General features: G+C 43.7%; 6 protein-coding genes and 1 long non-coding RNA gene across 17 annotated transcripts; 1 reads left to right on the top strand and 6 right to left on the bottom strand.

Annotated features, from left to right (window-relative positions):
* The first annotated feature begins 76070 nt into the window (after nucleotides 1-76070).
* LOC132407207 (homeobox protein Nkx-3.1-like) lies at nucleotides 76071-81605 on the top strand. Its single transcript, XM_059993843.1, has 2 exons — nucleotides 76071-76293; nucleotides 81220-81605. Exons 1-2 carry the CDS (start codon nucleotides 76071-76073, stop codon nucleotides 81603-81605), a joined length of 609 nt encoding a protein of 202 aa, XP_059849826.1.
* Nucleotides 81606-89379: 7774 nt separating this feature from the next.
* LOC132391944 (uncharacterized) lies at nucleotides 89380-94463 on the bottom strand. The gene is made up of 3 exons (XR_009511393.1): nucleotides 94215-94463; nucleotides 93530-93653; nucleotides 89380-89513 (listed from the first exon to the last, which is right to left on the bottom strand). It is a non-coding gene; the product is annotated as an uncharacterized LOC132391944 (long non-coding RNA).
* Nucleotides 94464-131340: 36877 nt separating this feature from the next.
* On the bottom strand, nucleotides 131341-179456 carry LOC132391930 (mitoferrin-1-like). Its single transcript, XM_059965731.1, has 4 exons — nucleotides 179192-179456; nucleotides 145026-145254; nucleotides 135434-135490; nucleotides 131341-134108 (listed from the first exon to the last, which is right to left on the bottom strand). The coding sequence occupies exons 1-4, from the start codon at nucleotides 179408-179410 to the stop codon at nucleotides 133582-133584; spliced, it is 1032 nt and encodes a 343-aa protein (XP_059821714.1). The 5' UTR covers nucleotides 179411-179456; the 3' UTR covers nucleotides 131341-133581.
* A 14984-nt stretch (nucleotides 179457-194440) lies between these two features.
* Nucleotides 194441-379542, bottom strand: LOC132391895 (lysyl oxidase homolog 2-like). Of its 5 annotated transcripts, none has more exons than XM_059965647.1 (14): nucleotides 379418-379542; nucleotides 340521-340897; nucleotides 339338-339513; nucleotides 276615-276826; nucleotides 264608-264821; nucleotides 251878-252061; nucleotides 247189-247337; nucleotides 243360-243527; nucleotides 242069-242234; nucleotides 228816-229059; nucleotides 217806-217921; nucleotides 214882-215018; nucleotides 212493-212604; nucleotides 194441-201329 (listed from the first exon to the last, which is right to left on the bottom strand). In XM_059965647.1, exons 2-14 carry the CDS (start codon nucleotides 340816-340818, stop codon nucleotides 201250-201252), a joined length of 2256 nt encoding a protein of 751 aa, XP_059821630.1. In that variant the 5' UTR covers nucleotides 340819-340897; nucleotides 379418-379542; the 3' UTR covers nucleotides 194441-201249. The 5 variants fall into 5 exon arrangements, 4 of the variants coding, with proteins under 4 accessions (XP_059821630.1, XP_059821640.1, XP_059821621.1 ...); XM_059965657.1 differs by lacking the exon at nucleotides 379418-379542 and adding an exon at nucleotides 366070-366226; XM_059965638.1 differs by lacking the exon at nucleotides 379418-379542 and adding an exon at nucleotides 358489-358640.
* entpd4 (ectonucleoside triphosphate diphosphohydrolase 4) lies at nucleotides 374324-408267 on the bottom strand. Of its 6 annotated transcripts, XM_059965700.1 has the most exons (14): nucleotides 408113-408235; nucleotides 401815-401860; nucleotides 398409-398523; nucleotides 396260-396454; nucleotides 395130-395335; nucleotides 393458-393608; nucleotides 391206-391309; nucleotides 390756-390815; nucleotides 389582-389736; nucleotides 385198-385364; nucleotides 383101-383425; nucleotides 381582-381667; nucleotides 379418-379579; nucleotides 374324-375186 (listed from the first exon to the last, which is right to left on the bottom strand). In XM_059965700.1, the coding sequence occupies exons 3-14, from the start codon at nucleotides 398414-398416 to the stop codon at nucleotides 374961-374963; spliced, it is 1845 nt and encodes a 614-aa protein (XP_059821683.1). In that variant the 5' UTR covers nucleotides 398417-398523; nucleotides 401815-401860; nucleotides 408113-408235; the 3' UTR covers nucleotides 374324-374960. The 6 variants fall into 6 exon arrangements, with proteins under 6 accessions (XP_059821683.1, XP_059821658.1, XP_059821699.1 ...); XM_059965675.1 differs by lacking the exon at nucleotides 401815-401860 and having other exon boundaries at nucleotides 408113-408267; XM_059965716.1 differs by lacking the exon at nucleotides 401815-401860 and having other exon boundaries at nucleotides 389606-389736; nucleotides 408113-408267.
* A 7464-nt stretch (nucleotides 408268-415731) lies between these two features.
* LOC132391886 (coiled-coil domain-containing protein R3HCC1L-like) lies at nucleotides 415732-440081 on the bottom strand. Its single transcript, XM_059965626.1, has 10 exons — nucleotides 439947-440081; nucleotides 437600-437787; nucleotides 435498-435635; nucleotides 430657-431566; nucleotides 429474-429652; nucleotides 427842-427912; nucleotides 422405-422500; nucleotides 420180-420320; nucleotides 417732-417772; nucleotides 415732-415898 (listed from the first exon to the last, which is right to left on the bottom strand). Exons 3-10 carry the CDS (start codon nucleotides 435500-435502, stop codon nucleotides 415875-415877), a joined length of 1467 nt encoding a protein of 488 aa, XP_059821609.1. The 5' UTR covers nucleotides 435503-435635; nucleotides 437600-437787; nucleotides 439947-440081; the 3' UTR covers nucleotides 415732-415874.
* Nucleotides 440082-446576: 6495 nt separating this feature from the next.
* rassf2a (Ras association domain family member 2a) lies at nucleotides 446577-486128 on the bottom strand. 2 transcript variants are annotated; one of them, XM_059965608.1, is made up of 11 exons: nucleotides 486004-486128; nucleotides 479826-479899; nucleotides 470179-470254; nucleotides 464499-464650; nucleotides 463743-463837; nucleotides 461936-462096; nucleotides 457932-458033; nucleotides 456070-456121; nucleotides 454487-454608; nucleotides 453753-453850; nucleotides 446577-451649 (listed from the first exon to the last, which is right to left on the bottom strand). In XM_059965608.1, the coding sequence occupies exons 2-11, from the start codon at nucleotides 479885-479887 to the stop codon at nucleotides 451580-451582; spliced, it is 990 nt and encodes a 329-aa protein (XP_059821591.1). In that variant the 5' UTR covers nucleotides 479888-479899; nucleotides 486004-486128; the 3' UTR covers nucleotides 446577-451579. The 2 variants fall into 2 exon arrangements, with proteins under 2 accessions (XP_059821591.1, XP_059821601.1); XM_059965618.1 differs by lacking the exon at nucleotides 486004-486128 and adding an exon at nucleotides 485214-485392.
* Between the last annotated feature and the right edge of the window lie 90588 nt (nucleotides 486129-576716).

The following is a 576716-nucleotide window of genomic DNA, read 5'->3' as shown; positions in this document are numbered from 1 at the left end:
TTACATTGTATGTCAACGATTTAGATGCCAGAATTGATGGCTTTGTAACCAAATTTGTGAAAGATACAAAGAAGGGTCAGATAGTGTTGAGGAAGTAAGGAGGCTGCAGAAAGATTTAGACAGTTTAGAAGAATGGCAAAGAAGTGGAAGATGGAATACAGTCGGAAATGTATGGTCATGCACTCTGGCAGAAGGAATAAAAGCATAGACTATTTTCTAAATAGGGAGAACATCCAAAATCCATGGTGGAAGGGGACTTGGGAGTCCTTGTGCAGGATCCCCTAAAGGTTAATTTGCAGCTTGGTGAAGAAAGCAAATGCGACGTTAGCATTTATTTTGAGATGACTAGAATATAACAGTAAGGATAATGCTCAGGCTTTATAATGCAATGGAAAGGCCTCACTTGGAGTATTGTGAGCAGTTCTGGGCCCCTCGTCTAAGAAAGGATGTGCTGGAGAGGGTTCAGAGGAGGTTCAGGAATGAAAGACTTATCATGTGAGGAGTGATTGATGACTTTGGGCCTGAACTCGCTGGAATTTAGATGAATGAGGGGGTGTCTCATTGAAACTTATCGAATATTAAAAGGCCTAGCTGGAGTGGATGTGGAGAGGATGTTTCCTATAGCGAGCCTCTGGTCCTAGACTCAGAATAGAGAGATATACATTTATAAATTTAGAATAGAGATGAGGAGGAATTTCTTTAACCACAGGACAGTGAATCTATAGAATTAGTTGCCACAGGTGGCTGTGAGGGCTGGCTCATATGTAGTAGTTAAGGCAAAGGTAGATAGGTTCTTGATTAGTCAGGGCAGGAAAGGCTACAGAGAGAAGGCAGCAGATTGGGACTGAGAGGATCAGCCATGATGAAATGGTGGAGAAGACTCGCTGGGCTGAATGACATAATTCTGCTCCACTGTCATATGGTCTAACATAGCATGCCCACAATGTTCAACACAACACACAACACTGAACAGCCACCACTTACACTGTGACAATCAACATCACCGTGAAGAATAACCACTCATCATCTGATTAAGTCTTACCCATGTGGCCTTATTTTGAAGAGCCATGAAGGAGGTCCCTCCTCACTGTGACATGAATAAATTCAATTGCCATGTCACAGTTAAGGGAAAAAAAGCTACAGCCTGCAGGAAGATATAGATGGTCCCGTTGGTTGAGCAGTTTAATGCAAAAAATGTGTGATGTATTGCATTGGGGAGGTTCAGTAAGGTAGCAGAATGAACACTTATAGGAGTTAATGGTTTGTAGAAACAGAGGAGTGTTTGCTTCAGATAGCTAAAGGTAAGACAGTCAATAAGATGGTTAAAAGTGCATTGACAGTGCTATCCTTTATTAGTTGAGTTATACAATATAAGAATAGGGAAGTTATGCCGCGACAATAATTCCACGTTGCGGGCCCCATTTGAGTCAGGCTACCATAATACAAGAAAGTTATTGCACCGACGAAAGGGTTGAAGTCTCTAGCTACGAGTGAGGTGCCTGAGGACTGGAGGATAGCTAATGCTGTTCTTTTGTTCAAGAAAGGCTCTAAGAATAAGTTGGGAATCTATAGGCTGATGAGCTTGATGTCAGTATTGGGTAAGTTATTGGAAAGTATTCTAAGAAACAGAATATATACGTATTCCAATAGACAGGGCCTGATTAGGGACAGTCAACATGTTTTAGTGCATGGTAGGTCATGTCTAACCTATCTATAGAGTTTTTCAAGGAGGTTGCCAGGAAAGCTGGTGAGTGAGAGACAGTGTGTGTTGTCTACATGGACTTTGACAAGGTCTTTGACTAATTCCTGCTTGGGTGGATGGTCCAGAAGGTTCATTTGCTTGGCGTTCAGGATGAAGAAGTAAATTGGATTCAACATTAACTGAGTGCGAGAAGACAGACTGTGGTAATAGATGATTGTCTCTGACTGTGACTCACCACAGAGATCAGAGCTGGGTCTGTTGTTATTTGTCAAACATATCAATGATCCGGATATTAATGTGGTGAATTGGATCAGCAAATTTTCAGATGGCACCAAGTTCTGGGGTGTAGTGGACAGCAAGGAATGCAACATTGCAGTGGGATCTGGTTCAGCTGGAAAATTGGCTCAGAAATGGCGGGTGGAATTTAACACAGACAAGTGTGAGGTGTCGCACCTTGGGAGGACAATCCAGGGCAGGACATACACAGTGAGTGGTAGGGCACTGAGGAGAGCAGTAGAACAGATGAATCTGAGAATAAAGATCCATAATTCCTTGAAAATAGCAACACAGGTGGTAAATAGACCTTTTGACTTATTGGCCTTCAAGCATGGAAGTACTGAATACGAGAGTTTAGATGGTATGTTGAAGTTATACAAGACATTGGTGACGCCTGATTTGGAGCCTTGTGTGCAGTTTTGGTTACCGACCAACAGGAAAGATGTCAATAAGGTTGAAAGACCACCAATAAAAAGTACAAGGATATGGCTGGGACTTGAAGACCTAAGTTATGAGAGAAGGTTTAATAGCTTAGGACTTTATTCCCTGGATCTTAGGAGATTGAGGGGAGATTTGATAGAAGTATACAAAACATTGAGGGGTATAGACAGGGTGAATGCAAGTAGGCTTTTTTCCAGAACAGCAGGTCATAGGTTTAGGGTAAAAAGTGAAATAGTTAAGGAAAACCTGAGGGGGTGCTTAAGGGACAGGGCCGAATAATTGGGACACGGCAGGATAAGAGTCCAGTGCGGATTAGGTGGGCTGAAAGGCCGGTTTCTCCAGAGAGATAGACAATAGACAATAGGTGCAGAAGTAGACCATTTGGCCCTTCGAGCCTGCACCGCCATTTTGAGATCATGGCTGATCAACTACTATCAATACCTGGTTCCTGCCTTGTCCCCATATCCCTTGATTCCCCTATCCATAAGATACCAATCTAGCTCCTTCTTGAAATCATCCAGAGAATTGGCCTCCAATACCTTCCTAGGCAGTGCATTCCAGACCCCCACAAATCTCTGGGAGAAGAAGTTTTTCCTTAACTCTGTCCTAAATGACCTACCCCTTATTCTCAAACCATGCCCTCTGGTACTGGACTCTCCCAGCATCTGGAACATATTTCCTGCCTCTATCTTGTCCAATCCCTTAATAATCTTATATGTTTCAATCAGATCCCCTCTCAGTCTCCTTTATTCCAGCATGTACAGGCCCAGTTTCTCTAACCTCTCTGCGTAAGACAGTCCGGACATCCCAGGAATTAACCTCCTGAATCTACACTGCACTTCCTCTACAGCCAGGATGTCCTTCCTTAACCCTGGAGACCAAAACTGTACACAATACTCCAGGTGTGGTCTCACCAGGGCTCTGTACAAATGCAAGAGGATTTCCTTGCTCTTGTACTCAATTCCCTTTGTAATAAAGGCCAACATTCCATTAGCCTTCTTCACTGCCTGCTGCACTTGCTCATTCACCTTCAGTGACTGATGAACAAGGACTCCTAGATCTCTCTGTACTTCTTCCTTACCTAACTCTACACCATTCAGATAATAATCTACCTTCCTGTTCTTACTCCCAAAGTGGATAACCTCACACTTATTCACATTAAACGTCATCTGCCAAGTATCTGCCCACTCACCCAGCCTATCCAAGTCACCCTGAATTCTCCTAACATCCTCATCACATGTCACACTGCCACCCAGCTTAGTATCATCAGCAAATTTCCTGATGTTATTCTCAATGCCTTCATCTAAATCGTTAACGTAAATTGTAAACAGCTGTAGTCCCAATACCGAACCCTGGGGCACCTCACTAGTCACCACCTGCCATTCCGAGAAACACCCATTCACCGCTACCCTTTGCTTTCTATTTGCCAACCAGTTTTCTATCCACGCTCTATGACTCTATGACACCTTTGGAAATAAGTAGATTCCTGAATAAGAGGTTGCAGTTTTGTCTAAGGAAAACGCCTGCTACAGCTACATGCTCTCCCTGTGACTCTGGGATTTCTGCAACTACTCCGGTTTGCTCCCACATCTCGGTGATTTGCAGGATAGTAGACTAAATGATTGGTGTAAATTGGCCCTAGTGTGCAGGTGAGTGACAGAATCTGGGGGGAAACTGCTGCAATTGTGGCGAGATGAATTTGTAGGGAATGACTGCACAGTGATCTGAGACACAGCAGGCCCAATGGGCCAAAATAACCACCTTCTATGACATTAGGAAGTAAGGTCAAAAATTCAAACTTGGGTGCATTGTCAACATATAAGCTGGATCAAATGTGCATCTGAACCTTAACAGAAATGCAAGGGATTCTGCAGATGCTGAAAATCTTGAATTATGCAGAATGTCGGAGGAAGCCAGCAGGTCAGGCAGCGTTTATGTAGGGCAATAAACAGTCAGCACTTCAGGCCAAGGTCCTTCATCAGGACGAGAAAGGAAGAGAACAGAAGCGAGAATAAAAACGGGGAAGGAGAAGGAGTACAAGTTGGCAGGTGTTGAAAGGTCAGGCGTTTATTTCCCTCCATAGAGGCTGCCTGACCTGCTAAGTTGCTCCAGCATTTTGCGTAGCATTTCAACCTTAACCCTTTCTTCCACTATTACCTTGATAATCATGGGACTGGAAAAGATGTTTGGATTGATTGATTGGGGAATTAGAGGTGGAAGAAACAACTGGGGTAAGAGGAGAGACAAAAAAGAGAAGGAAAATAGTCTTGTTCATCCACAGTAGACAAGTGTCAAGCAAGTGCCAGGAATGTGTGGTCACAGGGGAGGATAATGTGAGATGATGCTTCACTTCTGAGCCAATGAGGAAAAAGAGACAGAACTATTCCAATTGAAGCCATATTTAGAATGTTATGCTTGGCTTTGGTCACCTTGCTGGTGGAAAGGTGCCATTAAGTTGGGAAGAGTGCAGAGGAGATGTACGAGAATGTTGTCTAGAAGCAAGGGACTGAATTATGGAGGGAGGTTGACCAAGTTGGGATGTTTTTCACTAGAGTGCAGGAGAATCTTATAGAGGTGCTTACAATTATGAGGCCATGGATAGGGTGAATGCATACTGTCCTTTGCCCCCCAGGATTGGAGAATCAAGAACTGGGGGCAGTGGGTTTCTGTGGGGAAGGGAACCTGAGAGGCATCTTATTCACCAAGAGGGTGGTCAGTATTTGGCATGAGCTGCCAGACGATGTGGCTGAGGAAGATCTTTCAAGGGTGTATAAAATGTGAGCAGATGGGTGAGTGTGCACAGGCCTTTTCAAAGGTTGGGGACTCAAGAGCTGGAGGACATAAATGTAATGTGAAAGGGCAAGGAATTAATAGGGACCCGAGAGGTACAGACTGTAGAGTTAAATAGAATTACAGTATTTAAAAGACATTCAGATAGGTAGATGGACAGAAAGGTTTTGGGCCAAACCCAGGCCGATGGGACTATTTTAGATGAGAATCCTGGTCAGCGAGAACCAGATGATCTGAGCAGCCTATTTCTGAGCTGTATGACTCCATTGCTCTGTGTCACAACCACCTTTGAAACATTTATAGAAATTTGACGGCTCATGCAAAACCATTTAACCTCTCTGCTTCTAAACTTTTACTGACAGACCCTGGTGTTTATCCTACAAGTCATCCTCTAGTGTTTCGAGTACCTGCCTGCAGTCGAACCGCAGCGGGTAGCCAGGGCTGAGGCAGTTGCTGTGAGAAACAGTTTGATAGATTTACCTCCATGCATGATTGCACCCACAGTCTCTGGCACTAGCCCAGAAAAGGCCCAGGGCCAAAGTAAACACAGTTGCTTTTGGCAGGAGTTCAGCAAACACCAAGCCCGCAGTGGGTCGTGACACCGGATCCCAACAGAAAGGGTGAAAAAAAATAGTCACTGTCAGCACAGCACTTCCCCGGTTTGCGCCTCCGCATGGGATGTACCTCCGGGATAACCTACGTGAGGAGTGGGGAACCACCACAGGGGACGCATGACTGCACCTCAACGCTAACACCTCCTGCTCAGCGGATTCATCCATTAGGAATTCACTGTCAATTGGTATGTGGCTTCCAGCCAAACACGGAAGCCCTGGCTTTGCAAACCTTTGCACGTGTTCAATGCCGCTTCACAAAAGGCAGCTATTTCCAGTGCTGCCTTGTGCGATAATTGTACTGGCATCCCCAGCTCAGTGTTCCTCCGGATATCAGTTACGTTAATAAGCTGCTGAGCAGCATACAGGAAGAGAGAGCTTAGCCCTCTATCACTGCCCTGCTGAATTGCTAATCGTACTCCACAGCACAGAGAAGAAATGGCAGCGCCCACATAATAACGCAGGTGTAATCAGCCACCTACAGGCAAATTCTTCCTAAACCTGAGGAAGCTGTTCAGTCAGCGTCCATCTCTGCTGTCCCAGATGGATGGGGAAGGAGCACTATTTAGGGAGAGGGAGCCCAGATGATATTTGACCCTCAACACCCTCACTCAAACAAAAAAACTCTCCACTTGACGAGCAAAGCAATGTCAAAAATTGACACTCAAACACAACTGGTGGTATTCCAGCAGTCGAGAAAAAGGTTGGTCACTTTAAAGAAATAAGGAATAAAGCAAGGTTGACAGAGTTTTGGGGAGGAAATTCTAAGGCTCAACACATGGCAATTGTTAATACAATGCTGGAATAGTTAAAACTGGGAATAATCAAGAGGCCAAAAAGGGAAGGCTGGAGAGATCCTGGACAACTAGTGGATTGGGGATCAGATCAGAAACAGAATCAGAATCATGTGGCGTGAAATTTGTTAACTTAGCAGCAGCAGATCAATTCAATACATAATATAGAAGAGAAAAACAAACAAATAAATAAGTAAATAAATTACAGTATCTGTTTATTGAATAGATTAAAAATCGTGCAAAAACAGGAAGTGAGGTAGTGTTCACAGGTTCAATGTGAATTTATGAATCTGATGGCAGAGGGGAAGAAGCTGTTCCTGAATCGCTGAGTGTGTGCCTTCAGGCTTCTGTACCTCCTCCCTGATGGTAACAGTGAGAAAAGGGCATGCCCTGCATGCAGAAACAGGAGAAAATCTGCAGATACAGGATAACACACACAAAATGCTGAAGGAACTCAGCAGGCCAGACAGCATCTAGGAAAAAAGTACAGTCGACGTTTCCTGGCTGAAGGGTTTCGGCCTGAAACTTTGTACATTTTTCCACAGACACTGCCTGGCCTGCTGAGTTCCTCCAGCATTTTGTGTGCGTTATTTGATTGTGGGGGAGGTGGGGTGTTTGTGGAGACAGGAAGGGGGAAGATCCTGGAGGGCTTGAAAGACACAGATGTTACTGGCAAGGTACAGTCAAACTGAGTCAGCAATGGGTTGGCGCAGAATGGGACGTGGGAGGGATAGAGTTTTAGGTGGCTAGAGGCTTGGAGAGATTAAAACAGGAACCTGGAACTCTGAAGGTAAAACAAAAAGGTTCCAGGGATTGTAAGTTCACCTCCTGAGTGTTATTGCAAATGTAAAACACACCCGGTACAAGAAGATTAGGGATATAGGGATAGGATATATCTCTTGTCTTCGGTCAATTCACTGACCAGTTTGCACAATGTGGAGCATTCACATTGGCTTGGGAATGGTGTTTCTGATGCACCATCAATAACTCTCAGAGATGAGAGGCGAGATATAGGTTTTTATTGGCTGGAAGAAAGAACAAGCAGCAATTGACCACCACACTACATCCTGGAGACTGAGGCCGAGGCTGTGTCTCCAATCGCCTTTATACTGGGGTCTGTGGGAGGAGCCACGGTCAGTGGGAGGAGCCACAGGAGCAGTCAGCGGGGGGGACGTGTCCAGACAGGTATATGTAGTTCACCACAGTTTCCATTTCCATTTCAGTAATGACACCCCTACATCCCATGTTGGGATGTCTCTACACCCACCCTGTCCTATCTATTCAAGTGGGTTGGTAGAGGTTGTCTAACATTTCTCCTGAATAATCCATCTTGTTCCTCTCTGACTACTCAAGAAGATCCGAAGGATGGAACGATTGCAGGAATGCATGAGGCCAACGCGTGGGAGTCAAGAGGAAGAGGGGAAGTATGTAATCTGTGTAATCTGAGACCATGGCGGAAAGTTTCGACTAGCAAGCCTACACAACGGTGGCTCCAGCTAACTGCTGTTCATTTCCCTTTGTGCTTCTGCGCAGGTCTCTCAGGTACAAAGCTGGAGTCATCCAGCCATTGGCATCAAGTCTTCAATGCTGTCAAGCAATCTGAGAACAAGATTTTAACGCGCCAGAAGCCATTCAACCCAACAATTCTATGCTAGCACAAGGACAATCTCATGAATTCCATTCGCTTCCTTGTCACCTATCCTCACTCATATGCAGGTAACCACATAGGGGCTGACCAGAAGCAGGAGTTTAAGTTAAAGGCTGGGGAGTTTAGAGAGGGAATTTCCAAAGCTTGAGATCTCTACAGGAACAGATTCAGGGGATTAACAAGAGTTTAGAACTAGACAGGTGTGGAAACTTTAGAGGTAGGGAAGAGGAAGTATGACATGACGAAGGAATGTTTCAGTTACAGCTGCAGAAATCTCAGTAATTCCACTGTGCTATTAAAACTTTTTTTGAACTTATTTGATGCTGCAACAGTATCTAATACCCAGTCTGAATCTCTAACCTCCCATTTCGTCTTTGCCGGTTAACCACAAAAGCAAGAGAAACCTGAAAGCTTTGAAGAATTACCATTAGACCAGGTTCTTTAAATTTCAAACAGAGTTAAAATACATCAATAATGATATGGTACAAATTCAAAATTAAACATAGCTGAAGGGCAGAAATCACAGAAAGATCTGCAGCCCTGGGTTTACAACTCCAAGAATATCAGTCTGCTTCCCAGCACCAGATTTAACTCTTTCAAGTAAGCATCCTGAAGCAAATGTACAGTAATTCCATGGAATACTTGTGGAGTCAGGCAGCATCTGTAGGGTGAGAAGTGGGGCTAACATTTCAGTTTAATGTCCCCTCATTAGAACTGTATCGGTAACACCTTCGTTACAGGCTGCCAAATCATCTGATGATCTCGTCTCCAATTGTTTCACATCAAAAGTCCATATCTATGACCTGTACATAGGTTCATGACAAACAACACCAAGAAGAGGCTATTTGGCCCCTAATGAGTGACAGGAAACATTTCTTCTGTATTAAGTCCCAGTTTCAGAGCGCCTTCACAGAACCTACAACCCAGCTTCTGTAATGATTTTCATTTTATACACCCGCCCAGAAATCAATCAGGAAAGGTAAATATAAGCATCTACATAAGCATCTAACTCTTTAAGCTCCCTCACCACTATTGCTCGATTAGCCACACTTCATATCCTGCTTCCTTTTGGCTTTGTAGTCTCCACCTAGTCCGTTCCGATGCCACCACCTCCATACCGGTGATTGGTCGCCGATCAAGGACTCTCTGTCCATTCCACCTTTGGCTCTCAGTCTTCCCAAAACCATGCTCAGTCTTCATTTAGTATTGGAGTGCAGAAACAGGCTGTTCTGCCCACTAATGATGTGCAGACCACCATAGCCATTCATTCCAAGCCTACTCCAATCCTGTTTAGCCTCCCTCTATTCCAACTGGATTCCCATTGAGCCACTTCCAGTCTCTGCCATTCACCTCCATCAGGGGTCACCAACCTATTTTGCACCGCGGACCGGTTTAATGTTGACAATACTCTTGTGGACCGGCCGACGGCGGGGGTGGGGTGGTGTTAATCACGACCGGAATATAGGTGATAAGTCAACTATAAGTGGCTAATACATTCGATTTCATTTCTAAAAGGGTTTATCTAACAAACTTAATATTAAATTTGTTAGATATTTAATATTAAACACACAGCGCATACTTTCCTTGCATGAGTATAGTGATAAGTCAATTATAACTCACTTATAAGTCAATAGCATTATAACGTTTTAAGTAATGTTTGGATATTAAACACACACCGCATATTTTCCTAGTATGAACATATAAAATCATTGCAACGCACCGGTGAGAGGACAAGGTAAGGGCCATGCCTGGGCCGCAGTGGTCGCAGTCCAGAGAGAGTGACTGACCGAGCGAGGAGTGCAACAGGGCGCGTGCCCGCCCTCCTTTGTGGGTAGAGCTAAAAGGCGGCGTCCATCCGTCCGCGCAACAAGCCAGTACCAACGGCACTTCTCATTGGCTGCGCGAGGCAGCCAGTTACCCAAGGCCAACTAGTGATCCCTGGCACAAGGGTATCACTGCATTTAGGTGACTGATGACCTCGCATGATGTGTAATGACAAGGAATGAGGAAAGGTGCAGCTGACTTCTATCGTGTCATATCACCAAGTAATATCGTATCCTCGCACATACTTTGTGGCCTGGTACCAGTCCATGGCCCAGTGGTTGGGGACCACTGACCTACACGAGTGGCCCAAAGACCCATACTCAATGTTACAGAAACAGCTTCTTCTCCTCTGCCATCAGATTTCTGAATGGGCCATGAAATCATGATCACTACCTCAATATCCCACTTTTTGCTCCATTTATTTTAATTATTATTGTAACTGTTATGCCTACACTGTAATGCTGCCAGAAAACAACAAAGTTCATGACTAACGTCAGTGGCAATAAACTCGAAGAAATACGGCAATTGACGTCCTTACCCGTACACCCTTGGGACATGGGAAGAAACCAAAGCACCCACATAGTCACAGGGAGAACGTGACCCTTCATCAGGGCTGATGAAGGCTGGAACTGCTCCATCATGGGTCCTGATGAAGGCCCTTGGCCCAAAATGTTGACTATTTATTCCCCTCCATTGACGCTGCCTAACTCTGTGTGTGTGTGTGTGTGTGTGTGTGTGTGTGTGTTGCTCAAGATTAGCAGCATCCGTAGTATCTCTTTGTTCTATGGCCTACCAGCTCCTGCCTCCCTTCTTTCCTCGACCTCTTTATACTGAACGTCTCCCCTCCCCTCTCTCTTTCCGTCCGGATAAAGTATCTCGACCTGAAACATCAACACTCCATTTCCCTCCACAGATGCTGCCTGACCTGTTAATTTCCTGCGGTTTATTTTTCATGTTCCTCCAGATTCCAACATCTGCAGTCACTTATGTCTCCACTGGCACCTGTGTGTTTCGCAGTGCCTGGCTCTAAATTTAATTACTCCCTCTCTACACGTCTTATTCATTCCTTTAAGCTCTGTCACTTTCACCAGCTTTGGAACTTGCAGCCATTTTTGTCTGTTGATGCCGGGGTGTTCACTATGGGGATTGTTGGTGCCCTAAAAAGGCCTCACTGTGACTCAGAACCTTGAGCAGAACAATTATATTTCTCCTTTTGCAACATATTAGAACCACTGCAATGTCAGCTAAATACTTAGTTTAATTGTTTCTCGGGGTTTTCACAATGCCCAGCCCCGAGCTTTGGCTGTTCCCTTGACCAAAGCATAAAGCCATACACTTTGGCGTCTGCTGTCTTTGGAGAGGGAACCACAAGGGCTGCCTGCTCAACAATGGCTCGCGCTCATTCCATTCCTGGAGGACTGACTCAGCTCCTGACTCAGCCTTTGGCCACTGTCTCTCCCTGCCCCAGCGTCAGCTCCAACCCCCACCAATGGCTGTGCTGAGCCATTCAAAAAAGAAGCCACAAGCCACTGAACGGCCCATCATGGGTCTGCAAACCAGAAAGTTTCTTCCAGTTACTGTCAGTATTCTGGAAATAAAGCCTGTCAGTTTTTTTTCAGAATCATCTTCCCTCTGTTTGGACTAAACGCGATGTGTACAGTGATGAGTCATGAGGTGAGAGCAATTCCATCTGTGGAGCAGCCGGAGGGCAGATTAGTTAACTATATATTGATTTATTTTGAAATACAGTGCAGAACAGGCCCTTCTTGGCCTTCAAGCACATTGCCCAGCAACCCCCGATTTAACCCCAGACTAATCATGGGACAATTTACAATGACAGGTTAGTCTACTAACCAGTACATCCTTGGCAGTGGGAGGAAACCAGAGCACCTGGGGGAAAACCCAGACATTCCATGGGGAGGACGTCTAGACTCCTTACAGAGGATACAAGGACTGAACTCTGAACTCCGATGCCCCGAGATGTGATAGTGCCACACTAACTGCTACAGAGCTGTGGCACTCGTAATTAGCAGAACACAACTATGGGGGAAGCTGGTGCCAAGTGTTTCTATATCTGTGAAGAATTTGTTGTAATACATCAACAACCCTAGATATTCCCTCAGTTCCTTTCCATTAGTTGGGATAGGAGCAGAATTAGGCTATTTGGCCCATTGAGTCTGCTCCGCCATTTCATCATGGCTGATCCATTTCCCTCTCAGCCCCAATCTCCTGCCACCTTCCCATATCCCTTCATGTCTTGACTAGTAAAGAATCTATCAACCTCTGCCTTAAATATACCCAATGGCTTGGCTTTCACAGCAACAAATTCCACAGATGCACCACTCTCTGATTAAAGAAATTCCTCCTCATCTCCATTCCAAATGGCCGTCCCTCTATTCTGATGCATTTCCCTTTGGTCCTCGACTCCCCCACCAAAAGAAACATCCTCTTCATGTCCACTCTATTCAAGTCTTTCAACATTCAGTAAGTTTCAATGAGATTCCCCCCCCCCCCCATTCCACTAAGTTCCAGTGAGTACAGGCCCAGAGCCTTCAACTGCTCCTCAGATGATAACCTTTTCATATCCGGAATTATTCTTGTGAATGTCCTCATCCTTTCTTAAATAAGGGGCTCAAAACTGCTCACAATACTCCAAGTGAAGCCTCACCTGTGCCTTATACACCCTTCCTTTTTATAGTCTCGTCCTCTTGAGATGAATGCTAACGTTGCATTTGCCTTCCTCACCACAGACAAATTAACCTTTAGGGAATCCTGCACAAGGACTCCCAAGTACCTTTGCACCTCAGAGTTTTGAATTTTTGCCCAGTTTAGAAAATAGTCTGTGTTTTTATTCCTTCTATCAAAGTGCATGACCATACAATTCCCAACATTATATTCCATCTGCCTCCTCTTTACCCATTCTCCGAATCTGTCTAAGCCCTTCAGCAGCCTCTCTGCTTCCTCAACACTACCTGTCCCTCCACCTATCTTCCTATCGTCTGCAAACTTGGCCACAAAGCCATCAATTTCACCATCCAAATCAATGGCATACAATGTGAAAAGAATCAGGCCCAATGCAGACCCCTGTGGAACACCGCTAGTCACTGGCAACCAATGAGAAAAGGATCCCTTTATTCCCACCCTTTGCCTTCTGCCGATCAGCCAAAGCTCTATCTATGCTAGTATCTTTCCTGTAATACCATGGACTCTTATCATGTGTGGCACCTTGGCAAAGGCTTTCTGAAAATCCAAGTACACAACTTCCACGAATACTCCTTTGCCTACTCTGCTTGTTTTTTCCTCAAAGAATTCCAACAGCTTTTGTCAGGCAAGATTTTCTCTTAAGGAAACCATGCTGACTTTGACCTATTTTGACACATGCCTCCAAATACCTTGAAACCACATCCTTAACAATCGACTCCAACATCTTCCTAGCCACTGAGGTCAGACTAACTGGCCTATAGTTTCCTTTCTTCTGCCTCTGTCTCTTCTTGAAAAGTGGTGTTACATTTGCAATTTTCCAGTCCTGTGGAACCATGCCAAAATTTACTGATTCTTGAAAGGTCATTACTATTGCCTCTACAATCTCTTTAGCTACGTCTCTCAGAACTCTGGCTTGTAGTCCAACTGGTCCAGGTGGCTTACCTACCTTCACACCTGTCAGTTTCCCAAACACCTTCTCTCTATTAATAGCAAGTGGATTCACTTCTGCCCTTTCAAGCTTCAGGCATACCTACTAGTCTTCCACAGTGAAGAATGATACAAAATACATATTCAGTTTGTTCGCCATCTCATTGTCATTATTACCTCTCCAGCGTCATTTTCCAACAGTCCAATCTCTTTTACTCTTTATATATCTGAAAATTATTTTGGTATCTTTTTTGATATTATTGGTTAAATTACCTTCATGTTTAATCTTTTCCCCCTTTATGCATTTTTTTAAGATTGTTTTTAAAAATTTCACAGACCCCTGGCAATGACATCCCCCTTCTTGATCTGCAACCAGTATTCAAATGATGTCCCAAACGCTTCAAATCAGAATGAGAGTCAAGTTTACTATCACTAACATATGTGGTAAAAATTCAAACACAAGGAAATCTGCAGATGCTGGGAATTCAAACAACACACACAAAATAATCCCGTTGGAGGTGGCACTTGTTCCATTTACAAGGATAACTGCCAGGAGAGAGATCGGTGGGAACCTCCAACAGGATCCCACTACCAAGCACATCTTTCCCTCCCCCCACTCTTTCTGCTTTCAGCAGGGATCGCTCCCTACACGACTCCCTTGTCCACTCATCCCCCCCCCCATCCCTTCCCACCGATCTCCCTCCTGGCACTTATCCTTGTAAACAGAACAAGTGCTACACCTACCCTTACACATCCTCCCTCACCACCATTCAGGGCCCCAGACAGTCCTTCCAGGTGAGACGACACTTCACCTGTGAGTCAGCTGGTGTGATATACTGCGTCCGGTGCTCCCGGTGTGGTCTTTTATACATTGGTGAGACCCGACGCAGACTGGAAGACCGTTTCACTGAACACCTACGCTCGGTCCGCCAGAGAAAGCAGGATCTCCCAGTGGCCACACATTTTAATTCCACGTCCCATTCCCATTCTGATATGTCTGTCCATGGCCTCCTCTACTGTCAAAATGAATCCAAACTCAGGTTGGAGGAACAACACCTTGTATACCTGCTGGGTAGCCTCCAACCTGATGGCGTGAACATTGACTTCTCTAACTCCCGTTAATGCCCCTCCTCCCCTTCTTACCCCATCCCTGACATATTTAGATGCTTGCCTGTTCTCCATCTCACTCTGGTGCTTCCCCCCGCCCCACCGTTTTCTTTCTCTCGAGGCCTCCCGTCCCATGATCCTTCCCCTTCTCCAGCTCTGTATCACTTTCACCAATCACCTTTCCAGCTCTCAGCTTCATCCCATCCCCTCCGGTCTTCTTCTATCATTTAGCATTTCCCCCTCCGCCACTACTTTTAAATCTCTTACTACCTTTACTTTCAGTTAGTCCTGACGAAGGGTCTTGGCCCGAAACGTCGACAGTGCTTCTCCCTATAGATGCTGCCTGGCCTGCTGTGTTCCACCAGCATTTTGTGTGTGTTGTGGTAAAAATTGTTGCTTTGTGGCAGGAAGACATTAAAAAATGCTATGAATCCCAATACAAACAAATAATGCTAAAAATGAATACCAATGTAGTGTTCATGGGTATATGGACCATTCAGAAATCTGAGGGCAGACAGGCCAACATGACTCAGATGGGATGAAGGGCCTGTTTCTGCGCTACAGTGCTTTTGACTATATGACTTTATTGTGTTAAGTTGCAGTTCTCTGACCACTCAGCTACAGCCTACATCCTGTTCAATAGTGTGACATGTTACCCCATATCAAGCTCGAATGTCACCTGTCATCCACTTACATGACAATTAGTGACTCTGTCGTGGGGTCAATTGGACCTTTTTTCATTGTGAGCTCATCCTCCGCATTACAGTGAAAAAAAATCAATAAAAATTTACCGTAGATGCTGGAAATCTGAAATAAAAATAGAAAGTGCTGAAAATATCAAGCAGATCAGGCAGCGTCTGTGGGAGGGAAGCACTCTAACCAAAGGCTTTCACCTGAAACATTAACGTTGCTTCTCTTCCCACTGACCTGCTATTTCAAATACTTTCTGCCCTTCTATCTGCTATGTGGAACCTTTACTCCCTTCCTGGAGCTCATGGGAAGGCATAAAAATTACAATAAGTTACAAATATAATCAGATAATGTAAATGAGAAATAATGAGTTAATGTCCATAAGTTCACAGTTCAGAAATCTGGTGGCAGAGTAGAAGAAGCTATTCCACTGAACACCAAATATTTTTCATGTTGCACTTGATGGTTTTATATACTTGAAGCATGTTGTCAACCAGCTGCATGTAGCTTGGTGATCTGTAGTTCCTAAGCAAAGTTTCGACAATATCCTCGAATGCCTCTCACGCTACTTTCTCTAGTCCCACTAGAAGTTCTTTGCATTGCCTGCTATTGATGGCCTGGTTGATTTGTGGACCAATAAAACTGCCTTCCATAATGTTGGCATTGGCTATTTTGATTTGAATTATGAATTAAAATACATAGCAATTTCAGAAAATGGTGCGTGGTGGGGAAATTTCATGGTGGTTTTCATGGTCAGCCCAAAATCCGTAAGCTATACCCAAAGTATTCAGCAAACAAAATCTTTGCTGTTCGTTCGTCTTTAGATTCCTGTACCTTCTTCCTGATGCAGTAAGGAGAAAAGGACGTATCTTGGATGGTGAGGGTGATGCTGGATGCCATCTTCCTGAAGCACAGCCTCTTGAAGATGCCCTCGATGTTGGGCAGGGTTGAGCCTGACATATGTCAGTGGCAAAATACCTGTTTCTGCTTTCGGTTTCTTTGCACAGTGTTGTATTATGTTTGTTCCTGCAAGCTCTGGTGATGAGGCCATCCAACCTGCGGCAATTTTCTTGCCTGAACCAGCAGACATTCCCACCACCCCACCCCACCACTGTAACACCTTTTCTTTTCAAATTACGTTCAGTTCAGCTGAAACAGTGCGGTTTCCCACTTGCCCCGTGTGCGTGCTGTTATGCGGACCAGCCAGCCTTAGCCCCATGGTTTCTTTTATCATTTCCTCTGCTTGGACAGTTTTCAATGCATTTACAAAAGTCCTAGGTACAGTCAATACCATTCTACATACTTGCCTACCTGTCTCTTAATATCTGTGAGAATGAGTTGTCAAAATTACAATCTTGTGATGACATTTTCCCTCAGGCCATTGTTGAAACTCAACCACTGTTTCATTAGGTTCCTTAGATGTGAGTTAAACTTAAATCTTTGCATAATCTCCCTTGGCTTTGGATTAAAGTGATCCTTCAATAAAGCAGCAGGTTTCTTAATACTTCCAGTTCCCAGGGGGCTTCTCATTAAACGACATGCCAGGTCTCTGACCATGCTGATCAGTGCTGTTGCTTGCAGCAAAGTGTTGCATCACTATCTTGCATCGTTCTTCCCTTTACAGGAAAAGGGGAAGGAACAAGACTGACGGATTTGTTGTATCAGAAGCAGTTGACGGGCTGAATGGCCTCCTTCTGTAACTACTTTTCATTCCTCTGCGGCCCTTGTGTTCCTTTTCTGAATAGCAGGGAAGAGAGATGTGCGCCTCCACATCTCACACTTCTGGTCAGTCAAAGCAAGCGGCCAGCAAAGTGCGGTCACCGGTGCGACGTTGCCTGCTGATCGGTGAGCGACAAACTCCCGCAAGGAGCCCGTTTCACCGACAACAGCTGAGGGGGTAAGAATTGGCCAGGACACCAAAGAAAAGTGAAAACTGAAAAATCTGAAATGGGAATCAGAATATGCTGAAAACACTCAGCACATCAGGTAGTGTGTGTTTGTGTGTGTGTGTGTGTGTGTGTGTGTGTTTGAGTGCGTGTGTGTGTGTGTGTGTGTGTGTGTGTGTGTGTGTGTGTTTGTGTGTGTGTGTCTGTGAGTGTGTGTGTGTGTGTGTGTGTTTGTGTGTGTGTGTGTGTGTGTGTGTGTGTGTGTGTGTGTGTGTGTTTGTGTGTGTGTGTCTGTGAGTGTGTGTGTGTGTGTGTGTGTGTGTTTTTGTGTGTGTGTGTGTGTGTTTACAGATAGAGGCAGACAGAGAGACAGATTTAACATCGGATCAAAGACCTTTGGTCAGAAATTGGAAAGAAGGAAAATTAGGACAGTTTGAAGCTGCAGGTCACTTCTCTTTTCCATCAGCCTGAGCAGAAAGACGATGCCTTGGTTTAACATCGGACCCAAAATAGGACCCCTCTGGTAATGCAGCCACTCCTCTGTGCTGAAGAGGGAATAAGTGCCTGGGTTCTGTGCTCCCTGGGGAGGAATGATTTATATGTTTATTGACAGATACGGCACAGAACAGGCCCTTCCAGTCAAATAAGCTGCAGCACGCAGCAACCCACCAATTTAACACTGGCCTGATGACAGGACAATTTACAATAGCCTACTAAACAATACGTCTTTGGGCTGTGGGAGGAAACCAAAGCATTCCACACCGTTCATGGAGAGAACGTACAAACTCCTTACTGTCGAATTAAACTCTGACCTCTGGAATGTCCCAAGCTGCAACAGTGTTGCGCAGGCCGGCACGCTATTGCAGTGTTCAGTTTTATTTGATAGTTTGATTCCGGGGCTAGAGCGCAGCTCACTGAGATGAACACCTTACACCAGAGCAGAGGCTAAAGCGAAGACAACACTGCTTGTTCCATTCCTTCAGATAAAGTAGCACTTCCGGAAAGCACAAACTCTTGGCAGAAAGTTGGTAGAGATAGTCCCTAGCTGCAGATGGTATATTTGTATCATTAACACAGTAAGATGGAACCTCTTCAACTCTCCAGCTGTGGAGGGGAGCATTGGTGGGATTTTCACAAGTAATGATACACACACACACACACACACACACACACACACACACACACACACAAAATTAAAAGACTCAACCAGAAACATTGATTACACCTTTTGCCTCCACAGATGCTGCCTGACCCACTGAGTACTTCCAGCATCAGTAATCTGCTTGTCAGCATCCGTAGGATTCTGAGTGTAAAGTGACCCGCGCCGTAATGGGCTCTCTCAAGAATTACTGAGCAACAAGTAGTTGTGTGGATAGTCAGAGGCTTTTTCCCAGGGCTGAAATGGTTGCCTCATGAAGACACAGGTTTAAGGTGCTGGGGAGTAGGTACAGAGGAGATATCAAAGGTAAGTTTTTTACTCAGAGAGTGGTGAGTGTGTGGAATGGGCTGCCGGCAACGGTGGTGGAGGCGGATACGATAGGGTCTTTTAAGAGGCTTTTAGATAGGTACATGGAGCTTAGAAAAATAGAGGGTGATAGGTAAGCCTGGTCATTTCTAAGGTAGGGACATGTTCGACCCAACTTTGTGGGCCAAAGGGCCTGTATTGTGCTGTAGGTTTTCTATGTTTCTAAATAACCAAATTCTCTAAACAGGAGCAATAGATTGAAAACTGCTACCAACCCTTCAACTTTAAGGGGAAAAAAACGTAAGACGTCTATTGAAATTTATCCCTCAGGCAGCTTGCATATTGATTAAATTAGGCAGGTTACTCAGCACTTCTGTTTGTCGTCACAAGGTGGCAGCATCACTGCGCGGATGACAAGCCCGAGGTCACTCGCAGTGATGCGTTGCTCCAGCCGGCCCTCTCCACACCAGGGCTCTGCGCCAGCAGCGTTTCCTCAGCCGTCTTCGGGTGCTTGGCAGTTCAGGAGCACAATTTGTTGCGTAGAGAGGAGTTATGTTCATGCCCGGACGCACCTGGAGAGTGACCACACCGTGCCCAAGACTAGGAGTTGTTGTGCACCCCGGATACCAAACACATTATAAGTTTTATTGATGCCACACACACACAATGCTGGAGGAACTCAACAAACCAGACAGCATCTATGGGAAAAAAGGTACAGTCGACGTTTCGGGCCCAGACCCTTCAGCAGGATGTGGAAACCATAGAAAGGGTGCAGAGGAGATTTACAAGGATGTTGCCTGAATTGGAGAGCATGCCTTATAAGTTGCGTGAACTCGGCCTTTATTCCCTGGAGCGACGGGAGGATGAGAGGTGACAAAATAATGAGAGGCATTGATCGTGTGGATAGTCAGAGGCTTTTTCCCAGGGCTGGAATGGCTAGCACGAGAGGGTACAGTTTTAAGGTGCTTGAAAGCAGGTACAGAGGAGATGTCAAGGGTAAGTTTTTTTTTACGCAGTGAGTGGTGAGTGAGTGGAATGGGCTGCCGGCGACGGTGGTGGAGGTATATAGGATAGGGCCTTTTAAGAGACTTCTGGACAGGTATATGGAGCTCAGAAAAATATAGAGGGCTATGGGTAACCCGAGGTGATTTCTAAAGTAAGAACATGTATGTTCCGCACAGCTTTGTCGACTTAAGGGCCTGTATTGTGCTGTAGGTTTTCTATGTTTCTATACCTGTAATAGTCTTTCCCGTTGTTGATTGGAGTTACTGGAGAGACACGGAATCTGGTGATATCGAAGCCTGTATTTTTCAAAACAAACAGACATTCTCATGTACACACACAAAATGCTGGTGGAACACAGCAGGCCAGGCAGCGTCTATAGGGAGAAGCACTGTCAACATTTTGGGCCAAGACCCTTCGTCAGGACTAACTGAAAGAAGGGATAGTAAAAGATTTGGGAGGGGGAATGCAGAATGATAGGAGAAAACAGGAGAGGGAGGGGTGATGCCAAGAGATGGAAAGGTGATTGGCAAAAGGGATACAGAGCTGGAGAAGGGAGAGGATGATGGGATGGGAGGCCTAGGGAGAAAGAAAGGGGGAGGGGAGCACCAAGGAGATGGAGAACAGGCAAAGACTGATTGTGAGAGGGGCAGAGAGAGAAAAACAAAAAGGAGGGGGGAATAAATTAATAAGGGATGGGGTAAGAAGGGGAGAAGGGGGCTTAACGGAAGTTAGAGAAATCAATGTTCATGCCATCAGGTTGGAGAATACCCAGACGGAATATCAGGTGTTGTTCCTCCAACCTGAGTTTGGATTCAGTTTGACAATAGAGGAGGCCATGGATAGACATATCAGAATGGGAATGGGACGTGGAATTAAAATGTGTGCCCACTGGGATATCCTGCTTTCTCTGGCGGACCGAGCGTAGGTGTTCAGCGAAACGGTCTCCCAGTCTGCGTCGGGTCCCACCAATGCAGATTTTCTCGTGTTTGCGTTTTCAGAGGCACTCTCATGTACACGCTCTTGGTGGAGGCTCATGAACCAGAAGTACTGTAATTATGTTTTTATACTGATCAAAGTTAACAGTCGGTGTTTCCATACAATTTCAATTGTTACAATGACATTTACGTCAATACTTTGGGCTGAAAATGGTTCATCTGAGGGGTATATTTAAAGTGGAAACACATTGTCATTGATCAAACAACTCTTGAGATTTCAAACAATTTGCTGGGAGAAACTATAATTAACACAGATATTTTAAAAACATCTGACAACAGAGAGCCAGATGCCCAGCAATCGATAGAGCTAAATGATAGTATCAGTCCAGACTGCAAGCTTCCTTGAACTTGTTTGCAATGGTGCAAATTACTTAAACCCATTACTCAAATCCTGGATTGATGAAAGCCAATTAACACAACCCTATTGCCTTAACCTTCAGCTGATGCATATGCAAACATCTCCTAATCACCACTTTGCAAACCATATCTCTTACAGACAGTATTGTTTATTTGCAAAGGTGTGCTTTTGTCTTCAATTTACAGCTTACATAGATGCTGCCTGGCGATCGGAGTTCCTTCAGCATTTTATGTGCACTGCTTTGGATTTCCAAGTCTGCAGACTTTCTCCTCTTTACAACTCTAAAATATTCCCTAACGGTGGGTTGGCCCTTGCTCAGGTGAGGTTGGGAAGCATTAACTCAGAAAGACAGGACTGAAGAGTTCATATTATGTGAGATCAGTTGGGAGCAAGTATCAGCAGCTGTGGACTATTCAGCTTTTAATAAATGTGTTTTCATGTAATGTTAGCACATCAAGTACTGCAAAGAGAAAAGAAACACATGCAGCCCTGTGCAAAAGTCCTAGGCACATACCTATATATAGCTAGGGTGCCCAAGACTTTAACACAGTACTGTATTTGTCAATGTGAAGGAGAGATCTGAAATCAGACACTTCCTCGGCACAGCCTCAGTTGTTTATCACCAGTTGGTGAGGCGGGGATGATTCTTGGCTAGATGTGGTGATTTAGAGTATACAGTGCAGCTGGAAGCATCAGTCTGCACAGCCTGACTCCAGGTGAAATCATATGTATGTTTTACCCACTCATTAATCACAAAACTTTTCAGTTGGAGGGGGAAGACTGGTTGCAAAGGAACAGGCAGAACCCATCATTCAATGACCACAGCATCTCTGCCTTAGAGACTCCATCAGTCCTAACCCCTGCAGCTGGAGCTGACAAAGGACTTGGATGTCAACAGCACAGTTCAAATGCCCACAATCTCCTACAGTCAAACCAACAGCATTGAAGTGACGGCCCATGTGATGGCAGCAGCTAATGAGCTGGTTATCTGTTTTTTTTCAGTGAATTGATTGAGGGGTTGATATTGGCCGTGACAAATGCTGAACAGTGTCAAGCAATCACATAAGTTCACTTGAGGCAGCAGTTGAAAGGGAGAACACCTTCAGGGTCCGAGGGTGTCAACATCTCAGAGGATCCACCCTGAGTCCAGCACATTAGACTGTGACCATAAGACACTGGATCAGAATTAGGCCATTCAGCCCATTCATCCATCGCCACTCCATCATGGCTGATTTATTTTCCCACTCAACCATATTCTCCTGCCTTCTCTCCGTAACCTTTGACACCCTTGCTAATCAAGAACCTATTGATCCCCACTCTAATTATACCCATTGACTTGGTGTCTACAGCCATCTGTGGCCCTCCTCATCTCTCCTCTAAAGGGACACCTTGTGTCCTCTGATCCTAGCCTCTCCTACTATTGGAAACATCGTCTCCAAGTTTGCTCTATTTAGGCCTTTCAATATTTGATACATTTCAATGACACCCCTCCTCCCCTTTGATAGGTGTGAAGGATACCTCTCCTTCCCTGCCCCCTCATCATTATTCTGAACTCCTGTGAGTAGAGGTCCAGAGCTGTCAAATGCTCTTCAAACATTAACTCTTTCATTCCTGGGATCGTCCTTATAAACCCTGTCCTATGCCAGCACACATTTTCTTAGATTAGAGGCCCAAAACAGGTCATAATGCTCCAAATGTGTTCTGACCTATGCTTTATAAATCTACAGCATTACATCCTTGCTTTCACTGTATAGGCCTCTCAAAATGAATGCTTCCTTACAATGGACTCAACCTGTAAGTCAACCTTTCAGCAATCTTACACAAGGACTCCCAAGACTCTACCAACCTCTGATTTCTGAATTTGCTCCACATTTAGAAAATAGTCTATGCCTTCTATTCCTTCTACCAAAATGCATGACCAAGATACTTCCTACACTATATTCCATCTGTCACTTCTTTGGCCGTTCTCCTAGTTCTTGTGGAGGTCCAGCACAGCCACATAACATATATGTTCAGGGATGCACTGAAACTTGGAATAGCCAATGCAAAGAACTTGTGGGGAAGGATATAATGATAATCCATATTGACATAATGAAATTAAAGTTGATGCCTCACTCTGAAAAGTTCAAAGTAAAGTTTATTATCAGAGTACATACATGCCACCACATACAACCCTGAGGTTTTTTTTCTCTGGGCATCCTTAGTAAATTTATAGAACAGTAACTGTAAACAAACTGTGCAAGTGCAGATATAAATGAATAGCAATAAATAACGAGCATGAAATAACAATATAACATCCATCAATATAACAGAGTCCTTAAATGAGTGTAGTTATCCCCTTTTTTGTTCAAGAGCCTGATGGTTGGGGGTAGTAACTGTTCTTGAACCTGATGGTGCAAGTCCTGAGGCTCCTGCACCTTCTACCTGACGGCAGCAGTGAGAAAAGAGCCTGGCCTGGGTGGTGAGGATCTCTGATGATGGATGCTGCTTTTTGATGGCAACATTTCATGCAGATGTGCCCAGGGTTGAGAGAGTTTTATCCATGATGTACTGGGCCAAATCCACTACCTTATGTAGGATTTTCTGCTCAAAGACATCGGTGTCCCCACACCAGGCTGTAATGCAGCCAAGTCAGCACACTTTCCGCCACGCATATGTAAAAGTTTGCCAAGGCTTTTGATGACATTCCGAACCTCTGCTGACTCCTGAAGAAGTGGGGGGGGGGGGGGTGCTGTTGTGCTTTCTTCACAATAATATTTATATAATGGGTCCAGGACAGGTCCTCTGAGATAGTCACACCCAGGAATTTAAAGTGATCTCAATCATTATTCCAATATCAGTCTTCTTCCATGTACAGTGGATTTCAATTCAGTAAGGTCACATTACCTAAATAAGACCATAAGACATAGGAGCAGAATTAGGCCATTTGGCCCATAAATTCTGCTCCACCATTTTGTCATGGCTGATCCATTTCCTCCTCAATTCCATTCTCCCCGTAACGTTTCAAGACCTGACTAATCAAGAATTTATCAATCTCTGCCTTAAATGCACCTAATGACCTGGCCTCCACAGCTGTCCGTGGCAATGAATTCCATCCTAACCAATAGAGGCTGGAGACAAAGTCTGGTCCAAGCTTTAGCCCAGGACAAAATGAAGAGCAAAGCATACACGTGAAGCCACTTACAAAGCAGTGCATCTGGATAAGTAAGGTCATGTATAAGTATAAGAGAAGTTCATGATGCAGCTGACCAGAATGAAAATATACCGGCTGAGTAACTGCAGGGTCCAGCAGCTCCAGACAGTAGGTGATCAATGCACCAAAAGCCAATTTATCACCCATAAAGTGCTTGTAGCTGAATTTTCTGCATAATAACAGGACAATTTGTGAATCAATGCAGAAGTCTTTGAGTTGTGTCCCTGCATGCATGTGAATAAACAGTTTACACCTTGAGACTGCACTGCTAAGTATTGACTCCATTCAACAGTAGGAGCACTCCATGCATGGTTCTCCAGAGAGAGAGAGGATCTTAATGTAAAGGGCCACCATATATAGTCATTGGTGACTTGCAGTCATGTTTGTTCTGGAGTTTGGATTGGGTGATGTGGAGATGGGGAGGTTTGCTCTAGTGAGTCCAGTCCTTTGACAAAAAGATATTGTCCAGTGCACCCACTCCAACTCAGCATACACTCATACAATGTCAACTGTGGTTAGCATCTAAGGCAGAAGGTTGTGGATTCAAATCTCAGTCCTGCATTAAAATCTAGGTTTTATTTCAATGCAACAGCGCTCCTGGTTTGTCTAATTAGTCACTGATCTAGGGCTTTGTCTGCTCTCTCAGGACCACATCAATAAACATCACATGACTCCATTTGAAAGTAAAGCCAAGGGACAATAGTGGGGGTTCTTGAACAAATAATATTTATTATCGCACCCTGTCTGACAATCAGCGCATTGCATTTTGGGAACAGTCAAAAGATTGTAAATGGTTAAGATGGGTGAAGGACCGGAAATATTAATTCTATTTTTCCCTCTACAGATACTGGCTGACCTACTACGTATTGTCAGAATTTTCCTTCGGGAAGATCACTGTAGCAAATGGGCGGCTGTGTTTCCAACTTTACTACATTACTCTGGAAACACTGGTGTATTCTGGAGTTATGGAATACAGCAAGTATTAATTTCAACAACAACCAATCTTCAGATTTGAATGTCCATTGTTGACTGAATTTAAAATGCTGCTCAGAAAAATGGTCTTCCTGGAGCTGCAGATTGGGGTTGATTGTAAACCAGGAAGAACTCCATTGACCTGAAGTGTCTGTATGTACATGGATGCAGTTTGGAGGCAGCAGTGATTAATGTTTATTTTGGTTATCTGAAGTGTGGGTGTTTGAAAATTATATGTAATTCAAAGGAAGCATTGTGGATATATCAAACCTATTGAATTGTCCTGCTGTTACCTCTGACCTTTATCATATTAAAATGTGATGCGATGTTGGGTCAGGGAGCCTCTCTCCAAAGTGATGCCGAATGCTGCCAGCTTGTACGTACTGAATAAAGATGTTTATACTACCTGCTGTGTTTCTCCAGTAGCTTTCATTGACAGTCACAACAACACAAAAGGCTGCAAATCCTGAAATCAGGAGGAACAAACAGTTTGCTGACGGAAATCAACATCTGTGAAAAAAAGACTGTTGATGTTTTGGGTCGAGACTCTGTATCCTGATTTAGGATTTCAACCGGAAACATCAACAATTGCTCTGCTTCCACAGATGCTGCTAAACCCACTGAGTTTTTTCAGCAGATTGTTTGTTGCAGCAATACCCACTCTTCAAAAGACTGTAAACCACTTTCAGATGTGCTGAGATGCAAACTAGGTACACAAGGAAACAACTCCTCTATTTGAAAAAGCTTGCTTTCCTGGCATATATGACGAATAAACTCTTATATTTTTCTGGATTAGAATAAAGTTGGTCCCAATCAGACCGATAAACACGACCAGAGACAGCAATGGATTGAAACCTCTACTCCTTCATTGTTGACCCACTCTCCACAGATGCTGCCTGACATGCTGAAAGTTTCCATTTTATAGCAAAAAAAATGGAAATATATCATGGAATCCCAGTAAATTCATAATTTTTCCCTCTATGTGTCAACCTCATCAAAAAACTGTTGTTATTGAGATGCCTGTTTGGTGAATTATAAGTGCCAACCGGAAGGCTCAGAGTGGGGGCAAAAGCCCCACAGTGAGGGTGATGACCAGGACAGGGAACCCTGTTCCTCTGCTGATGGCAAAGGTCTACAGATCAAAGTTGGCTTTCCTGTATTGGGGTTTAATGATTATGTCATTCTCATATATTCACATGATGTAGGAGGGCCATTCAGCCCATCATTTTATACTGGCTTACACAGCAGTCCCATCAATCCTTTCCCCCCGCTATTTTCCCTCTTCTCTCCAACATACCCTCTTGGTTCTTCAACCACTCTCCAATGCTTGCAGTAATTTTCAGTAGCCAGTTAGCCTACGAACTCTTTGATATGTGAGAGGAAACCGGAGCACCCAGAGGAACCAATGTACTCACAAGTAGGACATGCAAACTCCATCCGGACAGCAGCTGAGGTCGGGATCGAACCTTTGTGCCTGGAGATGTGAGGCAGCTGCACTACCTGCTACACTACTGTACTGTTTAATACAAACAAACAGAGAGCACAGGAATAATGTGAACACAGTTTTGGAATAATTTACTTTAATTCTGGAATAATTGCTGTAGCAGCATCATATTATCTCAGTAAATGTAGAGGAAAAATTCTCTCTCCATGCTTGCTGCCTGATCTGCTAATGTTTTCAGAATTTTCTGCTTTTAATTTCATGAACACCACAGCTACATTTCAACTCCTCTGAAGAAGTACCTCAAGGAAATCAATGTGTGTAGGGTTAACGCAAGAAGGTTCTGTTAAGTTATTAAATGAGGGAACTGCTCCTTTAATTTAGAGTCCAGGGCAAGGTTTACCAACCTGGGGTCCACAAACTGCTCGGGTCCATGGCATAAAAAAAAGTTTGGGAACTCCTTGTTTAGAGACTACTGATGCTGGAATCTGGAGCAGCAAATTGCTGGAGGAACTCAGCAGGTGGAGTAACATCTGTGGGGAGAGGACATGACATTTCAGGTTGAGCAGGAATCTGATAGATCAACTGGTTGAATGGTGTTGTAATGACAACCTTGCACTCAACATCACTAAGACCAAGGTATTTATTGTGAATTTCAGGAAGGGGAAGATGAGGGAACACACACTGATCCTCTTCGAGGGGATGCCAGTGGAAAGGGTGAGCAGTTTCATGTTCTTGGGTGTCAATATCTCTGAACATCTATTCTGGGCCCAAATATATTGATGCAATTACAAAGGAGGCACATCAGAGGCTATATTTCATATGAGGAGATCTGGTGTGTCACTGAAGACTCCAGCAAATTTCTATATGTGTGCTATGGAGAGCAGTCTAATTGGTTGCATCACCATCTTGTATCAAGGACCCACCACACAGGATTGGAAAATGCTGCAGAGGTTTGCAAGATCCATCATGGGCTCCCCAACACTGAGCACATCTTCAGAAGGTTTGCCTCAAAGATGGCATCCATCATTAAGGACCCCATCCACCCAGGACACACTCTCTTCTTATAATACCATCGGAAAGGAGGTACATTGTCAACATTTTTGGAACAGCTTCTTCCTCTCCACCATTGTCAAAGTGCCCACTTGCAGGACTGGAGCCAAATTCAGAGGAACAAAAGTCTCCCTCTGTCTCAAAGTTCACTGGCACTGACTCAACCCACGAGCGGTGGATGGCAGACTCTGTCCTGCTGAGTCCTGGTGATGACTCAACCCAGAAGCCTAATCTCTATGTAGAGACGGACACAGGAATACCAGCTGACCATAAGAGGCATGACCGAGCAGCACCACAAGACAAATCATTCTTCACAAAAACACAGTCGAACTCTGCTTACAGAGGACAATGAGAGCTTCCTTTAAATAATCATAGAATTCACAATTAACTTGACAAGGTTAAGCCAAAGGCGCCCGGGCTTAACAGATCTAGCAAACAGCGTATGCTCAAGAAGCCCTGAAGCTCAACACTCTATCCAAGTCACAGAGCCTGCAGGGCCCATGGTAGCCATGGACAATGAACCAACACACGAACAATATCGCACTGTTTTTGTTCTCTTGTCGACTACTTATTTAGTTTAATTTTCTTTGAAACATTACTTATTATGATTAATAGTTTATTTGTGTTGCACTGTACTGCTGCAGCAAAACAACAAATTTCACAATGTATTGTGTCAGTGACACTAAACCCGATTCTGTTCTGAGCCATTGAGACCTCACAAATTCTGCCTGACTTGCCTTTCACCTCCCCTGCCCAGGACAGCCCGGGGTGTAGAGTTACTTTTTTGTTTCTGCTGGTAATCATTTCAAATGTGACACCAAAGATTGCCTTCCTTCCTGCAATGCCCATAGCAGTGATGTGCAATCTGACCAGACTCCAACAGCGCTTTGAATCCCCCTCCAGTCTCCCTTCTTCCCATGGAGCCTCCCTCTTGCCCCTCCACTAAAGACCATAGTCAAGTCTGCTCCACCAATCCATCATGGCTGATTTATTACCCCTCTCAACCCCATTCCCCTGTCTTCTCACCATAACATTTCGCACCCATACTAATCAAGAACCTCACACCCACTTTAAATATACTCAATGACTTGGTCTCCACAACCATCTGTGGTAATGAATTTCACAAATTCACCATCCTCTGGCTAAAGAAATTCCTCCTATTTCTGTTCTAAAGGGTCATCCTTGTATTCCGAGGCTGTCTCCGCTGGTCCTAGACTCCCCCACTTTAGGACACATTGACTCCACATCCACTCTATCCAGGCCTTGCGATAGTCCACTTCGCTCTGCACATACCAAACTAGGGCCAGGAGAGGTCAGCAGATGGGTGAGTTGAGGAGTGAAGATCGCAATGGCCGTTTTATGCCCCAGATGAACCACAAAATGGATTCTACGATCTCCTCTCCATCCTAAACAACACATAGAATTCAAACAAATGGTGATGCAGGGAAATTAAGGGAGCCACGCCACAGTCTCTGTACCAGCCTGCTACCGCCAAGCATTAACATTATCTTCAAACACTACCCCATAAGTGCATGCTTGCATTAAATGTACACAGAAAGAAAATGACCATTCCTTATGTTAACTGTGCAGAATGAGGCCAATCATCCCATCGGATCTGTGTCAGCTAACAAAAGGCAATTTTATCAGTCTCATTCCCTTATTTCTCCATATCATGGCAACGTCCTCCATCTCCGATGCCCATTAGGCATCTTTTATTCTTTCTGCAGATGAAGACAGTAACATCAACCAACCCTCTTGACCCCGGGCTGTGGGAAGAAACCTGAGTTTATTGTTACCGGAAGAAGTACAATGAAAAGCTTGCTTGCAACAATATCACAAGCACTAGGGTGAGATGACACATAGGATGTAAGGTATGCATTAATTATAACAACAGTTTGCATAACGGTCCCTCTATTTTTTTTACAGCTGCGCAGACCAATCATTGCTCTATGCAGAGAACTTTTACACAGTCTGAAGACTGCACGGCACTTCAGATGTTTTCGTTAATATGCATGCTTTGAATGTATTGAATGAAAATTCAAGTCAAGTCACTTCTATTGCCATTTCAACCATAACTGCTGGTACAGTACACAGTAAAAACGAAACAACATTCCTCCAGGACCATGGTGCTACATGAAACAACACAAAACTGCACCAGACTAGGTGAAACAACACAAAACTACATTAGACTTCCGACCTACACGGGGCTACATAAAGTGCACAAAACAGTGCAAGACAGTACAATAATTAATAAACAAGACAATAGGCACAGTAAAGGGCAAATTACAATATTATAATAAATGATGTAAATGTAAACAATAAAACAAATTGGGAAAAAATCACATACGTTTGATTTTATTGATTAATTGAATGATGAATTACATTATGTTAAATTGCAGTACATCTAAGAAAACCTTTTTCGTTTCCTAAACTTTTTCTTGCATCTTTAATACAAACCCATTGCTTATAAACCCTGTCCTGCATAATTTCATACCTAGATGAAAGATACATCTTAATCCTCATTAGATCATCCAAATGATCCACTTCTAGTCTGTTTGTGGATTTACATTTGATTGAATTCATAAGACTGCACCTACGTACACGCAGCACAAGAAGCTTCAGATGTTCCAGAGATGTCAACGAGAATTATCATTTATTCATATTCTTCGTTTCCAAGAACATTGTACAAAATAACATCTGAATTGAACCAGTCTTAACTTTCTCAGAAACGGCAAATTGGAAATCACACTATTGCTGCGATATTTTTGCAATAGCAAAAGGAAATTCCAGCTGCGGCCCCTGTTGCGCGTATTGCTTCAGCGCCAGGGGAATTGATTGCAGGCGGCGTCGGAGGCGAGGACCAAACCCGCTGCAGCCTTTCCCTACTCCCCCGCGCAGACACTCGGATACTGCCCCCTCTCCCACGGCACCCGTACCCAGGCATGGTTCACGCTTCCTACTGTGGGAAGCCTGGCTGAGGCTTCACTTGAGCCTGACCCGTCCACACTCAACTGGAACGGCTAGCTGAAGTGTACAGGTCTATCTTCGGACGGTTTTATGTCCTGTCACCAGGTTCAATGTTGGCGGCCTGAGCTCCACTGTGCCCTGGAATCCGGTCCACCGTTTTCACGAATTTGACCAGTCCTTTTGCCCGCGGTGGAGTTCCTAACGCCAACGCAGATATGAAACCTGTTAAACCACGTCGGTTTTCAGCATGATCTTATTGGAGTTTGACAATATTTGTCGTCTCTCTCAGGCAGTTTCACAGAAACAGTTGGACACAGCCTAGACTTATGAACCGCCTCTTCCACACTGCAGTCACATTTATGAACCGCTCACCTCTTCCACACCCATTTCCCAGAGGCATTGCCACTTCCTCCTACTCTTAATTCTACCTGGTTATTCTTTCATTGTCCCTTTAGCATTTCTCTTACAGGACTTCAGGTTGACCTTCAGTCTTTGCACCATTCTGGAATTTTGCATTCATTGCTGTGGTTATTGCTGCATTTACTCTTAACCTTTCACGCTAGCAAGGAATTTCATTGCACTCGGGATGTATATGACAATAATCTAATCTAATGTTCATGGTGAAGATATATCTTCTAGCTGATCATCAAAATCCTTCATAAGGATCTTTGGTGATATTGTTCCAGGGCTTTCAGGTGCCTACTGTAGGTGGCCCATGATTCAGCTCCATGCTGTAATGTGGAAAGGATGACTGCTCTATAGACCAGAAGTTTCATTTGGACTTGTTGGTTGGTCTTCAAAGAATCTTTTCCTTTAATCTGTCTTAAGCTCCACCTGCACTTCTCAGCTGGTAGTTGATCTCTGAGTCAATGTCTTCTTTTGAGGAGAGAATACTGACAAGGCGGTTTTCCCTATAACAGTCGAGAAGGTGGTCTACATTTATGAAGGCAATATCATCAACTTTCATGGAGAAGAGAATAACTGGTTGGCTGGGTGATGGGTGATATAGGATCTAGGTCTTTTTCATACCCAGGGCCCTAAATGCTGTGGGAAACACATTCAGGATACATTGGAGGTCTTCTTCAGATTGCGCTGCAATGGCGTTGTCATCGTATACTGAACCTTCATAATAGTGGTGGCGCTCTCCTTGTTCTTGGACTCCCTAGGAAATTATTGAACTGTTTGATAATTTTCATTGAACAACATTACGATATCTTGATATTACTTACTAGCTGCATGTTATGATGCTCGGTTTTAGGGTGGCACCTTGATATTAAGCTGCTGATTTTTATCTCGGCTGCCCTTCATGCTCGGACAGGATGTCCATTCCAATTAAATTTCTTAAACCAATAGTTTGGCATTAGGTAATTGCGTTGTGATGGGTACCCCACCCCCAAACCATTGCTGGTGGCCAAAAGAACAACATTCCATTTCCTAACCAGTACGAGACCGGCATGGACACTGAAAGCCAATGGTCAATTAGTAATCTGATTTGTCTCTCTCGCTATTCTCCACGGCGTTGTAAATGTTTCCATTTATGTTCCATGGTATGTTGAATGCAAAGCATCATGCTGCAGCAGGTGAGGACAAGAGGAACTCTCTCCCTGTTAAGACAGCAGGAAGCTGGGTGAGCACAGTTGTCCAAGAAATGGAGGAGATGTGGGTGAGGACAACATCAATGTGGAGGAAGTGAACCTCGTTCTTTGAAGAAAGAGGACATCTCTGATGCCCTGGAAAGGAAAGCCTCATCCTGGGAACAGATGCTGTGGAGCTAAGGAACTGAGAAAAGGGGATAGCATTTTTACAGGACATCAGGTGGGAAGATGTATAGTCAAGATAGCTGTGAGAATCCGTAGGTTTATAAAATAAGTCAGTAGGCTGTTTGTCTCCAGAAATAGAGACAGAGAGATCAAAAAGGTGGGGTGGGGGGAGAGGCATCATAAATGGACTAAGTGACCTCAAGGGCAGGGTGGATGTTGGAGGCAAAATTGTTGAAATTCACAAACTCAGCATGGGTGCATGAAACAGTGCCAATACAGTCATCAATGTAATGCAGGAAGAGTTGGGATCATTAACTGGGAAGGCTTAGAACATGGAATAGTCTGCGTAGCCAATGAAAAGGAAGCCCATGGCTACCTCTTGAGTCTGGAGAAAGTGGGAGGAGCCGAAGGAGAAATTGTAGAGGGTGAGGACCAGTTTTGCCAGACAGAGGAGAGTGGTGGTGAAGAACAAGTTGGGTCTTCTCTTGAGAAGGAAGTGGAGTACTATACTTTAAGGCCTTCTTGATGGGAATAAAAGAGTATAGGAACTGGACATCCATGTGAAAATGAGGCAGTCAGGGCCATGGAATTGAAAGAGGGCATTTGAATTGTTATGGATGTGGGTGGGAAGGGACTGAACCAAGGAAGATAGAATGGAGTCAAGGTATGCGGACACAATTTCTGTGGAGCAAGAGCAGGCAGAGACAATGAGATTAACTGGACAGTCGGGATTGTGGATCTTGGGTAGGAGGTAGAGGAAAACAGTGCAGGGTAAGGGAACTACGAGCTTAGTAGCAGTGGATGGGAGTTCTCCAGAGTTGATAAGGTTAGAGATGGTGTTGGAGACAATTTTCTGATGATCCGGAGTGGTCCTTTTCAAAAGGTGGGTGAGAGGAGGTGGCTGAGAGTTGCTGCCTGGCCTCTGCAAGGCAGAGTTCAGTTCGCCACACTACAACATCCCCTTTGACTGTAGGTTTGATGGTAAGGTTGGGATTGGTGCACTGAAAGTGGAGGGCAGCATGTTCAGAGGGGGTAAAGGCTCAAAGAAGAGTGAAGAGAGCTGAAGTTGAGCTGATTGTTGTCTCATCGACAAGTAGAGATTAAAATATGCAGAGCAAACAGAGAAACAGGTCCCTATCCAATAAGAGGAGGAGGGTTGGTGATGGCAGAAGGGGTTATCAGAATTTGGTGGGGAGTTCTTGCCAAGAAGTGAGCTTGGAGCCAGAGCTGATGGAAGAAGAGCTCATTATCCTGAAGGTGCAGGCGCAGCGGGATAAAGGTGAGGCCCTTGCTAAGGACAGAGCTTTCTGCCTCTGAAGAACTTTGAAAAGAATGGTAAAGGCATGACAGGGATTAGAGCTGGGATCAGAGGTGGGAGGAGAGTTGGTGGAGTAAGAATGGGGGAAGGGGGATGGGAGGAAGACAGAGTCCCTGAAGACCCAGGAGGTGATGGGGGAGCCCAAGAGACATGGAGCCAGAGAGTGGTTGTGGGAGAAAGGGATGCTCGGGGGCTCAGTGGCAGTGAGGAAGGTCTCAGCCAGAAGATGCTGGTGGCTGAAGTCTGAGCTGGAGACAGAGGTCACTAAATCAGGGTCTGAAAGCATCTGGGGTTGTTAGAACTGATGCTGGTGGTGGTCGAATCTGCAGTCTGGAGCTGCCCAGGGTAATTGGAGCTGGAGTTGGCAAAGATAGTAAACCCGCCCTGGAGACTTACTGCTCACAGAGGGAAGTTCGGAAGGAATGGTAAAGACATACTTGAGTGGAGCACCAACACAGAGGCTGTATACAAGAAGGGCCAGGGTCACCTCTACTTCCTGAGAAGAGGGAGGTCCTTTGGAGTGTGCAGGCTTCTCCTTCACATGTTCTACCAGTCTGTTGTCACCAGTACAATCTTCTATGCAGTGGTGTGCTGGGGCAATGGCATCAACACAGTGATGCCAACAGGCTTAGAAAACTAATTAGGAAGGCTGGCTGTGTTATAGGAGTCAAACTGGACATACTGGAGGCTGTGTGAGGACAATGCACCCTCTGGAAAATTGTAGCAATTCTGGACAATGTTTCTCACCCTCTGCAGGGTCAGAAACATTATCCAGAATTGCCAGGATTTTCCGGAAGATCCTTGGCTGAACACAGGAGCGTTTTCAGTAATAGACTAAGACAAGCGCACTGCTCTAAGCGGCACTATATGAGGTCATTCTTATCCTCGAACATTAGGCTTTAATGAGCCAAACAATAGCCAGAGAAGTGATGACCCCCCTCCTGTTAGACTGTTATTATCTTCTGTTTACCAGAACTCTGTTAACGCTCTCTTTAGCTCCATTTACCACACCCTGCTATTGCAGACACCCTGTGCAATACTGTGCACTACTACCATCACTTCTTATATGGATGATATGGGTGTGCATCCATTACTGTATAATATCATGGTAATTCTTGCACTACAACTTATGAGTGTGAATTTGAAAATCTTGTAATCTTTGACTTGTAAATATTGTACATCTTATTTTAAGGTAACTTATTTTTTAATCTTCTTACTTCTCTTCTAATATTTGTATATCCGCACACGTAATGCTACTATGACAATAATTTCCTTTGAGGTCAATAAAATATCTATGTCTCCATCAAACTATATTGAAACCTAATTCAGGATGGGCTCTTGACCTCACAAACTATTTCATAATAGCCTTGCACTTTATTGTCTACCTGCACTGAAGGTGCTCCGTAGCTGCTACACTTCACTTTGCACTCTTATTATCATTGCCAAAGACCCTCCCATCTGTCCCACAGTCCCTCTGACCTCTACCATCAGGTAGAAGGTATCGCAGTATAAGACCATGATACAGGGCAACAGCTTCTTCCCCGAGGCTACGAGTCTTCTGATCACCCTGTTACAACCCAGTACACATTATTTATGACAGTAACGTTATACTGTTGTATTTTAACTATATGCTATATGCACTTTGTGTCAATTTGTTATTCTACAGATTTTTAAATTGTATGTTAATATTATTGTGTTAGTTCTATTTTTATGTGCTGGTTGTGATATGTCTAACGTGCTTTGCACCTTGGTCCCAGAGGAACATTGTTTCATTTAGCTGTATTTGCATGTATGGTTTATTGTTTTTCCCTTGTACTCAATCATAGCAAAGCTGTGGCCACTTTGATCAGCTTACACTAAAACTGATTTTATTCAATTATGTTCCTTATTGTAAAAATTGTGTACAATTTATAAATCATTTTTTTCTTGTGAATGCTGCTTATGTGATGCTTTGCCCCTGTCATGCTGCTGCAAGTAAGTTTTTCACTGCATTTATGCCTGTGTGCACTTGTGCATATACAATAAAGTTGACTTTGACATTGACTTTGATGCACTGATGTGATAAAATGGTCTGTAAGGCAGAACTATGTTTTTCACTGTATGCTCGGTACACGTGACAATGATAAATGTTACATATTTATTTCAAAAATGTATATCTAGATAATTGTATACCTAACTTATCTGTAGAAGAAATGTTATGTTCTAAAAGGTGAACAAAGCATTCACAAGATTAATGTAATATACATTTCAATTTGCGCACGTATACTTCAGTCTTAGTTACCATACTGTATTTCCTTCGGGATCAATAAAGTGTGCCTATCTGTCTGTCTGTATGCAACAATAAACTATTTCAGTTATGTGCTATATATAAGTTTATTCACTCCACACACACTGACTTCCATCTGTATATTCAGAAGAACTGCCCTGTTGCTTTATTGACCCATCATGTTGGAGAGATTGGAGAATGTTTTCCAGGAGTGAAGGAGGCTGTGTTGTAACCTGAGAGATGTATTAAAGTTTATGAGGGGCATAAATAGAATAGGTAGTGAAAACCATCTTACCATGGGAAAAATATTAACATGATACAGGTATAAGGAGAGAGGGAGGAGCTTTAAAGGGGACCTGAAGGTATGCTTTTACACGATGTTTGATATCTGGAACCTTCTGCTGGCCAGAGATGGTGATGGAGTCAAATACTATCAATACGTTTAAGACCAATTTGGACAGTCACTAAGCAAGCAAAGCCTGGAAGGATGGCGTCCTAATGCGGACAAATGAGATTAGCATAATGGACAAAAAGATCAGCACGGAGGTGGTGGCTGAAGTGTCCGTTTCTATCTGTTCAACTCCTGTCTCTGCCATTACAACCTGAAAAAAACACGACGGTCACTCTTTGCGTACTGTCACAGCTTAGTCCTGCGTTATAGACACAAACCGTTCATCAAGACGAGCAATTTAGTTCTATGTATTCTCTCTAGATGTCAATTTGTTATCGGTTATTATTCATCGGATTAGCGGCCGGTAGCTCCAATCCTCTGCCGCTCTGCGGGAACAGATAGGAACAGTCCCGCAAGGCTGTAATTAATAAAAACAAACGCTTCTTCGACGATCAGACTGCGAGCAGCCGAAGACAGTTCAGAGGCACAGCACCAAAGATGGTTCCGTTTTAGATCATAGTGGCAGAGATCCGCTTCTGTACTTCGTCCAGGCTTCTAAACCCGAGATCCTTCCTCCAATGTCAAATGCATGTAATCCAGTTAATATTTCCAGCAGATGGGAGTCTCAAAGCTATCCTAAAAACGGATTGTTGATTGCAATAAAGATATCACTCTGCACTGATACTAACTACAACTGGCCACCTAAACCGCTTAGAATTTTTTTTCATCAATCTCGCTTTTAAAATCAGTCGGTATTCACCAATTGAGTCCTCCCGGATAGAAAAACCATCTCCTTTCCAAAATCAAGAATAATTCACCCATTTAACAATTGCGTGGCTGACTTTGTTTTTGGGAGAGGTGAAGGGATGATATACTCCAGGTCGCCCAGAGATTTGTGTAGAAAAGCGTGAGGGTTGGGTTGGAGGGGTGTGGAGTGATGGAGACAAGTGCCCTCTCCCAGATCGATAAGGTAAGCCATTCGGTTCTAAGAAAGGTCTGGTCATTGCGAAGAGAGTGAAGAGAGTTATTGCCAGTCTAGCCGAAACGCTTCTGACGGTCGCTTTTGCAACGAGGCGAAATTTGTCGCGTAACCGGGATAGCCCATTCCACCAGTCTCTCTCCCATCATGGGCCAGTATTTGAACCCAGTTACTTTTGGCGTTGGTGCACTGATGCTCCTCCACCTCATTTTCTGTCAGAAAAGGCAGCCGCTCTTCCCCGCAAAGATTACCACCCCCAAGCCGGGTTGAGAAAGCGTGTGAACGAACAAGCCCTTACTCGGGATACGGCAGAATCCCGTATCTTCAGGTCACCGCCAACTGCCGAAGAATCAGCGCAGCAAGTCTCAGAGAACGAGGGAGCCACGGAGCGCCACCAAAGCAGATGTCTTCGGTGATCTGTGGTGATGTGCCCCTCTGCAATGCCTTTTATTGAAGTTGTGACTGCTATTGCATCCACTTCTTCCATGTCTTTGTCAAATTGAATGAATGGTGACATCGGGACCCCTTAAAGCTAACCTTGTTAACCAGAGTGTTAAACGCCATCGTGATTTGACTGACCATCCTCAAAGAGTATCGCCCCTACATTTGTGTGAGCCTTCGACTTGTTATTTCGCCGTAAAAACTCATAAAAAGTCGGAAATTTAAGTAATTTCTCTCTGAAGATACTCTTCAATCTATTTAGCTCATGTACAAGGGATACAAAACTTATTCGAATAATTACAACAGAGGTAGAAAATCCTAAATCGGTGTCAGTTTCAGGACTTCGGTGAAATGTTCCCGACCTACGCGTTAGGTTATAGCACGCAGGAACTACCAGCCTGTGAAGGGAACGTGCACCCAAGAACGCAAGAAGAGTTTGGGTAGGCGAGAGAAGGTGGTTTCTAAACAAATATAATACCTAATTCGGCAATGACTAATCCTAACTAAATCATATCTGTCAGAAAACGAAGTATAAATATAAAAAGTTGGTTTAAAGCCCGCGCGCGCACAATAGACCTCGACTCAATAAATGTTTTCAAAATAATGCAATAAAAAAAACAAATTACTTTTCTTATATGTATACAAGAGGAAATCTGCAGATGCTGGAAATTCAAGCTACACACACAAAATGCTGGTGGAACACAGCAGGCCAGGCAGCATCTATAGGGAGAAGCACTGTCGACGTTTCGGGCCGAGACGCTTCGTCAGGTCTAAAAGAAGGTTTTAATGTAGACAAGGGATTCTCCTTCGCCATCCGATTCCTAAATCGGGCATGGAACCCTTGGACACTACCTCACTTTTGTATATATATCATTTTTGTTTTTGCTCGATTTTTAATCTATTCAGTAGTTTTTGTGTGTGTGCCATACTCTGCCAGAACCTCGGCAAGGAAAGATTCTGTGAGTGCTCCGCCGCGTCCTTCTCACAGCGCAGTGTTCTTTCTTACGAGGCCGAGTTGCGAGCTCGACACTCAGCCCGGACGAAAGTGTGTCCGGAGCGGCTCGACTGGGTTCGAACTCGGCGCCGATGTCACTGCGCCACCAGCCGGCCTACCTATTCAGCATACGTATACTGAAACTGATTTACTCGTCTGTTTATTTATTATTATTTTATTTTGTTTTTTTTTCTTGTATTGCACTGAACTGCTGCTGCGAAGTTAACAAATTTCACCATACAATTCGGTGATGATAAACCTGATTCTGAGACAATTATGTCGTATATTTTATTAAAATATGTCTATTTGATTTTTTAAAAATTAACAATAGTCGAATGCATTTTTATCTTTTCCTGAAGTTATCTTTATCTAAAATTGTATTGATGTTAGTTTTTAAAATTTAATACATTTCTAAGAGCATAAAGAATTGTACATTCAGTGCCAATAACAAACAATATATGTTTTTTTCTGAAACATAAGAACATTTAAGAATGATAATTGCCAACTTGAAGGAAGGTATATGAATATTCAAACTCTGACAATCTCTCGGAGCAGAATGTATCAGGTTTCACTGGGTGAAATTTGCTTCATCCCGGCCATTAGTATGGCTTCACTTGGATCACAATTAAGCACGGACAATACTTCAATTGGCCGAGGTTTTGGGGGGTTAGCGCAACGCTTTACAGTACCAGCGACCCGGGTTCTGCTCCCGCCGCTGTCTGAACGTTCTCCCATTGACAGCGTAGGTTTCCTCCGGGTGCTCCGGTTTCCTCCCACAGTCCAAACACGCACGTACCGGTTGGTTGTAAATTGTCCCGTGATTCGGTTAGGGTTAAATCGGGGTTTGTTGGGGGGATCAAAGGGCCGGAAGGCGCTATTCTGCGCTGTATCTCAATAAATAAATACATAGATAGATCGATAGATAAATGAATGGATTTATTTATTTGCTTTTGATTGTTTGTTTATTGCCTCATGTCACCTGAGTATTTGCACACAGCTCAGTATCTGAATCGGTCAACGCCAATTTTATGCGGCATCGACATCACAGACCTTTGTGTTTGATAGCAGAGCGATGAAACAAAATTCGGCAGTAGACCAAATAAAATTGTACTAGAGCAGCTGGAGGAAAACCCAGTCCAAGTGTAGATTTAAGGGACGAAAGTGGAGTGAAGACGTTTGTTGAGGAATATCAAATGAGAGCGAGACAGTGTATCGGATTGTTTCAATTAAATTTAACTACAGGGAATTACACTAGTCTTTAAAGGAAAACAGCCCCAAAAGCAGCCGCTGAACTAGGGACGACTTAGTGCACTGGTAAAAAACGGTAATGGGACGTTTAATCCGAGCACTTTACAGGAGTGGTGCTGACTGCAAAGCTCAGGTGTACAATAAAATTTGCGGGAGACAGTGTTGATGAAGAAGCGAGAGCAACTTCTTTCCAGAGTTACCAAATTAACGTCAAGTCCCGGGATATTTACATTTCCATTCGCCCCAAAGTGAGCGCTGTCCCTGTGACTCGGGACAATCACCCGCCTCTCATCTGCCGCTGTTTTGGACGCCGAATAGTGATCGAAGATGGACGAAGGCGGCAGCTATTTCAAATAAATATGCACTCAATTTATACCCCGATTTTATTTAAAATCCTTTCAAATACTGAGAACAGACACCCCACAACCTTTTGAATCTCGATTCTATTTTGCAGAACGGAGATTCATCCCGCTCTCGGTAATCTATTATCCACACATTGTGTTTTATAATTAAATAACTATCTGGAATTAGCCGACGCACAATTGATGTAAATAACATTTAATTGCCGACTACATATATTTTGGAAATCTCTTCTGAGCTTTGTCCTAGAATTATAGGGTAGATGTTTGTTATATTTTTAAAAAGTTTAATCGTTTAAATGTGTTATAGGAGTTTAAACAAGAAACGTACGTTTAAATATTAAAAATATATTCGTCGTCCCTGCAAGTTCACAGCGCGTCGCTCATAGAAATAATAATTATTATCTTAAAATGATTAACAATTATTGCAAATTAATGACATAGTTTGAAAATAATTAGTAATTAAAAAATAATAATTAATTCGAAACCGCACTGAACAGAACCAAAAATTTAACATTCAAATGATCGTCACATGTGTTATGTCATGCCCAAATGTTGTTAAAGTACGGATTTTGATTTGCAATATTTCGCCACAAAAAAATGCGATCAAACACCAGTTTAAACATTGGTTTAATTTTTTTTACAAAATTCCGATGAGCTTGAAACATGGAGCGCACGGATTTGACTGTGTGAGGTCTACGACTGAAACCAGGAGTGTATCGGAACACATTACTTTCAATGCTGTGTAGCTGAGTGAGACTTTTCAACAGCGAACAGTGGATGTTTCACCAAGATCGACCCCTTCCAACCTGTTCGCATTTAATGTAGAATTTGTTTTAATAGTGGACGCTTTTTGAAAATGTTTCAAAAACGGGAATGTATTTCATAATTTTGTTGATTCTGAGAATATTGTGAAAAAGGATAGCACTGGCCATGGAACGCGAGACAGCAGATCTAATACTGAAACTCATTGAACCTCTGCCATGTCCAGTGGAATGGTCACAAAATTACTAACGCTTGTCGTACAGCACCAGAAACATGATTTTAGTAACAATTTTTCAGAAAATATATTATTTTAATGTATCTCTTTTTTTAATCCGCAGAACTAGAAATGTGTTCACACAGGAGACAAACCCACCGAGAACCCAGTATAATATCCATTTTATACAACATTACACTCGCATGTTTAAAGGATTTAGGTGATTTAATATTGAGTTATGAGTTCCAAGGCGAAAATAGGAAGAAAACCTTCTAATTTAACATGTTCGTCCAGGCCTGGAAATAGTGTTAACTTAGGGACATAAGCGACTCTAGATGCCGAGATCTGGAGTACAAATTAACTGCTGGAGAAATTCAGCGTGTTAGACAACATCTGCGGAGACAGAGGAGTAGTTGGCGATTCGGGATGGGTCTCAGCCTAGTCTCCATTTCATAATTAGTGGGAGAAGGCTTAGCAAGTCAGGAAAGATGTCAATAAAATAGAGAGAGTACAGAGAAGATTTACTAGAATGTTACCCGGGTTTCAGCACCTAAGTTATAGAGAAAGGTTGAACAAGTTAGGTCTTAATTCTTTGGAGTGTAGAAGGTTGAGGGGGGCTTGATAGAGGTATTTAAAATTATGAAGGGGATAGATAGAGTTGACGTGGATAGGCTTTTTCCATTGAGAGCAGGGGAGATTTAAACAAGTGGACACGAGTTGAGAGTTAGGGGGCAAAAGTTTAGGGGTAACACGAGGGGGAACTTCTTAACTCAGAGAGTGGTAGCTGTGTGGAACGAGCTTCCAGTAAAATGGTAGAGACAGGTTCGATATTGTCATTTAAAGTAAAATCGGACAGGTATATGGACAGGAAAGGAATGGAGGGTCATGGGCTGAGTGCAGGTCGGTGGGACTAGGTGAGAGTAAGCGTTCGGCACAGACTAGAAGGTCCGAGATGGCCTGTTTCCGTGCTGTAATTGTTATACGATTATATGGTTGTAGGTAATTTTTCCTTCATAAAACAAAATATTAATTGGTTTGATTTCGATATTATATGTTTTCAGTGGTATTTGTTGGAAAATGCTCATTGATAAACGGATAAATGGAAAACTTTCTGATTTGTTTGGAATTCTGAAGGGAGTTATTTTCTTCACTGACCCTTGGGTGCCCGCTCCCAGTAGCGGGGTGAGTGAGTGCGGCTGCGTTTCCGGGAATAGTGTTTGCTGTTTGTTTTCTAGTGCAGGCGGGGAAGTGTGTGTTCGCACACGTACTTTCTTTCGTCAACGCTATTCACCTCGTTCAGAGCTGTCCAAGACGTAATAAAGATTCGTCCCTATAATCAGTAACGCATGCAAAATTAAGAAGGAAATTCAGTCTTAAAATATCCTACCGTGTCACACAGGGCGTGTTCAGGGCCGTCTAGGTGTAGTGTGTTTGGACCAGTCTTTGAGCGGGCGAGTATTAATTGATTTCTTGATGCCGTGTCTGAGACTAAAAGGTTCAACCTTTAGGGAGTGGTCGAGGGAAACGAGACTGAACAGAGTGGGGGGGGGGGGGTGGTTGGATTTAATAAGGATCAGAAAGTGTGCACGTGAAGAACGATTGACATTTTTTAACATTTGCGGGCAGCATTTAAAGAGACAAAGACTTCGTTTAATCGAGACCTTCTGCATCCATTTCGTAACAGTCCAAAGTGTTTTGCAGCCAGCGAAGTTCATCAGTACAGTTACTTTCATCCTAGTTAGTCGCCAGGTAGAAAGATCATGGGCGAGCGAGTGTGAATTTCAGGAGAGAAGGGGCGAGATTAAAGATCTGCGGGGTAAGTTTTTAAAACAGCAAGTGGAAGGCGTCTGCAAGTGTAGTGGTGCAACAATACGGCAGTGAACCAGAATCAACGTTATTGCCAGAGACATACTGTGTGTCGTGAAACTTGTTGATTTTACGGCAGCAGTACAATACAAGATTTAAGGAATTGCTGATGCAATTCAGTCCCGACGAAGGGTCTCAGCTCGAAACATAGAACGGCAGTTCATTTCCATGTAAATGACCTGAATTCATCCAGCAGTTTGTGCGTGTTGCTCTGGATTTCTAGAATCTGCAGAATCTCTTGTGTTTATAAGAAATAGGTATAAATCACAAAAATAATTAATGTAAACAGATTAGATAGGTACCTGCAGTAGTATGAGAGAATGTTAGACACACAAATACAGAGGGAAGGGAGGGACATGCGATTTAGTCCAATTTCACGGCGTTCGGCGCACACGTGAGCCATGAAACCTTCTCCTGTGCTGTACTGTTTTATGTTTTATAAGGAATTGTGCACAGCTAGACCCCCTAATTGTCTAATGAACAAATGACTTACAAATCATCTTGAATAGGAGACCGAGAAAGCTCCGTGCGCCCTCGGTACCTTGGGCCAGTGGCGTGTTGGTCGAGTTCGGCCATGGATGTAGCGGACGGAGTGAGCGTTGAATTCGGTGTAGGAACTGCCTTAAGGATCTTTGTTCGGGATTTACTCCCGAAGCAAGGCAGCAGAGATTTGAGATCAGAGTTCCCCTTATCCCAGACGAGCTGCCAACCACGGCGGACAAGCCCTATCTGCCCGAAGCCTCTGGTTTTAAGGTGGTAATACCCAGCCTTTACCCCTTCTCCTGTCAGTAGAAACGATTCTGTGGAGAGAAGGAGCCTGCTGTACGGACTACTGCTCTCTCTCCTTATCATACTGCCCTGGTTTGCATATCACATGAAGGCCTGGAGCAAGACCTGTTTGTCAGAGGCTATTTGAGATGCACGCCAATGGGCGCATTGATAGAAGGAGCTTACCCCACTATATCTCCTGGCTATGAGCTGCCTGGAAGTAGGGTCGCAAAGATGGCTCGTCCGACAGAACGGACAAACAAGCTGGAGGAACTCAGCAGGTCGGGCAGCATCCGTTGAAATGAGAAGGCAACCTTTAGGGCTGAGACCCTTCGTCAGGACTAAAGAAGGAGGGGGCAGGGGTCCTATAAAGAAGGTGGGGGGAGGGTGGAAAACCAATCAGAGGAAAGATCAAGGGGTGGGGGTGGGGAAGCAGGGAGGGGATAGGCAGGAGAGGTGAAGAAGGAATCTAAGGGGAAAGCACTATGGGTAGTAGAAGAAGGCAGAGTCATGAGAGAGGTGATAGGCAGCTGGAAGAGGAGACAGAGTGAAGGTGGGACGGGGGAAGGGAGAGGGAGGGAATTACCGGAAGTTGGAGAATTCGATGTTCATACCAAGGGTCTGGAAACTACCCAGACAGTAAATGAGATGTTGTTCCTCCAACCGAAATTTGGCCTCGGCATGACAGTAGAGGAGGCCATGTATGAAATATCCGAATGGGAATGTGAAGGAGAGTTGAAGTGGGTGGCAACTGGAAGATCCTGTCTGTTGTGGCGGACGGAGCGAAGGACCTTGACGAAGCGGTCCCCCATCTGTGTTGGGTCTCGCCGATGTAGAGGAGGCCGCACCAGGAGCACCGGATGCAATAGATGACCCCAACAGGCTCACAGGCACATTCCCAGCACTGCATTCCAATGTCAGCCCTTGGTTATGTGAACAGGGCTGCTGGGTAGAACTTTTACCCAGGGCTGTTTGTGTTGACTCGTTGGGCCGAGTGGCCTGTATTCTTCTATGAAGGGTTTGAATCTCTGCAAATGGTTCTCCTCTGATAAACACGAGAGGTGCTAAAGCAATTAAGGAACCTCCATTTTCATGGACGTGTAACCGAGGCTCTAGAATGGGGAGAATGGGGTTGAGAGGGATAGTAATTCAGCCATGATGGAATAGAGGAGCAGACTTCAATGGTGAATGGCTTAATTCTGCTCATATATATTATGTTCTTATATCTGGTTTGGCGTCCTGTGGTGCCAAGGTGAAGCTCAACACAAACGAGACCAACATCATCTCCCATTCTGTTTGAGTAGTCTGCAATGTTGAATTTGCCAATTTCAGGTAACCGGATCCCTCGTTGTCCCTTTATCTCCTGATCTACCCAGTTGCTCCAACACCTACCTCAACCCAAATCACCCTGTTCCTTTCCACTCTGTCAGCCCATCACCCAAGCACTCCTCCCACTGGAACCCGTCCCACCAACCTCATTTGATTCCATGCTCCAACATCCTTTCATGTCAGATTCTGCCATCTACAGACCTTTCTTGCCATTACCTATCACCATTACCTCTGTCGCCATTTCCACGCTTCCCTGCTCCATCGGTCACTTGGCAGCTCCTTCTCCACTCATCCCTCGCCTTTTTCTACCAGCCATCTATTCTCTATCTGCCAGTCCAGGAGAAGGGTCTCGACCAAAATTGTCACCTGCCCATTAAACCTTAACAGATGCTGCCTAATCCACTAAGTTCCATCAGCATTTTGCTTGCTGCTCTAATTTCCAGTACCAGAATCTCCTCTGCCTCCTGCATAGTAACCATGCCCACTGCTCTTCCCTCTTCACTGTAGGACATGGAGCTGTCAGTCAATCTCTGGTGATCGAGGAGAGCGGTGATCCAACCAGACAACTCGGAGACTGACAGAGGACAAACCCTCATGTACTCTTCTCCCAGGGCCAGAGACATTCCAATCCTCAGAGGTACCTGTCTGCCCCACAGAAGGAGCTCTTGGGCAGTGTAGAAGCACACCTCCACCCAGGTCAAGATGTTGTTCCAGAACTGTCGCTCCAAATGCATCAGGCAGAGGTCCCTGGAACAAAGGGCAGCTCTGCCTCCTCAGCGGGTGATCGTTCCAGTATTGTTAGAGGATTACAAACCCTACCTCGGAAGTTCGCAATTCTACACTGCCCTTTACAACATCATAGTGAATTCCCTACCCCTCCCTACAACATTGCCACTTGTTATGGATAAATAGTTAAAAAATGAGACTACAGAGGCTACACTACGATGACAGGTGTGTAAGAGGGTCCCAGTACCATCAAGGTTATGGGAACCCACTGCAGTCTTCTCAAGAGGTGTTGTAGGGAATTCATCCCCAGTAAGAACAAACCAAATTCTTTTGATGGTTGGGAGTTGGATTTGGAGCAGGGACCAAAGGTTAAAGTAAAGTAACAGACTGGACGTGGAGGTTACACCCAGCAGACAGTCTATGTTACACTCTCTTCTCTGAACCTTTGAACCACAGAGTTGTGCAGCCGACCCTTCGGCCCATCTAGCCCATGCTCACCTGAGGTACCTGAAGAAAATTAATATAATTTTCTTAATTATATTAGATAGATAGATAGATAGATACTTTATTCATCCCCAAGGGGAAATTCAACATTTTTCTAGTGTCCCATACACTTATTGTAGCAAAACTAATTACATACAGTATTTAAAATATGATATGCATCTAAAATCACCCTCCCAAAAAGCATTAATAAATAGCTTTTAAAAAGTTCTTAAATAGTTTACTAAAGTGCATTGAGTGGTAACTTAAGCTCAGTCCTCACCCCGGCACTTAACATGTCTTGCCCCAGTGGTTGAATTGTAGAGCCGAATGGCGTTGGGGAGTAATGATCTCTTCATCCTGTCTGAGGAGCATTGCATTGACAGCAACCTGCCACTGAAGCTGCTTCTCTGTCTCTGGATGGTGCTGTGACCGTAGCCTACTCAGCGCCCTCCTCTCTGCCACCGATGTCATACTCTCCAGTTCTGTGCCCACAACAGAGCCCACCTTCCTTACCAGCTTATTAAGATGTGAGGCGTCCCTCTTCTTAATGCTGCCTCCCCAGCACGCCACCACAAAGAAGAGGGCGCTCTCCACAACTGACCGATAGAACATCTTCAGCATCTCACTACAAACATTGAATGACGCCAGCCTTCTGAGGAAGTACAGCCGACTCTGTGCTTTTCTGCACAGGGCATCTGTGTTGGCAGTCCAGTCTAGCTTCTCGTCTAACTGCACTCCCAGATACTTGTAGGTCTTAACCTGCTCCACACATTCCCCATTAATGATCACTGGCGACCAAGGAGGAGAACATCCCCTGTGATTGTGAATGCTGAATCTTCTCACATTACCTTTCTCCTTATTTCATAAAAAAAACTTCTGGACTCCATCCACTTTTTTTCCAGGAGACATCGTGCTCTCCATTTTGAAATATCTGGCTTCGCCGACAAAACAAAGGCATGACTTTGTGAGTGCTTCCGATCTTCGTTGTGTTATTATTATTGGTGGTGCAAGTGCATTAGTACTCTGGGCCCATTGTTTGGGAGCACCATATTACATTCTTGGTTGTTTCCATAATCAGGTTGTATTCCAGGGCAGCTCATATTACCGCAGGTGGAGAATAAGAAGCTGTTTTCAATGGTTGTGGTTAACACATTGTCACAAGAATAATGGTAAGAATGGTAAAACTGCTGGAAGCAGATAAGACTAAAAATAACTGAAGGAAAATATGCAATATGAAAGCAAGCTAGCAAGCAATATCAAAGTGGAAAGTAAAAACTTTTTCAAATATGTAAAAAATAAAAAAAGAGATGAGAGTGGATATAGGACCCCTAGAAAATGAGGCTGAAAAATTCATGATGGGGGACAAGGAGATGGCAGCTGAACTAAATGAGTATTTTGCAACAGTCCTCACTGTGGAAGACACTAGCAGTATGCCAGGTGTTGGAGGGTGTGAAGGAAGAGAAGTAAGTGCAGTTACTATAACAAGGGAGAAAGTGATCAAAAAGCTGAAAGACACATAAGTCACCTGGATCAGATGAACTGCACCCTATGGTTCCAAAAGGGGTAGCTGTAGATATTGCTGAGGCTTCAGTAATGATCTTTCAAATATCATTGGACTCTGGCATGGTGCCAGAAGACTGTAAAATTACAAATGTCACTCCATTCTTTAAGAAAGAAGGAAGGCAGCAGAAAGGAAATTATAGACCAGCTAGCCTGACTTCAGTGGTTGGGAAGATTAGTTAGAATCAATTGTTAAGGATGAAGTTCTGGAGTACTTGGTGACACAGGACAAGACAGGACAAAGTCAGCATGGTTTCCGTAAGGGAAAATCTTGCCTGACAAACCTGCTAGAATTCTTTGAACAGATTACAAGTAGGATAGATAAAAGGGGTGTTGTAAATTTGAACTTTCAAAGGGCCTTTCACAAGGTGGCAGACATGAGGCTGCTTACCAAGTTAACAGCCCATGTATTACAGGAAAGTTACTAACATGGTTAGAGCATTGACTGATTGGTAGGAGGCAGTGACTGGGAATAAAAGGATCCTTTTCTGGTTGGCTGCCAGTGACTAGTGGTGTTCTGCAGGGGTCGGTGTTGGGACCGCTTCTTTTTATGCTGCATATAAATGAATTAGATGATGGAATAGATGGCTCTGTTGCCAAGTTTACAGATGTTATTAAGATTGGTGGAGGGGCAGGTAGTGTTGAGGAAACAGGAATGATGAAGAAGGACTTAGATTAGGAGAATGGGCAAGAAAGTGGCAAATGAAATAGGATGTTGGAAAATGTATGGTCAAACACTTTGTTAGTAGAAATAAATATGCAGACTATTTTCTAAATGGGGAGAAAATCCAGAAATCTGAGATACAAAGGGAGTTGTGGGTCTTCTTGCAGAATACCCAAAGAGTTAACTTTGCTGTTTTTGACTATTAAAGCTTGTTGATACCTTCTTGATTTCTCAAAAATTGATAATAATTTCAGTTTTTATGTTATTGCACCATTCAAACAGTTTCTGCCTCTCCTCTTTCCATGCAGTTTCATCGTTATTTGTAATTAATCCAGTCACTGTGGTGTCGTCTGGATATTCAATGATGGAGTTGGTGGCATAGGCAGGGACATGGTCATGGGTGAAAAAGGTGTAAAGGAGTGGGCTCAGTACACATCCTTGCAATACACTGGTGCTCAGGGCCAGGGAGATTGATGGGTACTTCCTACTCTTATTACACGATCCAGTTGCAAAATGATATATTGAGACCCAGACTGTGGAGCTTAATGGTCAGATTGTTGAGGAGTATAGTGCTGAAGGAAGAGCTGTAAGCAATAAAGCGCATTCTGATGTAGAAGTCCTTTTGCTCCAGGTGTTCCAGTATGACGTGGAGAGTAATGGAGATGGCATCCTTGGTCGATCTGGTTTCCTTAAAAGCAAATTGTTCTGGTGCAGAGTAGTAGAAATGGCATTCTTAATGTAGGATATACTGTTACTAGCTCTGGGGGTGAGTGCAACCAGTCTATGGTCATTGAGGCATGTTACCACTGACTGCTTTGGGATTAGTATGATGGTTGATGTTTTGAAGTATGCAAGTGACAGAGAGAGGTTACAGATTTCAGTGGAAAACTTCAGCCAGCTGGTCAGAGGTCTGAGGACCTGCCCAGGTACGCCATCTGGTCTAGCCACTCGGAGCGTGTTGAGATTGCCGAGAGTATGTCTCACCCCATGGGTGCTCAGTGTCAGCACTGTGTTCTCCTCAGGTGTAAAGGCCTTCACCATTGGGTCTTTGCTGTCCCTGTCAAACCGAGTAAAGACGCTGTTTAGCTCCTCAGCTAGTGTGTGGTCACTGTTTGCATGGCAGAATATCTTTCCTTTATAGTCAGTAATGGACCTGATGCCTTCCCACATGCATTGGGGGTTGGTAGCATTATTGAAGTGTGCTTCTATCTGTTGTTTGTATCTGTACTTGGCAGTTTTAATGCCTCTTTTGACTTTAAAATAGCATGTTTAATTATGACAGGCATTTAAAAGTCTCTCACGGAGGTACATGTCTGGACTAGACTTCTGGCTCCATTACTGCATATTTAAGAAACAGCTGTTCCACTATAAAGACAGGTAGCTGGTGCAACCCTCCACCCCTAAATGGAACTCTGAATAGTGAGGAGAAACACTTTTAATCAGCCTCAATGTCAGCTGAGCATCGTGAGGTAAAGCATTTCTCATGACAGCCTAGAATACCTAGGATTGAAGTGGAATGGAGAAACCCAAAATAGTTGGGTGTAGTCCTGCATGTCAGCATTTTCATGTAAGGACAAGACATTAATTACATTGGGAATGCGTTAAGTGCATTAACCGTTCGAGCGGCATGTTTTGCACCTGTGAGAACACCACTCCGAGAGTGCTTTGTTCACTGAAAGAAGGAGAACTTACTGAGATTAACCATTGGCCGGCCATGCAAAGGGTTTTTAATGGATTCCAAATCACAGGATCATTGTTTTAAATAATGATGAGATCCCTGCTTCATCAAGAAGGCAAAATCTGTTCCAAGAACTGATGATGTCAGTCTCTTGCTAGAAGGCCACATTAACAAGGTTCTATGCCATAGTTTGGTTAAAGTTCATAGTAAATTTATTGTTAAAATACAAAATGAATGTTAAGGTACCATATACCACCCTTGCGTTAGCACAAAAACACAATAGAATCAATGAAAAACTGCATACAAAGATTGACAAACAAGCAATGACAAAAGAAGTGTTTTCCACATTTTCTGTTTATATTTCTGGCCACCTCTCATGTGAGGAATATGAAATGATCCCAGGTCTGAGATGTTCATCACACAGGTGAAGGCCCAGCTCAGGAAAGAGAAGACTGGGAAGTAATCGGGCAGCAAATAAACCCTACAGTACCAACCATGGATGAGAGCTCCTCGCGGTCCCGCCCACTGCCAGTAGGGGGCAGAGTCAGCAGGGTAGTTCCATGCTCAGTAGATCAGCCTTCCTCAACCTCTTTACCCCGGAGGAACCCTTGAAATGATTTCTCAGGTCTCGGGAACCCTGCATAAAAATTATTATATCTACAGCTCACGGTACGTTAGTGTGATCAGTAATAACCCAAAAATAATTGTCAATGCTCTTTTGAGCAGAGAATGAATTTTTATTCAATCTTTCTTGAAAATAAACGGGTAGTTAATCTCTGCCCACCAATTTTTGCAATATGTTAAAACTGAACTTGAACCTTCTCCGACCTCAGAGCATTCCCTAGCTTCAGAGTCAATTAAAACATTTTGTTTGTTCTCATTTCATCATTCTATATAAGAGGCCATTCAGATAATCAAGTTTATGCCAGCCTTTATTTGTCACAGATTGTTATAGAGTTACACCGCATGGAAACAGACCACTTGACCCAACTCATCCATGCTGACCATTGTGCTAACCTCGTTTGCCTGTATTTGATCTGTACCCCTCTAACTCAGGGGTTCCCCTCCTAGAGTCCACAGACCCCTTGGTTAATGGTAGGAGTCCTTGGCATAAAAAAGGTTGGGAACTCCTGCTCTAAACCATCTCTATCCATGTCACTGTCCAAATGTCATCTAAATTTTGTAACTGTATCTGGATTACCACTTCCTCTGGCAGCTCCATATACCATTACCCACTGTGTAAAAACCTTGCTTCTCATACCCCCTTTACATCTTTGCCCTTTCACCTTAAACCTTTTCAAAATCACAATCAGAGTCAGATTTAATATCACCGGCATATATCGTGAAACTTATTAACTTTACAGCAGCAATACAGTGAAATACATGATAAATAAATAGAGAGAAAAAGCTGAGTTACATTAAGTGTATATATTAAAGTTAAGTTAAATAAGTAGTGCAAAAACAGAAATAAAGAAAGTAATGAGGTAGTGTTCATAGCTTCAATATCCATTTAGAAATCAGATGGCAGAGGGGAAGAAGCTGTTCCTGAATCAATGAGTGTGTGCCTTCAGGCTTCTGTACTTCCACACTGACAGTAACAATGAGAAAAGGTCATGTCCTGGGTGGTGGGGGGTCCTTAATGATGGACGCTGCTTTTCTGAGTCACCACTCCTTGAAGATGACTTAGAGACTACGGGATCTAGTACCCATGATGAAGCAGACTGATTTTACAAGTTACCTCGATCTTGTGCAGTAGCGTCCCACCCTCCCCACCCCACCACATACCAGACAGTGATACAGCCAGTCAGAATGCAAAATGCTCTCCAGGGTACATTTGTAGAAGCTTTCGAGTGTTTTAGTCGACAAACCAAATCTCCTCAAAATCCTAATGAAATATAGCTGCTTCTATATCTTTTTCTGAGTTTTACAGTGCCTCCACCACCTTCTGAACTGGAGTGTAGGTCAGATATCTAAACCCTATATATTTATATTTTGTATCAAATTCTTTTAAAAAGACCTGTATTCTTAAGGAACTCAACCTTAAACCCATGCCCTATTCTTCATAATATGTCCCAAGTTAATACAGTTTACCATAAAGATGCATATTTCCAAAGCCCTTTATAGAATAAGAGCAGGTAATTCAGCCCATCTGGTCTATGCCATCCCTCAGTCAATGCCACTGATCCTATTTTCTTTCTTATTCCATGTATCCTGTCTCTCCTTCTCCACCTATTCTCATTCCACCCAAAGCCAACCAGGGACAGAGCTGATGTCATGAGGGAGTCATAGTTAGTAACTTCATGCAAAGAGCAGCAATCCATTCATGATCAGATCAGCAGGGATCAGGCACTGGGAGGGATAGAGGAATGAATCCCCTTTTGGAAATCTAAAACACAAAACAGAAGATGCCGGAAACACTCAGCAGGTCAGTCAGCATCTGCGGGAAGATGAAGTTAATGCATCACATCAAAGAGCCTTCGTCGGAACTTGGAAGGAAGCTAAGGGAGGTGGAGGAGGGGTGGTGCCTCTGATAGGGTAAAACTGGGGTGATCATGGGATACACTGAGAACAAGGTTATCTGTTCAATGAATGAATAGGAGCAGTTAAAGTCCAAGCCTTTTCCCTAACCTGGCGAAGTTGAAAACTTGAGGAATAGTTTTAAGGCAAGAGTGGGAAAGTTCAAAGGAGATTCGTAAGTTAAGGATATTACACAGAGAGTTTTAGCTGCCTGAAATACACTGCCCAGGGTGGGGTTCAAGGAAGCAGAGATATAAACTGGAGACATCAACAAGTACACTTGGCCACAAAACCATCATTGCCCCTTCTTTGAAAGGCCAGTGGATACAAGCCTGGTCTGTTCAACTTTTTCTTATAAGCGACTCACTCATTCCAGGTATAGATTGAGTAAACCTTCCAACACATTTTTCCTTAACAAGTAGACTAGTAGTGGACAAAGTCATATAAGTTAAAAGGTTGCATCAATACAATGAACATTCATATTTGTTTTTTACAATATGGCAGGAGGCCATTAAGTCCACTGAGTTTATGCTGGCCATCAGAGCAGATCCATTAGTCACCATCTTCCATTTAAATCCTTGTAACCTATTCCCCTCTGACTCTCAATACAGGAGCTCCTCAAGGCTGTGTACTAAGTCCCCTCCTTTTCTCCCTGCATACCCATGACTGTGTCACCACCCACAGCTCTAATCTGCTAATTAAATTTGCCAATGACACTACATTGAATAGTCTAAATTCAAACAATAATGAGGTGACCTACAGGGCAGAAGTCATTTCTCTGACACAGTGATGTCAAGAAAACAACCTCTCCCTCAATGTCACAAAAACAAAGGAACTGGTTGTGGATTACAATAAGAATGGAGACGGGCTCACCCCTATTGACATCAATGGATCTGGGATGAGAGGGTGAACAGCTTTAAGTTCCTCGGCATCCACATCACCGAGGACCTCACGTGGTCTGTGCACACCAGCTGTGCGGTGAAAAACGCACAATAGTGCCTCTTTCACCTCAGATGGTTAAGGAAGTTTAGTATGGGCCCCCAAATCCTAAGAACTTTCTACAGGGGCTCAATTGAGAGCATCCTGACTGGCTGCATCACTGCCTGGTATGGGAACTGTACCTCCCTCAATCGCAGGACTCTGTAGAGAGTGAAGCAGACAGGCCAACGGCATCTGTAGTTGTGAACTTCCCATGATTCAGGACATTTACAAAGACAGATGTGAATAAAGGACCTGAGTCACCCCAACCACAATCTATTCCAGTTCCTATCAGCCAGGGAATGGTACCGCAGCAAAAAAAAACCAGGACCAACAGGCTCCGGGACAGCTTCTTTCACCAGGCCATCAGACTGATTAACTCATGCTGATTTGAGTGTATTTCTATGCTGCATTCACTGTTCTATTTATTATAAATTACTATGATTGCACATTTAGACGTAGACGTAACATGAAGGATCTAAGAAATAAAGTCAATTCAATTCTTTCAGAGCCTAACAACTCCCCGTGGCCTTTGGCAGCTTTGAACAAGACCACACAAAGATAGATGCACATCAGATCAGTCTCCACTGGGAAGGAAAATGCATGTTGGTGTGACTAAGAGCAGGGAAAGTACAAGAGGTCATGTTCTAGGTTCTTTACCCATTTCTGCAGGAGATTGGCAAAGCTAAGCTGTCCCAGCCCAGGTGGCAGTGCGAAACTAAAAGGAATAACTGCATTTCTCTGAACCTTCATTTCCCGTAGATAAAAGGGGTTTAGAGTGATACAGGCCAAACATAGGCAAATAGGACTTGTCTGTGGCCACGATGGTTGATGTGGACAAGATGGGCTGAAGGGCCTGTTCCCCCAGCTGTATTACTCCAATGCTGTATGACAAATTTGGGTCATCAGAGAAAAGGTTTTATATTCAATAAAATGTATATGGTCGCATTGTAACTTAGAAAGCTGGTGGCCAGTTTGTGTACAGCAAGTTCTAACAACTGAGTGAGTACCAAGGTGAATTCTCTTTCTCTGAATCTTTTATCTTCATCTGATAGTCAGGCATCCGGGGCAAGGAGCACCCCCTGCTGGTGTCACGCATATTCTTTCAGCTTTATCTCTCTCTACAGTCACCTCCAACACTCTAGACGCATATTGTTATTTTGTGAGGATTTTGAATAAACAATCACTATCATCTGTATCCACTCACTAAAACAGAAGAAAATAGGTTGTGCACATAAGCCCAGACCATCTCTCCCTCATCAGAGACTATCTGACACATCCACCAGATCCCTGATTAGGCTTCAACACAGTGGGATTTGAATATTAAAATGTAAAACATATATTGGCATAGACAGTCAGGATATTGCGATGTCAGTGATACATAGAACTGAACAGTCTAATAACCTACGTTGAATCAAAATGCGTGTGCAAATGGGTGCAGAATTGGCTCAAAAACAGAAAACAATGAGTTTTGGTGAAAGGATCATTTTCACACCTGGAAGACGTTAAAAGTGGGGTTCCAAAGGGATCAGTTTTGGGACCTCTGCTGTTTTTGATTTACGTTAACAATTTGGATAAACATGTAACAAATAACAAGTAAAGTTTGCTGATGAAATTGATGAGGGTAGGGCAGTGGATGTGGTCTACATGGACTTTAGCAAAGCATTTGTCAAGGTCCCTCATGAGACACTCATCCAGAAAGTCATGAGGCATGGGATGTGGAACCTTGGCTGTTTGAATAAAAAAAATAGCTTAAAGAAAGGAAGCAGAAGGTAGTTGTGGAAGGGAAGTATTCTGCCAGGAGGGAGGTGACTAGTGGAATGCCACAGGGATCTGTCCTGGGACTCCTGCTATTTGTGATTTTTTATAAATGACCTGGATGTAGAGGCCGAAGTTTGAGTTTGAGTAAATTTAAGTAAGTTTGCAGATGACTCGAATATTGGAGTAGTTGTGGATGAAGTTGTAGGTGGTCAAAGGTTACAAGAGGATATAGACAGGCTGCAGAGCTGGGCAGAAAAATGGCAGATAGAGTTCAATCCGGACAAGTGTGAGGTGATGCATTTTGGAAGGACAAACCAGAAGACTGAGTACAGGATTAATGGTCAGTTACTTAAGAGTGTGGATGAACAAAGGGACCTTGGGGTTCAAATCCATACATCCCTCAAGATCGCTGCACAGGTTGATAGGGTGGTTAAGAAAGCCTATGGGATGCTAAGCTTCATTAACAGGGGGATTGAGTTCAAGAGTAGAGAGGTCATGTTGCAATTCTACAAATCTCTTTTGAGACTGCACTTAGAGTATTGTGTTCAATTCTGGTCACCTCATTATAGGAAGGGTGTGGAAGCTATGGAGAGGGTGCAGAGGAGATTTACCAGGATGTTGCCTGGATTGGAGAACAAGTCATATGAAGCAAGGTTAGCAGAGCTGGGACTTTTCTCTTTGGAGCATAGAAGAATGAGAGGGGACTTGATAGAGGTCTACAAGATTATGAGAGGCATAGATAGGGTGGATAGTCAGTACCTGTTTCCCAGGGCACCAATACCAAACACCAGAGGGCATATGTACAAAATTAAGGGAGGGAAGTTTAGGGGAGACATCAGGGGTAAGTTTTTTTACCCAGAGGGTTGTGAGTGCCTGGAATGACTTTGCAGGGATGGTGGTGGAGGCTAAAACATTAGGGGTATTTAAGAGCCTCTTGGACAGGCACATGGATGAAAGAAAAATGGAGGGTTATGGGGTAGTGTGGGTTTAGTACTTTTTTGGGGGATTATGTGGGTCGGCACAACATGGAGGGCTGAAGGGCCTGTACTGTGCTGTAGTGTTCTATGGTTCTATGGACACAAAATTTGGGGGATGGGCTGATAACATTCGGGCAACAGAATCAATACAGTTACATCTAAACCAAATCCAGATACGGGCAGATAAATGGCAGATGAAATTTAACATAAGTAAATGTAAAGTATTGCATTTAGGAAGTAGAAACATTAGATGAAAATATACAATGAGCGTCTTGAGTTAGAAACTGCACAGTATGAGAAGAATTTGGGCATCCTGGTAGACTTATCACTAGCAACATCTGGACAATACACAGAAGTGATTAGGAAGGCCAATAGAATGTTGGGCTATATAATACACAGAGGAGTTCAAGTCTAGAGATGTTCTCCTTAAGTGTATAATGCATTTGTGATGCCACACCCTGAATATTGTGTTCAATTTTGGACTCCATAATGTGTGAGGGATATGAAGACACTGAAGAGAGTTCAGAGAAAGGCAACAAGACTCACTCCAGGTCTGCAGGGTATGAGCTGTGAAGAAAGATCGAAAGAAATAAATCTTTTTAGCCTAAGTAGACATAGAAAAAGAGGAGACATGATAGAAGCGTCCAAAATCATTAAGCGTATAAATAAGGTGGATGCCAATGACACAGCGCCATAGGTGGAGACTGATTAAAGGGAGATTTCAGACTAAAATCAGGAAGCATTTCTTTACACAGCGAGTTGTGGACACATGGAACAAACTATCTAATTGAGAGTAGTAGCTTAGAGACTTCCAAATCTAAACTCAATAGTTATCTCAACACACTATGTGACTGGGAATTTGGAAAGGTCTATTGGACTGAATGGCCTAAGCTTGTCAAAAACTTTCTAATGTTCTAATCGTCAAGAGATAGGGTGAGGGAGATGATATCTTTCCCTCTGTTACACAGGCATGCATGTGCATGCACTCACATACACACTGACACACACACGTAAACAGACAGGCAAAAGAGACATACACACACAAGCACACATAGACCCATAATAAAAAACAGACAACACCAGGGTTACAGATTTTATAAACACACACACACGCACGCACGCACGCACGCACACACACACACACACACACACACACACACACACACACACACACACACAGTGAGAGTGTGGACTGCAAAAGAGAGAGTAAGATGGAGATTGTTTGGCCCACACCCACCCCCATGCCTTAGCAAACCCCCAACTTCCACCTCCACTGCTGCACACAGTCCCATTTCCATCATATTTCTTGCATTACACCCACACCGCCACCACCCCCACCAACCAGTGTCCCACAACCACAACTCACAGACCCAGCTTCTCCTACAAATCAGTTCCAACATCCTTCCCCTCTCACCCCAACAAATCCTACCTCTCCTCACATTTCCCTATCACCATAAACCCTCTCATAGTTCCACCGTACCCAGACTTACCAACTCCTACCTCAAATTCCCCACCAGACTCAGACTCTGCCACGTCCGACCCAGTCCAGTCTCCTCTTCCCTCACCACCCCGCTCCCATGCATTACCAGCAGAACAGCCCCTCCCTGCTCCTGGTCTACCATGGACTTCCAAGCCCAGCAGAACTCCAGTGAATCCCACCCCCACCATTCTTGGATCAAAGCTCCATTTCCCCATGGCTCCATCGGCCTAACTTGTTGTGGGCCTTGCACTTTATTTGTCTACCCATACGGCACTTTCTTTATACAGTAGTCACATTATCCTGCATTCAGATCTTTTTTCCTTTCGTCCTACCTGAGTGTATTTATGTAAACTTTACCAGGATGTTGCCAGGATTTGAGGCCCTGAGTTATCAGGAAAGGTTGAATAGGTTAGGACTTTATTTGCCTGGAATGTAACAGAATGAGGGGAGATTTGAGGGAGGTAGACAACATTATGATGAGTATAAATAGGGTAAATACAAACAGGCCTTTTTCTAGCAAGTTTGGCTGAGATAGAACTAGAGGTCATAGGTTAGGGGTGAAAGGTAATGTGTTTAAAGGGAACCTGAGGGGGGGCACTTTTTCACTCAGAGGGTGCTGAGAGCGTGGAACAAGCTGCCAGTGAAAGTGGTTGACACGGGTTCAGTTTCAGCATTTAGGAGAAATTTGGATCAGTACATGGATGGGAAGATGCGGAGAGCTGCGGTCCACTCTCATGTCGATGGGACCAAGCAAAATAATAGTTTTGCATGATCTAAATGGATCAAAGAGCTTGTTTCCCTGATGTAATGTTCTGTTACTCTATGATCTCTCTGGATGGGATGCAAACAGAAACTTATCACTGTATCTTAGTTCATGTGACATGAATTGTCACAGCCACGGATTTGGCACGGTAACAGACACAGCAATTGCGCTCGTGAATATGCAAGTGTCAGAAGTTATTATTTCATTGTGATGGTATTTAACTCCATTCTTTTCATCATAGTGCTTGTTGAGACTTGAGAAAAGCACAGCAACGTTTCGCTGCCTGCTTGCACTTGGCCTTGTCTGGGAAATTGGACAGTCCAGTCAACCGACTCTGAAGACTAACGATATTCGTTTTGTATTTAGTTATTCCTTTCAGCCGCAGCACTGGCTTCATTTTCCATTTGAGAGTTTTAGTTAATGGCCCGGTTTGGCTGAGCGTTTATTGTTTCCCTTTCCCTCTAACTCTGTTCGCATTAAAATCTGTGAACTATCGACCCACTTCAGTGTCTCTCACTTGGGCCACGTCTGAACGCAGTGACATGAATAGTCCAGTTACCAATTCCCAGGACACAGGTAGGCTAGGTCAGAGATGATGGAGAATGGAACGGTGTAGAAGAGACCAGCATCACTCCTAAAACCGCTGCTCTGAGAAGACTGAGATTGAATGGTGTTTGGACGCGCACACTGTGGAGAAGGAGGATATAATACACCATGACACACGGGCACAGTGGACACTGCTGCTGCTGTTTCACTGGTCCTTTTCCAACCTCCGGGGCTGTGTGTGTGAAGGTTGTGACCACATTGGCTTCTGCCGAAGACTCCAATCTCCTCCTACATCCCACAGACGTGCAGGCTGGCAGGTTAATTGGCTGCTAAAGGTTACCATGGGGTTTAGGCAGGTGGCAAATGAACCAAAGAGAAAATAATGGAAATGTGAGAGAGAATGGTTTGTGAGAGGTCTCACAGGGGAACAGCTAATACTGTACCACATACATTTTCAAAACAAAATGATGCAGAACATTGCAAGATATAAGTTCCAGAAATAGACAAGTAGTGTAAAGGAGTGTAGTGAGGTCATGCTCATGGGGTCGTGGACCATTCAGAAAACTATGGAGAAGGGGACGTATCGGTTCCTAGAATGTTGAGTGTGGGTCTTCAGGCTTCTCTACCTCCTCCTTGATGGTAGTAGCAAGAAGAGAACATGTTCCAGATGATGAGTGTCCTTAATTATAGGTGGCACCTTCCTGGGGCACGTCCCCTGAAGATGTCCTTAATGATGGAGTGGGGTGTGCCTGTGATGGAGCTGGTTGAGTCTCCAACTTTCTGCAGCCTCTCTTAATCCTGTGAGTTGGAGCCTCCACACCAGATTGTGATGCAGCCATTCAGAGTGCTCTCCACTAGGCACCTGTAGAAACTTGCAGGAGTCTTTGGTAACATACTAGATCTCCTCAAACTCCCAATGAGTTTACATTAACTGGGGATATCTTTAAAAGGTAGTGCCGCAGGAAGGCAGCATCCATTGTTAAGGACCCTCGCTATATGGGATATGCCATTTTCTCATCAATACTGTTAGAGAGGTGGTACCGGAGCCTGAAGACCCACATTCAACAACTTTTCTCCTATGCCATCGGATATCTGAATGATCCAGGAACTCGTGAGCTTTACATTGCTCTTTGGCACTATTTATTTATTATAACTTATAGTATTCTCTTATGATCTGCTCTGCTGCAACAAAGCAACAAATTTCACGACATATGGATGTCAGAGATAACAAGACTGATTCTGATTCTGAAGTAGATACAGGCAGGCCAAGCTTTCAAGCCTCAGTTTAAAGCTATACTCTAACTCCCCTCTGGGTGGCACTCTACCCATTCTTTTAGAGAATCTACTCACCTCCCCCAGGGAGATTTTGTATTGACTGCGATCACCTCCTGATTCATATTCTCTGCTGCACAGCCCCTGAGAATTGCCAGGAAGGAGGTTAAAGGGGAAGGGAAGGGAGAGAAAAGGTGAGGAGGTGTTTGTGAGGGTGGTGGTGGGGGCGTGTTGAAATGTTCCTTCGCCCACCTACTGCTTGTGACTTGGTGCTTATGCCGTTCTCTGCTCTCTCCCTGCCATCCTACACCCAGTACCAGTTACAGGGTGGGCTCGCACTCCAGCACTGAAACAGAAAAGCAACTGTGGCAGACTCATTTGTGATTAATCCTATCCCTGTCGCCCACAAAATGGAGGACGAGGACTTGCCTCCTTCTGAAATTGCACCTGAAATAGCCTCATTCTGTATCTCTCCTTCTACCAGTGACATCTTTGTTTGTTTGAAGATGGAAGAATACAGATTAACCATCCAAACCCCAGCATTTGGTAACTGACTCTCTCAACCCCAAGCCCCACCTCCACCCACCACCTCCAATATTGACATCAAACAACTATCCTGTACCATACCATCTTTTTGAAAAAACTACACAAATTTCAGCAATTTGTGTATTTTTTATGATTCACCAGCTCAGCATATCCATCTCCTGTTCTTCCTAAAATAAAACTGTTTCTCCAGTCCTGGTTACTGGACTCAGTAATATCTCAGTGGATATTATCCCTTGGAGACGGAGCAAATAGTAACCAGGTGATTAACATGGGGTGTTGCAGTTCAAAAGAGAGGTAGAACAACTTTTACTGGGGTTTCTGAAAGCATAGTGTCGTGGAGTCGTACACCAGTGAAACAGGCTCTTTGGCCAAAGTGTCTAAGTGCCTGCCTTAGCTGATCCTAATTCCCTGCATTTGGCCCCAGTCACAAACCTGTCTGAATGTCTGAAATCTTTTTGCATTTGTACAGAGCCCTGGTGAAACCACACCTGGAGTATTGTGTACAGTTTTGGTCTCCAGGGTTAAGGAAGGACATCCTGGCCGTAGAGGAAGTGCAGCGTAGATTCACGAGGTTAATTCCTGGGATGTCTGGACTGTCTTACACAGAGAGGTTAGAGAGACCAGGCTTGTACACGCTGGAATTAAGGAGATTGAGAGGGGATCTGATTGCAACATATAAGATTATTAAGGGATTGGACAAGATAGAGGCAGGAAATATGTTCCAGATGCTGGGAGAGTCCAGTACCAGAGGGCATGGTTTGAGAATAAGGAGTAGGTCATTTAGGACAGAGTTAAGGAAAAACTTCTTCTCCCAGAGAGTTGTGGGGGTCTGGAATGCACTGCCTCGGAAGGTAGTGGAGGCCAATTCTCTGGATGCTTTCAAGAAGGAGCTAGATAGGTATCTTATGGATAGGGGAATCAAGGGATATGGGGACAAGGCAGGAACCGGGTATTGATAGTAGATGATCAGCCATGATCTCAGAATGGCAGTGCAGGCTGGAAGGGCCGAATGGTCTACTTCTGCTCCTATTGTCTATTGTCTATAGTCTATTGAATGCATTCTAAACATCATTATACCTCCCTCTGCCACTTCCACCAGCAGCTCATTCCACATACCCTCCACCCTCTGTGAAAAACAGGTCCCTTTTAAATCTTTTCCCACTTACCTTAACCCTATGCCCTCTCGTTTTAGATTCCCTACCCCAGGTAAATGACTGTCACAATCCATCTTATCTATGCCTCTCATGATTTTATAAACCTCACTAACAGGGGTTCCCAACCTGCGGTTTATGGACCTTTTCCTTAGTGGTATTGGAGCATGGCATAAAAAGATTGGGAACCTTTCTAGGCACAGGCGAGGTCCTGAAGGACTGTTGCATGGCTAATGTTATATCTCTAAGAAAGGAACAAGGGAAAGTTCTGGGACCTATAGACCATTGTAGGGAAATTACCATAGGGCTTGCAATGAAGTTGAGAGGGGATATGTTCAAGGGGAGTGTGAGGGATAAGTTTTGTACTCAGAGAGTTGTGGATGCTTGGAGTGCACTGCCTGGTAAGCTGGCAGAGGCAAATAGATTAGAGGCTTTTAAAGGACATTTGGATGTAAGGAAGATGGAAGGATATGGACATGGTGTAGGTAAGAGGGATTAGATTTTGGCTGATTTTGGTTTGCTTTTTAGCTGATTTTGTACAACATTGTGGGCCAAATGGCCTCTCCCTGTGCTGTATTCTATATTCTATGTTGAGCTCTGCTCTATAAGTTCACTTCTCTGCCTTCTTCACTCCAGGGAAAACAGTCCCAGCCTATCCAATCTCTCCTTATAACTCAAGTTTTTGGTCATTCTCCCTCATTTAGTCACATCCTTCCTGTAGTGTTTCAACTAGAGCTGCACCAGAATCGCACATAGTAATCTATGCCTTGCACAGATATGACATGACACCCCACCTCCTGCACTCAATGCCCCTGGTATGATACAATGCCAGCTCTTCTCCGAGGATCGTCACCTCCTCGTGGTGGAGAGGCTTGTGAGTTCCGGAGATGCTGAGATGAATGCCATCTGTAGCTTAGCTCCTGGTAGGGTCACCCATGGCAGTAAGATCGAGAAAGTAGTCTCAGACAAAGAGCAGTACAACCAAGACGTCAGTGGTGGAGCTGGCAGAAGATGATCGCATATTAGAATAGCAGTGAAGGCGGAGGAAGGCTGCAGCAGTGAAGGGACTCCATGCCACTAGACCATGTCCCTGATCTGTCAAGGATGGTGTGGTGGCTATCGTGCACCAGCCTCCCCATGTTAAATCAAGTCATGCACAGGCATTTTCCATTAAGGGAACAACCTGTCAGGAGAGCATCTTGATTCAACTCGAGTGATCGCGCTACAAATACAATGCCACTGTAGCATATGCCTTCTTCACCAACTTGTCCACCTGTGTTGCCACTTTCCAGGAATAATGTGCTTTGCTCTTAATCGCTTTGTTCTACTATGTTTCCAAAGCAAGAATGGAAATTCTGGCATAATAAGTTTACAAAATAGGAGGCCTGTCAGCCCACCAAAGCTATACTGGCTCACACAGCAATCCAAACCCTTCCTAGTTTTCCCAGTAACTCCTGAATTTCCATCCATTCCCCTATGTGCCTACACTAGAGATTACTTACAGTAGGCATTTAAACCGTCAGCCATCTCATCTTTAGGATGCGGGAAGAAACTAGAGCTCACCAGGGGAGCGACAGGACCACAGGGAGTGCATGCAAACTCCACATAAATAACAAGTAAACTGACGAAGATTTTACTCCAGATTCCCAGATTCTCTCCTGTCTGCATTCCACACGAGGTCAGGACTGAACCCAGATTCGCAAGAAGTCTGAGGCAGCAGCTCTACTAGCTGCGCCAGTAAGATGAGTCATCGTGTGAGTGGACCAGTTCACAGGTGACATCACCTTCAGCACTAAGATCAATCCCCATGATGGATCTCCCGCAGGTGAGGCAGTTCGAGTTTAAGCTGACTTTCTCCCTCTTTGTGTCACTGTAGCTCTGCAGCTCATTCTGTTTCACACATGCAGCAACACCCCTTAGATTCCGCTTTTAAGTCATTTTGCCGTTAACCTACTCGAAGGAACGATTTACAGTGGTCCATCAAGCCACCAAGTCAGGTCAGGTTATAACAAATGCACAGTTACAGGTGCAATGTAAATCATGCTTCCAGCTGTATCACAGACACATAGTATTAGTGACACAACATTCATAAGAAAGTACATGTCTTTAAAGGCACGTGAAAAAGATAGAGCATCCCAGGAGAAAACAGTCACGAAATGAACATGCAAACTCCACACAGATTGAAATGGACCCAGATCCCTGGAGCTGTGAGACAGCCACAACAATTGCCATTACAGGGATTTACAAAATCGTGAGGAGCATAGATAATATGGATTGTGACAATCATTTTTCCAGCATAGCAGAGTCTAAAAGTGGCCAGCAAAGGTTTGAGGTGAATGGGGAAAGATTTAAGAGGGACCCGAAGGTGGAGGATGGATGGAATGAGCTGCTTCCTAGTTCCTGATTCCAGGCTTTAGTTTTTAACATGTCACAGTGGCATCTCTTATGATTAGTTTTACTTGTCTCAAGTACATCAAAACATACAGTGAAGTGCGTTGTTGGAGTCAAATCAAATCAGCGAGGGTTGTGCTGGGCAGCCCACGAGTGTCGCCAACATAGCAAGCCCGCAACTTACAAACAATACCTGTGCATCTTTGGAACGTGGGAGAAAACCGAAGCATCCTGAGGAAACCCAGTCAGTCACGGGGAGAGGGTGTGTAAACTCATTACAGCCAGCAGCAGGAATCAAACGTCTACCTGCGATTACTGGCTCTGTAACAGCATTACACTAACTGTGATGCTGGGTGTCACTCTAATGTGCGACTATTGACCAGATGGGGTTTTATTTTAAACTCACCCCCACAATGACACCTGTAGCAGTTTATCAATCCTACGATTCAGTATCAGCCTTGTAGATATGTGTGTCTCTTCCTTGGGGCTTCAACCTACAACCTATGAATTAGGGGATGTGAATACTGTGGTTCTAATTGGTTGCATCACTGCCTGGAATGAAGGTTGCAATGCACAAGATCAGAGGTTTTTTGACTCAGCCAGCTCCATCACAGACACAAGCCTGCCCACCATCGAGGATTTACCCCAAAGGGGGTGCCTCAAATAGGAGGGATCCATCATTACGGACCCTCACCATCTGTGTTCAAGTAGAGCCAGGATCACTTCTATGCCCTGGAGTTGTAGGTCCTTTGAAGTATGCAGGCCTCTCCTGCACATGTTCAACCAATCTGTTGTTGCCAGTACAATCTTCTATGCGGTGATGTGCTGGGGCAATGGCATCAACGTGGGTGATGCCAAGAGGCTCAATAAACTGATTAGAAAGGCTGGTAAAGGAGTCAAACTGGACACACTGGAGGCTGTGGTAGAACGAAGAACCCTAGGGAAAATCCTGGCAATTCTGGACGATGGTTCTCAGCCTCTGCGTGCCATCTTGACTGAACAGAGGAGCACTCTGATAGACTAAGAGAACTGAATTGCTCCAAAGAGCGCGACATGAGGTAATTCTTACTCTCAGCCGTTAGGCTGTATAATGGGTCAGCCTATAGTTGGGGAAGTGATGAGCCCTCTCCTGTTAGACTGTTTGAGGTAACTTACTTTTTATTCCTTCTTACTTCTCTCTAATATTTGTATGCCTGTATGCTTGTAATGCCACCGTGACACGGTGATTTCCTTTTTGGATCTATAAAGTATCTATCTAGCTGGAGCTTGCTTTCCTTTCAGTCCTACCATCAGGGAGGAGGTACAGGAGCCTGAAAACCCACTTTCAAAGTTTTAGGATCATCCCATCTGCCATCAGATTTCTGAACGGCCCACTCCTCCTTTGTACTATTTATTTATTTAATTTATTGCAAACTTTAGAAACTTTTTTTAATGTCTCACAGTGTATGCCGCTACAAAGAAACAAATACCATGATGAGTTAGTGATAATAAACCTGATTCTGATTCCGAACCATGGATTGAACCAGTGACTATACTGCAGGAAAGGTTCCAGAATAAAGTGACCAAAAAAATTGATCAGGAAAGCTTCAGCAGAACAAATGTATTGCTAGGCACAAAAAAATAACACAGGCTGAAACATCAGGTCTGCAGGCAGCATCTGCAAAGATGTGAACATTTTTATTTGAGCGAGGGAGAAAAGGCCAACCGGGGTCGAACGTGGGAAAACACAGTCAGCTTCAGGGCAGTTTCTGTTGTGAGAACAGCAGAAGGGAACACAAACAAACAGAGTCAATTGGTTGCGCAGGTGAGGCAGGGTTACTCGCTAAACTGTTGGCCAGACTTCCAGCAGCAACGTGGGCCACCCAGGACGGAGGCACCTCACTCCAGCAAATCAAACAAGGCCCTTGCAGTGGGGAGTGGCTCAGCAGATGCTCTCGCACTGGGCGAGCCAGCTCTGGGTCACATCAGATGCAGTTTCCCGGAAACAGTCTTCCATGCAAAGCCTTTCATTGGAGAGTGAAGCTTAGACAGGAGAAATAAATTACAAATTCATGCCGATCTCGGCAACACAGTTGCCTGTGCAATAGGCTGACATTTCAACAGAAGCTTGGTTCTTTCATACTAGTCCTGGATGCAAGGAAAGAGAATGGCCACGAGTTGCCCCAACCCTTCCAATATAGGCAGCTCTTCAGAATAGATATTGATATTAACAACTCTGGTGATCACCCTGCCCTTTTTGTTTCAGATCTATCTATTCCAATGTAAAACCAAACACCTGAATATAAATGATATTACTCTCCCTAGTCTGCATCATAGTGATACTACTCTCCCCGGACTGCATCATAGTGATATTACTCTCCCCAGACTGCAACGTAGTGATATTACTCTCCCCAGACTGCATCATAGTGATATTACTCTCCCCAGACTGCATCATAGTGATATTACTCTCCCCAGACTGCAACGTAGTGATATTACTCTCCCCAGACTGCATCGTAGTGATATTACTCTCCTCAGACTGCAACGTAGTGATATTACTCTCCCTGGACCGCAACATAGTGATATTACTCTCCCTGGACTACATCATAGTGATATTAATCTCCCCAGGCTGCAACATAGTGATATTATTCTCCCCAGACTACAGCGTAGTGATATTACTCTCCCTGGACTGCAACATAGTGATATTACTCTCCCTGGACTGCATCATAGTGATATTACTCTCCCCAGACTGCATCATAGTGACATAACTCTCCCTGGACTGCAACATAGTGATATTACTCTCCCTGGACTGCAACATAGTGATATTACTCTCCCCAGACTGCATCATAGTGACATAACTCTCCCTGGACTGCAACATAGTGATATTACTCTCCCTGGACTGCAACATAGTGATATTACTCTCCCTGGACTGCATCATAGTGATATTACTCTCCCCAGGCTGCATCATAGTGACATAACTCTCCCTGGACTGCAACATAGTGATATTACTCTTGCCAGACTGCATCATAGTGATATTACTCTCCCCAGACTGCAATGTAGTGATATTACTCTCCCTGGACTGCAACATAGTGATACTACTCTCCCCAGACTGCATCATAGTGATATTACTCTCCCCAGACTGCAACGTAGTGATATTACTCTCCCCAGTCTGCATCATAGTGATATTACTCTCCCTGGACTACATCATAGTGATATTAATCTCCCCAGGCTGCAACATAGTGATATTATTCTCCCCAGACTACAGCGTAGTGATATTACTCTCCCTGGACTGCAACATAGTGATATTACTCTCCCTGGACTGCATCATAGTGATATTACTCTCCCCAGGCTGCATCATAGTGACATAACTCTCCCTGGACTGCAACATAGTGATATTACTCTTGCCAGACTGCATCATAGTGATATTACTCTCCCCAGACTGCAATGTAGTGATATTACTCTCCCTGGACTGCAACATAGTGATACTACTCTCCCCAGACTGCATCATAGTGATATTACTCTCCCCAGACTGCAACGTAGTGATATTACTCTCCCCAGACTGCATCATAGTGATATTACTCTCCCCAGACTGCAACATAGTGATATTACTCTCTCCAGACTGCATCATAGTGATACTACTCTCCCCAGACTGCATCATAGTGATATTACTCTCCCCAGACTGCAATGTAGTGATATTACTCTCCCTGGACTGCAACATAGTGATACTACTCTCCCCAGACTGCATCATAGTGATATTACTCTCCCCAGACTGCAATGTAGTGATATTATTCTCCCCAGACTGCATCATAGTGATATTACTCTCCCTGGACTACATCATAGTGATATTAATCTCCCCAGGCTGCAACATAGTGATATTATTCTCCCCAGACTACAGCGTAGTGATATTACTCTCCCTGGACTGCAACATAGTGATATTACTCTCCCTGGACTGCATCATAGTGATATTACTCTCCCCAGACTGCATCATAGTGACATAACTCTCCCTGGACTGCAACATAGTGATATTACTCTTGCCAGACTGCATCATAGTGATACTACTCTCCCTGGACTGCATCGTAGTGATATTACTTTCCCTGGACTGCATCATAGTGATATTATTCTCCCCAGACTACAATGTAGTGATATTATTCTCCCCAGACTGCAACGTAGTGATATTACTCTCCCCAGACTGCATCATAGTGATATTACTCTCCCCAGACTGCAACGTAGTGATATTATTCTCCCCAGACTACAGTGTAGTGATATTATTCTCCCCAGACTGCAACGTCGTGATATTACTCTCCCTGGACTGCATCGTAGTGATACTACTCTCCCTGGACTGCATCGTAGTGATATTACTCTCCCCAGACTGCATCATAGTGATATTACTCTCCCCAGACTGCATCATAGTGATATTACTTTCCCTGGACCGCATCATAGTGATATTACTCTCCCCAGGTTGCAATGTAGTGATATTACTCTCCCCAGACTACAGCATAGTGATATTATTCTCCCCAGACTGCAACGTACTGATATTACTCTCCCCAGACTGCATCATAGTGATATTCCTCTCCCTGGACTGCAACATTGTGATATTACTCTCCCCAAACTGCATCTTAGTGATACTACTCTCCCTGGACTGCATCATAGTGATATTACTCTCCCCGGACAGCAACATAGTGATATTACTCTCCCCAGACTGCATCATTGTGATATTACTCTCCCTGAACTGCAACATAGTGATGTTACTCTCCCCAAATTGCATCATAGTGATACTACTCTTCCTGGACTGCATTGTAGTGATGTTACTCTCCCCGGACAACAACATACTGATATTACTCCCCCCAGACTGCATCATTGTGATATTACTCTCCCTGTACCCTGCCTGATCTGCTGAGGATTTCAAGTATTCTCTTCTGTTTCAAATTCCCAGCAACTGCATCTCAAAGATGCAACTTGTTAATTTCTCTCCAAATTGCCTCATTCATCTCTTATGATTCCCAGCTTTTATTATACCATGGACCTATACCTTTAAGCAAGGGATCCATGGACCCCAGATTGGGCAACCTTGATTTACACTCATGCTTTCAGATTAACTCTGATGAGCAAGTATTCACTTCCCTTTCTTAGACAATTACAAAAGCAATTGTGTCACTTGGACAAACTTGTTCTCCATCTTATTCTGATTTCCTTACAACATTGAAAGAGGCTACTTGGCCCTTCAAGTCTTTGCTAGATTGCAATTGTCCTACCCTCCCATCCCTCGCCACTAACTAATTTTCTCCATCATCTATGCTCCTCATATTCTCACCTCCAGACTCTATGATTCAAAAATATACTGAGGGAGGAAATTATGTGAGCAATTGACCAACCAACCCACCCAGACTTGAGATGTGCGAGGAAGTTTTCTGGGATGCAGTACTTCGTTCTCAGGAGAGACACAACAACATTGTTGTTCTTATAGGGGAGGACCTGATAAAATGTATACCTAACTATGATTGTGATGCACCATCAATAACTCTCTGAGATGTGAAATCGAGATATCGGCTTTTATTGACTGGGAGAAAGAACAAGCAGCAATTGACCACCATACTACATCCTGGAGACTGAGGGCAGGGCTCAGGCCCCAATCGCCTTTATACCAGGGTCTGTGGGAGGAGCCACAGGAGCAGTCAGCAGGGGGCATGTCCAGACAGGTATATGTAGTTCACCACAGATTGGTATAGATGAGATAGGCAGCAAGAAAGGTTTTCTTGTGTCCAAGTTGAGAAAGACCAGTGGGTTTAAGGTGAGGAGTTGGAGATTTAGAGCAATCGTAGGGTGAGATTTTTTTTTCCACCTAGAGAGTAGATAAAATCTAGACACATTGCCTGAGAAGGAGGTTAATGAATTTGAATTGCTAGTAAGAGATGGAACTGGGCCAAGTGTTGTGGAGAATGTAGCTAGGAAGATGGGCCAATGGGCCTGTTTCTGTACTGTCTGACTCTGACGACTCAGATAGTCATAATGAGAATATGCAATTGCCACACACTGACAGCACCAGAGACCTGGGTGTTTGAAACTGGGTGTTTATTTTCCCCTTTTTTCCATTTATGATGATCATTGGCCTGAGATGTTAACTCCGCTTCTCTTTCCGCAGGTGCTACCAGACCGGCTGAGTAACTCCAGCACTTCCCAGTTTGATGTCAATGTTGGCAGGATGTCCTCATCCACAAGGCAACATTTCTCAGAACGTTCCCAACCACATATCAAAATATTTTGTAGCCAAATCAGAGTCCAAGGTTCCCATTCATTAATGAAATGGACACACTTTTTTCCAAGTGGAGAACAAGAGACTGCTGTGCTAGAATCCAAAGCAAAATCTATTAGCTAAAAGAGCCCAGTGGGTCAAGCAGCATTCTTTAGGGAGAAAGGAAATGTCAAAGTTTCAGTTCGGAACCATGTACACTCAATGACTGATTGTAATTCTTGTTTCTGCCCAACCCTCAAGTCCAGTTGTACATTTTATATCAGGGTCTTCCAACCTGGGGTCCATGGACCCATTTCTTAATGGTATTGGACTATGGCATAACAAAAGGTAAGGAACCCCTGGTTTAAGTGCTTGTCTTGTGGGACATTCATCCAATTGTTTGCACCAAACTGGGTCCACAGAGAATTAATTGGCTGTTTGGATTCAGAACTGGTTTGCGCATAGAAAAGGGAGAGTAGTGTTTGAAGGAACTTATTCGAGCTGGAGCTCTGTAATTCATCGTGTTCCACAAGGATCTGGGCTGGGACCTCGGCTGTTTGTGACGTATATAAATGACCTGGATGAAACTGTAGATGAGTGGGTTAGTAAGTTTGTGGATGATACCAAGATTGGTGGTGCTGTGGATAGTGTAGGGGACTGGCAAAGAATACTTTGTGATATAGATCAGTTGCAGAAATGTGCAGATGGAGTTTAACCAAGATAAATGTGAGGTTTATCTTGGCAGGGATAAACTTTGGCAGGGCAAATGCAAGGAGGCACTACACTGTTAAGGACAAGATCTTTAACAGTGTTGCTGAGCAGAAAGAATTTATAACCCGTGTTCATAGCTCCATGAAAGTGGCTACACAGGTTGATAAGCTGGTTAAGAAGATTTATGAAATGCTTGCTTTTATTAGTCAAGGCATTAACTTCAAAAGTCAAGCAGTTACGTTGCGACTTTATAAAGCTCTGGTTAGGTGAAATCTGGAGTATTGCATGCAATTCTATTTGCTCCATTATGAGAAGGATGTTGAGGCTTTGGAGAGGGTGCAGAAGAAATTTACCAGGATGCTGCCTGGTTTAGAGGGCACGTGCAATCATGAGAGGCTGGATAAACTTGTGTTGTTTTCTCTGGAGTGTCAGAGGCTTACCCATATATCTGGAAGATCTGATAGAGGCTTTCAAGATTATGAGAGGCATAGATAGACTTGACAAGAGTGCACCTGTTTCCCAGGGTTGAATTGCCTAAAACCAGAGGTCATGCGTTGAAGGTGAGGGGGGGTAGGCTTAAGGGGGATTTGAGGGAGAAGAGAGTGGTGGATGCCTGGAATGTGCTGCCTAGTATGGTGGTAGAAGCAAATATATATTAGAGGCTTTTAAGAGATGTTTCGATAGGCACGCAGATGTAAGGAAGATGGAGGGTTGTGGACATTGTGTAGGTAGGAGGGATTATTATTTGGGTGTTTTTGATTCACTTTTCAGCTGGTCAGCACAACCTTTTCCTGCGCTGTACTATTCTATGTTCCATCCCTTGGTAGAATGAATCAGAAATTCAGGAGAAGGTCATTTGATCCATGATGCCCCTTGCCAAGCAGACAAGGTTTCTATCTGTGAACAAAAGCAGACTATCTATTCCAGTGCTAGAATCTGAAGCAAGAAGGATCAATCTGCCGGGTCAAGCAGCATCTGTTGGGGGATATCATTTCAGGTCGAAACCCTATGTAAGTTCTGACAGGGCTATGAGCTGGAAACTGACGCTTGCTTCACCAGCACCCACCCCCACCACCCTCACAGATGCTGGTCAACCTGCGGAGCCCCTCTTTATTCCACATTCTGTCGATGAGAAGAGATTACTCAGCAGACAGAGGACAAGGCTCAAAACTCACTTGAAGAAATACAGCATCCCTGCTATCTACTAGAACTTCTGGCCCATGACAGTTCAAAGTATTGAAGGAGCATTTGGATATTATTGAGAATGTCATTAATATTATTATTTAATTTATTACTTAGAGATACAGCATGGCAACAAGCCCTTTCAGCCCAACGAGTCCACACCACCCAATAACACCTATATGACCAATTAACCTACTAACCCATGCATCTTTGGAATGTGGGACAAAACCAGAGCACACCCACATGGTCACGGTGAGAACGTACAAAGTCCTTACAGACAGCAGTGGAATCACTACTGTCTGTAAGTCGCTGCTGCTGTAATGGCATTACACTGACCTGTCACACCAACCAAGAGATGGTTTGTTTAATATTCCAGCGTGCTGGGCTCTGGTTTTATTTATTGAGAGATACAAGATAGTAACAAGCCCTACTGGCCCAATGTAACAAGCCCTTCTAGTGCAATATAATAACCCCTTCCAGCCCAATGAGCCCACATCAGGAACACAGAGAAGTGGCAGAGGGGATGCTCCCCCTCACAAACAAACCACCTAGCAGTGTCGTCAGGCATCACTTGTCCATCACTGAGTGAATTATTAGTTTTGTAGGTCCTGAGGTGGTTGATGAGGCATAATGGAAACAGACTATCCTTAGACCTAAGCCATTGCTGAAACCGAAGAATTATTCCTCCACGGACCACTCAGCCTCATTTAATATTGTTTTAATCTTTTTTCTCAGCTCAAGCTGGTAAAACTTGATCTATGGGCATAGCCAAGCATGCTCATTTGTCAATTGCTAGGAACTTTCAGACAATTCTAGTGGTGGTTAGTATTGTAGCTATCCAGAGATTTACATAAATATTGCTGTGTATGCTTATTTATTTAATGCTATAGTGTAGTAACTTTGGAATGGTACCTGTTATAGATATCACTATCGGGCCAATGTATACCCTCTTCATGTTCCATGGTCTTCTGTTTTCCTGTTAATTCAGCATATCTCTGGCATTTTTCACTTGCTGATTTCTGTATGTTGTGTGTGTTTGGAATCAATGTATCTGTAAAGTAAGCTGTTCTTGCTTGTTTAATATTATATCCAAATGATTATTATGGGTTGTCCTGTCTGTAATAACGGATCAGTCTTAATATAACCTGACACTAAAACTGGATCAGTCTTATAGCAAGTTATACTGTCTTTTATGAGTTTGTATTTTAAAGCAAGATGTTAGTGTATGATGCTTCCCACCTGATTGTGCCTGTGGAAGTAATCAGATTGAGTTAAACCGCTTCAGGATCCTGTATTGTATTGGGTTGTTTTTGGTTTCTCATGGCATTTTCTGTATTTATTGTCTTGAATTTGTTGATTTTTTATTATGCATTTCTGATATTGTTTGTGTGTTAACCACCTGGCCCTGTACTGCCACAAGAAACCCCTCTGTTTCGGGGAAGAGGTCTCCAACACTGAGCCAGGCTTTCCTCGACATTTCCCTGACAACATCTAGTCTGCTCAGATCGTGGGGGTGTTTTCCATGGGGGGGGGGTTATGCTCTTCCGGTGGTTAACTTTTTCTTCTGTAGTTGTAATTTCTTCATTTTTCTGGGTTGTGCTTTAATTTAAGTTTAGTGGTGAGTACTTCTTAACAGTGCTGAATCCTGATTTCGTTGATGAAAGTATTTCCTTAGAAGTTTTATCTGACTGTTGTGTAAAAATATTATGGCTATTATTCCTTTTCCTCCTTCTGTCCCAGGTAGTGTTAATCTATATGCATTCAGGTGTACATAGTATTTTCTAAAATGTGTCATTTCACTTCTTATTTTTCGCTGTAAATTTCCCAGGTCAGTTTCAGACTAAAATATTATGCCAAAGGAATAGTTATTTTGGAGATAACGACACTGTTGCCTTTGTTGTGTTTCTACTGTTGGGCTCTGTCTGGCAGATCTTCTTAAGCCTTGAAGTAAATTCTGATGAAAGTTCTCCCTTTATTGTGCATAATCTATTTTCTTTGCTTGCTGTTATCCCGGATGCTTATAGGTTTCATATTCATCCATCAGTTGTATTGTACACTGATATTATTGTAATTACAGTGTTATTATTTGGTGTATATTATTTTTTGTTACTGGTTTTTTTCTGGTACCCTGTGCTGTGTATGGCTGTCGGTACTGTGTTTTGCACCTCTGCCCCAGAAGCGGTATTCATGTGTATGGTTGATTGACAATTAAACTTGAAATTGAACTTATTTTGGAAGTTTAAATGCGTCAGTGCGGTAATGCGCATACAGCAGCCAGCTTTCACATAAACGAGTAAAATTAAAACGATGCACATGGTGGGTCGAAATGCCTATTTATAATTCCAAGACACCCACAAAATATCACAGTAAGGACGTGCACCGGTTGAGAACAAAACGCTCCAGATGTTCGAAATTCCTGATGGGCTAAATAAAATCGTGGCCTGCAATGAGCTGTGAATTTCTATGTTGTCTGTAAAAGCGCATATGCAACCCTGTGTCTGGGGAGAGAGGGCAGTGAAGGGGTTAAATGTCTTCCAGCAAACTCCTCCTATAATTAACCCTTCCAGCAAACTCCTCCTATAATTAACCCTTAGTTTGCGCCGCGTAACATTTCAGAACACAGCACAGGTGTGGGGCCAGTATTTGGGTTATGTGTCCCATGGAGGTAAAATGAGATTTAAAAAGCACAGCGAAAGAGAATGAGAGCACTCCGGTGCGTCTCCGCACTGAACAGAGGAAGTCACCGCGGCCGTTCCCCAGAGCCCAGAGCAGACAGCGGTGATTACAGCTGAGGAGGAGACGGACTCCGCCTCCCCCTTTATGCTTTATAATAAATGCTTCACCTTCGGGTATAATAAAGCCGAGTGCCAAGAAACCAACTTAACACTTCCTATCTCTGACCTGGTTACTGCTCCGGATCCAGGGCCGCAGGTATGTCTGTCACAACAAAACCATTCACATCTTTCCTCATCCAGGACATCCTGGCGCAGAAGGAGGTACCGGGAGGTCCCAGACAAAGACTGGCCCCTTTAGGAACAGATGCGTCCAAGCCCTGGCCAGAGGGTAGACGGTCAGCCGACCAGAAGACAAGATACGGAGGGGATTCGGAGACTGGAGCTGAAGAGGTTGCGAGAGAGACAGACCTGGAGGTTGGAGGTAAGGAAACCCTCTGGAGGTGGTGGTGGTGGGGTGGTGGGGTGGGGGGGGGGGGTGATATCTTTATTTCGCTCGCTCTCTGTAATACGCCAGCATTCTGCTCGGCCTGAAGCTGATAGAAGTGAATCAAGCCGGAGTTTTTCCATTAAAACCTCGTCGTTGAGCCAAAGACTGCCCAAAGGGACCCAGAACCAATGGTTTCTGTTAACGGGTCAGACGCGAACTGTTTCCGAGATTTCCGAACTAAGTTTCGAGTGGCTTCTGCCCGCGATCCCGCCCGCTGGTTCGTTCGTTCGCTCTCCGCGTTGCTGCAAACGGCTCGAATGCCGCGATGCGATTTTAGGGCAATCGGAGAAAGTCTGAGAAACTATACGGTGATTTAAAAGTGAAGTAGACGTATTTCACCTGAACGTTGAACCACAACAGTGTTCTGCTATATCCTATTGAAACTGCGTAAATTATGGAGAGGACTGTTCCCTGACTATTTCAATAGAGTACTTTTTTTTCTTTTGCTGTATCGAAATTTAAACCTACTAATGAAAAATATGCAACTGGCCTAGTGGGAGGGGGGGCGGACAGCAATAGTGGATGGACAGCAATATTAGGGGAGACTAAACTGCAGTAGCACAAGGAATGAGGATGGCTGGGTCTGTTGTACCGGGAGTTGCCGCAGACCCAACGGGCGAAGTGGCCGCCTTGCCTGGTACAGTTGGTAAAGTTTTCCATCTCAGCATGGTCTTGCTGTTCAGTTGGTTAAAACGCTCAAAATGCTGGAGGAGCTCAGCAGGTCCATCCGGGGGCGGGTGTGTGTCTGTCTTTTGCTCACTATTTCCAGCATCTCCAGAATCCCCTGTGTTCATAATCCACTTCATTTTTGGAAATCCACACGCAGAGCTAGTTGTTACTGGTCGCAAACGTCCGCAGTTTATTCCCTTCCGTTGATACTGCCCGACCTGCTCGATTCCTCCAGCATGTCCTGTGTGACATGTTGGCTTTCGTTACCTCCAAAGCCCTCTTTTTGTTTATGATTTTCTCCGAGATTAAAGGTTTAGTTCTGTAGGCGTTGTGCCTGATAACAAGAAATCTGCTGCCCGAGGTGTTTTCGGATACGTTTCACGCACAGGGTTCAAAGTACAGTTTTGGAACCTTCAGCTTCCACTCATCTCCGTTTCAGTTCACTGCCTCATTTTTAGAAGGTTTGACTTGGTTTCTATGCTTAACTGGTCCAAGTAGGACAACCTGTTGAGCATAGAAACCAATTCTTCCTGATTCAGAATAATGTGAACCACATCAATTAATCTTCAGCAAGAATCACTAATCAAACTTCGGGCAGCACCAGTCCACACTGACTCCCCTCCTCTAGCACCAACCCATGTGTCTTAGAATGCAAGGCACAATATAATTAAAGACCTCCCCACCCCACAGCTTGGTCACTGACTGCTCTCCTTCCATCGACAGGGAGATACTTGATGCTTGAAAACACGCACACCAAGCTGAAGGACAATCTCATGCTGCTCTAAAAGATTCTTGAAAAGATTAGTGTACCATAAAGATCTCTTTATCAACCTTGTCAGGGTCCTTGCACCTTCTCCGTAACTCTAACACTACCAGGGTGATTGATAAGTTCATGGCTTAAGGTAGAAGGAGTCAGTTTTAGAAAACCCAACACATATATTTTTCAACATAGTCCCCTCCTACATTTACACACTTAGTCCAGCGGTCATGGAGCATTCTGATCTTGGACCTCCAGAAAGTGTCCACAGATGGGTGATTGATAAGTTTGTGGCCTAAGGTAGAAGGAGATGAGTTATACAGCTCTTGTTACATGCACATGCAGTTTGACTCTTTGAGTGATAATGCAGAAAGTTTGAAGATAATAACTCATCTCCTTCTACCTTAGGCCATGAACTTATCAATTACCCCGATGAGTTATTATATGGAGTGATCAGTCCAGATGGCATGCAAAGCTGTGTATCTTGGGATGTGTGACAATAATACAACAATTACAATTACACAGCAAGAGAAATGATGACTTGAATCAGGAAACCCTGAGTGCAGAGGGACAGGAAGTGTACCTCCATAACCAGACCTTAAACTGAAGCTGGGATTTCCCTCTTTATGCTAAGGAGTAGCATTTAGCAAGAAGGTGGTCTTTAGGGAGGGGAAGGAGGTGATTCACCAATCTTTCTGTGGATGAGAAAGATTGGCTAATCTAGGGCTGTACTGATATTATCAAGAGGGTTTATGAGTGTTCAAAATCATGAAAGGTCAGACAAAGTAACAAGGAGACAACTGAAGAACACATTAGAAGTCAATTTAAGATGATCAGAGGCAGAGGTGATATGTGGAAATTTTATTTTCATCCACATAGTGATGTGTTTGCAAGTCAGCTGGGTGTAAAATATTCCATTGTAACTTTCAGTGTTTGAGAGAGAAAGAAGTTGGAACGCATCAAAACGGTGTAGGAAGGGGCTCTTCACCTCACAATGCATGTGCTGACCATGATGCTATATTAAACTAACCCCATTTACCTGTACGTAATCTATATCCCGCCCTCCCTTGACTGTTCACGTGCCTGTCCAAGTGCTTCTAAAACGTCACTGTCATTGAGCACATCTACATAAAGCATTGTCATGGGAAAGCTGCATCCATCATCAAGGACCCATACCAATACCGGGTCAACTTCTCTTCTCATTGCTGCCATCATGAAGAAGATGCGGGAGCCTCAGGACCCTCACCATCAGGTTCAGGAACAATTATTGCCCCTCAACCAGCTCTTGAGCCAACGGAGATAACTTCACTTGCCCCAGCATTGAAATGTTCCTACAACCAATGGGCTCACTTTTCAGGACACTTCAGCTCATGTTCTCAATATTTATTGCTTACTGTGTATGGTGGCATACAGTACATGTACTTTGATAATAAAATTATTTTGAACTTCCTTTGCCCCTGTTAACATGATCCAGGCACCTATCACGCTCTGCATATGAAAACAACTCTTTCTTAGAGTCAGAGGCATGGAATACTACAGCACAGAAACAGGCCCTTTGTCCCATCTAGTCCTTGCTGCATTATTCTGCTTAATCCCATCTACCTGCACCTGGACCATAGTCCTATATGCCCCTCTCATCCAAACCTCTTGAAAATGTTCAATTCGAACCCACATCCATCAATTTTGCTGGCAGCTTATTCCACACTCTCACCACCCTAAGTGAAGAAGTTCCCCCTCATGGTCCCCTTAAGCATTTCACCTTTCATCCACGATCTCTTGCTCTAGGCTCTCCCAACTTCAGTGCAAAAAGTACCTGCTTGCATTTACCCTATCTATATCCCTCATAATTTTATATACCTCCATCAAATCTCCCTTCGTTCTCCCACACTCCAAGGAATAAAGTCGGAAGGAGCTTCCACATTTCGTTCAACTCTGCACCTCAACTGGCAACAATCTTGAATTTTCTTTCTCTGTCCTCTTGCAATCTTACTGATATCATCCCTGGAGTCAGACAGCCAGAACTGCACACAATATGTCCTTTGAGTTTCCCAGTCTCACCCTAAAGCTACACCCTTTAGGAAGAATCCTGTAGATGTACGAGGAGGGAGCAGGTGCAGAGGGAGTATTGAATTGCTCTTACTATATGATGTTAGTCTCACTGGGTCGAGAGAGATCTCCTGCCTCTCTGCCACGTGGGTCAAAATACTGAAAGAATGACTAGCATTTTCAAAGATCCCAAAGGTCTTTGTTCCAGTAGAATTTTGCAGACACTGATTTCGGCAAGCATAGGTGAGCTATGATTTTTGTCTGCATGAGTGCATGTCTGACTGGTAAATCTAGACCTGAGTCAGAGTTGAGGGTGGATAGAAAAGAATGGATGTGTATAGAGTGGGATTGGTGGTGGGGAAAAACGTTGTCTCTGGGATGAACTGAAGAGATAGATCTAGTGTGGGAGTAAATGGAAGGGGCAGTGCTTTGCAGTGTGGCTGAATGTGAGCCATGATTGAAAAGGGGCTACATAAAGCACAGAGTAATGAAGATTCAGGCTCTGTCTGTGCTCAGACAGGTCTGGAGATAGTAGTCGGGTGAGGGAGTTAATGGGGGAAGTGGGATTACTAGTCGAGAGAGTTGAGGGAAAGGGAGAAAAAAGGGTATCTGTAATCCAGAGATTGGGAAGGAGAAGGGTATTCAAGTACCAGGACTGATAAAAGAGGGGTAAGACAGGGTATAGAGATGGATCAAAGAAAACCACATCTTGGATGTGGCAGTTTCTGTGTCTGAGGATGGAGGGGGAGAGGGTGCATCTGTCATCAGTGGAAAAGTGGAGAGAAAGGGGGACATGCAATTGGGCTGGGCAAGGGAGAGATGGTGTGTCTGTAGCTGGGAACAATGAGGAAAGGGAGAACGAGGCTAGCTGTAGTCAGGACTGACGGAAGTGGTCCCCCTGTATGAGTGATGTTCATATTTCTGTAGTCTGGAGTAATCAGGGGTGTGGGCAACAACCTGTAGTGAGGAGAGATTGGATGGACAGTCTGGTCAATCAACAACTAACAGTTTGTTGCAGAAACTCAGAGCCAAACAGTGTCCTTGGAGGGAGGACTTATCAATCATTCAGATCAAAACCCTGTATCGGGACTGAGGTGAAGGTTCCAGATGCTGCTCGACAGTTTGGGCATTGCTCAGGATTCTAACATCTGCACTTTCCTGTGTCTGGAGAAGGATCTCCCTGCTGTGGGGAGAGATGAGGAGGAGGGATGGGTTACTGGTGGCTGGAAGTGATGCTGGAGTGCTATTTCCAATCGAGTGGAGGGGCTGTCAGTACTCTAGGATAAATTGGCAGTGTTGGATGTCTCCTCTGACCACTGACTTTCCCCTTTAATCTGCTGATCACAAATCTCATGCAAATTTCTTTCCCCCCCTCTTTTCTGCTTCAGCTCCGTCAGGCATTGCCGTTCACAGGAGGGCCGAGGTCTCGCCCACAGGGGTGAGGAGCCCCAAGAAAAAGCGTACGCGAGCAGCCTTCTCCCACGCCCAGGTGCTGGAGCTAGAGCGGAGGTTCGACGGGCAGAGGTACCTGTCGGCGCCCGAGAGGGCCGACCTGGCCACTGCGCTGAAGCTCACCGAGACGCAGGTGAAGATCTGGTTCCAAAACCGCAGGTACAAGACTAAGAGGAAGATGCTGTCGGCCAGCCAGAGCTACGCTGTGCCCAAGGAGCAGGTGGGCACAATGGAGAGGACACCATTCATGTCCTCCTACCAGAGTTACCGGCACTATCCCTATCTGTACTGCCTGGGATCCTTTAGCCCCACCCTGTGGTGAGGTCAGAGACTGGCCTTGCCTACAGCGAAAACGCACTTTATTTATTGAGTTTCTGGAGGGAAGGGGGTGCCCTACCCCAATCCAGACTGACCCTGAACCCCACCATTTCCCGTCACTGTACTGGGACCAGAATACAACTGTAAATCAATATTATCCCTGCAATATTTGTAATAAAGCAATAGCTATTTTTTATAGCATATGTGTTGTGCTTTATTTAATCCTTAGAGAGAATTGCTGACAGCATGCACTCAATGGCCACTCTACTGGGCATCTCTCGTACCTAACAAGTTGGCCTCTGAATGTGTGTTCATGATCTGCTGCTGTAGCCCATCTGCTTCAAGGTTCGACCTGTTCTGCTTTTCGAGATGCTCTTCTGCACACCACTGTTGTAATGCGTGGTTAGTTGAGTTACTGTTGCCTTCCTGTCAGCTTGAACTAGTCTAGCCATTCTCCTCTGACCTCTCTCAGTTGTTAATTTCACAGACAGAACTGCCCTTCTCTGGATTTTTTTCCACACCATTCTCACAGCCCGTGAGAGAAAATCCCAGGAGATCGGCAGTTTCTGAGATACTCAAACCACCCTGTCTGGCACCGCCAATCATTCCACAGTCAAAGCCACTCAGACTGCATTCCTTCCCCCGTTCTGGTGTCTGGTCTGCACAACTGAACGTCTTGACAATGTCTGCATGCTCTTGTGCATTGAGTTATGCCACATGACAGGCTGATTAGATTGTAGTAGATTAGATAGGGTGTACCTAATTAAATAGCCACAGTGCTGTCACTGACAGATCCTCCTCAGTGCAATTGACAAGGAGAGGTGCAGAAAGTCTGCCTATTCCAATTAATGGTGTGCTCCGGGTTCAAATTTGGGACCGGTATTAGCAACTCAGTTTAATCAGGTAAATGTGTGGTGCTACATTATAGAAAGAGAAACTAGGGCAGAACTTGCACAATAGAGCCCTGAGGAATGTTGCAGAACAGAAGGACCTTGAACGTGGAGACTGGATAGTGAAGGAGTTTGGTCAGAATATGCCGTACAAGAGCATTATAGCACAGTACAGGCCCTTTGACCCACAATGTTTTGCCAATCTTTTAACCTGTTCTAACATCAATCTAAACCTCCCATCCTCCATAGCCCTCTATTTTTTATCATGTTACAAGATGGTTACAAGCCACATTTGGAAAACTGCAGTCCTGCTATAAAGGATGTCATTAAGCTGGAGAGGATGCAAAAAGGGTCTTTGGTTACAAGAAGCTACACTGGGTGGGGTATTTTTCCTGAAACACAGGAGGTGGAGGGGTAACCCTACAGAAGTTATAAATTCATAAAGGGAGTAGATAAGGTAACTAGAAAAGTCTTTCACCCCTAACCCCCTCCCAAGGCAAGATAGTCCAAATCTAGAGAGAGTAGGTTTAAACGGAGAGAGGAAAGATAGATTTAAAAAGGACCCAAGGGGAAGATTTTCCACACAGAGGGTGGTGATTATATGGAATGAGCTGCCAGAGGAAATGTTGAAGTTGGATACAATTGCAACATTTAGAAGACACCTAATGGGCTTCCCCCCACTGTTCTCTTGCTTTAGTAGGGTTTCTTCTTTTTTTGTCACCATATTTTTCAATCCTAAATTATTTTTTCTCTTTTGAGACATTGTGTTTCTTACTTCGATGTACTCTTGTATTTTGGATAATAATAATAATAATAATAATAAAAAGATCTGGGAAAAAAAAAGACATTTGGCCAGCTAACCTTTCCTGCCTGTTAAATGGATATGGGCCAAATGTAGGCAAATAGGACTAGCTCATTAGGCAATTTGTTTAGCAAAGAAGAGTTGGACCGAAAGGCCTGTTTTTGTGCTGCAATACTTTGAGTGGCAAGTGCAAACTACTGTTAGGAAGGGAAAGGAGGGAACCACTCATGCTGAGGTACAGAATAACCTCCGGAGGGCTCAGATGGAATGGATGACAATCAGTGTAACAATTTCCTACACTGAGGTTCACCATTTACAGATTATACTGTGTTTACTCACAGGATAATCAATAATACCTTCTAAAAGTTCCAGTTACTCTTTCAATACACCTTTTGACCAGTCCAGTGCCTGCTTCTAGAGTCACAGTTGTAAGATAGGGAATTAACCATTTATCGCACAGTTTTTATCTCAAATATTCTCAACAACTGGCTGTGGCAAAATTTGCCGCCCACTTTCACTTGCTCTGTGGAAGGTAAAGTGGAGACTGTGTTTATTCAGCACCGTCAAGGCTGCAGAGAGCAGTTTATTTAATCGCCGCTGTGTCTGGTCGAGTCACCGCCTTCCTTAGCCTTGGAGCGCAAGTGACAGCTGAGGGCAAGCATCCCGGAGACAGCTGGGTTGGTGGAAAGAGCAGGGATTGACTCTGGAAGCAATTCGGGGCACAGGTATGCTGATAAGAAAATGTCAGGTGCCACATTCTACTATGATTGACTGCCCTTTGATACAGGATACACATCTTGCCTTTCCGTTATTAGGAGTGTGCTCTCAACCTCGTTTAATGAGCTGGAAAGTTATCTCCCCAAGTCTGTCCAAACAAACACTATTATACTCCGCTCTTTAAAGGCCTATTACAGTTAAATGGCTCCCAAAGCAAACATGAGTTGTGGCAAATTTAAGCACAGCCATTTACCACTCTGGGCCATTAGTGCTTAAAGCGTTTTATCAGGAATCGATTGAGAAAATAAATGTTAACCAGGGTAATGGGCCATGGGCACGGCTTCCATCTGCACAGTGGGAGTCGGGGGCCCTTGCAACAGCTCCTCACCTTGTATCTGAATCACACCTCGTGCGTTAGCTGGAGCGAAGATATTCCTAATCCGCTGGTGTCAAATCCGGTCCACCCACCAAAACGTCTACATTGTTATAGGTCTGTCCATAGCCTTCACGACTGCCATGATTGTCTGGTATGGCCTCCTCCACATTAGTGAGACCCACCACTTAGTCAAGCATCTTCACTGTCCTGCACAGAAAGCAAGATCTGCAAAGACTACCCATTTTAATTCCCTTCTCTTCCCATTCAGACATGTCTGTCCATGACCTCTACTGTAATGATTAGGGTACATTCAGTTGGAAGGAGCAATACCTTGTGTTGTCTTGGTATCCTCCAACCTGATGGCATGAACATTAATTTCTCTAACTTACTCCCCCCCCCCTCTCCCTTCTCTCTTTTTCCATTCCACATTCTGGTTACCTTCCTACCCCTCCTCTTCTCCTCAGCTGGCCATCACCTCCCTCTGTTTCTTCAATAGAACTCTATCATCTATTAGATTTCTTCAGACCTTCACCTCTTCCACCTATCAACTCCCAGCTTCTTACTTCATTCCCCTTCTCCCTTGCCTGATTTCACCTCTCAGCCTCCTACCCATTCCCCACCCCCACCCCCAAACTTATACTGGCTTCAGACCCTTTCCTTTCTAATCCTGACAGACGGCCTGAAACCTCGACTCTCTATCCACCCCCCCCCGCCCAATAAATGCTGCCCAACTTGCTGAGTTTCTCCAGCATTTTATTTATTTTGCTCTAGATTGCTAGCATCTGCTGAATCTTGTTTTCACACATTGCTGTTGAGCCCATTATTACTTCAAAGTATCAAAGTATGTATATGATATTCAACTTGATTCATCTTACAGGCAGCCACAAAACAACAGAACACAGAAAGCCGTCAGATACCCAATGTGCAAATAAAAAACAAACTGTGTAAACAAAAGTAAACAGATAACAAACAAAACTGAAGTCCACTAAAGTGAGTTCACGGCCACAAAATCAGTCACTAACAATCCAGGAGCCCCTTAATTGCAGGCCACATCCTCAGTTCAGTGCAGAGATGAGTAAGCCTCGCAGAGCGGTGAGCTGAATACCAGCTTGTCCCTCACTTCCAGACCCAATACCTTGATATTTTTAATCTAGTACGATGTTTAAATTGGCCAGGTTCCTCACTCTCAGACTGAGCCCTACTGCATCAGTATGGTCTCAGGCCTGGGGCCTGCCAGCTCAATTCAGCCCATACCTGACCTTTTCAAATTGGCACGGCAATTAAATTGGCCAAACTGTGGGTCATTCCTCACTCTCAGGCCCAGGTCTCACTGCCTTGACTCTACCTTGTCTCAGTTCTATCACTTCAAATCGTCCAATCAAATCACTTCAAATCAAGTCCACTCCAGCACTGGCCAAACATTGGATCCTTGTCCACTCTTGGGCCTAGGCCTCACTGACTCGATTCCACCCATACGCGCGCCACCCCACAACCATCCTGCACCTTTGAGAATTCAATTCACACCGCAAAAGTGCCAGGTCATACAGGCAGTTCAAAAGCTCAGCTCCAAAAGGGAAGTTACAGGCTATTGCTTTCAGTGATCACTGAGAAAACTTGGAAGTAAGTAAATAGCTAATGGTTGTGTTTGCTGGCAGCAAGTCCTCTTAGACTTGACACAATGTCCCCAAATAATTCTGCAGCCATATGTTTGAAGTATAGTCAGGTATAGAAGGAGAGCAGCATTTTGGTTAAGTTAATGAAGTAACAGCCCAGAGACAGGGAAACCAGAGATAAGAATTCAAATCCCATCACAGAAACTCAGTAAACTAAATTTAGATAAATTAATCTGAATTTAAATTCTTCAGCATGAAATGATAGGACTTTTGTAGCAATATATCTACTTGACAGACAGTATGTGCGGTTGGGAGACTGTGGGTCTGACACGGTGGTCAGCAGCACAGGAGCGCCGTAGGGAACCGTGCTCTCTCCGGTCCTGTTCACCCCGTACACATCAGACTTCCAATATAACTCGGAGCCCTGCCATGTGCAGAAGTTCGCTGATGACACGGCCATAGTGGGGTGTGTCAGGAATGGTCAGGAGGAAGAGTATAGGAAACTGATACAGGACTTTGTGATATGGTGCAACTCAAACTACATGCGTCTCAATATCACCAAGACCAAGGAGATGGTGGTGGACTTTAGGAGACCTAGGCCTCATATGGAGCCAGTGATCATTAATGGAGGATGTGTGGAGCAGGTTAAGACCTACAAGTGTCTGGGAGTGCAGTTAGACGAGAAGCTAGACTGGACTGCCAACACAGATGCCTTGTGCAGGAAAGCACAGAGTCGACTGTACTTCCTCAGAAGGCTGGCGTCATTCAATGTTTGTAGTGAGATGCTGAAGATGTTCTATCGGTCAGTTGTGGAGAGCGCCCTCTTCTTTGTGGTGGCGTGCTGGGGAGGCAGCATTAAGACGAGGGACGCCTCACGTCTTAGTAAGCTGGTAAAGAAGGTGGGCTCTGTCGTGGGCACAGAACTGCAGAGTATGACATCGGTGGCAGAGAGGAGGGCGCTGAGTAGGCTACGGTCACAGCACCATCCAGAGACAGAGAAGCAGCTTCAGTGGCAGGTTGCTGTCAATGCAATGCTCCTCAGACAGGATGAAGAGATCATTACTCCCCAACGCCATTCGGCTCTACAATTCAACCACCAGGGGCAAGACATGTTAAAGTGCCGGGGTTAGGACTGAGCTTAAGTTACCACTCAATGCACTTTAGTAAACTATTTAAGAACTTTTTAAAAGCTATTTATTAATGCTTTTTGGGAGGGTGATTTTAGATGCATATCATATTTATACTGAGTTAAATACTGTATGTAATTAGTTTTGCTACAATAAGTGTATGGGACACTGGAAAAATGTTGAATTTCCCCTTGGGGATGAATAAAGTATCTATCTATCTATCATCTATGTTAACATATACTACTTTGAGGTTAATTTTCTTGCAGCCACTTACAGGAGAAATAAGTAAAAACAGTAGAATTTATGACAGACCATATATAAACAAAGGTTGACAAACTACCAGTGCATAAAAGACAAACGATGTAAATAAAACTAAAACTGAGAAAACAAGTGGTCTCTTGCAGCTAATAAAAGCCTATCGTTCGCCTCCCATCTCCAAGAGTTATTGATGGTGCATCAGCTGGCACTCTGTACAAATGAAATCAATGGTAGGGAGCACTTTGCCTAGGGTGGGCCTAGTCATATTCACACCTTTCTGTAGTCTTTTCCGTTCCTGAGCATTGGTGCTTCCCTATCAGGATTTCAATGCACCTGGTTAGGGTACTCACCATTGACCATCTATCGGAGTTGGTTAAACTTTTTGCTAAATGATGAACTTTAGAAAGTATGTTCAGTTTCGATTCATTGTCCACTCCTATAGTGCTGGCAAGGAAACATCCCTCCATTTCTCAACCTGGTCAGTCACTGACCCAGACCCACAACAGTGAGTTTGACTTCCAACCAGAAAGTCAAAATATTAATTGCACACCCTCCCACAGAAGTCCACATCATATAGAAGAGTAATTAAAAAATTACACCAGCATGAAAGTTGGTACCACATCCTAAGCCTCCACCAGAAAATAAAGTATGAACCAGATAATGTTTCTACAGCATCACTTGAAGATTGGTCTTTATTCAGGACACAAGAGAGAACTTCCCTGCTCCCTGTCAAGATATCACCTTGAAAGCTTTAATTCTCCCAAAAGCACAGATTCTCACCAGGTAATTTCTTCAGTTTTAACTTCCCTCACACTGAATAGCGATGAACCCAATTTCAGAAACACATCACACAAAATTAGAGGGAAAACTCAAACAAGACTTTACTGGATTCCTTAGAAGGTACAGGCACAGTGTCCAAAAAAAAAGCTCACAGGGTCACAAAGTCAAAAGGCAAAATAAAAAAACGCAATATTAACTGAAGTACCAGAAACTAGTGATCCCTGCAAGCAAAGGCAGAGTTTCACTTACAAAAGATGGCTTCAAGACTGAACAAAGAAACAAGGGACAAGGAACATGCATAGGGCGCCAAACAAGGCACAAGCAATGACAATGAATTAATAATTAGCCCAATAGGCAGGCGAGCAGAAAAGGGTTGGCCTTGGCACCTCTGCCACCCTCTGGTGGCCAGTTTAAGGTGTTACACAGATAGGGCACTTAGCTTAAGCTTTCTGCCAAAAGTAAGCACCTCTGACCCTACAGTTCTCTGTGGTTGTCCCAGTACATTGGTAACCAGCATCACACAGTACTCTCCAGCCTAGACCATATGCTGAGGTGGCCCAAATGTGTTTTTATTTATTATTTTATCTAGAGAATCGCCACGGAAACTGGCCATTCTGATCCTGCGATCTGGCACTGCACAATTGCACCCATATGACCAATTCACCTATTACCTGGAATGTCCTTGGAATGTGGGAAGAAACTGAAGCACCCAGAGGAAACACGCACAGAGGAGAATGCATAGGCTCCTTACAGACGCTGGCAGGAATTGAACGCGGATTGCTGGCACTGCAATAGCATTGTGCCACCCTGTCACCCCAACCCACAACATTCTGAATCTCAAGAATTGTGAAACTGAGGAGATGCTGAGGATCTTAACAAAAGATAAATATCACAGATTATCCCCAGACTGAATGTTATACAAGCACCCGGTTTTCACTTGATCCTTGGGACTTCAACTGTCCATAACCTCCCAAGCTGTCATTAACCAATGAGGCAGATAACGTGGATTGCATTCCTTCCTAAATATGAATGCACTTCAAATATTAGTTCACCACCTGTGAAGACTTTAAAACGATAAGATAATTGTTTTCGCATCAACAGGTTGTGGTCTGAACCAACAACCCAATCACCAGTTACAACCAACATTATTTACAGCGTATATAAAACATTAGAAGCAATCATCACTCAAAATGCCAGCATTATTGTTCATCCCCAGTTTTATTCTGCATCAGCAATGTGTCGCAGAGTCTTGTGATCACGGGAAAAATGACCAAAGCAACCACTCGCACCATTTGTTGGACCGCGTACTGTCTCCGTGCGAGGCTTCTGATGCTTTCCTCTTTGGGTGGCTGCAGCAAGAACATGGTACAAAACAAACCCAGCTTCAGCACTGACCAGTAACTCATTAATGGGTAGACCTGCAAGGACTTCATGTTCTTAATATCCGGCAGTGTCTTGTGATCATGAAACAGATGTAAAGAACAACCCATCGCTCCTTTGTTTGGCGCAGAGAAAATTACTTGTGACTACCTGCAATTAATAAAACTACTTGTGCAAGTTGCCGTGGAACTGTTTTCTTTTTGCTTCGTAGAAAAGTCCTGACAGAAATAACTCGGCAAGTTCTCCTGAGGGAAGTGGTTGGGAGCTGAATTCTGAAGGCAATGGGATTCAATCTTAATGATGCTGTTACCAAATTCTGAGACCCTACAGGACACCATACCTCAAGTTCAAGTTTGAGGTAATTGTTCTTACAGGCGTACATATAAATGTCATGAAAATCATACTTTTTACAGCAGTGACACAGTATGTTAAAATGAGGGCAAAAGCAAGTTAACATAATCTATAATTATTGCACAATACCTAGTCTAATTATGTTTATTTTGTTGTTTATGCTTGCATATACAAAAATAAGGGAAAAACATAATTACATTAGTGTGAGATTGAGAGAAAAATATATATAATCCAAAATTCAGAGTACATATATGTCACAGCATACAATCCAGAGATTCTTTTTCTGTGGGCATACTCATAGAATAGTAACTGTAAACAGGAACAGTGAAAGGACAAGTAGAGTGCAGAAGACAAATGCAAATATAAATAAATAGCAATAAATAACGAGCGCATGAAATAACAAGATAAGACATTCTTAAAGTGAGATCACTGTCACTGACCTCTCCTATTCAAAAGTCTGATGGTTGAGGGGTAGTACTGTTCTTGGACCTAGTGGCACATGGTAGTGTTAGGGCTTTCTAATCAGTTCAAGAATCTGCTGTTAGCTGGAGAATTGCTGTAGAACCCTGAGATGTGGGTCTTCAGAATCCTGTACTTCCTGTCTAATGGGAACATTGACAAGAAGGCATGGACCAGAATAGGACATGTGCCGGTTCCCTTAGAGAATCATCCCATTTAGTCAACCATCCAATTTATTTCCTCACTAAAACATGTTGGACACGTTCACTTCCTTCTGGAATTGTTTATTATTTGCCTTTCAGATGGCGCAGAGCATTAACCCAAAAAAAATTTCATTTTTGTGTATTTTCCTGTCATTATTGAAGTCCTCAGTCTGTGGAGAGACCATGGAGGAAGCCGTTTTTCTGTCTCTAAAAACCCCATTGGGTTATCCCTTAACTTCCGTTACTCAATTTTATGCATTGCTGTTAAAAAAAAAGAAATTTCATGGCATTTGTGAGTGATAATAAACATGATTCTGATATGGGTCTCTCTTGTGGACTGAGAGTGAGAAGGGGGCAGGGAGATGGGGATCATGGTTGGAAGAAGAGGAAGGGAAGAGAGGGGGGAGTGGGAAGCTCTGGAGAGACATTCTGTAATAAACAATAATCCACTTTTAGAATCAAGTTACCTTGACTAGTGTCTCAGGGCTAGATGTGTCTGTACCCACACCACTCCCCTGCCCCCCATCACTCCTTCTGTGCCACCTGTCCCACATCCTTCCCACGCCACTCCACCCTTGCCATTTCCACCAATTTTTGCTCCAGCCAGATTTAAAAACTTGCTCTCAGCTCCACGTTAGCAAATATGATACTGTGCAAAAGTCTTGGGCACTTCAGCTATATACTGTATATGTGCCTAAAACTCTTGCACAGTACTGTAACCAGACGTTAATAGCCTAGGATTTTTGCCAGTCTAATATCCAGATCAGGACCTCTGGTCTTCCAGCCATCTCACCTTCACCATCAGACTCAGAACCAAGCTTATTATCAATTGTGTAACATGACGACAAATTTGTGAAATTTGCAGCGGTATAGTCCAAAGACATAATTTTACTATAAGTAAATAGAGCAGGTAAAGGAAGAATGAGGCAGTGATCATGGATCCATGGACCATATAAAAATCTGACACAGGAAAGGAAAAAGCTATTCTTGAATTCTTGTGTGTCTTCAGGCACCTGTCTCTCTTCCCTGATGGTAGTAGTGAGGACAGGGCATGTCCCAGATGGTAGGGGTCTTTATAACCTCAAGGGGTTCTGCAGATGCTGGTAATCTAAAGTAACACACACAAAATGCTGGAGGAACTCAGCAGGTCAGGCAGCATCTATAGAGAGGAATAAACAGTCAATGTTTGAACCTCGGGACTCTTCACCTGCTGAATGGTGTCAGCCGAAAACATGAACTGTTTATTCCTTTTCATCAACGCTGCCTGACCTGCCAATCTATTCCAGAGTTTTGTATGGGTCTTTAGAGATGTATGACCCCCTTCTTGATGCACCGTATCCTGAAGCTGTCCTCGACAGTCGGGAGTGTTTATCCGTGATGCAGCTGGCCGAGCTCACAATCCTCTGCAGCCTCTTGTGATCTCGTGCTTTGGAGCCTCTATACCAAGCTGCAATGAAATCAGCAAGATGCTGCCTGCTGTCCAGAAGCAGAAATTTGCCAGTCTCCGGTGACATTGTCACGATGGGCACTGGCAACGTCAGAACCCAAGTGCGAAGGAGACGGACCCCGATGTAGAGACAGTGGTAAGAACTTATGCATAATAATTCCCAAAGAGTATCAGTGGCTTGGCTGAGCCACACGGGTAGAAGCACCGTCTCAAAACTAGGACCCAGCAATCAGTACCAATCAGGCATCCACTTAAATAATACAACCAACACGGTATCTCTGAGCCTATCAAAATAAACTCAACAAGCTTAAACACCAGGAGACCTCATTACAAAGAGTGAGTCACTTGAGACAAACACAAGGAATTCTAAACAAGTAACATATTCAGGTGTTCCAAAACCTTGGAACCCAATGCTCTCTAGTGCCTTGCACTGGCCCAAATAACTCAATACTGGACCACCTTCCCTAAGGCCAGCACATGACAGCCTAGGGAAACCCGGGTAACTCGAGAGAGACCGGGGAACCTCAGGAGAGACCTGGGAACCTCAAGAGAGACCTGGGAACCCCTAGAGAGACCTGGGGAACCTCAGGAGAGACCTGGGAACCCCTAGAGAGACCTGGGGAACCTCAGGAGAGACCTGGGAACCCCTAGAGAGACCTGGGGAACCTCAGGAGAGACCTGGGAACCCCTAGAGAGACCTGGGAACCTCAGGAGAGACCTGGGGAACCCCTAGAGAGACCTGGGAACCCCTAGAGAGACCTGGGAACTCCAAGAGAGACCTGGGGAACCTCAGGAGAGACCTGGGAACCCCTAGAGAGACCTGGGAACCTCAGGAGAGACCTGGGGAACCCCTAGAGAGACCTGGGAACCCCTAGAGAGACCTGGGAACTCCTAGAGAAATCTGGGAACCTCAGAAGAGACCTGGGAACTTCAGGTGAGACCTGGGGAACCTCAGGAGAGACCTGGGAACCCCAAGAGAGACCTGGGGAACCTCAGGAGAGACCTGGGGAACCTCAGGAGAGACCTGGGAACCTCAGGAGAGACCTGGGAACCCCAAGAGAGCCATAGATGTCCTTGAGACAAACTTGAGATCCCTCAAAACACACTTGGGAGTACTTGAGACAGGAAGAATATTGAAAAAATCTTGGACAGCTTGAGAAGCACTTGGAAAACCAGGAGGGCCATGGGAAAGCTAAAGAAACTTGACGACCTTGGACGCTTAGATTGGTATGCTTATACCCGGAAAAAAGACCAGACAACATGAAACTTGAAACCTAGGAAAGGATCTTGCTCACAGAGTTTTACTCTTCACTATTTTTTCCAGTGGCAATTAGGGTACCGAAGGCTGTGCTCTCAATTTTACAGACCGAGGCAGCATGGACAGACTCTTCCTATCGCTGAGCTAGCTGGTTTTGTGGAGATCTGTTTCATTTGATACATGAAAGTTCAGTTTTCACAGTCTATACCATGACTTTTATCATGAGGTTAAATATAAGGTAATTTACTCTTGATTGAGTTAACTTACTTGACAGTTTGCATACTTCCACTTTTGGAGCAGGGCTCTTCAGGGTTGGAAACTCAAATTACTGTTTTAGGAGACACTTGACACCAGAACGTTTGCTACCATTAACAGCACTCATCAGAACGTACTGAAGGGAATTATACATAATAAAAGATTAGTTCATCCCTCTGCAGATGTTGGCATTAAGTTTATTTCAATTACTCCCAATAGTGTCCTTCTGAACATTGATTTGACTTTAATAGAGGAACAACAGTAGGAAAGGGCGAGTTCTTCCAAAATGTATGCTATTGATTTGAATGCTGATTTGTCGAATCAAAGGAACTTTATTGATAAGTTTGCTTGACACATTCAATTGCTAGGCACACCTGAGTCACAGGATCCTAAAGCTGGGAACCTGGGTACTTGCAGCTTGAAAAGCTTGCGACAGAGACCAGAGAAACTCAGAATCTGAACTAGAGAAGCCTGGCACTTTGACAGGGTGGCATTGGCACCACTCGGACCCAGAAAGCAAAGGGCATTCTTGCTTTTTTTTGGGGGGTAGTGTGGCTGAGGGCATCTCTGCTCTCACCGGAAAGGGTACTAGTGTATCCCGAAATGAAGCTCACCGTAGCTAGTCTAAATGTTAGAAACACAGAACTTAAACTTGAGAAACTCAGAATGCGGGCTTGGGAACAGATGGCATACTCACCTAAAGCCGACTGATGGCAAAACACCACTGTCCAGCCTCCACTGGGCCCATTACATGGCAGCTTCCTTCCCTCACAAGGGGCACCAGCTATATCGGAACCAACTGCGGATGAGAGACAGCAGTAAGAGTTTATTCATAATAACGCTGAAAGAATATCAGCGGCTCGGCTGAGCAACACCGCGAGACATAACGGTTTCAAAGCTGGGACCCAGCCAGTAGCGCTAATCAGGCATCTGCTTAAAAAATACAAGTAACACAGAACTGTTGAGCCTAACTGTTGAACTTAAGCTTAAGCAGAAAGCACCAGGTGGCCACATTCCGAAGAGCGAGTCGATCGAGAAAAACACAAGGATCTCTATGTGATTAATGACTGTAGTTAAACAATAATTAACCAGTTCAGCTGCTCTAAAAACCTCAGAGCCCAATGCTCTCTGGCTCCCTGCAGAGGCCTGACGGTCTCATTACAGATATACCAAACTCCTAATGAAGTCGTGCCACTGGTGTGCTTCTTGTGTAGAGCCCAGGACCAATCTTCAGTGATGTTGAAGCTCAAGAACTTGAAGCAGCTCACTGACCCCTCAGCGTGGACTTTCTGAATTCCCTTTTGTGAAGTCCACAGCCAATTCCCTGGTCTTGCTGACACTGAGTGCAAGGTTGTGGCTGCAACACCACTCCACCGGCTGATTGGTCTCAGTCCTGATGAAGGATGACCATTCATTTCACTCCAGAGATATTGCCCGACTTGCTGAGTCCCTGAGGCATTTTGTGTGTGTTGCTCAAGATTTCCGGCATCTGCAGAATCTCTTGTATCTATCTCACTCCAGTGTGCGTCCTCGTACAAGTAAAGGTGGGAATCTCGTCCTCCTGAGAGAGACAGCTGCCGCATTCCTAACGCTTCAGGAGAAGGCCACTCGTTCAGATGCTGATATCATGCATTGTAAACTTTGATTGGAAAAATTTGGCACTTTAGGTTTATTAGGAACAATCCTTGTGCACTTCCACTGAACTTGCATCCATGGTTCCACCCCCTGTGTCCTATCAACCTCACACTTGCTGAACAGAACTGCCTGCTAATCCTGCTGTGCCAAATGTGTAATCTACGTTTTGTTCAAATCCATTCACAGCCTCCCCTTCCCCATCCCAGTAACAAACTTAGGTCTTTCTCATTAATGGTAGAGCAATCCATTTGGATCTTGTGTACCCCAAAATCAGGTTGTTCCACTAATGGTGGCTACAACTTCAACCATCAAACCTTCCAAAATCTCCCTGCTTCTCTCTTCACTGAGGTGCTCCATAAAACCTGTCTTTGACCGACATTTTGGTCAGCTGCCATATGTAATGTAATAGTCGCATAACAGCTAGTGTAACACTTCATTGTGGTTGTGTTTGGTGCCAACAAGTTGTCACTGTGCTTCACCAGCATCATCTCTGTGTGCTCCAGTTTTCTCTACACTCCAAAGTACAGATTAGTAACTTTTGGTTATGTTATAGGCATGAGAAGCGTAGTGACTCTTACAGACTGTGTTAGTCATTGAAACAAAACAATGCATTTCACAGCATGCTTTGGTGTACGTGTGACAACTAAAGTATTCTTCGCTAGATTCTTATACTTCACTGGCCAGACAGGACTTTTGGACTGCACTGTATTATGGACTTTTAGATTGTACTGTACTGTATTAGAACATAGAACAGTATAGCACAGGAACAGGTCCTTTTGGCTCACAATGTTCTGCCAAATGAGTTAAAAAGTAGATCAAAAAACCCAAAAACTAATCCCTCCGACCTATTCAATGTCCAAATCCCTCCATCTTCCTCATATTCACATATTCACATGTAAACGCCTCTTAAAACCCTCTAATGTATTTGCCTCTACCACTATACCAGGCAGTGGGCACTCCAGGCATCCATAACTAACTCTCTGAGTAAAACACTTATCCCTCACATCCCTTTTGAATATATCTTCCATGTGTGCCCTCTGGTATTAGGCATTTCTACCCTGGGAGAAAGATACTCTGTGTCCACTCTATCTTTGCCTCTCATAATCTTATAAACCTCTATCAGATCTCCCTCAGCCTCTACTGCTCCAGAGAAAACCAGCCAATTTTGCCCACCCTCTCTAAACCATGCCCACCAAATCAGGCAGCATTCTGGTAAAACTGTTCTGCAGCCTCTCAAAGCCTCAACGTGGGGTGATCAAAACCTTATGAGATACTCCAGCTGCAACCTAACCAGACTTCCATAAAGTTGCAAAGTAACCTCTTGACCTTTGAACTCAACGCCTCAACTAATAAAAGCAAGCATTGCAGAAGCTTTCTCAACCACCTTATCGACCTGTGTAGCCACTTTCATCGAACTATGAACTTGGATCCCTAGATCTCTCTGTGCAGCAACACAGCAAGGGACTTGTCCTTAACAGTATACGCTACTTGCATTTGCCCTACCGAGATGCAACGCCTCACGTTTATCAGGGTTAAGCTCCATCTGCCATTTCTCTGCCCGCATCTGCAACTGATCTATGTCATGCTGTATTCTTTGCCAGCGTTCTACACTTTACACAATTCCACCCACCCTGGTATTATCTGCAAACTTACTAACCCACCCATCTACATTTTCATCCAGGTGATGTATATACCTTACAAACAGCAGAGGTCCTGGCACAGATCCCCATTGAACACCACGGACTAAAGACTTCCAGCTCGAGTAAGTCCTTTCGACCACTGCCTTCTGTCTTCAATCTGCAAGCCAGTTCTGAATCCATACGGTTAATTCGCTATGGACCCCATGTATCCTAATATTCTGGATTAGCCTTCCATGAGGGACTTTGTCAAATGTTTTACTGAAATCCATGTAGACAACATCCACTGCATTACCTTCATCAATCTCTGTCATAACTTCATCAAAAAACTCAATCAAGTTGGTAAAACATGACTTGCCACACACAAAGCCATGCTACCTCCCCTTAATTAGGCCACAGGCTTCCAAGTGCCCATATATCTTATCCCTTAGAATTTCCTCCAGCAATTTCCCTACAACTGATGTTAGACTCATCGGTCTATAGTTTCCAGTGCTTTCCCTTGTACCTTTCTTAAATAGAGATTCAACATTAGCCTCTTGCCAGTTTTCTGAATCTTTGACTGTGGCTTGAGAGGATACAAAGATAATGGTCAAGGCCCCAGCAATCTTGTCTCTCACTTCCCTCAATAACCTGGGGTAAATCTCATCAGGGTCGGGGGACTGTCAGGGTCCGGTCCAGAATCCGCGTTCGGGTCTTGATCTGGTCCGGACTCCGGGTCCTGCAGTTGTCCCTCCCGTCACCTGTGATCTAGTTAGGACCTTCCTTGTTCAAGGAGACACACCTGTAACTCATTGAGCTGCAGGTGTTTATAAGGGGCCTTGGGACTGGGACCAGAGGGGTGGTCGTTTTGTTCTGTTTCCCGGCTGGCTCCGAACTCTTCTCTGCGTTCTGTATCCTGCCCGGGCTCAGATCTACTCTTCATCATGCTTCTCTGCCCCGTACCAGTACTACCAGGTTGGTCCGCTCCCCCACCTTTCTTCCCATGCGCTGGTCCCGCTTCTCCGCTCGTTTGTTTTGTTCACGCGGTCGCGCTGTCTACCGGCCGTTCCCGATTTTCCTGTTATCATGACTGTTGTGTTGTTCACCCTGGACCTATGCCCGTTTCTACCCCTTGCCTCCGTCGGGCAGGCCCGGCCGGTCTGCCGATGCCCGGCAGGGTTTCTGCCCCATCCTTCTCTTCCACCCGAACCCTGGGATTGTGCCCCGCACCCGCCTAGGGGTCCGTGTTGTGCCCAGGCCTCCGGTGTTTCCGCCTGGGATGCAACCCTACCTGGGACATATGCGGCCCGCCCAGGGAGAGCTCTCCACCAGCCTATCTAGCCACCTCGACCTGTCTGCCTGAACCCCGGAGACCTGCCTGCCTGCCTGCCTGAACTCCGGGAGCCTGCCTGACACCCTATCTACCTGAACCCCAGCTCTACCCTTAAATGCCATGGCATCCCCATCCTGTCCTCCCCCTTGTACTTCAGTGTCTGCGTCCTGCGTTTGGGTCCATCCAGCCCCGTTCCTGACAGGGACTTATCCACCGTAATACGCATTAGGAATTCCGACACTTCCTCCTCTTGACCTCTAAATGCCCTAACATATTTATGCACTCAGGTCTGATCTCCCGGTCCTCCTTGTCCATTTCCTTGGTTAATACTGAAGCAAGATTAAGGACTCATATACTCACACACTCTGCGTCAAAGCAAATGTTCCCCTCTTTAACCTTGAGTGGTCCTACCCTCTGCCTAGTTATCCTCATGCTCTTGATGTATATATAGAATGTCTTAATTCTATTTGCCAAGGATTTTCATGCCCCCTCTTGGCTTTCCTAATCCCCTATTTTAGTTCTTTTCTGGCTTCTTTATTCTCCTCATGTGATCCATTTGATTCTAACTTCCATATCTTTACATACTTCTCCTTTAATTCTTGACTAAATTCATCACCTCTCTGAATATTCCAAGGTTCTCTTATCTTTCCATCTCTGGCCTTCCTTCTAACAGGAACACACCTTCCTGTACTCTGTGCAGTCGATCTTTAAACTCTCTCCACATATCCTTATGGGCAGGTTTGATATAACTGTTGGGAGGGGTGAAACTGATTTGGTAAGGGGTTGGGAAACTGAGTGATAGGGCTGAGGATGGGGCAGATGGTATGCAAGCAGAGGCAGTGTATAATGGAGGACAGGTGGATGAGAGGGCAAAATTGTTGTCGGTGGGATTTGCTGCAGTGTAACGCAGGTACAAAATTAAAAAGGTAGACAAATACAGGAATAAAGGTGTTATATTTGAATGCACTCAGTTATCAGAGTAAGGTAAATGATCTAGTAACACAATGACATTGTGACATCACTAAGTTGTGGCTGAAAGATGATTATGATTATGTTAAGAACTTAACATCCAAGGATACACATTGTATTGAAAGGAAGAGGCAGGCAGGAAGAAGGGGTGGCATGACCCTGTGGATGAAAAATAAAATCAAATCATTAGAAAGAAGTGACATTTGATCGGAAAGTGTAGAATTGTTGTGGGTAGAGTTAAGGGACTGAAAGGGTAAAATGACCCTGACGAGAGTTACATACAGGTCTATATAGTACTTGTATTATATGGTATGAAGTATATATACAGATGACTAGAGAGAAATATGTTACATATTTGAGTTGAGATGCATTCTATATTGAGTTGGAGTTTATAGCTAATTAGGGATGAATGTTGTATATTTAATATTTCAGTAATATTTGAGCAACCTTATAAGTAAGTTGATTAAGCATTATTTGTTTAAATAATTCATTATGGGTTATATGTAAATGTATGTATTGTAAATGGCATCATCACGCCACGATATTATATTCCCTTTAAGTAAAAATAATGAATGTACACAAGTTATCTCCTAGCTCCTTGTTTTTATTTTGATTGGTTTTATGTTTTAGAATTACAAAATGTAACAGTGGCTACAAGTAAGTTTTAAAACAAACCCTAGAGGACTACTTACCTGTTGAAGACATTGTTAAAATATAAGAGAAGCACATTTTTATTCAAACAGCATGTTTTCTTTGCAAAAGGAGTGATGATTGTGAATTTATGAGTTCATAAACAGTGAGTACTGGATAACAGTCATAAAAAGAGAGCAGAAATGGCTGGCTACATTGGAAAGATTGACACTTTTGATTGCTCAATGGATAACTGGCTCATGTATACTGAACTACTTGAGCAGTATTTTAAAGCAAATAAAATAGCGAACGAGAAGTGAATGCCAGTTTTGCTGAATGCATTGGGTTTAAAGGTTCAGAAATTTAATTGTTCCATCCAAACCAGCCAAAATGAGCTTTGCTGATATCATGAAAGTAATGTAAGAAAATTTAGAATTGAAATCATTGTTCATTGCAGAATGCCTTGGGTTTCATAAGTGGAATCAAAAAGAGGGGGAGAAGATCTCAGCATCCATGGTGTGGGTGATTAGAAGAAGTTGTATGAGCATTGTCAGTTTGATAATAGGTTTAATGATGCACTGAGAGATTGTTTAGTTTGTGGAATCATCCAAGAAAGCATTCAAACATGACTCCTAATGACACACAGCTTACATTTAAAAGAGTGGTTGAAATAGCTGTATCAATGGAAACAGCAGACAGAGGTGCAATTGAGCTGCAGTCAGGAATGAAAGGGAGTACGAACAGAATTGTAACATTCAAACAGAAACCAGCCAGGCTGAACAAATTGCTTTCGTATTGTGGCAGCGTCTCGCATTCACCAGACCAATGCAGATTTAAAGGTGAGACTTGCAGAAAATGCCACAAAGTAGGACACGTACACAGAGCATGCCACACAGACAAAAATAAATAGACTGCACAGAGAAAAGAAAAAGCTAAAAAATCAAGTTGCAGTTTCAAAAGGAACACTAATCTGTATGCTATTGATAAAAAATCTGAAATAATGAGAGGACTGGGTAGTCTTGAGACTTAAAATATGAAAACTAACAGTAAACAAGCAATATTGCTTACACCCCAGAAGTGAACAGCAAATTAATTAAAATTGAATTGGACCCTAACTTGGCTGTTTCAATCGATCCACAAAATGAGTTTGACCGTCATTTCAAAGATGCTAAACTGAAGTCTGCAGATATCTAACTAAGAACATATACTGGAGAAAAGAGAACGCCTGTGGGAATGACATTTATAACAGTGAAATACAATAACCAATAGCCAGGGCTTCTATGTGGTAAAACAGGAATGCCGGCATTGTGAGGTCATGCATGTCTGACACAAATACTATGTGATTGGAGATCCATCCGATCCATCCACCAATTGCACGTACATCCCCACTAATACAGTCAACTGAAAGCAAATTAAGATGATGCCACAACAGCCTCTTTGCTGTGAACCGTTGCCCAACAGAGGAGAAACAGCCGTCGGCCCCAAACTCTATGCCTTTTTTTGGAAAGCGTATTGGACAAAGGAAGTTGCTCAGAGGGAGTGTGACAGTGACAAAAGCAGTGGTACAACTACAGCAGTTGCTGTAGGCAACATGTCAGAGAAACCTGATATGACCATCAGGCAGTTACTTGCAAAATGTGGCTTGGTTTTAAGCTGGAAGAGAGTTCAAGGAGTTTCAAGAAAGTTGTAAGCATTTGGCTATTGTGAGTATAAAGAACCAGAATCTACTTTAAGATTACTTCAGGTGGGAGACACAAAGCAGCTTGTAAAAATAGCTGGATGAACGGAGGGCCAACGAGAAAGGAGTCAATGGAGGTGCAGAAACAGAGGCTTAATGAGATGATGCCGTGGATGAGGAAACCAAGAGGAGAGATCAGTTCATAGAAGGATTAAGAGAATACTCCAGTGAACTAAATATACTTTTCCAAGATCAAAATACACCAACTAGAAGAAGAAAAAGGAAGGAAAAGAAAGGTGTCCAGAGCTGTCAGAAATGTTTCCTGTAGTCGCAGAATTAACCCCTACAACCACCATGGAGGAGGTACCAGAACCCGAGATAGTTTCACAGCCACAGGTCTCATCTGACAAGCAGAGGGATCCCCTTTGCCAGGAAATATGTTATCCTACAAGAGTAAGAAAGCCTTCACAACAGTGAAATCTTTGGGCCTGAGTGGGACAATTTAAACTTTATTATGCTGTGGATGCTTGTATAGTAGTTGTACTATGTAGTATACTGTGTGTTTATATGAGATGCATCCTATATTGCGTTGGAGTTTATGGCTAAGCATTGAGGAGTGTTGTATATTTAATATTTCAGTAATATTAGAGTAATATTGTAAATATGTTGATTAAGCATTCTTTGCTTAAATAGTTCATTATGGGTACGCACTGTAAGTGGTTGACATCATTAAGCTACCACATGATGCGTACGCACCTCACTTGAAGTGAAAAACGAATGTACACGATTTATCTCCTGGCTCCTTGTTTTTATTTTGATTAGTTTTATGTTTTGGAGTTATAAAACATAACAACCAAAACATACAGCTTGTTCTCAGCTTGTCTCACCACTCTGCTTTCCCTTTAACTCTATGTTGAGCATTCGTAATGAAGATTGCTGCAATACAAATACGTGATAAGAACGGACAGAAGCAGAATAGACAACACATTCCAAGAAGAATGTTTTGTAAATCTATTGAAAGCTTAGGAGTGCCACTGAATAGCTCTCCAGCACTCCCACAATGGAGCAACACTGCCTGCCAGAACAGAAACAGGGGAGACAGTGATGTGTACGTTTGATAATACCCTGTAGAGGTAACAATGGGATGGATGAGGATGGGCAACCTGTGATCAGCATCTTCCAGCTCAACGCCAGGACTTGACACGGTCCATTTACTGCCAATGACCAACTGATGAAAAGGTCTTGTTTGCTCTCAGGCATGTGTGTCAGTATTTTCTATATACAATGTAAATAATCCTTTATTATTGTTCCCCATGTTATGCAACAGTAAGGACTGTAAGTTCCTAACCCTACCTTTAGAGCACCATGAGAGCGTGAATAAACTGGCATTGACCCCCCCCCCCCCACCCCATCTCTCTGTGTGATGCTCTACCTGGCTCACACTTGGTTTCTGCATGACTCACTTTATTTGTTGCTTTCCAGCAGTGTCACACAGAAGACAGACTATTTACGCTGCTCACTGGTCGGGCAGTCCTTCGCCAGTCTCATGGCTTCCTAGTATGAGTTATGTTACAAAGATGTTGCCGGGACTGGAGGACCTGAGTTATAGGAACAGGTTGACTAGGTTAGGACTTCATTCCCCGGAGTGTAGGGGAGTGCGGGGCGATTTGATAGTGTTCTATCCAGTTATGAGGGGTGCAAGCTTTTTCCACTGAGGTTGGCTGGGACTAAAACTCGACATCATGCGATACGGGTGAAAGGAGAAATGTTTAAGGGGAACATGAGTGAGAACTTCCAGTGAGAGGGTGGAACTAGCTGCTAGTGGAAGTTGTGGATGAAGGTTCAGTTCAACATTGAAGACAGAATTGTACATGGATAGGAAGGTATGGAGGGCTATGTCCCAAATTCAGATCAACGGGACTAGGCAGATAGATAGTTCAGCATGGACTAGATGGGCTGAACAAGAAACTGTACTGCTCTATGACTGTTTCTGTAGGCTTTGCAATATGCTCTGCACTGATGAAGTGACTGCAACCAGTGGACTTGGCCTTAGGAAAATCAGTGCTGCCACCACTTCAAGTCACTGAGTACCCCCTAGACAATCTCATTGCACTGGTAGGTGGTAGGGACTGGTACAAGGAACGCTATTATGGAGAGGGTGTTGTGTTGGTGCAGAGTTTAGCAGTGGGAGGTGTGTGTGTAGAGCTCTGTATCACTTTCCCAACATACAATCCAACGGGGGAACATCACCCCGTTTTCACCAGGACTAAACCCTCAGGAATGCTCGGGACTGGTCAGAACAGTGGCACAACGAATAGAGCTTCTGCCTCAGACCTGGGTTCAATCCCGATCTCCAGTACTGTCTGTGTGGAGTTTGCATGTTCTGCTTTTGACAATGTCGGTTTTCCTTCCACGTCCTAACCACAGTGGCTATCAGGTTAATTGGCCACTGCAAATCACCCCTCGCATAGGTACATAATAGAATCTGGGGAGGTTGATGTGGATGGGAGAAAAATAAAATGGATTTGAGGACGATTTGTGTAAACCGATGCTGGATAATCAATTCAGACTCGATGATAGGCAAAGGCACCTGTTTCCATTCCCTTGGTTCAATGCCTTCCCTTTCTTTCACTACTTGTACTGACCAAGGCGCCATAGTGCAGTTGCATTTTGGGATAAACAAAATGAATTAAAACCACCAACAAAATTCCCTTCATTGAGATGGTCAACTCTCGGTAGCATAGCAGTTGGAGTAATGCTTTACAGCACCAGCAATCGGGGATTCAATTCCCACCATTGTCTGTAAGGAATTTGTATGTTCTCCCTGTGACCATGTGAATTTTTATCGGGTGCTCTGGTTTTGTCCACGTTCCAAAGACGGGTAGCAAGCTGTGGCCATGCTAAGTCTGTGCCTGAAGCGTGGCGACATTGTGGGCCGCCCCCAGTAAAATCCTCAGACTGTGTTGGTTGTTGACGGAAACAAAGCACTTCACTGTATGTTTCATTTTCAAAGTCAAAGTAAATTTATTATCAACATGCGTATACGTTACCTTGAGGTTCATTTTCTTGCAGGCATTCATGGGAAAATAAAGAAATACAACCCAACTTATGAAAATAAATTAAGGCTGACAGAAACCAATGTGCAAAAGAAGACAAATCGTGCAAATTTAAAAAAATGGATAAATAATACCAAGAACATGAGTTGTAAAGTCCTTGAAAGTGAGTCTGTACTTTGTGGAATCAGTACAGAGTTGAGGTGAATGCGGTTGTCCACACTGGTTCAGGACCCCAATGGATCCAGGGTAATAAGTGTTCCTTCAGGATGTTTTGATGTACATGTGACCAATTAAACTAATCTCATTTAACACTTAAAATGATGCCAGTGGTTGGAAGAACAAATAATCAAATTTATGACACATGCAGCAAACAGTTTGTAAAAGGTACCCTTACTCCATAGAAATGAGGGTGAATGCAATACTACAATGTGATTGTTTTCCCACTCTTGATGTTGATGGCCTCTCAATTCCTGAACACATGATGGGTAGTTGCCATGAAAGAGCTTCCCTTCACTGCATTAAAGTTCAACACTGTTCAGGGCATAACGTGGCTCCATTGGCCACCCAGCCATTAGCTCAATCCATCTGCTAAAGTCTCCTCAATGCATTAAACAGTTGTCATTTAACACCTGCAAACCATCTGGCTGCTTGGAAACTTAATGGACACAAGGCCCGGTCCAATTAAATTGGCCTCACTGTAAGGAAACCTTTCCTCTTGCAGAGCAGAATGGATAAAAAAAAATTCAGCCCAGATTGGTGGACATTTAGGAGAGAGCACCTTAGGGTTGGTGGTATGAGCAAGCACTGGCTGCGAATGACCAGTGAGGGAAGGGCAATGAGGATGGATGCAGGAGCTCTGTAGGTGATTGAAGGGGGGTGAGCGAATGCACAATTCTCACTGGTTGCTGTGCTGGGAATTGGCCAAGGGTCATTCGCCTGCAGGGAGGGGTGGCGGAGGAAAAGGAGAGGTTGATGCAGTGAAAGGAGAGCATTGTGAATAACCCAGTGAACACAGCAGGCAAAGGCCTGGCCCTTTTTGATGGACAACAGAAATAAAATTAAGTCACAAGCTGCCACTGGATCAAAGTGATCTAATTTCTCGAGGAGATGCCCGAAGTGAGTTACAGTAGACACAGCAAGTAAGCAGGCACTTCAGCTCAGTGAATCCATATCGACCATCAGCCACCCGTTTACTCCAATCCTACATTAATCCCATTTCATCCTTCCCACAACCTGTTGTGGAAACTTTGAGCAAGCTGGGGTTTTTCTCTAGAGAGCGAAAGAGAAAGAGAGGTGACTTGATTGAGGTGAACAATACGATCACAGACCTAGATTGGACAACCAGTGCCTTTTACCCAAGACTAATCTAAGAAGGCGTAACCTTAAGGTGATTGGATCGAAGTTTAAGACAGAGGTGGTAAATGTGTGGAAAGCACTTCCAAAGCTGGTGGTAGAGGCAGATACATTATGGACATTCAGGAGACACTCAGATAGGTACACAGATGATAAAAAGTGCAGTGTTATGTGGGAGGGAAAGGTTATATTGATCTAGAAATAGGTTAAAAGGTCAGCACAACATCCTGGGCTGAAGGGCTTGTATTGTGCCATACTGTTCCATGTTCCCTGTAACTCCCACCTCGCCACCAAGCCTTTACCATTCACCTACACACTAGATGTAACTTCCAGCAGATAATTCATCTTCCAACACACACATCTTGTGGAGGGAAACTGGAGCACCTGTGAGAGACCGAAGTGGGCACAGAGAGAATGGGCAAACTCCACACAGACAGTATCTGTGGTCAGGATTGAACCAGACCCCATGTCCCTGGTGCTGTGAAGTAGTGGCTCCACTAACAGTGCCACCATTGTTACTCAAACGTCCAATAGAAAATGGTTCATCCATGCATGTGTGACTTCTGATTAGAAAGGTTTCCAGAGCCATGTAATTTGACTTGCAAAACAATATGACAGTGCTCTCAGAAACACTGAGATGACACAGAGAAGGGCAGTAGGGATGACTTATAGCGGACTGAAAAGCTTGAGCCTGTAGCTATTAAGAAAGGGGATGTGCTGGAGCTTTTGGAAAGCATCAAGTTGGATAAGTCACCGAGACCTGACGAGATGTACCTCAGGCTACTGTGGGAGGCGAGGGAGGAGATTGCTGAGCCTCTGGTGATGATCTTTACATCATCAGTGAGGATGGGAGAGGTTCCAGAGGATTAAAGGGTTGCAGATGTCATTCCCTTATTCAAGGAAGGAAGTAGACATAGCCCAGGAAATTATAGACCAGTGAGTCTTACTTCAGTGGTTGGTAAGCTGATGGAGAAGATCCTGAGAAGCAAGATTTATGAACATTTGGAGAGGTATAATATGATTAGGACTAGTCAGCTTGGCTTTGTGAAAGGCAGGTCATGCCTGATGAGCCTGATTGAATTTTTTGAGAATGTCACTAAACACATTGATGAAGGTAAAGCAATAGATGTAGTGTATATGGATTTCAGCAAGGCATTTGATACGGTATCCCGTGCAAGGCTTATTGAGAAAGTAAGGAGGCATGGGATCTAAGGGGACCTTGTTTTATGGATCCAGAATTGGTTTGCCCACAGAAGGCAAAGAATGGTTGTAGATGGGTCATATTCTGCATGGAGGTTGGTGACCACTGGGATCTGTTCTGGGTCCCCTGCTCTCCATAATACTTATAGATGCCCTGCATGAGGAAGTGGAGGGATGCATTAGTAAATTTGCTGATGACACAAAGGTTGAATGAGTTGTTGATAGTGTGGAAGATTGTCAGAGGTTACAGTGGGACATTGATAGGATGTATAACTGGACTGAGAAGTGGCAGATGGAGTTCAACCCAGATAAGTGTGAGTTGGTTCATTTTGGTAGGTCAAATATGATGGCAGAATATAATATTAATGGTAAGACTCTTGGCAGTGTGGAGGATCAGAGGAATCTTGGGGTCCGAGTCCATAGGACACTCCAAGCTGCTGCGCAGGTTGACTCTGTGGTTAAGAAGGTATATGGTGTATTGGCCTTCATCATCCATGGGATTGAGTTCAAGAGCCAAGAGGTAATGTTACAGCTACATAGGACCCTGGTCAGAGCCTACTTGGAGTAGTGTGCTCAATTCCGGTCACCTCACTCCAGGAAGGATGAGAATATGATTATGAACTATTTTCATTAACTGCTGTAGTCCTTCTGGTGAAGGTCCTACTACAGTGCTATTCATTTAGGAGTTCCATGGCTTAGATCCTGCAATGAAGAAGGAATGGCAAAATACTTACTGGTCACAGTGGTGTGTGATTTGGAGGGAGGCCTGCAGTTGGTGTTCCAAAGCAGCTGAAGGCCTTGTCCTTCTTGATGATAGAATCTGTGAGTTTGTGAAATATTGTGGAACTGACCAAGTCAAGCAAATACAAAGCAATTTGCCAGTGGTGCAGAGTAGTGTATGGGGTACCAGTTAGATCATCTGGTTCATGATGAAACTCTGAAGTAATGTTAGAATTCAGTTTTTCTTTCCATCACACTTCTGATTTGTACCTTGTAGATATGGAGATGTTTAATTGAGGAGGCACTCACCACAGAACACCCAGACTTGTGCTTGAAGGCACATTATTTATGCCAATAGTCTAGTTGAGTTTCTGGTCAATGGTAACTTCTCCTGTGATTCCACCCTCCACTCAAGGTTAACGGTGGTGGAGTTGGTGACAGTACTACCACTGAATGTCTAGGAGATTAGATCCCATCTCTTGTTGGAGATGTTCTTACTTGGAACTCGGAGGTTATGAGTGTCACTTGCCATTTGTCGGCTGATGCCTTCATCACTCAGGGTATTGAGTCTAAAAGTCAGGAAGTCAAGTTGTAGCTGTATAAACCTCCAGTGATGCTGACTGTATGTACAATGCTGATCTCCACATTACAAGAAGGATGTGGTGAATTTGGAGACGGCATAGAAGACATTCACCAGAATGTTGCCTTGGATATAAGGAGAGTTTGGACAAAGTTGGATTGTTTTCTCAGGAGCATCAGAGGCTGAGGACAGATCTGATAGATATAAAATTATTAGAATCAGAGTTAGATAATCAGAAACACAAGAGATTCTGCAGATACTGGAAATCCAGAACTTACACAACATGCCAAAGGAACTCAAATGGTCAGGCAGCATCTATGGAGAAGAATAAACAGTTGACATTTCAGGACAAGACATTTCAGGTCTGATAGGAAATGGGGTGGGGGGGGGATAGAAGCTAGAATTCTCCCCATTCTTGAATCTTCCCTCTTCCTTTCCGGTCCTGATGAAGGGTCTCTGTTTTTATCTATCGAGTCTATTTCTCCAAGAATTTAAATGTTAAACGTGAGAGCAGGGGTTCCCAACCTTTTTTATGCCATGGACTCTGGGGACTGGAGGGTGCAGATTTAAGCAGAGAGAGGGAAAGTTTAAGAGATTTACAAGCTATTTTTTTTAAACACAGAGAATCGCAGATTTGTCTGGACAGCACTGCCTGGGGAAGTCATGGAATCAGATGGCAGGCAGTGTTTAAGAGGCAATGAGACAGTCTCATGAACAGGCAGGGAACAGCAGGACATAGACCATATGCAGGCAGATTTAATTGGGATTCATGTTCAACATAGACCTCAGGGGCTGAAGGGCCTATTCCTGTGCCACACTCTTCTATGTTCTATGAATGGTGCTTGGATTTTACACAGACAATGGCTCATTGTTTGAAGGGCTGTGCGTGAAACTGAAAGTTATGCAATTGTCAGTAAATATCCCCACTTCTGATAGCTAAGGGAAGGAAGGAAGGAAGGAAGGAAACTGCTGACTGTGGTTGGGTTAGGACACCACCCTGAGGATGACCTGCCCCGATGTCCTGGGGTTGGGATGTTTGACCTATGACCATCTCCTATATGACTCCAACCACTGGAATGTGTTCCCCATGAAGCTTAATTATTTTTTTTATTTGCCAGGGCATCTGGGCTCCACACCTGGTAAGATACTGCCCCATGTCAAGGACAGACACTCTCACCTATGTTAGGTACTGAGCTCCTTGTGCAGCAACAGGAAGATTGGTGGAGGACCTCAGTGGGTTGGGCAGCAACTGTGGAGGGAAATCATCAGTACTGGAAAAGCAAAGCAGAGGTAACCAGTTGAACAAGATGGTGGGAATGTGGAACAAGAGCTGACATGTGATAGGTGGACTTACTTGATGGGGGGGGGAGGGTGATATACAGGTATGGGAGGGGGGAGTGGGAATAAAAGTATTCCTTCTCATTTTCCTTCCTCATAATCTAATTTTCCCTCATCACCTTTCATGCTCTCCATCTGCCCAGAATCCATACACTCTTCCCAGTGATTCCTCACCCCACCGTCCTCCTTTTGTTTCACACTCCACCTGCCTCTCCTATGAGATTCCATCATCTTTAGAACTTAATCACTTCCATCTATCATCTTGGAGCTTCTAACATTATTCTGACTCTTCCCCCCCCCCCCAATCTCTCATCTGCATATCAACCCCCCCCCCTCACCTTAACACATACAAACAAGCTGGATGAACTCGGCAGGTTGGGCAGCATCCGTTGAAAGGAGCAGGTAACGTTTCGGGCCAAGACCCTTCATCCGCTTTCCTGGTAGCTTCCTCTAAAAACTCTGTAGGATTGGTTAGACATGACCTGCCATGCACAAAGCCATACTGACAGTCCTTAATCAGTCTTTGTCTATCCAAATAGTCATATATCCAGTCCCTTAGAATATTTTCCAATAACTTTCCCATAACTGATGTCAAACTCACTGGCTTATAATTTCCTGGCTTGCTTAGAGCCTTTTTTAAACAGCGGAACAACATTGGCTATCCTTTGGTATCTCTCCTGTCGCTAAGGATGTTTTATATATTCCTGCTAGAGCCCTAACAATTTCTGCACTAGCGTCCCATAGAGTCAGAGGGAACACCTTGTCAAGCCCTGAGGATTTATCCACCCTGATTTGCCTCAGAGTAGCAAACACCTCCTCCTCTGTAATCCGTACAGGGTTCACAAAGTTAATGCTGCTTGCTTCACTTCTATAGACTGTGTATCCATCTCCGAGTAAATACAGATGCAAAGAATTCATTTAAGATTTCCCGACTTGTTTTGGTTCCACACAGGAATTACCATTTGGTCTTTCAGAGGACCAATTTTGCCCCTTGCAATTCTTTTGCTCATAACATACAGTACCTGTAGATTCTCTTTCACCTCTCTCCTAGATCAAGTTCATGCCTTCTTTAGCCTTCCTGATTTCTTTCTTAAGTGTTCTCTTGCATTTCTTGTACTCCATAAGCACCTCATTTGTTCCTTCCTGCTATGCATTTCCTTTTCACTCTTAACCAGGGCCTCGATATCACTTGAAAACCAAGGCTCCCTGCACTTGTTATTTTTACCTTTGTATTCTCAAAAATTCATTTTTAAAGACCTCACACTTTCCAAGTACACCTTTGCCAGAAAACAGTCTGTCTCAATCCATATTTGCCAGATCATTTCTGATAGCATCAAAACTGGCCTTTCTCCAATTTAGGATCTCAACCCATGGACCATACTTACTTTGAAATATCTTTGCATATTTACTTTGAAACTAATAGCATTGTGGTCACTGATGCAAAGTGTCCCCCTACACCACCTTCTGCCTCATTCCCTTACAGCAGATCTGGTATCACACACTCTCTCATTGGGAATTCTACAAACTGATGAAGGAAACTTTTCTGAACGCATTTGACAAACTCCATCCCATCTAGTCCTTTTACAGTATGGAAGTCCTAATCAATATGTGAAAAGTTAAAATCACCTACTAAAACAAACTTATGTTTCTTGTAAAAGTCTTGATCCCTTTAAAAATACGTTCCTGTAAATCCCTAGGACTATTGGGTGGTCCGTAATATAGCTCCATTAACACAGTCATACCTTTCTTGTTCCACACATAAAGCTTCTCTTGACAAGTTCTCCAGTCTGTCGCAACAGAGCACTGCTGTAACATTTTCTATGACAAGTAATGCCATCCCTTCTCTTAATCCCTCCTGCTCTGTCACGTCTAAAACAATGGTACTCCAGAATATTGAGCCAGTTCTGCCCCTCCTGCAACCAAGTCTCACTAATGGCTACAAACTCATAATTCCAGGTGTTGATTCATGTCATGAGCTCATCTGCTTTTCCTACGATACCTCTTGCATTGAAGCGTACACAGTTCAGGACACTAATCACACCATGCTCAAGCTTTGATTCCTGACTTTGTCTGGGGTCTTACCAACATCTGCCACCACAACCTCTCCTCTATCTGTTCTGGAATTCTGGCTGCCATCCCCCTGCAATTCTAGTTTAAACCCCACCATGCAGCATTAGCAAACCGTCCTCCTAGGATATTAGTCCACCAGTTCAGGTGCAAACTGTATCTTCTGTACAGGTCCCACCTACCCTGGAAGAGAACCCAATGATCCATAAGTCTTATGCCCTCCCTCCTGCACCAATTTCTTAGCTACGTGTTAAACTGTATAATCTTCCTAGTTCTGGCCTCACTAAGCACGTGACATGGGTAACAATCCCAAGGGCACCACCCTGGAGGTTCTGCTTTTCAACTTAGCGCCTAAATCCTTGAACTTCCTATGCAGGACCTCATCACTCATCTTTCCCATGTCATTGGTACCTACATGGACCACAACCTCTGGCTATTCACCCTCCCACTGAAGAACACCGAAGACTCGATCCGTGATGTCCTCGACGCCGGCACCTGTGAGGCAACATACCATTTGGTAATCTTGCTCTTGCCCACAGAACCACCTGTCTGTTCCCCTAACAAATCCCCTATCACCACAATATGACTCTTCTCCTCTCTTCCCTCAGTGCCAGAGACCCAACTCCTGTGACTTTCCTCAGTTAGATCATCCTCCACACCTCAACATTATCCAATGTGGCATACCTGTTGTTGAGGATGATGGCCACAAGGGGACTCTGCACTGGCTGTTTAACCCCTTTCCCCTTCCTGACTGTCACCCAGCTTACTGTGTCCTGCACCATGGGTGTAACTACCTCTCTATATGTCCTATTTCTATCGCCCCGACTGAACTAGAGTTCATCCAGTTCCAACTCTTTAACACAGTTAGAAGCTGCAGCTGGACACACGTCACAGTTGTAGTGGTCAAGGATACTGAAGGACTCCCTGCCTTCACACATCCCAAAAGAGAAACATTTAACTATCCTTTCTGGCATCTCTATCATCCTAACTAATAAAGCGAGGAAGGAAGGACAAAGAACTTTACTTAGAGGTTTTCGGGTTTTTTTTGCTTTCTCTGACTGAAGCCTCGAAGGACCAAAGCCTCAAGATCACCACTCTGACTCTGTCCACTCAGTCAATGGCCGCTGCGCTTGCCCCTGCCTTCTTTTAATTTGCTCTTGCTAATCAACCGCAAAAGCGGATTGGTCGCTGGTCAGAACTCAACAATGGGGTAGTTTGGAGTCCATTTCCAGAGTTCTCTGTAAGCAAGCCTGTACATTCCTTCCCGTGTGTGTGTGGGTTTCCTCTGGGTGCTGCAATTTTCTCCCACAGTCCCAAGATGCACAAGTTAGTAGGTTAATTGGTCTTTGTAAATTGTCTTGTGATTAGGCTATGATTAAATTGATGGGTTGGTGAGTGGTGTGGCTGAAAGTGCTGTAAGATCCTCTTACACGGTGTATCTCTAAACAAGAATAAATAAATAAAAGGCTAATAGGAGAAAATCTGCAGATACTGGAAATTATAGCAACAAAGTGCTGGATGGACTCAGCAGGTCAGGCAGCATGCATGCAAATGAATAAACAGTCAACGTTTCAGGCTGAGACCCTTCTTCAGGACTGGATAGGAAGGGGGAAACTGGAATAAAAAGATGGGTTGGGGGGAAGGAAGCAAGCTGGAAGATAATGGGTGAATCCAGGTGGTGGGAAATGCAGAGGGCTGGAGAAGGAGGAATCTATTAGGAGAGGAGAGAGGACCATACAAGAAAAGGAAGGAGGGGACCAGGGGGAAGTGATAGACAGGTGAGAAGAGGTAAAAGACAAGAGTGGGTAATAGAGGAAGAGGGGAGGGGAGGGCGATATAAAAATAATAGCAGGTTGAGGGATATGACCAGTTATCAGGCTGCAGATGGTGGTGCTGCTGCTTATGGTCCACTTCACCTCATGGATGCCTGGTTTTGATGCGTCATTTTTGTTCTGATTTCATCCCAATTAGCCCCATGGTAGCCTCAGTGTTGAGTCAGGACATTTTCTCTGTAGGGACATGCATGGAAATAGGTTTCTCTCCTCCACCAGCGCCTCCCCCCACCCCCCCGACCATCAAGACACTGCAGAGGAATTCGAAACTAGTTCTGGAGTTCCTAGAGGAAATGGACCTAATCAATTATTTCCATCATCTTTAGCAATCTGATGTTCTTCAAACAGAATGAATGAAGTATAAATACAACTGATATGCTAGCAGCAATTGATAATGTGAGGTTGGGCTCAGGATATTGGGAAAATGTCTCCAGCACTTTAGATAAAGCCACCATCCTCTTCTGCCAAAATCCCTCTCTGGCCACATCCCTCCTTACTTGTTTCACATTTACCGGCTTTCTAATGCTCTCTCGTCTCTGTGCTTCCCCAATACCGGCCCCTTGCACAATGTTGATTTTAATCGCTCCACAATCTGGGACCGGGTCTTGAACAAAGGCAATCATCTCTGCCCACCTCCAAATTTTTTTAATAACATTCCTCAAAACCCCCTCATTTTGGGTGAGCTGGCCGCAAAATCTTCACTAGGCTAGCTGCCAAAGTGTGCTTGATACCACTCCTGAAAAGCAACTTGGGACATGAACTTGTATTAAAGGAAAGCTGCTGTTGTTGATGAGTTGCTTTGGCTTGAGCCCAGTGTTCATAGCATAGGTACGTGTGGAAAATCTGTAAACTTACCAACTTGTTTATGTTTTCTAACACCATCTGCTCTTTAAGCATCTCTTGTGTATGTGGCCCTTTCTTTAATTAAATGGAGTTTATCATACTCTTTACAGGTGAAGTTAGATTGGACAGTTCCTTGCATGTTCAACTCAGTATCTGTCTGTGATATAATCTCTCCTTTCTTTTGGGTGGTTCATTATATTATGATATTCTTTTTCTATATGCGAAACATTGGGCAGATTACCCTTATAAAGTCACAGCTTGCTTCAGCAGATGGCTCTCCCGAACTGTTTATCTTAGATCACAATGCACAGCATTGTGTAAAGTAATGCTCCTCCATCTCCCTGATTAAGTGGGAGAATGGTAACTCTAGTCAGAGGTTCCCACAGAGGTGAGTTAAATCTCCCCTTCCTCAGCATCAGTGCACAAAAGGAGAGCTCACACCAATGCAGGCTGGGATATCTACAGTACTGAAGGTCTAAGTTCAAAGGAGATTTATTATTAAAATACCAATGTCACCACAAACAATCCTGAGGTTCATTTTCTTGCGTCATGCTCAATAAATCCATAATAAAATAATAACCATATAAAATCAATGAAAGACCGCACCAACTTGGGTATTCAAATCAGTGTACAAAAGACAACAAACTGTGCAAATACAATAAGAAAGAAATAATAATATATCTAGAAATATCAAGAATATTTTTTATTTATTCATTTAAGGATGTGGGCATAGCCAGCTAAGCCAGCATCCCGTTACTCCTGAGAAGGTGGTGAGGCGCTGCCTTCTTGAACCGCTGCAGCCCCCGAGGTGTAGGGACACTCACAGTGCTGTTAAGGAGGGAATTCCATGATACTGACCCAGCAACAATGAAGGAACGGCAATATGTTTCCAAGTCAGGATGGTGAGTGACTTGGAGGGAGATGTCCAAGTGGTGGTGTTCCCAGGTATGTGTTCTCATCCTTCTAGATGGTAGTGGTTGTCTGTCTGGAAAGTTTTGCCTTACGAACTTCGCTGTGCTGTTGTAGTACATTGTGTAGATAGTACACACTACTGCAACTGTTCATCGATGGTGGGGGGATTGGATGCTTGTGCAAGGGGGACCAATCAAGAGGGCTGCCTTGAACAGGATGGTGTCAAGTTCTTGAGTGTTGATGGAGTTACACTCATCCAGGCAAGTGGCGAGCATTCCATTACACACCTGACCCAAGCTTTGTAGATAGTGGACAGGCTCTGGGGAGTCAGGAGGTGAGTTACATGCTGCAGGATTCCTAGCCTTTGACCTCCTCTGGTAGCCACAGTGTTTATATGGCTAGACCAGTTCAGTTTCCTGTCAATGGTAACTTCCAGGATGTTGATAGTAGGGGATTCAGTGATGGTGATGCCACTGAATGTCAAGGGACGATGGTCAGAACCTCTCTTGTTGGAGATAGTCATTGCCTGGTGCTTGCGTGCCTCAAATGTTACTTGCCACTTGTCAGCCCAAGCCTGGATATTGTCCAGGTCCTGCTGCATTTGGGTATAAACTGCTTCACTATCTGAGGAGTCACGAATAGTGCAGAACATTGTGCAGTCATCTACAAACATCCCCACTTCTGACTTTATGACAAAAGGAGGTCACTGATGAACTAGCTGAAGATGTCTGGTCCTAGGCACTTCCTGAGGAACTTCTGCAGTGATGTCCTGAGGATGAGATGATTGACCTCCAACCAACACAACTATTTTCCTTTGTCAGGTATGATTCCAAACCAGGGAACATAGGCTCAAGAATTAGGTGAGTAAATTTAGGACAGATGAGGAGTAACTGCTTTTCCCAGAGAGTGGTAAATCTGTGGAATTTTTTGCTCAATGAAGCAACTATTTTCCTTTGCTCAGTAAAAATATATAATTCAAGGCTGGAAAGATTTTTGCATAGCAGGGGAGTTAAGGGTCATGGGGAAAAGTCAGGTAGGTGGAGATGAGTCCATAGCCAGATCAGCCATGATCTTATTGAATGGTGGAGCAGACTCGCCGGGCCAGATGGCCGACCCATGCTCCTATTTCTTATTTTCTAACCAGTGGAGGACTTTCCCCCTAATTCCCATTGACTCCATTTTAACTAGGGCACCTTAATGCCCTACTCAGTCAAATATTGCCTTGATGTCAAGGAGTATCATTCTCACATTACCTCTGGTATTTATCTCTTTGGTCAACCATGAACATGTTCATCTTTATCTCATCTCATAAGATAAAGAGTCCTTCAAAGTGAAGGCCATAAGTTATGGGAACACTTCAATGAAAGGACAAGAGAGGATGAGTAGTTATCCCCTTTGGTTCAAGAGCTTGATGGTTTGGCGTAGTAACTGTTCCTGTACCACCTTCTGATGGCAGTCACAAGAAGAGAGCATGACATGGGTGGTGGGGTGCCTCAAACTTGAAGCTCCATCTAGTCCATACTCCATTGTTTTAACTCACATGTTTGGCGACAGAAAAAAATAGTATCCCTTCGCCTCTGCCACAGTTTGTATCTCACAGGTAGATTGGAAAGGAAGCAAATGAAACTTGCCATGACCCTTTGAGATTCAATTACCTTCAGGATCAGTACAGGCAAATCCTGCATTACAACAGCTTGGGTAATGGAAATTCACCTTATGCGATCCACAAATGATCACCAACAAATCTGAGCATCAGAGGTTCCACTTCCTTAGATTTTCCCACATCTCTCTTCCTACCTACATTCTATTTGAGTATCCTTTAAAAGTCATTGTACCTGCCTCCACTTCCTCTGGTAACTCATTCCACTTACGCACCATGATGTGAAATAAAAAGTTTGCTGTCAGTGAATGTACATGCAAGAAACAAAAATATTCTTTTCCAGCTCTCATTTTTAATATGTGCAGATGCTGCAGCTCCACATTACAATATGGACGGTTTTCCAGGAATGCATCTGTACATCCCCCCCCCCCCCACCCAAATGAAGGATTGATTTGGCCAGAAGTCAGCAGGTCGGGCAACATCCGTGGAAACAAGCAGTCAACGTTTCGGGCCTTGGCCCAAAACTTTGACTGCTTGTTTCCACGGATGCTGTCTGACCCGAGTTCCTCCAGCTTGTTGTACATTTTGCTTTGACCACACCATCTGCAGTGTACTTTGTGTTTGGGCAGAAGTCACCTGGTCCAAATACATTATCCCCAATCTGACTCTGATCCTCCATGATAACTCAGCGTTTAAGAGACAAGTTTCTAGTCTCTAGTGTTGAGGGTTTCTCTCTCCACTAATCAAGTGCTACTATAGATCTGGACAAGGCAGTGGAGGAGAAATGAGGAGGGAGAATAGCAACACTTTGTCTTATGAAAACTTCGAGATCTAATTCTCCAAATATGAGCCTTTCACGCCTTTGCCACTTGAGAGATTAGTTGAGTATATTATTGGGGATGACTTCTTCAGAATCACAGAAGAATGGGAATTCCTTGTAGGATTCTCTCACTTCTCTACAAAAACGCATTCTCAATAAAAGGAACACTGGCAAATCCCAGATTTGTTCTCCACCAGTTTAAATAAATGGTACAATTTTGAAAATGTATTTAGTAGTCGAGTCACCAGAATAGATAGAAAAACTTTCACTCCTACTGCACCTTTGAACACCTGGCCTAAGGGATTTACAGCCAGAGGTGCTTATGCAGAATAGTGCTTGTTGTAATGCAGGAAGCACAAAAGCCAACGTGGTTATTTCCTAAAGATGTGATAACAACACATTTGAGATAAATTGATTGAGGGATAAATATTGCTCAGAGCTTATAGATAACTCCTACGCTCTTTGAAACTGTGTCAAAGGAAGAATTTCACAGCTCTAGCTGACTGTGCAATGTTGCCTCAGTGCTGCATCAGAATTCTGAGCTCAATACTTCGGTTTGAATTCTTAATTTCCTGACAGGGACAGTGAAATACCCAAACCACAGTTGACATTGTTTCTTAGAAGTCTGCACAGTCTTAGCATGTCACTTAAAGACTTTGACAAACTTCTATAGAATCACTGTGGAGAGTATCCCAACTAGTTGCATCACAGCCTGGTATTGAAATGCAAATGCTCAGGATGGAAGGCTAGAAAAAGTGGTAGATACAGCCCAGATCAAAGGCTAAGCCCTCCCCACCACTGAGTATTATTTGCATGAAGCTGAAAGAAGAGAACAGTATCGATCAAAGGACCGCCACCATTAGGCTATGCTCTGTTCTAGCTACTAACATGAGGCTGGAGATACAGCAGACTTGAGGCCTACATTAGAAACAGTTGTTACCCTATAACCATCAGGTTCCTGAACCGGTGTGGATACCCTAACTCACCACAACTCAGAACCAATTCCAGAACCTACTCACTCACTTTAAAGGACTTTACAACTCATGTTCTCAGTTATTTTTTCCTTCTGTTTTTATTTTCATAATTTGACTTCTTTTGCACATTGGTTGTTGGTCAGTCTTTATGTATAGATTTTCATGTTATATTGTATCTCTATTTTCTTCTAAATGCTTACAAGCAATGAATCTCAAGTACATAAATTTACTATTTGACTTGAACAAAAAGACAAGCCCAAGCTACTATCCTACAGCATGCCAGTTATGTTTCCACTACGACTACAATTAGAATTAATAGAATCATAACTAGGAAATCATCCCCTTCAGCCCACGGATCAATGTCAAACACCCATTTACATAATATACAAAATATATTTACATATTTTTAAAATTCTTCCCTCATTGTCATTGCACTCAACATCAGCATGCCAAGTAATCGATTGTAGACTTCAGGAAGAGGAAGTCAGGAGAACACAAATGCCAGTCCTCATTGAAGGGTAACTGATGGAAAGAGTCAGCATTTTACATTCCTGGGTGTCAACATCTGAGGATCTGCCCGAGGCTCATCATATGATGCAATTACAAAGGCGGCTCTGTCTCGTTAGAAGTTTGAGGAGATTCAACACGCCACCAAAGACCCTTGCAAATTTCTACATACAGCATGTAAAATGGAGAGAGTGCTGACTGGTTGCATCACTGCCTGGTCCAATGCACCGGAGGATCTCAAGAGGCTGCAGCGGGTTGTAGATGCCATCTCAGAAATAACCCTCCCACCACTGAGGACATCATCAAAGAACAGTGCCTCAAGAAAGCAGAATCCTCCATTTACTACCCTGACCATCCTGGCTATGCCCTCTTCTCATTATTACCCCAAGGGAGTGAGGTACAGGAGCCTGAGGAACCATACTCAGCTTCTTCACCTTGGACGAATTTCACATCAGACAGTGATAACAATCCTGATTCATCAGCTCCACTAAATTTTATCGTCAACCAGTTTACCGGAACCAACTAACCTCCCAACCAGATGTGGGAGGAAACTGGAGTTCTTGGAGGAAACCCACAATCACAGCAAGAACATGCAAACAACAGTCAGCATCTCTGGTTGAGATTGAACGTTGGTTTCTGAATTTAGAAAGAATTTATTGAGATACAGTGTGGAATAGGCCCTTCTGGCCCTTCCAGCTCTAGTAGTTGCGCCTCCTTGGCTTGCACTGGAACAGGGCAGCAATTTATTGCCCTGTCCTGCAGCTCGTCCCAGAAACATTTGTGTGTCCTCTTCCTGCTCCAGACAACAGTGTGAGATGGACTACCTACCTTATGACGTTGCCCCATCTTTTATATTTGATTCCGTATTAACGATTTACTCGATACTATCTCAATGCACCATGTAATGATTTGACCTGTACCAATAGTACGCAAGACAAGTTTTTCCACTGCATTTTGGTAGATCTGACAATATTAAACCAATTCCAATGTTTCTCTGACTATAAAGTACAATTCATTCTGTATAGAAGATCAGCCTGAGGATGAGCAAGATGCTTCTCCCATGTGGGACGTTTCTCAAAGTACCTTTTCAATCATTGATTAGTTTGCAAACTTCTACAGACTGGATTAGCTTGCACTATTTATCCCTTTGTGGCTAGGATCAGGTTCAGCAAATCAAAAGTTTTTATTCAGAATGCTGGTATGTTTACTATTGAACTCATATCAATGGATTAAGTTTAAATACCTCTTGGTGCTCAATGACCACTACCCTTTGGCCTACTTTTCCCTCGGCAACACTTACATACCCGTAGGCTGGGCTGGCTATTTAGAACAGTAGTTAACAATTCTTGCTGGGGTTCTGGGATCTCTTCATGGATCAAGGAAAGCAAATTTCATTGAGGAGGTCTTAAAACTGGTTCACTGGCAGTCCCTAAGGGTGATATTTTGAGAAATATATTCCTCATGGAAGAATCCTTTCAGAAGCACCTTTCTCACCCCTAGGCTGACCTTGTATAACAACCGAATCATCGACACTGTGTGGGAAAACATGACAACATGCTCGCACTCAACAAGCTCCTGTAAACTTCAATAAGCAACGATGTAATAATAATCTAGTAGCGATTGAGAGATTAATGTTTCACAAGGTAAATTATCAGGAAGAATCATCTCTTCAAAAAGCAAGACACACCAAGCACTATGAATGAAGACTTTTGGATGGTGCTCCCCCACCCCAGGTCAGCAAGTCCCTTGCACAGGTTGGTAGGTCCCAGGATCAGTAGTACATGCAGGAGGGAGGCATGAGGGCCTGTGATCCCCTAGGCCAGCAAGTTGGGTGCTTGAGGCCTGGCTTGATACCAGAGATCAAAGCCCAAAGTTTAAAGATGAAGTTGTCAATTCCACTGGAGAAGTCAGAGGCCCATATCAAGCTAGGACAGGTGTACATTCATCTTCTCCAGTGTCTGTCATGTAACTGCAGAATTTCACAGTTTGATGGAGCTGAAACAAATTAGATCACTAGCATCCCTGAACTGCATAAACAGAGGTGAGCATGAGAGAGAGGCCAATTCAGCTTGATTGCATGCGGGAGGCTTAGAGTATACTGATAAACCCACGCCTCTTCAAAATAAAAGCAGGAGCACTCTTCATGGGCCGAGTGAATGGCAGAGCACAACCCTGATGACTTCCTCACGTTTGTTGCTAGAGGTCTGGGACCCTCAGAGATCCTTGTTTGCACATCACTATCATCTATCTTCAATCACTTTTAAAGTTTAACAGACACAGATATTCCAGAAAACAGAGTAAGCCTTTGTTTTCTTAAATCTTATCGCAGTCAAGTTGCTACTGTACCTTATCAGCATGGGGGGAATTCAGATTGAATAAATCTTTCCTGATAGGCAAACTGAATCAGATTAAGGTGCAACATGAAGACATCAGTTCACTCCTTTCAGTTCTGGGCAAGTTCAGAATTTGCCTCACTTATTTTTTTTTTTAAAAGAATAGTTATCTTGTTTTTGTGGAATTGCAGATGGGATACAGTCTAGTGAACATGGTTCGACAAGACGAGGAAGTGCCAGGTCCCTTCTGTGGTGGGGGCTCAGCACGGAACCATTTAGATTCCTAAAGTATTGGACCATTGCAAATAAAGGTGAGACCAGGTGATGCAGCAGGACAGGTTGCAACTGAATCCAAAGAGACCTCACAACCTTGCAAGGCCATTTGCCATTGCTGTTGGGGAAAAAAGAATAAATTAATTTGATAGGGAGAAATGAGACAGATGTACAGTTGAGGGGGTGGTGAGACGAGGGGAAAGAATAAAGGAAACTACAGACAGTAGGAAGCGCAGTTAGCTCAGGACATAGGTGCAAAAAAGACCATGGAAAAAATACGAGCCTAAATTACACCATTTTGAATGCAAAGTTTCTGGAAACGCAGATGAACTTGGAGCTTCAATCAGCACATGGGATCTGAACATTCCAGGGTATAGAACAGCCAGAATGACGGGGCTTTGCAATATTGATTAATCCATTCCTGAGGTAATAAGGAAGTATATCATAGAAGGCACCTCAAGAGCACATAAGCATAAGGGGCTATCATTTTGCTAGGGACCAATGAGAGACTTCCTTACAGTCAACAAAGGAAAAAGGAGCAGCGGGACAATCCAGGAGCAACATGATTATAGTAGGAGGACTTCAACTTCCTCAATATTAAACTGGATCACTTTACTGAGAAAAACATAGAAGTGTTGGAGATCTTTGAGTTGATGAATAGCCCTACTAGAGAAAAGGCAATAAAGTTTATCACAACAATCCTATTGGTTTTAAGGAATAGGACATTAATTAACACATTTAACTATGAATGTAAGAACTGAAAAGGCATTGCATGGTTTATTCATTTAAATATTATGAATAAACAACATTTATATAGAAAGACAAGTTTGTTCTTGTAAATAATTTATGAATAAAGTTTTATTTTGCTATATTAAAAATTCAGTCTGTGGGTACTGTATGACAGAGAATTGATGGATTATATAAGATGGTTCCCATCTGGCAGAATCCCTCATTACGAGACTTCACCAAAGACAGATACCTACATTGGTTTGTAGTTAGACAGATCGCTCACACCAGATCCATCCTGTATAGACAAACTGTCATCTCCATGTACACTGTCCTCAGGACAGCTGCTGTGGGCAAGATGAGGGCGGGACTGATAGCTCAACATTCCAGGTATAGAATCACCAGGGCGACAGGGGATGTTGCAGTGTTGACTCTCCTGTTGGTTGTCTGTGGATCTGCTAAGGTGCGCAGAGGGAGGTAAGGATTCTTACCTTGGGTAATCACAAGCAACTGCAAAACAGTGAACTCTGACCCATGGACTGTTCCCAGTGGTCAACTATCAAGACGTCAAATGCTGTTGGTAGGACATGAACTTGGTGATGCTCTTTAATCTGCCTGGAACTTGTTTCTTCCAGCACAGCAAATGTCTATAAGGGAATACTGCCGACTGGTACATCCCAGGCTGCAGGAGCACGTGATAAAGCTCGGTACAGCCAACACAAAGGCTCTGTGGGGAAAGGCCACAGTGTGGACTCCTTCCACTACTACACAGGGAGGGGCCGAATTGAGAGGGGAAGGCCCTTAGACACTGAAAGGATGGTAATGGGTGATAATGTTTTAATTTTCTTTTTAAAGTTAACATAACTGAATATATAGACCATGAGCACAAAACCTTACACAATGCATTTAGTATTTTGGTACTTTTTATTATGAATAAAGTTTATTTTTGAAATAAAAGAGGCACAATGGGACCAGATGTTTGAGATTGTAGCCAAGCCAGTGGTTGAAATGTTAGCTGGAACGCGCTTGAAAATAGCATCCTTAAGTTTCAAGATAGTTATAGAAAGGGATACGGGTGGCCTGGAGATTAAACTACTGAATTTGGGGGAAGGCCAATCTCATTGTCAGAAGACCAAATCTGGAAGTAGTACGTCTACTTGAATGGGAATTATTCAAAAGCAAAGTTAAGCATTTGAAGCTGACTCATTCACACAAGGGTGAAAGGTACAGAGAGCAAATTCAAGATGCCATGGTGCAGAAGGAAGTAAAGTAAAAATAACCATACAGGAGAGATAGATAATAGAGGCAAGGCACTTTAGGAACACAAAATATGCAAGGAATACTTAAGGGAAATTAGGACAGAGTGTATGAAATATTACTGGTGGAAAACACTGATGGAAATGGAGAAAGAATAATACTTTTTCAAGCTGCAGTACTGCACAACATGAAGCTCAAGAACAAGTACAAGATCATCAAGGACTAGAGGGTAATCTGGGAAAGCACAGATCCCACAGGACTTATTTTCTTGGAGCAGAGGAGGCCGAGCAGTAACCAGAGGAACACAAAATTAAGAACCACAGCAAAGATAGATAGCAAGAAACTTCCATATGCAAAAAAAAACAAACGGATCTGGAAGGCATGCAGTTAAGGTTAAGAATATTTAGTCCCTCTGATTTTGTTGCTATTTTGTCTGACTGATTGGGGTGGCCTGCAGATAATGACAGTGCTGGACCGAACTGAACATGCCTGAACTCTTTCAATGAAGACTTTGTGGATTTGTTTTATATTGTTTTTTTTTGTGGATTGTACAATATTTGTTTTTTGCACACTGGGGGTGAGGGGGTTGATGTTTTTCTTTGAATGGGTTCCATGGCTTTGTTTCATTGCTGTCTGTGGGAAGGTAAATCTTGGGGGTCGTATACAGCACACATACTTTGATAATACATGTACTTCGAACCTCTGAAGGGGACCAGTGAATTTCCTTCCCCACCCAGAGGGGTTTTAGAATCTGGAATGCATTGAAGACAGGTCATTATTGAATAGGTCATCCCTTACATTCAGGTCTGGTTGCATTATCAGAAGCATGTTGAGTCTTTGGTTTAGGTACAAGAAGAGGCTTGCACTAGGATGTTGTCACAATTAGAGGGCAGTGCTGAGGTGGGACAGATTTGAGCTGTTTTCTCCAGAGTAGCAAAGCTGCAATAAGACCCAACATTGTGAAACAAGATTATGAAAGATTGAGATAGATAGCCACTTCTTCCCAGAATTGAAACTGCATAGTTTTTTTTTAAAATGGTAGGGGTTAAGTTCAAATGAGATATACAGGGCAAGTTTTTCCTAAGTGGTGGGAACCTGGAACAGTAATGAGGCAAATATGATAAAAGGCAATCAAGAGGCTGTTAGGCACATGAATGTGCAGGGAATGGAGGATAAGGGCATTGTGTAGGAAGGGAATAGTTTAATTGAGTATTTAATTACTAATTTACTTAGCTCAGCACATCACAGTCCCAGGGGCTAGACAAGTAGTATGTTCTATGTATTTAGATAAACATTTGAATCATCAATGCATAGAAGACTACAGACTAAGTGCCGTAAAATCAGTTTTGAACAGCAGGTACTTAGTCATTATTGAAGTTGGATGGCCAAGGAACTGTTTCCATATTGTATGACAGCCCAAAACTATTCCCCCTCCCTTGTGCAATGAAACCTACTGCTTCACAATGACTGAGCCCCACAGATGGACAGTCTTTGCTGAAAACTTCAAAGCCGTCATGCAAAAGCTGCAACCTCCTGAAAAAGTTTAAACATAGAAACACAGGAAATTCTCACCGTCAAAAACAGGAGGCTTCTGATGCCCAAAGAGCTGTGTCGATGAAGGACGGCAGAACTTCCTCGTATTTGACACAAGTGCCAAGTATCCTCTCCCTCCACCACTGAGGCACTATGGGTACAATACCTCCTCACCCTGCTGTTTAGATGAACAAAGGCAGCTGAACTCCATATTGTGCACCACTGCAGCTTGGGAATGTGTTATTCCTTCTCGACTTCCACTGGATAAAAACCTTGGACATTTTGGCAACTGTGCTCATCTGTACTGCAGTGGTTCAAGGTGGTAGCTTAACACAACATAGCAGTTAGCACAATGCCATCCAAATGGATTAATTGCCCACCACTGTCGGCAAGGAGTTTGTATTTTCTAGCCATGGCTGCATGCTTCCTCTAGGTGCTCTGGCTTCTCCCACATTCCCAAGAAGCACAGGTTAGTGGGTCTGTTGGTCACATGGGTGTAATCGGGTGGTGTGGGCTCATTGGGTTGGAAAGGCCTCCTACTGTGCTCTCTCTCTAAATAAAATAAATTTGCACCGGTTTCCCCAGGTAATTAAATGCTCAGGTTGTGACCTTCATTATCCAAAGCCAGGTTTTAAAAAAAGTCATCCTTTCCAGATCAAATTAATCACACACCAAAAGCACTGATTGCACAGATATCCATGCTTGGCACAAGATTGGACTTGATAAATCTCTGATAGGAACCAGATATGAGAGGTCACAGACAGGTCATTATCACCTGTAGCTGCTTCAGCACCAGAGACAGGCTGACGAGCAGCCCATACAAAACAGTAGGCTTGAATTCAAGGAAGTTTTGACTCGAGCAGCAAGTCCTAACATGTGGAATTCTCAGCCTCTGATTACAGAGCACAAGTCACAAATGAGGAAGGGAAAGGGGGATTAAGGGGAGTGTAATAAAGAGATGGAGACCGAGGACAGCCTGGGAGTGATACGAAGGAAAAGTGAAAGGAGATTGCGATTAGACTAACAGAATATTAAGGATAAAAGGGAGCAACAAGAGGATAGGTTTAAGTTCGGATTGACATTAAGGACACAGGGACTGGGATATTAGGGATTTGGGAACATAAGGGAGAGTGGGGCTTGTTCTTGGAGTGCAGGGCTATGCATCTTGTAGGTTAGGAAAGTTGTCAGCTGAGCAGAGGCCTGAAATGCAGCCACAATAGAAAGGAGAGCTGTATTTCAAGACATTTGGGCTTGAATATCATTTCTAAAGAGAATTAGAGGCAAATGACAAGGAACAGGTCGATACTGGTAATGTCTGTGTGCCGGGAGATATCAGTAGTCTCCACAATGGCACGAGGTTCAGCCCTATTGCAAGTCTGGATAAGACACAACCTAATGAGAAGTCTGGCTTGAGGGGCCCAGTAGCTTCATCCTATTTTTAAAATCATGGACCTGCTACATCCTCCAGAAGGGAGCCCTGGCATTACCACAAAGAACACAAATGTGTTGCGTGGAGACATCTTCAGCAGCATCTCTTAAGCCTGCAAACCTCACCATCTAGGAAGACAGGTGTAGCTGAGGTTCTACTCAGTCATTCATCACCATGTGGGTGACTTCCTGTGCAGTTACGTGGCTACCTTTGCATTCACATCTAAGCTCCAAGAACAGCAGCCTGCCACACTTCCAAGTGACTGGTCAACTAGCCAGATTGTTCTCAGTGCAACAGCCTTGATCTCCAAAACAGATGGATGCAAGTCAGTCCAACATTAGAACAGGTAACACTGAGAATGGACTTTCCACATTAGAGAATTCCTGTTCTTAATTCTTTAGTGAGATATTTGCAAATCTTGAAGCCCTTCTGGTATGAGAAATTTATAAATAGGATTCAGCTCAGAACCTGTTCCACCAGCTGCTCTTCTAATCTCAGGTACCATTTTCTGTGCCCATTTCACTGGATTCCTGAATAAAGAAATTTATCACTCCTTTGAATGCAACCCAATGATTCATCACCTTCAGATAAAGTTCTCAACTCAGTCCTGCATCTTTGTTTGCACCCTTGTTGAACCATTTAAAAACTGCACTACACTCCCATGAGCCCCGGCTTCCTTATTTTCTATTCATACATCTGATCCCACGAAGCTGTGGGGTGAACATTTATTGCAAGTCTTTTGGATAAGGGAAAAGAATAGTGCACAATACTCCAGAAGTGATGTGGAGACCTTACACAATTGTAATATTTACTATCATATTTAAATCCACTTACAGCAAAGCCCAACTGATCAACTGCCTTAAGACAAATTGTTGGAAATACTCACCAGGTCAGGCTGCATCTGTGACAGCAAGTAAAGTTAACATTTCAGTTCAAAGGCCCTTAATCTAAAAAAATACCATTCATCTACTATGCCTGCATGTTAACTTTCTGATGTAAAAGGCCACCAGGTCCCTTTCAGCATTGCTTTCCAATCTCTCTATTTGAAATAGTTTTACTACCAAAATGGGTGACCCCATGCATTCCACACTGCCCCTCTGTCATACTGCTGTCCACTAACAAAGTCTTAGTACCCACTTCAGTACTCAGATTTCCACTGAACTGTTACTGGCATTCTTGGAAATGTTACCTTTAGCTTCCCTCAGACAAATCAATATAGATTGGGAATAGTTGGTGCCCAAATATTTGTCCCTGAAAGACCCATCAGCTGTGAATAAGACCATAGGAGCAGATTTAAAACACCCAGCCCACTGTCTGCTCTGCCATTCCATCGTGGCTTATTTATTATCCCTCTCAACCCCATTCTTGTGCCTTCGCCCTATAACCTTTGATGCCCTGACTAACCAAGAATCTATCAAACTCTGCTTTAAATAGAGACTTGGCCTCCATAGGCATCCATGTTAATGAATTCCAGATTCACCACCCTCTGGATAAAGAATTTCTATAGATGCTGCCTGACCAGCTGAGTTCCTCCAGCATTGTGTATGTTCCTTAGAATATCCAGCATCTACAGACTTCTTCGTGTTTATAATACAGTATTTGCCTTCCTTAACACAGATTTCAATCTGAAAATCAAACTTTAGTGAACACTGCACAAGTCCCTTTGTACTTGGATTTTTCTATTTTCTCCCCATTTAGAAAAAATCCACACCTTTACTTCTTCTACCAAAATACATTACCATACACTTCTCTACACTATATTCCATCTGCCACATCTTTGTTCATTCTCCCAAACTTCTGCAGACTCCCTGCTTCCTCAACACTATCTTCATGTCCACCTATCTTTGTATCATCTGCAAACTTGGCCACAAAGCCTTCCTGAGATTTGTGATCCTGACTTGTGCCATGACTGCATTAGCAAAGATCAGGGCCAGGATCACACTCCGGTCTCAAGCTACCAGTGCAGAGTTTTAATTCCATGTCCTATTCCCATTCTGATATGTCTATCCATGGCATCTTCTTCTGCCAAGATGAAGCCACACTCAGGTTGGAGGAACAACACCTTATATACCGGCTGGGTAGCCTCCAACCTGAAGGCATGAACATTGATTTCTCTACCTTCTGTTAATGCCCCCCTCCTTTCTTACCCCATCCCTGATATATTTAACTTTTTTCCCCCTCCCCCTTTTTTTCTCTCTAGGCCTCCCGTCCCATGATCCTTTCCCTTCTCCAGCTCTGTATCCCTTTTGCCGATCACCTTTCCAGCTCTTAGCTTTATCCCTCCCCCTCCCACTTTCAAATCTCTTACTATCTTTTCTTTCCGTTAATCCTGACTAAGGGTCTCGGCCCGAAACATCGACTGTGCTTCTTCCTATAGATGCTGCCTGGTCTGCTGCGTTCCACCAGCATTTTGTGTGTGTTGCTTGCATTTCCAGCGTCTGCAGATTTCCAGAGTTCTGCTGAGAATGGTGGCTATTCAATCCCAAGATTCCCCTTCAGCCCACAGGAACAGCCTTCCGTAGTGTTCAGAGATGGCACACCATCAGCCTGCAATACTCATCTCGGGCCCATAATGATCCCCATGATTGCAATGCACAAAGAATGCCACCTCCAGAAACTACCAGGTCCCCACAGCATCCTTTCATTCAGAAGCGGAGAGTACTGGACATAAAGCATATAAGTCTTCAAAGAGCCATGGGATGGAGCATAACATCAAATCCTTGTATTTAAACATGATGGCCACAGCACAAGATTACTGAATACACCAGCTGAGGCAGTGTGTGGGATTTCTGTCAAGCTACCTCACACAGAGCTCAAGGCAAGGCTGACCGTTTCCCTCAGCATAATTAACAGAAAGATCCTATCAGCAGATGGTATCTATCACCTGAGACACCAGCTTCTGTACAAGTACTAAAACATGAATTGATACAACAGCTTATCACGTTGACACACAGTGAAGTTTTTGAAGTAATCACAGGAGCAGACTTAACAAGTAATGACCACTGAACTGTACCCTTCTTGACTATGTTACACCACCATACTGAGCAAGTTTTACCTTTTCCACAAGTATCTCACACACTAATCTAAATCAGACATGTGGCAAAGTCTGACTGGGCAATACAGGTTTCCACCCGCTATCTGAAAGTAGAACATTCCTATGAAACCTTTCGAAAGCTAAAATGGTGCAAAGCGAAGAAGCAATTACCAGTAATTTATATGAGCATTCCCAGACTCAAAATAACCTACCAAAACATACCAAATAACACATAAAACCTAAAACACTAACATATAGTAAAAGCAGGAATGATATGATAAATACACGGCCTATATAAAGCAGAAATAATGTATGTACAGTGTAGTTTCACTTATCAAAATCGTGAAGATTTAGCCAAAACCCATTTGTAGAGAGAGAAAAAAAAATTGGCACGTACACGCATGCACACACACCTGCCCACGCAAGGCTTCACAGTCACGGTAGTCTTTCTCAGGGTAAACAAGTTTAATGTGGGCATCTTTTTTCATAAAAGCGAAAATCCTCCTCAGATTTCTTTCAGTTAGCGAAAATAGGTACTAATGTAGGTCTTTCGTAAAAGTGAAGTGGCATAAAGCAAGTTTTCGTAAAGCGGGTGGCACCTGTAGCAGAATTGACATGGGTTATACATTCAGTTACATCGCCCCCAAGAAAACTTATTTCACCAATGCAGGATATCTTAATGTGCTTTAGTCACAGGCTTACTGAAAATGCTGTAACAGAGGCAAGGCTGAAAGGAAATTTGTGCCAACTCGGCTCCACAAAACATCAATGACCAGATGATGCTCCAGCAATATGACAGGGATCGATGTTGGGTGAGATATCAGCAGTGGGCAAAGTGGAGAGCAGGAATCCCACTGGGCTTTAGCATGCATATCTCTATATTATAACAGCGGCCACAACACCAGTTATGTGGTTGAGCCATTTAATTTGCTCTGGTGGAGGGTATGGAAAAGCATGGGCAAAGGCTGCCGTTTTTCATGGGGTCTTTTAACAACCACTTCGGCTGAGAGTCGTTCAGTGAGCACGAAGCCAATGAAGCATTCAACTAGGTCTAAGTATCAGTCCACATCAAAAGTTTGCCGCTGCCCTACAGTAAACGCTTCTGATCACAAATCCTGAAGCACCACCTAGTGGAGATGGCGCTGAACTGCAGCAGTTCACTGGTTTCCCCACCGCTGCCACTCATGTCTGCAGGACTGTTGATGAATGCTGCAACAAACTACCTAGCTCCAGTTTCTGATTAACTGGAAACAAGCGCTCAGAGTTGTTCTTTTCACAAGAGAAAATCTGCAGACGCTGGAAATCCAAGCATCACACAAAATGCTAGAGGGATGCAGCAGACCAGCTGGCATCTATAGGAAAAGAGTGCAGTCAATGTCACGGGCTGACTGAGTTCCTCCAGCACTTTCTTTAAATGTGTTTTCATTCGTCAAGACACACACACTGATACAAAGTTAGCAACTATTTTGGGGCTCTTGGGATATAAATTAAATGTCGTCAATTTGTGCAACCCAACAGATTTGAAACCCACCTACTTAATGTCAATTCTGTTACACGTCAACTTTCACCCACATATTGTAACACACCCAGTTTATATATACATATATATTTTAATTTAGCAGTTTAAAAATACATGGCATTTCATTTCAAAGAATCTTGCAAATTTCACATGAACATTAGTCCACACTTCTATAGAATGTCCTCTCAAAATGAGACAATAAGTTATCTTTTCACAAATACCGGGAGACAATTTTAAAGACACCAAAAGTTACAGCAGCTGTGAGTGGTTAGAGTCTGACTACCCAATGCATAGACCCGGAGAAGCACAGCAGTACTCAAAGTGTTGAGGTAGTCAATGCTTTTGCATCCAGTCTTTATCCCCTCATTCCAACTTTGCTTTTTTAACATCAAAGTTCAACATGTACCATCCCAGTACAGAATTATTTGCTCAGCACTGCGAGGAATATTGGGCATAACAGGGGCCAGCATGGCCACCCCTAACATCTACTTCAGGACACGATGCCTCCCTCAACAAACACAGCATCAGAGGGGGTCAATAATCTAAGAGATAACCCCTGTTAGCAAGACTCCAAACTTATTTTCTCCTCAGCCCAAGGATTGGTTGGGTTAGATATACTGTCAGAAAATACTGGGGAAGCTTAGGAAAGTGACAGAGACTCAATGGAAAGAGAAAATTGTTCTATATCTGAAAATTTAAAAAACGTGTTTGTGGCTTTTGTTGTATGATCAGATTGGATTTGAGGGGGTCTTGATCTCCGTGGCCAAAGAAGAGGGTTGTGGAAGAGACAACAGGAGGGCAAGAAAGTGAGGAGCAGCATCTTGCACAGGCACAATGGACGTTCAGCACCATACAGAAAAGCAGGCATATACCTTAACTTCCACTTGCTTTGTCTGTCAAATGGGACAAACTTCAAATTGTGCACATTTCACCATCCAGTAATCTTCATTCTGGAGTCAATAAAAACTTGTGAAACATTCAAGCTCCCACCAACCCCTCCTCCTATGCCACAACTTTCTTCAAAATCAGTGTCAGGAATTTGGGAAGCGGGCAAAGATTTTCACTCACCTTCCCTCAGTAACTGGTAGGAAGAAAGCGAAACTACTAAAATGCCTCACCCTGGACTGACAAAAATACCTATATGATACATTCAATTTTAACATATTCATAATACTCCCTCTGGACAAATAGTGTAGGGGAACCTCTCCAAACCAAACCCAGGGACAGCCAAGACCAACACAGTCACCCATTCACTGCCCACCGTGGCGTGGGAAAGGTATAGACCCAGCATCCCTCCCTTTTACCTACAGTGCACTCCCAATTGCAGATTTGCACCCTTTGAAGATGGGTCAAATTGCATGCACACCGTACACTAAACCAAATTCCTAGTTGCCCCACTACTCAGTGTCCAATTCCTCCCCTCACTTGCCTCCAACACAATTTTCTGCTTTTATCTCACTGCTCCAAAATTTCCTCATCCACCCCTCATTATCTTCGTAGAATACCTTCTCACTTCAGTACCCATCCAGCACTCCTTCCTCTCCCTTCCGTACAACTCCTCTCCTTCACCAACCTCAATCCCATTCCTTCATCCGTCCTTTTTCATGCTTCCACCAGCCTCCCGTCACACTCTCACCTTCCTCTTCCACTATTTTGTCCTTAAACCTCACTCTCTTCCTTCCAAGCAGAGTCAAGTTCTCCTAACCAAACCCACAAGGATGAGAGATCAAGAGTTAAATGAATGTCAGCATAGGTTGAAGGGTTTTAAAATCCCTGTGTGAGAGCACACTGCCAATCTCCATGTGTACGCATGCCAGGTCAAGCACAAAACAGTCCACTAATCTCACTGCATACAAACCCCTCCCATGCCTATCCTCATGCAACCACTCTTCTATCAAAATAGACCATCTTGGCTGCTACAAATGAAGCCCCAATGCTAATTTCCCTGGTTGGAGGCAGGTTTTATTAAGAGTTATATCCTGATCCATTGAGTCCTGCAACACACAGCCAAGGTGCAGGGCAGTTTGCAGTGTTTCAGAATTCAATCACTGGCTGGGTTCAAAGCTCTATTGGGATACGAAATCAGCTCTTTTATGCCTCTATATCATTCAGACCTTGGCTTGCTTTCTAAAATTGCCCTCTCAAATTTTTGAGGACGGTTGGGGAAAGTTCAATGTGAGATACCCAAAATGCTGGTGGGCTAACACACTGAGTGTTTCCGCATCCTCGTTCAACATTCAGTTCCATGGGAGCCACTCATTCAAAGCTGTACCACATTTCTGCTAAAAAGAGCGCCCTCACAAAGAGGATGACAAGCTCTGTTGCTGCTTCTTCAAAATGACACTCTTGAAGAACTCGTAGACCGACCAAGAAATGGCAGTGGAGGGCATCTGGTAAATGACACGGGCTTGCACGCCTTTGAAGTAGGCAGCGAGGCCACCGATCTGGTAGACAGTCCGGAAGGCATTGGCCAGGCCCGAGAGGTGCCCGCTGCTGGGTTTCAGCGTTCTCACCGCCAGGCTCTCCTGCGTGTTCAGCAGCGTCTTGCACACGTCTAGGGGTGTGGTGGCAGCCGCGGCCACCGCTCCCGCCATGGCCCCAGACACCACATGCGTCGAGGGGCAGTACTGCTTCATGGGGTTCAACCACTCCTGCATGATCTCATAGGTTATGAAGTGGATGGCCTGGAAGGGCACGTTCATGGTCAGCTGTGTGGTGTAGCTCCGATAAAAGGCACGGCTCCCTTCAACTTGCCGGACAATCCGTATGCAATCCCAAACGCCTTTGTAGGGAGACTGGAACATCTGCATCCGCTGCTTGATAGCTGTGGGGGCGGGGGAAGTGGAAGAACAAAAGGTTAGCAGTGACCATTCAAAAGCCAAAAAGGAACAAACACTCAGCCAGTCAGGCAGCATCTGTGGAAAGAGAAACCAAAGCTCAAGGTCAATGACCCTTCTTCAGAAACCAGTAGTGGGAGAAGGAGAGGGGACTTTTGTTTCAGATTCCACTACCGGCAGTTTTATTTGCCTTCTACTACTTCTCTTCCAGGTATTTCCTATCAATCTTCTTTGAAAAATCCGCAGATTCTAGAAATTGGAGCAGCAAAGGAACTCATTGGGTTAAGCAGGGTCCCTGTGGCTGTGTAGCTGATGTTTCAGAATCCTGATGCAGGGTTTCAACCCAAAATGTCAAAGTATTCCTCTCCCGCTCCCACCACCAAAAATGCTGCCCCTCCTGCTGAGCTCCTCCAGCAGACTGCTTGGGGGTCCTCCTCATCCTGGAGAGGATTGTGTCAGACCCTGTTCTCCCTCACAGCTGCTTTGAAAGCTGTAACCCCTCTACTCTTTCAAGCTCAGAAGGGCCCCAGATTCAAAACTTTTAAGTGCTTTGTCTCCCCCTCCACCCGCACAGATGCTGCACGATTCGTTGAGAACTCTTACAGATTCCAGCATCTGCAGTTTTGCTTTCTCTAATGCCCATCTTTGCCCAACCAAGCGCAGGCTGCCTCCTCCCACCCGAGTGGTGCTCAGAGTGAAGCTGCGGTAACCTCCATGGTCTTCGATGTGACTGATGAGGTTCTGAGACCTGCCAAAGGGTTGCGTCCTGTCGTGAATACACTAACTCCTGCACTGCACAGGTGGGCATGGTTGCCCTCAAAGACGGTGGTTGTACACTTCAGCAATTAACTTAACTGCACCTCTTTAGATTGAGGGGGGAAACTGGAGCACCAGAGAAAACCCGTGCCAATGGGGAGAAGAGACAAGCAAGGATATAATTAGGCTCGTTGGGCCAATTACAGAGCTGTATCTCTAAATAAATAAATCACTTCAGGAGCAGTCGTATTGCAGGAGAGGGATGTTACCAGTTAGGGGGCCTTGCAAATTACTTGTCAGCAAAAGCTCTGGGGCCAGGGTCAACTTGCTGAACCCAGACAGCGAAGCTCCTGGGAAGCACAGTAGCAATTTTAACTGAAGGGTAGCAAGTGGACCAGGCAACTTGTGGGTTGGGTGTAGGAGACAGGATACTACACTCACACTGAACAAATGCATTTATAGATGACAGGGCCTCAGGGGCTGATACCAACATGGAACACACTGGGAAACAGAACATGAAGCGACCTCAACCGCAGCTTCTCTCAGGAGCCTTTACCTTCAGCTGGCGTCATTACAGCGTCGTGCAGCAGTGTTGCTGTGCCTCCGGCAATACCTGCAGAAGGAAAAGGAGACATCAGCAGGTTGGCTCTTGGCACTGCAAAAGACCCTTGGGATTTCAACTCAATCACCACCTTCAACAAGTAACACCGCAACTAAAGAACAGACACCTCACCCCTATCGACCGGAAAACAGGCAAAGTCCAGGCACCAGGAGACTCTGGACAGCACATGTCTACAGGCATGGCATGACGCCACATGGCAAGGTTTTAGAGCTTAAGCAGCCACCAGCTCTGGCATCGAGGAGAGACATGAGAAGCAGGAAGAAGAAAGATCCTTGAAATAATACATAACAGAGCAAAAGTCTTAAGCTGGGACTTCACTAGCTATCAAACTGATGTTTCAGGAGAGAGGAGGCATGCAGAAAAGGTGAGGGCTAGAGACAGGATCAATGAAGAGATAGCAACACAAACGATCAATGGCAGGCATTTCATGATCACGGGATGTTGTATGCAATTCACATCTAATGATGTGCTTTGAGGTACAGTGCTGGGGAAGGAACTGATTGGACTCAGGCGAGTCTGGGGAACCAGTGAAAAGGTCAGTCGGGCTGTGTCACAATGCAGATTTATCTCTTAGCATCAGTTCTCCTGCAGAAATTTCCTTAACTGCAATACAACACACACTTTGGTAATACTAGCTAGATTATGCACAGTTGGTCAGTAGAGTTCACTGCATAAGACATTTAACCCAGGCAGCAAATCCCTGCCCAACAAAGCAAGTGTGGACACAGAAGACATTGCAGAAACTAAACTTTAACCATGTGCAAACGATCAGAGATACATCTCAGCTCTCAATAAAACTTAACCAATTAAAGTCATTGCATTTAACACCAAAGGCTGGGTGCTTAAAATGAATCTCAGGGTTGTATATTGTAACATGAGTACTTTAATAAATTCCCCTTTGAACTTAGTTTAAAGAATTCCTTAGAATGTGGATGAGAATGCAAAGATTAACCAAGTTAATTCCAAGGATAAAGAGACCATCCAGTGAGAATAGCTGAAGCAGATGAATCCTATATTTGAAGTTTAGAAAAATGAAACAATCTCATTGAAACGTCCAAGGATTTCTTTCGTAGGAGTTGACAGGCAAGATGTAGGGACGATTCTGGAGTAACTAGGATCAGGGGTTAATCCCAAATTAATGAAACTGTGGCGACCCATTTCCTGGCGCATCCGAACCGACTCACAATTAGATAGCCTACGGGGGTTTGCGAGCACAGAGCTTTGGAGCCTCTGCGCCATGGGGGGGGCCGGTTGAGGGAGGCTTAAAAGTGAGGCTGAAGTTTTCGAATAAAGTTTTTTCCTTTGACTGCAGTTACCGACTCTGTGTCGTAATTTTAGCGCTGCGTGTAGCACACCGCTACAAAACAACCATTCAGGTCTGAGCCAGGAAAAAGTTACATTAATCAGAGGCTACAGTGGCTTAGTTGCTGTGTTCAATACTGATATATGCTTGGACTTAAGGAATCAAGGGATTTAGGACAAGCAGTTAAGGACATAAAGTAATATTGGCTTAATAATACCTATTATAACGAACAAACTGAACAGAAATAGGTATAGGTCAATTGGCCTCTCATGCCTGCTCTTGCAAACAATGATTAATGCAAAGTTAACAATCCACCCATACCTTAAAGAACAATAAGAGCAGACACCTGGGTTAAGATGTTTATACCTGGTCTCATATGTACTTTTGGTCTAGATATGATCCAGTCATAATGTTTTGCTCATTTTTAGAGACTTTTCTATCCAAACTGCTTGTGGCATTTCCTGCATTACAATGCAATGTTTTAATTTCAGGTTTATTCCCTTCCTACCTATATCCATGAACTTCACAAGCTCTCCAATACTTTCATAACTTTTCAGCTCCCTGGCCCATCATGAAAATGAGGCAGTCAGGATAAACCAGTCCCATCAAGGCCTTGAAGCCCTCTGCTTTTGACAACAGACCTAACCAGTTCCCCCTCCACTACCACCCTCCTGCCTGGCAGAACTGATCCTCAACTTTTTTTTTGGCTCCTCCCACTTTCTCAAAAAAAATGGTGTTGCGACGGGCACTCACATGGGCCCCAGCTATGCCTGACTCTTTGAAGGCTACGTGGAGCAGTCCATGTTCCAAGACTACACTGGTAATGCTCTCCAACTTTTCCTCCACTACATCGACGACTACACCGGTGCTGCTTCCTGCACCCACGCAGAACTCAATTTCATCAAGCTTACTCAAAATGTACTCGTTCCATCTCTGACAACTTCTCCCCTTTCTTAATCTCAGGAGACAGACTATCCACTGACGTATTTCACAAGCCTACTGAATCTCAGTTTTCTTCACTGCACCTCTTCCTCTTGCCACCATGTCAGTTGTAAAAATGCTATTTCCTTCCGAGTTCCTCTGACTGCCACATCTACAGTGGCGTGCAGAAGTTTGGGCACCCCGGTCAAAATTTCTGTTACTCCGAATAGCTAAGCGATTCGCCTGATGACCTGATTTCCAAAAAGGCAAAGTTAAAGATGACATATTTTAAGCATGATTACTTTATTTCCATCTTTTACAGTTTCAAAATTAACAAAAAAGGAAAAGGGCTGAAGCAAAAATTTGGGCACCCTGCATGGTCAGTACTTAGTAACACCCCCTTTGGCAAGTATCACAGCTTGTAAACACTTTCTGCAGCCAATTCTTGTTTGGGGAATTTTTGCCCATTCTTCCTTGCAGAAAGCTTCTAGTTCTGTGAGATTCTTGGGCCATCTTGCATGCACTGCTCTTTTGGGGTCTATCCACAGATTTCCAATTATGTTTAGGTCGGGGAACTGTGAGGGCCATGGCAAAACCTTCAGCTTGCACTTCAAGGTAGTCCATTGTGGATTTTGAGGTGTGTTTAGGATCATTATCCTGTTGAGAAGCCACCCTCTTTTCACCTTCAGCTCTTTTTTTTTTTCCAGACGATGCTATGCTTGCTTCCAGAATTTGCTGGTATAATTGAATTCATTCTTCCCTCTACCAGTGAAATGTTCCTTGTGTCACTGGCTGCAACACAAGCCCAAAGTATGATCGATCCACCCCCATGCTTAAGAGTTGGAGAGGTGTTCTCTTCATGAAATTCTGCACCATTTTTTTCCTCCAAACATACCTTTGTTCATAGCTGCCAAAAGATTCTATTTTAACTTCATCGGTCCACAGGACTTGTTTCCAAAATGCATCAGGAAAATGTTCTTTTGCAAACTTCTGACGCTGAACTTTGTGGTGAGGATGAGGAAAGGTTTTCTTCGGATGACTCTTCCATGAAGGTCAAACTTGTGCAGGTGTCGCTGCACAGTAGAACAGTGCACCACCACTCCAGAGTCTGCTAAATCTTCCTGAACGTCTTCTGCAGTCAAACAGGGGTTTTGATTTGCCTTTCTAGCAATCCCATGAGCAGTTCTCTCAGAAAGTTTTTTTGGTCTTCCAGAGTTCAACTTGACCTCAACCGTTCCTGTTAACTGCCATTTCTTATTTACATTACAAACTGAGGAAACGGCTACCTGAAAACACTTTGCTATCACCCATCAATGACCCCTTCTCCTGTCTTCAACCCTTGTCCTCTTCATGGACACTCCGCTCTGGTCTTCTACCTGCTTTGGATCTCTTTATTGCTAATTGCTGACGGGACATCAACCATTCTTGACTTCACCACACCCTGTTCCAATTCCAACCTCACTCCTTCCGAACGCTCTGCTCTCCGCTCCTTCCGCACCAATCCCAGCCTCACTATAAAACCTGCTGATAAGGTGGGAGCTGTTGTTGTCTGGGGTACTGACCTCTACTTGGCCGAGGCACAGCGACAAATCTCTGATAACACCTTTTATTTACCCCTTGATCATGATCCCACTAAGGAGCACCAGGCCATTGTCTCCAATACCATCACCAACCTTATTAGCTCTGGGGATCTCCCATCCACAAACCTCATAGTTCCCACACCCCGCACTTCCCGTTTCTACCTCCTACCCAAGATCCACAAACCTGTCTGTCCAGGTAGACCTATTGTCTCAGCTTGCTCCTGCCCCATTGAACTCATTTCTGCATACCTTGACACTGTCTTATCCCCCCCTTGTTCAATCTCTTCCCACCTATGTTCATGACACTTCTCATGCTTTGAATTTTTTCAGTGATTTTAAGTTCCCTGGCCCCCTCCGTCTTATTTTCACCATGGACATCCAGTCCCTATATACCTCCATCCCCCACCAAGATGGTCTCGAAGCTCTTCGGTTTTTTTTGGACCACCACTCTCCTCTGTCTAGCGGAATTAGTTCTTACTCTCAATAATTTCTCCTTTGGCTCCTCCCACTTCCTCCAAACCAAGGGTGTAGCCATGGGCACCCGTATGGGTCCTAGTTATGCCTGCCTTTTTGTTGGCTTTGTGGAACAGTCTATGTTCCAAGTCTATACCGGTATCCATCCCCTCTTTTCCTTTGATACATTGACAACTGCATTGGCGCTGCCTCCTGCACGCGTGCTGAGTTCGTCGACTTCATTAACTTTGCTTCCAACTTTCACCCTGCCCTCAAATTTACCTGGTCCATTTCCCACACCTCCCTCCCCTTTCTTGATCTTTCTGTCTCCATCTCTGGAGACGGCCTATCTACCGATATCTACTATAAACCTACAGACTCTCACAGCTACCTGGACTATTCCTCTTCCCACCCTGTCTCTTGCAAAAAGGCTATCCCCTTCTCACAATTCCTCCGTCTCCGCCGCATCTGCTCTCAGGATGAGGCTTTTCATTCCAGGATGAAGATGTCTTCCTTTTGTAAGCAAAGGGGCTTCCCTTGGTCCAACATCAACTCTGCTCTCAAACGCATCTCTCCCATTTCCCGCACATCTGCCCTCACCCCATCCACACGCCACCCCACTCGGGATAGGGTTCCCTTTGTCCTTACCTACCACCCCACCAGCCTCCAGGTCCAACATATAATTCTCCGTAACTTTCGCCACTTCCAACAGGATCCCACTACCTGGCTGGTGTGGTATACTGTGCCTGGTGCTCCCAGTGTGGCCTTTTATATATTGGCGAGACCCGACGCAGACTGGGAGACCGTTTCGTGGAACACCTACGCTCGGTCCGCCAGAAAAAGCAGGATCTCCCAGTAGCCACACATTTTAATTCCACGTCCCATTCCCATTCTGATATGTCTGTCCATGGCCTCCTCTATTGTCAAAATGAATCCAAACTTGGGTTGGAGGAACACCACCTTATATACCGGCTGGGTAGCCTCCAACCTGATGGCATGAACATTGACTTCTCTGGCTTCCGTTGATGCCCCACCTCCTCTTCTTGCCCCATCCCTGACATATTTAGTTGTTTGCCTGTTCTCCCTCTGTGCTCCCCCCACCTTCTTTCTCCTGAGGCCTCCCGTCCCATGATCCTTTCCCTTCTCCAGCTCTGTATTACTTTCGCCAATCACCTTTCCAACTCTTAGCTTCATCCCACCCCCTCCGGTCTTCTCCTATCATTTCGCATTTCCTCCTCCCCCCCCCGACTTTCAAATCTCTTGCTATCTTTCCTTTCAGTTAGTCCCGACGAAGGGCCTCGGCCCGAAACGTCGACATCGCTTCTCCCGATAGATGCTGCCTGGCCTGCTGTGTTCTACCAGCATTTTGTGTGTGTTGTTGCTATCTTCTTATAGCCTTCTCTTGCTTTGTGGGCATCATTTATTTCAATTTTCAGAGTGCTAGGCAGCTGCTTAGAGGAGCCCATGGATGCGGATTCTTGGAGGTTTGAGGAGTCAGGGTATTCATAAAGCTTAAAAATTTGCATCAGCTGGCCTTTCCCAACAATGACTGTGAACAAGCCTTAGCCCTAACAAGCTAATTAAGGTCCGAGACCTTGGTAAAGGTATCTGAGAGCTCAAATCTCTTGGAGTGCCCAAACTTCTGCATGGTGCTCCTTTCCTTCCCCCCCATTCTAAAATTGTACCAAATGAAAATAATACACTCATCTTGCTTAACATGTTGAAAAGAATATTTCATCTTTAACTTTATGACTTTTGGAGATCAGTTCATCTTCTACTTAACTATTCACACAAGGGTGAAGGGAGAAAAGTTTAAAGGGAACATGGGGGGGGGGCTTCTTCACAAAGAGTGGTGGGTGTGTGGAATGAGCTGCCAGATGAAGTGGTAAATGCAGGCTCACTTTTAACAGTTAAGAAAAACTAGGACAGGTACATGGATGAAAGGTGTATGGAGGGATATGGGCCAGGTACAGGGAAGTGGGACTAGGCAGAAAAATGGTTCGGCACAGCCAAGAAGGGCCAAAAGGCCTGTTTCTGCGCTGTAATGTTCTATGGGTGCCCAAACGTTTGCATGCTGCCTTATTCCCAGGATGAAACTTTCCATTCTGGAACATCTGAGTGAGACGTCCTTCTCCCTCCACCCCCAAAGAACACAGTTTTCTTTCCACCATCATCAATGCTATCCTCATCCACACCTCCTCCCTGTCTATCTTCACCTATTCCTCTGCACAACAGGATAGGGATGCCCTTACCCAACACTCCAAGAGTCGCCATATTCAACACATGATTCTCTGTAGCCTACATCATCCACCAGTACGAACTGTCCCTGAACCACCCCCCCAAACAGGGTTTCAGTAGGACAGACTTAGTGACTCCCATGTTCACTTGTCCCTCCTTATAAACGCTTTCCTGGCACCTCCCTAGCAATTGGGAGAAGAGCTGTACATGCCACTAGACTCCCCCTCCCCACAACCACCATTCAGGGCCTCCAACAATCCTTCCAGGTAAGGTGACATTTCACCTACAAGTCTACACCAGTGACAGAGCTGCTTTGTCAAGCACTTTCATTCTGTCATCCAAAAGGGAGGATATCTGGTGACCACCCATTCCATTTTCCATTCTGGTTACTCTCTTACCCCTTTCCCTTCTCTTCACCACACTGTTCCCTTCCGGTTTCCCTTTCTGCTATGGTCCACTGTCCTCTCCTATTAAACTCCTCCCTTTAGCCCTTTACCTCATTACCTATCCCTTGCCATCTTCTTCATCCCCTCTTCACCATAACCTGTCATTTCTCTTCCCTCCCCCCTTTGTTTTCCCTCATTCCCATGGCCCCCTTACCCATTCTCTTCCCCTCTTCCACCTTCACTATCTTTCCATCACCTCCCTCTGGTTTCCCAAACTCTTCCTTTAATTCCATGGTCCACTGTCCTCTCCTATCCTTATTCTTTATGCTCAATATTGAGCATTCTCCAACTATCAACTCCCAGCTTTTCACATTATTCTCTTCCATCCCCTTCACCCACCTACCTTGCCCCCCTCTCCTGAACTCGCCCATTACCCATTAGCTTGCACTCTTCCCATCCTACCTCTTTATTCTGTTTTTTTGCCCTCTTTTCCCAGCCCTGATGAAGGGTCTCAGACTGAAATGTCAACTTTTCATTTCCCTCCATAAAAGCTGCCTGACCTGCTGACTTCCTCCAGCATTTTGTAATTGTCCATCATAAGTCAAACGTTCACCGATATGACTGAAAGACCAAATAACAATAGAGCTTCGTAGCTCTCAGCTGCCCAGAGCTGGAACCTTCTGTTTACAACAAACAAGGTCACAGCTTCAAAACTTATTCTCAGGACTCTTGAATGATCTCACAATTATTGGGGATGCCACATTTTGGTTAACATCTTAAACCAAGACTCCATCTGCTGTGAGGACAAACAGCACGTTAGCTCAATTTCAAAGTGTAACGTAAATTATTAAAATACATATTCAGAAATATCAAAGTTTATTTAACGTCATTAAGGTCTGGAACCCGCACCCAGGGTAATAAATTCAGCAGATTAAAGTGCAAGTGTAAAATTGAGCTGGATGAGAATTTGAAAGGAAGTACAATTCAAGACTGAGCAGTGGGTTAGGCGATGCTGCTCTCGAAGACACCATGGTCTGGTGTAATGAATGGCCTTTCACACTAACCTTCTTTGACTCTTCAGGCCATGAGTGAAATTTGGATTTGCAGCAGTTGAGAATAAAATCACATTTAGTCTATGGAGAGCACGCAAAGGCAGGTCTCTTACTCTTAAAGACATTTATGAAGGGCATTTTAAAAAAATAAAGCCAAATCAATTACATGGAGAAAAAAGGTAGAAGTCACATTCCGAAACTACCGGGGTATTATCTGAACCTGCAGGCGTGCCAGATGATTTGTTCGGTAGGATATCCAACATACCTCCCATCGTGATGTGTGGGACCTTTCCATTGTGCAAATAAATGTCTACACTGTGGCTGTACCTCAATGATGGCAGGCGAGCTTGGGATATTGAGACTCCGTAAAACATTTTGCTCCGTTTTCTTACACCGGCGTGTAACAATTATAATGCAAAGATCTAAATAATGAGCTGCTGCCAGGAGCAAAAAGGTTTACGAAAAACCAAACGCTCAATCAATATTTTGACCCTAATAATATCCCAGTCTAGCCTTGGCTTTGGTGCACCATTATACCATTCAACTGTCCTAAAGTGCTACAGGAAATGGGAAAATAAATCAGGAGGAAAAATAGGTGGAAAGCCACGGTAGTCTTCGCTGAGTTATTTGGCTGTAACTGAACTCAAGGCTACTGGCAGCAATCACAGACTTTATGGCAGCTTCAAGCACTTAACTTCCTTCTGTGAATTTCTAGTTATACATTAATCTTTGCTCGGCTGGAAGCTCATGACCCACTTGGACTTGGTAGTGTCTCCTTATTGCCCTCTGAGACAGCACCAGAGGTGTGGGATCCAATTCCTAGACACATCTCAAAAGGGGACAGCTACCCACGTCTGGAATGAAGATGCAACGGGGGGGAGGGGCACTACCAGGTGTAAACTCTGAGGGAAGCCAGGATATGGCAGGAGAGCTTTACTGTGTTAAAAGACAAGTCCCTACCTTATTGACTGTAAGAGATGGCTCATGGTAACATACAGCCTGCACCTACTTCAGTACAGAATTAGTTCTTAGTTGGAGTCATAAATATTGCTTCACTGTTCTTTCAGACCCAATTTAAAAGGTGGTTGTCTCAGTTACTTACAAGCCACCTTGACTGATGAGCTGCCCTCTAAATGAAATTTAATGGGAAAGTTTCAATGGTTAGACCAATTAATCTGTAGTATCATCTGCTCCAGTAATAATGTAGTGTTATGAACCTGACCCCATTCACTCAGAACGAAGTCGGAATGATCAAGCTGATAAGATACTGCCACCTAGTGGTCACATACGATGGCTCTGGAGCAGAGAGCTTTGAATAATGTGGCAAATTCAAGAAACCTAGGCATCACTTAATGGCCAGAAGCTCAAACAGGAACAGTGCTTTTAACAGGGAGACAAGGGACAAGTTGTTTGTCCCACTCAAAGAAACAATTATGTTAAATAAAGCAGACATCGCTACCCAACAGACAAGCATGCAACAGACAACTATTTTAGAGAAGCTTACAGTCGCCGGCTGATTTAAGTACAAGAGCTGAGCCAGGATTGCAGCAGATTGTTAGAGAACAGAATTCATCGGACTTAATTGTCAAATACCGTTTGCCAAGTGACTATTGCCACCGTGACTGATGGCGTCACTTAAAGTCCTTTTCATTTTCTCATAGCAGGCAAAGTACAAAGCGTGGGCAGGGCCCGCACCGACCACCATCGCATTCAGTCCTCGCAGAGGTCTCCAGGCGCCTTCCGTGTGGATTATCCTCAGAAGACCATCAAATACGTTCCTGTATTGTGCCTTGGGATCAGGCTGCAAACTCTGCATGCGTGTCTGTGTAGGGGGAGAAAACACAAAAAGGTGAGATGAGAGGGGGTCTTGGGGCTGCTGAATCCCCACCCCCCCCAGCCTGTGAACTGTAGCAGGTCAAGGGGGCGGAACAACAAGTGCCAGGATGGAGATCAGTGGGGAGTGACGAATGGACAAGGGGGTCATGTAGGGAGCGACCCCTGTGGAAAGCAGAAAGTGGGGGGCAGAGGGAAAGATGAGCTTGGTGATGGGATCACTCCAGACATAACTCACTTGTCCATTCGTCCCTCCCCACTGATCTCCCTCCTGGCACTTACCTTTGCAAGCAGAACAAGTGCTACACCTACGCCTACACCTCCTCCCTCGCTACCATTCAGGGCCCTAAACAGTCCTTCCGGGTAAGGCAACACTTCACCTGTAAGTCTGTTGGGGTCATTTACTGTTTTCGGTGCTCCCAGTGTGGCCTCCTGCACATTGGTGAGACCTGACATAAATTGGGAAACCATTTCACCAAGCATCTATACTCCGTCAGCCAGAACAAATGCCATCTCCCAGTGGTCACCCAGTTTAATTCCACCTCCCATTCCCGTACATCCATCCATTGCCTCCTCCACTGTCGTGATGAGGCCACACTAGGTTGGAGGAACACCACCTTTTATTCTGTTTGGGTAGCCTCCAACCTGATGGCATTCTCAGACTTACAGTAACTCCCCCCCCAACTCCCTCCCCATCCCCTTTTACCCCCTCACCTGATGTCACTAATCAACTTTCCAGCTCTTTACTTCACCCCCTCCACCTCCAGGTTTCAGCTATTAACTGGCGGTTCTCTCTCCCCTCCTCCCCAACTTTTAAATCAGCTCAGCTTTTTCTCCCCCCACCAGTCCTGCCAAAGGGCTTTAGCCCAAAACATCGACTGCAGTTTTTTCCCCATACCTGCTGAGCTCCATTATCACATTGATGTTTGTTGCAGTCAGATTGACCATTACCTCTGAATATGCCCCGAGTACAAACCAATTTGGTTGCAAGGCTCTAAGTGACAACATGCAAGCTCCAAAACATGCCACACAAGGTGCTTCTATAAATCCTTCAGCTATACCCATTCCGTGAAACATGCTCAACTGGTATAATGATGCTCTCATCCACAGTAGCCGATTTGCTATGCTGAATGTAGCAATTCACTCAGGTTGATTTTTTATACAATGGAATCCAGTTAACTGGGGCACATCTGGGCCAGTACATTTACACCCAATTAAACTGCTGCCCCAAACAACACGGAAATTGTCAAGGTATATAAAAAGGGAAAACTACTATTTAACTGGGAAATAAATTATATGTTTAAATGAAACATAGAACAAACTAGAACACTACCAATAGTACTGGCAGCTGTCTGTCATATCTGACAATCAGAGGAAACCAGTGCGGGAGAGGTTTTAAAGTCGAAAAGCCATATATTGAGGTAGTTCACTCTCCCAACTCAGAAGTCCTAGTCCAGTGGCAAGAGTAAACTTCACAGCTGGGGTCCTCCATGGTTGCAGAGGATGACCATGTTCCTAGGCATTGCCCTTTGCTCTTCATAGTGTTGCAGAAATGCCTTTCTGGCTGTTGGATCTCACTGTAGATCTCAGTCACCTAGAGCTGATTTCACATGCTAAGACAGGGATGTCCCCATCTCATCAGCATATGAAACCCATTGGCTACACTCGCCTGGTTTAACCTGTCTGTCAAAGCAGTGAACTGGGTGTAGCAACAGACAAAATGCTGGAGAAACTCAGGTCAGGCAGCATCTATGGCAGGGGTCGGCAACCCGCGGCTCCAGAGCCGCATGCGCCTCTTTCATCTCTGTGCTGCAGCTCCCTGTGGCTTTGGAAAATAAATGGTGAGTATTTAATTAAAATGTATTTTATGTTAGTTTGTTAGTTTTTGAAATGTAATTCTAAATTTGAAGATTATGATGATCTTGTACAATCTAAATAAAACGTTGTGGCGACCCATTTCCTGGCACATCCGAACCGGCTCACAATTAGCCAGCGTTCAGGCTAAGGGAGATAGTCTACGGGGGTTTCTGAGTACGTGTCTTTTGGAGCATCCGCGCCCATGGGGGGCTTAAAAGCAAGGCTGTTTAGTTCGAATAAAGTTATCTTTGACTGCAGTTTACTGACTGCGTGTAGCACACCGCTACAACGTGTTTTTATCGCTGGCTGTCCAGAGGGGAGGTGCTGAAATGCTTTGTCACGTGTCTGGAAAAAGTGTAAACTTTCCTGGGCAGCAAAGGGCTCACCTTTCCTGAGCTGGAACAGCCAGAGTAGCTGGAAAAGCTACACTTCATGGTAGACATGACAGCGCACCTGAACACGCTGAACACAGCTCTTCAGGGGAAAGGACGTACAACCCTACACATGTTGGAGGATGTTTTGACATTCGAGCGCAAGTTGACAGTGCTTGCCAGAGATATACAGAAAGGCACATTGTCTCACTTCCCCAATTTGAGTGAGTTCAATCAAGCTCACGACATGATAAATTCAGAGTATTTACATTCTGCAATCATCGCAATGCAAACATCGTTTGGGAAACGCTTCTGTGAGTTCAGAGAGGAAAAAAAACACATTATCCTTCCCGGTCACTCCCTTAAGCATCGATCCATCCCTACTGAATACGACTGCATTGGCAGGCGTGAGTCAACCTGATCTTGAGATGGAACTGGCCGACATAGCCAACAAAGACATATGGGTGTCCAAGTTTAGACGCTTGACAGCAGACCTTGAAGATGTTGCCCATCAGAAGGACGTTCTTGCTCAGAATCACAAATGGAGTGATATTGAAAACCTCCCCAAACCGGACAAACTTGTGTTTGAAACATGGAATGCTATCCCTGACATTTATGTAAACATTAAAAAGTATGCGCTTGGAGTCCTGTCGATCTTTGATCCACATATGTATGTGAGCAGGTGTTCTCCAATATGAACTTTATTAAAAACAAACATCGCGCACGCCTCACAGTTGACCGCTTGCAATCCTGTGTAAAGATGAAGGTGACGTCATACAGCCCTAATGGGCAGACGCTGTGCGCTGAGGTCCAGAAGCAGAGATCCCATTAACCAAGTATGATAAATATTTTAATTGCCTATAATTTTATGTATATTCATATTTTTTCATTGCTCAGTGAAATAGTCCTTTTATTTTTCAGGTTGACAGCTGGCTGACGTTTTTTTTGGTTTGCTGCTGGCGGAAAATTTAAGTTCGGCGTTTTTCATAAATACAAGAAGGACTCAAATAGACATCGAGTATTTTACTTAAAAGTAACCTTCAACCCAGCGTCTTTTTTTCAAGAGTTCAAAATGTTTTTGTTGCATGCAGAAATGTAATTTCGTTTTCTCTGCAGGAGTTCATCGATTTCATAAATGCAACACATTATAGTTTGTTTATACATAGTATAAAGGCAAAAAAAACGTATGCAGTGTTATTTCATTTTAAATGTCAAACGGGTTTTGTGGCACACGGTGTTTTCTTTTCTGTGGGAAACGGGTCCAAATGGCTCTTTCAGTGGTAAAGGTTGCTGACCCCTGCATGGAAATTAATAAACAGTCGACATTGAGGCCGAGATACTTCATCAGTCATCATCACAAGCAAATACCTACTTGGAGCCACAGATGAGAACTGAGTGTCAAGTGGAGACCAAAGGTAACATTCAAGATAATTGACACTTCAAACTCTTCATATTCGTAACTTGAAGGAGAATTGAAAGGCGGAGCTAAGTTAAGATGGCGCTAAACACCGACTCCTTTACTTGCAACTTTGGAACCAGCTCTACTTCTACCTTTGATGTCTTTTTTTTTCCCCTTTTCAAGGTTCTTTTGAAGACTGACCTGGAGTTGCACCGACTTTGGTTCTTTGCGGGAATGGGACCCTGTTCTCAGGACCTCACGACCAGCCGTTTTTGATATGCCAAGGATGCAGCCAAGAAGACTAGCACGTCTTCAGGGTGCTGGGCTTCGTGGCTCTGGAGATGGGCTGGTTCAAGGTCAATGCCCCCAACTGGGGTATTGTGGGAGGACACGGAACATTGGGAGCTGTGTGTCCAGAGCTGACTCTCTGGGCACAGAGCTCGGAAAAAGCAACGCAATGGACTGATCATAAATTGGCAAGTTGTTTGTTTTGTCTACCCTCTCGCCATGAAACAGGGACACCTCTTTTCCCCTTATTAGGAAGGGAGCCTGTGGTATGTCGAATTACTGGGCGAACGAGAAGTCTTTAGGATACTGCAAGTCTGTCTTTATTGATGCTTGGCTGCACGCTTGAGTGCTCGGTGGGGGGCGCTGATGCTTTTATGTTAGTGGGGAGGGGTGGGGGTTTATTGCCTTGCTGCCCTGTGTGTGGGAGGGGTGAGGTGGGGGGCTTTGGGGTTCTAATGTTTTAATTGTCATTCATTCTTTGGGGCACTCCTCTGTCTTTGTGGATGTTAGTGAAGAAAAAAATTTTAGGATGTATGTTGTATACATTTCTCTGACATACCAATGTACCCATTGAGCCTCCCCATTTCATTTTCACTCCCAGCCCTTTCTGGCATTTCCAAGCCTTAGACGGTAGTGAGCAAAACAGTTCTGAATTGTCTTGCTGATTTTTTTCTTGTCAACTATCAGTGGTAAAAATCCATGCTTTTTGAACACAATCGCACACAAATTACACTATTTAAAAACTGCTCATTCTAAGCATGGTGTAGTATCTAACGGCCACACAAGCGCACATGACTGACTAGGTAGAAATTGTTCAGCAACAGTTTTCTGTCCCAATTAAGTAGCACAGCGTCCAAACAAAGAAAAGGAATCCCAACTATTTGCTATATTAGTTTTCATTCAGAGTTGCCCCAAATAAGCAGCTGCCTTGATAAGCTGATGGCCAATTATCGGGAATCTACTCTGCATAACTCTTTCTTAATATTGTTGAATGCTTTTGTTGCTCGACACACCCTGACTAACACAATAAATTCCTCATACATGTATAGTATATGATTAAAGTTGATCCTTGATAATTCCACTTGTCCACAGTTATCTGCTTAACAGATGGTGTGCCCATACTAAACACACTCCAAGGAGCAAGGGACAATTGAGCAACAATGTTCAACATCACTTTCACCAATAACACTCACAACAGTGTTCTCATATTCAGACCAGATGGATGCACAGAGAGAAATGCTTGTTGTCAAACTTTCATGCATTTGTTGCATGCCTACAGCAAGTGATCTGGAGCAATCAAGTCAACCCCCAACAATCCGCAAGACAGAGGTCATTGAGTCGAAACAGTTGGGACTGGCAGTTTAAGATTCACACAATCCTATCCCTGATCTTTAACTTGCACAATCAATACATCCCTGTAATCTGGGCTCACCACCCCCCATGCCCCCCATGGATAATGTAATTATCCAGTCTCTCCTTAAATGCATCTCCTATTCACTTCAAACCCAGACAAAACAAATTCTACCTTCACACCACTGAAAAGGTGGCATTGGAACTGAGCTTTGCTCAGTGCTGTCTTACTTTGGCAATATTCTATAGTTGAGGTCACTAACCACACTCTTCCCTTAGTGGGTCTATCAAAGCCCTTCACAACTTCAAGCTCTTTGATTCAATCACCTCACTGCCATCTCCCATCAAGAGAGAAGAGTTTATTCATGGTACTAATGATTTGAAAGCAGGGTTTACAGATGAGAGCAATTCATTCAACAATAGGCAAGATTTTTCCACCCACAAAGGAATATTAGTGGATAATAAACATGAATAGTCATAAAGGCGATGTATGACAATGCTCGGATAAACAGTCACTCTGAACTGCGACCTCACAAACTCTCCAGCGCAAGTTGTAGCAGAGGTGTGGGGTGAAGGCCAGGTGATTTCTCTAAGCTCATGTCTGGGTCTGTTGCAGAGCAGATGTTGGGGATGGTCTGCTTACTCAGCAACTTCATGAACATAACATCAAGTGTCTGCTAGTCAGACATTTTGCCCTTCATGACCTTGCAATACCATGCTCTTAAAGCACTGGAAATCCAATTGACAGTGAATCAAACATGAAGATACTTCACTTTGGATTTAGTCCATTTTCATTGACAATAATAACAGAACCTCCTGCCAGAGGTGGAAGCCCTACAATTGATTAATGAGTTTGCCTGTCTTTCAACTCCCCTTAAGAGTTGGGCATTCCACTGATGTAACCACTTTAACCATTGCAAATCATGTTATGTATCCAGGTTAACAGGGCTGCTGTGAATCAACTGGACCATCCACAGGGATTCATCTTTGGGTCTGTATGACTATGTCACTGATATCACCAACTTCAAGAATTATATGAACGAGTGTGTGCCTTCAAAGCAGAAGCCCTGGACGAAGCAGGAGATTTGCACAGTCTGTTGAGAGCTAGATCTGTGGCATTCAAGACCGGTGATCCAGATCCCTACAGGTAGTCTAGGTACATCATACTGAGGGCAATTGTGAGAGCGAAAAAGCAATTCTGTGTGAAGTTATAGGCAATTTGATGCACGAGAGGGTATGCATAGCATTATCTTCAATAAGGCAAAACCTAACTGCATAAATGGCAGATGCTTCGCTCCCTGCCGAGGTCAACACCATTTATGCACTTGTCGAAAGGGAGAATAAAACTACATCAGTGCAAATCTCCACAGCACCTGGCAACCCTGTCATCTGTCGCAGAAGCCAAAGTCAGAATATCCTTCAGGAGGGTGAACCTTCTCATGGTATCAGACATCAATGATGCACCTGAAAACCTGTGCCAACCAACAAACTGGAGCATACAAGGACACCTTTAATCCCTTATTGCTGCAGTCATAGGTTCTCACCCGCTTGAGAAGGGGCAGCGCCAAGAGCAGGGTGAGCCACCTCGAAAACTATTGCCCAGTATTGTGATTAAGTACTTAGAGAGGTTGATTACAAATAGAATGAACTCCTGCCTGAGAAGGGCCTAGATCAACTGCAATTTGCCCACCATGTCTACAGCGGACATAATCTCACTGGCTCTCCAGCTTTGGAGCACCTGGACCACAGCACACATCAGGCCAGGGGTCCCCAACCATTAAGCAGGTCACCCCTGGTCTAATCTGCGCCGTTGTGCAGGTGCTCCAAGGCCGAGTGGAGAGCCAGTGAGATTGATCTGCTGTAGACCTACTGTCGCAGTAAGCATTCGGCCTATGCTTATCAACTACAGTCAGCATTCAACCATCATTCATTCTACTTATCAACAAGCTTCAAACCCTGGGCCTCCATACCCCCCTCTGCGATTGGATCCTTGACTTCCTTGTCCAAGACCTACTGTCAGAAATAACACCTCTTCCACAGAGCAGTTCAAGGATGTGCGCTTAGTCCACTGCTCTACTTTCTCTACACTCATGACTGTGTGGTGGGGCACAACCCAAACAGCATCTATAAATTCGCCAGTGACACCACTATTTGCAGATCTCAGATAGTAACAAGGAAGCATACAGGAGTGAAATAGATCAATTGATTGAGAGGTGTCACAACAGTAAGCTTGCACTCAGTGTCGGCACAACCAAGGCACTGATTGTGGCCTTCAGGAAAGGGAAATCAGGAGAACACAAACCAGTCCTCATTGAGGGGGTCACTGGTGGAATTGCTGAGCAGTTGTGTGTTCCTGGACATCAGCGTCTCAGAAGATCTATCCTGGGCCCAACATATTAATGTAATCACAAAGGCAGCACACCAACTACAATTCACTAGGAGCTTGTGGAGATTTGCTATCTCACCAAAGTACAATGGGTAAATCAGCCCCTGCCACGCAGGCTCCAATGCAGAGGATCGAAAGAGTCTGCAAAGGGTTGTAGTCAATCAGTTCCATCATGGGTTCTGCACGCCCACCACCTTTAAAAGGTAGTGCCTCAAGGAAGTGGCATCATTCAGGACTATCATCTGGGACATTCTCTCCTCACATTAAAACCATTAGAGAGGAGGAACAGACACCAAAAAGATGAACACTCAACATTTTTCTTGCTCTCAGCCTTGCTGTTACTCTATTGCGATATATATTCATTTCTTGTCATTATAGTAATTGTTAAGTCTTGCATTCTACTACTGCCACAAAGCAACAAATTTAATGACATATCAGTGATAATAAATCTGATTCACCACCCAGAGTTAAGATCAATCCAATGTTCACAACAGCATTCCAAATTGACATTGGGAAAACTGACTGCACTCCACACATTTTGTCCCAATGGCCAGACTCCTGTCTCACACTCCATAGATTTCATGCATCTGGAACTGTACTTCTCACATCCTAATTCAATGATCCAATTCCCTATTCTCAATTGTCTACTGGTTGAGACATACATGAAAATTCTCACCTTCCCTAAAGTTGGTTGCTCCATCTCTATTTCCCAATCCAAGATTTCATAGCTCTTCTATTTCAGGCTCACTTTTACTTTTAATAATTCCATCATTGGCAACCTTGCCTTCAGCTTCCTTGGACTCAAAGCTCCAGAATTCACTCCCCAAATATTTTCATTACTCATCCCTCATGAACGTGAGAAGAAATCCAAAGCAACACACACAACGTGCTGGAGGAATTCAGCAGGTCAAGCAGTGTCTTTGGAAAAGAGTAAACAGTCAGTGGTGGTGGTCCTAATGAAGAGTCTCTGCCTTAAATATTGACTGTTTACTTATGTTCCACAGATGCTGCCTGGCCTGCTGAGTTCCTCCAACGTGGTTTGTGTCGCTCCTCATGAGGATTTTTGCCCAGGTTTTTGGCCATTTGCCCCTCAGCAGCAACATGAACAATTTTCTAAGCAATGCTCCCACGAAATGCATATCAAAAGAACATGAAATATGCATGGAATGTCTTTATGCTGCTACTAACCAAGCACAATAATTATCTTTCAAACTCAATACAGATTGTCTGCAAGGGAGACAAGGTCTTCATCAGAAGCATTAGACTGCAGTCACTGAAAGTTTAGATCAATAAATTTAGGCTAAAAGCTTACACAAAACCTATTTGGAAAAAAACAGAACCTTTCTCCAAAATGGCCTAAAACATCAGGTTAACTATTGAACTAACTGTCATCACTTGGTTTTGATAGGGAAGTGGTACAGGATATAATTGGATTTAAAGTGAACTTTAAACCAGGAGTTATTGAGGTTGAGAGTTATAAACTATAGCCAGGATATTTCTATCTCAGTCAGAAAATGTAAAACAGTTTATGTGCAATACCTGGAGGCAGAAATACCACAAGCAAACAGACACAAAGAAGTCTGCTCAATCATTCTCAAGGCCACAATGCCAAATGCAATTTTGGATAACTTGGGGCACTGTTTAAACCGCGCTGCAAGTGAACAGCCAATGCCTAGATCCAAACTGTGTATAAAAACTCACTTGCACCTAACCACATTAATTAGGGAGATACAAGAGAGACTGCAGGTGCTGAAAATCTGGATCTATACACACACACACAAAATGCTTGAGCAACTCAGTGGGTCAGGCAGAATCATAGAACCACAGAACAATACAGCACAGAAACAGGCCTTCTGGCCCTTCTTGGCTGTGCCGAACCATTTTTCCACCTAGTCCCACTGACCTGCACCTGGGCCATATCCCTCCAAACCCCACTCATCCATATACCTGTCCAAGTTTTTCTTAAATGTCAAAAGTGAGCCCACATTCACCACTTCATCTGACAGCTCATTCCACACTCCCACCACTCTCTGCATGAAGAAGCCCTGCCTAATGTTCCCTTTGAACTTATCCCCCTTCACCCTTAACCCATGGCCTCTGTTTTTTTTCCTCCGCTGGCCTCAGTGGAAAAAGCCTACTTGCATTCACTCTATCTATATCCATCATAATTTTATATACCTCTATAAAATCACCCCTTATTCTCCTACGCTCCAGTGAATAAAGTCCTAACCTAATCAACCTTTCTCTGTAACTCAGTTTCTCAAGTCCCGGCAACATCCTTGTAAACCTTCTCTGCGCTCTTTCAACTTTATTAATATCCTTCCTGTAATTAGGTGACCAAAACTGCACACAATATTCCAAATTCGGTCTCACCAATTTCTTATACAACCTCACCATTACATTCCAACTCTTATACTCAGTACTTTGATTTATAAAGGCCAATGTACCAAAAGCTCTCTTTACAACCCTATCTACTTGTGACGCCACTTTTAGGGAATTATGTATCTGTACTCCCAGATCCCTCTGTTCCATTTCACTCCTCAGTGTCCTACCATTTACCTTGTATGTTCTACATTGTTTTGACCTTCCAAAGTGCAATACCTCACACTTGTCCGCATAAAACTCCATCTGCCATTTTTCTGCCCATTCCTCCAACTGGTCCAAATCCCTCTGCAAGCTTTGAAAACCTTCCTCACTGTCCAATACACCTCCAATCTTTGTATCATCAGCAAATTTGCTGATCCAATTTGCCACATTATCATCCAAGTCATTGTTATAGATGACAAATAACAATGGATCCAGCACTGATCGCTGTGGCACACCACTGGTCACAGGCCTCCACTCAGAGTAGCAATCCTCCACTACCACTCTCTGGCTTCTTTCATTGAGCCAATGTCTAATCCAATTTACTACCTCTCCATGTTTACCTAGCGACTGAATCTTCCTAACTAACCTCCCATGTGGGACCTTGTCAAAGGCCTTACTGAAATCTGTGTGTATAACAGCTACTGCCTTCCCTTAATCCACTTTCCTGGTAACTTCCTCGAAAAACTCTAATCGATTGGTTAAACATGACCTACCATGCACAAAGCCATGCTGACTGTTTCTGATAAGTCCCTGTCTATCCAAATACTTGTAGATCCTATCTCTTAGTATTCCTTCCAATAATTTACCTACTACCGATGTCAAACCTACTGGCCTATAATTTCCCAGCTTACTTTTTGAGCCATTTTTAAACAACGGAACTACATGAGCTATCCTCCAATCCTGCGGCACCTGACCCGTGGATAGTCTCTGGAGGAAAATGAACAGGTGATGTTTCTGGCCGAGACTTTCATTGGACTGGAATGGAAAGAAGAAATGGGTAGGAAAAGGAGAAGGCGGTGAACCCAAGTGAGATGGGGAAGATTCAAATCCTGAAGCAGGGTCTCAACCAGAAACGACAATTCTTCTGCCCTCACAGATGCTGCTCCACCCAGAGTTCATCCTGCTTCCCACTATAGGTTGCGGGAATCTGGAGCCGGAGAACCTGGGTGAAAATTGCAGAGAGAATATGCAAACCCACTTAGGTAGCACAAAATGTTCAGGCTTGAACACAGAATGCTGGAGCTGTTAGCCTCCTTACTGCCTTAATAAATCAATCAGCATAACCAAAGCATCACCCAGCCTAGGAATCTCTCTTTTACCCTCTTCCATTGGACAGAAAATAGAAAAGACTGAAAGCACATACCACCAGGCTCAAGTACAGCAGCCACCCTGCTGTTGTAAGAATTGAATTGTTTCCTGGACCCTATACGATCAAAGTTCAAAGTGCTTGTATGTCACCTTGTTCAAGATTGTAATGCTATTTCTAGTACACAATTGTAAAGGAAAACAAAATAATCATTACTCTAGATCCGGTCTCAAGATAAAGAACACAATGGTGGCATCCGTTAGTCTCGTGAGACCATGGTTCTGCGCCTGAAAAGTCTACTGGAGTATCCTCTCCAGGGCGCAGGCCTGGGCAAGGCTGTATGGAAGACCAGCAGTTGCCCATGCTGCGTCTCCCCACTCCACGACACCAATGTTGTCCAAGGGAAGGGCAAATGCCGATACAGCTTGGCACCAGTGAGATCGCTGGAGTTGCCAGAACAAAGTTGAAGGCAACGTCGGACTCCAGCTCCGGATTTGTCCTCAGGGTTTACTCCCAAAGCCTTTCCCATGAGTGGGTATGGCCGCAAGGCAGCGGAGGTTTGAAATCAGAGTTTTCCCTCTCTTAAATGGACTGCCTTCCCAGGCTGACGAGCTCCACCTACCCGAAACACAATAGCAATTTAAAAAACAGATAGCTTATATACATGGATTGATTGTATGTTCATAAATGCTAGGCACAGGTGTGTCTATATAAGTGACCGACAGGACCAGCATAAAGTCATGGTGGGGGGGTATTGTGGAGGGGTGGATTAGTGGGTGGAGCAGTTGACCGGTCTTACTGCTTGGGAAAAATAAATGTTTTTGAGTCTGGAGTGGACATTACATAGCCTCCTCCCTGATGGGAGTGGGACAAAAAATCCATGAGCAGAGTGGATAGGTTATTAGCCCTTTTCTAGCACCTTTCTATATACACATCCCTAAGGGCAGGTAGGCTGGTGCCAGTGCACTGGGCAGCTTTGACTACCTGTTGTAGAGTCTTTATGTCAGCCACAGTGTAGTTTCCGTACCGTGCAGTAATGCAGTGTTAGGATGCTCTCTACAGCACAACCGAAACAGAGACACCTCTTTCTCCCTTATTAGGAAGGGAGAGATCCTGTGGTATGTTGGATGCAGGGTGAATAATGTAGTCTTTGGAATACTGCAAGTCTGTCTTTACTGTCGCCTTGCTCGCACTTGAGTGCTTGGCGGCAGGTGCTGATGCTTTTTTCCGCTGGTGAGGGGAGGGGGGACTGTTGCTTGCTGCGGCTTATGCAAGGGAGGGAGGGGAGCTGGGGGTACTTTGGGGTTCTGTCATTCATTCTTTGGGGCACTCCTCTGTTTTCATGCATGGTTGCGAAGAAAGCGCATTTCAGGACGTATATCGTATGCAGTTCTCTGACATTAAATACACCTTTGAAACCTTGAATGATGAGAGTATAGATATACATAGTCCAGTTCCCTTCAGTCTCCTCAAAAAACAGAGCTGTTGGTGAACTTTCTTGATGGAGTATAGTGTGGCTTGGGACATGGGAGGTTGTGTGAGATGTCCACTCTTACGAGTTTGAAACTCTCAGTTTCCACTGCTGTGCCGCTGATGTAAAAATGGGTATGAGTGGTGCGAGTTCTCCCGAAGTTGATAAGCATCTCCTTTGACTTGTTGGCAAGGAGGAAGAGATTATTTGCGGGACACTAGGCTTCGAGCTCCTTCACCTTCTCTCTGCAGGCCATCCCATTGTTGTTAGTGACGAGCCCCACCGCAAGCTTGACTTCAACAAACTGGATTATTAACGTGTTTATTTGTGTGTTTAGCTATGCAGTCACGTGCAAGCAACAGGCTCAGCACACAGCCCTGGGGTGGAGAGCACCTGTGCTGAGGATGATGGGGAGGGAGGAGTGGTTGTGCACCCCGACAGTGAGTTAGGAAGTTCAACATCCAGTTGTACAGTGAAGTATTTAGACCAAGGAGTGCGAGCTTGTTCAATGTCTGTGGGATAATATTGTTGAATGTCGAAATGAAATCCAGAAACAGCATTTTAACAAAGTGTCTTTGTTTTCCAGATGCACTTTCCTGAGACTCATTTTCTTGCAGGCATTCACAGAAGAAATACAATAGAATCAATGTAAAACTAAAGACTGGCAAGCAGCCAATGTACAAAAGGAAATGCCTGTGCAAATACAAAAAAAGACAAATATATAATATTGAGAACATTATTTGCAGAGTCCTTGTAAATAAGTCCATAGGTTATTAAATCAGTTCAGGGTTGAGAGGAGTGAAGTTGGCCACTCTAGTTCAGGAGCCTGATGCTGGAAAGCTAATCTGGTGGTTCCCGAATCTGGTGGTGTGGGACACAAGGCTTCTGTACCTCATTCCCAATGGCAGCAGTGAGAAGAGACCATGGCCTGCACGAAGGGGGTCCTCGATGATGAATGCAACTTTCTTGTGGTAGCCCTCCTTGATGGGGAGGACATTACCTACGATGGACTGGGCTCTATCCACCATCATTTGTAGATTTTTCTGTTCACTGGCATCGATGTTTCCAAAATAGGCTACAAAGCAACCAGTCAGGATTACTCTCCCCTGTGCATCTAACAGAAGCTCATCAGTTTCAGATGACGTGCCGAACCTGTGCAAACTTCTAAAAGCAGAAGCACTGTCGTACCTTCTTTGTAATGGCACTTAAAATGAACTATGTCACAATCTATCTTAACTAGACCTTTTACCCCAGGGCGTAAATAGCTAATGGGGGGGGGGGGGGGAGAAAGATAGAAGAGGTATCATTTTAAGATGACTGGAGGAAAATGTAGGAGGGAAGGGGAATGTTCGATATAGGTTTTTTCTCCAGAGGGTGGTGGGTGCGTGAAATGTGTTTTCAGGTGCATCAAGTAGCAGCAGATACATTAAGGACATTTAAGACGCTCTTAGATAAATACATGGATGAAAGAAAAATGGAGGGCTATATGAGAAGGAATGGTTAGATTGATCTTAGTAGGGCAATCTGGATAATCTGTTTCAGATGTCAGATGAGGCATAAATACTGGCTTGCACTGTCCTTCCTTACATCTATCATTTCACCTTTCACACCCAGAAAACAGACAGAGCTTCAGTAATATCGCATCCTCTGACAACTCAATCCAGATTGATACATTCAAATCTCTGGAATGACAAACCCACATCCTGCTGACTGACAGGCACAAGTACAACCCACAGAGACTCAGCTGGCACCGACTTGTTCTGCCTGTTGTGCACCTCTGTTTCTAGGTTACATCAGTGTCTCAGCCATCAAGAGCACGAATGAGCTGGTGGACCAAATGCATCTGAGGATTTATCAGCTGCCCATACCCTCAACAACATAGCTGTTGAAAGGGATCAGAAGTGCCAGGATTGGAATATAAATAATTCATTTATCTGTATAATATAGGTCTGTTCAGGTGCCCAGCTACAAATCAGAGGCTGCCCCCTTTTCAAGCCCGAATTGTCAAAGAAAATCAAAACTGCAGATTGCAGAAAAAGGGAAATACTCAGCCAAACAATATGGGCAGAAATGATCCAATTTGATTCAGACAGTAGGAGGATTACCTAAAGTTGGACAATTTGACATCGTGTACTGGTTTCTAAAAATAGAGAATTCAATTGAGCTCTGAAATAAACAAAATGCCGGAAACATTTAGTCAGGTTCCCAGACTGGTAAAAATAAACAATTCCTATTTTCCAAAGATGCTGCTTGTGTTGATACATTCAAGGCCTGACTACACTGGACGTTCCATTGTATACTCCTGACTTTGCTTGCCCTTGACAAACTCAAATCACAGGTTAAGACTGCCTTGCTTCCACGTAGTCAACTCTCTTTCAGTCAATTTATCACATGGGATAGCAGAACATTCCAATGCGTGACTCAGGGCTCATATACAAACCCAACAAATGATTTCAAAATCAGAAGACATGAGTAGAATTAGGCAATTTGGCCCATCGAGCCTGCTCTGCTATTTTATTATGGCTTACTATTCCCCTCAATCCCATTGTCCTGCCTTCTCTCCATAACCTTTGATACTCTTACTGATCAAGAATCTATCAACCTCTGTTTTAAATATACCCAATGACTTGGCCTCCACAGCTGTCCAGGGCAACAAATTCCAGACTCACCACCACGAAAGAACGACTTCCTCATCTCTGCTCTAAAGAGATGTCCTTTTATTCAGAGGCTCCCCCTCTTTTGCATTAGACTCCCCCACTATAAGAAACATCCTCTCTACCAAAAACTTTCTATATCAGGAGGTACCCAACCTGGGGGTCCATGGACACCCCCCCCCCCCCCCCAGTTAACAGTAGAGCCACAGAGATACTCATTCCTTCTAAACTCCAGTGACACTGGTACAGAGCCAAATGCTCCTCATGCATCAACTCTTTCATATTCAAGATCATTCTCATGAACCTTCTGTCGACTCTCTCCAATAGCAGCAGATCTTTCTTAGGTAAATGGTACAAAACTGTTCACCATATTCCAAATGCGATCTGGCCTATTACTGATTTAAAATTTGTTGTTTTGCAGTACTATCACAGTGCAAAAGAAATAAACACTATAAATTAAAAAAATAATGGGGGTGAGGGGAGGGAATATCAAGGTAGGGACCACAGACTATTGAGCAATCTGATGGTGGAGGACACAAAGCTGTTTCTTATCATTGAGAGTACACCTTTAGCTCCTGTAACTCCTCCCCAATATTAGTAATGAGAGAGTGCATATCCCAGATGGTGAGAGCCCTGAGTGGTGGATGTCATCTTCTTGAAGATGTCCTCAATGGTGGGGAGGGTTAGGCCCATGACGGAGTTGACTTAGTCTACAGCCCTCTGCAGTCTCTTTAATCTTGCACACCAAAGCCTCCACACTAGTTTGGAATTCAACCAGAGTGGTGTTCTCCAGTGTACATCGGAAAAACAAACCGCTCAAGTTTTTTTGATGACATACCTCATCTCCTGAAAATTCCAATGAAAGCCAGCCACTGGTGTTTTTCTTCATGATTTCAGTCTCAAGCCCTGCTTGGATCCTCCGAATGTGGACACACAACTTAAAGCTGAAAAACTTCCACTGCTAACCTCTCAATGACAACAGGTGTATGTTCTCCCAATTTCCCCTTCCTGAGCCATACTCCTTGGTCTCGCTGACATCGAATCCGAGGGTGCTGTTGCATCACTCGTACACCAGGAGTCATCACCATCTTGGTTGCAGTCAATTAAGGACATTTGGAATTAAGTTAGCTTCAGTTAGTAAGTTACGGGCATGCTACGTTGGTGCCAGAAGCATCACAGCACTCGCGGGCTGCCCCCAGCACACCCGCTGTCTGCGTTGGTCATCGACGCAAAACAATACGTTGCGGTGACCCACTTCCTAGCGCACTTGAACTGGCTCACAAATAGCCAGCGTGCCAGTATAAAGGCCAGTCCCAAAAGGGCGCCAGGTCTGCTTCACCAACAAAGGGAAAAGCCCGCGCGGAAATGTGAATACGTGCCCCCTACAGCATCCACGCCCGGGGAGGGCGGGATCAGGGAGGCTTTAAAGCGAGGCCGCGAAGTTTGAATAAGATCTTTTTTTAACTGCAGTTTACTGACTCCGTGTCGTTATTTCAGCGCTGCGTGTAGCACACCGCTACAACTTCACTGATTTTTCGATGTACGTGCGACAAATAAAGCCAACAGTTAATCTGTAAACTTTAAAGGGCGGCGTAGAGGTACAGCTTGCGGACACTGCCTCGCAGCACCAGCGATCAGGGTTCAGTCCTGACATCACATACTGCCTGTGCGGAGTTTGCAAGCTCTCCCCCATCACAGCAAGAGTTTCTTCACATTCTCTGGCTTCCTCCCACGTCCCACAAGCAAGCGGGGTTGATAGGTTAATTGGCCAGTGTAAATTACCCATTCTGAATAGATAAGTGGTAGAATCTGAGGGAAACCAATGAGATTGTAGTAAAAACAAATCAGAGATTTTCTGATTAAAAAAAGTTCAAATAGATGGATGAAGGCCAGTGAGCTCAGAGATAAACAGCATTAACCAAATGAGTCCACACTGACCACTAAACACCAATTTACAACAACCCAACATTAATATTTTTTTTAAAAAAGATGTTGAGAGTGTTTTTTTTTAAGTCCTTCCAGATTCTCCCACTTACCTGTACACAGGGGTAATTCATATCGACAAATAACCAGCCAATTCTCACATCCCTGGGTTATGGGAGGATGTGACAGCACCCAGAAGAAACCCTCATGGTCACTGGGTAAACTCCACACAGTCAGCACCCGAGGGCAGGATTTAAACCCAGGTCTCTGATGCTGGGAGACAGGCTGCACCACCATGCATCGGTGGGCCACAGAACATGTTTCATGCTGTATCTCTCTAGATTAGCTTTGTCACTTGCACATTGAAATATTATCAACCTCCAACAATCTGAGGCAGCTCTGGGGGCAGCCCGCAAGCGTCACCATGCTTTCCGTGCCAAGAAGGCATGCCCACAACTTACTAACTCATTCTAATCTGGTAACAAGGAACATAGAAACTCCTTACAGTTAACAGCAGGAATAGAGCACCAAATCGCTGGAGCTGTGAAGAACTACTCTATGACTACAGAAAATACAGTCATTCTATTGAAAGTGCCAGTTTTTAACTCATGTGTCAATCAACTGAGCATTGGATGGGATCCCAAGGCATCACTATGGACTCCCTACAACTTGCAGTGCCATGACAGACACTCCCCAGTTTGGTTAAATTGGACAGACCACACATCCTGAAATCCCTTTTAACACTCCCCTTTTAACACTTGTAACCTCACTAGTTCCCCTCCACCACCACCTTCCCCTATTTGGTAGAACTGGTCCTCACCCTCAAAATAATTCTTTTCTCTCCTCCCACTTTCTCCAATAAAGGTGTAGCCACGGGCACTCGCATGGGCTACAGTCAACCCTACCTTTTTGTTGGCCGTGTGGAAGAGTCTTTCCAAGTTTACACTGGTAACACTCCCCAGCCTTTCCTCCACTACACTGCAGAGCATTGGTGCTGCGTCCTGCAACCACGCTGAGCTCATCAATTCCATTAACTTTCCCTCCAACTTCCACTCAAACTTATTTGACCCATCTCAGACACCTCTTTCCTTTCTCAATCTGTCTCCATCTCGACATCTTTCACAAACCTTTTGACCCTCATTTATCTTGACAATACCTCTTCCCACCGTCAGTTGTAAAAGTGCTACTCCCTTCTCTCAGTTTCTCTGGCTCTGCCGCATTTGTGCTCAGAGTGAGGCTTTCCATTCTGGAACATTGAGTGAGACATCTCTCTTTTTCTTCCTCCCCCCAAAGAATGGGGTTTCCTTTCTACCACTATCGGTGCTGCCGTCACCTGCACCTCTCTCCCGCCTAACAGAATGTGTGTATATCCCGAACAGCTTTGCTTCTGATTACACCACCACCCCCACCCCAGATTCTGGGTTGATTAAGGTCTGGGAAACAGACTAGTTGACAGCCAGGGCAGTCACAGGAGAACACTGTGGGCTCCAGACAATCCATGTACTTGCCAACTCAACACACATAAGAGTCAACATTTGCTTATTCCTTGCTGATGTCATTTCGCAAACACTTCTTAACTCACTTTTTTTTAAAAAATCACCAAGATGACACAGCATGCTGTAAATCAAGGTGTACCTCCGTAACAGAATCGAAATCAGCATTCAGGTAGATAGTACTTAAAAGTGATTTACATAAGAATTACTCCAGATAAATCAGTAGTTCCACTGAAGGCTTTAAAACTGTTTCTTCCTTGACAACAAACCTAACCAGTTCCCCTACTCCCTCTGGCAAAAATGGCTGGTCCTCTCATGTTCTTGCTAACACCAGAGGAGAAGGAGGCTCAGAGGAGATGTCAGAGGCAAGTTGTTTTATCTTTTAAAAAACGCAGTGAGTGGTGAGTGTGTGAAATGGGCTGCCGGCAATGGTGGTGGAGTCCTGACGAAGGGTCTTGACCCAAAACGTTGACTGTTCATTTCCACGGATGCTGCCCGACCTGCTGAGTTCCTCCACTGTGTTGTGCGTGTTGCTTTGACCCCAGCATCTGCAGGATATTTTGTGTTTAGGGTCTTTTAAGAGATTCCTGGATAAGTACATAAAGCTTAGAAAAATAGAGGGCTATTCTAATAGAGGGTAATTTCTAAAGTACATGTTTGACACAGCATTGTGGGCCGAAAGGCCTGTATTGTGCTGTAGGTTATCTATGTTCCTTACCCCTCTTTTGGCTCTCCCCATTGTCTCCAAACTAAAGGCAGCCATGGGCCCTAGGAAGGCATGGTTTGTCGGCTACGTAGGACACTCCACGTTTCCAAACATACACTGGTAACACTGTGGCGACCCACTTCCTGGCACATCCGAACCGGCTCACAATTAGATAGCCTACGGGGGTTTGCGAGCACAGAGCTCTGGAGCCTCTGCGCCACGGGGGGCAGGTTGAGGGAGGCTTAAAAGTGAGGCTGAGGATTTCGAATAAAGTTTTTCCTTCGACTGCAGTTACCGACTCCGTGTCGTAATTTTAGCGCTGCGTGTAGCACACCGCTACAACACTCCAATTTTTCCTCAGCACAGGTCCACCAACGCCCCCCTCACCCTGTGTCTGCACTGAAACTACTCTAAACACAAGAGATTCTGCAGATGTGGAAAATACAGTCTTTCTATGCGAAGTACCAGTTTTAACTCATCTCCCAATCAATGGGCATTGGATGGGATCCCAAGGCATCGCTATCGACTCCCTGGAACTTGCAGTGTCAAGACAGACACTCCCCAGTTTGATTAAAATGGAGACAGATTACAAATGCCAAAATCCCTTCTACTAGCATTCCCATGTGATGGAAGGGATGTGACCTAACCAGTCCCCTTCTATCACTACCCCACTATTTGGCAGAACTGGTCCATATTCTCAATTTTCCATTTGGCTCCTCTCATATTTTCCAATAAAGGTGTAGTGACAGGAACTCACATGGCCCCAGCTATAGCTGCCTTTTCATTGGCTACGTAAAACAGTCCACGTTCCAACCAAACACTGGGAATGATTCCAACTTTTCCTCCACATTGATGACTGCATCAGTGCTGCTTTTTGCACCCATGCTGAGCTCATAAATTTCAACTTTGCCTCAAACTTCCACTCAAACTTATTTGGCCCACCTCTGATACCTCCATTACCTTTCTCAATCTGTCTCTATCGCGACAACTGCAGTAGCCCGGCGTACTGACCTCTACCTTGCTGAGGCCCACCACCAACAAGACACCTCTTCTTACATACCCCTCAAACAGGACCCCACTAAGGAACACCAGGCCATTGTCCCCCACACCATCCCTAACCTTATTGCCTCTGGGGATCTCCCATCCACCGCCACCAACCTCAGTTCCTACACCTCCTGTTTCTACCTCCTACCCAAGATCCACAAATCCACTTGTCCAGGTTGAACAATTGTTTCAGCTTGTTCCTGCCCCACTGAACTCATATCTGCAGACCTTGACTGTTTCATTCCCTCTAGTTCAGTCCTTTCGTACCTACATCCGTGGCACTTCACACACTTTGGATCTTTTCAATGATTTCAGGCCCCCATCAACTTACTTTTACTACGAATGTCCAGTCTCTATACACCTCCATCCCCCACCAGAAAGGTCTCGAAGCTCTCCATTTTTTTGACACCAGACCCAACGAGTACCCCTCCATCACCACTCTCCTCCACCTAGCAGAACTTGCCCTCACTCTAAGTAATTTCTCCTTTGGCTCCTCCCACTTCCTTCAAACAAAAGGAGCAGCCATGGTCACTCACAACGGTCCCAGCTAAGCCTGCCTGTTTGTCAGCTACATGGAACAGTCCAGGTTCCAAGCATAGACCACCCCGCACTTTTCCTACGCTACAGCTTCATTGGTACTGCTTCCTGCACCCATGTGGAGGAAGCAGCGCCAAGTTCCTTCACCAACTTTCACCCTGCCCTGAAATTTACCTAGCCCATTTCCAACACCTCCCTCCCCTTTCCAATCTCACTGTCTTCATCTCTGGAGACAGCTTATCTACTGATGTCTATTATAAACCCACAACTCTCACAGCTACCTGGACTATACCTCTTCCTATCCTGTTACTTGTAAAAACACCATCCTCTTCTCTCAATTCCTCCCTCTCTGCCGCATCAGCTCTCAGGATGAGGCTTTTCATTCTAGAATGAAGGTGATGTCTCCCTTTTTCAAAGAAAGGGGATTCCCTTTCTCCACCATCAGTGCTGCCCTCAACCATATCTCTTCCACTTCACACACGTCTGCTCTCACTCCATCCTCCCACCACCCTAACAAGGATAGGGTTCCTCTTGTCCTCAACTACTATCCCACCAACCTCCACGTCCAGCACACAATTCTTTGAAACTTTTGCCACCTCCAATGGGATGCTACCACCAAACACATCTGTCCCTCTCTTCCACGACCCCCCCCCCCCCACACAATCTGTACTTCCAAAAGAATCGGATCCCTATGCGACTCCTTTGTCCATTCGTCCATCCCCACTGATCTCCCTCCTGGCACCTAGTCCTGCAAGCAGAACAAGTGCCACACCTACCCCTACACCACCTCCGTCACTACTATTCAGGGTCCTAAACAGTCCTTCCAGGTGAGGTGACACTTTACCGGAGTCTGTTGGGGTAATATACTGTGTCCAGTGCTCCCAGTGTGGCCTCCTGTTTATCGGAGATACCTGATGTAGACTGGGAGACCGCTTCACTGAGCACTTACGCCCCCTCTGCCAGAAAAAGTGGTATCTCCCAGTAGCCACCCATTTCAATTCCACTTCCCATTCCCATATATCAATCAATGGTCTCCTCCACTGTCGTGATGAGGCCACACTTAGGTTGGAGGAACACCGCCTTATAGTTCGTTTGGGTAGCCTCCAACCTGATGCATGTACATTGATTTCTCAGATTTCCAGTAATGCCTCCCACCCCACCTTCACTATTCACCTCCCTTTATCTCCTTGCCCACCCATCACCTCCTTCTGGTGCTCCTCCCTCCATCTCAGCTCTGTTTCATCCCTCACCTTCCAGATTTCACCTATCACTTGTGATTCCCAGCGCCCCCCCCCCCCCCACCTTTTAAATCTACTCCTCAGCTTCTTTTCTCCAGTCCTGCCAAAGGGTTCCGGCCCTAAACATCAGCTCTTTCTTTTCCGTAGAATCTGCCTGGCCTGCTGAGTTCCTCTGGTAAACACACAAAGTGCTGGTGGAACACAGCAGGCCAGGCAGCATCTCTAGGAAGAAGCACTGTTGACATTTCGGGCCAAGACGCTTCGTCAGGACTAACTGAAAGGAAAGATAGTAAGAGATTTGAAAGTTGGGGGGGGAAGGAGAATCCGAAAAGATAAAAGACCTGAGGGGGTGGGATGAAGCTGAGAGCTGGAAAGTTGATTGGCAAAAGGGATACAGAGCTGGAGAAGGGAGAGGAGGATCATGGGACGGGAGGCCTAGGGAGAAAGGGGGAGGGGAGCACCAGAGGGAGACGGAGAACAGGCAGCGAGATGGGCAGAGAGAAAAAAAGTGGGGGGGGGGGGGGAAGATAAATGTATCAGGGATGGGGTAAGAAAGGGAGGGGGGCATTAATGAAGTTAGAGAAGACAATGTTCATGCCATCAGGTTGGAGGCTACCCAGCCGGTATATATGGTGTTGTTCCTCCAACCTGTGTGTGGCTTCATCTTGGCAGTAGAGGAGGCCATGGATAGACATATCAGAATGGAAAAGGGATGTGGAATTAAAATGTGTGGCCACTGGGAGATTCTGTTTTCTTTGGCAGAGAGTAGGTGTTCTGCGAAACAGTCTCCCAGTCTGCGTCGGGTCTCATCAATACATAAAAGGCCACACCGGGAGCACAGGACGCAGTATACCACACCAGCCGACTCACAGGTGAAGTGTCGTCTCACCTGGAAAGACTGTCTGGGGCCCTGAATGGTGGTGAGGGAGGAAGTGTAAGGGCAGGTGCAGCACTTGTTCCGCTTACAAGTGCCAGGAAGGAGATCAGTGGGAAGGGATGGAGGGGATGAGTGGACAAGGGAGTCAAAAGAGTGGGGGAGAGAAAAATGTGCTTGGTAGTGGGATCCCATTGGGGGTGGCGGAAGTTACAGAGAATTATATGTTGGACCCGGAGTCCAGTGGGGTGGTAGGTGAAGACCAGGGGAACTCTATCCTGAGTGGGGTGGCAGGCGGATTGGGTGCGGGCAGATGTGCGGGAAATGGGAGAGATATGTTTGAGAGCAGAGTTGATGGTGGAAGAATTGAAGCCCCTTTGTTTTAAAAAAAGGAAGACATCTCCTTTGTCCTGGAATGAAAAGCCCCATCCTGAGAGCAGATGAGGCGGAGACGAAGGAATTGCGAGAAGGGGATAGCATAGTTCCTCTAGTATTGTGTGTGTGTGTTGCCTGGATTTCCAGCATCTTCAGATTTTCTCTTGTTTTTGTCTTTTTACAAATCATCAACTCTAAGTTATGTTGATGGCACCACTTCCCACATGTCAAGCACAAAAATGTTATCCGCTTCTCTCAATGGGCTGCATCAGTACTCACAGTGAGGCTTTCCATTCTGGAATGTCAGGGAGAGATCTCTCTTATTTGCAAAGAACAGGGTTTCCCTTCTACCCACCCACATCTCTCTCCTGCCTAACAGAACGGGTGCATATCCTGAACAGCTTCACTTCTGATTACACCACCCACGAACCCCCACTCCAGATTCTGTGATGATTAAGGTCTAGGAAACAGTACAGGTGACATCCATTGCAGTCAAAGGGCTCCAGATAAGCCATGGACCTGCCAACTCGGCAAACAACAGCCAACAATTGCTTATTATTTTTTTTGCTGATGTCATTTTGCCTACAATTTTTAACCAACTTCTTTCCTCTCTCAGTCACCAACATAATCACCAGGATGACACTGCAAACTGTAAATCAAGGTGTGCCACTTTAAGGGAACTGACATCAGCAACAGCCCCAGACAGGTAGATTCCTATAAGTACTTAAATGTGATTTGCATAATTCCTCCAGGGAAATCAGCAGTTCTATCCCCCATCAGGAAGGCCTTAAAACACTCTGCACTTGACAACAGACCTAACCAGTTCCCCTCCTCCACCACCAAAATCCTGTCTGGCGAAAATTGTCCTCACCGGCAACAGTTTCTCCTTTTGTTTCCTGGCACTTTCTCCAAACTAAAGCACCTGCGTGGGCCCCAGCCATGCCTGCCTTTTCACCAGCGATGTGAGAGTCCATGTTCCCAAGCAAACAGTGGTAGGTAATACTTGCCAACTTTTCCTCCGCTACATCGATGACTGGATTACTGCTGCTTCTTGCATCCAAGCTGAGCTTGTCAATTTCATCACCCTTGCCTCCAACTTCTACCTGCCCTCAAATTTCTTTGGTCCACCTCTGACACTTTGCTTCCTCCAACTTTGGAAGCAGACCACCCACTGACATTGTTTACCAATCTACTGACTCAGGTATATTGACGATACCTCCTCTGACCCTGTTGCTTGTAAAGATGCTCTGCACTTTCCTCAGCTGCTCTGACTCCACTGCACATTACCAGGATCACACTCAACGCTGGAGGAACTCAGTAGACCAGGCAGCATTTACAGAAATAAAAAAAGTTGACATTTTGAGCTGAGACATTTTTTGTAAAAAGACAAAGACATGAGAAAATCTGAAGAAGCTGGAAATCCAGGCAACACACACAAAATACTGGAGGAACTATGCTATCCCCTTCTCGCAATTCCTCCGTCTCCGCCACATCTGCTCTCAGGATGAGGCTTTTCATTCCAGGACGAAGGAGATGTCTTCCTTTTTTAAACAAAGGGACTTCAATTCTTCCACCATCAACTCTGCTCTCAAACGTTTCTCTCCCATTTCCCACATATCTGTCCTCACCCAATCCGCCCGCCACTCCACTCAGGATAGAGTTCCCCTTGTCCTCACCTACCACCCCACCAGACTCCGGCCCTACGTCAGAACTGGAGCGGCAGGAGGAACATGACAGAATAAAAAGAGGTGGGGGGGAGTGATAGGTGAAGACAGGCGGGTAGGAAAGGTAAAGGGCCAGAGATGAAGGAATGTGATAAGAGAGGAGAAAGGAAAGGACGAGGGGACCAAGGTGAAAAGAGGTAAGAGGCTAGAGTGGGTTACAGAAGGGGGGGTGGAGGTATCAGGTTGGAGGCTACCCAGATATAATACAACGTGCTGCTCCTCCACTGTGGTTGGCCTGATCTTGGCACAAGAGTGGGTATGTCGGAACGGGACTGGGAATTAAAATGTTTGGCCATTGGGAAATTCTGCTTTGGCGGAAGGAGCAGGGGTGCTACAGAAGCGATTTCCCAGTTTACAGCAGACCTCACCAATGTGGAGGAGGCCACATTAAGAGGACTGGACACAACAGACAACCCCGACAGATTCACAGATGAAGTGTTGCCACACCTGGAAGGATGGTTTGGAGCCCTGAATGGAGGCAAGGGAAGAGGTGAATGGGCAATTGTAGCACTTTGGCCACTTGCAGGGATAAGTGCCAGGAGGAAGGCGAGTGGGAAGGGACAAATGGACAGGGAGCAATCCCTGTGGAAAGTGAAGAGGTGTGGGAGATAAAGATATGATTAATGGTAGGATCCCTTTGGAGATGGCAGAAATGCAGAGGATAATGTGTTGGATGTGTAAGCTCATGGGGTGGTAAGCAAGGACAAGAGAAATTTGATCACTGATAAAGCTCTGAGAAGATGCAGGTGAGGGAAGGGAAACCCTATTCCTTGAAGATCGCGTTCACCTCTGATGTCTTAGAAAGAGAAGTTGCATCATGGGAACAAATGCGGTAGAGACGAAGGAACAGGGGAAAACGGAGTTATTTTTTTACAGGAGACAGGACGGGAAGAGATACAGTCAAGATAACCATAGGAATCAGAAGGTATTGATCGACAGTTTGTCGACAGAGACAGTTTGAGAAAGGGGAGGGAGGTGTCAGAAGTAGACCAAGTAAATTTAAGGGCGGAGTGGAAGTTAGAGGCAAAGTTGATGAAACTGACGAGCTCGGTATGAAGCAGCACCAATGGAGTCATGAAAGTAGCAGGGGAAGAGCTGGGGAACATTACCAGGGAAGGCTTGGAACATGGACAGTCCTAAGTGGCCAACAAGGGGGCAGGCATAGCTAGTGCCACCTCATCCCACTTTCTCCAGACTCGTGGGTCCATGATCTCCACGTGCCACAAAGAGGCCACCCTTAGATTCCGTCTGCACAGCCTCCCACCCACCTGGATTCACCTATCACCTTCTAGCTCTCCTCCTTCGCTCACCCACCCCACCCTTTCATCCTGGTATCTTCCCCCTTCCTCTCCAGTCCTGAAGAAGGGTCTTGGCCCAAAATGTATACTGTTTATTAACTTCTCGAGATGCTGCCTGACCTGCTGAGTTCCTCCAGCTTTGGGTTTCCAACATCTGCACATGTTCTTGTATTTGTTTTCAGGATGAGGCTTTCCATTCGAATACATTAGAGTTTTCTTCCATTTTCAAAGGAGTTTTCCATTCCACCGCCATCAATGCTTCCACCATCATCCTCTCACATAGCAGACAAGAGTTCCCCTTGTTGTTACCCAAATCCCAATGGCCCTCTATATACATCACCCTCTAAAAATTCCATCTATAATGCCACTATGCGCATCTTCCTCCCTCCCCACGTGACTCCCTTGTCTATTTGTCCCTCCCCACTGCATCTTGGGAACAAATCCGGTAAAGACAAAGGAACTGAGAAAACGGAATTTTTTTTTTTACAGGAGACAGGATGAGACGAGATACGGTCAAGATAACCATAGGGATCAGAAGAAGCATGACTAGTGGTACACCTGCCCCTTCACTTCATCACCATCATTTGGACTCCAAACCATTGTTCAAGGTGAGGTGGCACTTCACCTGTGATTATGTCAGGGTTATCTGTTGTATCCAGTGTTCCCAGTGCAACCTCTTCTACATCAATATAACCGGATGCAGATGGGGGGGGGGGGGCTAGTCACATTATCGAGCACCTTCACTCTGTCTGCTACAAAAGTCAGGATCTCCCAGTGGATACTCAATTCAATTCAAATTTCCATTCCAACACGACTGTCCATGACCTCCTTTACTGCCATGGTTTGATGCTTTGGCCAAACTCCAGCTGGAGAAGCAACACCTTTCTGTCTGGATAACTTCCAACCAGATGGCATGAACATCAATTTCTCCAACATCTGATAATGTGTCTTTTCCCACCCCCCACCCATCCCTCCTCCTTTCTTTTGCCACTCCCCATTCTGGTTACCCTCTCACCCCTTCTCATCTGTCCATCATCCCCATCAGGTCCCCCCCCCCTTCCTTTTTGACTGTTCTTTCCATCAGATTCCTCCTCCTTTAGCTTTCACCTCCCCTCACCTCCCAGCTTTTCACCTCATCTCACCTGCTCTCACCTATCAGCTTGTACGCCTCATGCCCCCACCTTATTCTGGCTACTATGCTCTTTATTTGATTAAGGATCTTGGCCCAAAAACATTACTGTTTACTCCCCTCCATAGATGCTGCTTGACTTGCTGAGTTTCCCCAACATTGCACATCCATTATTCAAGCTTTTCAGCATCTGCACAATCTCTTGTGTTTAGAGTCGTTTCAATGTAGACGCTGGAAGCCTGGAGCAAAACACAGGAAATGCTAGAGGAACGCTGCAGCTTGGAGGGAAATGAATAGTTAACATTTCAGGTCAAGACCCTTCATCAAGATGAAAAGACTGAATCAAACTGTTGGGGAGGGGGAAGAACAAGCTGGTGGATGATAAGTGAATCAAGGAGAGTGAGAAGTGGCATTGAGGGAGGGAATAGGTGGAAGAGAAAGGACTGAACAAAATGGAATCTAATAGGGAAGGACAGTAGACCATGGAATAAAGGAAAGGAGGTGGTGAACAAGGAGGAGGAAAGTGAGGGGGGGGGGGGGGGGAGATACAGGAAGTTCAGACAATTCTTGTCTGCATCATGGGTTCCAGTCCCTGGAGTACCCAAGACAGCTTCAAAGAGCAGTGACAAATATAGAAAAAAATTAATTACAGCAAGTGTGTGTGTATGTATATGCCTGTGCATGTGTATATATATTATATACACACACACATGCTGTAATTGATTTTTTTCTATATTTGTCATGTATTGCATTGCTGCTAAGTTAACAAATTTCACGACATATGCTGCTGACATTAAACCTGATTCTGATGCAATGTAACTTGCAATATACCAAACCCTATGCAGTGAAATGATTTCAATTTGATTGTTCGCAAGCAAATGCACAGCACAAATGGCCCCTTCTGGTACAGTAGAAAGTGAGTCGCGCAGCATCCATGGAAACATTGACTGCTCGTTTCCACAGATGCTGCCCGACCTGCTGAGTTCCTCCAGCTTTTTGTACGTGTTGATTTGACCACAGCATCTGCAGTGTACTTTGTGTTTACAGTAGAAGTAGAGTTGCCTGAAGTTAAAACAGTAGGACAGGGTCACAGACTGGCAAGGTTTAGTACAGGGCTCCCAACCTGGGCTCCATGGACCCCTTAGTTAATGGTAGGGGTTTGTGGCATAAAAAAGGGTTGGGAACCCCAGGGGAGAGAGATGGGCAACTTGGCCAGCTTGGACGAGTTGGGCAAAACTGTCTCTATGACTCTAATAATAAATGGAGCATGAATAGAGTTTAAACCGATGCTCTGTTTAACAGACAGGCTATTTGAATATTCTATTCATGCAGAGAAAGGTTCCAGGGTGGTTTGACTTATAACAGCAGTAATCCTGCCACTTACAATGAAACAGCCAACCACTGCTACAGCAGAAAGTTGTCTCATTGCGAACTTCTAGGTAAACACAATTCATTGGTAAACTTATGCCCGAGAGAGCAGCTCCAAGCTGATTCTTAAACTAGATATGTCTTAACTCAATAAACCACAGAGAAATATGCTACAAAGAGAGATGTCCCGGTGTTATTTTTTAATGGCATGCATTCATACCTTAGGGCATCACTGACTGCATTGTTTTACAAAGAATGCATGCCTGCCCAAGTGGATAAACTACTGGTAATGATGCATTGCACCCCAGGCAAGAGTCACAGTGCTCAAGAGAACATAATCATTACTCTGATATAACCCACAGTCAATGATTTATTCAAATGCACTCCTCAGGTACAAAGGTCACGTTACACTACAGACAAGCACTCCGAATACAGAACAACTTATGGCGAGTACAAATTACAATCTAAAGGAGCGTCTCCTGAAAGAGAGGTCTCACTGGTTTGCATAAAATGTACGCCTAAGGATAAAAGTGCTTGGTTACTTTACATGAGTGCTTCCTCCACTGTGTAAAACAGCAGTCTCAGCACTGCATGTAGCACACACCAATTTGCCAAGGTGTAGTGGCATGATTAATGTATTGTTTCGAATGTCCCATGACAATTAGAGAATCCCCTTAAGGACCATAACCTTGTTGTTGGGTTTGGAGGCATGTGTCGCCTCCTCAATCGTATCCTCTCCCAATGTGAACTCCATTCATTTAAAGCAGGGGTTCCTACTCTTGCTTAATGGTATTGGTCCATAGCATAATGTAAATTGGGCAACCCTGATTTAGCGGCATAATGGATGATCTTCAATGATCATAATCTTCTAAAGAGAACTACAGGGAACAGCATCGATCACCAAGAGATTTTGGTGACTTTAGACTATCCCCAGACTCCATCAGCTGAGGTGGCCTGCAGTAGATAACCTTTTCAAATTTGGCTACCTGAAGAAATTCTTTTACATGATGCAGAAACACTATGCTGCCATGGAATTAATGACATTAACGAACAGGTTCACAACAAACAAAACTTAGTGCAGAGTAGTGTCAAGCAACGCTCTATCATCGCTAAGACGCTTACTGATGTTTGTTGCAAGATGGTGCATCTTATCTCTTACTGACTTCACTGCTGTAGTGGAGCTAATCCACAGAACAAAGTTCTATTTACATCTTCAGTCCAACAGCAAAAATCAGCCCCAATCCCAGTGACTGGCAATTGCTAATATGCTGAGAGACAGGACTCCAAAAGTCATAGTCAACTCAAACAATGAAGCTCACAAGAGAATGAAAAGGCTCTGAGCAATCCACCCCACCATACAATATCAATCTTCAACAGTTAAAGTTCAGAGACACCGAAAAATCTGGAACACTTGCACCATCTCTCAAGGCAACTCTCAATTAGGGCAGACAATGATGAATGCCTCAGGTGGCAAACGCGTTCAGCATGTAATCCTGCAATGGGCCATAACTCAAATGGGAAAGCAACACGAGAAAACAGTGCCGGGACCTCAATAATGAGGGATAAAACAGGAATATGGTTTCCTCAGAGCACTAGCCTGTATTGTATGCAGCATACTATCCAGACCCAAAGATCGCAGATACACACCTCCCACCCATCTCTAACCCCTGCCTCATCTGTGGAAGAACCGGCAGTTCTCATATCGCCCTCTTTAGCCACTTTAGACCCACAAATCTTGGAGGCATACTTTCCTCTATAATACCAACAGTCCCAGAAAGTGCCCGAGAGTCAGAGCCTACAGGTTATTGGCAGTAAGCATGCACTTGTGTCTCTAGCTGAAGTAGTATATTATAATGCTACCAGCTACAGAGATAACAGGGAAATCCACTAATTAGAGCAGTCCCAATGCCCCTGAATACACAACTATAGATTAGAACAGATATTGTCATCTCCTGATAGATCCCAAATTAAAGAGTAATACCAGGTTTATGATTTCTCATTCTATCGCCCAGCACAGTCACATCTACGGCGTGAAGTGCTTTGAAAGGTTGGTTATGACTAGGAACAATTTCTGACTATGCAAGGACTGGACCCACTACAATTTGCCTTTTGCCACAGTAGGTCTACAGTGGATGCGATTTCATTGGCTCATCATCTGGACAGGTTGCTGTATATTGACTACAGCTCAGTGTTTAACACCATTATTCCAAAGGCTCTGACCAAAAAAGCTCCAAAACCGAGACCCCTGTACCTCCCTCTGGATGCTTGTGGTCTGTGCAGGTTGGAAATAACATCTCCACCCACTGATGATCAGCACTGACACACCTCAGGGATGTGTGCTCAGCAGACTGCTCTACTCTCTCTACACCCATGACTGTGTGGCCTGACACAGCCCAAATGCCAGCTATAAATTTGCAGTCTCATGATTTGAAGGCCGTCAGCTTGCTTGTTTCTAACATTGGACATTAGTTTACAACTTTCTGCGGCTTATTCCGATCCTGTGCAGTCACCTCCCCCTCCCCCACCGCAGTGATTAGCTCAACTCAGATTCATCTCCCACCACTGTCTGTAGGTAGCTTGTACCTTCTCCCCATGACCGCGTGGGTTTCACCCAGATGCTTCAATTACTTCCCGCAATTCAAAGACAGAACAGTTGGTAAGTTAACTGGTTATTGTAAATTGTCCCAGAATTAGGCTAGGATTAAATCGGGGGATTGCTGGGGGATGTGGCTCAAATGACCAGAAGGGCCTATTCTGTGGTTTATCTCTATGACTATTGCTGGCAGAAATTCAGAAGGTGATGAGATAGGTGATTCAGAAGGTGATACAGGAGTGAGATAGATCAGCTGGTGGAGTGGTGTCGCAGCAACAAGCCTTGCACTCAACATCAGTAAGACGGAAGAACTGATTGTAGACTTCAGAAAGGGCAAGACGAGGTCCTGATCGAGGGATCAGAAATGGAAAGGATAAACGATTTCCAGTTCCTGGGTGTCAGCATCTGATAAACTATTCTGTGCTCAACATATCGATGCAGTTACAAAGAAGGCACGAGAGTGGCTATATTACATTAGGGGACTGAGGAGCTTTCATACTTCACCAAAGACTTCCAAAGAGAACTGGCTGCATCACTGTCTGGTATTGTGTGTATGTGGGCCGGGGTGGGGGTACTGGCACTGCACAGGATCGAGATAAGCTGCAGCGAGGCACAAGCTCAGTCAGTTCCACCACGGGCACTGGCCACCCCAGCTTCCAGGACCTCAAGGAATGATGCCTCAGAAAGATGGCATCCATCATTAAGGACTCATCACCCAAATATATGCCCTCTTTTCATTGCTACCATCAAGATGGAGGTACAGAAGCCTGAAGGCACACACAACAGTTCAAGAATAGTTTCTTCCCCTCTTCCAGATTTCTGAATGGACACTGAACCCATGAACATCGCCTCACTACTTTTCTCTTCTTGCACTACTTATTTAACTTTTTTGATATATACTTACTGTAATATGCAGTTTAATTATTATGTACTGCTGCCAAAAGCAACAAATCTCAAGACATATGCCAGTGATATTAAACCAGTTTCTGATTCTGCAGTGTACAGTTATATATATCCAGTTATAACACATCATGAACCCTTACCAAGAGATTAATATTCTAATCTCATAAATACTTGACATGTCACCATCAACCCTTAATTTTTTAGTTGATGCATTACAGCTTGTTATGGCATCTGCTCTACCAGTTACCACAAGAAATGGCACAGCAACATGGACACAGCTTGGTACATTAGGGAAACCAGCCACCCTGCATGGGCTCCGTCTGTATTTCCCACTCAGTAAAACAAGCAAAATAATCAAAGACCTCTCCCGGTCCAGTCATTTTCTCTCCATTGGACGAAGACACAAAATTCATATCACATGCAGCTCGGGTGGTCTGTGGTGGGGTTGAATTCTCCGGTCTTGGGAATTCACTCGCAAACGTTTCTTTGCCCTGTGACCAAAAGTATATAAAGGCCAAGCATTCGGAGGACACACTACAATTAACAGCACACTCATGATGTCTCCTTGTATGATGATGAAACGCTTGCAAGTAAATTATCAAGATCAGAACAACTCAAACCAAGCCAACAAAGACAAAAGCCTGAAATCACATACCACCAGGCTCAAGGACAGCTCCTAACCCACTGTTATAAGACTATTGAGTAATTCCCTAGAATAAGATAGACTCTTGACCTCACAATCTACCTTGTTAGTATTTTGCACCTTATTGTCTACGTGCACTGTACTTTCTCAATAGCTGTTGTATTTTATTCTGCATCCTGTTTTGTTTTTAACTGCTGCTTCAATGCAATGCGTACAGCTGATCTAAATGACTAGCTTTTCACTGTACCATTGGTAAAGTGAAACCAATTCCAACCCCAACCCTGGGTATTTGGAGTCACAGTGTTTTATGCCACCTTCTCTCCAGACCTGAGCGCCTAGTTACCGGAGCTGCTGGCCGATAACCATTGACACTACACAGAAACTACTGCTCTGTGGACTGATGGCCAGTCACCAATGGCATTCACACCAGCATCCACTGCCCCTGAGCCCACGCTCACCAGCCCTGCACCTACCCTCGCCACGCCAACACCAACAGCCCAGCTAACCAGTACTCATTGCCCCTGCACCCACCGGCCGTGCCACCAATCATCATCTCTATCAGTGGCCCATGCCCCGAACCACGTGCCAGGGGAGCGGTGAGGGCTGTCAATTGCCGACGCTGTACCCACCTTCACCGAGTCGATAGGGAACATTAGCGAGTGCTCCAGGATCCCGGCCACCGAGCCTGCCAGCATGTGCGCCTTGACCGAAGCGCTTTCGGGCAGAGACTCGTAGACGTCAACGGACGCGGAGTCCGGCCCGGTGGCCTGCACCTCCGCCCGGGGATCCATCAGGAGACGAGGGGGGCGGCCGAGACCGCGCTCCGAGCCGACACAACCCACCTCCATGGACAGGGGGACTAACCCGCTCCCGGCGCCCGGCTTATAGACCAAGCTCCGCCCCCTGACGCACACGGTCGTCCCGGCGTGACAGACGCGCTCCCCGTTACGTAACATGACAGACAGCACTGAGCGCCAATCACTTCGCAAATCTCTGCCCGTCACGAGGTCAAAAGAGGCGGGATTTGTTGGGCAGCTCCCATTAAATGGTGGAAGAGGGAGGTGCCTACAGTCCATTTGCACCAATGGAATTTCGGAATTATCTTAAAATCGATTGGTCTATGTGCCTATCAACATTCCGTTAAATGACCAATGAGAGTAAACGTCTCGCCCACCTAGTGAATGGAACACCAGGGAATTTATGGGTGATTTCGGAGCCAAAGTTAAAATAAATATTGCAAACAACTTTGCAATCCAACATTACCTTACGAAAAAATATGCATTTGCACTGCTTTTGAAACATCAGCAATCAACTTCACTGGATTAGGCAACACGAGTGAATCTGCAGATGCTGGAGATAAATAAAAACACAAAATGCTGGCAGAACTCAGCATCTATGAGAGGAGGTAGTGACGACGTTTCGGGCCGAAACCCTTCATTAGGAGTGAAATTAGGATTTGTTTATCGTGCGAGTCACCTGCGTCAATGTGAATTGTATTTTTGGGGCAAAGTCGTCACATTTAATTCATCTAGTCTTTTTAAGTTTTCAGAATTAATCATTGGAGGTGATTCAGTAACGTTTTAAAGTCGAAACCGGTCGCAAAATTAATTTGGCAAAATTTCCAACTGTAAATGTCAGTCTAACGGTCGGGCGTAGCTGGTTCTTTGCGCAAAAAATGGACATTTAAGATAAACAGACGGTTTCGTGCAACTGAACAAGTGGCTGTCGAGGGAACCAGATAGGAATACTCAAATGTGCAAAATAGTGGAGAAGTGATAGCCGCTGCACGAAATTCATCTCAATGAGGCAATCAAGGGGGCCCAAATTGACGCAGCCAGCTCCATGAGTAATACACCCGTGCTCACCAAGTGGGATCAGCTTCCGGTTTAAGTTTCTTATTCCTTGCTTTCAAATTCCCCGATTGTCTCCCTTTTTGCGTAACATTCTTCAGGCCTACAACCTAAAGACGGAGTGAGCCTGACTTTCTTCCCCGCACTCTCCTGATTTTATATTGCTTCGTTGGCTGTACCAACTAAATACTGTAGATCCTAAACTTCTTTCTCTCTTAGTCAAGTCAGTTATTGTCACATACAGAAGTATGGTGATGTATTAAAATGAAAAATCTCGTTTTCAGCAGAATCATTGGGACATGAATTCTGACAATACAAAAAAAGTCTTACATTAATTCTTAAAAAGTTCAAAAGTAAATTAATTATCAGAGTACATATATGTCACCACTTACAACCCTGAGATTCACTAGAGAATAGTAACTATAACAGGATCAATGAAAGAGTGCAGAAGAAAAACTGAGCAAACGCAAATATAAATAAATAGCAGTAAATAACAAGAACATGAAAAACAGGATAAAGAGTCCTTAAGGTGAGATAATTGGATGTGGGAAATTCTAAATCGATGGGCAAGAACCTGATTGTTGTGTGGTAGTAACTCTTGAACCTGCTGGTGTGAGTCCTGAGGCACTTGGACCTTTTATGTACAAGTAGGTGACAAAAAAGACTGAGCAAAACAAGACATTTGTGCAAAACAACAATCAGAGACAAGAGACTTCAGATACGTTGACTGTCCATTTCCCTCTATGGATGGTGTCTGATCCGCTGAATTTCTCTAGCGCTTTGTGTGTTACTGTAAGACACTGGAGCAGAAATAAGCCATTTGGCCCACATCAGAGAGAAGTCCATGCTAGTGCAGGAGGTGGTGCATTGTTTTCCCTTGCTCAGACAGGATTAGAATTGTTGAAATCATTGAAGAACTTGACAGTTGTAGCTGTTCCTGCAGCTGGACTTCTGGCTCCTGTGCCTTGTGCTCAATGATAGCAGCGAGAAGAAGGCATGACCTGGATGGTAGGGATCATTGATGATAGATGTAGCCTTCTCGAGGCAGCAGCTCGTGCAGATGCTCTCAATGGTGGGAGTGACTAAATCCAATACTCTCTGCAACCTCCAATGTTTCTGCATGTTAGAACTGCCTACCAGGCTATGAATGCAAGTATTCACAGTACATTCAATAGTGCATCTGTAGGATATTGTTAGAGTAAATGGTAACATTCAAAGTTCAAAGTAAATTTTAATATCAAGGTGTGTATGTATCACCATATACAACCCTGAGATCCATTTTTGTGGTCATATTCATTAAATCTATTTAATAATGACCATTACAGAATCTATGGAAGTCCATTCAACCAGAGTGCAGAAGACAACAAACTGCAACTAAAAGAAGAAAAAAAATAATAAAAATAAATAAATAAGCAATAAATATCAAGAATGAGATGAAGAATCCTTGAAATTGAGGCCTTAGGATGCGGGAACATTTCAATAATGGAGCAAGTGAAGTTCAAGTCAAGTCACTTTTATTGTCATTTCGACCATAAATGCTGGTACAGTACATAGTAAAAATGAGACAACGCTTTTTTCAGAACTATGGTGTTACATGACACAGTACAAAAACTAGACTGAACTACGTAAAAAACAGCACAGAAAAAAACTACACTAAACTACAGACCTACACTGGACTGCATAAAGTGCACAAAACAGTGCAGGCATTACAATAAATAATAAGCAGGACAATAGGGCAGTAAGGTGTCAGTCCAGGCTCTGGGTATTGAGGAGTCTGATAGCTTGTGGGAAGAAATTGTTACATAGTCCAGTTGTGAGAGCCGGAATGCTCCAGTGCCTTTTCCCAGATGGCAGGAGGGAGAAGAGTTTGTATGAGGAGTGCGTGGGGTCCTTCATGATGTGATGCTGTTTGCTTTGTGGATTCCTCATATAGTGTAAATATCTGTAATGGAGGGAAGAGAGACCCCGATGATCTTCTCAGCTGACCTCACTATCTACTGCAGGTCTTGCGATCCGAGATGGTGCAATTTCTGAACCAGGTAGTGATGCAGCTGCTCAGGATGCTCTCAATACAACCCCTATAGAATGTGATGAGGATGGGGGGGTGGGAGATGAACTTTCCTCAGCCTTCGCAGAAAGTAGAGATGCTGCTGGGCTTTCTTTGCTATGGAGCTGGTGTTGTTGGACCAGGTGAGATTCTCCGCCAGGTGAAGACCAAGAAATTTGGTGCCGTTAACGATCTCTACCGAGGAACTGTCAATGTTCAGCGGGCAGTGGCCACTCTGCGCCCTCCTGAAGTCAATAACCATCTCTTTTGTTCTGTTCACATTCAAAGACAGGTTGTTGGCTCTGCACCAGTCCGTTAGCTGCTGTACCTCCTCTGTGAAAGCTGACTCGTTGTTCTTGCTGATGAGACCCACCACGGTCGTTTCATCAGCGAGCTTGATGATGTGGTTCGAACTGTGTGTTGCAGCACAGTCGTGGGTCAGCAGAGTGAGCAGTGTGGACAGAGCACACAGCCCTGGGGGCCCCCGTGTTGAGTGAAGTTTTCCCTTTGGTTCAAGAGCCTGATAGTTAAGGGGTAGAAACTGTGCCTGAACCTGGTGGTGTAAGTCCTGAGGATCCTGTACCTTCTTCCTGATGGCAGCAGTGAGAAGAGAGCATGACCTAGGTGGTGGGCGTTCCTAATGCTGGATGCTGCTTTCCTACAATGGCATTTCATGTAGAGGAGATGATTTTTTGAAGACTACAAATTTCACTAGGCCTTGTCATCCTGGCCGTCTACTAACACCAAGGACAATATCATAGAGTTCCACAGCACCAAAATGTGATTTGGTCCATCCATACGATCACATTCTTCATTATACCAATCTAATCTACAGCCTTGAATGCCCTGGAGATTCCTCAGCTCATCCACACCTTTTAGATACATTGAGATGATCTTTCCCACCATCTTCTTAGACAGGTTCTAACTGCTGTCCAGGTTAAAATAAAGATCCCTCACATTCTCTTAGATCCTGCCTCAAACCTATGCCCTTGGCTTTAGACATCTCTTTTCTGGAGAAAAGTTTCTCACTGTTCACACCTCTTGTCATTTTAGTTACCCCTATAAGGTCCACTCTCAGCTTCTGTTTTAACGGAAACAAACCCAGCCTATCCAGTCTCTCTTCATCACTGAAACATCTCATGCCATGCACCATCCTGGTGAATCTCCACTCCATTCTCTCCACTGAAATCAGGTCCTGTCTATAGAGTGGCGTTCAGAACTGCACACAATACTCCAGCTTTAACTAGCCAATGTTTTACAAAGTTGTACCGTGACCTTCATATACTTACTGGTTTTATCCAGGCTAATGAACTACAGGTTTCCATATGTCTTCTACAACACCCCATTGATCTATGCTGCACCCTTTGGAGATGTATGGACTTACACACTCAGATTCTTCTGTTTCTGTAAACGCCCTAATGTCCCCCCTCATCCATAGTGCATATCCTGGGCCCCCAAAAGTGCATCACCTTGCACTTGTTAAGTTCCATGCAACATTGCTCTGTCCATCTTACCAGCTGAGAAATATCCCTATCCGTATCATTATCAACAACATTAACAATTTTCATCTCATTTGCAAATTACTAATCCTATATACACACATGAAGCCATGGAAGTAGGTGATGGGTGGATAGTAGTTTGAGCAGCTGGTGCACACCACAAGTCCTGGTTATGTGATGCCAGGCAGACAATCTCTGAAGAGTATTGATAGTGGCCAGGATCACCCCTCTTGTAAAGACACTGCCCAGAATAAGGCAATGGCAAACCACTTTTGTAGAAAAATTTGCCAAGAACAATCATGGTCAACAGACTATGATCACCCACGTCATACAACATGGCACATGATGATGAAGATGATGAGCACATAGAAATTATTAAGTACATATGGCAAACAGTAAGGGGACCAGCACTGATGCTCGTGGTACACCACTGGTCACAGACTTCTAAGGATAAAAGCAGTCTTTATCATTCACCCTCTGCCTCTTATTACCAAGCCAACACAGCATCCAAGGAGCAATCCAGTGCCAAATTACTATGGACTAAGCCGCTAATTGTTCTAATTTAGAGTCCAGATGTGAGGAGCCATGTTCCACTCTCATATTTCCTACACCTTCTTCCAAATGTTTAGTCACCCCTTGATGAAAGGAAGTATAAAGGAGATGAAAGGTCTTGACCCAAAAAGATGACTATTCCTTCCATTCCCTCCACAGACCTGCCTGACCCACTGAGATCTCCCAGCTTTGTATCTATTGCTCTGGAAATGCCCACCAGCTGCTCCTGCCAAACAGTTTCCAGCACTACTAGGCACTAGTGTCACCATCCCACTGCTCACCTCTCATTCGAAGGTGCTTTGCCAATGCACCACTGGGTGGAACACTGCCATACAAGTCAGTAACTAATCCTCATCACTCAGGCCCCATCGTCGTAATGAAACCTTTCCCATACCTCTACAACACCCTCTCCCTCCTGGACCTGCCGTGCCACAATTCACTCCGACCCCCTTGCTCACAGGACTGTCAATGATGCATGACTGAAAGATCAGGAAATGCTGGAAATACTCCAGGCACCATCTGTGGAAGGAGAAACAGTTAAGGTTTCAGGTCCAGGATGTCTTAGTTAGAACTTGGAAGGTGAGAAAACAAGTTAGTATCAGATATTCTGCAGATGCTAAAAATCCAAAGCAGCACACACAAAATGCTGGAGGAACTCAGAATAGATAGTTAATGTTTTGGCCGAGACCCTTCTTCAGGACTGAGAAGTAAAGGGGAAGACACCTCCTTCCCTTTCTCCTCTGGCCCTCTCTCCTCTCCTATTAGGTTCCTTCTCTCCAGCCCTTGACCTTTCACCTGGCTTCACCTATCACCTTCCAGCTAGCCTTGTTCCTCTCTCCATTTTTATTCTGGCATCTTCCCCCTTCCTTCTCAGTCCTGAAAGAGTGTCTCAGCCCGAAATGTCGACTATCTATTCATTTCCTCCTGCTCTGAATGGATACCCAACAACTAAGCATTGCAAAACACACAATTTGCTGGGGGAACTCAGCAGGTGAAGCAGCATCTAGGAAAAGGGTACAGTCAACATTTTGGGCCGAAACCCTTCGGCAGGATTTTTCCATGGAGGCTGCCTGGCCTGCTGAGTTCCTCCAGCATCCTGTGTGTGTTGTTTGGATTTCGCATCTGTGGATCTCTTCTTGTTTGTGATTGAATTACTGCATCACTCTCTGAGAAGTCAAGTAATAAAGACTTAGATTTCCATGACACCATTCGCCTCAGACCTCAGAGCTCTGGATATCCAGCCACTGTTTCCATGTAAAGAAATTTGCCCCCTAGCATGCATGGTGAGATTCCCAGAGGCAGCACTGTGATAGTGACCAGATGAACCTTTCCATGGGTTTTGTATCAAAAATAAATAGCAGACAGGGATAATACCCCTTTATTGCTTCAGCTGAAGGGTCTTGCCCTGAAATATTGACTGTCCACTTTCCACCATAGAGGCTACCTGAACCATTGATTTTCTCAGGCAACACGAGTGAATCTGCTGATGCTGGAAATAAATAAAAACAAAATGCTGGCAGAACTCAGCAGGCCAGACAGCATATATGGGAGGAGGTAGGGTGACTCCTGATGAGGAGTTTCGGCCCGAAATGTCTGGCCTGCTGAGTTCTGGCAGCATTTTGTGTTTTCATTGATGTTCTCAAATGGATTGTGTCTGCTCCTTGGGTTGGCCTTGGCAGTGACATTCACAGTTACCTCTTTCTATATTTTTTATTATTTAAAGATACAGGACAGTAACAAGCCCTTCTGGCCACACCACCCGGTTCCATTGACGTGAACAATGAAGCCACTCCACAGTGGAGGAAACTGAAGCACCCGTGGGAAACACGCTGTCGGGGGAGAATATACAACAGGTAGCGGGAGGTAGAATGTACAGTAGGGATAGATGTTAGCGTAGCATTAATACAGTGCCAGTGACCCAGGTTCAGTTCTGCCGCTCCTTATAGACAGCAGCAGAATTGAACCTGGGTTGCTGGCACTGTAATAATGTTATGTTGACCTCTACCCTGCTGTTCCACCCCAGTGAGCATTATATATGTTACTGAACCCCATTCATCTCCAGCGATTAATTCAAATACTTTTTAAGAGACTGGATGGATGAAAATTGACAATTTCCCCTCAAAAAATACAGTTCACATTGAGGTAGGTGAATCACATCTCAAGCAAATCCCAATCCAGTAAAATTGATGGCCGATGTTTCAGCAACAGTGATAATCTACATCCCAACAGCATATACAAAATGGTCAACAAACTATGAAAATTGCCATGTCTTCTTACACTGAGCAGCAAGATCATAATCAGGACATCAGTGAGAAGACACTGGGATGTGCCATTGACACAGTTCCTTCATAAGTAATGTAGGAAATTACAAAGTAAAGGCAACTAAAAAGTAAATGGGATTAATGTAGGATTAGTGTAAATAAGTGGGCAATGGTCACCATGGACTTGGTGGGCCAAATGGCCTATCTCTGTGCAGTATGTCTCCGTGACTCTCTTTGGTGCACACAATCTCCCAACAAGCTTCCTGGTGGGGTGGAGCTAATACACAGCACACACAGAAAGTTCTTTATCCCATATTGACTGCCCTCCAGAACTAAGATCTCTCTGGTCTCAATCATTGAACGGCAGCATGCAATGATATGCAATCCCAATGGACCTCTGGAATAGAAATTGTGAAAAAGGCCCAAAGTCTTGCTTTGAGAGCTTTGGGAAATGAACCAAGGATGTTGGACCAGGAGGTGACAACTACACAGCTATGCCACTGTGTAACCCTGCTGTGTTGTCCAAGACAACACACTGTAGATTCGTAGAGTAATACAACAACTTCAGACCAACTCACCCCTCCCAACCAAGCTAATCAGATTTTCCTGCATTGACCCATGAATCATTTTTATTGATTTACCTGTCAAAGTGTTTTTTCAACATTGTGACTGTACCCACATATACCATCTTCTCTGGCATCTCATTCCACACCTATCAGCATTTGTGTGAAGGTCTTATCTCTTAGATCCCCTCTCACCTTAACCTTATGCCCTTTAGTTTTAGTACCCTCAGAACTGTACTGTGATCATCCACTTATGTCTGCCATAAATTTTGTACCCTTCTTTGAGATCACCCCTCAACCTCCTTCACTGCAGGGAAAAGAGTCCATCCAGTCTCCCCTTATTACCTGAGCCCTCCAGCCCTGATATTGTCCCCATGAGTATTTTCTGTACCCTCTCTAGGTCAGTATCGCACTGCCGTGTTTAACTGAGATTTTTGCACCGGAGCCTCCAGTGTGGAACTTGAACTGTCCCAAATGCACTAGCCTAAAAGAATCCCTTCTCTGCCTGGAGGAGTAAATCCAAGCAAGAACCTTGAGTCCCCTTATCAGAGGCACTCTTTTGCCAAGTCTCCTCCATCCGGCCATAGTGCCAAGCTGAGAATGGGACACTTGGCTGTTTGGCTTCGGCTGCGCGGGAAAGAGCTGACCAAAGACGTTGTTCGATGCCACAGGTCGCTCCTGAGCTGACTCAGCACAATGCGCCCTCCTTATCAGGACAGCTCGGCCTTTAGCAGGTGTTGTCTGTGTTATCGTAGGCTGTCTGGCTGGGAAACGATTAATAAATATCAACAATCTGCAACACAGATAATGGACTGCACTCACCCTACTCCCTGTAGCTATAAGGCAGGCTGGAACGCGTTCAAGCACAATGGAGCTCCTTGGTTCTTGAAATAAAAGGATAAAAGAGGGTTGCACTTGTGTAGAATTCTTCATCACCAGTATGTCTTTATTCACTGTACAGCTGGTGAAGTTTTTATATGAAGTATACTCACTGTGATAATAGACTAAATATACAATTTGTATATAAGGTATATGAGAAATTACTCGGGAGATGAATACTGGGATAAGATGCTGGCCGGTGGCATAGTAACTTCGAGGCAAGTAGCCCTGGGATTGAACCCCGCACATTTTCCATCCATGCTGGGTTGAGCATTGAGCTAGCAACTCAGCCTTGTAAAAAAACAAGCGAAAGTGCTAAAGAAGCAGCAAGGTCGCTGCCTAATGCGCCTCAAGGCATGAAAGGAACAACAACTGGGTTAAGAAAATAAGCCAAAGGTTCCCATGCCAACTCTGTCCTCCAATGAAATCATGACAGGCCTTTCAACTCAACCCAACTTTCCTGTACGGATCCCATATTCTTTAATTTTGTTAATATCCAAAAGAGTTCACTTTGTCACAAACTCTGTCTGTTCATGGCTGCTGCCTGACCCGCTGAGTTCCTCCAGCATTTTGTGTGTCTTACATTTTTAGTGCCATTTGTCAATAGATTCACTAGTGTTAACACATTTTTAAAAAAAAACTTCAACACCATTGCCACTCATGTGCCCCCTGGGGTGATACACCCTTCTGTTGTTTGAGGGGGCTTCCCCAACCACCCCTGGTATTGGAAGGAGCCTGGACTGTGCTTTTTTTGTGGATGTTAAAGGTGTATGTCACTGTGTCACGACTGGGAGGGAACTGGAGTGATATTAGGAGGGGATGATGGGCAGATGGAACTGGGGGTATGGGAAAGGGGAACAAAGCGAGGTGAAAACACAATGGACAGGAGAGTGTGTGTGGGGGTGGGGGAATAGAACACCGACGGTGTGAGTTACCTGAAACTGAAAGCCCATTATTCATAACGCTGGGTTGAAAGCTCCCCAAAGGAAGGATGAGACCTTATTTATCTTACTTCCGCTTCTGGTGTGAAGCAGGCTGATGGGAAAGTCACAGAAACATCTTTCTGTGGGACATAATCTTAAGATGATTGTGGGAAAGTAGCAGCAGTGTGATCACTGGAGTTGAGTATGATGTTCTCCTGAGGGGTTGTCTGTCGGTAGGTGGGACTAGCTCAGTTAGGTAAATTGGTCAGAATGGACAAGATGGGCTGAGGGGCTTGTTTCTGTGCTGAGAAGCTCTACCACTTGAGGTGTACATGGTTTATAGTAGCAGTGCAATGACCCGAGTCGGGTACAATGTTCTCCGAAGGGGTTGTTTATCGGTTGGTGTTTTGGTGGCCATAGGGGTTGATCTGGAATCCAGCTATTCTGGTGCAGTGTGGGCAAGAGTAAGTGGTGATTCTGGTTAGTGCCTGGGTCTTTTGGTTGTTCAGTTTCTCCTTTCATAGCTGCTGCTTGCTCTCTACTGCACGGCAGAGGCCACTCTTTTGTGACACAACTCCCTCGTGAACAGCTTTCCTCCGGATGTGTCCATTTAATGTCTTCCCAGTTTTTAGATGTAATGTTGAATATCTTCAGGCTGATATTGATGTTATCTTCAAAACAATTCTTTTGCCCTTCAGAGGCAACTGGAAATAAAGGATCTGTTTGGAGTTGAGTTAGACACCCACATGACATGACCTATCCATTGGAGTTGGTGTTACTTTATCATGGTGGAGATGCTATTCAAGTTGACCTCCTTCAGTATGCTGGTGTTAGTGTGTCTGTCCTTCCAACTGATCCTCAAAATCTGTTGAAAGGATCCTTGGTGATGTTATTCCAGGCCATTCCAGTAGGTGGTCCATGGTTCTGTTCCAGGCAATAATGCAGGAAGGAGGACTGCTCTATTAACCAAAAGTTTTGTTTGGACCTGTAGTTCGTGGTCTTCAAAGACTCTTTTCCTTTATTTTGCATAGGCTGCACTTGTACTACTCTGGCAGGGGGTGGTTAATCTCTGAGTCAATGTCTGCTTTTGAGGAGAGAATGTTGACAAGTTAAAGTAAGTGGTCTACATTTTTAAGGGTGATATTGTCAACTTTTATGGAGGGCTGGTTGGTTGGGAGGTGGCTGATATATGACCTGTGTCTTTTTTATATTCAAGACAAGACCCAGAGCCCTTTATGTATCTTGGCAAAGGCATTAATAATACACTGGAGATCTTCTAGTGGGGGGAATTTAGAGGTAACCTTTTTACACATGAAACTCTCTATCAGGGGTAGTGGTAGAGGAAGATACATTAAGGATATTTAAGAAGCTCTTAGCTAGATACATGGATGAATTGAGGGCTAAGTAGAAGGGAATGATTAGATCGATCTTAGACTAGGTAAAAGGGTCGGCACAACATCATGGGTTGAAGGCCGCGTACTGTGCCATATTATTCTGTTTTAAATATTCCACCATAGTTCTGGTCATGCTTCGTTACCCTTTCTAAACCCAGGAAAGGGTGGCAATTTAAACCCAGCCTCGACTGTTTTTTATTCTCTCAGTATAGAAGAGTTATCCAAAGAACTTAACATCAGCTATCATGGGACAAAGTTAAGCAGTGACTTTAAGAAAATAACTGTTTGGAATTAGAGTCCTGATTATTATTTCACAACAGGAGGTCAGCGGTCACAGTGATAAGACCACATTCCAAGGACGTATGAAATAGTAAGTATTAGTGAGTTGTGAGTTATGTTAATGCTAGAAGCATGATGACACTTGCAAGCATCCCCAGCACATATTCTGCTGTTGACGCAAATGTTGCATTTTACTGTATGTTCCGATGTTGCGATGTACATGTCACAAAGAAAGATAATCTAATGTAGTGTAATCTAATCTAATACAAAATGATGAAAAGTGCACTTAACTCCGTTGTAAATTTTCATCCAGCTGGCAGCATGATCTTGCCTTTTGCAGTGTGTATTTACCTACACTGTTCTTTCCCTGTAGCTACTACATATATTCTGCATTCTGTTTTCTTTTTACTAGCTCAAATTGCTTATGCATGGCATGACCTGCCTGGAAGGTACACATAGTACTTTGACCATATCTCGGTATATATGGGGCGGCACAGTAGCATAGTGCTTAGCACAATGCTTTACAGTGCCAGCAACTCCGGTTCAATTCCTGCCATTGTGTGAAGAGTTTGTACATCCTCCTCATGACAACTTGGGTTTGCTCCCAACAGATATTGTTGGGGTGAGAAAGTTAGTTAAAGGAACACATGCATTTACTTTGTGCAGTTAACAACCTCAAGGACACCCAGCAGCAACTTACATTTACAGGACGGAAAAAGGCGGGAAAGTAGAAAGAGATGACCATTCAGCTTGAGTCTGTTTCACTCTTCTCTTGTTTCCCTTATCACAATACCATAGTCCTGCACTCCCTGCACTTTTGTATGCGAAACCTCAGACTGTGGTGCGAGTGTGGAATGAACAGCCAGCGGAAATGGTGAATGCGGGCTCAGTTGCAACATTTGAGAGGTTTGGATAAGTACAATAGTGATAGGGGTATGGACGGTGTGGGTTGACAGGACTTTGAAGAATAACAGGCAGGTACTGTCTAGATGTTTCTGTGACTGTAGAGCTCAATGACTCTCTGACTCAACTTAAATCTAGTCCTGATGAATGCTCTTAGCCCAAAAATTTTCATTGTTTATTCTCCTCTGTAGATGCTGCCCAATGTGCTAAATGCCTTCAGCGCTTTGTGTACGTTACCTAACTTAATGTCGGATTAATCAAGGATTGGTGTAAATGAGTGGACTCGATGGGCCAAAAGGCTCTTTCTGAACTGCATGTCTCTATGATCATCAATGGTTAATGTTTCAGTTGATAAAACCACAAAGTTAACATCCCCAGATACTTCACAAGAAAGGCTATCAAGCACTACAGGTGTCCCCCCACTTTACGAAGGTAGAGCGTTCCTATTAAACCTTTCTTAAGCCGAAATGGCGTAAAGCGAAAAACCATTAATTTATACGGGAAAAATTTTTGTAAAAGCAAAAATCCTCTTTGTAATGCGAAAACAGGTTACTAATGAAGGTCCTTTGTAAAAGTGAAGTGGCGTAAAGCGGGGGACACCTGTATTCCACAGCGAGTCACATGAGAAAACACTCGCAGGCAACCAAGTGGCTTTTCAAGGAGGAATGTTTGAAGATGGGAGGTGGAGTGACATTCAGGGATAGAATTCCAGAGTTTTGGCAAAAAGCGATGAATTGTTTGAGCTTAGAGAATTCAGCATAACTATCTGGACCAATGCCTTCCCTTCATTTGTCACAGGTGCATCAAAGCATACGACGAAGTGTGTCGGTTGCACCAGTGACCAACAGAGTCCGAAGCTGTGCTGGGGACACAGCACACAAGTGCCATCACGTTTCTCGCGCCACCATCTTACTAATCCTAACTGGGACACATTTGGAATGTGGGAGGAAACCAGAAGGAACCTATGAGATCACGAGGAGAACGTACAAACTCCTTAAGGACAGTGACGGGAATAGAAGCCCAATCTTATGTTAACCACTACGATTCCGTGCCACCCCCATGCGAGATGCTACACCAAGCTGCCCCAGCCCTAACCTCCCACCCTGAGTCAAAGAGCAGAGGTATTTGGCCAGTCCTTGGCTCTCAGTCAATGCTTGCAAAAACAAATTGCCTGCCCATTATCACAATGCTCTGAGCTTGGTGTGGGAAATGTGGTTGCCATGAGTACACTGAAATGATTTCTTGGTCTCCTCCAGCATTTTGTGTGTGTGCCAGCATCTCTTGGGTCTATGTAACCACTTTTAGTTCAAACTGGAGACTGCACAGGAGGCCAACAGTGCAGAAGTGAAGGGAAAGTTGGATGGATGCAGGAGGAAAATTAAGGGCTATCCACAGGCTGAAATATTTGAGACATGAATGCAGCTCAAAGTTGATCTTTATTTGATATCACTCCTATCAAGAATTTTGGGACCCTTTACTAGTTGAGAGGTCCATATACACTCAGTGGCCACTCCATTGGGTACTTCCAATACCTAATAAAGTGGCCACTGAGTGTATGTTCTGGCCTTCTGCTGCTGTAGTCCATCCGACGTGTTGTATATTCAGAGGTGATCTTCTTCACTTCACTGTTGTAATGCTTGCTTATTAGTTACTGTCGTTTTCTTGTCAGCTTGAATGAGTCTGGCAATTCTCCTCCCATCTCTCTCATTACAAGGCATTTTTTCTCACAGAACTAGATGTATTTTTGATTTTTGCAGCAATCTCTGTAAATTCTAGAGACCGTTGTGTATAAAAACCTCAAGTGATCAGCAGTTACTAAGATATTTAAATCATCCCTTCTGCCACCAACAATCATTCCTTGACCAAAGTCACTGAGATCACATGTCTTCCTCATTCTGATGTTTGGTCTGAACAACGACTGAACCTCTTGACTATGTCTGCATGTTTTTACATATTGAGTTGCTCCCACATGATGGCCTGATTAGATATTTGCATCAATGAGTAGATATATAGGGGTACCTAATAAAATGGCTATTAAGTGTATATACTCTTGTCAAAGTGAGTCATTGATTAGAAAGCCCTTTGGACAGAATGGGTATTTGGGTGCAAGCTCTATCCTTTTAATATCCACGATTACAAGATCACTGATTCTGTTTCACTAGTGACGGCAACTCTTCTTCCTCAAGCAAATTAATTGGAATTGGAATTGGTTGATTATTATCACATGCAGAAAATCAGGTGATCTTGACATCACAGCAGAATTAATTAGCTTTCTCAGTTAAACACAACCATGGGTTTAACTGATAGTTACTTGTTCGATATTGGTATCAGAGAAAGTCTACATGCTTCAGTGCCCTTCTCGCATTTTCCTCCCTCTATAATTTGTGTGTTAAACCTTTCAGATACCATTTGAAGGCCCTTAAAGTGCCTACTTCAAGGTCCTGTTAGGACTTTACTGAAAGACCAGCTTGAAAGAAATTATTTCTCCGTTTTGCTGAAGGACTTTGATCTGAAATGTTATTTCTGTTTCTCTCTCCACAGATGCTGCCTGGCCTGTTGAGTGTTTATAACAGTTCTGTTTTTGCTCCTGAAACTCTTTCCTCTGCTTCAGGAGTCTAGCAATGGTGAGAAGGGTTGAAAGAATTGCAATCAGGACTTTAAGGAATAAAGTTAAAGATTAGCTTTATTTGTCACATGTACATCAAAACATACAGTGAAATGTGTTGTTTTACATCTACTACAAGTACGTCAGCTGCTGGAGGAAATAATGTAGTAATTTGTTCCTTTTAAATCAGGAAGACGACAGAGCTCCTCCCATGTTACAACATGTGGATTTCCTGTGTGCATCAATTAGTGTTTGGGAGACTGGTGGGCTGGATGGGGATGGATTTTCTGGCTACTGTGGGGCTGCAGGCATCTTCCACCAGGTGGGAATGGGACATCTCTGCCTTCATCCCTTCTTCTTTCACCCCTGAGCTGCACCAATTATGTGGGGCTGAGTTGACTCACTTAGTCATTAAGGCCGGCTGACAGCCACTCTGCTTGTTTCCCTGTCACAGCAGTCTCTGTGATCCTCTCCCACACTCTGCTTTCATTTCTGAATTGTGTACAGCTCTCTGGATCAGGAACCCAGTCTTAACCTGGGGACTGCCTGTATCTTTTAGCAAACAGAGATTATGTAAGGACATGGGCAATCAGAATCTGAATCAGGTCAATAATCACAGACACATGTTGCGCTGTGGCAGAGGTACAGTGCAAGATACAAAAAATGACTATGTTACAATAAAAAATAAAATAAATACATCATACAAAAGAGGAATAGTGAGGTAGTACTCATGAATTCACAGACCATTCAGAAATTTGAGAGCAAAGGGGAAGAAATTGTTCTTAAAGTGTTGAGTGTGCATGTTCCAGCTCCTTTCAGTACACCCTAATGTGAAGAGGACATGTCCTGGATGGTGAGGGTCCTTAATGATGGACACTGTCTTCTCGAAGGATGGCCTCAAGCAGCCAGTTGGTAGATTGAGGGGACTGGATGCATATTACCTGGGATTTTGCTAAGTGGCTGAACAGATGACAAACTGAACAGCCATTTATTGTTTCTGGCATGAAGACTCCTGCATCCCAGAAAACACCCTGTCACCAGATTAGTGTGCTATGGAATTTTGCTTACCTGAGGAAGGAGCCATGATGTGATCCTTCCTCAGGTGAGGATTATGGTTATTATTGTATTATGGTGTTATTGAGTATACCCAAAAAATGGATTTCAGGGTCATATATGGTGACATAGATGTACTTTGTAATAATTTCAGTTGAAATTTGCAGGCCAGCAATCTCTTAGGTATATACTGAAGTGTCAGTGATGCTGTGGTGTGGGACTGAGCACGTGACCTGAGGAGAGTGTGCTCCATGGCCACAGAGACAGAAAAAGAACCGTTCAGTGTCAATGCCTATTGCTGCACTGCTCTTAACCTCACAAATGTTCCCAGGGCCTTCAGACCAGACTAGGGCAGCCCAGTTGCACTGTTCGCTGAGCTATTGCTCCACAGAAAGGGTTTGATACTGGCCTCCGATGCCGTCTGTATGCAGGGTATGCACATTCTCCTTGTCAACACGTGAATTTCCTTCCTGTGCTCTGGTTTCCTCCCGCATCTCAAAAGTGCACAGGTCAGTCAGCGAAATGGCCACAGTAAATTGTCCTGGTGTGTAGAGGAGTCTTAGAATCTGAGTGGAGGTGATGGAAATGTGAGGTGAATAAAATAGGATTAGTGTAAGTGGGTGTTTGATTGTCAGTACAGACTCTGTGGGCTGAAAGGCCTGTTTCTGTATGATATCTATCTAGGAGTGTATTCACACAATAATTGATGCTGCGCTTGATATGCAGATGATAGGAGAGACAACCAAAGATTATTTGGAAAGAAAATCTTGAGCAAGGCACATAAAATGTTGGAGGAACTCAGCAAGTCAAGCAGCATCTATGGAGAGGAATAAACAGTCAGCAAATCTGGGAGAGTACACAGTCAAAGAGTTGGAGGGCAGCAGAGATCACAGAGGGGGAGCAGCGAGAGGGGGTCTTACTGGACCCCCATTGAGGAGAAGGTTTAAACTTCTTCAGCGGGTAGGCATCCTTTGAAGAGACTTCGCAGTGAAGCAGCAAATCATAAACACAAGAGATTCTGCAGATGCTGGAAGTCTTGAGAAACACAGACTTCTCTTTTGACGGTGGTTCAGCAAGACCTTATCTCACAGCTCACTGTTGTTCTGCAACTCTTCAACCATGTGCTCACCCAGATTCACTGACTGTTTATTCCCCCTCTACTGTCGCCGACTGGCTTGCTGAGTTCCTTCAGCGCAGGGTGTGTGTGTGCGTGTGTGTGCATGCGTGTTTGGAAAGGTTAGGTTTTAAGAGAAGAGTAAAGTAGGGAAGGGAATTCCAGAGCTTAGGACCAGGCAGCACGTTGGCCAGTGGTGAATGAAGTGGGGTTGGTCAAAAGGCCCAAACTGGAGGAGCATGGGGTGGGCCGAGTTACATAGGCAGTTGTGAGAAGGATGAGAGGGTGCTGTGGGGTTTGGATTTGGGAACTTGCACCCAACAGAGTGCCGGAGGGGAATGGGACCTCCATCTTCACCAAAGATCACTCAAGAAGGAAGTCCAAGTTCCCCCAGCAACAACTGGCAACTTAAACCTCAGCCCAGCTCTGCAATTAATGCCCGTCATGCTCAAGCAGCCTCGGATGTACCCTCCTGGACTGCAGGCTGGAACAGAAGCTGCTTTCAGGGACTCTGCAGCAGGCGGAGAAGGAGCAGGGAGGGGATGAAATTAAACTGTGGTTTAATCTTCCCGGAAACTCAAAGCTGAAAGGACATGATAAAGAGTATCACTTCTCACTGATAGGCTGCCAGTCTGAGATAGAGAAACACCCACCCCTCGAAACATGCTCTGAATACTTGGAATCACCCAGCTGAGCTCCTGAAAACTCTGAAGGGCTTCAGCCAGGCAGGCAATGGGGAAGATCTTACTCCTGGGCATTCATTCAAAGCTTACAGAGCAGGATTGCCAGTGTCCATGGCTGAACTTTGCAGAGGAGCCTTCTCCATGTCATCGGGCAATGCAAGCTTGACATCAGTTCAACAATCACCAGTGCACTGAATGTCACAGCGTTACCCAGACCTTTTCTCTCAGCTCCTCTGCATTGCCAATTGTCCACAATTTTCACTTGTGGAGATCCCTGTTGATTCAGCTCTTTTCCCATTTTTACCAGACCTGTAGAGGTAAACCGGTTTAAGTTATTTACTAAGGCATTTAACTGGTTTAAGGCAACAATCAAGAACTCTTGCCCTGCCAATACAACATGTCTGCACTTCTCAGTCTCAGTTACAAAATGGGTTCATAGAATTAAAGGGTCGAATACTCAGACAGCTCCATCGTGGGCACTGACCTCCGTGGTATCCAGGACACCTTCAAGGAGTGATGCCTTCAAAGGCAGCCATCATTAAGGACCTCCATCACCTGGGTCATGCCTTATTCTCATTGCTACCATAATGAAGGAGGTACAGAAGCCTGAAGGCATAGACTCAATGATCCAGAAACAGCTTTTTTCCCCTCTGCCATCTGACTTCTGGATGGATATTGAACCCATGAACCTCACTACCTTTTTATTTTCATTTTTGTACTACTTATTTAATTTAACCACTTTATATACAAACATTTGCATATACTTACTGTAATTCATGTTTTTTGTCTTTTATTATGTATTGCATTGCACTGCTGTAGCAAAGTCAAGAAATTTCATGACATATGCCAGTGATATTAAACCTGATTCTGATTCTGGTTCATACAACATTGAATCTGGCCACTTGGCATATAACCTTTTAACTTCAATCCATTTACCTACTCAGCTGTCTTTCAGAAATTATTATTGCACCTTCCTTAACCACTTCCTCTGGCAGATTATTCCCCATATATACCACCCTTTGTGTAAAAATGTTGGCCTTCAAGTTCCTTCTCACTTATTTCCCTCTCAACTCAAATCAATACCCTTTGGTTCATGATTGCCCAAGCCTGGGAGAAAAGCTACTTTCGGTCTCAGAGATACAGCTTGTACAGTCACTACCTCACAGCGCTAGAGTCTCAGGTTCAATACTGACCTCAGGTGCTGTCTGTATGGAGTTTGCATGCTCTCTCTGTGACCACTTGGGTTTTAACCAGATGCTCTGGTTCCTCCCACATCTGTAAAATATGCAGTAGGTAAGTTAATTGTCAAATTTACTAGTGTGTAGGTGAGTGGTAGCTTCCAGGGGAACTGCTGAGAATGACAGGAGAATCAAAAATGGGATTAATGTAGCATTAGTGTAGCTAATGGTAAACATAGACGCTGTGGGCCAAACAGCCTGTTTATGTGCCAAACTCTCTATAACCCTATGACATTGTACAAGGCCCAGCACGAAGTTTCCAATCCCACACATTTCAGTGCTATTCAAAGACATAACACACTTTGGTAAAATTATTACCTCTGCCTTAACCCTCCATCTTTATCTCCACTTATCTTTGTAATCCTACCAGTTTGGTTTAAAATATCCTCAAACTTATTTTCAAATTTGTCTGTGGTCTCATCACTCCCCATCCCTGTAGACTTCTTCCCAACAACTCTCCGAGATCTTGGCCCTCCTCCAGTTCCAGCCTTGATCTCTCCACCACTGATGAGTTATAGTCATAGAGAAGGACAGCACAGTAACAGGCCCTTCAGCCCATTTAGTGCATGCTAAAACCATTTAAACTGTTTACTCACATCAACATGATCTGGGACCATGGCCATCCATATCCCTACATCCATGTACCTATCCAAACTTCATTTGAAAATTGAAACTGACCTCACAGGCACCACTTGTGCTGGCAGCTCATTCCACACTCTCACAACCCTTTGAGTGAAGAAGTTTCTCCATATGTTCCTCTTAAACTTTTGACCTTTCAACCTTAAACCATGACCTCTGGTTGTAATCCCACCCAACCTCAGTGGAAAAAACGTGCTTGCATTTACCGTATCTATGCCCCTCATAATTTTGCATAGCTCTATCAAATCTCTTCTCAATCTTCTACATTCTAAGGAATAAAGTCCTAACCTATTCAATGTTTCCTTATAACTCAGATCCTCGTAAATTTTCTCTGCACTCTTTCAACCTGGTTTACATCTTTTCTGTAGGTAGGTGACCTAAACTACATACAGTACTCCATATTAGGCCTCACCAACAGCTTATACAACTTCAACACAACATCCCATTTCCTGTACTCAATACATTGATTTATGAAGCCCTCACAATCCTATCTACCTGTGACGGCACTTTCAACAAATTATGGATCTGTATTCCCAGATCCCTTTGTTCGACCACACTCCTCAGTGCCCTACCATTCGCTGTGTGAGACCTACTCTGGTTGGTCCTGGTGCAACAGCTCGCACTAGTCTGCATTGAATTCCATCTACCATATTTCAGTCCATTTTTCCAGCTGATCCATATCCCCCTGCAAGCCATGATAGCCTTCCTCACTGTCCACTACACCCCCAATCTTGATGTCATCCGCAAATCTGTTGATCCGGTTAACTGCATTATCCTCCAGATCTTGGATCTACTGTACATGACAAACAACAAAAGACCCAGCACCGATCCCTGTGGCACTCCCTAATCACAGGCCTCCAGTCAGAGAGGCAACCATCGACTACTAATCTCTGGTTTCTCCAATAAAGCCAATTTACTACCTCATGAATGCCATGTGACTGAACCATTTTGACCAACCTCTCACATGGGGGACCTTGTCAAATACCATGAGAAAGTCCATGTAGTCAACATCCACTGCCTTGCCTTCATCTACTTTCCTGGATGAGTGAACACAGCCTGGGTTCTAGGCTCTAAAAACCAGTAACACCCCCACCAGCACCACCACGTCCTTCTGCCTCTCAACCAAACTTTCAAATGGCTGCCTTCACATCTTCTTCTTTCTTGGCTTAAGTGCATGTATAAAAGAAGCATGAAACTGTTACTGCATCATTTCAAGTGGTATCCATTGAAGGGAGCGCAGGTTCTATTGCAACACATGGCAGAAACACCTTCTGTTTGAAGCAAAGCAGAGGAAACATCATCGGTAACTCTTTTATTACACAGTGGTTTTTTTTTGTTTGCAAATTCCAAGTAAATAACCAACTTTGAGATGCACAACTGTAGTTTTCATTACTGTACAAAGCAGATGGGTCAGGGAGGGTACAAAAGACTCAGACATGGACCGTAACAAAGAATTGAGCTGTTGCCTATTAACTCTTCAAGTTTGGTGTGATTTTCATTGCCTCTTATCCTTGGCATGAGATGTGGTCTCCCCTTCTGAGGACGTGTCGCAAGAGTAAAATAAAACAGTGAGTGACCCTGAATTCCAGTGTGGCCCTCCACGGCTTCAAGACCCCATGCTGGATCACTCTCTCCTTGCGCTCCTGGCAAACAGCCAAAGAGAACCGTGGCAGGCGCCAGGTTTGTCCCAGATTCTGGACCACAGTACCTGCTCATGGGATCGAGAGAGACACAGTCGGAGACTGAAGCCGAGAGTGAGTGAGTGAGTGTGTGTGTGTGTGTTTCTGCTTATCTGATTGTGCATTTGAGTGTGTGTCTGTCTGTCTGTCATGCATGTCAAGATGATGCATGCTTGTGTGGTCAGATCTTTGGTTGCATACATGTGCCGCCATGTACATGTGTATATGTATCTGTGTAGACCTGTATGTAAATAATCTACTGTGTGTTTATTCATGTGTGTACATCTAATCTGTGTGTGTGTGTTGACACTGGCAGGTAATGTTTAGTGTGCTGCTTCCTTGGCAGGAGCACACCTCACACCGGAGAATTATTTTACCCCCGCAGCCTGCTTTATCCTTGAAGTGGGAGTATAGCACCAATGTTGCATTGATCACACGAGGCCAAGTCACTCTCTGCCATTGACAGTATTTCACTGGGCATCTCCATCGGCAAGCTTTACTGCAGACCTATTCTTTGGCTGCGACGTTACCAGTTGGACAGATGGTTGCTCATCACTCCGGGAAAGTGGTCGAATTGCTCCTCTGTCTCCACGCTCAAGGAGCCATCTAGATGGGAAAGAGACAAGAAGAAGGTTAAAAGCATCCACTGTACTGTGATGGTTGAAAGAAATTTTTCTCTACCTCCTCAGCAGATGATGTGCCACTGTTCTCACCCATCTAGCACTGATGTAAAGTGGCGAGGGGGTTGTGTTACCCTCTGCTGGTTACTCCCTGCCTCTGTCTTGCTTTCCACTGGACATTCTCTCTTCTCCCCTCTCCCAGTGGGCAGAAGATATGAACGTTTGAAAGTATGTACCACCAGGCTCTATCTCACCATTATTAGACTTGTGAATGGACCTCATACTATAAGATAGACACTTGGCCTCATTATTCCACCTTGTTATGATCTTGCACTTTGCGTTTATCTGCACTGCATTTTCTTTAAAGTTTTACACTTAATTCTGCATTGCTATTGTCTTACCTTGTTGCACTGTGTAATGATTTGATCTTTGTGAACAATATGCGAAACAAATTTTTCACTGCATCTTAGCACACTATACAGCAAATTTTTTCAAAGATATTGCTTCCTCAGAAAGTTTCTGTGGTTATGATAGAACCCTTAAAGCTGAACATAAGTATAATTTCATTCTACTTGTACCATGTAGAAACTTGGAGAAACAAGAAATTAACTTTTATTGAATGTAGTGCGTTTAATTGCAGAACAACACTTTGCAATAGTTCAACTAAGCTAAAAATGTTTTGTTGATGATTTTCATTTGTACTCAATGTCTGAGGCTTCTTGCTTAACAATAATCAGCCAGTATTGATGGATTCCAGTTGCTCTGATACCGTTTCTCCATGACTGCAATGACCTAGTGAAACTTTTCACCATGCTCGGCACAAGATTTGCAGGGAAGAAGTCTAAATGGGAATGCAGAAGATGTATCTTCAGTGACATATTGCACTTCTTGGTTTTGTATGCTTCAAGCATGTTGTTAACCAGCAGCACATATTTCAGTGCTCTGTAGTTGCCAAGAAAATTTTCAACCTTCTTGAATGCCTTCCATGCAATTTTCTCTGGTCCCAGTAGAAGTTCTTTAAATTGCCTGTCATTGATGATGTTTTTGATTTGTGGACCAACAAAAATGTCTTCCTTAATTTTGACATCTGTGATTCTGGAAAACATCTGTATCAAACATTAAAATACTTCACAAATATTTCTGTGCCTGGAATCAGCAGATTCCATCTTTGCAGCCTTGAACCCAGTAATTGTGCTTCTGCCTTTGACAAACCCATGGCTCTGACCCAGTGACTTAACTCAGATTGAGTTGTCAGATGAGATTCCCTTGACATAAAGGGTTCAAAATCTGTATCACTATCAGTGTTGTTTTCCATTTCTGGCTCTTGCATCATGACATCTTCGCCTGCCTCATCTAGACCCCATGTATCTGGTGGCTTCAGTACTGGAAGACTGTTGTCATGCAGCACAGGTCTCATGGCTGAAGGGAGATCAGGGTATTCAATAGATTTCTTGTTTTTAGCAGAGAAGCCAGACAAATGGAACAGACAGAAGTAGCAGTCTGTCACACGATCCTTCTGCTCTCACCATATCATCGGGACAGTGAATAGCATTGACTTCCGAGTCCCTCTGAGCCAAGTTTTAATATCAACAGCACATGCTATGCAACAAATGTGAGGAGCCCAAGCTTTGTCTTGATCGCCAATTTTACATCCAAAGTAGAGCTCATAGGCTTTCTTAATAAGAGGAGTCATGCTCCATCTTTGAAATTTAACCGTATACTTGCCACAAATAAAGCAGAAAGTATCGTGGCTGTTGCAACATTGGTGAGACACTTTGCTATCACAAATACTCCTGAAAATACAAGTTCTTTATTATAATGAGTACACACAATATGCTCTCCACATCGAGCATGCACCTCAATGCAATCGCAAAGCGATGTACATGTGAATGTAATGTATAGAATGGTTTGTATGCGTGATGCTATTATAGCCTTTCAAAAATCTGTTCTGCCGTGCAGCATCCACCCTGCATAAGCATGCCTGGACAAGATAGAAAACCATTTGGCTTACATTATGGGCAACATTTTAATTGACTTGAATTATGAATTAAAATAACAAATATAGGCAATTTAAAAAAAACAGTGAGTGAAGGGAATTTTCAAGGTGATTTTCATGATCAGCAGCCCAAAATCCATAAAGTACACCCAAAAGTATTCAGGAAGCAAAATCTTTGTTGTAACTCGAGCCTTCCAGTCCCAGTAATATCTCGTTTCATCTTTTCTGCAACTTTTCCAGCTTAGATAAATTGGGAGGCCAATCTTCATACTTTTCCTGAACAGAAAGACTTGATGATTGTCCAACATTGACTTTTTCAGTAAGCAGTACAAGCTTTTCACTGTATCTTGGTAAATGAGACAATAATAAACTAATACCAATCCCACCCAAAGCAAGCAACATTCAAATCACAGCCTCAACTAAAATAACTCTGTATTGTTTAGGAAAACAATAGCAGGCCACGCAGCCCCACTGGCTGTCCAGCCAACCACTAAAATAAACCTGATCTGGTGTCAGCCCCTTTGCCTTTAACTATTCTGGTGAACACGACTGCAGCTTCAGTTCTGCTGGTTGCAGTGCTTCCTATCTCATTTTACTGGCTTCATTATACTGGTCTACCAAGCCATGAGTCACTTCCTAATCACTGCCAGTTTGACTCAGGAACTCTACACTGTGTGAAGATCTCAACACATCCACACCAGCAAAGAGAATCCAAAAAACCCTTCCTTTTGAAACATTTTCACTTTCAGATCCCCTAAACGGAAAGTACAAAATGGGACAATGCAAGAAACAGCTCCGATACACGAAAGAGGTCTGTATTGATCTCAAGTTTTGTCCCAGGAAAATAACATGCAAATATCCCATTGTCACACAATGAATATAGTGGAATTAACCTGCTTTGTCATCAATAAGGGTGAAGCAGAAAAAAAATACGTAGTGTGGGTTTTCAGTATTTAAGGGGCAAACACAAGGAAATCTGCAGATGCTGGAAATTCAAGCAACACACACAAAACGTTGGTGGAATGCAGCAGGCCAGGCAGCATCTATAGGGAGAAGCACTGTCGATGTTTTGGGCCGAGACCCTTCATCAGGACTAACTGACAGGAAAAGCCTCCCGTCCCATGAACCTTCCCCTTCTCCAGCTCTGTATCCCTTTTGCCAATCAACTTTCCAGCTCTTAGCTTCACACCACCCCCTCCGGTCTTCTCCTCTCATTTCACATTTCCCCCTCCCCCTCCTACATTCAAATTTACTATCTTTCCTTTCAGTTATTCCTGACGAAGGGTCTCAGCCCGAAACGTCGACAGTGCTTCTCCCTATAGATGCTGCCTGACCAGCTGTGTTCCACCAGCATTTTGTGTGTATTGCAAGTACTTAAGTGCATTTCTTTAATCATTCTGATAAAATGCATACAATTTACTGTGCAGGGAGTAAGTAATTAATGTAGGGCTAATGTAAATGGTTGGCATAGATTCTGTGGGTCAAAAGGCTTGTGCTGCATCTCTCCACAACTATTACAAGTTATGGAGTTTGGTGCATTGCAATATGCAAGGAGGAAATTGGCGAACTTCTGATTCAATGTTATTCTAGAATCTTTTGCTGATATTGCTCACAGTATGTTCTTTAGACTCTGTAGAAACCTTTCCATCAAGCCATTTATGGCTAGATGGTACTGTGCAGGTGTAATATATCATATTCCATTCATTTTCAGGAAAAACTGAAATAGTTGCACAACAAACTGTTGTCACTGACTAAGAGTTCCGGAACACCAGTCTCTGAGAAGAGACTTCTCAACACATCTACTGTAATGGAGGCTATTGGGAACACTTCTGTATACATGGAAGAAGTACAGTTGACGTTTTGGGCCGACACCCTTTGTCAGGACTAAGGGTCTCGGCCCGAAACGTCGACCGTACTTCTTCCTATAGATGCTGCCTAGTCTGCTGCGTTCCACCAGCATTTTGTGTATGTTGCTTGAATTTCCCGCATCTATAGATTTCCTCGTGTTTGCTTCTGTATACTTTATGGCTGTTTCTACTACTACCAATCATGAATGTTCCTTATTCCCCTCCTCAGCCCCACTCCTTGGCATTCTCTCTGTAACCTTTGATACCATGGCCAATCAAGAACCTATCAATCTCTGCCTTAAATACACTCAGCTGCCTGGCAACAAATTCCACAAATTCACCACCCTCTGGCTGAAGAAATGTCTCCACATTTCTGTTTTAAATGGACTCTGCTCTGTCCTGAGGCTGTGCCACTTGTCCTAGATTTCTCCACCATAAGAAACAACCTTTCCACATCTACCCTGTCTAGGCCTTTCAACATTCTAAAGATTCTAAATTCCAGTGAGCCATCAAACAATCCTCAATGCTTTTGTTCCCAGAATCATCCTTCTGAACCTCCACTGAATCCTCTCCAATGCCAGCACATCTTTTCTCAGATAGGGAGCCCCAAACTGTTCATAATACTCAAGGTGAGGCCTCAGCAGTGCCGTATAAAACCTCAGCATCATATCCCTGATCTTATATTCTAGACCTCTTGAAATGAATGCTAACATTGCATTTGCCTTCCTCGCCACCAACTCAACCTGCAATTTAACCTTTAGAGTATTCTGCACAAGGACTTCCAAGAGTCTTTGCATCTCAGATTTTTGTCTAGAAGTAGTATTCACATTTATTTCTTCTACCAAAAAGAATGACCATGCATTTTCCAACATCGTATTTCATTTGCCACTTTCTGCCCATTCTCCTAATCTGCCTATGTCATTCTGCAGCATTTCTGTTTCCTTAACACTACCTGCCCCTCCACCAATCTTTGTATCATCTACAAATTTGGCAACAAAGCCATCTATTCCACCATCTAAATCATTGATATACAGCATAAAAAGAAGCAGTCCCAACACCTACCCTTGTGGAACACCAGTAGTCACTGGCAGCCAACCAGAAAACGATCCTTTTATTCGCTGCCTCCTACCAATCAGCCAATGCTCTAACCACGTTAGTAACTTTCCATCTTAATTTGGTAAGCAGCCTCATGTGTAGCACCTTGTCAAAGGCCTCCTGAAAATCCAAATATACAACATCCACAACATCCTCTTTATCGATCCTACTTGTATTCTCTTCAGAGAATTCCAACAGGGTCATCAAGCAAGATTTTCATGCTGATTTAATCCTATCTTGTCCTGTTTCACCAAGCACCAATTACTCCAGAACCTCATCTTTAATAATTGACTCCAACATCTTCCCAACTAATGAGGTCAGGCTAACTTGTCTATAATTTCCTTCTGCTGCGTCTTTTCTTTCTTAAAGAGTGGAGTGAAATTTCCAATTTTCCAGTCCTCCAGAATCATGCCAGAGCACAAAGATTCTTGAAAGATCATTATTAGTGCCTCCACAATCGCTACCGCTACCTCTTTCAGAACCTTAAGGTGCAGTTCATCTGGGTGACTTTCAGTTTTTTAAGCACCTTCTTCCTTGTAATAGTAACTGCACTCACTTCTCTTCCCTCACACCCTTCAACACCTTTCACACTACTAGTGCCTTTCACATTGAAGACTGATGCAAAATACTCATTTAGTTCATCTGTCATCTCCTTGTCCCCTGTTATATTTTCTCTGGCCTCATTTTCTAGCAGTCCTATGTCCATTCTGATCCCTCTTTTATTTTTATAAGCATGAAAAAGCTTTTTTTTTACCCACCTTCATATTGTTTGCTAGCTTGCTTCCATATTACATTTTTTCCCTCTGAATGGTTCTTTTAGTTGCTTTCTGCAAAGTTTTCAAAGCTCTGTCCTCTATCTTCCCACTAATTTTTGCTTTGTTGTATGCCTTGTCTTTTGTTTTTACATTAGCTTTGACTTCCTTTATCAGCCACGGTTGTACTATTTTGCCATTTTAGTATTTCTTTGTTATTTGGAATACATCTATCCTGCACCTTCCTCATTTTCCCCAGAAACTGAAGCTATTGCTGCTCTGCTGTCATCCCTGCCAGCATCTCCTTCCAACTTACTTTGGCCAACATCATCTGTCATACCTCTAAGATTTCCTTTACTCCACTGAAATACTAATATGTCAGACTTTACTTTCTCCCTATCAAATTTCAAGTTGAACTCAATCATATTGTGGTTGCTGTCTCCTAAGGGTTCCTTTACCTTAAGCTCCCTAATCATCTCAGATCATTACATAACACCCAATATAGTACAGGCGATCCCCTAGTAGGCTCAGCATCAAACTGCTCATAAAAGCCATCTCACAGGCATTCACCAAATTCACTCTTTTGAGATCCGCTACCTACCTGATTTTTCTTACCTACTGGCATGTTAAAAGCTCCCATGACTATCATAATATTGCCTTTTTGACACACCTTTTCTATTTCCCATTGTAATCAGTAGTCCACATCCCAGCTACTGTTTGGAGGCCTGTATATAATTGCCATCAAGGTCCTTTTACCCTTGCAGTTTCTTAACTCAACCCATAAGGATTCAACTTCTTCCAATCCTATGTCACATCTTTCTAACGATTTGATGCCATTCTTTACCAAGAAAATGAGAAATGACTTGGATGTACTTCAGTTTGCTTGCTGGTGCAATAGGTCCACAGCAGGGGCCATCTCATTGGTTCTTCACTCAACCCTGGAACATTTGAACAGCAAAGATGTATATATCAGGATTCCAATCAGTGCATGTCAAGTTGCTCGATCTGTTGATCTATCTCAGGCCACCAGTCAAAGCTTTGAGGCAACGCTTTCATTTTGACCACACCTAGATAACTGGTTTGTACCTCATCCAACACTTTAACTCCCAGCTTGGATGGTACAACAACTCTCAATCATCGCAAAAGGCAACCACCATCAAGGGTAAGTTCATCCTGGTGTAGTAAAAATTCTGTAGGCCTGAGACAGCGTGGGGTCTTTTCTGGTTTCCCTTTGGTTTCATGTCTGCTGGGAGACTTTTTAATTTGCATTCGTGAGACTGCATCAAGAGAGGTGTCCCCCTTAGTAAATTTTTCAGGTATTTCCTTTTCCAAGGGTAAACGGAACAACCCATCAGCATTTCTGTGATTAGACATCCTCCTGAATTCATAATTGTGTTCTCCAAGAAAAAGAGCCTATCTCTGCATTTGTGCTGGTGCTGTTAGTGGAACACCGTTCTGTGGACTGAAAGTGGACACAAGCGGCTGATAATCAGTCATGAGAGTAAACGTGCTTCCATACAAGTACTGTTTGAAATATTTTACACCCCAAACCAAACTCAAGGCCTGTCTGTCAGTCTGTGCATAATTTTTCTCTGCACTGGTAAGAGAATTTAATGCAAAGGCTATGGGTTTACTTCCATTACTCACAGCACGTGACATTCCTGCACTTATACCATAAAGCAAGGTGTCACAGGCAAACTTCACTGGATGTTATGGATCACAGTGTGTGAGTAATGTGTCTGATGTAACCATTTCCTCTGTATTTTGGAAAGCCACCTTACATTGCTTTGTTCATTGTCATTTTTCCTGATCTGTAGTCAAGGGATGGAGCAGAGTGGCAGGTTTGGCAGGAACCTGTTATAGTAATTGACAAATTCTAAAAAGGACCTCAACTGTGACATGTCCTTTGGCCTTGGGGCATCCACCACTGCTTGAATTTTCTCTGCACACGTGTGTAAATCTTGTGCATCAGTGCTATGACCACAGGAAGTGATGCCTTGCTTAAAGAATTCATGCTTGTTGAGTCATGCTCTGAGCCCGTAACCCTCTTCTCTTTTTAACACTAACTTGAGAATTTGGAGATGGTTCTTGTCATTCTTATTGGTAACAAAGATGTCATCCAGGTAACACTGAGTGCCTTGGCAGCTCTGCAGTGCCTCGTTCATAGGTTTCTGCCAGAGTGCAGGTGCTACTCCAAAAATAAGCTTATTATAGTGATAAAGCCATTGGTGGGTGTTTATAGTGAGAAACACCTTGGATTCTTCTACCATCCTCATCTGTAGTTGGGCCTCAGCTAAGTCCACTTTTCTGAAGTGTTTCCTTCCAAAAAGGTTCACTAAGATTTCCTCTGTCTTGGACAAAGGGTCCCTAAAATCACTGCAAATCCTGAAAGACCCATCCTTCTTGGCTACTGGGACTACTGACATTGTCCATGGACTCCATTCAACCTTGGCAAGAATTCCTTCAGCCTCCATGCGATCTAGCACACTGGCTACTTTTTCATGGATTGTATGAGGAATTGAATGGGTTTTGTAAAACTTGGATGTGGCACTTTTTATTTAACACTATTTTACCCTTGATAGGCATGTTTGAGCTTTCCAATACCATCCCAGAACATTGCTGTGGCATCTTCCAGTACCTTTCCTAATTCACTTTCAGTTGACTCTATTGCAGGGGACGTGGCATGCAAATAGTGGACGGACCACCGATCAAGTTGTAGTTGTCTCAGCTAATCACAGCCGTACACCACTGGCCCTCCTGGTTTTACCACATCCAAGCCCAAAGTGGCTTGTTGGCTGTTGTATTTCACAGTTACAAATGTCATCCCCACAGGAATGATTTTTTCTTATGAGTTCTTAGTTGAAAACTTGCAGGCCTCAGTTCAGTACCTTTCAAATGCCATTCAAACTCATTTTGTGGAATGACTAAAGCAGCTGAGCCAGTAATCCAATTCCATCTTAATTAATTTACCTCCCACTTCTGGTGTAAGCCATATTGCTTGTCTCCTGTTAGTTTTCATAATGGAAATCTCAAGGCCACTGAGTCTTGTGTCGCTCTCATCATTATCAGATTTGTCATCAACTACATGCAAATTAGTGCTCTTTTTGGAACTGCAACTTAACTTTTAAAAGAAAATATATTTTCTCTTTCCTTTGTATGTTCTTTGTATGTGTTTCACTTTAGTCTGCATTGGTTTGGTGTATGTGAGCCCCAGCCACAACAGTAACACAATTTGTTAGGGAGGCTGTTTCTGTTTAGACAGAAACAGAATTTTTAAAAAATAGAATTTTTTCAGACTAATTTTCATTCCTGACTGCAACTCAACTGTGTTTCTGGCTGCTGTTTCCATTTTCAAATGATTTAAATGTGAGTTGTGCTTTTAGTTAGGAGTCATTTCTGAATGCTTTCTTGTAAGATGCCATAAACTAAATGATCTCTCAGTGCATCACTAAGCCGATCACTGAACTGACAATGCTCAGCCAATTTCTTCAATTGAATCACATAAGCTGAAATGGAGACCCCTTCGTTTTGATTCTGCTTATGAAACCTAAAACATCCTGCAGTCAATAGTGGTTTTGGTTCTAAATGTTCCTGCATCGCTTTCATGATATCAGCAAAGCTCATTTTGGCTGGTTTGGTTGGAGCAGTTAAACTTCTAAGCAAACTGGGTTTTTTTTCCAAGTCAGGTCAAGCTTATTGTCATTTCGACCATAAACTGCTGGTACAGTACACAGTAAAAATAAAACAATGTTCCTCCAGGACCCTGGTGCTACATGAAACAACACAAAACTACACTAGACTATGTGAGACAGCACAAGGCTACACTAGACTACATAAAACAACATAAAAACTGCACTAGACTACAGACCTGCACAGGGCTACATAAAGTGCACAAAACAGTGCAGGGCAGTACAATAATTAATAAACAAGACAATATGCACAGTAAAGGATAAATTTCGATATAATAATAAATGATGTAGATGTCAGTCTAGACTCTGGGTATTGAGGAATCTGATGGCTTGGGGGAAGAAACTGTTGCACAGACTGGTTGTGAGAGCCCAAATGCTTTGGTGCCTTTTCCCAGATGGCAGGAGGGAGAAGAGATTGTATGACATTTGTATGTACCATCTTTCTGATGATGAATCTGTGAACTCTGTCTGTTTCTCCCACTTTTTAACTCAACAGTTTCTCCCATTCCTTCCGGGGAAAGACATGCTTTTTTTAAAAAAAAAACTCAAACATCTCTCTCTCCTCTTCCAAAGAATAAAACATGCTGCACTTCAGCAGGTAGATTGTTGCTTTGGGTTACTTTAAGATTTTACTCATCACTACTTTTATGTTTCGTAACTCCAGAAACTCAGTAAAATAAAAACTCGGGAGCCCTGGATAATGGGTCTACTCTTATTTTCACTTTTGTAAGGTGTGCACATGTGATGTGGTGGTGTAATGATGTATGCCATTCACACATTTCTTACATAAAACATATATATTACATATTACATATATAATACATATAATGTAAACAAAGAATGCTTATTAAACAATATATTTACAACATTACTGAAATACTACATTCATTACATAAATACTCAGCTGGTTAAGCAGCATCAGCAGAAGGAGAAATAATTAACAGTTCAGACTGATGACTTCTTGTCAAAAGTGGAAAGGTGAGAAAGCAAGTTTGCTTTATGATGCAGAAATTGGGAAGGATTGTCCAGGTGATATGATGCTTTCGGTGCCATGTAATTAGAAGTTGGTGAGGGGTAAAGCAAAGAAAGGAACTGTGAGATGCACTTGCTGGAATTCAGAAGCAAAAGAGAGTGTTGGAAGTATGAATGAGTCAAGCAGCTTCTGTGGAGAGAAATACCGAGTTAACTTTAAGGACATAGAAGAGTAGCCTTACATCAGAACTGTTCAGTTCTGTCATAAACAGGAAAGGCTGGTTATCTGGAATGATTGAATCCAATATGAGCCTGAGGGCAAAAAATGAGGTATTGTCCCTCAAATATATTGACAGCGCAGAAGGCCAAGGACAAAGAGCTAATAGTGAAAGTGGAAATGAGAATTAAAGAAATAGGTGACATCATGTTAAGACAGAACAGGTGACATGTAGGTCGAAACAATGGCTTGAGCCTCCAAGAATGTATCCAACTGCAGCTAGTGTCCCTGCTCCCAGAGGTGCATTCAGTCAGCCTAGGCAGGTGTTGGGAGCTCCCAGGATGGTTAGGTTAGAACCTCTAGATTGACTGCAACCACTTTACATCTGGCAGAGAGAATCAGCTCCCTCAGACCTGTATCCAACTGTGTGTGAGAGAGAGAGTGTGAATCGCAGCCCTTCTTGGGAGTAAATCTTTCACCAGCCCGTCTTATTTCATTGGATCTGATTTTACCTCATGCTGATAGACAGCAGAAAAACTTTTCCTTTTACGGTTTAAGATTACTGAAACAGCAAGGCTCACCAATGTGGCAGTTGTAAGACCAAATGCGATGCCCATCATACTTGCATCGACATTTCACCACGTTGTTGGTGAAGTCGGACTCTACCACCTCGAAATTAGGGTTGACGGCAACCTGTGGAGGAAAGGACACGTTAACTGGGTTCCTTGAGCAGCTTACGTGCACACACGTCTATACACAGACACACGCCCACACATAAATGCACTCACACATACTTCTTCTTTGGTTGTCCATCGAAATCCAGTGAGGACATCCACTCCTTTAACGGTGAGATCTTTGATGGCGATACAGTCCTATCCTGGATCCACAAGTTCTATTGCAGGGGGGACATGTATAGTGATGGCAACCATGGCTGCATTTCTCCTGGCTCTCTTCTGCTGTCTTCTGGTTGTTCTTTCCATCTCCAGAATATGAACCCCATCCCTACACAGCTGTCGCCAAGTGTTACGGTCAGCAGCAACATCCTCCAGGTCCTCAGGTCTGATCTTGCACTTCCTTTCAGCATTCTTCATCTGATCCTTATAGCGCTTCTTCCGCCCTCCAGCTGAGCGTGGACCTTGATGTAGCTGGCCGTATAACACTCTGCAGGGTAGCCGACATGGGGGCATCCTTATCACGTGCCCCAGCCATGTGTATACAGACACACACACACACACACACACACACACACTTGGAAAGCCTTTATTTCCGGGAACTGATAAGGCTGGATGAAGGAGAGGAGGAGCATCTTATCCCTGGTCACCTTGCATTTATGTGGCGCCTGGCATAGCCTCGAAGTCTGCACTCCAGCGATTGGTGCTGAACTCTCAGCCACTGTGTTTCAGGATGACTGCTCAGACATGCTGGAGATGGGTGATTAGTTAGCCAGTTTCCACTGGGTTTGTTATTATTTCAAAAATAAAATGTAATCATAAAACATACAAAACAGTACACAATTTCTTTTATATTCATACTCTCATTAGGTTAATCCCATTGCCACTGGTGTATTGTTTCTTTGAACAATACCCCTATTGACCCTGTGATTTCAGTCTCTGAGACGTGAGAGCATCCTTCGGGAGGATGAACCCACAGAGAGCAGATGGGGTTCTTGCCCGTGTACTAAAGACCTGTGCTGATCAGTTGGCTACAGTGTTCACTGATATCTTTAACTTCTCACTTCAGCAGGCTTCAATGATACCAGTGCCTAAGAGGGTAACCTGCCTCAATGACCATTGTCCAGTAGCACTCACATCCATTGTGATGAAGTGCTTTGAGAGGCTGGTGATGAAACATATCAACAGCTGCCTGAAAAGTGACTCAGATCCACTCCGATTTGCCTACTGGAGTAACAGGTCCGCAGTAGGTGCCATTTCATTGGCTCTTCATTCAACCCTGGAACATCCAGACAGCAAAGATGCATACATTAGAATGCTCTTTATTGACCACAGCTTGGCATTCAATACTATCATCATCTCAAAACTAATTAATAAGCTTCAAGACCTTGGCCTCAATACCTTCTTGTGCAATTGGATTTCCTCACTTGCAGACCCCAGTCAGTTTGGATTGGGGTCCTCCACAATCTCCATCAGCACAGGTACACCACAAGGCTGTGTGCTTAGCCCCTGCTCTACTTGCTTTATAATTATGACTGTGAGTCTAAGCACAACTCCGATACCATGTTTAATTTTGTTGATGACACCACTGTCATTGGCCGAATCAAAGGTGGCAATGAATCAGCAGATACAGTAGGAGGGAGATTGAAAATTTGGCTGAATGGTGCCACAACAACAACCTCTCACTCAATGTCAGCAAAACCAAAGAGCTGATTATTAACTTCAGGAGGAGCAAACCAGAGGTCCGTGAGCCAGTCATCACCAGGGCATCAGAGGTACAGAGGGTCAGCAACTTTAAATTCCTTGGTGCTGTCATTTCAGAGGATCTGTCCAATTGTAGTTGGAGCACACACACACACACACACACACACACACACACACACACACACACACACACACACACACACACACACACACACACAATCTATAATTTCCTCCAAACACTTTAACATTCACCCTCTCATATTGGCTATTTCCATCCTGAAATAAAGGCACTGGCTATCCAATCTATCAATGCTTTTTATCATCTTACCACTGTACCTGTCCCTCCCAATAATATACCTTTACTGATACACCAGGCACAAATTGGTTGACTGCTTCACCATATAGCTACGTTCAGTTCGTGTGACCATCTGGAATCCCCCCATGCAGGTCATCTTATTCCCCTCCCTATTCCTAAACCAATCTGTCTGTAACCATGGCAGCATCCCTGGAAGGACCTCACTGCAGCAGGACTTCCCTTTCCACAGAAGAGCCCAGTTTTGGGTCACCCTGTTGTCCGAGGGGTGGACACACTCACCTGCAGCACGTACTCTCCCGGGGGAACGTCCGTGATGTCGATCCACTGGCAGTCAATGTCATGCCGGTATGTATCCCAGCAGCCCGCTGTGATACCCTGCTCCCCAAAGTTGGCGCACTGGTAGTTCTTCCGCTCCTCTGAAAGGCAGGCATCCCATCGTTAAAATTCGAGGTGTGTGTGGGGGGGGGGGGGCGACATGGCAGCGTAGGATAGGCATAGTGTTTTACAGAGTCAGTGATTGGGGTTCAATTCCTGCTACTGTCTGTCCTACGTTCTCCCTCTGATCACGTGGGTTTCCCATGGTGCTCTGGTTTCCTCCCACACTCCAAAAATGTACAGATTAGTATGGGAGGTAAATTGTGGTCATGCTGCATTGGGACCAGAAGCATGGCGACATTCTGGACTGTCCCAGACACCCTTTCAATGTATTTTGATGAATATGTAACAAATACAGATAATCTTTGAAAATAAAGAGACAGAGAGACACTGAGATATACAGACAGAGAGATACAGAGACACAGAGGTATAGAGACAGAGACAGAGATATAGAGACAGAGAGACACAGCGATAAAGAGAGAGAGATACAGAGACACAGAGGTATAGAGACAGAGGCAGAGATTAGAGACAGAGAGATACAGTGACACAGAGACAGAGAGACACAGAGGTAAAGAGACAGAGAGATACAGAGACACAGAGATATAGAGACAGAGAGACACAGAGGTAAAGAGACAGAGAGATACAGAGACACAGATATAGAGACAGAGAGACACAGAGGTATAAAGACAGAGAGACACAGAGATATAGAGACAGAGAGATACAGTGACACAGAGACAGAGAGACACAGAGATATAGAGGCAGAGAGATACAGAGACACAGATATAGAGACAGAGAGACACAGAGGTATAGAGACAGAGAGACACAGGGATATAGAGACAGAGAGATACAGTGACACAGAGACAGAGAGACACAGAGGTAAAGAGACAGAGAAATACAGAGACACAGAGATATAGAGACAGAGAGACACAGAGGTATAGAGACAGAGAGACACAGAGATATAGAGACAGAGAGACACAGAGATAAAGAGACAGAGAGATACAGAGACACAGATATAGAGACAGAGAGATACAGTGACACAGAGACAGAGAGACACAGAGATATAGAGACAGACACAGAGGTACAGAGACAGAGAGACACAGAGATATAGAGACAGAGAGACACAGAGATATAGAGACAGATAGACACAGAGACAGAGACAGAGAGACACAGAGGTATCGAGACAGAGACACAGAGATATAGAGACAGAGACACAGAGGAACAGAGACAGAGACACACAGAGATATAGAGACACAGAGACAGAGAGACACAAAGATATAGAGACAGAGAGACACAAAGATATAGAGACAGAGAGACACAGTGACAGAGAGACTCAGAGACAGAGACAGAAAGATAGAGAGACACAGAGACAGAGGGAGAGAGGGAGGGAATGAGACAGAGAGAGAGGGAAGAGAGAGGGGGAGGGGAGAGAGAGAAAACCATATCAAAGGCAAGGGTGGAGAAGGAAAGATGGAAAATAATCAGGAGCATCAATGATGAATTGAAAGAGGAGAAAAGAGAGAGGAGAGAAAGAAAGATAAAGAGAAAGTGAGGAGAAGGAAGGGGAGAGAAAGAGAGATGAAGTGAGAGAGCCAGAGGAAAGGCAGAGTGAAGACTTGGATCTCTGTGGTCCTTTTCCAGATCGCAGTTAGTCCCAGTGCATGTTAGACCCATTGAGGTGTCTCTACTGGCCATCAGCAGCTGTGGCTCAGTGCCTCCAGCTTCTGAATCAATAGACTTTAAGTTCATGTTCCCCACCAGAGACAGGAGCGCAACAGTGTAAGCTCACCGCATGTAAAAACAACCGCTGCAGAACTCGGTGTACATTCAAAATGATTACAGAGGGGAAATAATTGAAGTAGATTTAGCTTCCAGGAGATATGAAGTGGAAAAGCACTTAGGGATCAGCATAGGAGTTTGGTGGCACCAGGATGTGTCTGAGCTGGGATCTGGATGACCTCAAGCTTAAGTTGGCAGAGGGAGATTGAATAGAGTAGTTATCCACTGGTAACATAGAACCGAGTGACCTCACGGGAAGAATTGGCTGCTGATACAGAGGTATTATATCTGTTTTCATAAGACAAAGGAGAAGACCATTTGGCCTGTTTAGTCACTGCCATTTCTTAGACCAATCCCAGCAATCCCATTCCCCCACTATTGTCCCTGTTACTACTTTCTGGGTGGTGGAGATACATCTCTACCAAGGGAGCTGTAAGATGCTCCTTCCCTCTGCTAGCCTGCGTGTCACTCTTGGGCAAGGTGTAGCATCTGCTTAGCTCTCTCTATCAGGGTCACGTGCAGACATGGGAGCAGGTGGTGGACAATTGTATGAGTAGCTCGTGCAAATCACAAGTTCTGGTTTTGCGACTACAGACGCCAGACAGGCATCCTCTGAAGAGTATCGATAATGGCTGGGGTCACCCATCTTGTAAAGACGCTGCCCAGAAGAAGGCAATGGCAAAGCACTTCTGTAGAAAAATTAGCCAAGAACAATCAAGGTCATGGAAAGACTATGATCACTCACGTCATACACAGCACATAATGAACAGACAATTCTCTCACACATACACATTTTGACCCTCCTGAGTCACCCACCACCCACCTATACTTGGAGCATTTATGACAGCCATCTAACCCAACAACCAGCACACTGCTGAGATGTCACAAGGCCACAAGGAGAGCATGCAAACTCGACACAGAAAGGATTGAACATTGGAGGCACTGGGCAGCTGCACTTCTTGCTACATTGCAGCGTTCTTGCAAGAACTGGAAAACAGCCAATCTAATCGGGATCTTGCTCCGGTTCATGCTCCCCACAGCGGTGTCGTTACCTGAGTCACACTCTGTATCCTCGAGACAGAAGCTGGCCTTGTGACCCTCTGCAACCTTTGTCCCATTCAGCGATAAAAGGTCGTAATTGGTAAAGACCTCCATGCTGTGGTAGTGCCTGCAAGTTGAACAGGGAGAACTTTAGTCAGCCTTTAAAGTCACCAAACATTGCAGGTTAATCCCCAGTTTACCAGATTCATACAAGGCTGCGAGGAATCTTCATTAAAAATAAATGGCAAGGAAGAAAGGTGAGTATTGACAGCCATTCCTGCTCAACCTTACCCTTTCTTGTGGGTATGATCAGTGAGAGAGACTGGGATAACCATGAAGAGTGGGTCCTTACTCTCCATCCGTCAGGTGTCAAAATGGTCCACCAATTTTTTGCTTTTTGAACAAATAATTAGCAAGTCTAAGAATGGAACACTTGGGCAGGTTGTATAGTTATACTGTAAACTCACTGGATGACAGAGCCTGCTTCTCAACTCATGCAACTACCACAGACTGAATATATTAATAGCTTAAAGACTTAGCAAGTGAGTAGTAAGTGTTCTGTCTAGTATAAACCTCTTTCTCCTTTGACTATATATTTGCTGTGCTTCATTACATTCAAAAGACTCAAAACTTCACAACATTCAAAGACTCTCACAAAGCCTTGGGGCAGAGGTTTCCAGCCTTTTTTATGCCATGGACCCCTACCATTGACTGGAGGGTCCGTGGATCCCAGGTTGGGAACCCCTGCCATGGAGAGACAATGATCGGCAGATACAACCAGTCTTTGTCCGCTCAGCTCTGATCCTTTGAGCTGTTAAAGGTTCTAGATGTCTGACTGGGATTAACCAGCTGGCATTGTACCCTCAAGAACTATCTAAAACTGGTACTGTTAAGACTAGCCCTGGGCCCGAGTACTTAGGATGTGCGCAGCACAACTAGCAGTGGTGTTTTTAATCTCTTGCTCTCCCAGTGTAGAGTGTAGAGTGTAGAGTGCCCTAGTGCTTCAAAACATCCACCATTGTTCCTGTACCTAAAAAGACCAAGGTAACATGTCTGAATAACTAGAGTCCTGTCGCACTCACCTCAATAATAAGCAAATGCTTTGAGAGGCTGGTCAAGGACTCAGCTGCCACCCACAATGGACCCCCTACAATTCGCCTACTGACACAACCGATCGACAGACGACTCATTAGCCACAGCTCTACAAACCGTCTTTTCACACCTGGAGAAGAAGGATGCTCATGTGAGAATGCTGTTCTTGGACTACAGTTCCGCTTTCAACACCGTAATTCCCTCCAGGCTCGACTAGAAGCTCAGAGACCTCGGCCTTCACCCTGCCCTGTGCAGCTGGATCCTGGACTTCCTGTCAGATTGCCGGCAGGTGGTAAGAGTGGGCTCCCTCACCTCTGCCCCTCTGACCCTCAACACAGAAGCCCCTCAGGGCTGTGTCTATGCCCCCTCCTTTGCTCTCTGTATACCCATAACTGTGTCGCCACCCACAGCTCCAATCTGCTAATTAAATTTGCTGATGACACTATACTGATCGGCATAATCTCAAATAATAATGTGGCAGCCTACAGAGAGCAAGTTATCGCCCTGACACGGTGGTGTCAAGAAAGCAACCTCTCCCTCAATGTCACAAAAACAAAGAGACTGGTTGTGGACTACAGGAGGAATGGAGACAGGCTCACCACTATAGACATCAATGGATCTGGGGTTAAGAGGATAAACAGCTTTAAGTTCCTCAGCTTAAACATCACTGAGGATCTCATGTAGTCTGCACATACGGCTGTGAGGTGAAAAAGGCACAACAGCGCCAAGACTGTTGAAGAAGTTTGGTATGACTCCTCAAATTCTAAGAACTTTCTATAGGGGCACGATTGAGAGCATCCTGCCTGGTATGGGAACTATACCTCCCTCAATCGCAGGACTCTGCAGAGCATCTGCAGACGTGAACTTCCCACTATTCAGGGCTTTTACAAAGACAGGTGTTTAAAAAGGGCCTGATAGATCATTGGAGACCTGAGTCACCTCAACCACAAACTGTTCCAGCTGTTACCATCGGGAAAACGGTACCGCAGCATAAAAGCCCGGACAAACAGTCTCCGGGACAGCTTCTTCCACCAGGCCATCAGACTGATTAATTCATGCTGACACAACAGTATTTCTACGTTATATTGACTATTCTGTTGTACATAATATTTATCATAAATTACTATAAATTTCACATAGCACATTTGGCCAGATACGTAACGTAAAGATTTTTACTCTTGTATATGAAGGGTGTAAGTAATAAAGTCAATTCAACTCAATATTAGTGTGGCCAGCATTATAAGTACACACCACTTACCCACAAGCCCCAACAACCAAGAGCAGACAATATTGTCCAACAACTCACAATTTAACATGGAACACGAGCTGGGTGCCCATCCTAATTCATGCCAGAGGAACTCCGTGGGTAAAAACCATCAGTGGGGGGAAGACGAATTCTTAATTCTTTGATTCAGGACTCCACATCAGGACTGAGAGTAGAGAGGGAAGGTAGCCATTATAATGAGGAAAGAGGGAGGGCTGAGACAGAGGCCAGTCATTGATTTGAGGACAGAAGAGAGGTGATGGATGATGGGCAGAAGGAAGAGGGGAGGGGTGGAGTTAGGAGTCAGAGACACGTGGGTGATAGGTGATCATGTGTTCGTCAACAGGAGGGGAGAACATTGGCCTCTCGTTGCCTGGAATTCCACAGGATTTAGAGGGCAGAAACTAGCCATTAAGCCAACTGAACCCATGGCGAATGTCCACAGCAGCCTCCTCCCACTTTAGCTCACTCGCTCAGCACATCCTCTCGCTCTCTCCTCCTCTACCAGGCTTTTCCATAACTGCAGCAACACACAGAAGTTTGATAGTGGAACTCAGCAGGCCAGGCGGTATCTATGGAGGAGAATAAACAATGGATGTCTCAGGCCGAGACCATGCCTGACTTCTGCGTTCGTCCAGAATTCTGTGTGTGTTGCTCAAGCTTTCAAGCATCTGCAGAATCTCTTGTGTCAGTAACTGCAGTGTGGAGGGGAAGAGCTGTAGTGTTGGCACCACTGGTCTTTGGAAAGGGAATAAACCACATCCCTGCATGAACAAATAGGAGGAGTGAGCCATTGAGCCCTTGAGGTCAGTTCCAGAACCATTCCAGTTGAACTGATCTCAGCGTCAGCACTTTCTTGACAATTTCATGTTGAGCTTGACTTTCTCCGTAATCAAGAATTCTCTCTAAAACACGTTCAATGACTCCACTTCCTTGGCTCTCCGGGAAAGAAGGTTTTAGTTCTAATTCCCTTCTGAGAGAGGGAATTAATTCTCTCTTGTTCCAGCACCTGCATTGTAAAAGGATGACCCCTTGCTCTGATGGATGACCAGAGTGAAGGGTGTCAGGGCCCGGCACTGATGGATGGTCAAGCAGGGACTTACACAATGACAAGATGGAGTTCAGAAAGCAGATATGGAGCCTGGTGGCATGGTATCAAGGCAACGATGCTTCTTTCCCTCAGTATCAGAAAAATGAAGGAGCTGATTATTAACAGGAATCAGGATAGAGTACCTGTCCCTGTCTGTATCTATGCTGATGTAGGAATGATTCAGAGTTTCAAATTCCTACATGTAAGTATCACCCATGTTTTAATTTCACATTTAGCCATGAAGATATTTTGACAAAAGAAGCAACCCTCTACCTCAGTAGAAGTCCAAGGAAATTTAGTATGACCTCAGAAAGCATCCTATCACAGCTTGGTATGGCCTATGACTTCTAGAAAGTGCAGAAAGTTGAGGGCACACCTCAGTCCACCACGAAAATCTGTCTCCCCCCACCTACTTATGCACTCCGCACTGTCCGTTGCCTAAAGAAAGTAGCCAACATAATCAACGTCCTATTCCACCCAGACATTCTTTCTTTTCCCCTCTCCCATTGAACAGACGACAGAAAAACCTGGGAGTATGAACCTCCTAACTCAAGGACAGCTTCCATCATAAAGTAAAAGACAAAATTGTGGACTGGATCTCCCAGCCTACCTCATCATGACCCTTGAACTCTAGTTGTATCACTGCTCTTTTCTCTGTAATTGAAACACCATATTCTGCCTTTCGTTCACTTTGTACTGCCTCTTTGTAACTATGAATGTTATAACACATCTTTACCACGTCCACTCTCCCCTTTCCACAGGGATTGTATGCTCCATGATTCCCTTGGCCATTCCCCCCCCCCCACCCCACAAATCTCCCTCCTGGCATTTCCCCCTGCAAGCGGCCAAAGTGCTGCCCATTTAGCTCCTCCCTCTCCTCAGACAGCCCTTCCAGTTGAGGCAACACCACCTGTGAATCTGCTGAGGTCATCTACTGTACCTGGTGCTCCCGGTGTGGCCTCCTCTACACTGGCGAGCCCCGTAGCATATTCATCCAGCACCTCAGCTCAGGCCGCTAAAAGCAGAATTTCCCAGTGGCCAACGATTTTAATTCCTATTCCCATTCCCATACTGACATGTCGATCCAAAGCCTCCTCTTGTGCAACAATGAGGCCACTCTCAGAGTAGAGGAGCAACAACACATTCCATCTGGGTAGCCTCCAGCCTGCTGGAATGAACATTGATTTCTCCTTCCAGTTAAAAAAATCCCTCCTTCTTCTATTCCCCACTCTGGCCTCTGAGAAACATAGAAACATCAAAAACCTACAGCACAATACAGGCCCTTCGGCCCATAAAGTTGTGCCGAACATGTCTCTACCCTAGAAATTACTAGGGCTACCCATAGTCCTCTATTTTTCTAAGCTCCATGTACCTATCCAAAAGCCTCTTAAAAGACCCTATCGTATCCGCCTCCACCACTGTTGCCGGCAGCCCATTCCACACACTCACCACTCTCTGAGTAAAAAACTTATCCCTGACATCTCCTCTGTACCTACTCCCCAGCACCTTAAACCTGTGCCCTCTTGTGGCAACCAATTCAGCCCTGGGAAAAAGCCTCTGACTATCCACACGATCAATGCCTCTCATCATCTTATACACCTCTATCAGGTCATCTCTCATCCTCCATCACTCCAAGGAGAAAAAGCCGAGTTCACTCAACCTGCTTTCATAAGGCATGCTCCCCAATCCAGGCAACATCCTTGTAAATCTCCTCTGCACCCTTTCTATCATTTCCACATCCTTCCTGTAGTGAGGCGACCAGAACTGAGCACAGTACTCCAAGTGGGGTCTGACCAGGGTCCTATAGAGCTGCAACATTACCTCTCGGCTCCTAAATTGAATCCCATGATTGATGAAGGCCAACACAACATACACCTTCTTAACCACAGAGTCAACCTGCCGTAGCTGCTTTGAGAGTCCAATGGACTTGGACCCCAGGATCCCTCTGATCCTCCACACTGCCAAGAGTCTTACCATTAATATTATATTCTGCCATCATATTTGACCTACCAAAATGAACCACTTCATGCTTATCTAGATTGAACTCCATCTGCCACTTCTCAGCCCAGTTTTATATCCTATCAATGTCCCACTGTAACCTCTGATAGCCCTCCACACTATCCACAACACCCCCAACCTTTGTGTCCTCAGCAAACTTCCTAACCCATCCCTCCACTTCCTCATCTCGGACATTTATAAAAATCACAAAGAGTAAGGGTCCCAGAACAGATCCCTGAGGCACTCCACTGGTCACCAACCTCCATGCAGAATATGACCTGTCTACAACCACTCTTTGCCTTCTGTAGGCAAGCCAGTTCTGGCATCGACCCAAAACATTGACTGTCTAATCATTTCTATAGATGCTACCTGACCTGCTGAGTTCCTCCAGCATTATGTATGTGTTGCTATGTACATTATGATGTACCTGGATGGTCAGAAAGCACTGTTTATGTCACCATTTACTACCTTGAGATTCATTGGTGCATGTGAACCAATGCCAATATCTAGCTGCTGTCAGTGTCAGGATTAGGGAAGCTTGCAGCCCTGGCCTGATGGATTGCTTGGGTAATGGGATGGTCAGAATAAGAGGAATAACCTCAGAGCCCCAACCTGCATGCAACACTGGGCATGTGATGACGTCTGGGGATTTTCTCAAGACTCAGCCCTGGATGAATGGAGACCTGTGGGGGAGATGAGTAGAGTGGGGCTGAAGCAGGTGGGTGAAGTGGTAAGGAATAATCAAAGCTGTCCAGAGAAATGGGATATAAAACTGATTGACCTTACCAGCCTTCACAGTTCTGTACTCACAAACATTGGAATCAGGCCATTCAGCCCAAGTGGTCCATGCTGACAAAGATTTCCATCTAATCTTCTCCCATTTACCTGCATTCCACCAATATACCTCTGAACCGTTTCTATATATATTGATGTCCAAGTACTTTTAAATGCTCTTAATGTACCAACTAAACCACCTCCTCTGGCAGTTCAATTCAAATACCATGAGACAATAAGGTATAACAGCAGAATTAGGCCAGCTGGTCTATAAAGTCTTCTCTTCTACTCTAGCATGGCTGATTTGAGCTGTGGCTAGGCATAGCTCAATTGTCATCTATAAGTTTGTTGACAGCACAATTATTGTTGACAGAATTTCAGATGATGACAACAAGGAAGGTGCACAGGAATGAGATAGATCAGCTAACTGAGTGGTGTTGCTTCAACAGCCTTGCACTCAACATCAGCAAAACCAAAGAACTGATGGTGGACTTCAGACATGGTAAGATGAGGGAACACACACCAGTCCTCATTGAAGGATCAGAAGTGGAAAAGGTGAGCAATTTCAAGTTCACAGCTGTCAGCATCTCTGAGAATCTATTCAGGGCCCAACATGTCGATGCAGATACAAAGAAGGCACAACAATGGCTATATTTCATTTAGATGTTTGAGGAAATTTGTTATGTCACTAAAGACACCCACAAATTTCTACAGATGTACCTTGGAAAAGATTTTAATTCGTTGCATCACCATCTACTATGGCGGGGTGGTGGAGTGGGGGGTTGCTGGTACTGCACAGGATTGAAATAAGCTGCAGAAAGTTGTAAACTCAGTCAGCTTCATCATGGGCACTAGCCTCCCCAGCATCCAGGACATCTTCAAGGAATGATGCCTCAAAAAGACAGTATCAATTATTAAGGACCCTTATCACCCAGGGTATGCCCTCTTCTCATTGCTATCAACAGGGAGGAAGTACAGGAGCCTGAAGACACACACTCAGTGATTCAGGAATAGCTCCTTCCCCTCTGCCATCAGATTTCTTAATGAACATTGAACCCATGAATACTACCTCACTACTTTTTCCATCTCTTTTTGCACTACTCATTTAATCTAACTTTTACTGTAATTTACTGCAGCCTCATAACAACATATTTCATGACATCTGCCAGTAATATTAAATCTGATTCTGATTATTATCCCTCTCAACTCCTTCTTCTGCCTGCACCCTTTGATGTCCTTACTAACAGAGAACCTATCACTTTTGCATTAAACATACCCAATGACTTCGCTCTGCAGCCATCTGTGGCAATGAATTCCACAGATTCACCATGCTCTGGTTAAAAAAATTCCTCCTCGTCTCTGTTCTAAAGGGAAGTCTTTGTATTTTGAAGCTGTGTCCTCTTGCTCTAACCTCCCCCCACTATTGGACCCCTCCACGCCAACTCCGTCTCGGCCTTTCACTATTCAATGGGTTTCACCGAGATTCCCTTACATCCATCTAAACTCATGTAATTACATGCTCAGTGCCATCAACACCCTTCGTATGTTAACCCTTTAATTCTCGGGATTATTCTCGTAAACCTCCTCTGGATGCTCTACAATCTTTTGTTAGATATGGGGCCCAATATTGTTCACAATACTCCAAATACAGTCTGACTAATGCCTTATAAACTCTCAGATTACACCCTTGTTTTTATATTCCAATGGTCCTGTAATGAATACTAACATTGCAATTGCCTTCCTTGCTACCACACACTGAGTGAAAAGTTTGCTACTCATGTTCCAGTTAAATCTCTTCACACACCTTCTTGATTCCCCAAACCTGTGAAAAAGACAATATGCACCCCCCATGATTTTATACACCTCCCTAAGATCACTTCCCACTCTCCTAGGTTCCAATGAGAAAGACTCCAACCTTGCTCAACCTCTCTCCATAACTCAGACACTCAACGGCCAGGAACATCCTTGCCAATCTCGTCTGCACTCACAGGGAAACCCTTCATGGTCACTCCCAGCAAATAGAACGACTCACACAAAATGCTGGAGAAACTTCTCAGCTCTGGCAGAACCGATGGAAGGGAATAAACATTCGAAGTTTCAGGCCAAGACCTTTCGTTAGGACCTTCCTACTGTAAATGCTGCCTGACCTGCTGAGTTTCCACTGCATTTCATGTGTGTTGCTCAAGATTTCCAGCATCTGCAGAATCTCTTGTGTATTAAGATATGGCCAAGAAGAGGGCCATTTCATGAGTCCACCAGTAAACTAGAGCCCTGTCAACATTCTGGAGTGATATAAAATAATCCATAAAGTAGCATCTGTAAAACATTTATTTTGTATCGAATACGTCTGATAAATAACTGCAAGCTGAATGAGTTGTTATTTCTCTCCGTATGTCAGAGTTGTTGAGTGCCACAGACAGCAGAGGGCGCTCCTAGCGCCTTTTGCAGCCCAACTCGGCAGCCCGGCCCCAATGTCGCCACCCGGTGGTTAGGGTTAACCCCTGTGCAGCAGCTGCCCACCGGAACTTTGGTGCTCTACCTTGGCCGGCTCGCCTCCACGTGTAAAGCTGCTTACTGCAATATATGCTTTACTGACAACACCACTTTGTCGGTTCTGACACACAGGTAGCCTGGAATATAAGCACGTCTCTGTCGAGTCCCTGCAAAAATTAACAGAGCTTCAATAATCCCCATTTCTCACCAATGCACAGCAGCAAGGAGCACCACTTATAAATTTGCTATGTTGCAGATCAGCAGCACAGACAATCAATTCAGTATAGAACATATACAAGTACAGTACAGGAACAGGCCCTTCATCCCTCCATGTCTGTGCTGACCATGATGCCAGCTAACTAGTTCTGTCAATATGTACACAATGCTGGAAGAACTCAGCAGGTTAGTCAGCATCTGTGAGAAAAGAGTAGCCTGCGTTTTGGGCTGAGACCCTTCACCAGGAAGGTGATTAGATATTTCCATTAACAAGCAGGTGTGCAGGAGTACCTAATAAAGCAGCCACTGTATATCCCTTTCATTCCGTGTCTGTCTAATTGTCTCTTCGTAAGACCATAAGATAGAGGAGCAGCATTTGGCCATTTCCACTTTTCCTCTAGGGCCCAATAGACAATAGGTGCAGAAGTAGACCATTCGGCCCTTCGAGCCTGCACCGCCATTTTGAGATCATGGCTGATTATCTACTATCAATACCCAGTTCCTGCCTCGTCCCCATATCCCTTGATTCCCCTATTCATAAGATATCTATCAATCTCCTGCCTTCCCCCCCACATCCCTTCAGGCCCTGACCAATCAAGAATTTATCAGCCTCTGCCTTAAATGTACATAAAGACCTGGCCTCCACAGCTGCCTGTGACAAAACGTTCCACAGTTTCATCACTTGCTCGCTAAAGAAATTCCTCCTCATCTCCGTTCTAAAAGGATGACCCTCTATTCTGAGGCTGTGTCCTCTGGTTTTAGACACTCCCACCATAGGACACATCCTCTCCACATCCACTCTATCAAGGCCTTTCACCGTTTGATAGTTTTCAATTAGGCCATCCCTCATTCATCTAAATCCCAGTGAATACTGGCCCAGGGCCATCAAATGCTTTCCTTAAGACAAGCCATTCAATCTTGGAATAATTTTTGTGATCTTCCTTTGAACCCTCTCCAGTTCCAGCACATCCTTTCTAAGATAAGGGGCCTAAAACTGCTCACAATACTCCAAGTGAGGCCTCACCAGTGCTTTATAAAGTCACAAAATTACATCCTTGCTTTTATATTCCAGTCCTCTTGAAATGTATGCAAACATTGCATTTGCCTTCCTAACCACAAAGTCAACCTGCAAACTAACCTTCAGGGAATACTACACAAGGGACTCCTAAATCCCTTTGCACCTCAGATTTTTGAATTTTCTCTCCATTTAGAAATTCTCTTCATTTCTTCTACCAAAGTGCATGACCAAACACTTCCTGACACTGTATTCCATCTAAATGCCTTTATTGTACCTGCTTCCACCATCACCTCCGGCAGCATATTCCAGGCACCTACCACTATTAAAGTAAAAATACTTGCCGTGCACATCTCCTTTGAATTTAACCCCACTTTTCCCCACCTTAAATGCAGGCCCTGTCGTATTAGACAAACCTAAAACCCTGGGAAAGGATACTAGCTCCTTATAAATTTCTATCAGGTGCCCCTCAACTGAGAAACACTACAAGTTTGTCCAAAGTTTTATGTCACATGCTCTCTCGCCCAGACATTATCCAATAAACCTCTTCTACAGCCTCTTCAAAGCTCCACATTGTTCCTGACTAGAGCTGCAAATGTGGCCTTCCAAATTTTTACATAGTTATTTAGTGCATTTAAAAGTTTATCATATTTGTATTCAGTAAGTAGATTCCAACCATGTATCAGCGTCTGGAGAATGACCGGAATCGATTGTGAGTGTCCAGTCAGTTGCTGCAATTGGCTACCAGTGTCAGGTGAAACACTGGATGGCCAGTGTCTGGTAAATCACTGGAATTGATGGCCAGTGTCGAATAAACATTGAGATCAATGGTGAGTCACTCAACATCAGTACCTGGTTGACAGCTATGACATTTCTCCTTGGAAGGTTAATAATCTTCTTTCCTGTTACTGGCAGGGTGGTTACTGAGGTTACTGATACCGGACCACAGGAGACACAGTGAAAATGAATGATCCGATGCAGCATGAGGCCAGTCAGCCCATTGTTCCATGCTAGCTCAGGGTGTGGTGTTACTTAGGACACACGATGCCCGTCAGGGTGAGGTGAGGTTGCCCACGTACCTGTGGCACTCGTGCCACTGCCACTCATGCCGCCCTGCCTTTGGCCGGAAGTCGGCCTCACCGTTGTTGTGGATCTGGGAGGAGAAGCGCAGGAGGCGACGATAGCTGCTGAGGAGGGGCTGCCCCTCGGCCGACGCTGCCAGGCAGTTCTCCTCCATCGCGCAGGTCAGCAAGGCCATGGGCCGGTTCTCCAGGTACGTGGTCTCCTGAACGACCTCGGGGTTGAGAACGATGTCAGAAGCAGCTGGAAATAAGACAAAAGCAGAATAACGTCAGGTGAACCCAGCCGGACAAGGCAGCAGCTGAGAACAGAGAAAAAATTTTAAGTCGAATTTATTGCCATTAAACAAGTCCAGTGAGGTACAGGTACAATGAAAAACCTACCTGCAGTAACATTGCAGGCACCTACAGTCAATTCAAACAACAGGCAGAACATAAAGTATATATAAATTATACAGGTCAGAGGAAAAAATAAAAAAGCAAAGGGTCAACAACTCTTCTCAGAGCACAGAAACAGAGATGTTAACATAGACAAACTGCTCCCAGTTCCAAGGAACCAGCAGTCCTCCATCTCCACCATCTGGAAGTTAAAAATTCATCGTATGTTTGTGCAAGAGACTAATGTGGCTGCACTAGGAGTACTGTGTTCAGATTTGGTCACCCTGCTGCAGGATAGTTCTTATTAAACTGGATACAGTGCAGCAAAGATTTATAAGAATGTTGCCAGGACTTGAGGGACTGAGTTATAGGGAGCGATCGGACAGATTTGGATTTTTTTCCAGATTCGGGGACTGACAGGTGATCTTATAGAGGTGTAGAAACTCATGAGGGCATAGATAATGCCAGTATAAAAGCCAAGAGACCAAGAAGACCAGAAGGAACCAGAAAGTTAAACCCAAGTTGGGACTGCAGAAAACAAGTAACCACGAAACAGCTTTCTATGATTCTATAAACTCAAAGTGACAGACTTGAGTGACACTGAATCTCCAATCAAACCTGCTAATTTAATCCTGGGGTTCCCATACACCCTGCAGGGAAGTTACATCTTACTTGGAGATGAAGCCTAATAACTAGGCCTCAAAACAATCTCTTCCACAAATGGTTGAAATAAAACCAAATAATGAGGTGTAAAGTACCCTAACCCTCCAAGTGACATGCCTTTCGTGATCTTGGTCCATGGGAAAAACACAAGCTGGGTCTGATCAACCCTGGTTGGGTCACCCGGGCGAGGGTGTCTAATGTTTATAGGTCTGCAAGGATACCATCCAGAAGGAATCACACTCAGATACAGGAATATGGAGACACAAGAGATTCTGTGGATGCTGAGAATCTTGAGCAGCACACACAAAATGCTAGAGGAACTCAGCAGGTCAGGAGAGGGAAACAGATGGCCAATGATTTAGTCTGAGGACCATCATCATGACTCAGTGAACCTGGTTTTCATCAGGGCTGATGAAGGATCTTGGCCCGAAACGTCAACAGTTTGTTTCCCTCTGTAGATACTGTCTGACCTGCTGAGTCCCTGCAGAGTGTCGTTTGTTGCTCAGGTACAAGAATCCCAACTGTTATTATCTACCAAGCAGGTTGTTGTTCTGAGCTCGTGGTGGGGCTACTGTGACGCAGGAACATTACTAGACTAGTAGACTAGCCTAATAACCCAGGGCTCAAATTTCTTTAGTAAAATGAAATTAGTTATCAAGTTTGTTGTAAAAACCCATCTGTTTCATTATTGCCCTTGAGGTTGAGGCTGAAATGCCCCAGCAAGCCGCTCAGTTCAAGGGCAAGTAGGGAAGGATAACAAATGTCCTTGCAGCACAATGGTTCAGTAAGACACTATTGAGAAATATACCTGACATAATCATTATATATACCTGAAATATAATCACTATGTACTAGCTATTTACTACACTATGTAATCACTATGTAATCACTCCTATATACTGAATATTACTACGTTATTATTTTACTAGACACATTTTGCTATGTATTGTTTTACTTGATACCTTGTATTCTCTTAGCTACATACTGTGGCAGTCAAAGAACACCTGTTTAGCTAGCAGCACTAATTAGCTGAAATGTACTCCATGTATTGCACTCAGCCTTTGTTTAGTAAGAGATAACGGTGGCGGACAGGATGGTACGAGCAGGAAATGTAATGTGAGGGAGGTTGTCTGGAAAAATAACCTTGGCCAGGAATGGGGCCCCAATGCGAACTGGAGAGAAATACTGGTGGCGCACCGAGAGCTCGGCAAGAGCGATTGATCAGTTAATGTATAGATGATATGCAACTAAAAATTGATTGGATATGCTGATGAAACCGAAATGTAACTGAGATAAGTGGGCTTTCGGTGACAAGTTCATTGACTGCCTCAGCCTTTGTTTGCAAATAAAGGTTTAAACTTCTTGAAGAATTGCCTGTGTCTCCAGGTCATTTCAAGTAACCACGACAAAATTAGCGTCACAAACAGGATCGGAAAGAGACCCGCGAAAAAGATTCAACAGGTTGAGTCCGCTTCCCGGTCCCTCGGGAGCCCTCACAGAGCTAACAGAATTACGGGTGCACCCAGAAAAAAGATAAGCACTTTTTGCGACAACTTGGACTAAAATTCTGTTGGTTTTGGGGGTCTCGGGGACCCAGAGGTGTGTAGCAACTGCCGAAGGGTCTCTCCGATCCAAAGAATCTGGCAGAATTGGGGGTTTGACAGGAGGCTCAGAAGATTGATCGAGAACACTGCAGTGGGGGTAAGTATGAATAAGGTAATAAGAAGTTGAGCAAAGAAAATTCCACGTGGTGTTGGTAAATCCCTGTGGATACCGCTTCGCACGAAGCGAAGGGCTGAACGGGCAGGGGAAGGAAAAATAGAGAAAATCCCTGTGGATACCGCTTTGTATGAAACGAAGGGCTGAACGGGCAGGGAGAGTGAAGAGAAACTTCTGTGAGTACTGCCTTAGGTTGAGGGCTGCTCGGACAGAACGGAATAGAAGGTAAGAAGAATTTGATAAATTGCTTGAACACTGGTAGAATAAACTGTAGGAGTAGGCGTGGAGATAGGATCGGGTAAGTATTTGAACTGCGTGACTTTTTAAGAAATAGTACCTAAGAGAAGGAGAAAATAACATGGCGGAAGAAAAAGGAACAGCAGTAGACATACTGTGCAAGAAATTCCCAATAAGTAGAGGTGAGATTATTGCAATTTCAGAGAAATGGGAAAAAAGAACCAAAAACCTGCGCACGAAATGGCCAAAAGAAGGGACATTCAATGTAAGCTTGTGTGAAGAGATGGAAGCACTAATTAAAAATCATAAACCAAACGATGTCCAAGAAAAAGCAGGGAAGAAGGAAATATGAGAGGGTGAGAGAGGTGCTGAAGAACGAGATAGAGGGAGAAAAGATAAGGATGGAACAGAAAAGAAGGGAGATGGAAAGAGAAGTGGAAAGGCTACAGCAGCTGAGAGAGAAGAGGGACTATGAGGAGTATCGGTTATACCGTAGATACAGACAGACTAGAAGAGAACAGGAATTGTCTAGATGGCAAGAACAGAGTGAGTTGAGAGGAGGTTGGAGGAATGGTAGGAGAGGAGAGTTTGGAGGAAGCACGAGAGAGAACAGAGAGACAGATATTGGAGATGGAAGAGGGGACTAGAGGAAAGAAGGAGCAAGGAAGAAGGTATACCCCAGGAAGGTATGAGTGGCAACCAATAGTACTAGGGCCAGCAATAGATAAAGAACCAAGTGAGGAAGGAAGCTTGATTACATGGAACGGGGAAAAGGAGATGCTGCCATTGCTGGTAAAAGGATCAGGACAAGTACAGTATATCCCTTGGGGATCCCAGAACCTGGAAGGGCTGAAAAATACTCTGCCTTGTCTGCACAAGAGGGCAGGAAAGTGGATTAGAGCCTTTGAGGAGGAAACAATGGGACGATTGTTGGCTATGGGAGATTTGAAGGCACTGCTGATAAGGTTGATGGGAACTTCCAAGCTAAAAGAACTGATGGAAATGGCTGGCTTACAGAATGTGGACCAATTTTGAATTGGGGTCCAACTGATAGGACCAATTTTGATCCAGTGAGGCAGAGGGTATGACAGGCCCTCAGGAAGCTTTATCCACCCAAAGTGGACCCCACAGCCTTAAAGGGGGAACCACCGGGAGACACTGAAAACCCAGCAGCCTACGTAGAAAACCAGTTGAAAAGGTGGAGACTGGAGACTGAGCAAGAGGTGGAAAGTAGCTTGTTTCTGAACTCACTGTTCCGACAAAGCATTTTGGATGCAATGCCTCCACTGGTCAAGTCTAAATTGGAGGAAGTGAGGCTGTCGTCGCTGACCCCACAAGCATTCAGTGATCACGTAGTCCACGCGGTGGAGAAATATCGGAGAGACAAATGAGAGCTGGCTGAGCAGCAAGAAGAGGTGCAGCAAAAGCTATTGCAAATGCAACTCGAAGAACTGAAAAAGAAGGAAAAAGAAAAAAGCAAGAAGATGCTGCCAGCCATTGAGTACAGCCATTAAAGTGAATGAAGCACCACTAGATGGAGGAACTGGCCATTCTGTCAGTCAAGGGCCAGAAAACCCCATGCCAATAATGAATGTCTTCGGAGGAGCATTTCCACAGATGCCCTATCAGGGACAGAGTAGATTTAAGCAACAGCCCAGACAGGACTGGAAGTCCCAAGGAGGGGGGCAGAGGAGTTATAGGCAGACTGGTTAGAAAGCAGACTAGAGGGATGGGGTGCGTGGCTGACCAAAATGGCAATGACTGCAGATGTTGTATTGATAAGTTGTGCACTTATTCTGTGCTGTTTTCTTCCATGTCTCAAGACTTTGATAGTGCGTGCGACAGCAAAATGATTCCCGATGCTCCTGGAAATTGTTGAATATGACCCCAGACTAGGAGAAAAACCGATGATGTACTGTTACAGTCTGCGCGATGCATCAAGCGGACTGGAGGTTGTTAATGATGTGGACACTAGTCTGTAAAGGTGTCTGAGTCTTTTTCCCTGTCTCAGCTACGGAGGGACAGGTTTTTGGCTCAGCAGCCTAGGATAACAGAGAGAGATCATTTTGAGCTCCGAGTATGGAAATTGTAGTTGACCCAAATTTGGGATTAAAATACTGGACTTTATTTTGGCTTTGGTGCACGGCCTCTGAGTGTTCTCTTTCTGTGTGAGACCCTGTGGGTCTCAAAGGGGGGATTATATTGAGAGATATACCTGACATAATCATTATATATACCTGAAATATAATCACTATGTACTAGCTATTTACTACACTATGTAATCACTATGTAATCACTCCTATATACTGAATATTACTACGTTATTATTTTACTAGACACATTTTGCTATGTATTGTTTTACTTGATACCTTGTATTCTCTTAGCTACATACTGTGGCAGTTAAAGAACACCTGTTTAGCTAGCAGCACTAATTAGCTGAAATGTACTCCATGTATTGCACTCAGCCTTTGTTTAGTAAGAGATAACGGTGGCGGACAGGATGGTACGAGCAGGAAATGTAATGTGAGGGAGGTTGTCTGGAAAAATAACCTTGGCCAGGAATGGGGCCCCAATGCGAACTGGAGAGAAATACTGGTGGCGCACCGAGAGCTCGGCAAGAGCGATTGATCAGTTAATGTATAGATGATATGCAACTAAAAATTGATTGGATATGCTGATAAAACCGAAATGTAACTGAGATAAGAAATTACTATAAAGAATGCTGTACACTGGAGCTCGGCGGGCTTTCGGTGACAAGTTCATTGATTGCTTCAGCCTTTGTTTGCAAATAAAGGTTTAAACTTCTTGAAGAATTGTCTGTGTCTCCAGGTCATTTCAAGTAACCACGACAACACCAGATCATCATAAGGAGTGGGAAGAGGAGTAGTCTATTTGACTCCTGGAGTCTGCTACTCCATTCAATAGGATCATGTCTGATTCTTTTTGATGCAGGATCAGAAACGTTCACAGTACTCAGCAACACAAGACATTCTGCACATGCTAAAGATTTTGAGCCACAGGTACAAAATGCTGGAGGAACTCAGCAGGTCAGACAGCTTTTAAGAAGAGGAAAAAACAGTCGACGGTTCATGCTGAGACCCTTCATCAGCACCGGAAAGGAAGGGGGAAGAAGCAGAATAAACTGTTGAAGGGTCTTGGTCCGAAATGACGACTGTTTATTCCTCTCCACGGATGCTACCTGACCTGCTGAGTTCCTGCAGCACTTTTTGTGTTTTGCTTACAATACTCAAGATGTTATATCAGAAGTGCCTTGTGCAGTTGAAAACTTCCTTCCGCTTAACCGGTGATCTTCTTGAAATAAAGGCCCAATTCCATTAGCCTTCTACGGTACATGTTACATGTGTACAAATCCTCCCAAGCTCCCTTCTGTTGCCATGTTCTGCGATGTCCCTCAGTTTGACAAATTCCTGTCCTGTGCTTTCTTCCAAGGTGAACAACTTCACATTTTTCTATAATAAACTCTATTCACCAATCTATTACTCATTTAAAAGAAGAAAGGTTAGTTTTATTTGTCACTCAGCATATATATAGACATTCCTGTGCTTGGCATCACTCTCTGGACATAAAATCATTTTGTGTGCATAAGCTATCTTAGTATTTGTATTTACGTGTTCTTTATCTGATTGTGTTTTTTTTGTGCTTCATTGGATCCAGAGTGACATTACTTCATTCTCCTTTACACTTGGGTACTGGAAATGACATTAAACAATCTTGAATCTTGTTATTTTGAATCATTTGTTCATTCAAACATCAAACCACACAGAGAAATGTGACATTTGCATCAGCGACCTACACATTCCGAGGTCGTGCTGGGGGCATCACACTAGTGTCGGCACGCTTCTGGCACCAACATAGCATGCCCACAGCTTATTAACCCTTACTAACCCATACAGCTTTAGAATGGGAGGCAACCAGGAGCACTCAGAGGAAACCCATGGGGAGAATAGACAGAGAGTGGGTGGGGGGGGGGGGGGGGATTCAACTCCCGTCTTACAGCTGGCGCAGTAAAACGTTATGCTAACCGCTATGCTACCATGTCATGTAAGGTTAACCTTGCAGTCTCTCATTTGGTCTTTTTCAGTGCCATACCATATTATGTCTTTTAGTAACTGTGTCCTTACAACTTGCCTTCCCACCTAGGTTGTGCTGTTAATGCACCACACTAGCAAACCAGGTTTGAGCCTAACCCTCAATGCCGACAGTGTGGAGTTTTGCCACTTCTCCCGTCACCTTAGTGTAAGTAGATGGGTGAGAGATCTGAGTAGGTGGGTGTGTGAGGGAATAGCATAAGTAAGTTTTTATATATCCAATTAGGGGATGTGGACTTCATAGGCTGAGGCAGTATTTAATTGTCCATCCCTAACCGCACTAAAGAAGGTGGTAGTGAGCTTCGTTCTTGAGCCGCAGCAGTCCTTGAGATGGGGGTGTAGGCATAATGCCGTTAGGGGCAGAGTTCCAGGTTTTGACCCAGAGACCATGAGGGAATGGCGATAAGACTTTCAAGTCAGGACGATGAGTGGCTTGGAGGGCAACTTCCAGATGTGATGCTCCCATGTATTATCTACTCCTGTCTGTCTAGCTGGCGGAAGCCACGGGTATGAAAGGCGTTGTCTTAGAACCTTGGTGAGTTGCTGCAGTGCCCCCTTTAGAATTCAGGGGTTCCCAGTGTGGACATGGGGCTCATGGACCCCTCGATCAAGGGTAGGGGCCCATAGCGTAAACTTTAGATTAATACAAATTGCTGATTCAGTGTGTTTGCTCATGGACCCCTCGATCAAGGGTAGGGGCCCATAGCGTAAACTTTAGATTAATACAAATTGCTGATTCAGTGTGTTTGCTGGCAGACTGAGGGAATGGGAGTGATGGGGTTGCTCTGAGAGCCGGCATTGACTCAATAGATAGATAGAACCTTTATTGCTCCCAAAGGAAATTACAGTGTCTCAGTAGCATTACAAGTGCACAGAATTATAAATATTAGAAGAGGAATGAGAAAGATTAAAAAAAAAGTTACCTCAAACAGTCTAAAAGTCATCATTTCCCGGGCTACAGGTTGACTCATTATAAAGCCTAATGGCCGAGGGTAAGAATGACCTCATATCGCACTCTTTGGAGCAGCGCTGCTGTCTTAGTCTATTACTAAACGTGCTCCTCTGTTCTGCCAAGGTGGCATGCAGAGGGTGAGAGACTTTGTGCAGGATTGCCAGGATTTTCCGTAGGGTCCTTTGATCTACCACAGCCTCCAGTGTGTTTAGTTTGACTCCTGGAGCAAACTGCCTGATGATGTGTATGGTAAAGGAGGGGACAGAAACGGCAAATGGAGTTTAACGTGGGAACATGGGAAGACATGCATTTCGGTATGAGAAGTTGTAAGGCAGTTTATTATCTAAATGGGAGGAGATCGCAAATGAGCGGAGTAGAGAGGGATTTAGGTGTTCTTGTGAATGAGGCACAAATGAGCAGGCAGGGTGCAGCAACTAGTTATGTTTCAAATGGGAATTGGGTTTTAATTGCAAGTGGGTTGGGGTTTAATCAAAATAGGGAAGTATAGTTACAATTGTACAGGGTGTTTGTGAGGAAACACCTGGAGTACTGTGCACTTTTTTGGACCCCTCATTTACAAAGGGTTATTCTGGCACTAAGGAATGCAGAAGAGATTCACACAGTTAGTTCCTGAGAAGTGAGAGTTCTATCACTACACAAGTTGGGCAAGTTTGGAAAATGAGGGATGATCTTATGGAAACATACAAGATCCTCAAGGTTGTGGCAGAGTAGATGTTGAGGTGGGTTTAGTAACTTGGGTTTTGCTGGCATTCAACAACTTCATTTGATTGTTTTTTTTTTGATACAACAAACCTCACAGGAATAAGTGATTCCCTAATCAACATCACATGTATGTTCCTCCTTCTATTCCATCTGAACACTTGTGACCAGTAATTGTCCAATGGAACAGTTGTCCATTTGATGAACTGTAACCTCTCCACATTCCAGTAGAATGATGGCCTCCTCATCATCCAATGGAACATCATCCAGTGGAACCCTGAAACTCCTCATCAGTTAATGGAGCAATTACCTCCTCATTGTCCAATGGAGAAGCTATCTCCTCATTGTCATTTGGAGACCTGACCTCCTTATGCTTCAAGTTTATCGTCTGTCAGAACAGGCCATCTCATCAAAGAAAGGTGGTGCTGAATTTCCACAATGTTCTTTTTGTACACTTCAGGACATGCAGTGACCAAGATTCCAGAGAAAACCCTCCTGATCCTAACACCTGATTTTCCCTGAAATGACGTTTGTTCCACATGTGCCTAAGGGAATCAGTTGTTTAGCATTTCATCAGTCAGACAGGACTCCACAGATTCAGCAGTTCCTCAGCACCGCACGGTAGTCCTGTCTGGGGCTACTGCTGCTATTTCCAACTCTCCCTCATCAGCCTTGCACCCTACTGCATCTTGTTAACTCCTCATCTGGAGAAAGGGCCGAAGAGACATCAAGGGATGAAGTTAAGGTGCATGGGCCCTTGATATTCAACTTACACTCACATCCCATTGTCCAAATAAAAAAAATTTTTGCTGGTAAGGCAGTAAAGTATAAAATTCCTATGAACTATTTTGAAGAGCTGGGAAATTACCCTTAAGAGTCTACCTGCTGTCAACACCTCTAAGACAAAAAAGATGACTTGCTGATGATCTCATTAGCATAAATGGGGGTTTGATGGGCACCACTGATTCTCTGCCTCTCCTTGCATGACGTGAGTGATGGGACCTCCAAATGTACATCATTAGTTTTGGATGACTCTGGAACACCTGGAGTTTGGTGAAGTGATATTCTTCCTTTCCATTGGTATCACGACCTCCATCACAGAAGGAGGCCACGTGGCCCATTACGAGCATGTAAGCAACCACTACTAAACCCACCTTTTTAGAAACATAGAAAATAGGTGCAGGAGTAGGCCATTCCGCCCTTCGAGTCTGCACCACCATTCGGTATGATCGTGGCTGATCATCCAACTCAGAACCCTGTACCTGCTTTCTCTCCATACCCCTGATCCCTTTAGCCACAAGGGCCATATCTAACTTCCTCTTTAATATAGCCAATGAACCGGCCTCAACTGTTTCCTGTGGCAGAGAATTGCACAGATTCACAGTTGCACAGTTTACAGTTTATCCTCATCTCCCTCCTAAAAGGCTTCCCCTTTATCCTTAAACTGTGACCCTTCATTCTGGACTTCCCCAACATCAGAAACAATCTTCCTGCATCTAGCCTGTCCAATCCCTTTAGGATTTTATACGTTTCAATAAGATCCCCCCTCAATCTTCTAAATTCCAGCGAGTATAAGCCTAGTCAATCCAGTCTTTCTTCATATGAAAGTCCTGCCATCCCAGGAATCAATCTGGTGAACCTTGTCTGTACTCCCTGTATGGCAAGAATGTCTTTCCTCAGATTAGGGGACCAAAACTGCACACAATACTCTAGGTGCAGTCTCACCAAGGCCTTGTACAACTGCAGTAGAACCTCCCTGCTCCTGTACTCAAATCCTTTTGCTATGAATGCCAACATACCATTTGGCTTTTTCACCGCCTGCTGTACCTGCATGCCCACCTTCAATGACTGGTGTACAATGACACCCAGGTCTCGTTGCATCTCCCCTTTTCCTAATGTCATGGCCCTGAAGATCATGGCTCTTTGTGTACTGTCTAAATGCAATGAGTGTTTCTTTCCAGGTTAAAAAGTTCTCGACCTTATACAGTTCCCTAGGCGAAAAATATATCCTTTTCCTATCTAAATCTTCTCCAATAACTTCAGCTCTATGCCTTAGATCCTTTAGAGGAGTTTACCACATATTGATAGGGTACTTAAGAAGGCGTCTACTGCCTTAGCCTTCATTAGATAGGGAATTGAATTCAAGAGCCCTGAGGAAATGTTGAAGCTCAAGAAAACTCTGGTTAGGCCACGCTTAGACTATTGTGTTAATTTCTGGTCACCTCATTATAGGAAGGAGGTGGAAGCTTTAGAAAGGGTGTAGTTGAGACTTACTACAATGCTGTATGGATTATAAAACATGTTTTATGAGGAGAGTTTGAGTGAACAAGGGCTTTTCTCTTTCAAGCAAAGAAGGATGAAAAGTGACTTGGCTGGAATGGTTTTGGAGGACTGAAAAGTCGCAGAAGTCACTCACTCTTTAAGAAGGGAGGGACACAAAAGACAAGAAATTATGGGCTAGTTAGCCTGACTACAGTGGTTGGAAAGATATTACATGATAAAATAGGTGGAAATCAGCATGGATTTCTTTAGTGGAAATCTTGCCTGACAAATCTGTTGGAAACCTTTGAAGAAATAACCGGTGGGATAGAAAAATGAGAGTCATCATATGTTCCTTACTGGGATTTTCAGAAGGCCTTTGACCTGTAAGGAGTTTGCACCTTCTCTCCATGACCATGTGGGTTTCTTCCAGGTGTTCCAGTTTCCTCCCACAGCCCAAAGATGTACCGTTTGGTCATTTTGTCATTGTAAATTGCTCTGTGATTAAGCTAGGATTAAACTGGGGGATTGCTGGGTAGCGTAGTTCAAAGGCACATAAGGTTGTTTAAAAAGAGCCAATGGTATTAGAGGAAATATACTAGCATAGATACAAGACTGGCAGGAGTGGGAATTAAGAGGATCTTTTCTGATTGGCTGCCACTGATTAGTGTTGCTCCACAGGGGTTGATGTCGGGTCGACTAATTTTCATATTATATGTTAATGGTCGGCATAATGGAATTGGTGGCTATGAAGCCGAATTTGCAGATGATACAAAGGTAGAGGTCAGGTAGTGTTGAGAAAGCATGGAGTTTTCAGAAGAATTTGGACAGATTAGGGGAAGGCGGAAGAAGTAGCAGATGGAATACAGTGTACCGAAATGCACGGACTATTTTCTAAATGGGGAACTCATTCAGAAATTAGAGGTGCAAAGACTTTAGAAGTCCTAGGGCAGGATTCCTAAAGATTAACTTGCAGGTTGAGTTGGTAGTAAGGAAGGCAAATGCAATATTAGCATTCATTTTGAGAGGACTAGAATATAAAAGCAAAGATCAAATGCTGACATTTGCTAAGGCTTTGGCCAGACCTCATTTGGAGTATTGTGAGCAGCTCTGTACTCCATATATATAAAAAAGATGTTCTGGCATTGGACAGGGTCCAGAGGGTGATGCCGGCAATGGAAGTGCTAATATACGTGAAGAGTTTGATGGCTCTGGGCCTGTACTTGCTGTATTTTAGAAGAATGGGGGAAAAACTCATTGAAACCTACCAAATATTGAAAGGCCTGGATAGTGTGAACATGTAGAAGACGTTTCCATTAGTTGGAGAGAAGGACATCCTTTTTGAACAGAGATGAGGAAGAACTTCTTTACTTTGAGAGTGTGAATCTGTCATGGCTAAGTCGTTGGATACATGTACTTCAGTGGAGGTTGATAGTTCTTGATTAGTAAGGCAACAGAGTTTATAGAGAGAAGGGAGGCTAGTGTTGAAAGGAAAAGTAATTCAGTCATGATTGAAAGGCGGATAGATTCAATGGGTTGAATGGCCTAATTCTGTTCCTATGTCTTATGGACTTGATACAAGATTATGAGAGTCATAGTCAGCACAGTTTTTCCCAGGTTGGCAATGCCTTATATTAGAGGACGTCAGTTTGAAGTGAATGGAGGAAAGTTCAGGGGAGATGTCAGAGGTAGTTTTTTTTTTACACAGAGAGTGGTAGGTAACTGTAATGCACTATTGGGACTGGTGGTATAACAGGGACATTTAAGAGAAATGGATGTAAGAAAAAGGGAGGCTTATGGACTGTGTAGGATATTGATTGTGGAGTTGGCTTATATAGGTCAGCACAAGATTGTGGGCCAAAGGGCCTGTACGGTGTTGCACTCTTCCATGTTTTTATTCAACATTCTCTGCCCCTGATTTACTGACTTCTCTAAAGGTGAGAAGTCCTTTCAATTCACTCTATCAAAGCCTCTCAGAATTTTGAAAAATTCTTCAGCCTCCTCTGTCCCAAGGAAAACAAACAAGCTCATCCACATTTTCCTTAGAGTTACCGTATTCGAGTTGTGCAATGTGTTCATCTATCAGTACTCTTCACAGGGCAATCACACATTAACTGTATTGTGGTAACCAGACATAACTTGTTACACTGTCTCTTGGAGTGTAGGAGCAGGAGTTTTAGAGCAGTTGAACCGAGGTGAAGAAATGGGGGACTTACCTTCAGTGCAGGAGATTCCTGCGGCAAAACGCCCTCCATTGTTGGAGCACTCAAGATCTTCACCGTGGTGGCGACACTGGAACAGGGACACTTCGGCCCCAGAGCACTTGACTCCACTCATCACCACTTCATCTGCTGATGGGTCGCCAGCCCAGAACCAGGAGTCCTGGGACGAAATATGAAATAAAATTAGAGGTGCCACAGACACAGTGTGGATGTGGTGAAAACAAATCATAGGGAATGTCCCAAGGGTCTCAAATATTCCTGCATGTGACTTTGGATGCACCCCTTGCAGAATTACTCCGAGCCATTGGTATGCTTGCCTCTTCCCAGGATTATCACTCTCCTCAATGTCAGCCCTCTTGTATCACACCTTCCATGCTTTCTACCTTGCCTTTACGTCAGTATGTTCATCCTAGGGGAGAAAGAGCAATTGCGCAATATACTGTACAGAGAAAGATTAACTCATCTGGCCAAACAGTAACTGGGTGTTCAGGCCTCTCAAGAGATCAGAAAGGCTGCCGTCTCAGGCTGGATCTGTTCCAGGAGATTTGTCCTGTGGTCTCCCAAGTCTAATTCTCCCTGCAGTGACATCCCCATGTTCAGACAGACAGGGTAAAAATGTTTCTCCTGGATTCTTTGCTGGATGTCTTAATGCTTGTCTGTATTTATAATTTTCACAAACAGAACTCTCTCCCCAAGCCCCAAATCTAAACCTCATGATTTTAAAGATCTCTTTCAGACACCCATCTAGCCTTTTCTTCGACTGGAGTCCCAGCCTGTTCAATCCTTGATGGTAGTTTGATACGGTCAACTCCAAGGTCATCTGCTTAAGTCTTGCTTGAATCTTTTTTTCATCTACATAATTTCCTTAGCCAAGGGACTGGACAAGACATAACTAATGATATGAGAACTACAAACGTAGTTAGTACAGGTGCAATGTAATGACTGACATTTGGAGTGATAGTATGCTTAGCAAGATCACATTTGCAAGGCAGATTTTTGCTGTTAAGTATTCATTAAAGGTGCTCAGCAGTGGTGCTACCCAGAATGAAGTTGATATAGTTAAGGGCTCTGGTCATTGTTATTCGTTTAATATGTATCAAGGTACAATTTTTGTTTTGCATCCACACAGATCATGTCATATATAATTACACTGAGATAGTAGAAACAAAATGCAGGTGTTATAGTTATGGAAAAAGTGCAGTGCAGGTAGTCAGATAAAGTACAAGGACTATGAAAAGGCAGACTGAGAGTTCATCCTTTAGTGTATGAAAGTCCAGTAACATACCTGAACTGCATGGTCAGCAAAACCCAGACCCAGCTGCCGACACACTACTAAGGCTTCCATGATGCCCCAGTTGTCGCTGCAGACTGTGCCCCACTTTAAGGCACCATTCTTCCTTGCCAAAACCTCCACCCGTCCTTCATAAGGTGTACGACCTCCAACCAGTCGAATCTGGGCAGCATAAATTTGAACAGGACAAAGGGAGAGAGAAAGAGATATGAGCTGTGGCATTGATCTATTCAGAACACTGCTTACTTCCAATATTCCTCATGGTTGCTGCTTCTATGTCAACAAACATTATCTCCGTGTTTTTACAGATCTCAACTATGGGCATCTCTGGCATGGACAGCAATAATTGGCCAATCCTGGTTGCCATTGAGAAAGTTGTGATAATGTTCCTTTTACTATCAACAAAATATTCCAGGATGAGGGAATGGTCAATAGTAGTCCAAGTTAAGTTGGTGGCTATGGTCCCAAGAACTTTGCTGGTCATTTTATTTTAAGTTACAAATAGAGGGAGAGAGTGTTAAAGAACATTAGACATCTTTATTCAGTTATAATCAATAGGAAGACAACATTTCTTTAAAGAAAATCACATACTGAGAGTTCATTATGAGAACTGTAGGTGAGAGCTGAGTTTAAATAGGCTGCAGGCGATGAGTTGAGAATGAGTGGCATCACCTGCAGCCTATTAAAACCCAGCTGTCATCCACAATTCTTGCTCACTCATCGAACTAGCTAGCCTTAACCAGTTTCTCCTGGCCTTTAGTTACTTTGTTGAAGAGTTTAGTATCTGTTCTCTCTTGTTTTATGGCCCTCGTGGTTTGTTTTTTTGCAGTTGATTATTAAAGTAATTACTTACTGCTAAATCCTATCACTTGCACTGCTTGTGGGTCAAGCTTCCTTCACATTTCCTGACAGATAGAAGGACTTAGGAAGGAGAATTTCAGGCAACAAGGTGGTATATTGGTGCAACTAGTAAAATTGATGCCTCCCAGCTTCAGTAACCCAGTTTCAGACCTGACCTCCAGTGCTGACTGTGAGGAGTCTGCACATTCTCCCTCAAAGCTCTAAGTAAACTTATTATAAATATATGTACATGTCACCATATACTACTTTGAGATTCTTTTCTTTTCAGGCATTTTCAGAAAGAAAAAGAAATACAATAGGATTTGTGAAAAACTGTACATAGAGAAAGACTGACAAACAGCCAATATACAAAAGAAGATTAACCGTGCAAATTAAAAACAAATAATCCTCAGAACATGAGTTGTAAAGAGTCCTTCAAAATTAGTCTGTAGGTCATATAATTAGTACAGAGAAGCTGTGATCGAAGTTATCCATACTGGTTCAGGAGCCTGATGGTTGTAGGGCAATAATTGTTCCTGAACTTGCTGGTGTGGGACCTAAGGCTTCTGTACCTCCTGCATGATTGTAATAGTGAGAAGAGGGCATAGTCTGAATGGGAGGGGTCTTGAGGATGGATGCTGTTTTTCTTTTGGCAGTGTTTCACGTAAATGTGTTTAGTGATGGGAAATCCTGTGACCACGTAGGTTCCCTCTGTGTGCTCCAGTTACCTCCCACGTCGCAAAGCTGTGACGGTAGGTAGGATGGACTGGCCATTGTAAATTCCCCCAAGTGTTTGAGTGAGTGGTAGAATCTGAGGGGAGTTGATGGAGTTATGGAGTAAATAAAATGTGATTAGTGCAGGATTAGTGTAAATGGGTGCATGATGGTTAGCACAGACTTGGTGGGCAGAAGGGCCTACTTCTGTGCTCCACTTCTCTATGACTTTGATGAGAGCTGTCAGCATTGTGAATAGTGGGTGGGCCGATCACGAGCAAACAAGGAAAAACACATACAATGTCTGAGAGCAAATTCCAGAACTATAAATGATTCAATTCTGAAAGAAAACAGAAAATAAAATCATTACTCGGCATCTGTGAGGAGAGAAACAGGGAGAGACTCGCGGATCATCAGGACTTGTCAGATGTGTCCAGAAGAGTCTTTGGTTTTAAGATGGCTGGAGGATTGCAGCCCCTGATGCCTGAAAACAAAGAAAAATGCCTGTATTCAAGTACTGGATGCAATGAAAGATGAGGTTGAACAGGACTGGTCTGTGGCAGAGAGGCGGGCAGAGACTAGAATGGTGGAGAAAGAATGGTCAGGATAAGAAAAAGTTTTGTGGAATGAGATCAGGCTGAAATGATAGAAGAGAGCTGTCATGTTGAGGTTGGAGGCTGTAAAGAGAAGGAGAAGAGAAGAGCCCTGACAATGATGTAATTGTTTGGGGAACACTATCTGGTAGTGTGGTGCTGGTTCACGGGTATGAAGGGATATCAAAAAGTTGGTTCACAGGTAGAGCCAAACAGTGACAGCACCATCTGTGTCTTTTTTTCAAAGATTAACTTCATTTGTCACACGCATATTGAAACAGTGAAATGTGTCGGTTTCAGCAACAACCAACATAGTCTGAGGATTGTGTTGGGGGAAGTCCGCAAATATCACTGAGCTTCCAGCGCCAGCATAGCATGCCCACAGCTCGCAAACCCTAGCTGTACGTGCTTGGAATGTGAGAGAAAACTGGAGCTTCCAGAGGAAACCCAAGTGGTCACAGGGAGAACGTACAAACTCCTTACAGTCAGTGGCGGGAATCGAACCCCACCCGATGATTGCTGGTGCTGTAAAGCGTTATACTAACTGTTATGCTACAATCTAGGATAAAAGCTGTGCTCAGGGGTGGTGCTTTCTAAGTCTGATGCTGCACGATCCACGCAGAATGTGAACAAATGGAGTAATAAAAATCGAAGTGGTTAATGCCAATTTGGAAGCTTGGGATAAGAATATATATAAGTGGAGAGAGGGAGAGATCTTCGTGATGGTAAGATCTAGAGAAAGAAGGAAGGGACCACAGTCTGAGGAGAAGACACCTGGCCAAATAAATGAGAACAGAGGTAAAGCAGCAGAAGTATTTTAACAAAATATCACTGGTGGAATCCACAAAGGTTGGGCATCAGACAATGATGCTGAATGTTGGCGATGACGATGTGCATGGTTGGATGAGATTGGGAGAGGAAAGTCGATCCAGAGGAGAGTTTAAATTGAACAGTTGTTGGAAGTCTGTGATCCCCAGTGAATGATAGGAGGGAATAATATTGTAAAAGCATTGGACTCAACATAGAAAGAAGTGAAGCTGAGGAACTCGGGAGCCTTGAGGCAGAATGAGTGCATGCTACTGGAGAGAGTGGGGAAGAGAGTGCGTGTGCCCACAGAGGGCATCAGATGTGGACTTCAAGGTGTGATGGCAACAGTAACCGAGCAGCACTGAATTCGCAGAGGAAATCTGCATTTATGGGTGTGGCAGGTGGGATTTCTGATGGAATCTCCATGGAATAAGGCAGAGCCAGAGGCAATTGTGGATCAGAGACGTGACTGCGAACTGAGCCTGTGAAACACTTTGGAATGTTTTACAATGTTAAAACAATGGGTCCTATCAATCCCAACAAGCATGCAGTCTCTTTTTCAGGAAAAGGGAGTCAAAAACTAGGCATGGGATTAATGCAAGAGGAAAAAGATTTAAAATGGACCTGGGCAGGAACTTCTTAGCGTAGAAGGTGGAATGAGCTGCCAGAAGAAGTTGTTGAGGTGGGTGCAATAGCAACATTTAAAAGACAGTTGAACAGGAATATGGACAGGAAAGTCTATCCATATAGGGGGATATAGGCCAAATGCAGGGCAATGGGACTAGCTGAGATGGGCTCTGTAGTCAGTATTGATGCAAAGGACTGAAGGGGCTGTCTCCATACTCTAAAACAAAATGGTTTTACCCCACCTGGTTTTCAAAACCCATGTTTGGAATGTTACACCGCACTGAAGCATCCTCATCGTGGTTACACAAGTCGTACTGGTTGAAGGAGCAGTCGGTGATAGAGTTCTCGAAGCCCGTACATGACACTTTGCTCATGTGAATTGCGCCGATTCCTGTCAGAGAGAGACATTAGTGAGATGTGAGTGTTATGTGGCTCCCAATCCCTGGTCTGTGGCAGTTTCTGAAACCTCAGGGAGATACAAGGGACACCCCAGGTCAGGCATTCTCTAGGCTGCTGAGTCCGATCCAAGTCAATGACTGACAACAATCAGTATTTCAAATGTTCCAATGCAAATCACAGATGGTGAATCCATACCCTTTGGGTCTAGATTTGATCTGCTTTGGTAACAAGAAGGTAAATAACATTTTTAACTCCAACAACAGAATTAAGAGCTTCAGGGTCACCATTGTGGTAAGCTCTTCTTGAACTGATCTTTACAATCCTAATCCCACCTCAAGAGCAGATGCTCTTACAATATCACAGACTAATTTTGCACAAATGCCTCCTTTTCCTCTTCATTATTTTGTATAATTTGTGTATTATTTCTCTGTGCTGTCTAAATTCACGGCTACAAGCTTTTCATTTACCTGTATCTCACCATACTTGTGCACGTGACTATATGCTTGAGTTGAGCTGAATTGACAATCCTAATGCTCCTGTTGTGATATCACCACTTTCACCATGCAGTACAAACAGTTCTTTTATAACAGACATGAGAAAGTCTGCTGGAAATTCAAATCAACACACACAGGACACTGGAGGAACTCAGCAGGTCAGGCAGTATCTACGGAAATGAATAAACAGTCAACGCTTCGGGCCAAGACCCTTCTTCAGGACTGAGAAGGAACGAGGAAGATGCCAGAATAAAAAGGCAGGGGAAGGGAGAGAGGCTAGCTGGAAGGTGATAGGTGAAGTCAGGTGGGTGGGAAAGGTCAAGGGTTGGTGAGGGAATCTGATAGGAGAGGAGAGTTGACCATAGGAAAAAGGAAAGGAGGAGGGGACCTAGGGGGAAGTAATAGGCAGATGAGAAGTAAAAGGTCAGAGTGGGGAGTGAGGGGTAATTTGGTTACTGGAAGGGAAAAAGAAATCGATATTCATGCCACCAGTTTGGAGGTTACCCAGGCGGAATATAACACGTTGTTCCACCACCCTGAAGGCGACCTCATCTTGGCACAAGAGGAGGCCTTTGACCCAAAAGTTCTTTTATCAACTCATCTCAAATTGTCTGATAGAAAATTAAAGCAAGCTACCCCTGTCCTCTGTCCAGCCAGACAAATTTGAGATTAGATCACTGAGTTCCTGCAGCACTTTGTATGTTGCTTCAGAGTCCAGCATCTGCGTCTCAAGATCCTGAGGAATAATTTTGAAAAAGAACAGGGGAGATCCCCTGGTATCTTTACTAAAGCTTGTCAAGATCATCAAAACAGGCTAAATGGTTATAATCTGAGTAAAGCATTTTGGTTTGCCACTGAGCAGATCTACATGATACGATGTCGCAGGAAAGCAGGGACCCCTCACTACCCAGGACATGCTCTCTTCTTGCAGCTGTCATCAGGAAGAAGATACAGGAGCCTCAGGACCCACACCACCAGGTTCAGAAGCAGTTACTACCCCTCAATCATCAGGCTCTTGAACCAAAGGGGATAAATTCACTCAACTTGATGCACCATCAATAACTCTCGGAGACATGAGGTCAGATAGGCTTTTATTAGCTGGAAGAAAGCACTGTCAGCAGCAAGAGATCACCACAGAACATCCTGGAGACTGAGGGAGGAGCAGTGCCCCAATCGCCTTTATACCGGGGTCTGTGGGGGGAGCCACAGGAGCAGTCAGCGGGGGGGGGGGGGGGGGGGGGCGTGTCCAGACAGGTATATGTAGTTCACCACACAACTTCACTTCATCATTGAAATGTTCCCATAATCTCTGGACTCACTTTCACGGACTCTTCATCTCATGTTCTCGATATTTATTGCTTACTTATTTATTATTATTATTATTATTATTATTATTATTATTTCTTTCTTATTGTATTTGCACAGTTTGTTGTCTTTTACAAGTTGGTGCGGTCCTTCATTGATTCTATTATGGTTATTATTCTATTATGAATTTATTGAGTGTGCCTGCAAGAAAATGAATCTCAGGGTTGTATATGGTGACGTATATGTATTTTGATAATAAATTTACTTTGAGCTTTGTTGTCACAAATAAGCTACAGTGTCTCCTTAATTAACATTGACTAGACTTTTCCTTTAATTGTTAAACAGTTGGGGGAGGGATGGAGGGAGAGGGAGAGAGAGAGAGAGAGAGAGAGATAGAGAGGGAGAGAGAGATAGAGAGAGAGACGAGATACAAGAGATGCAAGTAATGGAATCTAGAACAGCACACCAGCTGCTGCAAGAAATCAGTGGGTTGAACAGCAGCTGTGGAGGCCCCTCATCAGCCTTTCTGTTATTTAAAAGAACTGTTAAATCACCTGGGATAGGAAGAAAGAGAGGCAGGAAAGAAAGAGCAAAAGGGAGGAGAGATATTTTCAGATGGAAGAAAAATGGCAAGGGACAGAAAGGGAGAAAGACCGAGCAGGGAAATGGAAGGAAAATCATTTATAGAGAAAGAAAGACTGAGCAGGGAAATGGAAGGAAAATCATTTATAGAGAGAGAATGAAAGAAGAAACAAAAGACAAATAAGAGAGTATGGGTGGGAGAGGCAGGGAAAAGAAACAGAATAAACAGAGAGGGGAGGGAGGGAGCGAGGGAGGGAGAGAGAGGATAGAGAGAGAGATACTGTAAGTATCCGGGTTGGTAACTGGTGCTGACTTTGCTGTATGCCTCAGGAAGGCCTTACAGCTGCCTGTGTAAGCAGCTGCACTCTAACCACCATGGGAAGGCCAGATCCGCTTTGGCAGGGAGTCGGGAATTTTCTGAAATGTTTTGCTGGGACTTGGCGCATTGTTAGGGACAATCAATGAAAAATGGGACGCAGACAAGAACTCAGGATGAAGGTGATGGGCTGGGGGCATTGCTGGGGTGGACAGCTAATTTGCTGTAGTGATGAATGGTCAATTAATAGCAATGGACAAGATATGGTGGGCAAGGAACTGCAGTTTACAGAGAACCAACTTACTACTGTTAAGTTTCAAATATATCCAGAAATATTGTACACTGCTGAGCAGTGGTATATCAGGAAGATGATAATTCCTTTATGTGTAACATGTAATTTGTGACACTATAGTTACAAGAGGTTTCCAGGAACAATTTTACAAAATACTTGGATTGGCCCCAGACATACATATTTTTAAATCGGAAAAGGAAGATGTTATTTCTATGCTACAGAGCCAATATGACTTTCATTTAACAGTGGACCAAAAACGATGGAACAGGAAACATTCAGTACAACAGCACACCTTCAGTACCACAGCACACACTTAGTACAGAAATACACCCTCACACAGTGTACTGTTTGGCAGTTTGGCATAGTGGCCAAATTAGGCCATTCGGCCCAATGATTCTGCTCTGTCATTCTATCATGGCCAATTTATTCTCTCTCTCAACCCCGTTTTCCTGCCTCCTCCCCATAATCTTTGATGCCCTTACTAATCAAGATCCTATCAACCTCTGCATTAAATATTCCCAATGTCTCATCCTGCACAGCCGCCTGTAGTGATGAATTCCAGCCACTGGCTAAAGAAATTCCTCCTCATCTCTGTTCTAAAGGGAAGTCCTCAGTACAGCAGCATACCCCTAGTACTGCAGCGTATCGTCAGTAATGCAGCACAACCTGAATATTGCAGCACACTCACAATACCACAGGACGGGCTGATCACCGTTGCACCTGAGAGTATGCTCCAAATACAAGGCACAAACCTAGGTGTAATCTCCAGATGACTGTGAAGGCAAATGAACCTACCGGTCCACCAAGACCCACAAAGGTGTGGAATGTATTATTCCATATTGAGTGCTTCTATCCCATTATACATAATGACGGCCTGTGAGATCAGGTTCTGGTTAAATCTCTTCAGTCTCTGTTCTCAAGGATGAAGATGTATTTTTTTTATGATGTCTTAATTGTTGTCTTCTGCATTTTTCTCTCTCTTTGGAAATTCCCAACTCAGGCCAGCAGCTGTCCACTGGCCTGAGGGTGACCCAGCTTTGGTTTTTGCATGTGGGAGAACACAGCCAGCCTACAAAGCAAATAATGTTCCTGAAACCTCCTTTTAAAACAGATCAGGGCCTCACACGAGCTTTCCGTTGTCTTGGATCAGAGGCAGTGGCTTCAAGGGACTAGTGGAGATTATCTAGATTGACAGCCCGTTAAGGTGTTTCATTTGTTCTCCCAGGTGGATGTAAAAGATTCCAGACTTCCAAAGTCTGAGTGCTAAAATATCCCCGGTGCTCTGACCAAGAACCAGGATTTGGTTATCTAATTCTGGGATCCTGCTGTGAATAAATTAGCTGCCACATCTCCTACCCTGCAGCGTTGAGCACACTTCCTTGGCCTTCAAGTGCTTTAAGATTATAAAACAAATGTTGTTGCTTACACACAGTCTCAACTCTGGAGTGTGGGAATGGAGAGGAAGGAAGGAGTCTGTCAGGGAGTAGTGGGTGTAAAATGGAGGGGAAGGACCACAGGGCATGGAGGGTGGGGAAGGTCTCACCTTTTCCCATTTGAGATCCAGCCAAGGCATCCTTGGCTGTGCCAAAGCCCAGTTGCCGACAGACCACACTGGCTGATATCAGACTCCACTGGTCGTCGCATATGGTTCCCCAATGCCCGTCCTTCAACACTTCCACTCTGCCTTCTCCGATCCTGGCTCCTCCCCTGAGACGAACCTGTGGTTCCTGTGGACACAAAACAATCAGTTGGCCAGCAAGACACCTGCAGAGAGCAGTGGGAATTCTTCGCTTGCCCTGCTCTGCTATTCCATGCCCCAGCACAGCGTATGGCAAGCACTGGCAGCTTGAGAAAACCAGGATTCCCAACCTCTTGCCTCATTCAGATGGGGAAGGATCAGCAAAAGATGGAAATAGATGCAACAGGACACCCGCCAACTGGGGAAAACCCATTCAGTGTCCTAAGAAACTTTAATGGCACAAGGCAGGGATAATCGTGTGTAGATCATTAAGATGTTCGTAAAGGGAAGCAAAAAAGTAATTAAAAAGGCTAAAGAATTGCTGGCCATTGTATCTTATGAACTAGAACACATGGAGGCAGATGTTGGTAAGACCTCTGACAAAGTCAGAAATCAAAAAGTTGAACATGGTGCGACTAGTGTTCCAAGCAGCATATACTTCATTGCAAGGAATGTAGTAAGAAAGGCGGATAATAGTGCTGAAGTTGAGGTCGCTGATTTACAAACAGAGACAATGTGTAGTGAGGAGAGGCTGCTAATAGGGGAAAATTGATGAGTTGCAATGTAATTTCCCTGACATTAAATTTACCCATTGAAACCTATTGAAAAGGGTCAATACAGGACTGAAGGTGTTCAATTTGAATGTGCGCAGTATACGGAATAAGGTAGATGAAATTGTAGCACAGTTACACATTGGCATGTATGATGTAGGCATCACTGAACCATGATGGAAAGAAGATTTTAGCTGGAGCTTAATGTCCAGGGATACACAGCTAGGAAGGCCGAGTGTTGCAAGGACAGCTAGGAAGACAGAGTGGGTGGCATTTGAAACCAAATCATTAGAAAGAGGTGACATAGGGTTGAAAGGTAGATAGAGCTAAGGTAAAAAGACCCTGATGGGAACTGCAGTAAGGATGGGGTCTACATATTGCAACAAGAGACTGAAAATGCATGTCAAAAGGGCAATGTCACAATAGTCATGGCGGATTTCAATGTGCAGGTAGATTGGGAATACCAGGTTAATGCTGGATTCCAAGAGTGACGACGAGATGGCTTTTAAGGGCAGCTCCTGGTTGATTCCACTGGGGGATCAGCTACACTGGATTGGATGTTGTACAATGAAGTGGAATTGATTAGAGAGCTTAAGGTAAAAGAACCCTTATGGGTAGTGATCAGAATATAATTAAATTCACCCCGAAATTTGAGAAGGAGAAGCTAAAGTCAGATGTATCAGCATTACAGTGGAGTAAAGGGAATTACAGAGACATGGGAGAGGCATTGGCCAGAAATGATTGGAAAAGAACACTGGTAGGGATGATGGCAGAGCAGCAATGGCTGATTTCTGGAAGTAATTTGGAAGGCACTAGATATATATACATCCCAAAAAGGAACAAGTGTTCTAAATGCAAGATGACACAATCATGGCTAACAGGAGAAGTCAAAGCCAACATCAAAGCCAAAGAGAGGGCATATAACAGAGCAAAAATTTGAACATAGAACATAGAAATTTACAGCACTGCAGGAAGGATCTTAAGAATGAAATTAGGAGAGCCAGAAGTGGGCCTTGAGAAAGCCTTGGTGGACAGTATTAAGGAAAACCCCAAGGCATTCTACAAATATGTGAAGAGCAAGAGGATAAGACATGAGAGAATAGGACCAATCAACAGTGACAGTGGAAAAGTATGTATGGAAGCAGAAGAGATAGCAGAGGTACTTAATGAGTACGTTGATTCAGTATTCACTATGGAAAAGGATCTTGGCAATTGTAGGGATGACTTACAGTGGACTGAAAAGCTTGAGCATGTAGATATTAAGAAAGAGGATGTGCTGGAGCTTTTGGAAAGCATCGTTGGATAAGTCACCGGGACCGGATGAGATGTACCCCAGGCTACTGTGGAAGGCGAGGGAGCAGACTACAGAGCTTCTGGCAATGATCTTTGCATCATCAATGGGGACTGGAAAGGTTCCGGAGGATTGGAGAGTCATATTCTGCATGGAGGTTGGAGACCAGTGGCATGCCTCAGGGATCTGTTCTGGGACCCCCTATTCTCCATGATTTTTATAAATGATCTGGATGAGGATGTGGAGGAATGAGTTAGTAAATTTGCTGATAACATAAACGTTGGGGGTGTTGTGGATAGTGTGGAGGGCTGTCAGAGGTTAGAGCGGGACAGTGACAGGATGCAAAACTGGGTTGAGAAGTGACAGATGCAGTTCAACCCAGATAAGTGTGAGGTGGTTCATTTTGGTAGGTCAAATATGATGGTAGATATGGTATTAATGGTAGGACTCTTGGCAGTGTGGAGGATCAGAAGGATCTTGGAGTCTGAGTCCATAGGACACTCAAAGCTGTTGCGCAAGTTGACTTTGTGGTTAAAAAAGCATACAGTGCATTGGCCTTCATCAATCATGGGATTGAGTTTAGGAGCCGAGAGGTAATGTTGCAGTTATTTAGGACCCTAGTCAGACCCCACTTGGAGTACTGTGCTCAGTTCTGGTCGCCTTACTACAGGAAGGATGTGGAAACCATAGAAAGGGTGCAGAGGAGATTTACAAGGATTGGGGAGCAAGCCTTATGAGAATAGTTTGAGTGAACGTGGCCTTTCTTCCTTGGAACGATGGAGGATGACACAGTTTTAAGGTGCTTGGAAGTAGGTACAGAGGAGATGTCAGGGGTAAGATTTTTTTTATACAGAGAGTGGTGAGTGCGTGGAATGGGCTGCCAGCGACAGTGGTGGGGGCAGATACAATAGGGTCCTTTAAGAGACTCCTGGTACATGAAGCTCAGAAAAATAGAGGACTATGGGTAACCCTAGGTAATTTCTAAGGTAGGACATGTGCAGCGCAGCCTTGTGGGCCGAAGGGCCTGTAGTGTGCTGCAGGTTTTCCATGTTTTTTCTTTTCGTAATTTATTTTTTTATTGAAGTTCATCAAGCAAACATTTCCATAAGATGTATTTCAGTCATTGTACATATATATCATATAATCACATATATCACAAAATCTCCACAAAGTATATATCTGGGATATACACTTATAGAAAAGAGTGGAAAGAAAAAACAAGCAAAAGGAAAGAACTATGTACAAGAAGGGAGTGATCTTTTTTTTTACAACAGATTCATTGATCTGCGAGAATAAAATCAGGCCTATGAGGCATTATGTAGTTAAATCATTTTTCCCAGTATGAATCAAATTGTTCCAGCTTATGATTAACAGATGCTGTTATCTTCTCCATTTTGTAAATGTCCATTGTAATTTCCATCCATGTAATTAAAGTTGGGCTCTCCTATGATAACCATTTCCTAGTAAGAGTCTTTTTACCAGCCACCAACAGTATATTCATTAAATATTTATCTCTTTTCAACCATTCTTGAGGTATATATCCAAGATATATGGTCTTACTCTCCAAGGGTATTTCACATTTAAAGAATTTCCCTAGTGCAAAGCCCTCTATTTTTCTAAGCTCCATGTACCAATCTAAGAGGCTCTTAAAAGACCCTATTGTATTTACATCTACCACCATCGCTGGCAGTGCATTCCATGCACCCATCATTCTCTGTCTGAAAAACATACCCCTGACATCCCTTTTTCCAAGCACCTTAAAACTATGCTCCCTCGTGTTAGCTATTTCAGCCCTGGGAAAAAGCCTCTGGCTATCCACACAATCAATGCCCCTCATCATCCTATACACCTCTGTCAGGTCACCTCTCATCCTTTGTTGAATTAGTGGTAGTTGAGAATTGGGATGCTTTTAAAAATCATCAGAAGTCAACTAAATAGGTCATTAAGAAGGTAAAGATGGAACACAAAATTAAGCTATATTAAAGAGGTGATATGAAAGAGGATACCAAAAGTTTATTCAGATACATGAAGTGTAAAAGAGAGATGAGAGTGGATATCGGACTGCTGGAGTAATTGGGGATTAGGAAATGGTGGATAAACTGAACAAGTATTTTGCATCAGTCTTCACTGTGGAAGACACTCGCAATATGGTGGAAGTTCAAGGAGTCAGGGGTCATGAAGTGTGTGAAGTTACCATTACTACAGAGAAGGGTCTTGGGAAACTGAAAGATCTGAAGGTAGATAAGACACCTGGACCAAATGGTGAACACCCCAGTGTTCCGAAAGAGGTGGCTGAAGAGATTGTGGAGGCATTAGTGATGAGCTTTCAAAAATCACTTTACAGAAGATTAAAGAACTGCAAATGTCATTCTGCTCTTCGAAAAGGGAAAGAGGCAGAGAAAAGGAAACTATAGGCCAGTTAGTCTGACCTCAGTGGTTTGGAAGATGTTGGAGGCGATTATTTTGGATGAGGTCTCAGGGCACATGATAAAATATTCTGTGGACCGCATGGTTTCCTCAAGGGAAAATCTTGCCTGACAAATCTGTTGGAAGTCTTTGAAGAAATAACAAGCAGGATAAACAAAGGAGAACAGGTTGATGTTGTGTTCTTGGATTTTCAGAAGGCCTTTGACAAGGCACAACACACAAGGCTACTTACCAAGCTACCAGCCCGTGGCATTACAGGAAAGATTCTAGCGTGGTAAAGCAGTGGTTGATTGGCAGGAGGCAAAGAGTGGGAATAAAGGGAGCCTTTTCTGGTTGGCTGCCAGTGATTACTGGTGTTCTATAAGGATTTGCGTTGGGACTGATTCTTTTTACGGTATATGTCAATGATTTGGATAATGGAATTGATGGCTTTCTTGCAAAGTTTGCAGACCATATGAAGATAGGTGGAAGGGCAGGTAGTTTTGATGAAGTAGAGAGGCTACAGAAGAACATAGGAGAATGGGCAAAGAAATGGCAGATGGAATACAGTGTCGGGAAGTGTATGGTCATGCACTTTCGTAGAAGAAATGAAGGTTAACTATTTTATAAGTTGAATGAAAATACAAAAAATTGAGAAGCAAATGACTTGAGAGACCTTGCACCAGATTCCCTAAAGGTTAATTTTCAGTTTGAGTCTGTGGTAGGGCAGGCAAATGCGATGTTAGCAGTAATTGAAAGAGGATTGGAAGATAAAGGCAAGGACATAATGATGAGACTTCATAAAGCACTAGCAGGCCTCACTTGGAGAATTGTGAGCAGTTTTGAGCCCCTTATCTAAGAAAGGATGAGCTGAAACTGGAGAGGATTCAAAGGAGGTTCACTAAAATGATTCCAGGATTGAATAGCTTGTCATATGAAGAGTGTTAGATGGCTCTGGTATTCACTAGAATTTCAAAGAATGAGGGGTACCTCAGTGAAACCTATCAAATGGTGAAAGGCTTTGATAGAGTGGATGTGGAGAGGACGTTTCCAATGATGGGAGAATCTATAAACGGGGACACAGCCTCAGAACAGAGGGGTGACTTTTTAGAATGGAGATGAGGAGGAATTTCTTTAGCCAGAGTGGTGATTCTGTGAAATTCTCTGCCACAGGCAGCTTTATGGATATTTAAGGATATTTATAGATTCTTGACTGGTCAGGGCATGAAGGGATATGGGGAGAAGGCAGGAGATTGGGACTGAGAGGAAAATTGGATCAGCCATGATGAAATGGAGAAGCAGACTTGATGGGCCTATTGGCCTAATTCCTCTTCGATATCTTGTGGTCTTATAATACAAAGGGTAGAAGTTCACTACTGTGAGCTAAAACACTGGTTAACCACTAGTTAACTGAGCAGAATTCCAGATTTCAGGGTAGGGATATAATGATTGAGGAGGTAACAGAGTGGTAGTTCCACTGATAGGCATCTCCATGGCCTGGAGAGTCTAGGAGCGGTTGGAAAGGATGGTTAGGGAGACAACAGAGAGCCAAGTTGCACACATAACAGTTGTAAATACGGAACCAGGCCATTCAGCCCATTGACACCATGCTGACATATTCTCAACAACAGCCCCAGATTCTACCACTCACCAACACAATTACAGCAGCCAACTTACCCAGCAATCTGCATTTTTTTAAAAGGTGGAAAAAAACCAGAGGAAACCCATGGCATCACAAGGAAAACGGCAGACTCCACACAGATAACACCGGAGGACGGGATCAAACCCAGATTTGCAACTGTGAGGCAGTGGTTCTACCAGCTGTGTTTTTGTGCTGATTATCAAAAATTTCAAGCATAGGATAGTTTGGAGCTCATCCCTACAAGTAAGAAGTTGGGTCAACTGTACATTTTAAATCTGCATATGATAGATTTGTGATAGTCAAAAGCTTCAAGTGAGGTGGGGATGAGGCAGCAGTATGGAAGCAGATTACAGATGACTCTTTGGAGGAGGGACAAGCACAATGGGTTGGGTGGTACCCCCCATTCCCACATGCCCAGGCGGAAAACTCAGCTGGAGAATGATGTACACTTATGTGTCTGAAGCTTCCTGGTCTTCTAGTACAACACGATGTCCATAAACTAGACCACACTTGGGAGTATGGTGAACAGTTGTATGTCCATATCTAAGGAAGGACATGCTGGCATTGGAGAGATTCAGAGGAGATTTACAAGCATAAAAGGGTTAATACACAAGGAGTGTTTGATGGCTCTGAGCTTGAACTCGTTGGTGTTTAGAAGAATGAGGGGGATCTCATTGATATCTATCTGATATTGAAAGGCCTAGACAGAGTAGATATGCAGAAGATGTTTCCATGACGGGGAGAGTCTAGGACCAGAGAGCACAGCCCTAGAATAGAAGGATGCTCCATTGGAACAAAGATGTGGAGGAATTTCTTTAGCCAGAGGGTGGCAAACCTATGGAATTCATTGCCACAGCCTGCAGAGGTCAAGTCATTTGGTATGTTTAAAGCAGAGACTGACAGATCTTGGTTATTCAGGGTGTCAATGGTTATGGAGAGAAGGCAGAAGAGTGGGGTTGAAATCAGCCGTGATCGAATGGCAGAACAAACAATGGGCCGAATGGCCTATTTCTGCTCCTATCCTTATTGTCTTATGGTCATAAGGGAATGCTGCTGACTGGCACATTTAAGGCTGCAGGAGTATGTGCTGAGTGCAGCCAGCACAAAAGCTTTGTGGGGAAGGACTGCTGTCAAGGTCCTGGATACTGAGGTACTGGGAATTGTGTAACAGTCTCTTAAACATCGAATAGAGCTACATTTGTGGGTTGCCCCCTCACCCACACAATCCTCCAACTGTGTTGCTTGTTGACACGTGCAACAAATAAAGCTATTTTTAAATCTCCTCTCCACCAAAAAGGAGAAAGTTGATCTGATGCAGACACTAACACAGCCACAAATGGCATTCAACATCTACATAAACAGGGCCCCACAAGCAATAATGCCAAGGAGATCAAAAACTGAAAATACTGGGAATATTCAGCTGGTCAGGCAGTATCTAGTTGGGAAACATAACAACGATATTTCAGGTTGTTGACACCAACGTTGTTGGTAGAATGTCAGATGGTGACAAGGAGGTGTACAGGAGTGAGATAGAACAGCTGATTAAATGCTGTCACTACGATCATCAAGAACAAGAAACTGATTGTGGACTTCAGGAAGAGGAATTTAGGATAACACACACCAATCCTCATTGAAGTGTCAGCAGTGGAAAGGGTGAGTAGCTTGAAGTTCCTGGGCAACAGTATCTTAGGCTCTGAAAGGTCTGTGATCCCATGAACATTACCTCATTATTCATCTTTAGTATTATTTATTTAATATACTGTATTTTTATTATAACATATTAATTTTTATATCTTGTTGCCACAAAGCAACAAATTTCAAGATATACAGTATGTCAGTGTTAGTAATAATAAAACCTGATTCTGATTTGGATCTAAAAACTTAATGAGAAATCAAGTTTAAAAGACTACATTTCTAACAGTACTGTTGAGCTTAAGTCTTTGGAATGGTGTCTGATACTTGCAACTTAGAAAAGGAAACCAAGAGAGCTACCCACAAGGGAGATTAACTCCTCTGCTGCACACTGTTCACTGTCAGCTCTGTATTCAATGCTCCCAAAGTTTAACACTAGGTTGACTTTCGCCAACCCCGTAGTCACAGAGAAGATGTCAGAAGACCAAACATTAATGTTAAACGTGACTCCTCTGGGAAGAGAGAGAGGAAAGAGAGGCACACAGTCCAAATTCAATGGAGGGCAGGGTTACGAGCACCGTGCCAGAATTCTGCAATACCTCCAGCCAACAAAGGTTCAAAGTACATTTATTATCAAAGTATGTATACATTATACAATCTTGTGATTCGTCTCCTTACAGGCAGCCACAAAACTAAGAAACCCAAAAGAACCCATGAACAAAAAAGACCGACAAACTCCCAACGTGCAGAGAGGGGAAAAAAAGCAAATTGTGTAAACAATAAAAGTAAGCCAATAACATTTGGAATGGAAGTGAGTCTGCAGGCATGAAGCCCAGAGTAGCTGGAGCAGGCTACAGCCTCTGCCTCAGTGCAGTGCAGAGCAGAGTAAACGTCATTGAGCAGAGACCAGAACCAGCCCAACCCTTGCCTTGGACCTGACACTCAGCCTTTTCAATCCATCTGGCCTGGCGTTCTTTAATGGTGCTCTAATTTACCACACAGTTCCATCTTTTAGCCATGTTATGAAATGAAAAGCTTGTACTTTCACACTGTGGCTTCCTAGGCCTCAGGACCAGATTGGGGTAGATAAGTTAATGGTGACTGTAAATCCAGAACCCAAAATGGGATAAAGCAAGTGAGAATATAGAACTACAATAATTTTTTAAAGGTTCAAAGGGTTATTTATTATCTAAGTATACTGTACAACTCTGAAAATTTTCAATTCTTAAGGTATAAACACCCTGAGGTACTTCACAACAGTGACACTTCAGGGGGGGGGGGGTGATTTCACAGAGGTATATTTTATTTATTTTATTGCCATAGAGCATGAAGAAGGCCCTTCCGGCCTTTGAGCTCCAACGCCCAGCAATCACCCAGTTTACTCCTAGTCTAATCATGGGACAATTTACGGTGATCAATTACCCTACCAACTGATACTTCTTTGGAATGTGGGAGGAAACAGGAGCACCCAGAGGAAACCCAAGCATCCATGGGGAGGCAGCAGCGGGAATTGAACTTGGATCACAGATACTGTAAAGCACTATGCTAACCACTACGCTACCGTGCTGCCCAAATAAAATCATCTTTAAAATCACGTAGGGCATAGAGAGGGTGAGAGATTTTTTTCCCTCATTTTGGTTATCGAAAATAAGACATAGTTTTAAGATGAGAGATGAAAGGTTTAATAACTTAAAGGATAACTCAAGTTCACCAGCCAGGGGATGGCTTCTTCTCATTACTACCATCAGGGAGGAGGTACAGGAGCCCGAAGTCATACACTCAATGTTTTAGGAACAGCTTTTTCCCATCCTCCCAACGGATTTCTGAACAGAACATGAATCCATAACACGACATCACTAGCTCACTATCAGTCTTGTTAAAAGGTCTCACCTCGAAATGTAGACCGCACTCTTTTCCATAGATGCTGCCTGGCCTCCTGAGTTCCTCCAGCATCTTGTGAGTGTTGCTCAGACTTACAGCATCTGCCGGGTTTCTCTTGTTTGTGACCTCACTATTTTGCTCTGTTTTTGCACTGCTTATTTTGAAAATGTCTTTTGCAGCTTATATTAATTTTTTAATGCATTGCTCTGTAATGTTGCCACAAAACAACAAATTTCATGGCATAGATCAATGATGATAAACCCGATTCAGATTCCGAATATTTTTATACAGTGGGCGGTACACTTTATTAGGTATACCTACTCGTTAATGCAAATATCTAATGTAGTGGCAACTCAAGGCATAAAAGCTTGCAGACATGGTCAGGGGGTTCAGTTGTTGTTCAGACCAAACATCAGAATGGGGGAAGGAGTGTGATCTAAGTGACAGTGACTGTGGATTGATTGTTGGTACCAGACCGGGTGGTTTGAGTATCTCAGAAACTGCTGATCTCTTTGGACCTTCACGCACAGCAGTATGCAGAGGTTTCCAACCTGGGGTCCATGGACTCCTTGCTTAATGGTATTCATCCATGGCATGATCTAGAGTTTACAGAGAATTGTGTGAAACACAAAAAAAGTTAGCAGCAGTTCTGTGGAGTGAAAATGCCTTGATAATGACAGAGGTCAGGGGAGAATGGCTACATTGGTTCAAGCTGACATGTAGGCAAAAGTAACTCAACTAACCATGTGTTACAATAGTGCTGTGTAGAAGAGCATCTCTGAATGCACAACATGTTGAACCTTCAAGTGAATGGGCTACAGCAGCAGAAGACCTTGAACAATCACTCAGTGGCCACATTAAAAGGTACAGGAGGTACCTAATAAAGTGGGCACTGAGTGTACATGGAAGCAGCCGCCAGAGGAAGTGGTTGGGGGAGGTACATTAAGTACAGTTAAATATAATGTGGGCAGGTAGATGGAAGAGAACAGTTGAGAGGGCTATAGGGCAAGCACTGGGAAATGGGAATCGCTTGAATCATGAGCAAGAGAAAATCTGCAGATGCTAGAAATCCAAGCAACGCACACAAAATCCTGGAGGAGCTGAGCATGGCAGGCAGCATCTTGGAAAAGAGCACAGTCGACGTTTCGGGCCAAAACCCTTCGGGAGGACTTGAATCATCTTGGCTAGAATGGACATGAATGAGTAAAAGGGCCCTTTTCCATACTCTGACTCTTTAACAGTGACATCACATAATGTTTGAAACAAGTTGCAATAACACAAGTGACCATAAGCTTGGTCTAATCGCCAGGTGCTATGGAGTGCTTAAAGTAACTGGTGTGGTGGTCAGGAAAGCACACAGGTTGGAGGCAAGGGAATGGAAGGAGGGATTGGAGGAGGACTGAACAACGCACACAAGGGACCAGGGCTGAATCATCCACTTCTCTCCATCCAGTCTCCCACTCCACTGTTCCTGAGCTTAGAGAAGGGACTAAACCATCGAGCCTATGGTTTTTCACACCAGAGGGATCCTCCCCCTCTCTCTCCCCAGCCAAGAGAGTTAAGAGACCACCTGTTTCAAAAACCTTTGAGCAATTCACATTTTGGATCAAAGCACAGGATAAATCTCTATTGATCAGGGGTTTGGTCACTCAAGAAGAGAACCTCTGGCAGAACTGACTAATACGTGCAGAAGATTTGCAGCCAGAATATCCATCTGGCTTCTATTTTCTGATGTGCATTACATATAGTAAATGGAATGCACTGCGTGTTGACTTGTGTTTCAAACTTAAGTTTATATAAACTACTCGAAAATAATTCTTACTAACAAGAGCATTCAACTCCAAGCCACAGGTTCCTAATATGCCTTAGCAACGTCGGTATACACCCTCTGGTTATAAAACCACTCATGGTTTCTGCAGGCCTCATGCCTTACTGGCTTGAGCTTTGATTGTGACAGTGTTTGACCTCTGAAGGGCGACAACACCAACTCAGTCAAACATCTTAAGTTCAAATCTTCCCATACATGTTTACTCCAAGTTAGCAGTCCACCCTCAAGCATCGGAGATGGTTATCTGATTATTTAGGGCAGATCTAATGGAAGTTTTAAAGATCATGAGAGGCAAAGATAGAGTAGACAGACAGCGTCTTTTTCCCCAGGGTTGAAATATCTAATACCAGAGGGCATGTATGTAAGGTGAGAGGGGTAAAGTTCAAAGGAGATGTGAGGGACAAGATTTTTTTACATAGAGAGTTGTGGGCACCTGGTATGTGCTTCCTGGGGTGGCAGTAGAGGCGGATATATTAGGGATTTCAAAAGACTTTTAGGTAGGCACATGAATGTGAGGGAAATGGAAGGATATGGACATGGTGTAGGCAGAAGGGATGGACTTTGTTGGCCAATTAATTACTAATATAATTGGCTCAGCACAGCTTTGTGGGCTGTTCAATAAACATATCATTCTATGTTTTACCCTTTCGCTCATTGTGGGATCTTGCTGTGTATGCCTCAGCTGCAGTACTTAATTGAACTGTGCATGCATTCTAAAAATTACCAGCCGTTTGGGGCAGGGCAGGGCAAACTACCTGAGCAAACCGACTCCAAACTCCTGCAGAAACATTCACCCTGCCGGCATTCAGGCAGACACAGGCACTGCATCGTGCACACGCACCCCATACACGTGTGTGCATGCACACACTCACAGTTGTAACGCAGGTGTTCACACACAAATACATACACACCCATACATGGCGCAAATGCTCACTCAACTACAGGTGCACATTCACACGCACACACACATGCGCCACCACCAGGATACACGAGAGAGATCCATAGTTGACTCAATCAGAGTTCGGCGTATGACCAGATCAAAGGACCACGTGGAACTGCAGTCCAAACCCAGTGAGCCTCTAGCCTACTGTCAGCCTTCTGACCTCCTTTACTTGACCCACCTGAACTTCTGGATGAGTTCAGTGTCTTCAGTGACTTTCTGTGTTCCTTGAGCTCCTGGACTAACACGGTTTAGGAACAGGATGAGACCATTCAGCGACTCGAACCATTCAATTTCATGAAGCCACCTTGGGGACCATTACCCACCACCCTCCCAAGCAGGACAGCTCCGCAAATCACATCACCTTGAGCGGGAAGGCTTTCCGGATTCGAGTGGAGGTGATGGTTGCGAAGGGCCGCCCTGCGACGCAGCTCACCACCACGGGCATCCCGCTCTTGCACGTGTGGTTCCTGTCCACTGCGGGAGGGCCCAAGCCACAGTTGGAGAGGTGAACCTCGGTGCCTGTGCAGTTGATGGAGTAGGGCCAGTAAGTGTGCTTCTTCCTGCTCGCAAAAGTCCTGCAGAGAGGGGGGAATCAAAACCCAGTCAGTTTCAGGAACGATACACCCTTCAGCAGGAACAGAAGGAAGTCAAACAGCCTTTAACCTGCCCACCCTACCTTCAGTTCCTCTAATGCTCTCAGCCATCAAAAATGCAAGAAATTCAGGTTAAAGGTAACTAAAGGAGCATGGGATCAGTGGAAAGCATTCCACCAAAGTCACAGTCAAGTTTAATGTCATCTGCAGAAATACATGTGTGCAGGCTTGCAATGAGAAATTCCCTTGCATTAGCAACACAGGCACACAGCATCAGATAAGCAGTGCTCTCTAGACCATAAACTGTTTTATTTTTTTATTTAGAGACATTGAGCCAAACCGCCCACAGATTTTAACCCTTGCCTAACCACAGGACAATTTACAATGACTAATTAACCTTTTAACCATTACACCTTTGGACTATGGGAGAAAACCAGAGCACCCAGAGGAAACCCATGCTCACATGGAGAGAACATACAAACTTTCTATCAGAAGATGCTGGAATTGAACTCTGAACTCTGACGCTCTGAGTGTAATAGCATCACACTAACTGCTATGATAACGTAGCATTTATATGTGGCGTATACATGAATTATTTACAATTTTTATGAGAAAGTATGCAATTAGAAATAAAAGTCAATTTTAGTGCAAAGTGATCAAAGTGGTCATAATTCTGCACAAACTTTAGTGATTAAAGTTGTGCTGGTTGGTTAAAGAACTGAACGATTAAAGGGAAGAGACTGGTACTTAAATCATTTGACCATGTCCTCATCTCCCACGTTCATCAATGTCAACAATTTAAGCAGTTTCAGCCAACTTACCCTTCCAACTCCTTTCAAAATCCAACAGACCTCTATCATTTCAAACTATTATTGGCTAGAGGCTGCAAGGTTGGTTTTAAGCAGAAAGTAAAACATGTGTTCATATTCAATGATCAGTTTTCGTAAAGTACAATTCAAAGTTCTCTGAGTGAAACAGTGAGTAGAAATATTGCTTCATGATTCCAGTGACCTGACGTTGGTTGCTGTCTATGCGGAGTTTGCATGTTCTCCTTATGAGCATAGGGGTTTCCTCCCACATTGCAAAGTAGAACTCAATAGCATAGTACAGGTTCTTGGGCCCACAATATTCTCTCAGGTCCCTACCCCCCGATGTAGTCCTCCATTTTTCTATTATCCATGTGCCCATCTAAGAATTTCTTATCTCCCTCTACCACTACCCGTGAGAGGGCGATCCACATACTCACCATTCTCTGTGTAAAAAAAACCTACCTCTGTCATTTCCCCTATACTTTCCTCTAATCACCACAAAATCATGTCCCCTTGTATTAGCCAAATCCACCCTGAGTAAAAGTCTCTGGCTATCCACTCGATCTACGCATCTAATCATCTTGTATATATCTATTAAGTTACCTCTAATCCGCCTTTGCTCCAAAGAGAAAAACCCTGGCTTGCTCAAAGACATACTCTCTAATTCAGGCAACATCCTGGTAAATTGCTTCTGCACCCACTCTAAAGCTTCCGCATCTTTTCTATAATGAGGCGACCAGTACTGTACACAATACCCCAAGTGCAGTGTAACCAGAGTTTTTGGGCTACAGTATTTTCTTGCAGCTCTTGAACTCAATCCCCCAAATAATGAAGGTCAACACTCAATATGCCTTCTTAACAACCCTGTCAACTTGCGTGGTAACTTTAGGGGATCTGTGGATGTGGACCCTCTGTTCCTCCACACTGCCATTAACCCCATATTCTGTCTTCAAATTTGACTTTCCAAAGCGAATCTCTTCACACTTTACTGGGTTTAATAAGTTAACTTGCCCCAATTTTTTTCGGTGGGCAGTGGAATCTGAAGAGGGTTGTTGGGAATGTGGGGAGAATAAAAATTGGACCAGGGTAGGGTCAGTACAAATGTGGGTGATGGTAGATGCAAACTTTGTGAGTCGAAGGAAGTGTCTCGATGGTGTATAACTCAGTGGCTATGAGTCCCTTTTGAAGTGTCATTATTTCCAGAAAGTGATGCCAATTTACGCACAGCAAGCTTCCACAAACTGTAATGTGATAATAACCAAATCATTGTTTTAAAAATCTGAATGAAACACCAGGGAGAACTACTCTACTCTTCACTATAGTGTGGTGAGATCTATTGCATCCACCTGAGTTATTGGACAGAACTTTAAGTTAACATCTCATGCAGCGTCCAAGTGGAGCATGGAGGAGCTCTCCAGTACTCCTTACATGAAAACGATGAAGGAAGCCTTTGGTTTAAAGTGTGTTTATTGTACCCATTGTAAAACATCCCTAGTTTAAACACCTGGGAGAACTTTTGAGAGAAGCACCACATACCAACAAAGCAGCATCTCAATACTTCACCACTATTTTAAGTTACATTATCAAGTAGATTGAAACTGCACTGCACAGAAGGAAGCCATTCAGCCCATCATAATCATACTGGCTGCTCTGAAAGAATAATTTAATCTGACAATTCCCAATCCTATGCCACATTTCTCTGTAACTTTGAAAAGTTAAATATCCAAAAGTTAAAATGCCAAATGTGTGTACCATAATCTTAGGTCTGAAGCTAAACCATTTAGGAGCAATATCTAGCAGCATTACATTCGCATAAAAATAACAGTGGAATCCTCAACTCTCTGTTCCCAAAGGCTGAATTTCTGCGAGTCATCATTTTCAAGGTAGATTTAGACAGATTTTTGTTTGGTGATTGTATCAATGGAGCTGGAGCACACGTGGGTAAATCAGGAAGGAAAATCAATTGGCTGTGTATTTATGTTCACATTGGTCAAAATTTGTTGTCACATATCTCCTCAATCAGCAAGATAAAAAAAATAATGTGTATTTACTGTATAATGCTTCTTCAACACATCAAACTAAAACCTCAAAGCAGGTACACAACTGATTGAACTTAATATAGTGACATTAGGACCAAGCGTCAGTGAAGGAGGAACTTCTTGGACATTGTGAGCCAACTAGAAAATGTGAAGACATAAATAACTACATATTTTAACATTGCTATCATTAGGTTCTTAAAATATTGTACATGGGGTAAATAGCCAAACGTTTGACTAGACAGAGGCTAAGATTGTTGAAGGCAGAGGAATCTCCAGAAGTAAATAAGAAATTAAAATAATATAAGTAATTAAACTGTGGAATGCAATATTTACATTTCAAAAAGGGGTGGCACAGTAGTGTAATGGTTAGCATATTACTATTATAGTACCAGCGTCCTGGGATTCAATTCCCGTTGCTCTTTGTAAAGATTTTGTACATTGTCACAGTGACTGTGTGGATTTCTTCAGGGTTCTCTGATTTCCTTCTATGTTCCAAAGATATATGTGTTAGTATTTGGGCAGCATGGGGCTCATCGGGCAGAAAGGCCTGTTGCCATGCTGCATCTCTAAATAACAAATAAGAATAATCTAGGGATGGCAGTCCTAATTTCCTCTAGTACCGCTGCTCTTCTCTGTGACAGTAATTGAAATCCTGCCTCACGTTGCCCAAGGACAGCCCACCTCCTACCCACAATTGTCTCTGGTGACACTTCAGCCACCTACATGGAATCCTCTAAGGTAGTAATTCTCTTCCAAGTCTGAGATCCTAGAAATAAAATTTGGGCTTCTCCCCACAGTTCCCTCCAGGAAGACCTGTGCCAGCTAAAATTTCTGATGGTATCAAATGGGCTCTTAGTTATAATTCTAGCTATCTGAGATATGGCCCACACTTCCCTATGGCAAAACCTGTTCCTGTGCACAATTCCCTCATATCAGATGGGTTCAAATGCTATCACAAGCAACTGTGGGTGAGACATGTCTTGTCCTGTCGGCAGCAAACACTAATCTTTATTCCTTTAACCCGAAATTGGGTTCTCACTTCTCTCCATCCTTTCAGAAACTACAAACGCCTCCTCTTATCATCCAGCTTAGTTTCAATTTAAATGGCTTGGTACTAAACACTTGTTTTTAGTGCTCCTTGGCAATATAAATGGCAGCAGCTGCTTGAAATCTCAAGCAAAACTGTAGGGAGTGAGCAATCTGAGTGGTGGGAATGTGGAATCTGAATGGGAACAGATTCACTGACAACTTTCAAGAGGAAGTGAGATTTCATGTGAAAATGAAAAGTATGGAGAAAAACCACAGATATCGGAGTTACATTGTTCTGATGGGCCAATGACCTCTCTCAGTCCTTGATGTTTCTTTGAGAAGGAATGATGGAAATAGGATAGTTAGCCGTTTTTAAAAGTTAGCTTGGCAGATTTTTGATAAAGGAAGTCATGAACAACACGTGGAGATAGAGAGGTTGGATCTGTGAGATTGCCCTTCTGGAGGGTTTTGCAGGGTGCAGTTAATCGAGTAGCCTTTTCCCACCTCCATGATCATGTTATTTCCCCTCATAATTGAATGGCGGAAGTTGATATCTATATAGTGATTTTTATGTGTGTGCATGAGTGGAGGGTCACTGGAGAACCTTGGCAAAGGCACCTCCTTCGTAAACAAGGTTCAGTGGGCAAGAGTGCTGAAGGTTGTCCTTAAAGAATTAGGGTGGGAGAGAAATGATCATAACTGTTCGTAAGCATCTCATGGAGGAGAAGCATTGGACAAATTCATATTAGATGAAAAGTAGCCATATTAGTATGCTGTAATTATGGGATGGTCACAGTTCTCACACACAGCTGTTTGTCAGGGAGTACAAGCTACAGTCCCTGTGTCTCTATGTTCCTGATGGACCACCCTTAAACCCCCAATCACAGCTGAAGCCCATTACCTCTAACCACCTCATTATTGGTCATCTTACTCCATAGATGTTGGCCAATATGCTGAGCATTTCCTGCACTCTATTTTAATTCTTACCCTGAGAACAGGTTAAAGGAGATCAGCTCATTCAATACCCATGAATGGAGTCAGGAATCAGATGCATAATTTCTAAACACAAGGGATTCTGCAAATGTTAGAGCATCAAAGCAATCCACACAAAATGCCGGAGGAACTCAGCAGGTCAGGCAGCATCTATGGAAGTGAATCAACAGTCAACAATTTGGGCTGAGACCTTCCATCACAATTGGAAAGGAAGGGGGAAGTTGCCAGAATAAGAAGGTGGAAGGAGGGGACGAGGAGAAGCTATAAGGTGATAGGTAAACCAGGCTAGGTGGAGGAGAGGAGATGAAGAAAGAAGCTGGGAGGTGATAGGTGGAAAAGAAGAAGGAACCCAACAGGAGAGAAGTAGGAACCATGGGAGAAAAGAAAGGAGGAGTGACTTGAGGAAGAGGTGAGAAACGATAAGAGGCCAGAGTGTAGAATTGATGAGAGAAGAAGAAGAGGAAAAATTACTGGAAGTTGGAGAAATCAAGTTCAAGTTCAACTTATTGTCATTCAACCATACACATGTATACTGCCAAATGAAACAATGTTCCTCTAGACCAAAATGCACAACACAGTACATGTAACTCACACACAACACATAAGGTAATATAACCACAAATAAATTAACAAATAATAAGGCACATTTGTGACACAAGTTAAAAAGTAAATTGTACAACTCTGCTGGCACTTCATACGTGATGATACCTGGGTGGTGGCAGGGAGTTCAGTAGCCTTACAGCCTAAGGGAAGAAGCTGTTTCCCATCTAATGGTTTGAGTCCTAATGCTATGGTACCTCCTGCCTGATGATAGGGTGTCAAAGAGATTGTTGGATGGATGGGAGGGATCAATGGCAATGCTAAGGGCACTGTATACGTGGTGCTCCTGATAAATATCTCTGATGGCAGGACAAGAGACTCTGATAATCCTCTCAGCAGTCCTCCCAATTCTTTGTATGGACTTAAGGTCAGATGCCTTGCAATTTCCATACCAGATGATTATATAGCTGCTCAGGACACTCTCGATGATGCTCCTGTAAAGATTGGCTAGAATAGAGGGTTGGGGAGCCTCACTTGCCTCAAGCTCTTCAGGAAGTGGAGAGCACGTTGTTGTGCTTTCTTGAAAACTTCTGTTATGTGCACTCCCAGAAACCTGGTGCTCCTAAATCTTGCTCCAGAGGAGCTGTGTCTGTGCAGTGAGGAGTAGTCAGTCTACACCTTCCCAAAGTCCATATTCATCTCTTTGGTCTTGACCACACTGGGACTCAAGTTGTTGTGCTCACACCGTTTTACCAGTTCCTCTTCCTCCTCCCTGTACACTGTCTCATTTTCATTGTTGAGGAGGCCAGCCTCTGTTGTGTCATCAGCAAACTAGATGATTCAGTTTGAAATGGACCTAGCAGTACAGTCGTGAGAATAGAGTGAACAATAGTGTGCTGAGTATTCAGCCGCGAGGAGTGCCAGTGCTCAGTGTGATGGAGCTAGAGATGTTTCTGTCAACACGGACTGACAGTGGCCTTTCTGTCAACAAGTCCAGGATCCAGTTGAGACGCAATTTTACCCATCGGCGTCTAAGGGGTGATCAACGTTGGATAGATTTTTGCATTGTAGGGGAATTAAGGGTTCTGAGGATAGGTGGAGATGACTCCATGGCCAGATCAGCCATGATCTTATTGAATGGCAGAACAGGCTCGAAGGGCCAGATGGCCTACTTGTGCTCCCATTTCTTATGTTCTTATAATCATATTAAATGGCGAGCAGAAGTTGAGAAAACAACATCGCGGCATATGAGGGACATGACAGAGTGTAGAAGCTAAGGCATCATCAGTGGAATGATGTGAGGGAAAAGCGAACTGGAAAGGGTCCAATGCAGCAGGAAGATGGAACTTAATGCGGTCCATAACCAACCTCTCAAAGCACTTCATTATTGTGGAGGTCAGTGCCACTGGATGGTAGTCTTTGTGGCAGTGTATTGTGTGTGGGTGGAGTATTTGCTCACAGGGTGTGTGTGAAGCGTCTAGTGTAGTAGTGCTTGTAGTTAGTGCATGTTGCATGCTGTATGCCGCATAGTGCTCTCTGCTTACAGCTATTGCCGCTGGCTAGCCTTCTCAACAGAGTGTGAAAAGAGGAGTCGTGTGTGTAAGCCTCCTCCTGCCAGTACAGAGCCTCTCCGCCACTAATACTCCTGCAGTGCCTCCTTGGGGCCGCACGTGGAAACTGGGTATCTTACGGTCCCAGGCTAAACTACTATTGTAACCGCCTGAGAAACACAGAAGCAAGAAGTGAGTTTCGACACATCCTGGCTGAGAATCTAAGGCAGCTGGAACCTTGTTTGAGTTCAGAAAATACCATGGAACAACAGGGAACCTATATTAAATCTTTGCTTTATGAGGTAGCAGCCCAATCCATCAGCCGCAAGAGCAGAAACCACCAAGACTGGTTTGACGATAACTCAGATACCATCCACAACTTGCTTAAGGACATGCACAAAGCACACCGGGCAACCTTAGACAACCCATCGTCCACCAGCATCAAACAGCACTGGCAGGCAGCTCGGAGGAAAGTGCAAAAGGCAATACGGGCCATACAAAATGAGTAGTGGACTGAAAAGGAACATTAAATCCAGTTCTATGCCTTTAATAATGACATGCACAATTTTTACAAAGTTGTCAAAACTATCCATGGCCCAATAAATCGATGTGTTACTCCCCTGAAAACAGCAGATGGTCAAACACTTCTGAAGAATCAGAATACCATTCTGCTGAGGTAGGCTGAGCATTTTAACACCCGGCTTAATCAGGACTCTGATGCAGACCCCACCATCCTGGACGAACTGCCTGAACTTCCTCTTATCCACGACCTCAGTCTACCACCAGCCTTCCAGGAGGTTCTATCAGCTGACAATTCCCTTAAGAACAATAAGTCCCCTGGCACTGTCAATATCCCTGCTGAGTTACTGAAGAATGGAGGGTACATGTGTATGCACACCTCTACCAGTACATCACCAAGGCCTGGACTGATGAGAACATCCCACAGCAATGGAGAAATGCAAACATCATTGTCATTTATAAGAACAAGGGTGACAAGGCCGTCTGCGGCAATAGTAGGGGCATATCACTCCTTTCTGTTGCTGGAAAGGTCCTGGCTAAGGTGATGCTTCAGAGGCTCATCAGCAACATCACCGAGTCAATGCTGTCTGAATCGCAGTGTGGATTTAGGAAGAACAGGAGCACGATCGACATGATCTTCACAGCCCGGCAGCTTCAGGAAAAGTGCCGGGAGCAACATCAGGACCTGTTTATGGCCTTTGTCAACCTCTCCAAAGCATTCGACGCTGTGCAAAGAGAGCTCTTATGGGATGTCCTCCTCAGGTTTGGCTGTCCCAATAAATTTGTTAACATTCTCCACCAGTTCCATGATGGGATGACTGATCAGGTGACCTTGGGAGGACAAGAGTCCGAGCCCTTCCTTGTACGTACAGGGGTGAGGCAGGGGTGTGTGCTAGCGCCAATGCTCTTTAACATCTTCCTCCTGTGTGCTACCAAGCTTCTCCACAACGAGACTGAAGACAGCAACGGTGTGGCAGTGGATGTCAGATTAGACAGCAACCTCTTTAACATCAGAAGGCTCCACGCAACCACCAAACTCCACAGAGAATGGGTCCTGGAGCTGCAGTATGCAGATGACTGTGCTCCTGTGGCCCATGCTCCAGAGGATCTTCAGACTGTCCTTGCTGTGGCAGTGAGAGCGTACAGCAGGATGGGGCTGACTGTCAATACTACCAAGACAGAAGTGGTTTGCCAATGGAGTACCAGTGTCCCACCCACCCTTCCTGCCTTCACTGTTGGTGATGAAAAGCTGTCAGTAGTGCCATCTTTCAAATACCTGGGGAGCATTCTCTCTGAGGATAGTGACAGCATCCAGAGCCTCATTAAACAGGCATCAGCTGCCTTTGGGAGACTTTGGCGTAGATTCTTTCAGACCAGGAGCCTTCGTCCCTCCACAAAGGTCGCTGTATACCAAGGGGTCTGTGTCACCATCCTCCTTTATGGCTGTGAAGCTTGGGTAACCTACAGCCGTCACATCAAGTCCTTGGAGCACTTCCACATAAGCTGCCTTCAGCGCATCCTGGGAATTACCTGGCGTGAGTGGGTGCCTCACACTGAAATAATTGTAAAGACCAACTGCAGAAGTATTGAGGCCATGATCACCCAGCATCTGCTGCAGTGGCTGGGGTACGTGATAAGGATGCCCCCATGTCGGCTACCCTGCAGAGTGTTATACGGCCAGCTACATCATGGTCCATGCTCAGCTGCAGGGCCGAAGAAACGCTATAAGGATCAGATGAAGAATGCTTTAAGGAAGTGCAAGATCAGACCTGAGGACCTGGAGGATGTTGCTGCTGACACTTGGCGACAGCTGTGTAGGGACGGGGTTCGTATTCTGTAGATGGAAAGAACAACCAGAAGACAGCAGAAGAGAGCCAGGAGAAATGCAGCCATCACCACCACCACTACCACATATACATGTCCCCCCTGCAATAGAACTTGTGGATCTAGGATAGGACTGTATAGTCATCAAAGATCTCACCGTTAAAGGAGTGGATGTCCTCATTGGATTTCGATGGACAACCAAAGAAGAAGAAGAAGAATTGATGTTCATGCCATCAGGTTGGAGGCTACCTAGGTGGAATATGAGGTGTTTCTCCTTCAATCTGAGAGTGATTTCATTGTGGCAGAAGAGGAGGCCATGAACTAACATGTTGGAACAGGAATGAGGATCAGAATTAAAATGGTCGGCCACCGTGAAATTCCACTTTTTGTGGGTGGAGCAGAGGTGCTTGATAAAGCGTCCCACAATCTACATCGGGTTTCATCATTGCAGTGTAGGCCACTTTGGGACCTCAGTAGATACAGTAAATGACCCCAATAGACTTGCAAATGAAGTGTTGCCTCACCTGGGAGGACTGTCTGGGGTCCCAAATGGAGCTGAGGGAGGAGATGAATGAGCAGGTGTAGAATTTCCACTGTTTGCAGGCATAAGTAGCAGAAGGAGGAATAATTTCTAACCCACTTATATTTCTTTTGGGAGAAGTAATTCACAGAGGGGAATTTGAGACAAAATACAAGATTCCTTGTAAAGTAGCATTTCATGATCAAATCTGTTTCAATAGAGATAAATATGTGATGGTGCATTTTGATAATAATAATAATAATAATAATATTCCTCATCAACAGGTAGAGTAGGCAGGGAGATTCATCTATCAACTACGTACTGATACATTGAGGAGATACGAAAGTGAACCAAATATTCACTGTCACTGATAGTAGACTTGAGGAGAGGAAAACCAGAGGTCCAAGAGCCAGTAATAATCGGAGAATCAGAAGTGGAGAGGGTCAGTAGCTTTAAATTCCTGGGTGTTACTATCTCAGAGGACCTGTTCTGAACCCATCATAGAAATATAATTGTGAAGAAGGCATGACAGCATCTCAGGAGTCCCCGGAGATTTGGCATTTCATTATATACCTTGGCAAACTTCTATTGATGTGTGGTGGAAGGTGTGCTGACTGGCTGCATTACGGACTGGTATGTGAACACCAATGCCTTTGAGCAGATAATCCAACAAAAGGTAATGGATTCGATCCAGTACGTCATGGGTAAAGCCTTCCCAGCCATTGTGCACATCTACATGAAACGTCACCGTAGAAAAGCAGCATCCATCATCAAAGATCCTCACCACCCAGGCCAGGCTCTTTTCTCATTCCTGCCATCAGGTAGAAATTACAGATGCCTCAGGATTCATACCACCAGTTTCAAGAAGTCACTACCCCTCAGCCATCAGGCTCTTGAACAAAAGGGGTAACTACACTCATTTTTCTTGTTATTTCATGCTCGTTATTTATTACTATTTATAATTTGCATATGCACAGTCTGTTTACAGTTTACTGTTCCTGCTGTTTACAGATCCTGTTTATAGCTACTGTTCTATAGATTTGCTAAATATGTCCGCAGAAAAACAATCTCACGGTTGTACGTGGTGACTATATGTACTCTGATAATAAATTTCTCTTTGAACATTGGCATTCATTTCTGGAAGGTTGCAGGTGGAATGTAAGTTATGTTCTCTGGGACCACCAAGACAACAGTTTCAATAGGAAGATGAGATGTAACACCACTGTAGAATGTGCAAACAAAAAAGGATTCCAGAAGATGATACCAGCAGCATGAGGTTATACCTACCAGGATATGTTGAATAGTCTGGGACTCCCTTGCCTAAACTGAGGAATGATCTGACTGAAGACCATTTGATACAGGTGCAGAATTAAGCCTTTTAACCCAATGACTTTAGACAATGAAAGGGTTGATGTGAGAAAAGGACACAGAGAGAGAGACAGAAAATGTTACACAATGTGATGTGAAACTCCAGTCTCCACTTACAAAGGAGGCCAGAGCTTCAAGTTATTAATGGAAGACGATCACCAATAAAGCCAATGGAGAATGTGGCAGACAGGTCATCCAACATAGGCTGGATATACATGGGGAGAGAAGATGAAAAGGAATGCTATTAGGGTGAGATATGATAGAGAATATACACTGAAAGGGACCAGATGGTCTCTGCTCTGTTCCTGATTTAGGATCCTTGAACTCATAAGCAAAGGAAGCCCTAATTCTGATTTAATGTACAATGAAGATATTATTTCAGACATAGGGTGGCCTAAATCACTTCATCTCCTCTCCACAGCCCCACACCACATTCCGCAATCCCACATAAGGTGTCTCACTGCTACCAGTAGGGTACAGCCTCGGAAACCTACGGGAGGGAGAGGTGCATACCTATCCACTTCTGAGCTACATGCTCTTCCACATCACATTAAAAGCTCTGACGAGCCCAACTTTCTCCTTACTTGTAAACTCTGGCATTGTAGCTTTTATCCGTCGGGAATCCGAACATGCCGCAGATCACCCTTGTGTTCAGCTCTGTCCAGCCCGTGCTACAGATCCGCTTCCATTTCTCATCCTGTTTAACCTCCACGTAACCCTCGGTCACAGGCAAGCTGCTCCTGGAGGATCCAAAGACCCCCTTAATGCGAATGTCTTCTACGTGTTGCTGCGCCTCCTGAAGTTAAAATGAAAGATTGTTATTAGGTGGCACATTCCGTTCTTTCCTCCACTTCTAACACTTGCTTTACACCTGAGTCAGAAGACATTAAAAACGTGCTATATTACTACACAGAAAGTGACCATTTAGCCTATTGAAGAACTGGAATTTACCCTCATCCTTCCCTTTCACTCTGGCCATGCTACTTACCTACTTCCCTTTGGAATATTCCCTTCCACTACCAAATCAATGATATTCAATTCCTAAACAAATAAATTCTTCAGGTGCTGGAAATAAACACAAAATGCCGGAGGAACTCAGCAAGTCAGGCAGAGCCCATAGAAATGAACAAACAGAAAACGTTTTGGGCTGAGACCCCAATTCAATTGCTGATCATGACTAAATTAACATACAATCTCTGCCAAATGTCCACAAGATCAAAAGAGACGTAGAGTCAGAAAGTTTTGCATCATGATACCAAGCCCATCAGCACAACTCGCCCTTGCTAACCAAAATGTCTGTTTGAGCCAGATCCAGTTGCCTGCATATCCCTCTAAAACTTTCCTATCCATTTACCTTTCCAATTGTCTTTTACACATCATAACTGAACTCACCATTACCATTTGCTCTAGAAGCTCATTACATCCATCCATCACCCTCTGTGAAAATTTTGCCCCTCAGGTCCCTTTTAAGTCTTCCTCCTCTCGCTTTAACTCTATACCCTCCAATTTTAGACAGTCCTTTTTATCTACATCCATCGTGATTTCATGTAAACCTCTACATGTGTATCATCCCTAGGCCGCCTCCTTTCAACCAGTCCAAACATCACTTGTAACTCAAGACCTTCAGTCCTAGGAATATCCTTGTGAATGTTTACTGCACCCTCTCTAATATTCCTATAGTGGGAGAACAGATTTGGGTGCAGTCTCATAAACATCCGTACAAACGTAACTTATTTTCCAATTCTTGTACTCAAGATCTAGTCCAGTGAAGGCAAGAATGTCAAATGTCTTTGTCAATTCTCTACATTAACCCTATCTCCTTTGTATCCCTTAGTAGCAAAAACCTATCAAGCCCTCATGTTAATAACTCAGCGTCTTGGGTTGAGAATGCCAAAGGCTCAACACTCTATGTCCTGAACGATTGGACTATTATGACCATGACAGTTGAGGGAAAAACGTCGTTCTACTTCTCCCTGCAAGTGAGTAAATTTTTTTTGTGTTTTGTGTTTCACTGAGATAACCTCACATTATTTTCCCCAGTGTACATAGACATCTTAAGGTTGGAGAGGAAAGGAGTCTATGATAGGAAAAGAACTGGGGCTCCAAATCAAACCAAGGGCTCCTCAGAGGAAAATGCTTCCCGATTTGGGTGGTTTAAGGTGGGGAGTACCTGGAGAAATGGAAGGACGCCTGGTTTAGGGAGGTAGTACTTGGAAAAACGAAAGAAGGTATGTAAAGTTACAACACCCTGGGATCAAGTTGTGATGTGACATACCAAACAAGCTGTTTTTGACAAGATGAGATTACACAATGTATTCGACTGAGGTTTGGATCAAATGAGTGACAAAAAAAATCTCAACATCAAACCTGGGTACTAAATTGTTAGCAGCCTACATGGGGACTTGAGATAAGTAAAGCCCATGCCTATTCTGAGATCCACAACGTGAATATATTTCCTTGCTATATTCCCCACATCCTTGCTTCCCTACTGTCTAATACAACTGATTGCTGTGAATAAACTTTTCATGCAAAGCCAAAGACTTTACACATTTTAAAGGAATTTCACCTCAGATTTACAAGGCTTCATGCAGTGGGCACTTGGCAGGAACTTTAAAGAAGGGTGCTGTGGAACTGCATGTTTCATCATCTATAGAAATAACAACTTGCATTTATGTAACTATTTAAGTACGAAGATTGTCTAAAGGACATAGCAATTAATGATTTGACAATAGGCCACATAGGATGTTAGTGCAAGTGACCAAAAATGTCAGTATGGAAAGCTTTAGTTATGGTCTGGAGAAAAAGAGGAAGAGGGAATTTCAGAGCTTTAGAGCCTAGCAGCCAAAGGCATGGCAAGCACTAGGGCAGAAACTAAATCTGAAGATGCACCAAATGCCAGGGCTGGAGAAATGCTGCTATCTCACAATGTTATGGAGCTGCTGAAGTAGGAGGGATGTGATAACATTCTTACGATCTTTTCTGCACCCTTCCCAATTTAATGACATCCTCTCTGTAGCCAGGTGACAAGAACTGTGCACAATTATTTTGATTTCTTACATCACCACCTGGTATGGAGGCTCTAATGCACAGGATCAAAAGGGGCTGCAGAAATTCGTAGACTCGGCCAACTCCACAATGGGCACAGCTCTCCTCACCGTCAAGGACATCTTCAAAAGGAAGTGTTTCAAGATGGCAGCATCCATCATAAATGTCCTGCACCATCCAGGACATGCCCTCTTCTCATTGCTACCATCAGGGAGGAGGTACAATGACCAACACACAACATCTTAGGACCTTTTTCCCCTCCGCCATCAGATCTGAATGGTCCATGAACCCATGAACACAACCCCACTGTTTCTCTTTTGCACTAATTTATTTACTATTGTAACTTATAATACTTTTTGCGTTGTACTTCTGCCACAAAACAACAAATTTCACAGCTTATATCAGTCATAATAAGTTTGATTCTGATTCCTATAGTCGGGCAACCAGAACTGTGCCCGACTATGTTGGTGTGGGCACCGAGTTGAACTCAAGTCAGTTGTGGGCCTGAATCATGAACAGGTGACAGATTGCATTCCTTTAAGAAAACCAACCAACCAGTTGTGCTTTAGTGTCAGGGCACCTTTTAACACTGCACCCCTTTAAGAAACAATTCCTACAATCAGTGCAATAGGACATGGACATTGACTCATTGCACCACTCAACTGGTAGTCTAACCACTACACCAGCCAAAGTACTTTTTTGTACTCCTGGGGGTAAGTGCTGTACAGAAAAATAGTCAGGACCTAGGAATGGAGGTGCGGTGGAAGTTGAATGCTGCAGGTTCAATTTCACTGATATTGTTTTAATCAGATAAAAATAGCTTTATCTAAAATGAGATTTGACAATGATCATTTCCAGAATATTTCATGTTGCCCCAATTGCTCCCTGAATGATCCATCTGTGCATCTATTCACTGACATTCACGACGGACCAGCAGTGCAGTGAATAGAGCTAATACACCACAGTTCCAGTGATCTTAGTTTAAACCTAACCACAAGTACTGTCTTTTGAGTTTGCATGTTCCCTCTGTGACAGTATGCCCCGACTAGAAGCTGCAGCCTCACCCCACATCCCAAAGATGAGGTCTTGGGTTAGTTGGATACAATACATTGACATATTAGCGCCCCGGGGGTCTTGGCCTGAAATGTCATCTGCTTATTTCACTCCATAGACACTGCCTGACCTGCTGAGTTCCTCAGGTGTTTTGTGTGTGTGAGTTGCTCTGCATTTTCAGCATCTGCAGGATCTCTTGTGTTTAACATGTTAGTGGAGGTGAAAGGCAACAGGAATCAAAGAGGAGTTAGAAATATAGAAACCAGAAAAACCTACAGAATAATTCAGGTCCTTTGGCCCACACAGCTATGCCAAACATCTCCTTACCTTAGAAATTACCTAGGGTTGCCCATAGCCCTCTATTTTTCTAAGCTCCATGTATCTGTCCAGGAGTCTCTTAAAAGACCCTATCGTATCTGCCTCCACCACCGTCGTTGACAGCCCATTCCATGCACTCACCACTTTCTGTGTAAAAAACTTACCCCAACATCTCCTCTGTACCTACTTTCAAGCACCTTAAAACTGTGCCATCTTGTGCTAGCCATTTCAGCCCTGGGAAAAAGTCTTTGACTATCCACATGATCAATGCCTGTCATCATCTTATACACCTCTATCAGGTAACCTCTCATCCTCCATCGCTCCAAGGAAAAAAGGCCGAGTTCACTCAACCTATTCTCATAAGGCATGCTCCCCAATCCAGTCAACATCCTTGTAAATCTCCTCTGCACCCTCTCTATAGTTTCCACATCCTTCCTGTAGTGAGGCGACCAGAATTGTGCACAGTACTCCAAGTGGGGTCTGACCAGGGCCCTATATAGCTGCAACATTATCTCTTGGCTGTTAAACTCAATCCCTTGACTGATGAAGGCCAATGCACTGTATGCCTTCTTAACCACAGAGTCAACCTTCACAGCAGCTTTGAGTGTCCTATGGAGTCGAACTCCAATATCCCTCTGATCCTCCACACTGCCAAATGTTTTACCATTAATACCATATTTTGCCATCATATTTGACCTACCAAAATGAACCACCTCACACTTATCTGGGTTGAATTCCATCTGCCACTTCTCAACCCAGTTTTGCATCCTATCAACGTCCTGCTGTAACCTCTGACAGCCCTCCACACTATCCACAACACCCCCAACCTTCGCGTAATCAGCAAATTTACTAACTCAGGCATTTTTGACAGAAAATAATCTGAACAGGTATTGGCTAACAAGGAGGAAGGGAACTAAATGGATTGCTCCCCGGGAGCCAACACAAATTTAATAGACTGAATGGCCTTATTCTATGACATTAAAAATATTGAGTTATTCCTTCATGTTTGTCTGGCACATTGCATTTGAAATTGGGCCACATTGTTATAGGAGCCACCATCATCAATCTCTTATGGAACAACTGATCTCCACTGAAAAGAGGGGCTGTCAGGTTCTCCACTTTCCCACGCTGCCTCTACATGAACATCTCCCAGTTTAACGAGTTCGCCCTGCCTCTGAGCAGCTGTCTTTCCCACAAGCAAACATGTCACAATTCCTCACTGCTATAACTAAACGGAAAACTCAAGTCCTTCCAAGACACTGGATTTTCTCTCTTTGCAATTATCTGCAATTCTCTTTTCTAATCTTCATGCGACAAGCGTTCAAAGAGCATTACCCTGAGACTATCTTGAGAAAAGGCAGAATCTATATTTCCTTCTCCAAACCTTGCCAATGACAATCCACATCCAGTAAATGAATGAAAGGAAGCCTTTCTACTATGTATTCTTTCTGCAACAACATCAGGAAACATACCTAGTACCACTGCTCTTTTTATACAGTAATACTATCTTGACCCCTTTTTGATGTTATTATAGAGAGCACCCTTCCATTCATTCACTAGAAATGGGTAGCATTGGCAAAATCCACTTTCAGACTGCTTTAGTCCTTCTAATGAGGGTGCTCCTGCTGTACTGGTGGGTAGAGAGATCCAGGACTTAGAAACCATGACATAGGTAACAGTCTTCAAAGCTAGGATGGATTTGCCCATGTAGAGAGATCCAGGACTTAGAAACCATGACATAGGTAACAGTCTTCAAAGCTAGGATGGATTTGCCCATGCTGCCATTTTTTTAGAGAAAGATACATTGTCCTGAATCTATTCCAAGGCTATGAAGGGAAAAAGGAACAAGGAGAAACAAACTGGACAGGACTTTCAACAAGTAACAAGGGCAGAATAACTTCCACGTAATTACCTGCTTTTCAGTTTTAAATGTGCAAGCATCCCATTTATGACAAAATTCAGGCATTGGGGTGCTACTCAATTTAGCTCTGGTCCCTTCATTATCGGGAGGATGTGAGGGCTTTAGAAAGGATGCTGAAGAGATTTGCAAGGATGCTGCCTGGATCAGAGAACATGTCTTTAGAGGAAATGTCCTGTGAGCTAGGGCTTTTCTCTTTGGAGCAATAGAAGACGGTAGGTGACTTGATAGAATTTCATGAGAGACATAGGTAGGTTAGCAGTGGCCAATACTAGAGGACATCCAGTTAAGTTGAGTGGAGGAGATGACAGGAGAGGTTTTTTTTTACACAGAGTGGTGGATGCATGGAATGCACTACCAGAACATTGGTAGCGACTTGTGCTGTCTTTACGACAGTTATTTAGTTTATAATATTTTTGCTTAGTAATTCATTCGATAGTATTTTCTAGTTAGAATTAGAAGTGTTTAAAGTATATTCATTGCATGTAAAATATATCGGCATGCGATGACGTCACATCCGGTTTCGCCGCGTCTTGTGGGAAAATACCGGTTTGAAATTAGCGCGAGGGTGGGGGCTTACCACGAGGCTCACCTGAGCAGAAGTTGTTTTGCCGGCATGAGAAATCACAGTGAGAGCAACGCTGTAAGTTAATAGATAATCGATATATTGAACTAAGATGTTAATGCCGATCCTGTTAGAAGTAACGACGGTAGATAATGTTTATGATTTCGTTAGTTAAAGAGTCGCGGATAGTTTGCATGGAAGTGTATTTAAAGTAGTCAATGGAGCAGGTAAACTCTCCCTGTATACTGCACCTTAGTGTAATGTAGTTATAGTCACCTTTGCAAGTATTTACTCTTGAAATGTGATATTAAGGAAGGAACAAATACTGTATCAATCTTGTATTGTTTTATCAACAGTTTTCACCATATGTTAATGTGAAGAGTGAACAGTAAATGGTTAATCTTACTGCGATCTGGTTCTTATTAACTGTGGTTTATCTCAACGTTAAATTCGGCGTTCGTTACACGCGAAGGAGAACGTTATACGACTAATACAACGGGGATATTGAAGAGACTTAGATAGTAAGAAAAATGGAAAGCAATGGTCGATGTAGGAGGAAAAAGTTAGATGGATGATAGAGTAGGTTTATATGGGTTGGCACAATATTGTGGGCTGAAGGGCCCACACTGTACTGTCCTGTTCTATGTACTATATTCTATGACAGCCAACATTGACCCACCACTGACAGCATCTATGGGAGTCGGTGCCTCAAGAAGGCAGGATCCGTCATAAAAGATCCCCACCATTTTGGCCACGCCCTCTCCTCACCCTCCTGTCAGGCAGGAGGTACAGAAGCCTGAAATTCCATACCACCAGGCTCAAGAACAGGTACTTCCCTATAGCCACCAGGTTCTTGAACCGACTTGCCTGCCCTAGCCTCACCTGAGCAATAGAATATTACAGCCACCTCTTCCACAAGTATGGTCTTGATTTAAATCGAGCCTTTAGTGTTTCTTTTTGCACTAAAGTCTTGACTTTGTGTAGTTTTTCATTTTCACTGTGTGATATGACTTTTTGTATAATTTATATTCTGTGTTGTTTGTACTTCTGTGCCTATAATGTTGCAGTATTCATGTTTTTCATTCCACCAGTAGCTCACTGTACTTTTGCACATGACAATAAACTCCACTTGACGTAACCTCACTGTGTCCTAAAGCACTCTACGGCCAACAGACTACTGCTGAAGTACATTCAGGTGATGACAGAAGCTAATCATTTTTTGGGAGACATTGTTTATGTAATGTGCAATTAAGTTGATGAGGTCAACTGGTGCAGGGGTGTGCTTAACTCAAAGAGAAATCATAAATCTCAAAAATATACCAAGATGGGGCACCTGGCAGTTAATGTAAGTATCTAATTAGCCAATTACATGGCAACAACACAATGCATAAAAGCATGCAGATATGATCAAGAGGTTCAGTTGCTGTTTAGACCAAACATCAGAATGGGGAAGAAATGCAAAAAAAAATCCATTGGGGCAGTTTTGTGGGTGCAAACACCTTATTAATCAGCGGGTGCAATCTCACTGGCTCTCCACACTGCCTTGGTTCACTTGGACAATAACAATACCTATGCCAGGCTGCCATTTATTGATTACAGCTCAGTGTTCAACATAACCATAGCCTTAGTTCCAACCAACAAGCTCCAAAATCTGTGCCTCTGTACCTCTCTCTGGAACTGAATCCCTGACATCCTCACTGGGAGACCACAGTCTGTGCAGAACGGACAACCTACACCTGCGCACCTCAAGAATGCATGCTCAGCCCACTGCTCTACTCTCTCTACATCCGTGACTGTGTTACTAGGCACTGCTCAAACGTCATCTAGAAGTTTGCTATATAACTATTGTTGGTAGAATTTCAGATGGCGACGAGGAGGCATAGAGGAGCAAGGCAGATCAGCTGGTTGAGTGGTGTTGCAACAAAAACCTTGCATTTAAAGTCTGTAAGACCAATGAATTAATTGTGGACTTCAGAAAAGGCAAGTCAAGGGAACACACACCAGATCCCATCCAGGGATCAGAAGCGAAAAGGGTGAGCAAATTTAAGTTCCAGGGTGTTAACATTTCTGAATATCTATCCTGGGCCCAAAATATTGATGCAATTACAAAGAAGGCACGCCCATATCTCATTAAGAGTACAAGAAGTCTTGTACATTCAGGTTTGTAGATAATTGGGCTTCGTTCCAGGGAAGGTGGGATCTGTTCCGAAGGGACGGTTTACACCTGAACTGGAGCGGTACAAACATTCTTGCAGGGAAGTTTGCTAGTGCTTCTTGGGGGGGGGGGGTTAAACAAAATTTGCAGGGGGCAAGGATCCAGAATGTGAGAGAGGATAGCGAGAGGCAGAATAAAGGACAGGTGGGGACTACATGGTTCCGGAATATTAAGTGTGTAGTAGAGAAAGGTGAGGCGGAACAAGTGATAAGGAGGACACATGTACAGAGGGATGGTCTGATGGAACATGGAGTTAAATGTATTGAAAGAATAAGTAAATTTAGGAAGGACAACAAAATTCTAGGGGCGTATAGCCCGATGGGAGTTCAGGGAGCTGGGTTAAGCATAATAGGCAGCGATTCAAACAGAGAGAGGAGAAATGGGTTAAAAATTCTATATCTGAATGCACGAAGTGTCAGAAATAAGGCGGATGAGCTTGAAGCCCAGGTGTGAATGGGTAACTATGATGTTGTTGGGATAACGGAGACATGGCTGCAGGGAGATCAGACCTGGGAAATGAATGTACAAGGGTATACGTGCTATCGTAGGGACAGAATTGTGGGCAGAGGGGGTGGGGTGGCCCTGTTGGTGAGGAATGAGATTCAGTCCTTTGCAAGGGGGGACATAGGGTCAGGAGAGGTGGAGTCTGTGTGGATAGAGCTGAGGAACAGTAAGGGCAAAATGACCCAAATGGGTGTTGTCTACAGGCCACCAAACAGTAGCATGGATATTGGGTGCAAGTTGAATAGGGAGTGAACATTGGCATGTGGCAAAGGTAATGTCGCAGTAGTTATGGGGGATTTCAACATGCAGGTGAACTGGGAGAATCAGGTTGGTGCTGGATCACAGGATAGGGAGTTTGTAGAGTGCCTACGGGATGCATTCTTGGAACAGCTTGTACGAGAGCCGACCAGAGACAAGACTATTGTGGATCTAGTGTTATGTAATGAACAGGATTTGATAAGCGATCTTGCAGTAAAGGAGCCATTAGGAGGTAGTGATCACAATATGATAAGCTTTTATCTGCAATTTGAGAAGGATAAGGGCAGCTCGGAGGTGTCAGTGTTGCAGATGAACAGGGGAAACTATGGAGCCATGAGGGAGGAGCTGGCCAAAGTTGACTGGACGGATAGCCTAGCAGAAAAGACAGTGGAACAGCAATGGCAGGTATTCTTGGGAATAATGCTCAAGGTGCAAAATCAGTTCATCCCCCAGAGAAGGAAGGATTCAAAGGGGGGAAAGGGGCCACAGTGGTTGACAAAGGAAGTCAGAGATTGCATAGCATTAAAAAAAAGGAAATATGACAGAGCTAAGGTGAGTGGGAGGACAGATGATTGGGAAGTTTTTAAGGATCAACAGAACTTAACTAAAAAGACAATACGGGGAGAAAAAAATGAGGTACGAATGCAAGCTAGCCAGGAATATAAAGGAAGATAGCAAAAGCTTTTTTAGGTATGTGAAGAGAAAGAAGATAGTTAAGAACAATGTTGGGCCCTTGAAGAATGAATTGGGTGAAATTGTTATGGGAAACAGAGAAATGGCAGAAGAATTTAATGAGTACTTTAGATCTGTTTTCACTAAGGAAGACACAAGCAATCTCCCAGATGTATGGATGGGCCAAGGACATAGGGTAACAGAGGAAATGAAACAGATTGACATTCGGAAGGAAACAGTGATGAGTAGACTGATGGGACTGAAGGCTGACAAATCCCCAGGTCCAGATGGTCTGCATCCTCGGGTACTAAAGGAGGTGGCCCTGGAAATTGCGGATGCATTGGTAATCATTTTCCAATGTTCCTTAGATTCAGGATCAGTTCCTGAGGATTGGAGAATGGCTAATGTTATCCCACTTTTTAAGAAAGGAGGGAGGGAGAAAACAGAGAACTATCGACCTGTCAGCCTGACATCGGTGGTGGGGAAGGTGCTAGAGTCCATTATTAAGGATGAAATAGTGGCATATCTAGATAGCAGTGATAGGATTGGGCCGAGCCAGCATGGATTTACCAAGGGTAAATCATGCTTGACTAATCTGTTGGAGTTTTTCGAGGATGTAACCAGGAAGTTAGACGGGGGAGATCCAGTGGATGTAGTGTACCTCGATTTTCAGAAGGCATTTGATAAGGTCCCACATAGGAGATTGGTGGGTAAAATCAAAGCTCAGGGCATCGGGGGGAAGACATTGACATGGATAGAAAACTGGTTGGCAGATAGAAAGCAAAGGGTAGCGGTGAATGGGTGTTTCTTGGAATGGCAGGTGGTGACTAGTGGGGTGCCACAGGGCTCGGTATGGGGACCACAGCTGTTTACCATTTATGTTAATCATTTGGATGAAGGCATAGAAAATAACAACAACAAATTTGCTGATGATACTAAGCTGGGTGGCAGTGTGACATATGATGAGGATGCTAGGAGAATTCAGGGTGACTTGAATAGGCTGGGTGAGTGGGCAGATACTTGGCAGATGGCGTTTAATGTGAATAAGTATGAGGTTATCCACTTTGGGAGTAAGAACAGGAAGGCAGATTATTATCTGAACGGTGTAGAGTTAGGTAAGGGAGAAATACAAAGAGATCTCGGAGTCCTTGTTCATCAGTCACTGAAGGTGAATGAGCAAGTGCAGCAGGCAGTGAAGAAGGCTAATGGAATGTTGGCCTTTATTACAAAGGGAATTGAGTATAAGAGCAAGGAAATCCTCTTGCATTTGTACAGAGCCCTGGTGAGACCACACCTGGAGTATTGTGTACAGTTTTGGTCTCCAGGGTTAAGGAAGGACATCCTGGCTGTAGAGGAAGTGCAGCGTAGATTCATGATGTTAATTCCTGGGATGTCTGGACTGTCTTACGCAAAGAGGTTAGAGAGAGTGGGCTTGTACACGCTGGAATTAAGGAGATTGAGAGGGGATCTGATTGAAACATATAAGATTATTAAGGGATTGGACAAGATAGAGGCAGGAAATATGTTCCAGATGCTGGGAGAGTTCAGTACCAGAGGACATGGTTTGAGAATAAGGGGTAGGTCATTTAGGACAGAATTAAGGAAAAACTTCTTCTCCCAGAGAGTTGTGGGGGTCTGGAATGCACTGCCTCGGAAGGTAGTGGAGGCCAATTCTCTGGATGCTTTCAAGAAGGAGCTAGATAGGTATCTTATGGATAAGGGAATCAAGGGATATGGGGACAAGGCAGGAACTGGGTATTGATAGTAGTGATCAGCCATGATCTCAAAATGGCAGTGCAGGCTCGAAAGGCCAAATGGTCTACTTCTGCACCTGTTGTCTATTGTCTATAAGTCTTGGTATGTCACCAAAGGTACTCGCAAATTCTTACAAATGTACCTTGGAGAGCATATTTAATTTAATTTTTTATATATTTCCCATGGTAATTTACAGGGTTTTTATTATTATGTATTGCAATGTGCTGCTACCACAAAACAACAAAGTTTGCAACATATGCCAGTTTCTGAGGTCTCAGGAGAATGGCCACACTGGTTCAAGCTGACAGAAAGGTGACAGTAACTCAAATAACCATGGTGTGCAGAAGAACACCTCTGATTGTCCAACACTTTGCACCTTGAAGTGGATGGGCTACAGCTGCGAAAGACCATGAACTACTTTATTTGGCCACTTTATCAGGTCCAGGAAGTAGCTAATAAACAGACCACTGACTATATATATCATATCAGAAATAGTTCACAGCTTTGAAATTGTATTGGAATATCTTGAATTGGATACAGAACTACAAAGCTTTCCCCTTTTTCTTCTGAAATATTTACCAGTTTCTCTCTCCCACAGATCCAGCCAGACCTTTTCAGTATTGTCAGCACTTTGGTTTATTTCAGATTTACAGCACCACCATATTTTGTTTTCAGTTTCCATGTGCACTGAGCCACTGATCAGGGACCAAACAGTGTTAAACTAAGGAAACGTTTCCAGGACTCACTGCCATTAGAAATAAAATGAAAACAAATGTGCTGTTGAAAGTTGCAGCTGAGTGGCCTGCTGGAGGGAAGGACTCTTGGAGAAGCTAAGCATCAGGGACAAAATGTACTGGATCACAGAATTATTTCATTCCATGTTTGGGAGCTAAGGGTAAAAGCCATATGTTGAAAATGAAGTATGCACGGGCAAACACGCTTCTTCTCTGCTGCTGCATTCAATCTGCTACTGAACTTTTACAGAATGAATCCCTCCAAGCATGCTAAGTAAATGCTGCATTGCAGGAAGAGCCAACATTTCAAAGTTCTAAGTGAATTTATCATCAAAGTACTGATGCACTTAGAAGCCAGTTTATTAAGTACACCTGTACATCTGCTTGTTAATACAAATATCTAATCAGCCAATCATGTGGCAGCAACTCAATGCATTAAAGCATGCAGACATGGTCAAGAGGTTCAGTTGTTGTTCAGACTAAACATCAGAATGGGGAAGAAACGTGATCCAAGTGACTTTGACCATGGAATGACTGTTGGCACTAAACACGATGGTTTGAGTATCTCAGAAACTGCCGATCCTCTTCATTTTCATGCACAACAGTCTCTAGAGCTTACAGGGAATGGTGTGAGAGACATCCAGTGAGTGGCAGTTCTGTCAGTGAGAGAAGTCAGAGGAGAATGGCCAGACCAATTCAGACTGACAGGAAGTCAACAGTAACTCAAATAACAACACGTTATAACAATGGCTTGCAGAAGAGCCACTCTGAGGCACATCAAACCTTGAAGTTGATGAGCTACAGCAGCAGAAGACCACACACATACACTCACTGGCCACTTTACTAGGCACAGGAGGTACCTAATAAAGTGGCCCCTGAGTGTATGTTATCATAAACTACCTTTGGATGAGATGTTAAACCAAAATCCCCTCTGATCTCCCACACGGGGTGTTTTGCAGAGTAGCAGAGGACATATCGCCCTTGGTTCTTAGACCAAATGCGGCACTTTAATAAACATCTGCTTATTTGTGGTATCATTGTTAATGTGAGCCTGCTGTGCACAAATGAGATGACAAATAAATTCAAGGCAACACACACAAAATGCTGGAGGAATTCAGCAGGCCAGGCAACATCTATGGAAAAGAGTAAACAGTCAATGTCTCAGCCTGAGACCCTTCATCAAGACTGGAAAGAAAGATGAGAAGTCATAATAAGGAGGTGGGGGAGAGGAAGAAGAAGCTCAAGGTGAAGGGTGATAGGTGAAACCGGGAGAGGGGGAGGGGTTGAAGTAAAGAGCTGCGAAGTTGTTAGGTGAAAGGGCTGGAAAAGATGGAGCTTGATAGGAGAGGGCAGAAGACTATGGAAGAAAGGGAAGAGAGAGGAGATCCTACCCTCTCCTATCAGACTCCCCCTCCTCCAGCCTTATATTTCTTTCATCAACTAACTTCTCGTCTGTTTACTTCAACATCACCCCATCCACTCTCCCAGCTTCACCTATCACCTACCGCCTTGTACTTCTTCCTGCCCCCCCCCCCACCTTCTTAATCTGACTTCTCATCTTTCTTCCACTCCTGATGAAGGGGCCTGGGCCCGACTCGTTGACTGCACCCTTTTTCCACAGATGCTGCCTGGACGACTGAGTTCCTCCAGCATCTTGTTTGTGTTGTCTTGGATTTCCAGCATCTGCAGATTTTTTCATGTTTGGAGCAAAGAAATTCAAGTTTACTCATCACATCTACATCAAAACATACGGTGAATTGCATTGTTTGAATTAACGACCAACACATCTGAGGATGTCTTGGGGGCAGCCCAGAAGTTTTGCAGCACATTTCGGTGCTTGCATGTTCTCCACAATGCTTGGCAGAACAACATAGAACACAACAAAGCAGAAGGCAACAATTCAGATTCAACTTATTGTCATTGAGAAACCACAAATGCAATGCAGTTAAAAAATGAGACAACGTTCTCCGGAATGATATCACAAAAAACGCACACGACAAAACACACACAAGAAAATCCACATAACGTTTGGTAATCCCCAATCCAGAGTACGGAGAGGCTGCTGCGTATCGATATCGCGCTACCGTCTTAGCACGTTCCCCGGAAAGGAGCTCCAAACCCATCAGACAAAACAAGACTACCCAGACACACCAAGTCAAGAGACCAGCACTACCACCCAACAAACCAAAAACATACACAAAACCACATAGTTATCGTTAATATTTAGTTGCAACAGTGCAGACAATACCTTAATTAATAAAAGACTGACAAAAATCACAAAATTATAACATTTAGTTACAACAGTGCAGACAATACCATAACTGATAAAAGACTAACTGACAAAAACCACATAATTATAACATATAGTTACAACAGTGCAAAGCAATACCGTAATTTGATAAGGGCAGACCATGGCACGGTAAAAAAAAAGTCTCAAGTCCTTGAACAGCCCATCATCTCATGCAGATGGTAGAAGGAAGAAAAACTCTTCCTGCCATGAACCTCCAGTGCTGCAAACTTGCCGATACAGACCCCTGGAAGCACCTGACCACAGCCAACTCTGAGTCCGTCCGAAAACTTCAAGGCTCCGACACGGTGCACCGAGCACCATCTCTGCCAAGCGCTTTGACCCCGGCACCGGCCGCCAAGCAACAGGCAAAGCTGAAGATTCGGGGCTTTTCTCCCAGGAGATTTTCCGATTGCACTGTAGCAGCGGCAGCGAAACAGGCATTTCAAAAGTTTCACCAGATGTTCCTCCGTGCTTCACCTGTCTGTCTCCATCAAATCAGGATTGTACATGGCATCCTACTTGACAGATTACAGATATTCGTTCTGAAGTGGCCGCTATGCGCTGCTGTGTCACGCCGCCATCTTGTGATAAGATTCTTGTAACAAGTAGCAGAACAACAGGAAAACCTCCCTCCCACCCACACTCATACACAGCCCTCTAACCTCAGGACAAGACGTCTTCTTCAGCATCCAACTTCAAATGGACTCAGACTCGAGCTTGCAGACATTGGGGTTCAACTTGCCCAGCTGCCTCACAGACATTTGCAGAATGTGTTATCTGCCTTCAAAAGCACTTGAAAACCACTTCTTTAGCCAGAAAGGACAGTTTGGGATGTGCTGAGGTAGCGGAATACATGACTTCCTTAAGTTTTCTAGTGAGCTTTTCGATCAGACAGTAGGAAAATGAACTTCAAGGATTGTAAAAAGGCAATTCTTCTACAAAGGGGTATTGATGAGATCTGCAAATGAACTAGCAGCAAATCAAAGCTTGACATAATTCAAGGAAATATTTCCTGTAAGTTCCTGTAAGTTTATCCATTGTTCCTTCAGTTGTGCAGTTGAAAACCAATTGTATTTTTGCCAGAGTAACGCAGATGAAGATATTTTTGGGTCACTTCATACCAATGGTAGTTGATTTGGATGCAAATGCTTCAGGGCATGCAGGGCAATCTCAGCCCATGGGCTGCACTCCCTTTGAAACATTGCTGGGTAGCTCAAACTATACTATCGCGGAAGTGGTGACCATTGACTATTCCTGGAGCAACATGGCTTCCAGTCCACTCTAGTCCATTCTCAGTCCTGAATCTCAATTTCTGCACTCAGATCTTTAACCCCAATACCCTGTTCACCCACTGCTACAGTGGTTTTTGGACTAAATCTGGAATTCTCAAACGCCTCATCCAGCTCCCACTCACCATGGACTCCAATCCTCAGACCATGATCCCCCTCATTCAGCCCCATCATCTCATGACCATGTGGGTTTGCTCTGGGTGCTCCAATATTCTCCCTCATCCCAAAGACAAGTAGACCCCACATCCTTAAGACAGACAGTCAAGATAATTGGCTACTATAAATTGCTCCTAGTTGTGTGGGCAAGTAGTAGAACCTAGGGGAACTGAAGGTAGAATAAAATGAGATTGCTGAAAGATTTGTGTAAGTAAAAGCATATAAGTGTTTTATCTCTTCATGCCTCCTCTCCCAACCACCGACCTACCCCGTCATCTGGTTTCACCTATCACTTGCCAGCTTGTACTCCTTCCTTTCCTCTACCTTCTTATTCTGGATTCTTCCCTCTTCAGGTCCAGTACTGACCTGAAGAAGGAGCTAGATAGGTATCTTATGGATAGGGGAATCAAGGGATATGGGGACAAGGCAGGAACTGGGTATTGATAGTGAATGATCAGCCATGATCTCAGAAAGGTGGTGCAGGCTCGAAGGGCCGAATTGTCTACTTCTGCACATATCGTCTATTGTCTATTGTCTATTTTATCTACTGAGGGAATTTTCTGCCATCATCCTGGTAGTGGTGTACATTCCACCTCAGGCCAAAGTCATGCAGGCATTGGAGGAGCTAAGTAACATATCAGCAGACATGAAACTGTCATGCCTTTTTTTTTAATCATCTTGGGAGATTTCAGCTTGAATTAGTCTCTGAATAACTGTCACCAACATATCACTTGTAGAACCAAGGGAGCTAACATTCTCGACCACTGTTATACCACCACCAATAAACCTTACCATGCCATCCCGCACCCACACTTTGGAAAATCCTATCACCTGGCTGTACTTCTACTCCCAGCATATAGGCAGAAACTAAAGATCTCAGTACCAGTGGGGTGGACCAAGATGGTATGGTCAAGGAAGGCAGAGGAGAGCTTACAGGACAGTTTTGGGTCGCTGGAGTGGACAATATTCAGGGATTCATCTTCAAGTCTGAATGACTACACCACAGTTGTCACTGACTTCATGAAAATTTGTGTGGATGAGTGTGTGTCTTCAAGAAAATATCAGACATATCCAAACCAAAAGCCATGGATGAACCAGAAAATTCAGAGTCTGCTGAGAGCTAGATCTGTGGCATTCAAGACCAGTAATCCATAACTATACAAGAAGTCCAGATATGACCTACAGAAAGCTATTTTAAGGATGAAAAAATTAATTCCAATTGAGCTGAGAAAGATTCGGATACACCTCTGCTCTGGCAGGGTTTGCAGGTGACAACTCCTACAAGGCAAAAACTAACATCATGATGCTTCACTCTCAAATGAGCTCAATGTCTTTTATGTATGTTTTTAAAGGGAGAATAAAACTTCATCTATGCAAATCCATGCAGTACCTGATGATCCTGATGTCCCTGTCTCAGAGGCCAATGAACAGAACATCTTTCAAGAGTGTGTACCCTCGCAAGGCATTAGCCTGTAATGGTGTACCTGGTAGGGCTCCAAAAACCTGTGCCAAGCAACTGGCAGGAGTGCTCAAGAACCTCTTCAATCTCTCACTGCTGCAGTTGGAGGTTCCTATTTGCTTCAATAAGGGTGACAATCATATCAGCGTCCAAGAAGAGTAGATGAGCTGCCTTAACAACTATCGCCCAGTGGCACTCACATCTACATGATGAAGTTGGTCATGGCTAGAATCAACTCCTGCATAAGCAGGAACCTGGACTCACTGCAGTTTGACAATCGCCACAATACGTTAAGAGTGGATTCAATCTCACTGGCTCTCCACTCTGCCTTGGATCACCCGGACGATAGTAATACTTACGCCAGGCTGCTATTTATTGTCTAAAGCTCAGAGTTCAACACAATCATCCCCTCAGTTCTAAGCAACAAGCTCCAAAAGTTGGTCATATGTACCTCCCTCTGCAGCTGGATCCTTGACTTCCTGACTGAGAGACCACAGTCTATGTGAGAAGACCACATCTCCTCCTTGCTAACAATCAACACTGGCCCACCTCAAGAATGCATGCTGAGCCCACTGCTCTACTCTCTTTACCCCCATGACAGCATGGCTAGGCACAGCTCAAACACCATCTCTAAATTTCTGACCACACAACTATTGTTGACAGAACTCCAGATGGGAACAAGGAGGAGTTCAGGAGTGAGACATCAGCTGGTTGAATGATCATGCAGCAACAAACTTGCACTCAACGTCAGTAAGACCAAGGAATTGACTGTGAACTTCAGGAAGGGTAAGTTGAGGGAACACACACCAGTCCTCATTGAGTGATTAGGAGTGGAAAGGGTGAGCAGTCTTAAGTTCCAACATCTCTAAGGATCTATCCTGGGTACAACATATTGATGCAATTGCAAAGAAGGTACAACAGTGACTATATTTCATTCGGAGTTTAAGTAAAATTGGTATGTCACCAAAGTCACTCGCAAATTTGGACAGGTGTATCATGGACAGCATTCTAACTGGTTGCATCACAGTGTGGTAGGGAGGGGGCAACTGCACAGAATCAGATAAACTGGCAGAAAGATGTAAACTCAGCCAGCTCCATCATGAATTCATTGCTGCCATCAATGATGAGGTACAGTAGTCTGAAGATCTACAGTTAATGTTTCAAGAACAGCTTCTTCCCCTCCATTCAGATTTCAGAATGGACATTGAACCCATGAACACAAACTCAGTATTTTTCCCTTCTCTTTTTGCACTACTTATTTAATTTATTTTGATATACTTTTTATTGTAATTAATAGATTTTATTATTTTGCATGTAATATACTGCTGGCACAAAACAAGAAATTTCACATGTGCCAGTGATATTAAACCCGATTCTGATTCTGATTATATTTATTCCTCCCTACAGATGCTACCAATCTTCCAGCATTTTGTGTCTGCTGCTCTGGATTTCCAGCATCTGCAGAGTCCCTTGTGTTTCTAACTATTTAAGTTACATCACTGGAATCAGAGGAATAGGTTTGTTCAGCAACACCCCCAGAAGCATGGATGCAGAAGTGAGGCAGGGTAATCAAAGGTTCAACGTTCTGTTCACCTTCCCAATAAGACGCTTCTTCCCTTCTGCCATCAGACTTCTGAATGGTCCATGAACACTATCTTTACTTTACTTTATTTTATTGTCACCAAACAATTGATACTAGAGCGTACAATCATCACAGCGATATTTAATTCTGCGCTTCGGGCTCACCTGAAGTACAAATCGAAGTAACTAATATAAAAATTTAAATTATAAATCATGATTAGAAAATAGAAAATGGAAAGTAAGGTAGTGCAAGTCAGGTCCGGATATTTGGAAGGTACGGCCCAGATCGGGGTCAGGATCTGTTCAGCAATCTTATCACAGTTGGAAAGAAGCAGTTCCCAAACCTGGCCGTACGAATCTTCAAGCTCCTGAACCTTCTCCCTGAGGGAAGAGGGACAAAAAGTGTGTTGGCTGGGTGGGTCGTGTCCTTGATTATCCTGGCAGCACTGCTCTGACAGCGTGCGTTGTAAAGTGAGTCCAAGGATGGAAGATTGGTTTGTGTGATGTGCTGGGCTATGTTCACAATCTTCTGCAGATTCTTCCAGTCTTGGACAGGACAACTTCCATACCAGGTTGTGACGCACCCTAGAAGAATGCTTTCTATGGTACATCCATAAAAATTAGTGAGGATTTTAGGAGACAGGCCAAATTTCTTCAGCTTTCTCAGGAAGTAAAGTCATGGTTCCGGTTGGCCGTTCCCCTTTAACACTTCTTTCTCCCCGATTATGCCCCAATTTCAGTCAATTGCTGCTAGTTACCCAATTATCGTATATCTAGCCTTCATCAGAGACTGGGAAATAAATACGATGGTGGCTCTATTACAGGTTGCCAGTTGGTTGGTCAATTCTCGTGTGATACTTCGTTCCCTGTTCAGATTAGAACCGTTAGTTCTAAGTTCCGCTCTAGTTTCTAGAGAGTCCCTGTGAATCCCGTCTCCTTGTCAAGATTCCTCTGGTTTCCTGCTCTACGTTCAGGTCTATGCCAGCCTCCCCAACTGAGTCGATGTGCCAGTGTCCTGCACTTGGGTTCTCCTCCGTTGCCCCCGTGTAACAAGTAAAGGCGCTGGTGGGCCTTCTTGGCGGTGGAATCTGCTTGGTTAGACCAAGTCAGGTAGTTTATGATATTCACCCCGAGGAACTTAAAGCTTATGACCTTTATCTGATTATTGCTTTTCTTTGCACTATTTATTTATTTCTGTAATTTATAATTAGATTATTTCTTTTCCTTGTATTGCTATTGCTAAAGAAGCTTCATGTCTTGTCCGTGGTCTTCTGCTGCTGTGGCCCATCCACTTCAAGGTTTGATGCATCGTGCCTTCAGAGATGGTCTTCAGCACACCACTGTTTTAGTTCTGTTTTAACACTGGTTATTTGATTCGCTGTTGCCTTCTTGACTGCTTGAGCCAGTCTGGACATTCTCCTCTGACCTCTCTCTTTAACAAGGCATTTACACCCATAGAACTGCTACTCACTGGACGTCTTTTTCTTACTTGCAGCATTCTTTGTAAACATTACACATTGCTTATGTGAAAATCCCAGAAGATCAGCAGTTTTTGAGATAGTCAAACCACCCTGTCTGGCACCAACAATCATTCAACAGTCAAGGTCACTTAGATCATATTTATTCCCATTCTGATGTTTGGTCTGAACAACAACTGAATTGATCACGTCTGTATACTTTAACACATTGAGTTCCTGCACATGATTATCTGTTTAAATATTTGCATTAATGAGCAAGTGTACAAGTGTATCTAATGAAGATGCTACTGAGTAAAAGGCAGTAATAATAAATCTGAGTCTGATTTGGAAGAAGATCTTCCATCTCTCTGCAATGGACTGTAAGCATCCCAGCATTATTACCTGGGCAAAATCCATTTACAATGGCACTTCATAAATCTTCCTATGCCTTTGTCTGTTTCTTCTGGCATCTGTTAACAAGTTCATTAAATGTATCCAAAACTAACTTAACAAATACCAGAACTACTATGATTTAGGTCCAGTTGGTCACATCTTATCCCCACATTTCTTGTAATTTCAGTGCCATGACAATAATAAACCAATTATCAATACCAACAACATACTTAATAATTGTCTAAGCCATAGGCCACCAACACCACTAAATGTTCTTGGCCTCTAAAAATACACTATCAAGTCCGGAATTTGCCCCGAAACAAAGTTAAGTTAGAAACAGAAAATACTGGGAGTGTCTTGAAAGTCAGACAGAATCTGTGGGGAGAGAAACAAAGAGGGTGTTTCAGGTGGATATTTCATCAAATGAAAGCCTTCGGCCTGAAACAGTTACATTATTTTTCTTCCACTGTTCTGCTTTCCTAGCTGAGTATATCCAGCATAATCTATTCTTCATTTCAGATTTCCAGAATCTAGAGTTCTTAAACTCAACTATAACATTGCAGTTAATCCATGCCAAAAAGCATCAAATAATTAGATCTGGCAGGGACAGGAACCTTTGGGCTCACACCCGCTATTTGAAAGAAAAGCTGACTTCATGGGAAAAGTATCTTAACAAAATATTGTTTCTTTAAGGAACAATGCAGAAGCTATCTGTCCAGTTCATTGGCCTGATGTTGCACTCAGTTTTAACCAAGAAAGAACAGATTTGAACAGTTGATGGAACTCAAATGATGCTTAAAAATAACGAATTGTAAAAACATTTGCTCCATTTTGCATGCTAATGTAGCAGCTCATACTTACATGAGTTGATATCAAAGTACTGGCTGACATCTGTTAACAAGCTGTCCAACTGTTTGTAGAAATGCATTTTGTTTTCACCATTCCTGGTTCCTTTGTTCCCTGAACCGAGGCCGCAGTGAGAGAACTCATGCAAGTCCTTGGGGAGCTTAGACTTTGCATGTTGTGAGTAATCAGACCAAACTTGCTAAGGAATCTTTTTAATCTCTTCTGTGTTATATAACAAAAACTTTTCAGCTTTGCAGAAAAAAAGATCAGGTATAAAACTACCCTTTCATATAAATAATGACACAAGTAATGATGGCAGTTGGTGGTGCTAAGAATAGCAATATCTCTCAAAGTCCAACTTTACATCCCCGTTGTGCGAGGTGGAAGTGGGTAAGGCTGGCCAAAAGGCCTCTGGTAAAGCTGTTATAGGCCAATCCCCTGTACAGTGGATGGAATGAATTGCAGAATTGTTGATGAACACTTCCTTGAGGAAATTACAAGCAGGGTAGACAAAGGAGATGCAGTAGATGTGGTGTACTTGGATTTTCAGAAGGCCTTTGACAAGGTAACGCACATGAGGCAGCTTAGCAAGACATGAGCCCGAGGAATTACAGGGAAGTTACTAGCATGGGTGGAGCATTGGCTGGTCGGCAGAAAACTGAAAGTGTGAATAAAGGGATCCTATTTTGTCTGGCTGCCAGTTACCAGTGGAGTTCCACAGGGGTCGGTGTTGGAACCGCTGCTTTTTACGATGCATGTCAATGATTTGGACTACAGTATTAATGGATTTGTGGCTAAATTTGCCAATGATACAAAGATAGGTGGAGGAGCGGGTAGTGTGGAGGAAACAGAGAGCCTGCAGAAAGAGTTAGATAGTTTAGAGGAATGGGCAAAGAAGTGGCAAATGAAATACAATGTTGGAAAGTGTATGGTCATGCACTTTGGTGGAAGAAATAAATGGGCATACTATTATTTAGATGGGGAGAAAATTCAAGATGCAGAGATACAAAGGGACTTAGGAGTCCTTGTGCAGGATACCTGAAAGGTTAACCTCCAGGTTGAATCGGTGGTGAAGAAGGTAAATGCAATACTGGCATTCATTTCTAGAGGTATAGAATATAAGAGTAGGGATGTGATGTTGAGGTTCTATAAGGCATTTGTGAGACCACACTTGGAGTATTGTGTGCAGTTTTGGGCTCCTTATTTTAGAAAGGATATACTGACATTGGAAAGGGTACAGAAAAGGTTCACGAGAATGATTCCAGGAATGAGGAACATTTGGCAGTCTTGGGCTGTATTCCCTGGAGTTCAGGAGAATGAAGGGCGATCTCATAGAAATATTCTTAATGTTAAAAGGCCTGAACAGATTAAGTATGGCAAAATTATTTCTTAAGTAGGGGAGTCCAGGATAAGAGGGCACGACTTCAGAATTGAAGGACATCCATTTAGGATATAGCTGCGGAGAAATTACTTTAGTCAAAGGGTGGTAAATCTGTGGAATTTGTTGCCACGAGCAGCTGCGGAGGCCAAGTCACTGGATGTATTTAAGACAGAGATAGATCGGTTCTTGATTAGCCAGGGCATCAAAGGGTATGGAGAGAAGGCAGGGAAGTGGAGACGACTGGAAGAATCGGATCAGCCCGTGATTGAATGGCGGAGCAGACTTGATGGGCTGAATGGCCTAATTCTGCTCCTATATCGTATGGTCTTATGGTCTTATCCAACTATACGATCTACTTCAGAGGATGATGGAGACAGCAGGTCATCGATGGCCTATGCTTCACTGGGAGCTAAGGACCCAGGTAAGTAAGCAAGCAAGGATAGCAATAAAATTGTTTAAGTTTAGAGCAGGACATAGGTCAGATTGAAAATTGTGTGAAGTGTTGGCAGAATTATAAGGTAATGCATTTGGGAAGTCAAATAGGGGTAGGACATAGACAATAATTTTTTATCAACATACTATAGAAAGCATCTGGATACATAACAGTTTGGTATGGCAACCACTCTGCACATGACCACAAGATAGTGAAGAGAGTTGTAGATGTGCTGTAGCTCAGCCTGTCATGGACACGAGCCTCCCCACTGTGTTCTCTCTCTGTTTTAGTAAATCAGCCAGCATAATCAAAGATTCCACCCAATCCTGACATTTTTCTCCCTTCTCCCATCAAGCAGAAGATATAAAAGCCTGAAAGCATGCACTACCAGACTCAAGAACAACTTTCACCCTGCTGCAATAGACTATTAAATAGTTCCCTAATATAATAAAATGGACTCTTGACCTCACAATCTACCTCATTATGATCTTGCCCTTGCCGTTCACCTGCACTGCACTTTTTCTGGAGATGTTACACTTTTTTGCATTGTTACTGTTTTACCTCAATGCACTGTGTAATGATTTGATCTGTAAAAACAGTATAAAAGACAAGTGACCCATATTCATTCCTGACCTCCAGTGCTGTAAGTATGCTTGCACATTCTTTCCAGGCACTCCAGCTCCCTGTCTCATCTAAAAGATATGTTGGTTGAACACCGTCATTCCCTTAGTAGTTATACGAATGTAGAATCTTAGGTTGTTGAAGAGAATGTGGAGAGAATAAAAATGGGATTAGTTTAGGATTAGTGTATATGAGTGTTTGATGGTTGACCTGGACTTCCTGGGCACTGTTACTATCCTGGTTATAAATATCTTCACCCCCACGCCATCCCTCAATCACATACTACACTTGTGTTCTCATTTTCTTTCTCCAGCTTTCTTTCATTCTGCATTTCTCTGCGCCTGTCTCTCTGTCACCCTTTCTCTTTCTCACAGGCACACCCCCCCCCCCCCCCAATTCCTGGTGCATATGAAAACTCAGAGAAGACAGAGCAACAGATCTGAGCTTGCTCAGACCTTGTGTGACATTGACATTGCCCTGGATGTGGCCACAGAGAAGTGATCATGAACACTTACAAAAGGTAACAAGGAAAGGCACGTGGCACTTTCCTGATCAAGCTGTCTGGGGCTTCAGAGGCTCCATAAGCCTCAACCTGAAGGGTGTTGGTCTGGCTCCCTGTCGCTCGATGGTGCAGTACATCGGATCAATTTAGAGCTGATCTTGATTCACCAAGCTCATTCATGTGCATCAATGTTCAACAGGTCAGGAATTCTTCAACCCAACCCCTCCAACATCTTGACCAGTACTGTCCCCTTTGTATACAGCAGAGAGACACACTGATCTGGAGACATCCGCGAGCCCTAGCCCTACTGCTGTATCACCATTATAATCACTTAGTAGACCGAGGAGGCTCCTCTGATCAAAACTGCCAGATAATCTGCCAGCAAAGCTCCTGGGTTCCCTCCATCTGGATTCAATGTGTCAGAGGCAATTTGTAGTCTCTGACAGTTAGATCGAGATCTCTTCTCACTGCTGGGCTTTTTCATGACAATTCTGACTGAAGCGGCAGCAGACCACAAACAGTGCTGCCTTCCATTTACAACTGCCCAGTGACAAACTTCGCACTGGACTACATTAACTGCATAGAGGCTGTCCCAGTGCTTGGAAATTGCATGCACGTGTGAGCATGGTTCAACTACAGTAGCTGGGTAACTGAAAGCCATACATCAAGAATGCATGTATGTCTTGAGTTAAGACGTACAGACGCCAGACAGTGCAGAATCTCCCTAGTTGGATCTCAAGCTTCATGAAGTTTTAAATTTAAAGTTGTCCATCACTATAAGATTAGTGTAGTTCCATGAACTTATGGCTTGCATATTCTAGGAAACTCTGCTACGGTCTGCAGCCTAGACAGGAAAAGTTAATTAGAAAGTTCAAAATACATTTATTATCAAAGTACATAAATGTCACCATTTACTTTCTTACAGGCATTGACAGGAAAATAAATACAATAGAGTCTATAAAAACTACACATAAACAAAGACTGACAAACATCCAATGTGCAAAAGAGAATAATAATAAATTTTAAAAGTAAATAAATACTGAGAAGATGAGATCCAGAGGCCTTGAAAATAAGTCTGTAGGTTGTGGAATCAGTTCAGAGTCAAGGTGAGTAAAGTTACCAATGCTGCTTCAGGAGCCTGATAGTTGAGGGGTAATAGTTGTTTTACTGAACCTTGTTGTGTGGGACCTGAATGCTCCTGTACTTCCTGCTCAATGATAGCAGCCAGAAGAGCTCATGACTAGGATAATGATGGTCACTGATGATGGATTCTGCTTTTTTGTAAATGTGCTCAGGGAATGGGAGGGACCATCCAAAATACTATGGGGAAGAGCATAGGCTTCTTATCTCTTCATCCAAAAGAGTTCTAACAACCTCAGTGTGAAAAGCAAATGCCAAGCACAGGCAGATCACTCACAACAGCTCCTGATCCAAGGCACAGACAAGAATTAAGTACTGCTCTTTGTAGACCGTGCCAGAAAAAGAGTTTGACAATAGAAACCGCTGTCAAAATTGGAGAAAATTGATGTTTTATGGTTGGAATATAAGTCACATGAGGACACAGAGTTCAGATGTTTGGTACAAAAACCAGAAAATAAGTGAGTAGAATTTTCTTCTGCAGTCAGATGGAGTGCATTGCCTGGAAAGGCAGGCAAAGCAGATTCCAGAGCTACCCTGCCTTTCTATTTTATATGTGTGTGTGTGTATATATATATATATATATATATGTATGTATATAAAATGTTAAATATATAATATCTAATATATATTTGTAACTTCCAGTCTTCTAGTAATTTTAATGTCTAGCACAGTACCACTACAGAAAAACAATGAATTTCACAACATATGTCAGTGATAATAAACCTGGTTCTGATTCTACTTGCAAAATGGAATTGCATAAATATTTGTAGAAGAGATATTTATACTGCTGAAGAGGAAGAGCAGGGAATGGTGAGTGAGGCTGGGTGAAATCAGAAGCTTTCTTAACGGGCTGGTGCAGATTTGGAGCTGAGTTTCTATTCTCCTGTGCCATATCATCAACTGACCCTATAATCCTATAAAGAGTCAGAACTGAGATTTATTGAATAGACTTTCAAGAGGCCAGCAGAGGGTACGATGATAGATTTTTATTTAATTTCTTCTAGCATTGTTTGGAAAGAGGATAAATAAAAGCTGTTTGATTGATAATTGTATTTTACAACTGAGTCATCTGGAATTCATTTAGCTTCCAATTGGACTGGGAAGGTGGGGACTGATAGATGGAGTGGGGAGAATTTGGGGCGGTGCTTAGAGGCATGAAGTTTTGTGAAGAAACCTCAAGGCACATCTCCAACCATTGATGCATAAAGCTCCAATGAGTCATTTAGGCACCTTGCTGTCAGAGCAATTAGACGCTCCTGCACAGTATGACTGCAAGTTTCCATTTGTTAGCCTCCACTGTTTTATTTTCCACTTTAGTCAAAACAGCCAGTCCCAGCCTCAACAGCCGTAATTTCAGACGTATTTGTGGAAACAGTCTTAATATCTCAGAAGACCACTGAATTAATGGCTTTCAACCCATTCTCTTCTCCTCGCCTGCCTATCACCTTCCTCTGGTTCACTGTCTCCTTCCCTTTGTCTCAAAGTCCTCTCCAATTAGATTCCTTCTTCTTCAAACATTTTTCTCTTCCACCTATCCTCTCCCAGATTATTACTTAATTTCCCCCCCCCCCCCCTTCCTGCTCACCTGGTCTCACCTATCACCTGCCAGCTTGCACTCCTTCCCCAACCCACCTACTTATTCTGGCTTCTGCCCTCTTCCTTTCCAGTCTTGAAGAAGGATCTTGGCCTGAAACTTTGACTATTTATTGCCCTCCATAAATGTTGCCAACTTACTCAGTTCCTCCAGCATCTTGTCTGTGTTGGTCAAGATTTCCAACATTTCCAGAATCTCTTGTGTTTATGATTGCCACAGAAGGCTGTGCAGGCCAAGTCATTATATGTATTCAAGGCAGAGACTGACATATTTCTGATTGGTAAATGTGTTAAGAGTTATGGGGAGAAGGAAGGAAAATGGGATTGTCTGAAGGACAAAATCAAACATTTGGGTCCAGAGTTCAGCGAGTCTGGAAGTAGAAAGCCTGAAGGCCAAAGACCAAAGTTGGCGAGTTCTGAGATAGAGGCCTGAAGGCTGAGTCTGCAAGTCTGGGCCTGGGACTGGAGGCTGGCAACTTGATGTCTGAGAGTCAGAGAGTCCAGGGGCAAGGACTGCAGGCCAGGAAGGTGGCCTGTCCTGGGGGGTGAAGGCCTGTCTGTGTGTGTATGTGAGGGGGTGGGTAAGGATCTTGTTGTTGTTGTTGCTGCTGCTTGCGTGGTTAGGCCGAACATGGTGAGCGTAGTTAGTGCTGGAATGTTTGGCAATACTTGCGTGCTGGCCCCAGTATATCCTTGGACATACCACCCGTTCAAACAGCACATTCCAGGTCACCACAGCCTGCTGCACTGTTTTCCCACAGGTCGCCTCCACTTTCTTTCGCAGACTAGATTGATTTAAGAATTGTTTCCTCTATGAAGGAAGTTCTATCCAAATGAGAAGCTACCAAACTGTGTAGGTCTCCCCAAGGTTGAATGGAGTGTTGAATTTCAGTGCAAGCCAGTCATCCCAAATGAATGAAATAGTTTAAAAATAACAAAACCTTGGAAATATGATGATTTATTCCAGTTGTTTGGTGTTCCTCAAGTTCACATCTGTATTTTACAGACTTATAATGAGACCAGTAGCTCGGTGAGCAATACCCTCTCCTCCGAGTCAGAGGATTGCAAAAACAGGCTCCTCGCCACAGACCTGAGCACAAACGTCTGGCTAATGTCTTTTGAAGTTATGAAACAATTCTCTAGCTGCAAAAATTCCCAACAAAAGCATCTCCTAGAACAGGGAGAATTTTAGAACAAAATCTAGTAGAGTACATATTCTTCGATCAACACCACCAAAATGGACCATCGGTTCACATCTTGTTGGATCTTTCTGTGTGCAACCAGGTCCCCGTTCTTCCAGAGTGGCTCCTTCAAATATACTTAATAGCTTGAGATCTGCTCAGTGGTAGAAGGTGCAAGATTAACTCAAGGTGTTTGATATATTTGAACCAAGCCAGCTGCATGCAATTGTGCTGGAAGTTTGGCTAGTGAACCCTGGGAAATGTTTCTCACAGTACATGTTATTGAACTGCAGTGGAGGCAGGGAGCACATGAGTGACAGCCATCTTACATTGAGTCAGTTTACTAAAGTGGGAGCAATTCAAGAAGAGGCCTCAGTTCAAAAGAACTCCTTCTGCAAACTAAATTGTGTGGGATCTTTCCATCCATATGAACTAGTAGTTTCATGATCTCATCTGATGGAACAGAAATTGTGTGTGCAACACTCCCATGACATTGCATTCAAATGTGAGTCTTGTAGAGAAAGGAACTTCCATTTCTGTCATTTTCAGGACATTAAAAAGTGCTTCACAGCAAACGGACGTACACTAGAAATGCAGTCACTGTCGTACTATCGCAACATGCAAGCTTCTATCAGCTTGCAATCAATAATAATCACATAGACCCCGTAGGGGTAAACATCAGTAGTGATACCAGGGAAGTGCCTACTCATTACTTATTACAACGTCAAAGGTCATTTGGCCCACCGATGGTATGCCAGCTCCCAGAAGTTCCATTCCTTCTCATTTCCCTCTAACCCTGGAATGTATTCTCTCTCATATGCCAGTCACCCTTGATCCTTTCACCACTTATCAACACTGAGGGGTTGTTTATGGTGGCCAATTAGATTATTGGCACATCTTTGTTAGGTGGGAGAGGAAACCAGCAACATGAGAAAGCCCATTCGGTCACTAGAAAAACATGCAAACACCACACAGACAGCTCCCGAGGCCTGTACCAAACAGTTTCCTAGAAGTGTGAAGTAGCAGCACCACTGAATCAGCTGACAATGGAGACCAAGGCTCAACTTAGGATCTCGTTGGAAGGACAGAGATGTTGCTGGTGAAATCTGATATCATTAGCGAATTTTATCTTCAAAGTGAGAGGAGAATCTACAGCTTCCTGGCCCAAACAGTGAAAGTGTCTTCCACTGACCCACCGCTGATAAGTAATGGTATGTTATCCTATAGCTCAGGTTGACACAGTAGATCATGGCTAGCGTAACACTATTTATGGCACCAGCAGTCACCAATTGAGCTGTGATTTCCACTGCTGGCTGTAAGGAGTTTGTTTGTTCTTCTCAATTCCTCTGGGTGCTCCAGTTCTCTCTCACATTCCAAAGACGTACGGGTTGGGGTTAGTGAGTGGTGGGTACGCTATGTTGGTGCCAGAAGCGCAGCAACACTTGTGGGCTGCCCAGCACAATCCTTGCTGATTTGATTTGACACAAATGATGTGCTTCTTTGCATGTTTTGATATTTGCAAGTACGTGTGACAAATAAAGCTAATCTTTAATCTTTATGCTTAATGATTTGGAATTGTCGACAAACTGCATAGATTGAGTTTGATACAATGGACAGGAGAATAGTGGGTATGGCGTTAAAGACCAAAACAAGATTGTGACAGCATAATGGTACAGCTAGTAGAGTCATTGCTTCAGAACTCTGGGTTCAGTCCTGACCTCCGGTGCTGCCTGTACAGAGCATGTTCTCTGTGAGACTAGGTGGGTTTCTTCTGGGTGCTCTGTATCCTCCCACAAGACCAGCGTGTTGGCAGGCTATATTGGCTGCTGTAAGTCCCCCATAGGGTAGGTGAGTCATTGAATCTGGAGGAAGTTGATGAATTGGTGACATGTATGTAGGCTGATAATAAATCTTACTTTGAAGTTTGAACATTAGAATGTGAAGTGAATAAAAAAATGGGAGTAGAGTTTAATTAGTTTCAGCGGGCAGATGATGGTCAGTCCTAGCTTGATGGGCCAAAGGGCCTGTTTCCCTTCTGTATGTCTCTGCAATATAAGAAGCAGAAGCCGGTCAGCAATTTGAACGCTTCTGCTCGCTTCACCATTCATCAAGCTCATTTCAGATCTTTACCTCAGTCCTACTTTCCTACATTAAATGCATATTCATTGATTCCCTCAAAACCCACAAATCCACCACTCTTGAATAAACTTAGTTACAGACCCTCCATTTGGGAATTCGAAAGATTCATCACCCTCTGGGTGAAGAATTCTCTCCTCACCTCCATCCTGACAGGCCAATGCCCCACTCTGAGGCCTTATCCTCTGGTTCTAGCAAACACAATCAGGAGAATCATCCTGGGAAACTATCCCTTCAAAGCCTATAACAATTCTGTATATTTCAGAATCAGATTTATTTCACTGATGTACATTATGAAATTCATTGTTCGGAGGCAGCAGTACAGTGCAAGACATAAAATTTCTCTAAGTCATTAAAATGAACAAAAGACCAATAACAAAATAGTGTCCATGGATCATTAAGAAATCTGACGGTAGAAGGGACCACAACTGAGTCTGAATAATCTCTGCTTGTACAACGAACACGTCAATCAAGTGAGACATCTATCTACTTCCAAAGGCAATAAACAGAGCTCGTTGAAAGGCAACTTGAAACCACCATACTTCATCTTTGCATATTGATTTAGTCTTCTCACCAGTTGTTAAAGATGCATTGGAATGCTCCTTTAAAAGTAGGGACCAAGCAAGACATGTGGCTCAATTGTTGACTCCACTAGGGTCACTCCTGGGCCCCACCTACTGCAGTCAGAGAGATTCCTGTTAAGCAGATTGATTCCAGGCGGCAGGGGTAGAGGGAAAAACATAATTCCAATAAAATCCAGCTGCAGAGAATCTGGCTCAACTGAAACACAGCAGCATCACACTCATTCACTGCATAGCTGTAATGAAATAATGTTAGTGCTTTAAAGAAGAATGTGAAGGTCTGCTCCTGCAAGGATGTGAAGGCTGTGGAAGCTGAACATAAAACATAACGTAGAATTTCCCCTCTGCAAACACAGACTGACCACACATTTTCTCAGCTTTCAAACTCTCACCTCTGACTCAATTCCCACAGCGGTCTATGAGAAGTTTATACGTTCTCCCTGTGACAGCGTGGGTTTTCTCTGAGTGCTCCAGGTCCTGAAGAAATACCGGCAAGGGTTAGTAAGTTGTGGACGTGTTATGTTGGCACCAGCAGGGTGGCAATACTTGTGGGCTGTTCTCAGCACGATCCTTGGACTGCATTGGTCCTTGACACAACTGATACATTTCACTCTATGCTTCGATGTTTCAATATTCACATGACACAAAGATAATCTTCAAAATTTTCCTTTGAATAAGGTGTTAGATGACTGCCCTGTCTGCTACTATTTTGAAGAAAAATAGACTGGTGTTCTGGGCCAATGCTTAGCACTTACCGACAAACATTCCCAGTTAAGAGGAGAACGTAGAACAATATAGCACATGATCAAGCCCTTCACCCCATGACGTCTGCAATAAACTGATGCCAAGCTAAACTAAATTTCTTCAGCCTGTACCATATTCCTCCAGTTCCTGCATATTCATGTGACTTAAAAACCATTGTTATATCTGCTTCCTCCACTCCTGTCAGCAGCCTGTGCCTCTCTCAACATATTATTCGTTCTCACCTTAAGGGTATGTCCTCTAATACTTCAAGATTCAAGATTGTTTATTGTCACTTTTCAGTACACAAGTGTAAAGGAGAATGAAATGATTGGTACTGTGGATCTGATGCGGTGTAAAAAAAGCACAATAAGCACGAAGAACACAATTTTAAAAACACAGTAAATATAAACATAAAAGCAGTGCTATAGCGCACAATATATAAATAACTGTTATATACGTAGACTGACTATATGTGCATACATAAAGTGATGCTAGGTGATGTGCATGTAGTGGTGATGGGGGTTGCTGGGGTGGTTTAATCGGTGGATGGTTTGAGCATGCTATGGCACATTGGCCAGTGTCCTATATTATGCAGTCCTCACCCTCCCAATTTGCTATCTTCCCCCCAATTTTTGCTTTGCTGTATGGCCTCTCTTTGATTTTACATTAGCTTTGACTTCCCTTGTCAGCCATGGATGCCACTTGAGTATTTCTTTGTTTTTGGAATACATCTGTCCTCCACCTTCCTCATTGTTTCCAGACACTCACACCATTGCTGCTCTGCTGTCATCCCTGCCTGCATCTCCTTCCAATTTACTTTGGCCAACTCCTCTCTCAGACCACTGTAATGTCCTTTACTGCACTGCTAGGTCAAACTTTACTTTCTCCCTATCAAATTGCAAGTTGAACTCAATCATATTGTGATCACTGTCTCCTGAGGATTCTTTTACCTTAAGCTCTCTAATCACCTCTAACAACCAATCCAGTATCGCTGATCCCCTAGCTCAACAACTAACTGCTCTAAATAGCCATCTCATAGACATTCAACAAACTCACTCTTTTGAGATCCATTTTCAACCTGATTTTTCCAATTAATCTGCATGATGGAATCTCCCATGACTATCATAACATTGCCCTTTTGATACGCCTTTTCTATTTCCTGTTGTAATCTGTGGTTTACACCTCAGCTACTGAGGGAAGGCCTGCATATAACTGCCATCAAAGACCTTTTACCCTTGCAGTTTCTTAACAGAACCCACAAGGATTCAGCATCTTCCACCATGACACATCTTTCTAGTGATATGATGCCATTCTTTACCAGTAGAGCCACGCCAACCCCTCTGCCTACCTTCCTATCCCTCTGATACAATATGTAACCTTGCACATTCAGCTTCCAACTACAACCATCCTTCAGCCACAGTTCAGTGATAGCCACAACAACCTAACAACCTGTAATAGTGCAACAAGATCATCCACCATATTTCTTACACTCCGTGCATTGAGATATAAAACTCTGAGTACTGTATTTGCTACCCTTTTTGATTCTGCATCCCTAGTGCACTGATACTCATCCTGCTAGCCGCAATTTTGTCCTATCATCTCCCTGCCCTTCCTGACTGTCTGACTGCACACCATCTTTGCTTTTTTACCATCCGTCCCATCCTGAGCCCCTTCACTCCGGATCCCACCCCCTGTTAAATCAGTTTAAACCACCCCCAACAGCTCTAGCTAACCTGCCTGCGAGATTATTGGTTCCCCTTGGGTTCACATGCAATCCGTCACTTTTGAACAGGTCATACCTCCCCCAGAAGAGATCCCAATGATCCAAGAATGTGAAGCCCTGCCCACTGCACCAGCTTCTCAGCCAGGCACTAATTTGCCAAATCACCATGTTTCTATCCTCACTGGCGTGTGGCACAGGCAGCAATCCAGAAATTATTACCCGGGAGGTCCTGCTTCTCAGCTTTCTACCTAGCTCTCCAAATTCTCCTTTCTGGACCTCTTTGCTTTTGCTTCCTATGTCATTAGTACCAATATATATTAAGACATCTGGCTGCGCTCCCTCCCTCTCCAAAATGTTGTAGATGTGATCCGAGACGTTCCTGACCCAGGCAGCTGAGTGGCAACATACCATTCGGGTATCCTGTTCATGTCCACAGAATCTCCTGTCTGTTTCCCTGAGTACTGAGTCCCCTATCACCACTGCTCCCCTCTTCTCTCTCTCATTCTCTTCTGCACCATGGACCTATACTCAGTGCCAGTAACCTAGTTTCTGTGACATTCCCCTGGGAGGTCACACCCCGCCCTGCCGCACAACAGTATCCAAAATGGTATACCTATTATTGAGGAGAATGGCCGCAGGGGCGCTCTGTGCTGCCCATTCACATTTCCATTTCTCCTGACAGACACCCAGCTGCTTGCCTCCTGCAACTTTGGGGTGACTACTTCCCCGTAACTCTGATCGATTATCTTTTCAGTCTCCCATATAAGCCAAAGGTCATCCAGTTGATGTTCCAGATCCTTAACTCGGTTTTCAAGGAGCTGCAGCCAGATGCACTTCACTCAGGTGCAGTTCCCTGGGAGACTTTGGGTCTCCAATGGTATGAAGAGCACACAACTGCCATTTACCATACTAGGTACAATAAGAGAACCAAAAAGGGAACCTTAACAGAAGGTTACCCAGAGGCAATGCCTCTTCCAAGCCAAAGCCTCCTTTGAGACAAAGCCTGACACTCCTACTGTCACCATTTGCCTACTTCCAACAATGGACATCCTGCTTGTCCCTTCTGTACTTTTAAACAAGAGTTGCCGACCTGTGAGAAACCTCGTTGCCATGGCCAGCTCCAGCCACTGACTGAGCCGTCCGAATTCCATTCCAATTAGTTTATATTGAGCTTTACGATGGGAACAATTACTTCCTTGTACTTATCGACACACACTCAAATTGGATTCAAGTCCAACATATAAAATACTGTAAGTCAAAATGAAAGTCATATACAATTAGAGGAAGTAAAAAGAAAGTCAATTGTAGTGCAAAGTGATCAAAGTGGTCTTCGTGTCACTATACTAAGGTAGGGATTAGGGTGTACAGGTTGCTTCAAGAACCAAATGGTTGAAATAGCTGCTCTAGAACCTGGTGGTCTGAGACTTCAGGCTTCTGCATCTCCTGCACATTGCTGGCTGTGAGAAGAAGGCGTGGCCCAGGAAGAAGAAGGTGGGGATCTTCGATAATGAATGTTGCCTTCTTGAGGCAGCACATCATGTAGGAACTTCTGCGGGTGCAGACGGATGTGCTGTGATGTACTAGGCAGAGTCCTCTACTCTCATAGCTTCTACCGTTCCTGCCTATTTGAATTGTTGTATTAGACCATGATGTAACCATAGAACCATAGAACACTAAAGCACAGTACAGGCCCTTCAGCCCTCCATGTTGTGCCGACCCATATAATCCTTAAAAAAAGTACTAAACCCACACTACCCCGTAACCCTCCATTTTTCTTTCATCCATGTGCCTGTCCAAGAGGCTCTTAAATATCCCTAATGTTTTAGCCTCCACCACCATCCCTGGCAAGTCATTCCAGGCACTCACAACCCTCTGTGTAAAATACTTACCCCTGATGTCTCCCCTAAACTTCCCTCCCTTAATTTTGTACATATGCCCTCTGGTGTTTGCTATTGGTGCCTTGGGAAACAGGTACTGACTATCTACCCTATCTATGTCTCTCATAATCTTGTAAACGTCTATGAAGTCCCCTCTCATTCTTCTACGCTCCAAAGAGAAAAGTCCCAGCTCTGCTAACCTTGCTTCATATGACTTGTTCTCCAAACCAGACAACAACCTGGTAAATCTCCTCTGCACCCTCTCCATAGCTTCCACATCCTTCCTATAATGAGGTGACCAGAATTGAACACAATACTCTAAGTGCAGTCTCAAAAGAGATTTGTAGAGTTGCAAAATGACCTCTCTACTCTTGAACTCAATCCCCCTGTTAATGAAGCTTACCAACCCATAGGCCTTCTTAACCACCCTATCAACCTGTGCAGCGACCTTGAGGGATGTATGGATTTGAACCCCAAGGTCCCTTTGTTCATCCACACTCTTAAGTAACTGACCATTAATCCTGTACTCAGTCTTCTGGTTAGTCCTTCCAAAATGCAACACCTCACACTTGTCCAGATTGAACTCCATCTGCCATTTTTCTGCCCAACTCTGCAGCCTGTCTATATCCTCTTGTAACCTTCGACCACCTACAACTCCATCCACAACTCCTCCAATCTTCGTGTCATCCACAAACTTACTCACCCATCCTTCCGTCTCTACATCCGGGTCATTTATAAAAATCACAAATAGCAGGGGTCCCAGGACAGATCCCTGCAGCACTCCACTAGTCACCGACCTCCAGGCAGAATACTTTCCTTCCACAACCACCCTCTACTTTCTTTCTTTAAGCCAAATTTTTATCCAAACAGCCAAGGTTCCACTTATCCCATGCCTCATGACTTTCTGGATGAGTCTCTCATGAGAGACCCTGTCAAATGCTTTGCTAAAGTCCATGTAGACCACATCCACTGCCCTACTCTCATCAACTTCTTTTGTTATCTCTTCAAAAAACTCAATCAGGCTCGTGAGGCACGATCTTCCTCTCACAAAGCCATGTTGACTATCCATGAGTAGACTTTACTTCTCCAAATGCTTGTAGATCCTATCCTTAAGAATCCTTTCCAGTAGTTTGCGTACCACTGGCGTAAGACTCGCCGGTCTATAGTTCCCAGGTTTCTCCCTATTACCTTTTTTAAACAAGGGAACTACATTTGTCATTCTCCAGTCCTCCGGCACTTCCCCTGCAGCCAAAGAGGATTCAAAGATCATAGCTAGTCGGGAAACTTTTAACAGTATACCTGGAGAAGTTTGAGTGTTTGGTCACATGCTGAAACTTGCTTAACCTTCTAAAAAAGAACAAATCAGCTGATATGTTATCACCCAGGAGTTCAAATCTGATGACCCTCTCCACTGCTAATCCACCAATGTAGATTGGTACATGTTTGCCATTTTCTGCTTTCTGTAGTCAACAATCAGCTCCTTAGTTTTACTGACACTGAGTGAGAAGTTGTTAGTGCTGCTCCACTTAACTGGGTGTCCTACATCACTACCCGTGATTCGTCCAACAACTGTGCTGTCAGTGGTGAATTTGTATATGGCATTAGGGCTCTGGTTAACCACAGGGTTAACATGTGTCCAGGAAGTAGAGCAAGGGACTAAGCACACAGTTTGGAGATGCATCTTATCACAACTTACCCACAGCATCCAATCCCCCCACCATCGACATCCAGTTACAGCAGTGTGTTCTATCTACAAGATGCACTGCAACAACACACCCACACCAAAGCTCCTAAGGCAATATCTTCCAAACCCACAACCAGTACCATCTAGAAGGATGAGAACAGAGGTATCTAGGAACACCACTACTTGGAAATCCCCCTCCAATTCACTCACCATCCTGACTTGGAAAAATATTGTCGTCCCTTCATTGTCGCTAGGTCAAAATCATGGAATTCCTCCCTAACAGCACCGTGAATGTATCTACATCTCAGGGACTGCAGCAGTTCAAGAAGGCAGCTCATCATCACCGTCTCAAGGGCAACTAGGGATGGGCAATAAATGATGGCTTAGTTGACGACGCCTACATCTCATAAATGAATGAATTTTTAAAAACTGAAAAAAACCTTGAAAGGTTGGGATGGATCTTTGCAACTCCTGATATACCAACAGAAATATTCTCTCATAATGGATCAAAGTTCACTTTACATCTACAAACTGTTTGTAGTTGAGAGGGCTATATGGTGTAACAGCATATAACATTGATTGATTTCCCCTATTACTGGCTGTTTCTCAGAAGGCAGCAGAGCAGTATCAACACATCATAGAGTCATTCAGGCCATCTAGCAAAATGCATCCATTGAATTAGTCTCATCTGCCTGCATTTGACTGCTAGGCCTCTACACCACTCCTATCCATGCACTTATCTAGGTGGTCTTTAAATGTTACAAGTGTGCTGACCCCAACCACTATTTCTGGAAGTTCATTCCAAATATGCACCAGCCTTTGTTTGAAGAAATTGCCCTTGATGTCCCGTTTAAATCTCTTGACACTGATCTTAAATCTATGCCCTTTTGCTTCTAACACCTCCTCCCCAGGAAAATAACTGTGTGCTTTCACCCTGTCAATGCCCTCATGGTCTTAAAAACCTCTATCAGGTCACCCTCTCAATCTCTCACATTGTTAAAAGAAGCGAGATCTCCCAAGTTTACTTCAGATTTGTGATGAGTAAGAACTTGGCTAATCTTAGGTTCCATTCTGTACTATGGAATTGCATATGCTACAGCTTAACTGAGAGGTAAGTAGGAAGACAGTGATTGAAGCATAATCTTTCAAGGAAAGGGAAAATAATTTTGACTCAGTGAGGGCTAGAGTTATCAGACCAGCAAACAATAAAAAGACTGAACAACGGGACTAACAATAAACAGTTCCAAACTTTGTACTGGAAATCATGTTGGAGATGTCCATGTGGGTCCCGCAATGCTAGTAAAAGATATATAGGGCATTACATATTTTGATGAAATTGTTCCTTGCATCAAACTGAGTCACAAACATTTTACCGGAAGAAATCAGCAGGCCAAAGAACGTTCAAGAACATCTGTCAAAATTGTGTCAACATTTCGATTCTTGACTCTTTATCAGGACCTGGTCCTTGTGAAGGGGTTTGGGCTGAAATTTTAACATTTCCTTTCCGCCCACAGATGCTGCTTGGCCCCTCGAGCTCTTCCAGTAGATTGTTTGCTGCCCCAGATTCCAGGATCTGGAGTCTCTTGTGCTCTTGTGTCTCCATCAAACAGAGTCGTTTACAGTTCCAGAGTCACAGAACAGTAAAGAGACAAGTCAAGAGTCAGCCAGTTCCTCAGTTACAGGAACAATTACATCAGGGTCAAACACACTATGGAGGATGTCAAACTGACTAAGGAAGCCATGCAACAGACTGAACCTCCTGTTACTGTTACTGTAAGCAGCGCTCACCAACACTCCAACAAGATCCAGCATCACCTTGGCATACCAAACAAGAGAAAACCTGCCAATGCTGGAAATCAAAATAACACACACAAAATGCTGGAGGAACTCAGTAGGCCAGGCGGCCTCTGTGGAAAAGAGTGAACAGTCAACGTTTTGGGCCAAGACCCTTCATCAGGACCTTATCGTGCTGAGTTGCTCCAGCATTTTGTGTGTATCACTTTACACTTAATAGGTGGCATGGTAGCATAGTGGTTAGTTCAATCACTTTGCAGTGCCATTGATCACTGATTGAAGTTCGGTCCCCGACACTCTCTGTATGTTCTCCCCATGACCACATGGGTTTCCTCCAAGTGCTCATGTTCCCTCCTATATTCCAAAGACGGACGGTTAGAGTTAGTGCATTGTGGATATGCTATGTTAATGCCGGTCTGCCCCCAGCACATTAAAAAATGATGCAAATGACGCATTCCAGTGTATGTTTCAGCATTTTGATGTACACGTCACAAATGAAGCTCGACTTAATCTTTATCTTGTAGCACACCGTCACTCAATTCAAGCACTTTCCAAAAGTCCTTGCTCAGTTCCTATAGGTGTTGGGCAAAGTGATTGAAATAAGGATAGACCAAAATCAGAGTGGATGGCAATGTTGGTGTAACTGAATTTTGCAGAACAGAATGATGGAAATATGCATTTTAGAATGTATGGGCAATTTTTTTTTGCTGAAGAGCGAAACCTCCTCTGGGTTTCGCAGAATCCATCATCACTTCCAAGAAAGGGGCCCTGAAGCTTGATGCTGGCAGGGTTGCCTTTGCAAGCCACAAGTGTTCAATAGGTTCAGTGTAAATGTCTCAGTTTGCTCTCCAAGATATACAGGATTAGGGGGTTGGAGGCTCTTTATGCATACTACTAATTGACAAAGGGATAAGAGAGCTACGTGCAGGTTTGAGTTCAGCAGTTGGGAAGAAACAAAGGGTGTCTCCATGTACAGTACCTGCTGAAGTCAGACTCAACAATCCTCATCCATGCTTATCTTACAATCTTAATGACTTCAAACATTCCTGCATGTGAACTTTTTATTCATGGAACATTAGGCTTAAAGTTCAGCTGCCTGGTTTATATAGCATCATTGCTTAATCTCTTATACTTAGCAGCTGCCCCCTTCCGCTGTCCTCTTCATTTCATAAACAAATCTTAATGTACATTTTTTTCTACTGACTACACAGGCCAGATGATATTTAGAAATATTTAGGTGAATGCTTTCAAAATTCAAAGTTTATTATCAGAGAGTCATTTTCTTGCAGGCATTCACAGTAGAACAAAGAAATACAACAGGATCAATGAAAAACTACACACGAGGACTGACAAACAACCAATGTGCAAACCAAGACAATATGTGCAAATAAAAAAAAGAGTCCTTGAAAGTGAGTCCATAGGTTGTGGATTCAATTCAGAGTTGAGGTGAGTGAAGTTATCGACGCTGGTTGAAGGGTAATAACTGCTCCTGAACTTGGTGGCCATTGTCGTCTCCATGGTTCCTTCATCCACAATGCACCCAAATCAACTACTAGAAGAAGCATTTGTCAGTTTGTTGCATTCCAGTTCTGAAAGTCGGGCAGAGTTTCAGAGGAGAACCAATGTTCCCTGTGGCACACCTACCACCACTGGTCCAAGGAAAAATCACAAAGCCGAAGTCAAGGTTATATTGTTATATGGACAATTACATGTATTTGAGGGGGATAGATAGAGTTGATGTGGATAGGCTTCTTCCATTGAGAGTTGGGGAGATTCAAACAAGAGGACATAAGTTGAGAATTAAGAGGCAAAAGTTTAGGGGTAACACAAGGGGGAACTTGTTTACTCAGAGAGTGGTAGCTGTGTGGAACGAGCTTCCAATTGAAGTGGTAGAGGCAGGTTTGATTTTGTCATTTAAAAAAAATTGGATAGATATATGGATAGGAAAGGAATGGAGGGTTGCAGGCTGAGAGCAGGTATGTGGGACTAGTTGTGAGTAAGCGTTCGGCACAGACTAGAAGGGCCAAGATGGATTGTTTCGGTGCTGTGATTGTTATATGGTTATATGTATGCACAGATGCAATGAAAAACATTTTACAGCAGCATCACAGCAATATAGCAATATATGAAAAGATACCATCAACAGTGCTGTCAAGCCCCAATTATAGACTCCAAGTCATTCTGTGAACATAAATATAAGAACATAAGAAATAAGAGCAGAAGTAGGCCATCTGGCCCATCTAGTCTGCTCCATTTAATAAGATCATGGCTGATCTGGCCATCTCTACCTACCTCCCTTTACCCCACATCCTTTAATTCACCTACTATGCAAAAATCTATCCAACCTTGTCTTAAATATACTTACTGAGGTAGCCTCCACTGCTCCATTGGGCAAAGAATTCCACAGATTCACCACCCTCTGGGAAAAGCAGTTCCTCCTCATCTCCATCCTAAATCTACTCCCCAAATCTTAAAGCTATGTTCCCTAGTTCTATTCTCACCTACCAGTGGAAACAACTTTCCTGCCTCACAATTTCATAATTTTATACGTTTCTATAAGATTTCCTCTCATTCTTCTAAATTCCAAAGAGAACAGTCCCAGGCAACTCAGACTCTCCTCATAGGCTGACCCCCTCATCTCTGGAATCAAGTTGGTGAACTGCCTCTACACTGCTTCCAAAGCCAGTATATCTTTCCTCAAGTAAGGAGACCAGAACTGCATGCAATACTCCAGGTGTGGCCTCACTAGTCCTGGTAAAACTGAAGCTGATGGACATCAAGAGAAACAATTAAATGATCAAAGACTCAGAAGTTGCACAAAGTAAAATGGTTGTGGTTTTCACAAATCAATCATCCCTGCCCTAGATCAGCATAGTTGGAGTTCCTCATATTGTCCTAGCTCCATCACTGTGTGGTTTGGAGCCGCCACCAAGCAGGATAGAACCAGACTACAGCGCACAGTGAGGACTGCCGAGCACATCATTGGAGCCTCCCTGCCCTCTATTGTGGACCTGTGCTCTTCCAGGTTGAAGAAGAGGGCGGGGAACATCATAAAGGACTCCTTCCATCCTGCGCACGGACTGTTTGAACTGCTTCCATCTGGTAGGCGCTTCAGATCCCTCCAGACTAAGACTAATAGGCACTGGAGAAGTTTTTTCCCTACTGCAGTCACTTTGCTGAACAGTTAATTGCTGGTTAACTGTCGGCTAACTATTACTTGGATTGCACTACTTGTATGTATAATCTATATTTTCATTTATATTTTTCATTATTATTGTTGTGAGCAGAGAGACAACATCTGCCGGAAGTAAATTCCTTGTATGTGCACAGGTACTTGGCGATTAGAGTCTGATTCTGATTCTGATTCAGCCTCTTCGTCAGTGATCTTCCTTCCATCATAAGGTCAGAAATGAAGATACTCACCCATGATAGTACAACAGTCAATTCCATTCACAATTCCTCGGGAAATGAACCAGCTCATACAAACCACTTACATCCCCAGTTTCTTCACCTAGTTCACATACATAAAACCCTTTGTTGTTCTTCCTAACAGACTTCATCTGCTTGGTTGCTTAACCTTGCTTTGGTTTTGCCTTGCTTTCTAGCAAACTATTGTTAAGTGTCCCTGGATTCCATGACAATGGTAAGCTATCTCTATTAGTCCATAGTGTTAACATCTCCTTTTCAGGCAGTTCTTTCCTTTGCTTCAACTTGTTAAAAGTTCTGGACTTTCACTGTATGGTGTTACTAATTCTGTCTCCATCAACTTGGGTACTGTCTCTATTGCCTAGTCAATATCAAATACTTGCTTGAAATTCAATTCTGTTTGCATTCCACAGACTCTGCAGTACCACATTTTTCTCCAAACTTTTCTGTACCATATTCACAGAGTTCAGTAACTGATCTCCAATCCACAGATTCCTCTGGACGATGAAATTACCATTTAGCATTCTATTGAACTCTGGAACTGAGAAGGGGCATTTCTTGAGGACACTTCCAATAGCCGATGCCCGAAAAAGGCAGCATCCGTCATTAAGGAATTCACCAAACAGAACATCTCCTCTTCTTATTGTTACCAACAGGGAGGAGATGAAGAGCTTGAAAGCACACACTCAAAAATTTAGGAACAGCTTCTTCCCCTCTGCCATCAGATTTCTGAATGGACCATGAATGCTACCTTAGTTTCTGCTCATTGTTACTTATAATAACTTTTATGTATTGCATGGTACTACTGCTGCAAACCAGCAAATTTCATGACATGTCACTGACAGTAAATCTGATTGAAGCTTAAGTTAATCCTACAAACATCTTATCTCAGGGTTTAGCCACAGTTATTATATTTCTCCTGATATGCCACTTCTTCCTTTCTGGAAAACTATGTGCAATAAAAATCCCTTTTCATCTATCTCATCCATAACATGATCATGTTTTTGAAAGAATTGGTAGTATTCACGGTGCTTGCTTTTTGCCGTATTACAAAAAGCACCAACACTTTGCATGATGCTGTACTGTTTGGGCTGGAAGCTTTATTTTGTACATTGTGGCAGTTTGACTAAGGTTCACCTTCATCTACTACTACAGCTGGGACATAAAACAAACAAAAATTGCACAATTAAGCAAGAAAAGTCTTATTCCTGAAGGACATATTCTGCTCAGCCCCTCATGTCAATTATATAATGGAACCACACAATTGATCTACACAGGGAAAATGTAAATCTCCGATTCATTGTGACTGTCCAACATGTACAAGTTACATCAATCATCATCCTTTTTTTCTACTACTGGAATAGTTCTCCATACACTAATGGTTCAATACTCCAAGAGGACCACAAACGTGTCGTGATTTGGAGGCTTGTGTGCCTCAATGACCCAGAGAGCGATGTTGGCTGGAGTCAAGACTTTGTGCATTGGCTTTTGGTAGGGTCACCCATGCCAAACAGGTTCAAAGAGTAGAGGCCAGACTAAGAGTGGTCCACCAGTCCTCCAGGTTCAGGGGATCACTTCAGGGCTAACGGCCCTGACTGGTAAAACTAATTTTTTATGGAAACAGCAATGAAGAAACCTTCTACATCTGAGTGGGATGGTATTCCTGAGTCTCCACCTGGGACTTGCATGACGGACAGTAGTGAAAACCAAGAGGAAGCTACTGACATGATGAAGGAAGCCCTGATCACTGCCAGAGATGGAGGACCTTCATTGCAGCCCTGAACGCCAGTGGTTGTAATAGGTAGAAACACAATGGTTCAATGGTTCAACTTAATATCAGAGAAGGTATACAATCTGAAATTCTTACTCTTTGCATTCATCCACAAAACAGAAAGAGAACTCAAAGAATGAATGACAGAAAAAATTAGCAACCCCCAACCCCCTCCCACACACAAGCAGCAACAAAAGCATTATCCCTCCCCCTCCCCCACTTGCTCCAGTAAAAGCATCCACCCCCCCCTCCCCCACAACCCACCACCTAGGCAATAGCAAAGCAACCATGATCTAGAGTCCATCAGAAACGACTGTCCAACCCAACTCTTCGACAACTCAGACAGGCTTTATCTCTAGTGAGGAAGAGAGATATCGCTCCTGCAATGAGTACTGCTATTCGAAATGCAAACACATTCTAGAGTTGGTATGACAGTCTGGACAACCCTGACCTCTGGAGATGTCTGTGAGGGGTTAGCACATTCTCCCGATGACCACACAGGGTTTCCTCCAAGTGTTCCAGTTTCTTCTCACTTTCCAAACATGAGTAGCTGTCCTGATATTGCCAGAGTCCCAAATTCTGTTACAGAGGATTGCCACAAAGCCTTTTCTGTTAAACTCAAGGATGAAAACAGCACTCTTCCACTTGATTACAACATGAGAAGAGTACCTTATTATCCAGTACTCTCCACAAGCCTGTGTGTCAACGTCACACAGCATGGAAACATATCCTTTCGCCCACTGATTCCACACCAACCATCAAGCACCTATTAATACTTGCTCTATTTTATCTAAAATTTTCTCTTCATTCTCATTTCCCTCCTACAGATTCACATGACGAGCAATTTATTGACCCATTAACCCAACAACTGACGAGCATACAGTAAGGTGGTACAACGGCATTGCAGTTAGGGCCATGCCTTACAGTGCTGGCTGTAAGATCGGGGTTCAATTCCCATTGCTGTTTGTAAGGAGTTTATCTATTCTCTCTGTGACTGTTTCAGTTCCTCTGGGCGCACCAGTTTCCGCCCATATTCCAAACACGTCCAGGTTCAGGTTAGTGAGTTGCAGGCATGCTACGTTGACACCAGAAGTGTGATGATACTTGTGGGCCACCTGACACAGTGCTGACTGATCTGATTAGATGCAAAAACAATGCATTCCACTGCATGTTTCGATGTATGTGTGACAAATAAAGTTAATCTGAGCTGCTGGGACTGTTTCCTATCCCTAGACTAGGGGAACAAATGCTAATAGTTTGTTAGCACACCAAAATATACTCCTGCTGAAGGGTCTTGGCCCGAAAAGTCAACTGTTTACTCTTTTCCATAGATGCTGACTGGCCTGTTGAGTTCCTTCAGCATTTTGTGTGTGCTACTTGGATTTACAGCATCTGCAGATTTTATCTTGTTTGCTAATAGTGCTACTGTGTTATAGAGGCATAAAGCAGAGAAACAGGCCCTTGGCCTACTGAGTCCACAAAGTCCATCAATCACCGTTTACATTAATCTCAGTAATCCTATGCAGACAAATGCTGACTGACCAGCTGAGGTTCTCTAGGAGTATGATTTGTTTTTGCACCATAATTTATATTCTTCACATTTCCTTCGGTACTCTCCTGATTCTACTGCTCACCTAGACGTTTATTACAGTAGCTAACCTGCACCCAGAGACGGGAGAGGAAAGCAGAATACCTGGAGGAAGCACATGCAGTCGTAGCAAGCACTACACAGACCCGACACAACAGATGCCACCTCACTGGATCTTCACTCAACCCTGGAATATCTGGATAGCGAAGATGCATACATGAGGATGTTCTTTATCGACTACAGTTGGCCCTCCTTATCCGAGGGGACTGGTTCCAAGACCCCTGTAGATACCAAAAAATGCAGATGCTCAAGTCCCCTCTTTAACCTGAATCAGAGTGGTGGTCTTTAGGACCCAGCAGAACCCCAGACTTTATTTAACATGTTCAGAGCGGTGGACATTAGGACCCGGCGTAGCTCCGAATCCGCAGTGTTTCTGTTCATGAAAATAATCACGATTGCGATTGAAAATAAGGTGGAAGTAATAAAGTGATCGGAAAGTGGTGTCATTGGAAAAGTGTTAGGCTACATCGATCAACGATCAGAACAATTTTAATGGAGCATGTGAAAGCCCTGCCCCGATGAAAGCTACAATTATTACTAAACAATGTAGTGGTATAATTATTGAAATACGCATGTTTCTTAAGTGTTTTATATGCATAGAAAAGTAAAATATGTACTATATACTAAGACAAACGTTTGATTAACTGACGCTAAATAATACTGGATGTACCTGTTTCGACTTCAAATCCGACTTAAAGACAGACTCAGGAATGGAACTCATTCATAACCCGGGGACTGCCTGCACTTTTAAGTCATTTCTAGATTACTTATAATACCTAATACAATGTAAATGCTATGTAAATAGTTGTTATACTGTATTGTTTAGGGAATAATGACAAGAAAAAAGTCTGTACATGCTCAAGCAACGAGTGCTGGAGAGAGAACTTCCGGGTTTTCCTGATCCGCGGTTGGTTGAATCCACACATGTGGAATCCGTAGATAAGGAGGGCCGACTGTATAGCTCAGTACCATCATCCCGTCAGAACTAATCAATGAGCTTCAAGACTTTGGCAATACCTCCTTGTGCAATTGGATCATCAATTTCCTCACTTGCAGCCCCCAATCGGTTTAGATTGGCCACATCTCCTCTACAATCTCCATCAACATAGGTGCACCAAAAGGCTGCGAGCTTAGCACCCTGCTCTACTCACTTTTCCATTATGACTGCATGGCTAAGCACAACTCCAATGCCATTTTCAAGTTTACTGATGACACCACTGTCATAGACCGAAACAAGGATGGTGATGAATCAGCATACAGGAGGACGATTGAAAATCAGGCTGAGTAGTGCCACAACAACAACCTCTTATTCAATGTCAGCATGACAAAGAAGCAGATTATTGACTTTATAAGGAGGAAACCAGAGGTCCATGAGCCAGTGCTCATTGGAGGATCAGAGGTGAGAGAGTCAACAACTTTATATTCATCAGTGTTGTCATTTCAGAGACCTATCCTGGGCCAGCACTTAAGTACAATTACAAAGATAGCACAGGATCGCCTCTACTTCCTTAGGAGTTTGTGAAGATTTGGCATGACATTTAAAACTTTGACAAACTTCTTTAAACGTGTGGCGGAGACTATATTGACTGGCTGCATCACAGCCTGGTATGGAAACACCAATGTTCTTGAAAGGGAAAAAGGACAGGAGCCTCAGGACTCACATCACCAGGTTCAGGAACAGTTATTATCCCTCAACCATCACACTCTTGATCCAAAGGGGATAAGTTCAATTGGCTTGCTGCTGAAAAGTTCCTAAAGCCTATGGACTCACCTTCAAAATCTCTACATCTCATGTTCTTGACATTTACTACTTTCTTACTGGTATTATTATTATTTACTTCTTTTTGTATTTGCACAGTTTGTTTGCACACCAGTTGAATTCCCATTTGATGCAGTCTTTCATTTCATGGTTATTATTCTAGTATGGGTTTATTGAGTACGCCACAAAGAAATGAATCTCAGGGTTGTAGATGGTGACATGTAAGTACTTTGATTACATGTAACTTACTTGGAGCCTTGAACAGACAGCAGTGGAGCTCAGGACTGAACCTATGAAACAACAACTCCACTAACTGAGCCATTGTGCCTTCTGCCTCAACAGTGCCATGCCAGCCCACAATGTAACTTCAAGACAAGTCGTCAAGTCCATTTTTATTGTCATTTCGACCATAACTGCTGGTACAGTGCATAGTAAAAATGAGACAATGTTTTTCAGGACCATGGTGTTATATGACACAGTACAAAAACTAGACTGAACTATGTAATTAAAAAAAACACAGAGAAAGCTACACTAGACTACAGACCTACGCTGGACTGCATAAAGTGCACAGTAACAGTACTGGCATTACAATAAATAATAAACAGGACAGTAGGGCAAGGTGTCAGTCCAGGCTTCGGGTATTGAGGAGTCTGATGGCTTGGGGGAAATAAACTGTTATATAGTCTGGTCGTAAGAGCCCGAATGCTTTGGAGCCTTTTCCCAGACGGCAGGAGGGAGAAGAGATTGTATGACGGGTGCATGGGGTCCTTTATAATGCTGTTTCCTTTGTGGATGCAGCGTGTAGTGTAAATGTCCGTGATGGCGGGAAGAGAGACCCCGATGATCTTCTCAGTTGACTTCACTATCCGCTGCAGGGTCTTGCGATCCGAGATGGTGCAATTTCCGAACCAGGCAGTGATGCAGCTGCTCAGGATGCTCTCAATACAACCCCTGTAGAATGTGATGAGGATGTGGGGTGGGAGATCGACTTTCCTCAGCCTTCGCAAAAAGTAGAGACGCTGCTGGGCTTTCTTTGCTATGGAGCTGGTGTTGAGAGACCAGGTGAAACACCAAGAAATTTGGTGCTCTTTACGATCCCTACCGAGGAGCCGTCGATGTTCAGCAGGGAGTGGTCGCTCCGCGCCCACCTGAAGTCAATAACCATCTCTTTTGTCCTCTGTAGAGTGTTAACACTGAAGAGAACATTGGTATTTGTATTGTCACACGTACCAACATAAACTGATAAGCTCCTGTTTCATTCCATTCAGTCAGATTATGCCATAAATAAAAAGCAAAACAATGCAAAATAGAATATTGCAGCTACAGAGGTAGTCCAATGCTGGAAGATCAAGAATTAATCTTCAGCATCAGAGAAGTCTGTTCAAGAATCTGACAAAAAAGGGATAGAAGCTGTCTTTGATCCTGGTGGTGTATGCTTTCACGCTTTCTCATTCCTTTTTCAATTTAAATTTAGTTGGCATTCAACGATACATGGATGCCTTGAATACAACCAATCAAGGCAGCGTTACCAAGTACCAACAGTACTTGGTAACAGTAACAGTTGGTACAACAGTACCAACAGTCACAGCACAAAGCACACATAGCTTAGACAAGATGCTACAAGATGTCACAGGTAAGACATCAAGAGTTCAGCTTTATCATACACGGTTGTATTTGAAAGTTTCTAGGGGAACAGCACTTTATTCTCTGTACCCATCTGGTTATATATTCAATGTGCTAACATTTATCAAAAAGTATTCTATTTACTCAATGTACAGATGTGTTAAACTCAGTTGGGAATCATGCAGCTTAACACTCTACAGTTATAAAAAAAACCTTGTATAATGCACTGTGCTGCTGCTGAATTTTTGTGACCCAATCAAGATGATAGTTATGTTATTGTCTCAAGTCAAGTTTATTGTCATTTAACTATTTGCATCAAACAAGATGTTTCTCTAAACTATGGTGTAAAGCACTGTGGTATGCATAAAACACATAATAATTTATGAAAATAAGCATGAAATCTACAGATGCATTATGCATAAATAAAGTGCATATATTAAATATTGTACAGATTAACCAGTGACACTTTGAATGTGATGGGACAGTTCAGAAGCCTAATGGCCTAAGGGAAGAAGCTGTTTCCCATACTAACCATCCTTACAAAAGGAATCTCCTCCCAGAAAATACCAGCCTAGATGACAGTTTAATCATGTGGCAATCCTCAGCTGGAAGGCAATATTGGAAGTGTATAAAATTTAACTGGCAGTGATTCCAGGAACCGACTGGACTCCTTAAAATGGGAAACAGATGTTCATTGGAATGATTCCTGATTGTATTACGTAGACTTGGTTTAATCTGAACTTTCTTCATGTTGGATCAATTAAATGAAAAATTTAATAAACATACAACTCTTCAAATTTAATTTGAGATCCACAAAGCTACAATAAATCACAGCCACACAAGCAAATTTAATGAGGTTATGTGAATTCTCAAGGCACTTTGCAGGAACATTATTGGCCAAATGCAGCCCATATGAGTACCTAGAATGTATACAAAGAAAGTTGATACAACACTGGGGCAGCACAGTAGCGCAGCAGTTAGTGCAATTGGTTTGCAGTGCCAGCAATCACCGATTGGACTTCAATTCCTGCCACTGTCTGCAAGAAATTTGTCCATTCTCCTCACACCCTTGTGGGCTTCCTCCCACATTCGAAAGATGTGTGGTTAGGGCTTGGATTAGTAAGTTCTGAGCATGCTACGCTGGCGCGAGAATCCCGGTAACACCTGTGGACTGCCCCCAGCTTATTCCAATGAACAATGTTGGTCGTTGACGCAAAACTGCACAGCTCACTGCATGTTTTGCTATTCAGAAATACGTGTGACAATACAAGACAGCAGCTATACTTTTCAGGAGTTTGAAGAGATTTGGCATGTCAACAGATACACTCAAAAACTTCTATAGTTGTACTGTGGAGAGCATTCTGACGGGCTGCACGCTGTCTAATATGGAGGGACGACTGCACAGGACTGAAAGAAGCCGCAGAAGGTTGTGAATCTAGTCAGTTCCATCTTGGGTAATAGTCAATAAAGTACCCAGGACATCTTCAGGGAGCAGTGTCTCAGAAAGGCAGCACCCATTATTAAGGGCCTCCAGCACCCAGGGCATGCCCTTTTCTCACTGTTACCATCAGGTAGGAGATACAGAAGCCTGAAGGCACACACTCAGCAATTCAGGAACAGCTTCTTCCCTCTGCCATCCGATTCCTAAATGGACATCGAAGCTTTGGACACTATCTCACTTTTTTTAATATACAGTATTTGCACATCTTTGAAAACCTGTTCAATATATGTAATTGATTTACTTGTTTATTTATTATTATCATTTTTTCTCTCTCTGCTAGATTATGTATTGCATTGAACTGCTGCTGCTAAGTTAACAAATTTCACGTCACATGCCAGTGATAATAAACCTGATTCTGATTCTGATAAAGCTAATCTTTAGAGTGGGTACACTGGAGAGGATCTGCGTCCATCATATATGGTGGGAGAAGTTGAACCGTCTGACAGTTCACACATTTTCCAGCCTCCAAGGAAGTGGATAGAACTATAGCTTGGGAAATTGCTGTTTTCATTTTGTTGCCTGTTGTTTTCTGTGTTGTTCTGCCGAGCACTGTGAGTATGCTATGTTGGCACTGGAATGTGTGTTGACTCTTGCCCCTGGCACATCCCTAGGTTGTGTTGGTTGTTAACACAACCGATACATATCACTGCTCGAGGGAGAAATAAATCTGAATTGGAGTCAGTATCTGAATCTGTCTCCTTCTCAAACGTTCACCTCTCAGTCATCCGTATAACAAGGAGATCATTGGCCAGCATTGATTACCCATTCCGAAACACCTCTGAGAAAGTTGTGAAGAGCCATCTTCGAAATACAGGGGTAGGGAAGAAGAGGCACACACAACCTGTAGATATCCTTGCTGCCTGTGCCTGTTCAGCTGGTAGAAGTTACCGATTGAAGACAAATTGTCAAAGGGCCCTTGATGAGTAATATAAGCATGTCATGGATGATGAGCTGCTTTGCCGGTGACAGATAGAGCATATGTTTTGGCATAAGCTTTCCAAAGGTCACAAGGAGGGCAGAGGTATTCATGTATTGCAGCCCCTTCAAAAATCCTGCCTCTGCAATTTCTTGCTCCCCCCACTCCACAAATCCACTTTTCTTCCTCTTTTGAAAGGACAGTCAGGAGAGAGAAGACTTAATCTGAAGAAGCAAATGTTATTTCACAAACAGGGAAAGCTGCAAACAGATGTGGGAGCCGCTCAGAGACAAAGGCTCAGATTCTCTCTGGTAGCAGCTTCTGTTCAACCTTGTGAATGGAAAAATTTTATTCGGCTCGATCTTGACAGGAGACTATAGTTGCAGAAATCTCTAGCAACCACATAGAAACCAAAGTGATTACTCACAGCTGAACAGACGAATTTCACATTTAAGAAGATAACTGCAGGTCAAGAATAAGTAAGAAATAATTAAGAATGCAATAAGTTGGAAACATCGACACAATGAAGGACTGGCATACAGAACTACAGAGTCATAGAGCAGTACAGCAGGGAAACAGGCCTAACTTGTCCTTGCTGACCAACACGTCCATCTGACAGTCCCATTGAGTAAGTAAGATGAATGGTGCAGGTACATATAATTGGGAGTGTTTTGATCATAAGATATAGAGGCAGAACTGGGCCATTCAGCCCATCAAGTCTGGTCCACTAGGATCACATATTCCCTCTCAACTCCATTCTCCCGTCTAATCCATGACAACCTATCTAATCAAAAACCTATCACTTTACACAACAATCTGGCTATTGAGTTCTGTGGTAATCATTGCTAAAACTAATTGGCAATTTTTTTCAATATTCGTGATCACGAACAGAATTTAAATTGTCTTAAATACTAACCAGGACTTTAAATTCATCTCTCATCAATAGCATTACACTAACTGCCGTGCCTGTTACAGTCAATGCACCTGGTAGGTAAGAAGGAGGGATAGGGAAGGATGTGAATTGACTGCCGCATTCCTACTGAGCCTCCACCCATGATCTGCTTCCCCCCATCTCTGATGCTCCAGACCGTCTCAGAATGTCCAAGCACACACCAGGAACTGCAGCAAGTCAAGCGGAATCAGAGAGCGTCAGCGCACAGTCGGGGGGCAACCGAAGCAAAGTGTAAAGCAAGAGGAGAAGCAACAACAACTTTCATTCACGTGATGCCTTCTGCATAGTAAACAGTCCCATCATGCTGTGTTGTGGCAATCTGAGACACGGGAGAGCTGAGGATTAGAATCAGATTTACTATCACTGAATTAGATGACATAAAATTGGTTGTTGTGTGGCAGCGGTACAGTGTAAAGAATTAAATCATGATAGGTTACAAAAATTATTAAGTATTACAAAAAAAGAAGGAATAACTTGGCCATGTTTGTGGACTGTTCCAGAAATCTGATGGCAGAGTTTAAGAGGCTGTTTCCAAAGTACTGAATGTGGTTCTTCAGGCTCCTGTACCTCCTCCACTACGGTAGTAATGAGAAGAGGGCAAGTCCCAGATGGTGAGGGTTCTTAGTGAAGGACCATCACTTTTTTAGTAGAATATACAGAATGAATACTGGTTCTTGCATTTCCAGCCTACTGAAGCCCAACGGGGATTTGCCTGTATTAATGCAAAGAAGGGAAGGCCCCATCCTAAGATTTCCTTTCAATCATTCCTTTTGAAAACTGAGAGCTGCCAGCCCCCATGAGCTCACTGCTCACATGGTGGTCAGAACAAATACCTCTTTCTGTTCAAACTGCACCTCTGGGTCCAGTGGTAAGCCTGTTGCTGTTTCTCGGCAGCTTCAGACACATCTGTGCGGAGATGACAGGGGGTAGTGCCTGAAACACCGTGCAGACATGGACCTGACATTTTCCCGTGAGAGTCACCTCCCCCACCACATCTTCAATGCAGTCAACAGGCAAGGTACGTGATCAGAAACAGAGTTCACTGGCTCAACGAGCGCACACTGATCGCAATCTACTTTGCCCACATTTGGGAGGCATATTCACACCTGACAAGAAAAATTATCCCAGTTTTTAAAACTTCATTGAATTGATAGATGTGGGAATCTGAAAAACCTGGAGTGGATTCCATCTGGATCGCAGGGCAAAGTTCCAGCAAGCTCAACTCCGGAATCTCTGCATCTGGATGAGTACTGGAAATGTGAGTGCAGCAGAAAGGGAGTAAGGCAAATTGGAGAAGGAAAGTCTCTTCCTTTTACAGTTTATCAGGGTTCCCAGGGCAGGAAAATCAAGAACCAGAGAGGCAAGGTTTAAAATGAGAGCAGAGTAACCTGAGAAATATCCTTTTCACCCAAAGGGAGGTCAGTATATGGACTGAGCTGCCAGAGGAAATGGTTGACACAGCTACAATAACAACATTTAAGAAGTATTTGAACAGATAGCTAGATATGAAGGTTTTAGAGCAGGGGTTCCCACCTCCCCCACAGACCCCTCAGTTAATGGTAAGTGACCATGGCATAAAAATGGTTGGGAACCAGTCTTTCAGACGGTTATGGGTCAAATGCAGGCAAGTGGAACCAGCTCAGTTGGGAATCTTGGTCAACATGGGCCACTCAGGCCAAAGGGCCTGTTCTTGGGCTGCGTGGCTCTTAAGAAACAACTTGGCCATTTTTGACATCATTCATCTCTGATTTTGGTTCCATTTTCTTTCTGTACTAGTACAGCCTGGTCTTCTGGGCATATTGCACACTCTGCTATTTGCAACACATAACACAGGCAGGCACAATCTGCTACATCATGTCATTTGTTCTCACACTGTCAGAGATGTATCCCACTTGCCCAACTGCCCTCACACGTCTCTGCTATAACTAACTTGTTCATATCCCTCTCACAGTTGTGACGAAGGGTTTCAGACCCAAGACCCTTCTTCTTTTACCACAAATGTTGCCCGACAATTTGAGGGCTTCCAGCCTTTTCTCTTCGCAAAACACATAGGCCTAGGAGAAAGGTGAGTGTGCCAGACAGAAGAAAAATTCAGCAAGGTTCAACTCTCACATGGCCTACATTTTTACCGCTTATAGCAAAAGGCAAATTTCTATTCCAGAATTACTGCAAAAGGACTTGCTTCTACCATCAGTGTTTGCACACAAAATATAACTAGACCTGCTGTATAAACTAACTGAGTACTCCTGCTCAGTACAACTGGAGCCACAGGTTCAGACATTTAATATGTGCTGGCAGAATCCTTTCAACACCTATACCTAAGAGTGAAACAGAGTATTTAGCAGATTGGAAATGTTGAGTATTTCAAAGGTTCATTTAAAGGCTCAAAGGTTCTTTTTTATTAAAGCACTCAACTCTGAAATTCTTCTTCTCCAGATAGCCACAAAATCAAGAAAGAAAAGAACAGCAGCACGGTCATCAACCTCATAAATCTCTCCTCGCTGCATAAAAGAAACAAAAATGGAACAGACACATCAACCCCCCCAAACCGCTCCCCCATCAAGTGAAAAACACAAAATATAAAAAAAACTGTAAGTCTGAAGAAAAGTCTATACTGCAAGTCCATATCCAAATCACAGAAAACCTGGGTTGCATTCTCCAGGCTCAGTGTGGTCTCTCCTCTCTCTGATAGCAGAACAATCCTCCAGCAATCAAAAGGCAGTCTCCCTTCTCCGGCCACAGAGCAATCCCATCAGTGATCAAATGGCAGGTAGCCGGTGCTCACCCTCTGCATTCACCTCAATATTTCAATCCCTCTCTTCATTTTTCAGCCTTCATTCGCAGACTGGGAGACCGTTTCATTGAACGCAGACTGGGAGACCGTTTCGCTGAACGCCTACGCTTGGTCCGCCAGAGAAAGCAGGATCTCCCAGTGGCCACACATTTTAATACCACGTCCCATTCCCATTCTGATATGTCTATCCATGGCCTCCTCTACTGTCAAACTGAATCCAAACTCAGGTTGGAGGAACAACACTTTATATACCGGCTGGGTAGCCTCCAACCTGATGGCATGAACATTGACTTCCCTAAGTTCCGTTAATGCCCCTCCTCCCCTTCTTACCCCATCCCTGACATATTCAGTTGTTTGCCTGTTCTCCATCTCCCCATGATGCTTCCCCACCTTTCTTTCTCCCGAGGCCTCCCGTCCCATGATCCTTTCCCTTCTCCAGCTCTGTATCACTTTCGCCAATCACCTTTCCAACTCTTAGCTTCATCCCACCCCCTCCGGTCTTCTCCTATCATTTTACATTTCCCCCTCCCCCCACTACTTTCAAATCTCTTACTATCTTTCCTTTCGGTTAGTCATGACGAAGGGTCTCGGCCCGAAAAGTTGACAGTGCTTCTCCCTATAGATGCTGCCTGACCTTCTGTGTTCCACCAGCATTTTGTGTGTATTGTCTTCATTTTAATTGCTTTAATTTTCACTATTTTCTACTTTAATTTCAGATTTCCAGTATGCATAGTTTTTTTTGCTGTGTGATGGAGAGGAGTCGTCCCATTTATGAGCATTGACAATGTCCTGGACAAACCAGCCTGCTTTACTGACAGCTAATATTTGTATTACAGCTAACATGAGAGGAAAGTATGCAGGAGAGAAGTATTAGGCTGATTTGGAGTAGGTTAAATGGTCGGCACAACATTGTGGACAAAAGGGCCTTCTGTGCTGTACTGTTCTATGTTCAATTACCATACTTAAACCACACTCCATCAACAGTGTACAGAGATCACTGTAGTACTCTGACATATCTGTCCATAAGCAAGCCCAAAATCCACAGCCTCTACTACTACCATCACCTGCAGGTTCCACTCCTAGTCACACCTTGACTTGGAAATGTATCATCAGTCCTTCACTGTCCTGGAACTACTGTATGTCCCCAGCAGCCTTGTGGAAGCACCAACAACAGAAAGTCTGCAGAAGTTCAAGGTAGTAACTCAACATAACCTTCTCAAGGGGCAGTTATGAACGGACAATAAATGCTGGCTTTTCCAACAACACTGGGCAACCTAAAAGATCTGCTCCAGCATTAATTCATAGAATCCCATTAAATCCAGTCCATTATTCGACACAGTTACAAGAACAAAGGTCTAGAAAGCCCTCTTCCTCTTGTATTCCTTATTGACTTCACTCTGATATACAGGTATACATTGACACACATGCCCTAACGTTCACTTGGCAAAAGATCCGTGCAAAGAATCTTGGACAAAAGATTGGACAAAATAGTCCAATGTCATGAGGTCAATCGTCAATTATGCCAATATCTCAGTTCCCAGGCAATTTTAAGTACTAGGAGGAAATGGAATGAAAACAACAGATCTCTCCATAAACCAGATAACTTGGAAGGAATGCAGTCTGGCCACAGCTGCCTTGCAAGTGGTTTTTCTCTGAGGCACATTAATGTACGTTTACTCAAAATTATCATGAAAAAGTAATTAAAAAAAAACAAAAATGGTTAAAGTAAAATTGTTTTGGAGTTCAGTGGAACTAATCCAGCAATTGTCAAAGATGTTATTTTTGCAAATCTTGGTGGAAATGGGGTGGTCGATGGCTCTGTCTGATATGCTGGCAGGAGAGCGGGAACGTTGGGAGCAATGAAGCCAAGAGCAGGAGTATGATCTGTAGCCAATGTTAAAGAAGGGAAACCACATCCGAAAAACCACAAATCTGAGGAAGCCATTCTGCCCCTCAATTCATTCTGCCTTTCACACAGCCCATAAAGTCAATGCCTAAACCTCACTGGCCTGCAATTTACCATACAGGACGATGCCACTTCACACACTGTGTCAGTGCTGGTCAAAAAAGAGCTTTCTAGACCAAGGAGCCAGGTTCATGTCCTTGCAGAACATGGTCTTCAAGTGCACATCTACTTGCCTTGTTTTGATTCACTCCCATAGGAAAAACTGATCTGTCTTAGGAGACACAAGAGGGGTGGCATGGTAGCATAGAGCAGTGGTACAAGAGCACAGGGGAGGTGGTACAGTAGCTTAACTCTTCACAGCGCTAGCTATTATGATCAGGCTTCAATTCTCACTGCTATCTGTAAGGAGAATGTCAATTCTCTCCATGACCATGAGGGTTTTTCTCTGAGTGCTCCGATTAACTCCCATATTTCGAAGAAATGTGGGTTAGAGTTAGTAAGTTGTGGGCATGTTGCATTGGCGCTGAATGCATAGTGACATGACCATGCCCCCAGCACGTCCTCAGATTATGTTGGACATTGACACAAACACTCTTCCTATCTGACGATATTTTGACGTACATGTGACAATTCATGCCAAACTTTTTTTTTAACTGCAGTTGCTCAAATCAGGAGCAACAATCAATCTGCTGAAGAAACTCAGTGGGTCGAGCAGCATCTATCAGTGGAAAGAGACTGTTGACATTTCGTGTCCCGACGAAGTGTTTTGATGCAAAACATTGATTCTTACCCAGCACTTCCCATCCTCCCAAAGACGCTGCTTGACCCGCTGAGTAGTTCCTCAGCATATTGTTTGTTGATCAATCTTAGTTCTGCAATTTTTGCACTACCACTCCCAGTGAAGGAAACAATTGCAATTCTCTCCACCGTCAAATCAGAAATAGATTTATAACAACCATGTGACTAGATTGTGAAACAATTCACAGTGGCATTTAAAAAACCAGAAGCTCCTTACATAATTCAGTTGAAGACACGTTAATCCCAAAGTATAATTGAACTACATTTATTTATGAGTGAGTGGGCCAGTAATGGAGTGGAGATTTGAGGCTTTGACTTGAGAGGCTTCGATGAGAAGAGGCTGAGGACGAGCTTCACTCCATGTGAGGTAAGGCCGGGTAAGTTCCTTTCAAAGGAGAAAGTTTCAAAAGTTGAGGCAAGTATTGGGTGCACAGGCCACCTAACAGTAGTAATGAGGTTGGGGATGGCATTAAACAGGAAATTAGAAATGCGTGCAATAAAGGAACAGTAGTTATAATGGGTGACTTCAATCTACATATAGATTAGGTGAACCAAATTGGTAAGGTGCTGAGGAAGAGGATTTCTTGGAATGTATGCGGGATGGTTTTCTGAACCAACATGTCAAGGAACCAACTAGAGAGCAGGCCATTCTAGATGGGGTATTGAGCAATGAGGAAGGGTTAGTTAGCAATCTTGTCGTGTGAGGCCCCTTTGGAAAGAGTGACCATAATATGGTGGAATTCTTCATTAAGATGGACAGTGGCATAGTTAATTCAGAAACAAAGGTTCTGAACTTAAAGAAGGGTAACTTTGAAGGTATGAGACGTGAATTAGCTAAGATAGACTGGCAAATAATACTTAAAGAGTTGACGGTCGATATGCAATGGCAAGCATTTAAAGATAGCATGGATGAACTACAACAATTGTTCATCCCAGCTTGGCAAAAGAATAAACCAGGGAAGGTAGTGCACTCGTGGCTGACAAGGGAAATTAGGGATAGCATCAAGTCCAAAGAAGAAACATATAAAGTAGCTAAAAAAAAGTGGCACACCTGAGGACTGGGAGAAATTCAGAAACCAGCAGAGGAGGACAAAGGGCTTAATTAAGAAAGGGAAATAAGATTATGAGAGAAAGCTGGCAGGGAACATAAAAACTGACTGTAAAAGCTTTTATAGATATGTGAAAAGAAAAAGATTGGTCAAGACAAATGTAGGTCCCTTACAGTCAGAAACAGGCGAATTGATCATAGGGAACAAAGACATGGCAGACCAATTGAATAACTACTTTGGTTCTGTTTTCACTAAGGAGGACATAAATAATCTTCTGGAAATAGTAAGGGACCGAGGGTCTAGTGAGATGGAGGAACTGAGGGAAATACATGTTAGTAGGGAAGTGGTGTTAGGTAAATTGAAGGGGTTAAAGGCAGATAAATCCCCAGGGCCAGATGGTCTGCATCCCAGAGTGCTTAAGGAAGTAGCCCAAGAAATAGTGGATGCATTGGTGACAATTTTTCAAAACTCCTTAGATTCTGGATTAGTTCCTGAGGATTGGAGGGTGGCGAATGTAACCCCACTTTTTAAAAAAGGAGGGAGAGAGAAACCGGGGAATTATAGACCGGTTAGTCTGACATCGGTGGTGGGGAAAATGCTAGAGTCGGTTATCAAAGATGTGATAACAGCACATTTGGAAAGAGGTGAAATCATTGGACAAAGTCAGCATGGACTTGTGAAAGGAAAATCATGTCTGACGAATCTTAAAGAATTTTTTGAAGATGTAACTAGTAGAGTGGATGGGGAAGAGCCAGTGGATGTAGTATATTTAGATTTTCAAAAGACTTTTGACAAGGTCCCACACAGGAGATTAGTGTGCAACCTTAAAGCACACGGTATTGGGGGTATGGTATTGATGTGGATAGAGAGTTGGTTGGCAGACAGGAAGTAAAGAGTGGGAGTAAACGGGACCTTTTCAGAATGGCAGGCAGTGACTAGTGGGGTACCGCAAGGCCAGTGCTGGGACCCCTGTTGTTTACAATATATATTAATGATTTAGACGAGGGAATTAAATGCAGCATCTCCAAGTTTGTGGATGACACGAAGCTGGGCGGCGGTGTTAGCTGTGAGGAGGATGCTAAGAGGATGCAGGGTGACTTGGATAGGTTAGGTGAGTGGGAAAATTCATGGCAGATGCAATTTAATGTGGATAAATGTGAGGTTATCCCCTTTGGTTGCAAGAACAAGAAAACAGATTATTATCTAAACGATGGCCGATTAGGAAAAGGGGAGATGCAACGAGACCTGGGTGTCATTATACACCAGTCATTGAAGGTGGGCATGCAGGTACAGCAGGTGGTGAAGAAGGCAAATGGTATGTTGGCATTCATAGCAAAAGGATTTGAGTACAGGAGAAGGGAGGTTCTACTGCAGTTGTACAAGGCCTTGGTGAGATCTCACCTAAAATATTGTGTGCAGTTTTGGTCCCCTAATCTGAGGAAAGACATTCTTGCCATAGAGGGAGTACAGAGAAGGTTCACCAGATTGATTCCTGGGATGGCAGGACTTTCATATGAAGAAAGACTGGATTAAAGTCTGAAATTTAAGGAATTCTTCAGGCCAGGATATGTAGGGCTTGTTCCCACAAAAGGTAGAGACAGAGGAATCTCACACTACTGTGAGAAAATTCACAAGAGGAAATTCAGATTGTTAAAGTTTAGTTAGGAAAATGGAGCAAAAATGCGTAAAAAAAATTATTTTTATATCATTGTGGGCATGCTATGTTGGTGCTAGAATGTATGGCAATATTTGAGAGCAGTTCCAGCACATCCTTAGGTGCAGTAGTTGTTAACACAAATGACATATTTCACCATATGTTTCCATGTACATTGGATAAATATACCTGAATCTGAATCTGAAAGAGTTTGAATCAAGGAAAGGTAGTTGCTCCTAAATCCAGCAGAGAATTCAGGAGAAATGTTACCCAGAGGGTGATGGGAGTGAAGGACATGAAGTAGGTGAATGAGTGAACAAGGAGAGACATGTTTTTCAGAGGTCAATCTGGATGTACGCTGCAGGAGAATGGACCTGAAGAATATATGGAGAGAGTGAGATGAAAATGTAGCAAGGAGGCTTGAATGAAGCATTAAAACCAACACAGGCTACACTGGGGCCATGGACTGCTTTCCCTTTTGTCTTGTACCTGCTGTGTTTAACCATCTTGCTTTCCAGATGGGGTGATAGATAAACTGTCCACTCAGGTAGATCTGATCAATCATCTGATGAGTCACGCGACCAATAATACATAAAAAATGTCTGAACACTGCAAAGTTCTGGAATACAGAAAATTACCCCAATTGAAAAACTGTACACAATTTAGAGATGTTGCTTTTGAGCTATATTCCTATCCACTACAATACCTACAATGCACAGCATTCTAGCTCCAGCCCGACAAAGCCAAGTTTGGCTTTCAAACCTAAACCCTGGTATCACTTTACTGGTATAACCTTTCACCTTCTCACCTCTATTTTCATCCCTGGAACTGTCTGCCTTCTCATTAAGGTTTCAAATCCCATTCCAGAGGCTTGAACGCATAACATCTGACTGATGCTCTCGGTGCAACTGTGTGTGAGTCCCACAATTTTTGGGTGTGTCATCTCTCAAGTAAGATATTAGCCAAGGCTCCACCTGCTCTCTTAAACACATGGAAAAGATCTCACAATATGAATATGTGAAACCACAGGGAGTTCGGGATGTTTTCGACAATATTTATCCCACGGGAACCTAACAAACAATATGCAGTATTTGATACTCGATGTTTTGGGCTGAGACCCTTCACTGGCCTGAAACATCAACTGCTTATTCTTTCCTGTAGATGCTGCCTGACCTGCTAAGTTTCTCCACCATTTTGTGTGTGTTACTCTAGATTTCCAACACCTGCAGAACCTCCCTTGTTCAGTATTTGAGAGGTTTCTGTGTGAAACCTGACTGTCATTAGGAGTAAATCATTGGCCATGAAAGGCATTAGGACCTCCTAAAATGAGTGAGAGAGATTTTTCAGTGAAATGGCCTTTAGACCTTGACTGTTTGGACTACAGAAGATTTGTTTCTATGAGTCTGCACCCCAATCCATCTGTATACCTCTGAAAATCAATAACTCAGTTGTAGCAGGGAGTATCAAATGACATAAGCAATTTCATCTATGTTTAGAAGTCTGCTAAACTCAGAGCCTACTCAACTAAGGAATCCAAAATTCCTCTACAAATGTACAGACACTGCAGTTACCATCCAACAGAACGACAGGGAACACACAGCAATTTTCTCACCTCTATATCATTGATAAAAGTGTTGGTGAATTTGAAGCCAGGTATTCTCTTTTCGTTGCACACTACTCCGACATCTTCTGAGTGCTTGCAGTCAGTGACCCCCCAGCCATTGAAATTGCAAGCAGCAAGGGTGGTCTCGGCTCCAGTACATCGGATATTATCCATCCAAACACGGCCTGTGGGCAACAATAAATTATTAGTTCCCTGCGAGAGGCAACGGCAGTCTGAGGGCAGCCTGTCAGTTCAGTTTCACAGGTTGTGCAAATCCACTTGTGTTTATGGACAAGTTTAGGAAGTGCTTAGCTTCCCTCAGCTATCTACAGACATTTCTTGCCCAATGATCCCTGAAATTGAAACCCAAGCCCTTCTTTATTCAGCTACATTAACCACTTGTGTGGTTCAATAGCTATCCCTATTTCCTGGTGAATCAAGTTAGGATTAATGGCTACAGTTACTGATGGAGCACAGGTTGATATACCGATACTGTGCACATCAGCTGGACTTGGATTTTTATTTAAAGCCGAGAAACTTTGAGGAATTATGCTCTTTTCCCAGTACACTTCCTATGTCTGGATGCAATTGTACTGTCAGAGTTGTTAACGCAATTGTGTAATGGAAGGGCTCAGATTTTAGATTTTCCAATGAATATAAACAGCTTTGATATCCGTACAGGGAGAATAGCATCCATTTTTGGCCTTTTTATAAAGCATACTTGCCTTGAGAAGGTTTTACAACAAAGCCTCTGAATTGAGAAGATGGACCATGATGTGAAACAAGGAAAATGAGCCAATGGGATTAGAAGAATGAAGTAACCTTATCGAATCATTAAATCATGAAAAGGCTAGGCAGATAGGTGAGAAGCCCAGGACAGGATAAGCATCAGCTGAGGTGGGGAAGAATTTCTTCCTTCAGAGAACTGGGAAACTTTTGGATTCTTTAGACACCTATGTGTTCTCAATTGAGTATATTCTCATCTAAGGTTGACAGGTATATAGAAGTTACACAAAGGAGGTTTGGGCAGGAAAACACATTTGAGAGAGAACTTGAACCGTATTCTTAGTCAAAGTGAAACAGCCTCATAGGGCTTGACAAGTGATGGCATGTAATGCACCAGACAAATGATTTCCACAGACCTTCAAACCCTCCATTCCAATAGATATGGTGGAATAGCAACTCTGATTACCTTTTCCTTGGCCATACTTGGCGCTAGGCATCCAGCTTTCCGCTTGAATGAAGCCCAGCTCCTTGCAAATCACATGCGCTGTTGCAATGGAGAAATCATCGTCACACACAGTGCCCCACTCGCCATTGTAGTGGACCTCAATTCGGCCCTCGTTCCCTTTCTTCCTCCGGCCAGCCAGCCGCAGTTGAATTCTGGGGATTGGTTGTGCTTTTTTCTGTTCCAAACAGTGTAGCTCCAAGGTGCAGTGGAGGAACACCAGGGCCAAACATTGATGGAGAATGCAAAGGATGGTTTTCATACTTCCTCACTTTCTTGGGCAGTAAAGAAACCTACGTCTTACTCCTTGCGCTTGACTTCTAAAGGTCAGCTCAAGAATCCTGTAATGGAAAAACAAACAAATTCAGCAGGAATCACAGATATTTCTATCAGAAGTATGAGGGGTGATTGATTTGTGGCCTAAGGTAGAAAGAGTCTTTTAGAAAACCTAAACAACACACACAAAATGCTGGTGGAACACAGCAGGCCAGGCAGCATCTATAAGGAGAAGCACTGTCGACGTTTCAGGCCGAGACCCTTCGTCAGGACTTTAAGTTTGAAGTTAATAACTCATCGGGGTGATTGATAAGTTCGCAGTCTGAGGTAGAAGGAGATGAGTTATTAACTTCAAACTTTCTGCATAAGCACTCAAAAAGTTGAACTGCATGTGCATGTAACGGGAGCTGTATAACCCATCTCCCTCTACCCGTGGCCACGAACTTATCAATCACCCCTACTGTGGACATTTTCTGGAGGTCCATGATCCATATGCTCCACGACCACTGGACTAAGTGTGTAAATGTAAGAGGGGACTATGTTGAAAAATAAATGTGCTAGGCTTTCTAAAATTGACTTCTTCTACCTTAGGCCATGAAATTATCAATAACCCCCCATGCGTTTTACTGGATTGTGGAAGGTCTTCGCCATTGATTGTGTGTGGGGCCATCAAGCTGGAGGAGCAAGGAATATCTTTGCTCCTGGTGTTCGCTTAGTGGCCAGTTTATTAGTACACCTTCTCATTAATCCATAGAACAATGCAGACATGGTCATGAGGTTCAGTTATTGTTCAGACTAAATATCAGAATGGGAATAAATGTGATTTAAGTGACTTTGACCATGCAAAGTTTGTCAGTGTCAGATGGGGTGGTTTGAATTATCTCAGAAACTGCTGATCTCCTAGGATTATAGCACACAACAATCTCTAGAGTTTTCAGAGAATGTTGTGAAAAGAAAAAAAAACAGTGGTAGTTCTGTGGGTTAAAAAGTCTTATTCAAGTCGTCAAGTCACTTTTTATTGTCATTTCAACCATAACTACTGGCACAGTACACAGTTAAAACGAGACAACGTTTTTCAGGACCATGGTGCTACATGAAACAATACAAAAGCTACCCTGAAAGTACGTAAAACAACACAAAAACCACACCTGACTACGTACCTACACAGGACTGCATAAAGTGCACAAAACAGTGCAGGCAGTACAATAAATATTAGGCAGTACAATAACGACAATAGGCAGTAGAGGGCAGTAGGTTGGTGTCAGTCCAGGCTCCGGTTATTGGGGAGTCTGATGGCTTGAGAGAAGTAAACTGTTACATAGTCTGGTCATGAGAGCCCGAATGCTTCAGTGCCTTTTGCCAGATGGCAGGAGGGAGAAGAGTTTGTATGAGGGGTACATGGGGTCCTTCATAGTGCTGTTTGCTTTGCGGATGCAGCGTGTAGTGTAAATGTCCGTAAAGGCAGGAAGAGAGACCCCAATGATCTTTTCAGCTATCCGCTGCAGGGTCTTGCGATCCAAGCTGGTGCAATTTCCGAACCAGGCAGTGATGCAGCTGCTCAGGATGTTCTCAATACAACCTCTGTAAAATGTGGTGAAGATGGGGGTGGGAGATGGACTTTCCTCAGCCTTCTCAGAAGGTAGAGACGCTGCTAAGCTTTCTTTACTATGGAGCTGGTGTTGAGGGACCAGGTGAGATTCTCCGCCAGGCGAACACCAAGAAATTTGGTGCTCAAATTAATGAGAGAGATCATAGTAGAATGACCAAACTGTTTTTTAAGCTGATAAGAAGGTGACAGTAACACAAATAGCAACATGTTACCACATGAATACTCAACATGTCGAACATCGAAGAGGACTAGGCTACAGAAATAGAAGACCACACTGGCTTCCACTCCTGTACCTAATAAAGAGGCTACTGAGTGCATATGATAATAGTCTAGTCTAAACCACTCTGGAATGAAATTCCTCATAAACAGTATACCTGATGATAATCTGCGTGAAGTGCATCAACTGCAGCTCCTTGAAGACCGTGTTAGGGATCTGGAGCAGCAGCTGGATGACCTTTGGCTTATACAGGAGAGTGAGGAGATAGAGGGAAGCAGTCATCCTGAAATTGCAGCTGGTGAGTAGCTTGGTGACTGTCAGGAGAAATGGAAATGTGAATAGGCAGTTAGCGCAGAGCACCTTTGTGGCTATTCCCCTCAAAAGTAAGTATAGAGTTGTGGGGGATGACCTCCCAGGAAAATGCCATGGAGATCCGGTTGCTGGCACTAACCATGGGTCCATGGTGCAGAAGGTGAAAAGGGAGAAGAGGGAAGTGGTAATGATATAGGACTCAAAAGTCAGAGGAACAGACAGAAGATTCTGTGGACATGAACAAGACTAAGTGTCTTGTTCATGTCCACAGAATCTCCTGTATGTTGCCTCCCAGGTTGCAAGGTTAGGGACATCCCGGATTGCGTCCATAGCATAATAGAGAGGGAGGGAGAGCAAACTGATGCCTTGGTACATATTGATACCAATGACATAGGAAGGAAAAAATAATGAGGTCCTGAAGAGTAAATTTAGAGAGCAAGGCAGAAAGCTGAGAAGCAGGATCTCCAGCATAGCAATTTCTGGATTGCTGACTGTGCCACGAGCCAGTGAGGGTAGAAACAGGATGATTTGGTAGATAAATGCATGGCTGAGAAGCTGGTGCAGGGGACAGGGCTTCAGGTTCTTGGATCATTGGGGATCTCTTCTGGGGAAGTTATGACCTGTACAAAAGGACGAGTTGCAGCAATATTCTCATGGGCACGTTTGTTAGAGCTGTTGGGGAGTGTTTAAACTAATTTGGCAGTGGGGTGGGAACCAGAATGAAGGGATTCAGGATAGGACAGATGGTAAAAAAGCAAAGGTAGCATGCAGTTGGACTATCAGGAAGGACAGGCAGATGATAGGACAAAATTGCAGCCAGTAGGGTGAGTATCAGTGCATTAGGGATGCAAAATCAAAAAGGGTAGCAAATACAGCACTAAGTGTTATACCTCATTGCACGGAGTGTAAGAAATAAGGTGGATGATCTCGTTGCACTGTTACCGATTGACAGGTAATGTTGTGGTCATCACTGAATCATGGCTGAAGGATGGTTGTAATTGGGAGCTGAATGTCCAGTGTTACACATTATAACAGAGGGATAATAAGGTAGGCAGAGGGGTTGACGAGGCTCTACTTGTAAAGAATGGCATCAAATCAGTAGAAAAATATGACATAGGACTGGAAGATGTTGAACCCTTGTGGGTTGAGTTAAGAAAACTACAAGGCTAAAATGACCCTGATGGCATTAAATAAAGGCTTCCCAACAGTGGCTGGGGTGTGAACCACAGATTACAACAGAAAATTGAAAAGGGAAATGTTATGATAGTCATGGAAGATTTTAACATGCAGGTTAATTGGAAAAATGAGGCTGGTAATGGATCTCAAAATAGTGAGTTTGTTGAATGCCCACAAGATGGTTCTTTAGAGCATTTTGTCGTTGGGCCTACTAGGGGATCACCTATACTGGATTGGCTGTTATTTAATGAACTAAAGGCGATTAGGAGGTAAAACAGCCAGTAATCACAGTATGATTGAGTTCAACTTGAAATTTGATAGGGAGAAAGTAAATTCCAATGTAGCAGTATTTCCATAAGACCGTAAGGCTAAGGTGTTGAATTAGGCCATCTGGCCCATTGAGTGTGCTCTGCCATTCAATCATGGCAGATCCTGCTTTTTTTTTATCTCCTTCTCAACCCCAGCTCATGGCCTTCTCCCCGTAACCTTTGATGCCATGTCCAACCAAGAACTTAGCAATCTCTACTTTAAATACGCACAACGACCTGGCCTCCACAGCTGCTTCTGGCAACAAATTTCACAGATTCACCACCCTTTGGCTAAAGAAATTTCTCTGCATCTCTGTTTTGAAAGGGTGCCCCTCTATCCTGAGGCTGTGCCCCCCTGTCCTCGACTCCCCCACTATGGGAAATATCCTTCCACATCTACTCTGTCTAGGACTTTAAACATTCAAAAGGTTTCAATGAGATTCCCCCTCATCCTTCTGAATTCCGGTGAGTACAGACCCAGAGACATCAAATGTTCCGCATACATTAACCCTTACATTCCTGGAATCACCCTTGTGAACCTCCTCTAGACCGTCTCCAATGCCAGCACACCTTTCTAAGATGAGGGGCCCAAAACTGTTCACAATACTCAATCTGAGGCCTCACCAGTGCCTTATAAATCCTCAGCTTTATAAGGCATCTTGTATAAAGTATCCTTGCTCTTGTATTCTAGACCTCTTGAAATGAATGCTAACATGGCATTTGCCTTCCTCCCAAGATCCCGCGCATCTCAGATTTCTGGATTTTTGCACCATCTAGAAAATATTCCGCTCATTTATTTCTGCTACCAAAGCGCATGACCATACATTTTCCAACATTGTATTTCATTTGTCACCATCTTGCCCATTCTCCTAATCTGTCTAAGTCCTGCTGCATCCTACAAGTTTCCTCAAAATCTTTGTATCATCTGCAAACTTGGCAACAAAGCCATCTATTCCATTATATTAATCATTTATACACAGCATAAAAAGAAGTGGTCCCAACACCGATTCCTGCAGAACACCACAAGCCACTGGCAACCAACCAGAAAAGGATCCTTTTATTCCCACTCGCTGCCTCCTACCAATCAGCCAATGCCCTAACCATGTTAGTAGCTTTTCTGTAATACCATGGGCCCTTAACTTGGTAAGCAGCCTCATGTGTGGCACCTTGTCAAAAAAGAAAGTCAAAATATATGACATCCACTGCATCCCCTTTATCTATCCTACTTGTAATCTCCTCAAGAAATTCCAACAGGTTCGTCAGGCAGGATTTTCCCTTAAGGAAACCATGCTGACTTTGTACTATCTTGTCCTGTTTCACCAAGTACTCCATCACCTCATCCTTAACAATTGACTCTAACATCTTCCCAACCACTGAGGTCAGGCTAACTGGTCTATAATTTCCTTTTTGTTGCCTTCCTCCTTTCTTAAAGAGTGGAGTAACATTTGCAAGTTTCCAGTCCTGTGGCACCATGCCAGAGTCCAATGGTTTTTGAAAGATCATTTCTAATGCCACCACAATCTCCAACACTACCTCTTTCAGAACCCTAGGGTGCCGTTCCTCTGGTCCGGGTAACTTATGTATCTTTAGACCTTTCAGCTTTTGAGCACCTTCACTCTTGTAACAGTAATTGCACCCACTTCTCTTCCTTCACACACTACAATATCAGGCATACTGTTCGTGTCTACCACAGTGAAGACTGACACAAAATACTCATTTAGTTCATCAGCCAGCTCCTTGTCCCTCATTATTATTTCTTCAGCCTCATTTTCTAGTGGTTTTATATCCACTCTCATTTCTCTTTTATTTTTAATGTATTTGTAAAAAGCTTTTACTATCCACTTTGATATTATTTGCTAGCTTGCTTTCATATTTCTTCTTTTCCTTTCTAATGATTTTTACTTGCTGTCTGTAGGTTTTTAAAAACTTCCCAATCCTCTATCTTCCCACTATTTTTTTGCTTTGTTGTATGCCCTTTCTTTTGCTTTTACAATAGCTTCGACTTCCCTTGTCAGCCACAGTTGTACTATTTTATCATTTGAGTATTTCTTCATTTTTGGAATACATGTCCTGCACCTTCCTCATTTTCCCCAGAATCTCATGCCATTGCTGCTCTGCTGTCATCCCTGCCAGCAGCTCCTTCCAATTTACTTTGGCCAACTCCTCTCTCATACTACTGTAATTTCCCTTATTCCACAGAGGTACTGCTACAACTAAGTTTTACTTTCTCCCTATTAAATTTCAAGTTGAAACAATCATAATGTGATCACTGGTCCCCAAGGGTTCCGTTACCTTAAGTTCTTTACATAACACCCTATCCGGTATAGTTGATCCACTAGTAAGCTCAACGACAAACTGCACTAAAAAGCCATCTCATGGGCATTCAACAAACTCATTCTCTTGAGATCCATTACCAGCCTCATTTTCCAAATTGATTTGCATGTAAAAATCTCCCATGACTACCATAACATTTCCCTTTTGATTCAGATGTTGTAACCTTGGACCACCTCCCAGCCTCTGTTGGGAGGCCTGTATATAACTGCCATCAACATCCTTTTACCCTTGTAGTTTCTTAACTCAACCCACAAGGATTCAACATCTTCTGATCCTATGTCACATCTTTCTACCAACTTGATGCAATTCTTTACCAGTGGAACCACAACACCTCCTCTACCTACCTTCCTACCCCTTCAAAATAACATGTAAGCTTGGACATTCAGCTCCCAACTACAACCATCCTTCAGCCACGATTCTGTAATGGCCACAACATCATACCCGGCAATCTGTAATATTTAGTGGAGTAAAGGACATTACAGTGGTCTGAGAGAGGAGTTGGCCGAAGTAAATTGGAAGGAGATGCTGGCAGGGATGACAGCAGAGTAGCAATGGCATGAGATTCTGGAAAAAAATGAGGAAGGTGCAGGATACATGTACTCTAAAAACTAAGATATACTCAAAAGGCAAATAGAACAACCATGGCTGACAAGGGAAGTCAAAGCTAATGGAAAAACTAAAGAGAGTGCATACAACAAAGCAAAGATTAGTGGGAAGCTTTTAAAAACCTACAGAGAGCAACTAAAAGAATCATTACAAGGGAAAAGATAACATATGAAAGCAAGCTAGCGAGTGGATAGTAAAAGCTTTCTCAAGTCTGTAAACAATAAAAGAGAGATGAGAGTGGATATAGGACCGCTAGAAAATGAGGCTGGAGAAATAATAACAGGGGACAAGGAGTTGGCAGATGAACTAAATTAGCATTTTGCATCAGTCTTCACTGTGGAAGACACTAGCAGTGTGCCAGATGTTGTAGTGTGTGAATGAAGAGAAGTGAGTGCAGTTACTTCTGGGACTAACTCCAAAGGAGAAGGTACTCAAAATGCTGAAAGACCTAAGGGTACACAGGTCACCCAGACCAGATGAACTGCACCCTAGCATTCTGAAAGAGGTAGCGGTGAAGATTGTAGAGGCATTAGCAGTCATCTTCAAATATCATTGGATTCTGGCATGGTGCCAAAAGACTGGAAAATTGCAACTCTTTAGGAAGCAGTAAGGTAGTAGAAAGGAAATTATAGACCAGTTAGCCTAACCTCAGTGGTTGGGAAGGTACTGGAATCAATTGTTAAGGATGAGGTTATGGAGTACTTGGTGACACAGGATAAGATAGGACAATGTCAGCATGGTTTTCTTAATCTTGCCGAAATTCTTTGAGGAGATTACAAGTAGGACAGATAAAGGGGATGTAGTGGATGTTGTATATTTGGACTTACAGAAGGCCTTTGACAAGATGCCACACATGAGGCTGCTTACCAAGTTAAGAGCCCATGTTATCACAGGAAAGTTGCTAACGTGGTTAGAGCATTGGCTGATTGGTAGGAGGCAGCAAGTGGGAATAAAAGAATCCTTTTCTGGTTGGCTGCCAGTGACCAGTAGTGTTCTACAGGGGTCGGTGTTGGAACCGCTTCTTTTTATGCTGTATATCAGTGATGTAGATGATGGAATAGATTACCTTGTTGCCAAGTTTGCAGATGATACAAAAATTGGTGGCGGGGCAGGTAGAGTAACCTGCTGAAGGATTTAGACAGGTTAGGAGAATGAGCAAGAAAGTGGCAAATGAAATACAATGCTGGAAAATGCATGGCCATGTACTTTGATAGTAGAAATAAATGTGCAGACTATTTTCTAAATGGGAGAAAATCCAAAAATCTGAGATGCAAAGTGACTTGGGAGTCCTTGTGCAGACCACCCTAAGGTTAACTTGCAGGTTGAGTGGTGAGAAAAGTCAGTGGTGAGAAAAGCAAATGCAATGTTAGTATTCATTTCAAGAGATCTTGAATTCAAGACCAAGGATGTGATGCTGAGGCTTTATAAGGCACTGGTGAGGCCTCACCTTGAGTATTGTGAACAGTTTTGGACTCCTCATCTGAGAAAAGATGTGCTGGCAATGGAAAAGGTCCAGAGGAGATTCACAAGGATGATTTTGGGAATGGAAGGGTTATCATACGAGGAACGTTTGATGGCTCTGGGTCTGTACTCACTGGAATTTAGAAGGATGAGGGGGGAATCTCATTGAAACTTTTCGAATGTTGAAATGCCTAAACAGAATAGATGTGAAAAAGATGTTTTCCATGGTGGGGGAGTCCAGGACAAGGTGGCACAGCTTCAGAATAGAAGGGCATCCATTTAAAACAGAGAAGTGGAGATATTTCATTAGCCAGAGGGTGGTGAATTTGTGGAATTTTTTACCACAGACAGCTATGGAGGCCAGGCAGAGATTGATAGGTCCTTGATTGGACACGGCATTAACGTTATGGGAGAAGGCTGGCGAATGAAGTTGAGGAGGGGAAAAAGAATCAGCCATGATTGAATGGTGGAGCAGACTTGATTGGCCAAATGGCCTAATTCTGCTCCTATGTCTTATAGTCTTATAGGAATTCAGAACAAAGGAGAATGGCGAAAAGATTGTAGTGTAAAAAAAAAAGCTAACAATACAACCAACACACACAAAATGCTGGTGGAACGCAGCAGGCCAGGCTGCATCTATAGGGAGAAGCACTGTCGATGATTCGGGCCAAGACCCTTCATCAGGACTGACAAAGGGTCTCCGCCTGAAACGTCAACAGCGCTTCTCCCTATAGATGCTGCCTGGCCTGCTGTGTTCCACCAGCATTTTGTGCATGTTGCTTGAATTTCCAGCATCTGCAGATTTCCTCGTGTTTGCTAACGATACAACAATGGACTAACTGAGACAGGGAGAGCTAATCATCCAAAAATATGGCAACATCAACAGAAAGTGGGTGTGAAAAGTTGACGGGCTCAGAAGTCCAGTAGCAGTGGGGAAGAAACTTGTTGAGCGAGAATTCCAAAAGGTTATGGTTCATTCTTTTTCTAGTTTTCTTGGGTCACACTTGCACCATGATCAACACTTTTTTTAATTATGTGCATTAATCAAATTACCTTGAGCACTTAACAATTCACCTTGCAACAGACGATACCTTGCAGCAAAATACCACCATGTGGCTCAGCTGCACTATATGGGAGGAAAAGAATGGGAGATCAATATTGACGAGAGATTCAATCACAAGGGGAAGAAATAAACATTTCTGCTTCTGTGAACCCAACTCCAGAATGGCATGTTGTCTCCCTGGTGCTGGGGTTGAGGTTATCATGGAAATCTGGAGGGGAGGATTATACCCAGTGGCTGTGGTCAGATCAGTACCCTGTGGTTAAATAGGGTATGAAGTTCAGCAAGTGCAGAGTTTGGAGGTACAGTAGTTAAAAAGCAGGAATTCAAAGATAGTAATCTCAGGATCACTGCCAGTGCCATGCTTGTATGGGAGCAGACACAGAAGGACATATAAAGTAAATATGCATTTAGAGGAATGGTGCAGGAGAGAGAATTTCAATTCCTAAGGTACTGAGACCAGCTCTGGGAAGATGAGACCTGCACAAACTGTACAGGTTACATCATCTAGGCAGGACAAAGCCACATATCAACTTGGGTGTGTCTACTGCTGTTATAAAGATAGGTTTAAACTGGATTGGTGGTGTATTGGGTACCAGAGACTTAAGGGAAGGTGAAATAATGATAGAGCTGAAAGCCAGAAAAATGGAAAACGAAAGAAGAGGGTAGGAGAAGGAAAGGCAAAAGATTCTTAATTTAATGATGCAATAATGTTACAAAAGTCCAAAATAAAACTTCCGATCCACCTCTGACAGATGGAAAAATTCAGCAAGAACTTATGCATGAACTGGAAAACCTACAGGTCTGTTTTCTCACTCCAGATTCTAACATATGGTTTTCAGAAAGGAATCTGTGGAAAGGAAAGAGTACAAGTCCAAATAAATTTAATACTAAAAACACATAAAATGCTGGAGGAATTCAGCTTCAGGTCTATAGAAAGGAATAAAGAATCAACATTTTGGGCCGAGACCCTTCATCAGGACAGGAATAATAAAAATATGTTTTCTGGGCAATGAGACAAGAGCTAGAGAGGGTGCTAAAGAGACACCACAGTAGTGAGGATGCAAACACTCTCCTTTTGTGCCTTAAGATCCTACAAGCAAGAAAAATCTTTTTTATAATCAGAAATTGCTTTCTAATGAACACAAAATAAACCAATATAGAGTGAGAGGGTACTAGTTACCTTGGAGAGAGTTCCCTGGGGTGAGTACTTCATTGGTTCTCTCTTCAAAGCCTTTACGTTGGAATTGGAATTTGAATTGGCTTACTATTCCCCATGTACAGTGGAAGGCTTGTCCTGCACACTCTGAATACAGGTCTACCTCCTTTGAGTTAATACAAGGTAAGACAATAACAGAATACAGAATAAACTCCAACATCTACAGAGAACGTGCATTGCAGGTAGACAATAATGTGCAAGGTTATAATGAGGTAGATGTTGAGGTCAAGAATCCAGCTTGTTATTCTAGGGAACCATTCAACAATCTCTTAACAGTGTGATAGAAGCTGTTCTTGAGCTTGGTAGCACGTGCTTTAGGGCTTTTGTATTGTCTGCCTGTTCGAGAAGAGAGGACGTCTAGGGTTGGTGAGGACTTCGGTTACATTGGCTGCTTTACTGAGGCAGCGACAAGCACAGAAAGAGTCCATGGAGGGGAGGCTGGTTTCTGTGATGTGCTGAGCTGTGTCCACAACTCTCTGCCGTTTCTTGTGGTCGCATGTAGTCAAACCAAACTGTGATGCTTCAGTAAAACTTACTTATTTTATTTGTTTATTTAGATATAGCGCAGAATATGCCCCTCGAGCCCTTTCAGCTAGGCCACCCAGATTCCCCCAACAACCCAATTTAACCCTAACCTAATCACAGGACAAGTCACAATAACTGTTAACCAGTACATCCTTGTACTGCGGGAGGAAACAGGAGCACCAGATAAAACCCATTTATTCCATGGGGAGGACGTAGAGACTCCTTACAGAGGAATCCAGGATTGAACTTTGAACTCCGACTCCGTGCGCTGTGATACTGTCTACTCACCACTGTGTTACTGTGCAATATGATTGATGAGCCCCAACAAGGTCATGCCAAATTTCTTTATCATCCTAAGGTAGTTGAATGAATCATGAAAATAGTGATGTGTGAATAGTGTGGAGACTGAATCAACTTTATTCCCCACTTTCACAATGACATTGAGAACAACAGAGAGCCCACTGCGCAAATAAGCCGGACCTTCTGCTTTAAACCCGCAAGCTAAAGCTGCTCATCCCTCCCCTACATCCTCCTTGCCACCCCACAATCTGCTATTCAAAACCACTTATTTTGCCCCGTTTTACTACCCCACAGTAATTAACTTCCACAACTCACAGACTGGATTTGAAGCACGAATCTCCAGCTCAAGGGAAATAGAGTTAAATGACTCCTTCATTGGAAACAGTGCAAAATGGGAAGGTGAGTGGAAAAGACAGCAGGCAAGAGGGGGAGAAGTCAGAGAGCATGGAAGTAGAGGGGGTACAGGGAGGCAAGGAAGGGAGAATGAGTAGAGAGAGAGATTCTGAGTGGAAAGGAATGGAGGAGAGAGAGACACACACAGTGGTGCAGTTAGTAGAGTTACTGGCTCATAGCTTCAGCAACCCAGATTCAATCCTAACCTCCAGTGTTGACTATGTGGAGTTTGCATAATGTATAATCTACCCATGCTGCAAATAATCTTTCAAAATGCAACTAGGGGCAATGTTAAAACCCAAGTCATCCTTCCTTAACTCACAACTCTACGATCCATTCTGGCAGCATCTGTAAGTTTCTGTATTAAGTTCTGCGCTGTAGAAACACGTGCACCGGAAAATCTACAGTGGTTGAAGTTGCACCCAAATGCAATTGGTGATGAGCAATAAATGATGGCCTTTCCTGAACCCCTAAGTTATTTTTTTAAAAAATTATGTGGATTATCTCTCAGTCACTTCAAGAACCACAGAGTTCCGCAGCTGTTCCACACAAGCAGATAAAGTACGCTGACAAATGCTTGCATCAGTAAATTATTTCTAGTTTACGATTATGAAATTTAAAGAATTTGTGGTGCTGCTTACAATCTCAGGACGTGCCAAAAATGCCTAACAGTCAATGAGGTAACTCTTTAGTGCCGATTCCGGTGTAATGTTGCAAACGCACACTTGCACACTGAAAGATTCCATGAACAGCAGGTAGCAAATAGCGTTTGGTGGCTCTGGAGTTTAAAAGAATGAAGGGAATCTTATTGAAACCTATCAAATATTGAAATGCTTAACAGAGTGGATGTGGAGAGGATGTTTTCTATAGTAGGAGAGTCTAGGGCCAGAAGGCACAGACTTAGACTACAAAGACATCCCTTTAGAACATATATGAGGAGGAATTTCTTTAGCCAGAGAGTGGTGAATCTGTGGAATTCATTGTTACAGATGACTGTGGAGGCCAAGTTATTGGGTATACTTAAACCAGAGGTTGATAGGCTCTTGATAGTAAGGGTATCAAAGAGTACAGGGAAGACGCCAAAGAATGGGGGTGAGAGGGATAATAAATCAGCCATAAATGAATGATGGAGCAGATTCATTGGACTGAATGGCATAATTCTTCTCTTATGTCTTATGGTCTTAGGGACTAAATGGTAACCAAAACGTTGACTGTCCGTTTCCCTCTATAAACAGTACTTGACCTGCTGAGTTCTTCCAGCAGTTTCAAGCAAGCTGCTGGAGAAATTCAGTGAGTCAAGTAGTATATGTGGGAGGAAATGAACTGCCACAGTTTCAAACTGAAATATCAATACCTCCTTTCCTTCCACAGCTGCCTGACTCACTGGGTTTGTCCAGAAGATGGATGGTTGCTCCAGATTCCAGCAGCAGCTTGTTTTTTGCTCCACAAACAGCAAAATTGAAACAACAGGCAACATGCTATCTTTTACTGAACAGTGCACGAGGGAGGCTCCCCACAATCTCCATTTCCCTTCACCCTACTCAGACTGGTACGAGATGATCTTTCATATCTGTCTGAGACCTCACTATAGCTTCTCAGCTAAACAACAGCTTCTCAACATCAGGCTCCCTCCGCATTGTACCCGATGAACCTGCCGAGATTCAAGTGGTCATGTTTGGGAATGGAAGATGATACCAGGTTCTTTCTGACACAGAGGGGAGAAAGCTAGCTACTGGGACACAGATGACAAACTTAGCAAGTGGAAAGGGCAATTTAATTTCCTAATGAGCCAGAGATTAACAAGACACACAGCTTCAGGATATAGAGCAAGAGGCAAATATGAAGTGCCTGTGACTCCACTTCATTAGGAGTTTGAGGAGATTTGGTATGTCAGCAAAGATTCTTACAAATTTCTATAGATGTATGGTGGAGAGTATTCTGACTGGTTGCAGTACAGCCTGGGTATTGAGGCTGCAGAGAGTTGAACACTTAGCCAGTTGTCACCAGCCAGTGCTCCACATCACTGAAGATATTCTCAGGAAGATGGTATCTATCAATAAGGATTTACCATTCTACCATTCTACCATTAAGGATTTACCAAATCTACCATTTGACACATCATTACTACAATCCAAGAGAAGGTACAGGAGCCTGAAGTCTCACGTTCAAAGATTCATGAACAGTTTTGTCCCCTCCAACATCAGATTTCTGAACAGTCAATGAACCCGGGAACACTACCTTGGTTTTCCTTTTTTTAATGTATGTCCTTGCACAATTCTGCTGCTACGAACAACAACTTCCTAATCAACTAAGACACTGAATAACTGATTGTGAAGTAGTAGGCTGATTCCAGCCCTTTGGATGAACGTAGGGTATTCAGACCTCTAATGCTGTGCAGTCATCTGCATTTCAATGCTTAGACCATAAGACACAGGAGCAGAATTAGGCCATTCAGCCCATCGAGTCTGCTCCCCATTCCATGATGGCTGATCCGGGCTCCCACTCAACCCCATACACCTGCCTTCTTACCATATCCTTTGATGCCCTGACTGAGTAGGAAATGATTAACTTCTGCCTTAAGTATACGCACGGACCTTGCCTCCACCACAGTCTGTGGTAGAGCATTCCACAGATTAATTGGCTAAAAAATTCCTCTTTATCTCTGTTCTGAAGGGTTGCCTTTCAATTTGGAGGCTGTGCCCTCTAGTTCTGGACAGCCTCCCCATAGAAAGCATCCCCTTGACATCCACGCTATATAGTCCTTTCAACATTTGGAAGGTCTCAATGAGATTCCCCCCACATTCTTCGAAATTCCAGTGAGTACAAGCCCAAAGCTGCCAACTATCCTCATATGTTAACCTCTTCATACCTGAAATCATCCTCGTGAAACTCCTCTGGACTCTCTCCAATGACAACTCATCCTTTCAGAGATATGGGGCCTAAAACTGTTGACAATACTCCAAGTGTAGCCTGACTAAAGTCTTATAAAGGCTCAGCATTATCTCCTTGCTTTTATATTCGATTCCCCTTGAAATAAAAGCTAACATTGCATTTGCTTACTTTACCACAGACTCAACCTGTAAATTAACCTTCTGGGAGTCTTGCACGAGGTCTCCTAAGACCCTCTGCACCTCTGATGTTTGAATTCTCTTCCCATTTAGATAAATAGTCTGCACTATTGTTCCTTTTACCAAGATGCATTACTATACATTTCCCAACTCTGTATTCATCTGCCACTCTTTTTGCCCATTCTTCCAATTTGTCTAAGCCCTGCTGCAATTACATTGCTTCCTCAGCACTACCTACCCCTTCACCTACCTTCATATCATCCGCAAACTTGCCACAAAGCCATCAATTCCATTATCTAAATCATTGACAAACAATGTGTAAAACAGTGGTCCCAATACTGACCCCTGAGGAACACCACTAGTCACTGGCACCTAACCAGAAAAGCCCCTTTTATTCCCACTCACTGCCTCCTGCCTGTTAGCCATTCCTCTATCCATGCCAGTATCTTTCTGTAATGCCATAGGATTTTATCTTGTTAAGCAGCCTCATGTGCGGCAACTTATTAAAAAAAAACTTATGAACATCCAGGTATGAAATCCACTGCCCCTCCTGTGTCCACTCCGCTTGTTATTTCTTCGAAGAACTCTAACAGGTTTGTCAGAGAAGATTTCCCTTTCAGAAACCATGCTGAATTTGACTTATTTTATCATTAGTCTCCACGTACCCCAAAACCTTATTCTTAATAATAGCCTTGAACACTTGCCCAACTACTGAGGTTAGGCTAAATGCCCCATCATTTCCTTTCTTTTGCTTTCCTCTCTTCTTAAAGAGTGGAGTGACCTTTGCAATCTTCCAGTCCTCCGGGACCATGCCAGAATCAAGTAATTCTTGAAAGATCATGACCAATGCATCTGTTATCTCTTCAGCAACCTCTCTCAGGACTCTGGGATGTAGTCCATCTGGCCCAGGTGACTTATCCACCTTAAGACCTTTGAATTTCCCTTGCACTTTTTCCTTTGTAATAGCAATGGCACTCACGGACCTCTGGCACACTGCTAGTGTCTTCCACAGTGAAGACAGATGCAAAGAACCCATTAAGTTTATCTTCCATTTCTTTACCCCCATTACTACCTCACCAGCAGCGTTTTCCAGTGGTCCAATATTAACCCTCACCTCCCTTTTACTCTTCATACAGTACAACAGAAGAAAAATCTTTTGGTATCCAGCTTTATATTATTGGCTAGTCTGTCCTCATAAGTCATCTTGTCCCTTCTTGATGCTTTTTTTAGTTGCCTTTTGTTGGATTTTAGAAGCTTCCCAATCCTCCAACTTCCCACTTAAAAATTTTGCTACCTTATATGCCCTTTCCTTGGTTTTTATACAGTTCTTAACTTACTTTAAACACAAAGTATACCGCAGATGCTGTGGTCAAATCAACACGTACAAACAAGCTGGATGAACTCAGCAGGTCAGGCAGCATCCGCTGAAATGAGCGGTCAACCTTTTGGGCCGAGCCCCTTCTTCAGTCCTGATGAAGGGTCTCAGACCGAAACGTTGACTGCTCATCTTAACTTCCTTTGTCAGCCACAGTTGCCTACCCCTGCCATAGAACCATAGAACATTACAAAACAGAAACAGGCCTTTTGGCCCGTCTTGGCTGTGCCAACCCATTTTTCTGCCTAGTGCCACTGACCTGCACCTGGACCATATCCCTCCATACACTTCTCATCCATGTATCTGTCCAAGTTATTCTTAAATGTTAAAAGTGAGCCCTGCCATTTGAGAACTTCTTCTGTGGGATATATCTATCCTGTGCCTTGTGAACTATTCCCAGAAACTTCAGCTGCCTCTGCACTGCCGTCATCCCTGCCAGTATCCTCCTCCAAACCACCTGGGCAAGCTCCGCTCTCAATCCTCTGTAATTGCCTTCACTCCATTGCTTCTCCCTCTTAAATTGCAGTATGAATTCAATGATCACTGTCTCCCAAGGGTTCCTTTACATTAAGCTCTGGGTTACTACACAACACCCAATCTAAGATAGCCTTTCCCCGAGTAGGCTCAAGCACAAGCGGCCCTAAGAAGCCATCTCGTAGGCATTCAACAAATTCCCTTCCTTGCAATCCAACACCAACCTGATTTTCCCAGTCCCCTTACATACTGAAGTTCAACGTTTCGCTCGTCTCTTCTCGGCCAAACCTGAGAAGCATTAGATTAAGTCTGATTTGAGTACAGGAGCATTACACAGACAGACATGATGCTCACATCATGCGTTTCCCTGGCTGTGCCCATCACCATTATCACAAAAGCAACAGCCCGCAGACAGAAGGAGTCTGAATTAAGAACAGAAACTACTGCAAATACTCAGCAGGTCAGGAAGCATTTGCGGAATCAAATAAATGAACTTCAAATGAACGACCTCTCCTGAAATTCGTCACCACCATTCTTTTCCAGTAAAGATGAAGGGTCTCGGTCCGAAATGTCGACTGTTTATTCTCTTCCGTAGATGCTGTCTGGGTTGCTGAGCTTCTCCCGCTTTTTTGTCTGTTGCTCAAGGTTTCAATCTCTTACGTTTACCGTTTTCCATTCTTTCCCACTACCTTTACTAATATTTCCCTTCTAATGCTCTGTCAGTTCCACATCTCGGTCCTCTCTGCGGACGGTGGTTTCTCCTGAAACCCCTCGGTGTGTTGGGTGATTGCCTCACCATTAAAAGAGAGCTTTCTCCCCTTTATTACATTTTTTTTTATTCGTGCGGCCCTTTGTTGGTGTGGAAGCGAACCTGTCCCAGATCATCACCCGACCGAACTCCTTCTGCAGCCTGTTCCGCAGTCTGCGGGAACCGCTGGGGTGACCAGAGTAAAAGGAGAAGCTGAGAAAAAGGTACTTCAGAGAAGTGTAAATCACGAATTCCCTCTGAAATCACCTTCACACACGTCTCCCGTCTTCGCTGCTGTTCCTTCAATGCCTGAATACCTCCACGTCTTAATTTCATCTGTGGTTATAGCCGTTAGCGTTTCCTCAATAACATCCAGAATATACCGACTTTATTCCGTTAAGTGAAATGAAAGTTTCTGCGAGTGGAAGGCATGAAACAGATTTCACGAACTGAATCCCTGCATGTACTTACCAGGAAAAAGTTATCCAGCTCCTCTCGCTCGAACGAGATTCTGATCTCCCGTTAACTTGGGGAGCTGGAACCCGAGTGCGGCCGCCTCCAGCGCAAAAAGTCAAAACAGTTTGCCCTGTCTGGATCCCACAACTCTATTGTTGCATCTTGCCGTGCCTTGTCATTCACAGCCGCCCGCCTGCCACATCTCACTGGTGCTCAGGACGATGATGTAATAGATTGAGCGGCGGCAGCCACTGAGCGAAGGGATTCCCTCAAACTGCACTCCGCCCCCCAAAAATTCCAGATGTTAAACTTTCTGGGGCGGAGCATGGGTTTGGGAGGTGGTCGCACAAGAGGTCGCCCGGCCCCCGGCTGAAATCACAGACTAGAGGCACACACACATACACGAAGCCCCTGACATATCCATACACACAGGAATACACCACTCAAATAAATTCTCATATAAAAGCGCGCGCACACACACACACACACACACACAATCACACAGAGCAAACTTTCAAGACCACTTTCCCCACACTTCCACAAATATATGAACATATACAGACCCTTAAATACACAAGCCCTACCTACTTACATGTATACAGTACACCGCATTAAGAAATTCTTAGCTTATTCTTGTGTGTAGATGAGATTATCATCTGGACAGAAGGGGAAAAAACAAAATGTTTTCTATGACTCCTTGAGAAAGTGCAATGAACCTGTTGTTTCCTGGGAATCTTTGGTCTGTTATCATTCAGATTACTTGGATTGACAGTGAGTGGGAGCAGAGAGAGGTTCAGCGCAAAGGGAAATCTGCAGAAAAGGAATTACCTGTACACTCTATGCCAGCTCATCCTGCTACACAACTGCAAAGCCTATGAATCCTACATTGGTCCCAAACCTGCAGAAATGGGGTGGTTGTATGTTCTCCTCAATCCCAAGGGATCACCTACCGAGATGAGTAAAACAGACAGGTATATTTTGGACTTTTTTAAAACTGGGCAACAAGTTTGCATTTGGCTCAACTAACATTTCTCTGGCTTCCACTCCAAATTGCTCAATTCGAGCCCATAACCATGCCTACCCATATGTCTATATCACTCAGTGAAGACCTTCTCCCTTTTAGTATGGTTCCCTTAATAGTTACTCCTTTAATGTGAGAACTTTCTTTCCTTTTAGCACCAATTCCAAGATGCTAGCTTCCGCCAGTGTGGTCACCTCTTCCCTTTTCTTCCCAACTGCCCAATGGCAAGCAAGCAACAATTCTCCACTATGTAAGAACTATGCAATGAAATGGGCATCCATGGTATCTTTCCATTGTTGTGGTATGTCATTTTGCACCAATAATAGACAGCGATGGAATTCAATCAATGTACATTGTACGGTGATGGAGATCAATTGGTCTAAATAGTGCACTACTGCTGGCAGCTGTTAGTGTGGTCATGTGTGCGGGAGATGTCGCACTTCTGTGTCTCTATTGTGACAAAAGCTTGCAGGAGTATGATCAAACAAAAAGTGATACTGTGCAATAACAAAGTAATGTTATTGTTCAAATAAGAAGGTGTGAGGTGCATATTGAATGAGGAGAGAGATGGCAAGGTAATGAAGTTCAGGAAAACAATTCCAATGATCAGGGAAGTAGAAAGTACAGTCCACAATAGTGCTGCAATAGATATCCAACTGCAGCGATCTTAGAAAATTTAACTACTTGGGAAGATTACAGACATAGGGAGGGCTGAGACCATGGAGAATATTTAATTGGGGCATTGCCAGATCAGGGGAGAACCACATGGCTGATTGGTGAAAATAACTGGATGTGATACAGGACATGAGTGGCTGTATTTATTAGGAACTCAAATCCACGGAGGACAAAGACGGAAGAATAAAGGCACAGACATATTTCACTCTCAAGGCTCAGTCACAGGGCTTTCCAAATTGGCTGCATGTATGTTTAGTACAGATGATATGCTTCATAATTTCCATGGAACCTCTGGCAAAACCACGGACACTCATGGTGAAAAGGAGAGGACACATTTTGCTGCTCAGCTGACTTAATCCCAAACTGAGTTCTTGGCTAGGAGGCAAAGGTTCAAGCCCGCTCCAGAAAATTTTACTAATTATCAAGTTGTAATCATTGATGTGCTGCCCTTTGGGAAGGGCTGTAAACCTCTCAGAAAGGATAAACCATCCCTAAACCATCGCCGAACCATAGAGCATAAAAACAAAGAATATAGAAAGAGCTCATTTATCCCACTGAATCCATGCCAACTATTAAGCACCAACTTACACCAATCCTACACGAATTCTATGTTTATTCTCCTCACGTCATCAACTCCAATGGGTTGTGGATCTGTGAAGATAGCGCTGATGTGGTGATGCTTTGTAGGCAGCAAACAAAACTACTTTCTATTTTCTCTGGGTTACGACCACGCCAATACACAGCCTGTAATTTTCCTTTGGGATTTGTGCTTTCGAACCTTCTGAGTGACCTGCCGTGTCTGCGGTATTCTGAAAGATTCAGCAAACTGGTCTCTTGGGAACTCAGGTACGTCTGCAGCAGCCTTTGCTGGAGCGGACGTCAGGCCGGATTGAAGCAATGGGGCCCATGCCTGAGAGCGATAAACAAACTGATGTTTAGCCAATTGAAGCGCCAAGACAGATACAGAAGATCAAGAGGTCAAGATCGAGGACGAAGGACTAAGCCAATCTTCAGCTCATTACCACATGAGGCTTTACTCGCCACAGTGCTGAACTGACTCTGCAGCTGTGGCCTGCGAACATCAGCACTTGCTTCAGTGCTGAACTAGCTCCGTGGCTGTGGCCTGCATCCATCAGGTACCTGAGCCGGCTGCAGTGCTGAACGGTCCGTGGACTCACTTTTGAGGACACTGGGGTTCAAGTTCTCCGTGTTACTTGCTTTACTTTTTTAAATTGTTTGCACTGTTTGTTCTTTTGATTTGCATACTGGATGTTTAACAGTCTTTGTTGTGTGCAATTATTTCACGGGTTGTTTTGTGGGCGCCTGCAAGGAGACGAATCTCAGGGCTGTATACGGTATACACACTTTGATGACAAATGTACATTAAACTTTAAAATGTTGAACTTTTTTGCCAACAGTTAGAGAGAACCATCAAAAAAGAGTTTAAAATAACTCAAAAAAAAGTAGGACATAGTCAATTTGTTAGGCTACACCTATGGAAAGAGACAAACAACTGGGCCAATTTCACAGATGGATCACTTACAGTGGAAATGGCCAGAAATGACACAGAGAAAAAGTGAGAAACCTGTTGTACAGTTCAATATTTAGTTCAGAAGACTACAACACAGAACCAAAGGAGCTTAAGGTGCATGTAAGAGAGATAAGAAAAGCACACAGTAACTTCATCAGGATGCTGGCTGGATTAGACTTTTTGAATAATAAGTTGATAGACTTGAATTGTTTTCTGTGGAGAACTGGAGGCTGAGAGGAGAGCTGATAAAAGTTTTTGAATTATGAAAGGAGTTTCTTTCTCAGGATAGCAAATGTCAAATACTAGCGGTTGTAGCTCTGAAGCGTGAGGGGGAGGTTTAAGGGAGATAGAAAGGGTTAGCTTATTATATGGAGAGTGGTAGGAAACTGTAGTGGAAACTGGTATGACAGTGTTGTTTAAGAGGTGTTTAGGCAACACGTGAAGATGAAGGTACTGAAGGGAGAGGGATCATGCGCAGGCAGATAGGATTAGTTTCATTTGCTGTGGCTAGCACAGATAGTGTGGGCCGAATTGCCTTTCCTAGGCTACATTAACGTTATATAATCTGTATTAATGTTGACAGGATAAAATGGAATGTGAAGCAGAGTCAACAGTCAGAGCCACATGGGCTGAAAAGTTACTTCTCTGCTTCAAGTATTATGTACAGTATTTATATAATTTGGACCCAGTTCTGAACATAAATTCCTTTGAAGGCATCAGTCAGGTCTTGCTGCTGTTTTATTATTAAGAGCCAGTCATCATGATGATGAAAGTGCCCCAGTGAGGCTCTTTTTCAGCTCTGATAACTGGGTAAAGCTGTTGGGTTTCTGAGCTCAGTGCCAACAATGGGAAACATACAAACTGACACAACTGCAGAATTAATGTGTCATACAGGACAGGAAAAGGCCTTTCATCCACTGACCCATCTCGATGTTGCTGGAGCAATGAGACCAGAAATTTTATTTTTGTTTTCATTCTTGGGATCTGGGCTTTATCATGGGAGCACAGCCTCCTGGAAGTCTGCTCTGAGTTGTTCTGCACCCTGACCAGATAAATACATCAAGAGTCTCTGTCCTCAAACTTCCACTCAAAGCTATGACCTTCTCACATACACTCAGTGGCCACTTTATTAGGTATCTTCTGTACCAAATTAAGTGGCCACTGATGTACGTTCATGTTCTTCTGTTGTTGTATCCATCCATTTCAAGGTTTGTTATGTTGCGGTTCAGAGATGCTCTTCAAGTCAAGTTAAGTCACTTTTATTGTCATTTCGACCATAACTGCTGTGCAGTACATAGTAAAAATGAGACAACGTTTTTCAGGACCATGGTGTTACATGACACAGTATAAAAACTAGACTGAACTACATAAAAAACAACACAGCAAAAAACTACACTAGACTACAAACCTACCCAGGACTGCATAAAGTGCACAAAGCAGTGCAGGCATTACAATAAATAATAAACAAGACAATAAGGCAGTAAGGTGTCAGTCCAGACTCTGGGTATTGAGGAGTCTGATAGCTTGGGGGAAGAAACTGTTACATAGTCTGGTTGTGAGAGCCCAAATGCTTTGGTGCCTTTTCCCTGATGGCAGGAGGGAGAAGAGTTTGTATGAGGGGTGCGTGGGGTCCTTCATAATGCTGTTTGCTTTGCGGATGCAGCGTGTAGTGTAAATGTCCGTGATGACAGGAAGAGAGACCCCGATGATCTTCTCAGCTGACCTCACAATCTGCTGCAGGGCCTTGCGATCCGAGATGGTGCAATTTCCGAATCAGGCTGCTCAGGATGCTCTCAATACAACCCCTGTAGAATGTGATGAGGATGGGGGGTGGGAGATGGACTTTCCTCAGCCTTCACAGAAAGTAGGGACGCTGCTGGGCTTTCTTTGCTATGGAGCTGGTGTTGAGCAACTCTGGTGAACACCAAGAAATTTGGTGCTCTTAACAATCTCTACCGAGGAGCCGTCGATGTTCAGCGGGGAGTGGTCACTCCGTGCCCTCCTGAAGTCAACAACCATCTCTTTTGTTTTGTTCACATTCAGAGGCAGGTTGTTGGCTCTGCACCAGTCCGTTAGCCGCTGCACCTCCTCTCTGTACGCTGACTGGTCATTCTTGCTGATGAGGCCCACCACGGTCGTGTCATCGGCAAACTTGATGATGTGGTTCGAGCTGTGAGTTGCAACACAGTTGTGGGTCAGCAGAGTGAACAGCAGTGGACTGAGCACACAGCCCTGGGCTTCTGCACACAGTTTCTGCACATGTGGTTATTTGAGTTACTGTTGCCTTCCTGTCAGCTTGAGCCAGTCTGACCATTCTCCTCTGGCCTCTCCCTAATTAACAAGGCATTTTCACCCACAGAATTGCTGCTCACTGGACATTTCTTGTTTTTTGCACCATTCTCTGTAAACTCTGGAGACTGCTGTGCGCGAAAATCTCAGGAGATCAACAGTTTCTGAGACACTCAAACCATCCGCCTGGCACCAACACACATTCCCTATTCTGACATTTGGTTGGAATAACAACTGAACCTCTTGACCATGTCTGCATATGTTTATGCATTGAGTTGCTGCCACATGATTATCTGATAAGATACTTGCATGAACGAAGTATACACGCGTACCTGATAAAGTGGCCACTGAAGTACACAGATTGCAGAGGCTCAGCAATACACCAGCTTTGTGACAGGTGCTGAGGGGATGGTATTAAATGGCAGCCTTACCACAGCATTCTGTGAATGAATTCAAACTTGCAGACTGCACAATAATTAGCTCAAAAGCCAAGACAATTCAAATGCCTTCCTGGCCCTTAACTTATGGAGAGGCTGCAAAGCTTGCAGCCTTTGTATTGGAACTAGCAAGAATATGAAATAACCAGATGTAGGCTGAAGCATGAACATTGTCACGTCTCAGTTGTGCAGACCAGTTGGGAGCTACAATGCCAGCACAAACACCAAACTGAAGCAATAAAACCAGCACATCAAATGCTCAATATGTCGAATATTTTTAAAAAATGACAGCTTGGAGTGATTTCACAGCAGTTTATCTAACCTCTAAGACTGTTAAATTGGTTCACATCCAGTTTTCCACTCTTTTAAGAAGCAAGGTTTAGATTCTTTCTCTTATGCTAAACAAGTTACATCTCCAAAAACCGACCTTTGCATAGACACCCAACTGCCTGTGTCCTTGTTTAACGGGCTATACTGCTTCACCATCTTAATAGTCGCTTTTAACACCCTGGAAAGTGCCTTGTGCTGCAGGACTACTGCCAGATACAGAGACAAACATTGCAGGAGTTACCAAATAAAGTGGCTACTGAATGTAAATTACCACTAGTATGCAGATTGGAAGTAGAATCTGTAGGGAATTCATGAGAATGTGGCAAGAATTAAATGGGATTAGTGTGAGATTGGTGTAAATGATTGAGTAGTTGTCAGTAGTAATTCCTCCCTGGGTTTGGATCGCAACAGGGGGCAAAGATGCGACATGGTTTCTGTTTCAGTGGAGCTCTGAGTCTGAGTCCTTCATCTTAAGTGGGTTAGTTCTCATTAATTGACTCTGCCTCCCGTTGTTTCTCCTGTTGAACTCTGAGGGTGATACTCTCCGCCATGAGGAGGTACCTGGCGTCCCTATCTCAGTCCCTTCCACAACTCCGGGACACTTTCTTTGCCATTTGTAAAGAACCTGCCTGTTATTTCATCCTCCGGCTCGGGCGCTAGCAGGCATGGACAAGTGCTACACCTGCCCTTACACTTCCTCCCTCACCACCATTCAGGGCCCCAGACAGTCCTTCCAGGTGAGGCGACACTTCATCTGTGCATCAGCTGGTGTGATATACTGCATCCAGTGCTCCCAGTGCAGCCTTCTATATATTGGTGAGACCCAACGCAGTCTGGGAGACTATTTCGCTGGAAACCTATGCTCTGTCCACCAGAGAAAGCAGGATCTCTCAGTGGCCACACATTTTAATTCCACGTCCCATTCCCATTCTGATATGTCTATCCATGGCCTCCTCTACTGTCAAGATGAAGCCACACTCAGGTTGGAGGAACAACTATTTATATTCCCTCTGGGTAGCCTCCAACCTGATGGCATGAACATTGATTTCTCTAACTTCTTACCCCATCCCTTATTTTATTTATTATTCCCCCCCCCTTTTCTCCCCTCTCTTTTTTCTCTCTCTGTCCCTCCCTCTCACAATCACTCCTCGCCTGCTCTCCACCTCCCTCTGGTACTCCCCTCCCCCTTTCTTTCTCCCTAGGTCTTCCGTCCCATGATCCTCTCCCTTCTCCAGCTCTGTATCCCTTTTGCCAATCAACTTTCCAGCTTTTAGCTTCACCCTTCCCCCTCCCACTTTCAAATCTCTTAATACCTTTCCTTTCAGTTAGTCCTGATGAAGGGTCTCGGCCTGAAACGTCGACGGTACTTCTTCCTATAGATGCTGCCTGGCCTGCTGTGTTCCACCAGCATTTTGTGTGTGTTGCTAGTTCTCATTAAACTCTGCTTGCATTTCCAACAACCACAGCTCAGTTGTCACCAGTGGAAAAAACTTTGCTGAGTTAAAATCTTGAAGGTCTCAGTTTAACTTGCTTGATTTGATCAGTACACACATCTTCGCCAATCATTCAGCATTTCTGTGTAATAGTTTGCTTAAGTGGCCCAATCATTCTAGTCCACATATTTTGTTAAATTGTATTAACAGGAAAAAAAGGTTCGCTGTGAGTTCTCAAATTACTCAACACTTCTGTAAATTAATGAGAGAATGGTGAGGGGGGCCTCTTGTGGTCAACATGGGTGGCAGCAGGCAAGCAGCAGAACCCATACCTAGACACAGCAGGTGCTCACAACCTTGAGCAAAACACACAAGATGCAGGAGAAACTCAGCAAGTCGGGAAGCATCTATGGAGGGGAATAAACATTTGACATTTTGGGCTGAGAAGTTTGTTTCCTTTCATAACCGCTGCCTGACTTGCTGAGTTCCTCCAGCATTGTGTGTGCATAACCCATACCAAACCATCAATCAATTGCACCAGAAAAGTGTTTTCATTTCTCATTTGGGTTGTCCTTTGAAGCTCTCAGAGTGAGATTGTCAGTTTACCTTCGGTTCATGAAAAAGTGAACAACAGAAACCATTCACTCAGCAACAAAAATGTCCTGGGACACTTCCCAAGAGCATTATCAAAGAAGAGAACTTAGTCTGAAAGAGATTTTTAAACCCAGATTTTAAAAAAATACTTGTTTGATGAAGTAAGTGGAAAACAGAGTACTAAAGGAGATGGAGAGATTTATGAAACTGCAGAGTTTGGGCTGTTACAGATATAGCTACCACCTTAAGGAAAAATTGCTTTCACAAACAGACAGCTCAGGAACTAGAAGACAGATTTAAGGCAATTGTCCAATGGGTTAGCGGAAAGCTGAGACACTGCTTGCACATTTTTGTCAAATGCTTGGACTGGAAAGGCAATGGAGTCAGACTCAACCAAAAATATACCAAGAGAGCAGGATAAGTATTTGTCAGAAAGAACCCAAAGATCTGGTTCATTAAATGGGGATTTAACAAACAAGCTGGGCAGAATGGCTTCTTCCTGAAGACCAAACTTCCATGAATTCACATACTTAAACAACACAGGAGGAGGCCATCTAATTTGTCTCATTCCTCTGTAATTTTGCAATTTAATCCTTCCATAACTATTCCCCTTTATGACTCCTTTTTCATTCAGCTATAGTCTGGGGCAATTTGAAGTGATTGTCCTTCAGCTCCTAACCCACTGTAATCAGACTCTTGAAAAGGACCTCTCATACATTAAAAGATGACCTCTTGATCTCCCAAACTACCTTATCATGGCCTGTGCACTTTATTTGCCTACCTGCTCTGCACTTTTCTCTGTAACTATGACACTGTACTCTGCAATCTGCTTTCCTTTTTACATCCTCGTTGTAACCATGATCTGTCTGTAGGGCATGCAAAATGAATGCTTTTCACTGTAGCAGTGTACATGCAGGAATAGCAAACCAATATCAATCCCTGGGATGTGGAAGGAAAATTACAGGGTCCACAGGGAGAATGTGCAAGCCCCATATGGGCTGTGCCTAGACATTAAAACTAGGCCTCTGGAGATATGAGGCTGCTCTATTGTGTCATCCACTTCAGATGCAGAAGGGACGTGCATCCATTCTGCGATGATTCAACCAACACAACTTGTTGGCATTTGTCTGGTGCTAATATTTTGAGCAAAGGATTGGGATATACTCTCCATGTTTCCTAAAAGGTGTTACAGTTTGATCCATACTTCAGAGAGAAAAGAAACAGGCACCTCTAGCAGTTTTCTTTGAACACAGTGCAACTCTGCACCAAAAGGATGAAATTCTCCCAATTATCATTGCTTCCTTTTATCCCAATGGAGGAATCATCTCTACAAGGTTGTTTCATGACCCTTCACAATATCTCAGCCAGTGAGAAACATTCACAATCTTGCTATAATGAATAAACATGGAAATGCACCAGCTCATTTGGCCAAAGTGATATTACTCAAAAAAATAATCTTTTTAGTAATGGTGAATGAAGGGTTATATATTGGTCAGGACATCAGGACTTAAACTCCCAATTTTCTTTCAAACAATAGATCCCTTCTGAGCCATAAATTTCAATGATTTAATAGTTTACCAGCTGTTGTGTAGCAGATGACCAATTTGCTACGACACGGACCAGCAGCCACGAGAAGCATTGTGGTCACGAGTTCAGAAAAAACCTTATCCATTCTGCCAAGTCTGGGCAGAAACTGAGTACCTGAGACAGGATGTGTGTGATTCTTGTCCAGATCAGGATAGTTTCTGATATGGAGACAAAGGCACTGAACAGATCTCAAGAATTGTGTCGATTGGGCAAGATGTACCACCACTGAACTCGCAGTAACCCAAGTTTGAAGACACATAAAACATCCCTGACTAATCAGAGGGATGAACAGATTGTGGTCTGCTTAAACAGCAGAAGCAAATAGGTGATCAGAGAAATTGGGGGCTCTTCCTTCACTTTGTTGAGTGGTATTTTATTTTGTGTTTCCTCCATTCCACTTCTTCACTGAACACCAAGTATAAGTTAATCATTGTGGAGTGAAAGCCATTGAGGCCCTCTGACATTACACCTTCAGTGTGTGCTGTAACAATTCCCCTGGCATATCGGATACTTTTCCCTTGTCTGTGCCCAGCCTGAAAGATTTGCTATTAATATCTTCTATAAACTCATCAACTACCAACTTGCTTACCCCCAAGGATGGCAACCATTTATCTTAATTTCTTGAAAGTCATTGAGTCACAGGAACAAACCCTTCAGCCCATCTAGACCATGCTAGCCTGGTCTTCTGCCTAAGGTCTATCTGCATTTGGACCATAGTCTTTCATATGTCTCTCATCCATGTACCTATGCAAACGTCTCTTAAATGTTACACTTAAACACGTATCTACCACTTATGCAGGTAGCTCATTGCATACTCACAGCTCCCTCTAAATAAAGAGGATCCCCCTCAGATTCTTCTTAAATATTTCAACTTTCACCCTAAAGCTATGGCCTCCAGTCCTATTCTCATCCAACCTGAAGGAAAAAGCCTGTGTACTTCCACCTTATCTATACCCCTCATAGTTTTCTATGCCTCAATACGATCTCCCCTTATTCTTCAATGCTCCAGAGAATAAAGTCCTAACCTATTCAAACATTTATCTATAACTCAGGCAACATGCTTGTAAATTTTCCCTGCACTCTTGTCAAGCTTATTGATATTTCCTGTAGGGAGGTGACTTGAACTGTATACAATATTCCAAATTTGGCCTCATGATTCAGATTCAGCTTCAGTTTATAGTCATTTAAAAACCACAAATGCAATGTAGTTAAAAAATGAGACAACGTTCCTCCAGAATGATATCAACAAAGCACATGACAAAATAGACTACACCAGAAAATCCACATAAAGTTTGGCAATCCCCAATCCAGAGTCCGGAGAGGCTGCTGCATATTAATATTACGCTGCCATCTTAGCGCGGTACCTGCAAAGGAGCTCCAAACCCACCAGACAAAACAAGACCAAAAACTGAAGCTACAAGACCTGCACAAAATCACATAGTTACAACATATAGTTACAACAGTGCAAACAATACCATAATTTGATTTAAAAAAAACAGACCATGGGCACGGTAAAAATAGTCCAAAGATGTTAAAAGACTACAGGTTCGAAAGAAACCACCACACGGTTTCCACAAGTCCTCTGGGTCCTGATAGACTCGTCATCCCATGCCAGCAGCAGGAGGCAATACCCCCGCTATGGACTTCCACGGCGTTGCCTCAGCCTCACAGACGCAGATGCAGCACACAATGAAAGCTCCATCAAATCTAGCCTCACAGACACAGCACACACTGAAAGCGACCTGACCGCAGCGGACTCCGAGTCCGTCGAACCTCCAAGCATCCGACCATCCCCTCCGGCACAGCTTCTCCGAGCACCATCTTCTGCCAAGAGTATTAAGATGCCCCCGCCAACGCGACCCCGAGGACTGGGGGCCTGTTCTTCTCAGCAGAGACCCGGACCTCACAGCAGCAGCAGCAACGAAGAGGGCCTTCCTGGAGATTTTCAGATGTTCCTCCGTGCTCCCACGTCCGTTTTTCATTAGATTAGGATTGCGCACGGCACCCCTGCTTAACAAATAACATATCAGCTCCAGAGTGGCCGCTGCAAGCTGCGCCGTGCCGCCATCTTGAATGAGCATCTCATACAGCTTCAACATAACATCCTTTCTTTAATGCCCTGATAAATGAAGGCCAATGTGTCAAGCATTCTCTTTACAACCCTGTCAACCGTGGTTCCACCTTCAAGGAATTATAGATCCGTATTCTCAGGGCTGTTTGCTTGACTGCACAAAATTCACTGTGCAAGTCTTACCCTGGTTTGTCCTCCCAAAGTGCAACACCTTACATTTGTCTGCGTTAAATTCCATCTGCCACTATTCAGCCTATTTTCCCAGCTGGTCCAGACCACGCTGCAAGCTTTGATAGCCTCCCCTGCTGTCCATTGTGCCCCCAACCTTGTTGTCACTTCCAATTTGCTGATCCAGTTTATCACATTATCATCTGATAAACAACAACAGACCTGGTGACAAATGAGAGAAAATCTGCAGATGTGGGAAATCCAAGCAACACACACAAAAAGCTGGAGGAACTCAGAAGGCCAGGCAGCATCTATGTAAAACAGCGCAGTCGACATTTCAGGTCGAGACCCTTCAGCAGGACTGTAGAAATAAAAATGGGAGGTAGAGTTAAATGGCGGGGTAGGAAGGGAGAAATACAAGGTGATAGGTGAAATGGGAAGGGGAGAGGGTGAAGTAAAGAGCTGGAAAGTTGATTAGTTAAAGAGATACAGGGCTGGAGAAGGAGGAGTCTGATAGGAGAGGACAGAAAGCCATAGAACAAAAGGGGGGTGGAGGAAGAGCACCAGAGGGAGGCAATGGGCATGGAGATGTGAGAGAGGGAAAAGGGGATGGGAGATGGTGAAGGTGGGGGGGGGGGGGTGGGGAGGCATTAATGGAAGTTCGAGAAATCGACATTCGTGCCATCAGGTTGGAGGCTACCCGGATGGAATATAAAGTGTTGTTCCTCCAACCTGAGTGTGGCTTCAACAATCCTGTGGTTCACCACTATTCACGGCCTCTAGCCACAGAGATAACATCAACTATCACTGTCTGTCTTCTCCCACTAAGCAAATCTAATTAACTACTTTATACTGAATGCCAAGCAACCTAACCTTCTGGACCAGCCTCCCACATGAGACTTTGCTAAAGACCATGTAGACATTCACCACCTTTTCTTCATTAAACATAATCCACCATGTAGTCATGTTGACTATTCCTAATTAGACGTCTATCCAGATATTTATATACACTGTCCTTTAGAATACCTTCAAATAATTTACCTACAAATCACATCAGGTTCATTAGCCTATAATTTCCTCACTTTTCAGAGCTTCTCTTGAACAACAGAACCACATTAGCTATTCTCCTGTCCTCCAGTACTTCACCCATGCCTAAAGATCTTTTTCAACATCTCTGCCACAGCCCCTGCAATTTCTGAACTATCTTCACACAAAGTCCAAATGGAGCATTTTATGAGGCACTGGGGATTTATCCACCTGATTTGCCTCAGACCACAACCTCCTCCTCTTCCATAATCCATATGCAGCTCATGTCCTCACTTCTCTTTTGCCTCAGTTCTATAAACTGTCTCCTGAGTAAATACAGATGCAAAAATTTCATTTAAATTCTCCCCCATCTCTTTCAACTCCATTCATAGATGGGTACACTGATCTTCAAGAGGACCAATTTTGTCCTTTGCTATCATTTTGCTCTTTAAAATTGCAATAAAATCCTTTGGGATTCTCTTTTATCTGGTCTGCCAACCCAACATCATGCTCTCATTTCTTTCTTAAGTGTTCATTTGCATTTCTTATACCCATGAAGTCTTTCATTTGATCCTAACTACCTATACCCAAAATGCAGCTCCTTCTATTTCGTTAACAGGGCTTCAATAATCAAGGTTCCCTAAACCTATTAGCTTTAACTTTTATTCTAACAGGTATATACAGATTGGCCTTTCAATATTTCTCCGCTGCATCTTTTCGCAATATGAAGGCTTCTGCTTTAGAACGCCCGAAATGTCCTGCTCCTTCTGGAACTGTGGCTTTCTGCAGTCGATGGAGTGCATAGACTTTCTCCATTTCCTGCATACCCCCTCCCAACAGACACATAGAACACCAATAAAGTTTTTTTGGTCTTCTTCAGCCTTTGCATCCAACGTATCATTCTTTATTATCTCGGTCATCTCCAATGTGATCCCACCGCTGATCACATTTTGGTCACCTCCTCAGCTCCATCCCCACCCACTTTTCTGCTTTCTATATGAACCACTTTGCCTTGTCTGCTCATAGTCTTCTATCTATCCCTTGGTACTTTCCTCTGTAACTCTTGGGGGTGTAACACAGTCCTGTGCCTATGAAGCATTAATTGCCAGTTGCATTTGTCTTCACAGGTGAAATTCCCATGACATTTTTTTTTTGGCAAAGTAGCACACTCATTGCATCCTTATTAACAATTTAAACAAAAATGAAGAATTAGTGTATCTCTTCATCATATTACTGTTTGTGGCATTTTGCTGTGGCAACAGTGATATGAAGCGAAAATTGGAGGTCCTTTGAATAGTACAGCACACACCAGTTGTGTAATGTCAGATGAAGGTACAAACAGTAGTTGATCCAAATAGTCAATGTTTTATGTCCCACGCATCCATCCTGTCCACAGGTCCTCTGCTCCTTTCTTTCGTAACTTACTTCCACTTGAATCGCTCCACAATGTCCACATCCTCACCACCTTGACACTTTTCATTAAATCCCTACTGAATTCAGAGGTGATCCCTATTATTTAACTAAAACATCAAAGCACCTTGTCCCTCACCACCAGTCAGAACCCCAAACAGTCCTTCCCAGGTCCTCACCTTCAAGTCTGTCAGTGTCATCTACTATATCCTGTGCTCCTGGTTCTACATCAGAGAGACCTGATGTAGATTGGAGGAGAGCTTCATCGAGCACCTTTGCTCTTTTCTGCCACAAGAGGCAGGATCTCCCAGTTACCACCCATTTTAATTCTACTTCCCATTCTGACATGTCAGTTCATAGCCTCCTCCACTGCAGCAATGTGGTCACTGTCAGATTGGAGAAGCAACACCTCGTATTCTGTCTAGGTAGCCTCTAACCTGACAGCATGAACATTGGATTCTCTAACCTCCAGTATTTCTCCTCCATCCACCTTTTCCACTGCTATAAAACTGCTGCAGTAACATTTCCTTCCCAAAGGTCCCAGTATATCTGGACTTCCACACAGCAGAGTGTGGTCTGCAGGTAACAGCAAAAGAAATGTTGCTGACATGTTATCTGGAGGTGTGAGAAAGAAGAATTACACTGAGAAGCAGGTGCATTGTTTTGACAACAGAGAAGATTCAGCGATTTAATAGAGGATTTCAAAATTATGAAATTCCCTTGCTTGGAATATAGTTTTATACCAGAACCTCAAACTTGGTTTTAACTACAACCTTCAAGGTGAAATTTCACAACAGTACGGCAGAGGTTAAAGCCAGCAGCTGTCAGCACGGCTGCGATTGGAAATGAGTTAAAAGTCAGGACGCACCAAAAACCAAAAGCAGAGAGCTCAGGAGGGGATATAGGCTGCGGAAAGTAGGAGGAAGGAAAAGTCATGAACAAGTATGAAAACAGAGGGTGAAGACATGATGCCAGAAGCCAATGTACAGTCAGTGAAACTTGCTGCAATTTACAATAGGTGAGAAGCTTACAGTTACAAGGTGGGAGTTTGATAAGAAGCATCAGAAAATTTGGATCTGATGGAGGCAAAGGGCTGAATAAGCGACTCAGCAACACGTAGGCTGAGGCAGAAGTGGGGATAGGTAATGCTAACAGGTAAATATGTAAAGGACATTGTGATGATCACGTAGCCAGGCATCCAGCTTAAAGGACATGTTACACAGCATCTAGATCAAAACACTGCATTATATGCAACAGAACAATGATGAAGGCAAGGAACATTTTGTAAAGACATTTATTATCACATGGTCATTGATTGCTAAGTAACAAATGTATCATCATCAGCTCAGTTTATTGCAATTATAAATAAACATTTCAACATGTTCGATTGTCATTCATTTTCATATTACAAGCATGTATTGGACCAGGCTCTCTTCCCCTGAAAGCAGACATCCAGGTTTGGCCTAGAACTCTCTGCAAAGTAGAGGCTTTCCAAATCTTTTTTTTAAATGAAAGACAAAATGGAAAGCTTTGTTGCTCAAAGCCCCGACCCTGGTTGACTACTATTCCTTTGTGCAAGGCATCTGACAACTTTAGGAGATTCCATTCTCTTATACAAACTTTGAAGATCACATTTTGCAGCCAACCACTTGACAAACCAATGGAAGGAAACATACAAATCAGTCTTGACTGCCCTAAAAAGCAGGTGAAGATCTGAAGGATGTTCAGAAGGAAAAGTTAAGCCAAATGACAATGTCCATATACCTGCTATGCCAGCCTAATGGAAACCATTTCAAAGTTTTGCACATTGCCTCAAGTGTTCCTCAACAAAGATCATGCTGGTAGACAAATCTGACCCTAAGAAGCAAGGCTTTTACAACTGCCATCCCACAGGCCCACCTGCAGCCACAGGATCTCAAGAAACTTCGGATATCTGAGGTAGCCCGCCTTCAGCCATCCACAGTGCAGCAGGCGAGGAGTTGTGCAACATCCTGCGATGGATCCGTCGCAGTCGCAGCAGGTAGAGGATGATGGACAAGAGGACCACCAGGAAACAGACAAAAAATAAATAATGGTTGTAGACGAAGGAGAAGCCCCTCCAATGTGAGTGGTTCGCCTTGAAATTGTCCTGTTGAATGTCCCTGTCGACATCAAGGCAAACAGAATGAGAGGAAATAATTGCCAAAGTTATTTAAAAAGCCACTGATTAGTGCACTGGCTGCAAATGGAACCCATTTTTAAAGTTTTTTATACCTTAAGTGTATTAAGAGCAATTTAGAATTCAGTAAGAAGACCGTGACATTAAGAAAACAATACAGAGTATGAGAGGAAAATTGCAATAAAAACTTTAAGTTTATAATTTATTAAAAAATTACTGAAGACAAATGTAGCATTCTTATATTTATAAATAGATGGTTTAATAAGAGAGAGCAAAGTAGTAGCAAAGTAACTAAAGCTTGGTTGGCTCTTCATGGAAAAGGTAATGAAATAGCAAGCAAGAAAATGCCAAGCTTAAAGAGTCTAATAAAAATGAGTCTTCAAAAAAAAAAGGGAGGGGCTGGAGAAATTAATGTGACCAAAATCCAATAAATCTCTCAGGTTTTATATTCTGCATCCTAGGCTACAACAAATAGCAGTCATGGATTCAGTGACTACATCGGCTGTAATATTCAAAAATGTCAGAATGGCTCCTGCAAATTGGAAGATGACAAAAGTATACCCAATGTTAAAACAATAGGGAAAGAAAGGAGACTTGCTAGCTTTATATCAGCAATAGGGAAAATGCTACAACCAGTGAAAAGTACATTTAGAAAATGTTAGACATTAAGACATCAGACCATTCGCCCCATTGAGTATGTTCCGTCATTCCAACATGGCTGATTTATTATCTCTTTCAACCCCATTTTCCTCATCCTACAGGTAACCTTTGACACTCTTAATAATCAAGAGCCTATCAACCTCCGGTTTAAATATACCCAATGACTGCCACCTATGCCAGTGAATTCCACAGATTCACCAACTTCAGGCTAAAGGGATGTCCCTCTATTCTGAGGCTATGGCCTCTGGTTCTAAATTCCCGTTACAGAAAAACATCCTCTCCACATCCACTTTACCTAGGCCTTTCAATATTAAGATGAGAAAACCTGCAGATGCTGGAAATCCAAGCAGCACACACAAAATGCTGGTGAAACTCAGCAGACCAGGCAACATTATGCAAAAGAGTAAACAGTTGATGTTTTGAACCCTGATGAAGGCTCTCGGCTGCCTGGCCTGCTGAGCTCCTCCAGCGTTTTGTGTGTGCTGCTTTCAATATTCAATTGGCTTCAAAGAAATCCCCATTCATTCTCCAAAACTCCACAGAAGTAGAGGTCCAGAGACATCAAATGTTCCTCATACATTGAGCAGGATAATTCTTATGAACTCCTCGGGACCATCTCCATGGCCAGCAATCCTTTCTTAAGAGAACAGAACCCAAATAATGGATTTATGAAAGGGAAATATTTTTTGACAAACAACACACATAAAATGCTGATGGAACGTTTTGTATTTTTATAACAAACCTGTTTTGTCTGAAGATGAAACTAGTTGAACAGATACTTAGATTTTCACCAAGTCTTTGATATTGTCCAACAGAAGTAGTTAGTATGCAAAATAAGAAGCAAGGGATTATATTACAAGGAAACACTGCAGGAAAAATTGGGCCCTTTTTGTTGCAGACAAATGAGGTATTGCATGGTTTAGTGACTGCACACAGTTCACAACATACAGCAATGATTTGGAATAGGGAACCAAGTGTAATACTAAGTTCACTGACAACATTAAATTATGAAAATGATACAAAGAAGCTTTAAGACAAGTTGGATAGGTTGAATGTGTGGGCGGGTATATGGCAGAGACAATAAAGTAAAATTTCTGTCTTTTGGTAGTAGAAAAGTACCTTAAATGATGATTATACAAAAGCTTCTCCATGGCCTAGAACACCTATCAATAGAAGCAAACATCGAGGTGCACCAAATAGTTGAAGTATGTGTGGATATCCAGAGACTTTTTCCCAGGGCTGAAATGGCTAACACGAGGGGGCTAGCTTTAAGGTGCTTGGAAGTAAGTACAAGGAGATATCAAAGAGTGGTGGGTGCATGGAATGCACTGCCAGCAACAGTGGTAGAGGCAGATATAATAGGGTCTTTTAAGAGATTCTTAGACAGGTACATGGAGCTTATAAAATAGAGGGCTATCGGTAGGGAAATTCTAGTCAGTTTCTAGAGTAGGTTTCAAAGTCAGCACAACATTGTGGGCTGAAGGGCCTGTAATGTGCTGTAGATTTCTATGTTTCTATGTTATTGTAAGGATGCCTTACTATAATTATAAAGACATTTTAGAGAATACAGTTTCAGACCCCCTTCAAGATGAAAGGATCCATCTACCAGTGCCATAAACCTGACTGATTCCTGGGATAACAGGGCTCCATTTCAGGAAAGACTGTGGCAACTGAGCCTCTATTACAGAGCAGCTTAGGAGAGTGGGAGAAGATCTCATTGAACTCAACAAAATTCTGATAATGCTTTACAGATTGGATCAGCTTGAATGTTTCCCTTTACTAGGCAGTCAAGGGTAGAGGAGTCTAGAACCAGAGATCACAGTCTCAGTCTTCAGGACTGTGGTAGGGCAAAGTTTCTTCACAGTGAAATTATGAAATCAGAAATCAATTGTTGAATATATTCAAAGAGGATGGATAGATTTAGAGAACATACAAGTCTTCAAGATGTATGGTGAAAGAAGTGAAACTTGAATGGCAGAGCACTTCAAAGCACCAGATGGGCTCCTCCTGTTCCTATGTCTTTATATATTGTTAGGGGTGACCAGATCAACAAGCTTTATCCAGGGAGAATCAAGTGGCTCTCTAGCATTGATTTGAAAGTAATCAATACAGAACCTAACAACCAACTTGTATACTACAAGCTCCCAAGTAAAACAGCATCATGGTAAATGGAGAATATGTATTTAGCTGTTGGTGCTGAAAATCTGAATTCAGCTTCTATTTCCACAGTTGCTGTCTTATCTATGCAATCCTTCTAGTATTTTCTATTTTAGTTCTGCTTTTAATGGATGTTGTTTTGATGGATAGCAAACTTATCTGTGTGATATCTAATGAGCCTTTGGAGTTAATTGTACATCCACCTGAAACAGTGCAGAGGGAACCTTGGTTTACTTTCTTATCTGAAAGATGACACCTCTGATTGAGCCATATTCTCTCACTCCTGCATTGCGCCAACAGCCTGGGATACTATACTTAAGTTTAAGCAGTGGGACTTGACCCATATGGTTCAGACTAGAAGGTGGACATGTCACCAACTTATGCAGATCCTAAGAAATGCAACCTTGGCCCCTCTAAGTAACCTGCAATCCCCTGTGCAAGCTAGCAGAGGATTGTTCTGCACTGTAAGTTACTGAAGGCGAAAGAGGAAAAGGGAGATTGTATCAGCAAAACCTGAGTTCAAATCTACATCCCAGATCCAAGAAGTGCACTTGCTAGCTCTTCTCAATCCACCTTAAATTCCTCTACCACGAAGAGAAATCTTTAACACATGTACGTAGACTTCTAGTATTACTCACTTTGAATCGAAAGACATGCGAAATTGAGAAGAAATCTTGGACCAAACATAGATCACGTCCCATTCCATAAACTTAAGCACAGATGTCTGGCAGATGTCCCAGTATAGGACTGAGAGTGTGCTCATCAGTCAGAGGTGAAAACTTTCACATGTTGAGTGGCCCAGTAGCATAGCAGTCGGCATGACGCTTTACAGTGCCATATTTAAGATCAGGGTTCGATTACTGCTGCTGTCTGTAAGGAATTTGTAGATTCTCCCCGTGACTGCGTGGTTTTCCTCTGGGACTTCCAATTTCCTCCCATATTCCAAGAACATAGAAGTTAGGGTTAATAAGTTGTGGGCATGCTATACTGGCACTGGAAGCAAATGGCGATGCCTGAAGGCTGCCCCCCAGCACATTTTGGACTGTGTTGGAAGTTAACAAAAAACAACGCATTTCTCGGTAAGTTTCAATTGGGTGTGACAATAATGCAAACCCTTTATCTTTATGAAATTACACCAAGGTCCCTTCTCTACTTTCTACAGAGGGTGAACAAAATCCCACAGCCTCACTAGATCGTGCACAGGTGAATTTGCCATTGCAACAAGGACAATATTTATCTCTTAGAAAGCACTAAAATGCAGAAATAAAAATAATAAAATGCTGGAAATAATCAGCAAGTCAGACAGAATTGTGCAAAGAAGCCTTTGCAGATGCAGCTAAAGTACACCGGGAATCAGCTTGAGAAAAAAAGATGTATAAATCTCAAATGAGTCTCACCTTAAGGGCAGGTAACGAGTGCGGTAGAGAATTGCTCCAAGTGTCCACTGTACTTCCTTGTCATAGACCAACTGAGCTGTTTTCAAGTTGGTGTAGTTCACAGGGAAGGAGAACCCATGATGAAGAACCTCATGCATCCACGCCGATTTAAAACACTGATACCTGAATTTAACACACACAGCATTTACAGATTTTGCCCCCAAGTTTTCCTGTTGCCTTACAATAAGGAAGTAAAATAAGATACTTCTTCCTCAGAGTCATGAGATAAGAAAGTGTAGTTAAACTTTGATAACACAATTTCCAGACATTTAGATATCCTGACAGTATGACCCCTGGCTTATTCATTAGTGGGACAGTGGTTCAGAGTTTAGGTAGAAGTAGTGTTGCCAGAGCCAGGGGCCTGGAAGGCAGTCAGGAATAGCATTTGGACTTTGTGTTGGATGTGCAGTCACAACTCAGACTGAGGTTTTGAACACCAGGGGTCTGGACCACAATTAGGTTGTAGCCAGTGCTTGTATGTTTCCTGCTACCTTCAAATTCACTGGGTTCACCAGAAAAAATTATTGAGCTATTGTTTAGTAAGTCAGAGAACTAACTGAAGTATCAACCAATAGTCTAGAAAATACGCTAGAGCCCAGGGGTGTCAATGTGACAGAGGAGAGCTTGTCCAGAAAAGAACTGGCTACACTGAAAGAATTGGCAATTCTATTACCAACCCCTCCCCACCCCCCATTCTCCAGGAACCCAAGAGCCCTCGTTACCTTCCCATTACAAAAACTCTGATCAAAGATGAAGTTGATTAAATTCACACACAAACATTTCACCTATCAAACCGTTTCACAAGGATGTCTTATTCAAAGCACATTTCAGCCCTATTCTCCAAGAATGTAGCATTCCCTTTGGCTAATGACTGATTCAAATGATGCAATTATGACATTTACACACTTAAGGAACTAAATTATTCTCCCTAAAAGTCCACAATGAGAAGGGAAGTTAAGCAGCCCTCTCACAGAAGAGATAGAAAAAGTCTTGAGCTCAACTGTAAGTTCTGAGATTGAGTGCAATGGTGAGTAAAGAACAGCCAAGCTGGACAAATACTATTGCCAATAGAGAATTTATTGAGCTTCCCTTACTAGTCAGTGACACAATCATTGAATATCCCTACGTTAAAATCCTGATATCACCATTAGCCGAAACTTAATAAAATTATTCACATCAACATTGACTCTCTTTCATTCTGGAGTGCAATGGCTGCAATTAGTATCATCCACCAAATCTTGACCACAATTAAACAAGGCTTCTTCACCAGCATCCCCTGAACTCATTTCACCTACCATCGTATAGTCACATTGGAGCAATGCCACCTCTTGACTTGGAAATGTACCTCTATTCCTTCATCATGGTTGGGTCAAAAATGTTCCAATTCCCAAACTAACAGGAGTACAACAGTTTAATAAGCACATGACTACCAACCAGATTCTCAAAATCTGTAGGAACATGGATTAAATGCCAACCTTGTCATTGAGCCACAGGCACTGAATAAATTAGTTAAGAATGAGAGACTCAGCTGAGAAAGTTTTGCAGTTGCACTCTGACATCAGGGTTGCGAAGACAACCCTACTCTGGTTCTTGGCACTCTTGAATTAAGGAAGGTAGCATTTTGGAAAGGGTTATGTCTTTCAATCTCAAAGATCTGACAGCAGATGCCCGTTTGTTACTTTGTCATTATGCATACATCTGAATGCTTTCAGTTGTTGCTTGCTGACAGTGTGAGAATCTCCATGGACACAGGTCTCGTTTAGATTTTCTCTCTTAAGTGTGATGTCAAGCTCTATACCAAAAGTGAAAAATAAGCAAGACGTTCTACTTTCTTCCATCCCTTACCTCCGATGCTACAACACAAGATAAACATGCTTTTGGAAAATGTGCTATAGCAGGTAATCAGAGCTCAGTATGCTACACGCGGGAAGTTAGCAAGTACGTTCTGTTCTGGCACATAGATTATAGGAATGGAGGCTTTAACAGTCTACAGTAGGGCTGGTAGAGCATGGCCAGCTTTATCTTCATTGAACCACAATATTTGTACAAGTGTGATATAGGAATGAAGATCCACTATAACACTTCCTTGTTCAATGAGATGAATGCAATACCATTAGGCACTTACTTCAGTCTGTGCAGGTCCGCGTGAGAGGAGTACAAGCCACGGTCAAAACGTTCCTTCAGAACTGTCCACTTTGTTGCACAATAATCCTATATATTAAAAAGAACACACATAAACAAAGCTAGTCTCCTGAGTTTATGCTAACTAATCCAACTAGACCTACTTCCTTGCTTTCTCTATATAAATCTTTCACTATGTATTTTTGCTATTTCCTTTTAAAGGCTACTACTGAATCTATTATTTGATGAGACAGGGAATACAATGCTACATTCCAATTACTTGCTGCACAAAAATAAGTTTTATTATTCATATTGTTTCAGATTATTTTGCTGATGCCAAAGCTGTGGGCTCTGGTGACTAACCCTGCCGCCAGTGAAAACAAGTCTATGGTAGCACCAAGAATAATTAGCAGATTTGGGACTTGATGACAACAGTGATTGCTGGTCTCCACTTTACATCAGCACCTTGGTAGCCATGAATTGATAACAAGTCTATCAAATCTTCCCTCAACTTTCTTTTCTATCCGCTGCACTTAATTGTTTGAAGACCTTACAAACTGTCGAAAATGTCACTTCTGCAAAGAATAAATTAAAATCCCTTTTGAAAAGTATGTAAACAGGTGCGCTTCGAAAGCACCTTGTGTGAATTAAGCCTCAGAAGAGATCTGATAAACCACAAAAGGTAATTACCTAGTCAGCTAAGCAGTCAAGAACAGGAAAGGCAAGCTGATTTGACCATCATGCTGTCATTTTGCACATCCCAGAGGTTCAGACAAGTTAAAATACTGGCTTACAAATTGATGTAAAACTTGCAAGAAAGGCTTGTCCTCTGGCCCACATGTGACACTGCCCAATTGTTTTCTCCACAGTGGTGCTAATTCATGCAGAATTATTGGGCAGCGCAGTGGCATAGCAGTTAGTGTAACAGTTTACAATGCTAGCTGTAAAATGGGGTTTAATCTCTGCCACTCTCTGTAAGCAGTTCTCCCCGTAAATGCATGAGTTGGGTGCTCAGTTTCCTCCCACATTCCAAAGACCCAGGAGTTAGGGTTAGTGAGTTATGGACATGCTATACTGACACCAAAAGCATGGTGACACTAGCAGTCTGCCCCTAGCACATACATGGACTGTGTTGGTTATTGACCAAGTGATACATTTCACTGTATGCTTCAATGAACATCTGACACAAAGATGATCTTCAATACTTCAGTTATTATTCAGGACATCAGAGGCAACAGCTGTGCTCTTCAAGATTTTATCACGAGATCTAAAACACCGGTTGACAGATGTGATCTTAGTTTGCCATCTCTTCTGAAAGATGGCACTTTCAGCAGTGTGGTGCTCCCACGGTAACACACTGCAGCATCAGGCTGTGTGATTAATTTCAAGCTTGTGCAGTGAGACCTGAACCATACACTGACACAAAGAGAGCTGTACCCACTCAGGCAAGATGGATACCCACCCGACAATCAAGATGTACATTTAGAGACATTTCACTGGATATATGAAATTCAGCTCAATACCTTAGCAGCCTTCATGAATTTAGTAACGTTGTAGGCACCACCCATTCGCAAGACATCTTCAGTACAGTAAAAAAATTCAGAAAAACCATAAAATTCACTGTTTCTGTAGTCCACAGGTGGCTGGTAGACCCCACTAAGGGATGTTGAAGTTTCATTAGTTTTATTCAATAAGGGGCTAATCACTTCCCGACACCAGTTAAAATCTCCCAGTCCTCTCAAGTACACAGTATGCCCATCTTGATGAATTTCATCCTTGATGTCAACTGGCAAACAGGGGTCCAAGTATGGGATTTCCTCAGATGTACCCGTCTTCTGCCCCAGCAACCTGCAACAGAAATGAGGCAAGTAATTTTTTTGTTGTTATTTAAACTGATTACATTTTCACTTGTCTCCGTTAGTGATAAAATGCACCAGCACAGAAACAGGCCCTTTGGCCCGTCTAGTGCCTGCCAAACTATTATTCTGCCTAGACACATAGACCTGCACCTGGACCACAGCCCTCCATACCCGTCCCATCCACGTACCTATCCAAATTTCTCTTAAATGTTTAAATCGAACCTGGATCCACCACTTCAGCTGGCAACTCATTCGACACTCTCACCGCCCTCTCAGGGAAGAGGTTCCCACCTCATGTTCTCTCCAAATACTAGTTGTAACAGTTACTATGTCTTTCCAGTCAAACAAATGAGAATGTGTATGTTTTATAATAGGCCTCTGCAAACCATTGTGTGCAGAGCACTACTGCTTGAGAATTGCCAGGCATGCCCAGTGTTGTCTAATAGAGTAGAATGTCGACTCACACAGAGATGACAAATGCCACTCACTTTAAATGCTGACAAATTGGAAGTGCTTCCCCTGCCCCAGGATCATATGATCTTATTCCTCCAGGTTTATTTCTCCCTTCATCAAACCCACCCCTTTACCACCAATGATGTTTTAAAATTCATGCCATCCCAATTGCCTTGCAGATTTACCCGACCCTTTCTCCATTATGCACACTGTACAGCCCACCCCAACTAATCCACACTGACATTTTCTCCCACTTTCCCATCAGCCTCAACGAGAATCATAAAGGAAATTCCACCACACAACACATCCTGGGCATTGTGCACAGCAAAATACCTAATACTGGGTTAGTGATCCAAACCATGTTTTGTACCTTTTCCCTCTCAAACCAAGCAGTTCAATAAACAGCATAAATTGTTTTGCTTTTAACACATCATCAAGCAATAGAGAGAACAAGAACTTTCTCAGAATTATTAATAGAAGCCCAAATAATCTGAGCTGTTTTATTTTGTGCTGTGGCTGACTTCATTTCACCCTACCTGCAAATCCTTTCACTTCTTTCCCTTATGGACTTATCAAGCTTCTCCTAAATCAATACCTGTCACTTCCAGAAATTGGTATGAGCTTCATATCCTCAGTGCTCATTGTACCAAGAAATTTATTAATTTTCTTTTGGATTTATTAATTACAACCTTATATCAATAAGATTTGGATTTACTCAAAAACAGAAACTCCTTCTGCTCATGTTCTATAATAGAGAACTATTCTCAGGATTCTGACTGTTTCAAGTTTAATTTTTAATTTGCTTATAAACACGACGTGCAGCTTAAAAGAATGGTCACCGTATCTATTTGGGAGGTATTTCATTGGCTTGAAAAATCTTGTAGGGCATCAAAAACAAGGGTGCTTAGCTTTAAGCTGAGAGGTAGAAAATTTAAAGGGGACAGTTGTTGATAGCTGAAATGCGCTGCTACAGGAGGTAGCGGAATCAGATAAATTTACTGTGTTAGAGAGTTATTCAAATAGATACTTAAATAAGCAAGGCAAAGAAGGAAATTACACTAATGTGGGAAAGCAGGATTTGTGTAGATGGGCAAAAGAGGTCAGCTTGGACATACTCATTTATATTCTGTTTGACAATTATACCATGACATGTAAAGTTGTTGTACTGATGCTATTACCTTCTCTCTTAAAAAGGATGGAGTGGAAAGAAGCACAAATGGAGCAAACACACTGGAATCCACCAGTTGGGCCGGAAAATAAATTTACCTGGCCCACATGTATGAATCTATCCTCAAATAGTTTCAGTACCTGTTTGTCAGCATAGTCTTGTAGACAATCTGTTCTTCATAGCGCTGCCTGGCAGCATTCCCACCGAAACCTAGAAATGTGGTGACATAGACTCTGTATACATGCTCTGTTTGATGGGCATCACAGCCCAGATTGAACTCTGCCAGCAGGTTCTTGGCTACTTCCTCCTGCTCAAAGTGAGAGTAATCAAACATAAGAAGGCAACTTTATCCTGCACCTAGACCTTTCAGCATGCAGCTGAAATTACAAAGCATAATTAACAGATAGCATTGAATAAGTACAATAGCAATGCAACCTTGAGGAAGTGAGCAGAAAGTGGCCCAAGGTGAAATGGAAATAAATGCAAAAGAGCTAAATGGGCATCAGCGGGATTCAGCAGCAGAAAACAATTAGATTTGTTAGACCTGGTTTTTTTGTGCCTTTAGCTTAAATATAAAATGTACCTTAACTTACCGGGGCCATGAGCTGGTGGGGATGATGGCACAAATAGGGTGCCTCAGTAAATTGAACAGATTCAAGGACTGAAAATACATGGGAAAAATGAAAATTGTACTCAAATTACTACCAAAGAAGAACAAAAGGGCACACACAGACTTCAAACTAAGTGAGAAAGTAAGAGACAAAGGAAAAGCACTTTGAGACCCCCCCCCCAAGATCCTGACAGAAAAGATCCTTCTTTTCTTTCAACATTGAGAGGACAAGTATCAGAATAGAGAATTTATCAAACAACCAAACACCAAGATTAACTTCCTACAGCTAACAATACAAATTCACTGGGATTAATCACATAAGTAGAAGGGAAAGTCACATGGCTCTTTGGGTCCACTCCAAAATTCAGAATCATGGCTTGAGGCCATTTTTTTGCCAAATACCCTTTTGGCCCAAAGTGCTATCAAACTCTGGCTTTTGTAGGCTCAATCACTGAACTGTTACTTTCTGGGTCCGGGTCTAGAAATTTGTCCATGCTCACTGAATTCTTGCTGAGGCCAAAAGTTTGGTTTCACATATTGGAAAGGTGGCCTCTAGAAAAAATTCCACAGAAAGACAGGCTATAAGTAGAGGGGTTCAAAATTTACTTTGGTGCTTGGGGAGAATGAATCACTACAGCATAAAGTTCTCATCCACAATGTACAAACTGCTGCAGGGTCTTCATTGCTCCTTAGCCCTGTGTGACTTCTGCAAATCTCCAAAACCGTCTCGAATTGATTTGACTTTATTACTTACATCCTTCATATATACATGAGTAAAAATCTTTGTGACTTCTCCATCTAAATGTGCAAAGTACAATTTATAGTAATTTATAATAAATAGTATGCACAACAATAAAACATAGAAATACAGTTGTGTCAGCATGAATTAATCAGTCTGATGGCCTGGTGGAAGAAGCTGGCCGGCAGCCTGCTGGTCCTGACTTTTATGCTGCGGTACCATTTCCTGGATGGTAGCAGCTGGAGCAGTTTGTGGTTGGGGTGACTCGGGTCCCCAGTGATCCTTCGGGCCCTTTTTACTACCTGTCTTTGCAAATGTCCTGAATAGCGGGAAGTTCATATCTACAGATGCACTGGGGGGTCCACACCACTCTCAACAGGATCCTACGATTGAGGGAAGTACAGTTCCCATACCAGACAGTGATGCAGCCCATCAGGATGCTCTCAATTGTGTTCCTGTAGAAAGTTCTTAGGATTTGGGGCCCATTCCAAACTTCAACCATCTGAGGTGAAAAAGGCACTGTGTGCCTTTTTTACACACACAACCAGTATGTTACAGACCAAGTGAGATCATCGGTGATGGTTATGGCAAGGAACTTAAAAGCTGTCCATTCTCTCAACCCCAGACCATTGATGTCAATGGGGATTTGCCTGTCTCCATTCCTCCTGTGGTCCACAACTAGCTCCTTTGTTTTGGTGACATTGAGGGAGAGGTTGTTTTCTTGACACCACTGTGAGGGTGATGACTTCGTCTCTGTAGGCTGCCTCATTATTATTTGAGATTAGGCCAATCAGTGTAATATTATCAGCAAATTTAATTAGCAGATTGGAGCTGTGGGAGACATTTTTAAAGCAAAAGACTTGTATTTCCCAGTAGGCTTGCAAATTCGTTGCAACCATTTTCATCTACATTTCAAGCAAAATTAAGAATTAAATAAGCTAAATTGGAACACAGGAGAAAGAGACCTTGTTCTCCTAGTTAATATGGGCCTTTAGCTTTGGAAAATGCCACCAGGAAGAATAAGGCCTTGGAGTGGTTCGAACATTAAAAAAATGACTTTATACTGTAGTGGTTCATCCCGCCCAAGCAACAATGTTAATTTCAAACTGCTTCTGTGGATCTTTTCCAAAGGTCACCTCCCTATGTACAAAACCACACTCATGACCTCAGTGGTTACTCCAGTGAGGATTATGACAGTGCACTGGACCCACAGGAATGACTGTTCAGGCACTGAGCTGATTTAAATTGGAGTCTGATATCACCTTGGACAGTAAGGGAATTGGAGATCAGAATTGAATAGTCTTAAAACTGTGCAAAGAGGAGTACAAAGCAGAGTGTGAGCAGTCAGGCTTAACCCCAAGGGATTTCTTAAGACTGGAGTGGTGACCTGGGAGTTTACTATGAGGAGGAACAAAGACAATGTCCTCCCCTCGGTCTTGTCTACATTGTAGTGGGAAATTTCTGTGCACTCAGTATCAAATGTCATTACAAATTTAATCAAGTGGACTGGTCCTCAGAGGACCTTAATCACGTTGTATGTATTTATCCCCATTTTGAGCAGACTCATTATAAACAAGTATCAACAGAAACTTCCTCATTTAACTCAACTATGCACAAGTGAAAATCCAATAAGGACTTTCCAGCTTATTACAAATCTCCCTTTGTTCTTACCACCCACCCTCATCTCTTCCAGTCCTAAAATGCTCCAAAACATCTGAGGTCTCACCCTCTAATCTGTCTGATCTCCCCAATCTCTATGCTCTGGAGGTTTCTTCCTACATCAGTCTTTTCATAAAGCCTCCTCCTTGACATAGCTTTTAGATGCCTTTCTGAGTGTCTCCTCATTTGTTTAAATGTTCTGTTTTGTTTGGCAGCTTTCCAGTGAAGCACCTTGGACTCTTACACATTAAGAGCAAATTGCTGCAGTTCCCAGGCATTTCCAATTCTCAGAGTGCAATCCTGTAAACTCATTTAAGTCAATTCAACTGAAGTTCTCACTCCCACTGTGTCTTGATGGAAGATTCTTCAATTTGAAACATAACCTCTTCTTCCCTTCCTACGGATGTAGCCTGACCTGCAGAGTATTTCCAGCATTTTCTATCGCTCCACAGATTGCAACTTGTTATTATTCAGTGACAGTACCCTAGACTGTAGTTTTTCTACAATGAGCCTTCACAGAGGCTGCAGCAAGCTTCAGGCTGACTCTCAGCACAGACCACTGTACCCTAGAATGTGCCAGTTAGCAGTGTTCCCTTGCGAACACCTCCTGACATGGGAAGACCAGATTCAGGATCAGGAGCTTTGACTTCCAGGCCTCAAACTTCAGAATTGCAAACTTTGGTCCTTCCCCTACCTCAAGTTCTATGCAAAGGCTGCACAGAGGCTCTTGTATCAAGGAGAGTCTAGGACCAGAGGGCACAGCCTCAGAATAGAAGGATGTCCTTTTAAGATGAGGAAAGGTTGCTTCAGCCAGAGGGTGGTGAATCTGTGGAAATCATTGCCACAAATGGCTGTGGAGGCCAAATCATTGGGTATATTCAAAACTGAGGTTGTTAGATTCTTAATTAGTAAGGGTGTTAAAGGTTACAGAGAGAAGGCACAAGAAAGGGGTTGAGGGGGAAATCAGCCAGGAGCATATGGTAGAGCAGACTCAATGAGCTGAATGGCCTAATCCAATCCTATCTCTTAGGATTTTCCATACTCCCATTTTCCCTTTCATTCCCAAGCACCAAAGATTTTATGGATAAGTATGCTGAAATGAATGTCACATATCCTGCACATCCTCTCCAATAAAACTTTCACAACTACCACTTTATCCCCTCATCCATTGCTGTTTTTCCCACATCTATATCAAAGGCCCATTCATTCTGCCATCAAGCCTGCTCTCAGACCTTCTCCACTTATTTTAAAATAGCACAAAATTTTGTTTGATTCACAAGAAGTTAATTTAAAAATAAAACAGCCATTTCAATAGAAAAACAAGCCAACACAACATACAAGATCAAAAAAATCCATTAGTTTTCAGAGCATGCACATAAGTATCAGCGAGATATTGTCTAACCAACATGCAAAGTTGTGAACACAAGGCTTCAATAACAAAGTTAAAGACCAAAGGGTGGGGAATACAGAATAAAAAGAAAAATGCAAAATAAAAGAAGGTTGGACAGATAATAACCTGTTGTGAAGAGGCAAAGCTTACAGTTTTGGGGACTTCATAGGCTATCTGGGTGGAAACTCCACCCATGTCCAGTACACCAGTTGTCCTCTTGCGGACAACGGCCGCCTGGGTTTCAGTGCCAGGAATGTTGACTTCTACCATCGAATCTTCGCCTGTGTGAATTTAGAAAAGGTCAAGAAGTTAGACATTTTTTAAAGCCATCACATTAGCTTTACACATAGTACACAATGATCAGAATGGATTTTATTCATCCTACAAACACTTGGAAGATGTTTAAGCTTCTGATCTGCAAGCTGAGAGGTCAGGGAATTCCTACAGCACTTCCCAACGTTATGATAACTATCTCAGAGGACAACACGGATGGCAGGTACAAAAATACACCACCACTGGCAGATTCACATTCACTGTCTGACTCCGAATCATATCACTGTTCCTTTACCAGTACTGGGTGCTAGGAATTATTGACACAAGAATGAGAGTAACTTCACCAGAAGGTACTGCAGTTCACTACCATCTTTAAGGGCAAATGCAGCTGAGCAATAAATGCTGGTCTTGCCAATGACAATCAGATACCACACATAATATACTGTATATATCTCCAAAATACATCTAATTATCTGATGGCTCACTTTTCTGTAGGAAAACAAATTACATTTTAATCTCAAAGCCATGCTTAAAATATCTAAATCAATCCAGATTTTCAAACAAGCTGATGGGGAAAGAAGCAAAGGCAGAACCTGACTCTCTTTTAGCAGAACATGCCAAAGATTTGTAGTGTCACATGGCAAAGAAATATATCCTAGCACCCACTGACCAACAAGCACTCCATTTGCACTAACTTTTCTTACACACCCCCCAACCTTCCTATCAAATTTCTCTTGAATCTACAATTCACTTATACTTGGGACAACTCACAGTGGCCAATAAACCTAACCACCAACACATAACATTGAACCCAGGTCACTAGAGTTGTGAGGTGACTGTGACGGTGCCATTCCTACATTATAAATTTATCTATCTTAATGACTAGCAGAGAACTTATAATATTAATTGCAACATAATACTAAGTTCTTCATTCTAGTGCAAAGTAAGCTATAAATAACAAGGTACAAAATACACCCAGCAAAAATTTAATCATATTATCCCTCATAATACATTAATTTATTTTTACCAGCACTGATGTGGTCAAATCTTCCCAGGACAAAATTGATTCCAATCCAAGCATACACACCTAAAACAATTTTTGAAAGAGAAATATTTAAAAGCACAACTCACCACAGAAAGACTGAATAATTATTTCTTACGATGCCAGAATCACAAAAACAGAACAGTGAAGATATGAACACAAGTTTTATTTTGTTATACTTTGTGAATATAGTCTAAACATATTCTGTTTGCATTCAAGATGTTTTCAAGTTCTTTTTCAGTGCCAAAAGTAATTTTAAGTATTAAACCCAACCTTCAACTTATTGCCTGATAGCAGTTACTATTCAACCAGTGTGTCACTCTTAACACCAAACTCAGTGCCAGTGTTGCAGTTTGCTTGTTAATATCTATCCACAGTATATTTGTCAAGTGAGTGATGACTGATTTAAAATTATAGAAAGCACAGAATACATACCTTCCTGTTTGCCTGAAATTACCTCAGCATGTGAATCTGCAAACAGGAAATCATAGTGAAGTGGGATATCTGTACGGAGGTCTTCAAGTATTGCATTTTGCTGGCTGCCAAACAAAAATGTCAGTGGTCAACACTTTGAATATATTTATTCATATTGTGTGAAACACAAATGTGCATCTGCATCTCCTAATTTCATACTTTAGACTGGCCAAGACAATCTGTCAACTCTAGCCCCCTATCAAATGTGACTGATCTATGTGATATTGATTACCAGCGAAGGATTTGACAGTAAGGATACCACAGCTGAACTCAAACTGAACTGCACCTGAAATGGACAAAACATGGTCAGTACAACGTTGTGGGCTGAAGGGCCTGTACTGTGCTGGAATATTCTATGTTCTAATACTTTCCAGCTTAAAATGGAATTTTTTTCTCAACAACTGAATACAGACATTGAGATGAGAATTCAAAGTTCATAGTAAATCTATTATCAAGGTACATATTTGTCACCATACAACTATCCTGAGAGTCATTTTCTTGTGGGCATTCATAGTAATTAAAAACAAAATAGAACCCATGAAATACCCCACACAACAAGGATGGATAAATAAACAATGCGCAAAATACAAAAAGAAAAAAGGAATGATAATTAAACAAATAAATAAACATCTGGGAACTGTAGAGTCCTTAAAAATGAGCCCATAGATTGGGGAATCAGTGCAGTATTGTGGTGGTTCAAGAGCCCGACGGTGCAGGGATAGTAACTGTTCTTGAACCTGGTAGTGTAGCCCTGTACCTCCTTCCTGATGGCAGTAGTGAAAAGAGTGAATGGCCTGGATGGTGGGGGTCTTTAATGATGGATGCTTCTTTCCTGCAATAGTTCTACTTGTAAGAGTGCTCAATGGTGGGGAAGCCTTTACCTGTGATAGACTAGGCTGAAGGCTCCTCTGAACTATCTCCATTGCTGTCCGACCTAAGATCAATTTGCTCAGTAAGCATACTATGATATGAATTAAGGTTTGCTCTACTCTGTATGAAGGGTTCCAGATTACGTACCTACTTTACCTAGTTTATAGAAAAGGAGATTCCATTGAGTCATTCTGAGAAGAATAAATAAGGCAGATGTGGAGAAACAACTGCCCATTGGAGATAGGCTCTCAGGGTAAGTGGTCAGTCATTTAGGACTAAAAGAGACTTTTTTAAAAATATCCACTGCAGAGAGTTGAGTAAAATCGTCCAATAGATTCAAGGCAGTGGTTGACAGATTTTGAGCAAATTAGTCTTAATTTTAATAAAGTGTGAAGGCTCAAAGGTGACATAGTCAACTGCTGCAAGGTATCAGCTTGAAATATCAATTAAACTCTTTGCCTCCATGGATGCTGAGTTGTTCCAGCAGTTTATCTGTACCCTAATTCAAGTCCTTCATATTTAACATTTTTACCATGCATACCCTGGATCAAGTGCACAGCATAAATCCTCAATTTCAAGATTTGCATTATCATCATTTCTCAATGCAAACACAAACAAATGGCAGCTTCCCTCAGGCCTCCAATCTATCTTACATTATTCCCACATTTATCTGATCAGGAGGTACACTATACTTAAAAAACATTCTCTAAAAAAAAAGGGTAATATTTACCAGACTTTTACTCCCTAATTTGGCTGCCTTGGATGATGAACTAAGTGGCCCCCTTCAGAACTGCAAATTCCCATGAGTCTATAACTCCAGTCCTGATAAAGGGTCTCGGCCCAAAACGTCAATAGTTTGTTCATTTCCATGAATTGCTGCCTGACCTGCTGAGTTCCTACAGCATTTGTGTGTGTCGCTTTGGATTTCCAGCATCTGCAGAATTTTTCATATTTTCTATAAACATTCTTCTGTGTTTTAGGTGTTGCCCAATTCCAGAAACGTTATGCTTCTGGTGAAGCACAACCTTATCACTTACCAGCGCCACCGTGCTTTCTGAAGAATTGACCCAATTTTCCAGATCAGTTATGTATTAAGAAATTGGATACAACCTGCTTTTTCAACTGCTTATAGTACTATGTTACAGATTGCAAGTACCATATCAACTCATTTCTTACTGCAGTGATTTTATGAGCAAGGAGGAAAAGAGACCATTAACAGATTAACTAATGGTAAAAATACTTTTAAACAATTATTATATGGCTTCACCCATTTAAATTCAGTTCATCTTTGCAACACCACCCAAACAGGATAATGAATTTATTTAAATACAAGTAAAAGTTACTTTTCAGGCAAAATCCTCATGCCTGCAGTGCATAGGATGTATAAAGGAGTCTCTTGGTGTTTAGAATGAGGAATATGGTCTGCAGCAAAATTCAGAAGAGGTGCGAGGTAATCACTAGCTTTTTCTGGTGTTGATGCCAGTTCTGAAATACCTGCAAAAAAAGTAGAAAGTTAAGTAAAGTTCTGTATGTATAATTAATGAATAATTTGTAATTTTAAGTTAAGAATTACTTGCAGCGAAAAACCATTTGATCCAAGCTCTATCGCAAGTCTCATTCAACATCCACCTACTATGAACAGTAACTTATACATGAATCACTGTCATAGATCCAAAAATCAAACACAGATTTGGATGGGTCAGTCCTATATTGTTACATTATAGCATACATGAATATTTGCATTCAGAAGACCCATAATATGTTGCTGAAACACTGTGCAAAGATTTAAAATCTAATCATGAAAAATGATGCAGTGCAGGGCTTTTAGAAAGTCTGAGAATGTAATGGTATATGTCAACTTAGAAAAAAAAACATATATTACCCTTCACTGCCTCTTTTGGTGTTGTATCATTCTATGTGTGGAAGTGAATGAAAGCTCTGTTAAAACACTGCAACATTGCAATAGGCCAATCAGTACTGCTACTGATCAATATTGGTGCTCATGATGAACTTCCTGCTTCATCTCACTATTACATTACACTTTTATGCATTTATTTAGCTTTCCTTAAATACTTCAGGTGCTGAACCAAAATTATATAAGTTTAAAGCAGTCAAGGGCCATTGTAGACTTTTACAACTGCACTGGGTCTTCTTGAAGAGCAATCGCATATCTTCTAGTTAAGATGGTGCCAGGCTGCGGTCTCTGTTGAGATTGTGGCTCAGACTTATTTGTCTTTATTAGTTCCTAGGGTCAGCTTTGGGGACAGACAGGAGCATTATTGGACAGGTTAGTGTATAGGGACAGGTAGGTGGGGGAATTAAAATTTAGAAACAGGGATTGAAGGCCAATCAAGACTCAAGGTCTCTGCTCCACACTCGAAGGAATGTGGATGGGCGATGAAGGATGTTGGGCTGTCCTGGGATCAGATGGATTCGTGTGAGCAGAAGGCATGATGAGCGGGCGGTGGGGGGAGGGGGGGGGAGGTGATCAGTCATTGCGCTGAGAGTTTGGGGTGCTATCATCATCTAGTCCAGCTGTTACTGTTCTGTTGCTTGTTATGTTCTTTTGTTGTTCTGCTGAGCATTGGGAGAATGCTCTGTTGGTGCCAGAATGTGTGGCAACATATGTGGGCTGCCCCTCAGTACGTCCATAAGTGCATTGGTTATTAATGCAAATGAAGCCTTTCATTACGTGTTTTGATATACATGTGATAAATAGATTCAAATCTGATTCTGGATTCAATTTTCGTCCGGAACCATGCCTCACTTCTAGATTTTCAAACTGTGATCTTTGATTTTCAATAATTGCAGCTTTTGATTTTTACCATTCACTTAAGAGAAAGTCTGTTTTCCCCATTTATCATCAAGACATCTTTATATACAGATTTAAAAACTGCAAATCCTAAAAAAATTCTATGTGTTAATTCATGTCAACTTCCTTAGTATCTTTACAAAATCTTTCATATGGAAAGTTCAAAAGCAATTACTCCAACAGAGTTAGAAGACAAATCCCACCTGGCTTTATCTTCATCACCACAGGTAGTCTGTTGTTGCCCCTCATCTGTTTGATATCGAGTAGATCATGCGGATTCCCATTGTGTCTTGGCCAGCAGTACACAAAGAGCCTCGAGCCACTACTTCCACAGTCTATCACTATACCATAGTTTAAGTAAGGATTCTTTACATCGGTGGCCTCCATGTCTATCAATCTGGTTAAATATCTGCAAGACAACATCAACAACAGTAGCACAATGCCCAAGAGGCTTTACAGTAGTTAAAGGTGACAATATTTAATATTGATCAACATAATAAGATATGAGGGCAAATAACCAAAAATTGGAAAAAGAGATTTCAAGGTGTGAATTCTAAAGTATCATTTTGAGGAAGGCACGAATGCCAGTGATATAGTAATTAAAATTAGTAATATGTATGAGACTGAAACAGAGCTCAAATGGTTATATAACTGGAGTAATGTACAGAACCATAATGGAATGGTGGAGCTGACTCGATGGATTGAGTTCTGAAACTTCTCTTGTTCTGAAACCAACGATGAAAGAGCATTAAAATGGAAAAGAAATTCCGCCTGGGAATGCACAAACATTCTGGATCACACGTTCAAACAACACAGTATTCGCCACCTCTATTCTCAATTATTCCAACATTTCCACAGCTGGGCTTTAAATTGACAGCCAGCAGAAGTTCAAGCTCATGCCAAACACTTTCAATTACATCCAAGTTCATACATCTTGTGAAAAGTCAATAAATCTTGTAATACATAGTTGTCATGAAGAGTTGTTCAATACTGTCAAACTGACACACAAAACGCTGGAGGAACTCATTGTGTCAGATAGCATCTAGGGAGGGAATTGAGATCTGTGTAACATTTGTTACTGCTGTCAAATTCTTTTAAGAAGCTATTGTTGAGCTCTGATACATAAATGCAGGTCCTTCTTTGAAGTTTAGATATTAATGACTCGAGGACAATACATGTGGGAAATTTTGAAAAGGGTGGATTCAGAAGGGGTTGGATAGCATTCAGCAAGTGCAAATTTTTACATTGAGATGCAAGAAAGATAAACAGTATTTGAACCCAAGCTGAGTAGTAGTTTGAAAGGGAAAAAGAAAACAGCTGTTCCATACACTACCTATCTCCTTTGTCCTGGTAGAAACGTCCCCATCGACTTCTGTCCAATACCAGCAAAATGTATAATAGAGAGATTAAAACAGTAAGCAATGCAACAGCTGTCAACTGGCGATAGGTTGTGTTGAGAGGCCGAGGGCACGCTGAAGGGGATAAACTGAAATGCCACGAAGCAGGAAATAAACAGGAAACACAAAACCTGAAAAATAGTAAAGTTATTAGTTAAAATGAAAGTGCTGTAAGATTTTAATATCGATCCCCCACACCCATATATAACAGATTGCTGCTTAACTATGCAAAAGCAACTTCTTTCCACAATAGAAATCAGCAAGCTGAGGGGATATCTAGCTCCAAGGTTAATAAATGCAAGAATAAATACAGGGATTTAAAAAAGTACTCACTCTCCTCAAATATTTTCTCATTTTACTGCCTCATTTGCCAAATTTAAAATACAGTATATTCAAGTACAACTGTTGAGCTAATCTACTAAACATTGTGCATTATGTCAAATTGAAAGATAAATTTCGATACCTGTCAACAACTTAATAAAAATTATAAACCGAAACTGTGAGGCAGAAGAAATATTCATCCTCTTTGTAATTAACATGCTAACTTTCTTCAGGTGCAAAACTGTATTACCTTACCAACTGATCTAATTTACTGATGTAGAAAAGTAGAAGATCACTTGTTTTCAATCAATTCATAAGAATAAATACTACACTCCCTCTCTGTAAAGTCCAACAGTTTGATAGATTTTCAACAGACCAAAGCCACAATGAAGACAAAAGAACATTGAAGATGAGTGAGGGAAATGAAAACAGAGAAGTGTATTCTCTTTCAGCAGAATAATAACCCAAAGCACACTGCCAGAGGAATCATGGAGTGGCTTCAAATGAAGAAAACTGATGTCCTTCAGTGGCCCAGTCAGAGTCCTGACCTAAAATCAATCAAACATCTCCTGCAAAACCTTAAGATTACTGTCTATCGCCACTCCCCAACTGACCTGGCACAGTTTGAGTAATTTTGCAAAAAGGAATGGGCAAATGTTGCTCCATCATGTTGTGCAAAGCTAATAGAGGTGTATGCAAAAACCCTACTAACTATAATAGCTGCAAGAGCTGGTTCAACTAACTAATGAGCCAAAGAGGATGTATACTTTTACACAGTTGACATTTCAGATTTTGAATTTTTAGTTTATCATACTTTACAATTTTCTCTTTTTTGGGGAGGGGGCTCTACTGTGAAAAAACATGTGAATCACAAATAAATATTCTCAGTTAAATCAAAATCCCTGGTCATAATACTCATCTATGTGAATCAATGGTTGGGGGCCAAATACTTTCACAAGGCACTGTATTCACATGCAAGGCACACATTATATTAAAGAATCTCAATTTCAATTGACCAGATTAATGCATGATGAGAGATAAATATTAAAGGATTATTGTAGTTAAATTGGCGGTACTCTTGACTGGGTCAGATGATTGCAGGTTTGTGACATGGTGGAAAATCCAGATTTGCACTTGAGTGCAAATTTTTATTCCTTGACCTCCAGCAGTACAAAAACCTGGTCAGTATCATATATTCTTGCTAGTGATGGGGGATTGCCGAGTACAAATTGGCTTTAGAGTTCCTGACTTTGTAGATGTGACAGTATTTCATCTTCAGACTGTCAAGCAGCAGGATGCCTGAAGTTTTGGGAAAATACGTAATTTATTTTACTCAGGGATTTGTGATGAGTAAGTTCCCACCAATGCATTCATTAAAAATGTAACGTACCAGAAAATGTTATTAAATCCAGACTTCATGTCTTATTTCAAAGAAATGAAAGAAATTATAAATGTTTCCACCAGAAAAAAAATCATATAAATAATTGTGTACATTATCTTGGAAACAAATGACTACTGACACTATAAATGATTTAATTAAGTCAGGTCCACCACTATAAAATCCAGTTCTAGCAGCTGAACACTAGTGTTAAGCAATGATAACAGGCCAACATGTACACAAGGCAAACAAGAGAAAATATGCAGATACTGGAAATCCAAGCAACACACACAAAATGCTGGAGGAACTCAGCAGGCCAGGCAACATCTATGGAAAAAGAGCAGTCAACTGTAATTTTAATGCACAGGATTGGCCTAAAGTCTTACCTTCCCATGGCAAATATTTGCTCCAATTATGTTGGGAAAAAGCAACTATGTGTCCTCAATGCATCCAAGATTGGTTGAGCACAGTGCATTGTTCTGCCAAGTGGACATTTTAATCCTGAAAAAAATCAGCACTTTATCTTCCCATGCATTTCAAAGACAATGAATCATTTGCAGACCGTCAAGATCGGTGTTTATTGCTCATTATTAACTGATCATGAGAGGTGGTATCCTGAAAACTGAGGCTACGTCCACACTAGACCGGATAAATCCGTAACCAAAGCTTTTTCTCTTCCTTTTGACCCTCCTTCCACACTGAAAGAGCGCTTTCCTCCCCCTAAAACGGAGCTTTTCTAAAATGCTCTCCAGAGTGTGTAAATCTGAAAACTCCAGTTGGGCAGTATAGTGTGTATGGGGTAACCGGAGCTTTTTTAAAACGCTGTCATGACGTGCCGGAACAAATGGTAGCGGCAGCATGACATTTCATTGTTTTCTTGTGCACAACCTCTAACACCACAACAACAATGGTAGACGGCTTCATGAGAGTGTTGTTTACTTTATTGTCTATGTTAATAGCTTGTTCGGAGTTAAACATAGCTACCTACCACGTAGAGGCAGCATATCTACATACAAAAAGACGTCTTTTGTACTCAGTTGCTGTGCAATGGATCTGCACAACGTCAACGTCATTATCAACTGTACAAAGACTGGCGGTTTTGGCGACAACCCGGCCAAACTAGTGCATGGTCGGACAATTTTGCAAATGAAGTTGTGGTTCCTGAAGAACGGTGTGATAACTTTAGAATGTCCAGGAGCTCCTTGCTTCATCTAAGTGAACTAATACGTCCTCACATCAAAGGCCAGACAACACAAATGAGATCACCGGTGGATGTGGTTAAAAAAGGTCACTTGCACTTTGTACTATCTAAGCGACAAAGGAAGGCTCAGGAAAATGGCTAATGCATTTGGATTATCAAGGCAGGTGGTGTCCAAGATAATTAGAGAAGTATGCAAGGCTATAACTGTACATCTGGGCCCTGCATATATCAAGATCCCACACACCGAGTCTGAAGTGAAATACCTTGTAACCAACTTCCATCATGGCAGTGTTTGGGGGCAGTTGATTGCTCACACGTTGCCTACAACAAACTCCACAGATCACCTGAACAGAAAGGGGCAGATTTTCTTTGAATGTACATTCTACATGTGATACAAATACTGCTTTATGGACATTGTTGTGAAATGGCCAGGCTGTGTCCATGATGCTCGTATATTTGCAAACTCAAAAATTAATGACTACTTGAAAAATGAGAGGATCCCCTGTTTTTTTGCTGGGTGACCCTGCGTACTCCCAATGCCTTATGTTATGAAAGAGTACACTAACAGTAGTGTGACCCCACAGTTTGGCATGTCCTTGTGCAAGTCAAGAATGCTCTTTTGGATGTTCGAAGGCAAGATTTGGTGCTCTGCGAAGAGCAATGGACATAAATATGGAGGACCTTCCCTTTGTTATTTATGCATGCTTTGTGCTGCTCAATTTCTGTGAGGCAAACAAGGAGACTGTCCCTAAGCAGAATATTACTGCAGCTTTGCAGCATGACACAGAATTTCAACCCGCCCCCCACAAAGCCTAACAATTTCAGAACAGACGGCAATGAGACTGAAGCCAGAAGAGTTAGAAATGTACTCATCAAATACTTTGACCCATAATTTACTGAATAAATAAGTATCCTCACTTTGCAGTTTTCTGTCCTTGCTCGTATGAAGGTGGTTTACCTATTTATGCAAGTACTTCTCTGACAATAGATGTGTAGCAGCCTAACATTGTATGGAAATACAAGATAACACTGATGCAGACATGTTTCATACATTTAACAAGGTGCTTTATTAACGTATTGCTTGTGCAAACATTCAACAGATATAATTGTCACTACCTCCAAAAATGGCATTTTTAAGTAGTAGCTTATGTTTGGCATAGACGTGAAAATGTTAAAAGCCAAAAAAGGAAAATTGTAAGTTTCACTTTTACTCAGGTAAAAATAAAATCACTTTTGCCCAGTAACTCGTTTTATTGCACATTAAATACAACAATATAACACAGAAAGACATGGCAAAAGCAAAGGCAAACAAATGAGGTAACAGCAAATTTCACTTTTGCCCAGTAGCAAGCCTTATTGCATTTAGTTGTAGCTGTTGTCCCTTTCATCAGTGAAGAGACGATGGCTGTAGGAAGTGTTTCTAGGGTGACCCCTCGTGGGAGTGGGGAAGATATTGGTGGGGCCACTCGGGGGTCTGTGTCCCCATATGTGTAGCTACTGTAGCGGCTGTGAGGCTGGTATTGTGGCGGTGAAAAGTACTGGGAGAAGCCATCATATTCCTCATCATTGCAAATCCCTCTGCAACAGAGTTAGTCAGTTTTCAATGTTCGTCGTCAGCCGGGTCATACTGTCCATGAGCTCCCTGTCGGTTGCCTCCATACGCTCCAGTATTCGTTTTTAGTTTTAAGTCCTCCTGCATGAGAGCCAACAGCTGTCTGTTGTTTGGCAATTTCTTTTTAAGCTTTTCTCGTCTGTAACTGGACAAATACGCACCAAGTTTTTCACGATGAGATTTGACACCAAATATGTTGCAGCCATCACCTGCTGCTTCCAAACTGTTGGGAGTCGGGCGTACTCGTTGAACCGGGTAAAGAGGCTGTACATCAGTTGCTGTGATGTGCGTCGACCCTATTCTCCAGATCACAGGTTTCAATGCCGCCTTGAATTGCCATTGTGGTTGGTGAGCCCCCCCCCCCCCCCAGACCTGCTCACACAACTCAAAGTACAGTGGAACTAATCTACCGTGTCCACTTTTTCCAGTAGATGTTTTCTTTGTATTCCTCAAAGACATTGTTGAAAACTTTCTTTCCCTGTTGTTGTAGATACTCTAGTTTTTGACCAATGGAAATGGCACAACGCTGCTGCAGAAACGGAAATAGTATACCCTTTCTGTAGATGTGCCCTGCGCATGCCAGTAGGAGGAGATTCGCCCAGATACCCGTTTTAATGTGGACAGAGGTATTTTCAAGAACACTTGGTGCGGACGCCTATTGTTTTTACGTGAAACCAGCGTTTTCAAAATTGGCGTGTGGACGTAGCCCAAGAGGCCTGCCAGGCCATTTCAGAAGGTTGCTGAATAGCAACAACGTTGCTATGGGGTGTGCCTCATCCACACTAGACCAGATAAATTCGTAACCAAAGCTTTTTCTCTTTGTTTTGACCCTCCCTCCGCACTGAAATGATGTTTTCCTCCCCCGAAAACAGAGCTTTTCTAAAACACTCCTCAGAGTGTGTAAATCTGAAAACGCCAGCTGGGCGGTGTAGTGTGTATGGGGTAAATGGAGCTTATTAAAAACATTGTCATGACGTACCAGAACAGATGGTGGTGGCAGCATGGCATTTCTTCGTTTTCTTGAACTAAGAGGAGGAAACAGAAATAGTATACCATTTCTTTTTCGCTTGTTTTCTGTAGCTGTGTCCTGTGCGCATGCCCAGTAGGAGCAGATTTACCCAAATACTAGCTTTAATGTGGACGGAGGTATTTTCAGAAACACCTGGTGTGTACACCTATTGTTTTTTCGCGACACTGGCATTTTCAAAGTTCACTGGCTCAGTGTGGATGTAGCCTAAGTCAGAGTCAGAAAGGACATCAATGATCAAATAGCTTTTCATTGATAATCCGGGCGCTTCAGTATACCAGCTCACAGCACTAACTTTATACTCTAGCCTTAAATAACTAGCCAGCCTCAAAAGACATTAATTCTTTAACAGGATCAGAATAGAACACAGACGTTTTGGCAACAAAACGCATAAACAGCAAATCACATCATCTGCTGGCAGTGAAGATATAAACTGGATCAGACAATGACATGTTGTCCTTGTTGGATATTCAGAACATGGTATATACCATAGAAGCATCTCCGAAAGTTCCATATAGTGCCTTACAAGCCTCAAACGCAATGTCTTCCTAATGATACACAAAAAAAAGCTTAATGTTAATACTCCAGCTGTGATAGGATTTGACCTTCTTCACAGATCATTTGTCCAACTCTCTCCAATAAAAATCCAGTGACAATGTCTTTGTTATCTGTTAATGGTACATCTGACCTTTCAGCTTATGCAATTGCAGTAAAACTCCAATTATCTGGCATGCTCAGGACTTTAGTACTGCCAGACTAATACTGTGATGCTAGAAAGTTTGTGAACCCTGTAGAATTTTTTCTATTTCTGCATAAATAAGACCTAAAATGTGATCCTATCTTCATGCAAGTATTAAAACTAGATAAAGAGAACTCAAATAAATAAATAACACACAAAAATTATACTTGTTCATTCATTCACTGAGAAAAATTAAGAGGAATAGATAGAGTGGACAGCCAGCACCTCTTCCCCAGGACATCACTGCTCAATACAAGAGGACATAGCTTTAAGGTAAGGGGAGGGAAGTTCAAGGGGGTTATTAGAGGAAGGTTTTTTCACTCAGAGAGTGGTTGGTACATGGAATGCACTGCCTGAGTCAGTGGTGGAGGCAGATACACTAGTGAAATTTAAGAGACTACTAGACAGGTATATGGAGGAATTTAAGTTGTGGGGGTTATATGGGAGTCAGGGTTTAAGGGTCGGCACAACATTGTGGGCCAAAGGGCCTGTATTGTGCTGTATTGTTCTTTGTTATCCAGATCGGAGGTGAGAGCTGCTTTCGCTCACTCTCCACGTTTACTCCTCTCTCCAGAGCGAGAGCAAAAATAGCCTTTTGCTATTCCATTGTTGGGTCAATTTAAACACCAGCTCAGGTAAACTGAAAAGACAGGGTGTCAGTTGGGACAAGAGTCGAGTTTGCTCACCTCCATGGCACTGACGCTATGAAGACTGCCCTGACTGCTGTGCTCCGTACCCGTTAGCATGAGCACTGATAAGTGAGGGTTTGGGCCTACTCTGAGCTGCCCCGGGGATCGGATCTGAGGTTTAAATTTTGGTCTGGAATGCTGTCGTTTGCATGATTTGAATTTTTTTCCTTTCGCTTGCAAATAGAGTGCTGGACTTTATTTAAAATTCTTTATTTTTCTTTTAATTGGGTTCTTTCTGATTTCTGGCTTTCTGGCTACCTGTGAGCAAGCAAATCTCAAGGATGTATAATTTATACATTCTTTATTATATTTATTTATTGATTAAATTTTTAGAAAATTACAAAGAATAAATGTAATAAAAAATTAGTAAGAAAAAGAAAAATAATATTAATCCTCCCCCCTGCCCTTAACCCTCCCCCCTACAGAAAGAAAGAAAGAAAGAAGAAAAAGATTGCCTGGATATTAGAGGATTCCCACATGCTCCATGGAGTTCAAAATAATTTTAATATTTATTTTTAATTTCCCCAATTACTTTATAATTTTATCTTCAAAGGTCCTATATATTTAACCCCATCTTTTGTAGGTATGCAAGCCAAATTTTCAAAAGTATATCATATTCATTTCTTAGATTATATGTAATTTTCTCAAGTGGAATACAACTATATATTTCATTATTCCAACGATCCATAGTTAAATATAAATCAGATTTCCAAGTAACTGCGATAACTTTTTTAGCTACTGCCAATGCAATATTTATAAATTTTTTCTGACTTAGATTAATACAATATAATTTTTACATCAATTATATATAACACCACAGAAAATAAATAGATTAAATTCAAACATGTCTGACCAATGTTTTTGATGTAATCAAGAAATTGGTACTTTTTTACATTCTACTTGGTCATGTTTTAAAATTCAACCATTTTAGATAAATCTAGGACTTTCATTGGAACAAATTCCTGGAGTACAACTCCCACATAGTCCAATATTATTTTTATTAGAAGATATTGAAGGGACAATACCAAAACTTAAATTGAATAAGTATCAGAAAAAATTTATAAAAGTTTATACATTCTTTGATAACAAATAAATCTTGAATTCTTCCAAACAACGCGAGTAACACGCCAAGCTGTTCAACCCTTCATCAACCTGGCCTAGTCCAGGTATTACTCAAAAAAACCTCTGAATTACTTCTAAAGGAAGCATTAACATTATTCTTTAAGTAAGAAATACTATACACTGTAATCCATCTGATGTCCTACATGTGACTGAAGATTAATCTCCATATTTCTGTATTCAATTCCTATGCAATTAATGATAGCATAATGTCAACTCTTCTTGTAGTACCTGCGCACTAGGCTTTTGCAATACTCAGCTCTCATTGTATCTCTAAATCTCCCACAATTTGGATAGAAAATGCTTCTTTATTTAAACTTTTTTTCTGGTCAAAATGAACAATTTCATATTCTCTATACCATCATCCAATTGCTAGATCACAGCTAACCAGCATGCAGATTAGAATGGTATGGTAGTAATTCCATAATGTACTGACTGGAGTATTAATAAACATAAATTCAATCTGCAGCACAGCAGCTATGGATTTAATTTCGATTTTTTAAATAAATCTGTAATTAAACTAGCACCAGTAGGACTAATCATGAAATTGTAGAAATGTTTTAAAAATCCATCTGGTTCAGCACTTCCTTGGGGAAATTAAAATTATTGTCTTATTTGACTCTTAACCACTTTCTGAAGTGACCTAGCAGGCCGCACAGTCCAAAGGTAATCTGATAAGATATCAGTATGACTACGTCAGTGATACACTCATCACATTTATGAATCTGAATAAAAACTCCACCTAGGTGTGAAAATTTTAAAAAAGGGGGAAGAAAATGCTAAGAAGAAAGGTTAGATTTCCTCAGCAGAGGTTCAAATACATGGACTTTACCAAAGTTATACATAGTAGGCTAACCCAGAAGGTTAAGGGTGAACTAGCCACTTGGATACAAAATTGGTTTAATGGAAGGAGTCAGGGGCATAGTAAGGTGTTTTTCAGATTGAAGATCTGTGACCAGAGTTATGCAGCAGGGATTGGTGCTAGGCCCACTGTTCATCATTAATATTAACATTTTGCACACAAATATAATTGGTATGGTTAATAAATTTGCAGATAAACCAAAATTGATGGTTAAGTAGACAGTGAAGAGGTTTATCTAAGATTACAACAGGATCTAAATCAACTGGGAAGTGAGCCAAAGAATGGCAGGTGAAATTTAAGTGTGAAGCTAAATCTTGGGGTCAATAAGGTTTCCAGGGAGGGACAGCACCTCTGGTGAAGGGGGTTGTCATATCCATTCCAGTGCAGATGACTTACCTTTGGCCCCCACCGGACCCTCAGCTCTCACACGTTGCTCCAAGTAGCTCTTTGCATGCAAGAGCAGCCACATCCCGGTACACCACTTTGACAAGCTAAACCAGGTGAGGATAGCCAACGAGCCTCATATCCCAGTGAGATAGGGACATGCCTATCCTACCCTGCGAAGTTAGCTCTGGTGGGCTGGGCTATTGAGATCTACAGTGAGATCTAATGGACAGGGAAGTGGTACTGCACTGCTCCGTGGAGACCGAAGGGCATGACAGGGCACAGGAGGCGTCAGACATCATGCCCATCCAGTGCAACCAATTTGTAATGCTTGTTCATACCACTGGACCTGGATGTCCAAGATCAGGAAGGTGGAACTGCCCCAGTTCAAAGGCTTTTTCACTTTAAAAACTCTCCTGCACAGGTTTCCTGGTATCGTCAGACATGATGGACAACCACCATGATAAATCTTAGTAACTGGTAGGGCCCTGGAGAGTCTTGCAGAGAAGAAAGAACTGAGGGTACAGGTACATAGTTCCCTGAAGGTGGAGACCCAGGTAGACAGGGTGGCGAAGGTGGCATTGGGCACTTGTTGGGGTACCATGTTGCAACTGGACAAATTATTGGTGAGACCGTACTTGGAGTATCGCGTGCAGTTTTGGTTGCCAGCTATAGGACGGATGTTGTTAAGCTGGAAATGCAACCAAGGGAGAAGGGTTTGAGTTTATAAGGTTGGCACCATTTCACCCTGCAGCATTTGAGGCTGACAGAAGATATAAAGTCATGGGGGACATAAATAAGGTGAATGCTGGCAGCTCTCTTCCCACTATGGAGGAGCCTAAAACCACGGAACACAGGTTTATGTGAGAGAGAAAAGATTTAAAAGGAACAAGGGTTACAGATGGTGGTGAGTATATAGAGTAAACTGTCGAAGGGAGCTGTACAGGCAGGTACAACTACAAAGTTTAAAAGACACTTAGATAGGTACATGGGTAGGAAAAATTTTGAGAGAAATGGGCCAAACACAAACAAATGGGACGAGCTCAAGAGGACACTATAGTCATCACGGACGAGTTCAGCCAAAGGGGCTGTTTCCTTCCTAAATAATTCCATGACCCTGTGTTTCTCCAGTTATACGGTTTTGAAGTAATTCATACAAAGGTTAAAGATGAGAAACTTATATCAGACAATGATATAACAATATAACAATGTCGGAAAGGATGGCTGAGGGGAGAAATGCTCACATTATAAGTACAGGTTTCTCCCACTATCCTATCATAGTGTTCCTATGAAACCTTTCGTAAGCCGAAATATGGTAAAGCGAAGAAGCAATTACCATTGATTTATATGGGAAAATTTTTTGAATGTTCCCAGACCCAAAAAATAACCTACCAAATCATACCAAAAATCTGCACATACACACAGGCGCACCCACCTGCCCACGCTAGGCTTCACGGTCATGGTCACAAGTTTAAAGTGGGCGCCTTTTTTCACAAAAGCAAAATCCCCTTCGGATTTCTTTCAGTTAGCGAAAACAGGTACTTTTGAAAAAGCGAAGTGGCGGAAAGCGAACTTTCGTAGAGCGTTGGATACCTTTTAGATGTGCATTCAGAAAGTTGTAACTTCCAAGACTATAGATTAAATTCTTAACACTGGGATTAAATTGAACAATACAGACACTGAGCAAAATTCTCTTTGCCTGCCACCTACGCTACGTACTCTCGACAAGCTGGTACAACTTGGTAGGTCAGAGGTCAACCTTAGGAGGCAAATGGACAGTCAACATTTCAGTTTGAGACCCTTCACTGGCCTGGGTCCGGATCTGAAATGTCGACTGCTCTTTGGAGATGGCCTGACCCTCTGAACTTTAGATTCCAGTATCTGAATCAGTCAAAGATCTGCAACCTCTTGCGTCGCTTAACACCTCTACCGAGAACAATCGCAGAGTTTTCTTTTGATTATCGCCACAGTGTATGGAAATATAACTTAAAACAAAAGTTACCTCAATTAGTCGTTTTCGCTCTACATCAGTCATCTTGATAGCAAAGGCCCTACTCTTTTTTGAATCTCAAAATAGTTAAGTGATTGTTTTCCCCCAATTGTGTTTCTTTTTTTCCGATGGCGCGATCATTGACCTCGCCCTGCACCCAATGCTCCGATTCCACTGCTACCTGTCACCGAGATCTCACTACGTGGCTGCCCACCTGGGTATCCTCACTCAGGGAATTGGACCCGCCTCCTCAACGTAATGACTGGTTGCAGCCTGCCGGACCGGCTCGGTATTCTATGGTTGATTGGCCGAGCATCGTCGTCAATCAAGCCCGTGTCTTGACGTCTAGGCCAACAGACGTCAGAACGGATGTTGACGCAGTCGCTCGGCTCACGATAACAATATTTAAACAAATTAGCCGGGGATTACCTGCCTTCAGCATCGCGGTTACGAGGGTGAGCATTTACCTGCTCATGATTGACCACTGACGGTCCTGTCATTTGAAACAAATACAAAACGGAGGGAATAAAACCCCATCAACATTCGTGATCATAGCGCCCATCTTGCCAGCGTCTCCCTCAGCGGGTGACTGCAGCACCTTTCACGACATTGCCGCCAACCTGTACTGACGCCACGGTGCGTAAGCGCGTTTCTCGCTGTTAATTTTGGAACCTGTAGTCTTTGAAACTTATTGTCAAGAATTGAATTTGGGACAAATACACAAGATGCTGCTACAGACATCCCACCCTGCAAAAACTCATTTCAGGGAGTTAGCACCACTACCCCATATCCTCATATCCCCATATCCCCCTGGTCGACCTCCAAGGGTGTATGTGCACAGGACATTTGATTATGAAAGAGCACAATTTATTTGATCACATATTGAAACTATTTACACACACACACACATATATTCCCTGTTGAGTATTTTGTTGGCAGTCTCAATACTAATAGCTAAATGCTAACGCAAATAGCTTTTCTATTTCTTTTGCAAACTTTCCTTATACTATGCTGTGGATTGCTTGGCAGATTTGAGCATTTTGCCAAGTCTCAACCTCTTAGCAGTCTATGTCAATGAATTTATTAATTTTGCAATACATCAGATTCACAAGTGTTTTGTGAGACAGCTGACTTCTGAATTCTGTCTTAATGTGACACACCATGCTGAATGCCCTTTCTACATCGCAATTAGAATTTGGCAGCACCAAAAGCGGCTTCATCAACTGGCAGAGCTCTTTGAATCTCAACTGCCCTGTGCTCACAGATTTTACTTCAGACAGCCTCCCCCAGAACTCATCAACTGGCAAACTTTTGTAGTTTGGCACCAGTCCCTCAAGTTTAGTTGAGACATAATCCAGGACTTCCAAGTGGAGCTGTTCTCTTGCATCTTCCTTGATCACATTTGGAAAGTCAAAAGTCACTAAACTGAACTGATGGACAGTGAAAGAGAGAGAGAGGTTGGCTGTAAAGCATGCTCACAGAGAAAACTGATAGGTCTACTTAGCACAAAGAGAGACCACCAATCAGGGTTTTTTCTTCTCTTTTTTTCCCCCATCTCCCCCTCCCCCCCTGTGGTGAACTACATATACTGGTCTGGACACGCCCCCTGCTGACTGCTCCTGTGGCTCCTTCCACAGACCCCTGTACAAAGGCGATTGAGGCCTGAGCCCGGCCTCTCAGTCTCCAGGATGTAGTATGGTGGTCACTCACTGCTTGTTCCTTCTTCCAGTCAATAAAAGCCGATATCTCGCCTTACATCTCAGAGTGAGTTATTGATGGTGCATCACCGCCATTTGCCCGCTCTCCCAGAACTTCCTGGAGAGGTGGGATGTCTGCTGCTAACCCCAAAAGGAAGTTCTGGAAGAGCCCGACCAGTCAGCCAGTATCGGTGAATGCTTCTGGTCAAGTATTGCAAAAATGAACTAACAAGTGTGTTTTAAACTGCAGACACTGGGAGCAGTGGAGATAACAGAGGGAACATCTGAGATAAGTGTACTCAGTATCAGAATCAGGTTTATTATCGCCAGCATGTGACAGCTAGTGGCAAATACTTAAAACACAGCAGTCAACAGAGATCATAGAAATAGAAATGGTTGCTTACTTGAAATGATTAAGTTCTGAGTGTTGTAATGAGCTCCAGTGAAAGTTCAGATGCTGCTCTTTAAGTCTATATGTGTCATCCTAAGAGTAACATAGGAGGCCAAAGACCTTAAGACCATAAGATATAGGAGCTGAATTAGGCCATTTGGCCTATTGAGTTGCTCTGCCATTTCATCATGGCTGATCCAATTTTCCTCTCAGCCCCAGAGGCTGAGAATTTTCCTCTCCCTCCCTTCTCCCCATATTCCTTCATGTGCTGACCAATCAAGAATCTATCAATCTCTGCCTTAAATAGACATAAAGAGTTGGCCTCCACAGCTGCCTGTGGCAAAGAATTCCACAGATTTACCACTCACTGGCTAAAGAAATTCCTCACTCATATTTTTGTTGATGACTAACATGGCCATTTCAGAGATGGTTAAGAGGCAATGACATTGCGGGCAAAGTAGAGTTACTTGTAGACCATTCTGAGCAAGGGTGTCAGATTTCCTTTTGTTGATGGACTTTAATGAACTGGATAGGTTTTTAATGACAAACCAGTAGTTTCACAGAGAAAAAAAATTCTAAAATAAATTCTAAGATGAGCAGAAATGTTGATACACTCCCATTCTAGAGACACAAAGTGCTCCACCAGAGATTTTGTTTCCATCTGAAGGCCACCCCTCAGGTATATATCAGACATACATTCCAACATGTGCAAGTGATTTATCCTGGTGTTATGGCCAATATTTAAGTCTCAAGTCGAAGAATCACATTGCTGCTTGTAGGGTCCTGCTGTGTTTTGCCAAACGATGACTTCACTTCACTTCTATTGCACTATCTAACCCGTAAGGTGGTTCAGAACATCCCAATCATTGTCAGTGCTCCAGGAATACAGGCCTTCCATCCCATCAATTTCTATGCCCGTACATCTTATTGTGTGGGCATACTGTCATTTATTGTTTCTTTTTATTATAATGTATTGCACGGTGCAAAACAAATTTCAAGACATATGCCACCAATATTAAACCTTACTCTGATTCCGCCAATTGCCATGCTGACAGCTTTTGAGAGAGAGAGAGGGAGAGGGAGAGGGAGAGGGAGGGAGAGGGAGAGGGAGAGGGGGAGAGGGAGAGGGGGAGGGGGAGGGGGAGGGGGAGAGGGAGAGGGAGAGGGAGAGGGAGAGGGAGAGGGAGAGGGAGAGGGAGAGGGAGAGGGAGAGGGAGAGGGAGAGGGAGAGGGAGAGGGAGAGGGAGAGGGAGAGGGAGAGGGAGAGGGAGAGGGAGAGGGAGAGGGAGAGGGAGAGGGAGAGGGAGAGGGAGAGGGAGAGGGAGAGGGAGAGGGAGAGGGAGAGGGAGAGGGAGAGGGAGAGGGAGAGGGAGAGGGAGAGGGAGAGGGAGAGAGAGAGAGAGAGAGAGAGAGAGAGAGAGAGAGAGAGAGAGAGAGAGAGAGAGAGAGAGAGAGAGAGAGAGTACCGCTGCCTGCTGCTTCTGGGTTGCTATGCTGAGAGAGACGTGGGGTTATCTGATGGACAGTTCAATGTTTACAGACGCTCACAACGCGTTTGCACTTGTACGAGGACACTTTCGTTCATAGTCAGTCCACACCTGCAATCGACAGAACAGTCACTGGATGGAACTTTCGAGTGCCCAGAAGGGTGGGTTGAGGATCGACCAGGAGAATTGATAAGCAGCTATCACGGTGTGTATAAGGGCTGACCCTGTGGAGGCTACCGGTGTGTTTACCCTTGTCTGGGTGGTAGCTTGCCCTTGAAGACAGTACCCTTTTTGGTAAGCTACTTTTGGCTAACTCGGAGCCCGACGACAATGGTACCTGTTTATTTGTTTTTCTCCTATTGTGGATTTCAACTTGGCTTACAAACACCTTTCTCTCCCCCACCAACTCCGTGCATTGAACTGAACTTTCTTACGGTATCATCGTGATGCACCATCAATAACTCACACTGAGACGTAGGCGAGATATCGGCTTTTATTGACTGGAAGAAGGAACCAGGAGTGAGTGTCTATCATACAAGGTCCTGGAGACTGAGGCCGATCTTCAGGCCGCAGGTCTCCTTTATACAGGGGCCTGTGGGAGGAGCCACAGGAGCAGTCAGCAGGGGCGTGTCCCGACAGGCACATAGTTCACCACACATCGTAATACTTTAAACCTTGCCACTCGAGCTTAAATGAGTTTGGGAGTTATATTTACACACATATATATGCATAACACTGCCAACTTCTGATTTACCTGCTTTAAGTTACTATATTAAGTAGTTACTAATAAATAATCGTTTTAACATCAAAGCCAGATTCCAGGTGTATTCTATCGCTGCCGGTTCTTTTAAACCGTTTATGTACGTAACACTTCAAAAGGCAGTGCCTCAAGAAAGCAGCATCCATCATTAACCACCCCCACCATCCGGGACATGCACTTCTCATTACTACCATCAGGGAGGTAGCACAGGATCCTGAAGACGCACACTCAATGCTTTAGGTACAGCTTTTTCCACTCTTGTATCAGATTGCAGAACAACCCACGAACTCATGAACAGATCATTATTCCTCTTTTGCAATATTTAATTTATTTTTATTAGTGTAGCCTCATTTTTGTTAAGCCTGCACTGTACTGCTACAACAAAACATCAAATTTCACGACTTAAACGTTTCACGGCAGCGATCACAATATAATTGAGTTCAACTTGAAATTTGATAGGGAAAAGTCTGACGTAACTGAGATGTGGTCTGCAGATTACAATGAGAAATAGAAAAGGCAATGTTATGATAGTTATAGGAGATTTTAACACGCAGGAATATTGGGGTAAGATTGGCAATGGATCTCAAGAGAGTGAACTTGTTGAATGCCTACGAGATGGCTTTTTAGAGAAGTTGCCGTTGAACCTACTTCCGTTCAGCTATTCTGGATTGGGTGTTATGTATTGAAATGGAGCTTTAGGCAAAAGAACCCCTAGGAGACAGTGATCACAATGTGATTGAGTAAAACTTGAATTTTGATAGGGAGAAAGTAAAGTGTCACACAGCAGTATTTCAGTTGAAAAAAGAAAATTATGATGGTATGAAAGAGGAGTTGGCCAAAGTAAATTGGAAGGAGATGCTGGCAGGGATGACAACAGGACAGCAATGGCATGGGATTCTGAGGGAAATCAGGAAGATGCAGGACATTTGTATTCCAAAAACAAATAAATACTCAAATGGCAAAATAGCACAACTGTGGCTGACAAGGGAAGTCAAAATAATGTAAAAGCAAAAGAGAAGACATACAACAAAACAAAAAATAGTAGGAAGACAGAGGATTGGGAAGCTTTTAAAAACCTACAGAGAGCAACTAAAAGAACCACGAGGAGGGAAAAAATGAAACATGAAAGCAAGCTGGCAAACAATATCAAGGTGGCTAGAAAAAGCTTTCTTGAGTATACAAAAAATAAGAGAGGTGAGAGTGGATATAAAACTGCTAGAAAATGAGCTCACAGAAATAATAGCAGGGGACAAGGAGATGACAGATGAACTAAATGAGTATTTTTTCATTAGTCTTCACTATAGAAGACACTAGCTGTGTGTCAAATGTTGAAGGGTGCAAAGAAAGAGAAGTGAGTGCAGTTACTATTACAAAGGAGAAGGTGCTCAAAAAGCTGAAAGACCTAAAGGTACACAAGTCACCCGGACCACCTGAATTGCACCCTAGGGTTCTGAAAGAGGTAGCAGTAGAGATTGTGGAAGCATTAGTAATGACCTTTTAATAATCATTGGACTCTGGCCTGGTTCCAAAGAATTGGAAAATTGCAAATGCCACTCCACTCTTTGAGGAGGGAGGCAGCAGAAAGGAAATTATAGACCATTCAGCCTGTCCTCAGTAGTTGGGAAGATATTGGAGTCAACTGCTAAGGATGAGGTTGTAGAGTACTTGGTGACACAGGAGAAGATAGATATTGTAAATTTGGATTTTCTGAAGGCCTTTGACAAGATGCCACACATAAGACTATTTATCAAGTTAAGAGCCGATGGTATTACAGGAAAGTTACTAGCATGGTTAAAGCATTGGCTAATTGGTAGAGGGCAGCAAGTGGAAATAAAAGGATCTTTGTCTGGTTGGCTGCAAGTGACTAGTGGTGTTCCGCAGGTGTCAGTGTTGGGACCACTTCTTTTTATGCTGTATATCAATGATTTAGATGATGGAATAGACAGCTTTTTTTTCTTTTTTTTAAAAAACATGGTGCGTTATTTGAAAAAAAAAATTGTCATCACCACCATTGTGGCTTTTAGCTGTGTTCTTGATGCACCATCAATAACTCTTAGAGACGTGAGGCGAGATATAGGCTTTTATTGGCTGGAAGAAAGAATAAGCAGCAATTGACCACCACACTGCATCCTGGAGACTGAGCGGAATAGACAGCTTTGTTGCCAAGTTTGTAGATGATATAAAGATTGGTGGAGGGACAGGTAGTGTTGAACCAGGAAGACTGCAGGACTAAGACAGATTCAGAGAATGAGCAAGAAAGTGGCAAATTAAATACAATGTTGGAAAATGCATAGTCATGCACTTTGGTGGAAGAAATAAATGTGCAGACTATTTTCTAAATGGGGAGAAAAATCCTAAAATTTGAGATGCAAAAGGACTTGGGAGTCCTTGTGCAGAACACCCTAAGGCTAACTTGCAGATTGAGTTGGTGGTGTGGAAAACAAATGCAATGTTAGCATTCTTTTCATGAGGTCCAGAATATAACAACAGGGATGTGGTTTGAGGCTTTATAAGACACTGGTGAGGCATCACCTTGAGTATTGTGAACAGTTTTGGGCTCCTCAATCTAAGAAAAGATGTGCTGGCATTGAAGAGGGTCCAGAGGCGGTTCACAAGGATGATTCCAGGAATGAAAGGGTTATAAAGGAACATTTAGTGGCACCCAGCCATTTCTCACTGGAATTTAGAAGGATTGGGGGGGGGGGGGGGGGAGATCTAATTGAAACATTTTGGATGTTGAAAGACCTAAACAGAGTAGATGTGGTGAGAATCTACGACAAGGTAGCACAGCCTCAGAATCTATTTAAAACAGAGATGCAGAGAAATTTCTTTAGGCACAGAGTGGTGAACTTGTGGAATTTGTTACCACGGGCAGCCATGGAGGCCAGGACATTGGGCGTACTTAAGGTGGAGATTGAGAGATTCTTGTTTGGCCACAGCATGAAAGGTTACGGGAAGAAAGCCAGGGAGTGGGGCTGAGGAGGGAAGGAAAAAGGATCAGCCATGATGGAATGGCAGAGCAGACTTGATGGGCCAAATGGCCTAATTCTGCTTCTGTGTCTTCTGGTCTTATGTCAGTGATAATAAATCTGATTCCGATGAATCCTTAAATACTTAGCAATGACCTGGTGAAACCAATGAATCACAGGTGGCCCAGGTAAAAGACAACAATAACTTAAGCTGGAGTGTGTGGACTCTAGTGTTAACCAGTGTCTACAAATGTATTAATCAATGGAGGCTGCAATCTCATCCAGCATACTCCGTATTGTGTATAAGTCATAGGCACATACTTTATATATAGATAGGGTGTCTAAGAATTTTGCACAGTACTGTATTTGTCAATGTGGAGTGGAGAGCGAGTTTGTAAATCGAGCAGGAGCAAAAGATGTTGGGAATGGTGAGGGTGGAGCGCCGCAGGAGGGGTATGAGACAAGTAGCAGAGAAGGCATACTAGGGACTGGGGCTGTCAGTAGAATCGGTGGATTCAGATCCAATTTCAACATTTAAGTTTGGTTGGTATAGCGGGCTATGGTCCAAATGCAGGTGGAAGGGACTAGGCAGGATAATAGTTCAGCCTGGACTAGATGGGTTGAAGGGCCTGATTCTGTGCTGTATGGCTCGTTAGTAAAGCCCATATTTCCACCTCTTGCCAGCCATCTGCAGATCTCTGATAGTCAATAAATGCAAGGTCAAGTACATGGACATGGTAGCATTGAAAGAAAAACATCACACTGAACACAACGTTTGTGCCACAACATCCCCCGCCTCGGAGGTTACTTTAATCATGCTTTAAAGTGCACAGCTTATTTATTTTTATTAAAAGGACAGTAGTTCTTTAGTGTGAATCATCTGCATATAACCTTTATCACACCAGTTTGTCCAGGCCTTGGTACTTCAGGTTTGCTCAGCACCAGAATTCTGCAGCCAATACAAAAAGGGATAAGGCAGAATGTTATTAATGGTTGGCCTCATTTGCTCAATCAATGGCCCAATGTTCACACGAATACCAGATCATAATTAGCATGTGATCATTCAAAAATGAAATGTTGTATAGTGCAACACTATTTCATTAAATCTAGTTCAAAGTAAATAATCAAAGTGCATACATGTCAAATATGCTACCTGGAGATACGTTTTCTTCCAAACATACGCAAAAGAACAGAAATACAATGGAATCACACAAAAAGACTGATACAACCAATGTGTAAAAGACAAACTGTAGAAATATACACAAACAAACAAACAAACAAACAAACAAATAAATAAATAACAGAGAACGCGAGTTGTTGAGTCCTTGAAAGTGAGTCAATAGTTGTGGAATCAGTTCAGGGTGGAATTGTCAAATACTTGTGGGCACAGGTTGAAGGTCGGAGGGGGAAAGTTTAAAGAATTGGGGAAAACATTTTCCTCCCCCACCGCCAACCCCATTCACCTTATGGTGCCTGGAATATCCTATCAAGATAGGTGGTAGAAGCAGATACGTACCAATATTTGACATCCGTTCAGAGAGACACATGAACAGCCAGGGAGTAGAGTGATATGAACCATGTTAGATTAGCATTATGATCAGTATAGACATGGTGAGCTAAAGGCCATGAGTACAACAGAAAATGTTCACTCTCCAGGATGAGTACATCTCCAACAATAATCAAGAAGCCATACACCATGAGACACACTGAACCATGTCAGCAGAGTGTACCAATACTAAATGGACTGCAGTTCTTCTCCAAGGCTACTCTGATAGTAACTCCTAAAACTTTGTTGTCTACCTCCAAGGACAACTGCCTTTGAGTTTCCCCTTTTAGGTCACACACCGTCTCAAGTTCCTTCATCATTGTCAGCTATGAATCTTGGAAATTCTCACCCAACAGCACAGTTTGAGCACCTTCACCTTGAAATGCCACCGTCCCAGTTCACCTACACCCTTCAAGATCAATTATGATAGGCAATAAATACTGGCATTGTCAGCAATACCCATATGACAACTATGACAAGTCCTGTACTGAGACATCTGAAGAAGTTGGCATCCATTATTAAGGACCATCCCCTTCTGGGACATGTCCTCTTCTCTTTACCACCATCAGGGAGGAGGTACAGGAGCCTGAAGATGCACACTTAACATTTTAGGAACATCCTTTTCCTCTCCACTATTAGATTTTTGAACAGTCCATGAAACCATGAACATACAAAGGGAGCCACATTACATTAATGTAAGTCCTGTAGTGAGACTGGAACCCTTGATTTGCTGTTAGAGATGTAATACTAGGCAAGGTCAAACCTGAACGAGGAAGCATTAGACTGAACCCAAAGCATTCTGCTTGTCCTGAATTTTGGTGTTCTTTCTGGTTTTTGCCAAAGTTGAATTGACAGAAATTTTGCCTCAAAAGTTGTGTTTGGATTCAGTTCACAATGGAGAGCACAGAAAATCAAGACTTGCAACGCCAGTGTAGTACCAAGGGTGCACTTTCGAAGAGTTGCTCATCAGATGGTCAGTAACCAAGATTTCATCTCAGGAACTGTTTTGAAGGGGCTTAGGAGACTTCCTTTTGTTCTTGGCAATGTTTACAAACTTGCACTGACTTGATGGACCAAATGACCACTAGGCAGTTCCACATTTCTACGAACACACACAATTAGCTTGTTGAGAACTAGGACCAAGCAAGGAAAGAGCAAAATACATAGTCAAGCAGAGTATAAATAATGGTTCTTATCAGAGTTCAAGCTGAACAAGAGCTGGATATTAATACGTACCAGTTTGTTGTTAGTGTCATCTTCAGCTTTGTCCAGTTGAACTAGAAGGACAGAACCAAATGTGGGATAAGGTTTGAGTCATCTGATAAGCCAATACTCCAAAACTTAATTGTCCTCCTCCTCTCCTAAAAGAGGCTTTGAGACAATTTCACCAAAAATACCATAGGATGATTACAATCAGTCAAGCAAATCATCTGAGTAATTAACTCTTCTTCCATTGCACTGTCCAGCTCTGCCCTGCTGCCTTCAAAAATACAGGCACTCCCCGGGTTACGTACGAGTTCCGTTCCTGAGTCCGTCTTTAAGTCGGATTTGTACGGAAGTCGGAACAAGTACAAACGTTTGTACATCCAGTATTATTTAGCGTCAGTTTGTCAAACATTTGTCTTAGTATATAGTATATATTTTACCTTTCTACGCATATAAAACACTTAAGAAACATATGTATTCCAATAATTAAACCACTGCATTGCTTAGTAATAATTGTAGCTTTCATCAGAGCAGCGCCTTTCATATGCTCCATTATTCTCACTTTTCCGTTATCTTTTAAAATTGTTCCGATTGTTGAACGACTGTAGCCTAACGTTTTTCCAATGACCAAAGGCGTTTCACCTCTTTCCAAACGCTTTATTATGTCCAATTTATTTTCAATCGCAATCGCTTCCCGTCAATGGAACAGAAACACTGTGGGCTCCCGAGGTCTGCTGGGTTCTAAGGACCATCACACTGAGACAGGCTAAATGGGACAATGTGCTGGGTTTGGGTATTTGATCCTCCACAATATTCCGCGTGGGAATTTAAACTGGAGGTGGCAGTGTTTTTTTTTTACAAGGTTGAGTTGCGAGCTCGACGTCAACCTGGCTTGGATGGTACAGAGTCACAGGATCGACATCAACCCAGCATGAGAATGGTCTATCGCTAGATCAAACTCGGGAAACTCTGTTCTCTAGCCCGGCGCTGATCTCACTACGCCACCAGCCAACTGGAACGGGGTGGGGGGGGGGGGGGGGATGGAGGCAGGGTGAATCTTACTAAGAAAATTTTAAGCCAAATACAAAATTAAACAACTTAAAATGGTGGACGGTGTTCTCCTTCCTCAGTTCGTAAGTATGAGTTGTCCGTAAGTCAGACATTCGTAACTCGGGGACTACCTGTATACATTTATACAGCATTTTGCATAACCTGCAGAACAGACTGATGGGGTTAAATGACCGCCTCTTTGTTCTCCAGGGCATCTTGCAACAATCTACTGTCAATAAATTACTTGAGAAGTTCAGTGACTGTGTTAACTAATGCATAGCATGCTCCGACAAATGACAACATGACTAAATTATCTTTAGGTAACAATGATTTAGACATAAATTTTGCTCCAGACTTCAGGAAGAAGTTCCCTTAAAGTTCTTGGTGCTGTTAAGTTCATAGTAAATTTATTATCAAAATACATTTATATTACCTTGAAATTTCTTGCAGGCACTTAAAATACACTAGAATTTACAAAGAAAAAGCTATCTATAAGAAGAGACTGACAAAGAACCAATGTGCAAAAGAAGATTAACTGTGCAAATAAAAAATAATACTGAGAATATAAGTTGTAAATAGTCCTTGAAAGCAAGTCTATAGATCGTAGAATCAGTACAGAACAGTGGTGATTGAAGACATCTATGCCAGTTCAGGAGCCTGATGGTTGTAGGATAATAACTGTTCCTAAAGCCGGTGATTGGACTTCTGTACCTCCTGCCTGATATAGGCATCCGTTAGTTTTGAGAGACCATGGATTTGCGCCTTGGAAAGTTTACAGGGCGCAGGCCTGGGCAGGGTTGTATGGAAGACCAGCAGTTGCCCTTGCTGCAAGTCTCCCCTCTCCATGCCATCGATGTTATCCAAGGGTAGGGCAAGGGCTGATACAGCCTGGCACTTGTGCCGTCACAGAGCAATGCGTGGTTAAGTGCCTTGCTCAAGGACACAACATGCTGCCTTAGCTGAGGCTCGAACTAGCGACTTTCAGATCACTAGACCAACGCCTTAACCTGCCCGATAGTGCTACTGGGAAGACGGCACCACCTGGATGGTGGGGGTCTTTGATGATAGATGCTGCTTTCTTCTGGCAGGGCTCCATGTAAATGTACTTAATGATGGGGAGGGTTTTGCCTGTGATGGATTGGACTGTGTCCACTACTTTCTGTAGCATTTTCTATGTTTTAGCTTATTTATGTCCATCTTATAACCAAAGTCTAGTTTCACAGTCAGTACAACCAATATAGTATACACAAGCAGAAACAACTTGTGAAATATTTAGTGCTCAATATCAACCTGTAGCCTCAAATCCCATTTCTAATCCATACAAAACCAACATCTTTACAAGAATTATTCTGTGGACACTTTTCACCAGTGGAATAATGATGAATTTGGAAAAATATTCCACAACACCATGGACAAATTGACACGCACCTCTATTTTCCTTTGTTTTCTTGGACTTGGGATCTGGCTGCCTTCTGCGTTCAATGGTTTGGAAGCCGAGAGCCCTGCTGACCAGCCTCTTGGCGATGGCAGTATTGACCTGTGCCCTCTCTTTCACCGGCTGCAGGAATTCTATAAACATTGAATCAAAATAGTGTTTTTAAAATTTCTGTAAACCAGAAAGAACCACATACAAAGAAGCAAAAGGAAACGAGTTAACCCATCATATTCTCAAGGCATGACAAAATGAGCTGTGGATGAGTTGGCGCCACTTTCACCTGTTAGACCCTAGACACTGTAACAAAAGTTCTCAGCTAGCACTATAGAATAGAACTGGGGTTCCCAACTTTTTTTATGCCATGGACCAATACCATTAAGCAAGTGGCTGTGGACTCCCAAGTTAGGAACCCCTGGCGTAGGAAGAGCTCTGTACTGTTTGAGATGCCATTTTTCAATCACTTCAGTCGACTTTCATTCATTAAAGATCTCATGACACAATTATGAAAAAGAGCCAGGGATTTAAATATGAGCTTTTTTGAAATGCTTTATTATTCTCAATGGCAAATTTTAAAATGTTCCAATTCTATTTGCAGGCAAATACAGCTGTTTACCAAAGTACATAGCAAAAGATTAAAAAGAAAATATGGTTTAAGTGTTGTAGATGTAATGGAACAAAGCACAAAATTCGTTGTAAATTCTCATCTGGGAAACAGCATCAACAATGCAGAACCCATCCACAGCACTGCAGTAAATTACAGAAACTTTACCTCACAACAGGTAGGAATTCAGCTCATCACTTCTCTGTCCCCCAAGGCACTTCGTCAATAGCCATGCAGGTCGAGGCTCTTCAGAAGTACAGATCCAAATACTGTATACAGCAGAGGTTCCAAACCTTTATCATGCCATGGATGCTTACCATTTACCGAGGGGTCCGTGGACCACGGTTGAGAACCCCTGGTTTAGAGGGTTTCTACTTCAAGCAGCATATTCCCCCTGGGCAAAGTCCTCCTCATCTCCCCTCTAATCCTACTAATTATTTTAATAGCATTTTACCCCTTTACTAAGGAAATATTGAAGCACATCATAATTTTATATTTATAAATATACAAACAAATACTTAGTATATTATAAAAATATATAAAATCAGGACCTGATGATAGATTTTGGCTTTCGCTGTCCAAAAAATGCATTTTGGTAAAAGGAACAATAGTGCAGAGGGACTAAATGGGGAGAAGGTTCAAACATCAGAGGTGCAGAGGGACTTCGAAGTCCTCGTGCAAGACTCCTAGAAGGTTAATTTACAGGTTGAGTCTGTGAAAAAGAAGGCAAATGCAATACTGGCATTTATTTCAAGAGGAATAGAATATAAACGCAAGGAGATAATGCTGAGGCTTTATAAGACACTAGTCAGGCTGCACTTGGAGTATTGTCAACAGTTTTGGGCCCCATATCTCAGAAAGGATGTGTTGTCATTGGAGAGAGTCCAGAGGAGGTTCATGAGGATGATTCCAGGCATGAAGGGGTTAACATGTGAGAAGCGTTTGGCAACTTTGGACCTAAACTCACTGGAGTTTAGAAGAATGTTGGTGGGGGGGGGGGGGGGGGCGGAATCTCATTGAAACCTACCAAGTGCTGAAAGGGCTAGATAGGGGTGGATTTGGAGAGGCCGTTCCTATGGTGGGTGCATCCAGAACTAGAGGGCACAGCCTCAAAATTGAGGCGGCGATCCTTTAGAACAGAGGTAAGGAGGAATTTTTTTTAGACAGAGTCGTAAATCTGTGGTATGCTCTGCCACAGACTGCAATAGAAGCCAAGTCAGTGCGTATATTTAAGGCAGAAGTTGATCATTTCCTGATTGGTCAGGGCATCAAACAGTATGACGAGAAGGCATAAGTGGGAAGGCATGAGGTTAAGTGGGATCCAGGATCAGCCATGATGGAATGGCACAGCAGACTTAATGGGCTGAATGCCTAATTCCGCTCCTAGGTCTTATGGTCTAAGCAACCCATTGTTCATTGAAGTAATGTCGTTCAGCCTCTTATGATATAGTATCTAGGACTGATATCTCACTTGGAAGGTTGTTTCAAAAAGGAAATGTAGTGTATTCTTAACGGAATAGGACTGCTTTGGAGAAGGCTATCAAATCGATGAATAACCTCTTTCCCTACTTAATAACTGTATGCCTCCAAGGTGTAGATAGAAACCAGTTCCTTTACCTGAACATCTGGAAACCTTTAATTTTGACTGTTTTGATGCTTGAGACAAAGGCTGCATTTTGAATTGCTCATGGCTGATGGACAGGGCTTCAGCAGCTGTGAGTAAAGAAAAGAATCACCTGTAAAATATACATTCAAAAATACTGCTTGTTATATTCAGACTCCGTCAGTTATTTGTGAAATACATAATTCAAGCAGTGTCAGTCACTCTTCCCCACATCATCCGTTCTCTGGAGCAAGCTTGACATTTAGCAGGGACTCTGATCATGTATCAGTGATAGAATTCTTTATGAAGATGGTAAAGGAGCTAGAAACAGCAAGCATGTGAACAGCTACCAGTATGCAGAGACTAACGTGCATAATTTAAGTGCCTTTAATTTGATACAACATCCAAGTTTTTCACCAAATTCTTGCCAAGCAATATTTGGCAACAATTCCCGTAAGAAACCAGGACATGTATAAAAGAGATACATTTTAAGAGGGGTCTTAAAAATGGGGGCAGAGAGCTGAAAATAGGACTAGTAGAAAGCATGACCGTGGTAAATGATAGATGTAAACACTGGGCCAGTTGGACCGAAAGGGCAGGATGTCGGGACTGGAGGCAAGGGTTGAGCCAGTTCTGCACCATGACATTTTACTCTGCTTTCCTCGGAATTGAAACTGCTCCGGCCGCTACGCACTTCCTATCTGCGAGCTTTGCGGTAATCTGCCCCACTACATGATGAACTAAGACCAAGGCTATGGGACTATTCTGGCTGCTGCGGGATTTGGGTCCATGGACTCAATTTGGTTTGGAATGCTGTTGCTTGCTTTTATTGTTTACAGGATTTGTGTTTTCTCCCCCCACTTTCTCTGTGCATTGGATACTGGTCTATTTTAAAATTGGGTTCTTTTGGGTTTCTTGCTTTTTGCCTGCCTGTTAGCAGACAAATCTAATGGTTGTATAATTTACACATACTTTTGTAAAGGGGTTTTTTTTCTTTGTTACTGTTGGGAAAGGGTTTCCTTTTGTTAACTAGCAGGAATGCTAATTTACTGATAACGAGAATGGTATTCCTTTGTAAACCAAATGGGGATTAATGTTCTTTCTTCTGAGTCTGTAAGCTTTTGTTGACGGGCTTTTGGGCAGATCGGCACGAGGGGGTCGAGAGAGAACGCAATGCTCTAAGCTGGGCGAGGATCGGACCCCAAAGGGGGGTCCGAGGCGGGGAGATTCTCCGAGGGGGGGGGGGATGAAGCTAGATGTGCTTGGTTGACCACTCGGAGGGTCCTGAGCTGTTTGGAGAGTCGAGGAGTTCGGAGGGTCCTGAGCTGTGAGTCGAGGAGTTCGGAGGGGATCGAATGGTGGCCAGAAGACTTCAGTAAATGAGCTCCAACTGTTGTGCACGAAGTGGTTTGGATAAGTTTGGCGCCTTTTCTTTAATTTTCTCTTCATATATACTGTATCGTTATTAATCACTTAGTTATAGTAACCTTTATAAATTGTACTCATTTAATCGCATATGGTGTACTGTCTGTTTTTGGGCGAGGCGGGGACATCACACAGCATCCACACCAGCTTATTACCCAGTCTGGCGGCGCCGAAGGCTGCTCCCTCTAGACGGGAACGAGCTGAGCGAGCCTGAGGCGACCCAAGGGGTTACATTGTGAGGTGCTCGTCCGGGGTTGATTTCTGTGGAAGCTGTGTGATCACCCTCTTTAAATTGTGTCTGTGGCGAAGAGCTGGTGTGCCTTTGTGGGTGTGCGATTGCTGGTTATCGCTGTGTGTGTGTTGGGTGGGGTGGTTGCTGTTGGCTGACGAAATGATGGTGGGACCATGGGTTGTCCGTACTGTTTGGAGATTGAGGAGTGACAGGTTGGGATGTTTCAGCAGTGGTGGGCTCCGCCCGGTTGTTGGAATAATGTCCAGCCCTAAAGGGTCGGAGGCATGGGCGGAGCGGACCTCTCAGTTGTTGGGTGAGTGGCAGTGCTTGGCTGAGGAAAAGCGACAGGGACGGGTTGAAAGTTTGAGTAGGCGGGCTGGTGACTTTGTTAGAACTGTCAGGCGCAATTACCTCGAAGTGACCGCTGCCAGTTCTGGGAAAGTGTGGGAAAATGCGTGTGGTTCGACAGGAAGTCAAATGCCGCAGCTGGGGGGCTTATCATATCCGTGGCAGGAGATTGGTGGGAAGTTTTTAGGGTATCTCTTTTTGCCTAGGGGGCAGATAAATTGCTTGTGGTGCCAAGGGGATCTGTCAAAGGGATCAGTTGTTCCGTTGATTCGAGAGGTGTCGGGAAACTTAGAGGAGGCCCAGTGGGGGAAAGGCTTGGGGCCTCTGGGGGAGCACGTTCCCAGTAATGTACCAAGGAACTCCTGAAAGGAGCAGACCCTATTCCTGAAGGCTTAGAGGGACCAAGCGCACAGGTGTTTTTACGGATGGATGGAAGTCAAGTTAAAGCCATCCTCGGCACCGGGGTGCCAGTTAAGTTGCTGTACAGTTTGTTTCATAACCGTTATTGGAAGCATTTACCCTTGACGACACACACAGACACTCAAACGAACTCACACACACATACACTCACACACACACACACTCACACACTCACACACACACACACACACACTTTCACACACTCTCTCACACACACAGACACACACACACTCACTCACAGACACTCACACACACACTCACACAGACACACATTCAGGGTACCAGTGCCGGTGATTATCCAGACGACGGTTGTTGGTCAGTGAAAATGGAGTTCTTGGAGGCAAATGTGGAGGAGACTGAGGTTCATGAATCGTTAATGCTGATGTGTCCGGACCCTGTTGAGACGGGCAGCGTTTCTGTTCTAGAGAGAACCAATATCCTGCTGGTGTGCTTGGGGGACTGCCCGGAGGAGGCGGGTGAGCGCTGTTTGGAGGCATTGTCGATGCACCCAGAGTTTCAAGCTGCTTGTGTGGACGTGTGTAGCAGCATTGGGCTGATACCGAATTCAAACAAGAGCCAGTGGCGGAACGGCCTGGGGGAAGTATCTGAGGGAGAGACCCTCTTAGTGGACGCTGCGAAATACCACGAGGGAGGGGAGTTGACTGCTGAAGACCACAGAGAGAGAGAGAGGTTGCGGCGACTGGCCCCTGAAGCCGTGGAAGACGTAGGCAGCGTGTGTGTGGATTGTATTGCGTTGAAGAGGCGCACTGTCAGTGTCCAGAATATGGCCCTGAGGGCCGGAAAGGCGATGGCCTGTCTGAGTGGTGCGAAATGGTTTAAGGTGCTGGATCTGAGGAGTGGATGTTGCCAGATCCCGACGAGTGGGGCCGACAAGGAGAAGACGGCCGTTATAAATTCCCTAGGAGTCTTCGGGTCCAAAAAGATGCCACAGGGCATATCTGGAGCCCTTGCAACCTTCCTGCTGGGCAGGTGGAAGACCATAGGGGATGTGGAGGCGTTTGGAGTTTTGGTGTATGTGGATGATCTCTTGGTGTTTGGATTTGCCTCAGGAGAATATGAAGTGAGGTCGTTGCAGGAGCAGCTGAGAACTACCGAGTTAAAGTGTTTTCGGGACACGTGCCAGGGCTGGCGAAGGTCACAGCTCGTGAGTTACTGTCTCTACAGAATCAAGTTTGAAATGAAGACGGAGAGACTGGAGAAAGTGATCTGGAACCATTCGGAAGACTTACAAGTTGGAGAGAATGAAGAAAGTTGTCTGACTGAGGGTAATAGCAAACTGAGAACCCGGAGAGGGGAGTTTGCGGAGGTGAAGAAATTACAGACGAATCTCAGAAGAGAGAAGCGGAAGCTTGAAGGGAACCTGAAGATGACCATCGACAGTTCAAATGAAGTACAAAACCTGAAAGTTGATCTGGAAGAAGTCATGAGGAAGAAAAAGCTGGAGAGAAGTGCAGTGAATACTGAACAGGAGGCTGAAGAGACTGCTGGAGCAGTGCAGGCCACGTGTTTCTGTTTGGAGAAGATCAAACAGCAGCTACCGATCACAGGAATGAGGAAGAATACAGATTTGATGGATGATGTGCTGGATGTGTGGTACATGCTGCCTTTTGCTGACTTTCCCTCGATTGAGGAAGAGACCTTTGGCCCTTCTCCCATTGAGTCAGGTGTAGCGGGGAGGGTTAGCTGTGTGTAGTGTGGGGCATGAGTGAAAGGTTGAGAGAGGAGTTGGTAGTGGGCCCAAGGTATCCCCAGTTGTGTCCGAGCCTGAAGGATTTAGGTGAGGGGGTACGGAGGCCTCAGAAGGGTTAGGGAACTCCCAGATAGTTGGCCTAAGTAGCGCCTGAGGAACAGGGCGTGAGGGTTACTGTGTGGGGAGGAGATATCACTGTTTGTGCTTGGGTTACGGTGTGTTGGCAGGAAAGGTGGCGAGTTATTTAGTAGTCATGAGGACATGACTTTTATTTGGTGGAGGAAGTGTGTAAAGGGGTTTTTTTTCTTTGTTACTGTTGGGAAAGGGTTTCCTTTTGTTAACTAGCAGGAATGCTAATTTACTGATAACGAGAATGGTATTCCTTTGTAAACCAAATGGGGATTAATGTTCTTTCTTCTGAGTCTGTAAGCTTTTGTTGACGGGCTTTTGGGCAGATCGGCGCGAGGGGGTCGAGAGAGGACGCAATGCTCTAAGCTGGGCGAGGATCGGACCCCAAAGGGGGGTCCGAGGCTGGGAGATTCTCCGAGGAGGGGGGGGATGAAGCTAGATGTGCTTGGTTGACCACTCGGAGGGTCCTGAGCTGTTTGGAGAGTCGAGGAGTTCGGAGGGTCCTGAGCTGCGAGTCGAGGAGTTCGGAGGGGATCGAATGGTGGCCAGAAGACTTCAGTAAATGAGCTCCAACGGTTGTGCACGAAGTGATTTGGACTTTGATAAGTTTGGCGCCTTTTCTTTAATTTTCTCTTCATATATACTGTATCGTTATTAATCACTTAGTTATAGTAACCTTTATAAATTGTACTCATTTAATCGCATATGGTGTACTGTCTGTTTTTGGGCGAGGCAGGGACATCACACAGCATCCACACCAGCTGATTACCCAGTCTGGCGGGGCCGAAGGCTGCTCCCTCTAGACGGGAATGAGCTGAGCGAGCCTGAGGCGACCCAAGGGGTTACACTTTGATAATAAATGTACTTTGAACTTATAGGTAAATCTGCACCAGCTAAGCTGGAATGGAGTTCAACCTTCACATAACAGATCAACCTGGGATGCACAAGAAGCCAAAAGCAGAATGTATAGTATTCTCAGAGGACTGTACAGATAGGTGGTTAAACCAACTGGCATTACAAAAAAAGTTATTTGGTAGTGTTGGTAGAACCTGATTTAGAGCTTGAATCTGACTGTCTTTAAACCCCAGTCCACACACATCTAACTGGCAAAATAAGTCTCAAAACAACTTGCTGTAGTGCAATGAGAAAACTAGGTTACAGGTGAGAAGACCAAAAAGGCCCTTACCTGAATCTGGGCTTGAAAATATTGCCAAGGCATGCGAACTATCCACCCATTTTACTCTGAAGCCTTTATCACTGTCAAATGTAAAAACAGAAGTATCAGAGAAGACTTGCATTTCTGCAGGACAACAGCTCACATTGAAAGTAGATTGGTTGATCTCAGACATTGAAATCAGCATCACTTAATTCAGGTAGCAAGAACAACCACCAGCTCATTGCATTGGTTGCTATAAGTGCAGGGAGGGAGAGGGGAGATATTAGCTTTTACCGTCCCCATTCTCCGTGAAACAATGCCATTGGTTTGTCGACATCCATAGAAACAGACAGATGCCTATTCCAAAGGATGTGTAACATCCCTGAATCCAGCAAACTGTACAGCATTATTACCAATCTTTGGAAACTGTTTGTCTTAGCCTATAAATCTCCAATGCTCACAGTGATCAAAGGGTACGTCACCTTAAACTATCAAGCAGTGCCAACAGCTTACTTTAAAATATAATTTTACAGTTGAGTCTATGTATTTCTCCATTTCATTGGATTTGTATCTCTGGTACATAAACAAACGCCCTAGGTTTGCACTAAAGCTCTGTTATAGTTACTAGTAGTGAAGGTTATACCTATTTTCCGTAAAGGTGTCCACGAGAGTGGTATGGCAGCGTAGTAGTTATCATGATGTTTTATAGTACCAATGACGTGGGTTCAATTCCTCCCGCTGCCTATAAGGAGTTTATATGTTCTCCTTATGAATGTGTAGGTTTCTTTTGGGTGCTGCGGTTTCCTCCTACAGTCCAAAGACATACAACATACCGGTTGGTAGATTTATTGGGCATTGTAACTTCTCCTGTGATTAAGCTAGGATTAAATTGGGGTATTGCTGGGCAGCACGAACGGAAGGGCCTATTCTGTGCTGTATCTCAATAAATGGAAAATTAACCCATTTTGGTTATTCTGACTGGAACCAACATCCTTCCTCTCTATTAGTTGCATTTAGTTACTGGTGGAATTTTGTAGCAGGGACTGGGACATGGTTGATGTTAGGGCGTTTTGGGGGTTACAGCATGTAGTGAATATTGACTTCAGTGACCAACCTTTAGTTTTGAAAATGCATTGAAGATTAAATCTAAAATGCAACTCTGAATAATTGGTCCCTAAGAACTGTGAACCAAGTTAATTGGAAGACACCACAGTAAACTGAAAGATCAGATAACAGATTTAAATTTATTATTCGTGTGTACTTGGGTGTCTGTTATGGGTGTGAAGCCAGGAGGTGTGAAAGGGGTCTGTAGTTCAAAGGAAGCATTGTAAATTAGGATTTGTCCTGAATTTTCTTTGATCTTCAACACATTAAAATGTTGCCTAGTGCTTAAAAGACTTCCTTCCTCCAAAAGGGTCTCCATTTGATGTCTACTGTACCTAATTTTGTCAAATAGAGTTTGCTTCATATCTACCAGTACTTCTCTCTGGTGACTTTATTCACACAACTGTTGATAGCAATTAAGGCATCTTTTCAACTCAATGTTCAGACATTTATCTAACTTCTCAATTATCTTGCATTCTCATCACTGCATTCTCCTGGTTGGCTTCAGTAAAGCACTGTTCTAAAGGACAGGCACAAAGGGAGAGAATCAGTACTTACCGAAAGTTTGCGAAAGCCTCCTGTATGTCTTCTGTTTTCACATGTGGAGGGAAGTCATAGATTTCAATGATGTGCCCAAAGTCGACATCGTATGTTTGTGATTCCCCTGAGAGGTAAGTGGAATAGTCACACTGAGGCTGTTCAATGCTGATGTTGCTTTCCCCCAGGCAGGATGAAAGCTGAAACAATCAGAAGTTTGACTTAAGAGCACAGAAATGTTGATCACCTCTCACTAGAAGAACTTACATTTAAAGAGCATGAGGGACCATCTTTCCTAGATATTTTCCACTATTCAAACAAAGCACTGCTGATCTGTATGTCATCTTCATCTGCATTCATTTCCAGTTCTGGCTTTGTTCTACCTCCTGGCTTTGGACCTCATCAGTAGTTATAGGTGAGCGAACACAACATATTGCTTCATAATTTTGTTTTTTTTTGATAAAGTGTCATTCATTCACACGATGCAAGAGTTAACATCTATCCCAAATGCTGTGTAATAAGTGGTTCCCAGCTGACTCTGTGATGCTCTGCACACCATATAGTGAAGGTACTGCCTCGGCACAGTCCAAATTCGTTTAATTATCATTTAATGTAACATGAATACAGCCAAACAAAAGTGTTCCTCTGGGGCCAAGGTGCAAAACACATTACCAACAGCACCTAGCATAAATAGTACATATGGTTGTGATTTCAGAAATACATATGGTCTCAAAGAAAAAAAATATAGCTCAAGTCATGCAGTGCCCAGCTTGTGCTTCCACCAAGCAAGCATAAGAGGCTATCATTGAGCGAGAACTGAATGGAGGGGCCAGCCCCCAACCCAGAACGGATTCCAAAGCACCCATTGAGGGCTCTCCCACACTGCTTTACCATCTCTTTCCCTGGGCAACTGCCACAGCTGAGCTAACACAGCTCCCCTCCCGACAGTTTCAACAATGAGCTGGACTTTAGTATTCTACATTACAAATGTCCAACAGGGTCTTGTGATCACAATAAAAACATCAAAGACAATCACTCGCACTTTTTTTTGGACCACGCATTGTTCAACTATACACAACAAGCTAGAATGAAGTTAAAAGATACTTAAGAGTTATGAATTATGCCAATTGATTTCAACTCCATGTTTTCAAATGGATTATTGAAATACATCGGTGTTTTGGAAATAATTTCAGAATTCAGTTACCTCTTTAAGCAAATCTTCATTGGGACTTTGAGAATGTTCCCCAACATTCTCAGTCTTCACTCCAACTACAACCTCTTCCTCTGCCTTGAAATCACCAGGTTTTAGTAATTGAGTCACATTGTCAATGTTGCTACTTGTCTCCCGGTCCTCCAGTATGTCTTCCATGTGCCTGCTCTCCACAGAACAAGCATCTACAGTGTAACTTGTCTCAGACTGGTCACAATTTAAAGCAGTATTGTCTTCACACTGAAGATTAGAGTCCACTTGTAAGCTGTGACCTATGACTTCTGATGACTTTACAGTATGCATTGATGTCTGAGGTTTATCTGAATCCTTGGCGTCCTCCAACAAACCTGGAGCATTTTCCAATCTTGGGCAATCATTCTCTGTTCTTTTCTCATGAAAGGATTGAGTCGCTTCAACTTTGGAACCGGTACCTTGCTTTCCCTTTGGCTCATCATCATTCAATATTGGACCAATTGCCACGTCTTCAGTGGGTGGATCTGTTCTATCTTCAGCTTTGTACTGCTGATTTGAAACTGTGCATTTCCTCCCTTCTTCGGCACGAGTCATTTTTCTATTGGCATCTTCAAGAGCCTGTCCAGACAGCTCGACCTTCTCCTCCTTGCCTCTTCTTGGGTCTCCTCCTTCCTTACTCTTGCTGCTGTTAGGATTCCTGTATCTACCATCCCTTTTATAATTGAATCTGACATCTCTTCTTTTCTCCACTCTGTTTTGGCAATGAGCATACCTGGCTTTGTCAGGCTTATTCCTGGATCTGCTGTTGCCAGCAGCAAAGTTGTGGTATCTTGAAGCCCCATCATGGAAAGGTCCAAGTGTTACCGTTTCCTCATCATTGCTCTTCCATGGCATATTCATATGGGTCTCATTCCCATCCAGAGACTGTAATCTGGGAAGCACAGGGATTAGAAACACATTAAAATATATCCGTGCCTTTGACAAAACAAGTACTCCAATGTGTATTGCCTCATTTTATTTATCTCACTGACATTAACAGTGCACACTTGTACTGCAGTTGCCAATAGTTCTTGTGAGAGACAGGAAATAGTTTGAGTGCTTTACAACTTTACAACCCCTCCCTCAGTGTCAGAGTCCCTGAGCCAATAGGCTAGTCTTGGACTAATTTCCACTTGGCTTAATTTACTTATTATTTAATTATTTATGGTTTTATATTGCTATATTTCTACACTATTCTTGGTTGGTGTGACTGTAACGAAACCCAATTTCCCTTGGGATCAATAAAGTATGTCTGTCTGTCTGCCAACCAAATTTTATTGACTGCTCTTATAGATTGTGATTTGAGCTAACTGTTGTTGTATGAATGGAATCACCAGAGAGAGTTACTGATAGATACAAAGCAGCTTCTTTATTCGACAAAACAAGGTACAGCAGGCATCTTATGGAGATGCTTTCGGTGCAAAGGTCTGCTGGCCCAACATGGGGCTCGATATTTATTTGCTAAACACAAAGGACAATCCATATTTACAAAGAATACACAATGCTTTCTTTTGAAGCTATATTCAAACTTCACCTTCTGATTTGCATCCATCCCACAAACACCAGCAGGTCTGTGGACTGGGATTCACAGCTTCTAGGAATGCATTGTTCCAAGTTAAATCCACAATACATTGTCAAGGAACTGAAGACTGGTAGCCAAAGCCATTTGCTAAATGTAAATGACCTAAACCCAAAAATTACTCTAACACTAACCACCTAGGCAGAATGGTCAATCTCCCATGTCTCAAATCAATCTACATATTGAACCTTTTGTTGCAGCTGACAAATCAAAATAATCAATGTACAAGATGGGACAGGGTTAGTGAAGGTAGGATTGATATGTGGAAAAATTTCCTTTTTCCGAGGGTAGCGAGTCTTGGTAAACTTAGCTGCAAAATGCTGCAAATACTTGGTCAATTAAAGACCAGAACAATACCTATAGATATTGAAGAGTATGAAAACAGGTTGAAAAGTGGAGTTAAGAGGGCGGATAAGCCATTTTATTCAATAGTCACGCAGACTCAAAGGATCACTTGATCTACTGGTATTTAAGGGTGACAGGACGGCACAATTAATAGAGCTGCTGCTTCGCACTCCAGTGACCCAGGTTCAATCCTGACCTTCGGTGCAATCTGTATGGAGCTTGCACATTCTCACCATATGTGTTTCCCACAGATGCTCTGGTTCGAGAACTAGTATATTATTGTCACATTACCAAGATACAGTGAAAAGCTCTATTTGGACACCACCCAGGCAAGACCATGACAGGTGGTGGTAATGGTAAAGTAGTAAAGTTGGGCAACTTCAATATCAGGGAAAAAGTGAAGTCTTGTTTTTAGGATGACATTGCCAAGTGTCAGTGTATTAATGAAAAAATAAAAAGGGACACCTTTATAGGTCTAAACCCTTGGGAGATAGCAAAGGAAAAAATACTGACATGGGATGAAAAGCCATTGCTTCAAATTCTCTGGTTACTACTGGATGGATAACTTACTACCTGTTACCCCGCTGGCATTCAGGGCAGCAACGAAGGTCCTCTTCATTAGCAGTGTTCAGGACTTCCTTCAGCGTGTCAGGAGTTTCCTCTCGGTTTTCACTACTGTCAGTCATGCAAGTCCCAGGTGGAGACTCAGAAATACTGTCACACTCAGATGTAGACGGATTCTTCATTGCTGTTTCCCGAACTATTTTGTTTTACCCATCAGTGTCGTTAGCCCTGAGCTCAAACCCCAAACCTGGGGGACCAGTGGACCACTTTTAGACTGGCCTCTACCGTTGATGTGTCTGGCATGTGTGACCCTACCAAGAGCCAAAGCATAAAGCCCTGACTCCAGCCAACATAGCTCTCTGGGTCATTGAGGCATGCAAGCCTCCAAACCTAACAGGGCTATAGTCCTTTTGGAGGAAATGGATGGATAAGCTTGAACTCATTACAGAGGTGCCTCACCTGGAAGAATAAGGTGGCAAAAAAAAGGTCAAAAAACTGCAGACAGATCAAGATCATGGAAGGATAGATCACCTCCGTCACCATCACACAGGATACAGTTTGTAATTTTGGTCAGAACTATCTTCACATTATGACAGAGTGAAAACCAGTTTGAAGGAATCCTGGGCAAGTTGGATGCAGTTTGGAAGGCAAACGCAATGAAGGACTTGAGAAATGGAGAGGGAATAGCACTTTATAAGGATGATGGGGTGAAGGACTGTTTCCTTTGAGAAGACAATTGTGCCACAGATTCCAAGGATGAAGTTTTCTATCTGCTGACTAGAGAAAACCTTAAGCAGCTTCAGCCAATGTGGAGATCAGGAACAGAAGTTGCTACTGTTTTGCTACACTGACACTCAAACATGCAATTCTGGAAACTGATTAATCTTTATCAACTAACACAGGAACTGGAAGGAAAATTACTATGTATTCATGGTTTAATTACTCTAGTTCCAATCACACAATTCTTCTGGATATTATATTAACCTTCTAAAACTGCAGTGGTGGATGCCCTAACTTTGAAAATATGGGTAAGCCTTTAAGAAACTCCAGAAGAGATGTATGGAGGTAAAGGGGATAAAGGACCAGTTGGGGGAAGAGATGGAAAAGTTGGAATCATTTTCCTTGAAGTACAGGGTATGGAGGTGTTAGTTTTGGTTAAGGTAAATCACAATGGCAAAGGAATTGGAAGGGAAATGATTTTCATTGTTTTTTTAAAATTATTTGATAGACTATTCTGAGGAGGCACAGAAGCCTGAAGACATAGACTCAATATTTTAGGAATAGCTTCTTCCATTCTGCCATCAGGTTTCTAAATAGAGAATGAAACAACCCATGGACACAATCTCATCATTTCTGCCCTCCTTTTACACAACTTACTTATTTCATCTATTTTTCTTACTGTAATTTATAATAACTTCTGTGCATTGCTCTGTACTGTTGCCACACAACTACAATTTTCACGACATACGACAGTGAGATTAAAACTGATTTTGACTTCGACCAGGAGCAGTGGCTGAAAGGGTGATGGCAGCAGATTTAACAGGAACTTTCAAATGGGGAACTGGAAAAGGAAAAATTCACTTGGCTTTACCACAACTCCACAAAGACCCAGAAGGAGCAAAGTAACATTCACATGGCTTAACCCTAACTCCACCAAGACCCAGAATTAGCAGGGTAACTGAAGCATAGGAGTCCATTCATTATTCAGTACGTAAACTGAATCTAGCTATTTAGATACCCCACATTAAAGATATGTGTACTTCCAACCAAAATATTTCAGGGTAAGATACCATTCACCTGGCGAAATATCAGGCATCTGCCTCCAAATCATCTGTCATCCAAAGATATTCATCTATACTCAGAAAACTTTCTAGAAAGGCCAATATCTTCTGAAATTCATTTGACCCCCATTCCTACCACCATTTCTTGCAAGAAGCCTCTTTCAATCCCAATTTCTTAAGGGTCAGTTTCAATTTCTCCCGTTTTCAACAACTTTTAATCTCTACTCCCTTCATCCCAGTCTCTACATCTTAAAACCCAGGTTCTTCCAGTTCTGATGAAAATTGACTGACCAAAAACATTAACTCAGTTTCTTTCTCCACAGGTGCCCCCTGATCCATAGAATATTCTCAACTTTCCTGGTATTTGTTTCATTAGGGATTATCCAATTCCAAATTCTCTAACATTTCAGCCAAGTATTTGGACTCCATTTAGCCAATATTCAAAGAATACACCATTGTTTGAGTTGCCAAACAGAATCTGTATTGCTCTGAGGAACAGAGATCAGCTGAACAAAGGTAACCCAAGATTCTACCCTCAAGTCTCTCTGGCTTACCTCATTTCAGCCAGACACACAGCTGTTCTCCGCCCATCTCCCTCTCCAACAGAGAAGCTACTCAGAGAGTCAAAGTTCTCCACGATCCGATGGATCAAGTAACGCAGACGACTTGGCAGCGGCGGGAACAGCAGCACTCTACAGACAGACGACAAAGTTAACAACAAATAGTAACTTAGATTTATAAACACATATTTGTACTTTATAGCACTTTACCACAGCCACTAAGAATTAATTTTGTGATGCAAGGAAAGTGGCAGCCTCCTGCAGACAACAGAGTGATAATCATCAAGTGCTTCAAGTAACAGACACAAAATGCTGGGGGGATCTCAGCAAGTCAGGCAAGCATCTATGGAAATGAATAAATAGCTGATGCTTCAGGCCAAGGCCCTTCCTCAGGACCGGAAAAGAAGAGAGATGATGACAGAATAAAAAGGTGGTTGGGAGGGGAAGGAGCTCTCGCCAGATGGATGGAAGGATAAAAGGCTGGAGTGGAAGGAATCTGATAGGAGAGGAGGGCAGACCACGAGAACGGGAAGGAGGAAGGGATGCAGCGGGAGGTGACAGGTGAGAAGTGATAAGGGGAACAGAGTGGGGGACAGAAGGAGGGGAAAGGGTTTTTAAGAAAAAAAAATGATATTCATGCCATTTGTTTGGATGCTACTCAGATGGAATATAAGTTGTTGCTCCTCCACCCTGAGCGTAGCCTCACCATGGCACAAGGGGAGGCCACAACCATGTCAGATCAAGAATGGGAATCGGAATTAAAATGTTTGGCCACAGAGAAGTCCTGCTTTTGTTGGATGGAACAGAGGTTCTTGATTTTGCAGTCTCCCAATTTACGACGGGTCTCACCTGTGTAGAGGAGGCTTGATCGGCAGTATTGGACAACTGACAATCCCAGCAGATTTGCAAGTGAAGTGTTGTCTATCCTGGGAGTGTTGGTTAAGGGTTTAAACTTTGTCCTGAACAATAGAATTAACTTTGAAGTAGCACCGTGGTATTTTTCACATCCATTTGTTGGGACAGCCATGGGCTTGGATTATCATTTAGATAGATAGATAGATACTTTATTCATCCCCAAGGGGAAATCAACATTTTTCCAGTGTCCCATACACTTATTGTAGCAAAACTAATTACATACAGTATTTAACTCAGTATAAATATGATATGCATCTAAAATCACCCTCCCAAAAAGCATTAATAAATAGCTTTTAAAAAGTTCTTAAATAGTTTACTAAAGTGCATTGAGTGGTAACTTAAGCTCAGTCCTAACCCCGGCACTTTAACATGTCTTGCCCCTGGTGGTTGAATTGCAGAGCCAAATGGCGTTGGGGAGTAATGATCTCTTCATCCTGTCTGAGGAGCAATGCATTGACAGCAACCTGCCGCTGAAGCTGCTTCTCTGTCTCTGGATGGTGCTGTGCAGAGGATGTTCAGGGTTTTGCCACTCCACAACACTACAGACTATCAGCTTAAATCTGTACTTATCTCTAATGAGAAATGTGAAAGCCTAATAATTTGATTGAAACAAAACTAGCTCTTTGCCTCAAAGTCTATGCAAACCACTCAGCACCCACTTACACTGATCTTTCTTTTTTAAAACTCTCCCCACATTCCCATTCACTCTTCCAGGTTCCACCACGCACTTACACACTGGGGCAACATGACTTTGGGATTGGGAAGGAAAGCAGGACACCTGGGAAAATCCCACCCAGTCTTAGGGAAAACTTGTAAAATGCACATAGATAGATCCAGAGGCCACGATCAACCATGGGCCAGTGGACCTACAAGACAGCAGCTCTCCTAGCTGCACGTCAGTATTATCCGATATAAAAGAAGGCTCTGCTCCTCAATAGCCTTTGAATCCACACTGACCATCAAGTGTCTGGAATGCTAGAAGGAACGTGCGTAATGGGTTTATCCGAGTTGTTCTTTGAAGACTGCGCCCCCAACAAGGTAGCTCCACTAAAATTGATCAGGGAGAAGGCCATCCAGCACTGTGACCCAACAATACAACTAACCCTCCAGTCCAAAACGTGTCTTTTCAAGTTCACTCCTTACATGTTCAAACTGAGACAGTCTGAAACCGGCCTACTTACTTTTTCGGATTGTGAACGGTTTGTGAAAGGAGACACTCCAGCTCTTCTGAAATTTTATCCGCAAATTCTGCTTCCTGCGTCGAGAGGTAAACTCCATCCAGATGGAAAAGCGCCAGCGTGAGCTAAAATCAAACGCTGCAGCCACAGAAAGCAAAGGGGGCAGACTGCACAGCAAATCCAAATCTTGCCTAAAGAGCAAAATCAGGAAGAAGGATTAAAATTATTGGTCAATGTACCCCAAGGCAATTCAGCCTGTTGCTTCAAGAGACCAATTCAAATTAAATTTGTTTTGAGTAACACAGATTATGTAATTCTCCCTCTGCATAACATACCAGGAGTGCCATGCATGCCATTACCAATATCCCATCATGTACTACAGCATTGTGTTGGCACGTAACCAAGTGGTTAAGGCGTTGGTCTAGTGATCTGAAGGTCACTAGTTCAAGCCTCAGCTAAGGCAGCGTGTTGTGTCCTTGAGCAAGGCTCTTAACCACATATTGCTCTACAACGACACTGGTGCCAAGCTGTATCGGCCCTTGCCCTTCCCTTAGACAACATTGGTGGCGTGGAGCGGGGAGACTTGCAGCATGGGCAACTGCCGCTCTCCCATACAACCCTGTCCAGGCCTGTGCCCTGGAAGCTTTCCAAGGCATAAATCCATGGTTTCTCGAGACTAACAGATACCTATATAACTACAGGATCTCACACACACTAAGTTACTGACTTACTCAACTGATTATTTGTTAACATACACAGAGATTACCAGTTATACTCACAACAACTCAAATGTATATCAGTGGCCAAGCACATCTTATGACTAAGGAGGCCATTTGGCCCATCAAATCTATGTCAGCTCTGAAAGACGCAATCCCACTGCTTACTGCTCAGTAGTGAAGGCCCAGCAGTGTCTATACATCTTAAGAGTTTAAAGGGAGTAAATCTATCCCAAAAGCAATCTAGTAAACTTTTACCGATGTAACTGAGAGCATACTGACCTACTGGCTGACAGTACCGTACACCAGATCGACCATAAAGCGCTTCAGTCAGTGATCAGGACTTCACAGAGCATCGCTGGAACACAACTACCAGATATGGAAACCATCTACAACTCAGGATGTCCATGGCAAGCTGGCAAAATCGTGATGGACTTGTCCCAGCCCACCTGTCAGATCTCTTGCCATCTGGCAAGGGATGCAGAAACATCTCTGCACGGACATCCAGACTAAAAAACAGCTTTTTCCCCAAGGCTATCGTACAACTGAACAATGGCTGCTCACTCACCCATAGTCCACAGGCACTATGGACAATCTCTGAATGCAATACAAGGGCATAATACTTGATATTATATTATATTTAACCATGGGCATGTGCAATACTTGAATGGGGCAGCCACTGTTTCTCTTAATTTTAGAGTAGTTTGTTTTTGATTCAGTTGCAACTTGAATATCATTCTAAATAACCCAAGACGTTATTTTAAATTTAGTCATTGTGTTTTTAGTAATTGAATTGCCAGCGTACTCTATTGCACTGAATGGCACAGCACTGCAATCTCGTCTTCAGCAATGACAAAAAAGCTCTAACTACTTGTAACCCCGGAATTCATTCTTCATAGCAATGCCCACCAATTCCCCTTTGATTCTTTTCAACGGTAGCTTACAGTAGCCACAACACTATAAACCTGACGCTGCATTTCATTCAATAGCGGTTGGTGCTCCAGGGACTTCTCGCTAGATGGGAGAAGCTCACCACAGAACATTAGACTCCATTGCCCAAATCAAGGGCTGTCAGCGAGACCGGCATGGGCAAAGGTACTTGTCTCCGGTCACACTAAAAAAAACTCAAGGTCACACTGACTGATAACAAGATGCCAACCCCGAGGTATAGACTTTTGTAGACGGCGGTAACCACATTTTAATGAGAACACTTACTGTCTTGTAAATATTGAAAGTCTGTATCTTGTGTGTATGTGTTCTAGAATAAACTTTTATAATTTTGTAAAAAAAAACAAGACGCCAACTTTCAAGAGCAAAGACTTTCAACCAACAATTCTGTCTTTAGGGATCCATATGTTCTCAAAGGTGAGCGATTCACCACTCCGTCAAATGCTTCTCCGTGGCAGGAAGACACCTTCCTCATATGTTCATAAACCCAAGAGATTCTGCAGAAGCTCGAAATCTTGAGTAACCCACACAAAATGCTGGAGGATCTCAGCAAGTCAGGTAGCATTGACAAGAGGGAATAAACATTCGACGTTTCGGGCCGAGACCCTTCATCTGGACTATTCATTTTTTATCTTCAAGGGGGGTGGTGGGTCAATGTTTAAATACAATTGCAATTTACAACTCACCGATGAAATTCTCTTATCGGCGAAACCGAATCGGATTTCTCGTTCTGACAAAGGGCATATGGTTCAGACAAGCCCCAGTGTCAAACCGAGAACAGACTGCGGATTATCACGGCTCGTCCGTTTGTCGCAGGACGCATGCGCGCGGGTTGCGGCGGCGCGGTGGAGCAACGGATCGAAACGGGAAGGCGCCCCCCTCCGACAGCGCCATCTATAGGGCTGACTGACCTACACCAGGCTCGCCGAGGCAGTTTCTCACATAGCGGGGTCCTCGATCCTGTCTCTGCTAATTCCGCTTAAAAAAAACTGCAGATGCTGTTAATCTGATAGAAAAGCACAAATGCTGGAAAATCCTCAGCAGGGTGGATAGCATCTGCAAATAAGCTGTCATGATCAGGTTTAATTAGAGAAATCCCAGTTAATATTGGGAAAGTTAATATCTCCACTACTAAACCCTATGTTACGTGTCGTGTCCTATGACATAAGCGATCACGATCTTCCCATGACCGTGATTGCTCTTGGCAAATATTTTCGACAGAAATGTTTTGTCACTGCTTTCTTCTGGGCAAGACAGGTGACCCCAGCCATTATTAATATTCGTCAGAGATTGCCTGCCTGGTCTCATGCGACCATCCACCACCTGCTAACACGAGGAAATCTATAGATGCTGGAAATTCAAGCAACACACACAAAATGCTGGTGGAACACAGCAGGCCAGGCAGCATCTATAGGGAGAAGCACTGTCGACGTCTGGGGCCGAGACCCTTCGTCAGGACCTGCTCCCATGGCTTCCCATGACTCTGGTGACCCAGCAGGTGCTGCACCTTGCCCAAGAGTGACCTACAGCTAGGGGAGGGAAGGAGCAGCGTGCACCCCATTTGGTTGAGCGGAATCTCCACCTTGCCACAAATATATCTCTTCCATTTGCTTTCATGTTTGTGTTAAGTTGCAGAGTTGGGAGCAAAAGAAATATCAGCGATAGGCTGAAACCAGTTCAGATGAGTCAAGAGGCAACTACATGGCTCTCCTCCATTATGTCGTGTTTAAGTTTGGAGAAAATTTAGGAGTCGGACGTTTGAGGCATCTTTTAAATCTGAGCAAACTTAGCGACCTTTTATTCAATATTTTCATATGATCTAATTCTATTTACTTTTTAGTTAATCTTTTTTTCTTCTCCATGAAGTTTTAGATTTGACCAGAAGGATTTTTCCTTTTTTTAAAATTGTATCCTCAAAATGGACTGCCCAGTCCCCCCCCCTTTTTTTTGTTTTAGATTAGTTTAATGGGGTCTTTTCTCTCAATAACAGAAATTTTTTCTTTATATTAGCTTAATACTATATATGATTTTGTCAGTATATATTCCTTTCTTTGTACAAATATTTTGTCCTCTGACTTGTATTTATCCTTATTCTTTTAAATCAATAAGAAAAGATTGAAAATGAAGAGGCAATTACAAGGCCATTTTTTGCCTGTGTAATGTGTAATAACTGGCTGTGGACCCAGTACATCAAGCTGTACTAATAACGAGGCAAAAGCAGGCAATGTTACAGATGCAACACACACAAAGTGCTGGAGGAACTCAGCAGGCCAGGCAGCATCTATGGAGCAAAAGTACTTTTAAAAGGCCTTGTAATTGCCTCTTGATTCATTTGAACTGGTTTCAGCCTATCGCAGATGTTTCTCCTTTGTCTTATTCATCCCTTCTGGCCCCTTCACTGCATCTTAACACAAAACAAGTACTTTCTTTTTCTATAGAAGCTGCCTGGCCTTCTGAGCTCCCCCAGCATTTTGTGTGTGTTGCTCAGATTTCCAGCATCTGCAGATTTTCTCTTGTTTGCAATGTTACAGATGGATGACTGGCAGAATCAATGGTTCTGATCAGACAGACAAAACAAGTTCTGTGAAACTGGAAAATTCAGTATTGATGCTGCCCGAACTGCTGAGTGTTTGCAGCATTTTCTGTGTTTCATTGAATTTTCCAACATCTGCCCCCTTCTCTGCCTGTATCAGAACCATCAATTCTGCCACAGCAGTTTAGAAAAAGTATTTTCAGAGCTTTAATCCAAGGTAATATCTCAAATAGTGATATGATCTGAAGAGCAACAGCTAGATGAGTATTGATATTACTTCTCTAAAGCTGAGGGTTACAGCAATGGGAAGAAATACTAGGATGGTTTTGAAGATGAACTGTATTGTTGCTCTCACCAAATGAACTTCTTCTTCCCTTTATCTCCTTCTCCTCAAAGTTCAAAGTAAATTTATTATCAAAGTAAGTATACGTCACAGTATACAAAGTATACAATCATTTTCTTGCGGACATACTCAACAAATCCAAACCCGTAAACGAATCAATGAAAGACTGTACCAACTGGAAGTACAACCACTGTGTAATTCAATACAACAAATAAAGAATTAAAAAAACAAAAAATAAATATCGAGAACATGAGATAAAGAGTCCTTGAAAGCAACTCCATAGGCTGTGGGAACATTTCAGTGATGGGCCAATGAATTTGAGTGAACTTATCTCCTTTGGTTTGAGAGCCTGATGGCTGAGAGGTAATAACTCTTTCTGAACCTGATGGTGTGAATCCCGAGCCCCCACCCCCTTACCTTCTTCCGGGAAAAGAGCCTGCCCTAGGTGGATCTTTCGTGTGAGTTTCACAGCAAGCTCATCAGTTTGGATGTAATCCGAAATTCACCATCAGTGATTTTAAATGGTCAGCTATAACTTGGTTCTCACAGAATCCACTGTTGTAGCATTATAGACCACGTGGTGGCAGCAGTGAGTAGCAGCTGCAAGTTGCTTATGCAGAGTCATAAAATAAAATCTGCCGATGCTGGATATCCAAGCAACAAACACACACACACACACACACACACACACACACACACACACACACACACACACACACACACACACACACACACACACACACTCACACACACACACACACACACACACACACACTCACACACACAGACACACACACACACACACACACACACACACACACACACACACACACACACACACACAAAATGCTGGAGGAACTCAGCAGGCCGGGCAGCATCTGTGGGAAAAAGAGCACAGCTGACGTTTCGGGGGCCGAGACCCTTCAGCAGGACTCATTCTCATAGATATATAGAATCATTCTTAATGAACACTGTACGTGGGAAATTGGAGAAGCTTCCGTTGTGACGACTATGCGTGCAGAGGTTTGTCCAGCTGCAGCTCCCGACTGGGAGCACGGTCCAGCTGGGCTCACTTTGGCATCCTCGATGCCAAGCACATTAAGCGAGCTAGTCACGCTGCCACAACTAGCGACAGCGAAGCAGTCACTCACTACTAGGTGGGGCAGTACAAGCAGGTAGCGATTGGGGGAGTCCCCTGTGAGACAGGCAACTCACGCAAAATGCTGTAACGACTCATCGGGCCGGTATGCATCTATGGAGGGGAATGAACAGTCGACGTTTCGAGCCGACACCCTTCATCAGGACTGGAACGAAAGGGGGTAGAGACAGAATAGGAAGAGGACCAGGAGGGGGAGGAGCATAAGATGGCATGAGGGAGGAGGTAGGAAGACAGGATAGAAAGGGTGGGAAAGTGGGAATGATGTGAGAAGTGATAGGTAAAGGAGACAAATACTGAAGATGGAATCTGACTGGAGATGACAATAGACCACGGATTAAAGGGAAGGAGGTTCCAATACAAGTAGCCCCCAGGTTCCATTCCTGTGGTGAACTACATATACCTGTCTGGACACGCCCCCTGATGACTGCTCCTGTGGCTCCTTCACAGACCCCAGTATAAAGGCGATTGAGGTCCGAGCCCAGCCTCTCAGTCTCCAGGATGTAGTATGGTGGTCAACTACTGCTTGTTCTTTCTTCCAGTCAATAAAAGCCGATATCTCGACCACATCTCAGAGAGAGTTATTGATGGTGCATCAATCCCCAAGAACTGTTCGTAATCCAAACCATTTTAAGCTAGAAACAAACAGAACCAGCTGTGATGGGAGATCAAGCAGCTGCCTGACAGCTTTGGTGAGTGAGTGAGACTGCGCAGTTCCACCCAGATTCCAAATGTTGTGCCTCAGGGATGGGGCGAAGGCAGGAAGAAATACCACATTCCCACAAGGCAGAAGGTATCTGCACCCCCTTGACAGTTGTCAAGGCTACCCCCGTCTGTGTCCCAAATGGCTGCTCGTGTAGGGCTTTCACCACAACCCTGGGAGAACCTGTACTACGTTGCAAACTGTTTGGAGAGGCTCTCCCTGTGAAACACAGCAGCAGCCATGCTTGTAGCAGTGAGGTGGTCTTTGCTGCTGGTGGTGGAAGAGAGAAAAGGCGGGAAAAGCCAATAATAATCATAGTCTTTGTGGCGTGACTCTCAGATGCCATGTTGTCTCTCTGGTGTCGGGTTTAGGGATGAATAGCTGTAGAGCATTCTGAAGGATGATTGTGGCATGACTTTACGAACAACATTGATAAAGAAAGGGATAAGGTCCAACAATATGAAGCTGCTCAGTTAGACAGTAATTAAAGAGCAAGTCCTCTGAGGCTGTAACCCCTAGAATACCTCTGGTGTCAGCTGCTTGTGCATATAGGAATAGAGAGATAGGTCTGATTAATGCATGGCTCAAGGGGTGGTGTAGGAAGGAAAAAATAGATTTTTGCACCATTATGTCCATTTCTAAGGAAGATATGCTCGCAGGGTAGGTTACTTTCTCAGGAACATCAGAGGCTGAGGGGCAACCTTTTAGACATACGCAAAATTATTAGAAATATAGATGAGGTAGATAGCTGTATCTTTTCTCAGGGTTGAAATGTCAAATACTGGGAGCTTTATGATAAGAGGGGATAAGTTTGAAGGAAATTTACAAAGGGTTTTTTTTTAATAGAATGGGAGGCACTTGGAAAACACCAACGGGGTATTAGTGGAAGCAGATACAATACCAATAGCACATCCAGGATTCCGTCAGAGGCTGAAGATGGCCTGTTCTGAGAGTAGAGGACTGTGGGTGGATGAGGAAGAGGAATGGGGCTTGTTTCACTGTTGTTGCTTGGAATGCTCTGTCATGTTGTTCTGGCAAGCATTGTGGTGTGTGGCATGTTGGCACCAGAATGTGTTGTGGCATTTGCAGGCTTCCCCCAGCAAATGAATTGGCTGGTAACTCAAATGACATAGTTCAGTAGGTTTCAATGCACGTGTGACTAATAAAGCAGAATCTAAACAAAGCTTAGCAGGCATTTGGACAGAAGTGAATAGACAGGGCACGGAAGGATACAGGCCACATCCAGACACTATCATTTAAGATGCCACCATGGTCAGCACAAACTTTGTGGCTTGTGTGCTGTACTGTTCTGGTCTCTATTCACTCACTTCCCTCCAAACCCTAGTTTTCTCATTGCTCAGGATGAGCCTTTCCTTTCCAGGGTGGCAGCGATGGCTTCCTTCTTCAAAGAATGGGGTTTGCCTTCTTCCACCATTGATGCTGCCCTCACCAGCGTCTCCTCCATTTCCTGAGCATCCACACTCACCCCATCTTCCCACTGCCTTAACTGTGATAGAGTTCCTCTTGTCCGAACCTACCAACCCGGGAGCCTCTGCATCCAACTCATCATCCTCCACAACTTTTCATCATCTCCAAAGGGATCGCACCACTAAGCATACCATTAAATACTCGCCACCCCTCAGCTTTCCACAGGGATTGCTCCTTCCAGGATTCCTTTGTCCCTCCCCACTAATCTCCCTCCAGCACTTCCCCAGTAAGCTGCAAAAGTGCTACACCTGCCCATTCACCTCCTGCCTCATCTCCATTCGGTGAGGCCCTTCCAGGTGAGGCAACACTTCACCTGTGAATCTGCTGGGCTCACCTATTGTGTCCGGTGCTCCTGCTGCACCTCCTCTACATCGGTGTGCCCCGTTGTAAATTGGGGGAACCACTTCATCGTGCACCTCCGCACCATCCACTGGAGGGACTTCCCAGTGGCCAAAGATTTTAATTTCATTTCCCATTCTGACAAGTCAGTCTATGGCTTTCTCCTGTGCCACAATAAAATCACCCTCAGGGTGGAGGAGCAGCACCTTATATTCCATCAGGGTCACCTCCAACCTGATGGAATGTATGTCAATTTCTCCTTCCAGTTAAAAAAAATCCCTCCCATTCCCTCTTCTATTCCACACTCTGGCTTCTTGCCTCTTTTCACCTGCCTATCACTTCTCCCTGATGCTTCTCCTCCTTCTCTTTCTCCTATGGCCCACTCTCCTCTCCTATCAGATTCCTTCCTCTCCAGCCCATTACCTTTTCCACATGCTTGGGTGATAAATGGGTTCACTTATCACCTTCTAGCTCTCCTCCTTCCCCTTCTCCTCCCCCCCCCCACCACCTTTTTTATTCTGATGTCTTCTTCTTTCCAGTCCTGAAGGAGGGTCCCAGCCCAGAACATCGACTCTCCATTTCCACAGATGCTGCCCGACCTGCTGCATTCCTTCAGCATTTTGTGCTTTGTCTCTTTGTTTAACTTGTCTCTTAGATGAAGGAATTTCAAGAGCATTAAACAAAGCAAAACAGTGTGCAAGCACTGAGTGAGCTCCCAAACAAATGACACTCCATCACGCCAGTCACATTGTTGTTAATTTATGAAGATTTTATTTAACTGCATTCTTTTAAAAATAGCTAACAGTTTCAGCTACTGAAATGTGTGTGAAACGGCAATGACAGAAAAATATAGACTTTTCTATTTACAATCGTTTTCAGCGTAGGTAGAATTGATGACCGGGAATGTGTTAGCACCTAAACCAGGGAAACTGGGTGATGAATTGTTCACCCAAGATTCAGAATGACCCTACTTCAGACAAGGAGTGCAGCCGATGACCGGGAGGACAGCCAGCGGCAGTGTCCTTGGAAAGGCAGCAGTCGGAAGAAAGAGCAGCTGCAGTGAATTCAACAAGGGTTGCTAGGAACTTGCAGGCTCTACATCGAACTAGGGCCTCGGTGTCATCACTTCTTCCACCTTCTGATCCAGTGACACAGACTCCCTTCATCTCAGGAAACGCTTAGGTCATTAACATTTGTGCCTGTCAGGATCAAGGATAACACTCTTTTTTAAAAAAGTGTTTGTCCTGTTAGTCCATACCCTCATTACACCATGTACCATATTTACCACAACCACATTCTTCAGAAACTTACTGCCTTGTTAAACAATTATTATAAAAAACTCTAAATATACCTTGCAAAATACACACTTCCAAAGCAAAAAATGTTATTTGTAACAAGTGAAAACCATCTTCCTCCAAGAGGACCATAATCTCATCATAGTGTTTGGCGGCTTGCGTGCCTCAATGACCTGGAGAGCTACGCTGGCTGGAGTCAGGGCCTTGCGCTTTGGCTCTTGATAGGGTCACCCATGCCAAACAGGTCAAAGAGTAGAGGTCAGACCCCCAGTCCTCCAGACTCGGGGGTTACGATAACGTCAGGGCTAATGACCCTGTCTAGTCAAAAAAACAATTGCTACAAAAATAGCAATGAAGAATTCTCTTACACAGAGATGGAGGACCTTTATCTCTGCCCTAAACGCCAGCAGCATAACAGACAGCAAGAAAGAAAACTTACCGCCAGTTAAACTGGTCTTGCTTCTGCAGTTTCAAACCGGAGAATCTGAATAAAGTCAAGTATATAGCCAAAATTTACCTCCAAAATTGTATCACATACAACAAAAGTGCAATTATTTTCTGAATGAGACATTGTGTGCTTTCTGCATCAGTGAGATAGCCAGTGGTCAAAATCTTAATGTTCATATTCTTGACCAAAATGTAGGTTATTTCTGTTACACATTGTGCTAAGTGCCAGTGGCAATGTCGTCCATTTATTACACCCCTGCATCTTTAATAATATGACTATATGGTAGCCAAGGAGTATGCACTATACTGGTCAGCAGAAGGAAGGTTTTCTCAGGTAGCTATTTAGACCTTGTCGCAATATGATGAAACAATTATGTACAAAAAGGGTTTTGTTAAAAGGATTAAAGACATCAAAACCATCAGGGCATTGAGTTCTGATGGAAGAACTCATCCCAGGAGGGGTTTGTGGACTTTCCTGGAAGCCGTTCGGAAGTAGTGTGGACAAGTCTGTGTCAGTAATCGTTGAGACAGTGGTAGATTGTTCTGGAAGGGAAGGCAATTAGTCTCTTTCATGTAGAGCTGTTTACATTAAAACATCAAGTTCAGTCAAAGCTTGAGTCAAGGAAAATACCCATTCCTTCTAATTTACTCTGACAAAGTATGATACCTTTAGGTAGGAAAGATTGATGGCAGCCAACTTTCTCACCAGGAGCAAGCAGTGCTCCAGGTTCACCCAGGAACTCAAAAGAAGATGAAAGATCCACATGATCCTGTCACCTGAAGATCTCCCTCATGTAACAAGTAGTGCTTCAAACATGCCCGGTGCGAGAAACAAGCCAGGGGACAAAATATCTTCAGCATGTTGAAGGGTTACTGTGTGGAAAGACTGAGCAGTTTGATTCAAGGGAACAGGTGTTCAAATATGTGACATGTAAAACTGCGTGCATTTGGAATCACCAGTTCATTTCTTTATCATAACGTCCACATGAGAGGAAAGTCTACATGTTTAAACATAAACTTGGCTCCACAAAAGCCTGCCAGTGAGCTGCAATCCCCAACAAGTTGGGCCAGATATGCTCTTGAGAAGTAGTTGGGTAATGGGATAACATCTTGTGCATTGCAGCCAAGGGGGACATAGTGTCCGTGGAGGTGGTAGTGTGTTGGGAACTGTGCAATAAAGTCCTTGAAATGACCCATGCAAGATGACTAAACACCAGCAGAGATGGAGAGCCAGGTTGCCACTTCAGCCCAGTTACGGAGCAGCTCCTGCTACACACACACACAGACAGAAGTGGGCCTTCAATCTTTTTGTTGGCTTTCTTCCTCGAATGTTCATGTTACTAGCTTTATAAATGCGACAGTCACTGTGTGATTGCCATCCAAGCCCTGCACAACTGCATCTTAACCTCAGAAGGTTGAATCAGAGTTTCCTAGAACAGTGTTGGGTTTATCTGTAAACTTTTGCCGAAGAATTTCATCTGAAACAATCCCTTCGTGCTCACATCCTATCAAGCCCAGTGATCTTAGACCTCAAAAACATAAGACATAAGAGCAAAATTGATGCATTTGACCAATCAAGTATGCTTTCACATCCAAATTCAATGCAGATGAGAGGGATAAAAATCAGCCAGGATTTAAAGATTTGATCCTGTCTGATTTTTTTTAAAACCCTCTAACCACATTCTCCTGCCTTCTCCCCATAACCGTTGATACCCGTACTTAAAAATAACCCATCAACCTCTGCTTTAAATACACCCAATGATTTGGTTCCCACAGCTGTCTGTGGCAACGAATTCATCACCCTCTGGCTGAAGAAAGCCTACCTCATCTGTTCTAAGTGACATGTTTGTATTCTGAGGCTGTGCCCTCTGATCCTTCAGAAACTGTGCTGGATAAACATGGTAAGCAATCTTCAGCAGCCAGTCTACCTTTGGGGAAATCTATGTCCAATGTGGTGAGGACTACACTGGTGCTTCATACAGTGGATCAACTGTGGCCAACAGGTTGTTGGAACCCCCAACTGGTTTTAACTGGGTATAGGAGATTTGCAGCTGTTACAACCTTGAGCTATCATTAACCAGTTGCATACAGTTGAATACAGACACAAACTGTACTGAAAAGCAATGAAATCCATGTTGGTGACCTTGAGTGAGGGACAAGCACTGATCTCAGATGCAAGAGAACACCTTTGGCAGAGTTGTGGATAGTGTGGAGGGTGGCGGTAGTTTGCAATGTGACATAGACAGGATGCAGAGCTGGCCTGAAAACTTGCGGATGGAATTCAGCCCAGAAACGTGTGAAGTTGTTCATTTTGCAAGGTAATGTTGAAAGGCAGATTAAAGAGTTAATTGGAGGATTTTTAACAGTGTAGAGAAACAGAGTGATCTACGTCCATAATAGATCCCTCTAAGTTGCCATGCAAGTTCATAAGGGTATAAAGGTGTGTTGTATGCTGGCCGTCATTAATCAGGGGATTGAGTTGAAGTGCCACAAGGTAATATTTATGCTGCAACCTGGTTAGTCCACACTTGGAGTATTAGGTTCAGCTCTAGTGACCTCATTATATGAGGGACATGTAAACTTTAGAGAGGGTGCAGAGGAGATTTACCAGTATGCTGCTGATCTAGAGGGTGTGCCTTATGAAGATGGGTTACGTGAGCTAGAACTTTTCTCTTTGGAGAGAAGGATAATGAGAAGTAACTTGACAGAGCTTTACAAGATGAGGCATAGATGTATTAGCTAGCTGGCGACTTTTCCCCAGGGTGGAAATGGTTAATATCAGGGAGTATAATTTTAAGGTGATTAGAGGGAAGTATCTGGGGGTTGCAGGGGAACATCAGAGTTCCTTACACAGAGTGGTGGGTGCATGGAATGCCCTGCTAGTGATGGTGGTAGAGGCAAACACATTAGGGGCATTTAAGAAACTCAGAAAGGCACATGAATGATAGAAAAGAAGGGTTATGCAAAAGAGAAAGGTTAGATTGATCTTAGAATAGGGTAAAAGGACAGCAGAACATTGTGGGCCAAAGGGCCTGTACTGTGCTGTAATCTACTATGTTCACAACCATACCATCCAATCTTTTACATCTTCCCAAGAGCAGTGTTCTTCCATCTAGCAGCATCATCTGCTATCTAGTCTGCGAAAAGTCCATGGCCTGAACAAAGGTCAACTGGACAACAGGGAGTCCTAGGAATGAAGAGAGCGTGAAGGACTGAGAAGCCAACTAAACTTTTCAACAACAGACTTACAAGCTGCAAGGCAAAGCCAAGAGCATCGTGTCATGACCTCATGTGCTGTTGCTGTAAAGGATTCCTCAATCCTGTGTGTGCTTCTGTTTAATAAAACACCTTGCGTTCCTGTTGCAATAAAACATTCCTCACGTGTGAGTCACAATTGGCTGTGCTCCAAGGAACCGCAGGCATCGAGTCTTCCCCAGATCACCACAAGTCAATCAGCAGCTGTATTCCTCGGAAGTGAAATCTGGGAAGTTTCAGAGTTGCCAGTGACTGCGATGTCTCACTGGATGTTCCATCACAATGGAGGTGAAGAGTTTGAATTGTCCTGCACTTTACTCAATATGTCCATCCTCCTAGCCCCTACATGCCAAGAGCAACTTCAAATCAAGACTTAATTTGTTTCAGTCTTTTCTCACCAGCCCACAACTTCTATGCTTCTTTGCCTAATAAAAAGTGTTAAAAAAAAATAGAAAAAAAAATCTTTTCTTAAAAAAAATGTCCATGATTAGTTCTGTTGCTTTCCTGGGTCTCAATCACAGCAGAGTCTTGTAGCTTGATCCAATTGCAGGAGACTCCAAGGCAATCCAGGATGATTAGCAATGTCATTCAGGAATCCTGAATGTGTTGTAGCAAGGGCGATTCAGAATGGCGCAGGGACACGTTACTCAAGGGCAAGCACAGGAAAGCATCGTCTCTGCATGATCATCCAGGTGCCAACAGCAACAAACATCTTCCCAAAGCTATTTTGTAACAGTCACTCCATCAGTTAGAATGAATCTCACATCTGTGCCCAGGACTCTGTCAGTTCCTGTACGCGGGTCTCGATAATGGCACGCATCACTGAGTATCTGTGAAGAAAAGTATCATCTTAAGTCTCAATTTTACTCAAAGACCAGTGTTGGGGGGGGGGGGGGAGTAGGAAAGATTCTAGCATAGGAGGAACGTTTAACTGAATACTCATGATTCTGGAGTCATATACCCAAACATCACAACTATTTGGATTGTTTTCTGTGAAGAGGATTTATACTTCTACCCCACCTTTTTTTTTATTAAAGGGAGCTCCTGACCTCTACCACACATCCTGTATGGGTGAAAAATAAAATTCTCACTTTCCTTCTACCAATTGCTTCAAATCCCAGACTTCTGGATTTTGACCCCCACCGCTAAGGGAAATAATCTGTCATTAACTCCAAGATTCTTAAATGGTATATAGTTCAATTAATTTTCTTGCCAGCATCTCCTCTTCCAAAAACCCATCTCCTGTTTTAGTCTTTCCTTAATCCTTACAGCTTTTCCATTCTGAGGACATATACATCTCCCCTCCCACCTTAAATGAATGCAAACTTAATGGCAGATCAGGGTGCACATACCTAGGGACTATCAACTTATTCACAAGGTGTAAATGACAGATAGACGGCACTTATTGACCATCACAAATCCATTGATTTGGGGGACATGCTAGACCATTTCACTCAACCACATCAGTGGTTCTGGAGCTGCAGAGACCAGACCAGGCAAACATGTCTGAGCAACACGTTCAACACACTGGAGGAACTCAGCAGGTCGGACAGCATCCGTGGAAATGAGCAGCGGAGACGTTTCAGGCCGAGAACCTTCGTCAGGACTGAAGAGGGGGGCAGGGGCCCTATAAAGAAGGTAGGGGGAGGTTGGGAAGGAGAAGGCTGGTAGGTGCCAGGTGAAAAACCAGTAAGAGGAAAGAGCAAGGGGTGGAGGAAGGGAAGCAGGGAGGGGATGGGCAGGAAAGGTGAAGAATGAATGTAAGGGGAAAGCACTGTGTAGTAGAAAAAGGCAGAATCATGAGAGAGGTGATAGGCAGCTGGAGGAGGCAGAGTGAAACTGGGATGGGAGACGGGAGGGGGAGGGAATTACTAGAAGTTGGAGAATTCAATGTTCAAGCATGTCTGATTTCCTTCCCTGAAAGAGATGGACTTTAAAAAAAACAGATGCTAACAATCCGGTAATCAAATGTGACCCACATCTGCTTCTTATATTGCAGATTTAGTTAATTGTACAAGTACACACAGTTTGGATTTGAGCTCTTGCCTCATTTCATTTCTCCAGAGCTCAACATTATCAGCTTGTCATCAATCACCATAGATTGATATGTGAAAACAACCAGGTAACTTTGATGAGGCTATACAAAAAGACATATGGGTTTCTGGGTTCATAATTGTGTCATTGCTTACAAAAGCAAGAATGTCCATCTTTATTATTTAGGAAACATGGCAGATAGGAGAATGGTGGAGCAGACTTCAGGGTACATATAGCCTTCTGCATTTCATCAAACAGTTCCAGCTGGTCGGGAAAGAACTACCCCAGCTCAGGGAAACAAATGTTGTCCAAAATCCATAAATTTCTTTTGGCTCAATGAGTCCACATCAAACTTGAGCACCCAGTTACACAAATCTTAAAATAGTTCCGTTTTTTTCTCCCAACTTTCCCAACAACTCTCCCCAGGTTACATGATTCGTCTACACACGAGGGCAATAAACTAATCAACCTACGGAAAAAGACAGCAGTCAAGCACAAACCATTTTGGTCACAGGGAGAACATGCAAACTCCACACCAACAGCACTGGAGGGCAGAATTGAGGCAGCAGCTCTTCTCACTGCACCACCCACTAGCTATCCCTCTAAATCATTCAGTGAATATCAAACTGCACTTCAAACCAGCCTTCTTTCACTAATCCTTTGTTTTAATTTCATGTATAATATTTCCTGTGTCAATATGCCACACTAGTGGTGCTTACCACTTAATAACATTTAGCCAATTTGTTATCAGTTTTAAAATATTATCAACTACTTCAAATTCTTCAGCACCCATAGAATGAAACTATCTTTAAAAAAAAGCATTAATTCATTTCTCCATTTCTAAAATACCATCTCCATCGCTTAGAAAAGTAATATTAATAGTTTCTACAGGAACTTACTTGCGTGTTAACTTTTTCACTTCGCGATCTTCCTCTTCTTTCAACTTTACAATAAAACTTTGAAGCACTGGCATCTCAAACTTGATGTACTGGGCAACCTAAACAAGGATGGGGAAAAGAAATATCTAAAACCACCTCCAATGAATTAGCAATATTTCCAGAACGTTGGTGGCAATATCACCGAATGCAGTCAACCAGCCTTAAGGAGAGACAGAAGAGACTCTGCAGGCGCTGGAGGTCTTGAGCAGGACACACACAAAGATTCAGGAGGAACTCAGCAGGTCAGGTGATCTTTGGAGGAAAATAAGCAGTTCAGGTTTTTGGGTCAAGTCCTGATAAATGGTCTCGACCCAAGATGTCAATGTATAGACCCCTTCATAGATGCTGCCTAAGCTGCCTGAGCCTGCTAAGTTATGAACATAGGTCCTTCAACCTATGATGTTACACTGACCCTTTCACCTATCTAAAGATCAATCCAAACCTTCCATCGCACATAACCCTCCATTTTTCTTTCATCTATGTGCTTATCTAAGAGTCTCTTAAATGTCCCCAATTTATCTACCTCTATCACCACCCCCAGCAGGCACTCTATGCAGTTTCTCCAGGATCCTGTGTGCCTCACTCAATGAGGTCAGGACTTACACTGAGGTACAAGTCCTTGTCCCACTTCAGAGACTTGAGCACAAAATTCATTGACTGAGTTGTAGAATAATAATAAAAAACTATATACATACATCGTAAGTGACTTCTTCTCCCAGGTCCTTCTCCATGAGGAAGATTTTGGCTATGGCCTCACAAGGTCCCTGAAGAATCCGGGTGATGAGAGGGTAGTCCGAATCCTTCAGTTTTGTTCTCTCTGTGAAATTTGTGGAAATGAGTTGCGAAACTGACTGGGGCTTTGAGATTTTCTTTTCAAAATTATGCTAGTCATGAAAATGTATACTGGAACTACGAAACAATCAGTGCATTTTTTACATTCCTTCTGCCATCAACACAATACAAAACAAAGCCAGTCATGTTTCCCCTTTCAGCCATATATCACAAAGTGGGTCAGCTGCTTTTACACAGAGCACAGGCTCCCAGTATTCAGTGGCAGCAACACCTTAACCATTGTGCTTACAATGCCCAGGGCCATACAGCATGGGAGCAAGCCCTTCAGCCAACTGGCTTCATGCCAACCAAGAACCCATTTAAAATAATTCCACTTCAATCACCCAGCAGTTCCATTAACCACTCACCCACACCCTTAGGGCAACTTTCAGCTGCTAATTCACCTACCAACATGTCGGTATTTGGGTTAAAAGAGGAAATTGGAGCATTTGAAGGGAAATGCAAGCAGTCACAGGAAGAGGGGTGGCACTGTAGCAGAGTGGTGGCACTGTAGCATAGTGGTTAGTGCAATCGCATTATGGTGCCGGCAACCATGCTCTGTTGGCACAGGAAGCATGGCGACAGCTGTGGGCTGCCTCCAGTGCAATCCTTTGACTTGCGTTGGTCGTTGATGCAAGATGACTAATTTCACTCTGTTTTGATGTACATTGAAACAGTGTGAAACATAGGGAGGAAGGTAGCATAGTGGTTAGCGCAATACTTGCCAGTACTGGTGACACAGGTTCAATTCCTGCCACTGCCTGTACGAACTCTGTATTTTCTCCCCATGACCATGTGGGTTTCCTCTCACAGTGCAAAGACGTACCGGTTGGTAGGTTAATTGGTCATTGTAAATTGTCCCGTGGTTCGGGAGATTGCTAGGCAGCTTGGCTTGAAGGGGTGGAAGGGCCTATTCCAAATGGTATCTCAATAAATAAATAAACATTTGACAAATAAAGCTAATATTTAAAAACTTGCAGTCTCCACACAGACAGCACCTGTGGTCAGGGTTGAACCGGAGTCTTGAGCTGCAACCCTGTGGTCTTACCAGCGGCACCACTGGGCAATGTGTTGAGAGTTATCCACCTGCTTTATTCCAAACTTGTGACATCGGTTGCAAAGGGGCTGAAACTGTACAGTTTGTAGCAATTTCTTCTGAGGGTAATGAATCTTTGGAACTCTCAGTGCCTGGTGAGTTGGACCCCAGATATTTCTATATTTAAGGAGACCAGAGACCAGAGGGTTTGGGGACAAAGGCTCAGAAGCATTCTTGTGGCCAGCATGGGGCAGCCATGAAATAAAGAACACAGAGGGTTCCTCCTGCTTCTTTTTTCTTTGCTCTTGTGATTCATTTTACACTTGATTGTCTTTGGACTCGTTTACTGGCATAACCATATACTGTATGTTGCAAAGACAAAATCTTTGTTCAGTCTGAGCAACCACTCACCTCCACTGGTGTGGACAATGTAAAGTGCAAACTCATCTGAGCTGTTTTCAATCTGGAAGGGAATAGAGAAACCTTTAGTTCCAAGTGAAAGAGTTACTCTTGACCCATTTCCTTGTTTACTGAAAGACTTGCATTGTGTAGGGACTTAGTAAGACAGCACTTGGGCTATTTCCATCTCCTTGCTTAAAAGTACAATCCAGACTCCCAACTTGCAGGTTTTGCAGCGGAGAACAGAATAGGCAAGGCCAGTTTTCCCAGAATTTGAAGACTGAGAAATACCCACTTGAAGTTTATAAATCGGCTTGCAAGAAAGAAAAGGCCCAACCGGACTGGAGCAGGAAAGATGGTTCCCTGGCTTGGAAGTCCAGATCTGGAGGATCAATTTCAAAATAAGGGGCAGGCCATTTAAGAAGGATGTCAAGTCACACAGTTATCAGACAGAAACAGGCCATTTGGCCCAAAGTATGCATGCTGACTCTCTACTATCTAACTATACTCATCCCATTTATCAGCATTCAGACTGCAGCTTCCTCTGCACTGATGATTTAAGTGCTCATCTCACAGTGAAGAAGAAGAAAGCCCTGAACTCCGAGTGGAGTCATCGGGACACCGTCGTGACAGCATTTTTTTTTTTCTTAAGCAGGTTTTCTTGTTTTTAATGAGGCTGAGTTGCCAGCTTGATGCTCAACCCAGCACGGATGGAAAGCGTGCAAGGGAGCTGGCTGGATTTGAACTCAGGAGCCTTCGCTCTGAAGTCTGGCGCTGATCCCACTCTGCCATCAGCCGGCCATCTTACAGTAAGTACTTTAATTATTCTGAGAGTACCTTCCTCCAGAACATTCTCAGATGGTACATTCCAGGTTACAACTTCCCTTGGAGTGAATTTTCCACCCTCACCCATCAACAACAATTTCCTCCAACTCTTTCTCCTCATCTTATGCCTACACCCCCTGGTGTCAGATATCTCTCTCTTTCTCACGGGAGATAAAGTTTCTCACACTCCACTCTACTGTGCCCCACAAACTTTGTCTCTCATCCTAATGCAGGTTTATTGCCCACAGTAAACTGCTACAGTATAGGTGAGGGTTAGAATCTGGAGGGGGAAGCAGAGAGGTTTGACAATTCATTGATCTGGAACGTTGACTCTGTTTCCTCCCCACAGATGCAATCTGATCTGCTGAGTGTTTCCAGCAATCAAAACCCAGGAATCAAACCCAGTGTCCTTCTCACAGTCACGTCCCTATAACGACTCGGTGGGCCTGTGTTCATGCTGTATGATTGCACGTTTCATTTAATGTAATGGAAGAAGGATCAAAAACACAACTGGGGAAAGAGTTTAAGGAAAGGCAGTGAGCTTGGGAGGGAACAGCGGACTACAGTGTTTAGTTGACTGATGTATCAGCATTTCAAATGGGAAGAGCTTTAGAAGTGATGGCCAGCAGAGACTGGTGCAGGCAGCTTCAGGAGAGCAGGTGGGATGGATACAGACAGTGGCATTCTGAATAGACTGGAGCTGAAGGAGAATGGAGGCAGGTGGTGTCCTGTAGCCAACAATGCCCTCATGAGGAGGCAGAAGATGAGGGGAGTGGGTCTTGCCAATCCAGAAAAGAGTTGTGGGACTTACCAATACAGAGAGAAGCGCGATCGAGTCAGGTGAATAGGAGTGAGAAAAATAATTACAGCAGCTAACATCATGCATCTCACACAGAGGCCCGAAACAGTGATGGTGGAGAGATGTGACAAGTGCCTCCCCAGAGCAGCTCCAGTCTGAGTGCCCTCAGAGTGACTGGGCAGACTGAAGTCTCATGCACATCCAAGGACACGTTCCCCAACATCAGCCCCTTGGGACATCAGTTGCTTACCTTAAACTTGTTGAGGAGCAGGTTGAGAACCTGAATAGTGCTCATGGTGCTGTTTACTCGGACGTTTGTGATGGAGCCAAAGGCTGGAGTGAAGACGGACGTCTGCAAAAGAAAGTTACGAAGCTTTTTGTGCAAAAGGTATGGAGGGAAATCAAACATCGCAAAGCCCCCATCTCCATCTTACCATCAGCTACCACGGTTACACAAAGCACCCAGTCACTGACGAGTCTCTGGAAACATCACAAACTATGTGGAAGCAGGTAGTCTTCCTAAAGGCAATGCAGAAGAACCCCATTTACATTGACAAGTAAAACCCGAGGATGCTGGACTTCTGAAATGAAATGGCCACTTTATTAGCTACTGCTGCTCATTAGTGCAAATACCTAATCAGCCAATCATGCGGCAGCAACTTACCGCATGAAAGCATGCAGGGGTGGTCAAGAGGTTAGGTTGTTGTTCAAACCAAACATCAGAATGGGGAAGGAATGTGATCTAAGTGACTTTGACCGTGGAATGATTGTTGGTGCCAGATGGGGTGGTTTGAGTATCTCAGAAACTGTCTAGAATTTAGAGAGACTGATGTGAAAAATAAAAAAAAAAATCCAGCAAGTGGCAGTTTTGTGGACAAAAAAAAAACCACCTTGTTAATGAGAGAGCTCAGAGGAGAATTGCCAGACTGATTCAAGCTGACAGGAAGGCAACAGTTACTTAAATAACCACACACTACAATGGTGGTGTGCAGAACAGCATCTCTGAACATAGGTTTGAGGATGGGAGAGGTACAGGGAATGGCAACACTCAGAAGGTTCAGCAGGTGAAGGGTTAATGGCTGGACCATCAAAGTACAGCACAGGCAAGATGCCAGATTTGAAGGAATGTAAAATTGCAGGGCTGGAGGAGTTTACTACAACGAGGAAGGGAACGACCATGAGGCATTTGCAAACAGAGAATGGATTTTTCTTTTTTTTAAAAAAAAGCTTAAATGAAGCATCACAGATCATAAACAGAAAGGTTATCATAACTAGGCCAGTGCTGTTTAGGATGCAGGCAGTATTAGTGCATGGTCACATTTTACTGTTTGTTAGGGAGGGAAGGGGATGGCAACTGTCATGAATAAAAAATTTCCACCTGACTGAAGCAGGGGAGGGTCCAGCATTATTAATAAGGTGAAAATAGCCCCTAATTTTAGTGATGCCACATTGAGATAAGGGGCTGCAAACCCTCTGGTTCAGTGACAGGCAGTCTCTGGGGACAAGGGTGGAGTCAAAATCTGGGCAAAAGTTTATCATGGAAGAAAGAGCATGCACTCATTATGCTGTTGGTGAAAATTTCCTTCTCAGCTTGTGCAGAGCGAGGGAGGGGAGAGCAAGAGAGGTGAGGGGGTGGGGCCAGGGAAGCAAACAGCTGGAGGAACCCAGCAGGACAGGCAGCATCTGTAGAGACAGATGTGGGTTCAGTCCAGACCCTCACTGGGGCACAGAACAGGAAGAACAGATCTGGAGCTGGATGACCTTCGAACTTGCTCTGCCATTCATCAACTGCAAGGTTAAGCTTTCTATCACAGTACTATTTTCCATCTATCCCTCTGTTCTCTTAAATGACAAAAATCTGCCCAGGTTTTCAATGAACACAATAGTTGAACCTCAGCAGTTCTATTGTGGAGAGAATTCCAAAGGTTCATTGACCTGTGAAGAAATTTATCCTCATTTCATTCCTCAGTCCCATTATTCTCACCCAGTGCCCCCAGTCCTAGACGACACAGTTTCCATCTGGCCTGTCAAACCTTTACAAATTTTGTAAATGAGTGACAGCTGCTGAGCGCAGAGCAACAGGGCAAAGGCAGGAGACCTGTATCCACCCTGCAGACTCCGCTGAGGGAGGTAATACGTCATCTGTGGTGTCAAGGTCTGACTGAGTCTTATTAAGGGTAATAGAGGGAAAAAAAAGGAGCTGTACTGTTTCCAGTTAAAACAAAAAATGGTTGATTAAAAAGGCAAAGATAAGACTGCAAGTGCTGGAATCTGAAATAAAAAGATTCTAACTGTAGTGTAGTGGATGGTATAATGCCATTTCAGCACCAGCAATCCCACTTCAATGGTCACTGGTGTCTGTAAGGAGTTTGTATATTCTCCCTGTGACTGTGTGAGTTTCCTCCAACTGTCCAAAGAGGTACGGGTGAGCATGTTAATCGGTCGTGTGGGTGCGATTTTCATTGTGCCAGTAGGGTCTATTATCCTGTTGTGTCTCTAAATAAAACCCGGAGATATTAAATGCTGTCTGGCCTGCTGAGATCTTGTTCCTTATGAGATTGGCTACTACTTTTGAGAAGTTACGTTCCTCACATCACCTCCCAAATCAAAAATTGTGTTTCAGAACCGGAAAACAGTTCCAGCACTGATGCTTTCCAGAAGCATGGCCACAGTTGTTGTACCAGCTTCCACATGAAGGTGCAAGCACTTCCCAGGAATACCACCCCCATCAGTGAACCACATGCCCTCAATCTATTGACATTGACTCAGTGACAGAAGCTTTCCTCATTGGTTAGCACCAGAACAAGACAGCACAATAGAAAATGAAGTGCAAAACAGCTGGTTAGGAAATGGAGGATGATGGAAATCTTGAACACTTTCACAACTAGAAATGATGGCAAAACTTGAATGGATTGAGTTTGGTTAACCAAGGACGTTGGGTGGTATGGGACAAAGAAAAGCATGCTGGGTAGAATGGCTTGGAGGGGGACAAATAGCATCATCCTTTTCTAGTATCAACACACTGACTGAACATCCTTCTAGGTGAACTTTCCACAATGAGCTCTGATCAGGAATACAAGTCCAGGTACGATTTCACCTTCTAAAGAACTTAACCTCCAAGCCTTTCCCATTAGGGATGGCAGAGGCATAGTGTGTAGCATAACACTTTTACAATGACAGTGACCCAGGTTCAATTCCTGCTCTTTGTGGATTTCCTCCTGGTGCTCCAGTTTCCTCCCACATTCCAAAGACATGCAGGTTAATTAGTCACGCGGGTGTTATTGGTGGCACATGGTTCCAAGCTAGATCTCTAAATTTTAAAAAAACCGATGTCCAGAAACACTGAGCTGAGGAGACCTACACTGAGAAATTGTCCGGGAATTTCCAGAAACTGAAGTTTCTGTACACTACATTTTGGAAAAAAAAACTTGTTAAATGATAACCCCAAGAGATTCTGCAGATGCTGAAATTATATTTACGTATTTATTTATTGAGCTGCAGTACAGAATAGGTCCTTGCCCTTCGAGTCTCACCACCCAGTAATCCCCTGATTTTACCTGAGCCTAATAATGGGACAATTTACAATGACCAATTAATCTAGGAAACTGGTGTACTCTGGAAAAACCCATAAGGTTACAGGGAGAATGTACAAAATTTCTTACTGGCAGTGATAGGAATTGAACCTGAGTTGTCTGCACCACAAATCGCTGCGCTAACTACTGCACTACCATGCTGTCATCTTGATGCAACACTCACAAAATGCTAGAGGGAGTTAGCAAATCAGGCAGCATCTATGGGGGGTGGGGAGAAGGGAAGGAATAGTCGATGTTCATCAGGACTGATCAGACCTTCATCAGGACCTGATCAGAATAACTTGATCTGTCCTAAAGATGGGTCTTGGCCTGAAATATCAACTGTTTATTCCCCTCTGTAGATGCTGCCCGACTTTGAGTTCCTCCAAAATTTTGTGTGTGTTGCTTCCTGTTTCACTAAGCAGGGGGAGAGGGTTTAAAAAAAAAAGCAGAAAATCCCGAGTTCAGGCAACACCTGTAGAAAGGCAAATTAATATTTCAGGTTAAAGACCATTTTGCTCGACAATCAAAGGGAAACAGGAGGTTGTATGATAAAAGCTTTAGAAAACGTGTCACTCCAGCCCAGGAAATCCAAGGGTTAGCTCAGCTGAGGGTGGATTCCTGCTCAGCCAACACGTGTGCTGAATTACAGCCTTAACTTTTCATGGAGCTGCACTGTTACCTTGTGGTTGTAGAAGTGACCATTGATGGAGAAGCGGTGGCGTCTGATTCGCCGCTGGTCGCTTGGCGACCGCAACTTGTCTCTGCGAAGAACTCCAGCGTCACTCTTTGTTCGCATTAGCTGTGAGCTGCCCGGGTCAGTGGAGCCACCATCCTGTGCCTCTGGAGGAACAACAGAGCAGGCCACGGTGTCACTTTCTTATCACCGACTGAGCCAACTTCCCTCTCCAAGGAGGATTTGAGGCCCTCCACCCACTCCTCCAATGGCCACTGTACATGTGCAAGCCCAACCTAGACCACCATTGGTAGAAACCCACGCTTTCTCCCCATTGCTGCCACAGCAGAAATACTGCGTGTGTATTGGAACTCCAAATCTTAGAGAGTAAAGCTGCTGCCTCACTCCAATTATTTGGGTTCAAACCTGACCTCCACTGTTGTCTATGTTGACTTTCATCTACTTCTCACCATACAAGTTTCCCTCAGGTGCTCTGATTTCCAGCCAAAATCCCAAAGACTAAAAGTTCAATTGGCCCCATGGCGTGGGTGAGTGGTAGAGTCCAGGGAAGGTTGATGGGAATGTTGGGAGAATAAAAATAGGAAAGGGTAAGATTAACATAAATGGGTGCTGGATGATTAGTACAGCTTTGTTGGGTTGCTGGCCTTTTTTCTGTGCTGTACAACTTTGGCTAACCATTGAGCTATTCCTCCATGGATGGCATTCGTCTCAACAGGTGCCCTTTCCAAAAGGAGTGCAAATTCCCTTCTTCCCTGCACACCAGCAGCAGTAGCCAAGTAAGCATTTCAGGGATCAGGTCAAATCTAACCACAACAGCTAGGCTATTTAAAATGTTAGTGAGATAAATCAGGATTCAAAATTTAGGATTGGTGAATTATAGGATTAAGAAAGCAACCTTCTGACGCACCTATGCCACCAGACCATGGCAGGGTCATTGACTCTCATCTGTCCCCTGAAATGATCCCTGTTCAAGCAGAACCAACAGTTAATTTGCCAGTGAAGTGACACAGTTTACAAATTAACAAGATCCTTTTAAAGGCTGCCTCAGCATTTACTGCCCTTTATGACCATTGGACAAAGCTAAGCCTCCCCTAAGCAGTGCCAACTGACCAGAGCCACACAAGAGACCACAAGAGAGGGGACATTGGCAGAAAGCTCTGCTCATGGCCTAGTGCTTCTCTGAGACAGATGTCAGCTCTGGTCTGAATTCAGATCACCCTCTCATCAACAAAGTCCGGACCTGCAGTTGGATTTGATGAAGGCACAGGGCCAGGGTATCCCAGCCTATCCAACCCCAGTTTGTAGGACTTCGGAGATAACTGGATTCCTAACTGTTGTCCAAGTCCACTCAGTTTTGGCTTTCATAACCAGTGACCAGGTTACATTCAAGTCAAGGAGACCTTCATAAATTCAGGGATGTCTCGGTCAAGGTGACAGAACACATGTCATCACACCTAGCTGATGAACATGGCATCTTGCTCACAGAACAATGGTATAAAATGGCAGGTATGGTTCAAGGCAGGGATTTAAAGCTGATCTGGACCATGGCAATTGTTCCAGCATTGACAGAGCAGTTTTATCAGATAAAACCAAATAAAATATGAAAGCACCATTCTCTTGCAGAATCTGTCATTTCCAATTTGTCAGTTAATGAGGCAAGGCCGCTAGCAAAGTTGGGAACGGCATGCAAATTAGCTGTGACGCCCAAGAGCAGGCAGACATCATAGAAGGGATCCTCCTCCAAACATTAAGGTGACCCTGTATGTCCATTATTTGTTGAGAGTAGCCTTACTAGTGTCACTGGGAGCGGCTGAAGCACTGGTCTCAGGTGGACTCTCTGACTCTTCCACCTTGATGTCTGGCAGCACCCACGTCAGTTTAGACGGCCTAAGGAAGAGGAAGTCATTGGAAAGCAACAATGAAAACAGCAGTTACACCAACATAGAACAGTACAGCACAGGAACAGGCCCTTCAGCCCACAATGCCTGTGACAAATACTAAACTAAATTAAACTAAAACTCTTCTGCGTGATCAATATCTCTCCATTCCCTGCTTGCTCATGTCTATCTACTATATCTACCATATAGCAAAACATTCCAGGGACCCACCAGTATGTAGGAGGAAAAATTCAAAACTTACCCTGGACGTCTTTAAAGTTTCCCCCACCCCTTGCTGTAAATGCACGCCCCTCTGGTATTTGACAATTCCAACCTGGAAAAAGGATTCTGACTGTCTACTCAATTTATGACTCAATTTAAAAATCTTTTATCAGGTCTCCCCTCAATCTTTGATGCTTCAGAGAAATCTAACCCAAGTTTGTCCAACCTCTCCATTTAGCTCATACCCAGGCAACAGCTTGGTCATCTTCTGCACTCTCTCTAAAGCATCCTGCAATAGGACAACTAGAACTGCAAACTGAACAGTTAACCAGGACATTCAACTCAAAAATGGATTACATTATGATAACCATGTATTATTTCAACAAGCCCACCACTCCCATTTCCTGTTGCTGCCCTCTCAGGTCTAGGAGGGATGGCCAGCCCCTTACCTCTGTGCTTCCACACTGCATCCGGAGTGCCAGGAGGTTGATGAGGGAGGTGGCCGTATACGCTCGTTGTCATCCTGCATCTGTAACCGGATTGGTCGCCGCAGCCCCCAGGAGATGTTCAGGAGACCTTCGATGACCAGCTCCTCCTCCTCCTGCAGTGGAAGAGCACGTATTCTCAGCCACTGAGGAGGGAGATTTGGGCTACACAGCGCACACTCAGCAAAAGTGGGAGGGAGCAAATACAAGTCAAAGCAGGAGTGAATCCTTCAGCCACTTCCACCAGCTCCACCACTCAACATGTTCTCAGTTGATTCTTCACTTCAATAACATCTCCTGGCACCAACACACTTCCACTGAATCCCTCAACATCGGAAGCTATCAAACTGTCTTGAAAACACTTGGCAGCCGAGTTTCCACAACTCTGGGCGGAGAATTCCAAATAGCTACTTCCCCAGTGAAGAAATTTCTCCCTCGTTGTAGATGACTGATTCCTCATTCTGAGGCCGAGAGAAACAGGCCAAGACAACCCATCCCCATATCAATCTTGTCAAGCCTCCCTCGAACTTTGCAAGCTCAAGCAAGATCACTTCTCTTTTTCCTAAACTCAGACCACAAGTGCATGTGAAGTGAAAATCTGACTATCTCAGCTAGAAAATTGTGATAGAGGTGTGGGGGTAAGGACATAGATGGGAGGTTGAGGAGATGCAGAGAGGTAACTGATACTGGTGCCAGGTAAACAAGAGGTGATTGATGCTCGTGGTGGGTGAAGCAGTATGGATTCAAGTTGGGCAAAATTGTCTGTGCTTGGAACAGCTTGTTCTGCTTTTAACCACATGCGATAATGCTTAAAATAGAAACCACCAAACTTATAGGAAAATGCGTCAACAACAAAGTGAGGAACAGGAAGCTTTTTTATTGCTCAGTTCACCAGCTGTCAATGCTCTGTAACCCTTCCTTTGGACCCTTGCTCAACACTGAAGGCATGCCAGCTCAGTGCAAGAGTTAAGCCAGCTTAGTCCACATGTTCACCACAGTTCTGCAGTCTTTTCAAGTGTCGATTTGGCTTTTGAAAGGCAAAATTAAAATTGCTTTCACAGCCATTGTCCTAACCCCTGACTGTCTGCTCAATTCTAACCATTTACCATATAAAGAACTTTTGCAAATCATATTTCTTTGATATCTGCTGCAATCAGTAACAACACACCAAATGCTGAGCTCCTCCAGTGTTTTTTGTGTCATTACAAGGTACTCATGACTTGTGCAATCAAAGACTAGTTAGACTATTTGCAACTTCCTTGCTCGTGCCTCTATTCTTAAAGACCAGGATGCTTTTACTTCTTAAAACTATTTCAATAATCAATTTACATATACACCCTTCTATCATATTTAGAACTGAGCCCTCTAGTTTCTCCCCTACCCATTCCTCCCACAGAAATACCATATTTATATCTCCACCTCACCCAACCCCAACTGCCATTCCACCAGTATGTCAATACAGGTCCTTCCCAGCTTCCAAACACATGACTTGTGTACACATAAACTAGTACTTGGGAGACCAATGGGATGGGTTTTCCAGCTGCCGAGGGGTGACAGACATCTTCTGCCATGTGGCAACTCAGTATTTGGCTGCCTTTCCAACTGATAATGAACTGTTATGAACAGATCACATAAACTGAATCCTGTTGTACCATGAGAGGGACCCGTACTCTGTCCTTTATCCATTCCCATGCACTGGCAGTGTCCATCCAAAGGTGCTTCTGGACTGAAGAGACAATTAAAATGCTCCATTGTGGGTCACGAGTTGTACACGAAGCAGAAAGGATAAGGGTAGCAAATTTCCTTCTCTAAATGAAACAATCCAGCAATTATGTATTTAAAAACAATGCAGGATTTATTCAATTACTGTAACATTTGCAGCTACCATGTGGGATATGTGGGATTTGAACTCCTCTCTGAACCAACAGCCCTAATCCTACTTTCCAGTAACTTAACCAATGCATCAGAGTTCCCGTAACTACTGCTAATCCTTAGAGTTCACTGACAAGTTTTGCAGTGCCTTCAGATTTGAAATTTGAGCTTTGTACATTCAAGTCATTGATGTAGGCAGCAGGAAAAGTCGGTTGTTATAGTAAGCCCTTGGAAAACCACTGCACGTCTCTCCAGTCCAAAAACCACAGTTCACCATGCTCCATTTCCTCTCACTTATCTATCCACAAGTTAAAATACTGCATTAAATCAAACAGCCTTCAAGAGGCTCACTGCACTTAGCTTGTCAATTTATTGCCTCAAAAAAAAAAGCAACTGGCATTTGTGCAAACTCTAATCACATATCCCACAGCCACAATCTAGCAAAATCCACACCCAGTCACACAAGAAGGTAATCAGACAATATGAGCAAAGCTTGGCCACTCATGTCTGTTTTAAGAAGTTCCCAAAGGGTAGGAGGGGAGCTGTATTTCCAGGAGGAATTTCCACTGGATATAGTCCGGACAATATTCAGGCATTGGCTATTGAACGATAAGCAACAAACCCAGCCCAGGCATGACCATCTGCGACAAGAGTTAGATCAGGACAGATGACAAAAAACACTGATGCCGTAATCTACAAGGGCAGAACAGAACACTGGAAGAACTCAGTAGGTCACATGGGATCTGTAGAGGCAAAAGATGCAGGCTGTTGAGACCTTGCGTCAGTACAGAAGCAACTGGAGAGATTGCCAGAACACAGCAGAACATAGGGAGGTGGAACAAAGTCTGGAAGATAACCAGTGGAGCTACATGGGGACAGAATGATGGGCAGAAGGATCTAAGTGGGGGCGGGGGTAAGGGTGAACAAAGGAAGCTGTAGTTTAGACAGGCAGGGGAAATTAGTATGTTCAGGAGAACACCGGGATTTAAATCACATACCCTTAACATTTAATGGCATTATCACATATACAGAGTTCCCACCTAAATCCTGGTAGTCACCATTACTAGGAACATATCTAGACAAGGATAAATATTTTGGCTACAAGCAGTGAATAGCTGGGTATGCTTTGACATGTGTCTGGTCTTCTGACATTGCAAGGCCCTTCATTATCTATAAAAATAGATGTTTAGAACATGACACTGCCCTCACTCACCTGGAGAAGAAGGATGCTTATGTTAGAATGCTGTTCTTGGGCTACAGATCAGCATTCAACACCATAACAACCCTCAGGCTCAACAAGAAGCTCAGAGATCTTGGCCTGTACGTCCTCCCCCCTTGTACGGCTATATCCTGGACTTACTGTCAGATCACCAGCAGGTGGTAAGGACGGGCACCCCCACCTTTGCCCCTCAACACAGGAGCCCTTTCCTTTTCTCCCTGTACACTAATCACTGTGTAGCCAAGCACAGCTCCAATCTGCTGATCAAATTTGCAGATGATGTGACTTTGATAGGCCTTATTTCCAACAATGGCGAGAAAGCTTGCAGAGGGGAAGTCAATGCCCTGACTGTGGTGCCAAGAAAACAACCTCTCCTTCAATGTCAAAATACGATCGAGTTGATCATGGGTTACAGGAGGAATGGAGACAGGTTAACCCCTACTGACATCAATGGGACTGTAGCTGAGAGGGTGAGTAGTTTCAAGTTCCTTGGTATATATATCACTGAGGATCTCACTTGGACTGTACACACAGGCTGTGTGGTGAAAAAAAACGCAACAGAGCCTCTTTCACCTCAGATAACTGAAGAAGTTTGGCATGAGTCCCCATACCCTCGCAAGAGAGGAAATATGCAAATGCTGGAAATTCAAGCAGCACACACAAAATTCTGGTGGAAAGCAGCAGGCCAGGCAGCATCTATAGGAAGAAGTGCAGTTGACGTTTCGGGCCGAGACCCTTCGTCAGGACTCCATATCCTCAGGACTTTCTACAGGGGCACCATCAAGTGCATCCTGCTTGGCTGTGCCTGGCGTGGGGACTGTACTACCCTCAATCACAGGGCACTGCAGAAGGTGGTGTGGACAGCCCAGCACATTTGTGGATATGAACTGTCCTCTATTTAGGGCATTTACAGCAGCAGGTACTTAAAAAAAGGGCAGCGAGGGACTCTGGCCACGCCAACCACAAACTGTTTCAACTGCTTCTGTCTGGCAAATTGTATTACAACATTAAGGCCAGGACCAACAAGTCCAGGACAACAGCTTCTTTCACCAAGTTATATTGATCTGATTGCATATCTGACTGTACATTGTATTTGACAATTACAATAGACAATAGACAATAGGTGCAGAAGTAGACCATTCGGCCCCTCGAGTCTGCACCGCCATTCTGAGATCATGGCTGATCATTCACTATCAATACCCAGTCCCTGCCTTGTCCCCATATCCCTTGATTCCCCTATCCATCAGATATCTATCCAGCTCCTTCTTGAAAGCATCCAGAGAATTGGCCTCCACCGTCTTCCGAGGCAGTGCATTCCACACCTCCACAACTCTCTGGGAGAAGAAGCTCTTCCTCAACTCTGTTTTAAATAACTGACCTCTTATTCTCAATCCATGCCCTCTGGTACTGGACTCTCCCAACATCTGGAACATATTTCCTGCCTCAATCCTATCAAATCCTTTAATTATCTTAAGCGTTTCAATCAGATCCCCTCTCAATCTCCTCAATTCCAGCGTGTACAAGCCCAATCTCTCCAATCTCTCTGCGTAAGACAGCCCTGCCATCCCAGGAATCAACCTAGTGAATCTACGCTGCACTTCCTCAATTGCCAGAATGTCCTTCCTTAAACCTGGAGACCAAAACTGTACACAATATTCCAGTTGTGGTCTCACCAGGGCCCTGTACAAATGAAAAAGAACATCCTTGCTCTTGTATTCAATTCCCCTTGTAACAAAGGCCAACATTCCATTTGCCCTCTTCACTGCCTGTTGCACTTGCTCATTCACCTTCATTGACTGGTGAACTAGGACTCCTAGGTCTCTTTGCATTTCTCCCTTACCTAACTCGACACCGTTCAGACAATACTCTGCCCTCTTGTTCCTGCTTCCAAAGTGGATAACTTACGTATACAATCTTCGTGTCTGGGCAATATCCTCCCACATTTCCCTACCTTATTGTTTGTACATAGCGATGGAAATGCAACAAAGATTTTTACTCCATCATGCTGTGGGACGGATGCAAGAAATAGAATTCTAATTCCAATTCTGATGAAATCCTCTCCACTGGCAAGGACAAATGCAGTTTCAATCTCTCAAACTGCTCAACCCCACCAAGGAAAAAGCAGCATGTTCTGCTTGCACCTTATCCACTACTTCTGATATTTATTACCCCCACCCCAGTGTACCATTTACAAAACACACTGCAATTATTTGTCCGGCTACTCCTTCAACATCACACAAAGCCGTGACCTCTGCTACAAAGAACATAAAGTGGAACACCACCACCTGCAGATTCCCCAGGTACACACAGTCACAAATTCCAACACTGCCAAGACTGACAACATTAGAACAAGGGAGCCATCTCTGCCAGAAGAACTCAAGGCATCTACTAACCATAATCTTCAAGAGAAATCGGGGATGGGAAATAATGCCTTGTCGGTAACCTCAGAAAATGAATAAAAGTTATAGCAATTGTGCATCTGCAGATTATCTGCCATTCTTCACTGAAAGCAGTTGAGCCATTCTGCTGTAGGCTGGCTAAAGGATAGCTTACCTCCCTGTGTCGGAGCTGTGCTGTCTGTCCTTCATAATAGTAGTTGTAGGTCTTCAAGTGCCCCAGGAGCTCCTTCCTAAAAATGAAAAGAAAGCATTCTTAACATTTCCTCCCCACCACATTCACACAATCTTCTCAGTTGTGAGTTATGTCACTCAGAGGCATGGTGTGAACAATGCAGAACTGATGGAGCATTACCTTTCACCTTGAGAGGCTAAAACATAGCCCAACAGTCATCACACACCAAAATAAATTAAATCATACATCTTCCATGGGACGTGCCTGGAATCGTTCCTGGCACCGTGTCCAAGATTACCATTGGGGATTTGATTCACACTGGGTCTCATTTCCCCATGATCACATGGGTTTCCTTCAATTTACTCCCGCATTCCAAAGATGTATGGGTAGTAAATTATGGGCATGCATTGTTGACTCCCAAATCATGGCAACATATATGGGCTGCATATCATAATCCTCACTTATGTTTGGACAGATAAGAGGCCAATTCACTGGTTATACTTAAAGTAGATATTGATCGGTTCCTGATTAGTAAGGGTGTCAAAGTTTGCAAGGAGAAGGGAGGAGAGGGTTAATAAATTAGCCATCATAGAATGATAGATTAGACTCAGTGGCCGAATGGCCAAATTCTGCTCCTATGTCCTATGATTTCATTGATTTGATACAAACAACGCGTTTCAGTCTGTTTTGATGTACATCTGACAATTAAAGCTAATCTTTAATGATTATTTCACACCACTAATTCTTTCCCCTTATGCATCACAGGAAGTAGAAGTTTCATCACTGTCAGCTATGCCTTCAGCTACTGACTCCAAACCCCTGAAATCCCCTTCCTAAATCAGTCTCTTTATTTCTCTTGTACTCTCCCCATCCTGCATCTTGCCCTCTCTGTCTCTCATGTTCAAGAAGATCCTTCAATCCTTTGACCATACAATCACCAGTCCTAATGGATCTAGGGAACTGGACATGTACAGGTGTTCATTGGTACTCAACTGAAGTGCTTTATGTAATAAACACACGAGCTGCCCCACCTCTACGCCCATGCCAACTAAAGACCTAGGGCAAGTTGGCATAGCATTCGTTTTCTCAAGCATACTGACAAGAGTTTGAATCCCATCACAGAACTAAATTCAATCTGTAGTCAGGCAATTGCTTGGCTTTAAAATACAGAGGGAAATTTGTCCCTGGATTATTGCCTTCAAGGGTGAGCCTCTCAGACATGTCATTATCAAGGGAAAAAGGTCAACCAAGATTTTATTTCATAAAACAGGAGTTCTTTCAGTTTTATAACAATTAAGATTGATACCAATTCTCAGACTAATCCCATTTCTTCAGTTTCCTATAACCTATTCTCTCACTTGCCATTGATTATATCCGAATTCCCCTACCAGCTATCTACAATCTGCCTACACAGGGAAATTTTATTTCCATAATCAGGCACATCAACATCAAATTGCATTTATGTAGCGTGTTTAATGCAGCAAGATCAACCAAATAGGTCTTTTAATGACAACTGACTCATCACAAGGAATTAAGAATAGTAGGCTACAGTCCCCTCAAACCTGCCCTATGATGATGGCTCATTTACCCCAAGCCTCAACTTTTCCTTTCTGCCAGATCCCACTTCCCTCAATCTCCACATCTTTAAAATGCACCTAGCTGCACTTTCAGTACAGTACTTTGAAAGATTTGGCTGTCCGTGACAGTTTCAAGATACATTCTCTTGAAGAAATCTCTAAGAATCTTTATCCCTTAGCTCTAATCAGAGGAAGGCGGCAGAGTCTTGGGTCTTGCTCGAGGTTTGATCAGCTCAATTTGTGGATTGGACTCATTTTAGAGGGCTTCGCAGTGCATGTTATGTATGTTTCTAGTTACTTTTCCTCTTTTCCATTTTCTGTGATTTTGCTCAGGGTGGACTCGTTCTGCGGCCCGCGGTCAAAGTATGCCACTGCAGTAAATTAAACTGAACATTCTATAGACTGTTTCAGGGATTCTGCCGTTTGATGTTTATATTCTATGTGTTTCTCACTCAATTGTTTGCCGTTTGTACATTTTTAATTTGCACATTGGATGTTTGATGTTTTCTTTGAACGGGTTCCAGGTTTCTTTGTTTCGTGGAGTTTAGCTGGGGGATTGAATTCTGAGATGCTATCTCTGTTGATTCGCAGCTCAGACTTAGTTATGTTTTTAACTGATTTTAGGTAAGGATTGTTTGGGAAATGGAGAAGAGTTGGGGCTTAGGAACAGGGATGTGGAGGAATTAAAGGGCAAGCCACAGTCCAAGTTTCTGTTGCATGTTTGAAAACAACATGGATGTGCACCCCTCCCAAACCCTTCCCCCCAGGTCAGCGAGTTGTAAAAGGGTTCTGGAGTCAGAGATCCACCCAAGCAGGAGGAGCGGGCTCTGCTGACCCTGTGGGTTCATGGTTGGTGTCACTGGTGTTCAGGGTCACATCATCAATGTGTTTGAGGCCTAATGTTTGCTGATCAGCGTACCCTGCAATCACTGCCAAATATTGAAGCCTGAAGGTTGACTTGGAAGTCCAGAAGTAGAGGCCTGTTGGCCAGTGTGGAATCTGCTAATCTCTGGGAGTCTGCTGAGCAGGTCGAGGCCCAATGGCTGCAGGCCTGAGTCAGAGTCTGCTGGAGGCTGAAGCCTATCCTGGGGTTAAAGGACTATATGCTCGGGCAAGAGGGAGGAATGGGGCTTCTTTATGCTATGGCTATTGTTTGATGCCTGTATTCAGTGTTGTTCTACTGAGCAGCAGGAAATGTAGTGACAGTTGCAGGCTGCCCCCTCAGGTGTGATGGTTAATAATGTAAACAATGCATTTCTCTGTGTGGCAATGTACACATGACAAATAAACATGAACGAGGCTGGGATCTACTCTCTCAATGCCTATACACTTTACTGATCAAACAGCTCATGTGAAACACCCAGCTACACTAGCAGTATGCCAGAAGTCCGTGAGTGTCGGAACAGGAGTGAGTGCATTTACTATTACAAAGGAAAAAGGTCCAGGCAAACTCAAAGGTATTAAGGTAGATAAGTCATCTGGACCAGATAGACTACATCCCAGAGTCCTGAGAGAGGTTGCTGAAGAGATAATGGATATATTGGTCATGATCTTTCACTAATCACTTGATTCTGGCAGGGTCCTAGAGGACTGGAGAATTGAAAATGCCAGTCCACTCTTTAAGAAAGGGGTGGGGGGCAGTAAAAGTTAAAGAAAGGAAATTAAAGGCCAGTTAGCCTAACCTGAGCGGTTGGGAAAATGTTGGAATCTTATTAAGGATGAGGTTTCAATGTACTAGGAGGCTAGTTATAAAGTAAATCAAAGTCAGCATGGTTTCTGTAAAGGAAAATCTTGCCTGACAAATCTATTAGAGTTCTTCAAGGAAGTAACAAGCAGGGTGGGCAAAGGAGAGGCAGAAAATTTCATTTACTTGGATTTTCAGAAGGTGTCTGATAAGTCGCCACAGATCAGGCTGCTTACAAGATGGAATCCCATGGTGTTCCAGAAAGATACTGGCATGGATAGAGGAATGGCTGACAGGCAGGAGGCAGAGAATGGGTCAACAGGAGGCCTTTTCTGGTTGGCTGCCAATGATTAGTGGTGTTCCTCAGGGGTCAGTATTGGGACCACCATTTTCCACATTGTTTGTCAATGATTTAGATAATGGAATTGATGGTTTTGTGGCAAAGTTTGTGAATGATACGAAGATGGTTCCTGAGGAAGCAAAGCGATTACAGCAGGACTTAGACAAATTGGAAGAATGGGCAAAAAAGTGGCAGGTGGAATAGTGCTGGGAAATATAAGATAATGTATTTTGGTAAAAGGAACAATAGTGTGGATTGTTACCTAAACAGGGAAAAGGTTCAAACATCGGAGGTGAAGAGGGACTTTGTGAAAGGCCCCCAGAAGGATAATTCACAGGTTGAGTCTGTGGTCAAGACAGCAAATACAATGTTGGCATTTATTTCAATTGGAATAGAATACAAAAGCACGGAGATAGTGCTGAGTATTTATAAGATACTACTCAGGTTGCATTTGGAGTACAGTCAAAAGTCTTAAGCCCCATATCTCAGAAAGGATGTGTTGTCACTGGAGGGAGTCCAAAGGAGGTTCATGAGGATGATTCCAGGAATAAGGGGTTAACATATGAGGAACATTTGCTCCTCTTCCTCCATTCCCCACTCCGATTTTTTGCTTCCTCTCACCTGCTTATTTCTTCCCCCTCGGTCCCCTCCTCCTTTCCTTTCTCCTATTGTCCACTCTCCTTTCCTATGAGATCTCTTCTTCTCCAGCCCTTGAGCTTTCCCATCCAGCTGGCTGCATCCATCACCTTCCAGTTGACCTCTTTCCCTTGCCCCCAACTTTTAATTCAACCATCTCGCCCCCCCTTCCCCCAGTCCTGAAGAAGGGTCTCAGACTGAAACAACAACTGTTCACTCTTTGCCAGACCTTCTGAATACGCAAGTGTATGTATAGTATATGCATATATATGAAGCTGCTGAACATTATAGATATTTGATTTTGTCTGGCCACAGTCATTGAGCTCATCCATCCATTCCTGTGCTCCATTGTGCCCATTCCCACTACTTGCTCTTGTCCTATGCTGAAAGATATTTATCATGAACGCCCGCATCACGCTCAAACACCAAAATGCATTTAGACAACAATGCATCCAAGCACTTCATCAGAACACCGTCCGATTCAGGAAATGTTAGAAAGTGGTATGGTATGCAGGTTGTGGGGTGGGGGTTGTGCAGTTCTCAGGCTGGGAGCCCCAGACTGTGAAGACACGGCCGCTGACGGTGGAGCAATTAAAACTGGGGATGCAATAGGTCAGGATTATGAGGTATGAAAATCAAATGGCCCCTGGCTTTGAGACCTTGTTACAAAAGAAATAGGCAGTGATGTCAGCTGTTGCCCGGGAGCTGGGGAGCAGACAAAGAGCAGCTGATGGAGTTGCTCGATCAGTTTTCAGGGCTGTGCTTTCTGAAGGCTCATCCCACAGAGCAGGTGGTTCAGAAGCACTGAATACAGACGCCTGTGTGAGCTCAGTACAACAACTAAAAAAAAGGGGGAACTCTAATCTCTGATTTAAGGAACTGCTGTGTACTTTCATGGGTAAAATCCCAGAAAAGAGATGGTTCATCAGTAACATTAGTTGTTTTAAGAAAACACAACTCCCTGGCCAGACAGCTGCCCCCCCACCCCCTCAGTTTTCACTGCCTGGAACGAGGCCACTCTCCTCTGGGGCCTAGCTCCTCCCCCCCCCTGCAATCACCATGCTTCTCCTGGACAGTCGTTGCCAGCAGGTTATTCCACTCCAAAGACCAACAGGCTCCTGGCCTAATCCTTACCTGACTCAAAATCCATATACAGTGAAGTCCAGTTCATTGGGACACATCAGGACCAGTCTTTTCAGCCCAATTAATTGGGCTGTCCCAATTAACATGGAAATAGTTAAAAACTTAAGACAAACTGAGTAATAAATTATGTATTTAAAAAAATGCAGAACAAAGAACAGAAACAATACTACTACAGTCCTACAAAACTGTAGTTCCTGATCATTACTGATGGCAGGATTCATCCGATGTGTACCATGAAATTTTCTTTTCATTGAATATAAATGAACAAAATCAGCACAGAGGCCTGGTGCAAGATAATGGTCTGCCTACATGTAATTCTTTTGACAATTGCATCCTCCAAATCTCCAGTTTTATTTCAACATCCAAGCTGATTCTTGATACCTTCAAATTCTTAACAGTTCTTTGAAGTAGTGAACTCATTTCATTTTCACTCCTGGCTGTTTCTGGCATCTCCAAGCCTGAATACTGAAACTGTTGCGAGCAAAACAGTTGTCTTACTGCTCATTTCTCACCAATTATAAGTGACAAAAGTCACTGCTTTTTAAACACAAACACATGACTGGTGGTATTTTAAAAAACTGTTCACTCTAGGCACAGTGTTAAATGGCCACACAAATGCATACGACTGATGCTAGTTAGAAGCTGTTCAGCAACAGTCTCCTGTACCAGTTAAGCTGCATAGTATCCCAAATAAATGAAGGCAATCCCAGCCATTATCTCAATTAGCTTTTACTCTTTAAGAGTTGTCCCACATAAGCAACTACCCAGATTAACTGATGGCCCTGTTAACCAGTATCCACTGTATTGGAAACTTACATCCTGAGAGACGACCATTCAGCCCCTCAGTTGTTGATTGATAGAATGTATGTCTGAAGCTTGAAAAGCAATTTCTCACCCTGTCCTGCCTCACACATTTAAATAAACTGCTCCTAAACAAAATTCTTCCCCAATACTATTACAAGAAATGAAAACAAATGGACATAATAAAGAGACCAAATAATTAATTCCCATCCACTAGAATCCAAAGATCAGCAATTTCTTGAAAGTCCTGGATGGCCCTACAGAGTAAACAGCCCCTGCCTGATACATGCTGAGGCGAAGTGGATCCCCAAGTTCTAGGCTCTGTGACATGTCCGTACTGTCCTCTGCAGAAAGCAACTCCTTCTTTGCCCAAACAGAGAACATTAATTGGCTGTCCACTGAAGTGGCGGTTGCTGTTCAATCAACCATTTCACAACTCTGAAATCTACTACCATGGCTTCTAGCATTTAAATTGAATGGGGCTCAGGGGCCAGGACCTTGGTGTTTCCCAGTAACCCACTGGGTAAGATGTCACAAATTGGGCAATGATCCCAGATCTTGCGACCTTTGCCAAGGTGACCAGTAGGATTTAAGTAGAGGTGGTGGAGGAAGGGTTCCTTAAGGTTGATATAGCTGGGGGTGGCAAAGGAGATAAGCTCCCGCTACCTATTAAATCTGCCCAATGGCATGCGCCTCAAATAGCCTCTGACAACAAGTCCAGCTCGTGGTCTCCACTACTAAGCCAGGTGGAACTGCTCGTACTGACAGGAGAAAGGGCAAAGCTTGATTACTGGCTCCTTAAAAACAGTTGCTTCGGGCAGCTGGGGCTCATCAGCCAGGGTTGGCAGTTCAGTCTTTTCCTTCTCCTAGATGATCTCGAACCTCCGCTGCCTGGAGGCTACACCCACATGTGGAGAAGGCTTCTGGAGTAAACCCAGAGGGAACGATCCAGAGCTGGAGTCCCTAAGGCAGTCAAGTTCAACACTGACTGGCAACTCCTGTAACACTACTGGTGTCAAACTGAACCAGTCTCTGCCATTCCTTTGTGTGTTCATTAGATGCACGAAGAGGGCGAGCTCGCTACATGGGCAATAGCTTACGCTCCATATTGTACTGCCCTGGCTTGCATATCTAGACAGCTAGGACACAGTATCCATGGTCGACACTGACTGATAGAGGCCTCAGAAAGTGGAAGAAGTGTGAGGAGTCAATCCTAGCTCTTAATCCACATTAAATATCAAGGCTTCGGAAAATGAAACAATTCCAGTCCACGGTATTGCATCATAAACTAGAAAGCAATTGGGTAGCAAACAGTGACCACCTACAAGACAGAGTCTAGCCACCTACATTCACCAAGCCACACCATCAACATCCTGGGGGTCACCACTGACCAGACATTCAGCAGGACACCAATATAAATGTCTCAATGACAAGAGTAGGTCAGATCTTGGTGCCCCTTGGTGAGCGACTCACCTTCTGAAAGCCAAGGCCTTTCCACCATTTACAAGGCCCAAGCCAGGAGTGTGAAGGAACACGCTGCACTTGCCTGGATGAGTGCCTTGACGACACGTCTCTGGACGTACATGTCATTCAGGGAAAGCAGTGGCTGGATTGGCACCCCATCCACCATTCATTCCCTTCACCACTGACAGCGCTGCACAATGAGCTACAGTTATGCACAACAATTTATTGCATACATGCCTTCCAAACCGACTATTTGGAAAGATGAAGACTTCACAGGTAAGAGAGTACCACCATCTGCAGTTTCCCCTGTAGCTCACACCATGCTGACTAGAAGACATACAAAATATCTTTATTATAAATTCAGTGTTATTTATACAAAACAGTGACTAACACAATTACTTCACTACAAATAGACAATACACAATAAACCAAAATGTTTCCATCTTTATCAATGATGGCAATTACCCCCGCGGAGCCCAGTGGTCCCAGAACACCTCTAAGGTCACCGTAGACTGCGCATGTTCCTTCTCAATATTTACCCGGGCACGAACATACCCCTCAAACATCACCAGGCAGTCCACCTGGGCACCACCACCCGTTTCCAAGACCCACAGATGGCTGTTTTTGCCAGCCCCAGGAGCAAGTTGACAAGGGCATCTTCATCCCTCCACACCCGTCTCCTTACTGGATGACCGTATACAAATAGGGAGGGGCTAAAATGCAACCAGAAGGTGAGAAGCAGCCCATGCAGATACTTAAAAGGGGCTGCAGCCTCACACACTCCGTGTACATGTGGTACACGGTCTCCTCCAGCCCGCAGAAGTGACATGCTGGTGGGAGATCCATTTTCAGACAGACTGCTCTACGCAGTAGCCTCCACCCCAGATCCCCAAGGCGCAAGTGAAGAACTCCCTCATCAAGGGACTTCCAGTGGGGAGCCCCCTCACCTCCAGGTGGAAAGACAGATCACCAAGGCATGTCGGGACAGTGGACAAGGTCTAGGAAGTGGAGGGTGTGGAGCAGCAGCCCATAGAGGTACCTCCTACTTGCATCCCTGAATGGGATTGTGGTTGTCAAGGAGAGACGGCTCAAGTTGTGTGGACTTGGCTCTCGGATAAGATTGCGGGGCCTGGGCCCAACAAGTAGCTCGGACTGAGTCGGTCCACACACCTGAGCTGCACCAACATCCGTTGAGGTAGGGCAAGGGTTGGCCATGACTCTGCCCTCTGCCAGAGGAGGGTACTCCCAGCCTGAGCCAACCGTGTTCCAGACTCAGTAGGTCCTGATAGAAGCTGGGCAGACTCTGCAAGGCAGCACATCCAAGGTATTAGCCCCATCTCTTCGTGAAGACAGCAGCCCCTCCGGAAGAAGAATGTCACCAACACAAGGCACCTGGGAGGGTGCTTGGCATATAGGAATCTCTGCAGGGTCCAGAGGCAGAGAGCCACCAGTCACGTACGTACACACACACACCATTGACTGTCAGCCCTCTCCCACTGGGAGACTCAAGACCGCTGCAGAGGACCAGTGTTTCCTGTTACCCCAGAAGTCGTCCACCAACTTCCTCAGCATTCTCGTGACAAAGGGGGTAGGAGGGGGGCCAAGGTGACCACCAAGTACTACAACACGGAGGCCACCAGCTGATTTACGACCACCACCTTACCTCTTCACCACTAGATGCCCAATCAGAATATCTGAAAGAAGTGACTCGCATGGACCCATCTCTCATGCAACGTCCTCTTCCCTTACAACAGTGCATGCTGGGCCATCTACAAGACATGAGCTTGGAGTTCGATGGAACACACTCCACTTGCTGAATGAGTGCAAAAGTTTCAACTCTTCAGAAACTCAGTAGCACTTAGGGTAAACAGCCCTCTTATCTGACACTCCAACTACAACCTTAAACAATCGTTCCCCTTCACCAGCCTCACACATGAAGCCCACAGTCCATGTTCAGAGCCTCCTTTCTGCCTGATGCACTCACTTGGAAATATATTTATCCTCCCCAATGCGAACAGGATCTTCCATCATGGGTGGTACAGTCATCACAGGCCGGTTCTGAAGAGAAAGACAGAAAAATGTTGGCATTGAGTGAAGGTAGTAACAACAGTGGGCACCATGCTCCAAGTGTCTGCTGACCTCTCTCAAGATTCGGCACGGACTAGAAGGGCCAAGATTGCCTGTTTCCATGCTGCAATTGTTATATGGTTATATGGTTATAAGATTTCAACTCTGAATGTGGCTTCTAGGAACGGACAACACCATTGAAGATACCACTTCAGTAAGCATCAACAATTCTTCTTACTTAGCCCGTGTTATACCATACGTCTCTGTCTGCCTTGGGCTCCACATCGAGCTGCTCAGTGGGCAATGGCACTTTCAGTAGAGTTTACAGACCAAGAACTAAATGAATTCATCATAGCACTCAACATCACATGCTCCTCCAAAACCATTTACTGGTGCTGTGACATGGCACCAAGCTTGTGCCAAGAGATGGGAATAAGAGGTAGAGGACAAATGAGAGGAGAAGGGGATGAAGTAAGAGGGGTGTATTTGCAAAGAGCAAGGAAACATGGAAAGGGAGGGGGGTGTGAGTAAGGAGGTTGGAGAGGAGAGTAATTGCCTGCAGATAACGAACATGGAGCTGAATGGTACTGAGATATGGCTCACACGAGGAAATCTGCAGATGCTGGAAATCCAAACAACAACACACACAAAATGCTGGTGGAACACAGACCCTGACGAAGGGTCTCAGCCCGAAATGTTGACAGCCCTGAGATATGGCTTGTAATTTTGTGTTTTTATTCTGTACTTTTGCTCATTCTTTTTGTTGATATTTGCATGTTTTTTTTTTTGCAAAGGGGCTGGAAGGTTTGACATTTTGCTTTTCTTTGGGAGAGTTGGTCCCATGGACCTTGTCTCACAACTGTCTGTAAGGAACACAGACTTCAGGGTGGTATACTGCATACATACTTTGATAATAAATGTACTTTGAACTTTAAATAAAGGGATAAATATAGCACCTATACAACCCCAGAACTGTTATAGCACAAGGGGAATGACATGGCATTGTCTACATCCACCAGTAGACAGTCTCTGACAGGGTACCCCCTCATTCCACTGCCCAGCTTTGGGTGCTCACGTGTTGGGTTGGAAGCAAGAAATTAACACTGATACCAAGGCTAAGCAGAATGGTGGCAGGGTTCAGCATGTCAGGCAGTACCTGTGAAAACAGAAACACGGAGATGTTTCCAAACAAGTGCCTTCCAGCTGAAATATTAACCCAACTCCTCTTTCCACAAAAGGTTGCCGGGTTTACCATTCTTCAGCCACTTGCCTGTCTCCACTCCTCCCTTCCCCCTCTGCTACCAGGCTCAACCCGCCCTTCCACAACTCACCAATCACTATTCACTAAACCCCCCCCCCCTTTATACTGGCCACCACCCCTCTCCACACAGTTCTGAAACAACGCTTCAACACAGAACAACCATTCCTGCCACCTCTTCAGATGCTCCTCGACCCATTGAGCCATTGCTTGTTGCTGCCATTGCTAATTTTGGTTTCAGATTTCCAGTGTCTGCAGTTTTTGCTTTTTGACAACAAGATGAAACCCACATATCTTACAATTAAAAAAAGACAGATTTCTGGCCAGTGGTCCCTCTGTAGTGGGGTCATGCCTTTGCACGTACCGCTGCCAAGGGATCCTTAACAAAGATTCCGGCCAGCATTTTGCCGCAAGTCCTGTCACTTGTTAGGTCAAGAAAAGTTCTGAGTGTTGCGAAACTGGGTAGCTGAGCTGATACAGTACATGACAAAGTCACCCTGTGACACAACAAATCGATTCAGGGTAACAGGCCAATCTGTTGACAGTTGTACATGGGCAGAAGTAGACATCACTAGCATGCCCAACATTTATTGACATCCTCAAGTACCCTTGAACCAAGTGGCTCACCAGGGGTAGCTTGGGGTCAGTTATATTAATGTGGGCCTGGAACCACATGAAAGCAGCAATTTTCCTTCCCCAAGGACATATGCAAGCCAGATGTGTTTTTAAGATGATTTGGTTGTCTCACAGCCACTCTCACTGATACTTAAATTCCAGATTTGTTTTTTTGCAGAAAAAAAGTTGATTAACCAAATGTTAGCTTCCCAGCTGTTGTGGGGAGAGTTAAACTGTGGATCATTTGTGCAACCGTCTGGGTTTCCAACCCGCTAACAGAGACACTTTGCTTCCATATGCTCTGGCTGGAAGAGTTATCCAGACCACCAACACCAGGATAAAGGGAACAGAAGTGAGTTCAAAAGAACAAAAGGCAAGGAGCAGAGAGACTCCATCAAACATAATGACAGATATGCAGTTGGTCTGAGATGGGCAAACGCACACAGCTTTCGGATCCTCATTTACTGAATGTCTTCCTGTATTTTAAGGAAGTGATCAGCTGACTTTGCACCACTCTACAATTGCACGGCTGCTGCTGTAGTCATTCGTCCCAGCTGTGTCTGGTACTCAAGCCAAGTCACGTCCTCCGCAGACTCAGCAGTGCCGATCGATCCTGAGCCCCAGCCTGCCAGGCACTTGCAGTGGATAGCCGCTCAGCTCTTATAACAAAATCCAAAACAGTAAAAATTCTTGCTCAAATCAGCTCAGTGGAACCAAATGAATTAACTGAACCCTGTTCATCAGACAACACTGAAATGAGAAGGCAAGGATCGTGGGGTGGGACCGACTGACGGCTGGGATCCCCCAAAGCCATTTGTCATCTTTTTCCTGACGTTGAATCACATTGAAATCCTGGCACGAGTATAAAGCAGCATTATATACTATAGGCAGCCTGTTATTTCTGGCGTTTGAATTAGTGTGAATTTGTATTCAGTCGGTGGGCAGTGCTTTTATTATTTCAGTGTATGTGATTGCAAACCACTAACTCTTTGAACTAACCTTAATAAACCACATTAACCTTCCCGCTTTTAAAAAGAAATCACTTTCAGAATGAGCAAGACTAACATTTACCACCTACCCATCATTGCTCTTAAGACGAGACATGAACTCCTGGCTAGAACTGAGCCTGCGCACTGGTGCTGCAACAGCACTGTGCTAACCACTCTGCTAACCACTCTGCTACTGTACCACACTTCCTCCAGCATTTAGTGTGTTGCTCTGAATTTCCGGCATCTGCAGAATCTCTTGCACTTATCATAATGATAATATTGGTGAGGGATAAATATAGGCAGTGGAGAAGCTTCTCACCCGGAATCTGTCTGAATTATCATCACACTATTGCTGTGCTTTACAAGAAACAACTTTTAAAAGTTGATAGCGAAGCACACTGTGATGTCTTGAAAGGGGAGACAATAGAAGCCTTATGGGGTTTTTTTCAGTCTTAGGGACAGATTACTCCACAGTGCATGTCAAACATAACCCAAGTGTCAATGTATTAACACCACTTGAGAACCAAAGGTCTGGGCATCAAGATGGCTTTGCAGCCAAGACCCAAAGTACATTACAATGTTGTGCTAAGAGTTGAGACTATGGTGGGTTCTGGAGAGAGATGAACACCAGTAAACATAGGCTCAATGCGGACCTGCTCCATGGTTGGAGGAGAGTGTTCAGCATATATGGAGACATCTGGGTGCAAACAGAAGAAAGTAAGGCAAGGTAGCATCTTAGCTGATTGGGTTCCCAATTCAGTATTGTCAGGGGATGATTTGGCTGTCCCAGGATCCAAGTAAGTTTGCCCCAGGGCAACCAGATCTAGGTTCACTTACACCATCCCAAAATGAATGTGCACCTCTGACACAGAAAATTAAGCTAGGTACAAGGAAAAGCTGTCAAATTTCAGAAGAGACATTATACAACTTGGAAATGGTTGATATAATATTTCCCTTGGGGAAATACATTTTCAAATGTTAAAAATAGAATGCAATTGAATTATGTGACTCACAGCAGAAAAGAGGGCTGTTTAGTCTGCCAAAGACATGCCAGAAATGGTTTTGTTAAAATCAGATTGCTACGATTGAAGTCACTCCCTGGTTGAGGCCCAGAAACTGACTGTGGGACTGGGTGGCAAACCACTCATTGCTTCATACTATGAACAAAAATTCCAACCCCTGGCAACTGGCAACTCCATTCAAACAGTCTTTGTTGGCGTTTACACTGTTCATGCAATGGTACCAATCTACATTACCCCATCCCCTATGCAATCACTACTTTCCTGAACTGCTTTTAAAGAACTGACAGGTCTTCATGCTAATGCTAATCCTGGTTCCACAGCCTCAGTCCTGGGAGGAAAAGTATTCCCTACTCTGTCCCGAACCTCTTCAATTTAGTTATGCACTAATATCCCCAGTTGTTGCTTCATACCGCCCCCCCCCAATAGATCTGTGCAGAACAGAAACAGGCCTTTCAGCCAGAACACGAGGCAAAATGCAGATGCTGGAAATTCAAACAACAACACACACAAAATGCTGGTGGAACGCAGCAGGCCAGGCAGCATCTATAGGGAGAAGCGCTGTCAACGTTTTGGGCCGAGACCCTTCGTCAGGACAGAAGTTTTCAGCCAGAAGTTGTGTTGATGCTGACTACCTACACAAAGCTCACTTACCAGGTTTTGGTCCATAGCCTTCTACTGCATGGTAACTCAGTGCTTACCTGGCCAAGTAACTATCAAGAGAGTACCCGCTTCCACCACCCACCTATGCACCAGTCCATCATTTAAGCATGATCATCTATCAATTTCCTCTGTAAAATCATTTAATTTCATAAAGCAAATGTATTTTGGAAAATTCAGCCATCTCTCCAGGGTAGGTCTGCACTGGACAAACTCCATGGCTCAATGCTGCCCAAAGAGAGATGCAGCATCTACCTACACTCCAAGTCAACTAGGAGAACTTGTCTTTAAGTAAGCAACGCTAAGTTATCATCAGTGTACAACATCCATCAACGGTTGAAGAAAAATCACAATTTCTCTCTCTCTGAACCAGTCTACAATGCAAGGCAGCTGTTGCTGAGGGTCAGGAACTACACTTGTCAGAAAGTGTGTGTGTGTGGGGTGGGGGGGGGGAGGTTCTGGGCCCAATCATACCCAACAGGGGCAAGGAGGACAGCGGATGATCCGGTAAAGCAAAAGCCAGATTGGGTCGAGGAATCAAACAAGTTGTAACATCGAGTCGAGGCAGAATCAAGGACGACCCCCGCAGCAGAGAAATGGGGATCCCGCGTTACAGAGGTAGTTAGTTGGGGGAACACAATGGAAAGTGTGGCGCGGCGGATGGGTTCTTGTTTTCGTAATCGAGACCAGAGTACACACAGTTTAGAAAATCGGGCTTCCAAACCCCCTGGAAGCCAGCTCAGTAAGCTAGTCAGCAGTCCCACCTGCGCCTTGCAAGTCCACTAGATGTCTGGAGACCCCCCACCGTTCCCCATGGAAACACCAGAGGCCCGTCTGTGTCCGGAGGACCGGTGCTTCATCCCAAGAACTGCTGCTCGGCTGACAGCGGCGTCCGAACCACAATGTGCTCCCTCGCCGCGGAGTCGAAAGAAACAGCTGTTTTTGAGGAGGTTACATTTCACAGCTTAACCAACGAACGCAGTTAGTTCATTTCTGATTTTATATTAAAAGCTGACATTTAAAAAGAACTGGGACGCTGCCATCACATGCAGCACTGGGTGCGCTCGGAGAATTTTCCCTTAAACGGTCCACGCTAGCTCCTGCCTCAAAACACTGCAAGGGGCAGGGTCGCCCCAGAAGCCCTGGATAACCTCCGGTAACCTCAGCTACAAGATCCCCGAGAAGAGGAGAGACAAGACAGTGCAAGAGCTGTGAGGGCAAAGGTTAACCCTTCTCCCGAAACCAAGACCAGCTTTGGTACTTACTGCAGAACGAGTCCTGGCAGAACGCCACTTGCATTGATTAAAAAAAAAAGGCGTGTGAATTTAACAGAGCAATCGGTACATTTACACCAGGAGCTCGTCCCTTTCTGAAAGAGCTGGGAAGTGCCCGGGCGCAGCAATGCTCAGAAAGACAGACATGTTAATTTTACAGGGCAACCCTGACCTTACGGCACTCGTTAATTTTCCTAAATGAGTCGAGACTTTGGTCAAAGAGGAATCCATCTATAACTTAATTCTAAACACGAGCAGGGAGATTTCCATTCTTTATTACCTTGTTCGAAGCTTCTTTATTCTAGCGATGTGGTGAGTCAGCAGTTGGACCCCGATTGACAAGCTGCTTGAAGAAGTCCCAAGCCATAGCATCGACTCCTTTTAAAGGAACTGCGGGGATGGCCGCGTTTTGGATGACTGATGCGCCAAACGACCAATCAGTGACTGGCGACGTTTGGCAATGTTGCCTATAGCGGTGACGACAAAGGACCAATGAACGTGAACTTGTGTGTGTGCAGCCAGTGAGCCAATGCGTCAGCTGGTAGTTAAAGACACACGGTGTCTTTAATAATGAATTATTATGCACATTAAATAGGAATCTATAATACATATACTAATTCATACATGTATAATACATACTTTTATAATATATTTTGCTGAGTACTATGGTCACCTCATTGGACAAGACCTGCCTCAGGGAATCCCAGTTGTATATAGAATGAATAACAGTCATTTCATCATCAAACGGTTCAAAGCCAAGGTCAAGGTGAGTACCACCACTATAATTAAGTTTATGTATTTGGATAACAACGCCATCGTAGCACTCTGAAGAAAAGCCCCGATTCATCTTGAATGTCTTTGCCAACGTATATGGGGATCTGGGTCTTGTTTTGAATATTAAAAAATATATAAAAATAGGTCTTAGGTCAGCCACGGCCCAAGCAGCTGTTTGTCTAGCCGACCATTAATGGTGACGACATCGTCCTTGAAAATGCAGACCACATGCCACATGCCCGACCTTGACAGCATTTTCTCCTCAAAATGAGACATAGACTCCGAGATCAACCACCGCTCGAGTAGTGCCAGTGGAGCCTATGGAAGATTAAAGAGTCTTTGAAGACCAAGCGATCCAAACAAACCTTCCGTCTATAGAGCAGTTGTCCTTCACGCATCACTGTATGGAGCAGAATTGTGGACCATCTAAAGTAAGCACCTAAAATATCACCAAAGAGCCTTGCAAAAGATTCTGAGGATCAACTGGAAAGATTGGTGCACTCACACCAACGTACTGGAGTAGGCCAACAGCATCTCCACTACGATAATGTAACAACACTCCGACGGAAATGTCAGGTCACCCAGGTGCCTAACTCATGCCGACCCTTTACTCCCAGTTGAAAGAAGGCGAGCCGCTGGAAGGCAACGGGAACGCTTCGAAAATATCAGCAAAGTCGGTCTGAAGAAATTCAACGTCACAACTAAAAACTGGGAAAATATTGCACTCAACAGGGACTTCTGGCCGAAATCTGTTCAAGAGGGAGCTGCGCTAAATGAGAGCGGTCTTTGCTATGCGGCACAGAACAAGCGGCAGCTCCGGAAGGAGAGACTGGATAACGGAAAGACCCAAACACTGACCACAGCTACCACTTACACTGCCCCAGAATATTGGGATCTCGGATCGCCCTCTACGGTCACTTAAGCACCCACCAATAGACGACCACTTAGGAGAACGTCTTACCCGACTCGAGTGATTGCACACTACTGTTACACGTGTACATCTAGAGTCATAGAGCTACGCAGCAGAGAAATTGGCCTATCGGCCCATCTTGTCCATTCCAACCAAATTGCTTAACTGAACTATCCCACAGCACATCTACCTACTATCTATACATTTTTCCTACTGAAGTCTAGGTCTGCAGCGTCATACCAAGTGACCCTAATCTTTACAAGAAATTGAGATAGGACATCATATCAGCGATGCCAAGAAACCACTAAGGCGCGGTACCAGTCCAAAATTGAGTCTTAAACCAGCCGTCAATTTTAGCAGGGCTTACATGCTGGACCGGGCGTGCAGCTTCACCAAAAGCATCACCTCTCGTTCCAAATGGGTTTAACGCGTCCTGTGCACATTTTGATCAGAGCGAATGGGTATGTCACCACCCATCCCAACAGTCTCCGGTGCGCCGCTGCGAACATAAGAGCACTCTTAAGTGTGAGAGTGAGGGCGATTGGTTTACGTGACCGTGTCCTTCGATCTTGTGCAGATCAGCTGGTGGGAGTGTTTGCAGATATTTTTAACCTCTTCCTGATTCAATCTGTAGTTCCTGCCTGCTTTAAGACCGTGATCATCCCGGTATTTAAGAAAAATAAGTTAACGTAATGTACCTTAAGGACTGCCGCCCAGTAGCCCTGACATCCACATTCATGAAGCGCTTCCAGAGACAGGTCATGGCACAAATCAACTCCAGCCTCCCAGTCAGCCGCGATCCATTGCAATTCGCCTTCTGCTGAAACAGGTTTACATCGGATTCCATCTCTCTGGTCCTACACTCATCTCTGGTGCATTTGGACAGTAAAAATACGTACGTCAGTCTATTATTGGCATTAACTCTGTCTTCAATACTATGATTTCAAGGAAACTCAGTCCCAAACTCCGAGCCCTAGGAGTTACCCCTCCCTCCCTCTGCAAACTGGATCTTTGACTTCCTCACCAACGAACACGGTCTGTAAGGATGGACGACAAAACCGGCGCCAGGAAAATACGAAACACTGGCACCCCACTAAAGTGCGTCCTCTCCCCTACTCCACTCCCTGCTCACTGATGATTAGATTCAGCTTTAACTCCATCTGCAAGTCTGCAGATGGTTTCCGGAATGGGGCAAATAATAATGAGTCGGCGAACAGGACCACAACGTGACAGAGAGCTTACAGCATGTGCTAGGACAACAACCTCTCCCTCAATGTCAGCAAAACAACAACAACAACAAAAAAAGCTGGTCATTGCTTTCAGGAAGGGAGTGGTGCAAAGTCTCCTGTCTACAGTGTTGAGGTTGGGAAGGTTGGTGGCTTCAAGTTCCTAGGAGAGAACATTATCAATAGCATGCCTTTGTCCAACCACGTAGATGCCACAGCCAAGAAAGTCCGTTACAGCCCTCACCTCCCCAAGAGGCTAAAGGAATCTGTCATGTCCCCCTGGACACTTAACAATTTTTAATCAATCCTCTGTGGAAAGCACATAGCCGCAAGAAACTACGGGGAGATATGGGAGCAGCTCAGCACATCATGGAACTGGCATGGACTCTGGACTCTGTCCCTACTTGTCCCTGCCTGAGTAAAGCAGCTAACATATTCAAAGACGCCATCCAACATGGACATTGTCTCTTTTCCCTACTCCCATTGGGCAGAAGATAAAGAAGCCTAGAAGCACATACTCCGAGGCTCAAAGACAGTTTGTACCCACCCTGCTGTATTAAGGCAACTAAGTACTTTCCTGGTACAATAAATTGGAATCTTGACCCAATGATCTACCTCATTATGATCTTGCCCCTTATTATTTACCTGCACTGCACTTTCTCTGTAGTTGTCACACTTTATTTTGCATAAACATGGCTCCTACATTATTGTTTTAGTTTGTTCTACCTTGGTGCATTGTCTAATGATGTGATCTGTATGAACAGTATGCAAGACAAGCTTTTCACATGTGATAATAATACTGTAAAGCAATCCACATAACTGCCCAAATCCCTCTTAAATGTCATAATTGATCTTACCTCTACCACTTCTTTTGGCAGCCCATGCTATTTACTTACAACCCTCTGAGGTTTCTTTTATATTATCCCCTGTCACTTTAAATATATACTCTCTAGTTTTGGGCACCCTATCCACTTTTGCTATTTATCTACGTCCTAATTGATTTTATAAACCTCCATTAGGTCACCCTCTCAGTCTTCCACTCTCTCTTAACAACACAAGCCCGTCACTACTAATACTATCCTTATATATCATTTTGCACCTGCTTCAGCATAATGACATGCTTTGTATAGTAGGATGGAACAGACTGCAGCATTACTCCATATGTGCTCTTCCCAACAGCTTGTACAGCTGTAACATGGCATCACAACTTCTGACCATTGAAGGGAAGCATGCCGAATAATTTCTTCACAGGCTGTCTACCTGAATAACCATGTTCAAGGAATTATGAATCCACACCTCTTTAGAAAGAGGTGACATAAGGCCAGAAACCTTCAAAACTTTGTGGGTGGAGTTAAGGAATTGCAAGGATAAAAACAACATTATGGGTATCATATCTAGGCCCCCAAATAGTAGCCAAGATGTGGGGTTGAGATTGCAAAGGGTGATGTCACAATCGTATTGTGCGAGTTCAGTATGCAAGGGAATTAGGAAAATTAGGTTGGTGTCAGAAAACAAAAGAGGGAATTTGTTGAATGCCTATGAAATGGCTTTTTATAGCAGGTTGTGCTTGAGCCTACTAGGGTAAAAAGCTATCTTAGATTGGGTGTTGTGTAATAACACAGATTTTATAGTTAGCTTAAGGAACCCTCAGGAGGCAGTGATCATTATATGATTGAATTTGTACTGCAACTTGAGAGGGAAAAGCATAAGTCAGATGCATCAGTTTTGGAATGGAATAAAGAGAATTACAGAGGCATGAGAGAGGAGCTTGCCTAGGTGAGTTGAAGGGGAACACTGGCGGGGATAATGGCAGAACTGAGGTGTCTGAAGTTTCTAGGAATAGCTTGCAAGGCGCAGGGTAGATAATGTCCCACAGAAGTAGTAGCTCCCAAATGGCAGGGCTAGGCAACCGTGGCTGACAAGGGATGTTAAGGACCACATAAAAGCCAAGGAAATGGCATATAAGGTAGCAAAAGTGAGTGGGAAGTTTGATGATTGGGAAGCTTTTCAAATCCAACAAAAGGCAACTAAGATAGCTATAAGAAGGGAAAAGTTGAAATATGAGGGCAAACTAGTCAGTAATATAAAGCAGGATACTACAGTACAGGTTTTTTTTCAGTTATATAAAGTGTAAAAGGGAGGTGAAAGTTGATATTGGACCACTGGATAATGAGTCTGATGAGGTAATAATGGGGGACAAAAAAATGGCAGACTAACTTAATAAGTACTTTGCTTCAGTCTTTACTGTGGAAAATACTAGCTATATGCCAGAGGCCCATGCATGTCAGGGTGCAGGAGTAAGTGCCATTTGCCAAAGGAAAAAGTGCTATGCATACCCAAAGGTCTTAAGGTGGGTAAGTCACCTGGACCAGATGGACTACACCTCAGAGTTTTAAAAGAGGTTGCTGAAGAGATAACGGATGTATTGGTCATGATTTTTCAGAAATCATTTGATTCTGGCATGATCCCAGAGGACGGGAAGATTGCAAAGGTCACTCCACTCTTTAAGAAGAGAGGAAAGCAAAAGAAAGGAAATGATGGGGCATTTAACCTAACCTCAGTGGCTGGGAAAGTATTGGAGGCTATTATTAAAGATGAGGTTGCGGGGCACTTAGTGAAAAATGATAAAGTGAGTCAAAGTCAGTATGGTTTCTGTGAATGGAAATATTGCCTGATAAATCTGTTAGAATTCTTTGAGGAAGTAATATGCAGGATGGACAGAGGAATGGCAGTGGATGTCATGTACTTGGATTTATATAAAGAATTAGATAAGGTGCCTCACATGAGGCTGCTTAACAAGATAAAATCCTATGGCGTTACAGGAAAGATATTGGCATGAATAGAAGAATGGCTAACAGGCAGGAGGCAGTGAGTGGGAATAAATGAGGCCTTTTCCAGTTGGCTGCCAGTGACTAGTAGTGTTTCTCAGGGGTCATTATTGGGACTGTTACTTTTCACATTATTTGTCAATGATGTGGATAATGGAATTGATGGCTTTGTGGCAAATTTTGTGGATGCTATGAAGATAGGTGGAGGGGTAGCTAGTGTTGAGGAAGCAATGCGATTGCAGCTGGACTTGGACAAATTGGAAGTATGGGCAAAAAAGTGGCAGATGGAATACAGTGTTGGAAAATGTACAATAACATATTTTGGTAAATAGTGCAGACTATTATCTAACTGGAGAGATGGTTCAAACACAGAGGTACAGAGGGACTTGGGAGTCCTCACGCAAGACTCCCAGAAGGTTAGTTTACAGGTTAAGTCTGTGGTAAAGAAAGCAAATGCAAAGTTGACATTTACTATATTTCAAGGAGAATAGAATATAAAAACAAGGAAACAATGCTGAAGCTTTACTGTGGAAAAGATGTGTTGTCATTGGAGAGAGTCCAGAGTTGCACAAGGAAGATTCTGGGAATGAAGGGGTTAATTTATTAAGAGCATTTGGCAGCTTTGAGCCTGTATTCAGTGGAATTTAGAAGAATGTGTGGGGATCTCATTGAAACCTACCAAATGTTGAAAAGACTAGATAAGGTGTCTTTGGAGAGGATGTTTCCTCTGGTGGGTGTATTCAGAACTAAAGGGCACAGCCTCAAAATTTTGCAACACAAGTAATGAAGAATGGTTTTTAGCCAGAGAGTTGGGAATTTGTAGAATTCAATGCCACAGAATGTGGTGGAGATCAAGTCCATGGGTATACTTAAAGTGAAGTCGATAGATTCCAGATTGGTCGAGGCATCAAAGGTTATGGTGAGAAGCCAGGTGTATGGGGTTGAATGGGATCCGGGATCAGCCATGATGAAATGACGGAGTGGACGCAATGGGCTGAATGTCCTAATTCTGCTCCTATGTCTTGTGGTGTTATGGTCTTTCTGATCCACAACACTTCCCAGGGCCCTAACATTTACTGTGTATACCTTGCTATGGTTTGCAGTTGTCTGAACTAAGTTCCATCGGCCACATTTTGGTCTGCTTTGCATTAATCTGGACCCTGTTGTAATCTCAGATAACCATCTTCACTGCCCACTATTCCACCAATTTTAGTGTCACCCACAATCTTACGAACTATAACACCTTCATTCTCATCTAAATCATTGATAAAAATAATTAATAATAGTGAATCCAGCACTGATGCCTGTGGTACTTAGCCGGTTAAAGGCCTCCAGTTTGAAAATCAGGCTTCTGCCTCTACTGTCAAGCTAATTCTGTAAACAATTATCTGTTTCCTTGGATCCAAAGTGATCTAAATTTCCACACTATGCACAAACATGTATTTACACATATGCATTTATTTATATTGTAAATATATTATATATTTATTTTATATAGATATAAAATAATTTATGCTCACAAATGGAAAAGTCTACAAAAATGATGGATACCCCCAGTTCATCACAGGAAAAGTCCTTCCACCATTGAGCACATCTACAAAGAGTACTGCCACAGAAAAGTATCGTCATCAAGGACTTGTACCAGCCAGGCCATGTTCTCTTCACACCACTGCCATCAAGAAGGAAGTGCAGCCAACTTAGGTCCCACACCACCAGGTCCAGGAGCAGTTATTACCCTTCAACCATCAGGTTCCTGATCTCACTCAGCTCAACAGTGAAATGATCCCACAAACTATGGACTCTCTTTCAAAGATTCTACAACTCATGTTCGAGGTTATTTATTTACTTATTTATAAATGTTTTTTACTTGGACTGTTTGTCAGTCTTTGTTTGAGTGTAATATTTTATTGGTTCTATTGTATTTCTTTGTTTTACTGTACATTATGCCGCTGGTGTTTAGTGCAGCAGTGAAGGTCCTCCATCTCTGCTGGTGATCAGGGCTTCCTTCATCATGTCAGTATAGCTTCCTCTTGGTTTTCACTACTGTTGGTCATGCAAGTTCCAAGCGGTGACTCCGGAATACCGTCATACTCAGATGTAGAAGGAATCATTAGTCCTGTTTCCATAACAGTTTTGTTTTACCAGTCAAGGCTGTTGACCATGTGCTGAACCCCTGAACCGCTATTGGAGTCACCCTTTGATCTGTTTTGGCATGGACGACCCTACCAAAGAGCCAAAGCATAAAGCCCTGACTCTAGCCAACATAGCTTTCTTTGAGGTAGGCAAGCCTCCAAACCCTATGGCAAAGTTGTGGTCCTCTTAGAGATTTACTGTGAATGTCTGCGAGAAAATGAATCTCAAGATAGTATTTGGTGCCATATATAAATTTACTTTGAACTTGTAACATATACATAAGCTCATGTATATAGACATATTGTAAAATAATCCATGAATCTTCTGGAATCAAATGGAATGTACAAATAAACACAAATCATCATTTAAGATTTTTTAAAAGTATAATTTGGCTCATTGGAAGTTTTTAAATGTAGCCGGAATATTTTTGCAACAAGATTTAGCTCCCCAACTTTACTTTCAGCAGTTATTGTAAATGCAGTGTTACAAACAGCTCAAATCAATTGCAAAAGTCAGTAGAATGAACCATTAGTCACTTTTAGAAGTGTTGAGGCAAGCAAACTTTAAGACTGCTAAGGAATTATTTCATACTGGAGAGGATGCAAGGGGTTAACAACAAACCCAGAATGTGCCCCACTGAAAATACTGTTTAAACGAGTTCAGTGTTTAAACACAAAGCAACATGTCAACTTCACAACCCCAGGGGAGCACATGGATTATTCAGCGAATCCTGTCCATCTGTCTGCCCATCTGTATCAGTTCCAGAGTGGCACAGGAGATAAAATCTCTCCTGATTGGTTTTGCAGAACTTCCCAAGATCTCACAGGCACACTAAAAAGGGGCGGTGATCTCCTCTGAGGAACAAACAGCAGGAGTTGTCCTTGTTGCTGCCCTCTGGTGTTGTAAGCCATGATGTCTCTTTAAAAAGTTTGATTTGTGTAATTACAATTTTATCTCCTTGAGAATATTTCCATAACTTTCAAATTATTACATAGTATTCCAATCCTGAATGCACCTAGCCACTGTGATACTCACAAGACTCAGCAGGTTTTCAGAGCCAGAAGATACCAAATTCTCCTTGGCAACGCATGAGGAACTCAGCAGGCCAGGCAGTGTCTATGGAAAAGAGATTTCAGGCCAGGACACTTCATTAGGACTGGAGAGGAAGGAGAGATGCTCCTTCTCCATGAGCACCCAGGCAAGGGCCTATCCTCAGAAGACAGACTGTCAGCTCAGATACAGCCTTCTGTGACCCACCACTTGGATCTGCGAAGGGGAACTTTGGCCAGGCCTTGTCAGTCAGCTCCGAGAAGTCCCATGACCAACTTGTCCACCCTCTCTGCACCAGATGCCCAAAGGTTAGATGAGAAAGGAAAGTCAATTGTTGTGCCGGGAGCACACTCCAGTTGCAGCTGAGGAACTAAAGGAAGATCCAGGGAAATGTGTGACCTGGGAAAGTGTGGTGTCTGAAACTAAGGAAAGGCCCATTGTAACAGCAACAGAATGTAATGTGACCTCTCTCTAGATCTCCTCTATTCTAAGAGTGTACAGTATTTTGCAAATATTTTACATTAAGGCTCAGTACTATCACAGAAGTTTGTCAAGATCTCAAGAATATAGAAGTTTGATAGAGATATACAAATTATGAAGTGTATACTATAGGTAGGTAAGTGCAAGCAAGCTTTTTGCACTGAGTTTGGGTGGATCTACAGCTAGAGGTCAAGGATTAAGGGTGAAAAGTTAAATATTTAAGGGCAACATGAGAGGCATCTTCTTCACTCAGAGGATCATGAGAGTGTGGAATCAGCTGCCAGCACAAGCAGTGCACACGACCTCAGTTTCAACACTTAAGAGAAGTTTGGATAGGTACATAGATGGCAGGGGTAGGGAAGGCTATGGTCATGGTGCACGTCGATGGGACTTGGCAGTTTATATGGTTCAGCACAGATTAGAAGGGCTGTCTGTGCTGTACTTTTCTATGACTAATAAGCAATAGCAGAAATGTGCAAGATTTGTTTGCCATGAAAGATTCAGCTAATTTTGATCAGTACTGCAGCAGCATTAAAAGGAAACCAGGCAATTATATCCTGTTCCACTAGCAAAGTCATGTGAAGCTCCCACGAAGGAGCAGCAGAGAAGCCCATTTCATCCTTAACGATCCAGTACACTGTAAAAATTCACTGCTGAAATTAAATATCATTTACATGAAAATTAAATGTGCTCCTCTCGTTACAAATGCTGCCTGACCTGCTGAACACTTTGGTTTCTGTTTATTTCAGTTTGTCAGCATCTGCAATATATTCAGATGATAAAACTCCACAAAGACCTTTAATTAAACTTTCTCTCATTTTGCATGCATTCTTTTCCCCAGGATCTGAGATGTCGTAATTAATTGATCTGTAAATGAACTACATCCTGTCTCCAGGTTCCAGCCTCCAGACCCCAGCTTTGGCTTTTGGGCCTTGAAGTCTGTACTTAGAAAGAAACATAGAAAACCTACAGCACAATACCGGCCCTTCAGCCCACAATGCTATGCCGAACATGGACTTACTTTAGAAATTTCCTTGGGTTAGCCATAGCCCTGCATTTTTCTAAGCTCCATGTACCTATTTAAGAGTCTTTTAAAAGACCCTATTGTATCCGCCTCCACCACCGTCCCCAACAGCCCATTCCACGCACTCACCACTCTCTGTGTAAAAAACTTACCCCTGACATCTCTTCTGTACTTACTTCCAAGCACCTTAAAACTGTGCCCCTTCATGTTAGCCATTTGAGCCCTGGGAAAAAAACCTCTGACTATCCACACGATCAATGCATCTCGCCATCTTATACACCTCTATCAGGTCACCTCTCATCCTCCGTCGCTCCAAGGAGAAAAGGCTAAGTTCACTCAACCTATTCTCATAAGTCATGCTCTCCAATCCAGGCAACATCCTTGTAAATCTCCTTTATACCCTTCCTATAGTTTCCACATCCTTCCTGTAGTGAGGTGACCAGAACTGAGCACAGTACTCCAAGTGGGGTCTGACTAGGGTCTCATATAGCTGTAACATTACTTCCCGACTCTTGAACTCAATCCTATGGTTGATGAAAGCCAATACACTGTATGCCTTCTTAATCACACAGTCAACCTGCGCAGCAGACTTGAGTTTCCTATTGACTCGGACACCAAGATCCCTCTAACCCTCCACACTGCCAACAGTATTAGCTTTAATTCTATATTCTGTCATCATATTTGACCTACCAAATTGAACCACCTTACACTTATCTGGGCTAAACTCCACCTGCCACTTCTCAGCCCAGATTTGTATCCTATTGATGTCTTGCTGTAGCCTCTGACAGCCATCCACACTATCCATAACACACCCAACCCTTTGTGTCATCAGCAAATTTACTAACCAGTCCCTCCACTTTCTCATCCAGGTCATTTATAAAAATCACGGAGAAGGGGTTCCAGAACAGATCCCTGAGGCATACCACTGGTCACTGAACACCATGCAGAATATGACCCATCCTCAACCACTCTTTGCCTTCTGTGGGCAAGTCAATTCTGGATCTGCAAAGCAAGGTCCCCTTGGATCCCATGCCTCCTTACTTTTTCAATAAGCCTGGCATTGGTACCTTATCAAATGCCTTGCTGAAATCCCTATACACTATATCTACTGCTCTGCCTTCAATGTGTTTAGTCACATCATCAAAAACATTCAATCAGTCTCATAAGGCACAACCCGCCTTTGACAAAGCCATACTGACTATTCTTAATCATATTATGCCTTTCCAAATGTTCATAAATCCTGCATCTCAGGATCTTCTCCATCAGCTTACCAACCATTGAAGTAAGACTCACTAGTCTATAATTTCCTGGGCTTTCTGTACTCCCTTTCTTGTTTAAGGAAACAACATCTGCAACCCTCCAATCCTCCGGAACCTCTCCCATCCCCATTGATGATGCAAAGGCTCAGCAATCTCCTCCCTTGACCTTCCACAGTAGCCTGGGATATATCTCATCTGGTCCTGGTAACTTACCCACCATGATGCTTTCTAAAAGCTCTAGCACATCCTCTTTCTTAATGTCTATACGCTCAAGCTTTTCAGTCATGTAAAGTAATCCCTACAATCACCAAGATCCTTTTCCATAGTGAATACTGAAGCAAAGTATTCATTAAGTACCTCTGCTATCTCTTCCAGTTCTATACACACTTCTCCACCGTCACACTTGGTTTGTCCTACTCTCTCACATCATATCCTCTTGCTCTTCACATACTTGTAGAATGCCTTGGGGTTTTCCTTAATCCTGCTCACCAGGACCTTCTCATGGCCCCTTCTGGCTCTCCTAATTTCATTCTTAAGCGTCTTCCTGCTAGCCTTACAATTTTCTAGATCTCCGTCATGACCTCTGTAAGGGTTCACTACCAAAGTAATGTTTTCTCTATAAGGGTTTGCTCCTAATGTAATGGGTTTTCTGTAGCAGCAGTGTTTGGGATAGACATAATGGGGGCTTTGGAGTGTGCGCCACCCAATGAGGGGAGTGTTGTTTTTTTCTTGTGTGTCTGAGAGTAGGTATTCACAGTCATTTGCCAGCGAGAGTTGAAGAGAGAAGACGTGAGAGGAGCAAGCTGGTAGACCGCAGGGCAGAGTTGACTTGGAGTGAGGGTCTGGGAGTCGACGACACTCACAGGAAATTGATGGGGAATTCAAGGACTGAAAACTGTGAGCTCCAACGTGTGAAACAGACTCTTTCATTACAATGGGCCCTTTTGCTTTTTGTTTTCTGTACTAACCCTATAGCCAACTTAAGAATTATAAAGCTCAATCATTTAATTGCATATGGTGTACCGTCTGATCTTTTGTGCTACTGAGTTTATCAGGGGAACACATCACGCAGCATCCACACAAATGAGATTTCATCAGTTTGGTGGGGGCGGCGACTATTTTCCCCTAGATTTATACAGCCCACCGAACCTGGTTTTTGAACCTTTCATAAGCTTTTCTTTTCTTCTTGACTAGATTCCACCATGGTTCCTGTACCCTACTATCTTTTCCCTGTCTCACTGGAACATACCTATGCAGAACTCCACACAAATGTTCCTTGAACATTTGCCACATTTCGGCTGTACATTTCCCTGAGAACAGCTGCTCCCAGTTTATGCTCCCAAGTTCCTGCCTGATAGCTTCATATTTCCCCTTAATCCAATTAGATGCTTCCCTAATTTTTCTGTTCCTATCCTTCTCCAATGCTATGGTAAAGGAGATGGAGTTGTGATCACTATCTTTAAAATTCTCTCCTACTGAGAGACCTGACACTTGACCAGGTTCATTTCCCAATACCACATCAAGTGCAGCCTCTCCTCTTGTAGGCTTATCTACACATTATATCAGAAAACCTTCCTGAATGCCCTTCTGACCCCCTAATTATAGAGTCCCCTATCACTGCTGCCATTCCCTTCCTTTCCCTACCCTTCTGAGCCACAGGGCCAGACTCTATTTCAGAGGTACGGCCACCATTGCTTCCTCCAGGTAGATCGTCCCCCTCAACAGTACTTAAACAGGAATACTTACTGTTAAGGGGTTCAGCCACAGGAGTACTCTCTAATATCTGACCCTTGTCCTTCCGTCTCCTGACTGTTACCCACTTATTTATCTCCCGCGGCCCTGGTGTGACTACTTGCTTGTACCTCCTCACTTTCCCTGACCAGATGGAGGTCATCGATTGACCTTCAATCTTTAGTGTCAACGCCCAGACTAGCTGATGACAGACCCTATGCTCCAAACCCAAACTCCAGGCCAGTGCTCTTGTGTCCCCCAAATCATCCCTTTTATAAAAAAAAACTTAATTGGTTATAAGAAACAATTAAGTCAGAGCTGTGATCTCAGTGGAGATGGCAGCTCAGCACTATCTTTCGTTATGGAATCACTTTGGTGAACCTCACTTGAAATTTCTCCAGTCAGCACGCCCTTTCTTATATAAGGGATTCAATATATTCCAAGTGAGGACTTACCAGTGCCTTGTAAAGCCTCAACATTACATACTTTTTAAAATAAATCTCTTACTTAATATGTGTGCTAACATCGTACTTGCCTTCCCCACACCAACTGAAGCTGCATAATAAACTCCAGGGAATCCTGCACAACCATTCCCAAATCCCTTTGCACCTTACAGGACTATGAGTGAGTGAGAGACTGATATACATGTATTTCATTGCTTCTAACCAGAATGAGTATGGTCTTGATGGGCTGCGTAGCCTTCTGTGCTTGTCTTTTCTTTGGTTCTGAAGTTACGAATTGTGTATCATTGGAATACGCATCTCTCTCTTGGCCTTTCAGACCAACAGATCGTCTCAGGACCACTACCTATGTCACGTGCGAAACCGATACATCACACAGTTCAGTAACCCGCTCAGGAGGGAGAGAGTGGACCATTCGGTTCTCTTCAAAGGCAGATGGAACATTTGCAAACCAAACAGGTTGCATCTGAAGTGGAGAGGCAGAAACATCTTCACCAAGAGATTTTCTATGCTACTCAAGACGGTTTAAACTAGAGTTGCAAAGGGATGGGAACTACAGTAGCAGAACAACAGCTGGTAGTGTGGAGGGCAAGAAAGATGGTATGACAAGTAAATCTGAAAGGAACGACAGCAAGGGGCAGGGCAATAAAAATGATGGGACTGATGGGCTGAAATGTGTCTATTTCAATGATAGGATTACGATGAGTAAAGAGGGTGAACTTACAGATTGGTTTTATGACTCTATTGTCATTACTGTGACCTGGATGCATGAGGGATCGCACTGGCAACTCAACATTCTTAGCTTTCTCTGTTTTAGACTCGACAGGGAGGGTTCTCTTCATGTTGGTATTTATGAGAATAATTTGGACGACAATGAAAACAGAGAGGAGTACGCTATCTTGAACGGAAGTGTTTGTTGCTCCATATTCCAACATCTGTAGTCACTTGTAATCTCAGCTGAGCATGTTAAGGCAGGCAGGGAGATAATGCATGTGACACTAACGTAACACTAACATGAGCAAACTGACAACAAAGGAAGGCCTGTATATTGTGGAAGAGAAACAGGCTACTCCGTCAACTCACAAACAACACTTGTTTTTTAAACTAAATCAATAACATCCTTGACAAACCAAAACTAGCACAAAAAGCAGCCTGTTTAGAGGGCCTCTCCAAAATCAGGAATATCCTATACACAATTAGAACAGATTTAGCTGTATATAATAGGGATCCTCATCCAAACTAACAATAACACACACTCATAGCAGCCATCTAACTTCAAAGGGGCTTTGTCAATGTAACATGATGTCAACACCAAGAAGCAAATTTTTGGATAAAGGACTGAATGCTTTGTCAAAGAAATAAGGACCATTTTAAGGGAGGAGAGGGCCCAATATATTATTCTATCAATGGAATATGGTAGGGTAGTGGTTAAACCACGGAGCTGGTTCCATGTTCCTTATTTCCTTCCAATAGAGGAGTACTTTCACACCATCAAGTCCATGCCAGCTGACAGAGCAAATTCATTCATAAGAACATAAGAGATAGGAGCAGGAGTCGGCCATCTGGCCCATCGAGTCTGCACTGCCATTCAGTAAGATCATGGCTGATCTGGCCATGGACTCATCTCCACTTACCTGCCGTTTCCCCATAACCGTTAATTCCCCTACCATATAAAAATCTATCCAACTTTTTCTTAAGTATATTTACATGATGTAACCTCCACTGCTTCATTAGAAAGGGAAGTCCACAGATTCACCACACTCTGGGATAAACATTTTCTCCTCATCTCCATCCTAAATCTACTCCACTGAATCTGGAAGCTATGTTCCCCAGTTCTAGTCTCATCTGCCAGTGGAAACAACTTTCCGGCCTCTATCTTATAACCATATAACAACCATATAACAATCACAGCATGGAAACAGGCCATCTCGGCCCTCCTAGTCTGTGCCGAACTCTTAATCTCACCTAGTCCCACCTACCCGCACTCAGCCCATAACCCTCCACTCCCTTCCTGTCCATATACCCATCCAATTTTACCTTAAATGACACAACTGTGAACTGGCCTCTACTACTTCTACAGGAAGCTCATTCCACACAGCTATCACTCTCTGAGTAAAGAAATACGCCCTTGTGTTTCCCTTAAACTTCTGCCCCCTAACTCTCAAATCATGTCCTCTCGTTTGAATCTCCCCTACTCTCAATGGAAACAGCCTATTCACGTCAACTCTATCTATCCCTCTCAAAATTTTAAATACCTCGATCAAATCTCCCCTCAACCTTCTACGCTCCAATGAATAGAGACCTAACTTGTTCAACCTTTCTCTGTAACTTAAGTGCTGAAACCCAGGTAACATCCTAGTAAATCGTCTCTGCACTCTCTCTAATTTATTGATATCTTTCCTATAATTCGGTGACCAGAACTGCACACAATATTTTAAATTTGGCCTTACCAATGCCTTGTACAATTTTAACATTACATTCCAACTTCTGTACTCAATGCTTTGATTTATAAAGGCCAGCATTCCAAAAGCCTTCTTCACCACCCTATCTACATGAGACTCCACCTTCAGGGAACTGTGCACTGTTATTCCTAGATCTCTCTGTTCCTCTTCATTCCTCAATGCCCTACCATTTACCCTGTATGTTCTATTTAGATTATTCCTGCCAAAATGTAGAACCTCACACTTCTCAGCATTAAACTCCATCTGCCAACGTTCAGCCCATTCTTCTAACCGGCATAAATCTCCCTGCAAGCTTTGAAAACCCACCTCATTATCCACAACACCTCCTACCTTAGTATCATCGGCATACTTACTAATCCAATTTACCACCCCATCATCCAGATCATTTATGTATATTACAAAATTTATGTATATTGTCTATCTCTTTCATAATTTTATATGTTTCTATAAGATTTCCTCTCATTCTTCTGAATTCTAGTGAGTACAGTCCCATGCGACTCAATTGTCTAACTCCCTCATCTCTGGAATCAACCCAGTGAACCTCCTGTGCACCGCCTTCAAAGCCAGCATATCCTTCCTCAAGTAAGGAGACCAGAACTGCACGCAGTACTCCAGGTGTGGCCTTACCAATACCGTGTACAGTTACAGCATAAATTCTTTGCTCTTAATTCAATCCCTCTAGCAATGAAGGCCAACATTCCATTTGCCTTCTTGATAGCCTGCTGTACCTGCAAACCAACCTTTTGTGATTCATTCACAAGCACTCCCAAGTCCCTCTACACAGCAGCATGCTGCAATTTTTCACTATTTGAATAATAAAATGATCTTCTATTTTTCCTTCCATAGTGGATGACCTCGCATTTACCAACATTGTATTCCATCTGCCAGACCCTTGCCCTCTCATTTAACCCATCTATATCTCTCTGCAGACTCTCCATATCTTCTGCACAATTTGCTTTTCCACTCAGTTTAGCATCATCAGCAAACTTAGATACACTACACTCGGTCCCCTCTTCCAGATCATAAATGTATATTGTGAACAGAATGACACACCGCTCACCACTGAATGCCAACCAGAGTAATACCCATGGATCCCAACTCTCCGCTTTCTATAAATTAACCAATCCTCTATCCATGCTAAGACAGACAGACAGACAGACAGACATACTTTATTGATCCCGAGGGAAATTGGGTTTCGTTACAGTTGCACCAACCAAGAATAGAGTAGAAATATAACAATATAAAACCAGAAATAATTAAATAATAATAAGTAAATTATGCCAAGTGGAAATAAGTCCAGGACCAGCCTATTGGCTCAGGGTGTCTGACAATCCGAGGGAGGAATTGTAAAGTTTGATGGCCACAGGCAGGAATGACTTCCTATGATGCTCAGTGTTGCATCTCGGTGGAATAAGTCTCTGGCTGAATGTACTTCTGTGCCTAACCAGTACAGTATGGAGTGGATGGGAGACTAATACATCACTCCCAACTCTATGCATCCTTATCTTATGGATAAGACTTTTATATGGCACCTTATCGAATGTCTTCTGGAAATCCAAGTAAATAATGCCCGTCTGATCCCCTCTACCCACTGCACTCATTATATCCTCAAAGAGCTCCAGTAAGTTTGTAAAACAGGACCTGCCTTTGTTGAATCCATACTGCGTCTGCCTGATGGATCCATTTCTTTCTAGAAGCCTTGCTGTTTCTTCTTTAATGATTGCTTCAAGCATTTTCCCAACCACAGATGTTAAACTAACTAGCCTATAGTTAAACAACACACACAAAATGCTGGTGGAAAGCAGCAGTTCAGGCAGCATCTACAGGAAGAAGTACAGTTGGCGTTTCGGGCCATGACCCTTCATTAGTCCTGACAGCATGTTGAAATCAACCTGTGAAAGTGATGGTATCAGAACTTGGTGGTCAATGTGGAGTCAATGGACTGAAGGTCCTGCCTCTATATTGCATCTCTATACCAATGTGTAAGTATTGGCTGCATCTTCAAACCCAATCACAGGATCACACAGAGACTCGGAAGAGTTAAACAAAACTAGGAGTTTTATTAACAAAACAGAACAGTTGAACTTAGAAGGTGTTGGACAGAAACATAGAAAACCTACAGCACAATAACAGGCCCTCTACCCCACAATGCTGTGCCGAACACATACTTACTTTAGAAATTACCTAGGGTTACCCATAGCCCTCTATTTTTCTAAGCTCCAAAGTTAGATAACTTGGGATAACTCAGCCAGAACTACACTACGCAAGAATCAAGATGACCAAGTAAATGAGGGGTTAGCACTGTCCCTTAAAAATACACTCCAAGACACGAAAGAATCTGTGCGCAGTTGATAAAACCCCAGACTAATTACACACCAACTTTAACTTTTTGAATTTTTGATAGTGGTTGTCAGTCCAAATTAAAGGTGCATTACCACCACCAACTGGACTGGAATGTGGTGTAGAGAATTGGTAAAATAAAACTTTTACCACTTTTTTTTCAAATGAAAGCTAAATTACCCCAAAAAGCCCTATAGGTTGTAAGTAATGAAAGACACTCTGTGAATTAAATTAAAGAATAAAGATTTTAAAATGAAAATTATCAACCACCAAAGATTGTAAAGAAGCCTGCATTTAATTTCTTTCAACTTTATGTGCTTCATACTGTAATAGTATGTTTTCAACTGTTTTCATAATGATGACAAAACCTAGACAAACCAGAATGATGTTCTTCAACAAGACATAAGGAATAATTAACCATAGTATGCCCAATAAGTTCCTTCCCTTCTTGCCTTAACCCCCTCCTCCATCAACCCAACAGTTTTATGTATTCTGTAAAGGTGTCTCCCCTTATGCCAATTATCTCACAGGTCTTGAAATAACCCCTTAGCTTCTGATTTACTAAGTGGAAGGTCTATATCCACAGCTGAAGTTTTAACAGTTTCTGTAAGCTAAACAGTCAACCCGCTCATTCCCATAATCTGTGCCAGGACCCATAAGAAGTGGACTTGAAACCAATATATTGAATATTAAATGAAGTTTGTCCAACAAACTTCAAAGTCCAACAATCGACCTACTGTTCCAATGAATTGTTTTAACACTCAACAGAGCCAACAAGGAATCTGAACAAATTTCAATTTTGCAAGGACAAATTTCCTCCACCCAGTGTAAGCCCACAATAATGGCTACCAATTCTGCTGTACATGCTGATCAATGGTTAGAAAGACATTTCTTTATTGTTGTAATTCAGACACAAAAACAGTCACACCAACATTCCCAGTGAAATTACCTTTTGAACCAGCTGTAAAAATGGTCAACATATCATAGTAATTTCCTTAAAATAGAACATAGAATAGTACAGCACATTACAGGCCCTTCGGCCCACAATGTTGTGCCGACCCTCAAACCCTGCCTCCCATATAAACCCCCCACCTTAAATTCCTCCATAAACCTGTCTAGTAGTCTCTTAAATTTCACTAGTGTATCTGCCTCCACCACTGACTCAGGCAGTGCATTCCACGCCCCAACCACTCTGAGTGAAAAACCTTCCTCTAATATCCCCCCTGAAATTCCCTCCCCTTACCTTAAAGCCATGTCCTCTTGTACTGAGCAGTGGTGCCCTTTGGAAGAGGCACTGGCTGTCCACTCTATCTATTCCTCTTAATATCTTGTACACTTCTATCATGTCTCCTCTCATCCTTCTTCTCTCCCAAGAGTAAAGCCCTAGCTCCCTTAATCTCTGATCATAATCCATACTCTCTAAAACAGGCAGCATCCTGGTAAATCTCCTCTGTACCCTTTCCAATGCTTCCACATCCTTCCTGTAGTGAGGTGACCAGAACAGGACACAGTACTCCAAATGTGGCCTAACCAGAGTTTTATAGAGCTGCATCATTATATCACGTCTCTTAAACTCTATCCCTCGACTTATGAAAGCTAACACCCCATAAGCTTTCTTAACTACCCTATCTACCTGTGAGACAACTTTCAGGGATCTGTGGACATGTACCCCCAGATCCCTCTGATCCTCCACACTACCAAGTATCCTGCTATTTACTTTGTACTCTGCCTTGGAGTTTGTCCTTCCAAAGTGTACCACCTTACAAGATATTGGTGAACTAGCAGACTCCCAGGCGTAACAGAGTCTCTAAACTTTATTAAATCATGTAACCAGAAATCAACTAAAGTCAATGGGAAAAAAATAAGGTAGGGTTACCTAGGAAACTCTGGTAGGACATATTGCATAATCCAACAAACCCATATTGCTAGCATAGTAAGAACCTAGAAACACTCTTGTGATGGTCCCAACAGTTCTGCCATACATCTTTAATAAGATAATCATTTCTTTACCCATTCAAATTAATCCAGTCTGTTAACAGCAACTTTAACCTCCACCATTGCAGGGCTAATTGCCCATTTGAACCTGTATTGCTGAAACAGGGAGCTACCTTATTGTACCATAACTCCATCTTAAAGGCTGTGCTTGTATCACATCCATAAGCTGATTTATAAGCTACACAGCCACAATCAAGAACAGAACTAATTAAACAAATATAAATGGTCAAAGATTTTAGTGTAGCATCCTAAGAATACCCAGAGAGACACTAAAGAACTTAATATTTTTTTATATTTATCAATTATTTTACTGATATGGCACTTCCATGTCAGCTTTTTATCTGTCCACATGACCAGAAATCTTACCACTGACTCTTCAAGAATTTGGCCATGTAATTTCAAATCAAGTTCAGGTGTATTAATCATTTTTATAAAACATATAACTTGTGTTTCAGCTACTGAAAGCTTAGATTCCCATTCATATGCCCACTGTTCAACTTCAGTATTGCTAGTTGCATCGTATATACAACAAAATTTAAATTTTTACCTCTAATCTACAAAGCTCCATCATCTGCATATACTAATTTACCCATTCCAGTACCTACCTCAGAGAAAATATCATTAATCATACTATTAAAAAATAAAGGGCTACAAATACTGTCTTGTGGGGTCCCAATCTCAATCTCATGGAAATCTGAATATACCTTGCCCATCCTTAAGTGCATACACCATCCAAATAAAACCAAAAAAATACAATCCCCTATCACTCCTAATTTTCATAATTTAATTAAAAATAATTCCTTCCATAACATATGCATTTTTGATAGCAAAAAATACTGCTATTACAACATCTTTACCAGTGCTTTCCTAACTTCATCCTCCAAACATAAAATTGAATCCAATGTCATTCACTCTTCTGAAATGCACTCCGATAAATGCTATATCACCTTTTTTTTACACAATATAATTCATATGTTCTATTACCATATGTTTAATATATGAGACATTAGCAATATTGTCCTATAATTAGAAGGATCTGATGGAGATCTCCCCAGTTTTGGAATAGGCACTTCTACAGCCATTTTCCATGAAGGAGGAAAATGGCCTAACCCCCAAATACATGTCTAATCATACAGTAACATATCATCATTTCCTGAAGAAGTCTGACCTGTACTAATAACATCCTTCTTAAATTCGCACAAAGAAAACTCTACGTCACTAACACTATCATTTCTTCAGCTATCTTCCAAAACATAGGTGGTATTTACTTAGAACCTTGTCTCTACATTATTTAACTTCTTCACTTGAACTATCTTCATTATGAATTGCAGCAAATGACCTAGCCAGTAACAAAACTTTCCCTATTTCAATAACAATCATTTTACCTTTTATAGATACTGGAATATTATTAGCCCTACAAATCCCACTCCATTTTCTTAATCATTCCCCAAACATCTCCAAGTTTAGAAATACGATCAAATTATGATCTCCATTTTGTAATCTTCGTTATAGCTTGTGCTCTTTTCTACTTAATAAGGTCACTTGTAGAAAAATACTTAACGCCTAACTTGTGCTAAATGCCTTATTTCTCTCTCTAGTTGCCTCCGCACACTCCTTGGTCCACCATGGTATAACCTTTCTCCTATTAATGCCCTTTTTAATAGAATCCCTTCCAATGCAGTTTGATGAATAATGTGAGATAACCTTTCATTACAAAAATCCACATCATCTTCAATGTTCAGCCCTGACAGACATTCATCACATAAAACTTTAAACTTCTCCCAGTTTGCTTTATCAAAATTCCAACTTCCTAAAAGTGTTCCCTAAATAAATCCAAACTCAATTATAGTTATATAATTATAGGAAAATGATTATTCCTCAATGCTTCATCACCTGTCACATTCTACACACTCACTCCAGCTTGAATGTTTGGAACTAAAGTTAAACCTATAGCAGTTTCAAAATTATTATGAACATCAATCTTGTACCCCTCCCATCAATAAGACACACACGCATTAGCGGCAGACCAATCAATTCGAAGAGAGAGAGAGCTTCACACAGGTCAGGGAGAAGAGTTTAAAGAAGGAACGTTTTGTGGGGGTAGGCGCATTAGAATGCTGGGTATGACTGTGAAGCCAGTTTTCTAGTCTGGGTGTCAGATGTGGGACGTCTGGGGGACTTCCAGCCTCCCCAATGGCCACATTATGCCAGGTGCATGGAGCTGCGAATCCTTAGAGACCAAGTTAAGGAACTGGAGCTGGAGTTCGATGAGCTTCAGCTTGTTAGGCAGAGCGAGGAGGTGATAGACAGGAGATACAGGCTGGTAGTCACCCCGGGGTCACAGGAGACAGATAAGTGAGTGACTGTCAGGGGAGAGAAGGGTGTCAGAGAGTGGAGAGCACCACTGTGGCTGTCCCCATTAACAATAAATACTCCACTTTGAGTGCTGCTGGGGTGACCTACCTGGGGGAAGCAACAGTGGCTGTGCCTCTGGCACTGAGCCTGGCCCTGTGGCTCAGAAGGGTAGGGAAAGGGAGAGGAGGACAGTGGTTATAGGGGATTCTATAGTTAGGGGGACAGATAGGGTTCCGTGGGCACGAAGAAGAAACAAGGAGGATAGCTTGTCTTCCAGGTGCCAGGGTTCGTAAAGTTTCTGAACACGTCCACAATATCCTATAATGGGAGGATGAACAGCCAGAGGTCGTGGTACATACTGATACCAATGACATGGGTAGAAAAAGAGGTCCTGAAAGCAGGATACAGGGCATTAGGAAGGAAGCTGAGAAGCAGGACCTTAAAGGTAGTAATCTCAGGATTGCTGCCTGTGCCACATGACAGTGCATATAGGAATAGAATGAGGTGGAGGATAAATGCATGGCTGAAGGATTGGAGCAGAGGGCAGGGAGTCAGATGTTTGGATCATTGGGACCTCTTCTGGGACAGGAGTGACCTGTACAAAAAGGATGGGTTGCACTTGAATCCAAGGGGGATCAAACCCCTGCTATTGTGGAGGGTTTAAACTAGATATGCAGAGGGGTGGGAACCGAAGTGAAGAGGCAGAGGATGGGGAGGTTGGAGCACAAGTAGAGACAGCTTGTAGGGAGTTAGTGAGGAAGGATAGGCAGATGTTAGAGCAAAGATGTACTCAACCTGATGGTTTGAGATGTGTCTACAAGGAGTATCATAAACAAGGTGGATGAACTTAGAGCGTGGATCAATACGTGGAACTGTGACATTGAGGCCATTACAGAGACTTGGATGTCTCAGGAGCAGGGATGGCTGCTGAGTGTGCCAGGCTTGAGATGTTTCAAAAAGAACAGAGAGGGAAGCAAAAGAGGTGGGAGAGTGGTATTGCTAATTAGGAATAGTGTCATGGCTTCAGAAAAGGAGAAAGTCATGGAGGGCTGGTCTGCTGGGTCAGTGTGGGTGGAAGTCAGAAACAGGAAAGGATCAATAACACTACTGGGTGGGAGATTTTAACTTTCCTAATATTGATTGGCATCTGTTTAGCGCAAGGGGTGGAGTTTGTTAGGTGTGTTCAGGATGGTTTCCTGACACAATATGTAGATAAGCCAATTAGAGGAGAGGCTGTACACGTTGTGGTATTGGGAAATGAACCTGGTCAGGTGTCAGATCTCTCGGTAGGAGAGCATTTTAGAGATAGTGACCACAACTCTATCTCCTTCACCATAGTGCTGGAGAGGGATAGGAGCAGACAATTTGGGAATACATTTAATTGGGGTAGGGGAAATATGATGCTATTAGGCAGAAACTTAGGAGCATAAATTGGGAGCAGATGTTCTCAGGGAAATGCATGGCAGTAATGTGGCAAATGTTCAGGGAACATTTGCATGGAGTTCTGCATAGGTATGTTCCAATGAAACTGGGAAAGGATGGTGAGGTTGAAGAACCATGGTGTACAAAGTATGTAGAACATCTAGTTAAGAAGAAAAGCTTATGAAAGCCTCAAAAAACTAGGTTCTGTTAGAGCTCTATAAAATTACAAGGTTGCTAGGAAGCAGTTTAAGAATGGAATTAGGAGAACCAGAAGGGGCCATGTGAAGGCCTAGGTGAGCAGGATTAAGGAAAACCCCAAGGCATTCTACAAATATGTGAAGAGCAAGAGGATGAGCTGTGTGAGAATAGGACCAATCAGGTGTGAGAGTGGAAACGTGTGCATGGAGTCAGAGGAGGTAGCAGAGGTACTTAATGAATACTTTGCTTCAGTATTTACCAGGGAAAAAGACTTTGGCAATTGTGGGGATGATTTACAGCAGACTGAAACACTTGAGCACATAGACATTAAGAAAGAGGATGTGCTGGAGCTTTTGAAAAGCACTAAGTTAGATAGTCACTGGGACCGGATGAGATATACCCCAGGCTTCTGTGAGAAGCAAGGGAGGAGATTGCTAAGCCTCTTGCAATGATCTTTGCATCATCAGTAGGGACCAGAAAAGTACCAGGGGATTGGAGAATTGCAAATGTTGTTCCCTTGTTCAAGAAAGGGAGAAGAAATAACCCAGGAAATTAAAGACCAGTGTGTCTGGCTTCAGTGGTGGGCAAGTTGTTGGAGGAGATCCTGAGAGGCAGGATTTCTGAGCATTTGGAGAGACATAACTACAGCTGTGAAGATCCCTGCTGCACCTGATGACCCAGTGGTCTCTGCCTCAGTAGCTGCTGTTAGGCTATCTTTAAAGAGAGTGAACCCTCACAAGGCAGAAGGCCCCGATGCAATATCTGGTAAGGCTTTGAAAACCTGTGCCAACCAACTAGCGGGAGTATTCAAGGACATTCTCAATCTCTCACTGCTATGGGCAGAAGTTCCCAATTGCTTCAAAAAGGGAACAATTATACCAGAGCCTAAGAAGAATAATGTGGGCTGCCTTAATGACTATCATCCAGTAGCACTCACATCGATAGTGATGAAATGCTTTAAGAGGTTGGTTATGACTAGACTGAACTCCTGCCTCAGGAAGGACCTGGACCTTATGTAATTTGCCTATCGCCACAATAGGTCAATGGTGACACTGTCTCAATGGCTCTCCGCATGGCGTTAGATCACCTGGATAACACAAGCACCTATGTCAGGATGCTGTTCGTCGACTATGGCTCAGCATTTAATACCATCATACCCACAATCCTGATTGAGAAGTTGCAGAACCTGGGCTTCTGTACCGCCCTCTGCAAATGGATCATCAGCTTCCTAACCAGAAGACCACAGTCTGTGCAGATTGGTGATAACATATCCTCTTCACTTATAATCAACACTGGTGCACCTCAGGAGTCAGTGCTTAGCCCACTGCTCTACTCTTTGTATACACATGACGGTGTGGCTCAAATACGATCTATAAATTTGCTGATGATACAACCATTGTTGGTAGAATCTTAGATGGAGATGAGAGGGGGTACAGGGGTGAGATATGCCAACTAGTGGAGGGGTGCCGCACCAACAACCTGGCATTCAATGGCAGTAAGATGAAAGAGCTGATTGTGGACTTCAGGAAGGGTAAGACAAAGGAACACATACCAATCTTCATAGAGGGATCAGAAGTGGAGAGAGTGAGCTGCTTCAAGTTTCTGGGTGTCAAGATCTCTGAGGATCTAACCTGGTCCCAACATATCGATGTAGTTATAAAGAAGGCAAGACAGAAGCTATACTTTATTAGGAGTTTGAAGAGATTTGATATGTCAACATATACACTCAGAAACTTCTATAGTTGTACTGTGGAGAGCTTTCTGACAGGCTGCATGCTGTCTGGTATGGAGGGGCTACTGCACAGGATCAAAAGAAGCTGCAGAATGTTGTAAATCTAGTCAGCTCCATCTTGGGTACTAGCCTACAAAGTACTCAGGACATCTTTAAGGGGCGGTGTCTCAAAAAGGCAGCGTGTTAAGGACCTCCAGCACCCAGGGCATGCCCTTTTCTCACTGTTACCATCAGGTAGGAGATACAGAAGCCTGAAGCCACACACTCAGCGATACAGGAACAGCTTCTTCTGCCATCTGATTCCTAAATGGATATTGAAGCTTAGCACAATACCTCACATTTTTTAATATACACTATTTCTGTTTTTGCAAATTTAAAAAATATATTCAATATACATAATTGATTTGTTTATTTATTATTATTTTTAATTTTATTTATCATTATTATTATTTTCTCCCTCTCTGCTAGATTATATATTACATTGAACTGCTGCTGCTAAGTTAACAAATTTCACAACACGTGCCGGTAATAATAAACCAGATTCTGATTCTGATAATCTGATTAGGGATAGTTAGCATGGCTTTGTCAAGGGCAGCTCATGCCTCGCGAGCCTGATTGAATTCTTTGAGGATATAACATAACACATTGATGAAAGAAGAGCAGTGGATGTAGTGTATATGAATTTAAGTTAAGGCATTTGATAAAGTTCCCCATGCAAGGCTCCTTCAGAATGTAAGAAGGCATGGGATCCAAGGAGGCCTTGCTTTGTGGATCCAGATTTGGCTTGCCCACAGAAGGCAAAGGGTGGTTGTAGATGGTTCATATTCTGTATGGAGGTCAGCGACCAGTGGTGTTCTACAGCGATCTGTTCGGGACCCATCCTCTTTGTGATTTTTATAAAATGACCTGAATGAAAAAGCAGAAATGTGGATTAGTAAGCTTGCTGTTGACACAGTGTGTTGGGAGTGTTGTGGATAGTCTGGAGGGTTGTCAGAGCTTACAATGGGACATTGATAGGATGCAGAACTGGGCTGAGAAGTGGCAGCTGGACTTCAACCCAGGTAAGTGTGAAGTGGTTCATTTTGGTAGGTCCAATTTGAAAATGGAATATAATATAAATGGTAAGACTCTTGACATTGTGAAGATCTGAGAGACTTTGGGGTCCGTGTCGATAGGAAACTCAAAGTTGCTGCGCAGGTTGACAGATTTGTTAAGAAGGTGTATGGTGTGTTGGCATCCAACAACCATGGGACTGAGTTCAAGGGCTGTGAGTTAATGTTACAGCTATAAAAGACCTTGGTCAGACCCCACTTGGAGAACTGTGTTCAGTTCTGGTCACCTCACTACAGGAAGGATGTGGATACTACAGAGAGAGTGCAGAGGAGGTTTACAAGGATGTCGCCTGGATTGGAGGGCAAACATTATGAGAATAGTTGTATGTACTTGGCCTCTTCTCCTTGGAGTGACAGAGGATGAGAGGTGACCTGACGGAGTTGTATAAAGTGATGAGAGGCATTGATCATGTGGATAGCCAGAGCCTTTTTCCCAGGGCTGAAATGGCAAATACGGGGGGGGGGGCATGGTTTTATAGTGCTTTGAAGTAGGTACTGAGGGGATGTCATGGGTAAGTTTTTCCACACAGAGAGTGCTGGGTGCACGGAACGCACAGCCAGTGTTGGCAGTGGAAGCGGATATAATAGGGTCTTTTAAGAGCCTCTTAGATAAGTACATGAAGCTTAGAAAAATAGAGAGCTATGCAGTAGGGAAATTCTAGGCAGTCTCCAGAGTAGTTTTCATGGTTGGCACAACATTATAGGCTGAAGGGCCTGTAATGAGCTGTAAATTTCAATGTTCTATGAGAAATATCTAAAAATTCATGAACAATCAAATATTAGTATCATTCTACAAACAATCCTACAGTGAACTATGCACACATCATTCAACCCTAAGCGAGTGAGAGTTACATGTATTTCCTAACAAGTCAAAAGTCTTCCATAAGAGTTGTAAAAATTAACTGCTTTAATATCCCTACCTGTTGAATCAAGCATTTCTTCAAGTGCCTCATTTATTTCATTCACATCCATAACTCTACATACTATCCATTTCCTTCTAAATCTGGCAACACCACCCCCTCTGCCAACTAACCTATCACTAATGTTCCCTCTAAGATGTGTGTGTGTGTAAACATCTTTTTCCAGTAGCGCACAAAATAATTGAAAATGCACACAAAAATGGTTGCCACCCTCTACGTCATTGGCAAGTTAAGTTTATCTCACAATCGTATACAATCACATTTCCCTTTCTGTTTTCTGATTCAGATGGTGGTGACAAACGTGGAGCTTGCAACGATTTGTCTACAAATTTCGGAGGTGGATTATTTTTTATGTTTTTATTGAAAAAATTATTGATGCATCATGTTGAATCCCAAAGAAGCAAAGGGGAAAAAAAGTTAATTTAAAGTACAATGGCTTAATGAAACAAGAAAAACTGCTACACTGAAAGCTCATGAGATTAGGAACATGAAGCTATGACAAAATATTTATGTACAATACGGAAACTGGTGCTACCTGCATTATTGTCACAATGTAAAAGTTGCTGGAGAACTTGCAAGGGGAAAAGAAATGGAGTGGTATATGGAAATGACTTTTTAAATATCATTTACCAAGCAAATCACATATGGAGAGTGTGCAAAGGCTCTGGTGAGAAAATCCTTCATGACCCGCTGTAGGCCTGCTAAACTTTGCAATTCTATAAGTTTTGTTTGACAATTTCAAACAACAGTAATAATATGTAAAAAGATCGATATTGTTACATGTTGTCACATAGTATATGAGAAATACGACCCATTGATGTGTATAATTATATTCCTTTTAAACAATGAACAACAAACTTGCTAGTTGATTATCCTTAGAATGGCTTAGGTTTACTTCCACTTAAAAATTCAATGCATACATATCGTTGTCACCTCACAAAAAAATTGCACAGCACAAGATATTTGCACACACTGATCATTGCAAATTAGAGGGAAATTTGTCTAACAAGCCTAATAACAACATGATCCTGCAAAGAAAAACTTAAATGTGGAAACAACCAAGTTTCCTGAACACATATAACATCAAGAGGATTCAACAAATCATCAATAAACTTCTTAATGTCATGACCATTAGAAATCAGGCTTCTTGCATTCTGCTGCAATATTTTTAATCCCATTATGTACTTTCACAGGTAGACTGGGATACAAATACCCCACCCATCAGAGCTTCATTTACAGCTTCCCGCGTGATACCGATTAACAAGATACTTCTCGGCAGCTTTCACAATAATATTACTTTTCTCAGTACAACAAAATGCCGGAGCAGTACAATTCACCACATCCATTATAAACATCACAAACTTCATTTTATACACTAGTAAAGTATCTCTAATAAGAGGACTGTGATGCCAACAGACAGTCTGTTCTCTGACTGGTGATATCAATATTAGGTTTAATTTTTTGCAAGGCTGTTGCATAAGACACAGCCAACTGTAATTTAATCTACTATATTTCAGCTGCCTTCTTAAGCACTTTGCATCTTCTATAACCTGCACTATGTTCTCCTCCACAATTCCAACAGTTAAAAATTACACCTTTACCACAGTCTTCATACTTATGTTCCCCCTCACCCCCACCCACACTTGATACACCTTAGTTTCCCACAACATACCATCCCAATATGCCAAAACCTCTGACATTTATAACATCTAAGCAGAGGTGGAATACAAGCTTGTAAATTATAACTAGTATACCCTAAACTAGCTTTCAGGAGATTCACCTCATCAGAGTAAATCAATACAGATAAACTATCCATCTTTCCCCATCTCTAATTACTTGAAATACCTTTACTTTGACAGACTTTACTCCCAATAAACGAGATTTAACCCGCTCTATTGAAATCTCCACTGTAACACCCATTATGACCTCCCTAACAGCTCTATTTTCAATAGGCAATATCGGACCTTTTTTTCTGAAAAGCAAAGTTTTCAAATGCCTTCTCACACAGTTTCTTACCCTTAAACAATTAATGCATTTCCTCCTTTCAAAGTACAAGCATAATCTATATCCCCTAAGCAGATCGCAACTCTCTAGTTAAGTTGATGAAATTGATAGGTGAAGGCTGTCCAGATCAAATTTAATCAATACATTAAAGCCTTCCTTCTTCTTCTTTCCAAGAAATTCCCATCCTTCTTCCCCATCACTGGAAATCACTCCTATATTATGTTTGTTCTTCCATTTTCCAGATCTGGATTCAACTTCATTCCAAACTTGTCCATACAGGGTCACCCTCTTACTTAATCAGTTTGGATATTAAACCCTTATTCCATCCTGGCATAATTATGCCATGGATCAGCAATATCCTGATACATTCTGGAAGAACTCAACACGTTAAACAGTATCTGTGGAGGCAAAAGGTCTATTTCAGCATTTAGGCTCATCAGCCTACATCAGGACTGAAACTTTGACATTCATATTTCCCTCCATAGCTGTTGTTTGACCATTGAGTTCTTGCAGTGTTCTTGAGTTTGAAGCCTTGCTTGAGCTGGAGGGAATCACACATAATCTTTCCCTAGACAAATGGAATATTGAACCTGGAATGAAGCGGAGCTGAAGGTTTGTTGGTGAACAGCCTGCAGACAGCTTGTGATATTGAAGATACAATATAAAGATGTTCTTAGCTATTTTAACCACTGCTCCCAAGGCAAGTGTTGAGGATAATGTTGATGACATATTATATTCTCAAGCTCCCTTTAGTACTGGGGTTTTACCTTATTAATGTCATGGACCAATACCATTAAGCAAGGTATCCGTGGACCACTACTTGGGAACACGTGCTTTAGGAGTATAAGTTAGCATGCTTAAAGTAGAAGGGCTAAAGTGTGTGTACTTCAATGCAAGAAGCATCAGGAACAAAGGTGATGAACTGAGAGCTTGGATACATACACAGAATTATGATGTAGTGGCCATTACAGAGACTTGGCTGGCACCAGGGCAGGAATGGATTTTCAATATTCTGGATTTCAATGCTTTAAAAGGGATAAAGAGGGGGGGAAATGGAGGAGGGGTGACATTACTGGTCAGGGATACTATTACAGCTGCAGAAAGGGTGGGTAATATAGCAGGATCCTCTTTTGAGTCAGTATGGGAGGAAGTCAGGAACAGGAAGGGAGCTGTTACTCTACTGCAGGTATTCTATAGGCCCCTGGTAGCAGCAGAGATACCGAGGAGCAGATTGGGAGGCAGATTTTGGAAAGGTGCAAAAATAACAGGGTTGTCATCATGGGTGATTTTAACTTCCCTAACATTGATTGGCACTTGATTAGTTCCAAGGGTTTAGATGGGGCAGAGATTGTTAACTGTGTCCAGGATGGATTCCTGTCACAGTACATTGACAGGCAGACTAGGGGGAATGCCATACTAGATCTAGTATTAGGTAACGAACCAGGTCAGGTCACAGATCTGTCAGTGGGTGAGCATCTAGGGGATAGTGATCACCGCTCCCTGGCCTTTAGCATTATCATGGAAAAGGATAGAATCAGACAGTACAGGAAAATATTTAATTGGGGAAGGGCAAATTATGAGGCTGTAAGGCTAGAACTTGCGGGTGTGAATTGGGATGATGTTTTTGCAGGGAAATATACTATGGACATGTGGTTGATGTTTAAGGCTCTCTTGCAGGATGTTAGGGATAAATTTGTCCTGGTGAGGAAGATAAAGAATGGTAGGGTGAAGGAACCATGGGTGACAAGTGAAGTGGAAAATCTAGTCAGGTGGAAGAAGGCAGCACACATGAGATTTAGGAAGAAAGGATCAGATGGGTCTATTGAGGAATACAGGGTAGCAAGAAAGGAGCTTAAGAAGGGGCTGAGAAGAGCAAGAAGGGGACATGAGAAGGCCTTGGCGAGTAGGGTAAAGGAAAACCCCAAGGCATTCTTCAATTTTGTGAAGAACAAAAGGATGACAGGAGTGAAGGTAGGACCGATTCGAGATAAAAGTGGGAAGGTGTGCCTGGAGGCTGTGGAAATGAGCGAGGTCCTCAATGAATTCTCTTCGATGTTCACCAATGAGAGGGAACATGATGACCAGTGAGGGCAACATAACTGAAGCTGATGTTCTGGAGCATGTTGATATTAAGGGAGAGGAGGTGTTGGAGTTGTTAAAATTCATTAGGACAGATAAGTCCCTGGGGCCTGACGGAATATTCCCCAGGCTGCTCCACGAGGTGAGCAAAGAGATTGCTGAACCTTTGGCTAGGATCTTTATGTCCTCGTTGTCCGCGGGAATGGTACTGGAGGATTCGAGGGAGGTGAATGTTGTCCCCTTGTTCAAAAAAGGTAGTAGGGATAGTCCGGGTAATTATAGACCAGTGATCCTTATGTCTGTGATGAGAAAGCGGTTGGAAAAGATTCTTAGAGATAGGATCTATGGATATTTAGAGAATCATGGTCTGATCAGGGACAGTCAGCATGGCTTTGTGAAAGGCAGATCATGCCTAACAAGCCTGATAGAGTTCTTTGAAGAGGTGACCAGGCATATAGATTAGGGTAGTGCAGTGGATGTGATCTACATGGATTTTAGTAAGGCATTTGACATGGTTCCACACGGTAGGCTTATTCAGAAAGTCAGAAGGCATGGGATTCAGGGAAGTTTGGCCAGGTGGATTCAGAATTGGCTTGCCTGCAGAAGGCAGAAGACTGTGGTGGAGGGAGTACATTAAGATTGGAGGGTTGTGACTAGTGATGTCCCACAAGGATCTGTTCTGGGACCTCCACTTTTCGTGATTTTTATGTGGGGGTAGAAAGGTGGGTTGGCAAGTTTGCAGACGACCCAAAGGTTGGTGGTATTGTAGATAGTAGAGGATTGTCGAAGATTGCAGAGAGACATTGATAGGATGCAGAAGTGGGCTGAGCAGTGGCAGATGGAGTTCAACCCAGAAAAGTGTGAGGTGGTACACTTTGGAAGGACAAACTCCAAGGCAGAGTACAAAGTAAATGGCAGGATGCTTGGTAGTGTGGAGGAGCAGAGGGATCTGGGGGTACATGTCCACAGATCCCTGAGAGTTGTCTCACAGGTAGATAAGGTAGTTAAAAAAGCTTATGGGGTGTTAACTTTCATAAGTCGAGGGCTAGAGTTTAAGAGACGCGATGTAATGATGCAGCTCTATAAAACTCTTGTTAGGCCACACTTGGAATACTGTGTCCAGTTCTGGTAGCCTCACTATAGGAAGGATGTGGAAGCATTGGAAAGGCTACAGAGGAGATTTACCAGGATGCTGCCTGGTTTAGAGAGTATGGATTATGATCAGAGATTAAGGGAGCTAGGGCTTTACTCTTTGGAGAGAAGGAGGATGAAAGGAGACATGATAGAGGTGTACAAGATATTAAGAGGAATAGACAGAGTGGACAGCCAGCACCTCTTCCCCAGGGCATTACTGTTCAGTACAAGAGGACATGGCTTTAAGGTAAGGGGAGGGAAGTTCAAGGGGGATATTAGAGGAAGGTTTTTTTACTCAGAGAGTGGTTGGCACGTGGAATGCACTGTCTGAGTCAGTGGTGGAGGCAGATACACTAGTGAAGTTTAAGAGACTACTAGACAGGTATATGGAGGAATTTAAGGTGGGGGGTTTATATGGGAGGCAGGGTTTGAGGGTCGGCACAACATTGTGGGCTGAAGGGCCAGTAATGTGCTGTACTATTCTATGTTCTATGTTCAACATAATGATAAACATAGTGTTGGAGCAGAGGAATGCTATTATAACATCAATGAGTGACATGGGAAATGTGACACTGAATAGGATTCGGTGCATGTGGCCAGTATGTTGCCTCTTTTGGTATTAGGCAAGAGTGAAGGTATGGCTGCAGAGAGTAAAGCTACTGCCTCACATCTGCAGAAATCCTTGTCAAATCTTTATGCTGGTTGTGTTTGTGTAGAGTTTGCACATTTTTATAGAAATCATAGGACTGTACACACTATGGGCCCTTCGGACCACAATGTTGTGCCAACCATGTAACCTAATCTAGAAATGACTAGAATTTCCCTACTGCCTAGCCTTCTATTTTTCTAAGCTCCTTGTACCTACCTAAGAGTCTCTTAAAAGACCCTATTGTATCCACCTCTACCACTGTCGCTGGCAGTGCATTCCACACACCCACCACTCTCTGTGTGAAAACCTTACCTCCTACATAGCCATTTCAGCCATGGGAAAGGGCCCCTGACTATCCACACAATCAATGCCTCTCATTATCTTATACAGCTCTATCGGGTCACTCTCATCCTCCTTCACTCCAAGGAGAAAAGGCCGAGTTCACTCAACCTGCTTGTAGGTGGTAATGGGGATCAAAGAACTGGTGATGAACTAAATAATTATTTTGTATCTGTCTTCACTGTGAAACACACCCGCAGTTTTCTGGAAGTTGGAGAGTGTCAGGGGGCAGATGTGTGTAAAGTTGTCATTACTGGAGTGAATGTGCTTGGGCAACGGAAAGGACTGACGGCAGATAAGTCAAATGGACCAGACAGTCTACACCCCAGGGATCAGAAAGAGGTGGCTGAAGAGATTGTGGAGGCATTAGTAATGATCTTTCAAGAATTAATGGATTCTGACATGGATCTGCAGGACTGGAAAATTGCAAATGTCACTCCATTCTTCAGAAATGGAGAGAACAGAAGGAAGGAAATTATAGTCCAGTCAATCGGCCGGAAGATGTTAGAGTCGATGGTTTCAGAGTGCTTGGTGGCACATGAGCAAATAGGCCCAAGTCAGCATGGTTTATGTCAGCAAAAACGTTGCTTGACAAATCTTCTGGAATTCTTTGAAGGAACACCATGCTGGATACACAAAGAAGAATCAGTGGATATTGTGAGCCTGCATTTTCAGAAGGCCTTTGGCAAGATGCCATGCGTGAGGCTGCTTGACAAAATAAGAAGCCAATGGTATTACAGAAGTGATACTAGCATGGATGGAATGTTGTCTGATTAGTAAGAGGCAAAGAATGGGAATAAAGGAATCCTATTCTGGTTGGTTGTCGATTTTTAGTGATGTTCCACAGGGGACTTTGTCGGGACCGCTTCTTTTTACGTTATTGTCAATGATTTGGCTGATGGAATTGATGGGTTTGTGGCCAAATTTTCAGATGATACGAAGATACTGGAGGAGCAGGTAGCGTTGAGAATGCAGAGAGGCTACAGAAGGGCTTAGACAGATTTGCAGAATGGGCAAAGAAGTGGCAGATGACATACAGTGTTAGAAAGTGTATGGTCATGCACTTTGGTAGAAGAAATAAAAGCAGAGTTCAATTTCCACTTCCTCTGTAATGAGACTCTATACCTCCTCCCTATGGGAGAAATAGCATAATTCTGCTCCTATCTCTTACGGACTTAGGGTCTTATTTACTGATTCTCCTTGCTCTCATAACGGTATGAGCAGCTGCAGCTCAAACACCATGTGTAAATACATACTTGGAAGAATTTTGTTTGGCAGACAGGAGGTGTACAGGAGTGAAATAGATAAGCTGGCCAAGTGGTATTCCAACAGTAACACACACAATGAGTTTAAGACCAAGCAACTGGTTGTGGACCTCAGGAAGGAGAATTTCCCATAGATTGGAAAGTGTGACCACCTTTCTGGTTGTCAATATCTCTGTCGATCTATCGTTGGCCTATCACATCGATGCAACCACGATGAAGGCTCACCCCAGTGGCCTTACTATGTTAGGAGCTTGACGAGACTTGGTCCATCACCAAGGGCCGCTTAAAATTTGTAGAGCTACAGAATCGAGAGCGTTCTGAGTGGTTGCATCATCACCACCTGGAATGGGGCCTCCAAAGCACTTGATCAAAGAGGCTGCAGAAGCCTGTATCATCAGTCAGACCTCTAATGGACATGACTCTCCGAGCCATCAAGGATATCTTCAGGACGCAGTGCCTCAAGCAGGCTGCATCTATCATTAAGGAGCTTCGACATCTAGACATGCCGTCTTCTCAATACTGCCATCGTAGAGGTGGTACATGATCCTGAAGAAATGCACTCAATAATTTAGGAATAAAACATAATACCATAAAAACTGGAGCAAAATTGAGTTCTTTGGCCCATCGAGTATCCTCCAACATTCCATCATCGATGTTCTATTAACCCTCTTAACTCCATTCTCCTGACTTCTCCCTGTAACCTTTGACTCCCTCAGTAATCAGTTCCGTAATACCATTGGCTTCTTATTTTGTCAAGCAGCCTCACGCGTGGCATTTTGTCAAAGGCCTTCTGAAAATGCAGGCTCACAATATCCACTGATTGTCCTTTGTCTATCCAGCATGGAGTTCCTTCAAAGAATTCCAACTGATTTGTCAAGCAACATTTTTGCTGACATAAACCATGTTGACTCAGGTCTTTGATTCAACTGATCCGCCCAGAACTGTTACTCTGTCCCATCGACCCGCTTCCAGTCCATAACTCTCCATAGCCCTCCCATCCGTATACTCATCCACATTTCGGTTAAGTGTGGCAATCGAATCCGCATCCACCATTTCTTCTGGCCCTACATTCCACACTGCACCAAACTCTGAATGAAGAAGATCCCCCACAGTTCTCCTCCAGCCTTTCACCTTTCACCCTTAATCTGTGACCTCTAAAAGCCTGCTTAATTTACTCTATTAACTTCCCTCAAAATTTTCCATGGTTCGATCAAATATTCCCTCATGACTTAAGGTCCAGGGAATAAAGTCTAATCAACTTTTACAGTGAATCATGGAATTAAGTCCTGGCAACATCCCCGTAAAATTTTTAGTGTGTTTCAATGTCATTATATCTCTCTAATAGGTAGTTCCTAGCTGTCACGCTGCACTCTCGGAGGACTGGACCCAAGTGCGGAGGAACGGCAGGATCCCCAGAACGAGATGAAAACTACAAGTATTGGAACACCAAAGGGGCCTTGGCGGAGTGACTTGCGACACCACGAACAATTCATTCACTCTGACAGGATACCACCCACCAAGGCACTGACTTATATAAGCCTAGAATGTGGGAAACATGTCCTAGGAACAATTAACTTGACAAGAGGAAACCAAAAAGACATGGGTTTAAAGACTCTAATTAAGACATTGATTAGCATGTACAGGTGCTCAAAAACCCAAGAAACTAAACACTCTACAGCAAGCCCCAGGGTTCATGAATCCAGTACTGCACTGACTAGTCTATATTTCGCATCCCCAGCGACTTATACAACTTTAATATATCTTCTCAATTCCTGTCTCCGTACTCTATGAAGGCCAGTGTTGCAAAAAGGCCCTTTACCACCCTATCAAACTGAGAAGTCACTGTCAACCTATTATGTATTGTGAAAAATGAATCCTGTAAATGACATTCTTCCAACAATGTATCTACTTCTGTTTTGATTCTTTTTCCCCGACAGTTCATTCCATTTGTGTGGAGGGTTTGGGAGTAGGTGACGCACAAAAAGTGGTGGAAGAACTCAGCTAGCCAGGTAGCATCTGTGGAAAGGAATGAACAGCTGACATTTTAGGAAGAGACCCTTCTTCAGGACAGCCAATCACTGCTTTCTTTAGCAGGTGGCAGAGATGCTGAAGACCAATGGGATGTGACACACCCCAATTTAGAAGAGTGATGCCTCTTGAAGTCACTCTGATGTCTGAACATTGTGCTAAACTGGCTCCAGAAATGTCCCAGGATAGAAACAAAAATCTGCTGCAAGGCGGAACTCCTCCCTTTCAGTCTTACCCAATTCCAACTGCAGATAAATTAATGGGACCTGTTTGCCAAGGTCAAATACCTCTAGGGTGCAGGGAATATTTCCCGGCAGTTATGCCGTAAGAAATAGTTAAACAGGTAGTGTTTCAGTTGCCAGCTGTGCTGAGGGCGGTGGTGGTTGCAACCAATTGTATACGCCGAGCTCGTCCAGGTCGGTGTCATCGGAATCACGAGTTTTCGGGAACTCACGGGGCACTCTGCCCACTCTCCTGTGTAATGGACTTGTGGCCAATCAAGAGCAGGTTTGCTGTCTTCATAATTACAGGGATGTTGTGATGGAAAATAACTGGTTCTTTGAGTCTCAACAGTAGATGCCTGGACACACATAGTTTTAATAATAATTTATTTACAAGGGGTAGTTGGGTCAACACAAGCAACTACAATGTTCTAACAAAAACGCTTAGGGTTAACACGTGTGGGGATGGTTGGGTCAGCTGTACAATACACAGAAAGTGGTGTGGGGACAGGGTACAGTTACACATACAAAGAACAAGGGAAAAGCACTATGACAGCTATCCCCCTTGACCTTGGATAGCTGCGGGTCCCTTACCAGGACAAACAATAAACCTTCCCAAACATAAATCAATGCACTTACCTTCAATGAGGTGGTCTGTAAGAGAGAGCGAGCCAGGCACGTCTCACCTTTTACAGCATGGGGCTGGGCGAGATAATCCAATTAACGTGACAAATAATTTAGGTGTGCATTGATTAGTTGGGAGGAACCAAATGTTGATTGACGTGTGGTGTGTCCTCCGAACAGCCAGGTGGCAGTGCGTCTGTCACGTGGCCGGTATCTCTGGATACACGGGAATCATGGCTCCCAAATCGAGCAGATGATTATCTGACATAGTCGAGTTTGTTTATTTCACCTTTGTTCAACGTTCCTACTCTCCACTCTCACGTGGTCCGCTCTGCCATCCTACCTCCTTTATTGTCTTTGCCTATCACCTATTATCCTTCGTCTCCACGCTTCCTCTTTCCTCTCACAAATTGCACCTGCACATAGCTGAGTGATTGTCAGCAGACGTTGTGTTCCATATATTTCACATGAGCTCTGGTTCATGCTCATAGAACTGTGGGCTGTTACCCGTTTGCCTGTAGAGATGCTGCTCGATCTGCTGAGTGCACCAACAAGACAGGACTTGTTCCAGATTGCAGTATCTGCCGTCTTTCGTTTCTCCTTTCTAATCGCAGCACTGGGTGATAAAGTGATGTGCTCAGGGCCGAATAACAATTTCCTCGGGTGTGCATTCCCTGCGCTGGCAAATGGACTCGCCTCTGTTATGGCTGGGAACTGCAGCTCCAACTGCACTCCCTCTGGCAGCGCAGGCTGAGGTGGAAGAGTGGAAATCAGGACCATCTCTCGGGGATGTAAACAATATTTCATATTTCTCTAGAGTTGTGCTGTTTCCCGTGTGAGTTTGGCCACAGGATAACACCGGTTTTCACCGCGAGGAGCAAGGTGGCCACATTTAAAAAGCGGCCAATTGGATAAGGTACCTTATATTTTATCTCTCTCATTTTCAATTGACTGCTCAATTACACAAGTGGTTTCAAATGGTTTTCAGAGAACACCGTCCAGCCTGGTTTAAGGTGCTAAGCAAGAGTGAAGGATGGGCTGCAGAGAGTAAAGCTGCTGCCTCACAGCTGCAGAAATCCTTGTTGAATCCTAATTCCGGTTCTGTTTGTGTAGACTTTTCACATTTTTATAGCAATCATAAAACTCTACAGCACACTGCAGGCCTTTCGGCCCACAATCTTGTGCCGACCATGTTACCTACTGCAGTAACTGCTGAGAATGGAGCTTAGGGGAAAAGCGGGCTTTGCGGTAGGGAAATGCTAGGAAGTTTCTATAGTAGGTTAAACGGTCGGCACAACACTGTGGGCCAAAGGGCCTGGAATGTGCTGTAGATTTCTATGTTCTATGTTCTAATTCCCCTACCACATAGCCCTCAAGCTTCATGTACCAATCTAGGCGTCTCTTTAAAGACACTATTGTATCCGTCTCTACCACTGTCCCTGGCAGTCAATTCCACGCAACCTCCACTCTCTGTGTAAAAAGCTTACCTCTGACATCCCTCTTGTACCTACTTCCCAGCACCTTAAAACTATGCACAATGGTGTTAGCCATTGCAGCCCTGGGAAAAAGCCGCTGACTATCCACATAGTCAATGCCTCTTATTATCTTATACACCTCTATCAGGTCACCTCTCATCCTCCGTTGCCCCAGGAGAGAAGGCCAAGTTTACTCAACCTTTTCTCATAAGGCATGCTATCCAATCCAGGCAAAATCCTTGTGATTCTGCTCTGCACTCTCTCTATAGTAATCACATTCTTCCTGTAGTCAGGCGACCAGAACTGAACACAATACTGCAGGTGGGGTGTAACTAAGATCTTACATAGCTTTAACATTACCTCACGGCTCTTGAACTCAATCCCACTGTTGATGAAGGGCATCACACCAAAGGCCTTCTTAACAAAACTGTGAATTCGCGCAACAGCTTTGAGTGTCCTACAGACACGGTCCCCATGATCTCGCTGCTCCTCCACACTGCCAAAAGTCTTAGCATTAACATTATATTCTGTCTTCAAATGTCACCTACCAAAATGAAACATTTCACACTTATCTGGGTTGAATTCAATCTGCTGCTTCTCAGCATGTTCCTGCATCCTATCGATGCCATGCTCTAACCTCTGACAGCCTTCCAGACTATCTACTACACCCCAACTTCAGAGTCATCAGCAGACTTATTAACCCACACTTCTACTTCCTCATCCCGGTCATATATAAAAATCACAATGAGGAGGGGGTCCCAGAACAGATCCCTGCGGAATACCACTGGTCACCCTTCTCCATGCAGAATATGAATTATTTACAACCACACTTTGTTTTCTGTGGGCAAGCCAGGTCTATATCCACAAAGCAAGGTCTCCTTGGATCCCATGCCACATTACGTTCTGAATGGGCTTTGGCTGGGGAACCTTATCAAATACCTTACTGAAATCCTGTAACGAGCCACCAGGGCTCCAGGTTTCACTCATTCATCCAACATGAACAGGCTGGTGAACTGATGTGAATGTATGAGAATAAAATAAGATTAAAGTACGAATAAAATTGTTACTTTATCATTGACACAGATTGGAGGACCCGTTCCTCTACTATATCCCTCTATAATCTCTAGTATCAACTCTGGTGCTGTGGCTTAGAAGAGAACAGAAGTGGAGAGGACTGTAATGGTGATAGGAGATCCCATACACAGAGGAATAAGGACGAGATTTTGCAGGCATGATAGAGACATCTGGATGGCATGTTGCCTCCCAGGTTCTAGAGTCAATGACGTCCCGGATCAGGTCAACAGTATTTTGAAGGGGGAAGGTGATCATCCAGAGTTCTAGGTACATATTGGCCCCAATGACGTTGGTAGGAAAGGTGACGAGGATCTGAAGAGAGATTTTAGGGAGCCAGGTAAAACGATGAAAAGTAGGTGCTCCAGGGTAGTAATCTCTGGATTGCTGCCAATGCCACACATCAGTGAGTGTAAAAATAGGATGATTTGATGAAACAGATGAATGGATATCTGATGAACTGATGCTCGGGGCAGGGATTTAGACTTCCGCATTATTGGGATCTCTTCTGGGGAAGGTACAATCTGTAGAAGGGGTACAGGCTGCATCTGAATTCACGGGGAACCAAAATACCTGTGGACAGATTGGTTAGAGTTGTTTGCGAGGGTTTATGCTAATTTGACAGTGAGATTGGAACTGGTGATAGAGCTGAGGATGGGGCAGATGGTTCAGAAACAGAGGCAGTGAACAGTGAGACTCCTAGCAAGGAGAGGCTGATAATAGGGCAAAATTGCAGTCAACAGGATGGCTTGTATGACATAATGGCTACCACAGTATCATGTCTGAAAGAAGATTATAGCTTGGACCTCAATATCCATGATACACATTGAATCAATAGAACAGGCTGATAGGTCTACAAGTTAGAATGGATAAACGTCACGAGAGAATCAGGTATTCTGGACTGGGTGTTGTGCAATGAACCAAAATTAGGCAGAGACTTTGAGGTATAAGAAACAGGGGCAAGTCAGCATCATCTAATCGAATTTACCCTGAAAATTAAGCAGATTAAGCTAAGATCAGATGCACCAAAATTACAGTGGAGTAAAGGCAATAACAGAGATATAAGAGAGGACCTGACCATAATTGATTGGAAGGAAACACGAGTAGGGATGATGGCAGAGCAGCAATGGCCGGAGTTCAGAAAGCCCCTGATAGAAATATCACAAAGATGAAGTATTCTAAAGGCAGGATGATGCAACCATAGCTGACAAATGAAAGCAAGGCCAACATAAAAGCCAAAAAGAGCGCATATAATAGTGCAAAAATTAGTCAGAAGTTAGAGAATTGGGAAGGTTTTAAAAACCAACAGATGGCAACTAAATAGTCCTAATGAAGCAAAAGATGGAACACGAAGTTAAGCTAGTCAATAAAATTGAAGAGGATGCCTGAAGTTTTATCGGATACCTAAAGTGTAAAAGAGAGGCAAGAGTAGATATTGGACCCGAGGAAAATTATGCTCGTAGGCGGAAATGGAGATCAAAGAACTGATGGACAAACTAAATTAGAATTCTGTATCAGTCTTCACTGTGAAAGACACCCGCAGTTTTCTCGAAGTTGGAGAGTGTCAGGGGGCAGATGTGTGTAAAGTTGTCATTACTGGAGTGAATGTGCTTGGGCAACTGAAAGGACTGAAAGTTGATAAGTCACATGGACCAGATAGTCTACACCCCAGGGTTCTGAAAGGGGTGGCTGAAGAGCTGCGGAGGCATTAATAATGACCTTTCAAGAATTAATGAATTCTGACATGGATCTGGAGGACTGGAAAATTGCAAATGTCACTACATTCTTCAGAACTGCAGAGAGCAGAAGGAAGGAAATTATAGTCCAGTCAATCGGCCGGAAGATTTTCGAGTCGATTGTTAAGGTTGTGGTTTTAGAGTGCTTGGTGGCATATGAGAAAATAGGCCCGAGTCAGCATGGTTTATTTCAGGAAAAATCTTTTTTGACAAATCAGTTGGAATTCTTTGAAGGAACACCATGCTGGATAGACAAAGGAGAATTGGTGGATATTGTGTCCTTGCATTTTCAGAAGGCCTTTGACAAAATGCCATGCACGAGGCTGCATGACAAATTAAGAAGCCGATAGTAAACCAGATCAAGTCTAGATGTCGATCAATGGTGACCCAAGTGCAGCGCACGGACTTAGTATCCAGTGAGACGAAGGAGAATGTCAGCCAGGAAGCACCCAACAGAGCTGAAGATCTCTCCACACTTGAGCTGCCTGCGCACCAGACAACAGTCCAAGTGAGTTCCCCCTTGGCTACTCAAATCCATTCGTCAAGAAAAGACAGGATCAAATGGCCTAGATCGTCAGACAACGTCGCCTGGATGCAGCTCGGTGATGATCTAGAAGGCATCACTGAGCACTTGCCTTTGCAGGTCCAGTACACAGAAAGGTCGTCTCACTCACAGTCATAGCGTACCATCTAGCAAAGGGACGATTTGGCACAATGGAGTGGAGAAGTCAGGCCGAATTACCACAGCAACCAAATAGGAGGGAAACGGAGGTTCGTTTCTTGGGAGGCAAATTAAGGACACTCAACAAGAGGGTTAAAACCAACTCACCGGCCAACAAAGAAGGTATCAAGCACTTAACCAGCATGCTGCGGGAACATCTGTGTAAACTCCGGAGGGTGGAACATCTTTGAAAGCAAAGAAAGAAGAAAGAGAAAAGGTGAGCGCCAGCCCTTAGTGCAGGAGTGCAAAGACGAGTGATGGCAGGCGTGCTTGTTCCCTGTGGAGATCGGCTGCAGAGGTCTCCCAGCCAAATCAGAATGATGGTTGCGGTCAGCTCTGGGCCTTCCCGAAAGGAGCAAAAAAAAAGGCAACTCGTAGGATAAGTAAGAGGCAGAACGAGCCTCTTGTTGGATTTGGAGTAAGCGAGATGAAGAAAGCTGGAAGCCAGGAGCAGGTGGGCAGTGATTTGGCCACCACTGCTGGCTCATCAACTGGAGAGTGTCAAAACACTCTGTGAAGATTGGGAACTATCTGATGACATCGGCTCCTGCCTGAACGCTACGGATACCTCATAAGGTATCTGGAGAATGCACCCTATCAGGTGTATGTAACAAGTAACAAGAATGGATACTAGCATAGATAGAGTGTTGTCTGATTAGTAAGAGGAAAAGAATGGGAATAAAGGAATCCTATTCTGGTTGATTGTTGATTTATAGTGATGTTCCACAGGGGACTTTGTTGGGACCGCTGCTTTTTACTTTATTATCAATGATTTGGCTGATGGAATTGATAGGTTTGTGGTCAAATTTTCAGACGATACAAAGATACTGGAGGGGCAGGTAGTGTTGAGAATGCAGAGAGGCTACAGAAGGGCTAAGACAGATTTGGAGAATGGGCAAAGAAGCGGCAAATGGCGTACAGTGTTAGAAAGTGTATGGTCATACACTTCGGTAGGAGAAATAAATACACAGACTATCTTTGAAATGGAGTGAAAATTCAAAAATTCAAGGTGCAAAGGGATTTGGGAGTCATTGTGCAGGATTCCCTGGAGTTTATTATTGCGCTTGAGTTGGTGTGGGGAAGGCAAATGTGATGTTAGCACACATTTTGAGGATGAGATTATATAAAAAAAGAATGTAATGTTGAGGCTTTATAAAGCACTGGTGAGTCCTCACTTTAAATATCTTGAACCCGTTATCTAAGAAACAGTGTGCCAACACCGGGGGAAGTTCAAAGCAGGTTCACCAGTGTGATTCCATAACGAAAGGTTTCCATGAGGAGTGCTCAATGGCTGGATTCAGAAGAATGAGGGGCTCTGGAGAGCATGTTTGCAATTTTGGAATATATTGCCACAGACAGCTGTACAGGCCAACTCACTGAGTATACTTAGAGTGGAGATTGCTAGGTTCCTGAATAGTGAGGGAGTCAGACGTTACAGGGAGAAGTCAGGAGAACGTTGTTAAGAGGGATAATAGATCATCCATGATGGAATACTCGATGGGCCGAAGAACCCAATTCTATTCCTGTTTTTATGGTATTATGTTTTATTCCTAAATTATTGAGTGCAGTTCTTCAGGATCAGGTACCACCTCTATGATGGCAGTACTGAGAAGATGGAATGTCTAGATGTCGAAGCTCCTTAATGATAGATGCCGCCTGCTTGAGGCACTCCGTTTTGAAGATCTCCTTGATGGCTGGGAGAGTCATGTCCCTTACAGGGCTGGCTGATGATACAGGCTTCTGCAGCCTCTTTTGATCAAGTGCTTTGGAGGCCCCATTCCAGGTGGTGATGATGCAACCACTCAGAACACTCTCGAATCTGCAGCTCTACAAATTTAAAGCAGCCCTTGGTGATGGACAAAACCTCCTCAAGCTCCTAACATAGTAAGGCCACTGGGGTGAGCCTTCATCATGGTTGCATCAATGTGATAGGCCAACGATAGATCGGCAGAGATATTGACAACCAGAAAGGTGGTCACCCTTTCCAATCTATGGGAAATTCTCCTTCCTGAGGTTTACAACCAGTTGCTTGGTCTTAAACGCATTGTGTGTGTTACTGTTGGAAGACCACTTGGTCAGCTTATCTATTTCACTCCTGTACACTTCCTGTCTGCCAAACGAGATTCTTCCAAGTATGTAATTACACATGGTGTTTGAGCTGCACCTGCTCATACCGTTATGAGAGCAAGGAGAATCGGTAAATATGACCCTAAGTCCATTAGGGATAGGAGCAGAATTATGCTATTTGTCTCATCCAGTCTGCTCCGCCAGTTCATCGTTGCTGATCCAATGTTCCTTTCAGCCCCAATCTCCTGGTCTAAGCATGCATCCTTGAAGTAAGCCTATGCTGACTAAAGGAAGGTGGTGATGATCGAAATGAGCGTTTATTGAAAGCTAAATTGAAAGTTAAACATGAGGACAGAAAAAACTGCTGGAAGAAGTGAATGAGTCAGGCAAAATGCATCTAAAGAGGTGAATGGGCTGTTAATATTTTTGCTCAATACTCTACAGGGTCAAATCCAGGATGAAATGAATTGTGGAAGATGATAATTAATGCCCTCGCATATCCCAGCAACTTCCTTCAAAATAATGGGAGGTGGATCCTTGATTGTTTACCAGGCAGGTTAACGGTCTTTGCATATTGTCCAGTGTTTAGATTACGGCTAAATTCAGGTAATTGGGGTTGTTGATTTTAGCTGGGGTGGTACAGCTCGAAGGGCCAGATCCAAGCTGCATCTCCAGACAAATCGTAGTATTCTGTATTGCTTTTGTGTTTTTATTTCCATGACAGGCGCTAGGAAGCACTTTGCTTAATTGTTCTGCCTATTCCTTAGATATTCATCTTCCACCGCTGTCTACGTCCATTTCATCTCACTTGCTTTCTCGTGTCTACCACAGAGTTAGATCTCTCAAACAACAGCTTCCAAGCCCTGGTAAATGCATTTAACTTCACCCGGTAATTAACACTCACACCTCCGCTGATGAACACATTCTTAGATCCGTTACTTTCACTCATTCCAATCTAAAGTTTCTCACACATTTAACTTGTCAAATTCGTCAGACAGTTTCTCAGACTCTTCACTCTCTCACCCACTTCCAAATAAATGATATAGAAGATATTGATTGGAAATTAATGGATGAATATATTTAACATGAAGCAGACATTATATGTAGGAGGTAAGTCTCCTTTATCAACTTGATGATTTCGTCTCGATTGGAAGGGAGCTGACTGTGCACTCCAGCTCATTTTCCACGACCTCCGAGGACTTCACATTCAATAGCCGGGTTGTCCTTCCGGTAGACTCGATACCGACACTGACGGCAATTGAACTTTGCCTCACAATCTTCGGAGTAGTGTGATGGTACGGAGAACCTAGGGAACAGATCAACAATCCAATCATCAGTATATCAGATCTTCAGAATCACAGGATGGATAAATAGGGCAGGGGGTTATTCAGCCCAACTCTGTGCATGTGAAGCGCAGCGCAGAAAGTCATCAAAGTCGTCCTCTCAATAATCTCTTGACCGATTCCCATCAAAAACTGTACATAGACCCGCTTTGAATCTGTCTCCACCCCAGTCTAGTCCATACCCGAGACGCTCGCTGCACAACTGCGGGCTCTCTTGTGGCCTCGTCACACAACCTCATGCTATGCCCTCGGCATCTTCACTTCCTAAAGGGAAAGTTCTTTTTTCTCTTTATCTCGCTCCAACATCTATTATCACACTCCTAAACAGAACAGCCTCTTCTGTTGCCGTGGAAACATAAATTTATGACCCCGAACAAGCTAATGGAATCATTAGGAGGATGCAGCAACATCTATGAGTGTAAAGGGATATTCCTCGTTACGGTTTGACTTCCTGCAGTGCAGATTAGGTCTAAAACTCATTCAACCCTTCCCACATCACGGAAAAATGACCTTTGTACCTGGATTCATTGTGAGTAGTATCGGCCAATAAGCATTTACGTCTGCTTCACATGGGAAGTCTTGAATCAGGAACTCATGATTCAGGTGATCGGAAAGGCTGCTCAGTCATTGAAAACCGAACTCAACAGACATATTTAAGGGATGAGGGGATATCAGGATAGGACAGGTGTTGCGGTACAGAATCAGCTGAGCTGCGATTTCATCGTGTAATTGCTTCATCCTACTCTGACAATACCTGAATGTGTAGTTGGAGAATGATAGCAATGGGCCAGAGAAGGGCACAACGCGTCGGAGGTTCTTACAGCAGTCCTTCTCGGGGGTTGTTCCTTCACAAGCATCGGGAGCCACCCACCGGAACTCGGTGATCCAGACCACTTGTCGGGGTCGGTCTATGTGTGCTGACCAGCGCAGGACTACTTACGTCGTACAGCATTCAGTAGCGTCAACACCGCAGGTGCATCTCATGCAACGGGCATCTATCCATGTTTCTCCTACTGGGTACGACGCCCCGTCGAGTGGGTCAATGCAGGGCTGCTCCGATAAACTCGACCCTGTAGGTGATAAAGATAAGTTTAGCATTCTTAGGCTCTGGGGTTAACTCAATGTGCATTCAACATAAAACGATCCATTTTCTCCTCTGGAGAGGGCCGGGTTCCACACCCCGGTTGCTGAACTGCACGCGGGACATGAGATCAACCGTTCAGTCACACCCGCTACTTGTCTACATCGCCGGACTCAACACCCAGCCCCAATCAGCTCCCAGCACCAACTGAGAGCGGGTGTTAGCCGTTCACTCCCGGCTTGCCACCACTCGCTGGGGGTCTAAGCATAAACCGATAACCAATTGTTTTACAGTGAACACCTGGGCGAGTTTGAAGCCCAGACCTCATCTAAGCTGCAGGTGCAGGAACGAATCATTGAGGTTGGGGGGGGGGGGGATTGTTGATGAATTCGGTGAAAAAAGCCCACTGTACATTGAACCTTCGTTGTGTCGAAGATGAAAGGTGGGATAACGCCAGGCAATTCAGCTGCCACCTATGGCAACTTAACAAAACTACACGTTCGCCCCACAGCCGAAACTTTGCGATTTTAAGTGTTGACTGTGCTCATAATTGAAGCGACGCCGTCACCTGACTGACACCCGGGGTCCGTTACCGACTTGGCTCAGGTTTGCTCATGTCAGGAACGTGGTCAGTCAAATAAAGAATCTGAACTCACGATGGGAATGTACTGTGTACTGTGGTTTCCGGGACAGGGGAATTTAACCAGGAGTTGGTGGTTGGGGTGGGGAGAGCGCGTCCAAAAGGTGACGGGGCAAATAACCTAATCTCAGACATGATTTAATTGCCGGCCAGCAAACAGCTTGGGAAATGTCCTCGTTCTGGCAGGGGAAGAATGGCGTCCGATATGTGCACAGAACGATCCCATACAAGCAAATCGTCACAAGCCGATTTGCTTTCTCAGTACCAGTTCAGGGTTACATACTGGAGCAGCAGCGGACGCGCACAATTACAATGAAATCCTTTAGTGCACACCGTGTAGTGTCGCAGCCGAAAGGCGGCAGAGTAGCTCAACCCAAGCTAAGGACTGGTCAAAGGGTACAATCTCCAACACCCTCAGGCTAACCTGACGGGGGAACAGGCGGGGAGCCAACCCCAGCGACCGTTAGCGCTGAGCCAAGAGTCTGATTACCGTTCAGTGGTTTCCGTTGATAAAAAATGCAGCCGGATTCCGACTGCTGAGCAGCGAGCAGCAGCAGAGCGATACACAGTAGGAGTTTCTGCAGAGGAGGCAAGAGACAGACAGAGCTCAGAACGATATAGGTAAGCTACTAACACTATGTCCTGGTTTGTTTAACCTCGGAACAGTCAAATGGGGCAACTCAAAGTTTGCCATACAGTTTACCCAAGACGAGGTAAGTAGTCGCATGCACACAACTACTTCATGCATACCATGATCGTCCCAAGTCTGGTTCTCCACAGTGACAGAGCGACTATCACCTGTCTCTCGGGAGTCAAGCGCAGCTTTTATTCTGCAGTTCCACTGCCACGCGGGTCGTTCAACTTTGGTTTATATCGCCTGTGTAGGTTCTTAACAGGGGACTGATGACAGAGTGAAAGATTCATGGCTGAATAACATCGGGGTCACCGGCGAGACATTCCCGTGTGTATTTCTTGTCGTTGGGGTATGCAAACTTCAGTCTCGGTTGGAAAATGGAAAATCTGTTCATACATATACTTTATGGTTTATGTCTTGGTAAACTCATTTATATTGTAACTATTATGTATGGTTTTTTTCATATGTAATGGAATTTGTATGTTTGTAATTTCTTTATCAATATATCATTTGTATTCTGTCCATATTACTAATAATAATAAAGATTTAGAAAGAAAGAAAGAAAGAAAGAAAGAAAGAAAGAAAGAAAGAAAGAAAGAAAGAAAGAAAGAAAGAAAGAAAGAAAGAAAGAAAGAAAGAAAGAAAGAAAGAAAGAAAGAAAGAAAGGAAGGAAGGAAGGAAGGAAGGAAGGAAGGAAGGAAGGAAGGAAGGAAAATGGAAAATCATATACCTTGTAATCATGTAATCAAACACCGGTTTCCTGCGCCCGCAAGAGCAATGTGGCCACTTGGAGGAAAAATGAATAATGAACAGTGAATAAACACCAGAGATTCTGCAGATACTGGACATCCAGAGTAACACACACAAAATGATGCAGGAACTCAGCAGAGCAGGCAGCATCTATGGAGAGGAATAGAACATGGGCGTTCTGCGCTGTGACACTTAATCAGGACTGGAACGGAAGGGATAGGAATCCAGAATAAGAATGTGTGGTGGTGGTTGGCATGCGAAGGGTGGTGGGTGCATGGAGAAGCGAAAGAGTTTAGACTAAAAGTTGAGAGCTGGAACAAGGTGGTTGAGGGAAGGGATGAAGTGAGAAGGTGGGAGATAAATGGAAAAGAAAAACGGACACCCCCACTGACGAGGGAGGAATCCGATTGGAGTGGGCAGTATGGGAGTGGGCAGAATGGGAGAAAGGGAAGGGACAGGGCAAGAGGAGTTTAGTTCAAGTAAATGGCTAGACTAGAACTACCCTACATTTCTCTCTCATTTCCATTCATTCATCAATTACACAAGTGGCTTCAAATGGTTCTCAGAGAACACCGTCCAGCCTGGTTTATGCCGCTGGGCAAGAGTGAAGGAAGGGCTGCAGAGAGTAAAGCCGCTGCCTCACAGCTGCAAAAATCCTTGTTGAATCTCAATTCTGGTTCTGTTTGAATAGACTGTGCACATATTTATAGAAATCATAGAACTCTGCAGCACATTACAGGCTCTTCGGCCCACAATCTTCTGCCGACCATGTAACCAGCTCCAGAAATTGCCTTGAATTGTTACAAGGGCGCAGGGAGCGGACCCAAGTGCAGGACACAGACACAGAGGTAACATTAACAGAGTGTGTTTTATTAATAGTTGTCAGGAATGCCGGAGAGAATGGGTTAGATGCTTACATGGACGTAAACGTTGGACAACAAACCGGAGGAACCTGGACTTGAATACAGAACCTGGACTCGGACTTGGACACGGGACGACAAACCAAACAAAGACAGTCAATTCATATCTTGGCTCGGAGTGGTGGCAAATGGCCTGCAATCTTCAGCTGCTCACGAGATGACAAAACCCAACAACAGACAATTAGTATCTTGACATGGGATAGCACATGAAGCGGCAAACGGCCGACGATCAATTTGCTGAACATGAAGAGACATAATTCCCGAATCTACCATTCTCGGCAGCCCGGAACATGCATCACTACACGGGCTGCGGTGTGACGGACCAGCACCGAGTAGATGTAAGCCGGAGGTTTTATGCTGCCAGTTCGGATGAGGGTCAGGTGCCCTAATCAAATTGAGGTCTATGCGGTAGGCAAATTAGAATATAGTGCAGAAAACATAGAAATCTACAGCACATTACTAATCCTTCGGCCCACAATATTGTGTCTAACATGTAATCTATTCTACAAACTATCTTGAATTTCCCTACCACATAGTCCTCTATTTTTCTAAGCTCCATGTACCTATCTAAGAGTCTCTTTAAAAACACTATTGTATTCGCCTCTACCACCATCCATGGCGTTGAATTCCACACATCCACCACTCTCTGTGTAAAAAACTTACCTCGATATTCCCTTCTACCTACTTCCCAGCACCTTAAAATTGTGCCCCTTGGTGTTAGCCATTTCAGCCCTGGGAAGAAGCCTCTAGCCATCCATAAGATCCATCCCTCTCATCATCTTATACACCTCTCTCAGGGCACCTCTCATCCTCTGTCGCTCTCAGGAGAAAAGACCAAGTTTACTCAACCTATTCTCATAAGGCATGCTCTCAAATCCAGACAACCTCCTTGGAAATCTGTTCTGCACTCCCGACAGTATTCACATCCTTCTTGTAGTAAGGTGACCAGAATGGAACACAATGCTGCAAGTGGGGTCTAACTAATGTCTTACATATATTTAACATTACCTCACAGTTTATGAACTCAATTCCACTGTTAATGAAGGGCGTCACACCAAAGGCCTTCTTAACAACACTGTCAACCTGCTCAACAGCTTTGAGTGTCCTATGGACCCAGACCTCAATATCTCGTTGATCCTCCACACTGCCAAGATTCCTACCATTAACATTATATTCTGTCTTCAAATTTGTCCTTCCAAAATGAACCACTTCACACTTAACTGGGTTGAACTCCATCTGCTACTTCTTAGCCCATTCCTGCAACGTATCAATGTCCTGCTCTAAACTCTGACAACCTTCCATACTATCTACTACACCTCCAACTTCTGTGTCACCAGCAAACTTACTAACCTACCCTTCTACTTCCTTATCCAGGTCACATAAAAATCACAAAGAGGAGAGGTCCCAGAACAGATCCCTGCAGATCACCACTGGTTACCATCCTCCATACAGAACATGAACCGTCTACAACAACCTTCTGTGGTTTGCCCTTCTGTGGGCAAACCAGTTCTAGATGCACAAAGCAAGGTCTTCTTGGATCCCATGCCTCCTTACTTCCTGAATGAGCCTTGGCTGGAGAACCTTATCAAATGCCCTATTGAAATCCTGTGACTAGCCTCTAGTGCAGATTTTACTCATGTCTCCAACGTGAACAGGCTGGAGAGCTGATGTGAATGCAGTAGAATAAAATAGGATTAAAGTAGGATTAAAATTATCCCTTTATCTTTCACACAGATGTGGAGGTCCTATTCCTCTGCTGTTCATCAATAACACTACTCCATATCCCAGTCCATTATAGTATGTCATCTTTACACTTATACTCAAATCGGCCTGCAATGGAGGCCAATTTATCATTTTTGTCATAATTGCCTGGATGCTCGCTTTCAGTCGGCTGCTTCAGAGTCAGAATAAGATCATAAGACCAGAAGACATAGGAGTAGAATTAACCCATTGGTTCATCAAACCTGTTCTGCCATTTGATCATCACTACTTAATTATGCCTCTCAACACCATTCTTTTGCCATCTCCCTGTAAGCTTTGACGACCTTACTAATCAAGAACCTATCAACAATCAGTTTAAATATACCGGATGAGTTGGCCCCCGTAGCAATGAATTCCACAGATTCGCTATGAAAAAAAATCCATCTTCAGATCTAGTCCTTGCATGCTAAGATTCTGCCCTCCAGTCCTAGATAGGAAACATCCTCTCCACATTCACTCTGCGTAGGATAACACCATGTTTATGAAACCTGAACCTGAGGAGGAACAATATCCTTGCGGGCAAGTTTGCTAGAGCTGTTGTGGAGGGTTTAAATTTATTTGGCAGGGAACTGGAGTGATGGAGCTGAGGACAGGGCAGTTGGTATATAAATAGATGCATTGTGTACTGAGACTATAAGGAAAGACAGGCAGAGTGCTTGTGTAAGTTGGCCAGTGTTGGAATGGCTTTGGAGACGTAAGTGTCTGGTAAGTTTCTTCTTATTCTTCATTCCTCTTCTGTTTGCGTAGACTTAGTGCAATGAGAATGGCTGTGTTTTCTTCTGTGTGTGAGATTTGGGAACTCTGAGAGACCTCCAGACTCCCAGATAACTACATCTACAACAAATGCACCGAACTGCAGCTCCTCACATAACGTGTTAAGAAGCTGGAGCTTCAGCCCATATGGAAGACTTATAGGTAGGAGCTACAGGGAGGTTATCAACCACAAGGTTGTAGGGCACAAGTCACTGGATGGCTGTCAAGAGAAGGAAGGGAAATGGGCAGCAATTGTAGAGTGCTCCTGCGGCGGTTCCCCTGAATAATAAGTACACCACAATGGATACTTTTGGGGGAGGGGGGAATGGTTGTGACATAACAGGAGATAGCCACAGTAACCAGGTATCTGGCATTGAGTCTGGTGCTGTGACGCAGAAGGGAACAGAGATGAAGAAGATTGTAATAGTGACGGGAGATCCCATAGTCAGAGGAATAGAGATGAGATTCTGTGCGCGTGATTGAGACACTTGAATGGCATGTTGCATCTCAGGTGCTAACTTCAGAGAAGTCCAGATCAGGTCATCCATACTCTAAAGGACCAGGGTGAGCTTCCAGAAGTCCAGGTACATATTGGCCCCAATGACGTAGGTAGGAAAGGTGACAAGATCCTGAAGAGAGATTTTAGGGAGCTAGGTAAAATAATGGCAAGCAGACGCTCCAGGGTGGTAATCGCTGGATTGCCGCTCATACCACATACCAATGAGGGTAAGAATAGGATGATTTGTCAGATGAATGCATAACTGAGGAACTGATGCAGGAGGGCAGGGTTTAGATTTCTGCATCGCTGGGATCTCTTCTAGAGAAGGGACAAAGGGAATGGGTTACATCTGAACACTAGGGGAACCAATATGCCTGTGTGCAGATTTGTTAGAGCTGTTTGCAAGGGATTAAACTAATCTGGCAGAGGACTGGGAACTGGAGTGATAGGGGAGCTACTTCCTAGCAAGTGGAAGCTGATGACAGGATGGCAGTCAACAGGATGATTTGCAGTGTAAAAGGCAGACAAAATTGAAAAAGGGTGATGAGGTCAGGACTGAAGCTGTTATATTTGAATACACGCAGCTTACAGAGAAAGCTAAATGAACGTAGCACAGTTGTAGATTTGCATGTATAACGAAATGGGTATCACTGAAACATGTCTGAAAGAAGATTATAGCTGGGACTTTAACGTTCAAGATACACGTTGTATCGAAAGAGCAGACAGGTTGGTCAACAAATTACAACGGATAAAGACCACCAGAGGATTAGCTATTTTAGATTAGATGTTGTGCAAGGAACCAGTATTACATAAAGATCTTAAGGTAAAGGAAACGGGGGCAAGTGAGCATAATATTATAGAATCTACCCTGCAAGAATCTACCTTAGGGATAAACAGAGAGGAAGAGGTGGTAAGTTTCTTAAATGCATCTACATTAATGCTAGGAGCATTGTAAGAAAGGTGGATGAGCTTAGAGCATGAATTGATACCTGGAAATATGATGTTGTAGCTATTAGTGAAACATGGTTGCAGGAGGGGTGTGATTGGCAACTAAATATTCCTGGATTTTGTTGCTTCAGGTGTGATAGAAGTGGAGGGGCAAGAGGAGGAGGTGTTGCATTGCTTGTTTGCAAAAATATTACAGCGGTGCTTTGGCAGGATAGATTAGTGGGCTCATCCAGGGAGGCTATTTGTGTGGAATTGAGGAATGGGAAAGGTGTAGTTACACTTTTAGGGGTGTGATATAGACCACCTAATAGGGAGTGAGAATTGGAGGAACAAATTTATAAGGAGATAGCAGAAATTTGTAGTAAGCACGAGGTTGTGATTGTGGGAGATTTTAATTTTCCTCACATAGACTGGGAAGCCCATTCTGTAAAAGGGCTGGATGATTTGGAGTTTATAAAATGTGTGCAGGATAGTTTTTGCAGCAATACATGGAGGCACCAACTGGAGAAGGGGCAGTGTTGGATCTGCTTTTAGGGTATGAGATAGGTCAAGTGACGGAGGTATATGTGGGGGAGCACTTCCGTTGCAGTGATCACAACACCATTAATTTCAATATAATTATGGAGAAGGATAGGACTGGACCCAGGGTTGAGATTTTTGATCAAAGAAAGGCTAACTTTGAGGAGATGCGAAAGGACTTAGAAAGAGTGGATTGGGACAAATTTTTTTAATGGGAAGGATGTAATAGAGAAATGGAGGTCATTTAAAGGTGAAATTTTGAGGGTACAGAATCTTTATGTTCCTGTTAGGTTGAAAGGAAAGGTTAAAAGTTTGAGAGCGCCATGGATTTCAAGGGAGATTGGAAACTTGGTTTGGAAAAAGAGGGAGATCTATAATAAATATAGACAACATGGAATAAATGAGGTGCTCAAGGAATACAAAGAATGTAAAAAGAATCTTAAGAAAGAAATTAGAAAAGCCAAAAAGAAGATACGAGGTTGCTTTGGCAAGTAAGGTGAAAATAAATCCGAAGGGTTTCTACAGTTATATTAATAGCAAAAGGATAGTGAGGGATAAAATTGGTCCCTTAGAGAATCAGAGTGGACAGCTATGTGTGGAGCCGAAAGAGATGGGGGGGGATTTTGAACAATTTCTTTTCTTTGGTATTCACTAAGAAGAAAGATATTGAATTGTGTAAGGTAAGGGCAACAAGTAGGGTAGTTACGGAAACTATGACAATTAAAGAGGAGGAGTCCTGGCACTTTTAAGGAATATAACAGTGGATAAATCTCCGGATCCTGACAAGATATTCCCTGGGACCTTGAGCGAAGTTGGTGTAGAAATAGCAGGGACTCTAACAGAAATATTTGAAATGTCATTAGCAACAGTGTTGGTGCCAGAGAATTGGTATATTGCTCATGTGGTTCCATTTTTTTAAAAGGGTTCTAAGAGTAAACCTAGAAATTATAGGCCTGTCAGTTTGACGTCAGTGGTGGGTAAATTAATGGAAAGTATTCTTAGAGATGGTATATATAATTATCTGGATAGACAGGGTCTGATTAGGAATGGTCAGCATGGATTTGTGCGTGGAAGGACATGTTTGACAAATCTTACTGAATTTTATGAAGAGGTTACGAGAAAAGTTGACGAAGGTAAAGCAGTGGATGTTGTCTATATGGACTTCAGTAACGACCTTAACAAGGTTCCGCATGGAAGGTTTGTCAGGAAGGTTCAATCTTCAGGTATTAATATTGAAGTAGTAAAATGGATTCAACAGTGGCTGGATGGGAGATGCCAGAGAGTAGTGGTGAATAACTGTTTGTCAGGTTGGAGGCCGGTGGCTAGTGGTGTGCCTCAGGGATCTGTACTGGGTCCAAAGTTGTTTGTCATATACATCATATACATTAATGATCTGGATGATGGGGTGGTAAATTAGATTAGTAAGTATGCAGATGATACTAAGATAGGTGGTGTTGTTGATAATGAAGTAGGTTTTCAAAGCTTGCGGAGAGATTTAAGCCAGTTAGAAGAGTGGGCTGAAAGATGGCAGATGGAGTTTAATGCTGATAAGTGTGAGGTGCTACACTTTGGTATGACTAATCAAAGTAGGACATATATGGTAAATGGTAGGGCATTGAGGAATGCAGTAGAACAGAGTGATCTCGGAATAATGGTGCATAGTTCCCTGAAGGTTGAATCTCATGTTGATAGGGTGGTGAAGAAAGCTTTTCCTATGCTGGCCTTTATAAATCAGAGCATTGAGTAAAGGAATTGGGATGTAATGTTAAAATTGTACAAAGCATTGGTGAGGCCAAATTTGGAGTATTGTGTACAGTTCTAGTCACTGAATTATAGGAAAGCTATCAACAAAATAGAGAGAGTACAGAGAAGATTTACTAGAATGTTACCTGGGGGCTTTCAGCACCTAAGTTACAGAGAAAGGTTGAACAAGTTAGGTCTTTATTCTTTGGAGCGTAGAAGGTTGAGGGGGGACTTGATAGAGGTATTTACATTATGAGGGGGATAGATAGAGTTGACGTGGATAGGCTTTTTCCATTGTGAGTAGGGGAGATTCAAACAAGAGGACATGAGTTGAGAGTTAAGGGGCAAAAGATAAGGGGTAACAAGAGGCGGACCTTCTTTACTCAGAGAGGGAAGCTGTGTAGAACGAGCTTCCAGTAGAAGTGGTAGTGGCATTCGATTTTGTCAATTTAAAAATTGGATAGGTATACGGACAGGAAAGGAATGGAGGGTTATGGGCTGAGTGCAGGTTTGTGGGACTAGGTGAGAGTAAGCGTTCGGCATGGCCAAGACGGCCTGTTTCCGTGCTGTGATTGTTGTATGGTTATAACTTCCCAACTGTTGTACGCAGCCCCCATGAAGGCAATTGTTACAATTTACCTAGTTCTGTTTGAAATCCGTCTCCACAGTCCATTCCATTCCCGAGCTACTCGCTACATGACTGAAGGCTCCCGTCTGGTCACGTTTGTCTCTCGACAATCAACCTCGTGCCATGCCATCGGTGCCTCGATCACCCTCCCACAAGAACAGTGGTTCTCTTAATTTCCTGAACCAGCTTGATATGAAATTGCTCTATCTGATCCAGTATCTACTAGCTATCTTCCAAACAAGAAGAGCTTCCCCTGTTCCCGTGTAAAAGTAAATTTATGAACTCGAATAAACTAAGAGAAATAGCTGGAGGATCCGACAAAATCTCTGAGGGTATAGGGATAGTCCTCATTACCGTTCAACATCCTGCATTAAATATTAGGTCTAATGATTACCCACCCCACCCCACACTGCGTAACTAATGACCTTTGTACCTGTAATCATTCTGAGCAGTTACCGGAAAGGCCATTTGGTACTGAAATGTCTTCACCCAGATATCCTCAACGCAAGCCGTTCAGTCATTAAAAAATGAAATCAATGAGCTTGCGGATATTAGAGGAAACATGAGATATGGGAATCGGACAGGTGAGGGGTGTTGATGTACATGACCCGGGATGCAATTTAATGGTTTGTTTGGTTTTTTAGCATGTCGCACCAGACAGTCAGCCATTCTTGTCTGCCGCGTGGTATCAGGATTGGTCTGCTTTCGGATTAACCGGGTCACGATATGAACGTTACTCACTCGACCCTTTTCTTTTACGAGGACGAGTAGCTTGCTCGGCGCTCAACCCAGCACGGATGGAAAGCGTGCTCGCAGGGTGGCCCGACTTGGATTCGAACTCGGGAACCTTCGCTCCGGAGTCCGGCGTTGATGCCATTTAATGTTGGGAAAAGTCCGAATAGAACGGATAACCCACGCCTACTGTCATTTATTATTTGAAATAGAATCCATAGTGACAACCAAAAATTGATTCACAAGTTGCTTCATTCCACACAGACAACACCTGAATTTGCAGTTGGACAAAGATAGCAATTCACAGGATTGCCAGAGAAGGACGCAACACGTCCAAGACGATTGCACCAGTTTCTCTCGTGTTTGGCTTCTCCAGGACAGGCCATGTTCGCTGAGCAGCGCAGGACTTCTTACGTCTTGCACATACATAACACTCAGCACGGCAAATGCATCTCCTGCAAAATGGATCCAACCCAACACCCAGCTCCAACGCTCTCCGAGCCCCAGGTGAGAAATAGATGTTGGCATTTCACTTCCGCCCGCCGGCAGTTGCTAGGGTTTAGCACACGCTAAATACGCTTAACAATAATAGCAGTGTGAACCCCTGGGCCAGTTTGGAACCCGAATCTGTGGGTGCTGTAACGTATCACTGGGTGGTGGGATCGGTGTAAGATCTTTGATGCTTTGTTGTTGGCTGAAATGAGGAGTGGGATGCTCCCGGCAATTCAGTTGCCATCTATGCTAACTTTAACAAAACTACCTGCCCATTCCACAGCCACAACTCTACAAGGAAAAACAATGCGACTTGACGCCATGTCAGTGTTATTCACTGGAAGCGAGGCACCCACCTGACGGACACCCGGGACTCATTACTGATTTGGCTCTGGTTTCTTCATGTCAAGAATGTTGCCAGACAACTTATTAATAAAGATCCTGAGCTCACCACAGGAATGTACCGCGTACACAGGTCTCCAAAACAGGATGAGATCTAATGCTCCACAAGTGGAGTTGAATGGAACTTTCACCCTTAAGTCTCTTGTGGGGCGGGAGGGGGAGGGCGCCCTGAGGTGATTCAGGACCTACGCCGTTCTGAAATACAGCGCATTTCCTGCCAGCAACTCGCTTTTGAGGTGTCGTCTTTTCGGCAGGGACCAGTCGTTGCACAGAAGGATCCTGTACAAATGATCGTCGCTCTTAGATTTAGTTAGGATGCTCTGGCTGCTCCAGGCTCTGTGTCTATGGGCTCACCTTCGTTCTGACTGCTATGTGCTTGCTTTTATTATTTGCACAATTTTTTTTTCTCTCTGCGCATTGGGTGTTTGACAATTTGTTTCTAATGGGTTTTCTTTTGGAGGGTCTTTGTTGAGTGGCTGCCCGTGGGGAGACGAATCTCTAGGTTGTTTAATGTATACATACTTTGATAATAAGGATTCTTCGAATTTTAAATTCTTTAGATTTCAGCATCTTCCCACCTGCTGCTGTAAATCCGCAGTCCTATTTTCACTTTGTTACACTCCAATGTGCATGAATCACAGGGACACAGAAAAAAGACAAACTGCTAGAGGAATTGAATGTGTCTGGCAGCAGCAATAGAGGGGAATTGCCGTCAATGTTTCAGGGCATGAGCCTGCAGCATCTGTTTCCGGATTCGTCGAAGGAAACCAATGCACCCACATCTCGAAAGCTACTCCCTTGTCGATCCTCGGGATTTAATAATGTTTAAGCTATTAACGTCTGTTATAATGTTCTTTTAATTAACTTTCGCATTGATTAGCCCGTATTCTGTTTAATTGCTCGGCCTATTCATTAGACATTAAGTTTTGAAATGTATTTGCTTTCATTTGTCCACCTGGTGTCCACCGGAGGATTAGATCTCTCAAACTTTAGATTCCCTGCCTTCCTGCGTGTACCGAGATATACTCTCAGGCACAGAAATGCAAACAAGCACACACACACACACACACACACACACACACACACACACGGCAAATGCACACCTATCAGTTCGTTATTTATTTATTTTATTTATTGAGAGACATTCGCTGAGGGGTTAGGTTATACCGTTGCCCGTGGTTACTGTGTGAATCCCCAGGTCAACTCTCTGCAAGCCGTGTGTCCTGGGACAAGGGAAGCGTATAGGTCCACTCTTCTTTGAGATTTTGTAGGTGTTAGTAATGGAGGAAAGAATGGGAAAGGCTACTTTAGAAAAATTCAACTGGCATCTAAGGTAGCTTAAAAATCACGCTCGTTCCACAGTGCTAATTCTAAACTCTGGGTAGAGTCGATGTGATGTTAGGAGGTGCTGACAATGTTCTAACCGATACCCTGTGTCTCTTTATTTTTTTCTGGTTTATCCATTTTAAGAATGCTCCCAAATTTTTAGAAATAAATAACTGGAGCTTCGACTCACGATGGCAATGTACCAGACAGACTTGGGAATCCGCGACAAGATGGCGGTCAACTCAATGAAGAAATCCCCTCAACTGTCCGACGGTGAATGGCAAGTAATGGTGGGGATAACGAGCCTAGGGGTCATGGGCCATCTGGCCTCTTCTCAAACATGATGCATTTGACTGCCAGACAAGAGCTTATGAGGTGTCCTCATTCTGACAGGGAAGCATGGCTTCTAATAGGTGCTCAGATTGCTCACTTGCATGATCATCGACTGTCGATTTACTTTATCCCTATCAGTCGAGGATCAGGTTGCAGGAGCGGCTCCTATTGTAATGTGATCCTTTAATGCGCATGTTAACACTGTATACAGTGTTTGTACGGCAGCCGACGAACGGCAGAGCGGCATTCCCTCAGCTGCCACAATCTCTACTACGGTCAGCACCAGGTCGACAGCGTAACACGGCGTACCGCTGCGCAACGAGTTTGATACTGCCCAGTTCAATCACTGCGATCGGTCCAGTATCTGAGAGTGGATTTCGGACCGCTCCCTTAGAAAAAGCAACCGGATTCCGGCACCTGAGCAGCTGAACAGTGCAATTTCTGCAACGGAAGCCAGAAAGACTAACTGGGCGAGCAATATAGTCAAGTTACGGGCACTGCAGTATTTTCCTGTCACGTTGACCTCGGAGGAAGCAAGGGTCAGCAACTCGATGCTTCGCTGTTCACTTTAAAGAAGACCGAGCAAGCAGCCGAAAATTTGTTCCCATCAATCAAGTTGTTGTCAAAAGTTGTGAAGGGTTGTGAAGAGCTTCCGCTCTTCCAACGCAACATCCTCCGATGTTTCACTCTTAACATGTAAGGCATCCCCAACCTCACCACAAACGCTCCATCCATATAGTGGAAATTGCCGCTCCTTCTTTCTCTGTCTCTATAAATAATGCTCTCAAGTCTGGAATTAATGTGCCCAAGCATGGAGAATAAAAGGTCCCTTATGTTTCATGATGTCTCGGATCAGCGATCACACTCACAGATAAAGGCGATCAGAGAAAGGCGATTTGAGACTGTAATGATGAGTAATGTTTTCACCCAGAAAGTGAAGAACCTTTCAAATTCTTTGTTTCAGACATCTTTGACCTTTGCACTGGAACTCGAAGTCAGTAGTTTTCAGTAAACCAATGGAACCAAGAGACAGGGGACGGGGCCAATTAAATGTGTCTTCAGGTAGATAGTGAGGTATGAGGTGGTTCAATGATAGAACAAGTGCTGCCCCCTTGAGCACTCTCAAATTGATTGCCAAACATTCACATCCACCCGAAACGTCCTCAGCGTCCACTGAGAGAGGCGCAGCGGTTCACAGGTGGGCAGAGAAGGGATAAGCTCCTTTCATCCAGCGCTTACAGCTAAGACTTTTGCTGCGATAGTCCGTCCTTGCTGAATGGAGGCTGCGCTGCTCGCTCCCGATTGACCCTCACTTTCTCTTTAAGCCCCATCCTAAACACATCGTCGCCTTCCAACCCTTCACAGACATTAGCATCTCTCTGCAGCCCTACCTCCCGCTTTACTCACGACCCCAGTCCATCCCTCTGCCACAGTTCCCATGTCTGCCACAGCTAACAAAGCTGTAAGGGCCTGGGTTTGATCCTGACCACAGGGTATAGATGTGTTAAGTGTGCCGATTCTCCATGCGACCCGAGAGATCCCACTAAACTAAGGGAAGTTACCAGGAACATAGACATCTACAGCATATTACAGGCCCTCCAGCCCACAATATAGTGCCGAACATGTAACCTACTCAATAGACTGCCTAGAATTTCCCTAGCGCATATATGGCCCTCTATTTTCCTAAGATCCATATACTTATCTAAGAGTCTCTTAAAGGACATTATTGTATCCGACTCCACCACCGCCGCCGGCAGTGCATTCCGCGCACCTACCTCTCTCTGTGTGAAAAACCTACCCCTAAAAATCCCTTGGTACCTATTTCCAAGCACCTTAAAACTATGCCCCCTCGTGCAAGCCACTTCAGCCCAGGGAAAAAGCCTCTGGCTACCCACACGATCAATGCCTCTCATCACCTTATACACCTCTATCAGGTCACCTGATAGTATGATCAGTATGGTCTCTGTGGGCTGTACGAACGGCCGGTATCGGTGTTGTGTGACTCTGTTATTTATTGTCGATGTGATATTACTGCCTCCCATCCATTCGCCCCTGCCCTCCCTCACTCGCAGTTCACTATCCGGATGCCGGTCTCAGATTTCTTTCGAGAATGGTTAGAACTGCTGGTTTGGGCCGTTCCCTCGAGTATGACCATCAATTTTGCAATGCATTTCCGGCCGATGCGACACCCTCTCTGGGATGGGTAACACCCACCCGAGTCCGGCGCTGCCAGTTCCTTCTTCGGCGTCGGATCGTATGTGCGGAACGGTGGAGGACTGCTCACTTGCTACGGCATCTGAGATTTCCCCCCACCCTCCCCTGCCCCCCGAACGCACATGCTGTACTCTACATCTGCACAGATCGTCCCAGCGACTTTGTCAATACATCGGCATGGTAGCTTCGAACCTGCAGCAGCCACGTACAGAGGTTTTGGTCAGTGTGCTGTCAGGGAGTGGAGTGGCCCATTGGTGTAGCCGGTTTGTGATGTTGTATCATCATTTTATCCTACTCTAGGATAAGATAACAACTCTAAACTTTCCGTCCTGCACAGCTCACCATTTTCCCATCATCCATATGTCCACCTAAGAGTACTCTTGGCATGTCTGCTTCTGCCACCACGTTCCACGCACCATCAAAACCTGTGTAAAGGACATACTTCTGAAATCACAAACCACCCTCCCCCACGCTCGTAACCTTCCTCCAATCACCTTAAAATTATGCCCCTTGTACTAGCCATTTCCGCACTGGGAAAAGCTCTCTGCTTGTCCACTCGATCATCATGTACGCCTACATGAATCACCTCACATCCTCCTTTAATCCAAATAGAAAAGCCCTAGTGCACTCCACCTATCTTATTAGGACATGCCCTCTAATGGAGGTGGCATCCTGGCGAATTGCCCCTTCACGCTCTCTAAAGCTTCCACATCTTCCCTATAATGAGGAGAATAAAACTCAACATGCCATGTTGGCGGAGCGGTTAGCTCCACTCTATTACAGCTCCGGATTTTGGAGTTCGGAGTTCAATCCCGTCGATCTCTGTAATCAAATCAGGTTTCATTATCATTGAACCATGCACAGATGGAGCCGAACGAGACACTACTTCCCGGGGGCCAAGATGCAAAACATACAATATAGCACATTCAAAATACCGAGCAAACATTTAAAGTAGCGAGCACCATTCAATAGTCCAAGAACCTGAGCGACATGCTCGGCCATCAATGGTATCGTCTCCCGGCAGTGCGCAGGCTTGTCATTCCGACAGTCGAACACGCGAGGGCAGTAAGGGAGACCCGTCCGAGAGCGGACGCCGCACTGCCACGCTTCCGCGTTTCCTCACCAGATCAGAATGAGAGCAACACACACAAAGTCCTGGAGGAACTCAACATGCCAGGCAGCTTCTATTGAAAAGAGTACAGTCGACGGTTCGGGCCAAGACCCTTCATCTGGACTGGAGAAAAAAGATGAGGAGTCAAAGAAAGAAAGTGGGGTAAAGGGGAGGAAGATACATAGCAGTACAATACAATACATGATAAGAAAAATGATAAGTTATTAATGCGTAAATATTAAACAGTTAAATTAAAAATAGTGCAAAGACAAATAATAAAAATGAGCAAGTGTTCATGGGTTCAAAGTCTTTCTCACTGTGTACCTTAAGATATGGACTGATTAGGGATTGTCACCATGGCTTTCTGTGTGGTAGGCCATGTCTAACCAAACTTAACAGAGTTTTTCGAGGAAGTTAACCAGGAAAGTTGATGCAGTTGAGGCGGTATATGTAGTCTACACAGACTTCAGAAAGGCATTTGACAAAGTCCCGCATGGGCGGCTGGACAAGAAGGTTCAGTCATTTGGCATTCAATATGAGCTAGTAAGTTGGATTAGACATTGGGTTTGTGGAGAAGCCAGAGAGTGGTTGCCTCTCTGATTGGAAGCCTGTGACTGGAAGAGTGACCCAGGGATTGACGCTGGGTCCATGGTTCTTTGTCAGTTATATAAATGATCTGGATGATAATGTGGTTAACTGAATCAGCAAATTTGAAGATGACATCAAGATTGGGGGTGTAGACTAGAGCGAGGAAGACTCAGAGTTTGTAACAAGATCAAGACCAGCTGGAAAAATGGGCTGAAAAGTGGCAGATGGAATTTAATGCAGACAAGTGTGAGATGTTGCACTTTGGTGGGACCAACCAGGGTAGGTCTTACACAATGATCATGGTATCAGAGTATGGTAGAACAAAGGGACCTGGGAATAAAGGTCCATAATTTATTGAAATTGGTATCATAGATAGATAGGGTTGTAAAGAAAGCTTTTGGCACATTGACCTTTGGAAATCAAGGTTCTGAATAGAGGAGGTGAGATGTAATGTTGGAGTTGTAGAGACGTTGGTGAGGCCTGATTTGGACTATTGTGTGCAGTGTTGGACAGCGGCATCACCCATGTTAATTTCGAAAGCTCCACGCACACCAGCATACTCCTCTCTGTTTTCATTGTCGTCCGAATTATTCTCATAAATACCAACATGAAGAGAACCCTCCCTGTCGAGTCTAAAACAGAGAAAGCTAAGAATGTTGAGTTGCCAGTTCGATCCCTCACACATCCAGGTCACAGTAATGACAATAGAGTCAGAATATCAAGCTGTAAGTTCACCCTCTTTACTCTTCGTAATCCTATCATTGAAATAGACACATTTCAGCCCATCAGTCCCATCATTTTTATTGCCCTGCACCTTGCTTTCGTTCCTTTCAATAGACAATAGGTGTAGAAGTAGACCATTTGGCCCTTCGAGCCTGCACCGCCATTTTGAGATCATGGCTGATCAACTACTATCAATACCCGGTTCCTGCCTTATCCCCATATCCCTTGATTCCCCTATCCATAAGATACCTATCTAGCTCCTTCTTGAAAGCATCCAAAGAAATGGCCTCCACTACCTTCCAAGGCAGTGCATTCCAGACCCCCACAACTCTCTGGGATAAGAAGTTTTTTCCTTAATGCTGTCCTAAATGACCTACCCCTTATTCTCAAACCATGCCCTCTGGTACTGGACTCTCCCAGCATCTGGAACATATTTCCTGCATCTATCTTGTCCAATCCCTTAATGATCTTATATGTTTCAATCAGATCCCCTCTCAATCTCCTTAATTCCTCCGTGTACAAGCCCAGTCTCTCTAACCTCTCTGTGTAAGACAGTCCAGACATTCCAGGAATTAACCTCGTGAATCTACGCTGCACTTCCTCTACAGCCAGGATGTCCTTCCTTAACCCTGGAGACCAAAACTGTACACAATACTCCAGGTGTGGTCTCACCAGGGCTCTGTACAAATGCAAGAGGATTTCCTTGCTCTTGTACTCAATTCCCTTTGTAATAAAGGCCAACATTGCATTAGCCTTCTTCACTGCCTGCTGCACTTGCTCATTCACCTTCAGTGACTGATGAACAAGGACTCCGAGATCTCTTTGCATTTCTCCCTTACCCAACTCTACACCGTTCAGATAATAATCTGCCTTCCTGTTCTTACTCACAAAGTGGATAACCTCACACTTATTCACATTAAACGCCATTTGCCAAATATCTGCCCACTCACCCAGCCTATCCAAGTCACCCTGAATTCTCCTAACATCCTCATCACATGTCACACTGCCACCCAGCTTAGCATCATCAGCAAATTAGCTGATGTTATTTTCTATGCCTTCATCCAAATCGTTAACGTAAATGGTAAACAGCTGTGGTCCCAATACCGAGCCCTGTGGCACCCCACTTGTCACCACCTGCCATTCCGAGAAACACCCATTCACCGCTACCCTTTGCTTTCTATCTGCCAACCAGTTTTCTATCCATGTCAATGCCTTCCCCCCGGTGCCCTGAGCTTTGATTTTACCCACCAATCTTCTATGTGGGACCTTATCAAATGCCTTCTGAAAATCGAGGTACACTACATCCACTGGATCTCCCCTGTCTAACTTCCTGGTTACATCCTCGAAAAACTCCAACAGATTAATCGAGCATGATTTACCCTTGGTAAATCCATGCTGGCTCGGCCCAATCCTATCACTGCTATCTAGATATGCCACTATTTCATCCTTAATAATGGACTCTAGCATCTTTCCCACCACCGATGTCAGGCTGACAGGTCGATAGTTCTCTGTTTTCTCCCTCCCTCCTCTCATAAAAAGCGGGATAACATTAGCCATTCTCCAATCCTCAGGAACTGATCCTGAATCTAAGGAACATTGGAAAATGATTACCAATGCATCCGCAATTTCCAGGGCCACCTCCTAGGGTGCAGACCGTCTGGACCTGGGGATTTGTCAGCCTTCAGTCCCATCACCGTTTCCTTCTGAATGTTAATCTGTTTCATTTCCCCTGTTACCCTATGTCCTTGGCCCATCCATACATCTGGGAGATTGCTTGTGTCTTCCTTAGTGAAAACAGATCTAAAGTTCTCATTAAATTCTTCTGCCATTTCTCTGTTTCCCATAACAATTTCACCCAATTCATTCTTCAAGGGCCCAACATTGTTCTTAACTATCTTCTTTCTCTTCACATACCTAAAAAAGCTTTTGCTATCTTCCTTTATATTCCTGGCTAGCTTGCGTTTGTACCTCATTTTTTCTCCCCGTATTGTCTTTTTCGTTAAGTTCTGTTGTTCCTTAAAAACTTCCCAATCATCTGTCTTCCCACTCACCTTAGCTCTGTGGTAATGCTATGCAATCTCTGACTTCCTTTGTCAACCACTGTGGCCCCTTTCCCCCTTTTGAATCCTTCCTTCTCTGGGGGATGAACTGATTTTGCACCTTGTGCATTATTCCCAAGAATACATGCCATGCTGTTCCACTGTCTTTTCAGCTAGGCTATCCGTCCAGTCACCTTTGGCCAGCTCCTCCCTCATGGCTCCATAGTCTCCCTGTTCATCTGCAACACTGACACCTCCAATCTGCCCTTATTCTTCTCAAATTGCAGATAAAAGCTTATCATATTATGATCACTACCTCCTAATGGCTCCTTTACTGCAAGATCGCTTATCAAATCCTGTTCATTACATAACACTAGATCCACAATAGTCTTGTCCCTGGTCGGCTCTCGTACAAGCTGTTCCAAGAATGCATCCCGTAGGCACTCTACAAACTCCCTATCCTGTGATCCAGCACCAACCTGATTCTCCCAGTTCACCTGCATGTTGAAATCCCCCATAACTACTGCGACATTACCATTGCCACATGCCAATGTTAACTCCCTATTCAGCTTGCACCCAATATCCATGCCACTGTTTGATGGCCTGTAGACAACACCTATTTGGGTCCTTTTGCCCTTACTGTTCCTCAGTTCTATCCACACAGACTCTACTTCTCCTGACCCTATGTCCCCCCTTGCAAAGGACTGAATCTCATTCCTCACCAACAGGGACACCCCACCACCTCTGCCCACATTTCTGTCCCTACGATAGCACGTATACCCTTGTACAATCATTTGCCAGGTCTGATCTCCCTGCAGCCATGTCTCCATTATCCCAACAACATCATAGTTACCCATTCGCACCTCGGCTTCAAGCTCATCCGCCTTATTTCTGACACTTCGTGCATTCCGATATAGAATTTTTAACCCATTTCTCCTCTCTCTGTTTGAATCGCTGCCGATTGTGCTTAACCCAGCTTCCCGAACTCCCATCGGGCTATACGCCCCTAGAATTTTGTTGTCTTTCCTAAATTTACTTATTCTTTCAACACATTTAACTCCATGTTCCGTCAGACCATCCCTCTGTACATGAGTCCTCCTTATCACTTGTTCCGCCCCACCTTCCTCTACTATACACACAATATTCCGGAACCGTGTAGTCCCCACCTGTCCTTTATTCTTCCTCTCGCTATCCTCTCTCACATTCTGGATCCCCGCCCCCTGCAAATTTAGTTTAAACCCCCCCCCCCCAAGAAGCACTAGCAAACTTCCCTGCAAGAATGTTAGTACCGCTCCAGTTCAGGTGTAAACCGTCCCTTCGGAACAGATCCCACCTACCTTGGAACAAAGCCCAATTATCTACAAACCTGAAGCCCTCCCTCCTGCACCATCCTCTCAGCCACGTATTAATCTTTATAACCCTTCTGTTCCTTGCCTCACTCGCAGGTGGCACAGGTAGCAATCCTGAGATTGTTACCCTGGAGGTCCTGCACTTCAGCTTCGCACCTAGATCCCTGAACTCCCTACGCAGGACCCCCTCACTCATCCTACCCACGTCATTGGTCCCTACATGGACCACAACATCTGGATTCTTACCCTCCCTTTCGAGAATAACCTGCACCCGATCTGAGATGTCTCGGACCCCGGCACCAGGGAAGCAACATACCATCCGAGACTCCCGATCTTCCCCACAAAATCTCCTATCCGCCCCACTGACTATAGAATCCCCTATCAATACCGCTCTCTTCTCTTCCCTCCTCCCCTTCCTAGTCAAGGGTCCAACCTCAGTGCCAGAGACAGGACCACTGCAGCTTGTTCCTGGTAGGTCATCCCCACCAACAGTATCCAAAACGGTATACTTATTTTTGATGGGAACGGCCACAGGGGTGCTCTTCTCTCTCTGTCTGCTCCCCCTGCCTCTCTTGACTGTCACCCATTTGACTAGCTCCTGTCTTTTCGGTTTGACTGCCTCCCGATAACTCTTATCTATCTCTGCCTCTGCCTTCCGAATGATCCGTAGTTCATCCAGCTCCTGCTCCAATTCCCTAACCCGGTCTGATAGGAGCTGCAGCTGTATGCACCTATTGCAAGTGTGGTCACCAGGAACAACTGTGTTGACCCTGACCTCCCACATACTGCATACGGAGCACACCACTGCTCTAACTGTCTCCCCCATCACCTGATCCCAGATTAGTCAGAATAAATGAAAAACAGGCTTTTTGTCGAAGTCCTCTTGCGCCGAAGGCCGCTGAGCCAAAGCCCAGCACTCTGTTCCAGCGCACTCCGCTGCCCGCTCCCAAAAGTGGGTCGCTTTTTAAAGCCCGCGCTTTCAGATTTACTTGTCATACCATCTTTCTTGCCCTTCACACTACTAGCTGTTGTCCTGCTACTGTACTTCCCATCCCCTTGCAACTCTAGTTTAAACTGTCTTGAGTAGCGTAGAAAATCTCTCGGTGAAGATGTTTCTGCCTCTCCACTTCAGATGCAACCTGGTTGGTTTGCAAAGGTTCCACCTGTCTTTGAAGAGAACCGAATGGTCCACACATCCGAAACTCTCCCTCCTGAGCGGGTTACTGAACTGTGTGATGTATCGGTTTAGCACCTGACATAGGTAGTGGTCCTGAGACGATCCGTTGGTCTGAAAGGCCAAGAGAGAGATGCATATTCCAATGATACACAATACGGAATGTCAGAACCAAAGAAAAGACAAGCACAGAAGGCTACAGAGCCCATCAAGACCATACTCATTCTGGTTAGAAGTGTAAGGGGGTTTCTTCTTTTGCGGGGGCTTTCTTTGTGTATTAGGATTTCTTCTTTATGTTACTGCGTCTATTAATCAAAATGGCGTCTTTGCTTTGTTAAAAGTAGGAATGCTTCTTTATTATGATAAGTGCTTTCTCTCGCAGTTTGCTTGGGTTAAAATCACTGATGTCGTGAACTGTATTCGTTTGTTAACCAATTGGGATTAATGTTATTCTTTCTTCTGGGTCTGTAAACTGATTGCTGGCGGGCATTTTTGGGGAGTCAGAGTGAGGAGGTGAGAGAGAGAGGAAGCGATGCTGTAAGCTGGACGACGGAACGGACACCGAGCAGGGGGTCCGAGGCCAGGAGGTTCGGCGAGAAGAGGAGACGAAGACAGACTGTACTTGGGTGTACTTGGTTGATCACTTTGGGTGATCCTGAGCTGCGAGTCGAGGAGGTCTAAGGGGATCGAATGGTGGCCAGAAAACTTCGTTAATTGAGCTCCAACGGTTGTGCACGAAGTGGTTAGGACTTTGATAACTTTTCTCTCTTTTCTTTTCCTTCGTATATACTGTATCGTTATTAATCACTTAGTTTTAGTAATCCCTACAAAGTGTAATCATTTAATCGCATATGATGTACTGTCTGTTAATTGGCGGGGTTGGGGGACATCACACAGCAACCACACACGCTGATTATCCAGTTTGGTGGGGCCGAAGGCTGCTCCCCCTAGACGGAAGAGAGCTGAGCGAGCCTGAGTCCAGCCAGGGGGCTACAGAAGCTATGAAACATATGTATATCATTGTCTCATTCACTCGTAGACCTGAAAGGTGCAAAGGGATTTGGGAGTCATTTAGCAGGATTCCCTGGAGTTTATTATGCTACTTGAGTTGGTGTGGAGAAGGCAAATGTGATGTTGGTTCACATTTTGAGGATGAGATTATATAAAAAAGAATGTAATGTTGAGGCTTTATAAGCGAGCTGAGCGAGCCTGAGGCTGGCCAGGGCGCTACATTGTGGGGTGTTCGTTGCGGATTGATTTCTGTGGATGCTGTGTGACCGCCCTCTTCAAATTATGCCTGCAGCGAAGAGCTGGTGTGCCTTTGCGGGTGTGCGATTGGTGGTTATCGCTGCATGCGTGTTGGGTGGTGTGGCTGTTGGTGCCCCGGAGGACGTTGTTCGAGTTCCGACTAGCGTTGACGAAATGGTGATGGGATCCTGGGCTGTCCATGCTGTTACGAGAGAGGAGAAGGACTGGTGTTCCAGCTGTGGTGGGCTCCGCCCGGTTGTTGGGATAATGTCCGGCCCTAAACGGGTGGAGGCGTGGGCGGAGTGGACCTCTCAGTTGTTTGGTGAGTAGCAGTGCTTGGCTGAGGGAAAGCGACAGGGAAGTTTGGTTGGAAGTTAGAGTAGACGTTGGTAGAACTGTCTGGTACAATTACCTCGAAGTGACAGCGGCCAGTTATGGGAAAGTGTGGGAAAACGCGTTTGGTTCGACTGCCGCAGCTGGGGGACTTACCATATCTGTGGAAGGAGATTGGTGGAAAGTTTTTTGGGTATCTTTTTTGGTTAGAAGGGCAGATAAATTGCTTGCGGTGCCAGGGGGATCTGTCAAGGAGATCAGCTCCTCCCTCAGTTGTTCAGCTGATCCGAGAGGTGTCAGGAAACTTAGCGGAGACCCAGTGGGGGAATCGGCTTGGGGTCTCTGGGGGAGCACGTTCCCAGCAATGTACCAAGGAACTCCCAAAAGGAACAGTCCCTATTCCTGAAGGCTTAGAGGGACCACGCACTCGGGTGTCGTTACGGATGGATGGAAGCCACGTTAAAGTCATCCTCGACACCGGGGCGTAGTTGCTGTGCAGTTTGTTTTACGACCGGTATTGGACGCATTTACCCTTGACGACATGGAGGGCATTGGAGATTTGAGGTACTACTGCCGGTGATTATCCAGATGACAGTTATTGATCAGTGAAAATGGAGTTCTTGGAGGCCAGTGGGGGGTGACTGAGGTTCGTGAATCGTTAATGCTGATGTGTCCGGACACTGTTGAGACGGGCAGCGTTTCGATTCTGGAGAGGACCAATACCCTGCTGGTGCGCTTGGGGGCCTGCCCGGAGGAGGCGGGTGAGAGCCGTTTGGAGGCATTGTCGATGCACCCAGAGTTTCGAGCTGCTTGTGCGGACGTGTGTAGCAGCATTAAGCCGGTACCGAATTTAAATGAGAGCCGGTGAGTGGTACGGCCTGGGGAAGTGCCTGAGGCTGAGACCCTCTTAGTGGACGCTCCTAAATACCACGAGGGAGGGGAGTTGACCGCTGAAGACAGCTCGGTGAGAGAGAGGTTGCGACGACTGGGCCCTACAGCCATAGGAGACGTGGGCAGCGTGTGTGTGGATTATAGTGCGCTGATGAGGTGCACTGTCATTGATCAGAATATGGTCCTGAGGGCCGAAAAGGCGATGGCCTGTCTGAGTGGTGCGAAGTGGTTTAAGGTGCTGGGTCTGAGGAATAGAAGTTGCCAAATCCCGATGAGTGAGGCCGACAAGGAGAAGACAGTCGTTATAGGTCCCCTGGGATTCATCCGGTCCGAAAAGATGCCACAGGGCATATCCGGAGCCCTTGCAACCTTCCCGCGGGGCATGTGGAAGACCATGGGGGATGTGGAGGTGTTCGGATTTCTGGCGTATGTGGATGATCTCCTGGTATTTGGATTTGCCACGGAAGAATATGAAGAGAGGCTGTTGTCGGAGCGGCTAAGAAATAAAGAGTTAAAGCTTTCTCTGGACACGTGCCAGGTTTGGCGTAGGTTGCCTCTCGTGAGTGACTGTCTCTACGGGATCAAGTTTGAAGTGACGACGGAGAGACTGGAGAAAGTGATCGGGAATCAGTTGGAAGACTTGCAAATCGGGGAAGGGGAAGAAAGTTGTCTGACTGAGGGCGACAGCAAACCGAGAGCCTGGAGAGGAGAGATTGCGGAGTTGAAGCAATTGCGGACAGATCTCGGAAGAGGGAAGAAGAAGCTTGAAGGGAACCAAAAGATGACCATCGACAGTTCAAATGAAGTGCAAAATCTGAAAATTGACCTGGAAGAAGTCATGAGGAAGAAAATGCTGGAGATAAGTGCAATGAATACTGAACTGGAGGCTGACCAATCTTTAACTGCTGCTTTTCAAGTCGGTGTGGAAGAAGCTGGTGGAGTAACTTGGGGGTATTCTATAGGCCCCCTGGTAGCAGCAGAGATACCGAGGAGCAGATTGGGAGGCAGATTTTGGAAAGGTGCAAAAATAACAGGGTTGTTATCATGGGTGACTTTAACTTCCCTATGTAGCGGTGTGCTACACGCAGCGCTAAAATTACGACACGGAGTCGGTAACTGCAGTCGAAGGAAAAACTTTATTCGAAATCCTCAGCCTCACTTTTAAGCCTCCCTCAACCTGCCCCCCCGTGGCGCAGAGGCTCCAAAGCTCTGTGCTCGCAAACCCCCGTAGGCTATCTAATTGTGAGCCGGTTCGGATGTGCCAGGAAATGGGTCGCCACACCTAATACTGATTGGCACTTGATTAGTTCCAAGGGTTTAGATGGGGCAGAGTTTGTTAAGTGTGTCCAGGATGGATTCCTGTCATGGTATGTTGACAGGCAGACTAGGGAGAATGCCATACTAGATCTAGTATTAGGTAACGAACTGGGTCAGGTCACAGATCTCTCAGTGGGTGAGCATCTGGGGGACAGTGACTACCGCTCCCTGACCTTAACATTATCATGGAAAAGGATAGAATCAGAGAGGATAGGAAATATTTTTATTGGGGAGGAGCAAATTATGAGGCTATAAGGCTGGAACTTGGGGTGTGAATTGGGATGAAGTTTTTGCAGGGAAACGTACTATGGACATGTAGTCAATGTTTAAGGATCTCTTGCAGGATGTTAGGGATAAATTTGTCCCGATGAGGCAGATAAAGAATGGTAGGTGAAGGAACGATGGGTGACAAGTGAAGTGGAATATCTAATCAGGTGGAAGAAGGCAACATACATGAGGTTTAGGAAGCAAGGATCAGATGGGTCTATTGAGGAACATAGGGTAGCAAGTAAGGAGCTTAAGAAGGGGCTGAGAAGAGCAAGAAGGGGGCATGAAAAGGCCTTGGAGAGTAGGGTAAAGGAAAACCCCAAGGCATTCTTCAATTAGGTGAAGAACAAAAGGATGACAGGACTGAAGATAGGACCGACTAGCGATAAAAGTGGAAAGATGTGCCTGGAGGCTGTGGAAGTGAGCGAGGCCTTCAATGAATACTTCTCTTCGGTATAGACCACTGAGAGGAAAATTGATGACGGTGAGGACAATATGAGTGAGGTTGATGTTCTGGAGCATGTTGATATTAAGGGAGAGGAGGTGTTGGAGTTGTTAAAATACATTAGGATGGATAAGTCACCGTGGCCTGACGGAATATTCCCCAGGCTGCCCCACGAGGCAAGGGTAGAGATTGCTGAACCTCTGGCTAGGATCTTTATGTCCTCGTTGTCCACGGGAATGGTACCAGAGGATTGGAGCGAGGCAAATGTTGTCCCCTTGTTCAAAAATGGTGGTAGGGATAGTACAAGTAATTATAGACCAGTGAGCCTTACGTCTGTGGTGGGAAAGCTGTTAGAAAAGATTCTTAGAGATAGGATCTATAGGCATTTAGAGAATCATGGTCTGATCAGGGACAGTCAGCATGGCTTTGTGAAGGGAAGATCGTGCCTAACAAGCCTGATAGAGTTCTTTGAGGAGGTGACCAGGCATATAGATTAGGGTAGTGCAGTGGATGTGATCTACATGGATTTTAGTAAGGCATTTGACAAGGTTCCAAACCGTAGACTTATTCAGAAAGTCAGAAGGCATGGGATCCAGTGTCGTGGTGGAGGGAGTACATTCAGATTGGAGGGTTGTGACTAGTGGTGTCTCACAAGGATCTGTTCTGGGATCTTTACTTCTTGTGATTTTTATTAACGACCTGCATGTCGGGGTAGAAGGGTGGTTTGGCAAGTTTGCAGACGACCCAAAGGTTGGTGGTATTGTAGATAGTAGAGGATTGTCAAAGATTGCAGAGAGACATTGATAGGATGCAGAAGTAGGCTGAGAAGTGATAGATGGAGTTCAACCCGGAAAAGTGTGAGGTGGTACACTTTGGAAGGACAAATTCCAAGGCAAAGTATAAAGTAAATAGCAGGATATTTGGTAGTGTGGAGGAGCAGAGTGATCTGGGGGTGCATGTCCACAGATCCCTGAAAGTTGCCTCACAGGTAGTGTGTTGCCTTTATGGCAGTTATTTAGTTTATAATATTTTCGCTTAGTAATTCATTTGTTAGTATATTCCAGTTAGAATTAGGTTTAAAGTATATTCATTGCCTGCAAAATATATCAGCACACGATGACGTCACATCCGGTTTCGCCGCGTCTTGTGGGAAAATACCGGTTTGAGATCAACGAGAGGGCGGGGGGCTCGCACGAGGCAGACCCAAGCAGAGGTTGAAATCACAGTGAGAGCAACGCTGTAAGTTAATGGATAATCGATATGTTGAATTAAAATGTTAACGCCGATCCTGTTAAAAGTAACGATGGTCGATAATGTTTATGTTTTCGTTAGTTAAAGAGTTGCGGATAGTTTGCATTGAAGTGTATTTAAAGCAGTCAATGGCGTAGGTAACTTCTGCCTGTATGCTGCACTTTAATGTAATGTAATTATAGTTACTTTTACAAGTATTTACAATGTAAATGTGATATCAAGAAGGGAACAAATACTGTATCAATCTTGTATTGTTTTATCAACAGTTTTCACCATATGATAATGTGAAGAGTGAACAGTAAATGGTTAATCTTACTGCGACCTTGTTTCATTGACTGTGGTTTATCTCGGCTTTTAATTCGGCGTTGCATTACACCCGAGCGAGAACGCTACAGGTAGATAGGGTAGTTAAGAAAGTTTATGGGGTGTTAGCTTTCTTAAGTCGAGGGATAGAGTTTAAGAGATGCGATGTAATTATGCAGCTCTATAAAATTCTTGTTAGGCCACACTTGGAGTACTGTGTCCAGTTCTGGTCGCCTCAGTATAGGAAGGATGTGGAAGCGCTGGAAGGGCTACAGAGGATATTTACCAGGATGCTGCCTGGTTTAGAGAGTATGGATTATGATCAGAGATTAAGGGAGCTAGGGCTTTACTCTTTGGAGAGAAGGAGGATGAAAGGAGACATAATAGAGGTGTACAAGATATTAAGAGGAATAGACAGAGTGGGCAACCAGCGCCACTTCCCCAGGGCACCACTGCTCAGTACAAGAGGACAGGGCTTTAAGGTAAGTGGATGTAAGTTCAAGGGGGATATTAGAGGAAGATTTTTCACTCAGAGTGTGGTTGGTGCGTGGAATGCACTGCCTGGGTCAGTGGTGGAGGCAGATACACTAGTGAAGTTTAAGAGACTACTTAACAGGTATATGGAAGAATTTAAGGTGGGGAGTTATATGGGAGGCAGGGTTTGAGGGTCGGCAAAACAGTGTGGGCCGAAGGGCCTGTAATGTGCTGTACTATTGTATGTTCTATGTCCCAGATTGAGATGGCCGGGACGCGTGTGTCAGAACTGCTGAGACAGTGGCGGGAGTTGGAGGAGCCAGAGAAGAAGCTGATGTCTCAGTTGCAGGAGGCTGAAGAAGCTGCAGGAGCAGTGCAGGCCACATGCTTCCGTTTGGAAAAGATCAAACAGCAGCTACCGATCGCATAACTGAGGAAGAATACGGATTCGAATGATGATGTGCTGGATGTGTGGTACATGCTGCCTTTTACTGACTTCCCCTCGATTGAGGAAGAGACCTTTGGCCTTTCTCCCACTGAGTCAGGTGTAGTGGGGAGGGTCAGCTGTGGGCAGCAGGGAGCCCAGAGATCCATTGGGGGCATGAGTGAGAGGTTGAGAGAGGAGATGGCAAGCGGACCCGAGGTACCCCCGGTTGTGTCCGAGCCTGAAGGGTTTAGGTAAGGGGGTACGGGGGTCTCGAAGGGTTAGGAAACACCCAGATAAGTTGACCTATGTAACGCTTGAGGAACAGGGTGTGAGGTTTACTGTGTGGGGAGCAATGTCACTGTTTGTGCCTGGGTGAGGTTGTGTGTTGGCAGGAAGAAAGACGAGTTATTGAGTAGCCATGAGGAGATTACTCAATTTGGTGGGGAGAGAGTGTAAGGGGGTTTCTTCTTTTGTAGGGGTTTTCTTTGTGTATTTGGGGTTTCCTTTTTATGTTACTGCGTATGTTAATCAAAATGGCTTTTTGTTTTGTTAAAAGTAGGATTGCTTCTTTGTTATGGTAAGTGCTTTCTCTTGCAGTTTGTTTGGGTTAATTACTGTTATCGTAAATTGTATTTGTTTGTTAATCAATTAGGATTAATGTTATTCTTTCTCCTGGGTCTGTAAACTGATTGTTGGCGGGCATTTTGGGGAGTCTGCACAAGGAGGTGAGAGAGAGAGGACGTGATGCTGTAAGCTGGGCGACAGAACAGACCCCGAGCGGGGTTCTGAGGCCAGGAGGTTCGGCGAGGGGAGGAGATAAGGACAGACACGCCGGAGGTGCCTGGTTGATCATTCGGGTGATCCTGAGCTGCGAGTCGAGGAGCTCTGAGCCAGAATGTTTGGTTAATTGAGCTGCAACGGTTGCGCAAGAAGTGGTTAGGACTTTGATAAGTTTGGCGCCTTTTCTTTATTTTCTTTTCCTTCATTTATACTGCATCGTTATTAATCACTTAGTTTTAGTCATCTCTATAAAGTGTAATCATTTAATCGCATATGGTGTAGTGTCTGTTAATTGGCGGGGTTGGGGACATCGCACAGCAACCACACACGCTGATTATCCAGTTTGGTGGGGCCGAAGGCTGCTCCCCCAGATGGAAGAGAGCTGAGCGAGCCTGAGTTTAGCCAGGGGGCTACAGAAGCAATGAAACATTTGTATATGAGTCTCACATTCACTCGTAGTCCTGAAAGGTGCAAAGGGATTTGGGAGTCATTGTGGAGCATTCCCTGGAGTTTATTATGCTACTTGAATTGGTGTGGGGAAGGCAAATGCGAAGTTAGCACACATTTTGAGGATGAGATTATATAAAAAAGAATGTAATGTTGAGGCTTTATAAGGCACTGGTGAGTCCTCTCTTTGAATATTTTGAACCCATTATCTACGAAAGGGCGTGCTGACATTGGGGAAAGTTCAAAGGATGTTCACCAAATTGATTCCATATAAAAAGTTTCCATGAGGAACATGCAATGGCTGGAATTCAGAAGAATGAGGGGTAATCTCATTGAAATCTTACGAATGATGATAGAGTTGATGTGGAGAGGATGTTTGCAATTGTGGTAGTGAATCTGTGGAATGTATTGCTACAGACAGTTGTACAGGCCAACACACTGATATTTAGAGTGGAGACTGATAGGTTCTTGATTAGTGCGGGAGTCAAAGGAAGAAGTCAGGAGAATGGTGTTAAGAAGATTAATAGATCATACATGGTGGAATGTTGGAGGTTACTCGATGGGCGGAAGAACCCAATTCTACTCCTTTTATGGTATTATGTTTTATTCCTAAATTATTCAGTGTGGCTCTTCAAGATCTTGTACCACCTCTACGATGACAGTACAGAGAAGACGGCATGTCTAGATGTCGAAGCTCCTTAATGATAGATGCTGCCTGCCTGATGCAATGTGTCTTGAAGATGTCCTTGATGGCTGGGAGAGTGTTGTCCGTTACAGGGCTGGCTGATGATACAGGCTTCTGCAGCCTCTTTTCATCATGTGATCTGGAGGTCCCATTCCAGGTGGTGATGAGGCAACCACTCAGAATACTCTCGATTGTGCAGCTCTAGAAATCTTCAGCAGCCCTTGGTGATAGACCACCTCTCCTCAAGCTCCTAACATAGTAAGGCAACTGGGGTGAGTCTTCATCACGGTTGCATCGATGTGATAGGCCAACGATAGATCGTCAGAGATATTGACAACCAGAAAGTTGGTCACCCTTTCCAATCTATGGGAAATTCTCCTTCCTGAGGTCCACAACAAGTTGCTTGGTCTTAAACTCATTCCGTGTGTTGCTGTTGGAATACCACTTGGCCAGCTTATCTATTTCAATCCTGTACACATCCTGTCTGCCAAACGAGATTCTTCCAAGTATGTAATTACACATGGTGTTTGAGCTGCACCTGCTCATACCGTTATGAGAGCAAGGAGAATCGGTAAATAAGATCCTAAGCCCATAAGAGATAGGAGCAGAATTATGCTATTTGCTCCATCCAATCTGCTCCGCCAGTTCATCATTGCTGATCCAATGTTCCTTTCAGCACCAATCTCCTGGTCTGAGCATGCATCCTTGATGTATGCCTGTGCTGAATACAGGAAGGTGGTGATGATAGTAATCAATGTTTATTGAAAGCTAAATTGGAAGTTAAACATGAGGACAGAAACAACTGAAAATGCTGGACTGTGGGTCAAACAAAAACTACTGGAAGAAGTGAATGAGTCAGACAACATCTATAAAAGAGAAATAATTCTAGTTCCCAGTTCCTTGTCCTGGTCCCGCTTTACTAGCCCATGTCTGTGCTCCGGTCCCAGCTCATAGTCTGTATCGTGTCCGGTCCCTAACTCTAGTCCAGTCCCGTTCCGTGTACTTCAGTGTCCGTGTTTTGCCTTTGAGTCCGCTCCCAGCGCCCCCCTTATGACAGAAATGAATTGTGGAAGATGACAATTAATGCCCTCGCATCTCTCCAGAAACATCCTTCAAAATAATGTAACGTGGATCCTTCGTACTTCACGGTGTTGACATCCATTAACAACTCGCCATTGCAGCATAGCAGTTAGCGGAATGCTATTGCAGCACGGGATGTTGAAGTTCAGCGTTCAATTTCCGCCTCCTCTGTAATGAGACTCTATACTCCCTCCCTACGGAATGCACGGGTTTTCCCCGGATTCTCCAATTTCCTCCCTCCGTTCAGATTGCTTACCGGGCAGGTTAATGGCCTTTGCATATTGTCCAGTGATTAGGTAAGGGTAAATATAGGTAACCAGGTTGTTGCTTTTAACTGAGGTGGCGCAGCTCCACACAAATCAGAGTATTCTGTTTTGTTATTGTGTTTATATTTCCTTGACAGGAGCTAGGACGTATTTTGCTTAATTGTTCTGCCTATTCCTTAGATATTCATCTTCCACCGCTGTCTACGTGCATTTCATTTCACTTCCTTTCTCGTGTGTACCACAGAGACACGAGGAAGGAACACCATCTCTCAAGGAACACCATCCATATAACCATATAACACCATCCAAGCCCTGGTAAATGCATATACCTGCACCCGGTAATTAACACTCACACCTCTGCTGCTGAACACATTCTTAGATCCGTTACTTCCACTCATTCCAATTTAAGGCTTCTCACACATTTAACTTGTCAAATCCGTCAGTCACTTTCTCAGACTCTTCACTCTCTCGGCCATTTGCAATTAAATGATAGACAAGATATTGATTGGAAATTAATGGATGAATATATTTAACATGAAGCAGACATGATATGCAGGAGGTAAGTCTCCTTTATCAAACTGATTATTTCGTCTCGACTGGGAGGGAGCTGACTGTGCACTCCAGCTCATTTTCCAACAGATCCGGGGAAGTAACATTCAATAGCCGGGTTGTCCTTCCGGTAGACTCGAAACCGACACTCTCGGCAATTGAACTTTGCCTCACAATCTTCGGAGTAGCCAAGTGGTTTGACGTACCTGGGGAACAAATCAACAATCCAATCATCAATATATCAGATCTTCAGAATCACAGGATGGATAGATAGGGAAGGAGGGTATGTTGCCGTGCAAGCATAAATTTATGATCCCGAACAAACTAATGGAATCAGTTGGAGGATTCATAAGCATCTATGAGTGTAAAGGGATCGTCCTTGTTACGGTAAGACATCCTGCAATGGACATTGGGTCGAAAGATCATCCAACCCTCCCCATATCACATAAAAATGACCTTTGTACCTGGAATCATTCTCAGTAGTATCGGCCAGTAAGTATTTACGTCTGTTTCACATGGGAAATCTTCAGTCAGGAACTCATGATTCAGGTGATCGGAAAGGCTGCTCAGTCACTGAAAACCGAAAGCTACAGACATATTTACGGGATGAGGAGATATCAGGAAAGGACAGGTGTTGCGGTACAGGATCAGCTGAGATGCGATTTTATCGTGTAATTGCTTCATCCCACTCTGACAACACCTAAGTGTGTAGTTGGAGAATGATAGCAATGGGCCAGAGAAGGGCACAACGCGTCGGAGGTTCTTACAGCAGTCCTTGTCGGGGTTGTTCCTTCACAGGCATCGGGAGCCACCCACCGGAACTCAGTGATCTAGACCACTTGTCGGGGTCGGTCTATGTGTGCTGACCAGCGCAGGACTACTTACGTCGTACAGCATTCAATAGTATTAACACGGCAGGTGCATCTCATGCAACGGGCATCTATCCATGTTTCTCCTACTGGGTACGACGCCCCGTCGAGTGGGTCAATGCAGGGCTGCTCCGATAAACTCGACCCTGTAGGTGATAAAGATAGGTTTAGCATTCTTAGGCTCTGGGGTTAACTCAATGTCCATTCAACATAAAACGATCCATTTTCTCCTCTGGAGAGGGCCGGTTTCCACACCCCGGTTGCTGAACTGCACGCGGGACATGAGATCAACAGTTCAGTCACACCCGCTACTTGTCTACATCGCCGGACTCAACACCCAGCCCCAATCAGCTCCCAGCACCAACTGAGAGCGGATGTTAGCCGTTCACTCCCGGCTTGCCACCACTCGCTGGGGGTCTAAGCATAAACCGATAACCAATGGTTTCATCATGACCACCTGGGCCAGCTTCAAACCCAGATCTCATCCAAGCTGCAGGTGCTGGAAGGGGTCATTGAACTGACGGGTGTGGGGTGGGGGGGGGGGGTAGGGAGATGCTAGTTGATGAATTTGGTGAAAAAGCCCACTGTACATTGAACCTTTGTTGCTGTCGAAGATGAAAGGTGGGATAACGCCAGGCAATTCAGCTGCCACCTATGGCAACTTAACAAAACTACACGTTCGCCCCACAGCCGAAACTTTGCCCATACAGTCATTGCGATTTTAAGTGTTGACAGTGTTCATAATTGAAGCGACGCCGTCTCCTGGCTGACACCCGGGGTCCGTTACCGACTTGGCTCAGGTTTGCTCATGTCAGGAACGTGGTCAGTCAACTTAGAAATAAAGAATCTGAACTCACGATGGGAATGTACTGTGTACTGTGGTTTCCGGGAAAGGGGAATTTAACCAGGAGTTGGTGGTTGGGGTGGGGAGAGCGCGTCCAAAAGGTGACGGGGCAAATAACCTAATCTCAGACTTGATTTAATTGCCGGCCAGCAAACAGCTTGGGAAATGTCCTCGTTCTGGCAGGGGAAGAATGACGTCCGATATGTGCACAGAACGAACCCATACAAACAAATCGTCATCAATAGTCGATTTGACTTCTCAGTACCAGTTCAGGGTTACATATTGGTTAGGAGCAGGAGCGGACGCACTTAAATATAATGAGTGCACATGTGGACACCGAGTAGTGCCGCAGCCGAAAGGCGGCAGAGTAGCCCACCCTAAGCTAAGGACTGGTCAAAGGGTACAATCTCCAACACCCTCAGGCTAACCTGACGGGGGAACAGGCGGGGAGCCAACCCCAGCGAGCGTTAGCGCTGAGCCAAGAGTATAATTACCATCCCGTGGTGTCCGTTGAGTCGATGAGCAAAAGGATTCCGACAGCTGAGCAGCGAGCAGCAGCAGAGCGATACACAGTAGGAGTTTCTGCAGAGGAGGCAAGAGACAGACAGAGCTCAGAACGATATAGGTAAGCTACTAACACTATGTCCTGGTTTGTTTAACCTCGGAACAGTCAAATGGGGCAACTCAAAGTTTGCCATACAGTTTACCCAAGACGAGGTAAGTAGTCGCATGCACACAACTACTTCATGCATACCATGATCGTCCCAAGTCTGGTTCTCCACAGTGACAGAGCGACTATCACCTGTCTCTCGGGAGTCAAGCGCAGCTTTTATTCTGCAGTTCCACTGCCACGCGGGTCGTTCAACTTTGGCTTATATTGCCTGTGTAGGTTCTTAACAGGGGACTGATGACAGAGTGAAAGATTCATGGCTGAATAACATCGGGGTCACCGGCGAGACATCCCGTGTGTATTTCTTGTCGTTGGAGTAGGCAAGCTTCAGTCTCGGTTGGCAAATGGTGAATCACATTCCTTTGTTCAGTGCTGTGCAACAACTTCTTTTGTTCTTCACATTCCTACTTAGTTTGGAAATATTACCCTGTTCCCATCAGTCAGGTTGTTCACATAGATTGGGTCGTTCTGGAACTCGACCATACTTCCCCGTGGGACCCCACGAATTACAAGCCGATCCATGTTTTACTATTGATTGCTTTCTACTAGTAAAGCAAGCGGGGTGGAGGGACTGGATAGAAAGATTGTGGGAATTTTGGACAGGGGTGGGCGGGGATTGCGGGGGGGGGGGGGTGTAGTGGAATGGCCTTTCAGCACAGAGCTCAACATTTAGGCTTTACAGAATATTGTATTGGCTATTCGTAGAGTTAGGGGAAGCAATGGTAATCCCAATCTCAAATCGGTTGATGTGAACTCGCGTCGTGTTTCTTTCGCCTAGCGCTCTAAAAGAAAAATAAACCTGATGACTAGAATAGCTGTAACTTCGATATACCCCATTCGTAGTCGGGTCAAGAATTGACGCGTTACCGACTCAATATATCCTCCAGATACAGAGTTACGAAACACTGCAGCAGAGAAGGCGGCCCTTTGGTTCAGCCAAACCGCCCAGAACAGTTATTCTGTCCCATCGACCGGCTTCCGCACCATAACTCTCCATAACTCTCCCATCCATCCGTATGCCCATCCATACTTTGGTTGAGTGTTGCAACCGGATCCGCCTCCACCATTTCGTCGGGCCGCGCGTTCCACTCTCGCACCAACCTCGGAATGAAGAAGATCCCCCGCACTTCTCCTCCAGCATTTCGCCTTTCACATCTAATCTGTGACCCCTGGTTCAAGTTTTAAGGAAGCTCAGCAGCAATGGCCTGTTGATTCACTCTATTCAGACCCCTCAAAATTTTCCATGGTTCGATCAAATATTCCCTCATGACTTAAGGTCCAGGAAATAAAGTCTAATCAACCTTTACAGCGACTCATGGAAGTAAGTCCCGGCAACATCCCCGGAAATTTTTAGTGTGCTTCAATGTCATTATAATCTTTCCAATAGGTAGGTCCTAGCTGTCACGCTGCGTTCTCGGAGGACTGGGCCCAAGTGCGGAGGAACGGCAGGATTCCCAGAAAGAGACGGAAACCATAAGTTAGATATTGAAACATGGACAGAGCCTCGGCGGAGCGACTGTGCGACACCACGAACAACTCATTCACACCGACACCATACACCCACCAAGGCACTGGTTTATATAAGCTTGGAATGCGGGAAACATGTCCCAGCGACAATTAACTTGACGAGAGGAAACCAAAAAGACAAGGGTTTAAAGACTCTAATTAAGACATTGATTAGCATGTACAAGTGTTCAAAAACCCGAGAAACTCAACGCTCTATGGCAAGCCCCAGGGTTCATGAGCTGCACGGAATAATCTATATTTCGCATCCCTAGCGACTTATACAACTTTAATATATCTTCTCAGTTCCTGTCTCCGTACTCTAACTTATGAAGGCCAATGTTGCAAAAAGGCCCTTTACCATTTTATCAAAATGAGAAGCCACTTGCAACCAATTATGTATTGTGAATTATGAATCCTGAAAATGACATTCTTCCAACAATGTATCTACGTCTGATTTGATTCTTTTACCACGACTGTTCATTCCATTTGTGTGGAGGGTTTGGTAGTAGGTGACGCACACAAAGTGGTGGAAGAACTCAGCCAGCCAGGTAGCATCTGTGGAAAGGAATGAACAGTTGACATTTTGGGAAGGAACCCTTCTTCCGGACAGCCAATGACTGATTTCGTCAGCAGGTGGCAGAGACCGCTGAAGACAAATGGGGTGTGACACGTCGCAATTTAGAAGACGGATGACTCTTGATGTCACTCTGATGTCTGAACATTGTGCTAAACTGGCTCCAGAAATGTCCCAGGATAGAAAAAAAATCTGATACAAAGCCGAATTCCTCAGTTCCCACTGCAGATAAATTAATGGGAACTGTTTGCCAAGGTCAAATACCTCTAGGGTGCAGGGAATATTTCCCGGCAGTTATGCCGTAGGAAATAATTAAACCGATAGTGTTTCAGTTGCCAGCTGTGCTGAGGGCAGTGGTGGTTGCAACCAATTGTATACGCCGAGCTCGTCCAGGTCGGTGTCATCGGAATCACGAGTTTTCGGGAACTCACGGGGCACTCTGCCCAGTCTCCTGTGTAATGCATTTGCGGCCAACCAAGAGCAGGTTAGCTGTCTTCATAATTACGGGGAATCATGTCTCCCAAATCGAGCAGATGATTATCCCACAATTGCCGAGGTTCGTTTATTTCACCTTCGTTCAACGTTCCTACTCTCCACTCTCACATGGTCCTCACTGCCATCCTACCTCCCTTATTGTCTTTGCCTATCACCTGCTATCCTTCGTCTCCACGCTTCCTCTTTCCTCTCACAAATTGCAGCTGCACATAGCCGAGTGATTGTCAGCAGACGTTGTGTTCCATATATTTCACATGAGCTCCGGTTCATGCTCATAGAACTGTGGGCTGTTACCCGTTTGCCTGCAGAGATGCTGCTCGACCTGCTGAGTGCACCAATAAGACAGGTCTTGTTCCGGATTGCAGTATCTGCCGTCTTTCGTTTCTCCTTTCTATTCGCAGCACTGGGTGATAAAGTGATGTGCTCAGGGCCGAATAACAATTTCCTAGGGGTGCATTCCCTGGGGTAGAAGGTGGACTCGCCTCAGGCTCGGCTGGGAACTGCAGCTCCAACTCTACTCCCTCTGAGCAGTGCAGGCGGAAATGGAAGAGTTGAAATCAGGCTCAACTCTCTCAGTAACCGAAATCCCAACTTTCGGGTGGTTGTGATGGTATGAAGTTAAAGATGCCGGGGATGTAAATAATATTTCATATTTCTCTGGAGTTGTGTTGTTTCCCGTGTGAGTTTGGCCACAGGATAACAGCGTTTTTCTGCACCGTGAGGAGCAACGTGGCCAAATTTGAAAAGCGGCCACTTGGATAAAGTACCTTACATTTGATCTCAAAACGACAGAATCTGCAGATGCTGGAAATAAATAAAAACATCAAATGCTGGCAGAACTCAGCAGGACAGACAGCATCTATGGGAGGAGGTAGTGATGATGTTTCAGGCCGAAAACCCTTCATCAGGAATGTGATTGTATCTCTCTCATTTTCAATTGACTGCTTAATTACATAAGTGGTTTCAAATGGTTCTCAGAGAATACCGTCCAGCCTGGTTTACGGTGCTAAGCAAGAGTGAAGGATGGGCTGTAGAGAGTAAAGCTGCTGCCTCACAGCTGCTGAAATCCTTGTTGAATCCTAATTCTGGTTTTGTTTGTGTAGACTTTTCACATTTTTATAGAGACGATTGAAATCTACAGCACACTACAGGACCCTCGGCCCACAGTCTTGGCCGGCCATGTTACCTTCTGCAGAAACTGCCCAGAATGGAGCTCAGAAAAATACAGGGCTTCGCAGTAGGGAAATTCTGGGCAGTTTCTACAGTAGGTTACACGGTCGGCACAACATTGTAGGCCAAAGGGCCTGTAATGAGCTGTAGATTTCTATGTCCTATTTTCTAATTCCCCTACCACATAGCCCTCAAGCTTCATGTACCAATCTAGGCGTCTCTTTAAAGACACTATTGTATCCGTCTCTACCACTGTCCCTGGCAGTGAATTCCACGCAACCTCCACTCTCTGTGTAAAAAGCTTACCTCTGACATCCCTCTTGTACCTACTTCCCAGCACCTTAAAACTATGCACAATGGTGTTAGCCATTGCAGCCCTGGGAAAAAGCCGCTGACTATCCACATAGTCAATGCCTCTTATTATCTTATACACCTCTATCAGGTCACCTCTCATCCTCCGTCGCCCCAGGAGAGAAGGCCAAGTTTACTCAACCTTTTCTCATAAGGCATGCTATCCAATCCAGGCAAAATCCTTGTGATTCTGCTCTGCGCTCTCTCTATAGTAATCACATTCTTCCTGTAGTCAGGCGACCAGAACTGAACACAATACTGCAGGTGGGGTGTAACTAAGATCTTACATAGCTTTAACATTACCTCACGGCTCTTGAACTCAATCCCACTGTTGATGAAGGGCATCACACCAAAGGCCTTCTTAACAAAACTGTGAATTCGCGCAACAGCTTTGAGTGTCCTACAGACACGGTCCCCATGATCTCGCTGCTCCTCCACACTGCCAAAAGTCTTAGCATTAACATTATATTCTGTCTTCAAATGTCACCTACCAAAATGAAACACTTCACACTTATCTGGGTTGAATTCAATCTGCTGCTTCTCAGCATGTTCCTGCATCCTATCCATGTCCTGCTCTCACCTCAGACAGCCTTCCAGACTATCTACTACACCCCAACTTCAGAGTCATCAGCAGTTACTAACCCACCTTTCTACTTCTTCATCCCAGTTATTTATAAAAAACGCAAAGAAGAGGGATCCCAAAACAGATCCCTGTGGAACACCACTGGTCACTGTTCCCATGCAAAATATGAACTATCTACAACTACACTTTGCTTTCTGTGGGCAAGGCACATCAACATCGACAAAGCAAGGTCTCCTTGGATCCCATGCCTCATGTTACAAACCATGTGGGTATCTTGCAACTGTCTTATGACCATAATGTAATTGAGTAAGTTTTGAGCATGATGTAATTGTCTTTTGATGTTGGGGTGATGTAATTTTCTTGCCAGTGTGAGGTCACATGATGTAATTTCCCCACCGGTGTGAGGTCACGTGATGGCACGTCCCAAAAGCTATATAAGGGGAAACCTCTGCTGTCATGCAGCTAGTTTGTTGGTTAGTTTTGCTGCATATTCATCTCCGGATGTAGTTTCATTTTAAAGCGGAGTTTTTACATTCTGTTGTAAGCTGCAAAACAGTTGTGTCAGCAGTTTCATCAATCACTGCCAGTTCTGGTTTGTGGTAACTTTATTTTATCTCTGCAGTGTAGTATTGGAGAATGAAGACTTTATCAAAGTCCGGGAACCTGAAGGATTAAGTAAAGTTGGTGTCATTCGGCGGCTTTGTAAAGGATCAACCTTATTGAATCTTCATGCAGGAATAGTGGCCTGCATCTGAGGTAACCCCAGCAATATCAGGAAGATTTGTGCAGAGCTCACCCTCCAGCAAAAAGGTCAGTTCCTTTAAGTTGTTCTATTTCCTTCATCGTGAATCTTTAGGACAAGGTATCACTCAGCTGGAATCAGCAGTAACATCATGTCTTCGAAGAAATCAGTTTTCAGAGAAGTCTCTCCTTACTGACTATATTCATCGCTTGGACTTCCGAATTTACCACTTTAAAAACTATTCCACAATTTGGCTCTTTGATAAATTGCTGTATAGCAGTTAATTTCCGGTTAAGTTAGTCGTCTGTTTACATTTCACTTTTGTTGAGCAGAGTTTAATAAATGTTTATGTTTGTTTATAAAACCTGAGTCAATTTGATATTCACTGTTGCCCACCACATAACAGTCATTACCTTCTGAATAAGCTTTGGCTGGGGAAACTTATCAAATACCTTACTGAAATCCTTTTACTAGTGCTCCAGATTTTACTCTTTCATCCAACATGAACGGGCTGAGGAACTGATGTGAATGTATTGGAATTAAATAGGATAAAGTAGGATTAAAATTGTCGCTTTATCTTTGACACAGATTGGAGGACCCATTCCTCTGTTATATCCCTCTATAATCTCTAATATTATCTCTGGTGTTGTGGCTTACAAGAGAACAGAAGTGAAGAGGACTGTAATGGTGATGGGAGATCCCATACACAGAGGAATAGAGACGAGATTCTGCCGGTGTGATAGAGACAGCTGGATGGCAGGTTACCTTCCAGGTTCTAGGGTCAGTGACGTCCCCGATCAGGTCAACACTATTTTGAAGGGGGAAGGTGAGCATGCAGAAGTCTTGGTATATATTGGCTCCAATGATATTGGAGGAAAGATGACAATGTCCTGAAGAGAGATTTTAGGGAGCCAGGTAAAACGATGAAGAGCAAATGCTCCAGGGCAGTCATCTCTGGATTGCTGCCAGTGACACACACCAGTGAGGGTAAGAATAGGATGATTTGATGAAGTAGATGAATGGATATCTGATGAACTGATGATTTAGATTTCTGCATTATTGGGATCTCTTCTGGGGAAAGTACGACCTGTACAAGGGGTACAGGCTGCATCTGATCTAAGCTGTTTGCAAGGGTTTACATTAATTTGGCAGGGGGATGGGAACTGAAGTGATAGAGCTGAGAACAGGGTAGATGGTTCAGAAACAGAGGCAGTGAGCAGTGAGACTCCTAGCAAGGAGAGACTGATAATAGGGCAAAATTGCAGTCAACAGGATGGCATGTATGACATGATGGGTACAACTGTATCAAGTCTGAAAGATGATTATAGCTGGGACCTCAACATCCAAGATACACATTGAATCAATAGAACAGGCTGATAGGTCTACAAATTACAATGGATAATCATCACTAGAGAATCAGCTCTTCTGGACCGGGTGTTGTGCAATGAACCAAAATTAGGCAGCGATCTTAAGGTAAGAGAAACACGTACAACACGCTGGAGTAATCCAGCAGGTCGGGCAGCATCTGTGGAAATGAGCAGTGAACATTTCAGGCCGAGACCCTTCATCAGGACTGAAAAGGGAGGGGGAGGGGTGGGAAGGAGAAGGCTGGTAGGTGCCAGGTGAAAAACCAATCAGAGGAAAGATCAAGTGGTGGGGAGGGGAAGCAGGGAGGGGACAGCCCGGAAGGGTGAAGAAGGAATGTAAGGGGAAAGCACTATGTGTAGTAGAAGGCAGAATCATAAGAGAGGTGATAGGCAGCTGGAAGAGGAGGCAGAGTGAAACTGGGATTTGGGAAGGGAGAGGGAGGGAATTACCAGAAGTTGGAGAATTCGATGTTCATACCAAGGGGCTGGAGACTATGCAGATGGCATATGAAGTGTTGCTCCTCCAACCTGA

The sequence above is a fragment of the Hypanus sabinus genome, chromosome 1, assembly GCF_030144855.1.
Source record: "Hypanus sabinus isolate sHypSab1 chromosome 1, sHypSab1.hap1, whole genome shotgun sequence".
NCBI classification, from domain to species: Eukaryota; Metazoa; Chordata; class Chondrichthyes; order Myliobatiformes; family Dasyatidae; genus Hypanus; species Hypanus sabinus.
Note: the sequence above shows the minus strand (reverse complement) of the source record. Positions and strands in the feature narration are given on the sequence as shown.

Bases quoted from the DNA above. Each gene is read 5' to 3' on its own strand.
- LOC132407207 (XM_059993843.1), top strand. From the start codon at position 76,071: ATGTCTGTCACAACAAAACCATTCACATCTTTCCTCATCCAGGACATC. The intron at 76,294-81,219 runs GTAAGGAAACCC...TTTCTGCTTCAG, and splicing joins GACAGACCTGGAGGTTGGAG to CTCCGTCAGGCATTGCCGTT.
- LOC132391930 (XM_059965731.1), bottom strand. From the start codon at position 179,410: ATGGAGGTGGGTTGTGTCGGCTCGGAGCGCGGTCTCGGCCGCCCCCCT. The intron at 135,491-145,025 runs GTATTTGACAAT...TTCCTTCTGCAG, and splicing joins CAATAGTCACTTGGCAAACG to GTATTGCCGGAGGCACAGCA. The intron at 134,109-135,433 runs GTAAAGGCTCCT...CCGCCCCCACAG, and splicing joins TGTAATGACGCCAGCTGAAG to CTATCAAGCAGCGGATGCAG.
- LOC132391895 (XM_059965647.1), bottom strand. From the start codon at position 340,818: ATGAAAACCATCCTTTGCATTCTCCATCAATGTTTGGCCCTGGTGTTC. The intron at 243,528-247,188 runs GTGGGGTAAAAC...TATGCTGCCCAG, and splicing joins ACATGGGTTTTGAAAACCAG to ATTCGACTGGTTGGAGGTCG. The intron at 201,330-212,492 runs GTGAGCCTTGCT...TTTCCCATCTAG, and splicing joins GTCTTACAACTGCCACATTG to ATGGCTCCTTGAGCGTGGAG.
- entpd4 (XM_059965675.1), bottom strand. The intron at 381,668-383,100 runs GTATTGAGCTGA...TTTAATATATAG, and splicing joins AATTCATGAAGGCTGCTAAG to GATTATTGTGCAACAAAGTG. The intron at 379,580-381,581 runs GTAAGTGCCTAA...TGTTAAATTCAG, and splicing joins GCGGACCTGCACAGACTGAA to GTATCAGTGTTTTAAATCGG.
- LOC132391886 (XM_059965626.1), bottom strand. The intron at 420,321-422,404 runs GTAAAGGAACTG...CAATGTTTATAG, and splicing joins AAAGGTTTCCAGATGTTCAG to AATTCCTGCAGCCGGTGAAA. The intron at 417,773-420,179 runs GTGCGTGTCAAT...CTGTCCTTCTAG, and splicing joins GAAAACAAAGGAAAATAGAG to TTCAACTGGACAAAGCTGAA.
- rassf2a (XM_059965608.1), bottom strand. From the start codon at position 479,887: ATGACTGTACCACCCATGATGGAAGATCCTGTTCGCATTGGGGAGGAT. The intron at 456,122-457,931 runs GTAAGCAACTGA...ATTCCCTTCCAG, and splicing joins TGCTCCTCAACAAGTTTAAG to ATTGAAAACAGCTCAGATGA. The intron at 454,609-456,069 runs GTGAGTGGTTGC...CAAATTTCACAG, and splicing joins CATTGTCCACACCAGTGGAG to AGAGAACAAAACTGAAGGAT.